The sequence below is a fragment of the Danio rerio genome, chromosome 23 (genome assembly GCF_052040795.2).
Source record: "Danio rerio strain M-AB ecotype USA chromosome 23, GRCz13ab, whole genome shotgun sequence".
In the NCBI taxonomy this organism is placed as follows: Eukaryota; Metazoa; Chordata; class Actinopteri; order Cypriniformes; family Danionidae; genus Danio; species Danio rerio.
The window spans coordinates 27,986,628-28,447,854 of NC_141043.1; the positions used below are offsets into that span (position 1 = coordinate 27,986,628).

The 461,227-nt window shown below is 35.4% G+C and overlaps 12 protein-coding genes and 3 long non-coding RNA genes across 33 annotated transcripts in view; 11 read left to right on the forward strand and 4 right to left on the reverse strand.

The window, feature by feature from the left end:
- nol9 (nucleolar protein 9) overlaps positions 1-7,186 on the forward strand; it is a 15,739-nt gene extending 8,553 nt beyond the window's left edge. For both annotated transcript variants that reach the window (NM_001442822.1, NM_001442821.1), the window contains 5 exon segments: positions 1,613-1,859; positions 2,000-2,114; positions 5,027-5,201; positions 5,333-5,466; positions 6,694-7,186. In NM_001442822.1, the coding sequence (NP_001429751.1) occupies positions 1,613-1,859; positions 2,000-2,114; positions 5,027-5,201; positions 5,333-5,466; positions 6,694-6,816 (794 nt within the window). In that variant the 3' untranslated portion in view covers positions 6,817-7,186.
- LOC147838216 (uncharacterized) lies at positions 1,776-4,680 on the reverse strand. The gene is made up of 2 exons (XR_015523622.1): positions 4,036-4,680; positions 1,776-3,883 (listed from the first exon to the last, which is right to left on the reverse strand). It is a non-coding gene; the product is annotated as an uncharacterized LOC147838216 (long non-coding RNA).
- A 2,964-nt stretch (positions 7,187-10,150) lies between the features above and the next one.
- casp9 (caspase 9, apoptosis-related cysteine peptidase) lies at positions 10,151-24,734 on the forward strand. Of its 3 annotated transcripts, none has more exon segments than NM_001007404.2 (10): positions 10,151-10,497; positions 13,385-13,583; positions 13,736-13,840; positions 13,956-14,005; positions 15,858-16,034; positions 16,149-16,238; positions 16,429-16,576; positions 19,496-19,687; positions 20,583-20,692; positions 21,029-21,340. In NM_001007404.2, coding segments are annotated over 10 exon segments (1,311 nt in total). In that variant the 5' UTR covers positions 10,151-10,365; the 3' UTR covers positions 21,137-21,340.
- Positions 24,735-24,936: 202 nt separating this feature from the next.
- Positions 24,937-51,689, forward strand: arhgap4a (Rho GTPase activating protein 4a). 3 transcript variants are annotated; one of them, XM_087305364.1, is made up of 24 exons: positions 24,937-25,315; positions 31,741-31,833; positions 32,390-32,561; positions 34,503-34,665; positions 36,173-36,235; positions 36,340-36,468; positions 37,380-37,508; positions 37,604-37,825; positions 40,192-40,293; positions 40,454-40,642; positions 41,486-41,570; positions 41,653-41,680; positions 42,785-42,881; positions 42,970-43,030; positions 43,118-43,195; positions 43,583-43,711; positions 45,509-45,614; positions 45,697-45,921; positions 48,255-48,319; positions 48,402-48,570; positions 50,490-50,588; positions 50,817-50,948; positions 51,029-51,095; positions 51,188-51,671. In XM_087305364.1, the coding sequence occupies exons 2-24, from the start codon at positions 31,767-31,769 to the stop codon at positions 51,362-51,364; spliced, it is 2,754 nt and encodes a 917-aa protein (XP_087161490.1). In that variant the 5' UTR covers positions 24,937-25,315; positions 31,741-31,766; the 3' UTR covers positions 51,365-51,671.
- Positions 51,690-67,532: 15,843 nt separating this feature from the next.
- Positions 67,533-150,816, forward strand: LOC147831304 (uncharacterized). Of its 2 annotated transcripts, XR_015523620.1 has the most exons (5): positions 67,533-67,607; positions 75,460-75,679; positions 85,124-85,196; positions 100,124-101,162; positions 101,308-101,409. It is a non-coding gene; the product is annotated as an uncharacterized LOC147831304 (long non-coding RNA). The 2 variants fall into 2 exon arrangements; XR_015523621.1 differs by lacking the exons at positions 100,124-101,162; positions 101,308-101,409 and adding an exon at positions 150,726-150,816.
- Positions 73,144-107,303, reverse strand: avpr2aa (arginine vasopressin receptor 2a, duplicate a). The gene is made up of 6 exons (XM_087307185.1): positions 106,809-107,303; positions 86,562-86,932; positions 85,521-85,766; positions 85,175-85,321; positions 80,019-80,646; positions 73,144-75,662 (listed from the first exon to the last, which is right to left on the reverse strand). Exons 2-6 carry the CDS (start codon positions 86,928-86,930, stop codon positions 75,463-75,465), a joined length of 1,590 nt encoding a protein of 529 aa, XP_087163311.1. The 5' UTR covers positions 86,931-86,932; positions 106,809-107,303; the 3' UTR covers positions 73,144-75,462.
- On the reverse strand, positions 144,053-156,725 carry idh3g (isocitrate dehydrogenase (NAD(+)) 3 non-catalytic subunit gamma). 2 transcript variants are annotated; one of them, NM_001243172.1, is given in 14 exon segments: positions 144,053-145,262; positions 145,470-145,595; positions 146,472-146,532; positions 146,731-146,825; positions 150,000-150,146; positions 150,262-150,364; positions 150,455-150,588; positions 153,826-153,958; positions 154,183-154,243; positions 155,272-155,387; positions 155,490-155,587; positions 155,681-155,692; positions 155,860-155,907; positions 156,599-156,725. In NM_001243172.1, coding segments are annotated over 13 exon segments (1,176 nt in total). In that variant the 5' UTR covers positions 156,665-156,725; the 3' UTR covers positions 144,053-145,262; positions 145,470-145,493.
- Positions 156,726-157,517: 792 nt separating this feature from the next.
- fam3a (FAM3 metabolism regulating signaling molecule A) lies at positions 157,518-171,867 on the forward strand. The gene is made up of 10 exons (NM_200800.1): positions 157,518-157,710; positions 160,959-161,032; positions 161,125-161,232; positions 167,542-167,565; positions 167,655-167,778; positions 168,135-168,193; positions 168,276-168,326; positions 168,407-168,491; positions 168,646-168,772; positions 171,254-171,867. Exons 2-10 carry the CDS (start codon positions 161,020-161,022, stop codon positions 171,350-171,352), a joined length of 690 nt encoding a protein of 229 aa, NP_957094.1. The 5' UTR covers positions 157,518-157,710; positions 160,959-161,019; the 3' UTR covers positions 171,353-171,867.
- An 864-nt stretch (positions 171,868-172,731) lies between these two features.
- On the forward strand, positions 172,732-249,884 carry wnk3 (WNK lysine deficient protein kinase 3). Of its 5 annotated transcripts, XR_015523599.1 has the most exons (26): positions 172,732-173,122; positions 197,168-198,253; positions 220,466-220,638; positions 221,602-221,822; positions 222,739-222,896; positions 223,184-223,272; positions 223,357-223,576; positions 223,711-224,023; positions 224,818-224,924; positions 225,112-225,297; positions 227,936-231,244; positions 231,988-232,028; positions 232,112-232,241; positions 232,332-232,448; positions 232,599-232,700; positions 233,094-233,142; positions 233,364-233,516; positions 233,713-235,277; positions 237,302-237,551; positions 241,903-241,976; positions 242,735-243,036; positions 244,274-244,509; positions 244,610-244,708; positions 245,272-245,453; positions 246,328-248,461; positions 248,761-249,884. XR_015523599.1 is itself a non-coding variant. In XM_087307143.1 (25 exons), the coding sequence occupies exons 2-25, from the start codon at positions 197,555-197,557 to the stop codon at positions 246,712-246,714; spliced, it is 9,162 nt and encodes a 3,053-aa protein (XP_087163269.1). In that variant the 5' UTR covers positions 172,732-173,122; positions 197,168-197,554; the 3' UTR covers positions 246,715-249,884. The 5 variants fall into 5 exon arrangements, 4 of the variants coding, with proteins under 4 accessions (XP_087163269.1, XP_087163270.1, XP_087163271.1 ...); XM_087307143.1 differs by having other exon boundaries at positions 246,328-249,884; XM_087307144.1 differs by having other exon boundaries at positions 237,302-237,410; positions 246,328-249,884.
- LOC147838217 (uncharacterized) lies at positions 194,454-206,565 on the reverse strand. The gene is made up of 3 exons (XR_015523624.1): positions 204,259-206,565; positions 195,490-195,577; positions 194,454-195,179 (listed from the first exon to the last, which is right to left on the reverse strand). It is a non-coding gene; the product is annotated as an uncharacterized LOC147838217 (long non-coding RNA).
- A 6,685-nt stretch (positions 249,885-256,569) lies between the features above and the next one.
- On the forward strand, positions 256,570-314,196 carry erbb3b (erb-b2 receptor tyrosine kinase 3b). Of its 5 annotated transcripts, NM_001014826.2 has the most exon segments (29): positions 256,591-256,968; positions 274,012-274,163; positions 274,246-274,426; positions 279,126-279,251; positions 279,891-279,953; positions 281,063-281,181; positions 281,301-281,442; positions 284,306-284,419; positions 284,543-284,660; positions 288,864-288,937; positions 289,041-289,131; positions 290,976-290,984; positions 293,777-293,985; positions 295,875-296,007; positions 296,091-296,184; positions 297,937-298,094; positions 299,524-299,577; positions 299,662-299,803; positions 301,231-301,350; positions 301,433-301,531; positions 302,193-302,378; positions 303,526-303,681; positions 305,123-305,198; positions 305,280-305,426; positions 305,519-305,616; positions 307,443-307,625; positions 308,190-308,261; positions 310,035-310,281; positions 312,111-313,013. In NM_001014826.2, coding segments are annotated over 29 exon segments (4,290 nt in total). In that variant the 5' UTR covers positions 256,591-256,889; the 3' UTR covers positions 312,959-313,013.
- Positions 314,197-316,644: 2,448 nt separating this feature from the next.
- Positions 316,645-326,300, forward strand: pa2g4b (proliferation-associated 2G4, b). 2 transcript variants are annotated; one of them, XM_087305196.1, is made up of 13 exons: positions 316,645-317,428; positions 317,488-318,205; positions 318,452-318,557; positions 318,641-318,710; positions 318,796-318,888; positions 320,409-320,472; positions 320,556-320,634; positions 320,721-320,799; positions 320,914-321,047; positions 323,234-323,328; positions 323,587-323,714; positions 325,385-325,438; positions 325,530-326,300. In XM_087305196.1, exons 3-13 carry the CDS (start codon positions 318,529-318,531, stop codon positions 325,593-325,595), a joined length of 891 nt encoding a protein of 296 aa, XP_087161322.1. In that variant the 5' UTR covers positions 316,645-317,428; positions 317,488-318,205; positions 318,452-318,528; the 3' UTR covers positions 325,596-326,300.
- Positions 326,301-329,641: 3,341 nt separating this feature from the next.
- Positions 329,642-330,721, forward strand: rpl41 (ribosomal protein L41). Its single transcript, NM_001423401.1, is given in 4 exon segments — positions 329,642-329,677; positions 329,786-329,812; positions 330,306-330,328; positions 330,414-330,721. Coding segments are annotated over 3 exon segments (78 nt in total). The 5' UTR covers positions 329,642-329,677; positions 329,786-329,800; the 3' UTR covers positions 330,457-330,721.
- On the forward strand, positions 330,459-367,878 carry esyt1a (extended synaptotagmin-like protein 1a). 3 transcript variants are annotated; one of them, XM_087307168.1, is made up of 32 exons: positions 330,459-331,098; positions 331,470-332,946; positions 336,415-336,456; positions 339,638-339,772; positions 339,912-339,985; positions 342,194-342,266; positions 342,340-342,429; positions 342,522-342,577; positions 342,916-343,036; positions 348,027-348,203; positions 348,529-348,611; positions 348,711-348,759; positions 350,850-350,939; positions 351,018-351,119; positions 351,205-351,276; positions 351,370-351,456; positions 353,202-353,351; positions 353,422-353,580; positions 356,143-356,319; positions 356,488-356,570; positions 359,563-359,611; positions 359,737-359,826; positions 359,922-360,017; positions 360,095-360,166; positions 360,249-360,335; positions 360,759-360,905; positions 362,462-362,583; positions 362,696-362,794; positions 364,118-364,249; positions 364,326-364,431; positions 366,967-367,016; positions 367,096-367,878. In XM_087307168.1, the coding sequence occupies exons 2-32, from the start codon at positions 332,605-332,607 to the stop codon at positions 367,121-367,123; spliced, it is 3,240 nt and encodes a 1,079-aa protein (XP_087163294.1). In that variant the 5' UTR covers positions 330,459-331,098; positions 331,470-332,604; the 3' UTR covers positions 367,124-367,878. The 3 variants fall into 3 exon arrangements, with proteins under 3 accessions (XP_087163294.1, XP_087163296.1, XP_087163295.1); XM_087307170.1 differs by lacking the exons at positions 330,459-331,098; positions 342,916-343,036 and having other exon boundaries at positions 332,449-332,946; XM_087307169.1 differs by lacking the exons at positions 330,459-331,098; positions 331,470-332,946; positions 336,415-336,456; ... (4 more) ...; positions 342,522-342,577; positions 342,916-343,036 and adding an exon at positions 343,893-344,140.
- Positions 367,879-371,594: 3,716 nt separating this feature from the next.
- On the forward strand, positions 371,595-459,805 carry fmnl3 (formin-like 3). Its single transcript, NM_001346154.1, is given in 27 exon segments — positions 371,595-372,273; positions 406,741-406,824; positions 409,242-409,322; positions 412,771-412,847; positions 421,984-422,067; positions 422,365-422,499; positions 424,309-424,417; positions 424,650-424,726; positions 427,917-428,010; positions 430,783-430,857; positions 430,938-431,048; positions 431,470-431,619; positions 434,242-434,343; positions 436,254-436,605; positions 438,938-439,021; positions 440,664-440,788; positions 440,876-441,078; positions 441,160-441,394; positions 441,897-441,965; positions 442,056-442,136; positions 442,227-442,356; positions 444,815-444,975; positions 445,066-445,167; positions 448,631-448,723; positions 451,149-451,272; positions 453,119-453,252; positions 457,602-459,805. Coding segments are annotated over 26 exon segments (3,144 nt in total). The 5' UTR covers positions 371,595-372,159; the 3' UTR covers positions 453,211-453,252; positions 457,602-459,805.
- Positions 459,806-461,227: the final 1,422 nt, after the last annotated feature.

Consider the following 461,227-nt stretch of genomic DNA (forward strand, 5'->3'; position numbering starts at 1 on the left):
ATATTACCGTAGTCGCATGACTCAGTAAAACTATAGGTCTTCTGAGAAAATTTGCTCAGGCGAATGAAGCGAACGGGAGGTAGCGAAAACTACAATTCCCATCAGCCCAGGCTTTGCCATCATCCCTTGCGGTCTGTTGTCACTACAGATACAGTAATTCGGAAATGGAATGTGCTGCTAGAAGCGGGCATCAAAAAGAGCTGGAAATGATCGAACCTGAAGCGGGTGTTGTTGCCGCACGCGTACTGAATAGCGGTGTTGTCGCGCGCGTTCTGATCAGCTGTGTTGTCGCGCGCGTTCTGATCAGCTGTGTTGTCACGCGCGTACTGAATAGCGGTGTTGTCGCGCGCGTACTGAATAGCGGTGTTGTCGCGCGCGTTCTGATCAGCTGTGTTGTCGCGCGCGTACTGTAAAGCGGGGACGGGGGGTTGAGCGCGCATACTGAAGGGCGGGACGGAGGGTGTGACACAGGACAATGTTCAGATTGATACAGACATGAGACCTCTATCTCATTCATGGCTTGTCCTCTCAAGTGGGGGAAAGACAATGCACAATGTTACCCACTGCTGTCAACCTGGGCCAAGTCATATCTCTCTTGTCCCAGAAACCTCAGTCCCAAATGAGAGGGGTTTTTTCTGTTGCAGGGGACATTGTAAATACCCAGAGATACCAGCTTTTACCAGATTATATTTATATGATAATTTTCCTTAAAACCCATCTCTATCTAAGTGAGTGAGTGAGTGATTAAATGTTGAATGTGATGAGTTTTCAACAATACTAAATTGAAACAATTTTTTTACATGGTTTAATAATTTTTTGTTATTAAAATTGAAGTTCCTGTTTCAAAGCTTACAGATAGATGACTAATTTGTATGTCATTGACACTTTTGGCACTTTTTTGGAGTATTTTCATAAGTTTTGTTTTTTTCCTGTAAATGATTCAATAAATACCGAACCGTGACATTCATACCGAGGTATTACCGTACCGTGAAATTCTGATACCGTTACATCCCTAGTTAAAATTATATATTTATTTTTTTAAGAACCATTGGACAAAATCCTGGAGTGACTTTAATATAAATGTTTGAAATGTATGATTTAAATAAATTATTTAATGAATAAATGATGAATATAAAAGATAGAAAATAAACGCAATACAGGCAAATGGTTGATTTCCTGAAGGAACACCCATGCAGGACTTTCAGATCTTTTGTTAGATTTTTCTTAACATGATATGCTAAATGATTAAATGCTAAATGATATGCTAAATGATTAAATGCTAAATGATTAAATGGAGTCTTTTTTATTGTTTATATATTTTTTTGCAATTGGTAGCCCTAGTAAATATATTTAATCTACTGTATTATATATACACAGATATTTATTATATAAATGTCATAAATAACTTCTTTCAAATTTCTTTCAATTTAAATAAAAATATTGTTTTTGTTTTGTTCAGAAAATTAAAATTGGTCCGAATAACATTTGGAATTTGAAACATTTATATAAACATGGCACCCTTTTCATTACTATCTTACAGAATAAAACAAAAATTGAAGACTATTTTTAATAAATACTTAATTTTTTGTAATTTTCTGTGTTTCTTTTACAGGTCATGGCTTTCAGATACTGGTGGACCTCGTCCGTCTGTTTTCAGTCACTCACGTGGTTCAGCTGAGTTATGGGACAGCGCCACAATGTCAGCTGCTCACCTCAGAGTTCATCAGAAGTGCCCACGGCTGGCAGACTCACCCTCCAACAACCCCTGCCTTGACTGAGGACAGTCACTCCCCCAGCCGATCACATGTGTTTCTCAGCGTTCAGTCAGAGTTTGAGGGTGCTGGGGTATCTGGTGAAATGTAAGCCATCCTGATGCAGATTTTAAATTTTGAACTGTGACTCTAATGAGTTTATAGTGAATTTGTAGTTCAGATTTTCACCGTACTTGTGGGTAGTGTTTTGCAGATGATAGTAATTTCCTGTTCTGCATTGCTCCTAGGCGTTTTCAGCGCAGTAATGAGCTGCGAGACCTGGCTCTCCTCAGCTATATCAGCAAGCTGCAGTCCTCAGATCCAGGCCCCATCCGGCCTCTACACTGCTTCATACCATATCAGGTTCATTTATTTATAAGTAATAAATGCATAACAAGTTTTGAAATTTTTTGTGTGTGTGTTTTACATAATTTATATACAGGGTTCTCGTGCTTCTTGAAAGTAATTTCAGACATATTCCATTAAGGCCTGGAAACTGCTTATAAACAAACATAGGCCCTTGAAAGTGCTTGAATTAAATTTCAAAGGATTTTCAAAGTATTTTTTGTTTTTGCAGTCACTTCAGTTCTGTGCGGCATTCAAAAACAGAACAGGGAAAAATTTAATTCTTAATCTAAAAGTTTTACATTTAGATCTTGTACAAGAGCTGTGACAAATAATGCACATTTTATAAGTATTTCAGAGGAATACTAGTATTAAATTCTGCTCATTTTAATAAAGTTATCTTAAACATTAAAACAGTCTAAAATGCTTTGGAAGATTAACAAAAAACATTATAATTACTCTGTTATTTTTAATGTAAATATGAAATGTAAGTGAAATGTTAAGTAGGGATTTCCATGACACTACATATGCTGGTGGTCTGAGTTACAAAGTTGCTTGATTTAAAATTATTGGCGCTTTAGAAAGTCGCTGATTCTGATTTTTTATGAAAGAGTGGGAACCCTGTACAATATCATACATCTACATTTATATGATGTGAATGCATGTAGTCTAGGGCTGCGTGATATTGGAAAAATTTAACATTGCAATATTTTGTTATTCTATCATTTACAGTTAAAGTCAGAATTATTAGCCCCCCTTTGGTTTTTTATTTCTATTTCCCAAATTATGTTAAACAGAGTAAGGACATTTTCACAGTATGATAATATTGTTTCTTCTGGACAAAGTCTTATTTGTTTTATTTTGGCAAGAATAAAAGCAGTTTTTATATATTTTTAAAAAATATATATAAAGTTCTAAATTATTAGCCTCATTAAGATATTTTTTTTTCGATTGGTCTACAAAACACACCATTATGATAAAACAACTTGCCTAATTGCCCTATCCTGCCTAGTTCACCTAATTAACATAGTTAAGCCTTTAAATATGACTTTAAGCTGTATAGAAGTGTCATGAATAATATCTAGTCAAATATTATTTACTGTCATCATGGCAAAGATAAAATAAATCAGTTATTAAAACTATCATGTTTAGAAATGTGTTGAAAAAAATCTTCTCTCCATTAAACAGAAATTGGGGAAAAATAAACGGCGGTGGAAAATTTCAGGGGGGTTAATAATTCTGACTTTAACTGTATATTATAATATTAATACAGTTTCACCAGATGACTTGAATATCTCTATTTTGGAAAGAATTGATAATTTTAGAACAAAATAAAAGCATAGATAAATATAGTAAAGAAAAGTTGCAATTGAAATAAGCAGGGTTTAATTATTTTCCAAGTCTAATATTATTCAGGTACAGTAATTCAATAAAATGAGTAATTATTAAAGTTATTAATAGTACAATTTCTTATGCCTGAATGCTTTCAAAGTCTTCATACAGCCACAGGCCTCAAAAATACATGCAAAGGGTCTATTTTAACAGAATCAACATTACTAATCCTGCGATGTGACTATTGTGAATGATTACATTGTGATATTGATTCTAAAATGATATACAGTGCAGTCTTTGTATATTCATGAAATAATTGATTTAATTTTATTTGCATTACATTTGTTTTTCTGCATGCCATTTTTATGTATGACACACAATACATCGCTTGCTGTTTATTGAGTGTATCCTACTGATTGGTCAAATTTGGATAGATTGAAAGGTCGACTCACTCACTATTTTTTGATATGTTTAAAAGTGATTGGGAACTAGTAACCTGAAAGTTTTTCTCAAACGGTACAAGCCACAGCCATATGATTATTAAAGATTTGTACACGACTTCTCATGTTGGGGGAAAAAAAATCTCATACAAAAAAAAAAAACGCACCATTTCTATTTTTTCAAATTTCATTTAGTGTTGGAGTTTTATTGTTCATGTCATTCTTTGTTTTGTTATTTGTATTTTACTTTTTTTTTTTTACTGACTTCAAAAGACTTTTTTGCTGCGTCCAAAATCATCTATTACTTGAGTAGCCACAACATTTGAATGTGAATTTACTTCATGGCCATTAGAAAAGCATTTTTCATATTGTATGAATGTTTTATGAATGGGACTATGATGTACCTCATATCCCCATTAGTCATTATTAAGCTACCATTCTGTCATTCATGAATACTCTTGCATGGCATCATGGGATAGTGTAGCATCCATCACATGCGTGCTTCAGAATCTCATCAGAAATAATAGGTAATCTGGGTAATCCTCGCTTACTGTTTTTTGAATACTATGAATTTGTACATACTGCTTTGTAGAGCTGCACAATATATAGTTTTAGCATTGTTATCACAATGTGTGAATCTGGAATAGTAACATTGCAGGAGTTCAAGCCATTTCAAGTGAATTTAAACCATTGGATACAAGAGATTAAAGTTAGGCACTTTAATAAACATTAGTTGTGTATACAATGAAGACTATACATTGTTATTCTTTTTATTTGATTAGTCAATTTCTGTACATCAATAATGTACCAAAACCAAAAAAAAAAGTTTTATTTGCTCGCTTGTTTTCATCTTTAATTATTTTTTCTATATTTATTTTATTATTTTGTACATTTTAGGCAGAAGCTCGCTCCCCTACAAAATCATCCCAATCAGTGTAAAATCATGAATTATTTCCAAATAGAGTAATGTTTCATATGAAATTAAGTTCATATCGCATGTTTCACAGAAAAACAACATATTGCAATGTTGTTGTTTTTTCAATATCGTGCAGCTCTACTACTCTGCTTGGATACTGTTTTTAACAAACTATATACTAGTAGGGAAGTATGCTACTTTGGATGCGGCCGTTGACTTTTTTTCTTGTTGTTTTGTTTCAGGTCCCACACTCATCAGTAGCTATAGGTGTCACACACTGTGAAGTCGCACCAAACAACATCCTCTATGCGGCCAATGCCAGTGTAGTAGGATTGTGCTGTCTGAGTGAAAAGGTTGTGGGCAGAGGAGGTCCTGTTATCCTCTCCCAAACGCCCATCTGTCAATGCGTGGGCCTAGGTGTGTATGCAGGGCCTTTAGTATGATTCAGTTGGTCTGTTGAAAAGCTTATGTTTATGTTTCATTACAGACAGACTTTATACAATGTAACTAATAATGAATATAAATGTAATTGTTGTGTTAATAATAAGGTGTTCTGCGAGGGGTGGACATGGGACGAGGGCTGTATTTTCTGGTTACTCCAGTGTCTCCATCTGTCCTGAAGCATGTGAATTGTCTTTTGCTTGGAGAGATCAGTCTGCCCAAAATATTGCTGACCCAGCAGGTATGTAAATCTGAAATTCAAAGCTTAGGGTTTGGGAAGATTTTATTTTAAATGGTTTTAAAAAGAAGTCTTTCATGCTTACAAACGTTTCATCAAAAAACTGTGAAATGATACAAAATAAAAGATTTTCTATTAAAATATGTTTTACATGTTATTTATTCTTCAGCAGTGTCATGTGATTCTTAAGAAATCATATTATGCTAAATTTGTGCTGGAGATATTATGGTTGCAGTTGTACTTAATATTTTGTGTAGATATTTCATTTTATATTGTTGTATTATTTTGTTATTTAATTGGATTTTATTTTTGTATACATAATTTATATTTATTTTTTATGTAATTTTATAAAGTTTGTTAAATTTGCATATATGTGTGTGTGTGTGTGTGTGTGTGTGTGTGTGTGTGTGTGTGTGTGTGTGTGTGTGTGTGTGTGTGTGTGTGTGTGTGTGTGTGTGTGTGTGTGTGTGTGTGTGTGTGTGTGTGTATGTGTGTATGTATATGTATATATATATATGTGTGTGTGTGTGTGTGTGTGTGTATATGTGTGTGTATATGTGTATATATATATATATATATATATATATATATATATATATATATATATATATATATATATATATGTGTGTGTGTGTGTACACAAAACATATATTTTTTTAAAATATTCATTGAATAATTTATTTACATTTTTTTTTCATGTAAGTGAATATCATGTGGTGTCATATTTTTACTGACTACATTTAGGGTTTATATCATTAGAGCTTGTTTTATTGTTTTTATCCATGTATATTATTATTACTTCTTTTTTATTTTATATTATTGTTATTATAATTTTTTTTACTGCTATAACTGTGCTTATAATATAGAAATTTTGTTGTGTTTTACAGTAGTACCGTTTTTGGTAATGACAAGTTCATTCATTTTGAGTGAATTTACTTTTGCAACTCTTAACTCAAGCTCAAGAAACTGCTAGTGTCTACTCAAACTGACCATTTTTAAAAGGGTGGTCCAGAGTGTATTTTTAAGGCTTGGTTGTGTTTTTAAGATGTAAAGCAATATGTGCTCATGCTTTATTTGTAGCAAATCAGGTTATTTTTTCCATTGGTCTTACTCAGCTGACATGATAACGACTTTCAAATTTCCTAGTTCCTCTAAAAGGCCTGCCCTCAAGAGGCTCTGATTGGTCAGCTAACATAATGAGTCTCTTGTTATTCTTTTCTTTTGTTCCAGCATGGAGTTGAAGGAGATTTACCTTACGTTACCACAGATTACAGCTTTGAGGTGCAAGGCGCAGGAAAGCTCCACATCTTCAAAGGACTAACAAGACCTGGTTTTATAAAGTCTGATAACTAAGCTCTTCTCTACGGACTCTACTTTTTGTGAATGACATTTCTATCCTTGTGTTTGTTTTATACCCAACATATTGAGGAACATTTTGCCATTAAATGTACAAATCTACACCAGTATCTTGGCTTTCAGAACAGTATACTATGGAGAGATGGAATGTATGAAATGATTCATGGTTTCTTTATCCCATGCTGAACGGCTCCGATTTTAAGATCCTTGAGTTTTGAAAGTCTTGTTTTGATTTGCTGTACTGTTACAGTTTGTCAAATGGTTATGAAAAGGTCATTGAGAGTTTCTGTTTCCTCTTGTCCCATTTCCAATCCGAGATCATTCAGACTGTAAAATATTAAAGGTTTGCTTCATTTTTGTCAAGAAATGGCTCTCCTTCATTGATAAAAAAACAAAAAACTATGCACTTAATTCTATAGTTGCCAATATTCTAAGTGGCAATACAACTACAGTGATATAAACTAATTACTATTAAATTTTCAATATAAATTGTACTAAATAAATCAGTTTACTATAGTTAATACTATAATATGCTATAGCACAATTATAGATTTAAAATAAAGTTAAACATTTTAATTTAATTATTTGCTAATTGAAGAGTTGTACATACTAGAATACATACAGTATAATACATTTTACTATAGTATGATTCAATATTTACTATGTTACAGGAGTATTTTAAATAAATAAGTGTTTTTTTTATTATTTTATTTGTAAATATATCTTAAGTTATATTCACATGATGTTGAATGTTAGCTGTAATTCCTTTAAGAACCCATGCTGTTGTTTACAGACTGGTTCATTTGGTTCTTGGTGCATTGTATTAGATCTGTGCATTGTAAATAGGTGTATCAACAAAAAAAATAGAGCTTGCACTGTACAACATCTGTGTTCTTTTACATGTTTAAATTTTGAATTTATTTTGAGTAGGGCTGGGCGATAATTCGATAACGATAACAATCACGGTATGTATTTTTTCAATAAAATGAAACTGACAGTTCGATAATTCCTCTAACATTTCTGCACTATGTGTAAGGCTGCGCAGGCATTTTGCAGCCTGCACATCTGGATGCCGCACATAGTACAAGTTTACAGCCGTACAGTGTTAGATGCAAAAGGTCACAGTCACAGACATTATTGACAAGAAATGTCACTAAACTTCAGTAGTCTGGAGCTACTTCGTTTTTTGGAATCCGACACAGAGCAACGCGCACTGCAAACTGCTGTTGTGGTTTTCGGCTTTTCTCTTAATGAATCAAACTCAGACTGGGGGTTATGAATATCAGAAGAATATACTTTATTGAAATATTTTCCAAATAAGCAGAGACGTCCATAAGTAGTCCCATCACTAGTCTCACTCCAGGACAATCTAAAGTGTCTGTTCTTCACTATTTATACTGATTTTCTCTCCCCACTTCTCTCGTTGTAACTGACCATTTTAGGATGTTTTCTCTTTACTGAGGGTTTAGTATATCTTTAGGTGCTCATGTTATTCTGGGCCCTGTCCCCTACAATGCAAATACCTGTTTTCACACCAGAGTTCTCTCTCCATAGATTCAATCTTGTCTGAGTGTTAACATACATTGGCATGATGGTACATAATTGTCATAATATGTCACTCACTCTTGAAAACCTCTCACAATTATAACTTTATATGTGTGTTTTACGTACACAATCATTGTTTTACAAATAACCTCATTCTCCAGCAGCTTCAAACAATAATGACCTTACACATTCCTCTACAGGACACCCATTCTACACAGACCACCAGTTGTAACCTTTCTTCTCAAAATACACCATTAGTTGTTGCCCTTTTTATTACATCATTCCCTGCATGTCATTCCCTTACCAGTACGTGGCGATGCAGTTTTCACTTTTAATGTACCTACATGATTTTGCCACATGCATATAAGCAGTACACATGCACAATCAAACTATGAATGAAAGTATGAAAGCCAAATTCCACCGTGAAATAAACAAAGAAAACATAAATATGATCATTTATTACTTTAAAAATCACGATTATGGCATGTTAACATGAAAGCATGACATTAAATTGAAAATACGAAAAGTTTTACATAGTTAATCATGAGTTTAAAAATATAAATTATGACTGACTGGAAATCTCTGGACAGTACACAGGATATTTTGGCAGCAAACTCAAACATTAATGTTGAGAAATTATAAATTAACATTAATGAGACATGCATGAGACTTGATGTTAGTGCAAAAATAGCGAAATATTTTAACATTTTTGTTTTTAAAGAATTTAATTTCATATTAAGGGATTTATAAGGGCTTATTGTCAATTAATATTAATAACATTTACATTTAGTGACGCAGTTGCACAGTAGGTAGTGCTGTCACATCACAGCAAGAAGGTCACTGGTTCGAGCCTTGACTGGGTCAGTTGGCGTTTCTGTGTGGAGTTTGCATGTTATTCCCTTGTTTGCATGGATTTCCTCCGGGTGCTCCGGTTTCCCCCACAGTCCAAAGATATGCGGTACAGGTGAATTGGGTTTGCTAAAATTGTAGTGAATGAGTGTGTATGGATGTTTCCCAGAGATAGGTTGAGGCAGGAAGGGCATCTGCTACGCAAAACATGTGCTGGATAAGTTGGCAGTTCATTCTGCTGTCCCTGGTTTAATAAAAGGGACTAAGCCGAAAAGAAAATTAAAGAATGAACATTTAAATTTTTTTAAATAATTATCCTTATTTAAATGTGCATATAAAATATGTATTATATGTTTAATGCAACATAATAAATGTAATATTAGAAACAAAAAAAATTACCCTAGAGGATAACAGAAAGTAAAACCTTGCTTTATTATTGTCATATATAATCAATGTCAATATAACATTATTAATAACAACATTATAACATTTAAATTTTATTAAATTATCCTTGTTTAAATGTATATATAAAATATGTAATGTATATTAAATATAACGTAATTAATGAAATAATAAGAAACAAAAATGGTCCAGTATAACAGAAACTAAAAATTTGCTTCTTCATTGTCATATATAATCATTGTCACTAAAACGTTATTAATAAAAACATATGGGTGATAACATTTACATTTTATTAAATTATCATTGTTTAAAGTATATATAAAAATGCAACGTTGTACAGACATTATAACGTTGATGTGTTTGTTGGGCCACTGTTTAGTTCGAACACTGAAAAAATCTACATTTAGCTGCCTAACATTACTTCTGGAATTTCCTGAAATGTAATTTCTACGGAAATCACCTGAATAATCCTCCACATAAAATGAAACGCGCTGTACGTCTTTTCTAGTAAACAACTACCCAGCCCGGAGACAGTGACGTCAGCGCAGGCATGATGTAAACAAGGAAGCGAATGGGAGCTGCTCGTATGAGGACAGTTCATTTTTTTATGTTCATTGCTGATCAGTTCAACACAATTCATCTTTACTGTGTTTGACGCGTTTACTGAGTATTATTGACACACATTAGCAACCAAAAATATATATTGTTTCGAAATCGTCGGAGTCATAAACACTGGAAACTCTTGTCAGAATGGAGCAGAAACACAGACAGATTCTTCAGCGGCACAGGTTAAACCTCGTCAAGGCATTGAATCCCGAAGACGTCTGTGATAAGCTTCTGTCAAAGGGGGTCTTCACTCAGGACATGATCGATGAAATACAGGTAATATTTATTGATGCCGTTATTCTCATAAAGAAATTGAGGGCATTGTGAAAGTTTAACACCCGTTCTTAAAGGAACAGTACACAAATAAATGAATGAATTAATGAATAAAAAACAGTTTAAATAATTTGTTTACTCACTTTCTTTCAATCTGTGGTGTAAATGAGGTGCTTAGCATCACACCACAAAGGAGAATGGAAACTGAAGACTTTCTAAAACATACTATAATGTTTTCTATTTTCTCTTAGCAGTATTTTTAGATAATGGCATATTTTAGAACGTACTCATTGACTAATAGTGCTTATTCTCTAAGTTTTCATGCCTGTTTAAGGGATAGTACTTATTCATCATTAGATACTATTTTTTGTGTGTAGCATCTATTAACTACCTACGTAAATAGGTACGAATAGTTCTTTATTGGGAACTAATATTAGACCTGTTTTGTTATTACAAGATGCAATTCTTATTAATAAAATGTACCATTTGAATAAATATTACTGTAGTGTGTATTTAAAAAGTACAAATACAATTATTAATTGTTTATTTGTTTACTTTATTTATAAAGCACAGATTTAAATTAATTAATTGCAATCAAAAGCAAGAGACAAAAGTTGATTTTTTTTAAATGCGACCTAAAAGCACCAAGGGAAGAGCATGACCTGATATGTAAAGGCAAACCATTCCAAAGATGAGGGCCTGTGACAGAAAAAGCTCTGCCACCCTTTGAGTTTTTTGAGCAACTAGCTGAAACTGGTTTTCCGAGCTAATTGGCCTCAATGAAGTATGCCTGTGAAGAAGCTCACCAATGTAATTATTTATAAGTTATATTTATGAGCAATATCACACGAGTAGCAGTGTGCTGTGGCTGTATATCAGCACTGGTGGGAGGCGTGCATTGGCAAGAGGCCGCAGGCCCCACCAGTGCTGATATACAGCCATAGCACACTGCTACGAGTGTGATATTGCGTTTATACAACAGTTCGATGGCACAATCTTGTAAATAAAAAAGAAAATCAAACACAGTCTAAAACTCTTCTGTATTAGGAACTACTTTCTTCCGCCATTCATTCACATCTGCAGCTGATGTCAAAACAGCGGAAGCCGTACTAATTCACCAACGTCACTTTAGAGCTAGTGTTTGAATGACTCATGTCTAAAGTGATGACAAAACTGCTGATTTTGCTTACACTAAGAATATAAGGCTGAACGTGACATGAAATGCCTTCCATCTACAGAGACATCTTCTTACAGTGTTACAGTCTACAGTATTTCTCTGTTGCAATCGGAATTTCACAATAATTAACCCCGAAAATAACAACGAATCCACTAATGTTACCAGACTGCTGTTGTGTTTGCGATAAGGAAAAACGCTACACATGTGCGAACTTTGCTTATTTCAATCTGCCAACACAACACACATTCCTGATATGCGAGCAAATCGGTATAAATACAGCACTACAACATACAAAAAAGAGAGATCATCTAACCTGCCAACATGTCTCTGAAACCCGGGAGACCTTGGGTGTTCTGGGATGAGGTTGAGAACAGGATGCAGTGGGTTTTGCGTGGTTGCTTAGATCTGGTACTGTACCAAAGTTGGCAACCCGGGGGTGTTTAGTTTACAGACTGTACCAAAGAGGGGGGTGGGTGAAATTACTTGAGTTTTTTTAGAAAGAAATAAAAACGGGATGTTTGCAGCAGACTGGTCTGAAATACGGGATACTCCCAGGAAAAACTGAAGTGTTGGCAAGTGTGCTTACCAGTTTATATTGATTTGATCTGCAATAGTTAGAAATCAGACTGTTACATCTTCTAAGCGTAAGGGCTTATTATGCGGTTCTTTCACCATCTTGTGGATAGAAAACGTCAACTGTCGCCGACGAGCTGTCTCTCAGAAATTGTAAATATTTTAAAATATGCACTATTCTTGCAAATAAACTGCATAGTTGCAATCTTAACAACTTCATTCTCGACTAAAAAAGCCTCAAAAGTATTTTTGGTTGTCTAACAGCAGTAATATTTGTCAAACTGTAGTGTCTGCTTGTTGCTGGGTGTATTTGGGCGGAGTAATACACAAAGGGTAAAGAGGCTGTACAGATGCTGATATTACTTAAATGTATCACGGCTATCAGCCAATCAGATTCGAGATCCAGACAGAACTGTTGTATAAATATGAATAAACAAAAGTGTGTAACAAAATTAAACATTACATATATTTTAGAAGGGTCAGTATACGATTAACAAAAAAAAAAAATAATAATAAGTAGTACTGGTATTTAATGCATTTAATAAGTACTAGTGTCTGATGAATAAGTAATAGCATCTTATATCAAATACCAGTATCTAATGAAGAATAATCTATATTTAAAAATAAATAATAGTATCTAAAGATTAGGAACCATTTCTAGCAATCAAATTATTCCAGTGCCCAATAAAAAACCACTAGTAACTAAGGAATACGCAAAAATGTGAAGCAAACATAATTAAAAATAGGTTAAATAAAAGACAAGACACAAGACTGTTCACATAATGGCTTTAATAAGTAAAAAAAAACTACAATTTAAATCTCAAGCACTGCAATTATACTGCATTTAAGTATTAAAAACAGTGGAGAAATATAAAACTATTTAAAGAACAGTTTCAATTATTGGTTAAACAACATATTGACCTGTCCACCCACTTACTATTACATGCACACACATGCACACCTGGCTGTACCTGACCGTTTTTATATGTGTTTTTTTGCTGTTGTTTATTTTACTGTTTTCCATTTGAGTTTGATTGCATGTCATTTGTATTCCTTTTTGCATAATAAAGAAAAAAAACTTTAAACATTCAAGTAATTACACTGTATTGCAAATTTCATGTAAAACTTTTTTTCTAACAGAGCAAGGCAACCAGACGTGACCAAGCCAGGCAACTGGTGAAAGACCTGGAGACGAGAGGAAGTCTTGCTTTCCCAGCCTTTCTTGATTCCCTGCGTGAGACTGGCCACAATGATCTTGCAGAGCTCCTTCAAAGCGGAGATGGTGTTCATCGCCCTCCTGTCATTTCTGTACAGCCTTCACCGATCCCTCTGCCAGTCCGTAAGTGTGTTTTTCCATCAGTAACACAGGATTTACTTGGATATAGATATGCTCCTGTAATATGAACTTAAAACACCCTTATCTGACCATGATCCTCTTGAGCCGTAGCCGTAACTGGCAATCATCTTGTCTGATCTTATGATTCAATGCAGAAAATCTAAATCATACTGAAAAGCCAGACAAACCTGATATCGCTTCTCCACGATTAGTACCACTGAGACCTGAAAGCCTGCCGGTGCACAAGACATATAGTCCACGTAAGTCACTAGCTTTATAAGTTTCTGTTTTAATTTAAACAGAGTACAAATAATGCTTGTATATACTGCTTATAAAGCATGAATTTGCACTTTTTATTTTTTTGCATTTCTACAGCCTCTGAAACTGTGGTGAGACCAACCAGGCCAAGACGTGACAGTATACAGGTAATCCCTTACAACCTCAACTAAAAAAATAAATATATATATATATATATATATACTGCTTCTTCAACAGACATTTAACTGACTATATGAAACTTTGCAAGTACATGACAACTTACACTAACCCCAACCCAAACCTAACAGTTTACTCATAATCTATTGAGAATTAGTTGGCACGTAGATGCAATGTAACTCATATTCAACAAAATGCATTAAAGAGACCATTAAAATAAAGTGATACCAAGCATATATATATACATATAATTTTCAACATTTATATATTTATATAAATAGCGTTTAAATAATATAATAATTAGATTTGTGAATTAATATATTTGTTCATTATGCTATTTCGAAGTATATTCATATAGTTTTTAATGTTTCATATTTGCTTTTATATAAAAAAAATGTGTAAAATGTATGCAAAACTTGAAATTTTTTAATGGTATCTATTAGGGCTAAACAATATATTATTTGAGCATCAGTACTGCAATGTGTGTACCTGCAAGAGTCACATCACAGGATTAGTTTTGTTGTTTTATATAAACATTTTTAAGATTTTATATATTATACAATGATCACCATGTGATTAATTTTAGGTTTGCTTGTTCAATTTCTGTACTTGAATACTATTAGACTCTCCAGAAAACCATAAAACACTGTTTTATAACTTTTATTTTTACTCTATCATATTTATTCATGCTTGTAATCTATTTTATTTTATGATTCACTGCATTGAATAAGACTTGATCACCCCAGTCGATCTAAATTAATAAAATCTTTTCAAAATAGAGCTATTCAAATCATATGGTGATTATATATTCATATCGCACCATTCATTTATTCATTCATATTCTTTTCGGCTTAATCCCTTTATTAATCAGGGGTCGCCAAAGCAGAATGAACCGCCAACTTATCCAGCACTTGTTTTACGCAGTGGTTGCCCTTCCAGCTTTAACCCATCACTGGGAAACACCCACACACTCATTCACACACATACACTACAGACAATTTAGCTTACCCAATTCACCTATAGCACGTCTTTGGACTTGTCGGGGAAACTGAAGCACCTGGAGGAAACCCACACGAACACGGGGAGAACATGCAAACTCCCAACAGAAAGGCCAACTGACCCAGCTGAGGCTCAAACCAGCTACCCACTGCGCCAACGTGCCACCCATATCACTATATATATATATATATATATATATATATATATATATATATATATATATATATATATATATATATATATATATATATATATATATATATATATATATAGCAGCAAAACAAAATATCTCAATGTCTGATTTTTCCAATATCGTGCAGCCCTAGTATCTAATGATTAGATACTAGTATCTTGTGAATAAGTACTACCGTCTATTTAATAGTTATCAGTATCTAATATATAAGAACTTAAGTACCTAAAGAATAAGCCCTAAATATTCCCAGGTCGTGATGTACAGTATGAGACAGTAGCATATATTATTGTATAATTTGTAAATTAAATGTGTGTAAAAACAGTTTTGCCATAGTCATTTTCTATCCTTTTTATTGTTTATACTTTATTTTTCCCCCATTCATATTTAATACACATGTATTATTTGAATATTGTAATATTATAAAGAGCTGCATCATGAATTGGAGCACTTACAGGGGTTGGTAATGTAAATATTTTTATGTTATTCCATTAGGATGTTCTCAGTATTCACAAGCTTAAGTAGAATATCAAGTTGAGAGTAATTGTCCAAACATTCATTCATTTTCTTTTCGGCTTAGTCCCTTATTAATCTGGGGTCGCCACAGCGTAATGAACTGCCATTGTCCAAACACCCTTTTAATATTTTTTCAGTGCTACAAGATGGATGCCAGTCCGTGTGGGGTCTGCTTGATCATAAACAATATCAACTTTGAAAAAGCCTCTGAACTAAATGACCGCAAGGGCTCCAACATCGACTGCGACAAGCTGGAGAAAAGATTTAAAGCGCTCAACTTTGAGGTTACAGTAAAAAGGAACTTGAAATCTAAAGTAAGCTCAGTATTTCCTCTTCTTCTCTCTGTAAACACAGCTGCAAAATAAATATCCCTCGGTCATTAACAAGTTTTTTAGAAATTAATTGAAATGTTTTGCTCCGATATGTAGCGCATAAGGCACGAGATGGCATCTTTAGCGAAGAAAGATCACTCTACGTACGACTGCTGTGTGGTCATCATCCTTTCACATGGCACTGAGGTAAAACAATTAGCTAAATGCTACATATAATATATTCTATATTTGAACACTATTAGTTGCTCAACAAAGAAGAACAACCTTCATTTGTTTGCATGAGCGGTTTTGATTGCTTCCTCATTTTGGAGAACATCAAAATAGGATCCTACTACCAAATTATATTGTGGTTCTTTTGTGCTTTTTTAATGTTCAGGCAAGCCATAATCGATTCCCTGGTGCAGTTCATGGTGTTGACGGACCGGCTGTCCCAATTCAGATAATCACAAACTACCTCAATGGCCAAAACTGTCCTTCTCTTCAGGGCAAGCCCAAGTTATTTTTCATCCAGGCCTGCGGAGGAGGTGGGCACCTTAAAAATGTTTTACGAGTCTTGTAGCTAAAAATTGCTGACACATTTAAGCCATTTAAGCAACTACATGACAGGAGAGGAACGAGTTTACACATGTGAGCCTAGTGGGTTCTTCTGCCTCAACATTTCATGTATGCTCTTGTATAATAGACTGTAAAAAAAAAAAGACAAACATATTATTAAAAAAGTGAAGTCAGAATGTCCCAAATTTAAAAAAAAAACACAATCAGCATGGTAAGAACTACTTTATACTGTCGAAAATTTCTTTAAAGTGCAATTAGATTTTTTTTTTTTTTGACTCTCGTAACATTCATTTACATGGAGAGGGTCAGGTTTATAACTTGTACTGCAGCCAGCCACCATCAAAATAGCTTCACTTTTCAGGCATGTTGTAAGTGCACCGTCCACATAGTAGAATTTGAGCTGCACAGTGAATGGTGTGCATCATTTATGGAAGGTATCATACTGTAGTCGGCAAAATGTAGCGCTGTTGCCTCACAGCAAGAAGGTCGCTGGTTCGAGCCCCAGCTGGGTCAGTTGGCAATTCTGAGTGGAGTTTGCATGTTCTTTCCGTGTTTGCGTGGGTTTCCTCCAGGCGATCTGGTTTCCCCCACAAGTCCTAAGACATGTGCTATAGGTGTATTAGGAAAACTAAATAGTTCATAGTGTATGTGTGTATGTTGAACCTTGGGCTAATGACCCACCTCATAAAAATTTGATGTTACGAAACACCAAACACCAACATGGTGTGGCTAAATATCAACTTCGAAATAAACATCCCTGGGAGTAAGTAATTAAGAAAGTATCATACTGTAGTCATATAACACACAGAGTTTGACTACGTTGAAGTGGCAGTTCTGAAGATGATTCTTTAATATTTGCAGACTTTTATGGAATGCAATATAATGGTTGATACTTGCATATTTACATGCATTATATAAAGTTTAACAGAACGGTATCCTTCACAAGTGAGAATGAGTTTTTTTTAGTGATGCAGTTAATGTTAGGCCTCCAGAAATTATCAACCAAAAATAGTATTTTGCTTTTCAGCTAAAAAAGAAATGAGGCCAACAAATATGCCCAAAAAAGGCTGTGCATTACTGGCTTGCAGTGTTTAGTGGGCAGGTTTTAGTCTTCGTCCAGCCATAGTCACTGCTTGAGGTGAAGCAGCTTTCACACTGGATGTGGAAAGTACTGATCTATGAAACCCATTCATTTCAATGGTTTGTGTCGCTCAAGAGCAGTTTCGACCAACATGTGCCACGATCAATATTCCGCTCTGTGGATATTTTGCTCATGTTCTCAAATACTTTTTCATGTACGCTTAAATAACAAGCCGACAAGAAATTTCTATGTAGTATACTTGTTCTTGCTGCTTGTAATAGTGCTATAGGGTGCATGCGATGAACTTTTAATATTTCAGTAACCTGGGTCAAATGCTTTCGGTGAACTGTATGCCATTACAAAATCAATGCGTTTAGGTCTGTTTTCTTTAAAAATCAACGATCTCCACTGGCTGATTGATTTACGATATGAAGTGGGTTTCAAAATGCACAAGAAGCACTGCATTAAATAACATTTTTCCAATGACATGTCTTTAAAATTTATTTACCTCAGAGTTTCTGCTGATCCTGACAGAGGTGTGCATGTAAAAGGCTTTTTATCTAATTTTACGCTTAAACAGTGAAATAAATGCTGATGTCTATTATATTTTAATTACATTAAAACATTGATGTTGAAAAAGGAACTGTATAAAATTTTTAAAAAGTCATAATAACCGTTCACCAGATATTTATTGGTATGGGAGGAAACACTAGCTGTGCACAACACTTTTAAAATGCCACTTCTCTTAAATATTTACTGTCAATAAAATGTGGTTATTTTATTTACTTTTGTGTTTTTTTATCAGTTTAATTTAAGTTATTGAGTAATATTTTTTTAAGTTCTACAAAATGATTGCTTATTGTTTATTAAAATAAAAAATATGATAACAAAGCATTTTCACTCTAGGTTTTGCATCCACAATATTTGGTTTTGGCCCAGAATTTTAATGTGTGTGCATCATTAGTTAGTATGCAAATGTCTCAATGCGCCAGTGTACAAATTGTTTCACTTTGATTAGCTTTTGTGGTTGTTGACACATCAAAGTGGTCAAACACCATATGCTGACATTGTCATATTTTCTTCATTTTGTTTAAAGTTATGTCTCTTATCACCATCTGTACCGAATGTTGGTGAAAACTGATTAAAAAACTGCATCAAAAAGACTGTCATGAAAACCGGGCATTCAAGAGTTTGGCTCTGTCCAAACACCCACACTTGGCCTTTTGAAAGTGTGTGCATGCAACAGGAAGTACACAAGATTATATGAGCTCTTAAAAACACCAACATGTAGCACCATTAACACACACTAAATGTACAGCAGAGTAAGTGTAAAACACTCAGCGGATAAACAAAGTGCTAACGTGCAATGATGAATGTGTCAAATTGGTACATTATTTAAAATGATTATATGTATTATTACATTGTACTGTCTGTTACAGGTAAGACCAAACATTCATTTAGATCTTTATTTTAAAATCCTAAGTATTAAAAATCAAAATGAAGCTTAGTAAACACTTGCATTACAAGTGTGTCTAGTGGGAAAATACAAAGTTAGTCTACAGGCAGGTTGAAAACTTGGCCCAAATACAAGAAATGTGCTATCTAAGTATATGTAAAGTGCAAAGATGCACATTTGAGTATTTTTAAAGGCACACAATGCAGTCTTCAGCCTAAACAGTCATTTGTGTATGGACTCCAAACATCAGTGGAACCATTTAAACAACCCAAGACTTTATTTTAATTGAATGTTTTCCATGTTGATTGCTATTTTTCAAACTATGGAACTGTCTATTGTTTGCTCCTGTAGGTGAGAAGGATATTGGTTTTGAGGTTTCTCCAGATGACGTTCAACCATGTATAGGTGGCATAGATGACGAGATGGACGCTATTCCCATGTCCTCTAGCAGTGACTCTCTCAGCACGGCGTCTGATGAACTTGATGCACGGGCAAGTTTGCCCACGCCCAGTGACATCCTGGTGTCCTACTCAACATTTCCAGGTTTGTGTTTGGATCAGGGGCTGTCATTTCAGCCCCCTTAAACGTATTAACTCTAAAAGATCTAAAAATAATGATAATAAATTGAGATATTATGTTATGATAGCAATCACAGTATAACAAACCAAGTTAATTTTTTTTATTTTTATTTATTTATTTTTTTAATTCTGCTAATGCCTATTCTGTAGCTTTAGCTGTAAGCAAGGAGGATGTGACTTGAAATTTGCCTAAATGCTTGACTTTCATTAATTATAGATGTTTTTATTATTGTTCAATTGTATTTTTATTTGTATTTTTTTCAATACTTTTTTGTTTGTTCCTTTGTTGCTACTGTAAAAAAAAACTACTTATTTCTCCACTTTTGTATATTTTTGTTCTGGTTATGCAATAAAAAGCATGCAGAAAAACTAATTAATCGTTTAATGATGACAATTTTGAGTATGTTATTAATCCTTTACTTATGTTTTTGGCAAAGACTGAAATCAACGTTTGAATGCAATGCCATTGGCTAGTGACATGCAACCCTCAAAAACATATTTGTCATCGAATGATTCATTTGAAATTGAAACATGATGTCTTTGAGTGTGTTACTGAATCATTCATTTAAAAAAATTGATAATAATTTAAGCTATATGATCATATAAACCACCATATGTAGCAGAGGCTCAGTCCCCTGTAGAATAAAAGCCTAGAACTATCTATGGTTCGAAACTTAAACATCGTTTTTGGCTTTAGAAAGAGAAACCATTTGCCAAACATGATTCAATAACATATTTGCATGCACATCTCAGAAAACCACCAAAAATCTTGTAGACCAGTGGATTTTGTCAAATTTTAACACACTAATTTTGTATTTTTGAGTTCATATTAAATGGTGTGCATGATGATTTATTTGCAGGTTATGTCTCCTGGAGGGACACAGAGGCCGGCTCTTGGTATGTGGAGAATCTTGATCGTGTGCTGGAGGAAAACGCAATCACAGATGATCTGGTGACCATGCTGATGTTGGTACGTCTTTGTCCTGTAAATCTTCTGAAGTTTGATTTATGTGATGGAAACTGCCACAGATAGATGCATTATACAGTATATGCATCAATAATGATTAGAGCAATGTGTATATATTCTATACAGCTTTATACAATTATAAATAACTATGCAGCTTATTATTAATTGTGTAATTTTTCAATCTTACCTTGAGGTTTAAAGTCTGTGTGTATGAAAACAAAAAAACATTTATATTTAAAAATAAGTTTATTGAAGTAAAACAGACATTTTAGGTGCTGTGATAACAAAATAGTGCATAAAATAAGCGTACAGTGTTCATTAAATATCTTTTTCCTTTAGGTAAATGATGCCGTCTCACAAATATCTGCCAAAGGCCTGTATAAACAAATGCCTGGGTCTTTCAACTTCCTCCGAAAACTTCTCTACTTTCAGTCTTCACAGTCATGATCAGTAAAGATTTGCATGATAATTGCTGTGCTGTGAGACCATTACCATGTACCTGAAAAAAAAAACATTTGTATTTTTTTTACCTCTAACTGAGCCTTATGATTATGACATTTGACTGAAGTATTTGTTTTTATTGTAATTCTGTTTATTTTTACACTTGCAAATAATTAATAAAAAGTAAACTTCACAATCATAAACAATTAATATTGTATTATTATTATTATTATTTAGTTTACATCCAGAAGGAGGCCAATGAGACTTCCATGGGAGATAATGTCACACTAAATAATAAGTCACACTTTTCTATTAAATATAAAAACCTTTACACACGTAAATATCTGAAATGGAAATTATTGTTCCAGTAATGAGACTAAAAGAGCCTAATTTAAATACATCATGGTAAATAGATGAGAAATTGGTGAGAGGAAGGAAATTATTATTGTAGATCCTCTCACACCAAGATAATACACAAGAGCAAAGAAGCTGTCACTACATTTGTTAGAATGTGAAAGTGTACAGATATATAGGCTTGTGTGATTTAAGTGCCCTGTTATGCTAATCTAAAGCTTGCTATTTTATTTTGAATGTCTATCGCAACAGTTTTATATCTATCCAATGTTCAGGTTTTCATCCAAAAGCGTGAACATTTTAATGCATTTTGCCTGTTTGTTTACATGAAAACAGTGTTTTGGGGGCTGAAAACAAAAATCAGTTTGAAAGTGCAATGTTTATAAAGCAATGCTATTATTGTTTCTGTGTATACACTCAGACTGAATTAAAAGCTCTAAATTGCTGCTTTCAGACTTAGAGGCGGTATTCTAAGATAGGAAGGCATCAAGGCACGCTCAAATCCAAATTCTGGTTCACTTGCTGTCTTCTTGGTACTTCTTTGAATGAATTTCAGTCTGTCCTTTGCATTCAATGTCCCACAATACTGTGCATTTTCTGAGAGTTGAGCTAAAATATTAAACCTGGCATCTCAAAATGTGCCACTTGAATATCATTTTTGGGTGTTTTTGACCACTTTTGATGGCATTTTTTGCAAGAAGATGTAAGCTAGTAGTAAAGAGAATAGTAAGCAAATATCCCCTTAGTTAACAACAAAGCTCTCTCTATTTAGTTGTGCCTGATTAAATCTTAATGCTGTCTGTCTGAAGTTTCGGACACAGTCACAATATGGCAATCTTTGAAAACAGTGACATCATGTGCATGTGTAATATGTGTCATGTATGTAGACATGAGCAGTACATATCGATTTTAAATTTAAACCAGTGGAAAGTTTGGCAAGCCAAACAAAAAAACAATACATGGTAGTGCTGTTGCAGCTCATAAATTTGCTAATACTGCTTTTCCAGAGTGTGGATTAACTTCATTTTGCTTGTTTGTTTACATCTTTCTGCAAGTTGTTATTTAGGAGTAGTGCAAAAGTAGGTAATGATTTTCATAACGGATATCTCGTCCCAGAATGGGCTAATGGTCACTTCTCTGTTTATTAACAAAATGGCAGCGCAAACTACTTGGCTGTGCTTGGGGTTGGGGTGGAGGTAGGCATTAAAAAATCTAATTTATTGGGTAATTTAAAAGATAGCATAAGTAATGATCGGTAGAACTGCTGTCTTTACAGTACTGTACTGGTTGGGTTTAGGATTGGGGTGGGGGTAGACGCTAATAAAATACAGTAAATTAGTAATTTAATAAATAATATAAATAATTCTTGTTAACTTTAGGACGCAAACATATCGATCTAGCAACAACCCACTAAAGGTTTTCATAAGGGCCGTACCTGCCAGCGGCACCCCTGATATGTTGTACTGCATTTTGTTTGCTGCCATGTGTTTACTGTGTTTTTGGAAATGTGTAATAATTTTTAAAAACATCGAAATTCCTTCATTTTCCTTTGGATTTATCAGGGGTCCCCACGGCAGAATGAACCACCAACTACTCTGGCATATGTTTTACACTGTGGATACCCTTCCAGCTGCAACCAAGCACCATGCTGGGAAACACCCCATACACCGTAGCTCTCAAACTCGATTCCTGGTGGGCCGCAGCTCTACAATGTTTTGCTCCAACCCTAATCAAACACAACTGATCCAACTAATCAAGTTGTTCAAGACTACTAGAGACTATTAAGCAGGTGTGAGTTGGAGGTGGTTGGAGCTAAACTAGTATATACAGAGCTGTGGCCCTGCAGGAATTGAGTTTAAGACCATTACCATACACTCTCTCATTGACACACACACTACGGCCACTTTTTTAGTCCATCTAAATTAAAAGCCATATGATCATGGGATAACATGCAAACTTCCCACAGTTATGCCAACTGGCCTAGTCGGGACTCGAACCAGCGACCTTCTTGCTGTGAGGCAACAGTGAAAACCACTAAGCCATTGTGCTGCCCACATGAATCTTTAAAAATGGTTTTGGACTACATTTAATTGGTAAAAATTCTGTTGTGATAGGTCTGCATTTTTAAAAACAAAATGCCCATTGCCTATCTACATTTCAGCTCTGGAAGATTTCAAAATAGTGACACTGGTGTCATTTTTGCCATATTAGTTCAACCCTGATTCCTCATCCCTGGGAAGTTCTTGATAATTTAATGTGCTTCCGCAGAGCAAAAAACAACATCTTCGTTACACGATAAACCAAACTGTTCCAGGCTACAGTTACAGTGTTTGAAGGTCAACACAGACCTTGTCCTTGGACTGTCTGTGAAGTCCAAAAATGGGGATTACGCAGATTTATTATGCCGTTTTGTGCAGGAGGAATGGATTTCCTGAAGACCCAGTAAAATAGCTTATTTCATTTGGTAGACAATAAATCTTGTTTGTTTTGAATCTTTTAAATTATGACTGTTAAATTCATTTAAAGAATGACCATTTTAAACATTGGTTTACAACAAAATCAAACATAATCCTGTTGCACTACAACACTTGATTTTGGCCTTATTGTAAATAAGTATTATTAACGGTTCAGGCACACTTTGGGCCCATTAGTAACAATTGAACATTGTGGCATAGCCACATCCTACCTGAGTATTGTTGCTGACCATGTCTTCTGATGGCTACTTCCAGCAGGATAACGCACCATGTCATTAAGCACGAATCATGTCAGACTGGTTTCTTGAACATGACAATGAGTTCACTGTACTCAAATGGCCTCCACAGTCACCAGAACTTAATCCAATAGAGCATCTTTGGGATGTGGTGGAACGGGAGATTTGCATCATGGATGTGCAGCCCACAAATCTGCAGCAGCTGCGTGATGCTATCATGTCAATATGGACCAAAATCTCTGAGGAATATTTTCATTACCTTGTTGAGTCCATGCCACTAACGATTAAAACAGTTCTGAAGGCAAAAGGGGTCCAACCTGGTACTTGAAAAGGTGTACCTAATAAAGTGGTCAGTGAGTTTATTTTATGCCGTAGGCAAAATTAAAATTTGGTATTAAAAAATGTTTAAATTTGATTATTTTTCTTAAATAAATAGGTTTTACACTTCTTATTTTCAGATTAATTCTGGTACTTTTACCATAAACCGACATATAAACCTCTACCAAATGGTTGATATTATAGATATTATGAGATGTGTTGAAAAAAAAAATGCATTTAAGATGTTAACTAGCGACATTAAGAGTTAAGAAATGCAATCTAAAACGTTTTTGTTGGTGAGACAGTTAAAGGCTTATGGGAACCTTGTCTAATTTCTTCACAGATTGAACATATCTGTTTTATTGGTTAATGTTTTGCTTTTAACAAAAATTGGATATATTTAATAAGTAGGAACAATGAATCTGCATAAGTGAACTAGAGTGAAATGTGATGCAATATGATCCAGACCACACGTGAGCTTCTTCTCTTTCTGTAGAAGCAAAACAGAAAGGTTATAATAATGCACTTAATTTAGAGCCAGATATAAAATTAGTTTAGAAATCAAAATTATCGTTTGTTTCCCCTCACATCTATTGTGGTCTAATCAACCACAGTGTACAATGGAAAGCGTGGGCAGATGTTCAGATGAAAGCTGACTTTCAGAATAGCAAGTGAAAAAATGACATCATGTATCATTGCTTGTGTGGTTTCAAATCTTTCTATCCTTCGTTTGATCACAAAAGAAAGTCATTTGAAGAATGCATGCTGTCGTCCAACGACTTCATTGGAAAAATTAACAAGAGGTGAGTAATTTATAGCAGATATATATATTTTTTAGGTGAACTATCTCTTTAAGACATCCAAACAGGCATAAGTAGTCATTATTGAAACGTGCCACCCACAACAAAGCCTGTCAGAAAAGTGGTAGTTTAAATTCAAAGAGACAGCATTTGTAAAAGTGAGAAGGCAAGTGAAGGAGGAGGGGCCAATAAGGTGAGGTTTTACTCAGCATTCAGTATCAGCAGCACACACACAGTGACAGAGGGAGGAAGGAGCAGAACTGTCTTGACTTTCTATCTCACGGGGTTTATTTCTCACGGGGTGTTTTGGTTTGGAAAAGTAGTGATATAACAGGGTGGAAGAGGATTTGTTGAGAATGCCAAAGTAAACACAAGCAGGAGTTATTAAGGTAAGTGATTTGGTTTTGCTTAAATTGCCAAAAAAAAGTAGCATATGCTTTTTCTCCGTCTGTATATGTGTAGTTATCAGTTTGCATTTATTGTTTGGTCGTCCATTACATTTGTTCAAATATAAAAGAGTTTAAAAGCTATATTTTAAACGTGGTTGCAAAAACTACATTCCTCAATAGGTTTGTTAATGCTTAAAGTTGTCAAAGCAACTATTTTAGTGAACGTTTGTCAACTTTCATAAGATGAAAATGGGGAAGTTTGTGTGAAGAATGATAGAAGGAGAGAGTCTGAGGGGGTGGCCTGTTGTCATGACTGACTCATGGTGAGGATGAACCGCTGTTGTCTGATTTGCTCTCTTAACACAGGAAGTTTGCTACCTTCCCCTTTTCTGACACCCTACAAATGCAAAATGTTCACTAAAACTGAGTGCTGCACTGTACAATCACTGTACTGTGGGTCATGGCCATGGCATGTCGATGACCGCTTTCACCTCAACAACGAGCAGACCTCATGAATGAGTGCAGTGGCTGTAATGTTGAAATTGTACAGTATAGACGTTATATGCTTTGTCAATTTAGATGTATCTGTGTGTTTTAAATTCGAATGTATTATACAAAATGTTATACAAGAATTTTAGACTTCTTGAGTGAATATAATCATTTCTTTTGCAGTTTTTGTTTTTTGGCCATTGTCAGCAAAAACAAAATATGTATTTTGATCTTATATAGGCCTACATATATATATTAAGACACTTATACAGCTTAAAGTGACATTTAAAGACTTAACTAGGCTAATTGGATTAACTAGGCAGGTTAGGGTAATTAGGCAAGTTATTGTATTCTGATGGTTTGTTTTTTAGACAATCTGAAAAAAATAGCTCAAAGGGGCTAATAATTTTGTCCTTAAAATGTTTTTTTTTTTAAATTAATAACTGCTTTTATTTTAGCCGGAAAAAAAACAAGAATTTCTTCAGAAAAAAATATATTATCAAACTAACTGTGAAAATTTTCTTGCTTTGCTACACATCAAATATTTTTAAAAGAAATCAAAAGGGGGCTAATAATTTTGACTTCAACTGTGTGTGTGTGTGTGTGTGTGTGTGTGTCTGTGTGTGTGTGTGTGTGTGTGTGTGTGTGTGTTTGTGTTTGTGTTTGTGTGTGTGTGTGTGTGTGTGTGTGTGTGTGTGTGTGTGTGTGTGTGTGTGTGTGTGTGTATAAGTGTATATATACGAGCAATTCCATGCAAATATCAACCTTGCCATGAAAAGAAAAATGTTTTCACCAAAATAGCAAAACCTTTTCTACATTTTTTGCGTTGCAAAATGTTTTACAGTACTTTTAAAATCATTTAAAATGTCTCTGTCAATGTTTTCAAACTATTATATTTGATTTACCAATCACACAAATGGCAATTTCACATCCGTCACATCCGAAACGAAAAAGTGTCACATCCATAACATAGCTTTTCCCTCAAAAATGCAAAAATTAAAAAAAATAATAATAATTCAATCAATATTTTTTGTTCTATAGAGAGCAAACTCTTATCCTTTTGATGAGCATTGTTTCTTTTGGATTGTGCAGTTTAATTCACAGAATTACTACAAAATATGTTGTGTACTGTAAACTCACAGATTTTTTTTTTTTGTCACGTCCATAACACATCTTTATTTTCCTCATTTAAAGTATAAAAAATGTTTTAAACAGATTAAAATTGTTTGATCCCATAACTCTGTGGTTAGTTGTTTTGGAAAATATAAACAGATGCTTCAATATAATGTTAACATATACTTTCTCTGTGAATTTATGTTTTAAATTTTTACTGCAAATGTCACGTCTATAACGCAATGTGTACACATTTATTATTTATTACATTATTTATTATTTACTTATTTTTGTAGGTCATATTGGTCGGTGTGAAATTAAAGGGATAGTTCACCACAAAACATTTTGGTGTTATTTTTACTTCCTTATAAGTACATTCAAGATGTGGGTGATGTTGTCTTCTGATAACATTAAAGTAGATTTTGTTAGCTGCACTGTAAAAACTATCCATAAATTAGCAGTGTTCTGTATTTTGTGATTTAATGTATTAATTTTTTCCAGTTTATTTATGCTTTTGAATCAGATTTTGAGACCTTGATAATTCTTCTGACAACTTTTAACCTTAAAAAGTTGGAAAAGTGACTTTTATTAACATTTTTAATAGTTTAAACTGATATGTTTTTTGGGGGTTGGTGTTGTATATTACGCTACGAAAACTTCTAATAACAAGCTGTTAATACATTTTCTCTTATTTTACAGATTTACTTCTTTATACATTATTTCTTATACATTTTTATATTTCAAACTACTAAAGTGTCAATAAAAGTAATATAAAACATCACATAACATCATGATAAGCTTCTAGAAACCCACAAAAGTAGAAACGATAAAACCTTAAAAATTTGGAAAAAAGTTATTTTTATCAACCTTTTTAATAGTTTAAAGTGATAATTTCTTTGGGCTGCTGTTATATATATCGCTGCAAGCCTTGTAATAAGCTGCCAGTACATTTTTTGTTATTTTACAGATTTATTACTATTATTGTCACATCAGCAGCAGCACGTGTACTGTGATGAGTGAAAAGCTCTATATATTATTTCTTAAACATTTTATTATTAATCTATAACTACTAAAATGTCAATAAAAGTCACTTTGTTAAACTGTAGAGTTGATTTTTCTACATAAAAAGTTGACAGAGCCGAGATCAACATCCCATAATGCAATTCACAACTGGAAAACATAAAAATAGGGAAACTTTTAATTAACAGATAGTTTTTACAGTGTGATCATTGGTGATTTCTAAAATACAAGTCAACAGATACTAGCACTTAAATTTACAACAATATTACATTTTATCCACACTTATGGTCAAATGGTCTTTTCTCACAGTCTGAAGTTATAATAATAATAATAATAATGATAATACATTTTATTTATAGTGTGCTTTTCTTAGACTCGAGGTGCTACAGTATAACAATAGAAATAATAAAGAGAGAATATAAAACATTGCATAATGTCACCTAATTATAAAAAGATCAATAACCTAGAGCGCCACAAAAGTAGAAACAATAAAAGAAAAAAAGAATATAAAACATCAAATTGGTACCACATTAATATCAATGACCTAGAAAGCAAGACCAAAAAAAGTTTTAAGAGAACCCCATTCGTACCCTGTGTTCATTACAATTTACATCACGTCAGCCCATGTTTTTTGTTGTTGTTCATGTTGTGGTTCCTGAGCATTTCATCTCATTTAAAGCCTGCAGTCCATGAGAGTGGACGATTGTCATCTAATCAAAAGGTGGTAAGGCTCGCCGTGTTGTACTTTGAAAAAAAATCTATTACACTGAAAAGCAGCATGGCATCACTTCACTCCAGACACAGACGTAAGCCACATTTACAATGTTTTTATTCAGATTTATTGGTATTTTTGCCAATATTTCATAGATTGTATGTAAGAAAAGAAGGATTGCACTCACTAATTAAAGTTTTAAATCTTTTGTAACATTGCAAGCTTTAGATCTGGATTTTTTCAAATGCATGTCCATTAGGATGTACAATGGGCTTAAAACCTGATATTAAATATCCAGTAATGCTGGTTGAATATATATATATATATATATATATATATATATATATATATATATATATATATATATATATATATATATATATATATATTAGAGGTGTGAACCTATACTGGTCTCACGGTTCGGTTACGATTATCATGCCATCGATTCGGTTCAATTCAATATCTCGGTGCATCACGGTGCATTGACGATGCTTTCCATATATAGTGTTATATTTTAGGGGGGAGGCTATAACATGCTGTCTGTATAAACACACAGACACACAGCAACACACTGTCTCTCATTCAAACACATTCACAAACATAGACAGCATCAAACAAACAAACACACACTCGCACACACACAAACAAACACACTTAAGCCCTTGCAACAGGGAGAGCTCGCGCTGAGCGGAGTAGAAAAACAGAAAAAACGAAAAAAAATAAGCACTTTTCCGACGGTCCCTTAAAGAGAGCTCCTCTCAGCGCGAGCTCTGCCGGCTAAAGTAAACGCAGACTGCGAGGGCTTAAACGGAGCAGTGCTCGTAATGTCGAGCGAAAAAAAGAAAGACAGCTGTGAAACATAACCAGCTTTGTCTTTCCGTAGGAAACACACTTTAGATCTTTTTAGGGTAAGCGTTTTTTGAGTTATTGCCGTCTATAACTGAAAGTGTGTCAGGAAAATCGAAAACAAAACCAACTGAAGCGCGCTCATTTCTGGCGCCCCACTGGATATACAGCGCCCTAAGCATTTGCCTATGGTGCCTATGCCACGGGCCGGCCCTGAGTTGGCTGAGTGTTGTAAATAACGGCGCTCACCTCCCTCGCGACAGAGCGCATAGGAGATAAATGACGTCACTACATAATAACCGGTTATGGTTATTACTGTACCAATACCGAATTGTCCGCGTCTGCATCGCGGTGCACAGAAGAAACAATTAATTTTGACACCCCTAATATAAATATATATATATATATATATATATATATATATATATATATATATATACACACACACACACACACACACACACACACACACACACAAATTATAAACATTTTCATATGCAGAATATACAGATCTTGAAGTTCTTGAGCATATAGCTGATAGAAATATCTCAGATGTGGACATATTGTGGAGTGATGAAGAAGATGAAGATAAAGTTTGTTATAAAGAAGGTGCAAGCTATACAACAAAAACCTCAAAATTAAAGTAAAAATGTTACAATCTTAAAGTTTGTGATTTTGAAAATGCATTTCAAGATTATACCAACAATCATGTATGTTTGTTTTTTTTTATTTTGTATTTTATGTTGGTGTAATGTTCAGGAAGTACAACTGTTCTGACCTGATGTCTAATTGAAACAGACAAAAAATATATACACTTAAACGCGTGTTGAATTTGTATTGTTATAATTTGGTCTCATTTATAGGTGCCTTAAAAACTCATTCATTCATTCATTTTCTTGTCGGCTTTGTCCCTTTATTTATCCGGGGTTGCCACAGCGGAACAAACCGCCAATTTATCCAGCAAGTTTTTACGCAGCAGATGCCTTTCCAGTCACAACCCATCTCTGGGAAACATCCACACACACATTGACACACTACGGACAATTTAGCCTACCCAATTCACCTGAACCGCATGTCTTTGGACTGTGGGGGAAACCGGAGCACCCGGAGGAAACCCACGCGAAGGCAGGGAGAACATGCAAACTCCACACAGAAAGGCCAACTGAGCCGAGGTTCGAACCAGCAACCCAGCAACCTTCTTGCTGTGAGGCGACAGCACTACCTACTGCGCCACTGCCTCGCCCGCCTTAAGAACTGTGAAAACAAACTTTTTTCAGAAACTTTGAACATAATTTGGGTCTGAAGGGGTTAAAACGGTCAAGAGATGAAGTATGCGTAATTGTAGCAGCCAAAGATTTCCATAATTTAGCATTTTTACAGCATGACTGATATGAGATGGTGTAGACTCGAAAACCAAATTTGGGATATACTCTGGAGTCAGTCTTGAATGTATATTGCTTTATTGGTTAAAATAAATACCTTTAAATCTATGTGCAACTGAACCGTAAGCCAGTGCAGTTGATCATGTATAGTATCAAGCCTTGGGAATCTTTTAAAAGTCTGTCCTCCCAACGGAGATTGTGTAAGTGTAACTGACTAAAATCTTTTTATATAGAGATCATTACAGCATCAAGGATAGGCAAAATCTTGATGAGCAACATTACATGCCCTTGAATTGACCAAGGACCAAGGTTTCAGCTAAAACAAAATATTCTTTAATGTTCTACTAAAGGAATAATTGACCCACATATTTTTGACTGAACCAATACTTTAAATGTACAAACTGCCAAAGATATTTAAATATAGCTTAAAATATATCTCAATTCTCATCATTGTTTCTACATTTTGTCTGCTCAAAGTCGAATTACAGCTTGTGTGAGCGACGATGTCATCTCATGTCAAACTGAGGCGGGACAGAGTGGGGACTGGAGACTATGACACACAGATTAAAGGTAAAAAACGTCATAAATATTAACACCTCAGTAACCCTGGAAAAGAAAATGACTGTTTGCTTGTTCTATCTATCTATCTATCTATCTATCTATCTATCTATCTATCTATCTATCTATCTATCTATCTATCTATCTATCTATCTATCTATCTATCTGTCTGTCTGTCTGTCTGTCTGTCTGTCTGTCTGTCTGTCTGTCTGTCTGTCTGTCTGTCTGTCTGTCTGTCTGTCTGTCTGTCTGTCTGTCTGTCTGTCTGTCTGTCTGTCTGTGTCATGCTGGCATCTTGTAGATGATAGACAGTTTTTATATCAGACTGAGAGGAACTTTATAGATAGAATTGCTGTCTGTCTATCTTTGTTTACCTTTTGAAACTTGTTACTGTAATTCCTAATTTCACACAAGACTGAGCGAACATTTAGAAACGGAAAGAGAATTGCTATATCTGTCTATCTTTATTTAGCTTTGTGAAACTGCAGTTAACAACAAAATGTCAATTTCACACCAGACAAACTGAGAGGACGCTTAGTTACAGTACTGCTGTCTGTGTCTTTTCTAGAGGTGCGTTTACAGCTGGCGGAGCAGTTGAGGATATTTGACGGTCAGGTGGAGCAGAAGACTCAGGTCTTTCAGGATATGGTCGACTATTTGCGCAGGCGAGGCGAGATCGAGGGGGAATATGCTCGCTCACTGGACAAACTGTGTGACAAGTTCTCCTCTAGAACCAAAAAGTAAGGCTATGCAAAGAAAACATCACCATTACAGTTTTTTACAGTCGCTTTGGTGCACTTCTCACAACACTATTTACATTTGCACAACAGTTAGTGATTTCTCAAAACAATTAGTCATTTGTGCACATCATAGTAGTAGTTTCTCATTTCTTCCAACAAATTGAAAATGCTTTGGACATGCATCAATTGCTTTCATACAACTCTCTGCTGTTTTATAACATTATCATGCTTATGTCATGTCATTCAAAATTAACTAAACTTGTGAATGCTGACTAGTCATTCCATATAAAACTAATAGTATTCATATTATTACTTGAGTCATACAAAAATGTTGAACTAGTTGTCAAAATCTTTCAAGCAAATTTTATAAAAAAAAATGTAATCTTTTTTTCTGAAAATGTCTTCAAAATTTAACAATTTCATGAATGATTTACAGACCTGTGTATGTTGTAGGTTTAGTTACAATATGTACTGCAATGTTGTGTACAGTTGTGCACAGCTCTACCAATGGGAGTTTATGTTTGTTGTAAATAAGGGTGTATTTATTCTTTGGCACAATGCTGTGAATAATTTAGAATTGCAAAGAGCAAATGCAGTAAAAATGTGAAACATGCACATTCTGTGTCTTGTACTCAGATACCAGCCAGATAACCACTGAGAAATACTGTAATACATAAAAACTGATCTTAGCCTATGAATTAATTCTCAAGGGACGGAGGTGCCAGTATGTTTTGTGCACTGTTAAAACTTTGAATGTCAATTTATTTTAAAGTAAAATAAAGAATTACATTTCCCAGAGATGGGTTGCGGCTGGAAGGGCATCTGCTGCGTAAAAACTTGCTGGATAAGTTGGCGGTTCATTCCGCTGTGGCAACCCCGGATTAATAAAGGGACTAAGCCGACAAGAAAATGAATGAATGAATGAATGAATAAAGAATTACAGCCACATTTTCAAGCAAAATTGTACAAAAACATATTGTCTAATTGGGTTAAAGAGAAAAGGGTTTGTCATTTTAAACAATGGAATTTTAATACAGCTTTGATTTGTTAAAGCTGATCAGTTAATTTAAAAATAATGATCCTTACATACATTCATCAAAGAAGAATCACTGTATATTGTTTAGTGTGACGATAGTTTCGATATGCATATATAGGAGAATCATTTGCTTTAGAAATTGTAATATTTATATTTTGCTACTTAATGCTTAATACTTCCACTTGCCTTCAAACTATTATTTATCATCATTTAAATTATAATATGCTGTAGTATTTTTACTCTTTAACCATTATTTTCTTTAAAACTGACCCTACATATATATATATATATATTAGGGCTGCACAATATATTGTTTCAGCATCAACATCGCAATGTGTACATCTGCAATAGTCACATTGCAGCATATGCAATGTTTGGATTGGAGTTTGGGTTATAGATGACCTGAAACCATAGGTCAAAACACATAAGATTTGTGAAGTCACAACAGAATTTAACCATAATAGAGTGATAGTGTCTTATCTGCATGTATTTTTAGCGCTAGTGACTATGTAAGCATTTTAAAAGAGTTTAAAGCATTTTAATAGTGCATAAAGAAGGTTATTAAATTATAAATTTTATTATAATTATTTATATGATAAGATGCATTTTAAATTTGATTATTAAATTGCTGTACTCGAATACTACTAGACTACCCCCAGAAAACCATTAAGCACTGTTTGTTTCACTTTAATGTATGATCCAATGTATATATTCATGACTGTTGTTTGTTTATTGTATGTATATAAAAATATATTTATAATTCACACACCTACAAAATTATGCCAATGAATCAAAATTAATAACTCTATATAATATACAGTGTGCATAAACTGATATGCATATATAGATGTCTTTATGGATACCAGGATCTTGATAATTCAACTCTTTGTTCTTATTGCCATCAGGAAGGAGTCCAGTCATCAGTCAGTTGTGAACTGCTGGCAGGTGTTGTTGGCACAAACACGTCAGGAGAGCCGAGATCACAGTATTTTGAGTGACAGCTACAGTAACATTCTGCCTCAACAGCTTTCACACTGCATTGAACATGCCCAACGCCTGGCCAAACGGGTACACACCCACCATCTCACACACACATACATACACACACGCGCGTTTTCACATCCTTCCACATTTGCAGACATAAACACCCACACTCTACAAGACTTGAAGGAGCAATGCATGCCCACACACTTACATGTGGCTTCCTTTGCACTGACATTTTGCAGGCAGAGCACAGAAATACAATAGCGTTTGTTTCATTTGTTTCATTAATCGTTGAACTTTAATCATGATTCATTTGTTTTGTTTTGTCAGTTTCTTTAATGTTCATGAACATACAAATTTAGCCTCAGATGCACAACAAAAACAATAAAAAGAGTGAAAAAGAAAAAGTGAAGGGAAAAATACATAAATACAGGGAATCTGATCATATCAAGCAGTAGACTGGGTATACAGAGTAAAAGGAGGAATCAAGAAAGTCGTTAATATTGTACTAAAGAGGTGTCCATATCAGTCAAAAGTCACTTGACTTCTGATGTGCATTGTACAGCAAGTAGCTTGTCAAGTGGAAGTAGTGCAGATATTGGAAACATCCACTTTTTAAAAGAAGATAACTAAGGAGATGACCCAGGGGAATAGCAGACATTTTAAAAGTGAGGAGGACAGCTGTATGAGATCCGAATGTTTGCGTTCATGTAATTATTAATCACTCAGGTTTTTCAAAAGTAATCCAGTGGGTTTTTATATCATGGATTGAATCAAATCTTGGAAATAGGTTTTTCAAAAGTAACCGAGTGATTTTGAATCAAGATCAGACCATGTAATCCAATCTTACATTTCATTTAGATCAAACATGCCTTTTGGGTTATTCAAAACTTTGAACTTAGATTGGGATCTATTTGATCAAAAAAAAAACAAAAAAAAAAAAACTATATGAAGCATGGCACATCTAATGCGATATGTTAAACAAAAACAACAAAACAATATCAAAGCTGTTTTGTATTAGAACAAACTAAAAAATATAAAATGTTTGTTGATTGCAGTGATTTTGTTTCTTACCATTAAAATAAACATTGGCAGTTTGTGGCCAGTGGTATTTTGCCTACCTGTTGTTCTTTGCTAAGCCAGAAGGCTACACTTTTGGTTCCATTTTAGGCTCTGTATTTTCTCGGTATTTAGATCACAGTGATCCAACCCAGTGTTCCTTTAAAAACGGTCATAAAAGTAAGATAGATCAGTTAATTCTGAATAGCAAAACATGGGATTTCCAAATCTGGACTAATTTGATCCAGATAAAAATTTTTAAAAACTGGGCCCTCTTTCTAAATGGCCTGTCTCTAAAAGTCCCCCTTCCCCCTGGTTGCTATGCTTCTGAGATGATGATAATAATAATAACAAAATGCAATGCTTTGGCAGAAAAAATTAAAATTAAAAACAGAAGTGTAGCATGAGAATTAAACAATCTCTTCCCTCCAACAAATAATAAATACAAATCCACAGAGAAACAAAACTGTAGCTTAAAAAGATCAGATTTTCGATCCAATAAGGAAACTTTCTCTTTTTTTTATGTTTTCAGAGCAGGGAAATCTGCACCCTGTTACAGGATGGGCTTTTGAAGGTCACCATAGAGCTTCATACAGTGAGTTTAAGTTTGTCATTAAGTCACACTTTTTTTGTGTATGATTTTTGATTCCTGTGTTTATAGTTAATGTCAAATGTATTCCTATGTTTGTTGAAAACCAGACCTTGAAGACATATTACCAGTATTATACTGAGTTCCTGTCTGCAGAAGGCAAACTGAAGGAGGCTGTCAAACTGGAGGAAAAGCAAAAACAGAGTGCTTCTAAAAAGATGGAAAGACAAATAGAGAAAGTATGTATGGTTTTGTTTTATTAGCAAAATAGGAAATGGTTGTAAATCAAATCAAAATGGTTGTTCAATACAACTCAGCTGAAGAGGAATGTTGATTACTAAAATGAATATCCAGATCTTCCTTTTAAAAAAGCACAGTTACAGTAAAGCATTTAAAAAAGTTATTATTCATGTGGTGCGTTTAAGTCAACCTAGGAAGTTTGTATTCATGAGCTGGAAAAGACAAAAGTACAAAGTCAGGAATGTTTAATCCACTTTGGCATAAATTTTAAGAAGATGATTTATGGAAAGAGATTGTACTTTTGTATTTGAGTTTTTCTGTTATTATTCAAGTTCTGTTTTTAACAAACTCTGTGCTGGTCAACCCATATGTATAATTATGTCTTCCTGGATCACTTTTTCATGATGTGAGCTTAATGAATTCTAGCATTGCCCTTCTAGAATATGCCTGTATCAAGAAAAGGGAAGAAAAAATCCATTGATATAATATCCTGGTCATTCAGTATGTTCAGGTAGTCACATAACTATAATGTTGCTTCAAATAGACTTAACCAACTGCACCATCCTAAGGCTTATATGGTTGACACTAGGCATAATTGGTGCATCACTTCATCCACCTCTTTTCTTACCCTGATGCGGCCATCACCCAGGGACATAGTAAATCTTCAATCTCAATCTTGACTTACTTGCACCAATTTGTATAGCATGTAGGACCAATTCAATGCAGGATGCACATGGGCTTCTTTGTGCAGTCTTGATGTGGGCCAACTGTTCTTTGCAATACTGGCAGATCATTGTTTGGTTATTGTGGTTATGTGTTGTGACTCACTCAATGTGTTTTGGATAAATGATTGTTCCGGTAAGTTCTGAGGTTTTTTCGCATTTCACCCTTATACTGTATATTTGCGCAGAGGCAATGTAAAGTTCAAGAGATTCAGCTTAAGTGCACAAAAGCCCGGAATGATTACCTGCTCAACCTGGCGGCAGCAAATGCGTGCATGAACAAATACTACCTTCAGGATCTTTCCACTCTCATAGATGTGAGTTTTATTTTATTTTTTTTAATTCTGTGTAGTAAAATTGTGTTTGTGTACTAAGAAGGTGTAACTCAACCTCTTATTGCATGCCCTCTCAGTGCTGTGATCTGGGTTACCATCAGTCCATATCCAAGGTGTTGCATTTTTACCTGAGCAGTCGCCAGTGGGCTCAACAGAATTTGAGCACTGGGATGCGGCAGCTGGAAACAATGGTGTCCGAATTGAGCCAAAGCCAGGACAGAGACACTCTCATGCAGTTCAACAACTCAGCCTTTTGCCTGCCGCTCCGTTTTCAATACCATCCCTATGAAGGCGACCAGGTACTGTGTAATAAAATGTGTACATTAAAGTGCAAAATGTATTATTTTAGTATGTGTGAGGTTTTTCACACTCAGTTTTCACACTGTGTTACAAACAATGTTATCATCATTCTAAATACTTCTTTTAACTTTTGAGTACATTTTACAGCTCAAAAAAAACAAAAAAACTTTGAATTACTACCACTTTTTTTTGCTTGAAGCATACACCAAATGCAGTGGTAAATGATGACAGCTTGATGCTTGGCATCAGCCTGCTAATTACATCCTTAGTATTTACATGCCTTGTACATAGAATAAGTAGTATATTTCAACATTTAAGGCTAAAAAATGGCTGTTTCTCAATATGCGGTCTTCAGCCTTGTGTTCTCGTGTAACGTCATCATTGACTGCCAAAGTTCAGTTTCAAAACTTAAGACCGCAAGAACAGAGGACCATTAAAATCTCCTGGATGTGTTCTTGATATTAAGGATGCATCGATGCAGACTTGAGCACAAAATTTGCTCGAGAAGTCCCAGAAGTACTTGCGGCTGAATAAAAGAGGTAGGAAGCACAGCATTTAATATAGATTTATTATGAAAGTTCATAGATATAACTTATTTGTCTCAGGAGTGTCCCTAAATGAGACGGTTAAGATAAACATTACCATGAAAATCTTAATAAAGGCATAAACAGATTAAGGCTGTTTTTTTTTTTTCTGAAATTTGACAAGTTCGTTCTTCTGAGGAAACTTGGCAAGACCGATCTCTATGAGAACACAAGTGCTTTCCTAGCATTCTTGAAATTTAGAAACAACCTATGTGTAAACTGTAAAAATTGTGATTTATTCTTTCTTTTATAGTTGGAAATGTCAACATTGATAGTACATTCAGTACAGTAAAAACTGGAAATGTTGTTTTGAAAATTAAATAAAAAAAGTAATTTTATATACATTTGAATAATTTGTTAAAAAAGGTAAAGTTTTTTGTGTGGTTATAATTGTAATTTTTGTTTAAGGGAAAACCCATCGTCCACTTGTTCCAAACCTGTTCGTTTCTTTTTCTTTCTATGTTGAACACAAGGAAAGATATAATGAATGATTTTGTAAAAAGCAGCCAATGATTTCCATTGAATTTTTTTGTTCATACTATGAATGTCGACAGCTGCTTTGATCCAACATTCTTCAGTATTTTTTGTTTTGTGTTCAACAAAAATAAGGAAAATGTGAAGCAAACTATTCCTTTAACTATAATAACTGTTAACACATACGCATTTAGTAGATGATTTTAACTAAAGTGCATTCCGTTCAATAGGCTATATGCACAGCTAGTGTTTTTCGGCCAATGATGAACTTCCGGTGAAAGATTTCTGACTATTTTCAATTTTATACGGTTCCTCTTACAGCATCCATGTTGTAATTTAATTCAAATATAATCAGTTAAATAGACTTAAGCATCCATTTAGTTGTTAAAGCATAAAAAGAGATGAAAAAAACGCAGGTGCCGTCATTAGCAACAAGTTAGCACAGAAACTCCATTGAAAATACTGGGGCAAAATTAATTTTCTATATTTTAAAGACATGGTTTGGAAAAAATATAATTATATGCAGTGCTTCTTGTTTGGTCCGAGAACCACTTTATTTCGTATCTCAGCCAGGCAGTGAAGATGGCTTTTTTTTTTTTTTTTTTTTTTACAGAAATCAGATCTTAAACGCAGTGATTTTATATGGGATGACAATTCACCGAAAGCCTTGGGGCTGGCTGACTGAAATTAAAAGTCTGTGTGCATATACCCCATTGATAGTAAAAACTAGAAATTTTGTTTAAAAATAATATTTTAAAGATAAGTCATTTTATATACATTTTATTTTGGTTAAAAAAGGTAAAGATTTTTTTTGTGTGATTTTTAGATGCAATTTTAGTTAAAGGGGTAGTTTACTCATCCTCCACTTCTACTAAAGCTGTATGAGCTTATTTTTATATTGAACACAAGGGAAGATATACTGAATAGTTTTGGAAAAAGCAGCCATTGAAATACTTTAGTATATGTTGTTCATTTTATGGATGTCAACATACTATGGATTGTTTTGTGTTCAACAAAAAGAAAGAAAATGTGAGTAACTGGTGAGAGCATTTTTAATTGTGGCAAACTATCCCTTTAACTATAATAACTGTTTACATATTTGCGTTTAGTAAATGATTTTAACCAAAGTGCATTACATTCAATTTAATGTACTTTTAATCAGTTTTTGCTTTCCCTGGGAATCAAACCAACAATCATGTAATCGCTAGCATCATGCTCATGTTTGAAATTCAGGAAGACTAATAATCCATTTGGCAAAAACCCTAGACTAATAACTGTGGTGCAAAAATATGCATGTCCTCCTCCAGGTGGTTGAGGTGTCTGCAAAATGTGAGATGATGAGTGAGCTGGTGACTCGCGTCCAGCAGCTGCAGTCCAGACTCTCTTCAGTCACTCTGGAGGTTGAGGAGGTACACAAACTACACAATCTCTACACTATACAGACAAAAATGTCACAGTTATCACAGTGTAGATGAGACAATAATCAGATGAATTTGATTAATTGTATTTTTGTTTACTCTTTACATTTTGACTTGTGTAAATATAAATATACATTTGAATATTTTGCAGTCTGGCAAATTACTTCAGTCAGCTCAATCTTCCATTCTGGAGAGTCTTGCTGAGATCGCTTTTGGATCCACTCCTGACTTTCCCAGCAGCCCTTCATCACCAGAGGGGAACAGCGATGTGTCTGCTAATAAGAACTTCACACTGAAGCGTAGAGCCAGCCTTCCGGATGCTGAGAGCTTGTACTTCACGGTAATCAATCAATCAATCAATCAATCAATCAATCAATCAATCAATCAATCAATCAATCAATCAATCAATCAATCAATCAATCAATCATTATTACATTTTAATTATATAAAATGTGGGTAGCATGGTGGCTCAGTGGTTAGCACTGTCGCCTAACACCAAGAAGGTCACTGGTTCGAGCTCCTGCTGGGTCAGTTTCTGTGTGTTTTCTCCATGTTCGCATGGGTTACCTCTGGGTGCTCTGGTTTTCCCTACAGTCCAAAGACATGCAGTACAGGTGAATTGAATAAACTAAATTGGCCGTAGTGTATGTGTGTGAATGCAAGAGTTTATGGATGTTTCCCAGTGCTGGGTTGTGGCTGGAAGGGCATCCTCTGCGTAAAGCATATACTGGATAAGTTGGCGGTTCATTCCACGGTGGCAACACCTGATAAATAAAGGGACTAAGCCAGGCATGTCCAAACTCGATCCTGGAGGGCCGGTTTCCTGCAAAGTTTAGTTCCAGCCCCAATCAGACACACCTGGGCTAGCTAATCAAGCTCTTACTAGGCTTTCTAGAAACATCCTTGCAAGTGTGTTAAAGCAAGTTGGAGCTAGAATTTGCAGGACACCGGCCCTCCAGGACCGAGTTTAGATACCCCTTGACTAAGCCAAAGGAAAATGAATGAATTAATTAATTAATTAAATAAAATGTCAAATATTTATTTCTGTATATATATATATATATATATATATATATATATATATATATATATATATATATATATATATATATATATATATATATATATTGAATATAACTGTATTTTGATATTAAATTTCATAATTTTAAATTTCATATTGCAGAAAGTCAGAGACCATCTATGCAACAGCTCTTTAAGATCAAAATTGGAGGCTAAACATGACCTGCTAAAGGTTGCAATTCAGAAAGGTATGTCTCTTATCTATACAGAATTTATTGAAAAGGAATGCCAGCAAGAACAAACTAAACCAATTATTTTTTTTCTTATTAGCTGAAAGTTTTGATGGTAACCATACCAGGTGAGAGAACTGGATTTCTTTAAGTAGTGATAGTGTCTTAAAATACATACAGTCAAAATTGAAATTTGTTTCTCTTTCAAATGTTTCCCAAATGATGTTTAACAGAGCAAGGATTTTTTCACAGTCATTTCTATAATAATTTTTCCTCTTATTTGCTTTATTTCAGCTAGAATAAAAGCAGTTTTTTAATTTTAAGGTCAATATTATTAGCATTTTTTGATAACTAACCACTGTTATACAATGACTTGCCTATAATTACCCTAAATTAACCTAGTTAAGCCTTTACATTGCACTTTAACCTTAAATAAAAAAATATCTAGTAAAATATTATACAGTGCTCATCAATATTGAATACACCCCATTTTGAAAATAAATTTTTATATCCATTTCTCAGTGAATACAGGTAATATATTGGTGCATTTAAACAAAACAAATTTGTTAAACAGATATATTTATTAAAATAATATTTTAGTCACAGAACATATTTTGGAATGGAAAAATAATACATTTAAATTCATGTAAAATGTTGCAAAAAAAATTACAAACTACAGATAAATATATATGACCAAATCATATATATATTTTGTTTCCCGTGATTTTTGCTACTTTGAAAATTTGTATTTAATATTTTTTCCCTAACATATACTTTTGGGATACTTGAACTATTACTGTAAGTGATTTTGGTAGGATTTGGCTTTAGTACTGACTAATCTAATGTATATGCATAAATATAATATTGTAAAGCATCCTATATAAAACTTTTTATTTAAATGAAAGATTTGTGGGGTGTGTACTCGTATATGCTGAGCACTGTATATTGTCACCATACCAAGGAAAAAATAAATCAGTTATTGGAAATGAGTAATTAAACATTTATGTTTTAAATTGTGTTGAAAAAAAATTCTCCGTTAAACAGAAGTTGTGGACAAAATATTAAAGAATCACAATTTAACTGGAGGGCTAATAATTCTGACTTTAACTGTAAATCAGTTATATAAAATAAATATGACAGCATTTTAATGAGGTGGTAAAAGCAAACAAGCCTATTTTAAACATTATACTTACTACAAAAAAAACTATAATTAAACCTTTCTATAAATTCAGGACGCGCTCCAAAAGATCTGTGCGTCATAAAAAGAGTAACCCTGGTTCACAGATCAACCAGAAGCTCTTTAATGGGGATCTGCTTTCATACATTCAAGTAAGTCTCTCTCTGTGTTCAAGAAATGTTCTGGATTTACTCAAAACGCTTCAAATGACTCAGTCACTCAGTGTTTCTTCCCATTTAGGCATCAGGACAACTCATTCCTGCCGTGGTGGAGAGCTGCATTCGCTTCATCAACCTCAATGGTAAACAGAAGTCACACAAGGAGTTTTCTGCCATTCTTTCCATCTTAATCACCAGTGAATCACATTTACTCTGTTTTCCCTTGTAAGGTTTACATCATGAAGGGTTGTTCAGAGTGCCTGGATCTCAGATGGTGGTGAATCAGCTGAAGGATGCATTTGAGAAAGGTGATAAGCATTTGAATGATGATATTCTCCTCCTTTTCTTTGAACATTAGTAATGCTATGGACCATTGGGCAGAATTAATGGTCTTTAATAGTTAGAAATTCCTTTTTATTTTAAGGAATTCAATGAGTAAAGGATTTTAAGGGGTAGTTCACACAAAATTGAAAGTTACGTCAACTGACAAAAGAAGATACTTTGAAGGTGTAACATACAAAGTATGGTAGCCATTGACTTCCATAGTATTTGTTTTCTTATTTCCTTATTCTATTTCATTTATATAAGAGTTATATTATAATTTAGCTACTTGCGCTACATCCTACCTCATACCTTCAATGTTAAAAACTGAAGCTTATACAGCATATACACACTCACTTTATTTTTTTCTGTAGGTGATGATCCTCTTACTGATGAACGGTGTGACATGGACTCTGTGGCTGGAGTGCTGAAGCTTTATTTTCGAGGCCTAGAGAAACCCCTCTTTCCCGAGGACAGTTATGACCAGCTGATGGAATGTGGACGTAAGAGGACTTCATCATGCTAATATGGGATTAAATGCTGGCTTAGAACTCCCAACAACATTATTTTGCTCAATAGTGCATGACTGAAAATATTACGTTTATTCATAAAATCGATGTATTCATGAATCAAAAAGGACAGTATAGGTATTTCATAATGTTCCAAAAGGTTTCTGCTTCAAATGCATTTGGACAAATACAGGACTGCCAACTTTTGGTTTCACCTTGGAGTGAGATTTTTTTTTTCCCGACTCCTAAAATATACTGATATATACTGTTATTATCGCCCAAAAAAGTAAGGGTGGTTATTGGGTCGAGTAGTAGTGAAGACAGAGTGGTGGGTGATTCGACCGTTTTCAACATTGATGATAATAATAGTACTACTTCAACTGCTGCTGCTACTAATAAATCAGAATAGTTCTTTTAGCTGCAAATCAGCTTTTGAAAATGATATTTATATCATGTAGCACAGAAAATTAAATTAAAATGTAAAATTTGATTTTGCCATAACTGCAATAAATCACATTTCTAAATCTCATAAAACAATGATTGAAATTGCAATTATATTTTAAAATTTAGTTTTAACAGAATTTTTGCATTATTGCAGTCTTAATGACATTAGAGACTTTAGAGCTGCTTAATAAACAATAATGAAATACTAAGTGGTAAATATTTTTACTTATAGAGAACATGACCCTTTGTTTTCAATATGGCTAAATAAATAAAAAACTTAAATAATATACAAAATCAATAAATAAAAATAAATTTTATTAACTAAAATACAGCTGAAGTCAGAATTATTAGCCTCCCTTTGATTTTATTTTATTTTTGTCTTTTTTTTTTTTTTTCCTAAATGATGTTAAACAGAGCAAGGAAATTTTCACAGTATATCTGAAAATATTATTTCTTCTGGAGAAAGTCTTATTTGTTTTATTTCGGCTAGAACAAAAGTAGTTTTTTATTTTGTTTTAAACATTTTAAGGTCAATATTATTAGCCCCTTTAAGCTATTTTTTTTCAATTATCTACAGAATAAACCATCATTTTACAATAACTTTCCTAATTACCCTAACCTGCCTAGTTAACCTTAATTAACCCAGTTAAGCCTTTAAATATCACTTTAAGCTGTATAGAAGTGTCTTGAAAAATATCTGGTAAAATGTTATTTACTGTCATCATGGCAAGGATAAAATATATCAGTTATTACAAAATGTGTCATTAAAACTATTTTGTTTAGAAATGTGTTGGAAAAAACTTCCTGTCAAGCAGAAATTGGGGAGAAAAATAAACAAGGGGCTAATAATTCAAAGGGGCTTATAATTCAGACTTCAACTGCATATTATATTGTCCTAAATATAATTTTTTAAAAAGCTACATTTACTTTTTTAATGAGTTATAGTTAGGCTGTATTGTGGTGCAGTGGGTAGCATGTTCGCCACACAGCTAGAAGGTCACTGGTTCAAGTCAGTTGGCGTTTGCATGTTCTCCCCATGTTTGCCTGGGTTTCTTCCGGGTGCTCCAGTTTCCCCCACAAGTCTAAAGACATGTGGTATAGGTGGATTAAGTAAGCTAAATGGCCATAGTGTATGTGTGTGATTGAGTGTGTATGGATGTTTCCCAGTAAAGGGTTGCAGCTGGAAGGGCATCAGCTGCATAAAATATATGCTGGATAAGTTGGCGGTTCATTCCACTGTGGCAACCCCTGATCAATAAAGGGACTAAGCCGAATAAGCTAAAGTGACTTTTTTATATTATTGCTTTAGAAAAAAAATCTTAATTTCTCAATTTCTCTTCATTTCAGAAATAGATGATGAAACTAAAAAAGTAACACAGCTGAAGCTCATCGTTACCTCATATCCTCCATCACTCATCATTGTCATGAGATATCTCTTTGCATTCCTTCACCAGTGAGTATCACAGTGTGATATTGGGTTTTTCCCTATTTTCCAGTCACAAAATCTGAATTTGTATGTGTGTATGTGTGTAAAGTGTCTCCCAGTACAGTGACGAGAACATGATGCAGCCCTATAACCTGGCTGTGTGCTTTGGGCCCAGTCTGGTGAGAGGACCAAACAATGGTGATGCGGCAGAGCTTCAGCGAATCAATGCCCTGGTCAAGAGCATTATCATCCAACACGAGAGCATCTTCCCAAGCCAGAGTGAATTACCTGGGCCAGTGTATGAAAAGTGCATGACACTTGAAGAAGATGACTGGTGAGAATTAAGCTCCAGTTCTCTAGTATGGATTGGCATATGCTCATTCACACTGACACACATACATAGTATACAGTCATGTGGAAAAAGTTTTAGATTTTTAGGTTTTCCTATGTCAGGACACTATAAAAGAACTATATGGTCTTAAAACTTGAAGATAAATCCTCAGATGAACATAATAATATGACTTCCACCATGTTATTATTTATTTAACAAAAATAAAACCAGTATAGTAAAGCTATAGGTAACAAACGTAGGGCACCGTATGATTCAGATGCTTGTTTGCATTTTTAGCAGTAATTACTCAAAGCTGTAATTTTCTTTACCAATCTCTCAGATCATTCTGGAGAAGTTTAGCAGTTTTTTTGCAGCTCTCATCACAGCATCTCAGTCAAGATGTGCTTTGGACTTTGACTGTAGTATTGTCTTGATCTATGTTTTCTTTTTTTGCTGATCTATTGTAGATTTTTTTCTGCTGTGTTTAAAATCGTTTTCTTTTTGCATGACCCAATTTTGACCAAGCTTTAATTAACACACACAGCATTAACACACACCTGAAGATGCCCTCAACAAACTACTAAAACTGTTGATGATCTTTTCAAGTATTTCATTAGCAGTGCCTTATTTAGGTCAATGCTATAGGTTGTTTTTTCATCTAAGGATTTTTGATATGGAAAAACTGAAATTTCATAGGATGTCATAACCTTTTCCAATAGCTGGATTCTATACTAACTATATGTAATGCAATATATAATGTATAGCAAATGCCAATTGGTTGATTCTTGCAAAAGTTAAACTAAATTATCATGCTTTATATTCCAAGGTAGATTAATATAATGTAATATAAATATAATATAATTGTATATAAACCAATGTATATTGCATTTTCCATAGGTTTTATTCAATTCAATTCAATTCAGCTTTACATTCACAATGTAGATTGTGTCAAAGCAGCTTCACATAAATGGTCATAGTAACTGGATCAGGGTAGTTCAGTTTTAAGTGTTTAAGTTCAGTTTAGTTCAGCTCAGTTCAGTGTGGTTTGAAATCATTAATGAGAGTCCAAACACTGAAGAGCAAATTCATTGATGCGTAGCTTTACAGATCCTGAACCATGCAAGCTAGTGGCGACAGCGGAGAGGGTAAAAAAACTTCACCGATAGGAGAGTGAAGAAAAAAAAAACCTCGAGAGAACCAGACTCATTTCGGCACAACCATTTTAATTTCTCCGCTGACCAAAAGTCTTGTGCAGAGCTGCAGTCTCAGCGGTGGAGGCTGGAAGCTGGCCTCAGTGAAGACTCGTCTGTCCCTGGAGCATCACTGGAATCATTTTATTAAATGTTCCACTTTCCACCTTCCCTCGAATCAGTCAATTATGGCAAAAGTGTAAAATAAACAGCATTTAGGCTTTTCCAAAATCTGTTTATTGCCATTCATCATTTAAATATTGTACACTATATACTGTATACTGGTATACTATATAATATCCACAAATACAAAAGGTATGCAGTTCTGGACGTTAATGCTAGGTGGTACTTTAGCAAACAAAATAAGTGGAAACTTTACATCATGCATAGTGTCATTTATAATTTATCATAATATATCATTTATATAAGGAACAACTGACTTGAAGCAAATACACAAACAAGCACTACACACGTGGAATGTTATGTGTTGGCTATTAAGTTTTAAGAAAGCTTCCACATAAAGGAAATCTAACATTGGAGACTCTATTACAAAACTGAGCCAGACAGGATGTCCTGAAATTAAAATACGATACTGTAAATAGATAGCCTCAGTTGTTAGAGTGTTAACATTATCAAACCATGTGCATTAATATATGAAAATTAAAGTTATATGTGACCACAAAATCTGTGTTTTGTTGCTCGAGTATATTTTTGTCAGTAGACAAGATTACATTGTATGGGTAAAAATGATTATTTTTCTTTTAATAGAATCTTAAGTGCAGAAAATGTTACATGAAGGCAAATTTCAGTCTGTAAATTTATTAAAACTAAAATAATATTAAACATTTAACTTGAATCCTCAGATTCCAGATTTTTAAATAGTTGTATCTTAAACAAATATTGTAGACTAACAAACTACACATCAATGAAAAGCTTATTTGTTCAGCTTTCATGTGTTAATTAATGAATAAAAATAACTCTTGTGTCTGGTTTTGTGGTCCAGGGCCACACATTATTGACAGCTAATCTGCTAAATTCAAAAACATTATAAACATTAACATTATGATTTCCCTGTAAAGCTGCTTTAAATCAGTCGTGCACTGAGAAAAATATTTACATTCAACTTATTATTTCTTATGTCTATAGTGAAGCTGTAGCAGAGGAAGGAGATGGAGAATCAGAGCAGGTTCAAATAAAAGAACCAAAAGACGGTAAGCTTGACATGGTTTACTTATCAGCATTCTGACTAGTAGAACTAAACTAATTACTTTTGGTCTGTTTCTGGATGTGCAGAGCTGCAGGCACTGGCCCTGTTTGACTACATAGGCCGTTCTTCAACTGAGCTGTCCTTCAAACACGGCGATCGCTTCATTGTATACAGCAAAGCCTCCTCTGATTGGTGGAAAGGCGAAGTGAATGGGTCAAAGGGTCTCATCCCAAATAAATACATCAGTGTGCAGAGGTAGGTTCTCATCTCTTGGACTGGAATGCTCTGTCAGATATGTAAATAAATCTCTCTTTTGTTGTAATTGTGACACAAAATAAATATAAAGCCACATTTAGCTGTATCATTATGGTATATTGGCAGATAAAAAATAACTATATTACATTTGAGCCATTATAATTATAATGTCCCAGCAGACACCCAACATCATAAGACATTAATATTAGCATCTAGGGACAATGATATTTTTCACGTCCAATAACAATGTGAGATTATGTTGGTATATGGTTTATTTTAGGTTGTATTGTACAGTGACCAAAATCCAACGTTAAGCCAACATCTTAAACTAACATCATATTGACGTCAAATACTGACCAAAATCCAATTTCTGATAGACGTCATAGAGGGAACATCCACAAAACGCCAAGCTTTAACATCATTAGACATTGATATTTAGTTGTTTTTAGGTTGCATTGGACATTGACATTGGCCTGGCGTTGGGTTCTGATGTCATTCTATTGTCATTTCTGAACAAAATGCAGCATCCCATGACATTTGGGTACAACGTCAATCTGATATCATATTGATGTTCTGTGCCTTCTGGTTGTATTTAATATCCAACAAAATCCACAGTTTTCAGTCCTTGCTTTATCAAGGGTTGCCCTGAGAGAACCACCATTTTTTGCCGATGGCAATTCTTTTTCTGTGGAGGCTCTTTCAGCCATAACCCAGCACTGAGAATACATGGAAACCCCAGTGTTGGGAAACACCCATACACTTTTTTATTCACACACATACACTATGGCCAATTTAGTTTATCCAATTCACCTCCACCTTTTTTCTAACCACTGAGGCACCATGCTGCCATTAAATTAAATCAATTAAATTAAATTAAATTTGGCTGATACACATTAGCATGTAACTTTATACAACCCAAAAATACTTTTTTTCACCAAAATATATATTTTTTAAATATTGTTTTAACATTCTCCCCGTGTTCACGTGGGTTTGCTCCGGGTACTCCGGTTTCCCCCACAAGCCCAAAGACATGCGGTATGGGTTAATTGTGTAGGCTAAATTGTCCGTAGTGTATGTATGTGAATAAGTGTATATGGATGTTTCCCAGTGATGGGTTGCAGCTGGAAGGGCATCTGCTGCCTAAAACATATGCTGGATAAGTAGGCGATTGTGGCGACCCCTGATTAATAAAAGGGACTAAGCCAAAATTAAAATAAATTAATGTTTTAAGATTTTAGAAGCCACAATTTAGTTGCATGCATAACATGTTCTTTTATTCCCATAATAAAGTTATTTCAGGTTATCTTTCGAGGTTAGTTTTTTTATGTTGTCTAGAACATTTAGAAAGTTATTTTTAACTCTAGAAGAACTTTATTTTAACATTATACTAAAGTTATAATAATGTTCCTTAAAACTCTTTACTCCAGTATCCTTTACTTGCTGTACGTCAATAAACATCTAACACTACCAATTGTTAGTATGGCAGTTAGTACAGGAAATGTCCATGTTAAAATGTAAAAAAATATGCTTAAACGAATGTCTTCTGTGGTTCTTGGAGCATTATTTTATATTTGCAAAAACATTACCTAAAAATAAAAAAATAACCACAAAGGAACATCTTGTATAGATTATATTCAGGTTATTTTAAAATAACCACCTTGCAAAGTTCTGAGACTGTTATTTTAAGGTTGCAAAATAACATTGCCCTAATGCAATTTTTTTGTTATTTAAAAAAACACCATAAACTAATGTTAGAGGTTTTGGGCATTACATAAATTGACCAAAACTTTACTTAATAATTTTACCTAAAATACCATTAGCAATAACATAAATATCATCGAGCCACAATCAGAATCAGTGCTACAAATTACAGTCCAGATAGTCATAACACCCCTCAATCTTCTCTTATTGTTGTTCAGTGTGGATGCAGGCCAAGATCAGAAAGGGAAGGAAACTCTGAAATCCAGCTGTGGCAGACACCAGACAGAGGAAGAAGTGAAAGCTGAGAAAAGCACAAGGTAAGACATCATGTGTACTGTCGTATGTACAAAAAAACTTTTCTTCGTACTCTGTTTTTCTTAAGTTTTAGTAATGCATCCTATTTAGCCTGTTAAGTGTACACAGCCTATATAAATAAAGGAAATTAATTCTACTCTAAAAAAGGAACCTTCTTTCGTAATGATGACCAATAGTAACAAGATAAACGCCAAAGTATTTCTGCCTTTTTTTGTTAATTCATTTTCCAGATTAAAGGTCACGACTGACAAAGCCGGGGTCGGACCTAGTCAAGTCACCTCAGGAAAAATTTCTTTGCAATTACCCACAGGACAATTTATACAGCCAGGAAATTCTCCAGGTGCTCTGCGGAAAACATTAGAGTAAGTAATTAGACTATTTTTAACAGTTTATTATTGTTTATTGAATAATGACTAGATTTGTTGAATCGTAACTTCAACAGTCCTCAAATGAGACGATCCACTACTGAAGGAGGAAGTAGGGAGGAATGCTCAACAGATGTGGATAAGGTATGGAAAATCGAATCCTATTTACAACACCAATTTATTCTCGTTCTAAAGTTTGTTTTTGTCATTCTTATTTTTTATTTAATATTTTGCAGGAAGTGCATCACATGATGCACTCTGTGTTTAAGGAGCTTCTTAATCGCCAGTCTTCCCCAGATCAAAATACATCCGCATCTTCTGAGATCACATCCACTGTCCAAACACCTTCAGTCAGAGGACTGGGATGGAAAGGAAAAGGTTTATTTAGATCAGCTGACAATGCAGCTGACTGAAGAAATTAAAAAGAAAAAAGGGGAAACCCCAATAACCACAGTCTGAAACACAAGAAAATTAAAGTGAAACATCAACGTGAATGTACAGTTTTCAATGTTAAAGAACTTTAAATGCAATGGTAATTCTGTTTTATGGCTGTGTATGAGTGGAAACAGTAGTAGCGAATCTGTGGAATGACAACATAATGCTATAGGATCACAAAGCTTGTTTGTTGATAATTCTTGCATTTTAAATTATAATGTTCAAATGTTTTGATGTTTTGAAGTTGAAACTGCACATCTACACAATATTAAATTAATATCAAAATGATAAAGTTTCAACAAACTGTTTTATAATATTTGTGCAGGTTTTGCACTCTTACAGTGTAGCATATAGGGATAGTTCATCCCCACCCCAAAATTGCTGTAAATTTATTTTTCATTTATTACACAGGATACTTTTTTCCCCAGTAGCACATCAAAGAAGATTTTATTTAGCTTAAACTTTGGTATTTTGATGATTCATAAAATTTGAAGGGTCAGTTCACCTGAAAATGATTAATTACCCACTCTTAACACAAATGAGGATATTTTAGATTAAATTAGAGAGCTGTCTAACCCTCCATATACTACAATGGTCCTAAGAGGTACCAAGTCCCAAAAATGATTTAAAATACATTTTCATTTCAAACATTTTAGTGGCTAAACTTGGATTTCATCTGAAATATCTCATTTGCGAAGATAAACAAAAGTCTTTGGGAATTAGTGACATGAAGGATCAATATCACAATTTCATTTTTGGGTGGCTAGCTATGTGCTCTTTTGATAGTCAAAGTCATAGGCAGTGGTGGAAAGAGTACTGAAAAATCAAATTTGCATCTAAACAGTGTCTTGGTCATTGCGTGTAAAGATTTTGGACATCTTCTTGGACACTGTTAATGCTTCCAAGCGGTTTGCTGCATTTATAAAGCATATTTTGAGGTTGTTTAGTATGCGATTTAGTTTCTATGAGCAATTTGATTGGACAAGAATCAGATTATTGTAGTTTAGCCAATTCATAACATTAGACCAGAAAGAAAATAGTGTCTGCAGGTTTAAAGAAAGTAGTGGAGTAAAATTACCAATATAGCACTAAAAATAAAAAAGGAAAAAAAGGGAAAGTACACATTTTTAAAACAATTTACTAAATTACCATTCCTGAGAAAAAATCCACTACATTACAGTAATCTGATTTGTAATTTTACTTTACACCATACGCTAGCCTACAGGCAAAAATACAATTAACATTATTTCATGTACGTGACTCCTGTCTATACATGAAGTAAAACAATAGTTCTGTAGGGTGCAGATGGCTATTTACAGCAATTTTGCTATCCTCACCCAACTGAGCAGTTTCTGCAGTCTGGAACTGTCTGCTAATATCCACTGCTGCAAAATCATGTGAGCTGACACCGTTGGCATTTCTATGTTGTCAACAATACCTATGTCAATCGAAATGTGTTACTGAATTTGCTAACAAACCTATACAAACAAACCTTTGTAAAGCTATGCATGGTAATCGTGTTTACTTAGCAACGTGGATTCGAAACCAGCTGTGTATAAAGGTGACGAAAAGCTGTGAATGACAAAGAAGAAGCAAAACTACATGTAAATACTGACGGACGTCCTAAACACGCGGTAGGCCAAACACAACATCCTCAAATGAGCCGAGCCATGCTTAATTTTCTGTGATGTGTTTTCAGTTTTGCAAGTGTAAAAGTTTTTTACAATCATATATTACTGCGATGTTTTCATTCATATCTTTGCAGTGGCTATGGCTATGTAAAGGGCATTTTCATTGGCACGTCTTGATAATATGAAAGGCTTTTGGGGCCAAAACGTTTGGGGCCGTAACGTTGTTACGTGTTAACACGTAATTTACGCGTTAACATGCAATTACCCGTGGCCTCAACGGCCTTCCATATGATATAGCAGAGTTCTAAATGTTCCAGGGTCAAGGGTGGAGCTTACGATACAAGCCGCTTGTTAAGTGTGACGTCAAACGAAGCGGCTTCCGGGTAAAAGCGCTCTATTCAACTCTATGGGGAGACTCATGAAATGGTAAATATAAATGTTTACAAAGCAATTTACTGGAATGATGGCTCTAGGGTGGTCCGCTTCTGTTAGTCGGATCTGGGCCACAAATAAGATAAGCCAACGCAATATCACATATCAGCCAGAATTTAACCAAATGAACCAGAACTGACCCTATTCTGGGCCACAGTTTGCTTTTATTCTGGCCCAGATCTGGCCTACACCTTACACTTGCTGGGAACTTTCGAAAATCACTATGCAATATATGTCCATGCCTAATATCCGATCCGATGATTTTATTAATTGTTAAAATTTTGGTATTTGTTATGCTGCAAGCCCAGAGATTGTTGTGTACACTATGACTTTTTATAAAATTAACTTAAATGTGTAAAAGGAATTAAAAGTGATCATAAACAAATAATTTCTTGGGGGGGCCAAGATGGCGTCGAATGCGAATGCACCTGGCTAGAAAAAAAATCAGATAAAGGGCCAAATTATGTCCATTTGGTGGACTGTGTGATGATATTAACTCAAGTGCAGAGGCTGATTTGAATCCACCTTTAAATATTTAATGGGTAAGAAACATACTAAAAGGAACCTAGATACCTCGTGGAATCTGGAAGGATGCCTGTCGAATGATTCGTTGGACAAAAACATGGATGAATCCGAACACCTAGACTCTTCACTTGTTGCACATGATTACGATAAGAACTTTAACGATCCTTTGTTTGTAACTCCCAGCAAAAGTCCACTGGGAAAGAAGAAAAAAGAGAGTGATGATGTGTCCCTTGCTGAGATCTTCAACGCCATCCAGTCCTTGAATTCAAAGCAAGATTCGGTTATTCAAAAAGTTACTCAGATTGAGAGTTCCATTGAAATCACTACGGCTGCGGTGAACTCTTTATCTGACACTGCTAACCGACTTTTGTCAGATGTTGCCTCTCACGGTGAAAAGATCGGTAAGGCTGAGTCATCAATACATCACATGCAACAGGAAAGTACTTCTCTCAAGCTAAGAGTTGATGACCTGGAAAGATATAGTCGAAGATGGTGTTTGAAATTACTCGGGGTGAAAGAAAGCGAAGAGGAAAATATTAGGATGACGGCTATTGGACTTTTGGCGAGGGTGGTCCCGCTGATCAAGGACAAATTGGAGGATGCTGTGGATGTGGTTCATCGTGTAGGCAAACAACAATCGGATGGTTCATCGCGTCACGTGATTATACGGTTTGCGACAAGGAGACACCGTGTCATAATTTGGATGGAAGCCAAAAGCTCCATATACCTTAGAGAGAATGGCCTACACATCAAAGAATTCCTCTCCAAATCTGACATTGAAAGTCGGAATAAACTCTGGCCTCTTGTCCAGGCGGCCCAAAAAGAAGGGAAGAAAGCCAGCTTTAGCGGTCCCTTTGCTGTCATTAACAACAAGAGAATCACGGCTAATCCAGCCGACTAAGCTACAGTCTGCTTGAAATGACACTCCGTTCTAATTGCACTACAGGTTCGAATGTTTAAGCATATACTTGCCAGGTTTAAAATGTTATTACAAGGGCTAATCGACCCTTTTGACGTTCAGTTAATTCTTGTACCAAGCAATTATAGCAGTTCCTAGCTAAGTTGTTAACGTATTTTGAGTTTTCATTCTCTTTGCTTCCTAGAGCTATCTAGTTTATTATTAACGTTATTTTATTTGTGTTGTTTATTTATTTATTGCATAACTTATGGACAAATTTAATTCTTTAAAAGTTATCTCTTTAAATGTGCAGGGCTTAAGAGACATTACCAAACGAAAAGGTATATTTCTGTTTTGTAGTTATAATGCCGATTTTATTTATTTATTTTTTTACAAGAGACACATTCTTCAGATGGTGATAAAATTTTTTGGAAAGCCCATTGGGGTAATTGGATATTCTTTAGTCATGGATCAAATAAATCTGCTGGGGTTCTTATATTGATTCAAAGTTTAAAGGAGAAATTATTCATTCCAAATCTTCTACTAATGGTAGATGGGTTATAATGACTGTTAAGTCAGAAAAAAATATATTCATCATCTGCAATATTTATGGATTTAATTGTCATAATGCAAATAGTTCTTTTTTATTAATATTTCTGGTATATTAGAGAATATGCTTAAAACAAATCCAAATGCCAAGTTAATAATTGCTGGTGATTTTAATGAAGTTCCTGATAATTTTGTGGATAGATTTCCACCGAAAACACAACATTGGTTTCAAAGTGGTAATATTATCGATGCATTATGTAAAAAACTATTTTTAGAAGACTCATGGCGTTACTTCAATAGCAATGTACATGAGTATACATAGAGTAATGCTTCCAAAACCTTGAAATCAAGAATTGATTTATTTCTCATTTCATCTGATTTATCACAATATATTCAGGACATCTCTCATCACTATGTCCCTTTTACAGATCACCTTATGATAAATATGTCTCTACAGACAGCTCGTAACTTTGATAGCCTTCGTGGCTACTGGAAACTTAACAACAATCTTTTAGAAGATAATATTTTTATAAGAAATATCGAGGCTCTTGCCACTGATATATTTAATTCAGAGATGGGAAGCTTTGTCTCTAAATGGGAACTATTTAAATTTAAATCCAGACATTTAGCTATCAAAAGACATAAGGAAATAAAAGAGGCCAAAGACCATGAAATCAGAATTGTTGGACAAAATTGATAATCTTTGGAAAGCACAGGCTCTTTCCCCGACTCAGGAAAGTGAACTACTTTCTTTACAAACAAAGCTTGATGATCTATATACTAAAAAGGGGAATGGGGCTTTTGTACGCTCAAGAGCTAAATGGATAGAAAAAGGAGAGAGAAATACAGCTTATTTTTTTGCCCTTGAAAAAATAAATTTTAAAAGAAAATCTTTATTTGCATTGGGCATTAATAATATATTATGTGAGGACCCTAAAATAATTTCAGACTATGTTAGCTCTTTTTATGAAAAACTGTACCAATCAGATCTAAATTTGGATGTAGGTAACTCGTTTACTAGCAATATAGAAAATTATATTCCTGTAATAAATAATGACTTTAAAAACATATGCAATTCTGATCTTAAGAGAACAGAATTGCAATTAGCTATCCGACATTTAAAAAAAGGCAAGAGTCCAGGGCCTGATGGACTTTCATGTGAATTTTACCAACAATTCTGGTATATTTTAGAAGAGGCAATTTTATTACTGTTTAATGAATGTATTTAAAAAAAGGAATTAACCACATCTATGAAACAAGGCTTAATCTCCCTAATCCCTAAACCAGATAAAGATTCAACACAGGATATTGGTTGTAATCAATACTGCTGCTCTCTATACGCAGAGTACACAGTTTGCTTAGGGCACCAACTCAGTGGCTCAAAAAAACTTATTTTTAATTATTTAGTAATATTAACATAAACTTGGTGTAAATAAAAATATACTGATAATATATTGTTAAATACATTTTTTTTAATAATTTTATGAAGAACGCAAAAAAACAAAACAAAAAAAAAACATGTAAAGTAATTTTTTTTCCAACACGTATGCGCAGCGTGACCCGGCTATGCCAGTGAAAAAACAACAGCAGTCTGGAGCTGGGAAGAAAAAAAAAGCACACGATGAATATTATTTCTTATAACTTGTGTAATACATTACACTTCTGTTTGCACACCAGCTACATGCACTGCACAATTATTTTACTGTATGTATTATTAGTTATTATGTAGTTATTATATTCTATAATTCTCTGCAGTTATCTTTGTTTATTGTTTTGTCTATTTCTATACATTTCTTATTACTGCTGTCATTTTTGAGAGCTGCCAAGTTTACTGAATTTCGCTGTATTGTTGCAATGACAATAAAGTCTCTTTAGTCCTTACATCGGTGGATTTGTGTGATTTTAATAGGCCTTTTTTAAAATTTTGTACATTACAACATGAAATAACAAAACTATGACTAATATTCAGTGATTTCTGAAAGATCAATAATATAAAATGAGTCAAATTACTGTAAGCCACAGGCCATAAACCATTTTTATTGCATGAATTCATTAATGATTTTTTTTTCTGAATGACAACAAAGTTTTTGTTTAAAAATACACTCATTAATTTTTTGTCAAAATTAATGTCATTTTTGTCAACATAGATTATAGTGGAGGTTAAATCCACATTTTGGTTGTAGTTTAGACACATTTTGAGGAGTGCTTGACTAACCCATTGTCTTAATAGTGTGTCATGAGTTTTTTTAAATGACTATTTTTTTCTGTATTGTACATAAAGGTTGAATGCATGATGGCATGATCCAGCACAGCTCCTGAGGCACCAGCAGCTTCACAGGTAGATACAGGATGCAGCACTGAGGACCGTCCACCTCTACAGGTACAGAGAGGGTTTTATTCTTTACCTTATGTAAATGTTTGAATTTAGGTATGCTTCTGCAGAAGACATGTCAGTGTTTATCTTGATGTAAAATATTATTTTGTTGTATCAGTCATAATGGATGAACTCAAGGTCCAGTCACTGAATGACCATACATATACACACATGATACTCTGGGATAGAACCCGGGTCTCTGGCATGAAAGGTTAGTGACTAGCCACTGAGCCATTGGAAGTTGATGAACCCATACAACGAAAAGATATGACACATAATTCTATATAGAAACACACATGATGCACTGTATCATGTCTTTTTGTTCTATGGGTTCAACAGCTTCCAGTAGCTCGGTGGTTAGTCACTCACCTTTCATGCCAGAGACCTGGGTTCTATACCAGAATGTATCATGAATGCATATGTATGGAGTGCATTATATGTATTTCTATATAGAATGTATCCCAATCTATCCCAGATTCTATCATGTGTTTGCATATGTATTAAATGCATCATGTGTTTGTATATGTGTGTATATGTATAGAATGTATCATGTCTGTGTATGTATAGAATGTATTATATGTTTGTATATGTGTGCATATATATATAGAATGTATCTTGTGTGTAATATCTTTTCATGCCAGAAACCTGGGTTCTATCCCAGATTGTATCGTATCTGTATGTCTATAGAATTTATTGTGTTTGTATTTGTATAGAATGTATCATGTGTGCATATGTATGGAGTCTATCATGTCTGTATTTTTAAAGATTTTATCATGTATGGAGTGCATTATATGTATTTCTATATAGAATGTGTCATATCTTTTCGTTGTATGTGTTCCTCAACTTCCAATAGCTCAGTGGTTAATCACTCACCTTTCACATCAGAGACCCGGATTCTATCCCAGAGTGTATATTGTGTGTATATGTATAGAATGTATCATGTGTTTATAGATATGTATTGGTGTAGAATGTAACATTCGTTTGTATTTTTATAGAATGTATCATGTGTGTATTTGTATAGAATGTATCATGTGTGCATATGTATAGAGTGTAGCATGTGTAGCATGTGTGTTTATATATATAGAGTGTCTTATATGGCTTTGTCAACTTGCAGTAGCTCAGTGGTTAGTCATTTAGCTTTCACACCAGAGACCCGGGTTCTATCCCTGTGTGTACATGTATAGAATGTATCATGTGTTTGTTTATGTATAGAACGTATCATTTGTTTGTCATATCTTTTCGTGGTAAGAATTCATCAAGTTCCAGTAGCTCAGTGATTAGTCACTCACCTTTCACGTCAGAGACCTGGGTTCTATCCCAGAGTGTATATGTTTGGAATGTATCATTTGTTTGTATATGTATAGAATGTATCATGTTTGAATTTGTATAGAATGTATCATGTGTGTATTTGTATAGAATGTATCATGTGTGTATTTGTATAGAATGTATCATGTGTGAATTTGTATAGAATGTATCATGTGTGTATTTGTATAGAATGTATCATGTGTGCATGTGTATGATGTGTGTTTATATATAGTGTGTTATATGACAAACACGTGTGTATTTATATAGTTTGTATATATGTGTATATGCATAGAATGGCTCGTGTGCATATGTAAAGAATCTATTATTTGTATCGTATGTATTTGGATAGAATGTATCATGTGTGCATATGTATGGAGTGTATAGTTTGTGTGTATTTGTATAGAATGTATCATGTGTGTATTTGAATAGAATGTATCATAAGTGCATATGGAGTGTAGCATGTGTGTTTATATGTAGAGTGTGTCATGTCTTTTCTTTGTACGGCTTTGTCAATCCCAGTAGCTCAGTGGTTAATCACTCACCTTTCATGCCAAGCACCCAGGTTCTATCCTAGAGTGTATCATGTATGTATGTTTATAGAATGTATCATGTGTGTATTTGTATAGAATTTATCATGTGTGTATATGTATAGAATGCATTATGTGTATATTTGTGTAGAATGCATATGTATAGAATGTATCATGTGTGCATATGTATACAACATATCATGTATGTTTATATATTGTTTGTGATGTCTTTTTATTGTATGGTTTTATCAGCTCCCAATAGCTCAGTGGTTAATCATTCACCTACCATGCCAGAGACCCGGGTTCTATCCCAGATTGCCTCATATGTGTATATCTATAGAATGAGTTGTGTGTGCATTTGTATAGAATGTATCATGTGTGAATATGTATCATGTGTGTATCTGTATAGAATGTGTCATATGTGCATATGTATGGACTGTATCATGTGTGTATATATGGAGTGTATCATGTGTTTGTGTGTATATATATAGAATATATCATATGTGTGTATTTGTTTAGAATGTATCATGTGTGTATATGTATAGAATGTGTTTGTTTATGTATTGAATGTATCATGTGTTTGTATATGTATAGATATGTATATATGTATGTGTGTATAGAATGTATCATGTGTGTATTTGTTTAGAATGTATGATGTGTGCATATGCATAGTGTTGCATGTGTGTATTTGTATAGAATGTATCGTGTGATTATGTATAGAATGTGTTTGTTTATGTATTGAATGTATCATACGTTTGTATATGTATGTGTGTATATGTATAGAATGTATCATGTGCCCATATGTATAGAATGTATCATATGTTTGTATATGTGTGCATATGTATAGAATGTATCATGTGTGTATTTATTTGGAATGTATCATGTGTGAATATGTATAGAATGTGTTTATGTATTGAATATATCATATGTTTGCATATGTATAGAATGTATTATGTGTGCATATGTATAGAATGTATCATATGTTTGTATATGTATATGTGTGTATCTGTAAAGAATGTATCATGCGTGCATATGTATAGAGTTTATCATGTGTATATGTATAGAATGTATCATGTGTGCATTTGTATATAATGTATCATGTGTGTTTATATATTGTGTGTTATGTATTTTCGTTGTTTGGGAATATTAACTCAGTAGCTCAGTGGTTAGTCACTCACCTATCATGCCAGAGACCCGGGTTCTATCCCAGATATGTATCATATGTGTATATCTATAAAATGTATTGTGTGTGTATATTGTATAAAATATATCATGTGTGAATTTGTGCAGAATGTATCATGTGTGGCTATGTATAAAGTGTATCATTTCTGTATATGTGTAGAATGTATCATGTGTGAATATCTATAGAATGTGTTTATGTATTGAATGTATCATATGTTTGTATGTGAGTAGAATGTATCATATGTGTGTATATGTATAGAATGTATCATGTGTGCATATGTATATAATGTATCGTGTGTATATGTATAAAATGTATCATGTGTGCATTTGTATATAATGTATTGTGTGTTTATATATTGTGTGTTATGTCTTTTCATTGTTTGGGATTATTAACTCCCAGTAGCTCAGTGGTTAGTCACTCACCTATTACACCAGAAACCCGGGTTCTATACCAGATATGTACCATATGTGTATATCTATATAATGTATTGTATGTGTATATTGTATAGAATATATCATGTGTGTAGAATGTATCATGTGTGAATTTGTATAGAATGTATCATTTCTGTATATGTGTAGAATGTATCATGTGTGAATATCTATAGAATGTGTTTATGTATTGAATGTATCATATGTGAGTAGAATGTATCATGTGTGCAAATGTATAGAATGTATCATGTGTGCATATGTATATAATGTATTGTGTGTATATGTATAGAAAGTATCATGTGTGCATTAGTATATAATGTGAGACAAAGAGACTGCTTTGGAGGACCGTTTTTTTCGTTTGACTTCCTTTGCCTTACCCACCGCTTATATTAATTTTGTTTATTTGAACTTTGCTCCTGTATAATTTGTCGTATTGAATATTGTTATGTTAGACAATTAATTTGTTTACTTTGATACCCCTTTTTGCCCTTTTTGTCTTTTTGTAACCTTTAAATAAATATCTTTTTGCATTATTACATTCAACTTGGTTTGGGTTCCCTTCATTTTGTTGCGTGCTTGAGCCGGCACGTAACAATATGTATAGAATGTGTTTATGTTTTGAATGTATAATATGTTTGTATATGTATAGAATGTATCATGTGTGTATATGTATAGAATGTATCATATGTTTGTATATGTATATGTGTGCATATGTATAGAATGTATCATGTGTGCACATGTATATAATATATCTTGTGTGTTTATATATTGTCTGTTATGTCTTTTTGTTGTATGGGTTTATCAATTCCCAGTAGCTCAGTGGTAAATTACTCGCCCATCACGCCTGAGACCTCGGTTCTATCCCAGATTGTATCAAATGTGTATTTCTAAAGCATATATTTTGTGTGAGTTTGTATAAAATGTATCATGTGTGCATATGTATAGAATGTATCATGTGTGCATATGCATAGAATGTATCATGTGTACATATGTATAAAGTGTATCATTTGTGTATATTTATAGAATGTATCATATGTGTATTTATATAGAATGTATCGTGTGAATATGTATAGAATGTGTTTATGTATTGAATGTATCATATGTTTGTATATGTGTATATGTATAGAATGTATTATGTGTGCATATGTATAGAATGTATCATATGTTTGTATATGTATATGTGTGCATATGTATAGAATGTATCATATGTTTGTATATGTATATGTGTGTATATGTATAGAATGTATCATGTGTGCATATGTATAGAATGTATCATTTGTGTTTATATATTGTGTGTTATGTGTTTTCGTTGTAAGGCTTTTTCAACTCCCAATAGTTCCGTGGTTAGTCCCTCACCTATGATGCCAGGGACCCGGATTCGATCCCAGATTTTATAATTTGTGTATTTCTAAAGAATGTATTAAGTGTGAATTTTTTATAGAATGTATCATGTGTGCATATGTATAGAATGTATCATTTGTGTATATGAGTAGAATGTATCATGTGTGAATATGTATAGAATGTGTTTATGTATTGAATGTATCATATGTTTGTATATGTATAGAATGTATCATGTGTGCATATGTATAGAATGTATCATATGTTTGTATATGTATATGTGGTCATATGTATAGAATGTAATATGTGTGTTTCTATATTGTGTGGAATGTCTTTTCGATGCATGGTTTTATCAACTCCCAGTAGCTCAGTGGTTAGTCACTCACCTACCATGCCAGAGACCCAGGTTCTATCACAGATTGTTCCATATGTGTCTATCTATAGAATGTATCGTGTATAATTGTATAGAATATATATTGTGAACATGTATGGAGTGTATCATGTTTGTTTACATATTGTGTCATGTATTTTTGTTGTATGGGTTTATCAAGTCCCAGTTGTATATATGCATTGAATGTATCATTTGTGTATATGTTTAAAATATATAATTTGTTTGTATATGTATAGAATGTATCATATGTTTGTATTTGTATAGAATGTATCATGTGTGCATATGTATGCAGTGTAGCATCTGTGTTTATATATAGTGTGTGATGTCTTTTCGTTGTATGGGTCCATCAATTTCCAGCAGCTCAGTGGTTAGCCACTCACCCTTCACGTCAGAGACCCGGGTTCAATCTCAGATTGTATAATGTGTGTATATGTATAGGATGTGTCAGGTTTTTGTTTATGTATTGATATGTAGATGTGTGTATATGTATAGAATGTATCATGTGTGCATATATATGGAGTGTATTGTTTGTGTATATGTATAGAATGTATTATGTATGTATAGAATGAATCATGTGTTTATATGTTTAAAATGTATTTTGTTTGTATATGTATAGAATGTATCATGTGTCCTTGTGTATATAGTGTTTGTCATATCCTTTCATTGTAAGAGTTACTCAACTTTCAGCTCAGTGGTTAGTCCCTCACCTTTCACGCCAGAGACATGGCAGCTGGCTCCTATCCCAGTTTGTATTTGTATAGAATGTATCATGAGTGCATATGTATGGAGTGTAGCATGTGTGTTTATATATAGAGTGTGTCATGTCTTTTCTTTGTAGGGCTTTGTCAACTGCAAAATGTATCATGTGTGCATATGTATAGAATGTATCATATGTTTGTGTGTGTATATGTATAGAATGTATCATATGTGAATTTGTATAGAATGTACCATGTGTGTATATATATTTTTTGGATTGTCGTTTTGTCGTATGGTGTTATCAACTCTCAGTAACTCAGTGGTTAGTCACTCACCTATCACGCTAGACACCCGGGTTCTATCCCAAATTGTATCATTTGTGTATTTCTATAGAATGTTTTGTGTGTGTATTTGTAAAGAATGTATCATGTGTACAATTTTATAAAGTGTATCATTTGTGCATATGTATAGAATGTATCATGTGTGCATTGTCTTTTCCTTGTATGGTTATGTGAACTCCCAGTAGCGTAGTGGTTAGTCACTCACCTGATCTGCCAGAGACCTGGGTTCTATCCCAGATTGTATCAAATGTGTCTTTCTATCTATGTATCATGTGTGTAAATATACTTTTTGGATTGTCTTTTCGTTGTATGGTTTTACCAACCCCCAGTAGCTCAGTGGTTAGTCACTAATTTTTTACGCCAGAGATCCAGGTTCTTTTCCAGTGTGTATATGTATTGAATGTTTCATGTGTGTATATGTTTAAAATATATCATTTGTTTGTATATGTATAGAATGTATCATATGTTTATAATTGTATAGAATGTATCATCTGTGCATATGTACAGAGTGTAGCATCTGTGTTTATGTATAGTTTGTGATGTTTTTCATTGTATGGGTCCATCAATTTCCAGTAGCTCAGCGGTTAGTCACTCACCTTTTACAGTAGAGACCCGGGTTCTATCCCAGATTGTATCATGTGTCTATATGTATAGGATGTGTCAGGTTTTTGTTTATGTATTGATATGTAGATGTGTGTATATGTATAGAATGTATCATGTGTGTATTTGGATAGAATGTATCATGTGTGCATATGGAGTGTATCGTTTGTGTATATGTATAGAGTGTATCATGTGTGTATGTATAGAATGTATCTTTATAAATGTTGTTGTGATTGTAATCCAATGATCAGTTATTGCTGGATTAATATTATTTAGTCTATAATGAATGATGGCCCTGGGCTAACAAGATAATTTATTATTTTTATTATTATTAGCATATTTATCATAATCATATTTATATACTATTATCATTGTATTTAATGAACAATGTCCCCGTGCTAAAACAAAATATGTTCATTGTTCCTGTTAATTATTATCATTATTCATTCACTCATTTTCTTTTCAGCTTAGTCCCTTTATTAATCCGGGGTTGCCATAGTGGAATGAACCACCAATTTATCCAGCAGGTTTTTACCCAGCGGATGCCCTTCCAGCCACAACCCATCTCTGGAAAACATCTCATACACTACGAACAATTTAGCTTACCCAATTCACCCTATATGGGGCGTCTGCAGACTTGCATCCAGGCAGTTTTACGACCAAGGCAGTTTTACGCCCCACAGCTTTACGCCCCTGTTGTTCCTAATGCGTTCAGTAGGGTGGGATGAAAGATACATGACCACATAATACATTTGAAGTCCAGGCTCTCAGATTATTAAATGTCCTGTTAATGAATATATATAATTTCAATTAGATTACACTAAATATGAACGCTAGATTAATGTATCATAAAGTGAGTTATAAACTCACTATAAAATATGCAGAATTGATACACTCACCAAATAATTCCAGATTTGCAAAAGCTCTATTGCAAATTAATTTAGATTCATTTAATTAAAAAACTTAAAAACACAAGTTGTTGGATACTGTAATGGTTAATTGTAGCCTAGCTATATGTTTTCATATAGAGATATGCATTTGTTGTATTGTTTATATATAACTGCATTTTGAAAATAACAAAATGATAACCAAACAATACAGTGTAATATGGAGTAATGATATGCTTTGATAAGAATGCAGAGGTATTGTTACAATAAATATTATGAAAAAATAAGGGATAAACAATATGATTGCATGTGCAATGCAAACTTCATTGGTAATATATAAAATGTACTGTATAGCTATATAGCTGTATAGCAGACCATTTATAATTGTGAGTTTCTATATGCATTTATGGATATATGATAGTTTAATTGTTTAAACTAGAACATGATTGTATTATATTGATTGTAATTGAAAGCAATGCAATTTTTCAATTTAAAATAAAATCAATTAAATTTTCAGATCTGTTTAGATTTATTTCAATATTTAAGAAAGTCAAATTTGGAGGAATAATGTAGTGTAGTTGAAGTGTAGATTTGGCTGACAACCCAGACCATGCAAGTGTATTGTCTAATCTATGAGAAAATATATATCTTTAAATAATTATAAAATATAAAATAATTACTCCCTTGCTGAGACACAAAGGTACAAGAAAATTAGCCTACATAACACACTTTCTTATGTAGGTTAATGTTCTTTTACTCTTTTGTTGATGTATAACATGTAGCTGGCCTGCACATAGTTAGCTAAAATTGAGTCAAACTAACACATTGCTGTTATACTACACCAATTTGTTTGTGTTGACATACACTCATGTCGACCTTAATCTAATAAAACAAGGTTTAAGTTTCATGTTTGCTAATGTTTTAAACACGTATTTAACATAGATACCTCTTCATGGTGTCGCGTTTTGTTGGGTGTGATAAAGTTCTGGAGGCTTAAAATAATACTGTACTGCCTCCCTCTACTGGACACAACAGGAACAACAGGGGCGTAAAACTGCCTAGGCCGTTAAACTGCTTGGGCCGTAGATCTGTCTGGATCCAAGTCTGCAGCCTCCCCCTACTCAATTCACCTGTAACGCATGTCTTTGGACTGTGGGGCAAACTGGAGCACCCAGAGGAAACCCACACAAACGCAGTGAGAACATGCAAACTCTACACAGAAACAGCAACTGACCCAGCCGAGGTTCGAACCAGTGACCTTCTTGTTGTGAGGCGACAGCACTTGGTGCTTATAACGGCATCGATAACGAGGGTTTCAGACGATTTATGCATAAATAACGAGGGTTTTAAACGATTTATGCCTCATTTAGCAGATTTTACCAAACTATTACAAAATTACAACCAATTTCCTATGATGAGTAATAGATAGCCTTACATGCAAATATTGAGGAAATTGACTTATCTTTACAGATCACAATGCCGTTAAACGCGTCACGCGACTGCACGCACGCACATCTGATTGGTTGAAACATTGTATCGATTGATTGAACGTTTGTCTCATAAGCTCCACAGTTGTTGACCCTGAAACACTTAGAACTCAGGAATATCAGGACGTGCCGTGCGGATAGCCCCGACTACACCACTGATGAACACTTGAGGGCAGTAAGACTTCTCAGATATTTAAGGAAGTGCCAATCAGTCATACCAAATATTTCACCCTAATTATAAAAAAAAAATCCCCCCAAAACGTCAGTGATTGTCCACAGAACTTGCAATGTAAAAATATTGAAGTAGTTCCATTGTTATTCCAAGTATATGAACTCTTTCTTCCATGTGACATTTTTATATGAATTATATAGACCTTTTAATACTTTAATATACTACTATAACACTTTAAAGATTCTAACGCTAAATGCAAACAAGGCTAGACATCTTTCAGACGTTTGTGTGTGTGTGTGTGTGTGTGTGTGTGTGTGTGTGTGTGTGTGTGTGTGTGTGTGTGTGTGTGTGTGTGTGTGTGTGTGTGTGTGTGTGTGCGTGCGTGTTCAGAATCCAGCAGCATGCCAGTAACATGGCCGTTTTCCAGGGTGGCCTAGGGTGAACTGAAACTCAAGGTGTAAGTAATTTCATCCTTATTAGAGAGTAATGCTCAAAGCTTATGCAATACTGTAAAATAAACACTTCGTCTTTGCTGAAATCCTTGAAAACATTCTTGCAAAGGGCTCCTAGATTAATATTTCATAGATGAGCTGGGTGCAGACTAATCTTAGTTTGAGCAGCGTTTTATTATGTAGGGCTGAAATTGTATTTTCATGCATGATCTGAACTGGTGTGGAATGGTTTTTAGCATCATTTGATTTAAACATCTGTATTCTCTCTTGTTTATTAACCGTTCAGTCGTCTCTGAACATTTAGATACTAGTTGTAATGTAGACCAGCTGTTTGTAATCATTTTGTATACATAACTGCAGGATCGGTGTATGCAACAATAATCTTTGTTTAGGTTTTATGCTACGTAAAGTTCACACTGTTATTTCCTATTTATCATACTTTGATTTTCTCAGCTAGATTTTTAAACAACCCTATGCGCTAAAACAAAAATATTAATATGTCCTAATATGTGCTATAATAAAACCTGTAAACTTTAGGCTCTTAAATACAAACTCGAGGTCTCTGTTATTGGAATGATGAATGTTTATAAATCAGATTCTACCAATGGTTTTGCTCAAATTAATGGGTCTGTCTCTCTCTCTCTCTCTCACACACACATACACATACACAAATATATACCAAGCACACTGAAAATGCTTGTTATTGTATCCATTGTAGTAAAATCCATCACTTCAAGAGGAAAATTACAGAGTGGAAAATTTAGACCAGACATGACATTCCTGAAAAAGGAAATGGGGCTATTATGAAACATTAAATTCTTTGTTGTGACTTAACTGTACATTTTAAAAGCCTCTTATCGCCATATGCCAAAAAAATTGTGAGATACAATGTCAGATTTCTTTTTAACACAACTCTAGTTTTTTCTTACAATTCTGAATTTAGGCCTTCTTTCTTGCAGTTCAAAATTGCAAGATTTAAACTAGAAAAAAAAGTATAATTTCACACTTCTCTTTTTTCTCTTTAGAGTTCAGACCTTTTTTGTCACAATTATTGATTTTTCAATTCTGACTTTTTAATTAATTCATTCATTCCTTACATTAATAAAGTGCATATTAAACACTTAAAGCGCTACACACATTTTTGGGGGGGAATCTCCTTATCCACTACCAGTGAGCAGCATTCACCTGGATGATGTGACAGCAGCCATATTGCATGAGACTGCACACAATACACCAGCTGATTGGTGGAGATGAGACAGAGTGATGAAGCCAATTATGCTATGGGGATGGTTTGGAGGCCAGGATGGACAGAGGCCAGTGGGTAAAATTGGCCAGGATGCTGGGATTAAACCCTCTTTTTCGCAGGACATCCTAGAATTTTTACCGTCCACATAGAGTCAGAACCTCGGTGTAACAACTTTTCCGAAAGGAGGCGCTCACTGAGCATTAAAGGTGCAGTAGGTGATCTGCCAAAATGCTAATCGGTTAGCTTTGGATGGCAGGGGAGGGACTGTGTTTAAAAGCCATGCCTCCTGAAATTGCGAACGCGCCCACTGCGACACGACAGCAGGCAACCCACTAGTTCATGTCATTCGCCAGTTAGAAGTGTATGCCCCGGTGGCATGCAGGAATTTTAATTAATACTAAGCCACACTTTTACATGCTATTTCAGAGCGACTATTCAGAGTAGCGGTAAACAATATTGGGAGCATGTCAAAGGCTGTCATTGTTCAGAAATGACCCAATGTGAATATAAAAGCAGCTTCAGCTCAGTTAAAACCAGGCTAGGTGGAATAGTGCTATTTACTGATGTTTTGTTGTTAAACTAAATATAAATCTACAATATCGATGCTGGAAAAGGCCCTTATGAAATTGAAAATAGTCAAATCAATCTTTCACCGGGAGATTTCAGTGGCTGGACAACAGGTCTGTGCATAAAACTCATTCACAACCCAATCTGCATCAGCTCTGCGTGAGGCTAAAATAGTTTTAAAACAGAACATTACCTGTGTCACAGAAATACTTCAGCCATGGTGTCGTCCTTCATCCAGCGACCAAAAGTATCTACAAATATTAATATAAGAGTTTAAAAAGTTTCAATTCAGCATTTGATTTTGCCGCGACAGTGACTGTCTTGTGTGCACGGGCAGGCTCACCTTGGCGTGCACACACTAATGGCGGATATGCATGAACAGAGATGTGCAGACGACCAAATCTGCATTTGCTGACAGACAGTTTGAGCTACTTATCGCAATAATGGGAGATGTCGGCCCGACTATATTTAATCGGATGCACATTTTTTAGTTTTATATCTCACCCACAATATAAAAATAAACACATTTAGACCATTTACTGTAATCATTACTATTGGACTGTGAAGAGACTTTTAACCAGCACAACATAAAATGTTTCTGAAGACAATCACCTACTGCACCTTTAACATACTGGGGTGTGAGGACCCACACAGACCGCAAGTTGAGCACCTCCTTCTGGTGTCACTAACACTACCTTCCAGCAGCAACCTAGCTTTCAGATGTGGTCTCCGATCCAGGTACTGACCAGGCGCAGCCCTGCTTAGCTTCAGTGTGAGAGTTGCAGAGAGCTTCAGAATTATGAGTTTTAGATGTCGTATTTTGACTTTTAATTTTAGACTTGCAACTTTCTCTCAGATTGTCATTGTAGCTTTTCTCAAAGTTCAGATTTTTTTCTTGTAATTACTTTTGAAATGAACTCTCAGTTTCAAGTTTAGAACTCAAAATTAAAAGACACAAACTTGCACTTGAAATCTATTTATGATGATATGTCCAATGTGATTTGTCTCAGAATGGGAATAATAATTTAAGAAGTCAAAATTGTGAGATATTGAGAATTGCTGTTGTGGGTATAGAACTTGAAATTGTTCATATCTTAAATTTTTGACAAATAAACTTGGAATTGCTATAAAAATCTATTTTCTATAAAAATATCTTAATGTGGCTTTATTTCTTTAGAATTAATAATGTGTTTCTCACAACAGAATTTTCAGACTTTTTTGCCATTTTTATTGTAATTCTTGGAAATAAAAAAAATAAAAATAATTTAAATCACGTTACACAAACACACATTTTCAAAAAAAAGTCCCAACATGTTAATTTATTGTTTTATTTAAGTTATTATCTTTGTAGTTAGATTTCTTTTACTCAAACTGAACATACAATCTGTGGATATAAAAAAGGCACCAAATTGTCACATATAAACTTGCAGTTAAAAGAAATAGAAAAGGAAAGCTAGAATTGCAAGATAAGTTTGCAATAACCTTACATTTTTTACTTCACATTTTTTCTTATTCCCTGATGGAAACACACTTCCATAATATTGTTATATATGCTTCCATAAAAAGAAATCTAGTTTATAGTCTTGTATAAGCTTCATGCTATCTGTGACCCTAATTACTACTTCATACAGGGGTCGCTATTGCATGTCAAGCTTTTAACTGTTACATATATCTCTTAAACTGCCAAAAATGGCAGTGAATTAGTGAATGACCTCGGACACACGCAGCACGATGCCTAACACTGGCAGGATCTTTGTGGTCGTTGCAAACTGTGGCCATTAATAAGCACAGTGAAGCTGTCTTACAAGGCCTACGGGATGGGAAGAAAATGATGGTTTCATTCATAGGAATGCTTTGGAGGTCCAAATCTATCCCTCATGACCCTGGCTTCCAGGTTTTCACTTCAAGACGGTTATATATTTCTTTTGCCACATAAACAGCATTTAATAAAACTCACTTGCCAGGCAGTTCACATTAGTTTAATACCGGTCTTTGTTGTATTTCCTGTTCTCAGAGGAAACAGACTTAAAGGGATTCATGGGATAATCTGGGATACAAACAGATGTCTATATGGTATTGTCGAAGAGACATATACCCATTTAAGGAGATTGTTTTAGTATGAATTGTCTATTATTCTTATAAACGTTGTATATTTTTGTGAGCAAATTTCACAGCAGTTTTTAATATCATTATGCAACAACAGCTGATTTGCTGACCAAAAAAAAAGAAAGAAACCGCTCCTATACCTGTTGAAATATTGCTATCTTCGATAATAGCCTCTTATGATAATAGCCTCTTATGATAATAGCGCAAGTTATCAAATAGATATGTGAGTGCAAAATACGGATTTGATGCTTTTAAAAACATACACTAATGGTCAAAAGTTTGGGGTCAGTTTTTTTCATGTTTTGTTTCAAAGAAAACTATTCTGTTCATCAAGACAGCATTTATTAAATGTAAAAAATTTGAAATAACTGCTTTCTTATTGTATGTAGTTTCAAATGAAATGATTACTCCAGTCGTTATTGCTTTTATTACTATTACCATTAATAATAATAATAATAATAGTAATAATAATAATAATAATAATAATCTTTCATATTAGAGTGATTTCTGGAGGATCAAGTGAAAATGTATCTTTAAAATCACTGAAATAAATTGTTAAATTAAATAATAAACTACTTTTGAACAGTTCTTTTATAGTGCAATAACATTTAGCAATTTTACAATTTGTACTGTATTTTTGATTAAATGCAGCCTTGGTGAGCAGTAGAAGCTTATTTTAAAACAATTAATAACCTTACTGATCCCAAAATTTTGACCACCTGTATTATTCCTGTAAAAACATCCTTATCACAATGCACAAAACAGTCAATGTAGCTACAAGGATGAGGTTAGTAATTACAAAGTAACTACTGTACCTCAATTTTAATGCTAAAAAAAGTAAAGTAAGGACAGTTATTTATAATGTGCTTTCCTTAAGCTCTGCAAATAAATGGAACAGTTCGATAAATCAATTTAGAATAAGAAAATAATCTTCAATAATCTTAAGAAAAAATTAAGAAGTAAAAAAAAGTCAGAAATTAGTCCATAAAAAAGTATATATAGTTCATATGTGGATAATAAGCTGATGTTTCAACTAAATTTGATTTTGAGTTTTGATACATTTGAAGCTTAAAGTTGTTTGTGTTATTCTTTAAATAAAACTAAAGGTCCTGTATGACATAAATTTAAAATATTAATAGAGTTTAGTTTCTATTTCTATGCACTGAGATTTAAATGGATTTAATTAGTATTCATTGATTCATTTTCTTGTTGGCTTAGTCCCTTTATTAATCTGGGGTCGCCACAGCGGAGTGAACCGCCAACTTATCCAGCACGTTTTTACACAACGGATGCCCTTCCAGCTGCAACCCATCTTTGGGAAATTAATTAGTATTAAGGAAAGTAATTCTATTACTTATAGAGTAATTAATTTACTTTTCAGGCCAAGTAAAAAGAAAAGTAATTTAAATACAAATTTTAATTATGTAACTAGTAATTTATTACTTTTTAAAATTAACTTACCCAGCACTGGTTGCAATATTATTACAGTAATAAAAACATTGCTATGGATGAAATTGAACAAGCTATTAGATAATATTGCACAGGTAAAGATCATGATTTCAATGTAATCATTATCCCACACCAGAGAGATTAAAAATATATTTAATATACTGAAATTATCCTTTAGGAATCTACCTTTAAAAGTACTTCTTTATTTCAGTCACAGACCAATAAAAAACACAACGATAAATTGAAAAAGGTCACATATTCCGGCTAAGCAAACAATGTCAATATATTTCTGAAAAACATTATGAGTTTGATTCATTCATGCATTAATTCGTTTTCTTTTCGGCCGCCACAGAGGAATGAACCACCCATTATGAGTTTCATAAAATATAAATAAAAGTGTGAAATTCTATAAACTGTTTAGAATTAAGAATTTTTCCCCCATTACTTATTAAACTTATCAGTTAATTTCATCACCTTAGAATTATAAGGTTCTATCTGACATTTATGTCAAAATTGAGTTATTGACATAGTCTTATTAAATGACAACCTATCTACATTATGGGATGCTTTTTATATAAGTTGTTTACATTTTAGGACTTTTTATTTAAAAAACAAATGTTACACACATACTTTTTGCTATGGAATACAAAAACTTTGAAGCTCAATAATATCTCAAAATCCTTCAGAACGCAGATAGAACCTTATAATTCCAAGGTGACGATTTGCTATTCAACATTACACAAGCAGACGTATGAAGTGATCTTGCTCATTAGCTTGAGAAGAATTTTAGCCCATTCCTTTTTACAGTCCAGATGCCGAATGATAGTCTCATCTCCACATGTTATGGCTGGAATGAGATACTTTCCTGGAGGGATGCGGTTCATCTTCATCAAACTTTCAATCCTAATTTATGCCATAAGTTGAACTTTCATCTTCTTTGTATGCAGAGCATTCTTTAAATAGCTGTCTGGTTCACCCAGGTGGTCTTTGACAAATCATTACAGTGTAAGCCTGGGGTTATTTGCTAAATGCCGTCTTCTTTTACGCGTTTATTCCTCTGTGAAAACTGACAACTGTGCTCGGTCTATCTATTTGCACAAATGAACAAACATTTATAGATATCAGTAAATTAAACTGTTTTTGTGGTCCATAAAATCAAAATGGTTACAAATTCCACAATTTTGCAAAACAATAAATAATCCTACATGCAATTATTTAAATGCTCTATTTAAACACTTCAGCAGTATTTCTTTAAAAATTTGTTCAAATATATGCAGTTTTGTGATTTATTTTAATCATTTTTTGTATCTGGACTACAGTATATATACAAGAACAAACATTTGAAAGACATTTTGTCTCTTTAAAATGTAGAATAAATATATTTACTGTAGATAAACATCTTCATCAATAGTTTTTTAAAATGTATTTACAGCATATTAACAGTATGTGTTTTAATATTATTTAAACAAATATATAAATAGCGTGACATCAGATAATGCTACAAAAATATTCTCTCAATCAGTACTTTGGTTTGCTTTCCTAGTATAGATTTCCAGCCGTCTTCAAAACTTGATACCTTTTTCCAGACTTGTGTGTTTAGGAGTAAAATGATTTGTGTATGACTTAAACCAAATTGCTGATTAAGAAAATGCTTTTGCAGACAGAATTATACATACATCAAGGCACTGTGTGATTCATGTCATATAAGTTTCTCTTACCGTCGTCTCATATTCATAATGACTTCCCGTAATCTTTGCACGACTTTAAATAATTGGCCCATAAATAATTCAGCCCTTATTGAGGAACTGAAAGTGTTTCCGCTTTGCATGCTGCTACTGTTTCACAGAACACACACATAGTCAGTAAGTCACATTAAATATACAAATCAGTCCAAAAATGTTCAGCATGCAAGCCTGTACCTTTTAGTATCGAACGTACATAAAAGTCATTTGTCAGATATTTGTCCAATAACAAATGCACATCACTTTTAGTCCTGCATGGATTTCAGCTGTCCTCTTGATATTTCTATTTATTGATCACGTTATTTATCGGCTTCCTTAGTCTTTTCCATAAAGCTTTGAATCTGAAGCAGACTTGTGGCAAGAAAGACTGATAAATGGGATGAAATGACTGGCTCAGAGGTTAAAGCCTTGATCCTGTCTTCCTCTGCAGATAAGACGTTCATCTCCATCAATAAAATATAGTGTTTAATAAATAATTTAAGTTGCTTTGGAGTTTAATTAAGTTTATTATGATGGTCAGTAAGCTGTTTATTATAATAGTTGATAAAACAGCAAATGTAAGCCTCAAAATCCTCATTTATTTCACACGCTGGCCATCAAAATGTCTCTTTTTGCTGTTCACTCAGATGAAGCGACATCTTCAGCATGTTTATAATAGATATATGAAGAGATATGGCAATATATAGGACAAATATACCCGCATAAATCTCCACGTCTGCTGACACTCAATTGTGTTTTCCTTTGTAGGTGTCAGTACTGGTTGTCCTTGGTAGTGGAGGTGTTTATATCACTGGAGTGGTCGTACAATGAGCTCCTACGGGGCACTTTTGGCCGACAGCGCAGCAGGGCGAGAAGTTCACGGGACACGCTGCTGGAGAAGGCCGTGTAGATCCACGGGTTGGTACAGGAGTTCAGGCTGGCCAACAGCATCAGGATGGTGAAAGCCACTCCTGAGGAAATAGAGGAGGTGAGAAGAGAAAGACGAATCAATTTCAAGTCAATTATTGTAGAGGTCAAGTTATTGTCCTTGTTTAAAGGGCACTGAGCTACTAATATAAACCACATTAGAGACGATGACACCTTGAGATGTGCTGTTCGGAAAGCTTGACTACCGTAAAATCTTGTTTATACTTTTACAAGCACATGTCAGGGATAAAAGGGAATGTCCTTTAATTTATGGATAAACAATTTTCCTGTTATGTAAATAAAATGTTCTTTCCCATTTATCAGTTTTTTATAAGATTAGGACTGAAGCGTTAACACTCCAGTGGGTGTATTACAGAAAGAACCTAACTTTAAAGACTCTGTGAAATAAAATAACGTTTTTGTTTTGGATGTTAGTATCAATGTGTTAGTTTTAAGGATATCTATAAGCTAGAGTACTCTAAAACTGTGACAAATGTTGCGTTTATAAGATATAAATCTGATATAAACCTCCAAAGCTTGCAGTTTGTCACTTCCGACCAAATGGATTAGCAGCTTATTTTCAAATCTTCTGACCAATCAAATGCTTTTTAGTATCAGACCACCCCACCCCCTTCAAGAGGCTTCTCATTTGCTTTTCGTTTATTGTGCTTGATCTCAACCAATCTCACTGACAGAGCTGTGATAAAAACCAAATGGTATTGGCTGTTTTTTTAAGCTGAGGAGCTTCTCTATGCCATACCCTCTTTGGGCTCTTTCGGCCTCTTTCAGCTCGACTTATCCAGCGGATGTTTTAAACAGTGTATGGCTTTCCAGCTGAAACCCAGTACTGGGAAAGCATTGATAATAATTTAAAAAAATGTTTCTTGAACATTAAAGCCACATTGAACTCTCTGGAGGATCATGTGATGCTACAGACTAGGGTATTCACAATACTGGAATTTCGTACCAATCGATAATGAATCTTTAAAAATGTTTTTTCCGCTAACATTTGAGGGCTGTTGAGCATGTTCTTAAACAGCGCTGATTTGGCATTGTGTTCAAGTGCTCAACAGAAATTACTGTGATTGGCCGTGAAGGTCATCAGTTCACCGAACTCACTGCTGTCTACTGAGTGTACCCACAGATACAGGGACATTGGAGTGTTTCAAACTCATGTTGATCAGCTGGTTTGTCTATAAGCTGACATATGAGCGATCTGCTGATGAATCGCTACTTTAAAATGCTGTTTAAAAAGTACTGTTTAAGAACGTGCTCAAAAGCACTCAAATGTTAGCGGGAAATTTCTGTATCGATTGGTTTCAGTATCGTGACAACTTTACTAGACTAGAGAAATGGCTGCTGAAAATACAGCTTTGCCATCACAGGATTAAATGACTTTTTAAAATATATTAAAATATAAAAAGTTATTTAATTTAGAATAACTATTCACAATATTACTGTACTTTCCAAAAAACATTCAAACACTGTGTCCTACCAACCACATTTTGTACTTAAACTTAGTAGAGGACAGAGCTTACTCTATAAACTGAAACATCCAAGCAAAGATTTACAATATAATAACAACAAAACATTAAAATATAATTTTCCAATGTGGGAAATTTAGTAAGAAAATCAGATATACTAAACAGTTTATAGTACATTCAGCTGTTTAATCAGTGCAATTTGTTGCCCATTTGGCTGCAAGTAAACAGCTGAAGCTAATCAAATGCAGCTGGAGCAGGAGCACAGATGTGTGTACATTAGCAGGTTCCAGTGACCTGTGCTGGAAGATATCAACATCTGGTTAGTGATAGATAAGATGAAAATGGGTTATTTATTAGTGTGAAGAAATTGGCTTCAAATATGCGTTTGTCTAAGAGGAGAAAGAGATATGGAGGGCATTTAAAGGGCATTTCTTTTAGTAAGCAAGGACTTGAGTCACTGCATTGACAGGCTCCACATTTCCCAGATAATTTGCAGCCAATCCAAAGCACTTCCACAATCCTGGGAGTCTGGGCTCTTGTAGAGGAATTATTGAACAGTCTCATGCCGTTACTGATTTGTACCTCACATTTTTTACATCCAGAAATGGCTATGGTACAGTTGTAGTCAGATTTTTTAATCCCCTGTTAACTTTTTTCCCCAATTTCTGTTCAACGAGAGAAGATGTTTTTCAGCACATTTCTAAACATGATAGTTTTAATAACTCATTTCTAATAACTGATTTATTTTATATTTGCTATGATAACTGTACATAATATTTGACTAGATATTTTTCAAGACACTTCTACACAGCTTAAAGTGACATTTAACTAGGTTAATTAGGTTAACTAGGCAGGATAGGCTAATTAAGCAAGTTATTGTATAATGAGGGTTTGTTTTGTAGACTTTTGAAATAATATATAGCTTAAAGGGCTAATAATTTTGACCCTAAAATGGTTTTAAAAAATTAAAAACTGCTTTTATTCTAGCTGAAATAAAACACATAAGACTTTCTCCAGGAAAAAAAAATATTATCGTAAATACTTTGAAAAGTTCTTTGCTCGGTTAAACATCATTTGGGAAATATTTACAAAAGAAAAAAAAAAATCAAATGGGGGATAATAATTCTCAACTCTATATCCATTGGCTAGTACCTGATTTGAACTAATTTGGATTATGTAAATGAATTTTAAAAATTGAGCTTGCTTGAAAATATTTTAACACCATTGTTTTAAAATGCTCATAATCAAATTAAATACTTTTTGTACTGTTTTGTACTGTATTTTGTTTATTACTTAATATTCACACAAATGTATTCATTCTCTTGAATTGTATAAATAAAGATATAAGTATAAAAACTATAATCTTTAAAAGCTCATTATTATAAATATTAAATATTAAAAATAAAGATCTTTGCACACACATGCCACTTGTCAGGTGGACCATCAGTATAAATGAATTGTTACTCTCTGTAGAAAACAAATGGCAGGTATAACAGTGTATTTGTGATAATAATAAATAATATAAAATTTTATAATAAACTACATTTTCTACATTGTAAAAAAGATTCATTATACTAGAAAATACTATTTCACTTATTTATCTAATTTGTTTTAGGGGTTTTTCACATTTAATTGTGATAGGACAGTGGAGGTCACAGACAGAAAAGTATTGGAAGGAGAGAGTGGAGTAGGGTTGGCAAAAGACCTTGAGCCAGGAATCAAATATGGGTCGCCGTGTCAGAGCGCTTAAGCACGAGGCTATTGGTGCTGACCTATTTCACTTTTATGCTTAAAATTTACAGTTTGACAGTATACCAAATTTCTTTCAGTGTATTTACATTTCTTAGTTATATATTTTTTAGTTACTTTCATATTTTTTAATTAGTTATTGGCTTGATTCTGATAGTTTGAACAGATGTGCAATATTTTTTAAGAAATAGAACAAATAGGTTAGTTTCAGGCCGATCTTAACTACAATAAAGTTTTAAATCACTACGCCAATGGATTTGGTTATGTTAAAGATCATTTCAACCTCCTATAATTCTACCAGAACCAAAGAACCACAAACCCAAAAAGACATTAACTAGTCAAATAAATATTTAATATGGTAAATATGATTTGATAAATATATCAGTAAGATAACAATGATTTTTAGTATTTTTCCAACATACAGTATTTATGCTTTATTACTCTATATTACTGGAAAGCACTCTCTCATAATAACAATATAAGTGAAATTTTATATATGCAACAGTTTTGCTATATCAGTTTGTTTGCTATTACTTTAAAACTTATGCAAATGTATATGTATTTATATTTTATATCAAAGTGTTAGAATATAATTACATTCAAATTAATTTGTTATTTACCAATATAGGTCAAAAGTACTCTGAATATATTACATGTAAAATGTATATATTATTATTATTACTTTACTAACTGTATCATTGTATTATTCTACTAGTTAAACTAATGTACTACCTTATTATTATAATACTCTAATGCAGTGGTTCTCAAACTTTTTTCATCAAGTACCACCTCAGAAAAAAAATGTCTCTCCAAGTACCACCAAAATAAGCAATATTGAAATACAATAGCGTAGTAGGCCCAGTAAAGCAGCTACACCTCTGCACTGTAAATAAAACGTGGCAGATTACCTCAGAAATATAGGCTATATGTCATATATGGCATATTATTCACATCATTTTTGATAAATTTTTAAGTGAGTGTAGCACGTACATGACATATTTAATTCCTCCGCGTACCACTAGAAGGAAGCCTGCGTACCACTAGTGGTACACGTACCACAGTTTGAGAACCGCTGCTCTAATATGTAATCAGTAAGTGACAACAGTTTGTAGGTCATCTACAGCACTGGCATTATATTTTGGAGTGAGAACTGCTTTAGTTTCTCACCTTGGTCGGGAGGGTTGGGATCCCAGGCAGCCCACAGCTGGACAATGAAGAATGGTGACCAGCACACGGTATAGACAAGCACAATGACCAAAGTCATCTTCACTGTTTTGGACATAGCCTTGGACACACCTGTAAGAGGTGGATGCAGGGGGCATGGTTGGAAAGAGGGCTCTGAGGAAGTGTTGGAGTCCTCATTATTAGTGGTGTTTTTAGAGTTCCTGTGTGGAACAGAGTATCCATATGATGTCTGGACGGCTGCAGAGTTGCTCCAGATGGTGTGAGGGTTAGTCTGAATGCGAGGCAGCACATCAGGAGATGAACTGTGAGTCTGTGAGGCCAAATTGCTGGGACTGTAGCCATCCTGACAAGATTGATCACAGTAATCCGGCTCTGGTGCATCCTCGGAGTTGCAGGTGTGAGAACGGGATGATTCACTGCTGGTGCTCTTTTTGTGGAGTTCTCTTGCTTCTCTCGGCATGCCTGAGCGCCGCGCTGTCTCTCGGACTGTCCTGGCTCGCTTTTTGAAGATGGGAAAGTGAAAAATGACCCGGTTCTTCTTCAAATCCACAGAAACCACGCGTTCAGACTTTAGATAAATGTTGTCATGAATCTCTTTGAATATTCGCACCTAGAAAAACAAGAATAAATACCAGTGTCACTTTAAAGTTATACTATGGTACATGAGATTAATTATTCATTCATTCATTTATTTTTTTCAGCTTAGTCCCTTTATTAATCTGGGGTCACCACAGCGTAATGAACCGCGGATGCCCTTCCAGCAGCAACCCATCTCTGGAAAACATCCATACACACTCATTCACATTCATACACTATGGACAATTAAGCCTACTCAATTCACCTGTACCGCATGTATATGGACTGTGGGGGAAACCGGAGCACCCAGAGGAAACCCACGCAAACACGAGGAGAACATGCAAACTCCACACAGAAACGCCAACTCACCCAGCCGAGGCTCGAACCAGCGACCTTCTTGCTGTGAGGCGACAGTACTTCCTACTTCACCACTGCTTCACCACATACACTATGGCCAATTTAGCTTATTCATTTTACCCATACCACGTCTTTGGACTGTGGGAGAAACCAGAGGACACGGAGCAAACCCATGCAAACAAGAGGAGAACATGCAAACTCCACACAGAAATGACAACTGAATTAGCTGGAGTTTGAACCAGCAACTTTCTTGCTGTGAGGTGATCGTGCTACCCACTGCGCCATCGTGATGCATTGATTAATTACATCAGTTTTATATTAGATGTATTTTTAACTTATTTCTTCAAATGGCAACAGTAGTTTCTGGGTTTTATACAGTGGGGGAATTAATTATTGAACACATCATGTTTTTCCGGGTAATATCATTTCTAAAAGAGCTGTTGACATGGAATTGAAACAGGTTTTGGTAAAAGCCCAAACAATACAAAACATTTTCTATTGAATTAAGCTGCAGCTTGATTTCCTTTTTTTGGCTTTGTTTTGGATCTGTTGCTGTATCCCAAATCACATTCTTATACTACAACCTAAAAGTATGTACTTTTTTGGAAACATATATAACTTTTAACAGATTGTTATGTCGATTAGTTTCTTCCCCTGTCAATCATCTCGACACATCACCCACATTTCTTTCATATTTAATTATCTACCATATTGGAGCAGCAGGATAATTTGCCATTCGCAAGTGTTTCATGCAGAGAAATCTCCTCGGGTCTTTGAGTAATTATGCAATCAGAAGTTAATGTCCAAGCATATCTTGATATAAGTTGACACATTGTTGTTGCAGATGAAATATAACACGGAAAATGTAGTTTAAATATGTTCCAGTTGGCTAGGTATTGATTAACAGTCATTCAAACAACTTTAACAAAGCCTCTGATGGTTGGTCTCGCGTGTCTGCCATGTTTGTAGTTTGTTTACACTTTTTACCCGAGTTTGTAGTTCTAATCAAATTTACGTCCAACGTGCAATGTTGTGTGGAATATTAGTGGTTAGAGTATGGACCCTTTTACACTTCGAATATTTACCGGAAATAGTAAACCATCTGAGAACCTTTGGCATACTCTTTTTAACATACTATAGTTTGGGACTAGCTAATTGTAATTTGGAATACAATTTAGGATGGATAGTATGTGAATTGGGATGCAGCCATTGTCTTGCTGAAATGTCCACTCTGGTTTTATCTTCATCATTCTGTTAATGATGATGTTGGACTGAAGCAGCTAATGTTAGTTTACAAAGACAAAGGGCAGAGGGTTGTCCTTGAATAATTAGTTGAATAACTACTGAAAGATTTCAGCTGCTGTCTGTGCTTTCACTGCCTTTCTACGCCTTCCTATCTTCATGTGTTCAATAAATTTTCCCATGTCATTTCATCACACATAACTTAATAACATTTTTTTTTTTTTGCATATATGTTTTTTTTGGTTGTTACCAACATCCAGGGACTATTTCTAGTCAACAGCACCTTTAGAATTATGTTTTCTGAGGAAAATGGTGACGTGTTCAATACTTATTTCCCCCACTGTATATGTGACCCTGAAGCACAAAACCAGTGTACATTATTGAAAATTGAGGATCGAGGTCACAGACTTTAACAAAATATGCAAATTTAGACAGCTGCTTGCCTCTCCCAGATTAAAGTGAACAAACATAACAAACATGGATCGATTCTTTCACTTAAATAGTTTTTCAAAACACTGATTCACTCTCAAACTCATCAGCAGAGGATTTCAAATCTGGATTCTTTCAAAATTTGGAGCTTTCACTAATGAGCTGAGATGAATCTGGTTTGTAAGAAAGATATACAAAAACATGCAGTGTTGAGAATCACTGCTTTCCTGTCTCTGACACTCATTTATGAAGTAAATGTTGGAGAAAAAAAAGTGTCTTAATGGAAATCTTGTTTATAAACCAATCCCAGATAGGACTTTTAACATCATTTAAAGACTTAATGTTAAGTCGAATCACCAATAAAATAATAAATGTAAAAAAAGTACAGCAAGTATAGCTTTCAAAAGTCTGTCAAAAAACATCTGCAGGTCAATGGCGGAACAAATTTGATATGTAAGTTTATAAAGTGTGGGAAGTTTCAGTGTTATTGCAGCTTTTGTGGGAATATACCTGTATATTTTCATGCCAGTTTGCTTGAAAAAAGTAGACTTTAATGGTCATACCAGCATATTAAAGATTCTGCAGAATGTTTTCAAAGATTATTTGCTGCCAAAGACATATTGTTTACATTCTATGGGGAACATTTTATGAACAATGTATTCCTTCTTAAATAAGAATAATTTCCTGGGAACTGTATCAGCTAGTGAAGGAAAGGATCTGCACATTAGAGAATTCCTCTCCTGAAATAGAACTTCACTGACCAAAAAACCCTTGACCAGGTCAGAGACCATAATCTTACTAAACAAGTTTTATGATGCACGTCAGGGAATCAGCCATCCCTCAAATAATTTTCATTGAAGCAGATCATGTTTTATTTGAAGATAACAAAGCCATCAATTAAAAGAGTTCTGCAGGAAAGCATTCCCAAAAGTTTGAAATGAATTAGCTGCATTGTCTTGAAGTCAGTGAATTTTTGCTTTTGGTTTTACTCTAAGCTGTAAAAACATGCAGGTTTCCACAAATTAATTAAGTTACACAAAAACTACACAAATAAATAGCTAAGTAACACAGCTTATTTAAGTAAAAAAATGTTTTGACAAATTTAAGGGTGTGTACATAAAACAAGTAAGTTGTCCCAAAAAAAATCTTCCCCGTATATAAGGAGTACCTTAATGAGAATAAAAAGGGACAATGGATGTCGCCATGGATATTTAACTGTACTCCCTACTGTCTGCTTTTACAATTTATTTTATTTACAGAGTTGTGCTATTTCAAAGAATTGTAACTTTAATTATTTACTGCCAGTTATTTTAAGATTTTGAAATCATGTAACCATGGTTTAGTTTTTTAAAAGTGATGTAAATTTGTAAAGATTATTTTAATGAGCGGATGTGTATGAATAAAACATTTTTGTTAATTGAATAAAATAAAATAAATAAATAAATAATTTTTTACAATAAAGCTTAAGACAAGGGAATTTTGGTGACGCAGTGATGCAGTGGGTAGCACGTTCGCCTCATTGCAAGAAGGTCGCTAGGTCGCTGGTTCAATCCTTGGCTCAGTTGACGTTTCTGTGTGGAGTTTGCATGTTCTTCCTGCGTTTGCGTGGGTTTCCTCCGGGTACTCCGGTTTCCCCCACAGTCCAAAGACATGCGGTACAGGTGAATTGGGTAGGCTAAATTGTCCGTAGTGTATGAGTGTGTGTGGGTATGTGTGGATGTTTCCCAGAGATGGGTTGTGGCTGGAAGGGCATCCGCTGCATAAAAACTTGCTGGATAAGTTGGCAGTTCATTCCGCTGTGGCGACCCCAGATTAATAAAGGGACTAAGCCAACAAGAAAATTAATGAATGAACAAGGGAATTTTTTATTTATTTATTTATTATTTTTTTTGAGAGAATCAGGGTAACCCTAACCTCCATTGTTTGCCTACAATACAGTGCTCAGCATATATAAGTACACCCCTCACAATTTTATCTTTTAAATTGATATTTTTAATTTGAAGCTGTACAATATTATATTCGTGCATATACATTAGATTAGTCATTACTGAAGCCAAATGTGGAGCTTATCTAACAAAATAACTTATGGCAACAGTCCAAAAACTAGGACACCCAAATTTATAAGTTATAGAAAAATATTAAATACAAATTTTATAAAGAAGAAAAATCAAATAGAAGCAAAAACATTTAAATTTTTTGTTAAAATTTTGTAGCTTAATTTTTTTTTGCGATATTTTGTTTAAATTCAGTTGTATTATCTTTAAATTTCCAAATATGAGTACTCAATTATGCTGAGCACTGTACATCATCCTTATACACAACACAGTGGAAGTTATAATACAGAACAGTGTAACCATCATTTATGGCGGTTATACAAGAATTAATGTTGGTAAAATTAATATTGATAAAAACTATAAATCTTTAGCATTAGTTTCTTTCAAACTAGAGCTAATACTTAACTAAAGTGTTTGTTTTCTTTAAAGTGAGAAAACTGTGAGTGGAGACACAAATGAAGACATGGAGACCAGCAGTACCTGACAAACGGTGATAATAAAGGTAGGAAGCACAAACACAGATACAGTCATCCAGGTGACATAAGCTTTCAGCCCCCATGGCTCAGCAAAATTTCCCCAGCACTCGTAGACCCCCGGAGAAACCTCTGACCTGGAGAAAATAAACACCTGCAGGCAAAACAGCATAGAGAATATATGAAAAATATTATTTCTTCTAGTGTTAGATAAAATATGTAGTAACTTGTGGGTTTGTGAAATATGTAGTAACTTGTGGGTTTGTGAAGATAAATATAACAAAGTTATCATATTAAGAGTGCATAATCACTGACAATTACAACCATTCCAAAGTTTTTGTGATGAACATTACCTGCGGCACACTGAGAATAAGGGACAGACCCCAGGCTACCATGATGGGTGTATTCCAGCGTGAAACTGCCCCTCCTTTGTAAGCCTGCAGGGGGCAGCAGATGGCATTATGACGGTCCACTGTCATAGCAACGATCATGTAAGAGGATGCAAACATTCCCACAATCTGAAGGTATTTCACTGAGCGGCACAGCACATCAGGACCCTGAAATCTCTCTGTAATATCCCATAACATCTGCGGGAGCACCTGCAAAACATAGTGTACTGCTGTTGGCAATTCACTTAAATGACAATTCCAGGGTCGCCAACTTGGGTTACCTGGCTTAGTGATGACATGGCTTGAACCAATAATGGGTCCCTTTAAAGGTTTTGAGCATGCGACAGCTCAGATAGAGAGAGAGAGAGAGAGAGAGTAAGAGAGAATATGTAATAGAGCTGGGCAGATACTGCAACCCAGTGTATGAAATATAAATTAGTTTCTAAGTCAGATTTACAGCAGCATTTTTACCACACACACACACACACACACACACATATATATATATATATATATATATATATATATATATATATATATATATATATATATATATTCTATAAATGCATAGTCCAAACGAATGACTCTGCTTTAAGAATAATCATATTACTTTAATCTAAATCATTGCACAAATCTTTCTCTTGAGCTGTATGAAACACATGTGCGTATGCGATTTCAAAGTTTAGCCTGGACTCTTTACTTTTTATGGTCATTCTAATACTCTTTCATCTGTTCAGACATCTTTTGTCGTTCTGTTTTTGCATACTATAAATAGAAAAGCATTTCGAATTGGACACAGTGTCTTGAGATGCACGCCTTGGACTGCACGTCTGCATAAAAAAAAACATATTTTAGGCAGAACCAATACTGGAGAAGTTAAATTGCTCTTGCATGTCTGAAACTGCCCTAAGGCAATACAAATATGTATGTTTCAATGCTTTATTTTTTTAAAGGACTATGGTATTATTGTTCGTCAACCTTGCTGTGCACTAAAGTTCAGCTCACCTGAAAAAATCCCACCACAAGGTCTGCAACACACAGATTGACCATAAACTGGTGCATGGGTGCGTTGTATTTACGTCGCCTTAGCAGAACCCACAGTATAAAGCTGTTCCCTAATGTTGTTAGAGCCAGAACCAGACCCAGAATTCCAATCTCAGCTTGAGCCAGAGCCACGTCGCGTATCTTGACCGGCCCGGGCTTCTGAGTGGGGTTTATTGAGCTGTTTTGAGACACCAGCCAGAAGTAGGATCCTCCTCTGAAAGTGCTGTTAAGTCCAGTGTGATCAGAGAATAAGGATGAGGTGAAGTTGGTCCATGCTGTGGTCGCATGGGGGGATCCTTCCCAACCTGGCTCTCTTGAGAAGGTCTCCATGCCTGAAAGAATAACACAATTATCTCAAATAGTTATATTATGGATCAGTTGCTTTAGGATTGATTTATTTGATTGTGCATGCTTGTTAAAAAGAAAGTAAAATACAATTGAATTTTTTACAGTAGTTGAATACAATAGTTAACACGAACTAACAAGTTTGAAATAACATTGGACACCATTTACAATTTTTTCTTAATTTCTATATTCACTAATTTATAATAAAAAAAACAAATGTTTTATTTGTTAAAATGAACAGGCAATAACAAGCGGTGAACGGTGGATTCTTAAAAAAATAACAGCAATAAAAGTAAAAAATCTAAAATAAATTCTATACTGGCTTTAGTTACTTTTATTCAACCAGCAAGTTTTTTGTTTGTTTGTTTTGTTTTGTTTTTGAGCAGAAAAGACTGGCTTCTCCCAAAAGATAATATGATGATGTACAAGAGGCATCATTGTGGGAAAAAAAACATATATTTAGCGTCAGAATTTTAGTCAAAATTTGCCAGGGGTATGAATGTTTTAGTGTTTGATTGTATACACTCAGCGGCCACTTTATTAGGTACAACACAAATTTCTAATCAGCCAATCACATGGCAGCAACTCAATGTATTTATGCATGTAGACAAGGTCAAGACGATCTGCTGCAGTTCAAACTGAGTATCAGTATGGGGGAAAAAGGTGATTTAAGTGACTTTGAACGTGGCATGGTTGTTGGTGCCAGACAGGGTGATCTCAGTATTTCAGAAACTGCTGATCTACTGGGATTTTCACGCACAACCATCTCTAGGGTTTACAGAGAATGATTCAATAAAGGGAAAATATCCAGTGAGCGGCAGTTCTGTGGATGCTAATGCCTGGTTGATTTGAGCTGATAGAAGGGCAACAGTAACTCAAATAACCACTTGTTACGACTGAGGTATGCAGAAGAGCATCCCTGAACAAACAACATGTCGAAACTTGAGGCAGATGGGCTACAGCAGTGTAAGACCACACCGGGTGCCACTCCTGTCAAAAGAAACTGAGGCTACAATTGGCACAGGCTCACCAAAATTGGACAATAGAAGATTGAAAAAACGTTGCCTGGTCTGATGAGTCTCGATTTCTGCTGCAATATTCGGATGGTAGGGTCAGAATTCGGCATTAACACCATTAAAGCTTGGATCCATCCTGCCTTGTATGAACAGTTTAGGCTGGTGGTGGTGGTGTTATATGGTGTGGGGGATATTTTCTTGGCACACTTTGGGCCCAGTAGTATTAATTGAGCATCATGTCAACGCCACAACGTACCTGACTATTGTTGCTGACCATAACCATCGCTTTAAAATCACAGTGTACCCATCTTCTGATAGGATACTTCCAGCAGGATAATGCACCATGTCATAAAATGAGAATCTTAGTCTGGTTTCTTGAACATGACATTGTGTTTACTGTACTTAAATGGCCTCCACAGTAACCAAACTCAATCCAATAGAGCACCTTTGGGATGTGGTGGAATGAGAGATTAGCCTCATGGATGTGCTGCCGACAAATATGCAGAAGCTGCATGATTCCATCATGTTAATATGGACCAACATCTCTGAGGAATATTTCCAGTATCTTGTTGAATCTGTGCCACAAAGGATTAAGGCAGTTCTGAAGGCAAAAAGGGTCCAACCTGGTACTAGTAAAGAGAACATAATAAAGTGGCCGGTGAGTGTATATTGCTGAGGTTAGCAGATAAATAAATAAGCTATTGATGATGCCATATAAGCAGTGGTCTGATTGAGTTATTGGCTGGAAACTATGGCTTGTGTGACTAATAAAAATCACAAACACATTACTTGATAAATCTTCCCTGCAAACAAACACACAGACAAACCAAAAACAGATATGTATCTCAAGAGCAACTTTCATTTTCAAAATGTGTTAAAAAGTACTGGCATATTGTCAAAAAAAAAAAAAATATTGTGCAGATTATTTGTATGGCGCTTTTTATGATTATTGTTTCAAAGCAGCTTTACAAAAGATGCACTTTACAATCAAATTAAGTTAAAAAAGGTATGAAAAGGTTATAAATATATACATAAGCATGCGATTTTGTTATATAAAACCTGCAGTCACCTGATTGACATGACATAAGTTCAACAGAAAACTTGGGAAGTGAACATAATACAGTGCTAAACTAAAAACACTATATTTAGTATATTAGTATTAGCCATATTTTTATATGAATAAAAATTTGCACCCACATTTAAATAAATTTGACTAGCCATAACAAAGTAAGCTATATACATAGTTATACAGCTTAATTGTTGTAACGAGGAGACTGACACGGAGGGATCCATTTTGCAGTATTTATTAAGTCACACTTAAACATCAACACCTCGCACGATTGTGCGAACATACAACATACAACTCAACGATGATTAGCAGATAACAGAGGCAGAGTGATTACCAGGCTTGAGTCAAGGGCAGGCAGCGTGGTTCAGAGTCCGTAATACAGGCTTTAGTCAGGGGCAGGCAGCGAGAATCAGAGTCCGTGTAATCAGGCTTTAGGTCAAGGGCAGGCAGAAGACAGAGCAGAGTCGAGGAACGGGCTGAAGTGGTAAACGGGAGATCAGGCAGGATAGAACGCTCAGAAATGCTGGCCGGGGCTAAACAAGACTTCGCAATGGAGTGTGTGTGTGAGCTGCTTATATGTGGTACGTGGGTCATTAGTGAGATGGAGAACAGGTGTGCTGGGATCTGAGTGAGAAGGATGACGTAATGGTTAGAAGTCCGGAGATGGTGACCTCTGCTGGTCAGCGAGGGGAATGACTGGGACCGAGTCGGTGACAGAGCCCCCCCCCCAACGAACGGCTCCTGAAGTGAGGCAATTCTCGACGCCGGGGTCTTCCACGGGGGCGAGGGGCCGGCATCTCCGGATGTTGTGAGTGGAACTCTTCCAGTAGTGTGGTGTCGAGGATATCCTTGCGGTTAATCCAAGATCTCTCCTCCGGACTGTACCCCTCCCAATCAACGAGATATTGGAGTTGACCGCCCCGGCGTCTGGATCTCAGGATCTCGTGGATCTGGTAAGCCTCTTCGCCATCGATCATGAGAGGCGGGGGACCCTGTTCACCGGCTGCCACCTCCCTATCCGTCTCGGCTGGACCAGCAGCAGGCTTGAGCAGAGAGACATGGAAAGTTGGGGAAATACGAAAATGATTAGGGAGTGTCAGTCTGAACGAAACAGGAGATATTTGTCTTTCTATCTGGAAAGGACCCACGTACCTGGGACTGAGTTTCTTGCAGGGCAGCTTGAGGCGTAAGTCGCGGGTGGAAAGCCATACCCATTGTCCTGGGGAATACATGGGACCAGGACGTCGGTGTCGATCGGCTTGTTCCTTGAAACGCCTTATGGCGTGAGAGAGGTGAGTATGAGCTGCGTTCCAGACCTCTTCGCAGTTTTTAAACCAGGTATCCACCGCAGGGAGTTCAGAGGTCTCGCCGGACCAGGGAAAGAGCGGAGGTTGGAAGCCCAGCACGCATTGAAATGGGGTTAATCCAGTAGATGCCTTTCTGAGGGAGTTCTGAGCATATTCTGCCCACATCAAAAATTTGGCCCATTCGTTCTGGTTCGAGTGACAATACGTGCGGAGGAATCGACCGATCTCTTGGTTCAAGCGCTCTGTCTGCCCGTTGGATTGGGGATGATAGCCGGATGTTAGGCTGACGTTGATTTGGAGATTTTTGAAGAATGCTGACCAGAGTCGGGATGTAAACTGAGGACCTCTATCCGATACGATGTCTTCGGGGAGACCATAGTACCGAAACACACACTCGCAGAGTAACTCAGCCGTTTCCATGGCTGTGGGCAGTTTGGAAATGGGAATAAGGCGGCAGGATTTCGAAAATCGGTCCACTACTGTGAGGATGGTGGTTTTGCCCTGAGATATGGGTAAATCGGTGATGAAATCTATAGAGATGTGTGACCAAGGACGATGTGGCACCTCCAGGGGTTGGAGTAATCCAGCTGGACGGTGACGGGAGTGTTTGGACATCTGACAGGGTGAGCATTTGTTAATGAAGTTGATTACATCCTTGTGTATGGATGACCACCAGTAGCGGGATTGAATCATTTGCACAGTGGCTGTGCTGCCTGGGTGACCGGAACTGGGGTGGTCATGTACCTCGGAGATGAGTCTTTCTCGAAGCGACGGGGGAACAAAGATTTTATTCTCCGGACAGGGCTGCTGAGAAGGATTATTTTCGACGGCTTGGAGGATTTCCTGATCTATATCCCACTGGATGGGAGCGACAATTAGAGGACTTTTGATTATGGGCTCGTCAGGGATTTCAGAGGTCTCATCGTCTGAGAGGCGGGACAGAGCATCTGCTTTGATATTTTTCGAACCAGGGATATAGGTGACTTGGAAGTCAAATCGGGTGAAAAACAGCGCCCATCTTGCCTGTCTAGGATTCAGACGTTTACAAGACCGGATGTATTCTAGGTTCTTGTGATCAGTGATGACGATGAAAGGGTGTTTTGCGCCCTCAAGCCAGTGTCTCCATTCCTCTAGCGCAGCTTTCATGGCGAGGAGTTCTCGGTTTCCCACATCGTAGTTCCGTTCAGCGGAGTTAAGCTTGCGAGAATAGAAGGCACAGGGATGGAGCTTCTTATTCACTAGGGCTCGCTGAGACAGGATGGCTCCAATTCCAGTGTTTGAAGCGTCAATTTCGACGACAAAGGGTTGTTCGGGATCAGGATGACGCAGAATAGGTGCACTGGAGAAGCGAGTCTTTAACTGGGTAAATGCTCGGACAGCGTCGGGGTTCCATTTAAGGCGAGCATTATTAGCTTTGACCATGGCGGTCAGGGGGGCAGCGACTGAACTGAAGTTCCTTATGAAGCGTCTGTAGAAGTTAGCAAAGCCCAGGAATCGTTGTAGTTGCCTGATGGTTTCGGGTTGTGGCCATTGTGTCACAGAGTCAACCTTTTGTTGGTCCATGGCCACGCCTTCTGGACTGATAATATAGCCAAGGAATGAGATGCAGGTCTGGTGGAATTCGCACTTGGAGCTCTTCGCATACAACTGGTTTTCAATGAGACGTTTGAGCACTGCCCGAACGTGCTGGATATGCTCAGATAGCGAATTGGAATAGATCAAGATGTCGTCAATATATACTATTACCCATTTGTTGAGCATGTCTCTAAATATCTCATTTACGAATGCCTGGAACACGGAAGGACTGTTTGCTAGGCCGAAGGGCATAACGAGATATTCGTAGTGGCCGTCAACTGTAGAGAACCCGGTTTTCCACTCGTCTCCCTGTCGTATGCGGATGAGATTATATGCACTACGGAGGTCCAACTTAGGTCCAATACTGGGCGGATCGGAGTTGTTCCAGGGCGGCAGGATCCAATGGCAATGGGTAGCGGTATTTGACCGTGATCTCATTCAAGCCTCGGTAATCGATGCAAGGGCGTAAGCTGCCATCCTTCTTCTTGACGAAGAAAAACCCTGCTGAAGCGGGAGAAGTAGATGGTCGAATAAATCCTTTTTCTAGCTCCTCAGAGATGTACTTCTTCATAGCCTCCGTTTCAGGTTGTGAGAGAGGGAATATGCGACCACGAGGGGGCGTGGTGCCGGGTAGCAGCTCAATGGCACAGTCATTATCACGATGAGGAGGGAGCTTAGTAGCCTTCTGCTTATTGAATGCTTCAATTAGATCGTGATAAGCATCAGGAACCTGATGGAGTTCAGAGTCTTCGGTCTTGTTGATTGTGTTGATCTGGGAATGACTGGGACCGAGTCGGTGACAATTGTATTATTTGGTTTAGAGTTTTCGTCTGTGACCATATTGATCATTTATTACACACTCAAATGTTTTCAACATCCCTAACCTGATTTTACCAAGTAGGACATCACCATCTATTTGATCCTGGAACAACATTCCAATCAGAATTAAGGGACATTTTTACTGTTTAAGTTAAGTTTATTATAATTTATTATAATTGTTATTCAACTATTATTCTCCTCTGATTTGGGAATGATTTACAGTTATGGTTGGGTTTTGGGCTAAGGAATATATATGGATTACATTTTCCTACAAAAATTACATTCCAGGATCAACATAGATATTAATCCAGGATCGCATCGTACTTTGTAAAATCATGCCATGCTTTACAACATACATAAATAAACATTTTACCTCACATCAGCACACTTGGCATAGTGTTTGATTTGAATTAAATGACGTGCTTGTTTAGTTTGTAAAACTGATGTAATCTTATTTAGAGATGCTAGACACATTAAAATTTTAATGACAAATGTTTTCAACGTGCAATACCCAGGGCTCCTTTTACATTTCCTCTCTCTAAAAGATTGAAGACTGCTACAGTGATAAATGAATCATTTTGCACAACGTTTTTTTTTGTTTGTTTTTTTGGAAAATTTGCAGAATTACAAGTATGGTGTTTGTGATTTTTCTGACCATTTAATCAAATCAGTCTCAAATTATATGCAGTAACATTACCATTTTAAAGTAAGCTCTTGTTTAGTTAGTACATTAATTAGCATCAACTATGAGCAACACCATTTAAAGAATTTATTAACTTTTTTTACAATTAATTAAAATAAACAGTAACACTCTTTGTATAAGTACCAATTCCCACTATAAACTACTGGCTTATTGCCTTACTTTTAATAGGATATTGGCTGTATATTAGTACTTAAAATGGTATTTTACACTGTAAAAAAATCTGTTAATTAAAAGTTTTAGTATTTTACAAGTGTTTTCCCTTCATTTGTTTATTTGGTTGTGAATTGAATTATACAAGCTTGGTCTCTGCTCTGTCGACTTTTGATGTTGATAAATCAACTCCACAGTTTACCAAAGTGACCATTACTGACATTTAAGTTGTTTGAAATAACATAATGTATATAAAATAATATATATATTTCTGTAACTTGAGGATGCTGGACAACGGAGTTGAGGATCCACATGCAGTAATTTATTACACAGGGAATTGTCAGGCAGGCAATGATCACAATCAGGAGCAAACGGTTACACAGGGAAGTCCAGAAGCATAGTCAAATAACAGGCAATGATCGCAGATACAGGCAACAGGCAGGATGAACAATAAAACAAGATGAGAGTAAAAACACAGAGACTAAACACGGAAAACGCTTCGTAATGTTACAGGGAATGTGCCAACAAGACTCTGCGATGTATGAGTGTATGTGCTGTTTATATGGTCCATGTAGCTGTTTGTGTGATGACTGGTGAAGCGGGACAGGTGTGTGTGTGTGGTGGCTAAAGGTAGTTGTAGTTCATACAGAAGCAGAATTGTAGTAGAATTGAGTGAAAATTAATGTTCTCCAGTGATCTATAAGGGTTTGATCACTGGTGATTGTGACAATAAGTCTGTAAAATAACAGAAAATGTACTGGCAGCTCATTACAAGGTTTTTGTACCGTAATACACAACACAGACCCATAAAATATATATTAATTCATTCAGTCATTCATTTATTTTCTTATCGGCTTAGTCCCTTTATTAATCTGGGGTCGCCACAGCGGAATGAACCGCCAACTTATCCAGCAAGTTTTTACGCAGCGGATGCCCTTCCAGCCACAACCCATCTCTGGGAATCATCTACACACACATTCACACACACACACTCGTACACTACGGACAATTTAGCCTACCCAATTCACCTGTACCACATTTCTTTGGACTGTGGGGGAAACCGGAGCACCTGGAGGAAACCCACGCGAAGGCAGGGAGAACATGCAAACTCCACACAGAAACGCCAACTGAGCCGAGGTTTGAACCAGCGACCCAGCGACCTTCTTGCTGTGAGGCGACAGCACTACCACAGGGTTAAACTATTAAAAATGTTAATAAAAGTCGCCTTTTCCAACTTTTAAGGTTAAAGTTGTTGAAAGAAAGATCAAGGTCATATTATGCAATAATGCAAAAGAAAAATAATGGGAGCAAACAAAAACAACAACTACTTTCTTAATCAATATAAATAAGCAGAAAATTAGTAGTATGACCTAAAAGCCTTAAGCCTCATTCACACTACGAGCGACTTGCTGCAACAAAGCGACAAGTCACCATTCATTTCAACGGAGAATGACTTTACCTTTGAATACCTTTGTCTACGCAAGCAACAGCAATCGTTGGCGACCAGATTGGCGTGTCGAATGATGCAACAAAGTTGAAAATGTTTCAGCTTTATGCAAATAAAGAGCGACTTTCTTGAGCTACAGGCAATAGGGACTCTGGTAGAGCTCATGTGATCCTCTCACAGCCCGCTCAGAGGCCGCTTGTGTTCTCCGTACGGTAGACTTACAACAGACCTGTGTTTGCAGTAAATTGCCACCCAGAGCGACAGGCAGATACAAAGTCATTGCTAGGGTGAATGAGGCTTTAGTTAATGGTTTGTTAATAGTGAGAATTGTATATTAAACATAAAGTGTGACCAAACACACAAACGCATAATTGGCCATTGTGCATTACACTGAAACTCTCGACATAAATCTTGTTTGACAATCTGATCTTTCGCCACCTCAGTTAGTTTAGCAATTTCACAGACACACAAAAAGCAAGCAAACAAATCTGCTTCCTCTTGCACTCTTTGATTTGTTTAATCCCCAAGGGCTACAATTTTCCCTTCCAGAATGGGTCTGTCAAGTCCTCTCTCTCTTTGTTTTCTTTTCCAAATTTCCCCTGGCTTAATTTGAGTCCTCCAATCCCACCCAGCTTCAGATCACCTTCGCTCCTATATCAGCATCTTTCTCATCCCTCATTGACTCCATAAAGTCGTCGTGCTCCTTCCTCCTCCCTCAGTTTTTCCATTGCCCATTCTTTTACCCCTTTTTCTGTGGCTTCCTCTCCCTGTCTAGAATCAACTGCTCCTTGATCCCAATAAAATATGGTTTGTTTTTTTAACTATGCAAATAAATAATACAAATAAAACTACTGACAGTTTGAGAGAGTGGTAGCATGGGACACTAGGTTAAATAAACAAAGAGGAGGAGGGGAGGAGATGCTGGGGTGAGATGTATGATACAGCGTGAGATTAGAACACACACAAATGAAAAATAACCAGATATTGGGCCATTCATAACAATGCCCATATATGACAATAAGTAATTTAAATGTGTGCTTTACATTGCTTTTAGTTACATGCATTGCTTTATAAAACTGATGTTTTTGTTTCTTATTCAACAATGCTAGAACAGTCACAGTAACATTTTACTGATACATTTGTCTGGTGGTTATTTTACTAAACATCTCTTCTCTTAAAAAGAGTGAAAAATGCTACAGAGATGTGACAATAAATACTGTTATATTGAATTACATACAGTATATGTTAAAGTTAACATGATCGTTTGAAGTAGAAAAACTGTATTAGTAAATAATACTTACAAAATGATTTCTGTTCTTGCCATTTCTCTGTGACTGTGAAATGTAATTGCAATATCTGAGTGAAATTAGTTTTTAGACCATTTCTTCTCAGTGCATTGGTCAAACAAGGTGAAATTTGGTCTCTGCATGAAAATTAAGTTTGTAAAAGAGAAGTAATTTTTACAGGATCCTGGCTCACCAAGCCTGCATTTATTTTATCAGTCGATTCAAATGTTATCACTTGATTGAATGGGCATTATCAGTGGTTATCAGCTGATAGATATGGGCCAGTAGGGGCCTTCTGCACCTACTAGTTGACTCAAAAGGCTGTAATCATCCATCTACGTGGTTAATCAGCAATAGATCACATACAGCTGGAAGTTAACGAGAATCATTTATATTATTTATTAAATTTCTCATAATTTTATTCCCATCTCTTATAGTTGTGTAAATTGCTTCCTTGTCCTCATTTGGATAAAAGCGTCTGCTAACTGACTAAATGTAAATGTAAATGTAAATGTACTCCTATCCTAACCCTAAACCCAATCGTCACAGTAATGTAAAAACAGATCTGGATCTGGAGTCTTCTCTATTAGTATAGCTGATTAACCATGTGGATAGATGATAACAGCTTTCTGAGTCTACTAGTAGGTGAAGAAGGCCCCTACTGGCGCATATCTATTAATCTATCAGCTGATAACCACTGATAACGGCCATTCATTCGAGTGATAACATTCGAATCAACTGATGAAACAAATGCAGGCTTGGTAAGCCAGGCTTCTTAAAAAAAAGACTAAAGAACTTACTTTCCATGCAAATTGAAAACCTTGTTTGACCAATGCACTGAAAAGAAATGGTCTAAGAACAAAAAAAAGTACAATAAAAACAGTTGTCATTGTATTTCAGAATGCTAATTTATTATTATTATTTTTAGTTTTACTCCAGTCACATCATCCTTTGGAAATCATTATAATTTGCTGATTGGCTTTTTAAGGAAACATTTATTTACATTTATTATACATGTATTTTTTAGGATTTCTTGGTGAATAGAAAGATCCAAAGATCAGCATTTATCTGTAGAATTTTTAACGAGCAATTTGTTTATATAAAAGCAAAGGATGCTTTAAATTGATCTTAAAATGGTCATAAAGACATTCATAATATCACAAAAGTTTTCTTTTTTAGATAAATTCTGTATTTCTGAACTAATTATCAAAGAAAGCTGAACAAATTCTACTCAGCTGTTTTTTAAAAACAACAACAACAATAATAATATTAATAATATTAATTAATTCATTCATTTTCCTATGGCTTAGTCCCTTTAGTCATCAGGGGTCGCCACAGTGGAATGAACTGCTAACTTATCCAGCATATGTTTTACCCAGTGGATGCCCTTCCAGCTGCAATCCTGTACTGGGAAACATCTAAACACACTCCTTCACACACATACAGCACGGCCAATTTAGTTTATTTAATTCACCTATGTTGCATGTCTTTAGACTGTGGGGGAAACCGGAGGACCCGGAGGAAACCCACGTGAACATGGGGAGAATATGCAAACTACACACAGAAATGCCAACTGACCCAGCCGAAACTCGAACCAACGACCTTCTTGCCATGAGGCAACAGTGCTAACCACAGAGCCACCTAGTCACCCAATAATAATAATAATGATAATAATAATAATAATAATAATAATCATAATAAAAATTTTGAGCAGTAAATCTAAATATTCAACTTTAAAACCACTTAAGTAAATTACATTTTAAGATATATTCAAATTGGAAAACAATTTCTTTAAATAATTAAAATATTTTAAAATTCTGCTGTTTTTGCTGTACATTGGAACAAATGAATACAGACTCAGTTTCTTTAAAAAAATGGTAAAACATCTCGCTGTTCTAAAACTGTCAAATGTAAATTGAAAGTGTTTTTATTTATTAGTACACAGAAAGCGAATTAAATGAAGGTAATGTGTCTGCTTATTTTTTTCAAATAATTTTGTTGGGGAAAATATGGGGAAAACAATGTTTCATTCAGCATGACAGATTGATAGTTAAAATGCCAATGAATTAGTACTTTTAAGCTGCACTGAGAATTTGCCTGAAAGTCAAGTTTTTAATGAAAAAGTATGCATGAAATTAAATTGTAGATGTTATAACGTTACAACTATGTTATAGCATTTTATTATAGTACATTATGATAGCAATCATTTTCTTTTAATGGATTTTAATGATTATGTAACTTTTTTTATTTTATTTTATTTTATTTTACCACTATCCATTTTATGAGTTGCATGTAGCAGTTTTTATAACATTCTATATTAAAAATGTTTGACAATTAGCATTATATAGACTGATGATGATCATATATAGGATAAGAACAATTAAAAACGCAAAATCATAACAGCAACGCATAATGTACTGTGTGATACTGCACAGTTCATTTCTGTCTGCCACATTACATCAAGAAACAAAGACACAATGATGATAATTCATGAGGAATATAGCTGGAGCTGGAAATTTGCTATCTAGAATCTTTGTTAATTAATTTTATTACATGAATGAAAATGAATTATACATTACACAGTCCAATGTCAAAAAGAAGGTAGCTATTATACAGTTTCTTCCTGTTCATTTTTAAGCGCGTCTTTGAATCAGCCTTTCCCTTTGTTGCTCCTCATTCTCTTATTCCCTTTATGTTTCTTATTCGATCTCTCTCTTTCTGAAAGACCATTGTTTTCAGCAGTCACCTCATCTTAAATCAATGAGAAGTTTCTTTACACTGCCTGTGAGCCATATATATCTTCTCCAGTCTTCCCCTATCCACACAAACCCTGAACTCTCAAACAGAAAATCTATTTCAGAATGAAAACTGAAAAGTGACCAGTATAAATGAGTTCATTTCCCTCTGAAAATTAAGTTTTTAATTTATTTATTCATGATTGTGTACAGTATATATTGCTATATTATTTATTTTATGTTTTTATTTATATTTATTTTATTTATTTTGAATAGACATTTGTATTCATTAACATAAAGTGTTGTAACCTAAATAAGTAAACATTCATCATTCATTCATTTTCCTTTAGCTTAGCCAGAGAGGAATAAGCCACCAACTTATCCAGCATAAGTTTTATACAATGGATGCCCTTCCACCTGCAACCCAGTATTGGGAAACACTCATGCACTCTCACATGCACACACATTCAAACACTACGGCCAACATAATTTATTCAGTTCACCTATAGTGCATGCACTCGGAGGAAAACTACATGAACAATGGGAGAACATGCAAACTCCACACAAAAAAACAATCGACCCTCCCGCGACTCGAACCAGCGACCTTCTTGCTGTGAGGTGACAGTTCTAACCACTGAGATACCATGTTGCCCAGAACTTATACAATACAAAATGAAGTTTAATAATAAATTCGAGAGGAGCACATGCTCATGATTAACCCAGCTGGCCCACATTAGCTAATCATGATCCTCCAATCAAAGGATCTCAAGTCCCTTTATATATCTTCATTTTCTTTCCACAACTATCTTTGTCTGGAAGAAACCCCCTCCTCCTCTTCTTTTACCTTTATCTAAAATGAGTGGCATGGTGGCCCAGTGATAACACTGTTGCCTCACAGCAAGAATACCAATGGCGTTGGGTTCTTACTGGTCCATCTGTTATTTCTGTGCGGAGTTTGCATGTTCTCCTCGTGTCCGCGTGGGTTTCCCCCGGTTTCCTTTCAACATCCAAATATGCTTCTATTATAGATAAAATAAGCCTAAATAATTTTTTCTAATGTCTTACTTTCAGGAAGTTTACCTTGGCCTCAGTGGCGGGGGAGTTTGAGATGGACCTGAGCTCAATTTCCCCTCGCCTTGCGAAAGGGGAGATCCCAGGGCCCGAGGATGCCTTGAGCTCAGGGCTCTCTCCCGGGACAGCATGCCAAACAAGCTATGTATAAATCATGAGCTAAGTGTGAATTCTTATATTCTTATATTTAAATGAAGTGCTGCAAAAATGATAAAACTAAATATACTATTTTGCATTACCATGTTTCTCATAACATATTTATTGGCATGTAAATGCTTTTGTTAGTTGCAATTCTTTTTTCTTTTGACATTTCCCAATTTTTAAAAGCAAGCAGATATACACAAATAAAAGCAAGTGGATTTGCACATGTTTATTGTATTCAGTAAACAGTTTTTCAAAAGTTTCTCAAGTGATATTTAATGGAGCCAGGTTTTTTTTCAGCATTTCAGTGTTTTTTCTTCTAAAATCCCAAAAGTTAAGGCAACTCAAACCATTTGAGTAAACCGATTGCAACAAACCATTTAAGTTCAAAAACTAATCCTAATGAGTACTGTGAACTTAATCCATTTGAGTGAACAATGCAATTTCAGCACAGTAAAATCCAATAAATAAAGAAAACTCAAACCAAGTACTATAAAACCCAATAAGTTAAGGCAACTTAAACTGTTTGAGGTAACCGATTGCTACAAACCATTTGAGTAAAAAAAAAATGCTTGTGAGTATTGTGAACTTCCTCCATTTAAGTTGAAGTAATGAGGTATTTAATTAACTCATTACCTTCAACACTAAGTTCAAAACTCTATTCAAATGAGTAGAATTAACTTTTGGTAAAGACCATTCACACATCCATTCCAAAATACCGGTAAATTCTGATATCATCAACCAGAAATGACCTCTAAGCAGCTGCGCTTGTTTTTGTAAACACAGAAGGGGTCGGGGCCTTTTGTTGATGGGTGATGCTACATAATATGTGTGTGTGCTGGGACTCACCACCTGCTTCCCGTGCACACGAGTCAAGCAACTGAAGCAGAGCTTGAAGGTAAACAAACAGCGGCTTATCATAAGCATTTTATCGGATCACTTTTTCCACAGTTGGCATTAAGAAAGAATATAGAAACATTATCTAACTAACATCTTACAGCTAAAAGTGTCTGGAAAAAATATTCAAAGGCTTTTATTTTCAGAAACAGTGTGGACGTAAATGCGTTTGAGTGTTCTGATTGGCTGGAGTTGACGTCTCACATCAGCGGGTTCTAATCATGAACGCGCTCTTTCTTCAAATTATGGTACGGTAATGGAACAGCTTTTCTTTCCGGACAATTGCTAGAATGGAATTACCGGTATTTTCAAAAAGAGCCTGTTCATACATGATCCGTATATATGTGTGAAAGGGACTATTGACTTGCCTAATTACCTTAACTTGCCTAGTTAACCTAATTAGTTAAACCTTTAAATTACTCTTTAAGCTGAATACTGTGAATATGTAGTAATATATTCTGTACTGTCATCATGGCAATTTAAAAGAAAATCAGTTATTTAAATTTTTTTATTAAAACTATTATGCTTAGAAAGTTTCTCTTCATTAAACAGAACTTGGGGAAAAATGTATAAAAGAAGACTTTAACTGCATTAATTTTTTTTTCTAAAAAAAAAAACCTTTTAGGCTGTTCTCGTTTATTCTGGTCACTGTGAAAAAAGCATTAGTGTTATTGAATTTGCTTTAAGCTATTTATTTAAATTCAGAACTATTTAGACCCCAAAACTAGTCTAGAAACAAAACCAAAAAAATATCTCGTCCAAAAAAGTCATTAAGATCACCTCATTTATAATGTTTGACAATATCTATCACCTGTCATTCTCCTCGCAGTCTGTAATTCATTCTCTTGCAGCAAATATAAACATTGCTAAACCCTTGGTTTTTATGGAATGAGTGTTTTTTTTCTCTCTCTCTTCTCTCTTTGGCTGTGTGGCTGTCGGGGTCCAGTCATAACAGTCATAAATAAAAGCGGTTGTCCCTGTCACAGCAGTGTTTGAGGTCATCTTTCGAAGCCGCTGATGCATGAGCTGCTCAGTTTACCCTTGCTTTGTCATTTTCTACCTTTGCTTGAATCCTTTCTCTCTGTGGAATCCACTAATATGGTGCAGCAGAAATGTTGACCTACACTAAATGTAGCTGATGATACAGAAAAGGCACTGTGCTTTTATAGCTGCTTATTAATGTAGAGTGTCTAGAAATGTTTTAAACATGCTTTGGGTTGAGATGGTGTGATTGGACAGATTAGCTTTAGTTGCTCCAAGATAATTGGCCATGAAATGTCTAAGTTGCAACTCAAATGAATCTTAAGTTCATATTGTAATTCCCCCCCCCCCCCCCCCCCTCGATAGTAGTTAGTGAGCAAACCATTTTTGTCAGTCTCAGATCTTAACTAAGTATTAAATGAGCTGTTTTATTTAGCTTGTTCTTGTAAAAAGAAAAAAAAAACAGCTAGGTTTCTCAGTCCTTAAAATTTTAGGTTATTAATTGAATATTTGTCTCAAAAATTATGTCAAATGAAAGATACAGTGATGATGATGATTTTATAATTAGATTGTAATTGATCAAACACATCCATATGCAATGGGATTATCATTCATTCATGCAATTAGAGAAAAAATGCAACAAATTTTAAAAAATTAGAATAAAAGGTTTTAAACGTGACTTTAAAAGACACTTAGAATTGTGTGATAATGCGTTTGAACTTAGACAATTTGAAAAGAAAAAATACAAACTCTGTGAAAACCCATGATATAATGATAATTAAGATTATTTTCATTGCATAATAATCACTGCAAACAATGGAATATGCATCTTTTATTGTAATTAACTTAAAACCTGCCTAGAAAAAATGGAAACCATTTTAATGTTGTCCCAATTATTTGTCATGTTTAGTAAAATAAATAACATATTAAAATGCTTTGATTTGGTATCTTTATACTTCAGACCGCTAGGTTTTGCATACTTTTTGTACTTTTTAGTAATTTAAAGTACAACAAAATGTTAATTGACAACTTTTATTTTCATAAGTATACAAGTCAGAATAAATTTGTTGTTTCGTTTAACATAAATGTATCTGTTAGACTGAATGATGATAAAAAATCTCTCTCTGATACTTACAGTGGCTGAGAGAGCTCAACGTGCTGTAATCTAAGAAAACACATGCAATTCCAAAAAAAACGCCTGCAAATTAAAAACGTTATTTATCTGTTTGACCGCATACTGCAAATCCTCACAACGCAAACACATTTTTAAAAATTTTTTTAAATAAATTAATAAAACACACTGCATTTTCTTACAATGCAAACAAATAATGAAAGAAAGGAACACAACGGAAATGCGGAAATGTTTCAAGTAGACCCAAAAACGTGACGGACACCGCTGGGCTGTCACTGTTGCTCATTGAAGTTGTCTGTGATCTTTAAAAGGTTAGGTTTTTTTTTTTTTTTTGGTTTATTTTAATACTTTAAAATACTTTAGTATTTGTTAAATCTAAATAACTATAACTAAATAATAGTCTAAATAACTACAACCTAAATAGCTGTGTCTGTCACGTTTTAGGGTCTCCTTGAAACATTTCCATTGTGTTCTGTGCTATTTGAAAATGTTCTGTACGTTTTTTTAAAAAATGTGTTTGCGTTGTGAGGATTTATAGCACGTGTTTTCTATTATATTATAGAAAGTACTATTTTTGGTTTGTCTGGAATGAAAGCAATTTGAAAAATGTTATAGTCAATATTATTGGTGAGGGTGACGCGGTGGCGCAGTGGGTAGGAAGTTCGCCTCACAGTCAGAAAGTCGCTGGTTTGAGCCTCGGCTGGGTCAGTTGCTGCATGTTCTCCCCATGTTTGCGTGGGTTTCCCTTACAAGTCCAAAGACATGTGGTATAGGTAAATTGGGTTGGCTAAATTGTCCGTAGTTAATGAGTGTGTATAGGTGTTTTTCAGTGATGGGTTACAGCTGGAAAGGCATCCGCTTTGTAAAACATGAGCTGGATAAGTTGGCGGTTCATTCCACAGTGGCAACCCCAGATTAATAATGGAACTAAACCGGAAAGAAAATGAATAAATATTTGAGCCCACTTAAGAAATGATTGGCTACAGAGCAAACCACTGTTGTCCAATGATTGCTTAATTACTTAAATAAAGCAATTAAAAACTTTCCTAAATAAAGAATATAGTGAATACTTTAAAGTGGACTTTAAATTGAATTCTAAAAAAACAAACAAAAAAACCTGAGAAATAATATGCACTGTCATGATGGCAAAGTTTGTACATTGGGTGTAAGTTTTGAGAGATTCGTGAATCTTTTTACATTATTTTAGTTCAATCTTATTTTAAAAGTTCTTTCTCCACTAAACTGATGAACATAAAACATAAATTTGTCAGCATTCAAGAAGTTGTTTGTTATTGATGATAATATCAGGTTTATGGCATTTGCAGTTTGCAATAATTGCATCTAGAATCAGGCCAGGTTGCATAACAGTTGAGTATGCCATTAAAAGTTTAATTTCTTTACAAATGTCTTTCTCTTTAGTTTTATCCTCCAATGGTTCATGCAATTGCGATTTTAATTTTACGGGTCATGGATGCCTGCCATGTATCACTGTACTCAGCACCTTATTAAACAAATCAAACGCGCATTACAATATTGCGTCAGCATGAGTCCAAAACATCCCTGTTGGATTTCAACAGCTTCTCACAGCTGATAAGAGCATTAACTTACACAATCACAGACTCAAAGCCATCTTCAGGAACAGCTTTCAGAAATTTAATAGGGAACGTAATAAGAAATAGTTTAGATTAATAAAATAAAATAATAAAACATAAGCTCTTTTCATTCTTTAATACCAAATCTCACCTGAACTACCAAAAAGGTGAAGAAAAGCTTTGAGATCATAATATGGCCATTTTCTGCACACCCTGAGTTAAAATGCTGCGTTTCTGCTGGTCAGTCCTGGGTTCCCCTCAGGCTTTTTCTAACAGCATTTATTTTATGGCCTGAAACACTCACTTGCAGAAGTTAAAACGCTCTACTAGAAATAGCTGTGCGTTGCTTAACATTCTCCATGTTCTGAGAGATTTAAACAGTTAGCAAGTGAAGGGACGCTTTCGTCTGATTTAGCAAAACTCTTCTGTCTGGCACTAAAATCTAAACAGATTAGATTGATTTGTTTTTAAACTCAGTCTTTTATAAAAAAAAATCTAATAACTGCCCCAGCACATAAAAAACTATAGAGTGTGTATGCCCTTAATGCAATAGCCCAAAATTGCTCACTCATTTTTAACAGCTTTAAAAATGGTCTTATAGTTAAATGACAGTTTAGTATATTATATTTATATTATCTTATAATCTTATACGCTGAAAATATCCTAGCAACAAGATTACCGTGTTTTGTATTTGTAACCCTGCACCACAAAACCTTATGTCTTATGATGTAAGGGATTATTTTCGGCAATATGGGCCAACATTGTTTTTAATATATACAGTGCTCAGCATATGTAAGTACACCCCTCACAAATTTCTCATTTACATTAATATTTTCTAAAGGAAGCTTTACAAGATTATATTTGTGCATACACATTCGATTAGTCAGTACCATAGTCAAATCTGGAGCAAAATAACTTATTGTAACAGTTTGGAATTAGTATTCCCAAATGTATATATTTGGGAAAAATATGAAATACATTTTTAAAAAGAACAACATTCAAGAAAAACAAAAATGTATAAAATTCTGTAGATATTTTGTAGTTTGGAATTTATTGATCCAATATTTCACATGAATTTAAAAGTATTATCTCTTTATCTATAAAGATGTTTGGCAACTAAAATATTATTTTAGAAAATATATCTGTTTAATAAATCTGTTTTGTTCAAATGCACCAGCATATATGACCCATATTCACTGAAATATGGATAAAAAATATTTTTCAAAATGTGATGTACTCAATTATGCTGAGTACTGTATTCATGGTAAATATAAATTAAAGATCATGTGACATTAAGATATTTTGTAATACCCTTATTGTAAATATATGAAAATGGCAATGTTTAGATCTTATTTAGACCATTTTAAATGTGATTTTCTTAGTATTTAAACATTTTTTTGGAACCCTCTGATTCCAGATTTTTAAGTTTTATCTCCCTCAATTGTTGTCCTCTACACCAAATATACGCCAATGATTATTTATTCAGCTTTTAGCAAATGTGTAAATCTGCTGATACTTAAAACTAGTTTTATGGTCCATGGTGGCATTTAACATTTCTTTTAAAACTCTAAACCTCAATGCATTTCATTTTTTGTTCAATTTATCTTTATTTTTTATAGCACTTTTACAATGTAGATTGTGACAAAGCAGCTTAACATAGAAGTTCTAGTAAATTTAAACTGTCAGTCCAGTTTTCATTTCCATTCCATTTCATTACATTCACGCTTATAATGGAACAAAACAGTTTCCAATGTAGTGATTAAAAAATGAACAGATGCAAGAAGAATATGATATATTCAAGAATTTTGTTATTGACATTTTGGCATAAAAAGCATATTTTATTAGTAAAACAAACTCAAGAAAATAATTTTTTGTAACCTAGATGCATTTTATTTAACTAACTAACTAATTAACTAAATAAATAAATAAATAAACAACTTACTCTGTATAGTTGTATCAGCAGCAGCAATAATCCATGTGTTTAGTGAAAATCCTCGTTCAGTTCTTCAAAGCTGCAGTTCTTCTTTGTGATGGTCAGTTGACATAAGAGCCGCCGTGCTGATGAACAGCGCTGAGGTATTTCAACACCCTATGTGAATGTTTAAAGCCGTGCTTTTGCAGCTTTCACCCAAGTTCACGTTCACTGAATTCTGAACTTCATTTCTTCACTCTGACCTCCAATAAAGCAATGCAATTCATTCCAAGAGAGACCCTTTGCTTCTGAGCTTTAATTTCCCACTTCATGTGAGCGAGCGCTGCACTGATGCCGTTGATTTTGAGCATGGGCTTAGGATAAACATATCTCTTACATTCAGCCACTCTCTCTCTCTCCCTCTCGTCTCTCCTTTACTCAGGTCTCCAGTGTTGTTGGACGAGGGGAGGAGACTGTAATGTGAAGTGCTCCTATACGTGCATTTCACACACACATACACAGATCTTAGCCGAACGCACATCGTCATAGTTTGTAACGCTGTTTAGGGTGATCTGTGCCAATATTTGCTTTCATATTTACATTGACCAGCCCCTGGGTGTGACTGGACTCTTTGGCAGTTGTTGTAGTTTGTTGGATTTGTAGGACGACTGATTGACATTCACACAATGCATTTCTGTATGTGTGCTGTATGTTGTGAAATGTGTTTGGATTCAGTTATATTGAAATGATTGTCTGATTTGTGTTCCAGTGATTCAGGGAGATGGATTTTGAAAAGAGATGGCGGGCAGAATGTTCTTTCATTTTACACTTTTACATATAAAGTAAAGGTTGTCTACTGGCATTGGTGATTGCATGAGAAACTTTCATCGTCCATGAAAGCTTATCATTTTTAGAAAATATTTATATTGCAAAGTTTTTTTGTTTTAGATTATTAAAATTTTCTTTACACAATGACAAAATAGATCTTTGAGACGATTCAGTCTTTTCATTCAGTCATTCTTGGGTAAACCAAAAACGTTCTTCTATGGCATCACTGATTCTTCTACTGGTTCTTCGTGGCAACTTTATTTTTAAGATGTTTTGTTCAGAAAAATAAAACAGGACAAACACAAAACAATACTAAATTCATAGGAAAAATAAAGCTGTAATACAATTGTTCTGGTGTTTGCTTATTTTTCTTTAGCCATATTTTGACATCCCAATCTTGACTTTCCTCTAATTTAACCTTGGACTAGATAACTTGCTCTGGTCTGCAGGTTTTTCCTGCTGTTTACATTTACAAAGTCAAGACAGATTGATTGTTCACATCAAGTGTTTATGTATAAAAAATAACTAAATGAATTGAGATTTTGAAATGGGTATGATTAAAAAGTTTTTGATGGCAAAAGATAAATTAATCCATTAACCAATATTTGCTTAATTATTAATGGTTTGTTTTATTTATTTGACATATAAGTATGATTATAAGTATAATAAATAGTCTTACAATAGTTCATCTATGTATTTCAGTTACTTGAAATTATAGGCAATACAATTCCTCTTTGATATGAGCTCCGGTGAGTTTCAAAATTGTTATAATTTTAAATTTATATTTTGCATTATAAGCATGATATGTGATTTGTGAAAGCATAGTTTGTAAATTCTCCAATAACAGGGTGTCCGCGGGGTCTTAAAATGTATTAAAAGTTGATAAATCAATGTTGAGAAATTTAAGGCCCTTAAAAATATTAAAAAGTCTTAAATGCTATTTTGTAAGGTATTACATTCTATATTATTTTTGATTATGCAATGTGTGGTTGTATACTAAAGTTTGCCAGAATTTATTCTGCGAATATCAGGATGCTGTGTAGTTCATGAAATCAATTAAATCCTACTAGATTTGACTTTGTGCTGCTTTGGTTACTGCATTAATCAAGGCAACACCATTATCTCTGCAGTTCTATAGGTGCCAACCTGATAGATTTTTATTTAGTATATGAAAACTGTTTTAGTTTTGGATTAATTTCTTACACTAATATTTAGTAAACATACTTTATGTTAAAATCTTGCCAGTGTTTCCAAGTGAAAGTGGTTATGAGGTCTTAAAATGTCTGAAAAGAGTCTTAAAAAAAGTCTTAAAAAGTGAATTGTATTTTCTTTTCTGAACCCTGTATATACTCTGAATAATTAATCTAATAAAGCGTTTAATTCATTGCACATAATTAGAAAAGTTTATTGTTTTCCCACTGGTATTAAAACTAATTTTCCAATATATTACAACTATGACACAATGGGGTTTCTGAACTGCCTTTAGGTAACAGGCTAATTAAGAAGAATAAGACACATGTGCCCAAATCGGTCAGGAACTGTAAGTACTGCACAGCACCTCTTCTTGACAGACTACTATCAGTGCTGTCTTTTTGTCCTCTCCTATTGTTGTGGGTTTGGACAAATATCGCCATGGCAGAATGCATTTGCAGCACAAATCAAGCAGAAATGAAGCAGGCTGCTGTCGTTTCCCATTGTCAGACGCTTTATTGAAGGGAACGTTTCCAGGGCCCCGCTGCACAGGGACGAGGGCCAGATCTGAGACCTCACTGATCTCATATGGCTTTCTATAGATTTAGACCTTCTTCTGTGGCCAGTAATAATTAGTGAGCAGCTGTTTTCCTCTAACAGAGCATTTGTCTGGCATTGGACACATATGCATGTCATCAACAGACTTCCTCCTAATAGAAGTGCTGAGAGACCCAAAAGTTAACAAGCAGTCCCCCTCACAGGATCAGACATGATGTCTTAACACATTTCTGCCAGAGGAGCATGTTTTGGAAAACAGCTTGATATTTAGGGTACGTTCTGCATGGTAAAGTGTGCTTTCATTTTGGATTCAATCAACAGTCAAAATCACCACAGTTAAATAAAACATGCTCAAAATGACTTAAAAACACTGTATTTTTCAAGCCAGAACAGTGATTGCTAATATCGCTTTGTAAAGAAGCATTATTCATCCACCACAGTTGTTTTGATTATAAAGTACTTGCACGCTTAAACTTAACACACATGATGCTACTGTTTTCACAAACCCATGCATTTCTTGTAACCTGCTTTTAATAGTTTGTCTTCAGCCCCATGAAATGATATTTTTGCCTAAACAAATGAGCAAAATAAATATGCTTTTAGCTGTGTCTTGTAAGCTCCTTCAAATGAATACAATGAAATTCAAAGAAAGTGGTCCAATGTTGATTTTGCTAACATACAGTAGGGTGGCAAAAGTGCTGTGACTGTCCATAGAAAAATATTTGTTTTTAACGACCATACAAAACCATCTAAATTTATGTAGCGTGTTAAATTGGACACTGTAACACTGAACCCTGGTCATGATTCCTGGTAATGTAATAAATTATTTACTGTATGTGGCAAAAAATAATATAAAAAATTATATACACTGCAAAAAAGGATACAAGAAAAATAATGAAAACATAACTTTGTGACTTTAATTTATTTTAATAAGTGAATCAGATTTAAACTAAACAATTTTTTTAACTATACACAGTTTAACTTAAGATTTTTAGGCAGTTTGATTGATGTAAGTTAAAATTACTAGAAAAGTTCAGTTAATTTATCTAAAAAGTTTAGGCATTAAAATAAAATTACAGTGTATATAATAAAATGATTAATGTATATCGCCTCACAGCAAGAAGGTCGCTGGTTTAAGTCCTGGATAGACCAGTTGGCATTTCTGTGTGGAGTTTGCATGTTCTCTTCATGTTCGTGTGAGTCCGAGTGCTCCAGTTTCCCAAACAAGCCAAAGACATGCTGTATAAGTCAATTAAACTAAACTAAATTGGCCATAGTGTTTGTGTATGGGGGTTTCCCAGTACTGGGTTGTGGCTGGAAGGGCATCCGCTGTGTAAAATATGCGTCGGTATAGTTGGTGGTTTATTCCGCTGTGGCGAGCTCTGAAATAGAGACAAACTGACGGAAAATTAATGAATGAATATTGGCTGTTTATTTGTTCTTATTAAGTACATATTCTGCATAATCCTACCTATTCCCAATCCTACCTAAACCTAACTAATAACTGTTAATAAGCAGCAAATTAGGAGTTTGAGGCAAAAGGGTTGTTAATAGTGAGAATTGTACCTAATTGGCCATATACAGTTATAACAAATTAATTACATATAAAGATATTACTGGTTTTCACTTATTTGATTAGCAGCCATTCTCCTGCAAATTCCTCAATATGCACGTTTTCAATGTATTATCAACAATAAAATAATTACAATGTAAGCATATACAAAGTACATTTACAGTAAAGTTGAGCCTTTGAGATTCTGAGATTTGAAGTCTTTTTTTTCCATATAAGAATTTTACAATACACATTACAATACGATTTCATTAGTCAAAGTTCATGTATTCACTAACATGAACTACAAATAAACAATACTTGTACAGCATTTATTAATCATAATTTAACTTTTACTATTACATTGTTTAAAAATGTGTTCATGAACTTTAGTTACACACTGTAGGAACTAAAAATAACTGATTAATTTTCATTAATTAACATTAGCAAAAATTGAATTAACACTATATTGTATTGCTTATTCTTTGATCATATCAGCAGATTCATTAACATTAACATAATGGCTAGACTTTAATATCAGTTTGACAGATAAGGATTGGAATGAGGCTATATATATAGATCCTTTATTTGTGCTAGACATAACCTTATTCAATTTAAAGAGGTACATAGACTTCATCTTTCCAAGGCCAAGCTGGCAAGGAGGTATTCCTGTGTTGACCCCATCTGTACAAGATGCCAGCAGTCTCCTGCTACATTAGCCCATATGTTTTGGTTATGTCCCAGATTATCTGTATTTTGGTCTTCTCCTCCCATATATATATATATATATATATATATATATATATATATATATATATATATATATATATATATATATATATATATATATATATATATGATTCAACTTGCTTAAGGATGAAAATAAGAATAAATATCTTAAAATTTGAAATGTTTTAATGGGAAAATGTTAGCTGCTTTTTGTTAAAATGTAACCCATAGTTGTCAAAAAATAACAATATGTGAATAACTCGATTTTGATTTTTTTTAAAAGGCAGCTAGAACTTTCCATAATTCCAAGGTGACAATTTGCATATAGGACTTTGCTGACTATGGTGACTCTGAGTTAACACCTGGTCTCAGATGACTTTGGAAGCTCCTGCTTCTTAATCCAATGATTTTCACAAAGGCACAGGAGAGGTGAAGTATCTGTGAGTCTTTTGTGTGGAGGATCTAGCGGCTTTACAAGGGTAATGCAAGGAGAAAACGCTGAACTGACAAGCAATAAAATCAATGTGAGGTCCTCTGTGTGAAAAGGCATGAAGTACCAGTTCATTTAAGACATTTCTCTTGGGATTCCTTTCTGGCCAGATGAAAACGACACTGAATCAACAAATTCAGATTAAAAAACAACACTCTTATTGACTGAGGCTGAAAGTCACTGTTTTAACCTCAGAAATAAATGCATGTCCATCCATGTTATAAACTGCATCATAGAAAGGTCAAATAAATGAGCTGTTCTTACAAATATCGGTTTATGGATTATCTTACCTTTTGCCATAAATAAATCTTACCTGTTCCACTTTCTCATTGCAGAACATTGTTTTATCATGAGAGCTTCTTTCATTTAGTTATTATACATAAACACTTAAAAAGAAATCTGTCTTGAACTTGTAAAGACAGCAGGAAAACTATTTAAAACCTGCAGACCAGAGCAAGTTAGCCAGTCTAAGGTTAAATTAGAGGAAAGTCAAATTTGGGATGTCAAACAAGTGTTTTACAGCTTTATTTTTCCTGTGAATTTCGTGTTATTTTTGTGTTTGGTCAGTTTTATTTTCTTCTGAGCAAAACATTACTCATATGAATGACTTGATGAATCATACATACATGTCATTCATTATAACTAATAATAACAAACAAATCTTTTTAAGGATCACAGTTTAGCCCCAATTTACGAATGATGTTTTTAATTATTACATTGATTGAAGTTTTATATGGCAGTGTCCTTCAAACAACTAGTGTTTTACCTATTTATCCGTGCTATACTGTATATACGGTTCAGAATAAGTAAGTTGTTTCATTTTAATGTAAAGATTACAGTAAAATGATGATTTTCACTAGTAATATACACTACCTGACAAAAGTCTTGCAGCCTACACAAGTTTTAGGAACAACAAATAATAACTTGACTTCTAGTTGATCATTTGGTATCAGAAGTGGTTTACATGAAAGGCAATGGCCTCAAGATTATGCTTTTTTTTACCAAAATAAAATATGATCATGTCTTGATTTTTAATTATTTAATTAGGACACACTCTAAATAATGCTGGGTTATTTAAACCCAAATTGGGTAAAATATGGACTAACCCAAACACTGGTTTAATTTTGGTCCTACTAATTTAATAAAAAAAAATTTTTAGACTGCAGCAAGATCTGACTTTGCTTAGACAAAAGTCTTGTCACTTTACAAAAATAATGTACAGTATAGAATATAAAGTCATGGTGCAGTGGGAAAAGAATTAATATTGTGTATGACTCCCCTTTGGCTTCATCTCCAATGCCTCCTCCATCTTACCACAGACATGCTCAACAATATTAATTTTTGGGGACTGGGATGGCCAATCCTGGAGCACATGCTGTTGCCATCCACTCTGCAGATCTCTCGCACGTCCCCATACTACATACTGTATGTATCCCCGAACCATGACTTTTCCTTCATCAAACTTGGGTCAAGAATCTTGCGTTCATGTGGGTTCTAGTAGGTCTTCTGCAGTATTTGTGATGATTGGAATGCAGTTCAACAGATGCTTCATCAGAAAAATCTACCTTCTGCCACTTTTGCAAATGATCCACTAGAAGTCAAGTTATTATTTGTTACTCTTACAACTAGGATCAACAACAAGACTTGTGTCATGTAGTGTATGTATAGGACAACTCTGTTAATTACTGAGTGATGGATAGGTATTTTTTCCATATTTTAACAGAGAAAAAACAACACTGGAGCTTTTTCTCTTGGATTTTATGGGTGGAAATATGCAGGACACCATAAATCATTAATTGTCTAAAATACTATCTAATTATCTTACTATAATATCAGTATTTTAATACAGTGATTTTCACTTTTTTAATGGGTCTAAAACAACACTGCACCCATTTGACTTCTTTTGCATGTGGCATAAAAAAAAAAATAGAACAAATAAGCTACACAGATTTGGACGAGCCGACTAAGTAAATGATGACAGAATTTCAATTTTGTGTGCACTATCCCTTTAAGCCACACAAAAGCTTGATGCTGGAGCCATAAATGCTTTCTGCAATCTTGGAAGAAACCATATTAAATCGCACAAAAGATCTTCATTTGCTTGCAAGTCACAGCCTAATAACCTGCATCATAGTTAAGAATACGTAACTGGGCATGGATATGGATTATAGGTGTTTTTTTGCCTGCACGTGTGCTGGAGCACATCTGTGTTGAAGCGCCGTCCCGCTCAGCGGAGGCCCATCCTGATTGCTCTCATTACCTCAGTGGGGGGCAGAAGGCAAAAAGTAGACAGATCAAGGACAGAAATGCGGCTTTAAAGCTCCCTTTGAACTAAAGCGTTCTCGTTTCTGCCCAGCGTCCATTGATAGACACGCAGAGGAAAGCAACAAAAGCCTGGGAGGAGCAGAAAGGGATGACAGATGAATATCTAGGAAAGCCTAAATTGACAGATAACTGCAGATTCTGTACCACAGACACAGACAAAAGTGCACAAACAAAGGCTCTTGAATCAAAGGATGCACCTTAAACAGAGTGTAATGTTATAGTACCAAGCAGGTGAAGCAAACACTGGCAGAACACTGAGGAAATGAAATCGCCATGTAACTGTTTGATTAATTTTATGTGGGATTACTAGCGCTTCTCATGGTAATGATTTTAACAAGCCTGTTTCATTGGCGTGTTTTTGTTTACACTTATTTGGAGGCCCGAGAGAGTGTTGACGTCATTTAGTAATTATGGCAGTGATGATTGTATTTATTTGTGAGAAAAGGTGGAAAACGGGCTGAAAGGGAGCTCTGTTGCAGACGCTGAAAAGAAGCACAGAAAAGGAAGGTGAATGGAGCACTTGTGGTCTGATTTACTGTTGATCATGAAGCTGAATGATAATGTCAGCGAAGCCTTGAGTAAATTTCACTTCTTGACCATATTCAGAAGCACTTTGGCCAAATTAATTATTCATTTCTGAAATTTTCCTTAAAGAAAAAAACACTCCCATTTGTATTATATAAATAAATATCTTATGAGGAAAAGTGTCACATGCTTTAGAAAAACAGCTCTATTCCTGATAAGGTTTGTTGAAATTAAAGTTGACTAAAACTTTTCTATTCAAAAAATTACTTTGGAAAAAAAAACTAATATCAATTCAACACTAATGTTGTGTTGTATTGTTATTTTATTTCAAGGGTACCTATTTTACCCCTTTTACAAGATGTAAGAGAACTCTTTGGTGTCTCCAGAATGTGATGTGTCTGTAAAGTTTCAGCTCAAAATACCCATCAGATTATTTATTATAGCCTGCAGAGTTTGCCCATTTTGCTGTCTGAATACAGTGAAGCTATTTTGTAGCCTGCGGCTTTAAATGCAAATGAGCTGCTTCTACCCACCCACCGTTCCCACATGCGTGTCTGCTTTTCATCATGCATTACATCAAATAGACAGCAGTCGGTGACAGAGACAGACATGGATGAAGCTGAGATACAGCTCATTAGTCAAATATACCAAGTAAGTTTATTAGAGATTTTACTCTACTATACAAACATGCTCTGTTTTAAAAAAAATTAAAAATTATAAAAATTAATTATTTGTTATTATATGTGTTATTATGGAGACATGGCGAATCAATTCGATGGGCGAGGAAAACGTTCGAGGTTACAGAATTAACCCTTCGTTCCCCGAGGAGGGGAACGGAAGTGCCATAGAGTGGATTGATTGAAATCCACGAAATGGGAGGATTCGGTTTAGAAGCCGCTTGTCTGAAAGAGTATTGAACGGGCCAATGAAAGCAATGAATTGGCAGCGTAAACTTGCACAGGTGTACTTCATTGCCAATTATCCCAGCATATAAGCACACCTGGAGCGAGCAAATGCCATCCTTTTAAGCTGAAGAGACTTTCAAACAGCTAAGGGACAGTCATTATGGCGACGGAGTATGGCACTTCCGTTCACCTCCTCGGGGAACGAAGGGTTACTTCTGTAACCTCGAACGTTCCCCTTCGGTTGGGGAACTTCAGTGCCATAGAGTGGATTGATTGAAATCCACGAAATGGGAGAAGTATGGAAAGCGCCATAATGACTGCACCTTACCAACGCCCCCGATGAGGGGATAGTCAAGCAAGCGTGACGCACCCACATCATGGGAGGCGCGGTCCTCCAACGTGTCCCTGGCCCTAATTTATCCTACTTCAACAGAAGTCTTACGGATTTAGATATATTTTTTGGGAAGTCGTGAGCATCTAGATAATTCTAGGAAAATACGACAGTACGTTGGGAAGCGTGCAATCCCGATAGGGAGGACGCTGCGGAGGCCATTCGTTACCGAAGGGGGGATAGATGGCAGAATTACATATGGACTAGCCCTAAAAAGGGGGAGTACACATAGCAAAAGAGTGGTGAGCGGGGAGGGAAGACACGGGTCCGCCCAGGGGGGGGGAACTTAACCGTGGCGGAACAAGCATATGGGATCGCCTAGTGGGGATCACGCATAGCAGGCACCTTTACCCAAAATGCGGGCTGACCAGCGGGCAGACCTACAACGTAGTGGGCCAGCAAGTGACTCCTCTGCTGAGTCAGTGCTGGGGGCCACGGAGGAATCTGCAGGGCTCACCTGACGGGGAACTTTACTGACAGATAAAAAGGCGCACGTACCTCCGTGTTAGGGAGAATGGCGCAGCAAGCGTGTTTCAACACCCTACCGAATTGTTTCCTCAATCACCAAGGGTTACTTAATACCCTTGAGGAAACCGGCTCCACTCGCAGATTGTAAAACCTTGCAAATGTGTTGGGTGTCACCCAGCCCGCAGCTCTACAGATGTCTGTTAGAGAGGCGCCGTGTGCGCGCGCTCGAGAGGATGCGAAGCCCCGAGTGGAGTGCGCACGCACTCTCGGGGGACGCGGCTCACCTCGGCTCTAATAGCGAAAGAAAGGCATCCACAATCTAGTGGGAACTTATTTCGGTACGGCACTTCCCTGCTGCCGACCACCATAACAGACGAAGAGCTGCTCAGATGATCTAAACTCTGAGTGCGGTCCGGATAATACGCAAAACGCGAACTGGACATTAAAGAAGGGCTGGGTCTGCCTCCTCCGAGGGCAGCGCTTGCAGGCTCACTACCTCGTATTAAAACGGAGTGGTAGGAACCTTGGGCACATATCGCGGGCGGGGTCTCAGGACGTGAGAGAAAGCCAGCCCAATTACAGGCACGAGTCACTGACCGAAAAATGCCTCCGGGTCCCCGACCCTCTAATCGATATCAACGTGACCAGCAGAGCTGTCTTCAGGGACAGAAATATACTGAGTCGAGGATCGAAGGGATCTGACGCGGCTTGTGTAGCGAGGGCGAGATCCTAAGAGGGCATGAGAGGGGGTGGATTAATTCGCTTAGCGCCCCTGAGGAACCGGATGATGAGGTTATGCGTTCCCACGGTGCCGCCAGCCACCGCGTCATGAGAGCGGAGATGGCAGCCACGTAACCTTGAGTGTGGAGGGCGACAGCCTGCTCTCCAGCTTCTCTCGGCGTAAAGAAAGCACAACGCTGATCTGGCAAATTACGGGGGTCTTCTCTGCGAGAGACACACCATTCAGTGAATAGACTCCACTTCAGGGCATAGGCGCGCTCGGTTAGGGGGCTCTAGCCCGAGTGACGGTATTAGCCACCGCAATCGGAGGTTACCTAAGTCTTCCTCGCGTCTAAGGACCTCCAAAGATCGGCGAGGGTGCCAGATGGTGCCCTGTCCCTGAGAGAGTAGGTACTCTCTCGAAGGGACTGCCAGGGGAGGGCTATCGCAAGGGAGAGCTCTGACATCCAGGTCCGGTTGAGCCAGAGGGGCGCAACCAGCAACCTGTTCCTCGTCCTCCCTGACCTTGCACAGTAACTGCGCGAGCAGGCTCACTGGGGGAAACGCGTATTTGTGCATGCCCCGAGGCCAGCTGTAAGCCAGTGCATCCGTGCCGAGAGCACTCGGTCAGGGAAAGAACAACTGGCAATGAGCGATCTCGGGGGAAGCAACAGATCGATCTGGGCTTCCCCGAATCGCGCCCATATCAGCTGAACAGACTCGGGGTGGAGTCTCCATTCTCCAGGACGTAAGGCTGCCGTGAGAGCGCATCGGCTGCACGGTTGAGCTTGCCTGAATATGAATGGTGTGCAGCGATTTCAGCCGCGGATGACTCCAGAGGAGCAGACGGCGGGCGAGCTGAGACATGCGGCGAGAGTGCATACCCCCCATACGGCTGATATACTCCACCGCCGCCGTACTGTCCGTCCTGACCAGCACGTGTTGCCGCTCCAGCACCGGAAAAAAAACGGTGGAGAGCGAGGAACACTGCCAACAGCTCCAGGCGATATGCCAATGCAACTGGGTACCTTTCCACAGGTCCGCAGCCGCATGCCCGCAACGCACAGCCCCCCAGCCCGTGTTGGAAGCGTCTGCTGAAACGACAACAAGACTGGACGCCTGTTCTAGAGACACCCAGGCCTGTAGGAACAAGGGGTCGCTCCAAGGGCTGAGGGTGCGGAGACACAGCGCAGTAACAGAGACTCGGTGTGCGCGCGCGTGCCATGCGCGTCTGGGGACTCGATCGTGAAGCCAGTGCTGAAGTGGTCTCATATAGAGTAATCCGAGTGGCATGAAGCGGCTGCGGATGCCATATGCCCCAGGAGCCTCGAAATAGTTTCAGTGGGAACGCTATTTTACTGTCGAGCTCTCTCAGACAGTACAGCATCAGCTGAGCGCGCTCTCCGGAGAGGCGCGCTGCCATGGTGACCGAGTCCAGCTCCAGCCCGAGAGAAGAGATCCTCTGCACGGGGGCGAGTTTGCTCTTTTCTCGGTTGACCTGAAACCACAACAGGTGGAAGTGCCGGAGCACTTTGTCTCTGTGCATAATCAATTGCTCCGAGAGAGGGCAAAAATCAGCCAGTCGTCAAGAATTTAAGTATGCAGATGCCCGCGAGCCGAAGGGGCGCTAAGGCACCCTCCGCGGGCTTGGTGAGGACCCGCGGAGACAGAGAGAGCCCGAAGGGGAGGGCTTTGTATTGCCAAGCTCGACCTTCAAACGCAACCGCAGAAACTGATGGTGGCGAGGAAGAGTGGAGACATGGAAATACGCGTCCATCAGGTCTAATGCTGCAGACCAACTTAGAGGACGAACGCACCGGAGGATGCGCTTCTGCGTGAGCATTCTGAACGGCAGCTTGTGCAGACAGCGGTTCAAAACGCGCAGATCTAGGATTGGCCGTGACCCACCGCTCTTTTTGGGCACGATGAAGTGTGGGCTGTAAAACCCGCTCTCCATCTCGGCTGGAGGGAGCGGCTCGATTGCATCCTTCGCCAGGAGGACAGCAATCTCCTCTCGCAAGACAGGGGCGGACAGGGGGCTGGTGAATACACACCCGTGACTTTAGGGGCCGTTTCGCGAACTGAATCGCATAGCCGAGTCTGATTGTGCGTATGAGCCACCGCGAAGAGCTGGCCCGCGCTAACCAGGCAGGCAGAGCTCTCGCTAATGGACTCATCGCTACAATCGCTGACGTACCAGCAGTGGGGCAGCGCGGAGTGGGTGTGCTGATCCGGGAAGCGCGCGGGTCCCACGGAAAAGCTGGAGGTGAGATATTTGCTCTTACTCCGCACCCGAGCTCCGGAGGGGAGGCTCGAGGGGTGAGAGAAAGGAGACCGTCCTCCCAGCGCTCGTGAGCCACTGGCGAAACGCACCGAATCTGCAAGCTAGAAAGCATAGCGTCTGAGACTGGCAGATTTCGGGCTGTCACATCCGGGGAAGTGGAAAAGTGCCCTTTCATAATGTTTTCATGGCAGTAAAAAAGTGCCGTTGGAAATGGGGCCCCGCCCTCCAGCGGGGAAAGAGCAAGTTCCCTCTTCTCCAGATGGCCTGTCCCAGGGACGCTTCGTGGTCCGTTGCCCGACTTAGCGGCGTTCTGGGCAGGGGGGCTGCCTGCTTCCGAGGTGCCTGACGCGCTCGCTTCGCCAGAGGCGTGTGCGGGGGCGGAGCAGCTCTCGTAGGCGGGCGCCTTCGGTGAGGAGAAAGTATGAATGGCATGGCGGGCGGAGCGGGCTATGGACCGCCGATAAGACATCACCCATCAACTGCTCTCTCACCGGCTTTCCTGGGTGAATTCCTGGGGGAATTCTGTGAATTCCTGGGTGAATTCACAGACAGTGTCGCCGAACATGGCTTGGGATATGGGGAAAGTCAAGAAAGCGGACTTTGTCGACTTCGCGCATATCAGCCAGGGGTGGCGCTCCTGGATCACTAATGTGGACATCGTCTTCCCCAACGCACACGCAGCGGACTCAGTAGTCCGAAGAGCTAAGTCGGCGGCGGTGCGAAGCTCGTAAGCCTGGGTTGGACCCACCCTCGTGCAGCTCGGCCAGCGCCTGCGCTTGGTAGCGCTGGTAGGTGGCTTTCGCATGCAAGGCGGAAGCAGCCTGGCCCGCAGCTATGTAAGCTCTAGCTCCGAGGGAGGCAGATAACTTACAGGCTTTGGATGGGAGACGAGGCGGACCCCGCCAAGAAGAGGCACCGCGCGGATTGACCGCCATCGCGCACTCAACATGAGGAATCGCCACATACCCCCTGGCTGTTCCACCGTCAAGAGTGGTGAGGGTGGAGGGACACGCAGCACGAGCAGAAAAAAGTGCTTTTCAAGACCGCGTGAGCCTACTGTGCACCTCTGGGAAGAAGGTCTCCGGTGTCATCGGGCGTAAGGGCTACCATCTGTTAGAGGGATCGCTTCCCCTGCCCGAAGCTTGGATGGAGCACTTAGAGGAGCGGGAGGTCCGCGGGCCCATGGGCGACGGATTATCTCTCGCTGAAACCCTCAGATCTGCCCGAGTGCCCGCTGCAGAGCAGGGGACAACTGGGGTGGTTCGCCCTTTTGCAAAGGCTAGCCGCGATCTTTACTGAGCAACAGTCATGGCATCGCAATGACGACATGAACTGCCTGCGAGCAGCACATTAACATGCTGGACCCCCCAGACATGTAACGCAGTGCCCGTGCCCATCATCTGAGGAAAGGAAACCACCGCATCCAGAAACGCACAGTCGGAGCGCCGTCCTGAAAAGGACATGCTGCACGACTGTGTTGCTCTTTCTGTGAAATTTGCAACTTTATACGCACCGCTCTGGAGGACCGGACCCAAAGAACGCCAGGCAAGGGAGAAACCCACCTCGACCGTCTGCCGCTGCGTGTACACACTCTGGACCGGGAGAATGCTCTCGTTCGCTCAGAATCGCTGGTCACAGCAGGAGGAACCCTCATCGACTCGATCAGAAAGTCTCTGAAGCAAAAAGGATGGCGTTTGCTCGCACCAGGTGTGCTTATATGCTGGGATAATTGGCAATAAAGTACACCTGTGCAAGCTTACGCTGCCAATTCATTGCTTTCATTGGCCCGTTCAATACTCTTTCAGACAAGCGGCTTCTGAACCGAATCCTCCCATTTCGTGGATTTCAATCAATCCACTCTATGGCACTGAAGTTCCCCAACTGAAGGGGAACCACACATCTACGTCACGTTGTGGTGGGCCTTAAAATCAATGGGATTTGAGTCCTATTTTAACATTAGGAAATTAAAAAAACAGACTTGTTAGGTTTATATCACTCCAATATGTGGACACGCTACAGTTCTGTCCAAAAAGCTTACAAAAGTTGATTTTCATCATAGGTGAAGATTTTTATTATTTATTTATTGATTTTTTTCATTTAATTTTCCTTCTTAACAGTATGCTAAAATAATTATTTTTAAGTATTTTAACAAAACTAATTATTGATTAATAATTATAAATATTTCAGTCAACAATAAACCAACTGCCGTTTTTATTACAGAAATAAACAAAGAAATATTTCTTATAAATATACATTTAAAATACATATAAATACATTTAAAATACATATAACATTGCATAAAAAATTTGGAAAGCTAACCAGTAATGATCAAATCAAAAGTAATATCATATTGTTGTATTATGTTATGTAAGGATTTTCTAAATATTTTAGAATCCCCTTTTTAATGTAAAAAAAATATTTAATTCTGTTGTCTCAATTAATATTAACTTCTAAATGCATACAAATGAAAAAAAAAATTGTTTTACTTAAAATATTTTTCTTAAATATTTTGTCTTGTTTTCCTGTACACACATCTTTAACCATTTATTATTATTATTATTTTTTTTTTTTTGGAAAACATGAACTCACTCAATTATGTCAGATTTTTTCCAGTATACAGATTTTCTGTGGTTTTACATCTTTTAAAAAAAAATGTATATAGTTTTTCAGTGGTTTTGTAAATTTAGTGGTTTAAATATTTTCAGTGGTTTTACTTCTTAAGAAAATCTTTAAGAGCATTTACATATTTTTGTGCTTGGAAAATACAGTCAGAAATGTCTTTTGGCGTGTTCAGATGAAGCTGACATACTGTCAAGATACCAGACACACTTCATGTCAGGCCTCCTATAATAAGCATTGATATTACAGATCAAAGTCTGGATGTACAATTGTTCCTGGTTGTATAATGAGGGATGTGGCCCAATGCACTCCTGATGGACAAATGCAGGAAATAAGACGTTTCCAATTCATCTCCATAATAGTATTTATTTTTGACTAAAGCAAACAAAAATTGATTGTCAAGTGTGACACAATGACAATGGATGGTGTGAGGGAAGATGAAAGAGCTGGATGAAAACATTAGTGCTTGCTTTTTACTACATTACGCTCAACATAAACTAAGTAGAGAACAAAGCTGTATCCTACAGACAAAGGAGATGTTAGAAAACATGTTAAATCATGTCACAGAAACTCTCACCGATTTAGAAAACCCTTTAAAGTTCTGAGAAATGCACAAGAAAGATTGTAGGGTTGATTTTTATTTCTTTTAAATTGTTTCGCTAATGCGCTACATGAAAGCTAATTTCAGAACATTAATCCACTGTTATTGTTTCTGCTCTATAACCATTTTGTGAATACAAACAGTTGAAGTCCCCTTTGAATTTTTTTTCTTTTATAAACATTCACCAAATTATGTTTAACAGAGCAAGGAATTTTTTACAGTATGTCTGAATATATTTTGTCTTCTGGAGAAAGTCTTATTTGTTTTATTTCGGCAAGAATAAAAGCAGTTTTTTTTTTTACTTTAGGGTCAATATTTTTAGCCCCTTAATGCTACAAATATTTTTTGATAATATAAAGAACAAACCACTGTTACACAATAACTTTCTTAATTACCCTAACCTACCTAGTTAACTTAATTAACCTAGTTAAGCCTTTAAATGTCACTTTAAGCTGTATAGAAGTGTCTTGAAAATATCTAGTAAAATACTATGTACTATCATCATGGCAAAGTTAAAATAAACAAGTTATTAGAAATGACTTATTAAAACTATTATGTTGAAAAAATGTGTTGAAAAAATCTTCTCTCCGTTAAACAGAAATTGGGGAAAAATGAAATGAGGGGGCTAATAATTCTGACTTCAACTGTATATGCTTGTTGTTTTAGCGCAACTGCTTTCCACCTGAACAACCTAATAAAGTAGGCTTAGCCAGTGATGTGTTTGGCTCAGGACTGTTTGTTAGGCTGTCACAACAATGATCTGGGGAAACTGTTTGAAAGCAGACATTGAGCTTGTAGTCCTTTCTCACTACAAAATTTCAAGTACCCAAGAGATTTTATCTGTTATGCCTACACTGTAAAACCCAATAAGTGAATTCAAACTGTTGGATGAAACCGATTACAGCATACCATTTAAGTTTCAAAAACCAAATATATTAAGTAATGCATGAGTATTAGTAATATAAACATTGAACTGAGTCCAAAAAACTATACTCTAGCTACTCAAACGGTTTGGTATTGCTTTTAGTATTAAAATTGACACAAAAAAAAAAACAACAAAAAAAATGAACTTATTAATTCATAAATCATTCGATTCGAAGTCAAATTAACTTTTTTTAAAATATATAAGTTAAAAACAACTTATTTCATTTAATGATTTTACTGTTAGGGGTTACAGTGTAATTTTCAGAGGTTATTATAAAATATAAAATTATCATGAACCCTTCTGATTAAGTGTTCTTTGATATTACTAAATTCTGTGTTGCTAAAAATTGTTTTACAAATTAATAATAATAATAATAAAAATAATAATACAGTTTTTGTGCCCTTTTCCAAATAGAAATCATTACTGTACCTTATATCCACACTGTCAAAAAAAGTTGACTTAACTTAAAAACATTTCGAGGCAACAAACTTTTTATTACATTTGAGTTGACTCAACTTGTCACAAGATACAGTCTCTCATGATTTACTTATCTCACGTCTCTCTGATCTGGGTGTTTCTGGTACTGCTCTCTCTTGGTTCTCTTCATATCTCTCAGATAGACAATTCTTCGTCTCTGTTATGGATTTTCAGTCATCTACTGTCCCCCTGAAGCGAGGTGTTCCCCAGGGTTCTGTTCCTGGCCCACTATTGTTCTCAGTATACCTAATCCCACTTGGTCTGATTCTACAACATCACGGTCTTAACTATCATCTTTATGCTGACGATATTCAACTTTACTCTGTATGTACACCTACCTCATCCGCCCAAATTGACAATATCTCTGCTTGTGTGAAGGATATTAACGATTGGCTAACCTCAAATTCCCTAAAACTTAACATGGACAAAACTGAGATAATTTTTATTGGCACCCCAGCAGTTACCAGCAATATTTCCACCAGTTATTCCTGTGAGATTGCTGGCTTGCACATTAAAACATCTACTTCTGTAAAAAAATTAGGTGTAATCTTTGACTCCACACTCTCTTTTTAGTCTCGCATTAAATCTGTCACTAAATCTGCATTCTTTCACTTACGTCACATTTCACAACTCCGTCCCTTCGTCAGTAGCAAGGATGCTGAGACTGTCAACCATGCATTTGTCTCCTCACGCATCGACTACTGTAATGCTCTTTTCATTGGCCTGCCTGCCAGCCTCATCTCCAGATTACAGTATATTCAAAACTCTGCAGCTAGAATACTCACTCATACCAAACGTTCGGCTCACATAACCCCAATCTTGTATGATCTTCATTGGCTCCCGGTTGCATACCGCGTTAAATTCAAAATTCTCCTCCTTGCATTTAGATCCTTAAATAATCTAGCACCCTCCTATCTCTGCAACATGCTTGTCCCCTACACCCCAACTTGCTCTTTACGGTCTGCTGACTCTGGCCTTCTTGCTGTCCCTCGGTATCGCCTCTCTTCAATGGGGGGCAGATCATTTAGTGTTACTGCACCCAAACTCTGGAACTCTCTACCACACTCACTCCGCTCTGCTAATAATATCTCTGAATTCAAATCCTTACTTAAAACTCACTTATTTTCTGAATGCTTCGCTTCTGATCTGCCAAACTGACCACTTAATCTGATCCACCACTACTCTGCTCATATGTCTCTTAGGTCTTGTTTGTGTAATTCCAGTTTGTTATATTTGACCTCATGTATGTTTGTTTATCTTTTTGTTGCATTCCTTGTAAAGTGTCCTTGAGCTCTGGAAAGGCGCTATATAAATAAAAATTATTATTATTATTATTATTATTATTATTATTATTATCAACTTAAATTGAGTCAAGTGCAGTAATTGGGTAGAAGGTTGAGTCAAGTTAAGTGAAATTTTGTTGCCTTGAAATTTTAAGTTGAGTCAACTTTGTTTTTTTTGTTTTTTTTTTCTTACAGTGCAGTGCAGCACTTTATTAACTATATAATATGTCTTTATTAAAAAGTAAATCAATTTGCTGGAGAAAAGCATTTCTGTTACCCCAGAAATATCATATTAGAAATAAAATTAAAGACATATCCTTTAATCTAATCCACAAATTTTATTTAGCAAAACATTATAGTTTGCAAAACTTTAAAATGGTATTGATATAATTTTTATTTTATTTTATTTTTGCAATGAATATGAGGAGACTGCTTTACATTTATTTTGGTATCACACTTATTCTGCTACATTATAGTATGAGGCTCAAAAAAGTATTAATGATCATATTCATTGTTCAAAACCTTAATCGTTGTTATGGAAAATGGTTTTACTGACTATCCTAACCAAGAGGACAGTTGTTTTAATTTAATTCATTTGATTATTCTGCTAACCAAATTTCACATTCATTAATATAAGTGAATTGGATAAGCTAAATTGCATATAGTGTATGAGTGTGAATGAGTGTGTATGGATGTGTCCCAGTGATATGTTGCACCTGGAAGGGCATCCACTGCGTAAAACATATGCTGGATAAGTTGGCGGTTCATTCATAATTCATTCATTCATTTTCCTTTGATTTAGTCTCAATTTCAATGGTCGCCACAGCGAAATGATCCGCCAACTATTCCAGCATATGTTTTACGCAGCGAATGCCCTTCCAGCTGCAACCCAGTACTGGGAAACTGTCATTTACACATACGGCCAATAAAGTTTATTCACTTTACCTATATAGCATGGACTGTGGGAGAAACCGAAGCACCCAGTGGAAACTTACACGGGTAGTACATTCAAACTTCACACACAAATGTCAACTGGCCAAGTTGGGAACCAGTGACCTTCTTGTTGTGAGTCGACTGTGCAAACCACTGAGTCACCATGTCGCCTAAATTTACTAATAGGAAACCTAATTTTATGGTTTTGTTGACTGAAATATGCTTAAATATGACTAGTATTGTAGACTTTTTAAACAAGAAAGCCCTACTCACTTTCAAAAATTTCATTTTGGCAATGTATTTAAAAAAATTGTACAGCTTGTATGTTTATATGTATGTAATTTGTATGTGTATCCTTATCTCCCTCTGGTATCTATACCTTTTATTGTAAAATTATAGTTATATGCTATTGACCTTTAAAATTAAATAAAAAAATAAAAAACAGACATTGAGCTACTGGCACAAAATTAAGCAGCCAAAAATGGGTCAACGGGCATAATTTGTCAAAAATATTCCAATAATTATTTACAATTTATTTATAACTCTGAAAGGATGTCAGTTCTTTAGTGGAATAGTTCACCCAAAGATAAAAATGTTCTCACTATTTACTGTTTACCCTCAAGTGGTTCCAAATCGTTTCTTTCTTCTGTTCAACACAAAAGTATCTTTCTTCTGTTGAACACAAAAGAAGACAGCTGAAAACCTGTAACCATTGACTTCGATATTAGAAAAAAACAAACACTACGGAGGTCAGTGGTTACCGGTTTTCAGTTTTCTTCAAAATGTCTTCTTTTGTGTTCAACAGAAGAAAGAAACTCAAACAGGTTTGTGACAAGTGAAGCACGAGCAAGTGATGACAGAGTTTTCAGTTTTCTCAGAACTATCGCTTTAAGTTTGCTCAATCCTGCAAAGGTCAAAATACGCAAGGGATTTTTTAAATTGTATAAATAGCATTGTAATAAGGAGGATAATGTACAGTCATTTGGCCATTATCACTAAATAAACTTTATACAAGACCATGTTTGAGTTTATTTAACAGTAATGACACTAGAATATACGTTAACATCTCTTTTTAAAAATCAAATAAATATATGGACGGAAAATGTTGGTTTGAGCTAAAAGTATTTGAATAAGGCATTAAGTGCCTTGTGACCTAAAATGTGCACAGTGTTGCCAGGGACAATACAGTTTAGTGGCCATTATTCAAAAATATTTGACGAAACATGTAGCGACTGACCAAACAATCTTGTGTATTTCACTCCAATAATGGAAAGAAACGCAGCGAACAGCTCCTGGAATCACTCTCACAGCCTACAGAGAGTAAAATGTAAACATTAGAAAGCATTAGCTGAATATAATGGAAACAGGTTTTCGAAGAAAAAACTAATGCTTTGCGTTATATAAAACATTACATTTGCTGTTCAACTCACAGGCGCACAGGAGGTTTTGGGTTTAAAGGTCAATGGCATTGTGCTTAGTGCATGTTTTAAGTGTGTGTGTGTGTGTGTGTGTGTGTGTGTGTGTGTGTGTGTGTGTGTGTGTGTGTGTGTGTGTGTGTGTGTGTGTGTGTGTGTGTGTGTGTTAAGCTTCAGAGATCTTCTTGTGTATCAGGGTGTGGTTTGAAAAAATGAAGCAGCTGTAGACACTGACTAATTAGTCCTATTGTTGTCATCTATTTACATTGCAAAGACACTTGGAGTCACGCTTGGGTAAATGTAAGTATTATCTGACAAAATATTTGTTCGCTTCTTAAAGGGATTTTTAAAGGGATAGTTCATCCAAAATTGGAAATTCTGTCATTGTTTATTCACTATTCACTTGTAACAAACCTGTTTGAGTTTTTTTTTTTTTAACAAAAAAGAAGTTATTTTGAAAAATCCTGAAAACAGATAACCATTGACATCCATATATTTTTTTCTACTGTGGGTTTCAATGGCTATTGGTTTTTAACATTCTTTACAATACCTTCTTTTGTGTTCGACTAAAAATAAAAAACTCAAACAGGTAAAAGGTGAGTAAATGATGACAGAATTTTAAGTTTTAAGTGAACTATACCAGTCTTTCTCAACCACATTCCTGGAGGACCACCAGCTCTGCATATTGTCTCCTTGTGTTGAGTTCAAATGATTTTAGTCCCAATTTTGACTTGCTGACAGGTTGAGAAATTGCTGACAAATGCCTGAAATCACAGGCAAATCGGTGCTCGTTGGTGTAAGTAACAATCACACAGTATGAACTATCAAAGACGTGATCTAAAAGAATCGCAGATGAGTCGTTTTTTCTTCACTCCCATCAGGTGAAGTTTTTTTTTTCCCTCCCCACTGTCGCCACTGGCTCGCATGGTTCAGGATTGGTAGAGCTACGCATCGATGAATTTGCTCTTCAGGGTTTGAACTCTCAGTAATGATTAAATCACACTGAACTGAGCTAAACTGAACTGAACTTAAACACTAAAAACTGAACTACACTGTTCCAGTTACTATGACCATTTATGTTAAGCTGCTTTGACACAATCTACATTGTAAAAGCGCTATACAAATAAAGCTGAATTGAATTGAATTGAATCGTAGATGCACATCACATATTTGGCATGTTAAATATCTGAAGCTGTCAGCGATTCAAATCCGTGTGAAATGTGTTCTGATTAAAAATAACATAGGCGATCACCGACAGTCAATGAGAGAGCAGCATCCACTATGGTTATCTGCAGACCAGTGGGAGGTTGGGAGAGAAGCTAAAAGGGTTTCCTTTCAGTCTGTTTGGACCCAAGAAATGGAGCAAAAACTAGTAGAAATTTGACAGGAGCACCTGTGTTTATTTGACGTGTCATCTAATGAATATCACAACCGGGTCAAAAATTTTTTTAAAAAGTCTAAAAGAATTTGCTAATTCCCTTCAAAGGCCAGGTAAGCAAAATAACAAAAAAATATACATGACCTCACATTGTTTCCATGTCACTGTTCACATGTGATTTTTGTTGTGAGACGTAGATTGTGGACTGAGATAATGTTGTTGGCGATTCTTTCTAAGTCATGCAGTGTGAAACCTCCCTGTCACTCATCTATCTTGCAGTATAAACAAATCAGTGATGAAACGCTACCCCAGTTAGTCATGCAGTGTGAAAACACCTGTGATACGACTACTTTAAAAATCATGCAGTCTGTACTCAGCATTAACTAAACACACCTGATTCAGATTATCAGCTCATTTGCAGAGACTGAAAGACCTGTACTGGGTGTGACAGACAAAGGAGACACCCAAAACATGCAGTGTTGGTGGTCCTCCAGCAACGTGTTTGAGAATAATATACCATTAAACTCCTCATTTTACGAGTCAAGTAAAGTACTTGAGGGGGAGTAAATAGTAAGTAAATTTTCATTTTGGGGCGATTTATTCCTTTATTGTTCTTATTATAAAGTAAGCGGATAGTCTATATGACTTTTATGAAATAACAAGGGGCACGGCTTCAAAATAAAGACTTCTTTCAACCGAAGAACAGTCACAGATGCCATAAATTAACAGCATTTTTAAACAGCATGTTTTTTGGGTAAACTATCCCTACAATTTTCTTCTATTTTATGCTCAGTTTTTTTGTACCTCTACATTTTTAGACCAAAATAATAACAGTAATAAACGTAAATCAAACAATGACGAAAAACATGGCATTGACTAGTGTGCTAACCACATATTTTCCTAAAGTGACAGCAATTTGGGAAAGTAAATGAACTTGAAATGACTTGAAACATGAAATGATCTGTGAGTGAGTTTTTTTTAGCGAGCACTCAGCTTGTTTAGATTAAAGCAGCACCTCCGTGCCTGTAGCCCTAATTACACCTGCAGTGTTTGCAGAGGATGTGATGACTAATGGTCCGAAAAGAAGGTGACTATTAATAATAATAGCTGAACAACAGCTGGTGGTGACAAATAAAAGATGCCTAAACATTGTTTCTACCAAAGCAAGGCATCAAAATACATAAATCAAATTAATAAATAAATAATATGCAGTATACAATAACCATAGAAAAATATATAGACTATTTAACAGTCCTATTTTGATACACAATGCTAGTTCCTAGTCCTTAATTTTTTGTTGCTTAGATTCAATAAGGAATCATTTTGCTATATATTGTCTTGATATAATCTCACAGTTGATGCAGATTGTTTTGGCTGCACTTCCATGATGCAAATCTGCCATTCCTCCACATCCCAAAGGTGCTCTAGATTAGGATTGTAAGACTGTGGAGCCCATTTGAGTTTAGTGAACACATTGTCATGTTCAAGAAACCAGTTTAGGATTCTTTGAGCTATGTACCATCTTGTGTTCTCCTGCTGGAAAAAGCCATCAAACATAGTGGTCATAAAGGGATGCATATGGTCAGCAACCATACTTTGAAAAGATCCACAACAACATGATACAACAATTACAATCCTGAACTGTTGATATAGGCTGAATGGATACATGCTTTCATATTGTTTACACCAAATTCTGACTCTACCCTCTGAATGCCACAGTTAACCCATCAGGGCAGGAAACCTTTTTCCAAGCTTTTATTGTACTTTTTTTTTCTATGCCATTAAATTGACAGATAACAACATTGATTTTATGAAATTCCAAATTATTATATAACCCAAAAACATCTCTCTCAATCAATAAACTTATTTTTATATTTTATTAAACAGAACACTTTCGAAGAAAAAAAGTGGCGGGGGTGGAAATGTCTTCAGGCTAAGCTCAAATTAAGTGTTTAGAGCCCTCAAATAATCCAAAAGTCACTAAAAGTTCTTAAAGATCCAATAGAAGTTTGTTTTTCTAATTTAATGCAAGCAAACACTTCTTTCATCCATGTATCAAAAGAAGGGTGTGGAGAATCCAATCAAGTAATTTTGTGCATAAAAGACATCTAATAGACATCTAAACATAGATCTCTTGGCAAAAACAATGCTAAATTGGGACTGTCAGCGAAAATCTAATAGACAGTGATAGTCTAACAACAGTCAAAAGATAGACTAGTCGTCAAATACGCAGCTAAGACAGACGTGTAGTCACTCATTCATGTCTAGTTGACGACCAGTCTATTTCTTTTTTGACTATTGTGTGACACAGGCATGGGACAATAATCATTTTCAAGGTATACCACAGTTTGGAAAAGTCAAGGTTTTAAAACTGTCAACATTTTCTGCTATACCGTTCCAAAGATATGAGTCAGATCTTTTATTTTATTTTATTTTTTTGTTTAGTTTTAGGACAACAGTATCTCTAGCATAAAAAGATATCCAAAGATGCCGTTTTAAATTGTAAAGAAATCTGTTTTAGAAACTAATGAAGACAGTAGAAATCAATGATCCATTTGAATTATTTAGCCTGACATGTTTACTGCTCCAAAATACTTTAAAGGTTTCTTAAAATAAAATATTTTGTCTTAAAAGGGGGAAAAGGTTGTTGTTTTTTACCCAGACATTAAAAAAAGAATACATTTTAGAGCAGTATTCACAATACCTGTTACAATGGTGACGCTGACAACAGGGGTGCAGATCCAAATGCAGGTTTATTAGAGAGGTCAGGTAAGCAATGGTCAACACAGGGGCAAACAGGTGTATACGGGCAATCTAGAGTCTTAGTCAAATACACAGGCAGATGGTAGGAACGCATGCAGCAGACAGGAATAAACAAATAAACAAGTCGGGGATCAAAATACGGCAAAGCAAGACAAAGCAAACAAGTTGTAATGATTAATTATTTGAGCTATACTGTAGCCTTTCTATCAGCTCAAACAAGTCATTCTTGGTCATTCTCTTCTGATCTCTGGCATATATTTTCTCTGTCTGTACATCTTAGAAATGGTTGTGTCCCAGTAGATTAGCAGTTATGTCAACAATGGTTCTAAGGGAAAAAAACTGATCTCAAACAGACTGTTTCCTCTAATTTCATACAGTATGCCCACCATGCTTCTGTTGGTTCCTTATTTGTCCAAGTCCTATTACAGAAGATAAGAGAACACAGTAACACGGAGGATCATTTTACATAATTAGTTTTAGCAAATTGCAGGACTACAAACAATGTGGCCCTATACTGTACAAAGTTCATTGTATCTTTTCAAGATGTAAAGGCAATATCAAATGTCATTGTTGCATATATTGGTATTGTGCAGCTTTATAAACCATTGAGGAGATGGACGACAGGTCATTAGTGTTTAATGATCTTGAGTGTATTAAATGCACGTCAATAATGGAGAGTAAGGGAGCAAAGACTTCACAAAGCCTTGGTGCTTTTGTGTCAGGGATTCATTATACTAGAAGGATTAGGAGCTTTCCCTATCATATTCTCTTTAAATTGAAACTGGATTGTGATCTGATTATCCTAAATTATTCTTCCCTGTCTTATATTATCGTAAGACTTTTACTCAGGCAAAACGACCCATAAATTCTTTCATAGTTAAACAAAGATCTATTTTTGCCATGTAAGGCAGGTTTTATATGGAACCTAATAATCATTTTGGCTCTCCTGAGATGACCCTAGACAAAGTAGGAAATGAGACTTTAATTGATTAGTTTAATCCTCTGCAGATCCTGTTGTTGTCACTGCTTTGGTGCTTTCTCATTAAAGTGCACCTATTATGCTTTTATAGATGTTCTTGATTTTGTTTAGAGGTTTTCCACACTAGTACAACTTCAAGGTTAGAAAACATTCAAATTTGAATAATACTATAGATTGGAGCATCAGAAGTGCCTTAAATGCTTCATTCAATGATCCAGTCTCTCTAAACTTTTCCTTTCTGACTGTCTACTCTAATTGGAGTTTTTAGGATTATCCCTTGAATCAGTAACAATGTTGTCAGTTTAACAGTATCAAGGCCAAGTCCTCATCATTTAGAAGCTTTCAAAGCACAGAAAACTGGCTGTTAAAAACACAAACAAACATTTCCAGGGCTCATTTACTGTTCAACTGCACTTTTTATGGGTTTAACTGTGCAGCAAATGAAGGCTGTTGACTATAGCATTATCTTAATTTGTTACAAAGCCTGATTTGTTTGTTTCGAAAATAAGACTGGAGTTATGTCGTATTTCAGGAAGTTTAAATTGTAAAAATCTTCTGACTTTTTACAATTGCAAAAACACTGCAAATAAAAAGTTGACTCTTTGCTCTGCTCTTTGCTTTGACTCTGACAACTTGTCAGAAAACAGCTTTTTTGAGTTTGACTAATTTAAAAAAAATCTGCTTACAGTTTTAATTTGAGTCAACTTGTTTTTACAGTGTATACATTACACCCTACATGACATATAAATTCTGAAGAACACAAAATAAACACAAAGCCTCCAATAATAAAAGTTTAATGTTAAACATCTTTAAAATCCCTTGTGCCTTGTTTCCACTGAGTGTTATGTTAAGGTTTAGTACAGTAATTAGGTTTGAGTCACCCTGATCACCCTCCATCAGTACCCTTACTTACTAGGTGTCATGATCACCAGCGATCTAAACTCCTTAGATCGCTGGAATGCACCCACAATCACTTATAGACTACAAATCCGCCATTGTTGGACTACAACTTCATAAATGCACTCCGCTCACTCACACATGTTCCTCATTTTGACTGATTACACATACTACTTAAGCAGCACACACTCCAGTCGCTGAGTTTTGATCACTGTGACATTTCAACGCGGTTTCCTTGTCTTGTTTTTGCGTATTTTGACCTTTGCCAAGTTTGTCTTTTGTCCCTGTCTGCTGCCTGCCTTCCGACTTCTCGCCTGTTATTTTGAATACGATTCTGGATTGCCTTTATAAATCTGTTTGCACCCGTGTTAACCATTGCTTGCCTGACTTACTTATTAAACCTGCATTTGCATCCGAACTCAGTTGTATGTGTCACATCCCTGGTATAGGTGTGGTGTAAATCTGTGATTTGTATCATTCTCTGTTGAAGAAGAAAGGTGTATGGGCTGTTCACACATTGTTTGCACACTTTTTGCAAGTTCTTTTTTTTTAAATGTTAATGTGCTGGAACAATAAGAGCACAATAGATGAAGCAGTGACTCTCAAGATTTCCACACATTTAGATGCGAGATGTGAATGCCCCTTTAAACAACATTGGTGATAAAACAGCAGATATTGTTCTTGCTTATTGGCATGTGGCTGTTTGAAGAAGAGACAAGCTTAGTTTGAGCATGGTTCATTGCTACATGCCATCATTGTATTATTATGGTTTGGCTAAAATGCTGCTTCCTGTGTTGTCGCTCCACACCTCCCCTCCTGGATTGCACAAGTGATGATTCTACTGTAAATCTATAGTGTTTAGGTATTGAATCCTTACAAAAGAGTCTAAAAAGTGGATTAGTTACCTATTGGGGTACTTCTGACAGTGAAAATAGAAATAAATGTGTACCATACTGTGCCAAGCTTATTATTGTTAACAAAAATGAACAAAAAAACTAACATTTAAAAACAAGTTAAATTATTAAAACTAACTGAATTTGAAAACGAATAGTCTAAACGAATAAAACTAATGAAAAATTCTAAACTATTATATCCTAGTATTGTACTGTACCAGACTGTTTTGCGCAATAAGAACAGGCCTTAAGTGTGGATTAAAGGCAATTAATGTTGAAATTTTGTGTGTGTATCCTTACTAATCAGCTACAGTTTATTCCTATTGGAATATGCCATTCTAACTTTGAGGACATAAAGACATTTCCAACAAATACAAAACTCTGTCCGGAGCTTTAATACAAATGATCACTCTATGTTGGAAAAGACCTGTTGAGGATGTGTGTGTACAAACAAAAGTTTTTGGCTGACAGGAGAAAATGAGCTGACTTAAAACAGAAACACTTTCAGGACCATCAGGAACATGGAAAAGCAATGCTTACGCACTGGTCCAGTGCCATTATTCATTTGAGAAAGCAAGACTTAATGGCTTTCGGTGTATAAAGAAGTCAGTCACACCAGAGTCAAAGTAAAGATAGCTTTATGGAAAGCAAAAGTGCCTGGTATAAACAACTGATTATATCCATAGCAACTGTAGTTGAGTGGCAGAGGATGTCGACGAGGTGCTAGAATCTGTGTTGGGTTGTTGGTTGTGTGCTCTACTAAAGTATAGTTCAGTGTTGCACCAACAGAATAGAGAGAAATATATTTGTGTAATGCTACTATGCTAGTGTAAATATTTTTGTGGAATTACTACAGTTTATAAATTTTTTACAGATGATTTTCAGATAAATATAATTATTTTAACTTTCGATTTATTCTTTAAAGGGCACCTCTGATAAAATTCATCTTTTGTAAGCTGTTCGGACAGAACTGTGTGTAGGTATAGTGTGTCCACAGTCATATTGGGGTGATTTCAAGACAATAAGTGCCTTTTTTTATTTCCTGACTTTATAGGATCCAAGTTCCTTACATTTTGAGGCCTACCGCAACGTGATGTAGGAGTGCGGTTTCCCTGCCCATCATATTGATTGGTAGCCACGTATACACATGTCTCCGTAGTAACCCATATAATTATATCAACTAGACAGGATGTGCGCAAAGCACCTGGCATTAAAAGATCTGTTGAGCTCTTTGTAGTTCTTAATCCTCATAAAATGTGATCAAGAATGAAATTTACAAGTTTAAAATGTTTTTTAAAAAGTGCATGTTTGTAATGAATTACAGTGATTTTAACATCTTTATCACCACAGCTGCATGTCATTAAAATTATGAAAAAAGACGCTTAAATCTAGGTTTGTGGACGTTAAATCAGGTTTATTTTGTGCAACCATAATGGATATCCATACAGCAGTGCATATTAATGTGTATCCTGTCACATTTGCATGTAAAAACAGTGCAAAGTTAAACGCATGTTCTGTGTGTGTGCATGAACTCTGTAACAGCATTGTGTGTGACTCATTGTTTTCATCCACTCATTAACTCCACAACAAATACATCAAATAATCATTGGGAAAGTTTTTAATATTTCTCAAAAACGTTACAGGAGATCTGCTTCTTCCATGCCTGTCACTGTGCAGCCAAGGCAGAGAAAGAGGCACACTCTGACAGACACGTGGGAACAGTGGGCAGGAAGAACTAACATTGTGTTCAGAGCAGAAAGTTAAAAACTTCTGAAAGGGATAATAAATAATCTGATGGGTGTTTTGAGTTGAAACTTTACAGACACATTCTGGAGACACAAAAATCGTAAATCTTGAAAAAGGGGTAAAATAGGTGCCCTTTAAGTATGATAATTGTCACATTTTATGTTGCAGAAGCTGTTTACAACAATGATGATAGTAAGAAAAATAATAAATAATTAAGAACCAAGATAATTGACACCCAGCATTCTAAAATATGTTAAATGTTAAATGGATGTTAAACATTTGCTTTATTGCAACGTAAATATATATTAGATTTTTAAAATGTGATAAAACAGTTATTTTAAATTGCAATATATTTGTCTCAGTTTTGCTGTTTTACTATATTTTTCATCAAATGCATAATAAAAGCTATAAATTTGGTATTTCTTAAAATCATATTTAATATAATATTATATGATACGATACTATACTACACCATACAATGCAATACAATATAATATAACACTTTTAACTTATGTAGAACCTTTTAGGTACAAATGTCTAAGATACTGCCCGTAATTTGAACTTTATTTCTGAGGGTATATACAGTATAACATTGTCAGTATGTATTGTCAAATTTGGATAATTGTAAAAATTTAAACACATTATTAAATGATTGTGACCCTGTAGTAATCAAATTTTAAGTTAACTAGTGAATATTTTAGTTGCTAAATGGCAAAAGGGAGATTGTGTTTTTTCATGTTGACTGTTTTCTTTGTTCTGAAATGAGGATTAAAACTTCAACAATGTTGACATTTTTTATAGCTTGTGTTTTTTCTTGATTTTAGCATTTTGAGTAAGAATCAAGGCTTTGTCTGTATTTTTATGGGTTTTGGACGGTTGTTCTTTTAAGCTCTTCCAACCAAGTTTCAGTCAGGCATTTCCCATCCTCTTTGCTCCTGGTTAACCCATAATTCATTTTGAGAAGAATTGGCAAAACAAACAATGCATCATACACTGTGATAAAGCCTAGTTTGATGGTTTGCTGGGTTGGATTGCTTTCCTACCATAAGCAAACTCCTCTAGAGTTTGTTTTCATGTGGAACAAGACCACGAGACAAGGACTATGGGAGTCATCTGTCATTCCTGAAAAGATCGGTTTTGGTTCACTTCCATACAACTGGTGCGGTTTGACTGAAATATGAATGCAACATGACTAACTAATCATTTTCTTTACTTAAAAAAAATAATACATTTATATAAATTTTGATTTTTATTTGAGTTTAAATTAACTATAATAATCAGTACAATGTACACATGGGAAAGTGGTGCTCAAACATTGCCAGAGAAGCTTTTTGAGTCTATGTGGAACAGATTTATCAACCAGATAAACTCCCACAAATGTCCTACAGATGACCTGGCCTGCATTTCTCAAAAGAATCATGAGCTAATTTGATCACACTGGCTTTATGGTCTGCTAAGGGTTACGATGCTTTTAAAGAAATTGAGCCCTTAACAATATATCTGTGAGACAAAAGGTTAATTAATTACCTAATTATTTCTACAATAATGCAATTTAAATAACATCATCAGTATTAAAAAAAACATATTTAAATAAGTCTCACGTCATTAAATTGAAATAAAATACATGGTTTTACATCTCAAAGTTTACCTTGTTTTAATACTTAAACTGAGCCCTTAACAATATATCTGGGAGACAAAAAGCTAATTAATTATTTATACAATAATGTAATTTAAATAATATAATTTTTTCCTAGTAATAAAAAACATATATAAATAAGCTTCATATCATAAAATTGACATAAAATGCATGGTTCTACATTTCAAAGTTAACATTGCTTTAATAATTAAATAAAGCCCTTAACAATATATCCGTGAGACAAATAAGCTAATTAGTTACTTATTTTTATACAATATTGTAATTCAAATAATATAACTTTTTTGTAGTATTAAAAATATATATTTAAATAGGTTTCACGTCATAAAATTGGCATAAAATATGTGGTTCCACATCCCAAAGTAGTTTTTTTTTATAATAAAATTGAGCCCTTAACTATATATCTATAATATAAAAAACAATGAATTATTCATGTAATAATGTAATTTAAATATTATAATTTTCTTCTAGCATTAAAAAACATATTTAAATAAGTTTCGTGCCATAAAATTGACATTTAAAACATGGTTCTACATTTCAAAGTTTACCTTGATTTAATAACTACATAAATCTTTGAATATCATTTGGAAGCCCCAGAAATTTTGGACTGATTGTAACGTGGTTGAAGTAACTTCAAACCCTGTAGTGGTCATATACTTTCAAATACTTTTGATAAGAAGAATGTTTGCAAAACTAATCAGACTTGTGTTTTCTGGTGGATTTTCCCAAAAATCTGTTTCATCAAAAGCTTTTTAGCAACGGTCCACTAAGGGGGAAAAGGGACGACAAACATCAGAGAGAAAGGAGAGAGGGCTTTGTGCATGTTCTACATTTACTTGTTCCCTGCCTTAAATCCATTCATAAAAATTTCTATAAATGCCCTTAGTCACAGTCTAGACAGGTCTTTGGCAGTCATGATGGGGGAGGCTGTATTGCAAGAAGTATAGCATAGAATACAACTGTTCTTTGAAAGAACGCCATAGATTCGTGTTTATACTTTTAAAACTGTTTCTTTGAAACCTGCTTCATATAAACTTTACATGGAACATGAAAATGCGCACAACTGATGCAATTCAAGCGCTCACAGCAAAGAGTTATAAAAGTTAACTGAGAATTGCAAGTAATGAGAATACTTTTTACACCAATTATTGAGGTTGGATTGATTCGCTACATACTGGCTCAGATCAAATTGGCTAAATACCACAAAGGCAGCAAAAATAGTTATTAGATCATACATCAATCATGATAATATGTGAGAAGCTCAAATGATGGTGAAAAAACACTCCTGAACTCCTGAAATGAATGAAGAAAAGCAGCTGGAAATGAGCTGGAAAGTAAGAATGTAGTGATGGTGCCATATAAATAAGTGATGGTTTTCATGTTGTGCTAGTAAACCAAACGGAAAAGCATGGATAATTGACAGAGTTAAGAAAAGGCTTAAAAGGTCAGGGAAAATAAAGGCATTGTAAATCAGCAGGTCATAATGGAAAAGTGTCCTATAAGCAGCTTATATTTCCTAATCACATTGGGGCTACGTTTGGAAATCAGAGAAGGCCTGAACAGGATTTATTTAAAGTACTAAAGCTCAGACCTCTAACATATTTTCATGCAGATCCCTTAACATTCATTGTCTGCCAGTTTCCTGAGTCATACTAACTTTTCCCAAATGTAACCTTAAAAAGATATACTGAGGATGTTCATGTCAGATTATATGGGATGTGTTTTCATCTTTATTCTAATATTAAATCATTAAATTGAATCGTGAGCATAATAGAAAGATAATGATCTGCAGAGATTTTTTTTCTATAAAAAATCAATTGAAATCCTGTGTTCTTGTGAATCAGCATATTGGTAAACAAGTAAACAGCTATATCCGATATGCTTTACTGCCACAATAACCGAACAGCTTACAATTATAATTGGGGTCAATCAGTTGCTATTGTATCAGGACATTATAATGCAAAATATCTGGCCTTGTATGATCCTGAATTCCTGAGCGATGAGGATATGTAATATGAACAAGAAAAAAAAAACGTAACATAAAAACAGCAAGTCAAAAGTCTGACCTCATGTTCATTGAAATACTGTGGCATGAATCCATAAAACACAGATCCTGCAAGCAATGCATCCTGCAAGACAATGCAGATATCTATGTGAATTAACTCATTGTGTAAAGGGATGGATCAAAAAAGGGAATTTTGCTCAAACTGATTAAACTTGAAGATTATTAAATACTGGGTTATTTTTTTTATTAAACTATATTTAAAATGTTAACCCATTGGTTGCCCATGTTTATCCCAAAATTTGGTTAAAATAATCGTAATAGATTAAAAGGGCTAATAATTTTGACCTTAAAATGTTTTTTTCAAAAAATTAAAACTGCTTTTATTCTTGCCGAAATAAAACAAATAGGACTTTCTCCAGAAGAAAAAATATTATCAGACAAACTGTACATTTCCTTGCTCTGTTAAACATCATTTAGGTAATATTATACAAAGACAAAAAAAAAATCAAAAGGGGCTATTAATTCTGACTTCAACTGTATATGTGTGCATATATATATATATATATATATATATATATATATATATATATATATATATATATATATATATATATATATATATATATATGTGTGTAAGTGTGTGTGTGTATGTATATATATATATATATATATATATATATATATATATATATATATATATATATATATATATATATATATATATATATATATATATATATATATATATAAGTAACCAGTTGTGTTAGTTATGGTATGTAATGCATCAGATTCCATGTATAATGTTTATTGTCATGTGCTACGACCAAAGTAACTTGACATCATAACTGCAACTTACCAACTTGTAAATAGGAACTTTCCAGGAGGACGTAAATGTAGCAAATTTGTACAGAATGTTTGGACACCTCTAAGCAAAGAGTATGCAGTTGTTTTTCAGGAAAAATGTACAGTCCTGGAGATCTGGGCTGCATTGCTGTTCCATCTCACATTGCTAAATTTACATTTAGTGGTGAAGTGATAACATTACTGATACTGAAGTAATTCAATTTACGCACAGCACAGCTATAACACTTTTAACAGATGCACAGTCAGCATTTGTGACAATTTTTTTACAAAAAAAAAAAGAAAATTTTTCAACTAGGCCAAGAAAAAAAAAAACGTTTAATCATTTACTTCCATGACAGCAGCATTTCTAAAATGCAAAAGTTCAAAGTGAGTTTTAAAAGGGCAAGCTAAAAAAAATATGTAAATAATTACGTTCAAGTGGATGCATTTTACGTTTTTTTTTTTTGTTGTTGTCAAAACTACTGTTTTTGCTACAACGCTGTTTTTATAAATAGTTTTATTGAATCTGAGTGAACATCATTTGTAAATAAGCATTTTCAAACTAGAATTTTGTTAAGTAAACATATTCACAAACTCATAAATAATAATCTGCTGAACACTTGATATCAGTATATAGCATTGACTCAAACCTCACCTTCTGTACAAGCTATTAATTTATGATTTGTAATTAGAAATAAAGGCGTGGGATGAGATATTAGAACAAATGGACAGACATCTGACAGGTAATTGAATAATTAGAAAAATTAAAATGCACATCCAGGAGGTGACTCAGCCGTGATACAAGTTGACTATCTACATCACTCTGCAAATGACAGACCACCCAACAAATTAACAAATACATGACATATTCAACATCAACTGTAATACTAGGTTCAGTGGATGATTTCCAAAACCGTCTCCCTATTTTGATAGTAACAGCTTTTAACAACTCACTCCTTTTCTCTCCAATTGGATACTTGATATGCAGCACTGCAGGATATTTATCCACAACATTACATAGTTCTTGACATGTCTATTAGTTCAGAGACTTGCATAATCTACTACAAATAACATTCTGCATATTTTCCCCAGCTGCCGTATTTTGTTAGTGATTGCAAAGGCTGTTGAACGGCAGTGGGAAATGGCTGCGTTTTCTGACTCATGTCATTGGAAATTATATTTCCATTTAGGATTCTCAATATTATTTTATAAGATTTGACTTCGTCCCTTGGGTTTTCCACTCAGAACAGCAGGCTATTTTTCCACACAGAAAGACCCAGCTGCAAACAATCTACAAATTTGATTTCAGTAACTCTGTCATCTTGTCAGATCATTTGGAAAAGAACACATGCGGTTTCGTGGCGGAGAATCAATTTGAACAGACTTTATTGGTTATGCGGTATGTTGTTTCCACAAAGATACGTTTATCTAAGATTTGTTGCCCTCTAGTGCCCAGATTCACGCTTGATACATCAATCCTTTAGTCAGCATGTTGGCTTGTAACAGTTGATGCAGGAAAACAGTATTTTTCAAGTATTATTTAAATATTATTCATTGGTTCAAACTCACACGGAGCGTCGGGCTACAGTCCCGAAAAAGGGGTAATCCTTCAATCGAAGAGTTGATGTTTTCTTGTCAGCGTGTTCACTTGGATTGTGTTTGCTTTAAACTAAAGGGACTGTATTAAGTGTACTGCCAAACTCTCCAGCTCCCGAAAGCCTCAACAATACACACTTAATTCAGTTTTATAACTTTGTGGTAAAGTTCTACAACCCTGTCTGACTCTGCAGAATAATAACAGAATGTGAGAAGAAGAATAGTATTCAATTGAGATAATGAAGACTGTGGGAAGCCTGTAGCCATTGATTGACTTTAGCCATTGACATTCATAGTAAAAAAAAAATGCTAAAATGAAATGAACTCAAACAGGTTTGGAAAAAGTGGAAGATTAGGAAAATAATACTTTTTCCATTTTGGGGTAAACTATTAGCCAGTTAATCTGAAGTGTACATCAGGTCAAGTCAGGTTCCAAAGTAGAAATCCATTCATTTCAGAGACATTGATGAACCTATAAATCAATCAATCAATCAATCAATCAATCTATCTATCTATCTATCTATCTATCTATCTATCTATCTATCTATCTATCTATCTATCTATCTATCTGTGTGTATATTTGTGTGTGTGTGTATATATATATATATATATATATATATATATATACACACACACACACACACACACACACATATACACATACACACACACAGTGCTAATCATAATAAAGAATATTTTCATCCATATCCAAGTGACTATAGGCAATGTATTTTGGTGCATTTAAAAAAACAGATTTATCAAACAGATATATTTATCAACATACTATTTTAGTCACCAAACATTTAGAAATTGAAAGTTAATACAAAGTTAAATTAAGTTTTAATCAAATTAAATTAAGTTTTTAGACCATTATCGTAAGTTTTTTTGCTAGATAAGCTCCATTTTTTTCTTCAGTGCTGACTAATCTAACGTATATGCACAAATATAATATTGTAGAGTTTGCTATTAAAATATGAATTTTTAAGAAGGTTTGTGAGGGGGTGTACTAATATATGCTGAGCATTGTATATCCATTTCTTATGGCAGAATCTTGAAATGTATAGTTTTTCTGTAGACACAACCACCAGCTTTAAAATTATACCTTTGTCATTCAACATGCTTCAGCAGATTGTAGTTTTTGCCACATTAAGGCTGTCAAATTGTCGGTATTGGTCTGATTATGTATATTATTTTCAAATCTAAACATGTAATGTTGTGATTCACCTCATGGACAGTTGGTTTGGTTAATAATTTTCTCTTAAAATCTAAAATGGGGAAAAATAGGTGATATGACAGTAACAACATTGTGGATATAATAGTCACCTACGTTTTATTCATACTATATAGAACAAACTTTTAAATCAAGTCAACAGTACTGCATTAATCTGAGTTTGGCATGTGAAAAACAAAAACAAAAAGTACAAAAATGCATGTTGAGGGATTACCAATGTTTGACATGACAACAAACAAGGCATTTTAAAGAGGGTAACCATTTTATTCATGTGTCTGGATTACAATTTAGACATTCAGGATTTGCCAATAAGTCTATTTGATGAACCTTTACAGCTTTTGTAAAGCAGCTTTGTAATAATTATGGATGCATGTTCACCATAAACAGTCTGATTAACGGTTATTTTTTAGAATAACTTGTGTGCAACAGAAGAAACTTAATTAAATATAATATTTTTTTTATAACTATAGTTTTTCTATCTAAATAATACACTTTCAAAACTCAATTTAAACATAATATACATTCAATATAGATTTAATTTTGCCAAACTCTTATATTTCAACAATTATCTTACCAGAGTAGAAATTATATTCTAAATATTTGACAGTTTAGGTCTTTAGAGTCAAAAGGTTGAGAAACACTGCTTTACAGTATACTTATATTAGTCAAAGCAACTGTATAACTACATTACCTTTCATGTTGGATGGGAAATGTGCTTACTTAACTCAAAAACATGACCATGCGTCAGGTGAGAACTTGCATATAAAAAGAAGAGATTCACACGCAGTAGACAAAAAAGTATGACATGAAGTTTCTTTTAACACCAATCTGTATGCTGCTGAGGACACAAATATAATTAGTAAAATAAACAGTTGCTTTGTTTGTGAAGTTCATTAAAGGAAACAAAAATGATGAACCCAAAATAGTAGAACTTTATAAGAATTGAGAAATGTGGAATGAAGTTGTGCAAGCAGAAACAGAATCCCGATGGAGGACCCTCATCATAAATACAGCATTAGCAAAGCTTTAAAATAACAGAACCATTAAGACACAAAATGATAACTCGAATAGCACAGCAGTTCCCATGAAAAGACCAAGAAACACCACAAACACACAATGCTGACGTTGCATTTCAAATGAATCTATAATCGTAAAATAAAGTACATGTGAGATCATCTCCATGTCAAGACTGCTAGATTCAGAAACAATTCTCTCATTTCACATGAAAGCAACGTTATTAAGTCATAAACTGAAGTGCGGGTGTCCTTAAGAAGTTGATGCATCTGAAAGTAAAAATATATATTTATAATATAGCATTGACAAAACAGTTATGTGGATATAATAATCTGCAAGCATTTTTCTAAGAAAGCGGAAAAAAATATTAACAGCTCCACCAAAGAGGAAACTACAGTTTCCTTTTCAGTAAAATGTGTTACTCTTGCAAGTGAATAGCAAAATCCATAATGTTCAAGAAGTAATGTGCACAGTACCAAACAGTAGTGGAGTGATTGGGTTTAGATCTCCTTGGTGAGCGGACCACCGCTCTGAATGATCCTCATAATGGACTGAACCACTTCTGATGTAGTGCCCTGCCCTCCAATGTCAACTGTGTGCAACTGCAATAGGACACATCACATTAGCCAAAGAAAGAAATACTCACACATTTAAAGAAAACACTACAGATATGTGGAACTAAGTTGACAAATGTTGATATTTGAGCGACGCATTTACAGAAAAAACACATTTAATAAACAGTAATTCATAAATTTATTTTAATCTTGTTGTGAAAAGTGCTGCATAAATGTGAGTTTTCAGAAAACAAAATTTTATGTTTGTGTTTCATTTGTTCAATAAAATAAAACAATAACAATAAAACTGCAGCAGATTGTCTTGACCATGTCTACATGCACTAAGTTGCTGCCATGTGATTGGCTAACTGGAAATTTGCGTTAACGAGCAGTTGACGGGTGTACCTAATAAAGTGGCCAGTGAGTGTATCTTAGTTTTAACTATATTAACAGCACACTGCCTCAACAAAATGAAAACACTCGAGGAGCAAATCATCATATAAGAACGATTTGAACTGAAGCATCGCGATACTAAAGACTAGAGTTAAAGAGCTGAAGATTTAGATTTTAATTCACAGTAATAAATTACATTTTAAAATATAATAAAACAGAAAACCAAGTATGTTGAACTGTAAAAATATTTCATTGTATTTTTGGATTTTTAAAAAATGTAGAATAATAATAACTAAACTTTTAAACAATAGTGTAAATGTACCATGATGTATTTTTACATTTAATTAACAAATGAAAAAAATATATTTATTAAAAAAAAAAAGAAGTAGCTAGACGGGCAGGTAATTAGACCTTAGAGTATCCTTGTCAATCAAGTTAACTGTGATCTAAAACCTGCCATACAAGAAGCACTAGACCAACCCTAGTGTGTAAAACAGCTTGTGTGAACATAAGAGAAAGTATGTGACTGACCCTGGTCTCATTCATGGTAGTGAGAATTGCACTTCGGATCATGTTGGCATAGTCATGAAGCCTGAAAAAGAAAAGATGACACAAAACTGCTAGAAAATGCTCTCAGTGCTCATTAAGCTTATTTAATAAAACAGAAATTCTGTCTGTAAAAAAGGGCTCTTCAGATAAAAGCTGACAAAAAACTAGTAAGGAAAAAATAAGTGAATGTCATCATAAGAGCTGACATTTATATAATGAAAAAAAAACATTCAGCGCTTACTTGAGATGATCTAACATGAGGCAGCTGGCAAGCAGCATGGCAGTGGGGTTGGCAATGTTCCTGTTGGCAATGCTCTTTCCTGTATTCCTGGTGGCCTGTTAGAGCCAATTTAATGCCAGTCAGTCATTTAAATATACAGCGTAAACACATAATGCCTTTAAAACAAGCCTATAGTTAATAATTCTGATGCAAATCTTGACACACTTTACAACAAGGCTTTAGTTAATGTATTTACTGACATGAACTAATAATGAACAAAACTTGTAAAGCATTTATTAATAATAGTTCAATATTTACTAATGCATTATTAACTTCCAAATTCATGCTTGTTAACATTAGTTAAAGCATTGTGAGAACTAACAATGAACAACTGCATTTAACACGAACAAAGATTAACAAGTACTGTAATCCATTTATTATTCATTGTCATCTGAGTAGTAGTGTCCAGCCAGCTAGTCCAATGACGGTGTCTACTGGTGGATGAAGGTTTACTGCATGTTCGGTCTTTCCAGTGCACAATGTTGATTTACTTTAAACTTAACTCATATCTCCAATTTTAGTATGAGGTGGTTTAGAATATTAATATATTTATCCTCGTTTTATCTGACTCCAATTATAAAACATTGATAAGATTATTTAGTTTCTTTCAATTTTACTTTAGATTATGATTGAATATTCTCTTAAATTCATTATTGTATGTTATTCTCGGTTATTCGGATTCCTATAACATCCAGAGTCTTTTACTGGCCGAGTATACAATCTCAAGCACAAGCAGGTCAGTCTTGGTCACTAAACAGTGGCGATTGGCCGCTATCCTAAAAAGGCAGAACCCTACTTACTCAGATTAGGATATTTTTATGCGGTCCCCGTAGAGCTGCTATCTACTAAATCAAACAGCTATTTAATCATATAATGATCATTACTATAGAATTAAACAGACCAGTCCCACTTAAACTAAGTTTATCCCCTTAGATAACCTTTTACACTCTAAGAGCATTGTATAGCGTGTTTTAGTCCGTTACTAACCTGTACAGGGGCTTGTGGTGCTATGGATGTAACGTAATCTACTAGAGATAATAACACAAACCCTGTTTGAATAATTTAAAATATAACAATTTATTAGTCAGGTAAATGAGTATTATGCCAATTCATTCCATCAATTCATAAACGATCAATACAAGACATCAAATTCTCAAAGATAAATCCAAGATTAAAAGATCCATACCTGACTTCAAAATATACATAGCATGGAACATTAGAGCTCCATGTTATGGGCTGATCTGGGTAGCAGAATCGCGCAGAACATTTTAGAAACTTTCACTTAAGTAGAAAATCTAAGAATCCCCTCAAGGAAAGGGGTGTGTGAATAACAAAAGGCATTTCCATTTAGTGAAAGATTTTCTGCCTATAGAAAAAGGTACACCCTTCACAGTGGTTCAAAAAATACCTTAAGTTATAAATTTATTGTTTTGATTATGTCTATTTCTGAGGGAATGAGACCATTGTACCAGTCGCACTGAGACATTTCAAATGATATCAAACATGATAGATAAAGTCACTTGGGTGCTTTAGAACATTCAGACTTTGAAATGACCATTCTGTGTGAGTTGAGAAATGTTTTAAATGTAAAGAGGAATGGAGGGGAAATGGTTTTTCCCGCATTCCCACCTGCTGGGTTGTGGAGTCAATTGTCTCTGTTTTCGACTCATGTTTGAATTATCAAAGACATCAAAATATTGTGTTATCTCACGTATTACAGAGTAAATACATTGATAATAATACTAATATTAAAAATAAAACAACCATATATGAGAAGTGCTACCAACTATCCAATAAACAATAGTTGCCCTAATCTTACAATTCTTATATGTTTTCACGGGTTAATTCTACTATTTTGTTTCAAGCAATACGTCACATATGAAATTACATATTGAAATAAATCTGTAAAATATCTGAAAAGTGCTAGCAGCTCAATAATCGTTTTTTGCATTGTTGTTGTTATTATTATTTACATGACCTTTCCAGACAATGGACCCTTTTCATAAGCCTGTTATGAAGCATTTAATGATCATCAGCCTCTTAAATCCTTTAAAGGTTTGTAATATTTAGACTTTTTTTTATTTTTTATGTTTGAACATTTATATGCATTTATGAATGTATTCTAAAGTCTTAGCATCAAATTACAAAAAATGAATTACTGCTTGTGCAAGGGATTTCTAATGCAGCTTCTATGGTACAGGGCACTAAATTTGATGTTATTCATTCCTCTGGCTGCCGTTATCAGTTTCACACCATTTCCCTATTTTTCTGAAACTCTTTTTAACATCATTGTGGAGTTTTTCTTTCATTATTTGAGCAAATAAGATTGATAAAAAAAATTCTTTGTTGTTCTTTCCTATCCACAGCGCTTTTTCAACTATGACGCCTTCCGCTACTAAGAAACCTAGAAATGTGAAAAGGGTCTATAGATCGTTTTAAACTACTAAAATGTCAATTAAAGTCATCAAGTATGAGCAGACACCAAGGACCACTAATGCATTCTGAAAATAGAAATAAATACTATTGGGGACAAAATTTTAGCCCTACTAATTTTCCAAGAATTTATCCAAATAATAAATTAAACAATAATACTAAAAAGTATTCAAAGAAAGCTGAATACTACTATCTTGCACAATGATATTTGGAAATCATTTCAATTCAGGTTTATTTATATAGTGCTTTTACAATTTAGATTGTGTCAAAGCAGCCTATCCATAATATAAATCCAAAATATACAGAAAATATCTGTAAATAACAAACTACAGTATAGTACTAACATTTTTTTTTACAACCTAGCATCTCTCTAACTACTTAAAGGTGATTCCATTTTTGTATATATCAAAGTATTTTCTCTTAACCCAGTTTATTGCCTGTTGACTTCTATCAGTATGCCATTTAGGGTTTTATATTCCAGAGAAGTCTACACATTGTAAATAAGAAACCTTATTAGGCAGGACAGAGACTTTGCTGGCTGCTAGTTTTATTTAAAAGGATAGTTCAGAAAATTTACTCTCCCTTAAATGATTCCAAACCTTTACGAGTTTATTTTTTCTGTTAAATGGCTGCCGGTTTCCAAAATATGTTCTTCTGTGTTCAACAGAAGAAAGTCAAACAGGTTTGAAACAGGTGATTAAAGGACAACAGAACTCTCATTTTCTAGTGAATTATCCTTTTAAACCTGCCAAACCAATGAATGCGTGTTAATTGCCTCTGGGGGTTTTTTTACAAACCGTTTCAAACACAGCGTAGTCTCGGCCATAATTTGCACCAGGAACTAGACCAGGTCCGCCAACCAGTCCCGCACAGACATTGCTTACCACATTGCCATACAGATTGGGCATAACCATTACATCAAACTGGTAAGGCTTGGAAACAAGCTGAAAAAATAAATATAAATCACAATAAAATACACTGCTGCACTTTATTTATTCATGCATGTACATTATTATTATTATTGTTATTATTATTATTATTATTATTAATGCACTTCACCTGCATTGTGGTGTTGTCAACAATCATATTTTCAAACTCAATGTCTGGATATCCAGAAGCCACTTCTTTACAGCACTGCAAGAACAGCCCATCCCCCAGTTTCCTAGTAAGAGGAGAACACATTATGAGACCAGTGACATTCTTGACTGTGACACAATTAATAGTAAAGATGACAAGTAGTAGCACAACTAACATGATGTTAGCCTTGTGGACAGCTGTGACCCTGCGGCGGCCTTTCTCCCGGGCCAGTTTGAAGGCATAGTCAGCGATGCGGAGAGAATTGTTCCGTGTGATGATTTTAAGACACTCTACAACTCCTGATGCACTCTGAAACACACAGGAAGGAGATTAGCATCATTTACAGATCATAATAGAGAATTAAACAAGAATTAAATTTATATGTAAGGACATAAGAAGCGTAAGCTGAGAAAATATTATACACTATTTCTTCTGTGCCTTTAAAGGACTACAGAGACATTCCAAGCACGGGATAGGTCCTCCTGGCATGGCAGAGTTCATTACAGGTCCAATACACATCTCTGACATTTGCTTACAGTAACCATGTGCTTTTTACTATACACAATTCATCTGCTCGTGATCTCCTTTCATATAACTTTGTCATGTTTGCTGTCATTTGACAGTTTATAGCTGCGGCCCAAATCGCAAACTTATGCACTATTCTACGCCATTTTGTAGTACAAATAGTGTAAGTAGTGCATTCACACTGAAACTCTAAAAATAATAAGTGCACTTTAATTACCCGGATGATGCATTCATTCAGCCGGTAAAATGAAGTGTAATGATGGACACTTCACGCACTCAACAACCAAAGGTTTGCTTACGTAGCGGAAGGGGCGGAGCTATCGGGCACACATGTCGGATAACTTTATTTATTTTGGATGGTGAAAGCAAAGTTCTCCTGCGAGAGTGATTATAGCGCCTCCCGATGGTGAATGCGGTTATACTCACGGCAGATATTATCTGATAGTTTGCACATTTAATTTACTAATTTGGGGACTAACATCAAGGAAACGGTTTGAATGTCCGCTTAGTAAAAAAAACATTAGTGTGCCATTTGGTACAACACTAAAACATATACTATCCTGTTGAGTGTGTAAGTGCATAAGTACATATTGCATGAGTGCATAGTGTATAGTGTGCCATTTGGGACGCAGCTTATGACTTCAGTATTGTAGTGATGAAATCAACACAGACATTGATGTATTTTAATATATAATCTACTTACTATTGTTGAGTCATGACCTAAGGAGAGTATGCTAATGTGCTTCTCCCCCACTTTATCTCCTCAACTTTGCTTTCATGTTCAGCTGGTTTTGGGGGTTGGTTTGCACTCATGTTTCACAATGCTTTGCTCAGGGAATAAGAAGCAAAGATCTGCTTCTCCCGCATACCGGTGTGTAGCCTCATATGCTAACAAAGGCAGTTTCACTGTCTTTGTTACACAGCAGTTCATATGTTACAGCTAAGTTTCTTAACAGTCTGTTAGTTTGTTTCATTCTACTGTCTGTATATTTAAATATGTAACTTAAACAACTTTGCCTGCTTTAAGATTCTTTTATTTATGAATGTTGACAACAACTTTAATGGAGTCAGATTAATTACAATGGAGTCAGATAAATAATAGATTTAAACACGCCATCTTTCAACTGCTTTCTGTTTCCGATTATTGGTTCAGAATAGCAGCGCAAGCTTCAAGCCTTACAAAAGTTTGGGAGTGAATCAATCAATCAAATCAATCGATCCATCTATCAATCTATCTATCAATCAATCTATTATAACTCATAAACACTGCACTATATAATATTTGTACATTTAAAAATTGCACATATTTATCGTACTACATGCAATGCAATCTGTGCACAGTCATCTTTTGTTAATACTATTCTAGCATGTGCATTCTAAGAACTAATTCTAAGTAACAATGATGTACTGTAAACCAAATACAAAGTTGTACAGGTATGTTAATATGCATAATTTACTGTTATTACTGTAGTACATACATGTATCCAGGACACTAAAATAATTAAGTTAATTTAGGAATTAGAAGAATTTCATTCATTAATTTTCCTTCGGCTTAGTCCCTTTTATTCATCAAGGGTTGACACACTAAAATGAACCTCCAACTTATCCAGCATGTACTTCTGAGTCAAGTGATCGGCGTGACCCACGGCGCAAGCAACGGGCGTAGCTGTGCTTTATACTTCTGTGCGCTGTTTCTATTGTTCTGCAATAACACACAGAGCTTGCGCTATGCGTCGTGTAGTTAAATTTTTTGAGAGGTGCGCATCACCAAAACGCCGACAGCCACGGCGTAGGGCTATGCGTCAACAGGTAGGCTGCGCTGTAGCATACGCGTGCGCTTGACGCAGAAGTATAAATCAGCCTTTATGCAGCAGATGCCCTCCCAACTGCATCCCAGTACTAGGAGACGCCCATACACTTTCACATTTACTACAGCCAATTTAGTTTATTCAATTTACCTTTAGTGCGTATCTTTGGAATGTGGGGGAAACCGGAGCATTCAGAGGGAACCCATGCGAACACGGGGAGAACATCCTCACAGAAATGCCAACTGACCTTCACCATCGACCTTCTTGCTGTGAGGTGACAGTACTAACCACTGAGCCACCGTGCCTCCTGCTGCAGAGCCATTTGGGTGGAGCTCATCTCCAGTGAGGGGGATCTAGAGCTCCAGCTCCTCCTCCTTTAAGCTGCTTTAATGAATACACATACCCCGCTCATAACCCCAGCGATATCACTTGTAAAAGAAGTGCAGCAAGGAGGAGCTGGAGCTCAGCTCTGCCCATGTGGCTCTGCAGTAAGTACCGCTTGGAGAATTTGACCAACCTTAAAACTTTCACAAAGAATAATTTTTAGTTTCCATGAATAATTGAATAATAAATTATTTTTTTTACGTCTACAATAATAAACACAAACAGTTGAAGTCAGAATTATTACCCCCCTGAATTATTAGTCTCCCCGTTTATTTTTCCCAATTTCTGTTTAACTGGGAGAAGATTTTTTAACATTTCTAAACATAATAATTTTAATAACTCATTTCTAATAACTGATTTATTTTATCTTCACCATGATGACAGTATTTTTCAAGACACTTCTATCCAGCTTAAAGTGACATTTAAAGACTTAACTAGGTTAATTAGGGTAACTAGGCAGGTTAGGGTAATTAGGCAAGTTATTGTATAACGATGGTTTGTTCTGTAGACTATCGAAACAAAAAATAGCTTAAGGGGGGGTAATATTTTTGAGCTTAAAATGGTGTTTAAAAAAATTTAAAACTGCTTTTACTCTAGCCGAAACATAACAAAAAGAACTTTCTCCAGAAGAAAAACAATTATCAAACATACTAAGAAAATTTCCTTGCTCTGGTAAACATCATTTGGGAAATATTTAAAAAAGAAGAAGAAAATTCAAAGGGGGCTAATAATTCTGACTTCAACTGAATATACTTCTTGACACATTGTGAGGAGAAGAAGATGTTAGGAAAATGTGGAGCTGTGTGAGAGGGTGTGCAAAAATCCCTACCTCATGCTCAAGACTGCTGTACTCCCCCTCCGTGTTCTCCCTGATGATGATGATGTCAATGTTTTTGTGGCGTGTCTGGACTCCAGGAAGTGACTGGCAGTGCATCACATTGGCATACAGATCCAGACTCGTGCTGAGAGAGAAAGAGGGAGAGAATGACAGCTGTGCTGAGAATGAACTAAAGTGAATCAGTCTAGACACACATTCACAGGCAGGAGGCCAATTCTAAGGCACTACGACATCAGTTATTAAACTCAAGCTGAGAAGCTCAACAACTTTTGCATACAGACGCATAAACATCTAATGGGGTGTATTATTAATAGATTTTTTGCCTAAATATTCGTCTTCCTGCCTTACCGTAGGAGATTGTTTCTTGATTTGTGATTAGGAGGCATTGTGTGGTTGGTCTCGATGTTACCTAGGGTGAAAAAAAGATTAAATTAATTATTTAGCCTCTCAAAAATCTCAATAAAACGTGCCACAGAGTGCAGTGACTCAATATGTTAAATTGTTTTTTGATATCTACAAAGTATGTGGCTTTGACAGATGGAACAATTCTCCAGAAACTCATTTATTTATTGCTCATTTATTTTTTTTATTATGCTCATTTTAAGGATAGAAATTGTTTGAAAAGCTCAGTTTTGACCCTATTTGGAACGGTCATGAATATTAATGGGGTTTGCCTGACACTTACAATGTTTTATGTAAAATGCACACATAAAAAATAAGCATACATCAATGTAAACAAATTGATTAGATTCCTTGTTAAATATAAATCTAATATATGAAGTTAGAGTCAGGAGTTAATATAAATTTTCACACAAACAGATAAATTTTTTTAAGTTAAAAAATAATTAAAATACACAGTAGGAGCTGAGTAATATAACAAGATGCATAAACACTCATATTTAGCAGTCAAGTTAAACTAACAAATGACAAAGTTTAAACAGACCTTATGTCACTTCATAGGGCCTTTTATCGATTTATAATCTATTATTTCAGAAGTTTGCTGTCTGACAGTCAGCTGTGATGAGATTATCCATGATTGGTTCCATTACCCAAGAGCTCAATAATGCCAGTTTCACTAACAAAATACGATTTTAACATACAGTACAGTACAAGCTTGGACAAACTTAAAAACAAGGGGAAAATTAATTACTGTTGTAATCTCATTTGGAAACATTGTGGCTAATCAAATGCTCCCTAATGCATACATACTAATGATCCCATGTGGATCATCAGAGCGAGTGTTCAGATCCTGTTTTTCATCAGAATTTTACACTGGTGGGATTTACATGAGAAAGAGGAAACGATGGTGTTTGAGGCTGATAGTAATGCATGTCATTTCCATGTACCAAACTGGTATATCCAGATTTTCATTTAATGGCAGCTTTAATAATAAAGGAATTAGCATAACCATGTCAGTTATCAGCTAGATATACAGACCCTTAAGAGCAACTCCATTACGCCGAATGGCCATAATCGCATTGCTGATGTCGTCTTCACTGGTTGATGAAGAATTTACATGAACAACTTCAAAGTCCACAGGAACACAGCTGAACCTATGATTGTAAAGGCAGTTCTTAGCATAGAGACATATTTGTTTATCAGATGCTGTTAAAAAAAGTTGGTAAATAATTTTGGAAAATATAGATTTGACCAACCTGAAAAGCTCCCGCACATGGTTGAGCAGCTCTGGTCCAATCCCATCTCCAGGAATCAGCGTTACTGTATGTCGGCCTCCATATTTAGCCGGAGGAGGCTGCAAACAAACATAATCAGTGCCTGCAATACATATACACTACTGATGGGAATTGAGGGTTTATTGTTTACTTATATGTTGCTTTATACTTACTATGATTCGCCCCTTCATACAAACCAGGATTGGAGGAAGCAAATAATAACAAACACATTAGTTTAGGAAATAAATTAGGGTCCGCAATTGTCTATATCATAAGACATTTTTGTTTTTAGTTCAGATAAGTACAATAAAATATACTGTTCAGACAGACAGACAGATAAAACATAACCTACAGAGTATGTAGGTTTCCCTCTTTGACTGACGACTCCTGCGCCAAAGACCTACAAAAACAAACCAATTTTGAGGTAAAGTTGGTTTTAAATTCACACATTCATACTTTCTCCTTAATAATATAGTTTCAGAAAAGTATTCTATGCAAATTCTAAATAGGAAAATCATAATAGCAACCAACTACTATCAAAGTGTAACTATATTCACAGTCAACAAAATAGTGGTGATGTTGTTTTCAAGTCATACTTTCATGTACTTTCAGACAGAAAATTCTAAGTACCAAAGGAAGCGTGTCACAAGATGAAACTGAACGAATATGTGAAAATAAAACCAACTTCACCTCAACCAAACTGATAAGGACCTGTTAGAGAACCATGACATAATGCCTTCGTTTCAAATGCCAGTAAGCTGCCTACCTAAACAACATCTGTTGACTACAATGGCAAAAATGTAGTCTGGGTTGACAGGAAACTGAATCACTGCCAATCATGTTAGTTCGAACATAGCAATTAAATACCGGACTAAAATTATACAGGTGAAAAGTTAACAAACACAAGTATTAAAGACTGAGAAGAAAGTTGTGCGTGATGCAGACTTGTAAGTTACAAAAACTGCTTGATGGTCAGCAAGCGAACACTGACCTTGTCTTATTAAAATGTCACGCTAATTTGTTGCACAATTTGCCAATTGTATGTTAAACAAGATTTCTGTAATTATGTTATGTAATTATAAACACCGTACCTTTGCTGTATTTCCCAACTGCCTTCCCAAGATTGGTTTTAAAGCTTTAGTAAGAGTGGCCATCATGACAGAAATGCATGTGTGCTTTTTCCGGATTGAACAACGACCGATGAAGAAGGGTTCCGGGCTTCTTTTGTAAAGTCAGCCTATTTAAATAAATAAATCAGTATAAGCACATTAATTACAGATTAGACCATACTTATTTATTTTATCGTAACGTTACATTTAAATACGTCTCTATATTATGAAAAATTTCTAATTCAACAATTTTAAAAAATATGGAAAATGATTAATTTCCACTACATTTTAAGTTTTAGACACAGCGTTTTTATCTGTTTAATGTTCATCGGCCATGAAGCGCGAGTTTGTATCATCAATAATTAAGAGTGCTGGTGAAACAGACAGGTAATTTGAAATAACAACATTATTGTGTTAGAGCTTAAATAAACGTTATAAAGCAAAAACAGCAATATGCACGCGTATTAATACTGGTTAATTTAATTAATAAATTACATTTAAATACGTCTCTGTATTATAAAAAATTTCTAATACAACACGTATACTTTACTTGCGAAATCCGTCTATATATATATATATATATATATATACATACATACACAAATTCACCATGAAAAAATTATGTTGTGTGTGTGTGTGTGTATATATATATATATATATATATATATATATATATATATATATATATATATATATATATATATATATATATATATACACACACACAACATCATTTTTGCATGGTGAATTTGTATTTTACATGTAATATAAATAAACAATGGAGCCTAAGATATGTTTGCATATCCACATCGGGTGCACGCAAGAACCACGTGTCCAACGTTCTAAACCGGAAGCTTGTCTTCGGGATTGGTGTACTGGAACATATGAACAGCTTCCCAGAGGACGGACAACTAACACGGATAAATTGTAGCTACTGCATTGTGTGTTCGAAATATTTATATCCCGTTTAAGGCGACAGTCGAGATTATGGTTAAAATGAAGGCGCTGCGTTTAACGCAGGTAAATTAGTCAGTTTCACTCGAAGAGAAAGAAGCAAACCTGCTGCAGAGTCGCTTCACATGTCAGTTTGGAAGGTATTTTTATTTTTTGAATATTTGTTTTATGTGTGTTTTGTTAAAACGATTGTTTTTTTAGTTTCATAAAGAGTTGTTTTGCTTTTGTTGTTTTAATATATTCAGTGGTGTCTAGGTGGCAAATCCTGTGAGGTTTGTTTCTCTACTGAAAAGAGATTAATGTCATGTGATGCAAATTGGAAAACAGAGTTTAAAATGATTGCTGGCCATTCAACGTCGAGGCAGATCCATTAGAATAAACTAATAATTAACAGAATAAGAATTTCCTTACGCATTTTATTTCCTGACTGACTCTCAGAAATAAGTACTTGGTGTTATCATAAATCGTAAATGCCACACCTTTGCCAGATTTGCATGTGTGGTTTTTAACATATTTTCTACATTAAAGAAATAAGTTACCTCCTTTATCTTTCATTGGTAGGTAGTAACTGATTATTACATGCAATTACATGACATAACAAAATTCCAGTAATGTAGTAACTTACTCAGTTAAAATAGTTTGGTTAAAAATACCCCAACATACAAATTAACTAGGTTATTATATCACCTTCCTAACTACGAGTTATTTTACTCCAATGCATTGGCTTATTTTACTTGAATGTTATTTTTTTCCATTCTGGTATTACTAGTGCTACTATTACTAACACTGCATAACTATTAATTTTATAATTATGGCCGTGTATATAACATGCAGTTTTAAAAAATATGGAAAATGATTAATTTCCACTACATTTTAAATTTTAGAGACAGCGTTTTTATCTGTTTAATGTACATCGGCCATGAAGCACGAGTTTGTATCATCAATAATTAAGAGTGCTGGTGAAACAGACAGGTAATTTGAAACAACAACATTATTGTGTTAGAGCTTAAAAAAACGTTATAAAGCGAAAACAACAATATGCACGCGTATTAATACAGCTGCACTATGTCAGTTAAATTAGTTGACTTGAAATTCAAATTTTTTAACCGAACTGGTTAATTTATTAAATAAATAACCCAATAAAGGTTAAAATAACCTATCAAAGCACTGAATATTTAACCCAACTGGTTGAGTTATTAATAAATAACCAAATAAAGGTTAAAATAAGACAACAAAGCACCAAATATTATTGACTCAAACATTTGGTTAAATAAATAACTTAATGTTTTTTAGAGTGTACTTGTATTCAGATTGTTTTTTTTTTTTTTTTTTGTAAATAGAATGCAATATTCAGTCAAATGTCTAGGAAAAAATCCATTCAATGGTTATTATTGAGGTTTAGTGGTTTATCAGGAATACATTTATTAATTATGTTCATGGTGTAAAGGCATTTTTCTGATTTGCAGGACAAAAGCACATTTGTTTTCATATTTGTTTAGCTTGTTTATATGATGCAGAGCAATTGAGATAAAGTTGGTTTTATATTCACACATTCAGACTTTCTCTGTATATAATATTTATAACATACTTTCAGTAAAATATTTTTTTGCAAATGCTAAATAGGGAACCCATATTAGCAACGAATGACTATCAAAATACGACATTTTTTACAGTACTAATGTTGTTTAAAGTCATACTAACATGATATTTCAGACCAAATATACAATGTACCATGGGTAAGAATATAGGGAGCCTGTCACAAGTTGTCACTGAACGAATGTTTCAATATAAAACCAACTTTACCTCAATTGTAGAGGATCACAAACCTTTTGTGTATGGAAACCCTCTGTCCTAACATATTTACTTGTCCCAAACTATTCACTTGAAGTCTTATTTTTTATTATCTATCTATTATTTACTTCAAGTTACTATATCTGTAATTTACCAATACATTTACATATTCACAGTTCTCCGGTGTAAGTTAATGGTAAACTACAATCATTGATGTGCAAGTAAACAAATATTATAAATTTGAATGTTCAAGTGTTAAATTGATGATTAAAATATTTATAATCTCTTTTAAAGCTTGTGTAGTTCTATCATTTATCCTGGTTTTGATAAACTTATTGTAGTGTGCTGATTAATGCATTTGGTAGTAAAAACTGCAATTTACTTTATTAAAAAAATAATAGTCACATTTATGATTTAAATGATTAACATATGTTATTATTTAGGTCAAAATAAATCTGAAAGTAGACCAAAAGCAGTCATAATAAATAGCTTTTAATGAGTAATCTAGATTATGTTAATGACTGCGATTGTTATCATGTAATTTGCGCTCATTACCACTATAATATCTGAGTAATCTATCCTGCTACACTGTCTGTAAACCTGAATGTCCACTAAGATACCTGCTTGTGTGAATTATAGACAAAGTTGGCTCAACTGAAACACTATACAAAACTTAGGTTAATAATGAAAGATTGGTAGTAATGTGTCCATAACCGAACATTCTAGTTGTCATTTTTGATTTCTCCATTTCTTTTGCAGCTCGCATCATCTCTTTCAACCAAAACAGCTTTTTTTGTGGGTTATATTGCCTAGCTCTGTCCTTTTATTAGCATCAGAAATGCGCTGAAACAGTCATTTATGCATTTTTCATCACGGCTTCTTGACTTCTTTAATGCACCAGTCAGATGGTTCCAGTAATTCTTTCTTAAATCAAATCAATAACTACCAACCTGGTTTATACCTTATTCTACAACATTCTTCAAAATATCTTATTTTTTGTTTTAGCAGAAGTCTTTTTATGTTGTCATTGTGAACTCGCTTAAAGGATTATTCAGTAAAGTTCTGCTAGAATTTGTATGATCATGAAGTAATACTCTTGTAACAAGTCTGATATAAACAACATATGTTTGTTTGAATGGCATTTTTAGCACTTATCAAATTTGTGTTATATTTAATTGTGTTCGTCTTGAAGACACAATTGCATACTTATTGCAATATTTTGTTTTTCCTGCAATAAATATTTCAATATCTGATTTTTCTAATACAATGCAGCCCTAGTGAGTAAATAATGAACATTTATTTTGTGAAGAAAAATAAATGTGAAGAAAAGTTGTGTGTCCTGTTTTTGTGATAATTTGTCGCCTTTATGTAATGCCTGTATTATTTGTGCTTCATTTGCTGTAATGTTCTACTTCACAGTTTGTGATTTTATTTTTGTTATTGTCTTTTTTGAAAGTGTATTTAAACTGTTGAAAGGCTCTGTGTAATACAACACTGGTAGTATGTTCTTTGGAAGGAAATGGTTGCCATCTCATGTTTATCTTTGTCAATAACTTTGTTGCTTTGCAAACATGACGTTATTGTTTTCTCCCAACAGAATATTTCAAATTGAATATTAGAGTGTCCATTTGCTTATTGGATTTTGACGTCTTTCTACCATGAGGTTTGCAGGTCTGTGTGTGTGTTTTTTTTCTTCTCATGTGACAGTTTATTTTCTTATGATGGTGGCTTTCAAGTGCTGTTTCCTTCCTGTTTTTTTTTAGTGACATTGCGGGCCATTGCTTTGATTCTTCTTTTGGGATTTACTTGGCTCCTGGCAAACTCCATGCTAGGAGGGGATGGAAACTCTTTGATACATTCACTCTTTATTGGTAAGGATGTTATGTATATTGGTTGACCACTGTATTCTGCAATTATTTATATATATATATATTAGTGCTGTCAATCGATTAAAAAAATTTACTAATTAATCGCACCTTCAACACCCCTCAACGGGTCTGACAAAGACACACACACACACAACGCCCTGGAGCACCTCCCTTTAGGTTCAACACGCATGATCGCGTTCATCAAATTTGCTTAAACTAAGCGTTCTAAAGTTTTACTGTATTTCACAAGGATTCTGACACAACAACGCGAAGCATACACTTTCGTTGCGTTTAATGAGGAAACATGCTAACCTTGGAGGGCCCATGTTGAATGAGGCAGAGTAATGCCCTGTCTTTGACTGCTCGCGACTTCACCAGAGACTTTCTGAGTACACCTACATAAGACACCAATACTCTGATTTTAATATGGTTAAGATTATACTCTTATTAAAAGTCTACCGTGTAGCCTAAGCAGCATTTTATTACCTTAAAGGAACACAGAGTCACAAAATGCGGGGGGTTTTCTCTTTTTGTTCGCCATGCGGTATCAACTTACAACAGAAGTCGAAAGTTAAAAATGAAACACCCGAAATTGCATGAAACTCTGGATAACCTGAGATGCAACTAATTGTTTTATACTGGAACTTGCCTTCAAAAAGTGCTTCCTTGGTCTTATACACATTTCTTGCATGTTAAACACACGTCCACCACAACAGAAAGTACAAAAAACCTGCAACTGCGTTAATTGCGTTAATTAATAAAAAATTTATTGCATGCGTTACCGTACTAATTTTGACAGCGCTTATATATATATATATATATATATATATATATATATATATATATATATATACACACACACACACACACACAGTAGCCAATGGCTGTATGTGTTTATATACACTTACCGGCCACTTTATTAGATACAGCTGTCCAACTGCTCGTTAATGCAAATTTTATAATCAGCCAATCACATGGTAGCAACTCAATGCATTTAGGCATGTAGACATAGTCAAGACAATCTGTTGCAGTGTGCAGCATCCGCTTTGATGATGCGACGGCAGCCACAGGACAACGGAACCAGTGCGCTCGCCACACACCATCTACTTTGGAAAAAGTCAGAAAAGTGGGCGTGTCCAGCTCTGTTTAGGGGGGAGTGTCGGAGGAAGAAAAGAGGCTTGGTGTGGGAGTGTCTATTTGGGCGCGCTGAATTTCAGAGTCAAAACACACAACCACAGCGGACAATGTGACTGTGTTTACATGGACATCTGTGGTCGAATTATTTGCCAAATTAATAAATGGTGGACTTTAACTGCAGTTTGGCTCTTTCATTCAGGGAATTCATTCATGTCCCTTGCGACAAATGTGATATTTGATTCGAGGAACTGCTCTAAGCGTGTATTTTTCATGCAATGTTTGATACCGCACGGCGAATGAGAGAAAAAAAAACTCAGCATTTCCCGGAAACTTAGATGCACACGGCAGGTAGCGTCAGAAAGCCGTGTGTGTTATTCCGGTCACAAAATCCAACACGAGGTTATAGTTTGGTTGTTGTGCTAACTTGTTTACACTCGGTGCAATAGTTTGTTTGATACGAATAAAATACGAACTGACTAAAAAAAGAGCACTGGTCGCTCACTTACCAAATCTGTAGCGACAGGACAATCCACAGCAACTAGAGCCGCGTCTTTATTTAGAGGAGACTACAAATTACAAAATACGAATCCGGATCTCAGCCTTTGCAGATGAGAACAGCTCTCAGGTAAACAATAATCCTCTTTAGACTTGAAGTTATTGTTGTTGAGCGTCGAGTACACTGTTAATCCACACGTGACGCCAGCTGCGCTCTCACAGAGAGAAAATGAAAACAAAACTTAACGGCAGCAAACTATAAAAGCAACACTTCACACTTGTTTTGCCAATACAACGTGGCGTCTCTGCCGTCTAAACACTATGACAGTAATGAATATTAATGAAGTTGCACAATAGAGCGCGCTGATTGGTTTGAACCAAGCCTTACTCATGCATTAATGCAACACACTGTAAGACGTAATAAGACACACTCTGGCACAGACGCCCAGTCTGCACGCTGGAATACAACGCTATTATGTCATGGCCGTGACACAGTTTCAAACCGGAAGTACGAATTTGCTTGAAATAATGCAAAAACAACCAATTTACACTTTTTTGTGAAATATAGGTGTCCTAATAGTGTTTTTAGCAGTGTGGGACACATATACGACTGTCAACAGCTCAAAAAATGTGTTTTGGTGTTTCGTGACCCTTTAATGATCACAGAGAGTCAGGAGCTCGGTTTAACGTCTCATCCGAAAGACGGAATGCACAACACGGGTGCCACTACTGTTAGCAAAGAACAGGAAACTGAGGCTACAATTCGCAAAGGCTCACCAAATTTGGACAGTAAAAGATTGGAAAAACGTTGCCTGGTATGAGTCTCAATTTCTGCTGCAACATTTGGATGGTAGGGTCAGAATTTGGCATCAGCAACATGAAAGCATGGATCCATTCATTAACCATTCAGGCTGGTGGTGGTGTAATGGTGTGGGGGATATTTTCTTGGCATACTTTGTGCCCATTAGTACCAATTGAGCATCATGTCAACGCCACAGCGTACCTGAGAATGTTGCTGACCATGTCCATCCCTATCCCTCTATGACCACAGTGTACCCACCATGTCATAAAGCACGAATCATGTCAGACTGGTTTCTTGAACATGACAAGGAGTTTACTGTGCTCAAATGGCCTCCACAGTCACCAGAACTAAATCCAATAGAGCACTTTTGGCATGTGGTGGAACGGGAGATTTGCATCATGGATGTGTAGCCGACAGATCTGCAGCAACTGCGTGACGCTATCATGTCAATATGGACCAAAATCTCTGAGGAATATTTCCATTACCTTGTTGAATCCATGCCATGAAGAATTAAGGCAGTTCTGAAGGCAAAAGGGGGTCCAACCCGGTACTAGTAAGATATACCTAGAAAGTGGCCAGTGTGTGTGTGTGTACACGCACACAAGATCACTTCAAAATCAATTCCCAGTTTCTCTGTATTTATTAGCTATCGGTTTGAGTAAATTGTTAATATTTGTTTTATTCCATAAAGGCCTAAAGACATTTCTTCTATATTCTAAATAAAATATTGTTATTTCAGGCTTTTTTATATTAATCAGAAATAAGTAAGTTTCATTTGTTATGATCTAAAGTAAATGGAAGTTTTGGCCAGATAAAATAAAGCATATTTTCTATTGAGACACAATAGAATGTTAAAAAAAATAACATCATGCAAGACTATTTAAGTAAGAATACTTAAAATGAATAAAATCATTGTACTGATAAATGGGTAATTAACCACCTGGTGGTTTAAAGGGTTATGACAAATTATAGACATTTAAAATTACAATTAATTATAATGAATAGGGGTGAGAATCATTCCCCAGGCCCACGATATGATATTATCACGATATATGCATCATGATACAATATTATTGCAGTATTACATATATATATTCTTTGACCTATTGTAATTTATTAACTTTTTTTCAGCTTCAAATTGTCAATAAAGGACAACATTGGGAGCATTTGTTTTAAACAAACTGAGAAATGTTTCTGTTTAGTTATTTCAATTTAGTTTTATTGCTACACTGTATAATGGGATTATCAAGCAGACCAACTGACCAACTCTTTAATGAAGAACTGTCATAAATCTTGTTTGCACTTTCTGCAAAGAATGTGACCTTGCTTACCACAAGAAAAACTCAAGACCAGCACCAGTCAAGCGGATAGAAATTGTTTTTATTTTTCAGCCAAATTTTTCGGGAGACTTGTATGAAATGTATGCACCACACACTCATTAAGTGGTCTTTTATAAATTTCTTTATTCTGTTGAACACTAAAGAAGATCATTTAGAGATATAGTAGGATTAGTAGGGTAAACAAATACTGTTGAAACCAGTGCTTGCAGGTTTACAGCTTTCTTCAAAATATCTTCTTTTGTGATCAACAGAAGAAAGAAACTCAAACAGGTTTGGAACAAGTGAAAGGTGAGTAAACAATGAAAGAATTGTCAGTATTGGGTGAACCATCCCTTTTAAAGGAATGTATTGGCTTCTATTGTTGGGTCAGTTGTTATGTAGCAGTCACTCCCAGGTGTTGGTCAGCACAGAAACCAGACCAGTAGCTAAAATTTGGGGGATTTGAGATTTAGGAGATTTATAAACAGTTGCAGTAGGCAATGGAATACAGTCTTTATATTCGAATGAAGTTTATACAACTTAAAACTGTGTGTGTGTTGTTTTGAAAGAAACAAATGTATCATCTTTTTAGAAATCAATATCTATACATGGTAATAAAAAAGATGCAAATAACTTAACATACGGTAATCAAATAACTACCATGTGCTGTCATGTGTATGGGAACATGACTAAATATTATGTGCATCACAGATCATATAGTGAACAAATCGAATTAAACTATCAACCATGCAATAGTTTTAAGCACAGATTCATTTTATCACAATGAGCAAACAGGGAGTGCAGCAAAAACTAGCAAGGTGCTGAAAATTGCAAAGTGCTGTTAATTATACATAATGGGTAATCATAAAACGTAAATCTTGATTATACTGCAACAAAGATGTGCAAACGTACTTTATAGCATTAAAACCCACAATATGACTGAATAAACTCTCAGAACAACATGAATGATCTCTGCTTTACATTCCACAATCTCTTCACTTTACATAATGACAGCTGCTCATTGCCACTCGTGCGCTCAGCTCAGGTTATGTTGGAGCAAATCAGTTTCCCCCAGAATTACACAGACTCTTTGGTTTCCTATAAAACAATATTAGTTTAAATATCAATAGTGACATCCTGTGTATCATTGCAGTATTGCCATGGAAATTAGTGCAATACTGTGCCATATCGATACGTTCACCCACCCTAATTATTTAATATTGTAGTGCTGAACTGTGGCCTTCAAATAGAGACATTTTGACTTGTCATCAAATGGTTTGTGCTCTAAATATGCCTAACAGTATTATTTTGGTACATATTGTATTAACCAGAATGACATCAAGATGAATGTGTATAATTATATGTTTTAAATATGATTATTAAATTAAATGGGTTGCATTCTATTGTTCTGCACTGGCTGTTTTGCATCCATCCGTCCGTCCATTTATCCGACCATTTGTCTTTCAATCCATCCATCCGCCCATTTGTCCATTCATTCATCCATCCATCCATCCATCCATATGACTTTTTGTCCATTCATCCATCCACTTATCTGTCTCTTTCCACTATTTATGTCTGTCCACTCATCAGTCTCTGTTGATTCATCTATCCATTTGACCGTTTGTCCATCCATCTATTCATCCATCCATATGACCATTTGTCCATCTATTCATCCATTCACTTATCTGTCTCTTGCCACTATTTATGTCTGTCCACTCATCAGTCTATGTTAATTCATCCATCCATCCACTTATTTGTCTCATTTCACTATTTATCTGTCTGTCCACTCATCAGTCTGTCTGTTCATCCATCCGACCGTTTGCCCATCCATCCATCCACACTTATCTGTCTCTTTTCACTATCAGTCTCTGTTGATCCATCCATATGACCATTTGTCCATCCATGTATCCATCCACTTATCTGTCTCTTTCCACTATTTACCTGTCTGCCCACTCATCAGTCTCTGTCCCTCCATCCATCCATCCAACCATTTGTCCATCCATCCATCAATTTGACCGTTTGTCCATCCATCCATCCATCCATCCAACCATTTGTCCATCCATCCATCAATTTGACCGTTTGTCCGTCCATCCATCCATCCATATGACTGTCTATCCATTAATCCATCAACTTATCTGTCTCTTTCCACTAATTACCTGTCTGTCCACTCATCAGTTTGTCTGTCCATCCATTCGATAGTTTGTCCATCCGTCTGTCCATTCGTCCATCCGTCCTTCCATCCATCCACTTAACTGCCTCTTTCCACTATTTATGTCTGTCCACACATCAGTCCCTGTCTGTCTATCCATGTATCCATCCGTTTGCCCATCCAGACTGATGTCTGTCCATCAGTCTGTCCGTTTATTCATCCATCAACTGTTTACAGCCTTTAACAAATAAACAAACTACTATATTGTTTTTTAATGAAAGACTTTTTAAAGATAAAGCCAAATGTCAGAGACCAGCCATGGTTATATAAAAAGGCTGACCATTAGAATATATTGTACAATATCAGTCTCAGTGGTTTATTGATCATTCACAATTTTTTATGGTTTCTAGGTGCAGAAGAAGAACCCACTCCAGGTAAAATGACTTTGCATTAAAAACATGCACTTTGACATTTCCATGAAAACCATGTAATCTGATCACTTTAATAACCTGCTCTCCTGCAGAACCACGACCACACAAGTACAAATGTGGCCTGTCAGCACCGTGTCCCCCCAAACATCTCGCCTTTCGTCTGACCTCTGGTGCTGCCAATGTCATCGGCCCCAAAATCTGTCTGGAGGACAAAATGCAAGTTGTCTGACCTTTTTGATTGCCGCGGTGTCTCTAATGAGCTTGCATGACCACCTCTGCACAATAACTTCTGCATGCAACCTTTCTCGCTATTTCTCGTTCTGTCTTCATTGCTATTCACCATGTCCTCTTTGTTTTCTCATTGCCATCACTTCCAGACTCATTATCTTATTGGGAAACGTGATGCAAGTAGGCGATGGTTTCTCTTTCCATGCCTGTGTTTAGCTCATATTTCATTTTCTGATTTCTTCCCTTAACTTCTACCTAAAAATTCATCCTATTTCTATTTAAATTAATACTGTAGAAATGTGGTTTTGAGATGCTTATTGTTTTCTACTTGTTTGGTTTTACAGTATCCTCAGCAGTGCTAAAAACAACGTCGGCAGAGGGCTCAATATTGCTTTAGTAAATGGTAAATGGTTCTTCTTTACTGATATATTTCTAATGTACTTTAAAATGGTTTCATAATGATCAGTCTTTTTCGCTTTTCTCAGGGGTCACCGGAGATGTTTTGGAAATAAGAGCTTTTGATATGTGGGCAGGAGGTAAGTTGACATTTGAAGGATTGCAGTTATCTCTATTAGAAATGATTAATGAACAGGATTCTTTTCTTCCTGTTTGCCAGATGTTTCAGAGTTGCTGAAGTTTATTCGGCCTCTTCATGAGGGAACATTAGTATTTGTTGCCTCTTTTGATGACCCGGCCACTAAGTAAGTTTATTTTCACACCTTCTTTTAAACTCTTGATTATTGTCTTTTCGTGATCTGGTCTTTCTGAATTAAGAGCACATTATGAGTTCTTTTCATGCAGTGTTTAGTCATCATTTTTACAAGGCCTAAATCAGAGTAATGAATTCATTCCCAGGTTAAATGATGAGGCTAGGCGGATATTTGAGGAACTGGGAAGTACTGCAGCGAAGGAGCTGAGCTTCAGGGACAGCTGGGTGTTTGTTGGAGCCAAAGGAATTGAGAATAAGAGCCCATTTGAACAGGTAGGAGTTATGGAAAAGGTGCCTATTAATTATGTTTATGTATTTATTTAGGGGAGTTTCTTTTTTTTTTTTTGTTGGACACAAAAAAATATTGGACACCTGTAACCATTGACTTCAATTTGTTTTTCATATGTAAGTTAATGGTTACAGGTTTCAAACATTATTTTAAAAGAAAAGTTCAACAGAAACTCATAAATGTTTGGAAGCATTTGTGGGTGTGTAAAATTGTGTAAATTGTTGTTTTTGGCTTAAACTATCCCTTTAAACTTGTTTTATCATTATGTATGGGTTGATCACTAAAAAATCTAATACAGATTGAAATTTTCCTACATTTGTACTTTTTTTAGTTTTGTTTTGTCAGCAAAAAACTAACCATTTTAAATTGCTTTCCCTATGATTTACAGAAAGCATCTGGTTAAATGTTATTGTTGTAACAGTAATTTATTTACAACAAAAATATTGTCATATTTAGAGCAAGAATCGTTTATTGACATATTAAAATAGCCTATTTAAGGATCACATTGAAGCCTCAAAATACTAGCACTAGTCATTTTCAGTCCTGCCAATATCCTTCAAACCATACAATAAGTTTTGTTTCATTTTTGCATCAGTATATGTCATTTTACATGTTGTTAACAAATCTGTTTATGTAAATCTATATAAATATTCTGAATGAACATCAAAAATAATATGTATATTTAACGCTGTTATCGACGTTAACGTGCTGCATTAACGCAAGACTCTTATTGCGCAATAAAAAAATTTGCCGTTAATCTATTCTTAAATTTGGTTTGGGAGCTGGGTCTATTCTATGCAAGCTATGATGACTTTCACCTTGATTTTTTTACCGCGGATGTATACCTGACCAGTGGGCCGTCTGACAAAAAAGTGCCCTCCTGAATCAAATCAGCAGGATGCCTGACTTTAACTGCAGTAAGGCAGTTTCACTTTAACTCATGATCTTTTCTTTCATGTCGTCGTGACAAACTGGGATATTAGACACAAATAAGGAGTAAGGACTGGTGAAAGTGTTCTGGAATTTAATAATGCACGCCAAATAAAAAGAAAAAAAATTCCTCATTTCGTGATGTGTGTTTGCGCACGGTCCTTTACTGACAGCCGCCTGTGTGGATCTTGTAGGAAAATATTGCAAAATACATACAAGTAATAGTTTGATTGTGGTGTTTACTACAGTAATGCCAATAATATATGTGTACTCCACATCTTTATTCCATTTTTGTTTAGTTTAGTTATGACTTAAGTGGCATTAAGGTATTTAAAATTGCTGTTTACATTTTAGACTTTTAATCAGAGTATTGTTTTTATCATATTAAAATCGCATTAAAGTATTGTTGTCCATGAAAACATACTCCAATGTTTGACACATCGTCAGGGCTCTGTGAAATTGGCTTTGCGAAGCAGCATTTTCTCTATTTACATCAAAAGCACGTATGAAATCGCTGTTTGGAGCTTATGTAGGCTTACTGTTCAAAATTCCAATAGTATCTGGATGCAGTCTTTATGATGCAAGCTGAGATTGCATTAAGTCAGTGATGCAATGTCAGACACAATGCACTCAACGTAGTGAGTGACGTCACTGTGACGGTTAGGGTTAGGTGAGCGAGTTAAGCTAAGCTTAAATGGAGTCAAGCAGCTAAGATTGCACTGCACCGAGTCTGCAGCCAGACCCTTCTCCAAAATTCATGTCTAACTGAATAAACATTTAGTAAACACAAGTACATCTTATTGAACATAATTTATTTTCATCACCAATTTCATAGTAGAACAGTTTCTCAAGCTGTTTGTGATGCATTTTGTAAACATGAGATGAGGGTCTAATACTGTTCTCAAAGACTTATTATTTGGGTAGCACACATATTCTGAATGTCTTCTGCAGAATTCAAATGAGCCATTTTAATCTAGATTAATCTAGGTTAATTTTGAGGTTAATCTAGATTAAAATAATTAATCTATACCCACCTATTTATTTATTTATTTATTTATTTTTTACGGACTATGATGGTATAATTTAAAGATTTGGTAATACTTCCTAAAATTGGTTGCAATTTTATATATATTTTTTGACCCATTTAGTATTTGACCCATCTCAACAACCTGAAAAAACAATGACCATTCCTACCCTTTGCCTGCCTTAGCATCAAACAGGCTTTGTTTTTTTTCTTTATACATTTAGGGATTAATAGTTTTGCTTGCTTTACAATTGTTCAAAACTCCAAAACCCATGTGCATTTTATCTGACATTTTTGCTTAGAAGTCACACTTCATTCTGACCAATATACAACAATAAAGTCCGGTCCATTTGACAACATTTTACTGATTTTACTGCAAATAAAATGTGTTGGACAGCAAGTTTGAGTGAGTACCAGTCAAAAGGATGCTCATTTTGATGGGTTTATCTTTTGCAATTATAAAATCATTAAGCAGGGATTTTACCGTCTGACTTTGTTCTCTCTTTTTCAGCGAATGAAGAACAGTAAAAGCAATAATAAATATGAAGGCTGGCCGGAGTCTCTGGAGATGGATGGCTGCATTCCTCTGCGCGCTCCTTTGGAAACTTAAGGCCTCAAGCAGGCTTTGAACTCTATGAATACTTCAAACACAAGGAGAACTACATACTAAATTGGCTTCCATTATAAAAGTGGCTCAGACGTCTGAAATGGAAAAACTTGAACAAATAACTGGAAGAAGTTGTGTGGGCCTGTGGAAATCGAATTGCGATTGACAAAAGAATAGTTTTATGAAGAAAAAATACTGGCACATTTAATATTTTTTAATGATATTTAAATGATTCTATATATACAATTTCATGTATAAAGTTGATACTGTATAAAAGCTGTGCCTGAAGGATCACATTTGCATTCAAAGACAGATAATTATATGCACATAAAAGAATGTACAGAGTTGATTGGGGGATTATCTATTTGTGAATCAAGTTGCACCAATCTTTTTCCCCTTGCAGTTTTTAAAAAATGATGCACCAATGCATTGCACTCTATAAATAATCTTTGAATCAACACAAACATCATGCCGTTTTATTTAGGCCAGCAAATATTAAAGGATTACATCTTATCTCATAATAAACTCACGCACATGTTTATTCCCTCGTGTTTGACCAGAGTACTGGTTGGCTTTTAGAATAGACTGCCCTAATTTTAGCAACCAACGCACTGTTGTTTTTGTGGGTTATTTTGGTGAAGTTTGTTCCAAGGGAAGTGACGTGTAGCTTAGTTTTCCTGCACGAATTTATTTTTACGCAGGAAACCATGTACATCAGTTCGCGATCACGTGTTGTCCACGAACGAACAAACAAACAAGCACCATGGACAGCGGCGTTACTGATCTTATACACTAGAGGGCAGCAGCAGGAAGAGTAATACATGGCAGTCTGCATTATTAATAAAAACTTCTAGATGTTTTACTTTACAATTAATTAGTTTTAATGAAAGTTATTTATATGTCATTTGTTATAATGTTTTAATCATTGGTATTTAATGAAAAATAAACCAGTAAATTTTTTTTAAGCAAGTGCTGGGGAAGCGTAATATAAAGTCAAACTAAATATGATTCTCAAAAATTTAAATGCCTACCTTAAAATAATTAAACAATGTTAAGAATAACATTAGATTAAAATAAATTGAGGAAAAGTATACAGTGTATTTTTATAATTAAGGCCACGTGAATTGTCAAATGATGTTATGGAAGGACCGGACTATGAATAGAACCAAAACAGAAATAACGTCAAGCATGCCCTTTATTGGAATAAGTATCAACTCTATTAAAATATAATTGAATTATAGCAGACTCTTATACTGCTTACTGGGACAATGCGCGACCCCGCGTGGTCAGACAGGGGCGGCGGCGCGCATAGTTGGAGCACGCGGTGCGAGCGAGCGGGCGCGCGCGCGTCTCCGTCTCTAACCGAAAAAGGAGAAACGATTGTGCTCGATTGAACTACCGCGAACGCCGCAGCGACGGATGCTGCTCTGTAAATTATGTAAATTAAAGACATGTATCACGCTATTTTCTTGTGAATACGCCGCGTTACGTTCACCGGCGGAAAGGTGTGCTGATAATCTGGCGGAAAGGGAGAGCAATATGTTTTTACCAGATGATGTGTCCAGGAGGATTTGCAGGATTTAACGACGCCGCTCAAACAAGAGAAACACACGCTCGTACGAGAAAAGGAGTAAACACCGGCAACGCCATACTACAATTTACGATTATATCCGACGAGATGCTGACGAACTGTTGAGTCTTGGCATTAAATTAGGAGACCCTTTCGACAGGCTCGCTTCAGTTCAAATAGCGAACAGAGGATGCAGCACACCGGTGAGTACCATTGACTGAGTGTTGTGCTAAATTATAATTAGCTTGTGATATCCCGAGGATTTGTCTTTGCTGATATAAATTAACGCTATACATTGAAATATACATCTTTAGGTAGCTGTATTGTCTTTGATAGACACTGAAATCCTTGGCAAACATAGCTTAAATGCTAACAACGCGGTGGTGCTGAAATACAAACGGACTGATCGAGACGAGCGATATTAGCGGTTAGACTGTAAACTGAAGGTGTTTCCACCTATTCTTAATACGCTTTACACTTTAAGATCCAAAGCGGTTTGTGGTCTTTATAATGTCTTTATTTTCTTCATCCGTCTTGCTTACCGAGTCAGAGTAAATGAAGACTGAGTGTGCAGTTCAGACAGACGGTTGTTCTCTTGATTTATCTCTTTGAATTATTATGTCATATGCTGCTCTTGACAGGTTTCCCTTGGCTTGCAGTCAATTTATCGAATTTGGTTCTTCTGTTTGCAAGTTGCGACCTAAAAATACACGCTTTTGTGTGTTTTTATGGCTTCCATGTCTTCTGTTCTGTGTGTTTAACTCAAGGCAGTGGCCACTGTTGGTCAGTGCTGTAGTAATAGTTGCCTTATGGTTTGGCTTTGTTTGAATAGTAGCACGATGTTGTAGTAGGGTTTGTAAGATCTCTCTGGCATTCGTTAATCACGCAAAGGATGAAATCTGTATTAATGTACCTAGTTCTTTTAAAGTTGATTCCAGAATGTTTAAAGGTTTTGATTTATTTGCAATAAAATGTCAAGATGTGGAATTGCGAAATAAAAGGCAATATATGTTCTTCAAAGACTGGAAGCCGCTTAGTTGTTAACATTTTGACAAGTGTTTTTTTTTTCTGAGTTTATTTTGCAAATGTAGATTTTATTTTCCTTCAAAATATAAAACCATTACTGTATGTGACCTGAACTGATTTGGCCTGCTTTTTCATAATTCGAAATATGTGACTGACCTCTCTTTTCATAATTAAAAATACGAGACAGTCATCAGAGTCTAGCAGTTTACTCTGTTTTCTTGTGCACATAATTATACCATGATTACAAATGTGATTCACAGGCATTTTTACATTAATTTTAGAATAAAACTTATTTTCAATGTTGCAAGAAATAAATATTTAATATAAAAAATGTTATAAACAACATTACAAATAAGAGTTGCTTTAATGACACACCAAGAATTTTAGCTGCTTAATCAGAAATGTCTTACAGTTTCAGTGTTGTAAACTTGTTTGTTTTTTAAGAATTTAACAAATTCTTCTTAGTAAGTACTTTTACACTTGCAATAAATTTAATGTGTACTTTTGATACACTTTTTGTGTATTTGTAGTTTATTTGGAGTGTAATTTATATTTTACGAGCAATTGTTTTTTTTATATTTTAATAATATTTTGGGGGGGATTTTTACCTTTTAATGGCTAGGACAGTAGAGAGTATTGACAGGAAAGCATGGGAGACAGGGGAAGGATCAGCATAGGACCTCAAGGCGGGAATCAAACTCGGGTCGCCATGAGCACTGGTGTGCATGCGTCACGCACTAAACACTTCACCATTGGCGCAGACGGTTGGTTTCACATATACCCTGATCAAATTAATCACAGAAACGTTATTCTTTAATAACCAAGTTAGAATTATTGTTATTTCTAGGGTTGCACGATTAATCGAAAAAAGGTCACAATCTCGATTTGTCCCGACCCACGGCTACGATCTTAATTCTGCTTTTCTACCATTTAGCGTATTATATTTTCAAGGTCAGGAGAGAAGCGTAAAGTTGGTCATTGTTTTATATGTTGCAACTTGGATCCCTTCAAATGGTGTTAAAAGTGTCACATACTGCATTTATAAGGTCAGCCAAAGCACACCAACTCGCACCAAAATTCTGTCGTAATTTAATGACGTATTTGCAGACGCGAAATTACACAAAAGCTGACGCACTGTTTGTTTATTACCGAGAGGACGTGCGTGTGCCCGCCAATGGTGTCTACTTTAATGAACACTTAACTTTACATTACTTTAATGTCTTACCGTTGGTTTGAGAAATAACAATAATAATAAGTAGCCTACTTATATTAAACTTTATTTTACATATTGTGTAAATTGTGAGAAAATTGTGATCTTGAATTCAAGCAAAAAAATCATGATTCTCATTTTAGCCAGAATCGTGCAGCCCTAATTATTACTATTAATCATTATTAATTATTTTAAAACTTTCATATTTCTCGAGCCAACAAAGTTTGTTTATTTAGTTATTACTTTTGGAGAAACTGCGTGAGGATGTTTCTGCTGCATTCTGTTATAATACCAAATTTTTTCGCAGTTTGTTTTATGAAAACACTTGAGATTTTGTGTAAGATGATAGTGTTTTTTTACATGGTAAATGCTGGTGAAGAAACTCCACAGCTCTGGGGATGAAGCTCACGTCTTCATATTTTAGCGAAACAGCTGAAAACAATATAAACATCACACATGCTTCAGTATGTGTGTGGTAACTGTAACATGACCACCCTTTCCATTCACAACAGAAAATGCAGACTTTGTATAGTACTTCATATCATTACTTCAATCAATAGCATTTTGCATTTATTTTAAATGACAAACACTAGTTCAGATTTCTTTTTCTTCACGTGTACAGCACTATTTCATCCAAAATTGTGAAAAAATGTACTTGTTGAACAGCTTATTCAGTTTTACTTCATTCCGCTATGTTATCTAATTAAATGCCACATTTCCACACCACATCGTCTTATCTTACCGTCGCTTTTTGAACTTGTAAATGGCTTTGTGTGTCTAAGAAATCTCTGCTGATTATTAATGTACAAGCGATGTTTAAAAATCTCTCCGCTTCAATGGTAATCTGACCCATATTATATGACAGGATAAAACAACAGAAGCTTATTGTAGACATGAACCTCAAAAGCACATTATAAGCCACTTATTATGTGTAATCCACATATCTCACCTGGATTATATCATGAACCAAATGAAGTATGAGGCAATATCTAGACCATCTTTTCTGGTTCATTGTGTACCCTAACCCCGGTGACCATAGTGACACACACTTTCACATGCTTGACCTAGATTGGACAAAAGTGTTTGTGTGTTGTTCTTGGTGTTACTTAATAGGATGAGGAGTAAAAAAAAAGATGTCTTCATCTCTCCAGCTGTTACTTCACTGTAAGTGTAGTCCACACTCCACACCTTGGAGTTTTACAAGCGCCAGATTGCAATTAGTAACATTTACTGTCTTCTTGACACTGTTTAGTCTGTTGTCTGGATCCACCTGCTCATAGCTTTTAAATGAACCTAAACTTTTAAATGGATCTTGTGTTAGCTCTAAAGCAAAAAGAAGAATTTTCAGCCATTATTATTGTTTTAGTGAATCAGAACAATCTGCCTAGAAATATCAGTTGTTGAATCTTGCTGAGGATTGAGTATGTGATTGGTTAAAAAGAAATCAATTGTGACAGCAAATTAACCAGCCTATTTGCGTCAGAGCCTGAAGCAAAGATCCACTATATCAAATGATACATTTGATGATTCTTGCCTTTAGTGTCAATCAGAAAGAAATGACAGACAATGAATGGTCATAGTGGGACCTTATTTTGCATTGCAGGCTGACCTTTTCATCTCAGGATGAACTGCCACTTAACTAAGCTGTAAATTATGTAGGTACCTCAGTAATTCAAGACAGACACCATGTCTGAGGGTCCAGTTTAAAATGGCTGTTTGTTGATGTTAGTCTTCCTGAGTATTTGGATCGTTCAGAGTATAGATGTTTGCATTCTGTTGTGTACAGACTTATACAGGTTTAAAACAGAATTTAAATGAGTACATAAATTGCACTTTTTAAAGAAAAGACTTTAGCTTCTGTTTTCCCAAGGTCCAATTTTGTGCAAGACAATATCTGATATACAGACTTTTTTTTTGCATTTCATTTTTTTTCTTTTTTCTTTTTTTTGCAATAAAATAAACAAATCTTTGGGTTAATGCAAAATAATGTTGTCAGTATAGGAGCTGAAAAGCAATAGTTTACCCAAAAATGAAAATGTGCTTGCACTCGAATTAGGGCTGGGTGAAATGGCAAAAATGCAATCTCAATATTTATTTTCCATAATGAATGATAACGACATGTATTTCTATATAAGTGTTGTTGCTTCCAGATTTAAAAGAGTAGCTCAACAATGACTGAAGCCACAAAAATTAAAGTCCAAAATCCATTAAATGGCATAACATTTTCGGCCGATAGATTTTGGTGGCTGAAAATTCGGTACGTCTCTAATATTAACACACTTTAAGATTCGCATTGTTGCACATTAATGCGGTGTGATTGGTTCTTAGATCAATATAGAGGGGAAAAAAGTCCAATGTTTATTGTTATTGACACAAATTTGTAGTGATTCGATATAATATCGTTTATCGACCCAGCCCTAACTCTAATGGTTCCAAACCTTTATGAGTGTCTTTATTATACTGTGTTCACTACTGATTATTATGCTGATCACTTTTGTGTTCAATAAAAGAAAGTAAGTTCAAACATGTTCAAGACAAATGTAAATGGTGACAATTTTATTTTTATTTATTTTTTTGGTAAACTTAAAGAAAACCTAATTTAAGGATTTCATTGAAAATCCAATTAGAGCCACTTGTTTGGTAAGTTGCAGTAGGTCTCGTATAATACATCCACTAAAAGCCATGGAAAATATTACTGTAGAAAATCGTATTGTACATAAATCATCTAAACAGTTGGATGTTATTAATTAATATTACAGAAATTTAATGTACAAAATTAATAAATGTATATTTATACAAATTTATATTATCAATAAACTAGAACCTAAAGTTCGTTGACGAACTTTGATGTTGGCTTGAGAAAGCCAACGTGACTGCGCCGGGGACTCAAAGGCAGTTGGCAGGAAGCACAGCGGTTGAGAAGTGGTTGCTAGGCGGTTGCTAAGATGTTGCTAAGGCATTCCTAGGTAGTTGCTAGGGTGTTCTGAGTGGTTTCTAGGCTGTTGCTAGGGTCCACTGGACTGTTAATCGGAAGGCCTCATTTACATTTTTGATCAAATCGAGAGAGAGAGAGAGAGAGAGAGAGAGAACTGATTTGTTCAGGTTGTTTAATGCAGATCACTATAGTATAGTTAGTATTTATAGTATATATTATAATCTGAACAAAATTACATTATAATAAATATCATATAAAGAAAAATATTAAATTAAAATACTAATGAAACAATAGCACATGCATTTAGTTAATTTGTCTTTTTTTAATCAATCTTATCAGTTTTGCAGTTAATAAAGAGTACAGTCAATTTACAGTAATTTGCAGCGTTATATATATAGTTATAGTTATGTAGTTATATACAGTTTACAGGAAGAAAATTGCATTAAATACAATATTAGGCCATCTTCATCACGTGGTTAATTCTGACCAATGACGTTGTTTCACCCCACTGGCCACTAACACAATGTTATAATCGTAATATTTAATTGTCATCACCTGGGTGATTTTATTTTTTTTTGGTACAGCATAGACCAAAAGCTTGGCTTTCATTGTCATTATCACAAGTGAGGAGAAGGCTTTTTTGCGGTACAGAATATTCTGTATTGAAAGAAATATCTGAAGTAAACTTATGTTTTTGCCAACATAAAAGGGGGATAAAAAATAATCCTTATAACCCTAACCATAAATGTGTGTTTGTGTATGTATATATATATATATATATATATATATATATATATATATATATATATATATATACACTGTTGAAGTCAGAATTATTAACCCCCAGTTGATTTTTTTTCCCTTTTTTAAATATTGCCCAAATGGTGTTTAACAGAGCAAGGAAATTTTCACTGTATGTCTGATAATATTTTTCTTCTTGAGAAAGTCTTATTTGTTTTATTTCGGCTAGAATAAAAGCAGTTATTAATTATTTAAAAACCATTTTTGGGACACAATTATTATCCCCTTTAAGATATTTTTTTTTTTGATAATCTACAGAACAAACCATCGTTATAAAATAACTTGCCTAATTACCCTAACCTGCCTAGTTACCCTTATTAACCTTGTTAAGGCTTTAAATGTGACTTTAAGCTGTATAGAAGTGTCTTGAAAAATATCAAGTCAAACATTATTTAATGTCATCATGGCAAAGATAAAATAAATCAGTAATTAGAAATAGGTTTTTAAAACTATTATGCTTAGAAATGTGCTGAAACAATCTTCCCTCCATTAAACAGAAATTGGGGAAAAAATAAACAGGGGAGCTAATAATTCTGACATCAACTGTATGAATATATATATATATATATATATATATATATATATATATATATATATATATATATATATATATATATATACAGGGCTCGAAATTAACTTTTTTACTTGGTAGCACCGGTGCTCCCAACTTCAAATATTCAGGGGCACCAAAATAAATTTAGGAGCACCAGAAAAAATTTAGGAGCACCCACCAAAAATGAATGAGCACCGCTGCAAATTGCTTTTTAAGGGATTTATTGTATTTTAAAACAACATCAATAGGAATGACAAAAACCAGAAACAACTATCTAACTAATGCTGCGAAGACATTGATATTTGTGTGCAATAATTCCAAAATGAATGTCTAATAATTAGGCCATAGAATATTAGTGATGATGAAAATGACAATAATAGTAACAATGAATTCCATTTCTCATTATGATACTGCCTTGAATGTGAATGAATGTAGGTTATCTGCTATAAAATGTCTGTTACTTTATATAAAATAATTGTATAGTTTGCATCAAACAAAAATGAAGCATTGCAGTAAGAAATATTGATTTTGTACTGCTGTTTTTATATGCATGTCAATTTAATAAATAATATTTCTGCTACAAAACAAACAAAAGATTATAATAAATAATTCAATTCAATGATGAAAGCTGCAAAGCAGTCATCAGTAAATAAATAAAAAAATAATATACACCTCAAAAAAGAATAGACAAAAGAAAGAAAGTAAAGTCTCACTTCTATCACTCTTTAAAAGTTTTGGTTTCAGTTTGTGTCAATTTAAAGGTTCAGTCTGAGATGATCTTCATTTTTCTGTGTTTGTGGAAAAGCTGGCGAGTCAGCCGACCCAATTTATGAGCAGGCAGAGCAGGATTATTGCACTAACCATCGGCGCAATACTGGTCTTTGTTATGAGCCGCAGTTTCAGTGATCTCAGCTGGTGGATCATTATTCACCACGTGACGTGTCACGATCTCTCTCATCTACACCTCAATTTTAGGTGGGGTTTGCAAACCTGTGTGCTTTAAGTTTTTACTCTTCAGCCGTTTGCATTTCCCGTGGTCATAAAAGCTCCTTCCCTGTCATCTGACAGCGGAATACCTTGAGTGATTGACAGCTAATATGAACCAATATAGCGGCAGGGAAGAGCGATTCAGCACGTTTTTACAAAAAATCAAAACAGGTCGCACTACAACCATTATCAGCAGTTGCACTAATGCGCCCAAATATGTTATGAGGTCGCATAGATTAATTTTCAGGCGCATATGCGACCAAAATGGTCGCAATTTCAGCTTCAAATGTTGTAACAAGCACGTCTGAAATGAGCCCGAATTTCTGTAGATTCAAAACAGTCAGTCCGGATATCCCCGCCTCTTAAAGGGCCAGTACTAAATTACAAAGGGCTCAAAAATAGTCTTCTGGCGCCATCTCGTGGACACTCTGACACGCTTTGAGTCTGAATTTTACAAATTTAATATAAAAAAATATTTATAGGAAAACTGTTATTTATAATTACACCAAATAAATATGATAATTATCTGTAATTTCAAACACATCTTTTGGCCAAATTTGAGGATTGTATACTTTTTTATATGCCCCAAATACTCGATACAATTTTTTAATTAAAAAATTTTTAATTCAAAAACTACAAATCTTATCAGGATGAGGACATACAGCAACCATCTCATGAGCAGTAGGCAGCTTTTGACCAAATTTGGGGCTTGTAGCATCTAAGCCCTGGGAGGAGAAGCGATTGCTTTTTTTTGGTCAGAAGCCGGAATAATAATAATAATAAGAATAAGTTTAAGTAGCATTACAGTATGTTGGCTTTCTCAAGCCAACATAATAATAACATGTTGGACTTGTGAAGCTGCGCATGGATGGATTTTTTTCTTCAGTGTTTGGATTTTAGCCGTGAAATTTAAACTGAACTGAACTGAACTGAACTGAACTTCAACTCTGAAAACTGGACTGACACAATTATTTTCTGCAGGTGAGGTGTGGCTTCTGATGGCTCTCCTTAGCTGATGTAAACAACTGGGACCTTCGTAATAAAAACAAATTCACTCCAAAATAATAGTTTAAAATAATTTTTTACTCATAAACGCAAAAATATAAAATTAAGTAAAATCAATCATGTTTGTTCTACAGAGAGCCAACTGTTATCCTTTTGATAAGCATAGTTTTTGGGGGGTTGTGCAGTTTATATCACAGAATTTCTACAAAGCATGTTGTATGCTCTAAACTCGCAGACTTTTTTGGCTACATTCATAACGTATCTTTATTTCCCCCATTTAAAGTACAAAACATGTTTATAAATTGATATTTTTCTGCTTCTATAACTCTGGTTAGTTATATAAAATAAAAACAGATGATTCAATATAATGGTAATATACTTTCTATGTGAATTTATATTTTAAGTTTTTACTGCAAATGTCACATCCATGGAATTGCTCATTTATAGCAATCACATATTTTCAAGCCCCCTTGAAAGTTTACCCCTTGTAGCCCTGTCTCAAACTGCATTTCCTCAGCAAAAAAGGATGTTCTGGGAAGGAACAGTTCAAATCTGGTCCTAAAGATTTGCCTTTCTGTAACCAAGCATGGGTGGAAATTGCTGATAACGTCTACGGAAGTCACGTTAGTTTTTAGACTTGTTATCATCAGGTAAACAACACATGGTGCTACATCATTATTCCCCAAGCCTGTGGAAATACGTGGCCAGTTTACAACGTGCTCATTCACCCAGCTGATAACAGGCTGAGAGCAAGCTCTGGATGGAAAAGAAGTATTGGTGGATCCTATTGCTTAATTTTATTCAGCCTCCGGCCATTCAACATGTTTTTGACTTTCTTTCTTCAGAGCATTCTAGAATTTTTCTTAATCTAATGCAAGTTAACAGAGTTCAACACAGACAATTTTTGACTGTCCACAATCCCTATTTAATCTACATAACCATTCACTGTAAAATATGGCCATAAGATTAACAGTAATATATGTGCAAATGCTACAGTATCAATCTGTAACCCGTTTAATTTTCTTAACACAATACATTGAATAACTCTACATTTTAAGTATAAATAAACCATGTTTTTTTCATCGATATGTACAATAGAGTTTTCTTGCGTCTAAGTTTGATAAATATTTATTGCATTGCGTTAGTGTCCTGAATGTTACCATGATAAATATTTAGTAGTTGTGTGAATGACAGAGCATATGTTTCTCTTTTTGGGGATTAATTGGTTATGGTGATGAGCCCTGGGTTATGATATGATCATCTCATCAACACCTGCTTTTGCTGTTGTTTTTGTCTGTGTAACAAGCATGTGTAAATTTAAGTATTTAAAAAAAATGTTGGTGTATTAACACTATAAATGAATAAAATATTGTAGTCTACTATAAAATGTATTTGTTTTATAGGTGTGAACTCATACTGGTCTCATGGTTCAGTTCCATTAAGATTATCATGGGATCGTTTTGGTTAAATTCGATATCTCGGTGCATTACAGTGCATTGACGATGCTTTCCATAAACCAAGGGTGTCCAAACTCGGTCCTGGAGGGCCAGTGTCCTGGAGAGTTTAACTCCAACCCTAATCAAACACACCTGAATCATCTAATCAAGCTCTTGCTAGATATACTAGAAACTTCCTTGCAGGTGTGGTGAAGCAAGTTGGAGCTGAACTCAACTGGACACCGGCCCTCCAGGACTGAGTTTGGACATCCCTGCCATAAACAATTTTCTATTTTACTTCACAGCACAAGAATTCTTGTAGTAAAAATGTATCATTTATAGACCATTTCAATGGGGTCATGTCATTGGCCTATGAACATTTCCTGCTTGTTTTTTAAACTATTTCATGACTGTAACAAGAAGCAATTCAATCATAACCTAGTGTTAAAACAGATATCATAACATTATTTATCAATATGGGGCTCATTTTGGATTCTCGGTAGCTACAGAAATTAAAAATGCAAAACACAAAATACGTTGGGAACATTGTTTTTCTTTACATCCCTCATAATGGTCTATAAATACATTTTCTGTGTATTTGTGATATAATATTGTCCTTTAATACAAGCTCTCAAATCTATGAACTGTACCTTTATAAGACCTGCTTAAAGAAAACATTCTTTTTGAATGCATTTATTAAAACGTAAGTACATGCACAGAACAACATGAGCATTTATAGCAAATAAACAAAGGTAAACATTATCCCGCTTGAGCGAGTTGTTAAACACCTATGATTGGTTGCACGCTTAACAGAAAGGGCTGGGACTGGCTCAAACGCGCCGGCGCGGTGGAGAAAACTCGTTTTGCAGACATGCTCGCGTCTTGATCCACAAGTATCGCTAAAACAGTAGAGAGGAGAGGAATTGTTACGCCAGCAAGTCAAAGAGGCCACAGTGAGAAAGAGAGAGAGTGAAATAGTTTACTTTCATTTACTCCATAGTGGTAAAATAGGGGCTTCTGCAGTGACAAAAGTGTCAGTAAAAGACTGCCCAGCAAACAAACACAGTGAATTGTGTAGGGTTTCTGGGTTTTAATTGCTCACGCTTGCCTCCCTCGTCATAGTAGTCTACCGCATCACAGCGCATTTGAGATAAATGACATCAGTACATAATAACCGGTTATGATTTATTACTGAACCAGTAACGAATTGTCTGCGTCAGCATCGCGGTGCACCAAAGAAACAATTAATATTCACACCCCTAGTGTGTTTTATGGTTTCTACTGTATTTTTAACTTTAGTACTTTGCAACCACAGTTGCTTGTTATTTTTATTGTATTCTATAGTGAAATTATATGAAAGGTCCCTTGAAGTGCTTTGAAATTTGCATTATTTATTCTATGTTTGACTATGTTTAATCTCAACTGCAAAATGAAGAGTGTGAGTAGATCAACCCCTTTAAAAAAACAGCCAATAGCGTTTCGTTTTTATCACTGCTCTGCCAGTGAGAGTGGTTGAGATCAAGTGTATCAAATGAAAAGCCAATATGAAGCACCATGAAAGGGGTGGGGCATGTCAGATACTAGAGAGCATTTTATTGGTCAAGATTTGATAAGAAACTGAAGTATGAGGTGACTTACATAATCATTGATCAATTTAGGCGGAAGTGACAAACTTTTTCAAAATGCAGATTTTGTCACTCTTAAAGCACACTAGCTTATAGCTATCCTTAAAGCTAACAGATTAAAAACTAACATCTTAAAAAAAACATGTTTTATTTCACGGGACTTTTAAAAATATTAATTTTGGGGGAAAAATTAAATAATTATGTACCTTTACACTACTAAGTGCCACCCCTCCTCCTCCACTTCATCAGCCAAATGTATGTTCACGAAACATTTGCGATGTTCAATTCATAATCATTTGTGTGGTGTTGCTTACAGGTCATTTATGATATATTCTACTACGCTACACTGTTCCTTTTAGAAGACAGAAAACTGAAACCTCTTTGTCAACAAAATGCACTCACTATTTGTTTTGCCAAAGCTATTTACAATTGAAACATTGTGTGACACTCACTCCATCCTTCCTTCCTTCCTTTTATTTATTGCTCCGGCAGATCTGATCATACTCATGCTATCCTCCACACCTCTTCCACTCCCACATGGCCAAACTTCAGTTGGTTTTGTTGTGGTGGAATTTTGTCCATTGTCACCGGCTGTCACTCACACCAGCACATATTTTATCTCGGGAAAATCTCTCCAACTCTTTTTGTGTGCGTGTGTGTGTGTGCGTGTGTATGTGCACGACCCCCTCCTCCATTATCTCCCTCTCTTGTTCTCATTCACACACATTTTTCCCACCCATTTCAACACAAACCCCCTCCTTCCTTATCTGTCTCCCTCCCTGACTGGCTGTCTAAAACCTTGATGTCCTCTCTCTCTCTTACCCACAATCCTTTCCTGTCCCCCCTCCTCCATTTTATCCACACTTTTTTTCATCAGCTTCATCATAGCTCAACCCCCCAAAATCTTTCTGTCTGCCCCCTCTCGAAACACACACACACACACACACACACACACACACATACACTACGTTCCCTGGCTCCCTCTTTGTCTGCCTCAGTAAATCAGCAGAGCCTGCTCAGTTCCAGGGGATTAATGTGTGTATGCTGGTGAAGAGAGCAATGAAAAAACTAGGAGAGGCAGAGAGGGCTCGATTTTTGTGTAGCGCCTGTTGTGTTTGGAGTTTTAGAGCTCTGTGGGAGCGGAGTTTGTCCGAGGAAGAGAAAGTCAGAGTGCTTTAACAAAACGGTGCGCTGATTAGCTCTACCGTTGTTGAAGAAGAGCTTGGATGTGAGGTGATATCCGACATATGTGAAGCTCCTTGTCCAGTGTGAGCTTCGATTTAAAGGCCCGTCAGACTTTTTATACTCCCAGGAAGCATTTGCACATTTCAAAGAGGATTAAGTGACAGGCATGGATATTTAAATTAGCAACACATCTGGGTGAGGTTGAACACCGTATGTCATGATTAGTCCCACATGCTCCACTGACAGTTGAGAATGTAGAATAACAGAGCTCGTATACCAAACTAAACATCCTCAGCGGTGACTGGGCTTGTCAGATTCAGGTTTTCCCAAAGCACTGTGCATGCTGAATTACACAGGCAAGTTAAGGCTATGTTGAGAAGATTCTGCCTCTAGATGTGGAGCATACTGTATGTGCTCAAATATAGGTTGTGGCTTTTTGTTCTGTGGAAGTCAAGTGCAGAATAAGTACAGCTTTAAAATTATGTTTGTGAAATTCTGGACACTGAAAACACACACACACACACACTAAAAAGTGATAATTGAGCGATTCCAGCATTATGGATGTGACATTTACAGTAAAATTTCCAAACATAAATTTACAGCGAAAGTACATGTTAACATTATATTAGAACATCTGTTTATATTTTCCAAAACTACTAACAACAAAGTAATGGGAAAATAAACATGCATTATGGATGTGACGAAAGTATGCAAGTTTACAGTATACAACATATTTTGTAGGAATTCTGTGAATTAAACTGCACAACCCAAAAGAAATAATGCTAATCAAAAGGATAAGATTCGGCTCACTATAGAACAAAAATTATTGATTTTATTTTATTTGACATTTTTGCATTCATGAGGAAAAAGCTTTGGTTGTGATTACTGATGCTCCAATCAGGATTTTTGCAGCCGATACAGATTACCGATTCCTTGTCATGGTAATCTGCTGATACAGAGTACCGATTCTGATGCTTCAAGCTTCATAATGCATAAAACACGTTTTCCCTCTAACTATGATACTTAAATGGAGATCTCTTCTTACCTAAGAGAATAAATGAAGGATGCTGCATATAATCCCTTAAATGTGTCTCCTATAGCCATTTAGGTGTGAACATATCATGGCCAAAAGCAGCTTCACAGAAAATAGATAAAACAAAGAAAAAAATGGGTAACAAAAATGACAAACAATGCAATTTGGAAACACTGCAAATGATGAAGGAACGATTTAACATGTCTCAATCTAGAAAAAGTTAGCAGCGCATATTTGATGCATAAAAAGTTAAAATGCCCACCTTTAAATCTATTACTAAAAGGAATAGGGCCTATAAACTACTATAAATTGCAATAAGTAAATTACAAGAAGTTATATTATTAAATATATATATTTTTTATGATCTATTTAAGTAATATTCTAGCCAGGTTTTAGTGAACTTGCAATATTGTCAAAAACACAGAAGTTCTTTCAGTTCACTGTAAAAAATTGCCGTGATTTCAACAGTAAAAAACTGTAAAAATGCTACAGTACAAATCCGTAATCTGGTTAACGGTATTTCCTTAATATATACGGCGAATAACCGTAAATTGACTTTCCCAGAATTCCCTGCATGGCACATAACTTTTAATGCATTTGGTTGACAATAGCCCCTTTCACACATACAGACCTTTCCGGAAAATTGCCGGCAATTTTCCGGAAAGCTTGAATGTGTGAACAGGTCCTTTTTGAAAATACCGGTAAATTCGTTCTGGCTGTTTTCCGGAAAGAGAAGTTGTAACATTACCGGCAATTTGCCGGAATGCTGCGCTGTGTGAGTGCAGAAGGAAGATTACCGTAATAAGCGCGTGCACGTCTAGAACGTGCTGACGTGAGACGTCTGCTTTAGCCAATCACAACAGTCAGACGCATTTACGTCCGCGCGGTTTGTGAGAATAAAAACCTTTGAATATTTTTCCAGACACATTTAGCTGCTAGAAGTTAGTCACATCACGTTTATATGTTCTTCTTAATGCCAACTGTGTAAATAATCATCGATGCTTATGATAAGCCGTTGTTTGTTTACCTTTAAGCTTTGCGTGTGCCTGTGAAACAGCCTGTGAGCGCCTGCACACGCACATATTATGAACATCTCGACATGCAAAAGTGATCCTGCGAAAGTTGTCCACAATATTGATCATCCACAGAGTTTGTAATTTAGTCAAATGTTTACAAATACAAGCGCAGCCGTTTAAAGCTCATTTGTGGTAATTGATGTCAGAATTTACCGGTATTTTGGAATGGATGTGTGAATGCTCTTTTCCGGAAAATTTCCATAACGTCCTCGCCTGTGTGAACAGCGCTTTTTTCAATATACCGGTAAAGTCGTTCCGGAAATTTTCCAGATATTTACCGGTATCACTGTGTGAAAGGGGCTATTATTATGGATCTTTTTAGTTGTTTCCCCATCAGTTATGTACATTAGAGATTTATGTTACATCTAATGTTGATAAACAATGTATATTTCTTCATGACTTTAATTTTATGCGTGTTACCATACTGGTGTTTAGTAGCTGTGTGAATGACACTGAGCACCTTCTATATGCTGATACTCTTTTCTGCTTGTGGGAAAAGTTGATTGTGATGAGCATTGGCTCATCATGTAACTTCCTCATCACCACCTGCATGTGGGTGCACTAATGTGTCTAACTGTTTAACAAAAGATGTGTAAATGTTGATCATTTAAAATACAGACATTTTACCTCTATAAATTAATAAAATACAGTATTTTACAGTAAAAATGAAAAATTACTTTTACGGTTTGTACCGTATTTTTAACGGTAAAGTACTGGCAACCACAGCTGCCGTTTTTTTACCGTAAATTTTTTACAGAATAATTTTTTACAGTGTTCTTATATATAAAAAAAAAAACTAAATACATGCAAGGTAATTCAAATGTATTGCTCATCTTAAACTAACACAAACGCTTGTGATCAGTTTATGAGATTGGCCAGATCAGCGAGTACTGATTGAGTCATTGAATGTGATTGTAGGGCGATACCGATCTCTGGCCGATTGATTGAAGCATCTCGAGTTGTGAAAGATGTGAAATTTTCACTTGTGTGTCTATGGTAAATCAAATATAATAGTTTGAAAACATTGACAGAGACATTTGAGTATTTTTTTAAAGTACTGTAAAATACTTGTTTATACAAAATTGATTTTCATTTTATTCATTACTTTTTGTGACACAGTTAACATTTGCATGGAATTGCTGTTATGCAGTCCCTACTACTTTATTAAGCAAGGCCACCATTTAATTGATAAAATGACAGTAAAGAAATTTATAGAGTTACAATTTTGTTGGTGTGTTTATTAGGCAAACTTATTTTGAACTTTCTAGCCATTAAAGAATTCTGCAAAAGTGGATCATTGTTATGCAACAGAAGCTTTTATAGAAATGTTTATTGAGCAGCAAATACACATACTACTGAATTTTCTGATTGATCGAGTGACACTACAGACAATAATAATAGAAGAAATAATAGAAGTGCCCTCTTTTTCAGCCATGCAGCTTTCAGAAGAGTTTTACCACATATTTTATTCTTATGGCTTTAAAAAAGCACAAGATCCAAACCAAATAGATCTCATTTTTGCAACCCTTTTGGTAAAGCAATGTACTATTTGAAAATGGTATACAAAGACAAGACTTTGTACGACTTAAATGAGGAGGAGGAAAAAATAACCTGAAACCATCAAATGGGTTCAACAAAGTCATACACAGTACTGTCAATGAACAACTTCAGAGCTAACAACATATTTGTCTTTCAAAATTATACATGAGCAATTCCATGCAAATGTCAACCTGGTCATGAAAAAAAAATGGTTTTCACCAAAATATTGAAACCATTTCTAGGTTACTTTACAGCACTTTAGAAATACTCAAAAATGTCTCTGGTAAATCAAATATAATTGTTTGAAAACATTGACAAAGTCACACAAGTGGCAATTTCACATCAGTCACATCCATCCAACGGAGAGGTGTCACATCAATAACAACACTTTCAAAAAAAGTAAAGTATTTTTGTTCTATAGAAAGACATATTTTTTCATTTTAATTAACATTATTTCTTTGAGTTGTGCAGTTTAATTCACAGAATTTCTACAAAGTATGTTGTGTACTGCAAACTCGCAGACTTTTTTGGTCACATCCATAACGCATGTTTATTTTCCTTATTTAAAGTACAAAACATGTTTACAGATTGCTATTTTTCTGATCCCTTAAATCTGTGGTCAGCTGTTCTGGAAAATATAAACAGATGTTTCAAAATAATGTTAAAATATACTATCTATGTGAACATATGTTTTGAGTTTTTACTGCAAATGTCACATCCGTAACGCTGGAATTGCTCATATACGATTTCTATACAATGAATGAATATGTAATTGTCTGTCATAATTGAGTTTGGGAGTGAGTGTGTGAGGGATATGCTTGGTGTATGTGTGTGACTTTCTGTAATCACTCTGTCCGGTATTTAGCTTTCACTGGAACTCCTTGCCCTGAGGACACAGGCAAATAAGCTGGTGTTTAAAGTAGCACTTCCTGGGTTGTTGATGTTGTTGCTTCGTGTCTTTATATATACACTCAGCTATATTTTATTGTGATACATTTCTTAGCTGTTGCGACTCCCTCTTTTTGTGAAATTATTTATAACATGACAAAAAATAAAAGGTAAACCAATTTCATTTGTCTCCTGACATGCCATGTCATTATCTAAGATAGAAGGGATTGAGCCGTTTAAGAGGAGTGGCTGATGTCAACTAGTACAACTAGTCTAGGGTGAACTAGCTTGCTTACTTGGACCTCAGTAACCAAGCATACTGTAGCAACTCGATTTGTAAATTTTGTGTTTGCAATAGTGTGAGAGAAAGAGGCGGATGGAATCTATTCTTTCAGTTTGCATTTTTCTTTTATCTGCAGGTGGTTTTCTGAGAACCAGGGCCACCAGCTAAACCTGCATTTCAAGATGAAATCTAGAAGTGCAAATGCCAAATGTCCTTTTGAACAGAATTTTGTCATTTACACAAAATTCTTTATAATTCTCTTTTAAGCATTTTTATTATTATATTAATTGATGTATTTAAATTGCATATAATTTTTCTGAGTCAGATTTCTACTCTTCTGAAAGGTTAATTATTAAGCAGGGCTCGAAATGAAACTTTTTGCTTGGTAGCACTGGTGCTCCTAACTTAAAAAATGTAGGTGCACCAGACAAAATTTAGTTGCACCCACATTAACTACAAAGTTTATATTATCGGATTTATTGCATTTGAAATCAACACTAGTCACCGACCTACACACTCTGCTGGACTTGAATGAGATAAACTTAGTTAACAATAGTAATTATGATGTGTTTTCACAGGTGGTGTCTGATATTGTACAGATGATATTGACATATAACTTACTATTTGCATACGTCATCCTAATAGCAATACCTCTCACGCTTAAAATGTGTGGCAAATATCGTTTTTGAAAACTCCATTCCTCAGAATATACAATAAAGGGCTTTAGTCATTTTCATAGCTGACTTTTTCCCACTGCAAGTTTTTTCCATGCTTTGCAAAGTATAAATGGCAGATAAACATTCACTACATGATCACTAATAAGATGTGCCATTATTTGTAACTTTAGGTGGTTTCTAAAACAAAATCTGTCAGTGTTACATTCTCTCTTAGCAGGACCTTTTACACATTTTTGCGGCTGTAGCTCCCTGTCATCTGGAGGAAGGCATTGACTGAGTGATTGACAGCTGACTAATTCATTCACGTTCAATTCAAGAGTAGTGGGCCAATCAGAGCTTAAAGGCAGGGCAAGCATTGTAGGCTTTGTTTACTGCAGCAAGTTGACATGTCAACTGGTGATCTAATAAAACATTCCTGAGCACTGCATTTGGCATTTTTAGGTGCAAAGATGGATTCTGCGGGATTGTTTCCTAAATCTTTTATTTCAAGAATTTTAAATTTTAGATAGTAACTCAAAGTTTGAGTTACTTTGTTGTGGGTTTTTGTAATTTTATTACTTTTCAATACATCTATGTATGTTTTTATTTATTAAATGTATATAAAAGAATAACTTCTATATTTTTAACATTATATTTCATTAAAAATGGCTTTAGTAACGTACAAAAAATAAATATGAATCACATGAAGTTTAGTGGTTTATCAGAAAGTTTCAAATGCATAAACTTGTTTAGATTTAGAATTAAATACTTTAACTGATAAAAAGGTTAACATTGGTTTTCTCACACTGTTTTCTGAGAGAAAGCAGCGACTTTTTCCACCTCTGAATAAGTCGTTATTAATAGCGTCCTGTTTGTAGAAAACTGGCCTGATGAATGCATCCTGCCAGAAGACAGATGGGCATGACAAGAGAAGTGCTGAAGATAATGATGTCATCAGAGAGAAAAAGAGGGAGATTGAGATTGTGATTGTAGGCAAAAGAAGGTTTTATGGGTCAAAAGAACCATTGAATTTTGTGAGAAGCCGTGTCAGGTGTTGCGGTATCTGAATACACTGAGAACACTACTAAAGGAACAATGCAAATCCACTCAGTGTACACATGAGACACAGTAATGCTCCCCATCAGGGGCTATACTGTTGGCTACAATTAATAATCTGTTTTTACTGCACGTGGTCCCTTAGCGATGATCTTTGATGGTCACTCAGTCTGTATCTGCTGTGCCTCTAAATAATTTAACCCTAAAGGGCCTTTATGCCATCATTCATTATTAATCAATCACAATCCGCTGAGTTCCTTTAGATTTTTAATGGCTAATATTTAATGGCACTTTTCGATTTGTTATGCACCAGGTACCCGTCATGCTTCTGCAATGCTTAATTAATTACTGGATTAGTCATTTACTTCCCTCTGTGTTTGAGGGCTCTTGTTTAGAATATAGATGGTCTACTAATCACTTTAATGGATTTTTGCGTTCACACAAGTTGTTTTAAGTGCCATTGACAATATGTACATTTAAAGAGTTTTTGATGACAGTTTATGAACAGGAACAGATTATGTTTTTCCAAAGGTGTTATAATCAAAAGTCATCTTAATGCAGTAGTTAATGTATTCATTCTGCAAGGAATTTATGAGTAGATCAAAAGTGAAAGTAAATTAGGGCTGCAAGATTAAACGGAATAAGATTGTGATCTCGATTCAACCTCCCACACGATCTTAATCCAGCATCTCTATGATTTAGCCAATTCTATTTCAAGTTTGGCAGAAGCATAAAGGCAGTGGCACAAGTCTTCACATTGTTTTTTATACGTTGCTCAGCAACATGAACACCTCCAAATGGTGTTAAGTGTCACATACTGTATTTGCAATTGTATTTGTAAGGTATTTTTGTCTTAATGTAATGATGTATTTGTGGCCGCCAAATCGCACATAAGCTGACGCACTGTTTACTACTGAGAGGACACATGTGCGCGAATGATGTCTACTTTAGTGAACACAATCTGCATAGGCTGGAATAATCGGTAATAAAGTTGTAAAAAAACGTTCAGTTTGTTGCACAGAACGATCGTTTGGGAGCCACGTGGGAAGTATGATATGCATCAGGACCATTTGCGCCCAAAATTTTATCTACGCGACCTCAAAATATATTTGGGAGCATGTGTGCGACCAGTTTTTAATGCAAAATGTTCACCACATATGCGGATTCGGGAGACATTCACGTAGAATGCATCTCTAAGCTCTTTGTCTGCACTTGAAACGCGAAACGCTGCGCTCAGGAATGGTTTAAAACAGTTGTCATGTCAACTTGCTGCAGTTAACAAAGCCAAGTCCGTAATGCTTGCCCCGCCTTCGCGCTCTTCTTATTGGCCCACAACTGCTCTAGCACTGAATATCAGCTGTCAATCACTCAGTCAGCGCCTTCTGGCTTGAAATGACAGGGAGAGCTACTACCGTGAAAATGTAAAGCGCTGAAGATGAGAATGAAGATAACACAGACAGAAACCATGTCATCTGAAGTTACAAATGATGACACATCTTACTACTGACCATGTGCTGAATGTTAATCCAGTCCGCTACAAAAAGTCTGTGGGATGGAATTTTCAGGTAACTGTTTAAGACATCTAGCATGAAAGGTTCAGTTTAATCCTTCATTTAATCGCCAGATGCTGTCCACTATGCAAGTGGCAGCTTTGTCAAATTTAACACCACGTACACCATCGCAGACGGGTTTGCACTGAGTAAACTAACATTGTTACTCATAAAAAGACCGGTATTGCTATTAACATGACGTATGCATATTATAAGGTTCAGTATATGTCAAAAGCATCAGTGCAATATCAGACAGCACCCGTGACAACACCACAGTTAAACCGTTAACAGACTCATTCATGTCAAGCAGTGCGTGCAGGGCCAGTAAGCGCTTCGTGTATTGTTTAGTCTCTGAGTTATGTTATAAAAATCTATTTTCTTGTGAAAACAGGATTTTGTTGAGACATATTTTCCTCACTTGCATATATATTTTTTTGCTTGTTAGTTTGATTACGGTTGATTTCAAATTAGGGTTGTAACAATATACCGGTATGACGGTTTACCACGATTTGAACGTGCACGATTATCATACCATGAACAATTGCATATCAACGGTTTTAACCCTTAAAGACCGAGACAGCCGCCCGCGGCTAAAAATAAGTATTGCTCTTAAATGTTTAATAACTTTTGATCCGCTGATCCTATTCATACAATTCAAAGATTGGCATAAAGAAGAGAATCTCAGCTTTCCAGTGCTGTATCACATAACAACGCGGACTTTCAGAGGCTCCGGAATCAGTGCGGTTACGTCATCAAAATTTGACAACGCTGATTTGACAAAGAAACGCTCGTCACTGTGTCTCCGGACAAACCAGACATGATACATTGATGCATTGTCCCTCCTCCATGCCCAGATTGGTTCAAACTCGCTATATCACAACCAATAAGCATAGGTTTCACTTTTGTTTGTGGACCAACACTGAGCTTTTTGAACAACACGGAATGAGAGATAGGCATACATTTCTGCGCGGCTAAATAAAACGCAAAATAAAAAAAATTTTTGCATGAAATAATTCTCATACTAAGTATTTTTGCATGCACAGCAGCACAGAAACATGACAAAACAGTGACACAGCAAAGACGAACTGCTGCTCTTGCTGTTTTCAAAAGACACAAATGAAGGTGCAGCTGTTTGTCTGCATTGCATACCATATCCACAGACAACCATATCCATGCTGGCACATAAAACCTAAGGATGTTCCATATTGAATCTAGTTTCGTTATGTAACTATTTATAGTATAGTAAATATTTATATCTATTTTTTTACTGAGGATTTGCACCATGTTTATTTGGACTATGACACATTATTTATTATTTTTTTATTTGTTCATTGTACAAGTGGACACATTCTCTCACCTCAGCGGTCAAGATTAAGTCCTGAAAATCTCAACATGCTTACATTTCTTCATCACAACCTAGACTGAAAAAAACAACGCTTTAAATACATGTTTACAGCCATAAACTTGGTATTGCACATTTGGTCTCCCATTTATCGTGCTAATAAGGAAGGACAGTTTAAGTTTATTTTTGTCTAATCTTAAAAGACCTTGCTTGTTTATTCCTTCTAATTTAATTTATTAAAATGGGAGATTTTTCAGTTTATTTTTATAAAAGACTTCTGTAGTTCTATTAAAATGGTTCTTTCAAAAGTTTGTTGAAATAAAACCTTTGTTCAGTCAGAAAACGTGTTCTTATTCTTTTCAGGGTCTTTGCTATGAGAATTACTATTTAATACCGTATACCGCGAAACCGTCAAACCGTGGTATTGTTTTAGACGATTATCATACCGTAAAAAATTCATACCGTTACAACCCTATTTCAAATGCAATAAATATGTTTGTATAAAACGGTGCTTAAAATTGGTGCGACTAAATTTTGGCTGATGCGCCTACATTTTTAAAGTTAGGAGAACCGGTGCTACCAAGCAGAGAGGTTAATTTCGAGCCCTGTGCATGTATGTTTTTTTTTTAGTGACGGCAGCCATGATACGAGCGCCCTCGGCAGTAAAAGTGAAACCAAAACCACACACATCATTGAAATGATCATATCGCTTTTTAGAGTTATGATTACAACAAGCTTTTGATCTGTTTTTTTTTTTCATAGCGAACACAAAGTGTTGTGCATAAAAATAAATGTTAACTGGGTCTATATAATTACTGTAGCCTATATGATGTTGAATATAATACAAAAGTTGAATCTGATAATGACAACGGTCTCATTTTAGCAGTGGAAAAATAGTCTAATAGTGTTGTCAATGGCAAATGACAAGCATATGTCTCAAACATAATAATTCAACTCCAGAATTATGAATAGTTGTGTTCTGATGTAATCACATTTATTGGCATTAACGACCAAGACATTTTAAAGTCTGTTCAAGTCCACCATTCCAACTCTATACAAAATTTAGCATTTTAACCAACAGTAGACCTACACATAGAGCTAATATTATCATTGTTTGTTTTTACCATTTTTGAGAAATAACAATAATAAGAGCTTTCTTATATTAACATTTTTATTACATCTACAGAATCATGAGAAAATCATAATTTTAATTTAAGCAACAAAAATCGGGATTCTCATTTTAGCCAGAATTAGACATACCTACAGTAAATCGATTTGTTACTATAGATTTTTTTTTACTTATTACATGTTATTTATATATATATATATATATATATATATATATATATATTTTTTTTTTATTTTTTATAGCCTTTAGCAGGCACCAATCACATTTAAGCAAATTTCTTCTTTAATATTCTGATACAAAATGTTATATAATATCCAAAATTGTAATATGTAATATAAAATGTATAAGAAACATTTAGCCAACAAAATAACCTTGACTCTTAAGAAAACTGATCCCCAAGCAATACCTGTAGGACGTTAACATCATTTTTTTTTACCAATTGAGTTTAAACAGCTTTCTTCACTTTGGTACTCCTATTCAAAATGTAAAAGTATAAAATGTATAGGAAACATATAGCCAACAACATAACATGCATAACATTCAAGCTCTTGGGAAAACCAATTCCCAAACTGTGCCGAAAACACGCGGTGATACTTCTTCTTGTTGTTTTCGTATGGTGACATCCAAACGCACTACCGCCACCTACTAATATGCGCGAAGTGACTCTCCAGAGTGAGAGTTGTCGATTTGAAGCGTCTCAGTCTCATTGAATCAACATGTTCTGATCAAATTCATTTGATTATTTCTTGATTCAGTTTCAAATAGCATGAATTAATCATTTAACATACGTAAACTTGATTTGTTCTTTTCAATCTGACAAATTTTTATTTTGTGAATCCAATACATGCCTAGTTGATTTTTTTGAGTGTGATTGTGAAATCAAGATGGCTAGAATGAACCTCAATAATGCTCCCCTGTGTTTTTCTTCTATAGGATACACCTGAAAATCTCCCCTCACTCACCAAAGGTCATTAACCTGTGAATCAGTCACCGCTGAGCTAGCCACAAGAAACTGTTGGTAGGAAATGGAGATAAGAAAAGTACACAGCAAAAGCTGAAGTGACCTACACGGATACTCTTAACAATACACACATTCTCTGATACTCCTGTGAACTCAAGGGCTCGTGGAGTATAAGTGCCACAGAAAAGAGCGAGTGATTCCTGTCGCTGACAGCTGGCAACACTGGAAGAACGCCTGAGGAACTTCATAAGAGGGTGAGAGGGTGATCACTGAGAGAGAGAGACGGGGACAGACAGAGAGCCAGAGTGCAGGAGGGGGCGGCGGCGGAGGAGGACGAGGAGTGGGAAAGGTCAATCGCCATGGCGACAGACCCAGGAGAGCCCACTGCCACGGAGGAGTCCTCTGGAGAGAAACCTGATGGAGAGAGGGAGGAGGAGAGTGACCAGGGGAACAGGGCCGCCCGTGAGAGAGAGAGGGTGCACAGCACTCCATCTGACTTACCCTCCTCCCAGAGCCAGGAAAGAAGAGCATGGGGAGCAGGAGGAGGAGGAGGCGGAGTGGAGGACTGTAAAGAAACGGAGGCAACGGTCAGACCTCTGACCTTCGTCATGCCCTCCTCCCCAGCGACCCACGAACCTTGCCGGAAACGGGAGAACAAACGCTTTTTTCGGAAGAGTGTAGAGATCTGCGAAGAAGATGATGAGGTGGATGATATCCCAGACGCCCCGCATAGCGCCCCTCACCTCGAGTTTTGTGCCTCCGACTCCGTGTTCACCAGCGGAGCCCAGCAGTTACCCACCAGTGCCTCGGCTGCCTTGGGTGAAGATGGCACTCAGGGCACACAGGATCCTGATAAGGCTGGCATTTCTGTGCCCACCCTGAAAGGGAAGGAGAGAGATAGAGAACAGGAAGAAGAGGCTGAGATGAAGGCCGTTGCCACTTCGCCTGGTGGACGCTTTCTAAAATTTGACATCGAGCTTGGCAGAGGAGCATTTAAAACTGTTTACAAAGGCCTGGACACGGAAACCTGGGTGGAAGTTGCCTGGTGTGAGCTGCAGGTGAGTCTTGTTTACCCACAAATAAGTTACAGTTACGCTCTTAAAACAACAAATGTACATGAGTGGCAAAGGTTTTGACATTTCATTTCTACAAGGTGGACAGATAACAACGATTAGTATTGCTTGCCTTTCTTGGACCAGAATTTAAGTTGTATCATGTTTTTCTGTCTAAGTGCTTTAGCCCTGCTGGTTTGAATTAGGATGCTGTTACTCAGGAGTTTCCTGAGCTTGTTGGTGAAATCTTAGCCTCTTGTGTTTCTCTCGAGGCTGTTACAGTTGAGTGCAGTGAGAACAGTAGGAAAAAAAGAGTTTCAAAGTCAGAGCTCAATAGCTTTATAGATTACACAGAGACTATCCGTGGGAGAGGAGGGTCAAGCCTACTCATGGTGCAATGAACTGGACAAACAACAAGGCTCAAAGAGGCTCTCTTGTTGTGAAGTGGAATCTTTTTGCGTTTGCCACTATGCTAAAGCCATTGTCGCCTACTGCAGATTTTCCAGGAAAAGCCGTCATTGAATAATTGGTTTCACGACTGTTTTGTGATGCAGTTGTCAACAGAGGGGCACACATAAGTAGATGCCGGCTGCAGGGCCGCATTGACCACATCTCACAACAGACTGTATAACATACAATAGCTTAGCCAGCATGCCAACAGAAATATTTTAGTGCCACGTGTCCATTTTAATCCTCTCATGAAGTGAGCTCTTTCAGCTCATGCAAAACAGCCAGCTGAGAGGAAAGCCGGTTGCAATTTAGCACTAAAATGGCCCTAGGTACAATAATTAGCCAATAAGGTCCATTTGAGGAGGTGAATGTCAGCTATGTAAGAGGCTTAGGGAATCAGATTATTGATTAAAAGGTTGAAGTGGCATGTAAAGTAGGGGTCTGAGCAAGGGAGATTATTCAGAGAGTAACCATTAAATGGTCCCACCTTATTCAAATTCCTCAGTGGATGAAAGCTATGATTAAAATTCATTCTCAAACCTCTCATTATGCCAGATAAAGCTCTTTTCCTCAAACTTCATGACAAAAGAAATATGAAAGACTTGATTTTATCATTATTCACTCAAATTATATGCATATATTATAGTATATATAATATTTATATTATAATATATATAAAATTAAATAAAAATTGGTAATATGTATTTGTTTAAACATGTATGTAAAAATCACTATGAAATTTCACAAATATTAGTACATTCAGTAACTTCTGTTGTTTGTTTGTTTTCTCGTCATCCTGAAATGTTTAACTCTTTGGTCATTAGTCACTGGACAGCTGTGAATAATTGTATGTGGCTTATTTTGTCCTATAGGTCAGATCAATGATGGAATTGTATTATCCCAAAATATGATTAATTCTGGTGATTCAGCGACACATGTTTTTATTTTTCCCAGACCAGGGATTTTATTGGTCCACATGGACAGACTATGTTCCTTCTTCATAATAGCAGTTTGTTGCCAGTAGCAGCCTGATGGCAGAATAGAAACACTCTGATGTGCTTTTATGGTGGTTCTACTAATATATGAACACGCAGTGAAGTAATGGGGATGGTTTAGGTTTAATTTAGCTGCAGATTTTGTCAAATTGTTTGCTGTGAGCTGTTAGTTTTACAGGATTTTATTAGCACTCAGTTCTAAACAAACAATATAATGCTAGCAAAGGATAACATTTTGGAATACAGATTTACAGTAAAAGAGGAACTATGAGAAATGGCAAAGCATGACTGAATGAGCATTCTCATTCTCAGATATTTGTTCTCAGTTCTCTGTCATGTGCATTTTGATTGGTGGCTTTGTGTTGAAAGGTTGGGAGTCATGTGTTTGGCTTGGAGCTAATCCCCCCCACCACACACACACACACACACACTCAGAGGCCAATGCTAAACACTTGCTCCACTTTAGTTTGCAGTATATCAGCATGTGCTTGCTTATCTGATATATACAGTAGCGGTAAAACAATGCAGGCAGCATGTGTAAATAAACACAGATTATTATTTGTGAAGAGCCAACATTCTCCACCTTCTCTTTTATGCTTATTTTAACTCTGCTTGACTTGAAGTACATATAAACATGCATCGACACGGTTATCAAATTACTTCCCATTATAATTCATGAGCTATGATGTATTTTGGTTTAGGTTTAAGGTTAGGGTTATGCTGGCAGATATTAAGCTGATGAATTCAAGGTTCATGAGGCCTTCTCTCAAGCCTCTGTGACCCCAGCAGTCCGACACACTGTTGCTTAGAGAGTAATGTGATATAGAACTACACTCTCCATTTCCTAAGGCAGATTCCTGATGTGAACTGTTTCACACAATGTGGTTATTGCCTTTCCTATCTATTTTGGACAAGGAGCAATACAGAACCTACAGTGAGACAGCGCAATCTTTTAATAAACTCATGATGCTGTATGTTCTCTGTTGTAATGCATACTGAGTCGTGTGCATTTTTTTTCCCCTGTCCATTTAAGTATAAGAATTAAGGCTGCACAATATATCGTTTCAGCATCGATATGGCAATGTGATCATTCGCAATAGTCACATCGTGAGTATACGCAATGTTAAGTCTGAATTATAGTTGACCATTTTGCAAGTGTTTTTTGAGGCCTGTGACTGTGTGAGGGGTTTTAAAAGCATTCAGACATATGACAATGTACCAGTTGTAACTTTTGATAAATAAATAAATAAAAATACATTTTATTGAATTGTTTATAAAACAAAGACTACGCAGGGTTATGTTACATTTGATTATTCAATCACTGTATACATGAATACATTTGGAACTCTTCAGAAAACAATAAAAGGCTTTTTAGTTAGTTTGCATATTTTTCTTTATTGAATTTATCTATGCTGTAGATTGTTTGTTATATTTTATGCACTGAATTATCAATCTACACTTATAAATTATTTCCAGTTTTTCAACTCATTAGGTGAAATCGTACTCATATCACAATATATATTGCATATAAAAAAATGATCGCAATGTACAATTTTTTCAGTATCATGTAGCCCTAAGATGAATATAAAATGTAATGGCAAGGGGTTTCTCAGTATAATAGTGTGATGCTCCCCTATATAATCAACTGCCAATATGACTATAGTCAACACTCCTCAACCATGTTCTATTTGGTCACATGGATGCTAAAAGAAAACCTCTACAGGATGTGGTAAATTCACACATAGATGGAAGGTTGTTGACTGCTCTGTAGTACTTTGAGTTTGGTTTGTTTTCTCATAAACATAATTCTGAACATTTTTCTTGGTTACAGAAAGAAATGTAGTCTCCCATATGGGTTTGTTGCTTTTTAAACTTGTCAGAGAGAGATGAGCAGAAGTCTTATTATTAATTCATAGCTATAATCATTGTAAAACATCTAAAAAATATATATATATTAGAACTGAGCGATAAATTGATTTTATAGTTAAATTGACATACTGCGTGTTCTCACATTGATTATTGAATTATCATACTCTTAAATGGCATGAGCCTTTTAACTCAATAATTGTTTGATTGACAGTTAATCATAAGTTGAAACTGCATAAAATTGACAGCTGTATATGGTCAAGAACATTCAAGTATACTGTGTGCATAATACAATTGAAAGTATTGGAGGGTGAGAAGGACTGGTTGTGTCATGAGCCAAATAGTGGATTAGCATGGCATCAGTTCCAGACAGAAGCTGAGTGGTTAATTCTAACCACACACAACCTTACACTAAATATGCAGAAGAGGGACTAACATGCTGATCTAATCCACTTTGTAAAAGCATGAGGCTATCCAATAACTTTGGCCTTTCATGTTTTTGTTTTCCTCATTTTTCAAAGCATCTTCTAATATAATTACAAATGACCCTGAAGATGCCAACAAAAAAATGTAGTAATATTATTTGTGACTGACTGCTGTTTGATATATAAGCAACCCTGTGGCACAGGTAGACTGGCAGGATTTCCTCTCACCACTCAAAGCTTTTTGTAATCATTCTGGTTCTTCCTTTTCTCACTCCCCGATGAGAGAAACCCCGCTCTGAGCAAAACATGCACTCTCTGTCTTTCATAAAACCAGTTCCTCGCCACAGGCAAAATCACACAATCCGTTTTAATTACAGTTAACATAAGCACGAAACTGATGATATGCAGTTATCTTCTCTTTAACAGGCAAAATTACTTCCTGGCTTTTCATATCTATTCACATATGAAATCTTATGAAACGATTCTTAATAGCTTCTCGATTAATTATCAGAATGTATTGATCTAAAGTACTTCTAATTGAATCACACAGAATGACTGTCAAAATTGGTTTTGATGTTTTTATTAGCTTTTTCAGTGCTGTCAAAACATCCTGTTCTTTCCTACTCATAATCACAGAGTATGAAGAACTATAAAAGAAGTGTGAAGAATGAAACGCTCGTAATGGATTTTAAGAACATGAGCCAAGCGGGGTGTAAACTGTGTCTCTCACGGAGAACTTTTATATCTAGTAACAACAACCTGCATGTTTCGTTTTTAAAATGCACTTCTGCTAGAGCTGCGCGGTTTTGGCTAAAATGAGAATCACAAATATATATATATATTTTTTTGCTTAAGTCAAAATCCCAATTTTCTCACAATTCTGTAGATGTAAAATAAAGGTTAATATGAGAAGCCTGTTATTATTGTTATTCTTAAACATATGGTAAAACAACAACAATCATAATATTAGGCCTATGTGTAGGTCTACTGTTTGTTAAAATGCTAAATTTTGCAAAGACATGGAATGGTGGGCTTCAACAGACTTTACATTTTTTTTCTGGTTAATGCATAATTGTAATGTGAAGTGACACTGACAACTGAGGTGCGGATCGAAACGCAGGTTTATTTAGCCGAATGGTCAGGCAAGCAACTGTCAACACGGGGGCAAACAGATGTATGCAGGCAAATCCAGATTCGTAGTCAAAATAACAAGCAGATGGTCAAAAGACAGGCAGCAGACAACTTCAAACAACATTATTAGACTATTTTTTTTCACTGGTAAAATCAATCATTTGTCATTATTAGATTCAACTCTTGCATTATATTTCACAATATGTAGGCTAAAGTAGTTAAACTGACAGTGTTAAACATTTATTTTCATGCACAACACTGTGTTTGCTATGAAAGAAAAAACATCAAATGCTTGTCGTAATCATAACTCTAAAATGCAATATGATCAATTAAATGGTGTTCCCTTTCACCGCCGAGTGCAGCTCATGTCATGGCTGCTGTCACTTTGAGGAAAAAAAAAAAAAACATGGAAATCATACTTGGGGATGCAACGATTAACCAATTTCACTATTAACCACACTTTAATTTGTCACGGTTAATTAATTGTACAGGCTTCTCAACATTGCGTTCCTGCGCAAAACAAAACTGTTTAACAAAGTTATGCCAACTGCGTTAGTTTAAAGTTTCGACCTTGTCCACCATGCACACTGGATTAACTATGGCTGAGGCTATTAACTAAGGGCTGGTCACATATTGCATCTTTTGTGCGTTTTTTGTATATGAAGTGTCAAACTCGCGCTTTTCAGACACACCTACTGTAGTTAATAGAATGCCGCGAGCCCACCTCGAGTCACGTGACAAGAGCTGGACCGGTCAGCTTTATACTTTGTATGCAATATAGCCTACACATCTCTACTCTAAGAAGAAATAAATTACAAAATGAAAAATACCAAACAATTTTGTTATATAGTTGATCAAAAGTAACCTTTCTTCTCTTTGAATTCTCTTTGAATTCTCTTCTTTTTTCCAAAGGAAATACATGGATAATACTTGGATAACATGTAGCTTAGATTTACATTAGACAAATAGATTTGTTTTATTTATTCTTATTTTATTTGTTTATTCATTGATTTGTTTTGTCATTTATTTTCAGTGTAAAAATATTACTTGTTTAAATACCAAAACCTTTTTCACTTTTAAGTCTAAAGAGAAATGGTCTGTTGTTTGTTTTTTATTATTATTTTGTGCTGTTTTAATTGGTTACTCAGCACAGCAGCAATAAATAACATTTCGAAATGTAAGGAGCTCTATTTTAAATAATGAATGGATAATAATAATGATAACCATGAAACCGTGATTATTTCTTAGATTATAATCGCACAACCAAAATCTAGAATTGTTGCATCGCTAATCATGCTTCCCACCCAGCTCCCAAATGGTCATTCTGTGCAACAAACTGAATGTTGTTTACAACTTTATCCACAATCTAGATTGTGACCTTTTTTTGTTTAATCATGTAACCCTAACCTCTGGTAAGTTGTACTTTCTCATGCAAATGTAAGGTTACGAAGTCAATTTTGAATGACTAACTAGCTTGAAAGTTCTTTGTTTAGGCCATAAAATTTAAGCCTGGGGTTTGGACTTGCTTTGAATAACCTGATCATGTCAACAAAGGTGAGGCCTGGAAAGCTTTTGCTTTCATTTCAGATTTTGAGATTCTTTTCTTGCATCACATAAGGACACCTTCTCATTGCAGGTTATTTCAGAGCAGTGATACTGGTCATGACTTTACTGCGTCTAGACAGATTTGCACTGCATGCTAGTAGAGCAGTAGTGTTGGTTAGGAGGCATGTTGTTCTGTCATTTTGGTGATGATTTTGTCCTGTAAATTTTTTAGATCTTCATAAAAGTGGACAAGTGCATAACCCTGTGATGTGAATTGTTCTATTTTTGCAGCTAAATAAGCTTGGCAGAGCTGGCTGGACAAATATTCTTCCACAGCCTCCAGGTTGTTTGTTGAAGATTGTTCCGTCTGGCCAGCATGTCCTTTTCATGACACCTTACCTTTAAAAGCTTTAAAAGCTAAAAGTGTGTTATATCATCACAGCAAATGTGGACTTGTGTTGTTTATGACCTTATAACTTATTTATGCAACTTTACTCATTAGGGCTTCGTATCTTGCATTGAAAAAAAAATCACAACTTTATCCTGCACACTCGCATGTAGATTTGTTTGAGAGAGGAAATATGGGCTTGTGTTTTATATTGGTACCGCATTTGATCATTATCAGTTGTTATTACACAGCTCTTTGGAATACTTGTTTCTGATTGGTCAACATTGGTGGTTTGTTATGCCCTGATGATATCCCATAAAAACTGATAACAGGCGCATCTGGGTAACTAATAGCACGCCATACATTTAAATATTTTACCTTCAGTCAGTATTCTGATTCAAGACACTAGTGAAGTATCTTTAAAACTAGGGCTACATGATATTAATTTATTATATTTAGTTTTTCTACGATATATATTGCAATCTGAATATAATTACACAAGATGACTATTTGAAAAGAAAATCACAATTTTTCATTGATTTTGATGACTTTGTTGGGCAGTGCATCTGTGCAAAATATTCAGAACAATACAAAAATATGTGATAAAAAATAATATATTTTAAAGCAAAGATTGAAAACAATAAAACAAAGATAAAATAAACACTGGTTTAGTCTAACGGTATTGAGGTATAGAAATTCAATAAACAAATGTAAAACAACAGTGTCTTTATGGTATAAATGTATAAACCCAATCAAATCTAATGGTTAAAATAGAAGACTTGATAATGTCTTATGTCTGAATGATTTAAATTAACGTGATTTTTTTATAATTAACCTATAAACTAAATCTCTTGAGTTCCTGCGATATGACTAATGCAGATTCGCACATTGCAATATCGATGCTGAAAGGTATATTGTTCAGCCCTACTTGAAACCGATTTCTAAAACGGGTTAAAACCAATTTCTTTTGTGTTGTGACATACATTTAAATAAACAAGTGAATAAAAATAAACTGATTATTGCATTTGTAAATATAAGGCTGGGTTGACTCAAATGATTGGTTAGTCAGATCTGAAGTTGCTGTGTTTGAGTAAATAATATAAGAATGAAACTGACATAATGTCAGCAAAGATAGACAGAGTTTTCTTAAAGGTTTTCTTAAATCAAGTTATCGTATTTTGGTTAAATTATAAATGCAAAAAAAAAAAAAAATTGGAAACATCACTCTTACAGTAAGATCAAAAACATGCATCTAGAAAATAGATGGTGTCAGTATGTCCGCGGGGTCAAAAAAGTTGTTAATCAATGTACAGAAATTGAAGGCCCTTAAAAAGTATTAAAGACTTATATGCTGTTTTTAAGGTATTCAATTTTTACATAATTTTTGATTATGCAAGTTTGCCTGAATTAAATCTGTGGATATGAGGAAGTTGTGTAGTTTGTAAAATCAATGAAATCCTACTAGGTTTGACATGCTGCTTTGTTTACTCCAGTAATCAAGGCAACACCATCATTTCTGCAGTTCTGTAGGCGCCAACCTGCTGAATTAGCTAGATTTAATAGATTGGTATTCAGTATATTAATACTGTTTTTATTTTAGAATAATTTCTTACACTGATATTTAGGTAATATACTTTGTTATAATCTCACCAGTGTTATAATGAAAAGTGGTTATGAGGGCTTAAAATGTCTGGAAAGAGTCTTAAGAAAAGATAAGTGAAAAGTTAACTTTAACTTAAAAAAAAAAAGTTACTGAATTTCAATTTTTGATTCCTGTATATAGAGGAATCAAAGTGAATTTCCATTTTGTTCCAACTTTTAAAAGGCGCTAAATGAAATCTACATTTGTCACTTCTAAATTCATTTAATAATTTAGTAGATAATATCTTTTTTTATTGTTTACATACTATGAAGATTATCATCTCCTTTTTATAGCCAACTTTCCGTTGACTGATATTTTCTCTTCCGTGTTGGTTACATTTGAATTAAGAGGGGTTTTATTATGTTTATTAAGACATTACTTTATATGGGTTTTTAACTGGTTCCAACAAAAGGATTTCTGTGTGTGCGCACTAGGATAGTAACACACTCTCTCTGGAAGAGATTGGGCTGTTGTGATACAGATTATCTCCACTAATAAACCACTTGAAAGAGTGGGAAATAGATGTTCACATTTCTGTCCCATTCCTCTCTTCTCTCCCTCATGAAGCTCTCAGTAAATATTTCCTGAACACATTCTTTTTGAAATTTTGTCTTTTTAATTTGTTCAATTGTGTTAGTGTCTATAGAAATAAAATATTTATTATTATGTTCTCTTTTCCTTGCAGCTCTGTATTGGCACGTGAACTGCAGTGTTGTGTGTGTGTGTGTGTGTGTGTGTGTGTGTGTGTGTGTGTGTGTGTGTGTGTGCCTTTGTGTGTGTGTGTGTGTGTGTGTGTGTGTGTGTGTGTGTGTGTGTGTGTGTGTGTGTGTGTGTGTGTGTGTGTGTGTGTGTGTGTGTGTGTGTGTGTGGCGTACAGTGTTGGAGGGGTGTTCTCTCTCTGACCGTGTGATTGAGTATACAGGGTGATCCAGGGAGTTAATTACAGTGGGTGCCTGTCAGGCCTGAACAAAAAGCCTGCACAGACAGCACAACTCACGCAGAAACACAACTGGCTGAATGTAAGCAGCCCAAACCAGACCAGTCTGCACCAGCTCTGCTCCTGCCTGCCACAAAAAGACACTCTTCAACCAGAGCAAAAATGATTGATTTAGATATTCCACAATCATTACAAATAAAGTTGCTCTTATTAGAATGTTAATCTTTTTATTAATAGTCAGTCGGTATCTTAGGGTGGAGCAAATAATACGCTCGATTATTTATTGACTGACCACCATTGTCAATATCGATAAAACAAAAAGTTTGGTATGAAGCGCTATAGTTTTATTTAAATTTGGCTGCTGAGCCAGTAATCTGGCCTCAATAAGGTAATAATAAAGTGTAAGTCTTTCATTTACAGTGGAGGCGCACAATTTGCTCGACACGTGTGTGGAAGTGACGCACGCATATTGTGCAAACGGCGAACACGCAAGTTGCACTCATTTTCCAGGGGCGCCTAGTTAAAAACATCTCAACTTTTCCAAATGTCACGAGCGCACCGCGATTCATGCAAGTAGAAATACCCAATTTGCTTCACACTTTGTATGGAGTATACACATTTCAGTAGTAAAGACAGACTAATTACCTCAGACAAATACAGCGCATCCAACCACAGCAACACTTTTTTTTACTTTTCTACATAAACGTGCTTTGGAGCTGCTGCAATGGTTTGTCCGTTTGTCATCCTCTGAGAATCGCTTGATGGTCGCCTAGTTACAGAAAGACGTCAGGTGAGCGTGAGCGCAAATCACATAAATGGTGAAGGAAACCACGCACTTGCGCTTGTCACTTCAGGTCAGAATAACTTTAACAAATACAAAAATGAGAGTGGTGGCTAGCAGCAGTAATTCATAAGAAAAGCATGGAAGGATGTTGCCAGAGTGGCTTTTTGGTTTCTTTTCTTGTGGTTTTTGTGGTTTCTTCATCTCCCCAAATAATGTTGAAGTATGTATTTGAATAATGATGGTTGGATCCTTTACTAAAGCTCAGATTTGATTATCATAATTTGTTTTATTTTTTGAGGTTTTGGCGTTTGAGTTTGAGGTTTACTATCATTATTATTTACACCTTACAGATGTTGATCTACCTTTACTGTTGCACACACTTTGTAACATTTTATTTATTAACTTAAAGAGTCTCTTTAACACTTATGTTTATTTTATTATAAGGAGATGAGATTAATGTTTTAATTGTTTAAATTAAAAAAAAAAAATTTGACTATTAAAACTATTTGCCTTTGTAATGTTGGTCAATTAAAATAAAGTGGTTTATAAAATCCTAATATTCCTAAATGTAATGTTAAAAATTGATATCGAATGATATAAAACAAATCATGAGTTTTTTTTTTAATTTTTTGTTTTTTTGCAATATCGCCCAGCCCTACAGTATTGTCTGAAGACCCCAACGTATACACTAAGTGAAGCGCTGTATTTAAAATATATGAGTATTGATGTTCTGATTATGATAGTGTTTAAATATCTTTATATTTTGAACTACAGTCTAGATGTGGGTGTTATATTCTGCTTGGGTCTTAGGAAGTGCAAAATCTACTGACAACTCTTTATGTGATTAACTTTTTCATTTATAGTATTGTTTATTCTGGGATAGAGAGAGACTTTTCAATTGAGCTCTGCAGAAAAGGCAATAAATAAAGATGCTGAAATGAGAGCTTTTCAAGCAGTGCTCATTTGCACTGTCTCTCTCTATCCCCGACTAAACTCATTTAATTCAACTTAATGTACCGTGAGTGCAGAATGTTTCACCCCATCAGTCGTGGTCAAATTTGGTGTCAGACGTATAGTGAGACAGCGTATCTGAGAGTAAATAAGAAATGGCAGTGGCTCTGTGTGAGCGTCTTTTTCCTGATGGCAGAGCTCTGAGCCCTCTGTTAAACACACTCAACAATCCGCTGAGGATTGCCCCGTCTGTGCAAAAGGTCAGTGTCCTCGGTGTTCAGTAGGATCACGTTCACACGTACAGTGTGTGTTCAGTAGGGGTGGGAATCTTTAGGCTCCTCACAATCTGTTTCTGCTTCTGGGAAGTGCAGTTGGGTTTTAAAACGATTCTTGATCTCTGCATTTTGTTTTGAAGTTAAAGTTAAAGTTCTACATTCCTTACAATAATGCGTTCTATTTAAAAATATTTAGATTTACATTTACTTTAGATGTTTTTATTTGTATGTGAGGTAGGGCTGGGCAGTATATCGTTTTAGTATTGATAATGCAATGTATGCATTTGCAATTGTCACCTCGCAGGAACTGCAATGTTAAATTGTGATTGTAGTTTTAAGGCCTGTGACTGTATGAACATATCAAGAGAGAGTTTAAAGCATTTAGGCACAAGGAATTTGAAACTTTAATAATAAAAAAATATTTTATTGAATTGTTTATATGAATTTGCAATGAGAGGCAATGAATTTTTACAAAATAGTGCCATTTGAGTCATCTGGTGAAATTGTATTCATATCACAATATATGTTGCAAAAAAACAAAGCATCACAATGTCAGATTTTTTTCAATATTGTGCAGTCTTAATGTAAAGAACAATAAGACAATTCAGATAAAAGAATTAACTAAATATTGACCTTATTCAATATCTATATTGACCCAATACATAAATAAGTTCTGTTCTGCAATTATTTTAGAACTTCACATTCAATGAGACACTAGCCATGCTTCCATCTGAAAATGCGAGTTAACTATTTATGTGCAAATATTGCATAAAAGACGTGCGAATGAAGCAATGTTTCCACCCAAAGACTCAACAAAATCACCCCTTCCTGATTACCTGGCGCCAAATATCAACAGTAAAAACGAGATTTGCTGTGGTACGAGAAACTGCTTGAATCTTTTCCTTATTAAATAAATGATTGCGTGGTGGCGTTTGAAGCCATGAGACGCAGAGCACAGATGCTCTTGACAGTTAAGGAGGTAATTAATAAAATAATAACACTAATACTAAAACGGTCAAGGTGTTTAAGAATTACCAAAACAACATTTCATATGTTTTAAAATGTGCTTAGCCTGCTGGTTTGTCCATTTACACACATTTTTATTATCACATGACTTATTTTAATGCGCATGCTGGAATTTGGTCGGTAAGTGTTTCTATCGTCTTTTATGTGCATCTTTTCTTATAGAATAAAAAGTTTATCCTACTGAGTTATGCATTTTTTTAATGCACATTTTCAACATTTATGAGCATCTTAGCGTTATCATCTTGGCATATCCAAAATGTGCATAAAAGTAGGTGGATGAAAGTGTAACTACTGACACAAACATTTTTCATTGATCTCTTTTTAATGACTATAATATATTAGAACTGTATAATTATTAACAACTACTTTTTTGAGATTTGCATACTTACCAGCCATTGCAGATGTCTGTTAGGCCTTAAAAGTGATAACTAATAGTTAAATTAGTTCAAATCATTTTAAAGTGATCTGTAGGGTTGGGCGATATCGACTAATTTGGCATTGTACGATGTCTAATGTGAAACATCGCAATAGACGATGGCATCGTCATCATGTGAAAAGCGGACGGGGTGTTTGATAGAATGCGCGCGACATGTCTGAAGAGCGAGAAGTGTTCCGGGGGTGAGAAGGGTACGTGACTTATTTGAGGACCGGGAGGGAGATGCGCGATTTCCAGGACATTATCACTTGTTTTGCAGGCATTATGAGTCCTGCAAATGCATAGAGACTCCCGGAACTTCCGGGAGACTTGGGATGTCTGAATATCAAGTTTAACAACTATAGTGAGATGCAATCCAGCGGTACATACTCGATAAAGTATTGACGTGCACTGCTCTCTGCCTGGAGCTCAGACCGTGTGTGTGCGCGTGCGTGTGCGTGTGCATGCGTGTGTGCGTGTGTGTGCATGAGTGCGCATGTGTGGTCATGTGATGTGCATTTACAGCGAACGGAGAACTGTTCAGAAGTGCTGGGTAAAACACGGTGTGCATGTGGATAATTCTCGTTCTAAAATGCCATTTTAACACTAAGACATATTTGTGTAAAGGGGGCCAAGTGTGTATTTTTCGTGAGCGGGTTTGCGACGGGGGCGGGGCGGAGGATCGGCGATGCCGTCTCGGCATCGTGTTATCTATTGGCCATCGGCGATGGATGGTGGCATCGTCCATTGGCCCAACCCTATTTATCTTGTGAACATCTGGACAACCTGCGGTCTGAGGGTTTTAGCCATCTTTGCAAAGTCAGATAAATATGTGCAAATGCCAGATAAATGGCAATGCCAGGGTTTGTCAATTTTACTAGCTTAAAATTTTGGAAATGCAAATGTTATTCTCTAGTTTTGCTCTCCAATGTATAGTAAGTCTGCTTTTGATACAATGACCATTATTTGTCATGTAATAGTTATTTACCATCAATATTTACAGTCTTTTGACTTTTTCAGACTTTTCTGAAATAAGCCATTTTTATGAATAATATATGTTTTGTTGTCTGTTCTACTGTAGCTGTTGAATGTCAGAAGAGTTTTTATCATGTAACCAGTGGCTTGTTGTTATGAATATGAATCTATTTTTAGAGCATCTCAATTTGTTTCATGTGTCTTATTTGTATACTGCACTGCACACACACACACACACACACATAAACCTAATGACAGGCATATGTCTACATCGCAGCGCACTGAACAAGTGGGTATTATGTTGCTTTTGCCATGCTGCTGGATTACAGTGAATGTGTTCGTAATATGAGCTGATCACCCACCCTCCCTTTCCTCTTCATTGCAGTTAAACCCAAAAGGCATATCGACTAGCACAGTAATAAAAAGTTGATAGTCATGATTGCTTTACACATCCATGGGGATCGGATAATTCAGTTAGGTTGGTGAACATGGATGGCTGAGCAAAATTCTATTTAAAAGCTTTGCGTGTGCCTTGTGATGTACTAATGCATGCTGCTTATGTTTCAACAGCACAAGCAAAGGCTAGCGTTTATGTGTATTGTTTTGTGGGACTAAACAGGTGACGGGTGTTGAAGTGTTACTTTTTGTAGAAAGGGTCAGTCTGGCTTGGGCTTTACACTGTTTACGGTAGCCTGAGTTACTGCCGTCTCACCTGACAACTGAACAAACACACTGCCAAACTGAGCAGACACATCTTTAACATGGAAACTCAACTTGCATAATGTGCGGTAACAGGTTGTTTGACCGGTTTGTGTGACTATACTGTGCCATAGATATTGAACAGCTGTTAGCAAATGTTGATGGGGATTTCAAACAGTTTATACGTTTTACACATTCATAATATAAAAAAAAAAACAATAGATTTTTCTCAGTGTCTTTTTTGTTATTACTGTTAAAAATGAAATAGAAGATTAGTTTTGAATCTTTTTGGCTCAAGACGTCTGGTCTCATTCACTTCCAGTGATTTTTAGACATTAAAAACAGCTCGCTATGCAACTGTTGCAAACTGATATTTCAGCATTTCAGCATTGTAGAATAAGATCAATACAGCTGTGACATTGTCAAAACTACCAAATAAAAAAACTTGATGCGTCTTCAGTAGAACAATAGAAATATTTTCAATCTACAAGAATATTTTTGTGCAACATAAATAACAAATCTTTTTAGTGTCAATATAGAGCATGCGCTGTTGTTTCAAACAGAGGGTTTACATGGGTATCCATGGGTGGTATACATCAGTCGTCCTCAACCACAGGGCTGCAGACCGATGCCAGTCCATGGATTTATTGGTACCAGGCCGCACAAGAAATCATAAATTATTTATAAGCAGCAAAATGAGTAAGAAACGGGTGTCTTTGGAAAGTTTTTTTGCAAGGGGGTTGAAGGACCTGCTAACTGCCAAAGAATAGATTTGCAATCAAGTAGTCAACAAATCAGGTAGATCCAGCATGTCTGTGCAAGAAGATCAACTGCTGGAGATAGTTTTAGTTTTATTTAAAACTTTATTAATCCCCTTGGGGCAATTCTTTCTGACATGGGGGTGCTTCACATATAACAAGAAGGACACATAGCAGAATAAATACCAACACTTAACATCAAGCACACAAACAAAAAACTGGAAAAAAAATCAGTAACAATAATAATTTATAAAAAATTTATAGAAAATAATTATTAATAATAATCCATCGGTTAACTACAATTCTTATATAACCGAATTGCTTCAGTCGCAAAAGTAAATTTGTAACGATTTGTGAAGCATTTTATTGTCCTTGTACTTCGCTCAAGGGGCATCCACTTAAAAAAAATTGTTTAAGGGTGCTTTCACACCTGTGAATAGATTCATTTGTTTTGAAACAGGGATTAAAATTGTTGCTCGATCTCGGACCGATTGTTTTGGCACGGATCTGAGCACGATTGCAATTGCAAACGAACAGCGCTAACAGGGCAAATGAGACCGGTTCAGAAACAAAAGTCTAGGTGTGAAAACACCCCAAGCAATGTGTGCTATCTTCCATGTGCTCAATTTACTAACATTGAGAAGAAACTATTGAGTAAAGTCAGCATTTTTGTTTTGTGTGCGCACAAAAGTATTCTAGTAGTGTGATAATATTCGAATTGAAGCACTTAAGGCATATGGTCTGTTTAGAGGACTTTTATTTTTTATTTTTCTGGAATTTAACTGTCAATGGAGGATGAGGGAGCTCTCAGATTTCATCCAAAATGTCTTAATTTGTATTGCGAAGACAAACAAAAGTCTCAGGGGTTTGGAAAGACATGAGGGTGAGTAAAATAATAACATTTCAATTTTTTAGGGAATTACCACCCTTATATTGAGCATTTTTAATAGGGCTGTGCAATTAATCGAAAGTCCGATTTCGATTTTGGCTTCTAATAATCATGAAAAACCATTAATCCAGATAAACAATTATTGCATCACATACCACCCCTTTCCAGTTGTACACATTTGTTGCTCTTAAAAGCGTGAAAGACCGAAATCACCGCATGCTTTTGTGTGTGTGTGTGTGTGCAGCGCGTTTCATATGCACAAAATAATTGTCCAGTTGATTTTTGACCACATGATTAATGACTTTCTTAATTCACTTGGCTAATGCTGAATACAACATTTTAAATGCCAGGAGAAGACAATTTCATAAAGAGGGAGAAAAACTCAGACAGACAGAGGCGCCGTTTCGAGACAGTCTTAGACACTAACTCAGCATTCAGAGTTCACCAGCAGGGCTGCATGCAGATGCTCAGACAAACATATACGCATGTTAGCTTTAAACTGCAGAACACAGAGCTCAGCACCAATTTTCAATGCCCTAAAAAACAGGAAGCATCTGTCAACACAGAGAAATGTTGATTTAGGCTGGAAATCTATGGTCAGAGTTCAAGGAATGCGGTGAGACTTTCAGTGATTTTATTTTTGTAGGTTAATGTCAAAGAAAATGGAATATTTCTATATATTGAGACACTATAAAACTTTATTAATAACATTTGTTCTCACCAATCTGATATGTCAACCTTGACTTCTGTGTACATGAAAGAGGTGGGAGGGAAAATCAATTCACTGATGCATCATGATGCTTTCCCAAATGATTCGGGATCGATCCTCAAATTCATCAGAATTTAAATTAATTATTAATCATGCTGGTTATTGAAAATGCTTGCACAGAGCAAAACACTACAGATAAGTGGCATGCGGTGTGCAACGCTGCAAAAATGGTACGGAAGTCGTATCTGTAGTGCCAGTTATGCCATAAAAAGTATGCTTGCACTGTACAAACAAGCTTACACAGGAGCATTCAGCACAGCACTGACTTCTGCTTATTCTGTATTTACTGACTGATGGAAGACATACTGTATATGGAACCATCACACATAAGCAGGAAAAGACTAAATCTTGACAAATGATGATGAAAAATGAGTTTTTGGAACTTTTATGGAATCAAATTTTGAATGGGATAGCAATCAAGTTGATTTAAATATTCTGAATGAGCCCTTTCAAAACTCATAACATTTCAAAATGAAATCATAAATATGGGTGCCATTCAAAAGTTTAAGATTTCTATTTAATTTCAAGATTAATTGGACATGTTTAATTGTAAGTCTGATGTGCTATTGGATAAATGCAGTGAATCAGTTTATTATTACATTTTTGTATTATTATATTATTTTATTATATATAATTCCTATAGTGGGTTTATTTTTTTTTTTTTTTTGGTCCGTCACTTATACCTGTGAACTTGCATGTAAACTAGATGTGTAAGTAGTATGTAACTACAGTGCATGTCTTCAGAAGTACATGGTATGCAAATGAGTGTGAAAGAGGGAAAACACCTGCAAGTACAAATAGAGTGGAGGAACTATGACGTCACCCTGTAGGCTAATCGGCTGCTAGCATAAAACTGATAAAATCCCTAAAGGATTTTCCTATAGGCTATATTAAAATTAAGCTCTGTGTTCAAGCATTGTTTATTACACTTACACATTTTGTCCAACCGAATAATTCTCACTCGAAAATCTAAATTTTAGCACGTTTGAATCTTAAATGCAAACGCAAGAACTGAAAAGCTAACATTAGGCTATAAACAGACTACAGTGCATTCCGGTCTGTGACGTCAGCACCACCCTGCTAACAACAACTTTAAAAGCTTATTTTTTAGAAATATGGTCTATGACAAAGATTTACTCTCTCGGTTTATTATATAATCCATGCTATATATTAAAAACAAATAAATACGCAAAATCACATAGACCTGCATGCGTTTTGGATAGTTTTTTACGTGGGAAATACATTTGTTTTGTTTTACAGTTGTATAAGTTTTAAAACTGTATGTATAAATGCGCCTAAATAGTATTATCATAAGACATATCTAAATTAGTGTATTGCTCACTAGGGCTGTGTATTGGCAAGGGCCTCATGATACGATACATATCGCGGTACATGGGTCACGATACAATATATATTACAATACAATAAATATTTTGATATATTGCAATAGTTTGTATTAGTATGCGTGTCATGTTATATTGACAACTTGATGAAGTCAGCAGACAAATTAAAGTTCCAATTCCAATTTATTTTCTATCCATTTCAATTCGATAGAACTGCACAGTGTTATCGAACAGAACTCACTGAACTGTATTAAATGCATATTGTTATTTAGCACTGAACTAAAATGAATACGACACTAAAGTTACATATAAATTAAATAAACAATTTATAAGCAACTTAAGCAAGTTAAAAAAAATTTAAATGCATCAAGTAAACGTAAAACTGGAACACAGTGCTCTAATATGCGGTAAACTAGGCTTTTAGAAACTGACAGTGCGACTGACAGCATCGTGAACATTTTACTGTGAAAAACAGGTAAATTGATGGCTTGCACGAAAAATTTTACATGCAACAAGCCGGCCAGCTGTGCTGCCATGGTCATGTTTGACGCGTTGTTTGTTACAACGACAGGTCCTTCCAATTGATGTCCCATTCTTCCTATGCAGTTTTTAGTAACTCTGCAATGTTAGTTAAGGCAAACAGAAGCTTGTTGATCATGTTATCCAGTGTAGTTTGCCTTGAATTGAGAGGTTTTAGTTGAGGTCGCAGTGCCGCTAATTCATCTGCGTGGTGTCTTGTTAAGTGATAGCGCAAGTTCGTAGTGTTTCCCGAATATTTTAAGATAGATTTGCAAAGCTTGCAAATTGCATTTTTTGTTTAATTCAGTACTTTGGTATAGTGTTTAAACCAAAGTGCAGCCACACGTCCACTCTAAAAGCTGGAGGCTCCATTATATTTTCCACTATGCTCCCTCTTGCTTACTGCTGATACCATACTACTTAGCGTTTTGTTGATAGCGAGTTAGCGACATCTACAGGAGCAAAGGAGGAGGTTGTTGGACTATCGATACACTATCGTGAAATAAATTATCGCGATAGTTAGATATATCAATATTTTTGCACAGCCCTATCGCTCATGTGCAAACAGCCCTTGGGACACAAACAGCAGGCACTGCGTCATAATCATTCCCCTACAAGAGCAAGCTCATTATTGGTTAGTGCAGTGTGAATGTCCGCTGAAGTTCAGATTTTCCAACTCAAGTGATTCAAACTCTCGCCACTTCATTTGTGCAAATCGCATCATTTGTGCCGCTGGATGTCAATTTGTGTTTTTGCATCGACTTAACATGTAAATCACTCAAGCTTGACGCTTCATCCCTGTCTGCTGTGAACGCAGCATTATATTATATTATATTATATTATATTATATTATATTATATTATATTATATTATATTATATTATATATTTTTATATTCTATTTTTTTATATTACATTGTGTTGTATTGTATTATATTATTCATTCATTTTCTTTTCACCTTAGTTCCTTTATTAATCTGGGGTTGCCACAGCGTAATGAACTGCCAACTTATCCAGCATATGTTTTACGCAGCTTCCAGCTGCAACCCATCACTGGGAAAATGTATTATTATTTTATGTTATATTATGTTATATTATATTATATTATATTATATTATATTATATTATATTATATTATATTATATTATGATTTGCTGCTTAAGAAACATTTCTTATTATAATTTAAATATTTAAAACTTTTGAAAAAGATTTTTTTGTTTTTACTGTAACTTAATGCATCTCTGCTAAATAAAAGTATTGTTGTTGTTTTCTTTTTTTTTAATCCCCAAAAAGTAATATGTGAAAAGAGTTGTGAATGACAGATGTATGACAGACTTTAGTCAGACTGAGTTTTGCGGTCGTGAGAAATGAGGAAAAGAAAACAAGGGGCCTCCGTTTCCACAGACCACTTCCTCAAGGTATGTTGAGTTAGTTGATGGCTTAATAGAGAAGGACAGAGCAGAAACAGAACGACATGATTTACAGATGGAAGTTTAACAAGAGCGAAACCTCATTACATGGCAAATCAGATTGTGTGCCACCAAACAGCCTCTAGAAATTAGCCCTGTTTGTTGATGCATAGACAGCCGGCCCCCTGTAAAGTAAAGTTCTTTACAGAAACTCAAGTAAGATTATGTCTATAAATCTCATACTGCAAGTTTGCTGAGCTGTGAAGGCTGATGATGATTTTTTATGTCAGTTTTTTTCATGGATGTTTCCATTACTATAATCGCAGCCTTTGACCCAGGCATCTTTGATTTATTTTTTCCATGTAGGTCACACTAACACTCAATGCCTAAGGGTCAAGGAATCTCTATACGTCGTTTGTGCTCAGTCACGTGTCAGATGACCCATGAGAACCTAATGTTGAGTATTACAGGCTGACTATTTTTGACTGACTTTTTTTGTCTATGAAATCAAAGAGGCGTTCATCTCACAGATTAAAGATTACAAGCCTTTTTTGGGGGGCGTGTTTAAACATCTGTTCAGATTCAGTGGAGGAAGGAGACAAAGAACGACTTGACATAATGGGACAGTTTGTTAGAAAATGATAATACTGTCAGGTTATTAATGATTGTTTAACAATATCTATTCTGAACTATGTTTTTTTCATATCAAAAGGGTCTGATGTTGTTTTAGGAGAGTTAAAACATTAATCTAAATATCATATTTAATTTTTAGCTGAACTTTTCCTTTTAAAAGTAATGCATTGAATTAAGTGAACCCCTTGATGCTTTAATATGCTTTTATTAGTATGGCAGGGTTAATCAGGGTGAGTATAATCATAAGTGGTGCGTGTGTATGTGTGTGATGTTTGGCCAGTGTGTGCTTGGTGTTGGCAGTGTGGCAGTTTCCCCAATGTGTGCCAGCAGAGGGATTTAATAAACATCCGCCACACTGGGGCAATCTGGTCATGGTGGCCGCTGTGGCTGAAATGGGATTTTTAGGCTAATGCTGGGTGTTGCCTCCCTGTCACGCATCTCCTTTTGGTCAGCGCCACCCGGTGGCCAATGTTCTGTAGTGCACAGTTTCCGAGTCTGCCCTGGGTGTATGTGCACATGCTGAAGCAAGCGTTTTGCTGTGTCGATACACACCTCCAAATATCTCTCCCTTCACCCCCACCTGCCACAGTGCTGTATTGTAACCACCAAAGATGTCAGATTCGCTGATGAATGACACAACGTGGCGTATTTGGGAGGGTTACATTCTTGCAGTAAAACTGAATGGATACAAAGCTTTGAGCATTCCTCTCTCGCAGCACATTTTTTAAAGGGGAACTCATTTTCTCTCGGCAGCAAGTGGCTGGAAGTGTGCTGTGCCATCATGGTATGCTGACATTCATAATTAACGAGGCGATACAGTGTAATTTATGAGTACTTTGCTGTGACAATTGAAATCACATTTATATGAAATCACAGAATAGTTAGGAATATTTATGAGTTGGTCATTAAGATGATTAATAGGACCGTCAAGAGCACTTTTGGGTGTAGAAATAATTATTTCTAGGAGAAGATGTTGGAGGCAAAAGCTGTTTAATTTCCTCTGACATTTTTTTGCCTAAAAGTGCAATCATAATTTCTGACTTGTCTTTAGTTTTACTAAAGTGTTGTTGTTGTTGTTGCTGTTGTTGTTGTTTTGTTTACTCCTTCCTATTCACTGGTATTTGTCAGATCTGCTTTTGTTGTTATAATTGTAAATGTTGATGAATAAACTTTAATCTGCAATAATGTTGTAGAAATAAACCCTGACATTGATATTAACTTGGACTAATAAATGCTTTAGAAGTAGCTTTTCTTGTTAATGTTAAGTAATGTATCTCAATAATGTTAATTGTTTGAACTTTTATTGTAAAGTGTTACAAGAAATTTAAAGGAACTAATTTCCATCTGTGCTTTATTAACATATAATAAATATGTATTGTGTTTGTTTATGTGTCAGGATCGAAAGCTGACCAAGGCGGAGCAGCAGCGATTTAAAGAGGAGGCTGAAATGCTGAAGGGTCTGCAGCATCCCAACATTGTGCGTTTCTATGACTCTTGGGAGTCTGTTCTTAGAGGGAAGAAGTGCATCGTCCTTGTGACCGAGCTCATGACCTCAGGAACACTCAAAACGTGTGTATCATGGCATTCTTACCGTTATATATTTGCTATTATATTAATAGGATATGAATATTATGTATGTAATACTGTAATGTGAATATATATATATATATATATATATATATATATATATATATATATATATATATATATATATATATATATATATATAGTTTAAGTCAGAATTATTAGCACCTCTGTTTAATTTTTTTCCCTATTTCTGTTTTACGGAGAGAAGATTTTTTCAACACATTTCTAAACATAATGGTTTTAATAATTCATCTCTAATAACTGATTTATTTTATCTTTGCGGTGATGACAGTAAATAATATTTGACTAGATATTTTTCAAGACACTTCTATACAGCTTAAAGTGACATTTAAAGGCTTAACTAGGTTAATTAGGTTAACTAGGCAGGTTAGGGTAATTAGGCAAAAAAATCGGGAAAAAATTGCTCAATGGGGCTAATTATTTTGACGTCAAAATGGTTCACCAAAAATTAAAAACTGCTTTTATTCTAGTTGAAATAAAACAATTAAAGTCTTTCTCCAGAAAAAAAAAATATTATCATACATACTGTGAACATTTCCTTTCTATGTTAAACATCATTTGGGAAATATTTTTTTAAAAAAAAGAAAAAAAATAATTCAAAGAGGGCTAATAATTCTGACTTCAACTGTATATATTATCAATAAAAGAAATATTGTAAAGTATGCTTGCATGTTAGCTTAAACACAGTTAAAGGCACAAACTTTGTTTATGCTTTTATTCTTTTCCTACAAAGTTGTTATAAATAAAAATATTGATGCATGTACTCCATCAAAATATACTTTTAACTATCATGGTCAACTTGTCAGCTCTTGCTTTTATACTCAAATTTGTTGTTATTTTTGGTTCATTCAGCCTGTTGCTGTCCGGAATCATACAGTTTTAACATTCAGAAATGTTGCTTAATATTTTTTTTCTCTGCTTCAGGTATCTTAAGCGCTTTAAGGTGATGAAGCCCAAGGTTTTGCGCAGCTGGTGCCGGCAGATTCTAAAGGGTCTCCAGTTCCTACACACTCGTACGCCACCCATTGTTCACCGTGACCTCAAGTGTGATAACATCTTCATCACAGGCCCAACAGGATCAGTAAAAATTGGGGACCTGGGTCTTGCCACCCTCATGCGGACATCGTTTGCCAAGAGTGTCATAGGTGTGCGCTCTTGATTACATTTCTTGTGTATGGTTTAAGCTGGATATGTGATTGGCCTCTTTATAGTCATTTGGTAAGGCGTTGTGTTTTGAACGGGGTGCAGGTCTTCCACACTAGTGGCTGTAATTATGGTGTCTGTCAAGGATCCAAGAACAGATCTCTTTTTGCTTGCTGTCTCTTTAACTCTCTTAACTCATAATGCCAGACTGCAGCTCAATAAAGGGCACCGCTCGCTGCCACACATTATTGACAGCAATATGTGCACGCATAAAAACATCAATGCCTATTGATTTATTTTTTTTTTAAACATATATATTTGCTGAGAGGAAAGTTAGCACGCCAGATATTCACATTAGAACAAAGCCAAATAAGGAAGCAGCATATCTATTTAAAGCATTGTTCTTTTTACCATGGTAAACCTGAAAGCTAACAGCAGTAGCTTGCGGATTCAGTTATTTCTTGTCTCACTAAGATGGAGGTTGCTGCAAAGGCTATTGTAATTAGCAAGTTCAAAGCGCCAGGGCGCTGCATAGATGATCATGTCTGCTTGCTGTGGCTGAAATTCTTCATGTGAATTTCAATAATTCTGAGATCAGAGAAAGAGACACACTTTGTTCAAGAGCATCTTGATTGCTTCAGAGATTATCTACTTGTGGTTTGCAGTTAAATGAGAGGATTTAGTTTTAAAATTTTAAAACAAGCCTTATATGAAGAAGGCACATTTATAGGCTTGAAACGCCAAGATTATTCTGAGTTTTCATGACTACTTGATCATTGGCTGTTGTCAAGGAAAAATTAAATTAATAGTTTACCAGATTTTTGTTTGTATCATAGCAACAGATGCTAAAGATGGAAAACCTGACACACGGATGCAAAAAAGAGACAATTTCCAATTAATGTTGTATTAATTTTTCAGGAACTCCAGAGTTCATGGCTCCAGAGATGTATGAGGAGCACTATGACGAGTCAGTGGATGTCTATGCCTTTGGCATGTGCATGCTAGAAATGGCTACCTCAGAGTACCCCTATTCAGAATGCCAAAATGCTGCACAGATCTACCGCAAAGTCACAAGTGTAAGTTGTTATGACTCTTGATATTTAGATAATCATAGGGTGAATTCACTTAAATGTGCTGATCAACATATATCATGATGCATGTTGTTATCATGTGCTTTTTAGACGACACCGCTATAATGTTTTAGCATGTGCAAATAAACAGCACTTCACAATTTATTCTTCGTTAATTCACTGTTCTGTTTTATTCTTAGCTCATGCACTAGTTTTATATGTACTTCAGTACTCGCATAGCATCCAGGTGTGAATCACATGGGGATGAACACATCTGTTTTGTTTTTGTGCAGGGCATCAAGCCTGCCAGTTTTGACAAAGTAAATGACCCTGAGGTAAAAGAAATCATTGAGGGCTGCATTCGCCAAAACCGATTAGAGCGGTAAGCACGTACCTCGTGAAAGTTCTTCTGTAAGTGAAGCGAGAATGTGAAATGATCATCTACCTTCTCTGTTTTCACCCTCAGGCTCTCAGTGAAGGACCTCCTAAATCATGCCTTCTTCGCAGAGGACACCGGTGTTCGTGTGGAGCTTGCAGAGGAAGATACAGGCTGCAAAGACTGCCTGGCCCTGCGCATCTGGGTTGAAGAGCCAAAGAAACTCAAAGGCAAGCACAAGGACAATGAGGCCATCGAGTTCAGCTATGACCTGGAGAACGATAGTGCTGAAGAAGTTGCTCTAGAGATGGTGAGAAATGCAGGAGAGGACAAAGAGTGTATTATACATGTCAGATATCAGAAATAATGGAAACTATAGCATGTGCTATTTATAGTGATCTCATTCACCCTTTTGTTTTTTCTATTCTATTTTTTTTTTTAAAGGTAAAATCTGGCTTTTTCCATGAAAGCGACGCTAAGGTAGTGGGGAAGTCCATCAGAGACAGGGTGACTCTAATTAAGAAGTCTCGTGAACGGCGGCTCCTCCAACAGCAGCAGCAGCAACAACAACAAAGTCTGGATGAACGCCGTGATTCTTCTGTCCTTACCACCTCCATTCCTTATGTTCATCCTTCTTGCACCACCTCCTCACAGGGCACAGGTGCCGCTGCAGCTGCCGGGGGTCAAGGAGAGGCAGAGGAGCTGCCAGAAGTTGACCAACATGTCCAACAACAAGGCACTGCATCAGGCCTCACAGGTGCACAATTCAAAGAGAATCACAATCTGAAAGTGATAGTTCACTTAAATATGAACTGGCCCAAGTTTTGTCATCATTTACTCAATCTTGACTCCTTCCAAACCAGGTTGAGTTTTTTGTTATGAAATATTTAGAAAAATCTGGGAAACCGGTAACTAACTAGTATTTGTTTGTCCTGCTATTTGTCTTAATGGTTACTGCTTTCCAACATTCTTAAAAATTTGGGGAAATGAGGGGGAAAACTCATTCATGAAGAAATTCTCATTTTCATTTATTGATACAATTAACCCAAAACACTCCTTGAAAGAAAATCTAATTCTTCTTTCACACACCGAAAAAATTTGATATTTAGGAGAAAAATAAGGCTGTGAGTAGAGGGACATCATTCTTCATTTTAATTGTGTGCTTTTTAGTGTAAACTAATCTTGCTATCACCTCTTTTTTACCATTATACATGGGAAGAGGCTGCTGTAAATATTTAGTTTGAGCATATTGCTGCATTTAAACTAAGTTGAGTGGTGCAACACAAAATTATTTAGAAGTGTGTAAGATGTACCTTTGACTCCCTTTAAGTCACAACTAGGCTATGTTTTAGCTTGCCCACTGTTGGTGGAACTAGCCCCAAAAGAATAAACACAAACCTGTTTTGAAAAAGTCAAATTTGAGTAAAATATGGCAGAATGTTTATTTTGGAGGAACTATTTCTTTAATATGAACTACTGATTACATTTAACTTATATTTGACCCAAATTGGGGTATAAATCTTATTTTTTGTTCCGCTTTTCCCTATTCAGAGAGTGAGAGTCTTGCTGCTGTCCCTGGACAGAGCCAAGCCTTTTCAGCTCCCGATTCAGGGAATCCTTGTGCTCATGCTCAAACCAGCTACCCCACTGGCACATCTGTAAGTCCTGCTACTTCCATATACGTTGCATGCCTGCAAACTTTGTTTCCTGTGCCACACTGGACATCTCAAGCTGCTGAGATACCACCATTCTTGCTCATTTGAAACCTTTGATGTGCAACACAAAAAAAGTCATTGTTGTGTAAATGTACACTTTGGACAGATAAGAATTGTTTCCTTTATTTAGGGAGCGTCTCACCCTCAACTGCTCCCAATTGGTCAGAGCGGAGGGGTTCCAAATGTGCCGGTTGGCCAGAATGGTGGGATATCTGGCATTTCCATTGGCCAAAGTGGTGGTGGGGCTCAGACTTTCATTCAACCAGTCACTATGGCTTCACAGGTCCCATTAATTGTGCCTCAACAATATTCTCAGGTGATTGTCTCCCTTGTGTCCAGCTTTTCCCTTTTCTCGATTTCACTCTTTTTGCACTGGACACAATAAATTATGACTAAACAAATCTTGGTAGACTTGGTTCACTCAGTCTCTAATGTTATTTTAATGGAATTTGTTGAGGGACTGATATTTCACTCCTCATGATCATGTCCATGTGTCAGAATATAAAGTTACAATAACTTTGTGCCATGTCTATTTATTTCCAGAGACAATATATAGACATGACACACTATTACTGAAATGCATTTCCTCTCAGAAACCTCTGCCTCTGTGTATTCTGTGTTCTGTGACTTTGATTTAGGTCGTCATGTGCCGAGTTGCGTGATGTTCACTGACCTACATTTTTAATGTTGTGTCCAGAGAACACATTTTTTGCTGAATTTCACTGTAATATTGAGTTGATTTATAAACTGAACTATAGCCTGTTATTTAAAGTGAACACATTTTCTTCACTTCAAACCAAGCTGAAATTAAGTTAAATTGCTACATTTATTATTCATGTTTTTTATATGATGCTACAGCAGATATATGCCAGAACACGATGAAGCAAAAGGAAAAAAAATACACAATAATGTATGCAGAGCAGCAACAGTATTTGAGCTGGAAAAGGTACAAACTTTACAAGTTGACAGATAGAAATTAATTTCCTAAAGCAATAGGTTAAGGCCTATTCACATTAAAAGCAAATTCAAAGCAAATTGAATCAAAAAATATGGTTCAGGTCAAGTACAAGAAGAATTTTTGTTTCAGTCTCTGAAATTAAATCTGGGCATGCTACATCTATCATATTGTTAATACATGACCTACTATTGTCCAATAGACTGATTTCACGCGGCCATCATTTTAAACAGCGAAATCGAGCCTGTGGTAGGAAGAAACCCGGAAGTATCGCCTGAGTCACAGAGGAATTTGTGTACCTGGCTGTATATCTTATGAGCGAAGAGAAAGTGACACAAATTTATAATTTCACTGCCATCCAAGTGACCCGAAAGTCCGTTCTGAATAAATAGTGAAAATATAAAGGGATATTGGACCTCATTTTCAACTAAGTTAAGGGAAATAGCACTAGTTAGCTGACATTTTCTTTTCTGAACACACGTTTTAGATACCATTTATCAAACAAGTTAATGAACTGATACTTTCACTATATTAGACTTGTCACGATACAAAATTTCGATTCTGAAATGTAAAAAAAAAACAAAAAAAACGTCCATTTCCCATTAACATTTAAGCACTGTTGATGACGTTCTTAAACAGCGCTGATTTTCTATGGTGTTCATGTGCTCAACAGAAATGACTGTTATTGACCATGAAGGTCATCAGTTCACCTCACTTCACCGATGTTCACCAAGTGCAAACACAGACTTGAGATCCTGATAAATTGACTGATCTTCATGGCTTTAAAACACTCCAATGTCCGTCTATCTGTGTTTGCAATCTGTGAAGAGCGGTATACTTATGACCTTCACAGCCAATCACAGTCATTTCTGTTGAGCACTGGTGAACACTATGGCAAATCAGCGCTGTTTATGAACACGCTCAATGGCGCTTAAATGTTAGCAGGAAATAGACGTTTTTAAAAGTTTAGTACCGGGACAACACTATTACAGACAACACGAGGATGTGCTACAGTGAACTGCATTGTTTATGGCTCACCGGGTTACATAGGCTGAAGCAGGAAAGCGTCACCGCGTTGTTTACCTGGTGCCATGAACTGAAACTTAGGAGGACACTTAAGCGTATTATCCTTAAAGAGATTGTAATGTTGTTTGATGCCTAATATGCATTAATTGTTTAAATTAAACTGAACTGAATGATATTAAAGTGATGTTTACACCATTTATGCATTTTGAAATCGCCGCAACAGGTGGTGGTTTGTCCACTGCATGCTGTTGAAATGTTTACAGTGCTGATCCTATACTTCCGTGTTTCTTTCCACCGCAGCCTCGCTTTTGGGTTTTAAAATGGCTGCTGTGTGACATAAGCGTATGTGATACTTCACTTCCAGTGATTAATTTTCTTCATGGGACAGTAAAGTGTCATTAGATGTTCACCTAACCCCCTTTATTTTATACTTATTGGCATGTACTACTCTGCTGTTTTCACATAGTATTTTGTTCAGATATGGCAACTTTTCACAAATGGTATTTCTGAATTGACATGACCAAAGTATTGCGGTCATTTAAAAAACTTTTGCTGCATTGCAGGGCTCGAATTTGCCAGTAGGAATGCATTGCTGTTATTTAAAGGTTTTGAGCTGCAAAATTGCATTAATGGTAAAATAGACCTATAGGGGAAAAGCTTTTGTGGTGTATTGGACTGACCTGAACACCATCAATATTGCCCTTCATTTTTGGAATACAGCCTCTGTTAAGATTTAACATATGATTACTAAAGAAACAAACATTTTGATCATAGTTTAAACACTGTCTAGTGTTACCCAATAATTGCACAAGCAGAATCTTTTGCTTTCCAAAATGTCTTTTTTCCTTTGGATGATTAATCAATGCACTAATGCTTATTCCTGCTCTCTGTTTTCTCCCTCCCACCACTACATGCTACCCCACTACTTGATCTGGCCTGTTAACTCCTCCCAAATTAATGTTGCTCCTACCAGCCCCTTCCACCTTACTCAGCAGATGTTGCATCCTCACAAATGTTACACTCCCGGCCTACTGATGCCTCCACTCCCCACAGTTCCCTAATACAGTCACAGACATACATGCCCCCAGTATCGCCCCAGGCACCCATGGCTGTCCTTACGTCCTCTATTCCGACTGGAGAACCAATAGCACCAGCAGGCAACATCATGCCACCCATACAGACCCAAACTAGTATTCCTCCTCTTCAACCCATGGATGTTTTGCCCCTGCAAACTGTTGTTCAAAATCAACAGCAAGTGATGCCTGAATTGCCCAGAACGCTGCAACCTAACATCCAGCAACCAACACCACAACAGCAGGCAAATGTAATGCAGCAGCATCAGACAGTCTTGTTGCCACAGCAAACTGACCAGGTTCAGCAAATTAAAGTTTTGTTACAACAGTCACAGCATGCAGAACAACCCCAGGTGGTTCTGCAGGAGCAGGCCCCACATTCCAGTGCATCTCAACAGCCATATATCCCATTACCACAGCAAGCACCGCCAACAATGACCAACCCACAGCAAAGTGAGCTGCAACAGCAGGTGTTTATACAGCAACCTCAAAGCAAACCCCAACAACAAGTTGGGATACAGCCTCAAGTTCAGCAGCATCAGACATCAATACAGCAACCCTCAGTTGATCAGTATCAACACCAGACTCAACAACAGCAAGTGTATGTGCCACAAATAGCAGATCCACAAGACCAAAACGTGATAAAGACTGTGATACAACAAGTACCGGTGCTGCAAGCAATTCAGCAGCCATTACAATTGATAGAGCAACAACAGCAGCAGCTTCTGATTAGGCAACAAATTGAGCAACATCAGAAGGCTGCTTTACAAAACCAAATGGAGCAACATCAACAGCAAGTTTATATTCAGCCACCACAACAGCAAAAAGTGGAACAACAACAAATTCTTATGCAGCAACAGCAAAACTTGGCAGTAAAGCAACAGATAGAGCAACAGCAGCATGCATTAAAGCAACAAAAGCAAATAGAGCAGCAGCAAAAAGCCATTTTACAGCAACAGGCAGAACAGCAAAGACAGCAGCAACAGACTTTGTTTCAGCAACAGCAGCTGGAGCAGCAACAAGTATTACTGCAGCAGCAACAGCGTGAACAACAACAGGCTCTTCTCCAGCAGCAACAGTTGGAGCAGCAAGCTTTACTGCAACAACAGCAGCAACTTCAGTTAAAGCAGCAACAAGCTCTTCTACATCAACAACAGCTGGAGCAGCAGCAGCAGGCTTTGTTTAAACAGCAGCAGCTGGAGCAACAGCAAGCTCTTTTGCAGCAGCAGCAGCAGCAAGCTCTCGTTCAGCAGCAGCAACAGTTAGAGCAAAAAGTACTGCTACAGCTGCAACAGCAACAGCAGCAACACATCGATCAGCAGCAAAATTTAATACGCCAACAGCAGCCTCAGCAGATCGAGGCTGTTTTACAGCAACAACCACAACTTCAGAACTCAACTGATCAACAATTGCAGCAGCAAATATTTCAACAACAGACCGAGCAGCAACAGATGCAGCAGCATCTACTGATGAAACAACAGCAGATGGAATTACAGCGACAACAAGCTCTACAAGCTGAGAAACAACGACAGCAAGTTCTATTGCAACAACAACATTTGGAGCAACATGCAGCTCTGGTGGATCATAGTGGGCAGCAACAAGCAACCCTGGTGAAAGCACAGTCTCCAGAAATGGTCCAGCAGATTAGTCAAGTGCAGCAATCTCAACAAATGATGTCTCTACAACCGCAGCCTCATCTTGCTCAACAACAAACTGACCAGACACAGGTCTTGACTCAGCAACAAGCCATTCTTCCCCAAGCAACACACAGACCTTCTCTGGTAGACTTGCAAATCCCAACCCTGCTTCAAGCAGCACCTAAAATAGTCAGCACTCAAATACCTACCCAAGTTCAAGCCCCAGTACTTTTGCAGCAACAGGTGCCACCTCAGATGTCAGCTCAACCTACAGCACAAGTACAACTCCAGAGTCAAGGTGAACCAACAATTTATAACCAGATTGCAATGCAGAGTCAAAGTCATCCCGCACAGCAGTCAATGGGAGGTCAAATTCAGACAGGCCAATTGCAAATTCCACAATCAACCCAACAAATCACATCCCCAACACAAGTTCCTACACCACAACCCATTCATTCTTTTGTTCCAACTTCAACACAGATGGTCTCACAAGGGCAAACCCTTCCACCTCAACCTCAACTGGTACCCCCTCAAGCTGCAGCTTCTCTCCAGTGTCAAGTTGCAGTAGGGTCATCTGCACCTGCATCTTTTGTACAAGCTACAGTCCCAACTGCTTCTACACTTGTGCCCACACAGTATGCTCAAGCACCTGTTGCTTCTCAAACGATCCAGTCTGTTCAGTTAGACCTCACTCAACCTGTGAAGCAGCAACAACAACAACAGCCGCCTCTGCAGCAATATCAGCAAGCGGTGCTATCTCCGGTGTCACTTGCACCTACGATCAATCCAGTGGCTTCTTCCTCAACACAGTGCTATTTACAGCAGACAAACCAATCACAAATGCAGGTCCAAACCCAACAAGTAATTCAAGCTCAGCAACAACCAGTCAGTTTGGCCTCGATGCAGGCAGTCTTGCAGCCCCTGCCTTTAGTGCAGCCTCAGGCTACCCAACAGTATGAGCAGCATTTGCCTCAAGCCCACCATGTGCAACAACAACCCCTCCACCATCAGCAGCAGCTTCTGCCCCCAAATGCTGTTATACCACAAGATATCCACCAACAAACTTGTCAGCCTCAACCAGTGCTCCAGCATGTGCTCCCATTACACACTGCACCCAGTCAGGTACCTCAGTCCCAAGCTAGTACAGTACCTCTCTACAGTCAGGTGGTGTCAGCTTCCCCCCAGCAGAAATTAACTCTTCACACTCAAACACAGTCTAGCATGCAGTCACAAGTGCTCTCAAACTCACAGGCACAGACTCACATAGAGCCCACTGGAGCATTTGAGCATCCTCATTACACCCAGGCTGCCTTTATGCCATCACAGATTCCCACAAGTCCATCTCATACTTCCATACAGCCCTCTTCCACTCTCCCAGCCCAACAACCAGTTGTCCCAGTTTCAGAAATTCCTGTCCCAGCAGACGCACAGCTAACACAGGCAAGGCCTGCTGATTTGATCCCTGCTTCCACTCCTACTGTCAATACTACCCAGTCCCATGACTCAAACGGCTCTGTGCTGACAACCGCCATGCTGGCAGAAAGTGACGCTGCATTGCTGGGCATTGCTCAGGTACAAAACCACTGTAAATTAGATTACCATACATTATACCTTATTGTCACACATTATAACCTTTCCATTCACTATAACAGTGAGAATTTTTGTGTAGTGAGTATGGCAGTGTTTATTGTGTGTGTGTGTGTGTGTGTGTGTGTGTGTGTGTGTGTGTGTGTGTGTGTGTGTGTGTGTGTGTGTGTGTGTGTGTGTGTGTGTGTGTGTGTGTGTGTGTATATATATATATATATATATATATATATATATATATATATATTGTATATATTGTATATATATTGTGTTTTTCTTTTAATATATATATATATTTAGTATACGAGTATATATTACATTTAGTATATATTAGTATAAATAAAATTTAGTATATATTTATATAAGTATTTTATAAGTAATCAATATTTAAGGTTTTGTAGGCATAACAATATCAGTCTATTTTAAACTGAGTTGTAATACCTAGAACATAACACTAAAATCACAACACCTACAAAAAGTTAAACTTACGAAAATCAAACTTACAGTTTTGTCTCCTAAAAAAACTTTAAACTTTACATTTTTTATCTATTTTCACACAAAGTATTGTGTAATACTTTGCTGGTCATTTTACTTATGAAACTTTTTTGTATTATTTGATTATTATTTGCAAACATCATTACGTTACTGATGCTTGGTTCTTTGTTTTTCTTTTTGTTTTTATGTTGTTATGTGGTGGTTCCTGTTTGTTTGTCTTTTCTTTCACTTATTAGGAAAGCCTAATTCACTCTGCCAACAGGGGATCTTTATTATGGTAAGTGCTTTTGTCTAGTTGTGACAGCATATTAAACATTGAACAATGTTTTCAAACTATTAATAAAATGTCATAAAATCCAGCTCTGCTCCTACCAATGGAGATGAGGGCCAGTTGGTGTGGCCTAGTGGAAAACTAGATAAGGCAAAATGTCAGAGGAGATCATCCTGTCAGAAGACTGAAAAAACTCACTTCCAACTCTGCATGTTGCAGGTAAGGAAATCATAATATTTGCAATATTTTCTGCTCTTCTCTTTTAATTAAAAAATATATACAACAAGCACTTATGTTTATATGTTATAGGTCTCATGCACAGGAGACAACATGGTAGAATGCCAGTTGGAGACTCACAGCAACAAGATGGTCACGTTCAAGTTTGACACTGAGGGAGATGCACCTGAAGACATTGCAGATTACATGGTAATATATTTTTTTAGCTGCTACAGTGATTCATTTGCTTCTTGTGAAATGGCATGCTAAGAAAATCTGTAATAGCTGATCCTGACCTGTGGCTTTTTCATTCGGAGTGTGTCTTCATCAGTAGATTTCTTCACAATATGTTTTGTGTAGGTGGAGGAGGACTTCGTCCTTGAGCCTGAAAAAGAAAAATTTGTTGAGGAGCTGAGATCTATAGTGAAGAAAGCTCAAGCAATATTAAGTACTCAGTCGCAGGTTTGTCATTCAATGTTGTGTGTTGCTATTGTTGAAAAAATTCTCCATTTGTTTTTTGTAATGTATTTTTATTTGAAATTTATTCCTACTATATTTCAGATATCCGTCTCAATATTCCAATATGCTAATTTCTGATTATTCTAATGTGCTAATCTCTTATTCAGAGTTAAAAACAAATATGCTATGTCGTTTTTGTGGAAACCATTATGCAGCTTACGGGATTGTTTAGAACTGCATTTGTTTGAAATAAAATGTCTTTAGTGAATAGTGTTTTGCAGTTTTTTTTTTAAATGACAAAATTGCTTAAAAATAAAAATAGGGACTTCAAACAATGATTAATTTTATATAGTAGCATATGTTGTTCTTTTTATTATTTAAATTTTTTTGTCACAGACTGGATCCCTGGAGCAGCTCCAAGTGAGCACCCCATCCAGTGCAACAAGTGAGTGTAACAATCTCGCATTAGCATTTCTCTCATATTAAATCATAAAACAAATTTAAGCTCAAAATAGCATTGTTTTTTCAGCATTGCATGGGTTTCTTTTAATATTGATTACAATAAATAAAAAATATTAACCAAGGCTTTTCAAAATTAAAAATGTACACCTTTGTTACAGTTGATACATTTACTGTTCACTGTTTTTTTTTTTTACATTTCCAAAGTGGATTCAGCCCCTCAGTCTTCTCCAGTAGGTCGCTGGCGGTTCTTCATTAACCAGACTATTCGTCACCGTGATTCGCACTCCAACCAGGGAGCTTCGACTCCCCCTCCAGTGGGGGAGAACAGAGTTCCCAAGTCCATAGAAACCGAGAAAGGTAGAAAACTCATTGACACCCTTAACTTTTGGCCTGCAGTGAAATTTCCAGTAGAAGTTACCTAACTTATATTTCAACTTCAGAATGTTTTTGACAATAATATTAAATTGCAATAAAGATATGATTATTAATGAGACTAATGTTAACTCGCATGACAACTAAAGAATAATTTAAATTCTGTTTAATGTATTATCAGATCATGAGAGCCCGCAGCGCTCCGAGTCTTTTGCTGGAATAGCATCTTCCCCAAGTTCTTCACTATCTGCATCCTCTCCTCCAGTCTCTACTGTATCCGCTCCTGCATCCATGTCAGCCTCAGCCATGGCTGCTCAAAAAGATTTAACACCTGCTGCCTTGCCAGCAGTAGAGAAAGTCTCCTCTACTATGCTGACCGCAGGTCCAGTCCCTGTCATGGCCTCCAGCACTTCTGCCACTCCTTTTCCTGCAGCCATGGCCCTCACAGGCTCTAATGTGGACCAAGGAGAATCTGCTGTTAAAGGTGAGGGTCAACAGCCTTATGTGACTCCTCCAACGTCACTGTTGACCCATGCTGACCCATCTCAGCACTTAATTGTTCAAACCCAGATGGCACCCTCACAGATGCCAGATATACCTCAACAAAGCCAGACACTTCAATCAACATTGATCACAACTGAACAAGTTCAGCAACCGCAGATTACCCCTCAGCCACTTCTGCAGGACGCTCCACAGCTACCTAAACCAGAATCAAAATCGCTACCACAGGCAGTGCCTAAAGAGATGGTTCCTTTGCATGAAGGTCTTTCAGCTGCCCAAGTTCAGCAGGTCCCTCTCCAGCAAGTACCAGTAGAATCGCAACAGCAACCAATGCAACAGACCACATTCTTACAGCAAACATCCAGTGCAGAGCAGATCCAGCAGCACATGGCAGAACAGTTTTTATCTCAAGAAACCAAATCAGCTCCAATGATACTGAACATGCATCCACAGCATGGCTTCCAGACCCAGGATCCTCAGCAGGTTCAAGCTCCATTGCAGTCTGTGATCCCCCAGCAGGCTCCAATTGAGCAAACCCAGACATTATATAAACAGCTCCCACATGATATGATGCCAGTGGCAAAAACCGCAGTGCAGAAGCAAGTGTCTTTCCAGCAGTCAGAGTCTGAGCTGTCTACGGGTGAGGACACCGGCAGCCACTCTGCACTTCCGCATCCCTCTTTAGACACCTCTCTTCCACCCCTCCCTCTCTCTGAAACAGCTCTTCCTGCCCTCTCCCACACATTCACTCCTTCTCCAGCACAGCCTTCTTCAGTAGCAGAGTCGGACAGTGAAGGCCCTCCCAAAATTGAGTTTGTGGATAACCGAATCAAGACTTTGGATGAGAAATTGAGGACTCTGCTCTATCAGGAGCACGGCGGCAGTGGAGCAGCTGTGGGCAGTGCCTCCACAGGAGGAACTGCTCCAGCCTGCTCCACTTCAGGATCTGCCACAGCCTCTACCGCAGTTGATGAGTCTTCAGAAGTCCCCTACGCATTCTCCCTACCTCCTGCCACCTCCTCGGACACCTCCCCTCACTCCACCTCTTCCACAACCTCCTCCACCACCCCTCGCTCTTCCTCCACCTCCCCGGATGGAGAGCGAGAGAAAGCAGGCGAGGAGACGACGACTATCCCACCTGCGGTACAACAACAGCCTGCCTCCTCTACATCCCCTCCATGCTCTCTTCTTTCCCATCCACAGGAGCCTGGATCCCCAAAAGTTACTATTCAATCATCAGTAAGCGTAAGTAAGGGTGTGTGTGTCTTACATAGTCCCTGTATACAACTGGTTCTAAGATGCTTTTTGGTTGTTTGGATTACAAGTAGACAAGGGAGACACATTCATGTTTTCTCTTAGCATTCGTCAACTTTCTACCTCTTTTATTTATTTGAGGTGAGGCTGTTTGTACAGTATATCTGAGCATGTTCCACAATTATGAAATGAGCTCCTTCTAATTACATATGAAGCTTGATTAGATCAGAAAGTCAAAGCAATAGGTAAAGCAGCCACTTTTGTCACTTGTCTGATAACCACAAAACTATTCAGAAAACTTTGGGTCTGTGTAATGTTGAAATTGTAATAGAATTGATTAAATGAGAATTTAACTCTTTTTTTTTTTTTTTACCTTCATACCAAACTTAAGATTTCAAATTCTGTCTGGCCAGTGGGCTTTATCAATAAGTCTCATAATAGTAAAGGATCAGGTCAGTTGGCAGTAAGGAGGTGGTCTTTAGTGGTTGTTCAAACCCTTTCAATCTCATAAGCATATACACTGACTAAGAAACTTAGTAAATTGCCTTTTTTATAAATGTCTGCAGTTGGTTGAAAAATTACAAACTTAAAGGGGCAGTATGTAAGTTTGAGACCCAGTGGTTGAACTAAGTATCACATTCCTGGATCAAAACAAACGCAAGCACAGGTTGCCAGATTGACTATAGAGGCTAAAGTCTGAAATATATCGTGTTTAACATTAAAGTAACAGCACACGATAGAAAGAATATTTTACATATTAAAATGAGTTTTTAATGAGTTTAATGAGTTTCAACACCTCAAATTAATATACATACATACATATATATATATATATATATATATATATATATATATATTTATATATATATATATATATATATATATATATATATACATATATGTGTATATATATATATATATATATATATATATACATATATGTGTATATATATATATATATATATATATATACATATATGTGTGTGTATATATATATATATATATATATATATATATATATATATATATATATATATATATATATATATATATATATATATATATATATATAAAAGGGCATCTTCTCAAAGGTGAACAACAAGATAAACTGATCACCTCAGGTACACCTCATGTGCTTAATTTAGTGTTAAATGCTAATTGAGTTTAAATGCCATTTTACGTGACATTTGTCACGGACGCACGCTTTGAGAGTCTTCCTGACTGAATAAATGAAATATGCTGTTTTCCAACAAGGCAACCTGGGTTGCTGAATTATAATCGAGTAAACTGGCATTGGGCAGCTTAAAAAAAATAAAAACAAGACAGCATGCCGGCACAGAAAACACATTTTCAAAGCAGAATAACTGACTTCAGCATTGTTTTTCAGATAAACAAGAATGTTCACTTGACATGTTTCTTAAAAATTTGCAAAATATAATGATATTTTTATGCTTTAGAAAAGTCAAAAACTTACATACAGCACCTTTAAGACATTTCAGAACCCATTTGCACTTTGCTGTTTGTACTCATGTGGTCAGATTGCCTATCTTAATTTTAGGTGTAAACAGGGCCAAAATCAGGTTAATCTTTTGTCGTCCTTTATTCTTTCGCAAAAATAATAAACTACCTTCATATGATAAAAGAAAAAAAGGTTTAATTTAACATAAAGCCTTTTTAATAATTGTCTCTTAACTGCTCTTTTTTGTATCATTAAGAAAATATAAAAGGCAAATAAATTATGCATAGACCACAACCATAAAAAAAGAAATTAAAAAATGTTAAAATAAAATTTTAAAATATGAGAAATCTAAATAAATTTAATCTTGACAATAAAGTTTGCAGTCAAAGCGAAATATAATAAAAAATTTTTTTTACTCATTCCATCACATCACTATTATGTACACAAATCTTGAAATTGGTAACAAAATTTCAAGTTAAAATTTAATGTTTTTATTATTTTTCATATTATTCTGCTTACATTTGTTTCTCTCCCCTTGTTCACGTGCTATGTCCAGGCTCCCCCTTCCCTCTCTGACAGCTGCACCCCTGGAGATGTTCTGTTGCCTTCCTCTTCTCAGCCGCCCGTCCCACTGTGGCCTGGACAGCAGCAGCACAATGAAGGAGGTGGATATTTTGGCCTAAACCTGACATGTCCTAGTATCAGAAATCCTGTTAGCAAGAAATCCTGGACTCGCAAATTCAAAAGCTGGGCATGCAAACTGCGCCACTCCGCCAGCTTGTTCAAGAAGCCCAGAGTCCAGCAAGGTAGTGTTCGCAGGAAGCGCGCAAGAGAGAGCGAGTGAGGGGTGTGGGTGGGCACAGAAAATAAATGTTTAGATTAAAAGTAATATAGCTGACCCCTTACCTTGCTAGATAGGGATTTCTTAATTGCTAAAACATACTGTTAGAATTAATAATTAGTTATTAATCCTAATAGTTTTTGATGGTGGTTGTTGCTGTGTGCTTAGTCTGTAATGAAGTCATTACATCACCTAGCGATTACATTTTTCTTGCTTTAGTTTTTTTGTTGTGGAATTGCTCCTGCTTTACATTAACATTTATGTTGTAGATTCCTTTTTGTTTTTGTCTGCATGGGTTACCCAGGGGTAAGAACAGACGAGGGTAGAAAAGGGAGAGAATCTAAGAGGGATGACCCTGGATCTGAGTCTCCAGTCTCACCGTATGCAGTGCTGTTATTGCGGTGCCTGCACCCCTCACCATCCTGCACCCGCCTCACTCACCCACAGCACCTGAAATGGCTAAAATGGCACACTTGTTTAAAAACTACATGGGCTGGACTCTGAAGTTTGCACCTGTTCATTTTGTTTAGTAAAACCTAAATGCCGCAATATGTTGTTCAATCATGTCCAATTAAATTCAGTTCAATTCCTATCCATTATAATGTCAAAATAACAGCTGCAAACTTTTCTTTTAAGAGATTAATCTGACCTAAATGACAGTTATGTTTATAAACTAATTTACTGAAGCTTTAGCAAGTTTAATATCCAGCAAATCAAAGCTATATTTTTATATTCATATGAGTATATGAATCAAAATTTTTGAGTCTGATATGTAACCCTGGACCACAAAATCACTAAATCTTACAGTATGTTGCACAGGTATATTTTTGGCAGTTGACACAAATACATTGCATGTTGTATTGCATAAAATTGCTGATTTTTCTTGTTAGAATAATAATGAATATTATTTTCCATGAATATTTTTCTGTACATATATCAAAACTTAATTTTTGATGAGTAATGTACGTTACTAAGAACTTAAGACAAATTTAAATGTGATTGTCTCATCATTATAATTTTGAATCCTCACATTTCAGATTTTCAAACAATCGTATCTCTGCCAAATCTTGCCCTATACTAACAATATCTAAAATCTTTAACATAATAAAAATGTAACATTCATGACTGTATTTGAGGTCCGTGGTCACATATATGAATCTGAGTTCATTTCTCCAACAGCTTTAGATTATATCCTGTTCTTTCCTACCTGGGTAGACTTTTGAAAGGTTTTGTTTTCCTTTTTTTGCATGTCGGTGTTTGGAATGGAATACTAGCATACTGCTGTGTATACAGTTTTGTTTAAAAGGGTGTGGAAATAGTTTAGTGTAAAAAATGGTACACAGTATGCACTGATAAGCATTTCAAACCACAGTCTTGGTACTTGTTGCACAGCCAAAGGTTTGTAGTCAGTAAGAGTTTAAGGAAATTAATACTCTAAGGATGCATTAAAGACTTCTAATGCATTTTTAGAAAAGCTGATTTATATTATAATAATATTTCAATCTATTACTCTATTTCTGGTCAAATAATTGCAGTCCTGGTGAGCATAAGAGCCTTTTGTGAGAAGGAAAAAAACTTACTGACCTTAGACTTAAATGAAAGTGTACATTAAGTGATATCTTAATAAAATAAAGGCCACATACAGTATATGCTGCAGCATATTTTGATTGCTAGTTTGCCTTTTAAAGGTCAATTCTTTTCTGTGCACACACAGTTCAGAAATTTACAAGAGTGACAACGCTGTAGCTGTAGTGTGTGCATGGCCAAAATTGTAATTTTGGCTTTTTTAAATGAGCAGATTTTATTTAGCTTTATTGCATAAAGCTGAAGCTTTGCACTCTGTGCACTGTATAGGTATCTTGACTAGTATACAGTACAACTTGGTATAGGGATGCTCATTTCAGTTAATTTTCTCAACCGACAAACGCCACTGGTTAAATGAATATTAACCGTTGACTGGTCAGATTAATATAAAATGATTATTTAATAAAAAATTTATTGACGCGTCTATTTTGTGTCTGACACATAAAATATTTTAACATGTCAACAACAGCATAGCCTACAAAACATGCAGTGTTTCCAACAGCATAAAAACCGAAAAAAATAAATAAATAGCCCTGCCTTAGATATTTTCACTTAAATGACAAATTTAGATTACAAAATGAGAACACTGACTCAATTCTTTTTTTAAGTACCGGCATAGACTGTTTTTTTATTTTCCACAGAAAACATGCATTTAATTAATGTTCCGCTGTAATTCTTATATTACAAACCTCTGTCAGCGTTTTTATAGAAGTCGTTATTTTAAAGATTATAACTTGAGTATCTTATTTTACCTTAGAGCTTCTGTGCTTTTATTTCTTCCGTCTCACTCGCGGTTCATGTGTGTGCTGCGCGTGGGAGACAAATAACAAGGTGCATACTGTATGTTGACTTTTTTTAAGTATAGGCAACTATAGCATATAATAGTTTTGTTTTTTACATACCGTGTTGCTTTAACTTGCATATATATATTATAGTTTATATAGCTACAATATTTCCCAGAGATGTGTTGCGGCTGGAAGGGCATCCGCTGCGTAAAAACTTGCTGGATAAGTTGGCAGTTCATTCCGCTGTGGCGACCCCGGATTAATAAAGGAACTAAGCCGACAAGAAAATAAATGAATGAATGAATGAATGAATGAATAGCTATAATAAGAGTCTCAGTTTAGTGCAGAGTTATCATGCAAAAATTGAATAAATCATTGGATTTGTTTGATTCGTAGATTAAGCTATGGAGGCTATTTTAAAAACAGATATTTTATAAGAACTAATAATAACTGTAATTTTCCAAATTGAAAACATGTTGGTTTGTTGGTTTTACACTTAATCATCAAAACTATATAATTTGTGTTTGAGTGGTGCAGAGCACGCTCTGATGGAGAGAAAATCCTGACACTCTGACTTGTTTGCAAATTAGTGGACATTTCAGACAGTTTGCGGCTTTTTTCTCCACTTGTACAAATAGATGGAGGTTTAGGAGACAGACTATCACCATCTGCGCTGGTTTGGCATCAACTCGTCTGTGTCAAACTGTGGCCACCAATATTCTTCTTTTTGCTCCTGTCATTTTGCTTCTTTTACAAATACGTCTGTGGTTGCACATGTTACCGCCCAACGAGATAACAAACATGTGTTGCCCATTTATGCAGCAAAATTTTAAAAATACAAAATAAAATAAAAATTATTTTTTTACCGGTTAACTGATACCATTACTTAAAAATGCATCCTTTTGGTAACGGTTATTTGGTTAATGTGAGCATCTCTAACTTGGTATTATAAATATTATACAATGCATTATTCCTATTAGTGTTCTCTGGTTGTATAATGCACATTGTGTGGTTGCAAGTTGTGTATATTTCCCATAAACACTGCATATGCATATGGTATGCAGTATACTGAACATGCATAGCATGAGTAATATGGTAGTATGCCATTCCCAACATAGCCTGAACACATTATATTATTAGTCCAAAACAATAGAGCAGTAGTTTTCAGCAGTTCAATTGGCAGATGTGCAACACTCATATGTGTGTATGTGTATAATTGCATCATGAAAAGCACCTTAGGACCAGCATCAACTAGAACCTAGAACTAGACTGGAATGATACAGTGTTTCTGTATGTATCCTCCGGACACAGTATATGTAGATGATTCAGACATGCTGGCTGGTATCACTGCAGCTCAGTGTTATTACAGATAAATGTAATTGTGTGAGTGTGGATGGATGGGGGCACGTTACATGTGTTTATTACTCTGCACTTTTTTAGAAGTTGTACTGCAGAATTTGTCCATGTTTATTCAAGCTGCTCCCTGCCACCCTTCCCCACACCCATTCCCCATTACACGCTGCATGACGTTTAAGATGATCATCATATTCATATTCATGCCCACCGACTGCCAGTGATGGTGTATTTTGCCTTGTTGACTCTATAATCTCACCACGTGAGCATGCATGAATGCTTGTTAGTCAAAGATATCTTGTGTGCTGTAGTTATTAATGCAATTTCCTTGTTTGTTTGTGATGTCTCTTGTGGTTTGTCTTGTTTGTGTGCTTATTTGTGTTTTTCTTTTAATATATATATATATATATATATATATATATATATATATATATATATATATATATATATATATATATATATATATATATATATATATATATATATATATATATATATATATATACCAAATATGTCTGTATGTTCCCATTTCATTTTACTATTGTTGTTCTGTTCCCTTGTCTTTGCGTCTGTTTCTTTATTCCTTCTGATAAGATGGCAACTTTAGCCAGGGGATGAAGGAGGCATCTACAGATGACCAACCCTGCTCACGCAGAGGCCGTTTCCAGGTACTTTTATGTCATTTTGCAGTAGCTCAGCCAATTGCTGGTCAAACAGTAGGAACTGTAAGAATTGACACAAAACTATTTACTCTGTAAAGCACAGTTAGAGATTAGTTCTAGTTCTCCTGGGAAAGTGTCTGCTTGTTACCGATTCATGATACAATTTTTTTCTTTTGATTTATTTCTACCCATCAAATAACACAAGAAGACTAAGATCTATTGTAACAATAAAATGCAAAAGAAAGGACACACTTTAAGTGTAAAATGTATTTATATTATTTCGCCAAATGGGAATTTTGGGAAATAATGTAGTATGGTCAAGTCTGTGTCTTCATAAATTTTCATCACTATACTTAATCATCAGGCCAAAATCTATACATAAACATAATTATATCACAGACATGAGTCTTTCTGAATGGCCCACTGCCCTGAAACTGACATTAATGAATGGTGCTGCGTGTAAAGTTGAAGTTTTTTTTTTAACTGTTGAACTTGACGTGGTGTTTATAAACAGGACTCATGACATGCAAGCTTAGTGATCACGCGCATCCATTTGAATGGAAAAACTTGTTCTGTGTGAATGGCTCTTTATGATGTTGTCTATATGCATATCTCATGAACACAACCATTCCCATATTACTAAAAGGTTACACCATGAGTTTTGGGTTATTGTCTTTATTTTTAAATATACATCACTGTCATCACAGTTAACACAAATAATTTAAACTGCTTGAAATATCAATAACTTCCTGCTCTTTTCTCAGGTGATTCCAGTATCCCAGTCTGCAGAGACCCTTCCAACGCAGGAAGCTCCACCAAGCCAAATGATGAGAGTTGGGCGTTTCTCAGTCACTCAACCTGAACATCGAGAGGAGCATTTGACCGACAGCTCCCCTGTGTCACCTGACCTGGAGCGAGAGAGGAGGAAAACGAAAGACGAGAGGAGAACGACAGCACCCAGCCACCCATCCAAGAGCCACGCGCACTCACCCCTGGGCAGCAGTGATGATGAGAGCGAGGTGGAGGATGAAGACTTAAGGAAAGAACTGCACAAACTCAGAGAGAAGTGAGACAAGTTCAATACACCTGTTACTTTACATTTACTTTTATCTGAATGACTTATTTAGATTTAGATGTTTTTAGATGCCATGACAAGCCTAAGCTAGTTCAGCAATGTTTTGTTTTTTTGAGAGTTAAGTATGCAAAACTGTTCCTAGGTTTAAGCCTCTACTTAAATGAATTGATAAAACTCTAAATACACAACACAAACACAAATTTAAAATCAAGAGAAGCAAAAAAAGGAACATTTTAGTTAAAATTTTGTAGGATATAATTTTTTTTGTCAATATTTAGCTTAAATTAAATTGTATTATCTATCAATTTCTAGATATATGTAGACTAAAATATTAATTTAATAAATGTATCTGTTTAATAAAACTTTTTGTTTAAAATGCACCAAAATACATTGTCCACATTCACTGAGAAATGGATCCAAAATATTCATTTTCAAAATGGGGTGGACTCAGTTGTGCTAAGCACTGTAATTTATCTTATTGTCCCAAAGACTCCCTTATGATTTGTTCAGCGGTTCATTTTTCCTAGCCAATCCTTTGTGTGATACTAGTCTGCAGTGATTGGTCTGAGTGCTGTGCATATGGGAAATGGGAATGCCCATCATGACTCATAAGTATTGAAGCCAGCAGTGAGTGTACAGTATACTGTATGTGTGAGCCCAGTGGCAGGAGCATATTGATAATCTATTTGATGAGCCCTGAAGTTTGTCCACCAGCTTATTGCTCTATTCTTTATCATAACTTCAAGTAACAAAAACATTTAGAATTAATCGAGTCCGCGGCAGTTGAGCTATTTTGAAATTTACCATGGTGGACCCGCAAAGCTCATCTGGATATTTTCATTCAGTAAGAGCTTTTACACTGCATAAAAGGTTATTTTCGAAAATCCATAATAGGGCTCGTTTAAAGCTGTTCTTTTACAAAAATGGCATTATAAGCTACACGTATAGACCAAGAGGCCAGTATTTCTACTATTTATAAAAGATAAATCCTTGTTTGGCCATCTTGGATTAGGAATAGATATAAACATAATGAACATAATGTTCAATAGTATTACAGCACTCTGAGTGTATATTAGTACAATTTATTTATTCCCTTTTGTCATCTGATAGAGCATTTAGACACTGAAACTGTGACATATGACGTGAGACTTAACATGCGGATTGCGCACTGCTGTTTTATTTTTCCATTCCATAATTGCTTCATACTGACTGTTCTTTCTCTCTGTAGACACATCAAGGAGGTGGTGTCCCTGCAGGCACAGCAGAACAGAGAACTACAGGATTTGTACAAGCAGCTCCGCTCTCTCAAAGACCACAGACAGCCAATGTCTATGAGCCTGTCCCGCACCTCTCCTCTGCCCTCCGCACCCCTCGCTATCTCCCCGCGCAGACCCCGACCCGCCAAAGCCAAGCTCCGGCCTCGGCCGCACTCTCACATGGATAACAACGGAGTCGCACACCAAGGTACTGCCATCTTTAAAAATTAGGTGCCAATCAGATTGAGTGACCTTTTTTGTGATTAATAACGTACTTTGCTCTTGCTTTTGAAAATACAAACACTCAGGGAGTCTTCAGCAGTCTAGCAGTTATTCCGGTGGGGAGCAAAGCCGGCTACATTCACACTGCAAGCCAGAGAAATCACAATCCCTGACATCTAACAGAGGTACTTAAGCTGGTGAACAGATCGCATTTTTAGATCTCCAAATTGTTATGCTAGTTATAAATGTGGAATCAGTTGGATTTTATTTAATAATCATTTTGCTGTTGTATAAAAAACATACATCTGTTCATTAAGGGTGGATTAAATTAATCAAAAGGGACTGTAAAAATCTTTGCAATACTGTAAACAATTATTGTTTTCAAATTAATGTTGTTCTTTTGAGCTTTCTATTTATTAATAAATATGGGGGTGGTGGGGGTCAAGATTTCCACAAATATTTAAGCAGCACTGTTTTTAACTTGTAAAATAGTAAATCTAAAAAAATTGAGCACCAAATAAGCCTATTGAAGACAGCCTATTGAAAATATAGCCATTACAGAAAAAAATATATATTTATATACTAACATGGAAATAACTATTAAATCATAATAGCATGTATTGTAATATTTTGCAATATTGGAAATTTTGATCAAACCATTTTAAAGATTCTCCATTTGTTTTTTCTCAATTTTTGTAGCTAATCACAATTCATTGTCTTTTGTAACTTTCCAATTTCTTGTTTTCAGACCACAGTCCTTCAGCCCAGGGTTCTGGCAACAGAAAGAGCACATTCACAGATGAGCTGCATAAACTTGTCGATGAGTGGTCAAAGGAAACTGTTTGTCCAGTTCAGCCCAAGCCTTCGCTGAATCAGATTAAACAGATCCAACAAGTGCAGGAGTTGGGTGGATGGAGCCAGCCTGCTGAGGTGAAGCACCAGATGCAAACTCTCAAACACGATTATGCAGATTAGGCTGTAGGAGTATTTTGCTGTCACATTATTAGTGTATATAGCTCCATCCTCTGTCATTTTTTGAAATTTTTAAGAGTGTAAATTGTCAAAGTTTTACCCTAACATCAAATTTCAGATTGTTTGGTTTAAATAACATCATTTTTACTGTGAAAAACACCAGTAATTGTGGCTGCATCGTAAGGCCACTGGTGGAAAAAGATTCCTAATAACTGAATACTTTTTACTCCATCTAATTTAATGATATTACTGTTTCTTAGACTCACAGACTCCACATATAAAAGTGTGCCACAGTATAGTAGATGTGCATACAGTATAAAAATAGCTTGAACCATTTTTCTGCTGTGGGCATTTTTCTGCAGAGAGCCACATGCTCAGTGTCATGTATTTATTAAATTAGTGCCAGATTTTTTTCCCCCTAAATGAAATATGCTGGGACTTGTATTTGCAATTAACTTTAAGCAAATTGATAAAGAACATTACTATATATTTCTTTATATGCAGTACATTTCTTTATACTTGATGTTTATAATAAATCCTTGTATAATCTATGCCATAACAGTTTGTTTTATTGTTCATATATATTTTTTTGTTCTATACCAAATAGTTTTCATTTTAAAGGGATTGTTTATACTAAAATATGTGTCTATAAAGTTTTTAAATGTTTAATTATTTTTCGGGCTACCTAGTTTACATTTGTTTCTAAATGAAATGGCTTGTATATTTATTTGTTTTCTAGAAGAGAGAGTTTTGAATTCCTCTTCAGTAAATATTTGTAATAATAAAACTAAAAAACAAATAATACACTAATAATATTGTTTGTTTTTTGCAGACAACAGCTTCGTCGGGTTGGTTTTCCGGGGCCCCTTTAAGTACGCCTGTATCAGTCAGCATGACCACCATGACATCCACCCCCTATAGCGCCATTAGTGGACAAACACAGCCGCCTCCGACGCAATTCCCTATCGTTCCTCTACCCCAGCAGAACGTGCATCCACAACCCGGCCCGCACCGTCAGCCCCTGCAGTACGGCCCTTCACCCCTGCAGCAGGCCCAGCTCCCGGTGCCTGCAGCAGGACAAACACCGCCCCCAACCAATCCAGACGCTGTATTCTGCTCATGCTCTTCCTCCTCCTGCTCCTCATCCTCCTGTTCCACCTCCAGTGCCAAACTTCACCCCAAACCCTCCACGTCCACCCTTCCTTTAGGACAGCAGTGAGCGGATACTGATGTACATCTTGTACAGTACGGACTCCAGTAGCAAGCGGTTGCCTGTTGGTGTGTGTGTGTGGGTATGGGGTTGTATAAATACTGTAGTGTGTGTATTTGTGTGCGCGTGCGTTTGTGTTGCTTTTTTCTTTTTCCGATACATATCCTCTGTGTGTTTCCACACCGTCAAGTTTTATATCCGACTTGAACTTGCCCTATATAGAGACATTTTTTGACATGAGAAATGATCCTGTTTGTTTTTATTTATCAGTGCTTCAAAAGGAAAGACTCTTTGATTTTTCTTTTTAAAAAGTGCAATTAGTAACTGATATTTAAATTCACCTTTTCTCTGTTGTTGTGACGTGGATCTGTATAGCTTAAAAGAGATATTTTTTATATATAAGCACAGAAGCGACAACAACAACCAGACGTCAACAGCAAAAGAGACATCTTGATATAGCACAACAATTTGAGCCTGAAGCGAAATCCAACGCATGTTCCAGCGCAGAGCATGCTAACCTTGCAACCATCATCGTAGCTACATTCGAAAAAACACCTGTTGTGCACGGATAAGGCATGCTCCTCATGTATTATATTTTACAAAAATAAATAGCGGTAACGTTTTAGATCTAGCCGAGATTTTTTCTAGAGTAAAGTAAATAGCCATCGACTAATTCCTTTTTCAAATTATACAATTTTAATTGTAAGAAAAAAAAAAACGATTTTAATACTTTTTCATTTGATTTCAAATGAAAGTAGCTAATATGATTGCAGTATTTTCCTCTCTGTCTTAGCGGGCGTTCATACTTTTAAGGTTTACACTATTAACATTAGTCCCATGGTGAGGAGTGCAAGACTAGATGGCTGTTTGGACTGCTCTAGTGAAGTGAACGCAGCTTGTTCTTGTCCTTGTGTATTTTCTTTTTGCACAGTCCCGTATGAACCTGCTGCCGTGCACATCCAGCTGTGGTCTGTCGACTGTGAGTTTGCTTTTCGTGAAAGCAGCGCATCAGCAAAACACTGGCAAAAAAACAGATTCCTCCATAAACTCTGGTGGAAATAATATATATGTACATATGCGTAACTGCCAAGATCATTTATGATTGGGAGGATTTTCAGAAATGGGTTGCCTTTCTACAATAGTTTTTTTTTTTTTTCTGATCATAAAGTTTGTATGAGATTTAAATTAAGGAATAGTTTATCCAAAAAAAAAAAAGAAAAATTGGTTTTAAATGTACTAACTCATTGACGATTCATTCATTTAATCAGATCTAGGTCCTTTTTTTCAGTGACATTTTGAAGACGGTGAAATCGTAATCATTGGTGATTCATTTATTTAAAAAAAAAAAAAAAAACCTACAGGCAAAACTACATACAATTATGTGATGTGATCAGTCTGTGCAAGAAACGTACAATTAATTATGACATTGGTTGCCTAATTTTATTTAGTGCTGGTTTAATTGCATTTTATGACTCACTAAGACCACGGATTCAGATATAACAAAAAATTCTTGAAAAAAAAAAATGTAATTTACATCTTTGAATAGTCTGATAACTAAATTGAACACACATCTTTTCAAAGTGTCCATTTGCCTAAAATTGATGTTATTAATTACTCACCCTCATTTCGTTCCAGACTCCTGAGACCTTCATTCACCTTCAGAATACAAATGAAGATATTTTAGGTGAAATCTGAGAGCTCGCTCATCCTCCATAGAGAGACAGCAAGACTCAAAGTACAGAAAAATGTCAAAAAGGTATTTGCCTAATAACACAAATGATATGCCTTTAGTGGTTCAATCAGAATATTATCAAGCTACAAGAATACTTTTTGTGCACAAAACAAATATAATCACTTTATTCAATAGTTTCTTTATCTCAGATTCGCAGTGTCAGTACAAGAGAGCTGTGCTCTTAAACGCGCCCTATGCTGACACCGAGATCTAATTTTTTTTTTTAATGCTTTCACAAAAGTATTCTCATAGCTAGATACTATTTCAGTTGAACCTCTGAAGGCATATGGTCGGCTTTGAGAATGTGTTTTGATATGTTTCAGGACAGGAACTTTGCTGTCTATGGAGGATAATGGAGCTTTCAGATTTCACCTAAAAAGAAATCTTAATTTGTGTTTCAAAGATGAACGGGTTTGGAAAGACTTGAGGGTGAGTAATTACATCATCTTTTTTTTTTGGTGAACTAAGCCTTTAATTCCTAGCCTTTAAATCAGCAGCTACATAACTCTGTCAGACTACTATAGATTTATAGGAGCAGTTTCTCATCGAGTGTCGTTCATAAACCTGCAAAGCCCATATACAGAAAACTGACTGTGTTTGTTAATGTTCTGTTGAAAAAAAGTAATGGGGGCTTTGTATAACTGTTTTTCAGTAAGTAGGTGAAAGACAGACAGGATGGAATGTATTGTAAGTGCACAAAAAATGAGGAACCGATTTGTTTTGTGAAGTTTTTTTAAATTGTTCAGATGCTTGTGGATGTTATAAAAGAGAGTCAACATAATTGCTGCCTAATCAGGGTTGTGATCATTCAGTTTCCAGTATTTTATGTCTTTTTTTTCAAGACCCACCTGCTCACAGTAAAAGCAAAAGTACAGTAGTGGTGAATAAAAAAAGGCTGTTGTGTCTGAGAAAACTCAAACATTATCCATTTGAGCTGTACAAATAAGAAATGTAAAGATGGCCCTCTGCTGAAGTGTTACCAAAATGTAATCTAAAAAGAAAGCATTATTTTTGTATTTAAAAAAGGGGGTTGTAAAAATGTAAAATTGTGTACTGATCAGTGTTCAGAAAGCTGTGGTTATCTGGTAAGACACAGGTCCTAAACGGTTTCTCGAGTTCCCCTGGCTTCCAACTTTACATGTTTCTTCTACTAAGATTGTGGCAGTTTAAGAAGGATTTTAATTAGATACAAGTGATAGGGAATATTTTAAGCCAAACCATTTCCACAGTGGAGCGTGTTTTGGGTGAAGTTGTACGGTAAAACCAGGGGGACCCCAGAATTACTCAACTGACCACCAATAATTAAAGGTTATTTAAGTGAAAATAATCTCTAGAGGACTAAACTTATTGCTGGTGATTTAGCGACTGTAAATTGTAACTAATTCAACTGTTGATTCTATTTATGTTTTGTAACTAATCAAAAATAAACATCAGATGTTACAGTAAATATAAAGGTGTAAAGAATTGTTTTGTCGTGACCACATGCAAAAAAAGGTGTCATTGCCATGTACAGTATGTATGTATATATATATATATATATATATATATATATATATATATATATATATACAGTTTTTTATTATAGTTTATGCAAAGACAAAAACAAGGAACAGACAGACAAACCCATCATGAAACAATAATCTGTGCAAAATGTAAAATAAAGAATGAAACAAGGGTGACATCAAAAACGTTTGAAAACGACATTGCAATGGATGTAAAGAGAGAGAAACAAACTTACAAATCTTCAGAAATTGAACAACACTGTAAGTCTTTATGGAGTTTTAGAAACAAAGACTGAATCCCACATTTTATGATGTATAAATTTTTATACTTATTGTAATTTTGTGAAATATTATTGCAATTAGCAATACCTTATCTTGTTAAATTTATTCTAAAATGCTATTTATTCCTGGGATACAAAGCTGAATTTTTAGGATCACTACTACAGTTTTCAATAACCAGTGATCCTTTAAAATGATATTCATATACTTGTTTGGTGATCAATAATTATAAATATAAAAAATAAATTAGTGGAGTTTTTAAAAACAAACTTCGACAAAAACTGTTTTTTTTTTACAGTTGTTTACTTTCATTTTTAGGACTGTTAAATTTATCTTTGCTAAACAAAATTATATAAAATAAAATTACATATTAGAATCTAAAATGATATAAGCCCATAACTGTTGTGTTGTGTATTTTTAAAGCACTTTAATTGAAAAAAAATTGACCAAAAAAACAAAACAAAAACTAACCAAAAATGAAGATTCCATCATAATTTACTCAGTCTTGACTTGTTCCAAACCATTTGTCTTTTTTTTTGTTGTTGTTATTTTTATGATATTCTGAATAATTTTAGAAACTGGTAACCAAATACTATGGAATCAATAGTTTCCAGTATTAACATTCTTCAAAATGTATTATGTGTTCAACCCAATAAAGAAAGTCAAACTAGTTTGGAAATGAGTCGTGGTGATGTTACGATGAGGGAATTTTTATTTCTGGGTGAATAATAATATCGCTGCTGTTTACACTGGTGCAAAGTAACACATTACAAATACTCAAATTACTGTAATTGAGTAGTTTTTCTCAGAAATTGTAATTTACTAAGTAGTTTCTAAAAAAGTATGCTTTTACGTTTTAGCGCTGTATTGGTACTTTTACTCCACTACTCAACCTGCAGTCACTTTATTTTTTCTTGTCTGTGGTGATTTACAGAGTACACAAATCAGTCCTGTGATTCCATAGACATGGGTGCTATATAAATGCTGCAAACTGTTTAAAAGCATGAAAAGTGTCCAAGAAGATGTACAAAGTCTTTACACACAATGACCCAAAAAGACTGTTTAGAGCAGGCATGTCCAAGCTCAGTCCTGGAGGGCCGGTGTCCTGCAAAGATTAGTTTCAACCCCAATCAGACACACCTGGGCTAGCTAATCAAGCTCTTACTAGGCTTTCTAGAAACATCCTTGCAGGTGTGTTGAAGCAAATTGGAGCTAAAATCTGCAGGTCACCAGCCATCCATGACCGAGTTTGGACATCCCTGGTTTAGACAGTCTGAAAATTGCAACAACTAAATGTACAAACGGGTTGGGTTAACATACACCAGCGCAAGCTGCATATAAAAGCATTAGCCTTTCACAGCATAATACTCACTACTCTTGAGTACTTTTAAAAAGTCTACCTTTTACTCATTTTGAGTAATGTTTGCAACATGCTTTTACTCTAACTACATTTTTGGGCAAGTAATAGTACATTACTTGAGTATGATTATTCAGTACTCTTTCCACCATTGGCTGTTTATTGTACAGTATGCACTTCCCTGTAATGTTCTGCATCACCAGTTGAGGTCTCGGTGTCCTATTCTGTCCAATAAAATAGCACATAGAAAGTAAATTGCATCATACTGAACTACATTAAGACATGGGCGCTATATACTGTAAATGCAGCAAACTGTTTCAAAGCATTAAAAGTGTCCAAGAAGATGTCCAAAATCTTTACACACAATGATCCAGAGACTGTTTAGACGGTCTGAAAATTGCCAAATATAGTCTTAAACAGTAACTAAACGTACAGAATGTTTCGTTTACACGCACCAGCACAAACTGCATATAAAAGCATTAGCCTTTCACAACATCACTACTCTTGAGTACTTATTTTAAAGGGCTACTTTTTACTCATACTTTGAGTAATGTTTACAACAGATACTTTTACACTACCTGAACTACATTTTTTGTGAAGCTACTTATACCTGAATATTTTTTTTAATATAGCTTTGAAACATTACATAAAGTAATAGTACAACAATTCAGATATATGCTATATCCAAAAACATTACTATAGTTATAATAGCAACAACCAGAAATGATAATGAAGCAAAAACATAACAGGAGAAAAAAAAAATACACAATTAAAAAATAATAACTTATACCTGAATATGATTTCAACCACTGGCAATTTATTACACAGTATGCGCTTACCTGTAATATTCTGCATCACCAGTAGAGGTCTCAAGAGTCCTGATATTCTAATATAAGTTTATAACAAGACAGAAACTGTAAAACCTCAATGTGACAATGATAACCATCTCTTTAGACAATACTTACTCATTTAGAACAATATAACCATCAATGCAAAGACAAAAAAGTGCACATTCCCCTACTCCTTCAATAAGGAACATTTCCAGGAATGTTTAAAAACCAAAAGAAAGCGGAATTTGCTGTCAGAAATGTACAAAAAGATGAACTGGCCAGCTGCTGCCTTCATTAAAGTAAATGCAACTAATGAAGCGTGTTACTAAGCGTTTGCTCGTCTTCTCTTCAGATGTGAGTGTCTAGCACTGTACAGTGAACAGTCTGTTGAGGTCAGGCATGTTCTGCTGCGGGTTCAGAAGTCACCAATCGCCTTGACAATGTGCCTGTTGTTATCGCTCGGTCTATATGCATCAATGAGGGGATTAAGCAGTTGAGATGGCACGAGTACAATAATGCTCTTCTCTGTGAACAAGAAACCCATGCAAGAACCCCTGCGGATGACGACCCGCTATAAAACTGTCTGACTAGACTCTCTGTGTGATACCTGCAGAATTATCACCAGCCGAATTAGCATAGCTCCAACCTACTTGGCTATATGTCCTGAAGGAAGTTTATTGGACATTTAAATGAAGAATTTTTCGATCTGGCGAATGTTTTTGACAGCAAAACGTGTATTTATAACTCATTTTACAGTCCTTGCAATATATTATATGCTATGATAGATTGTATTTATTTACCCAATGCTAGTATTGGATTGGACTCCCATTTGCCTTTAGATTTGCATAGAATCTACATTGTAGAGATTTTGCTCCAAATTGAAATGAGAGAATGAGCATCACACCTTTGCTGCAGGTTTGCGGGCTACACATCTATGAAGTAAATCACCACTTCACTCTCGTTATGCTAAAAGAAGTCATTACTGGTCAGATGGACATGGTCAGCAATAATACTTCTTGTAATTTGCTATGTGGCCTAAAGTGTGGCAAGAGATTTCAACCACAACATTACACCACCACCAGTAGCCTTAACCGTAAAATGGATCGATGTTTTCATGTTGCTTATGCCAATCTTAACCTGCAACTGTTGAAATGAAGATTTATCAGAGCAGGCAACCTTTTTCTAATCTACTGTTTGTTTTTGAGCCAGTGGAAACTATAGCCTTAATTAATTTGCTGTTGTTAGGAGTGTCACCAGTGTCTTCTGCTGCTGTAGCTCATCTGCTTCAAGGTTTAAAACCAGGTGAGTGCATCACAGCAAGTTTCACTTTCATTACAACCAATCAGTATAGTTAGGATGGTGCCAAGTACTGTACAATAGCAGCTAAATATTTTTAAATTAAACAAATAAGCATTAAACAAAATTACCCCCCTGTATTCATCAACAGATGTAGCCAAACAGTCAACTTTGCTTATTACTGTAGTGCAGGGGTCACTAATCCTGGTCCTGGAGGGCCGGTGTCCCTGCAGGGTTTAGCTCCATCTTGCCTCAACACACCTGCCTGGATGTTTCAAGTATACCCAGTAAGACCTTGATTAGCTTGTTTAGGTGTGTTTGATTAGGGTTGGAGCTAAAATCTGCAGGACACCGGCCCTCCAGGAATAAGTTTGGTGACCACTGCTGTAGTGTATCATCATATGTTGCAGAAGGTGGTGCAGAAATCCAAATAATGAAGGATCTCAAAGAAGTGTGACTGAACGGCATGGGGCATTTAAAGTTACATTTAACATTGGAAATACTGCAAAGATGTAGTTTTGTGCAAAAGTCAAAGTACATTTGTATGGGTCCTTTTTTATTTTTAATTATAGCAAAAATCATTAGAATATTTAGTCAAGGTATTTTTACATTTTAATAATTGTTTAATATAACGTACACTGCCTGACAAAAGTCTTGTCATTGATCCCAGTTATAAGAGCAACAAATAATAACTTGACTTCTAGTTGACTTCTAGATCATTTAGAAAAGTGGCAGAAGGTAGATTTTTTTGATGAAGCAGCTGTTGCATCCCAGTCATCACAAATACTGCAGAAGACCTAATAGAACCCAGATGAACCCAAGATTCTCATAGAATTCAGTCAAGTTTGGTGAAAGAAAAATCATGGTTTGGGGTTACATTCATTATAGGGGCATGCGAGAGATCTGCAGAGGGTAGATGGCAACATCAACCTAATGTATCAAGACATTTGTGCTGCCCATTGCTTCAAGCTGGTCCCGCATTATTTAATTTATGATTCACCAATCAGACGATTCCTAAGCCACTATACCTAAGTTCCATATAACAGCCATCTTCATTTTTAAGACGACCCCCCCTCCCTTCCACCCCTATTCCTCCTCCTTTCCTAGATGGTTGGCATGGTGGCCCAGTGGTTAGCACTGTTGCCTCACAGGAAGAATGTCACTGGTTATAGTCCTTACCAAGCCAGCTGGCGTTTCTGTGCAAAGTTTACACGTGCTCACATGGGTTTCCCCCGAGTTCCCCGGTTTCCTCCCACCGTCCAGAAACATGCAACCTAAGTTAATTGAGTAATCCAAATCGGCAGTATAGACATGCTCCTAGTAAGTAATTATTGTAATACAATCGTAATTGTAGAAGTATTGTAAGTAGCAATCACTATCTGTTCATTAACTACTAGGGGGTTCTCGAGATCTACCTGAGCTCAAACTCCACTCTCGCCTTGCAAACGAGAGGGAGCCGCGAGCTCGAAGTTCTTATGAGCTCAGGGCTCTCTCCTGGGACAGCATGCCCAACAAGCTTTTATAATCAATCCTCAGCTAAGTGTGAACTCTTGAAATTAACGTTAAGCATATCTGGGTTAAGATTGAGGAGGCATTGAAAATTAATTTAAAAATCATAATGAACTCTTGGGAGTCCTGCAAGACAGCTTTCTTTGCCATCTCCGATAACTTTATTAATAAGTTATTTGGGTCATAGCAGAAATGTTTGGATGCAGTCATCCAAACTCATGGGAGTCATAAACAATAGTCATTATTTTTCCACTGCACCATGACTTTATACTCTACACTTTGCCAAGATTTTGTCTTGGCAAAGTCAGAGCTTACTGTTCTAATTAAATAATTAAAAATCAAGACATGATCGTATTTTAATTCGGTAAAATAAGAGTAATCTAGAGGACTTAGTGTTTCATGTAAGCCTCTTCTGAGAATTCAAGTTATTATTTGTGGTTCCTAAAACTTTGATAAGTGAATTTTGTCAGGTAGTGTACTAACTTTTAATAACATTAAGGTTTCTTATTTGGGGGAATCCTTAGATTGCAGATTTTTAAATAGTTGTTTCTCAGACAAATATTGTCTTGTCCTATGAACATTTAACATTTTCATTTAATAAACAATTAAGTCAATGTTAACTTATTTACAGTAAATCAGAGTGGTTTATTACCATGACTCACAATATAAACACTATTATTTGTTTACAATATATAGAATTTGTGACAATCGGTAAACAACATACATTATTTGTTACAATTTGATCCTGTAACATTAATGCTCTCTCTGATATATAAAAAAATACACCAACCCAATATTATGTAAATATTGTCATTATTCAAGGGTGGGTTTAAAAGTAATCTAAAGTTGTTCCCCTCTTTCAAGATTAGGGTAGAGACGATTGCAACATGAGTTGCATCAAGATTTATTCGTCCATGCAGGATTGACCAGCCTTCAATCTGAAATGAATCAGCCATATGAGGTTTAAAAAAAAATAAAGGGAAAAAATATTTTTTTTACGTTTCTCTTAGTCTAATGTTTTTTTGAAACATTATTGATTGGTATAATTTAACTCACTGTTTTCTTAGCTTTAAATAGGTATCAAGTATCAACTATTAAATCTACCTAGCATATAAAGTTTAATCATAATGTTGCAATGTCCCCACTTCCCCCTACAGGTATTAAAGGTGTCCCTCATGGCCGGTAAAAAGTCGCCCATGATCAGCTGTGAGTCACCGGCTGTTGCGCTGCGTTCTGGAGGGTGGAGAGGCGAAGGGAAGCGCTGCGTTCATGCACTGATTGGTAAATAGCAGCGCTCAATCGGGCCAATCCACATGAGCACATCATAAGTGTATACACAGGGAGTGGCGATCCTGCGTCATTCTCCCAACTTTCCTTCTCACTCCTCTAATCTCGTTTTAGCCTAGTAAATAGTTTATTATCCGTTGACTAAGTGGGAAAATCCAACGGGAAAGGCGCTACTGTGAAGCGGAACTTTTTGATCAAAGGGATTACTCCGCGAGGGAAACACATAGATGTAGCTATTTCATGGATATATATTTTTTTTACTTCAGAATAAACCTTCTTTTTCCCAGAGGAATATAAACCACGAGCTGACCACTCGAGCGCGCTTTTTGTGTATTTTTGGGCATGTCTGAAGGCGCTCCTGACAGACAGAGATCCTTCACTCACGAGTCGAGATGGGACAGCAGGTGCTCGCGCTCTGCGCTCTCCTGTTCCTCTGTGTACCTCAGCCTGTCACTTCACAAACACAAGAAGGTATACAAGCGTTTTGTTTTTGTGTTATTGTTCTGTAAGATCTATGAATAATGCGAATGCATGTATATAAATGTCGTTGTCTCGTTTAACAAATCTTGTTTGAGATGAAATATTAACCAAAATCCGATTTCCTTGCCATGGTCACCGTCTGGGTTTACTCCTTCCCACCTGTTCCCACCTTACAGCCTTTTAACAGAATGTAATATTTACCTGTCTAGTTGACCAATGCCGTAAGACATTTTAAAACCTTTTTAATATTTATGTAGCATTTTGTGAATGGTCGCGCTTTTTAAATCACTTTCAGCTTTTAGTAGCTCTCTTAAAGTGATAGCTAGTTCACACAAAAATGCAAGGTAACTATTTTTTCTCCGACATGTGGTTTTAAACCAGCATGAGTCTCTTTCTTCTGTCACCCGTCGAGATTTACCAATGAAACAGAGGAAAGAAACTCAAAAACGTTTTAAGCAAATGAAGGGTGAGTAAATGACAGAATTTTCTTTTCATTGAACTGACCCTTTAAATAGTCATTTGACTGAGATTTAAAAGCACAAACCTTAACAAAAAAAAGTCATGCTTTTCTTACAAGCAAAAAACAAATCATATTGTAGGTTAATCCATGATAACTTGACTTTGCTTCAGTGGCCATAGATTGACCATGGTTTTTGTTGTATAACTTTGGCTATACAAGCGGTTATCAGTGCACGAAGAAAACAATGTTTACTGCACGTTTATTATAGTAATTAACATGGTTGATTTATTTATGGAAATAAGGAATCTATTGCATGTACTAATTTAAACTTAAGTAGAAATCATCATATATAATCACTTATATATAAAGTTTTGTGACATGGGGCGCAGTGATTAGCACTGTCGCCTCACAACATGAAGGTCGCTGGTTTGAGCTTGGGTCAATTGGCATTTTTGTATAGAGTTTGCATGTTTTCCCAGTGTTTGTGTGGGTTTCCTCTGGGTGTTCCGGTTTCCCCCACAGTCCAAAGACGTGCTGTAGCTGAATTGGGTAAGCTAAAATTGTCTGTAGTGTATGCATGTATGTCCTGGTCCTCCAGGTTGGGGGTTGAGTGTTGGGCTTACAACCCACCTCATAAAAAATAAAAGTAGATGTTACGAAACATCAATATGTTGTGGCTAAAGATCAACTTTGATATAAAAAATGGTTTTAAGAGTAAGTATATATGAAGTTAAGCGTCACAGTGCAGAATACTGCTGTAACTGCATGTCATGTTAGCCCTCTTGACCTTTCCAGACATCACCTCTGATAACAATTGACTTCAGATCAGAGAACATAATTGCACTTGAGAATGGAAAGGGTGTGTGAGTGTAATAAGCCTAAACATGCTTATAAAAATAAAGCTGGCTGGAGTTTTAAATAACTTTTAAGTGAAAAGTTCTTCAAAGAACCATTTTTTTATTTCTTATTTATTCTTATAATCTAAAGAATCATTTCCTACTATTAAAATACTTTCTGAAATGAAAATATTCCTTAAATGTTAACGATCCTATATAGAACCTCAAATAAAAAAAAATTAAGAGTGCATATATAAAAAGGATAAATATATCTAGCACAATGGCTTTAGTACAATTTCAGTAGGATTTTGCTTTAATAACAAAAACTGCCATATAGTGTACAATACAATAAAATAATCAAACATGATGTGCGTTGTTCATTACACTCCACTGACTGCTGCACAGTGGTGAGTCCTGTTTACTTGATATATTGACACTCTTCAAATGATTAAACCAGCCTCAACTTAAACAGCTTTAGGGCACAAAGCTCTTTTTTCCCCCTCACTAACTCTTTTTCCACAGAACGTTAGCTTTAAGCACTGATTCCTGGTATGGCCAATGCCAAATGCTTATTTTTGCCGCCAGCCTCACTGCGTCAGTGAAGTGAACAGAATAAGATGTGGACTATAGTGCCATATCATAAACCACTCTTTAATAACTCCTTTACAATCATGACTCCAAAGTTCAGCGGTAGATACGGAGGTCTGAGTAAGTTAATAATGTAATGAGCATTTCCTTCCGTTGTGAATATATACTGTAGTAGTGGAGGATTTTGAATGTTTGCATCTGCACTGACCTATATTAAAACTCTCCTGATGAGTGGAATTTGCAACGTTAAGAGGTCAATTCAACCAAAAATTCAAATTTGCTCTTAATTCACACACTCTCAAGTTGTAAGTGATGTCAGTAAAATGTTAAATATAATTTTTAGCTTGGTGATTCATAAAATGCAAGCACTTTGAGATACAAAAACTCCTCAGTCTATCATCAGAAGTCTCCAGGGAGGGTGATATGGGCTTAAAACTATACATTGCAATATTTTTCTGTCATTTAATGCGAGGATATCAATGCCAAATATTCATATATACATGCTCGGAGAAAATAAAGTGTTGTATTTTTTTCGAAAAGTATTTTATTGTTCTATTTTTGTATTTATTTATTATTTTATTTTACTAAAAAGTTGTGTTGTGAAGAAATGTAGTATTTGTTTTATTCATACTGGCAGCTGGAGGGCGACCTCACACATAAACTCCACATATACATTACAGAAGTAAACATATCAATATTTTTAACCCTTTCACGTGAACAATCACACTGGTGTGATTAAAACGTTAAAACGCACATTATCATTTATTCGTTTTCCTTCAGCTTAGTACCTTATTTATTAGAGGTCACCTCAGCGTAATAAACCGCCAACTATTTCAGCATATGTTTCACAAAGCGAATGCCCTTTCAGCTGCAACCCAGTACTGGGAAACACACACACTCACGTTCACACATATACAGTATGGCCAATTTAGTTTATTCAGTTCACCTCTAGCGCACCTCTAGCGCATGTCTCTAGCGCATGTCCATACTAATCCCATGCAAACTCCACACAGAAATGCCAACTGACCAAGCTGGGATTTGAACCAGTGACCTTCTTGCTGTAAGGCGACAGTGCTAACCACTGAGCCACCATGCCAACTCAGAACGCACATTGTCAAAAATAGCAATTAATCAGTGTTTTCAAACATATAAAATTATTTTAATGGTTTCAGACATTCAAAGCTACTATCTAAACATAAAATTGAAGTTTGTAAAATACAGGTGGATGTCTATGGAGACGGCAATAATAAATATTTTTAAATATAACAGGATAATTTGCATTTTCATGTAAAATACACATGGTTTATTTTACTATAACATTTTCTCAGTTAAATAACTACTTTCATGTATTTCACAAGAAAATTATGGAGTATGGAATTATGGACTAAACACGGTAATGGTTCGAGCCCCAGCTGGGCCAGTTGGCATTTTTGTGTAGAGTTTGCATGTTTTTCCCATGTTTGCGTAGGTTTCCTCTAGATGCTCCAGTTTCCCCACAGTCCTTAGACATGCGCTATAGGTGAATTGGATGAACTAAACTGACTGTAGTGAAGGATTGTATGTGAATGCGAGAGTGGGCATCCTGTGCATAAAAAATATATATGCTGGAATAGGTGGTGGTTCATTCCGCTGTGGTGACCTCTGATATATAAGGGACTAAGCTGAGGGAAAATGAATGAAATAAAGACACTAGAGGGGCTTTTTACAGAGCAAACACATCAGCTAAATTACTATAGAGTTTTCACAACATATCATCAATCGGCCTTATTGGTCAAGCAAGTAAAATATTTGGCTTATAGCTTTACTTTAACACTGCCCATGCGTATGTTTCCACCTATTAAATTCAGTTTGTCAAAATGATGCACACTTTCCTGCTTAGTAAGTCTTTCTCTATTTATCAGCTTCCCCACAATTTTCTTTCCACAGTTTAGACAGCACACACTGGCAGAACAACGTATTCAGTAGTACTTTTTAATGTTTTATTTATTCATGTTTAGAATAACTCACTAGTACATTAACCATGTAATCCAAGCTGCTGTTTAGATATAAATATTCCCAGTATGGCCTCACATAAGGCTTGACGCAAGTGCAAACTCTCTATATAATTGTAGCTCAGCAAAAAGATGATAGAAATGACAGACGGTTTGTGCTTTATCCTAAAGTTTTGTGAAACTGAAAAAACATTCTTCAACATACAGTTGACTGCAGTTTCTAGGTGAAATGAGCACAACGGTGCATTATGATGATGACAACAACTTTAGTTTTTTTTTACCAAATACGTTTGCCTCACACTATCTACGAATCTCGATATGGACAACCATTCTGGTGTGGCCAGTTCTGTTGCTCACATTCTAAGCTGTTGATGCAGAGCGCTTGGGTTTGAGTCTGCACAGTTCCACAAAAGAGAGAAAAACCAGAGTAAAATAACGTTTTTTAAGTAAACTATTTCTTGTTGTTTTTGAAAACACTATTGGTTGCGTTTAGATCAATGGTTTGGTGGTTGTATGACAAGCCCTGCGTCTCTTAGGCATGTAAAGGAAAGCCTCATTCACGCTACGAGCGACTCGCAGTGGCAAAGCGACCAGCGATTTTAACCGAGAGTAAACGACTTCCAGCAACCTCCGTCTACGCAAGCAACAGCGACCATTGGGGACCAGGTGGGCGTGTCGAGTGATGCGACAAAGTTGAGAAACCTTCAAATTTATTCAAATGAAGATTGGCTTTCTTGAGCGACAGCCAATAGGAACTATAGTAGACCTCACGTGATCAACAGAGAGTGAACGACCTCCGACAACCTCTGTCTACGCAAGGTGTGCTTGTCAAGCGACACAACCAAGTTGAGAATCCTTCAAATTTATTCAAATGAAGAGCGACTTTCTTGATTGACAGCCAATAGGAGCACCAGTAGAGCTCACGTGATCCTTCATCAGCTCGCTCAGAGGGCGCTTGTATTCTCAGTGCTGTAGACCTACACAGACCTGCATTTGCAGGTTTGTGTCGTTCCATCGGTGCTGTGTGAAACCCCCTGTCGCTGATCCATCTTGCAGTGTAAGAGGAACCATGTTGTAATTCTCAAACCATACAATAAGAGTCAGCTATTTGGGTTTTTGTGTTTGAGAGGTGTATAAATAGTCTGTGTAATTAGCCCTGAACAGCTTAAGCTGTGTCTGTTTGCAATCAAGGGGATTTAGGCCAGGAGTTTGAGTGGTGCATGACTAAACATGTAGTTCTTTTGCTGGCAGATTTGTAGTTCTCCAGCGATCTGCATGGGCTAGATCACAGGTGTCAAACTCAATTCCTGGAGGGCCGCAGCTCTGCATAGTTTAGTTCCAACTCTAATTAAACACACCTGATCAAACTAATTGTGTCTTTCAGGCTGGTTTGAAACCTACAGGTAAGTGTGTTGAGCAAGGTTGGAATTAAACTGCAGGACTGCGGCCCTCCAAGAACTGAGTTTGACACCCCTGGGCTAGATCATTGGTGACTGTGACAGTCATGCAGTGTGAAAACATCCATGAAGCGACTACAGTACTTTGAAAATCATGCAGTCTGGAAAATCACCAAGAACTAAAGTATCATCCCAAAAACTTTTTTAATGTTCTCCTGAAGAAAGCAAAAAATGTAATGGACTGAATGTGAATAAATGAACAGGGAATATGAATATCAATTTGTAAATACATTTAAGAGGCTGTAGGTTTGTTTTAAAAAAAATCATTGAACAGATTTCCCAAAAGCAAGACACAGAAACCATACCCACTTTCCACTAACAGTTAACAGTATTGGCATCAGATTCAGAGCAGTCTGTACTTGCACAAGTTCACGTGAATAGGCGTGGATGGGCTTTTTAGAAGTTGTCTTTTTTTTAAATCTCACACCAGCTCTGATTTCAGTTTGACACCACTACCAGTTTCATTTCTTTCTCTGTGTGTGTCTAATTCATCTTCATTCTCCCTTGTGGGTTCTTCCGCTCACCCTGTTTTTTTGTCTCCTGTTCTGTCTGTCACACATGCTCTGTCTCCACCCTGATGTCAAGCTGTTAATGCTCTTTGAACTATAATTATTGTGCGCTGCAGGATTCTATTGCATGCTTCATAGAGGCCTCTGCTCGATGACTGCAGTGCTGTTGACTTAAGATTACCTGTGTGACTGAATAGGACCCCATAAATCCATATGCTATTAGCATCCAGATATCATGTATGTGTGTGGTTATGAATATGCACATGCTGTCTTATACAATACCTGATGCAACAGCAAATATGTACAAGTCATGTGGGTGTGTGCATGTCTCTATAGCCTTTTGTATAAGGGTGTTTCTCAGATTTCATTCTGCGTTCATGATCATTGTCTGCTGGACGGATAATAGGGATGCACTGTGTTATGGCGGATCATTATTAAAAACTCTACTGTTTGGTTTACATTTAGGCATTGCAATATTGTGATGTACAATATTCAGGCCTGTAGCTAGCCTGGTGAAAGGGGTGGTATATATATATATATATATATACACATACAGTTGAAGCCAGAATTATTAGCCCCCCTAAATTATTAGACCGCTTGTTTATTTTTTCCCCAATTTCTGTTTAACGGAGCGAAGATTTTTTTCAACACATTTCTAAACATAATAATTTTAATAACTGATTTCTTATAACTTATTTATTTTATCTTTACCATGATGACTGTAAATAATATTTTACTATATATTTTTCAAGACACTTCTATACAGCTTAAAGTGACATTTAAAGGCTTAATTGGGCTAATTAAGTTAACTAGGCAGGTTAGGGAAATTGTATAACAGTGGTTTAAAGAAAAAATATAGCTTAAAGGGGCTAAAAATTTTGGCCCTAAAATGGTTCTTGAAAAAATTTAAAACTGCTTTTATAATGAAACAATAAAACAAATAAGACTTTCTCCAGAAGAAAAAAAAATAATTATCAGACATACTGTGTAAATGTCCTTGCTATGTTAAACATCATTTGGAAAATATTTAAAAAAGAAGAAAAAAAATCGAAGGGGGCTGATAATTCTGACTTCAACTATATAAATATATATCTGTTTAAGTTTTAAATTTTAAAAAATAGCCTAAAGTAGCATATTGCCATTTATTAGGCAAATATTCCTAAATCCCAAAATTTCCTCAGTTAGAATCTGGCCATTGAATAATAATAAAAAACATAATAATAATATTGTAGTGCTTGACTGTTTTCTAGCCTCTCCTGTAGAAAAGTAAACTTGACAATTCATAGAAAACAACAATATAGCCAAATTATTATTTAAATTTACTTTAATATGGACCATATTTGGTGCTTTACATCTTATTGTATACAGTGGTGTAAAGTAACAATATACAAGTACTCAAATTACTGTAGTTTTATTTTTTAATTGTAGTTTTTTATTAGAAATTGTAATTTACTAAGTAGTTTGAAAAAGGTTTACTTTTACTTTCCTTTGAGTACATTTTTAGTTTTGTATCTGTACTTTTACTCCAATACTTTCCTTCAACCTGCTGTCACTACTTTATTTTTTCTTTATTACTGTGATTTCTGTCCAATCAAATCGCACATAGATGGTAAATTGCATCATAATGAACTACCTCAAGACGTGGCCGCTTTATCATTGCAGCAAACTGTTTGTAAGCATTAAAAGTGTCCAAGATGTCCAAAATCTTTACACGCATTGACCCACAGACCGTTTAGATGCATGTCACTGATGAGAAGTTGACGGATGTTTACTGTATAATGACCAAAATGGCTTTAAACAACCACCAGGCACAATATGTCAACCCAGCATCATGGCCGACGTCAGTGTCCAGCATCCAACCTAAACTCAACCAAATATCTACATCAAATGATGTTACAGCTTAACGTTGTGTGGACGTTACCACTATGACCTCTATCAGATGTTGGATTTTGGTTGCCAAAATAATACATTCCAAATGAATGTAAGTATTTGACGTCAACATGACATAAGAAGATGTTGGCTTGATGTTGGATTTTGGTAACTTTTTAACCAAACCTAAAATCAACCAAACATCAACATACTTTGGTGTCATTCTTTGACAGTTTGTCTTTTGGCACTGGACATTAAATTTTGGTCACCTGACATCACAAGCCAAAATCCAACCTAATATTAATGTCTTATAATGTGTGTCTGCTGGGCAGTAATTAAATGCACTACAGAATGTTACGTTTACACACATACACAAATTACACGTAAATGCATCAGCTTTTACAGCGTAATACTCACTACTTTTTAAAGGGCTACTTTTTACTCATACTTTGAGCAATATTAGTCTACTTGCTATGTCTTTAAGCAAGTAAAGGTACTTTTACTTAAGTATGATTTTTCAGTACTCTTTCCACCACTGATTGTACATACATCTTTATTGGTCATTTTTTTTCTTTTAAATAAAGACTTAAAAATAATAAAAGTTACCGGTAAAATAGTTATATAGTAGTGAAAGATGAATTCACATTATAGAAGATTATAAGTTTTCTTGCACAGCTGGATGTTGTAGTCATGAAAAAAACTTTGCAAAGGGGTCAAAATGATCAAAATAAGTAATAATAATAAAAATAATTTGGGGGTATTTTTAAGTGCTCTATTTTTTAGTATTTATTTATTTTATTTATATAAATTTCACATATTACCTTTCATGTAGTTGTTTATGATTGTAAATAATATCTGCAAAGGAAATCTGATTGTATATCTGCCAAGTACCTGTGAAAAACATAACATAAAATATATGAATAAAATAGAGATGTTTTCGGACATTTAATTCTTGAAAACTGATTGTTTTAGACAAAATTAATTAGAAAAATAATTAGAATTAATTATAAATCATATATAGCCTTCACTCAAAAAACAGAAAATGTTTCGCTTGTTCAAACTACCTATTTAAAATAAGCTGAAACAACACAATCCTTGAGATTTTGTTGGGACAATTTAATTGTTTTATGTACAAACCACTTATGTTTTTAAAAACTAATTCCTTCATGTTACCCAACACAAATTGAATGTGTGGAACTCAATTTTTACAGTGTTTTTCCAATACTGTGCTTAATCTATTACAGCATCTTTTTAAGTTAAAGTTTTAGCAAGAAAAATAAATATATTTTAATTTATTTATATGTATTATACACAAAAAAGTGCACTTAGACAGCAATAAATATATAACAACACTGAAAAAAATTAGTTAAGCAGTTGTAAACAATTTATTTGGGTTAAAATTTAACAAACAAAATTAGTTGAACATTACAAAATTTTATTTGTTTTTTTAAATTCAACCCATATAAATTGTTTGCAATGATTTTGCAGAATCATTTTTTTCAGTGTGCAGAAAATTCCATTTGCAATTAAATATTCAGAGTTGGTCAGTAAATATCCAATATCAACTGATAATGGCTGATAACCGAACCAGAATTAATGTTTAATCTCAACTGATAAAGTTGTTTGAGCTAATGTATAACTTCGAAAACTAGAAATCAAAAACATATAACACCATTTAAAGTTGTTTGCACGGCACGCTTTATTTGAGATGCAGAATGTGCATGCGGATGTGCTTCCTGTAAGCAGCACTTTTTTTGCCACATATATGTATTAACATTTTGTGTATACAATATCATATACTCACAAAAATAAGTAATACACTGTTCTGCTTTTATACAAGTAAGAACCAATGACCATAAAAACAAAAAGTTATTAAATAACAAAGTAAATGTCAAATAAATAAATAACAAAAAAACTAATAATAAAAGTCAAAAAATAAACAAAAAGAAATAATGAAAAAGCTTTATTCCTCTTATGTTTCAAGATTAAAAGTGTCAAAATAATTCAAGAAAGGTTTCCATGTTTTGTAAAAAGGTTTTAAAGACCCTCTTAAATAAATCTCTTAATAAAAACCTTTAACACAAAAAATATATATTTATATAAATATATATTCCATTTGTCAAATGAAGGTGGAGATGTTTGTTTCCACTGAAGGAGAAAAAGCCTCCTAGCCAAAAATGTGGTGAAATCAACAACATTCTGTGTTGTTGAAGGCAAATTTGTCCCGAAAGGTTTTCTGAACAGTGCTGTTAGAGGGCTTGAAGTGGCTGATATGTTAAAGGTTTTTTTAAAAGTATTAAAAATTTTTGACCAAGGCAACGCATTGGCACAGTAGGTAGTGTTGTCACCTCACAGCAGAAAAGTCGCTGGTTTAAGCCTCGGCTGGGTCAGTTGTTTCTGTGTGGAGTTTGCATGTTCTCCCTGCGTTTGTGTGGGTTTCCTCTGGGTGCTCCGGCTTCCCCCACAGTCCAAAGACATGCGGTACAAGTGAATTGGGTAGGCTAAATTGTCCATAGTGTATGTGTGTGAATGAGTGTCTATGGATGTTTCCCAGTGATGGGTTGCAGCTGGAAGGGCATCCACTGCGTAAAAAATATGCTGGAATAGTTGAAGGTTCATTACGCTGTGGCGACCCCAGATTAATAAAGGGACTAAGCCGAAAAGAAAATGAATGAATAAATTTTATACCAAAACTCTGTCAATCTTGGACAAGACCATAACATGTGGCTAATCTTGTCAGAAGCAGCACATTTCTACACATTTTTAACACATGGTGCAGTAACTAGTTCCTCATTCCAAAGAAAAGGGCAGATTAGCAGGTTTTACTGCTGTACTTGTCATCAATATTGGGAAAAGTTAATTTTAAAAGTAATGGATTACAATCTTCCTGAACTTTAAAAAAAAAAAGAAACTGAATGTGTTGTTACTTTCGTTTTATATTTTTCATCTTGGTTTGGCTTGCTTGTTGGTAACAATAAGATTAAGCTTCTCTTTTGACAAATGAAAGGCTCTTTTACGTCAACACTGAAATGTGAAGTAAAAAAACTCAAGGCCAGTGAGAAGTTCATTTAAGTAATCCACCCAATTGGTGATAAAACCATGAACAAGTTTCTCTTAGTCCTCACTGGAAACACATAGCATCTAATTCTTGTAATGGTTTTGAGATGATAGTATATGCTGAAACTTATTGCTTTGACTTGACTATTGAAATTCAGATCTGACTCCAGAATCAACATCAAGATTCTTGACCTTATTTCTGTTGTTTGAACCTCAGAGCCAAGGTACGCGTTCACCTTGAGAACTAAAAAAGTAATCATATTACATGACTCAAGTTAATTGTAATGCATTACCCTAACACTGACACTTGTAAAGGCATTCAATGGTGTCCTTGCATACATGTCTGGATGCAGTGGTTATATATAGAAAGAAGCAGTGTACAGAACAGCGCTCATTCTTAGATTATGTCCCTACACCCCCCCAATCCCCTCCCTTTCCGACTCCCCCTCCTCTTGATAGAGTACTACGCTCACACTCATCCTATTGTCTGCTTGTATGATCTCAGCCCGCACGCACATACAAACACGCACACACAGAGTCACTGTCAATCAGAGCTACACATTAACAGAGCCACACATTTATAGCTAAGTGACAATACCGTGCTTTGTTCATTAATAATGCCTCTCTAGATCTCATAGCCAGATACAGCCTTAGGCCCCAGACATGCAGCTGAGCATTAAAACTCTGCCAGTCTCTAGAATACACCGTTTAACCCCTCGCAACTTCAATGCACTCTATGGCTCGCTCAGGCAGCTGCAAAACATTTAAAGATTTTGACTTGTTTCGTCCAGGGCGTTCTTTGCACGCTGTTAATATTTTATAGCAGCTAATGTGATTGATGGGTTTATTGAATGCGAACGCAAGCAGGTTCACCAGCCAGAACTTGCTGTGTTTGTTTTACAATGTCATTTTCAAAGTCCTCCTGTGTTCCCGAAGGAATATTTCCAAGTTAAACTCACGCCCCATTGACATATTTGCGGCAGGATCGTCCCACCTCTAGGGATGATTCACACGCATGCAAAGCGAAGTAACTATACTATACTATATTTTCTGAGCTTGGGTCTGTGATGGACAGGTTTGGCTCAAGCATGCAAAGACTTCCAGGAAGCGTAGAGATTGTTATCAGATCAACCTGAATTTGGTCATAAAATACATTTTTGACACCATTTTTTCAGTTCCAGTTTGCTTTGCCTTTTAGAGGAAAACTGACGCAGCAGTTTACAGTTTATAGAACAAAATGTCCCATCTTTAGTGCATCAAATAATCAACAGAAAGCATATTAAATTACAGTCTGTTCAAAGTATGTTCTGTGTTAATTCACCATAACAGATATATTTATGTGATAAAACAAAAATGCTTATTCTGACTTGTAATTACACAAATGTAGTACAGTAAAAGTGATCACTCTCAATTTATATTTTAGAATATTTAAAACATCTGGATAGGGTAGCACCAGCTGTTCGTAAGGTCTTTCTTAAACTGAAATGTAAAGTCCACAATAGGGGCTTAACACTCACTAGTTAGTTTGTAACTAAATTTGTTCTCACTTCGGTTCCACCACATGTTCTTCAAGCAAGCCGTAGTTAGTAGGTTTTAAGCTTTACATCAAGTCATGCGTAGTTGCATTGAATGACGTATTATCCAATAAAAATCATTAAACTGCTTTAAAACTCTGCAATAAATGCATCTATAAATAACTAATAAGTCACTAATAACAGATGACACGCACACCTGCATCGCAAGTCGTGAATACATAAAGTTATCAAAATATTAAACTTGAATTTTTATATGAAAGAGAAATGACCAAGAAGAAAAACTCAGTCATGAATTTTTTTTTTTTAATTGATGGATACAATGAACACAAAACAGAGATTTGAGAGTAAATTAAGTCTGTGAGTAGTGGGAGACCATTCTTCAATATAATCGTGAGGTCTTCAATGTAGCTGCGCCCAGTCAGTACCTGGATGGGAGACCACATGGGAAAGCTAGGTTGCTGCTGGAAGTGGTGTTAGTGAGGCCAGCAGGGGGCGGTCTGCGTGGGTCCTAATGCCCCAGTCTAGTGAAGGGGACTCTATACTGCTCAGTGAGCGCCGTCTTTTGGATGAGACGTTAAACCGAGGTCCCGACTCTCTGTGGTCATTAAAAATCCCAGGATGTCCTTCGAAAAAAAGAGTAGGGGTTTCACCCTGGCAATCCTGCCCAAATTTGCCCACTGGTCTCTGTCCATCATGGCATCCTAACCATTCCCATATCATAATTGGCTTCATCACTCTGTCTCCTCTCCACCTATTAGCTAGTGTGTGGTGTGCAGTCTGGCGCATTATGGCTGCCGTCGCGTCATCCAGGTGGATGCTGCACACATGCGGTGGATGAGGAGATCCCCCCCTATGTGTAAAAGTGATTTGAGTGTCCAGAAAAGCGCTTTATAAATGTAAGGAATTATTATTATTAATAGTAAATGCTAATAATTTCATTTTGACTGCATGCATGCTAAAATGTACAACTCAGTTATTATAAAGAGACAAAAAATAACTGCAGAAAACTTTATTGTTGACTCTTTGATCAATGACTGCAGAACTGCAATGAATGAAAAGTAGCTCTTGCAGTGTATCATTTTACAAAATGAAGTTGCTTACTAATACTCAATTTATCCTATATATACATACAAACATATATATATATATATATATATATATATATATATATATATATATATATATATATATATATATATATATATATATATATATAGCTAAAATTATTTTATCTTCAGGTCTCAACAGATGTTTGATATTACATCCTGTGTAATGTCAAGTATCAGCGTGTAAGAGACTGCAATTTAAGTAAGTGCATGCAAGAGTTATGGCTTCAGCATCAGGGAGACCCTTGTGCATTTTATGGTTGCAGTAAAGAAAAAGCGAGAGAGAGAGAGAGAGTTTTCTGTCTCTCCATCACCTCAGGCCAATAACCCTGGATTCCAGCTCCGTCTGAAGCTGTTTCCCACTATTATGCGTGTCCTTTTTTAAGTCTGTTTGGGCACTTTCAGTTGTCTTGTACTACATGCTGACCTGCAGCATCTTGGTGACATCTGACCTTGCCCTCATTATGTTAAAGACCTTGTGTTGTGGCCACTGCATGAAGTCTTTGTGTGCGCTGTGAGTGGAAGCCTTGTGTGGAAGTGGCCACTTCAAAAAGGCTATATTTGTGTACAGAAGCCACGATGACTGTTCTCCTGCATTTTGCAAGAAGTCTCTCGTGCCTGTGTGCTGTTTAGAAATATACATCTATGGCAAAATTAAGAGACCATTTGGAAATTCTCAGTTTATCTGGATTTGCATGGGTTTGAGTAAAATGTTGATATTTCTAAATTGCAATAAATGTCTGATTACATAAAGTGAAGTTAGATCTTTTTTTAGTATCAGTTGGTTCAATTAAGAAATGTTTTCGTTTGTTATTATTAATATTTTTTTATTTAATTAATTTAATTATTTAATCAGGGATGTCCCATTGAGACACATTATCTCTTCCACCAGGGAGAAAAAAATACATGTCACAACACATAAACACATACAAAATATTATCAACCATAATCAGTTGTTAAAACATGTGCACTGTTTTAACATCACGTGACAGTGTTTATAATATGGTTAAGTATAGCGATAGATGTGGATTTCATATGTAGTATCTCTTGAAGCTCATTCCATACATATGGAGCTTACTTGGAGAATGCAGATCGATCTAACTGTGTGTGAAAACATGGCATCTTAAGTAAGAGTATATGTGCTGATCTAGTATACAAGTATTTGAGCAGTACAACAACAAAGTAGATATATACTGTGGTAATTTACCATCTAAAGCTTTAAAAATGAAAACTAAGATATGTTGTTTTCTTTTTGACTGTAATGAGGTCCATTCTTTCATTTTATATGAATTACAGTGATGTGTGCGTGCACTTAAACAGGAACAAATTGAAAGGCACTATGATAAACAATATCCTATTTTTTAAAAACATTCATAGGTGCGTGCATATAAAGTATATCTTCGTAATCCAGTACTGATAGAAGTGTACTCTCAACTAAACGTTTTTGAGCTGTGAAAGAGAAACATTTCATTATGAATAAACAGTAAGGTTATTCCAACAAATACTGCTTTCTTTAACTTTTATACAATTAAAATATTGCTATTGTGTTGTCTGAAGGTGAACATGATCGTGTCTTAATACATATAACTTTTTTTTTGTTATTTTATGCCAAAATAAACACTTTAAATATTAATAACAATAATACAATGCTCTAAAACAAAACACAAATGACATTTGATTCAAACACATTACAAAATAAAATTGTGGTGTCTTTTTTCCCCAGCTGTATATTTGAATGGTAAATCATAAAGAAGCTTATTTCATATTTGAAATGTAAATGGGCATAATACATAATGTTCTGTTTATGACTATGAAAATGCATGTAATAGCACTTTCAAGTCTTGAGGTCAAGTGACCACAATAAATTTTAATAGTTTTAATAATCAATTCATAAGCTAAAACTAAAGGCTGAGCAACACTTTATTTTGATGGTCCATTTGTGTATTGGTAGACTGTCTGCTTAATATATTTTGATATGCACCGTCAACAGACATTTAATTGACAATAAGAGTCTTTGCAAGTACATGTCAACTTACACTAACCGTAACCCTAACCCCAACCTAACAATCTGTTTATAGTCTACTGAGAATAAGTTGGCGTGTAGATGCAATCTATCTTAAATTCAACAAATGGACCATCAAAATAAAGTGTGATCGAAGGCTGTGCTGAAATTATTTTCTCTAATAATACACCATCAAAAAAGAGTGGTAACATTTAAAAAAATCTCTTATCATTATGGTGGCTTGAGAAAGCCAACATATTGTTATACTACATAAACTATTTCTTCATCTGTCTCCTTCTGAGAGTGTTTTTTCTATATGCATCTCCTCCTAAACTGTTCAAGCTACTGATAACCAAACTAACTCCAAACCTCCAAACTGCTCTGACTCAGATTTCTATATCTTTTCCAACTGATCTGACTTATGGTTTTCTGAAAACTGACCCGGAAAATTCAGAAAAGTCCCATTGACTTAACATTATGCCAAACTTTGTGTCCTCATAAATTTGCACCAGACTCTCATACAAGCTTAAGGTTGGGCTCATTTAAGTCAGAATACCAATCTGCCAATCACTGATGACCTTTCAACTTACTAGCCACACCCTAGCAACCACTTATGGCACCCTAGCAACTGTCCTATAGATTTTCATTGTAAAAAATTGCCATTGACTTTACATCGGACATACTATCAATATACTGTACCAATCCATACTAGAAACATACTAACAAACTCACTAGTCATACTAGCAACATGCTAATTCATTTTTTAAACATACAACATGCTAATTCAAGCTAAAGTCATGCTAACAACATGCAAGTTTATACTAAAACCATGCTGATTCATACTAGAACCATGTTAATTCAAACTAGAACCATTCTAATTTATGATAGCAATTGCCTAACAACCACCTTGAGCACTCTAGCAACCGCCTAGCAAGAAACATGCTAACATACAGTTGAAGTCAGAATTATTAGCCCCTCTGAATTATTAGCGCCCCCTTGTTTATTTATTTTTTTCCCAATTTCTGTTTAACGGAGAGAAGATTTTTTCAACACATTTCTAAACATATGGTTTATTCTGTAGACTATCGGAAAAAAAATAGCTTAAAGGGGCTTATAATTTTTACCTTAAAATGTTTAAAAAAAAACTGTTTTTATTTTAGCCGAAATTAAACAAATAAGACTTTCTCCGGAAGAAAAAATTTTATCACACATACTGTGAAAAGTTTCTTGCTCTGTCAAACATAATTTGGGAAATATTTGAAAAGAAAAAATATTCAAAGTGGGGCTAATAATTCTGACTTCAACTGTATGTAGTTATCTATCCATGCCAACTGTTTCAAACTTGTTTAAAACTTCTTCAATTATTTAAACTTTGAATCTACTTAGAAACTTTTCGACTAGGGTTTCTCAAGCCACGTTTGTCTACGAGCTTTACTTTTCTAGTTTAATCTGAAATATTTGACGAAATATTGTAAGAATTCAGAATTTTTTGGGAAATGTAGTTTGTAAACTGTAAATTTTATTGATGCTGAAATAATATACTGTGCAGCTGTAGTTGTTTAACAGTTCTGAATGGCCCACATACAGTACATCATAAACAAATGTAATTGTTCTCTTTTCCTAGTTTGCACTGGCACCAAAAATGCTCTGAGCTCCACGGGCACCCCAGAACAGCACTACAACAACCTTAAAGAGCGCTACACCGGATGTGAGATCGTCATGGGCAATCTTGAGATTACACAGATGGAGAATGACCTCGATTTCTCCTTTCTTGGAGTAAGAAGCTGTTTTACTTACCTGTATGGAGTGCTAAATGGTTGGTTTGGCCTTGAGATAACATGCTTGACTTTTCTTCTAGAGTATCCGAGAGGTCACCGGCTACATCCTCATTGCGATGAACCAGTTTCGCAAGTTACCTTTGAATCAGCTCCGAGTGATTCGTGGCAGCAGCTTGTATGACAAAGAATGGGCTCTTTCTGTCTTTCATAACTTTGACACTCACACTGGCCTGGAAGATCTGGGCCTCACCAACCTCACAGGTGAGATTGAGATCAGAATATAAAAATACACCTTTTCCTATGCTCCATGTTGCTTTGAGCAAATATTAGAACACATGACTTCTGTTAAGCTGTAAGCAATCAGAGAAGCGTAACCCCAAAATGTCATTGTAAGATTGTAAGATTCATTGTAATGTTTCTTATCTAATAACTTGGGATCAGATCACTGAATATGCAACATCTGGTAGTAACCGTAAATCTTTGGAGGAAATTTGGTCAAAATAACCTAAAGGTTTTTTTTCACACATATTTATCCCAATTTTATTGTTTTAAATTCTGCTTTCAGCCAAAGGTAGTGAAAAGTTTCAGACTCATAACACATAATTCACCACAAAATGAAAAATTCTGACTATTTATCCCCCTCAAAGTGGTTTTGAAAGATTTTAAAAGGTTTTGAAAGATTGACTTACCTAGTAGGTAGAATCAGGGTATCTCCCATCCAATCCAAACAACTAAAAAAGGAAAATGAAGAAAACGGCCACTTTTCCATTTTCGTTTGCTCACAAAAAACAAACGAAAAATAAATTTCGGCTCGATTTTTGTTTTTTTAATTTAGGGTAGGAAAACAGATAAACGACTTCAACATTTAATATACACATGTAGGCGGTGATAAAACGCCCATTTTCTTCTGATTGGGCAACCAAATCTGAGTTCTTGATGGTGCCCTCAAAATAAGAGGCCTTTGTGGACCAGCAGCCAGGTTTTTAATTATTATATTCTAAAACAGTGAATTAATGAACAAATTTTCAAAAGAACTAATTAAACACATACGTATAATTCATAATAATTAATATCTTGTTGTTCTGACTAACAGATGAGTTAGCTGTCTGTGCGTTGCGCTAAAAGTGAACTTGACATTTGCTCTTCGTGAGAAATACATTTACATTTACATTTTACATTTAGTCATTTAGCAGACGCTTTTATCCAAAGCGACTTACAAATGAGGACAAGGAACAACTTACACAACTATAAGAGCAACAATGAATAAGTGCTATAGGCAAGTTTCAGGTCTGTAAAGTCTAAGAAGGAAAGTATTAGTACTTTTTTTTTTTTTTGGGTACAGTTAGTGTGATATCCAGAGAGGCAATTGCAGATTAGGAAGTGAAGTGGAGACTAAATAGTTGAGTTTTTAGTCGTTATAAAGTAGCGAGTGACTCTGCTGTTCTGATGCAGTTAGGGAGTTCATTCCACCAACTGGTCAGATTGAGCGTGAGTGTTCGCGAAAGTGATTTCTTCCCTCTTTGGGATGGAACCACGAGGCGACGTTCATTCACAGAACGCAAGTTTCTGGAGGGCACATAGATCTGCAGAAGTGAGAGCAGATAAGAAGGAGCAAGGCCAGAAGTCACTTTGAAGGCAAACATCAGAGCTTTGAATTTGATGCGAGCAGCAACTGGCAGCCAGTGCATAAATGTTGAAGCGCTACAGCGGGCCCAGTTCCATATTGCACATATAAATATTGCATATAGGCTATTGTACGGTGCTGCCAACTGTTTGCATTATATTTGATACATTTATTATTGCATGAAATAGTAGAAAAGGGAAGTGCGTTCGTAAAGTGAGTGATGCACACAGAAATCAGTGGACTATTCTGAATTAAGTTCTCTTAAACCTAATTCTGCTTAAATTGTAGAAAATCTTTAAAAATGACAGGACTTTAATCAAGTCTTTTTCATTTGGAGAATTACAGATAATAATAGCTTAGTCCGTATTAATGATCAGTTTATAAAATACATCATTTTTTGGAGTACTAAAGAATAAGACGAATGTGCAGTAACTATAATATTTTTATGCTTTATAGCTTTACAGCGTGTGCGTCAAAGATGTAGTCATTGATGTAAGCCTGCTAACTGATCAAATGACAGAATAAATAGGGCAATGTTACCAGCTGAGATTTGGTTGACTAATCAGAGGAAAATGGGCGTTTCAGCCCCGCCTGTGTATAATGAATTTTGAAGTCGTTGATTCATTATCCTACCCTAAATTAAAAAAAGATAAATAAAAATCGAGCCAAAATCTCTCTCTTTTTTTTTTTTGTGAGCAAAAAAAAAAGTTAAACGGCCGATTTCTTCATGTTCCTTTTATTTGTTTAAAAATGGATATGGATTGGACGAAAGACACCCAGATTAGGTAGGAAAAACAAATTCTATGGAAGTCAGTGGTTGCAGGTTTCAAGCTTTCTTCATAATATCTTCTATTGTATTCAACCAAAGAATGAAAGTCAAATCAAGTGAAGGGAGAGTAAATGATGACAGAATAGTCATTTATGGATGAACTATCCCTTTAACAGCGGTTTAAGAGAATGAAGTGGACAAAAGAAGTCACATATTCTGGAACTTCATTAAAAATGATGTTCATCCACTCTTTCTTATTGCCTGGATCAGAAGGAAAGCAATGCAAAGACTGTATTTTTTTCCCTCATACCTAATCACTTCACAGCATCTTGTTGTCTTTAGAGCATCTTTATCATATGGTTCCTACACAGGCCTGTTTTGCCTTTCTCATTGCTCATTATTCATTTTGAGTTCTCAGTTCATGATGTGTAAAGTCTTTGTGTAAACAGGTCACATGCATTCATCCAGTCAGTGACACAGACATTGCAGTTAAACAATGCAAATAAAGACATCATCCAGGTTTTATGTGCTGTGTGTCTGAAAACGTCAGCATACGAATACAGGATTAACTGATAACTTTAGTTAACCTATTTGCACCTTTAGGAGTTTTAGGAAACTTAGAAATCTCTTAAACCGGTGTTTAGAGGATTAACTAGTTCAAAGAATACTCTGAAGATTTGAAGTTATTAGTGATTCTGAACTCTGGGGAAGAAACTCAAATAATTAAAAAATAATTTGATATATTTATCCAACCTGAAAAAATCAGCAAAATGACTTAATTGTAAATATATATTTGTAATGGGTTTACATGCAAAAATAACTTTTGTCATTTAAATCATGAGCGCTTCCTTTAAGTGGAGCATTTATAATTCTTTGCCTTCTCAAAACAAATGGACATCATGATGGTTTGTTTGACAGTAAGTAAATTTGACATCAGTGATTTTGCGGAAATCTGTAGGAGTGTTTAGGAATCTGGCACATTTGCATTACTGTAGGTACAGGCACACCCATTGTCACTCAACAGAGCAGAAAGCTTTACAGACAGACTCTCAAAAAGAGTTTGAGCCTGGCAGGAAAATGTCTGTATGTTTTGTGGGTCACTTCATTTCAAACTGCATATTTGATATAATTTGGCTTGTTCAGACTCATCAGAGATGTCAAAGTGCACTGAAGAGCCACATATGTCTTTAGTATCTTACAATTTTTAAGCAATGCATAATAATCTTCCAAGACACTTCCAAGAACAACAACACATTTTTTATTCCCTCATGACTGAAAACTGAAAGGTAAAACTCAATTAAATTGACTGGTTATTGATCCGTTTTAAAATTCAGTATAAAGTGTTGTTATATGTTTTTAAATCTCTCCACGGACTGCAAAATTTATTTTGCTGTGTGTTTAAACTACTTATTTAAAATGAGCTAAAACAACACAATTCTTGAGAATCTTTGGAGACAATTGTTTTATGCTCAATTAACTTCAATTTGTTAGGTTAACTTAATTGATTTGTATTGGGACAGCATAAGTGAATTGTGTGGAACCCAGCATTTTTCACAGTGTAGACTGGCCCCTCAGTATATATCTGACCTAATTAGTCTACATCAACCCTTGAGATCTCTTCACTCTAAAAGAATCAGCTATGTCTGATAGTTCCTCAATCATGCTTGAAATGTAAAGGGCTCTCTATGGAAGCTCTTAGACTTTGGAATGATCTTCTACTGTCTTCGAGAATATGCCACAGCCATGCAGCCCAAGACCAGTTACTCACTGAAGCTAAGCAGGGCTGAGACTGGTCAGTACCTGGATGGGTGACCACATGGGAAAACAAGGTTGCTGTTGGAATTCGTGTTAGTGAAGCCAGAAGGGGGCGCTCAACCTGCGGTCTGTGTGAGTTCTAATGCCCCAGTATAGTGAAGAGGACGCTATACTGTCAGCGTGGGAGCGCCGACTTTCGGATGAGACGTTAAACCGAGGACTCTCTGTGATCATCTCATGGCACTTCTGAGGGATGTAACCCCGGTGTCCTGATCAAATTCTCTCCATCGGCCCTTACTAATCATGGGCTTCCAATCATCCCCATCCACTGAATGGGCTCTATCGCTGTCTCTCCACTCTCCCTATTGCTGGTGTGTAGTGCACTGGCGCCGTTGTCCTGTGGCTGTCTTCACATTATCCAAGTGGATGCTGCACACTGGTGCTGGTGTGGAGAGACCCCTCCCTCATGATTGTGAAGTGCTTTGGGTGTATGGCCATACACAATAAATGCACTATATAAATAGATATTACTTACTTACTTAGTAATATCTCCTACTTTGGAGACATTTCAGAATTAAAACACTTGTATGTTGTGTTTTTATGTACAGCACTTTGGTTACCATTGTGGTTGTTTAAAAATGCTTCAAAGATCAAATTAAGTAAGTTAGGTAAAATAAATTGTACATTTTTGAACATATATAAATGTTAGACAATACTTTAGACAAGCATAAGTACAAACCGGTGTAGTTCCCCCTGTGTGCAATTTGTTATCTGCATAAAATAAATCAGCTTTTTTTTCTCTGTGTCTGCAGAGATCTTGGAAGGTGGAGTACAGATTGTCCACAACAGGAACCTCAGCTATGCTCCATTGATCAACTGGCAGGACATTGTCAGAGACGGTGACGCTCGCATCCAGATCCAGGACAATGGAGGAAGAGGTTTGTGTTCACATCTTGATTGTATGAGTGTGAGAGATAAATGTGTCATGAAATTATGTTTTGATATTCTGAAAAAAACCCACACAAAATAAAGATGTTCTGAGCTACCATAAAGATATCATCAAAAAAATGCACTTCAGTTTAAGTTTTTTTTTTCCTCTATAAAAAATCGCAAATTTTATATAGAAAACTAATTTTGAGAGGATCACTTGCTTATGATTGACTATGGCAGGCCCCCATTAGCTATCACATGATACACCAATCAGATGATTACTAAAAAGAGCCAGATTTCCTTGCCTTAGCCAACTTCATCTTGAAGAATCCCCCCATCCTCCCCTACTCCTTCCTCTCTTTTTTAACTAAATAGGGGGGAGCTCTCAAGACCTACCTCAGCTCAGACTCCCCTCTCACCTGAAGAAACGGGAGATTTGAGGTTTTTCCGAGCACAGGGCTCTCTCCAGGGACAGCATGCCAAACTCGCTCCTACTTATCAACTATTAGCTAAGTGTTAACTCTTGAAAATCACTAAAAACAGTAGGGAACCAATAGAAACGGCCAAACATTGTAAATCAAAAGAAGATATTCATCTGTTGTTGAGGTTCATCATTTAGATATTTGGCTTCTTTCTGTGTTTTATAGGGTCCTGCAATCCTGCATGTGGAGAGTTTTGCTGGGGTCCAAGTAATGATCAGTGTCAGAAATGTGAGTAACTGGTATTAATTCATTTAGTTATTCATTTTGGTCACTTTATTTTATTAACAAACCATCAACTTTAAACTTTTAGCTCAATAAACTATTAACTTGGTGCTATTAATTGTTAATAGTTTGATTTGGGTTTTCGGATTAGGATGTAGAATTAGATCATACTTTGTAAATACTAATGAACAGCAAATGTTTTAATAAAAAGTAGGTAATAAGCAGGTAATTGGGGATTGGTACTTAAAACAAAGTATTACAATATTTTTATTCATTTTTAATATCAAATTTTTTGATGTAGTGTTTTTGAAAGAACACTTACAACACAATAATTTTCCATCCGTTATTGCTTGTTAATGTATTTACTATAAAAATAAGAATAAACAATACTTGTGCAGCATTTATTAATCACAGTTCAACATTTACTAAAGCATTTAAAAAATCTAAAGTTGTGCTTGTTAACATTAATTAATGCAGTGTGAGTTCACTTTATTTTCATTACTGTACTGTGCTGACTCATACTGTAATAAATGTACTGCTCATTGTTCATTATCATCATTATCATTTTTTGATTCATGTTTGTATTTTATTTTTTCCCCTTTTATTTATGCTTTTGAGTTGCATTATAGGACCTTGATCCTTCTTTAACAACCTTTACCCTTAAAAAGTTGGAAAAAGCGATTTTTGTTAACATTTTTAATAGTTCAAAGTGATTTATTGACTGGTTTGGTGTTGTATGTTATTCTACAAAAAACCTTGTAATAAACTTTCACTACATTTTCTGTTATGTTACAGACTAGTTTTTGTATATATTATTTCTTATACATAATATTTTTACAGTATTAAAATGTCAATAAAAGTCACTTTGTTAAAGTGTAGAGTTAGATTTTCAACATCAAATGTCGACAGAAGGATCGACATCCCATAATGCAATTCACAACCGTAAATAAACAGAAAACACTTTTACAGTGTAAAATCTATAAATAAATAAATAAATATTCCATTTTATAATAAATTACAATATAATAGTTTAATTTTAATAGATTGTCTCGGTTTCCCTTTACCTGTAGTCATACACAATGATTCTGAGTTATTTTTGTCTTTGTGTGTTTCAGTGACTAAAACAGTATGTGCACTTCAGTGTCTGGGCCACTGTTTCGGCACCAACCCTAATGAATGCTGCCACCCCGAGTGTGCTGGAGGCTGCACTGGACCCAGGGACACAGACTGCTTTGTGAGAACCAGCATTACTGCCATTACACTCTGATTGCATTGCTCAAGATCTATTGTAAGAGACAAGACAATGAAAGCCAAACAAACCTTTTAATTCTTTTTATTATTTTCCCCCAACAGGCCTGTCGACATGTCAATTACTCTGGCTCCTGCGTCCCTCACTGCCCTTGGCCTGTGGTCTACAACCAACAGACCTTTCAGGTGGAGCCCAATGCTGATGCCATGTATCAGTTCGGTTCCATCTGTGTTCCTAAATGTCCCGGTGAGTTACGAGCCGTTACACACAGTTTACCACAGAACAGACCTTCGCTAAAGCATGGGGTGGAAAATATTTCTAACGTAATGGGAGCTTGGTGGATAAAGATCTAGGATTGTATTATAGAAATCACTTGTTGTAAGCCTGGTGGAACTGATGTGTAGGCTAGTAAGTGAACTGTGGATGAACGCTGGATGATATGCCTCATTGACAGTACATCAGAACTGCAGTGCCGTATCCATGGAGGATCATGAACTGCATGGTAAACATGACACAAGTTTAAACAAACAGCAGATTGTAATGATGCTACGCAACTCGTCTGACCATGTTTAAATTTTAGATTCAATTTGTGGCTGCTGAGTCCAAAATTAACACTCGCTAAACACCACTTGCGTTGGCGTTATAGAATAAATAATGTTGTCTGGAGATTTTTTTAGGAATGATTACGTATAACATGGCTTTTAAAACTGCAATGTGTGATTGCTAGTTTGACTTTGGTGTTTATAAAACAAAATAAATGAACAGATCAATTTAGATAAACAAAAAATATACAAAACATGCAAACCATAAATAACAGCTAAAAATATCTTAAACGAACTCTTGGGGGAAAAAAAGTATTTATGTTTTTAGAAATATAAGATACACACTTTTATTTCTGAGATACCGAAAGACTTATTATAGTTAAATGTTTTCAGAATTTGCCAATAAGTTACATTATTTAATCAATTACAAAGGAAGTTACATTAAGTTCTACATAGCAAAACAAAGACTAAAATTGTAAATGATCAAACATTGAGTACGTTTACATGGATACCAATAATGCAATTTTATTACGATTAAGACAATACTCTGATTAAGAGTCTACCATGTAAACTGAGATTTATGATTAATTTAATCCAATTAAGGTCATAATCGAACTGAACAGAAATCGGAATAAGACATGTGGAGTAAGCTGATTTTGGTCGCATTATTGAAGTGCAGTACAGACATGTAAACACCATTATCAAACTATTACCTTCGTCTAGGATTTTCGCCGAAATTTGCGACTGGATATTCCATACATACACGCCTGTTTGACACTATTCTCTGCATTTACCGAGTCAGTGAAGGACCACAGACACCTGAATCATGAAATGCAGAGTTTTTTTTCCATACGGTGTGCGGCATCAAAATTTCTTAAAACAACACTCTTCCAGCAGTTCATACTTGCATCCAATATCTCCTTTGCCACAGGAGGCATACATGAAACGCTTCTGAATTAAAGTGAAAGTGCCAAACTGTAGTTAAAGTCAACAAACTGAAAATTAAACACTCGAAATAACATGAAAGTCTGGAGGAAATAAGGATTGCGTGCTAATGCAATGACGTAAATCGAATTATGTAAAACGAGATCATGAAAGGAACATTTAAAAAGCAACTCATGTAAACTCCTTAATCATATTATTGTCTCATTCAGATTAAGGCAAATATATTGACTACTGGTAGACTTGATAGTAGTCACTGATTTATTTAAAACTTAGTAAATTTATTTATACAGGTCAATAGCTAGCAAAAGTAAATCCAGAAAACTACTTAAACAAAATAAAAAGATTGAAAAAAATATTAAATTATATTTTAATTGTTTTTTTTTCTTTAGAGATGCCAAAAGTCTTCTACAGAAAACTAACACTGAAAGAAAAGAAATTGCTGTAGAAACAACATTTACAGAATGTTCTACTAAATAATAAAATTGAAGAGTTCAGATGCACAAACCTCTAAGTGCCATCCATTTTTTTTTCTAAAATGAGCATTTTTCTCAGCCAGCTAATTTTATGTTGTTATTTTCAATTCATCTTTATTTATATAGTGCTTTTACAACATAGATTGTGTCAAAGCAGCTTAACATAGAAATTCTATTCAATTGAAATTGAAACATTGTCAGTCTAGTTTTTAGAGTTTAGGTTCAGTTTAGTTCAATTCAGTTTAATTTTCACTGCTGAAAGTCCAAATACTGATGAGCAAATCCATCTATGCGCAGCTCTACAAGTCCATTTATTGCCTTCATTTCACCTTAAAGGCAATAAATATAACCTATTCAAGATCATAAAAGTCAAATTACTGAACCTACACATAGGAACCTGAGAAAAATGCACATTTTAGAGGAAAATGTTAGATGGAACTTAGAAGTTTTTGCATCTGAACTCTTCAATTATTAACAAAGAAAAAGCATCCTATTAAATGAAATGTAAAATTTGTATTTATCAACACCGAAATAGTGTTTTTATATGTATAAAATATGCACCAACAATTTCACTTTACATCGCTCTTATCATGGGGAAACATCCAATGCACACACATAGCAGCTCTGCACCTCTTGCACCAAGTTGCACTTTAGACACTTTCTTAATCACTCCATGTCTCTGGAAACACTGTGCATTTCAAATTGTACTTCATACTGGTGAGTGGGCTTGACAAACCCCCTATAGAAACACTCTTCTCTCTTATGCACCTAACACTTTATCTGAACTCCCTCTTAAATAATGAATAATAATGAAAACAATGTTTACTATAAATGTACCACAATCATGTTGCACTCCTTGCTTTAACCTTAAATAACTCTTTTGCACAATATTCACCTTTAATACATCTCTTGCACAATATCCTGCACTTATGGTTAATTTATGTACCACTGTTGTCCTGTGAGACACGACATTTCGTTCCTCCGTATGTCCACACCTGTAGCGGAATGACAAAAAAAGCTCAACTTGACTTGACTTGCATGTATGTGTTATCTCTTTAATACCACTAGTATATAAATCAACGGTTAGTCATGCAAAAAGATACAGTGCAGAACATAAAATGAATGACCTTTTCTCTTATTTTCCTTCAGGGCACTTTGTTGTGGATGGCAGTGCATGCGTGAGCAGTTGTCCTCCCGGTAAAACAGAAATAGAGAAGAATCAAATTAAACAGTGTGAGACCTGCATTGGCCTGTGTCCCAAAGGTAAAGTGTCCATCCAGCCTATTTTAGATTGCTGGACTACAGCAGCTGAATGCAGCAAACTTAAAATACTTGGAAGGAAAACAAAATCTGTTATTTTGTGATATTTTCTCATTCTATGTATAGTATGTGAGGGAACTGGAGCCAATCACAGACAGACAGTGGACTCCAGTAACATTGACAGCTTTATCAATTGTACCAAGATCCAAGGAAGTCTACATTTTCTGATCTTAGGTATCAAAGGGTAAGACACACACATAAACATACCTGATAAGTGCTCACAGACTCGAACAACACTATGCCATAAACAGACTGCCCTATATTCCAGACCTTTACCCTGTAATGTCATCAACAACTTTAAAGAGGACATGGACTGAGAAATCAAAATTCACTTGAACTTTTGACCTATAAGAGGTTATTGTACTAAAGCTTAAGAGCAATGAACAGCTTATATTAAAGGCAACCGGTTAAAATGACAGGTTGCGAATGTGCCACTTAATTTTGTCTGTGGCTAAACTTTGCCTCCACAGAATGAAATCAACATCTACTTTTTTATGAATATTTTTTATGGGTTTTCAGATTTAATTAATAAGACAGTAGAGAGTAGGTGGGAATCATACTCTGACCGTCGTGAATGAGTGCCATGTGTCGACACAATAATCACTATACCATTCGCACTGACAACATATACTTTCAATATCAGAATATCACTGCCGGTTTAGCTCCACACATCGATATGTGCTCTAGTATGTATGTAAATAACAAGAGTCATTTTTGATCATGGATTTTTTACCATGGATCATTTTAGTTGTTTTATAGTGGATTTTTATGTGAACAATTCGACTGGATTTTCAGAAAGATTGCAACTGAAACACAATAATATTCTATAAAATGCAGTTTTGTCACTAGTAGTTTGAGTAACTATCTTTATTTTATCTCATAAAGTGTCACCGCTGCTTTGTAGTTTGATTTGTACTCAGTATTTATGCATTTAACGTGAATCGCTCAGCGTCTGTCTAAGAAAGTATGTGTTGAATATTATATTGGTGGTCTTTCCAATTTTTGAAAAGTTAAAAAGGTTGAGTCAATCTACCATACTCTATACATTATTATTATAAAAACTTGAGTTTTTTATGTAAACATTGTGATAACATTATAAGTAGACATAAATTTCATTTTTAATGTATCTATTATTTTGAATTATTCATTTACCCATGATTGACAGGCATGCACTAAATTCCAGGGGTTTCATTACCACGACGTAAAATGGGCGTGGCCTGGTCGGTGTTAGGGAAACGCCCCCTTTAAAAAAAAACCCAATACTGAGAGGTCACCGATCATGCGCAGTACAGGTTCTTTTTTAGCACGGTCATTTCAAACAGGATGATAATGGATAAAGAACCTACCGCGGTGGATAACGAGGGAAAAAAACAATCATACAGGTTATTTTTTGTTTTTATAATGTTATATTTTAAAGATTTCATTAGCAAAAACAGCTGACCTCGTTTTACTCCGTTTTACTGTCTCTGGGCTTTTGTATATAAAAATATAAAAGTGATCATACATGAAACCCCTGAGATCAGGACAGGTATTTGATGTTACTGTATATAATATAAAAGTGATCATACATGAAACCCCTGAGATCAGGACAGGTATTTGATGTTTCTGTATATAATATAAAAGTGATCATACATGAAACACCTGAGATCAGGACAGGTATTTGATGTTACTGTATATAATATAAAAGTGATCATACATGAAACACCTGAGATCAGGACAGGTATTTGATGTTACTGTATATAATATAAAAGTGATCATACATGAAACCCCTGGGATCAGGACAGGTATTTGATGTTACTGTATATAATATAAAAGTGATCATACATGAAACCCCTGGGATCAGGACAGGTATTTGATGTTACTGTATATAATATAAAAGTGATCATACATGAAACACCTGAGATCAGGACAGGTATTTGATGTTACTGTATATAATATAAAAGTGATCATACATGAAACCCCTGGGATCAGGACAGGTATCTGATGTTACTGTATATAAAAGTGATCATACATGAAACCCCTGAGATCAGGACAGGTATTTGATGTTTCTGTATATAATATAAAAGTGATCATACATGAAACACCTGAGATCAGGACAGGTATCTGATGTTACTGTATATAATATAAAAGTGATCATACATGAAACACCTGAGATCAGGACAGGTATCTGATGTTACTGTATATAATATAAAAGTGATCATACATGAAACACCTGGGATCAGGACAGGTATCTGATGTTACTGTATATAATATAAAAGTGATCATACATGAAACACCTGGGATCAGGACAGGTATCTGATGTTACTGTATATAATATAAAAGTGATCATACATGAAACACCTGGGATCAGGACAGGTATCTGATGTTAACTAATATAAAAGTAATTATACACGAAACCCCTGAGATCAGGACAGGTATCTGATGTTACTGTATAGAAAAGTGATTATACATGAAAACCCTGAGATCAGGACAGGTATCCGATGTTACTGTATATATAAGTGATCATACATGAAACCCCTGGCATCAGGACAGGTATCTGATGCTACTGTATATGATATATAAAGTATTTGAAACAAAAGCCGTGGGATCGGGACAGGTATCTTAAGTTATAACAGTATTAATGTAATCTGAGAGGTATCTTAAGTTAATTTGTTTAATATAACATACACTGACTTCACATGAAACACCTTCGATCAGGACAGCTATTTTGTACTGCATATAAAAGGCATTGGACACGAAACCCCTGCGAATACGTTCAGGTATCTGAATCAAACGGCTGTTTTCACAATCGCATGATCCGTGACCTATGCAAATTCACAGATAGGCCACGCCCACCCGATGACGTAGTAGTGGTTACGCTGTACTGAAACCCCTGGAAAAAAGTGCCTGCCATGATTGACAGGCTACTTTCATCCTATATATAAATCTGACATATGAAAATTACATATATGCCATACAAGTTTATATTTGGATTTCACGTTTATAGGTAGGGTGGCTCAGTAGGTAGCGATGTCGCCTCATAGCAAGAAGGTCGCTTTCTGAAGAATTTCTGTGTGGAGTTTGCATGTTCTCCCCGTGTTTGCATGGGTTTCCTCCAGGTCCTCCGGTTTCCCCCACAGTCCAAAGACTTGGATGATCTATTGGTAGTGTGTGTGTAATTGTGAGAGAATATGGGTGTTTCCCAGTACTGGGTTGCAGCTGGAACGACATCCACTGTGTAAAACATTTGCTGGAATAGTTGGCAGTTCCTTCCGCTGTGGTGACCCCTGAAAAATAAAGGACTAAGCCGAAGAAAAGTGTATGAATGTTTACATGTTTACATTTTTTTATATATGGTTTTTCAATCACTGGAATTACAAAAATGTACTTATTTGTTACAATATATTAGAAGTTATTGCTAATTTATTTGAATATATAAATACATTTTTGCTATTCCAACACTAAAAAAAAAACGACTTTTGTTGCTTGTTCAAATTATTTATTTTTAAATGAGCTGAAACACAATTCTTAATTGTTTTGTGTAAAATCCAATTAAATTTGTAAAAATCAATTTAGCTAACTTATTAGATTTGTGTTGTGATAACATAAAGGCAAGTTTTTTTTCACACATTTTTATGCAGTGGCAGTTTAAAGGGCTTTACATAAACAGGAATACAAGTGTATAAGAAAATAAAAAAATAATAACAGTGATTAAAACAGGTTAAAATGTGTTAAAACAGCTCATAAAAGAATGAAAAAGAAAAAAAGACATAATAGTGCAATCTGTTGGACATAGGACAGTGCTTATTTAGTAAAAGCAAGTCTTTATTTGAATGTGCCTAATGTTGGAGCACACCTGATCATTTCTGGAGGCTGATTTTAGCAGCAGGAGGTTCGAATGAAGTCTTGAAATTTCCAGTGAAGCAAGTAATTGTGTGTGTTTTTGTTGTTTTTTTTAGCAACTGCCATTTTTACAATGTTTTACAATATGTGTTGCATATATCTCATATTTTGTATATATGGGAAATCCATATGAACTTGTTTGTTACATGCGTAATTTGCATATATTGCCATACATCAGGTTTGTGTATTTGATAGCATTTCAGAAATTGTTCATATATATTTGCATTACATAAGCAAAGACTTTAGATTTACAAAGACAGTGTATTTTTATTACTTATCAATAGGAGAAAATTTCACAATTGACTGTGTGCAATGATAGTTTAAAGGGGACTGTGATCTATAAGATGGTCTGGAATATAAGTCACTCCATGTTGCATAAAAAAAAACTCAGCATATTCTAGAAATTACGGTAATTGGAAAATAAACAGAGTAGATTGATGAGCGCCCACAGGGTCTCCATTACGGTGGTTGTTTATGCTAATATCTGCTCTCTTCTGTTCTGCAGAGACGTCTATAATAACATACCACCTCTGGAGCCTGAAAAACTCAAAGTGTTTAACACAGTCAGAGAAATTACTGGTATGCTTCCTTTACACCGACTGCTCTCTGTTTGTGTTCTTGTTGCTGTAGTTTTTGTTACGTCGGGTTGTGACTCAGCTGTGTGTGTGTGTTTGATTTGTAGGTATTTTGAACATTCAGTCTTGGCCCGATGAACTCCATGATCTATCTGTTTTCTCTAGTCTCACTACCATTCAGGGAAGATCTCTGTACAAGTAAGACTGTGTGTTTAATATGTGAATTAAGTGAGTTTGTGGTAATGTTTTTATGGGAATGTATTAAAAACAATTCCTCATTCACTCAATTTATTTGGGGTTGGTAAGATTTTTTTTTCTTTTACAAAATTCTCCCCAATTCTTTGTTTATTGGATCAGGCTAATATTGGAACAATATTGTCATACTAATTTCTTTTTTTTTTAACGTTTATTCATAAATGTACTGTAAGTCACTAATGCTGTAATTTTAAAAGCACTAATAATATGATACTAATAATATACTAATTATATAATAAAACATTGGTAAATGTAATTTTAGAACATTTTCAATATTTAAAGAGCCCATATTTTGCAATATAAAAGGTCATATTTTGGTTTTGGGGGTCTTCAACAACAGACTGATATGAATACAAGGTCAAAAAACACTTTCAATGGCTTATAATATGCATTTATTTTTGCCTAATTATCCCGACTCCCATATGATTAGTTCAGCGATTCATTTGTTCGCAAACCCCTCCTTAGCGAGAAGCTAATCTGCACTGATTGGACCGATGACCCAGTCTGTTGTGATTGCAAGTGCAAAAACAACTACACTCAATCAGTATTGTTCCACACAGTGGCAAAAGTTGAGCTATCACTGCGCGTGTGTGTAGGAACGGCTGATGGTGGCCACAATAAAGAGAAACGGCAGAGGATCGCGAGTTTAAAAACACTATTAAATCGGTGAAGGTAGAAGCACACGGCACATTTTCAGTGTGGTTTTGGACGCAATATGTAAACAGCCCCATAAAGATTTAACCTGAGAGATACAGTACAAGCACTTATCTATAATAGATTACGATACTATTATTGATTTATATTAGTGATTATAAGCCGCGCGGGTAGATTACAACTTACAACACATAATTAACCATATTTTGCAAACTACACAAATCGAGGCAACAATGTTATGATCCGGAGGAAGAAGAAACTGGTCTATATAAACTGTAACAGTTACTGACAAAGTCCTTGTCAATGTCTGACAGTCCCTTACATAATAGTCTCTGCTGCTCCTTCCTTTAAAAGCAAACAGCCAGCAAATCACGTGCTGCAGGGAGGATTATTGTATCAAAAATCAGAAAAATGACAGGAACAAACACAGCACACGGTTGGTTATTTAACCTGTTATTCACCGCAGCCGAATCTCCATCTGTCAGTGATCATCATCTTTGTGTCATGATCAGTTCCGTGATCCCCTGCGCTCCGCTAGTGTCTGAGGAGAAAGCGTGTTCACATTTATCAGATCAGGAACTACATATTTGGTGATGTACCATGTTGACGTTGATGCGTTCAAGCAAAAGTTTCAAACAAAACTCAATTAGAAGAATCAATAGTTTTAAACACGGTGCACTTTTAGATTTAAACCTCAGCTGGATGTCTTCATTCACTTAGTGCTGTTACACACTGCAAATAAGGTCATTTTTAAAAACCCATAATACGGGCTCTTTAGAATAGAAAATGCAACATCATTTGTGATGCTAATGTGCAATTGTTGCTATAAAATGTTTTATATTTTATTTATAACTTCAAATTGCTTCAGAATTGATTATAAATAATCAATTTATCTGTTTTTTCATTCATTTTGGACCCTATGTTTTATTTTGTGTGTCATATCCCAATCAATATTCCCCAATAGTCCCCATGTTTGATTAATCCTTAAAAAGTATGTCTCTACTAAATGTTTGCTTGTGTTTTATTACATTATTGTTTAACATCATGCATGCATCTCAATGTTGTTTTTTGTGTTCCCTGTGTTTTGTATGTTACTCCCCTCATTCTCCACGTGCTTGTATCTGTCCCTGCAGTCCTAAGAGGTATGTACTGTGATCCCTCCAACCTGCAAAAAACTAACTGTACTGTCTGTATGGCCAACTTTCTCAATCACATTCACAAACAATGTCTTTTTCCTGCTTTTGGTGCCAAATAATGACGACAGTATCCTTGATGAGTTGTGAAATGTTTCTTTAAGAATAACAGGGGCATGTATGAGCACATATTCAAACTGATGAAGGTCACAGATGGTTCATCTGCTTTTATTTGTGATCTTGCACTGAGTGCCTATGCGGGTGTTGAAATACAGTGCTGCAGCCTTGATGTTAGAAGAGTAACCTACACAAAATAAACAATGTCAAGTCTCGAGGTGAAAATGCCTTTCTTTACTTTCAATTGAACATAATGAAAGTAATATTAATACAGACGCAGAAATTATGTGATGATGGGGAACAATATAGGTGGGAGTAAAAAAATGAGTGATGTATGTATGTATTAAAAATTTTATTATTTTACAATTTTTGCGTTCCCTCGCAAAGATGTTTTGCGTTCCCTCGCAAAACTGTTGTTCCACAAAGACTTCCTGTTCACTTCATATATGTCCAAGCCTCCTGTTTTTGCCAGGATTCTTCTGTATTTTACCATTCTGTCCGCTATCATCCTATCATTAAGTATTTTTCCATATTTCTCCCATATTTTAATCTTGAAAGCACGATGGAATTAATATAAAAATGTCTGCATTCACTTTCTATCCATTAAAGCTGTGCGTCAATTGTCGCCCTTCTTACGCAACCTCTGAATCAGCGAATGCATGTATAAGCACTGACTGATGGACATGCTCCGTTTGATAAACTGATCCCAGGGGCCTGTTCCATAAACCAAGCTTAGAGAAAAAGCCAGACTTCTTTTGGTAAGTCAGGTTTATTAATGGCAGACTCGATTTCATGAAACAAATTTACGATAGTTCAAAGTCAGTTACTCAGGCAACTTATGCTGGGAAACTATCCTGGTCATGGGCAGGTTAACTCTCAGGCTAAGTCTTAAGTTCAAGCTTAATCAAAGTAATGTTAACGTTCACTTGCCGTATTTTGATGCCAATTTGATTCACTTAACCTTTTAATTATGATTAAAACTGTATAGTCACTTAATAGTATATATGTATACACCAAACATCTTTAGGAATAAAATATATTTAAAAATATATTTAAATTCAAATAAGTTATTGCAAACAAAACAAATACAAACTACAAAATTTCAACCACATTTCATATTTTTTAATGTTCATGTTGAATTTTTTTTTCTGTTAATTAAAATTTTATTTAATAATGTCTTAATAATCTCTAAATAAACTCTTTAATTGCTCTTTCATCATAGTTGCCATGGTAGCACACAACATAATTGATGTATCTATGCTCGACCTTTAAGGTTTCACGACAATAACATGCACGAGCTGTTATCTAGATTATTTAAACTGAACACAGATTAAATAGATCAAATCTTTAACTTGCTGTTATGGAACCAATTCAAGCGTGGATGTTTAGTTCAGCTCATTGAAGTCAGGTTTTTTACTTTAATCCCTGCTTTTCTAAACCCCTTTTATGAAACAGACCCTAGATCAGCTTCTCTAGACACCTCTGTTATCAAACAAAAAAAAATGAGAGATTCATATGCTGCACTTCACTTGTTTGATAGCAGAGTTGTCACTTTAAGAATGCACAGATCTATAATGAAAGCATTTAATTACTTTAGTAACTGTTTGCGCTCACTCAAAAGAATGAGTTGCCTTCACAAGAAAACACGCAGGACTGACCTGTTTACATATCATTAAGTGTATGTTAGCTCCTCTTTAAATACCCTGTGCAGAAGCTGATCAGGGATCAGTTTATCATACGGAGCGCATCCATCAGTCCGTAGTTATACATACATTCACTGATTCAGAGGTTGCATTGGAAGGGCAACAATTGACGCACAGCTTTAATGGAAAGAAAGCAAATGCAGACATTTTCATATTAATTTCAAAGTGCTTTCAAGATTAAAATATGGGAGAAATATGGGAAAATACCTTATAATAGGAAGATAGCAAGATAGAATGGCAAAATGTGGGAGAATCCCTGCAAAAACTGGAGGGTTGACATGTATGAAGTAAACAGGAAAACATCTTTGTTTTCCTCCGCAAAACATTTTCCTATAACCCAGTTTTTTTTTCTTTCACCCATGTTTTCCCACCATCATATCCTTTCTGAGTCTCCATATATTAATAATATTCTCTGAGCACAAACAAGTTACTTTAAATAACTAGCCTCTTTTGTTAAATCGCTAAATACCTTCTCAATTGTAAGTCGCTTTGGACAAAATCATCTGCTAAATGAAATATAAATGTAATATTAAATATAATCCTGGCTCTTAACACCTTGGTAATGACAGAGATGCAGATGTAATGGCAATACATCCACCTATCCATCATAAAAGTGAATCCTAAAGCAAATTGATGGGATAAGAAAATTGTACATGTTTGATAACTTCCATATATCTAATTATGCGAGAGTAAAGTTGTGATGCATAATGATGTAGGCATTAAAACAGAAGCTAATGTAAAAACTAATGAACAGAAATGCAGAGGATGAACAAAACAAAATGCACTTAAAAATCTTCCAGTGAAATTTAATCTTCTGGATATTGACGTCACCGCTGCAGCACAGTATACTATGTGTTTATGTTTGTGTCTAGCATCGGCTACACATTAAAACCAAAAGATGCTTTTGGCTTAAGTTCTTAATGGAAACCACTCTTCCTTTATTCTTCCTCGATTTCTCATTGATTTCATTCTTCACACCAGGCCATTCTCTTTGTTGGTGATGAAGATTCCCTCCCTCACATCTCTAGGACTGCGCTCCTTGCGGGAGATCAGCGACGGCAGTGTATACATCACTCAAAATATGAACCTGTGTTATCACCACACCATCAACTGGACACAGATCTTCCCACGTAACCAATTGCAACGCAGACGTAACGACATCAAGGAAAACAAACAAAAGATCCAGTGTGGTGAGTTAAGTTCAGCTCAAATAACTTACAGTATCAGTTAGCTCTTCCCCTCTATTGCGAATGAGCCAATGGCAGTTGAGTACCAGTTGCACAGAGAGTAGAACTCCCGCATCTTCGGATTTGGTGATGTTTGTGCTGTAGTAATAGTTCTACATTGTGCCTGAGGCATTTCTAACACAGATTCCAGGTATCCTGAGAGTATGGTCAGGGTTTGTCCCTTCAAAAATTCATTTCAATTTATTACCAAAACAAGTCAGTTAGCGTCACCTAAATCTGTTTAATCACATTGGTATGTAGAAACACATCATCTGCCTCAGGTAAGTTAGATAGTAAGCACTAAATTTAGCTAGCTCATGCTTCATTTATTCATTCATTCATTCATTTTCTTTCAACTTAGTTCCTTATTTATCAGGGGTCGCCATAGCAGAATGAACCGCAAACTATTTGAGCATATGTTTTTCACAGCGGATACCCTTCCAGTCGCAGCCCAATACAAACACTCATACTCTATGGCCAATTTTGTTTACCCAATTTAACTTTGGACTGTTGGGGAACCGGAGCACTCAGAGTAAACCCACAAGAACAAAGGCACAACAAGCAATATCTACAGAGAAATGCCAACTGGCCCAACCAGGACTTGAACCAGCAACCTTCTTGTTGTGGGGTGACACTGCTAACCACTGAGCCACTTTTTTGAAGATGAGCCACCACTGATCCACTCATGCTAGCTGAACCTAATCACCACTAGGAATTTGAGTTAAATGTAAATGAATTAAATCTTACATTGCAATATATGAACAGTGCTGATCCTAAATGTGACGATAGTAACACAAGACTTCTCACGTCTGATCTCTTACTTTTTAGATCACTTCCTAATCAAAATCATGTTAGCGATCATTTTTAGCATATGTTGTATGCAACACAGGCTCATTGTGAAAACATACTCCTGTACACATTTCTGGAGAGCGCGGATTATGTAGACAGATATACGTACGGCTGCATTTCGTCTTTAAAACAAACTCTATGGGGTGGTATGATGCCACCGATGGCGCTGCCAGCTGACCACCTAACTCCGTGTGAATGGCTTTACCGCTGATACCAGTTTGCTCAGTAGCTCGCCACGTACGTCAGCAGACTTGAGACGCAGAGAGGAGTTGACTGCGATGATGGGGTTCGAGTCCAGTGAATAACGAAAGAAAACAAAAGGCAAAAAATAAAATAAACAAGTAAATAATAGGAAGAGAGTGTGGTAAGATCTGAAAACATGGTAAAAATTAGGCGGTCATAAGAGCTTTTCTTTTTCTGGGTTGCTTTTGAAAACACTGTCAGGTGAGTTTAGGGAAGGTGGTGGGTGGAGAGATCGGTTTGTCGGTCAATAGTGAGTCAATAGCAGCCACTGGTAGCTTTACACAAGAACAGCAGGCATGAATGGCACTCGCGAGAGAAATTTGAGATCTCAAAAAGCGTACACAGCAACTTCTGGTGCATTTTCGAAAACAAAAACTGCAAAAAAAAAAAAAAAAACGCACCTCCTGGGATGTATTTTGCGAGCTCCAGAAATGTATATATGGTTATGTATCAATAACGAGCCTCGGTTGCTTGTATGTGCATCTATCTGTACATTTTTAAGTCCTGAATGTACCTCAACAAGTAGTGGTCTGTCTATGTCCAAAATGTATCAAAAATATAATTGAACATGGTTTTCACCCTTTCACAGACGTCTTTGTAAAACAGTTAGTAAACAGTATGTAACTAAAGGGATTGCGGAGCTTACTGATAGATCAGATTTGTACTATTTGTTTCACATATGTATCTTGTTATTTTGTGATCCACCATTACCTTGTACACAAACAGTCTGTTGGTTTGCATCTGTGTGTTTGTGTAAACAGAGGAAGAGGGCCATGTGTGCGACCCGTTGTGTTCAGACGCAGGATGTTGGGGCCCGGGGCCTGAGCAGTGTTTGTCATGCAGGAACTACAGTCGGCTCGGCACCTGTGTGTCTCACTGTAACCTCTACTACGGGTCAGTGTTAGTTAGTTATTTTTTTATAGTTATTAAATGTTGGGTCGGCTTCTCAAGGATTGTGTGTGTGTTTGTGTCCACAGAGAGCCGCGGGAGTTTGCAGCATCTAATAAGGAGTGTCTTGCTTGTCACTCAGAGTGTCTGTTGCAGAATGGGAAACAAACATGCCTAGGAAAAGTATGCAGCAGTTTTACTTTGATTTTCGCTTCTTTTAGTTTTGCTTTTGCTATCTATGGTGGTCCAGTCAGGGTTTTCTGTTAACTTATACTATAAAGGTTTTAAGTTGTTTTGTTAATTAAAACAAAGCTGGAGAATAAAAAAACAGAAATATTCATTAAAAAACTAAAAGTTAAGTTAAGTTAAGTTAAGTTAAGTTAAGTTAAGTTAAGTTAAGTTAAGTTAAGTTTTAAATATCATGTAAATTTTATATATTTTTAGAAATGGAAAATAAAAATCAGAAAAAAAAAAAAACTAAGTTAAGTTAAAGGTTACGTTGAAAGTTAAGTTAAAAGTTAAGTTAAACATTAAGTTAAAAGTTAAATTAAAAGTTAAGTTTAGTTAAGTTTTTAATATCATATAAATTTTATATATTTTTAGAAATGAAAAATAAAAAAGAAAATGGAGAATAAAAAGCAGAAAAACCCAAACAAAGTTAAGTTAAAAGTTATGTTAAAAGTTAAGTTGAACATTAATTTTAGTTAAAAGTTAAATTAAAAGTTAAGTTTTTAATATCATGTAAATTTTTTATATTTTTAATAATAGAGAAAAATAAAAAGCAGAAAAACCCAAACTAAGTTAAAAGTTAAGTTGAAAGTGAAGTTAATTTAAAAGTTAAGTTAAACGTTAATTTAAATGTTAAGTTAACTTAGTTACGTTTTTATTATCATGTAAATTTTATATATTAATGGAAAGGGGGGAAAAAAGCAGAAAAACCCAAACTAAGTTAAGTTCAAAGTTAAGATAAAATGTAAGTTAAAAGTTAAGTTGAAAGTTAAGTTAGGTTAAAAGTTAAGTTAAAAGTAAAAATAAATGTTAAGTTAGTTATGTTAAGTTAAAGGTTAAGTTAGGCAAAGATAAAAGTTAAGTAAAAGTTAATTTTTAAGTTTACACACACACACACACACACACACACACACACACACGCACACACACACACACACACTGACACACACAACAGCACATACAATTAATCTAAGTCAAAACTGAAAGCTGAAAATAATAAAACCGAATTCAAAACATTAAGTGCACTAAATAGTTGTAAATAAATCATGCTAAACTTCACTGACCTAAAAGTGACACTATTCATTTAATGATTAAAATAGCATAAAAGCTAAATTAAACAACTAATTACTTTAAAATTGTTCCTTATTTGTTTGTTTCTTAATCTTAATTTCTGATTATGATTGACATTTTTAACGCCACCACTTTTGAGATTTCATCCATCAGTCTGTAAAACCCTTTTAGGCATGAAGTAATTCTTCTAAACACTTTAAAGGTTACATCCAACATTCTGTTCTTGTTCATTTCATTGTTTTTCTTAAACTCTACTGTCTCCAAGTCTTTGTTTTATTTTTTCCATTGCCTATATGACACATTTTTAATCAACCTCTCAAATTGTTCTCACTGCATATCATAGCGCTAGAGGCTGTTACGAAAACCATGTGAACAATACTATTTTACCGTAAAAAATCCAACCCACACAAACTCTCTGTGTAATGTCTGCATGATCGCAGTAACCTGCCTGACAGGCTTTGCAGGCTCTTTGCTTCAGATCTGTTCATTGCGCAATTCATCTCTATTAACAGTGACTTGAAAAAAGAAATTCATTCAACTGTTTGTCTTGGTGCAGGTGCTTAGTGACAGGAATATTTGTTCTATTAATATGTAACTTACATAAGTCTGGCTTCTCTCTCCGTCTTTGTGCATCAGGGTGCAGATCAGTGTGTAGCGTGTTCAAACCTGATGGACGGCCCTCACTGTGTTTCTTCTTGTCCTAATGGAGTGAATGGAGAAAAGGGGCAGACCATATTTAAATACTCCACTGCAGTGGGTCATTGTGAGCTCTGTCACTTCAACTGCACACGAGGGTTAGTCTATGTTCTGTAGAGATGTTTACTCTGTTTACACTGCTGGTCAAATGTTGGGGATCAGTTAGATTTTTAAATGTTTTTAGAAGAAGAAAAAGTTGTATTTATCTGATAAATACATACAAAATTGTGAAATATTGTTAGAAATGTAAATAAATGTTAATAATATATTAAATGTAGTTCAACATGTCATTTATTCCTGTGGTTTAAGCAGAATTTTCAGCATCATTACTCCAGTCATCAGTGTCACATGATCCTTTAGAAATAATTATATGATGTTCTGCTGCTCAAGAAACGCCTATTATTATTAGCAGTGTTAAAAATGTTATGCTAACATTCAAAAGGGCAATTAACTTTTTCCATCAAGGGCACATTTTTACAGTTGTGAATTGCATTTTTAAACATTTTAGTAGTTTGAAACAATATATCTGTCATGTGAGGATGCTGGACAACAGAGTTGAGGATCCAATTGCAGTTTTATTAAGACGATCATCTAGCAAGCTAGGGTCAAAACAGGAACAAATAGGTGAATGCAGAGTAATCCAAATCGTGCTCTGTAAACCTGCGAATGGTTGGTACATGTGGCAAAATACATAAACAAAACAGATGTCAAACACGGCAAAGCTAGGGAAACACATGAAAGTGTTCACAAAACAGTATAACAAGACTCAGCAATGATGTGTGTGATGTGTTTATGGGCCACCTTATTAATCCTAAACTGCTTCAGCTGTGTGTGTTAGCGATCAAGGGGGATATGGACCAGGTGTGTGAGTTAAGTCCATGATGGTTATTGTAGTCTATTAAAGTTACAGATTTTTTAGTTCTTTGGTGATCTGCACAGGCTGGATCGCTGATGATGGTGACAAAATGAGAAATAATATATACAGAATAAACATCTGGCAGTTTTTGGCTGGCATTTATATCATAATTTACAAGACCAATCCAGACAATAAATCACTTCAAACTATTAGGAATGCCAACAGAAGTCACTTTTTATAATTTTTTGACGTCAAATGTTGATGGAGGAAAGATCAAGGTCCCATGATGCAGTTCAAAAGCATTAGTTAAAAAAATGTTGAATCACGAAAAAAAAAAACTGATAGATTATGCATGTGTTTTAAAGCGAAGAATGAAAGTAAAGCAAATTAAAGACATTATTTCATATTTTAATCATATATATTTAATATAATATTTTAAACTATCTTTTATCCTAAAAAGCAAAGCATATCACACTTTTTACTAACCTAAAAAGCAAGAAAATCATATACTAGAACCTTTTTTTTTTTTTTGAGTACCAATAATTCGTAATAGAAATCTTAAAACAACAAAAAACTAACTCCTGATCCCAATCCCAATGATTTTGACTGGTACAGTAGTGTATGTTCCCACTATGTACTGAAAAGTGTCTATTTATGTGTCTCCTCATCAGATGTACAGGCCCTGCGTTGAGAGACTGTGTTGATCCTGACAGAAATGTGAACAGGTTAGTAGCGCCCTCTTCTGGTTACTTTGAGAAATTACAAACGCTTTCATGTGTTTTTTTTTTCAACAAGCATGTTTCTCTCAGCTCTCAGATTGCAGGGATAGCAGTTGCCGTGTTTGCTGGTATTACTGTACTTCTGGCGCTGTTTGTGCTTGGTATGCTGTATCACAGAGGCCTGGCCATTCGACGCAAAAGAGCACTGAGAAGATATCTAGAGAGTGGTGAGGTACGTCAGATGGTCTACATAACTTATTCACAACTCAGATCCACCTTCCTGCAGAATTTTGCTGCAACCCTAATCAAACACACTTGAACAAACAAATTAGTGTCTTCATGATTGCTAGAAAGTTACAGATAGATCTCAAAAGTCTAAATAAAACTATATCTGTATCAATATAAGGCTCTTTGTTCAACCTCTATGAGAGCAAAAATAAGGTTTATTGCAATTTTGATTTAGTTAAATGGCTTTACAATAATTTACAAAACTAAAAACTTGTCATTAAGGGTGTGTTTACACTTGAAAGGTTTGGTTTGATTAGTGTAATTCAGTTACAGGGGGAAGTTCACCCAAAAATTTAAATGTATACTCTCAGGTGGTTTCAAACCTCAAACCTTTATCATAATTTTTTTCTTTCTTCTGTTAGACACAAACAATATTTTGAAGAAAACCTGTAAAACTGTAACCATTAAAGTCCAAAGAAGGATAAACATTACTATGGAAGTCAGAGGGTGCTGGTTTCCAGCTTTCTTTAGAATATCTTTTTTTGTGTGTTCAACAGAAGAAAGAAACTCAAACAGGTTTGGAACAAGTTACAACATTATGACTTATTTTAGTCTTTAGTTAACTATCGCAGGGTTAATATGCAAAAAACAAAAACAATCATCTTTCATGTCTGAGTTTTCTTTCTATTTACAGTGTTATTCATTATTTTAAGAGCCATCAAAAACACGTCTCATTCATTTTGTGTGTAACGGAAGAATTGCTGGTCACTTTTATTAATGTAGATCAATGAAGTTATGCATTTTATAAGCACTTCACAAGAGCTAGACTGAAAAATAGTTCATCTTAACTGTTAAAAATTTAAATGATCTAGTTTATTATAACTGAAAAAAATGGCATCGCAACAGTTCTTTACAGTATTTGTAAATTTTAAGTTCTATCGCAAAATAAATGCCAAAAAGTCATGTCATCTTTTTTCGCTTTTTTGTTACAAAACAAGTATCTTTAGGTTCAGGCTTAATAATTCTGGTGTGAATGCTAATCAATTAAGGACTAAATCTATGCATTTTCTTTTTTAGTTTGGACAAAAAATATATTTTTCCCTTTTTTCTTTCTTTTTTTTTTGAAGAGGAATTGAACAAGAATGAGTAGTATAAATTATAGTACAGACATTAATTTTTAATTTATCAGAGACACAAAATTGCTCTAAAAGACTGATAATAAGAAGACTTTGCTACTTTTTTATATTTAGAATAATTTTCTATAAATATGTTAGATTCATCCTTAGAGTGAATGGGCCTCAACTAAATAAAAGTGTTTGACATTTTAACTATTTTTTCCTGCTAATAGCCACATTACACATTGCTGCATGACATTATACATTACTACACATTATTTTATGGTTTGCATGTCTTTCTGCTGTGTCCACGCAGAGCATGGAGCCGCTGGATCCAGGAGAGAAGGGGACAAAAGTGCATGCCCGCATCCTAAAACCACAGGAGCTGCGAAAGGGCAAACTTCTGGGTTACGGAGTCTTTGGCACCGTTAATAAGGTTAGAGGGCCAAGTGTGCCAATTTAATAATAATTTTCCTGTTATTTGGACTGTAAATAAAGTAAAGTGGCTTTATTCTCAGGGTTTGTGGATTCCTGAAGGTGACTCCCTAAAAATCCCTGTGGCCATAAAGACCATCCAGAACCGCAGCGGTCGGCAGACCTTCACAGAGATCACTGATGTGAGTTATTAGTTTGCACCAATTTTGTTTTTTGGAAAATGAAAACTGAAAGTAATTGTAAAACCTTTGGTCGTTTTACCGAAGTAAAATAAAAATTCATATTTAATGACAACTAAAATTGTGTAAGCTAAAATTGTCCATAGTGTATGTGTGTGAGTGTGTATGGATGTTTCCCTGTGATGGGATGTAGCTGGAAGGGCATCCGCTGCGTAAAACACATGCTGTATAAGTTAGTGGTTCATTCCCCTGTGGTGACCAAAGATTAATAAAGGGAGTAAGCTGAAAAGAAAATGAATGGATGAATGACTGAATGAAAGAAAACTAAAACTAAATGAAGATCAAAACAGTTCTGACCGTTGATATTCGGAGTAATGTCCACAGCGGCCATGGATTTACGTGAAATGACGCGTAAGAGAAAACGTGCCACAGTAACGTATTTGAGATCGTCAAAAATGCACAACATTAAACTTTTTCTGGAATAGTTATTTACTAAATAAAAATCTAACAAAACCAGAACTAAAATTTATAGAAAATTGAAAAAAATGTATTGAAATAAAATCTCATTTCAAAATGCAAATCTGTACTAATCTTGGGTAATAAATCCACACTCATGGATTAATTGCTTCATGCCTTCATACCTTTTTTTTTAACCTGTCGGCAGCATATGCTTTCAATGGGAAGCCTGGATCACCCGTATATAGTGCGTCTCATTGGGATCTGCCCTGGGGCCAGTTTGCAGTTGATCACGCAGCTCAGTCCTCATGGATCGTTACTTCAACACCTTCGCCAGCACAAAGACAGCCTGGACCCTCAGCGGCTGCTCAACTGGTGTGTGCAGATCGCTAAGGTGAGAACACAGGGAATTAACACAGAAACTGTTTGAATCAGCAAGCTTATTTAATGTTTTTTTTTTAAAGAAGCCTATTTTTCTCACAAAAGCTGCATTTATTTTGATTTTAAAAGTTTAAAATGGACATTTCTTATCAAATGCACTTTAAAAAAACAGTTTCTGTGATCTAAAGCTGAATTTTAACATCGTTACTCCAGTCTTCAGTGTCACATGGTCCTATAATATAATGACCTGCTGTTCTATTATGATTAGTTATCGTTGTTACTCAGTCATTAATAATGATTCTCATAACTGCCAATGTTATTTTTATGCTTTCTTTTTTGAAACTCTGATGTGGTTTTACTTTTTAGGATTCTTTGATGAAAAAAAATTCTAAATGAGAGCATTTATTTGAAACAGAATGTTTTTACTTCCACTCTCGAACATTTGAATGTGTCCTTGATTAATAAAACTATAAACAGTGCTTATAAAAAACCCATCAAACCCTATGAAAATCTGTACTTTTACCCACATTACACATGCCTTCAAAATACCTTCTGAATAAAGTTATTGAAAGGCAAAGGTTAGGAGAAGGCTACCAAAACATATAAAAGGCTGGAAGAGTTGTTTGAAATGGGATTTGATTTCAGGCTGTATGACAAATAAAGTAATTATTTCAAAGGGATTATGATGGTGATTTTCTCTAGGCACTGGGTGGAGATTTTTAATGGTCTTTGCATGAATCTGTATCACAGTTTTGACAACAATATGAACCCGCACAACAGTTTTCAACACTGATAATAATAATATCAAATCTTTCTTGAGCAGCATGGATCATGTAACAGTGAAATTTGAAATAATCGTGCCAGAATTTTCTTTTGAATAAGAATTTAAACTACATACAAAAAGAAAACAATTATTTAAAAATGAAATAATAATTGTAACGTTCAGCTGCACTTTAGAATATTTCAGAATATTTACAAACTTCAAATAATTTAATTTATTCATTTCACAACATGAAATAATCTTACTGATCTCAAACTTTTGACTTATGTATGTATGTACTGATGTATGCTGTTAAAATTCATTTTTGAAGATATCCTTTGTGTTTGTCCAGTAGATATTTGTGCACTTTAATTATTTTCAATGCATATGTGTATTTTAGGGCATGTATTATCTGGAGGAGCACTGCATGGCCCATAGGAACCTGGCTGCACGAAACATACTGCTCAAGAGTGACTACATAGTACAGATCTCGGACTTTGGGGTTGCAGATCTGCTCTATCCAGATGATAAGAAATATGTGTACAGTGAACACAAGGTAAACTCTCTTGAATAAAAAGATAATGTGTTAATGCATTAAAAACTACATTATTAAACATTACAGCATTACAATTCTAAATTGATGCTTTGTTTTAATGTGATTTTTTTATTCTTACATGAATTTTCTTTTATAATGCCGATTTAATGCTCTAGGATTTTTTTTTATATATATATTATCAGTGTTTAAATCTGTAATTATATATTGCTAAGTATTTTTGATTAATTACATTTTTAAAAGAACAGTATTTATTTGAAATAGACAACTTTTTGTGTTATTATAAATGTATGTACTGTCACTTGATCAATTTAATGCACCCTTACTGAATAAAAGTGTTAATTTTCTACAAAATAAAAATATAATTAACCATTGAAAGGTAATGCGTATACTTTTAAAAATGTATTTCATAATATATCAAATTAATATTAGACATATACACTTAAGGCCACTTTATTAGGTGCATCTTACTAATACTGGGTTGGACCCCTTTTTGCCTTCAGAACTTCCTTAATTCTTTATGGTGTAGATTCAACAAGGTAATGAAAATATTCCTCAGAGAGTTTGGTCCATATTGACATAATAGCATCACGTAGTTGCTGCAGGTTTGTCAGCTGCACATCCATGATGCCAATCTCCCGTTCCACCATATACCAAAGGTGCTCTGTTGGATTGAGTTCTGGTGACTGTGGAGGCCATTTGGGTACAGTAAACTCAATGTCATGTTCAAGAAACCAGTCTGACATGATTCACACTTTATGACATAACGCATAATCCTGCTGGAAGAGCCATCAGAAGATGGGTACACTGTGGTCATGAAGGGATGGACATAGTGAGCAACAATACTCAGGTAGGCTGTGGTGTTGACACAATGCTCAATTGATACTAATGGGCCCAAAGTTTGCAAAGAAAATAGTAAGCCAAGCAGTTTCTGAAATACTTAGATCAGCCCTTCTGGCTTCAACAACCAAGCCACATTCAAAGTAACTTTAATCACCTTTCTTCCCCATTCTGATGCTCGGTTTGAACTGCAGAAGATTGTCTCGAACATGTCTACATTCTTAATTTCATTGAGTTGCTGCCATTTGATTGGCTGAATAGACATTTACGTTAATGAGCAGTTGGACAGGTGTACCTAATAAAGTGGCCGGTGAGTGTATGTGTCTAAAACAAAATGTTCTATGTTGGTGTCAGCATTAAATTAGATTTACAACAGTGAATTTGCAAACATAGAAAGTTAAATAGAATATTAAAATCTCTATACTTGTCCACTTTAAATCAATTTGATGCTTGGAAAATTCTTTTCATATTTGAACCTTATGCTTTTATATTAGGAGTAGGGGTGATATTTATTATTTTGATGAGAAATAATTATAATAAAAGTGATGTATAATCTATTGTGGTCACTGGTCACTAAGGATTTCAGATGCTCTCTTTTTTTCAGACATCAATAAAATGGATGGCATTAGAGAGCATCCTCTTCGGCAGATACACTCATCAGAGTGACGTGTGGAGCTACGGTGAGTCTCAGCACCATTAAATATACCCCTTTCAGTTGTTTGAAGAAGTACATCAGAATGAATATTCCTCATGTATTTCAGGTGTGACGGTATGGGAGATGATGTCATACGGAGCGGAGCCATACGCTTCTATGCATCCTCATGATGTGCCGGGTCTGCTGGAGAAAGGAGAGCGTCTGGCTCAACCTCAGATCTGCACCATAGACGTCTACATGGTCATGGTCAAGTGTAAGTCAAATGCGTGACACATTTGAGCTAGATTTATTTATTTTTTGTCACTGAATCTCTTAATAAACTCATTTTAAACGCTTTGTCCGCAGGCTGGATGATTGATGAGAATGTGAGACCCACATTTAAAGAACTAGCCAGTGAATTTACAAGAATGGCAAGGGACCCGCCACGCTACCTTGTGGTGAGGGTAAGAAATTTACAGTGGCCTTCACTAATCATGGCACACTGTCAATATATAAGCAAAGTTAAAATGAAAGTTTAACCGTTTGATCTTCTGCTTAAAACATTAACAAAAAGGCTTATAATGCTTGTTTATTTTTGGATATGAGACATCCTTGAAATCCTCTCAATTTATTTGTGGTGCTTTTCAGTTGAAGGCAAAATTATTGGACCTGCTATAAATTTTCAAATATTTGCCAAGTACTGTTTTTTAATAAATATCTTTAAACATAATACTTTTAATAATTAATTTCTAATAACTAATTTATTTTATCTCTGCCATGATGACAGTATGATGACGTGTGTAATATTTTGCTAGTTATTTTGATAATAGTTTTCAGCTTCAGTTGCAGTTTAAAGACTTAACCAAATTTAATTAGGCAATTAATTGGACAACATTAGTTTGTTATGTAGCCAATTGGTGAAAATGTATAGGTAACACTTTATTTTGATGGTCCATTTGAGTATTAGTAAACTGTCTGATTAATATCTGCTGAGACTGTTCCTTCAACAGACATTTAACTCACTATAAGAAACTTTGCAAGTACATGTCAACTTACACTAACCATAACCCCAACCCTAACCCCCTAACACCTAACAATTTACTTATAATCTAATAAGAATAAGTTGGCATGTAGATGCAATGTAACTTAAATTCAACAAACGAACCATCAAAATAAAGTGTGATCAATGTGTTTCTTAAAGACTAATAACAAAACCCTTAAAAACTTAAAACTTAAATAATTAAAACTGCTTTTAATCTAGCAAAAAAAAAAACTTTACCTAGAGGAAAAAATTATAGGAAATACTGTGAAATACTGGAAATACTGTTCCTGTTAAACATCACTTGAGAAATTTTTGAAAATGAATTTAAAAATTCTCATGAGGGCTAATCATTTTGATGTTAAACTGTAATTTTTAAACTTTCTGATCAGAAAAGATTCTCTAGCTCCATGCTTTGGGATATTCAGGCTCCTTAATCCTTCATTTTAACAGTGGAGAAGACTTGACACGCATCCTCTTTTAGGTTGGGTTTAGGTTTTAGCTTTCATAACACATACAGTTGACTGCAATTTCTTTATTGTGGCCTTGATAGTAGAAATGGTCAATTTCAGGATTTTACATTCTTTTACAGCCACTTCCCATTTTATTAACCTCAACAAACCTTTCACTGCAAATTACAGCTCTCTTCTTTGGTTTTACCCATTGTGTGTAGAAATAATTTGCTCATATAAATTGCGGCACATTAATAAATATATAATGAATTTTACTTTTTTTAATATTTCCCAAATGATGTTTAACAGGGCAAGGAAATTTTCAAAGTATGTCTGATAATATTTTCTCTTCTGGAGAAAGTCTTATTTGTTTTATTTCGGCTAGAATAAAAGCAGTTTAAATTTTTTTTTTTAAATCCATTTTGAGGACAAAATTATAAGCCCCAATAATAATTCAATTTAATAATATAAGCCCCTTTAATTAGGGTTAATAATTCTGACTTCAACTGTATATATAAATATATATATATATATATATATATATATATATATATATATATATATATATATATATATATATATTTATAATATATATATATGAAACTGTGCTGTGTTTACAATGTTTTGTTCTTAATGAAATCAGAGTGTTTTGTGTGTGCTGTAAGATCAAATGTTTAAGGTCTTCCTTAGTCGTATTTACCTAAAGTGCCAATATTAGTTTAAAGCAGAGTATATTTAGTTTACTGTATATACATTTTTGGTTTTCATGGTTTTATCATTGATTTCTGTTATGATGTAGCCTGCTCAGAATGGCGGCGGTGCAGAGGAAAGCCAGCGGTATGTTAAAAGCTCTCATCTAGAGGTAGGATTGGAAGAGGAGGACGATGATGAAGATGAAGGATTGCAGGTTGGGTTTGCGACTCCTCCTCTCCAGCTCTCACCTACTAGAAGTCATTCCCGTGTCCGGATTGCCTCCTACAAGGTAAAATATGTGTTGCTCACAGTACCATTTACAAGTTTGGGCTCAACAATACTGCATAAAAAGCTTTTCTTACTTAGACTTTTTATCTTGTCTCTAGTCCAAATAGCTCATAATTCTTAAATCAAGAAGCATTTTCTAGACAAGCAGATAACATTGTCTTGTCTTCAGAAATAATAAGTCATAATTAAGTCTGTTTTTTCTTAAAACAAGCAAAATAATCCCCCAATGGGGAAAGCACAATTTGAAATGAGTTTAATTTGCTTACCCCATTGGCAGATTATTTTAAAACTATAAAACTAGATTTTGACTAGAAATAAGACAAAAACTCTTAAGGAAAGCTTTTGTTTATTAGAGTAAAAAAGCAACACTCTGAAATTTGCCTAATGATGTTTTGTATTGTAATAAACTTTAAAATGTAAATTGTTTCTGAATTTTCAGCATCATTACTCACTTCGGTATCACATGATGCTTCAGAGATGATGTTGTTCAAACATATGAATCTGATTTTTGATCAAATTATAAATTATCATTCTATTCTTTCTCTCTCTCTCTCTTTCTGTTCAGAGCACCTCAGAACACACAGCACCGATAGGTTATCTCCCCATGACCCCAGGCCCAGGAGATGAGCCTAGACAGGTCAGATTTGACAGCATGGTGACTTGACCATTTAAAATGTTTTCACAGTACCTAAATCTACTCTCAAAGCTATTTAGGTTCTCTTAGACAGTCCTAAAATATGTTGATAATAATAAAAAAAAGAATAAAATCCTGGGTCCAAACCAGTTTACGGATTGGCAGAAATAATTAATAGGAGCTGAAATACAGAAGATGCCCCTTCCCTTCGAGAATGTTCAGTAGAATTTCCTAGAGTGGCCGCATTTTGAAGAAAAAAAAAAAAACGACTTATAAGCCAGGGGTTCCCAAACTTTTCAGCCCGCGACCCCCAAAATAACAATGCCAGTGACTCGCGACCCCCCAATATCCTCTGAGGTGGTTATAAATACAGAAACCTTGCGTGCAATGACACAGATACACCAATTAAATTTGTGTCAGTGCTTTAAATGTGCCAGAAAGTATAACCTGATGTTATAAAATCAAAATGCATCTGACGCTATTGCTGCCTTTAATATAATGTAATTACCCCAGGGGTCGCAATCCAATAGAACTAGTAAGCTAGCCTACTATAGTAACTATATAGTATATAGTAACTATAAACGACTATTTTTATTTTCAGTATAGTTATGGATAAAATATGTTAATTCTTATGGTTTAATAAAAATAAATAGATTTTTGGAAATCATCAGGCGACCCCCCTTCATTGCCCTGCGACCCCTCGGGGGGTCCCGACCCCCACTTTGAGAACCACTGTTATAAGCAACTGGACAAGCTAAACCTATACAATAAAAGTTATCCAAGTACAGTACTTCACCTGTTTTAAATGGAACAGTAATAAATGTGTGAGAAATATTCTGATTGTAACAGTGTAAATGTGATATGTTATTGGCAGAACTTACCTTTTTATTGTATTTTATTTAAATTGTCTCTCCATTATATAAAGATGGGGGCTTTAACTGTATTTATTGATAGCCAAGCCGGGACCTTAAAGTCGTATAGGGATTAGTTTGGGTTAGGATTGTTAATGGGGTAAAATGTTGATTCGTTACAGAGTTGTATTCTGTATTCCATTTTTTTTTTTTCCGAGAACCAATAAAATTGTTTATAGTCAATGAAAGTAAAAGAAATGAGTCAAAAGGAGCTGAAACTACATAATTCTTATGTTTTTGGGACAACTTAATTTTTTTAAAATAAGTAAAATTTATTAAGTTAACTTAATCGATTTGTTTTGGAACAACATGAAGGAAGTTTGTGGAACCCAGTATTTTTTACAGTGAAATTAACATGCACTGTAAAAAAATGCAGGGTTCTACACAATTCATTCATATTGTCCCAACACAAATCAACTAAGTTAACTTAAACGTTTTAACAAAATTAAGTGGATTTTACAAAACAAATTAAGTTATCACAACGAAATGTCATGACTTGCATTGTTTCAGCCCCTTTGAAAAAAGTAGTTTGAACAAGCAACAACATGTTGCTTTTGAGTGTGTGAGAGCAATCCTACACAAGCTCTTTTACATTACGCAGCTTATGCACTGTGCATAAACCAGTGTAAAATAGGTTGATGATGAAAAGGCATACTAACAGCACGGGCACAAAAATATTTTTGGTGTTAAATGATGGCACAAACACCAGTAAATATATCACAAACCACAGGAAATCACCATCCATTAATATTCTACTCCCATCAGTTTTGTGTTTGAAAGAGAATCTCTTACAAGTGCACATTCAAAAGAGGTTTTGTGTTGCCAAGTCCCATTAAAACAATATATATGTGTTGTTTCCACCCAGTTGCGAGCCCAGAGGAGGAAGACTGGCTCAGTGAGGACAGAGTCTGAGTGTTCGGAGGGCCGGGGGACCATTGTGGACATTGAAGCAGTTGAAATCACTTCTCAAACAGGCAGTCTTCGCAGAGGACGCAGTCGAATGGACAGTGCCTACATATCTGGCGGAGTGTCTGTCGCATCAGATCCATTCTCTCCCGGTCTGGAAGGAGTAGATGAAGACCATTATGGATACGTGCTGCCTACCGAAAGAGGTAAAACATTATTGCTCTCTTGGTGATTACTGAGACTCGACAGAGACTGGGTGATATTGTCCCAGAAATGATCAAAGTAAATATTGATATGATCATGCTCCGCCAATTCAGTTTTATACTAAAGTGTAAACTATATATTTTTGTTGTGTTTAGCATAATCTAATATTATTCATTTAAAGGAAGGGACTTTTTTCATATTAGAAGTAACAAAGTTGTATCAAAGACATTACAACTATAAAATGGCAGGAAGGTAATAATTCTGTCATTATTTACTCATCCTCCACTTGTTCCAAACCTGTTTCAGTTTTTTTCTTCTGTTGAGCACAAAGGGAGATATCGTGACGAATGTTGGACAAAAACAACCATTGACTTCTATTGTATTTCCTTACTATGTACAGTATGTTATAGATGGATGTTTCCTTCATACTATGGATGTCAATGGCAGCTTTTTTCCAACATTCTTCTGAATTTCTTGTTTCTTGTTCAGAAGAAAGAGATTGATAAAAGTTTAGAACCACTTGAGTGTGATTAAATGCCGAAGAAATGTTTCATTATTTGGTATCCCTGTTCACTTTCACAACCCAAATGAAGATTTTTTTAGGAGTTAATTTTAAGATTAAAAGATTTGAAAAGTTTGAAATACCATGCGGGTGAGTAAATATGACAGAATTATTAATACATTTTAAGAATTCATTACAGTGTCGCCTTAAATATGAATTAAATCCTTTAATCCAACAGTCCCATCAACAAATTGTAGTTTTGCACTTTATTGTACAGACATCAATTTTCCCTTTAAACCAATTTTGGTGTTCAAAGTGTCATTGCATTATTGATTGCACGGTGCAAGGGTGTTCAACCCTATTTCTGAAGATCTACATTTCTGCAGAGTTCCGCTCCAACCCTGATCAAACACAGCTAAATGAGCTATGATCTGAAAGAGCACTTGGTAATTAAAAGTAGGGATGTCCAGATTTGATCACATGATCGGAAATCAGACCAGCAATTTCAGACTCAATCAGAATCAGACGTTACCTCTCAATCAGGACTCGAATATATATGGATCTATATATATTTTCATTATTTTTTAACTCATCTATAGTTATGCGGTGGCACAGAGTTAGACCTCTTTCTTGACTTCACAAAGAAAAAGCAACGCTTGTGGCATGACATCACTTTGCTGTAGAGACCCTATTGGTTAAATGCCGGCAAAGTAGAACACAGAAGCAGCTTGAAGTGGAAAGTGCAAGCATGTCTGCGCTCTAGAAGTATTATAAAGTTGATAACAACATAGCTATAGCAAACTTTAAAATTTGTAAACTCGGGATTGCCTGCTGGGTATTTTAAGTTGAGGAGTTTTTTTTTATATTAGATTTTTTTTATATTTACTGTTGCAATAAAGTCCAAAAGTGAAGAATTTGTGTTATTTATTACTTGATTGTTCAAGCGACCTCACAGAAGTGCTCCGTTTGTTAACAGAGTTGTTGTATGTTAAAATAAGGTGAATTAAATAAATAATAAGGAACATCCAGGATCTGTTTCTCTGCTCTTCTTTATTATTTTTTATGCATTACAGAAGTATCGGATTGGGTTTTGATATCGGTAGATACTTAAAATCAAATGACTCAGACTCGAGGGCAAAAAAATCTGATCAGGACATCCCTAATTACAAGTACAAGTGAAAAGTGTGTTGACCAAAGTTGCAGCTAAAGTCTACAGGAAGGTAGATCTTAGAGAACAGGTTTGGGCACCCCTGGCACAGTGCATAAACACTGACCCAGCCCTAGACCCCCAACTTTGTTTACCTTTCTAACACATATCTTCTTGTTTAGATTTCAGAAGTGCTGTTCCTCATGGTAGGACATCCAGACACTCCAAAAGCACTCCAAAAACAGATGCCACGCAAGAGTACGAGCTAATGAACAAACAGACAAACAAACTTTCCTCCTCGCCCACAGACAGCACTGACCATTTAAAACCAGCATCCCTTGTTTCTGCACACATATGTAGCAGTTTACCTCAGAAAAAAGAAATGGACTCAGCACAAACCCAAGATGAAATTTTACCACAGAAAAGAGAAACAGACTCAACACAAAGCCAAGAGAACAATTTACCACAGAAAAGTGAAACGGACTCAACTCAAACCCAAGAGTCAGAGAAGGATGCTAGTTTTCAACCTGACAACTTTGAGTCTGCTGAAAACTGTCTGATTGGATCGGAAACATTAAACGATGGTGGTCAATCTGAAGAGGAAGAACAGCAGCCACGATTGGTGATGGTCGAATATGAATACATGGACATACGTACAGATGAACACCAACAAAATGTAGCTGGCAAACGTACAACAAACGGTCCAAATGAGGTGGAGAGGGAAGCGATTTATCAAAATATAAGTCAACCTCTAAGATTTCATGAAAATCCAGATTCTGCTGGCAATACGATGCAGAGGCGCGGTGAATATGTGGACATGGAGGCATCTGGGAGAAGTGGCTGTGAGGTTGGAGATTATCAGAATGTCCCGGTAAAGGGAAGGCCTGTTGTGGGAGAGGAGTCGCAAAATACTGGCCTCAGATCTTACATAAAAGTGTGTGCTGGAGTGGAGCCGCAAAACACTTCTTTTGACAACCCAGATTACTGGCACAGCAGACTTTTCCACAAGCAGGACACCGTGTGCACATGAATATCTTTAAAGTTGCCATGAAACAGAAGCTAAAATTGTTCTTTTCCCCCTATTGTGATATACATTCAATTGAAAAAAATGTTGGTCGTGCATGATTTTGTCTTTGGAAACCGATTGAATGGTTGTAAGATGGGCATTTCCAACTCAATGGAGGGAGATTTGAATGCCAGTTTGTGTTGGATTGCTGTCCATAGAAGAGAACATGAGGAGGAGAGCAACCTAGTAACCACCATATTGCTATTTCTCATGACAGATTCTTGGAGCAGAAACTAGACCTGCGCTGTTAGCCCTGCCCTAAAGGCATTCCATGTGACCAGAGGTGAAGAAATGTCATTTCGAAGGAGGGAAGGAGGTTATCAGGGTGTGAATTACAGGGGGTTTGAGAGGGATTGATCCCCCTAATTAAGGCTTGATCCCCCCTGAAGGATTTCAAAACAAGATGTATGGGGGGTCCCTTTGAATCTAAGAAAGAGTTTACTCTGATCAGTATTTTAAATAATATTGTTAATAATTAAAATAATAGATATCCATTTGACCACCCCTATAATGGTTCAAACCATTGTAAATGCATAATCAAGTCAATAAAGCAGCAGATTTAGATAGACCGATAGACACCGTAAGAGTTCACAAGACTTATTTCTCAAAATGGGTTTTTGTTTCTACATAAAGCCTAAAAGTAAAGTCAAATTAGATGCAGAGTTTGTATATTTTGACCTAAAATACATTTGATTAATAAATTGTATGTAATTTAAATAAATACATATGTTTGATTCACTGATTCCCCCATTCACCCCCTTCCCCCCACCCATTAATTTGAGGGCAAATGATTGATTGATTCAGTGAATGAATATACAAGATAATGAAGTGCACAGATAGATTTTAAAGCAAACACTACATATACATCTGAAAATAAGAAGAGGCAATTTTGATTTCATGCCGACTTTAACTAAAATAATGTGACGGAAATTGAATGGACTGGCATGCCCAGCGCATTTCTATATGTGTGTTTAGCATTTGTACACATGAAATAATACTATGTGCCAACAAAATATACTTTATTATAGTGTAAATTACTTTTTAAAGATTGGACTACCTCCACATTTTTTTTGTCTCACGTGCTTTTTTATGGACTGTTTTTAAAGATGATGATCTTTGTTTAGGATCTTGATGAGGGAGGAAAAAAAACAGTAATTGTATATTGATTTTCTTAAAGATTAAAGTAATCTTCATAACATGAAGTTGTCTCCCGTATTGAAGTTGTTATTATCATGTACAATTACTTTACTGTCACCAGTGATTTGTGCATGTGTTTAAAACATACTGTGTATCATTATATGAAATATGTTTTTTATTAAAAATGTAAAAATTGCTTTAAAAAATTAAAACAACACAAGCACCGAAATTACTTCCTTTGTTAAAGATGGCGTGTCTAAAAGGATTTTGTGGGGGGATGATATTTTGTGGAAATTAAGCTTTGAACATTTTGGAAATAAAATGCATAAACTTCTTCTAACCAGGATTCTGAGCAGGAGCCTGTCTTCAGGTCTTTACACTGGCTCCTAGTAACATTCAGAATAAAAGTTAAGTATTATTACTTGTCTATAAATCACTAAATGGCCTCAGTACATTACAGATATTCTTACTGAATACAAACCTACCAGATGACTCAGATCATTAGGATCGAGTAAATTAGAAATTCCATGAATTCAGTATAAGTAGGGTGAATCCGCCCTCATGCCCTCCACTGCTGGAACCAGCTGTCAGAAATGATCAGATGTGCTCCAACATTAGGCACTTTCAAATCAAGACTTATCTGTTTAGCTCTGCCTTTATGATTGAGTACTCTGCTATGTCTGACAGATCGCACTGTTTGTGTCTTTCTTTTCCTTTTCATTCGCGTGGGTTTCCTCCGGGTGTTCTGGTTTCCCATGCCCGTAGCCAGGAGCGTTCGTTGGAACCACCCCAACAGCCAAAAGGTCCAGAATTTTTCCTTTTAATTATTTTATGTAATTTAATATTATATAATATATTTATTGTATAATTCATATAATTATATTTATATTTAAAATATATTGTAATAAAGTGTCATTTTAAATAACTATGGCCAGTAATTCTAATCCCATGGAGCCTCAAAGCCACGAGGCACATGTCATAACCCCCTGAGTGGTCACATTTGAATCTTTAATACTGGACAGGTCTAATCATTTTCAGACAAAATTAATATAAAAAAAATTTGACTGCTATGCCATCATAAGTAATAAAAATAATCCATCAAAAAAGGCTGTAAAACCAAACGGAATCCTCTGTCGGCTGTTGCTTTGGTGGGACTATAATCTGATGTAAGACACGTCTTCTTTCACTACTGTATTTATTTTAAACAGAGAAAACATTTTACAGGTAACTAAATCTAAATCTGGACCTTATTCCTGAAATAAAAATGAGCAATAAAAAGGTGTGAAGCATCAGAAGCAGATCATGTTAAATTAATTTGAATATATTTTGGCTGTTGTTGATATCCAGGAATTTTACCAAGAGACCAGAAAAATTCTGAAGAATTAATAATAATTAATACTAAGCATATGAATAATAATAATAATAATAATAATAATAATAATAATAATAATATTAATAATAATAATACTATTGTTATTGTTACTGTTTTTGTTATTATTATTATTATTATGTTTTAATTTTTTTTTTTATTGAAATGGCCAAATTGTGACTGAGGGCAATTGAATGTGCTGGCCAGTTTGTTTTCTGTCTAATAAATGATAGTGGGCTACAGTTTGTTTACTTTAAAACTTTAACAGATAGCTGTTTTTCCCTAATGATATATGATGTAGTAAATTAGTATTTTAAAAATGTGTCTTGTTTCAGTTTTTTTTTATTGCAATTTTTTAGGAAATATGTTTAGTACATGAAAAAGTGTGGTTATAATGACACTAGCTAGCTAATCCAGCAAAAAAAAAATCACTAAAATGCAGTATTGAAATCTCATAGTTAACTACAAACTGAGGCGTATAAGTGCAAAAAGGTCCACCTTTTGAGAAAAAAAGAATCACTCCTTTCACCAGGATGGCTACGGGCCTAAAGACATTCTCTATAGGTGAACTAGATAAGCTAAATTGCCTGTAGTGTATGTGTGTAAATGAGAGAGTATGGTTGTTTCCCATGATGGGTTGCAACTGAAAGGGCATCCGCTATGTAAAACATATACTGGATGAGTTGGCAGTTCATTCCGCTGTGGCGACCCCTGATGAATAAAGGGATTAAGCCAAAGGAAATGGATGAATGATCATATTTGCAAACAGACTTCTAAACTGAGTTGAAAAAAAAATGGTTTCATAAGACATAAAAATATTCATGCTTTACTAGATTTCATTTATTGATTGTATATCGCCTACCACTCAAACTTATTTACACTTAACACACGTGTCTTTACACTTAAAACACGTTTTAGGACTTACCATCTCAGATTTTAAAAATAAAACTCGTTTTAATATACTCTTAAGACAAGTTAGAATACTCTCGTCTCGTGTCAAACTGTACCCGCAGTAGTACGGGTTATAAATTAAATGTTAAAACGGCTTGCAGATGTCACTGTTGAGTGTTTCGTATTCCGGTGACTTTTAATTTGAAGCGCGCTCCCGTGGTCGGCCATCTTGCGCGTTTCCACGGCGGCTGGTGGCGCAGACTGGATGTGAAGCGTGCTGAGCTCCACCATCATCATCATCATCATCCCACGAGCGAAGCGAGGGAAAAAGTTACGAGCTCCGTTTGAACCTCAGAACTGACAATCATGTCAGGAGACGACGACCAGCAAGAGCAGACCATTGCTGATGACCTGGTGGTCACAAAGTACAAGATGGGCGCCGACATTGCCAACCGTAAGAACTGATTGTGTATCTTTATGCGCGATTAAAGGTTGAATTTGACCGAGTGGAGCTTCAGCTCAGCGCTTCGCCATGTGTCTGCGAGCCGTACCGAGAAAAGCGCACATACCGTTTATTTTTTGTGTTTTTTACTGGACTTGACTTAACTTTCCTTCTTGTGGACAAGCATAAGCATGCGATGTTTTACTCTCAAGTGCGTTAGTTGTGTTTATAAATAGCCGGCTAGCGGGTTAGCTAGTTAGCTGCATTGAACCGTGAAGTTTTGCTAAGTCATTATTAACTTACTCAACCTCGTGTTGTTCTAAAACTGTCTGTAAAGCACGCTGGGAAATGTTTGACAGATGTTTAGTGACTGACAACCTGAGTCACCAGTCACTTTTAGTTCATGTTGGTCTCCAGAATAAAAGCAAGTGGGGACCGATCCTGTCATCTTGACTAATATGTAATTTACAGATATAAGTTACGTTAAGTGGATGTATGTCGTAAATATACAGCTATGAAGCTCTAAAATTATTATATTTCTATAGATATTTTGATGAATTTTTTGTGACTCGAGTGACCCTAGACCACAAAACCAGTAATAATTGTCAGGTTTTTTATTTATTTATTTATTTGAGATTTATGCATAATCTGTAGTGTTTTTTGGTACGAAAAACATAATTTTGACCCATACAATGTATTTTTGGCTATTGCCATAAGTATGCCCATGCAACAAAAGACCCAAACAGTAAATGCATCTCTTCTTTTATCATGTAGTTGTGTCATTTTTTTGGGAAAATAAATGTAATGAATTGAGGTAAAGTTGGTTCAGTGACCACTCCTGTCATTTACCATTGGTCTTTGAATGTTTAAACTGAAATCACATGCAAGTCTGACTTGAAAACAACATTAGCACTATTTAATTGACTCTAAACATTGTTGTACTTTGATGGTTGTTGGCTGTTAATATGATTTTACTCGTTATATTTTGCAATAAATACTTTTCTGAAATTATATTGTTAGGAAAAAGTCTGAATGTGCAAAATATAAAACCAAGTTTACCTCATTATGTAATGACAGGTGCTGAGAAAGCTTTAGCTTCTGTCAGTCGTTGCGGTTGCTTTTGCTAGAAGTGCTTTACTGATTTAATGTGTATTGATCTCCTTCGGACCAGATCATGTCACACTGTGCTTAAGGAAGAAAGCTTTTGTTTTTTCATGTGAAACCTCCGTCCCTTTCTCCTCAGTGGCTTTGAAGACGGTCATCGAAGCAGCCAAGCCTGGTGTTTCTGTGCTCACCCTGTGCGAGAAAGGCGACACTTTCATTGCTGCTGAAACGAGCAAGGTCTTCAAGAAGGAGAAGGAGATCAAGAAAGGTACAAATGCTTCTAAAAGCTCAACACTTTTAAATGTAATTTTTTAATATATTTTTTTCACATTAACACCGGTTGAGTTCTAAAAACAGTATTCCTAAAAATCCTAAATCATTTATACTTATTTACATTCAGATGTTGATTTCACTTGTATTATTTATTAAATATTATTATCTTTATAACTTTTTCATTGTTTATATGTATAATCTGTATACAAGTACAAGATGATATGTTATCTTTGTGCGACAGGAATTGCCTTTCCCACCTGTGTGTCTGTGAACAACTGTGTGTGTCACTTCTCACCAATAAAGAGCGATCCAGACTACATGCTTAAAGACGGTGACTTGGTTAAAATGTATGTTTTATTTCTATTTGATGTAAAATAAATGTATATCTGGATAAAAGCACAATTCCTCACTGTTGCACTTTTTTCCTCAGTGACCTTGGCGTACACGTGGACGGCTTCATCTCTAACGTTGCTCACAGCTTTGTGGTTGGTGCCACCAAGGTACGTCCCTCTTCATTATGAACGCTAAAAAACTAGTTTCCCTTCTTTTAGTAGTTCACTTAAATCTCAATAACCATTCTTCTAGGATGCTCCAGTGACAGGACGGAAAGCAGATGTAATCAAAGCTGCCCATTTGTGTGCAGAAGCTGCTCTTCGGCTGGTAAAGCCTGGAAATCAGGTTAGTTAGAATCAATCACAAACTTGTTTAAAAGATATTGTAGTTGAGCATCTTTAGTTGCACACACCAATATGCTGACAACTCACAAACTCAACTCTGCTTGAAATAATCTGCTGTCCATTCCACATTTACAAGACTGTGTTAATAAATGACTCTATCTCCTGGTAGTGATGTCAGAAATTAATAATTAGCTGATTTAATTCTAATTATCAAATTGTTTTTAATCAATGTTATATATAAAAAAGATAAACCAAAGAAGAGGTATCCTACTTGTCAGCCAGAAACCTACAGCTCTTATATTATTTAATCAAGATGCAAAATTTTGACTGGCTCACTTTAGCTTCTGCTGCTCAAGATAAAACTTCTATCATTCTTTGGGTCTAGTAAGCATCAGAAGTTTTGGTTTATTTCTAGCTCCCTCACTGGAAAGGGTTTGCTCCATGTGGACATGTTTAAATCTGCAGTAAAGACTTGTGCGAACCAGTTTTTTTTTCCACTCTTTCCTTTTTTCCTAAATAGTTTTTTGCCATTCATACCCTAACTCTAACTGGCGATGATTGGCGTTAACTTGCAAAAAATGCTGCTTACGTGAAATGAAGCGCACCATCAAGTCCTAAATAATCTGCTATTCCTCCCCAGAACAACCGCCTTTTGTCAACATTTTTGTAGTCACCATTATCCATTTATCCATTTATCCATTTATCCACACCATTTATCATACATTTCTTTATCTTCAGACACCATTTAAATGAGCTGCTCTACAAACATCTTGGTTAAATGCATCTTTGTTGTGAGAAATTTGTGCTCGTCCAGACTATTTGTGCTTGAGCACAAATGAAGTCATGTTTCCTGTAACTTTAGCAGCTCCAGGCATGTGAACAGCACTAATCTCATTGGTCAACCAGTTTTAAATGTGCTGTATCAAACTATAAAAATGAGCCCAAAGTTTGTTAGCTTTTTTTTGTAAAAATGACACTTTTTGTTTTTTAAATATCTGTGATAAATGCGAGTGAAAATCATCCTGGTGCCTAAAAGTCTGAATGAATCAGAAGTTGCTGAGACTTTTGTTGCAGTATGTTGATGTACTTCCAACTGAAGCAGAATATTGAATCAGGGGCGGAGCTTTCTATTTGCGCATCATTCACTTACATCAAACTAACATAAAAGGAGTGTGGCTAAAAATATTGTGGCAGAAGTCATCAAACTGACATCACCAGAGAAGTACAGCCACTCCAAACGCAAGTGGACAGACTTTGAATGAGGATTACCAAAACAACCTTTCACGCAAACTTTAAGGCTATTGGTATGTCACATATCAAAAATACACACTTTTATACATTGACAGGGAGCAGGTTAATGTGTTCATATACTGGTTGTAATCCACATAAGCGGTGAAGATTGTTTTATTCTTAAACTGTTTATGACCTTACTCTGAAAAAAGAATATGAGAATGACCGTCTGCAGTGTCAGCTTATGGGGCATGTAAACACACTCAGTGTCTGTCTTTCTGTTACGCTCAGAACTCTCAGGTCACAGAAGCCTGGAACAAGATTGCCCAGTCCTTCAAGTGCATGCCCATAGAAGGTGAGCTGATCAAAGTCTTTCTTATATTCTATTCAAAAACATCATGATGTGATTTTTCAATGTCCTTCTGTCTTTATACGCAGGCATGTTGTCTCATCAGTTAAAGCAGCATGTCATTGATGGAGAGAAGACTATCATTCAGAACCCCACCGACCAGCAAAGGTCAGGACGGTGAAGCGCTAGATTGTTTTTGCAAGTGATTGAGTGTTCCTCTGTGCTAAATGCTGTCTGTCCTTGTCTACTGTAAGGAAGGACCATGAGAAGGCAGAATTTGAAGTGCATGAGGTGTACGCTGTGGACGTGCTTGTTAGCACTGGAGAAGGAAAGGTGAAAGTCTCATATCAGAGCCGATGGTTCTTCAATGTCTGCCGTTAGCATTCATTAAAGATGGCTAACATTCAGTAAAGATGGCTGATCACATTTTTTTTTTTCTCTGGTCAGGCTAGAGACTCTGGACAAAGGACCACCGTTTACAAGAGAGACCCCAGTAAACAGTACGGCCTGAAGATGAAGACCTCCAGGATGTTCTTCAGTGAGGTGGAGCGGCGATTTGATGCCATGCCATTTACTTTGAGGTGTTTGTTTATAATTTTATAGTTTTTTTTATGGTGGAAGAAAATACAATGTAAAAAAAGTAATGTTAAAGGGGTAAACGGCACTGGTAAAATGGGCTTTTCATAACTTTTTTTTTTACTGCCTCTACGCCTATGAAGTTGAAGCAAAATTGTTTTTAAAGTCATTGATAGTAATATAGAATTTTAATCAGCACAGCAGTATTTGGCATCACTGCATCATATGCCTGCTTTACCCAATTGTTTAATTTCTTATATTAACAATTTCAATAAAAATATGCAACATAATCGGTTTAATTAAACTAATTTACTATTATATCCCAGTTTGGACAATCACAGCAAAAAAACTCCCATCTTGTTTTTGTTTGTTTACTTATTTATTTTGTTATTATATATATTTTTTTATTAATCGTCAGTTAGTTTAATACATCAGCACATACAAATACAGTCTGCTCTACAGTAGGAAATATTGGGAAACATACAAACAAGTAAACGGGTTAATACAGTCAGGTTAGGTGCTAAATATGCACCATAGAATAAAAAATCAGGAGAAATTATTAACGTTATGCCAAAAAGGTGTCCATAGCTGCCAAAAATCATCAGACTTTTGATTTATATCTTAGATGAGATTCTCAAGTGGAAATAGCGTACATACTTGAGACAACCACATTTTAAAGGAGGGTATCTGAGGAGATGACCACAATAAAAGTATACATTTCTTTGCCAGATAAACCAAGATTAAAAACAAATGCTTGGTGTGTGGGAACAAAAAAATTTATTAAAAAGTTCTTGTAGAAAATGTATTTTCTACAAGCACCTTGTAGAAGATGATTGTGTTACAATATCAGAAACAGTGAAAGAATGATCCTTTGCATTTTTCAGTTAAAATAAAGATCAGAGGACTTTTAAGGGTGTAAGATAAACTGTTATTGAATTTATAATTGAATATTTGTGAATATTTTTTAAATAGTTTAGAAAAAAAGTAGGTGGAAAGAGTTATTAATCATTTTTCCATGTCATGCATCGACCGCATTTTCATTGTGGTGTTAGTTTTTTGATTGATCAGTACAGCTATTTGTCACACCATACTGCTTAAAATTCAATATATTAACAGGTTGTCTGTGCGGTCTTTAAAAAGTCTTAAATTTCAAAACACAATATTAAGCCTTAAAAAGTCTTAAATTCACTTAAATATTGTGTTGTAGGTCTTAATTTTCCTTTGTCTAAGTACAGCTACCCAATCTGACCGAAACCCAATCAACAATAATTCATCTAAAAAAATTATTTATTTGTATTTGTTTTTTTTTGTTTTTGTTTTTTTGTTGCAAAGAGAGAACATTCACAACAGCCATTAAACATTTACAGAAAATTCTCCCTATTAAATTCCCCTTTCATAGAATGAAAACTAAAGCAACACATCCCTTTACATGATCATCCATTAATACAAAAACTACCTACAGGAGTAACTTTGCTATTATAAAATGTATTTAGCCCTGTATAAATTTTAAATCATTAAAAATGCTCTTAAAAGGGTCTTAAAAAGTCTTAAATTTGAAGAAAGCTGCAGAAACCCTGATTAAACAATGTAAATAAACAATATTGTTTTAAGTGTTGCATTTAATAAGATCAAGTTCTTCTGTACACATTTAGGCTGAATGTTTATCAAAAGTATTACTATTGGCTAAATTGTTCTCTGCTTTTACTGTTCTCTACTTAGTAATTTTTCCTGAAATGGTGACAGCTGAATTTGAAAATCATTACTTTAGAAAAACATTTGGTACTCAACAATCATTTATCAATTTTGGTAACAGCTTGTGGAAGCCAGGATGCGTTTCTGTAAAAACTAAGATTCTTTAAATACTGAGATCAAATAAACAACAAAGTGCATCAATTAAATGCACCTTTACTAACTTAAGGTGTAGTTCCTCAAATATTTGTATACAGCCTTTTAAACAGTGCAGTATAACTCATATAAAAACATTGAATAAATAAATAAGCATTAAGTATTAGATCAGTCAAATGTGTAGATTTTGACTTGCTATATAAATTTTCTGTATGTATAAGTGCAATTTGCTTCCAATCAGACCTACAGTATGTATTTGACATTGTTACTAGTTGAACTGAAAGCAGATAATGGCACAAGACAAAATCTCACCACAATTGTTCACTTTGCATGTGTGTTTTTTCAGGGCATTTGAAGATGAGAGTAAAGCTCGTCTTGGTGTGGTTGAGTGTGCCAAACACGAGCTGCTGCAGCCCTTCAGCGTCCTGCATGAGAAGGAAGGTGAGGCGCAAGCACATCACTCAGAAAATGTCACTTTTATATGTAAAACGCTCAACCAGGCATGACGATGATAAGGTTAAAGCTTTGCTAAATGAAAATGAAATATAATTTCCTGTCACGTCGGGGCTCAGAGAAGCGCGGCCAGCACATTTGCCGCATGAGCAGGTCAAAGACTGTGCTGATGGCACCCAACTCCTAAAATAGGAACAGTCTCAAGAGTCACATTGTCAAACCTTCTGTCTCTTTTTCTCTTTCAAGGTGAACATGTCGCGCAGTTTAAATTCACAGTGCTGCTCATGGCGAATGGCCCTCTGCGCATCACCAGTGGACTCTTTGAACCAGAGCTTTACAAGTCTGAGTATGAAGTACAAGACCCAGAGCTCAAGGTGAGAGACTTTAATGCATGGAAATAGTTTTTGTGTGGTTGGGGAAATAATGAACACAAGATGGCTTCCAAAGTGTCACATTGGGGAAAAAAATTAATAAGTAATTAATTCATTATAAAAACGTATAAAACTTTTGTATTTATAGAATTTTCATAATTTTCTTTGGAAAGAAAAAGCCAATTTGGAATAATTTCAATATTCAAACTTTTTTATAAATAAAATGCATACACTACAATTATCATTTTTAAAAAATATTTTACATTAAACTTATTTTTTATTTTTTCATAGTTAAAATATTGGATGGTTGTTGCATCTGATAAAAAAATTAAATTTTTTGTGTATAAATGCAATTGTGTTTGTGTAAACTTTTGTTCCGTTAATTTTTGTATGATTCATATAATATAAATATGACAATTTTAAATATATTATCAACGTTAAATCAGTGCATTAACTAATAATAACAAGCATAGATTTTGGATTTAAATAATACATTAGTAAGTGTTAAACTATGAGTAATAAATGCTGTACAAGTATTTCATCGTAGTCATAATAGTATAGTATAGTAATATCATTGTTAGTTCATGTTAGTAAACGCATTACAGTGCTTCCAACAGGTTTGAAATATACTTGTGGTGGTAGCCGTATTGAAACACCTATACCCATGGCACATACATGCGATACAAAAAAAGTGATTTTTAACTATATTTTTATTTGTTATACACTGTTTCTTTTCAATGGGTTGAAGTTTAGTTTTTTTAAGACTGTTGAATTTAAAGAAATCCACTATTTGTTTTACTTTTTATTTAAACATGTGCACTCACTGACAGGTGAAATCTGCTGCTGACAATTAATTATATAATGTTTCTTTCAGCCTTTCGGCTTTGCAGACACTGTGAGTGCGAAGCCAAGCGAAAATAAATCAGACTTAAAATTAAAATGACGACGACTTAGAAAGCAAAACCAAAAGCCCAATCCCAGACATTTTAGGAGATTTAGAAACCCCGGACGGACGCATCTTTAAGTCCCAAAAAGGTGCGTCTCTGTGGGTCTCTGCAGAGCACATGAGATTGTTTATGTGAGTGTTAACAGTTCTTGCACATATACAATAAGAAGAAGGAAATGTGTAGGGCAAGTTGAGATTTTTCACTAGTTAATCGATCGTGGATGTTTGGCTATTGGGCGGATACAAAAAAGGGTAAAAGGATGATAATAATAAAAAATAAATGTCCCCAAATTTCCTTGGGTGGCCGTTAATATACCTGGATGGCTCACCCAAGTAAAATGTCTGTGTGGGAAGCACTGCATTATCTAATGAAACTAATTGTAAAGTGTGACCGTGTGTGTGTGTGTGTGTGTGTGTGTGTGTGTGTGTGTGTGTGTGTGTGTGTGTGTGTGTGTGTGTGTGTGTATTGGAGCTGCACAATTAATCGTAAAAAGATCGCGATCTCGATTTGACCCCCTAGACCAGGGGTCACCAATCTTGTCCCTGAAGGGCCGGTGTCCCTGCAGGGTTTAGCTCAAACTTGCCTTAACACACCTGCCTGGATGTTTCAAGTATATTTAGTAAGACCTTCATTAGCTTTTATTTTCATTTTATTTTATTTAGAAACATTTCTTTACGTTAAATTAAATTTTGAAATTATTTCTAACTTTTACTTTTAATTCTGCAGGCGTTGTTGCAAAGCTCAGCCAGCCGCAAGGCCCAGAAGAAGAAGAAAAAGAAGGTTTGTTGTGTCAGCACTCTTTCCACACTTTCTAGCGGCGCTTTATTGAAGCCATATAAAATCATATTTGCATAATCTTACTCATCCCCAGGCATCCAAAAATGCGGAGAGTGCTACCGGACAACCCGTGGAGGCCGAGAGTGAAGCTGCTGCATAGACTCTCACTGCCAAGCGAAGCTGACTGACAGAGCCTCTGCACAGCCCAAAGAACAGAACCGTTAAAGCTAATTATGACCTGCCCCACTGAGAAGCCTTCTGTATTTTTCAATACCTCCTCTTTTAGTTGTCAAAGACACCACCACGTTTGCTTGTCTGTGAGCGAGGCTGACACTCTTAGAAAGAGGAGTGTACGACTGAACAGGTACAAACTGTCCAACCGCGTTTACAGAAGGCCACTCTCTGACTCTGTCATTGTACAAGCCATCATGAACAATAAAAAGCGTAATGGTGGCACTGTTTAAAGCAGCATTGCTACAAAGTGCCATTCATGTCCATGCAGATGAGATCCCTGTTTGAAGTTTTTGTCAGTTGGGGAAATGATTATAGTTTGTGTTGTGATGAGATGTAATGAGTGTTCGGAGCAGTAACTGCCTCACTACACCTTAAATCAAGCAAAACAACGACAACGGAAGCACTGTTAATCAATTTGGAAAGCTTAGATTTCTGTTAGATGACCTTCAGCATTCGTTTTCTAGTATTTCCCAAAATGGAAAAATGCTCATTTTCCAAAGTCTCTCTTTTTAATGTAAGGTCTTCCCCTTGGCGTGTTTTGGTCTGAAAACATTGTTTATCCACTAAACTGACTGACCAAATTATCCTGCCATTTTATAAGCGTTCATCTAATAAATTTAATTAGCCAGTTTATGGATCAAAGCCTGGTTTGTTTCTAAGCATTTAGATTTTTTTTTTTTTTAATCTGTGATTTTTATTTATTTATTTATTTAACTTATTTATTTTATTTATTTATTTATTTTTATTATAAAGATGAATTCACTTTTTTAGTCTACACATTTTATGTACATTTTAAAAATGCAGGATTCCACACAATTGATTCATGTTGTCTCGACACAAATCGATTAAGTTAACAAATTTAAGTGATTTGATAGTTATTAAGTTGTCCCAAAAATATCTCAGGAATTGTGTTTCAGATCATTTTAAAGTAATTAGAATAATAAGCAAAACATTTTTGAGTGTGGTAATATGTACAGGGAACTAAAAAAGAGAAATTGTGTCGATCTCATTATGACATGCATAATGCCAAACTAATTGTTATTTTTTACTTGGATAATATAATTCGAGGCATTCCTGCATTAGCTGTTAAAGGGATATTTCACCCAAAAGTTAGTTTCTTCACCATTTACTCACAAGTTTTAAACCTTTATGAATTTCTTTCTGCTGTTGGACACAAAACAAAATATTCTGAAGAATGTCAGAAAAAAAATAGTATTCATTGTATTTTTTGTTTCTACCATGTAAACCAATGGCTTTCCCCCAGCTTTCTTTTGTATATCTTCCCTTGTGTTCAACAGATGAGAGAAACTCAAACAGGATTGGAGGATGAGTAAATGATGACAATTTAAAAAAATTAGGGGGTTAACCAGGGTTCCTACTCTAAGCCAAATGCCCTGACTAAAAAAAGCTAAATTTCCATGATCTAGGAGCCCTGAGCAGGCAAAAAGAAGAATATATCTTTAATCATGTATTGTCACGTCACATCTGTTGAGATGCTGCTAAAGCTGAAACAAAGAAAAAATGAATCTTCTCAAGGAGATTATAATGTTAATACAACATTGACTGATACATTAAGTAATGTTTTACACCAATCTAAGTCTATAAATATGTGACTAAACACTGGATGAAGAGGTACAAATTTGCTCGCAACCTACATAGAGCTATATTTTATTGTGCCACCTAACATGGGCCTCTCTTTAAAAAAAAAGGTGATAGACAAATTACATTTTGATAAATGGAGTGTCGAATTTTAAATGAATAACAAAAATCCCTGACGCTTAATGACCTGGACTAAATACACACGCAAACACACAATTCCCTGACTTTCAATGTCTAGAATAGGTATTTTGGTAAGGAAAGGTCTGAAGCACTCAACCATCATATAAGGTGTCTGGACAAAATGCAAATATAGTAAAAATGGTAATAAAAAGAGAACATTTTAATGAAATAAAATAAATGCCAAACAACATATTAATAAGATAAAATAAAAGCCAATGCTTAAAAGCCTTCCGCAGGGCACAAAAACACATCACATACAAACATTTACAAAGGCTTACAAGTGTTGCTGGAATAGACTTTTTAAAATTCCGTGATATTTCAGAAATCCCATGACCGGTGGGAACCCTGGTGAACTAATTCTTCAACCAGATGGTCACAAGGCAATTTAACTGGATATGAGAGCTTACTTCCTCTCTAGTTTAAACAGAAGGCCTATAGTAGAGTTTCTGCAAGTGTAGTTCATACTGACTATGAGCATGGTTTAATTTTCATTTTTTCATTAATTTCTTTTCGACTTAGCCCCTATAATCTGGGGTCTCCGCAGCGGAATGAACCACCAACTTATGCAGCATATGTTTTATGTAGTGGATGCCCTTCCAGCTGCAATATAATTTACAAGTACTTTATTGTACTTTGTACTGTGGTTGTGCTGATTTAACATATCGCAACACATGGTGTTTGTTATAATGCTGTAAACCCTTTATGCATTTTTAAAGATGAAAGTGCCCAAATACTTCTAAGACCAATTGTACATCAAAACTGGAAATCCTTTATGAAATGTATTTAAGCAAAAAAAAAGTTGTTGGATAACGTTCTTATGTCACTTTCTTTTATATTAGTCAAATATGCATCAATATGTTTGCAGCAAGCAGGTTTTAATCTGCCGTTTTGCTTTCTTACACCTCATGAAATTAATGTAAAATGATTTTAAACTGGTTGATTAAATACTGTAGCAATAATGTAAAGTTGAGGTTACACTAAATTAAAAACACTTATTGATTACTCGTATTTAAATTGATGTTATAGGCAAATTAAGTCAAAAGTAGTCAGACGTGATCCATAATCTAGGATTTTTTTAATTGAATTTGGAATCGGTTGCAGTCTACAAAGGTAAGGTAGTAAACGTTTTCTTAAAGTTACAGCAAAGTGTAAAGATTCATGTCATAGCATTTATACCATGAAATTTCATTAATACAGTTGAAGGCAAAATCACTGAAAGTGATGTTTAACTGAGCAAGGACATTTTTACACTATTACAATATTTTTTTCTTATACAGAAAGTCCTTTTAGTTTGGCTTGAATAAATGCAGTTTTTGGTTTTAAAAATATCTAATTATTTTAAGGTCATTAATATAGACATATTTTGATTGACTTTAAAGATCTGTTAAACAGCATTTGGGGAATATTTTAAAAAGTTAAACGTTTTAAATAAATGTTTCACAATAGGGCTAGTTTTTCATTAAATTGTATGCGTGTGTGTATGTCAGTAGTACAAGTAGGTCACAAACTACTAGCATACTATTAAACAACACCCATCGTCTTCGTTAGCGTTCACATGTTGACTACTGTGTGTGTATATTTTTTACTGTCATTTGTGTATACATACATACACGCGCGATCACGCGTGACGTGTAGATACTGAATTTTGGAGGTAAATTCAAAAATATTTAAAGCAATTTTTAAAAACTAAAAAGAAAAAAATAAAGGTGTGTGTTATTGGAGAGTTAGGTCATGCAATCTCAAACTAATTCAGAAGTATTCCGACTACAATACCTAAATTACCAATCTTATCCATCTAAAATGTAAATGCCTCCTATTTTTTCTTTTTTTTTTGTGAAAGGAAGGTGTACCTTTTTGTAAACATTAAGTTCATTTCATTTGATGTGATAGAAACTGCACACTACTTGTTTTATATAATGACTATTAGTATAATACCTTACATATAGTAGCCTACATAATTATGATACTATTTAGCTCATGCATGGCGTTATGAACACTGTTAATGCCTCACCTAAATTAATAACCGCAAAAAATACTGTCAAAGAAAGCACACTGTAAACGCACGGAAATGCAAGACGAATATATAGGCTAAAATCGATTATTGGGGGTTGCTGACAGGTGTTGCACGCGTTTCTTTTACGGTCGCAGAGAAATGACGCAATCGAGCGGTATAAAATAGCGCGTCTCCCTCATGACGTTCTCTTGGAGTCGTTGCTATCGCTTGACGAGGTGAGGAAGCGCTTCCACTGCTACTATCCCATACAATACAATCCATCCTAATCTAAGAGTTTGGTTTGCCATCCACATGTATCTTTAACTCTATTTGTTTATTTACAGAAACATCTTCTCATCATGAGAGCGAAGGTAAGATAATTTTTCGTCCATTTCATTAATTTGAGTTTCTTGTCTGGCTAGTCACGATAGCAACCTGGAAGCTAATACAATGTTTGTTGCGCAGTATCTTGCTGTTTGTGTTCAGTTGCATGTTTTAGCTTTATTGTTTGTGCTTCACTATTATTGCAATTTTTATCCTTTTCTCATCAGTATAATACTCAGGCCTACTTGCTGACTTGTTTTTGAACACGTTGATTTTGCAGCTGACACCCATGTTTTTATTCTATTTAACTGTCGGCTTGATCTAGTCAACGTTTTAACTTGCTAACCTATTAGGTTGTCTATCTTATCCATTTCGTTCTGGTTTAACGTACTTTCTAAACGCCATGCTGCATTGTAAAAACACGCGCTAATGCGCATGTGCAGTATTTCCCTTCAGTCATTCGTCTGTGTGAACCGCTCAGTTGGTCGTATAAAGTGCTTAAGTAATTAACTTTTATTAATGATTTGTGCTTCCTTTCAGTGGCGAAAGAAGCGTATGCGCAGGTAAGCTAATATCCAATGGATGTACTTTTTTAATATAGGCTCTATTGCTTTGAATTTGGCATTAAACGATGTTGATGTCTCTCAGGCTGAAGCGTAAAAGGAGAAAGATGAGGCAGAGGTCAAAGTAAACGGGACCCTGTTCGCTGCAGCTGAGCGTGCTCCTCCGTATGATCTTCTCTGCAAGAGTCTGCTGGAAGCCCATCTGAAGCTCCACTCATCCAACATCTACGAGGCCTGCTTTCTTCTGAATGAGGATTTGGTTTTCCATCGCCTGGTTCTGCTGAAGCATCCTGGTCTTGATGACCATGTGAACTGTTTTGGACATTCCTCAGACTTGCCAGCTCAGCGTGGTTTTGTTAATGTCTACAATAAATCTTTTTGGTTTAAAAATCTTTTGTCTAATGTCCTTGTATGAAGTGAATTTGGCTGAGCACCATGTGGCAATTTCTGCTGATAATATTTGAAGTGTTTAGGTGTAATACACTGGCTAAAATTACAGGATTTTACAGCATTTTAAAGTATCCAGCGCTAGGGAATATAAATACTTCATGCAAGTTAGGTTTTAAATTATTAATTTCATTTGCAGCCCAAATTTTCTCCTGAAGTCCCAATCTATACATCGCTTGAGTTTAAACATTGAGACTGAATCTTGAGTAAGGTAACAAAGTAGTGTTTGGTCCATCAAAATCCATAATGTTATAGTAAGCCTTATGCAAAGTTGCTTGAGGCGATGGATCATATATTGAGTTTAAAGTCTGTAGCTGGTGGCAGTATCATCTTATCCAATGTCACATGTACATGCAACATTTCAAAATTGATCAAAAATGGTTCATATCTGAATATGATGACATATAACCTATATTTATGAGGTCCAAGCAACATTTCCAGGTTTTTTTTTTTTTTTTTTTTACATAAGCACAGTACAGTGTTAATGTTCAAACTATAATGTTTAAAGTGGCTGATAGTAATAAAAATTCTTAGTAGTTAATCTGTCACGATTTTAAACTGCAGAGTTGTAGCTGCCTTACTGGGCCTACTACACTACTGTATTTCAATACTGGTCATTATGATGGTACTTGGAGGAACAATTTTTTTTCTGAGGTGGTACTTGGTGAAAAAAGTTTAGGAGCCACTGATCTAGCTATTAAATGCTGAAATGTTGAGGTATTAAGGCTAACTGGCAGGTCAATAAAAGGAAATACTATTGATTTGAGAAATAAGCACATTAAAGATATCAAGTGCTCTCTTCTGGAGGGCCTATGTCTTGTAGAATTTACCTTCAGCCCTAAACAAGCATTCAAGCAAGCTTAAGATTTTTTTAAGGGACTTAACTCTTGGTTCTCCCTGAAAGGTGTGTTGAGGTAAGTGGGAGCTAAACACAGGACTCTGCCATGTATTGTGCCCCGTTTTTAAATGCAAGTGTTTTTTTTTTTTTTTTTTTTTGCTTTTTAACTAACATGGAGGAAATCCGGAGGAAATATATTTTTAACCGATGAAACTGTTTTGATCTGTTATAGAAAAGGTTAAGAATTACAGAATTATGTGTGTGAACCGCCCCTTCAGTGCATATTTCATTTGTCGTAGCCGCTATTGCACACAACCATGGTTGAACCGGTAGCTAGGAGATGACCAATGTTTGCAGCTTTCATTCTGTAATTTAGTTTGCAGACAAATGTTCGTTTGTTTTAACACGATTTAGCAAAATCCATTTTCTGACCCAGTGTTTTGGCTTAAGCACACTTTTGGTTGTCACGCGAGATGCAATAGTTATGTAAACTCACTCGAGCTCTTAATGTTTGCTTGAGGCTAAAGAAAGTGTTTTATACAATTCTCCACTTCAAAGCTTTAACGTGTGTTTTCGCTTTTAACCTGATCTGACGCGCGCTTGACATAACGGGGACTTTCGGTGACTGATAAATGACAGCGAGATCACAGCCGCAGACTTCAGGAGGAACACCGTGCCGAACACATTAACCCACAACGACCACTTATTTTTAAGGTTCTCGCAGTGGTTTTAACAAGACTGCTTGTGGGTTTTTAGGAGGGCTGAAGCCTTTAAACACGCCCCTTCACGCCCTTCACATAAGCAAACTACAAATCTTCAACTTTCCGCTGCAAATGAGTTGACGTCTGTGCTGATTTTGAAAACAGACTGAACGAATTATGCGGCATTTCCCGTTCACACTTAATCGTTCAGGTAGCACTCATTCGTTTTAAACGGTATTGATTCGGTTAATGGTGTCTAGCGCGGAACCGCTGGCAGAAGAAAGGATTTGATGCAGAAATCTCCGATGTCAGTTGATGATGCAGGGCCGAATGCGGGTGCCGCTCCGGAGGCTGCGGACGCGGCCCCGACTACCGATTCCGCTGGAAAACACGCCGTGTCCGTTCTCTGGTCCTTTGGAAAGTGCGTCGGCGCCTTCCTGCCGGTCTACCTGGCTGGTTATTTCGGCTTCAGTATCAGCGTAGTTCTGCTCGGGCTCCTGGTTTATATAGGATGGAAACACAGTCGCGATGGGAAAAAAGCACGACTGCAGAGCGCGATGTATTTTTTGGAGAACGAACAGGATGTCACAACTACACGAGTGTTCAGAAGTAAACGGGATTTGCCTGCATGGGTAAGGAGTTTTACACCATAATTGGTATCGTTCTGGTTTTGAGCAGCTACAGAAGTGCAGTCCGCAGCGCATCGCATCCTCTCGCACATAGAAAATGATGCAGAGTCTTGCGCCTCTTGCTTTTGTTTTTGTCAGCAGCAGCGTGAAAGGTTCTCTGGTGACATTGTCAGCTTGATATTAAGTTGTAGTTACTGCATAAAATGTACTTATTCACCCTCTGCAGTAAAAATTGTTAGTATAACTATATAGGCTAAAATAGTCTACAACCTGTGGACATTTCTTTATTTGCAGTACTCAGTTGTGCGTTTCTTTTAGTCCTTCTTTTAGTGGCGCTTACCATCTGTTACATTATAAACCTGAGTTAACATTATACACTTTCCACTAGTCACTATGCCATTAATAAATAGAGTAAAAATAGAATTTTGTTGAAGTCTATCTTCTGATGATCAAATAATTGACTAGTATGAATTTCTGTAAGATAAAAGGCTAAACCTGTACATTATGATGGGCAACTACTCTACTATATTAACAAGTTAAATTTCATTTCGTGACCAATTGCATTAATATTGACGTTTATCTGTAGTTTAGATATCAACTTTTCCCTTCTGACTACTGAGGAGTAGGCCTGGATTGCAGTAATGTATAAAATCACATAAACATTCAAATTAAATAGTAGGTCTGTTCATACGTGCTAATGGCTATTCACATCTAACCACTGACCATAGGCTTTCCATTACATTTTAAATAGAATACCTGTGACTCATCCAAGCGATTGTTTCAATTGTAACTTGTCGTATTTACTTATTTTATTGGGATCAGCTGTTTATTTCTCGCTATACTCTCTAAAATGCAGAAAGATTAAAATAAGTTGGTATTCAATACATACTATAGTATAAGTCTGCTACTTTCCCAGTAGGATTTTCATTCATTACTGGCTCCAATTGGTTTTACATTCTGAGTTTGTAATAAATGCATTCAAGTTGTTGCCGGTGTTTATTAGACACTCGTTACTAGTGCTTAATCTTCAGTTGGTTTAATTCAAACAGTAGATGTTTTTTAACGTCGCATTTTAAATGAAACTATAATGCAAGCATACTGTTAATAAGTCCTTACAAGTGGAAGGTTTTTGTAAGTATAACAAGTATGTGTTCAGTCTTGTTATCCGTAATACTTACAGAAAAGGATTGCTCATAGTTTTGGTGCTGTATTTATAACTGTATTGTGACATCATCTTCAGTCATAAGTTAAATGCATGATCCTGTTCATCTATTACAACACCATCATGCTCAGAGTAGCAGTCAACCTCTGCCATTCAAGATTAACAGATTTCTTTCTTTCAGAAGCATCTTAGTTTATATTCCTCTCCCAGTCCTCCTTTCTTCCCCTGTCTCTTGGTAAATTCATTACATTCCAAAGTCAGTTCAGCCCTTGCTAAATTTGGACATTAAAGTAGCCAACCTCATGGGACTGAGTCACAGGAAGCGAAATGGCAAAATGAACCATTTTGCAGCAATAATTTAGTGAGGGAGTGATGGAAAACATTGAGAAGTTTAAAATTGGAAAAGTGCCACCTACCTTCAACACATATCTCGATATATCTCACTGCTGCATTGTGGTTTTATTTTACACTTGTGTTTTATCAATATACTCACATCCTGTTACAATTTGGTTTTAACGGCTGCTTCATCATCCTGTTTAAAGACCCATGATGACCCATGAAAGATTAAAAATCTTCAAGCCCTTGTTCGATCACTTTTGCAGACGTAGAAAAATTTATTTCAAGTTTATTTGTATAGCGCTATTCACAATAATCGTTTCAAAGCAGCTTTGGGTGCACATTATTGCATTATAACTAAATTAAGAGAAGTTAAGGTTATTAGTTACCATATCTTTATTATTTACTAATTACTTTAACCAGTTAACTAGAAAGTTAAATATAAGTTATTAGGATGGCTATTCTACAGTTTAGGAGCCATGTATGAGAAGGCTCAACCTCCTTTACTGGACTTTGCTATTTTGGGTAGGCCTGTCACAATATCTATTTTTTTGTTGTATGATATATATTGCACCAAAATATATTGCAATTTACAATATTATTGTCATTTTAAGACATTATTTCATTATATTATGCAAGAATCACAATATAATAGCATCGCAATGCAAGTACACTTTTCCAAAGAACACAAGTTTTTATTCTTTAGAATATTTCATGTAGTTATAGTAATTTTACAATTTAAAAATGTGAAAACATAATATCCTAAATAAATAAGACAAAAAAGTGCAAGGTAAAAAGTAACAGAGGCTATGAAATCTGCTACCAGATCTATTTTCAGTTGTCAGGCACCGACATGAAAATATACTATAGTAATTCATAGTAAATATTATAGTGTTTTTTAGCTATATCGACATCTCCAATAGAGATATAGATGTAGTGCAATCAGCTAAAATGTTGCTAGAATAGGTTTTTTGTGTGTGAGCGATATATACTGCATCACCAAAAATGATTATGGTCATGTCCATGTATTGTGCGGTAAGTCAATATATTGATTATTGTGACAGGCCTAATTTTTTTTGTGTACTACAAGAAGACCTGAGTTTTGAGTAGGTTGGATTGTAGCGAGGCAGAAAGATGGTTAGATAAACAGGAGCTGGATTATTTAAAGCTTTATAGGTAAGAAGCATTATTTTATAATCAATATGAAACCACGATGGGCGTCCAGCGTTCTCCAGCACCTAGACTGCAGCTTTGCACAGGAAGTTTGGCCAGAGGAAAAATGGTTGTGCCCAACTGAGCCTGGTTTCTCTTGAGTTATTTTTTTCCCTTTACTTTTGTCAGTTGGTATAGTTTGTTTCTCACCACTGGCTTGCTAGGTTTAGGACTTATGGAGCTGCACATTGATGGATTTGCTCTTTAGCGTTTGGACTTTCAGCAATGAAATTTAAACCACACTGAACTTAGCTAAATTCAATCAATTTAATTTCAATTGAATCAAACTTCTATATTAAGCTGCTTTGACGCAATCTACATTGTATAAGTGCTATATACAGTAAATAAACATGAATTGAATTGAAAGTTATTTAACATCTGGACTGAAATCAGAACTGACCTTTAATCAAGGTTTCCTTCCCACTAAATATTTGCTTTCAAACTGCTCTACCCACAATTAGGTCATGTTATCTTTTGATTATTTCTAATAATCAACCATTACTATTTACATTTAATAAAAACTTGACAAGTATGTGCAAGATTAACAACATTTTTAAAAGCTGGAAACATTTGCATTGTTGTGTGCACAGCTGATCTTTTCCCCAGAAGAAAATGCTTCTGTTTAGTTAACAACAGCTCTCGACCTTCACAGTATTTACTTAGTGTGCAAAATAAGAGGTCTTGTTGCAGACGGCATGTAGATCTGATCTGTTATAAGTGTTGACATCGACAGTCAAAACGTGCTCTTTGTTTTTCCACAGGTGAACTTCCCTGACGTGGAAAAGGTTGAGTGGATCAACAAGGTATTAAAGTCTACATTCAAACACACAAATGCACACGTGACCAGCATTATTCCCGAGAGCACTGCGTGTATGTTTTTAAATGCTGTCCCTGAAGATAAATAGTTGAACAGTCTGGCAGCTCTCCAGCGCTCTTTGCATAAGAAGTTAGGGTTGTTTCTGTTGTCATTGCAGTAATGCAGACTATATTACATGAGCCCACAGACTAGAGAATTTTGTTGAAATATGCAACACTTACAAACGTTTTAAGTGGTCACACGGACCACACAGACTTTATCAGGAAGAGAATTGTCTTGTGAAAGTCTCAAGGCTTCAGACTCACCAGCGCATAATCTTTCTGCTTTTTTGTTGTTTTTGCAGAGATATGAAATCCAGGCTTTGAGATTTTACTAGTTCACATATAAGTGAACACCAGGACAGATATTTCACAGTTTGTTCTTTGAGTTTTCTTGCACCCCAGGATTGTTGTTTGCTTTTAGGCTTTCAAAGGTTTACCTCTAATAACCTTTTAAAGGTTGAATAGGGATTTGGGGAGGGTGGATTATGGGAGGTTTTATTTGTATTTTTTTTTTTTTAAAAGCTCACTGTTAGCACACACTGCCCTTAAATCGTACTTCAATTTTGCCTTTGCAAATTCACTATAGTTGAGTCTGCATGTTTCTGTTTTGGGTGTGGCACAAATGTATAGAAAAATTAGTCAGTTATTTAATTGATGCTCAGTCTAAAAAGGGGAATTACAGTATAAGGCAAAAATCCTTTTTATGAGTGGTTTAAACACAGCTGTGTGGTAAAATTCTGTAAATATGACCAATTTCTAATGCTAAAAACTATTCATTAAATTTTTTTCTGCAGAAACATTGACATTTTCCTTTTGTACACAGAGGTGAAAGTCACTCCCATTGGTGATGACCTCTCTCTCTCTCTCTCATCATTACCATAAGACATTAGTCTTATTTTTAAATCTGCATCTATGTTGACTTATGAGGATTTGTAGTTTCACCCTCTTTTGAAAAAGAACATAATCTCATTTATTCATTTTCTTTTCTGGCTTAGTCCCTTTATTAATCTGGGGTTGCCACAGCGGAATGAACCACCAACTTATCCAGCATATGTTTTACACAGCGGATGCAGATGTTTCAAAGAGTTATAAAACATTATTTTGGGAGTATTTAGAGCTGAAACTGCTCACTCGGGGTCTTTAGAGGCCTATTTTCCAACTTGTAAAAAGGGGCATAATAGGTCCCTTGTAATATGAGTTTATAAGAGATGGAAACTCAATTCACGTAGCATGCTTCTTTCGTTATGAGATGTTATAATTATGACTCTCATGTTCCACAGAAAAACAGAATAGAATGAAACTAAAGCCAACACAAAATTAAACAAAAGTACACACATAGTACACACAAAGTACACACATTCATTTGTAAGTCGCTTTGGATAAAAGCGTCTGCTAAATGACTAAATGTAAATGTAAACATAGGATGTCCCAACTTAATCAAATTACACTTTATATAATAATAATAATTCCTTGCATTTACCCTTTTTTAGACACCCAAATCACTTTACACATTTTTTGGGAAATCTACTAGTTCACCACCAGTGTGCAGGATCCACCTGGATGACGCGACGGCAGCCATATTGCGTCAGATCGCACACCACACACCAGCTGATTGGAGACAGAGTGATGAAGCCAGTTTTGATATGAAGATGTTTAGGAGGCCAGTGGGGAAATTTGGCCAGGATGCCGGGGTTATACCCCTACTCTTTTTTTTTTTTTTTTCTTCTTTTTTTTCAAATGACATCCTGGGATTTTTAAAGATCTCGGTTAATTAATTAATTCCTTAAATTTATACAGCACTTTTCTAGACACTCAAAGCGCTTTTAACGTCGCATCCGAAAGACGGTGCTCACTGAGCAGTATAGAGTCCCTATCAATATATTGGGGTGTTAGGACCCACACAGGCCGCAGGTTGAGCGCCCTAGCTGGTCTCACTAACACCACTTCTGACAGCAACCTAGCTTTCCCATGTGTTCTCTCATCCAGGTGACCAGGCGCAGCACTGCTTAGCTTTAGTGAGCAACCAAGTGAGTTGTAGAGCGAGCTGCAGGATAAACTTTACTATCTTTACTGTTTCCAGTTTCATAATGGAATTTTACAAAAATGATCGGGATTGGTTGTGCTGGTTCTTCTTAAACATTCTAGCTAGACATCAGTGAAGAAATAATAAAAAAAGCATGCCTTCAGATATTTTTGTTATTAATAATACATAATATTATGTTATTAGTTGTTATACAATTAAAATGCATTAAAAATATAAATAAATGACAAAATAATTTAAATATTCAGAATTATATGTTAAATATAAAAATGTTTACTTATTTGTTTAGAGGGAGATCAATTGTAACCGTTTATTGTAACCATATTTTTTTTGGATAATGAAATGGATAATTTCAGTAAAGGCTTGTGTGCTTTATTAGGCACAATGAATTAACAAACATGTCATTCTGTAGGCTAGAAATATTTTAAAAAATGATTTAGCCTCATAAACTAATTAGAATTAGCCGAAAGTAATATTGCTAGAACAACAAGACTTGACTTAAATTTGCATCTTATAAACTTGTGAACATGTCTGGAGCTTATGAAAAGATTGACTGTGATATTTTTATTTATGATAAAGCACAGAAATATTGCGCAACACGGCGGTGCTTGTATCTTAAAGAGTTAAGCAAACTGATAAAGAAAGAAGTGTTTGGTTTCCTCCTAAGTGCTTGTGGTTTGACTGACAAATACGATTTTGACAAATAATTTTGTATGGCATTATTTCAACACATATGATGCCCTAATGTTTGCTCGTGTCAAGGAGCAAATTGTGTCCCATTATATTTTGGTTAACTTTAAATTAAGATTCTGTTAGTACAAATCCTGTACAGCATTTATTAATCTTAGTTAATAACTTTAATCCAACCTTGAGCTTGTTAAAGTAATTTAATGCATTCTGAGCACTCACAATCAGTGACTTTCTTTTAATAAACTAATGTAAACAAAGAGTGCTGTAATAAATTTTTTGTTTATTGTTTGTTTATGCCGGTAAATGCACCATGTTACCTATGATCTATTATATGCTTAAAAATATCTTCATTGTTTATTATAATTTCTGCCTATTCTAATTGTCTGGGTTGACAGATATTGCAGCAGGCCTGGCCGTTTGTTGGACAGTATCTGGAAAAGCTGCTGGTGGAAACTATCGCTCCTTCAATCCGAGCTACCAGCGCTCATCTGCAGACTCTAAGCTTCACTAAAGTTGACTTGGGTGACAGGGTAAACAAATTTGTTTGTGATCATCATAGAAAGACCTTATTTGCATATGTTGCTCATTTACACTGACATCTCAATTTCTGCTTTGTCTGCTCACAAAGGTGTCTGAACCTACTTTTGTTTTGTTTGACCTCTTTAACAGGCTATGAAGGTAGTTGGTGTGAAGGCCTACACTGAGTTCGATAGGCGTCAGGTGATACTGGATCTGTATATCAGGTAGTGTCACTGCTCTCAATTTTTAGCCAGCAGGTTTTTTTTAATGCTTGAGTGTGTTGTTTGTTAATGCTTTATATTTAGTATATTTTAATGTAGTATTTTTATTATATAGTTAAACATATTTCTTTAGAAAATGTTATTTATAGTGTGAAAAAAATGCTTTATGCTTTTAACCCTTTGATGCACTACATGGGGCTAAAGTGACCCGTCTAAGTTTATTATATCTATATCTATTTTAAAGCTTGTGCATCAAAGAATTGAAATAAACTATAATATCTTATAGTTTTTTTTACATTGTATTTTATAGTTTTTTTTTAAGTTTTATAAAATATATAGTTTAAATAATAATAAAACATAAATAATTTTATATTGAAAAATAATTAAATAAAAAGGTTATATTTTTTGAGTTGTCCTTGTTACACTCAAATTATTCAATGCAATTCTGATTACTATTAATTCATATGGTTGGTGTTTGGATTGGTTTAGGGGTGCTTTGCATAATTAAGACGTGATAAATAAATTTAAGAACAAAATAAAGTGTCACATTTAATATTTTAAAATATGTGAAATTAGGGCGCACTTGCACTATGCTATCTAAATTGTGCCCAGGCCTGTTTCCTGGATTGTTTGAGAAGTGTAGGTGCTCTGAATTGGGCTCAGGCACAGTTCACTTGGCCGACCTTGGCCTGGTTGGAAGAGGTGTGCCAGAGCGCGGTTCACTTGGTTGTAGGTTTACCTTTGTAGTGTGAGTGCAAAGTGCGCCTGAGTCTGAAACTGAAGATGAGACGTGACTTTTAATGGACTGTTTTATATAGATTTATTAATCATTCTTACTCTTCAATGAACGCAAACCCCTCACTGCATGACAGCTTCACCTTCAGCAAACCTCCTAATTGCTGCAGCACGAGTCCCAAACGACTAAAACAATATAATGAAATCCCCACTGTGCTGAGCGAGAGCGCTTCTTAAACTAAACAGTGCATCATCGATGACACAACCGTGCTTTGGCCTGGTTCAAGGCAACTGTGCATAGTGTGAGTACAGTATTAGGAAGTTCTAAGAACATTGTGGATAAAAATCGGTATTGGACCAAAATGAATTGGGGGGGGGGGGAGGGGGAGGGGGGGCTGCTTGTTTTGGTAATCTTTAATCAAAATCTAGCCATTTGCTTGCTGCGAGTGAAAGATGAGACGAGGAGCGTGAAAAATAAAACCCATCCCCGACTCAATATTCAGTTTTACTTGGAAATAATTCATCATACTGAAACACAAGTCTTGGGCAACTTCCGGTTCATGCACAGCCTTTAAAGGGGACCTGTCATGCCTTTTTTCACAATTTAAAATTTTTGTCTCTGGAGTGTGTATGTGAAATTTCAGCTCATAAAATAACCCATACATAATGTTTTATAGCTGTTTCAACCCCCCCCACCTCCCTATAGGCTTTGATCCCAGCCATTTGAGCCATTTTGGTGACTGTCGCTTTTAATTGAAATGTCATTTTCAGAAAAAGGCGGAGCTACAAATGCCTGTGGCTGCGTCCAAACTCGCCTACTTCTCAGTAGGTAATGCATTTGAATTTAAATTTACTAGTCAGCCGTTAGAAAAGTACATCCTATACAGTATGAAAATGAGTAGTATGAATGGAACTCAAACATACTACATCCACCATTTCACGTGACCTACCCACGTCAGTTGCCCACGTCAATTCTCTCATGGGGCATAATGGGATATTATAGCGTGCAATAGATGCACATTTCAGAATATCGCCGGAAGTAGTAAGTCAGCCGTGTACTTTTTTTCGCATTCTGTTTTTCTATTCTGTGAATTCGGACTAACTGCTTGGCTCGCAAACTATTTTTAGCATAGTATATACTATGGAAGTATGCAATTTCGGACGCAGCCTACAGTGTGTGTCAGCATAGTGGCAGATTCAAAAACAAGACTAATGTATTATGCTAATGAGGGAGAGATAGTCACTAATGGGTGGAGGTTTCCTCCTCAAGATGACATGTTCAAAGGTAGAATGTCAATCAGAGCGTTTCTGCAGACTGTTTTTATGAAGTGTGATTTATTAAAAAATAAAATTAAACTTTTACCATTAGAAGCTGGTTATATTCACAGACTGTTGCCACACAACTGTGTTTAAACCCATTATAAAAGTGTTTTTTGCATAATAGGTCCCCTTTAAACATGTTGCGCTCTGTTGCAGTTATGCTGGAGATGTGGAGATTAATGTGGAGGTGAAGAAGTACTTCTGTAAAGCTGGAGTTAAAGGCATTCAGGTACGAAAGAATGATATAAAACAGAAATAAAGTAACAAAGAAACTCACCGACTGTGAATTTCTCACTCTTCAGCTGCATGGAAAGTTGAGAGTGATCTTAGAGCCTCTAATTGGGGATGTTCCTCTCGTGGGAGCCATCACCATGTTCTTCATTCGCAGGCCTGTTAGTCCATCGTTTTCTATTTGATATCAATTATCACTTTATAATAGCCTCTTCTTTAACTACAGTGTTGTTTTTACTTCTGTCCTTCACAGAAACTCGACATCAACTGGACTGGCATGACCAATTTATTAGACATACCGGGTTTGAAGTGAGTGCAGTTGTTTTTAGCTTTTTTTTTTTTTTTTTTTTTGCATCATTCATTTTATTTTTACAGTAGAAATAGACTGCAGTTCAACTACACATATTAATACAGTAACTCTCTCTTCTCATATGCTTCATTTATTGATAATCAGTAAAGCGCTGGTCTGATTATTTAAAGTCTGCAGAGCTTCCCTCTACTCAAATGAAGCAGGGAAACGCAGTCATTCATATTGATCATAACTTTAACCCATTATAATCACCCATGCTGTCAAATAGTTTAAATGTATTTTGTCTGTGCCTCTGTGTCCCATTTTTTCTGTACGAACCCCTTGCATTCATTTCCAGTGCCATGTCGGACACTATGATAATGGATGCAATCGCCTCTTTCCTGGTTCTCCCCAATCGTCTCACTGTGCCTTTGGTGGCCAATCTGCACGTAGCACAGCTGCGTTCCCCTCTTCCACGGGTAACACTTCACTGTGCTTTAATGGAGTATTTATCTGTGTTATCCTCTTCATTTTGACTAGATTCATCAGACGTACCAGGGTCAGAAATTAATTTTTTCTATAAGGGGGAATATTAGCCCACTGGAATTAAATGTTATTTTTACCTCTTTGATACTTTGACTTTTAAGTTTGCCGTAGATCAATGACATAGATGTATTTATGCAGCAATAGCATAATGTAAATAGTCTACACACAGGTATATAAATGATACAATTAAAAGTAAGAAATCATTACAGCTGTGCAATTGCAAATACGAGTAAAAGCAGACTCAAATCATTGCAGTCACATTTAACAAAAAAATACACACAAGGATTCATCAAATTTACATAAACAAGAATTGGAAACGCTTTATTTCAAGCCTCAATCCACGCTTTTGACGACTGGCTTATTTTCTGCCTATTATTAACTGTTTATTAGTATGTGGTTATTCTACATCCTTAATCCTACCCAAAACCAAACTACTACCTTAAAAACTAATATGCAGCAAATTTTGTTTGTTAATAGTGTGAATTGTGACTTAAATTAAAGTGTTATCCAAGAATTAAGAAAAACTTTTACAACAGTCACATTTTGTTTTGTAGTTTTAAAAGTTGAAAAAAATACAATATTGAATATAATAAAATATTGTCAAAATAAATCCCATTCAATCAGAATCAGGGTATCTTCCGTCCAATCCATATCCGTTTTATTCATAATAATAATTCATAATTAATCATAATAATACTTAAAAGCCTGGGTGCTTGTCCACAGAGGGCTCTTATTTTGAGGGCTACGTCACGAGCTCAAATTTGGTTAACCAATCAAAGGAAAGTTGGCGTTTCAGCACCGCCTACATGTGTATGATGAATTTTTGAAGTCGTTTATCCATTTTCCTACCCTAAATTACATTAAAAAAAATGAAAATCGAGCCAATATTTCATTTTTTCAATTCTTGTGACCAAATGAAAAACGGAAAAACGGCCGTTTTCTTCATTTTCCTTTTTTTGTTTGAAAACGGATATGGATTGGACGGAAGATACTCTGATTCCATTCACACAAATCATCAAAAACAGCTAAGGGTAACGGTAAAGTCTAGATCGAATACGTGGCCGACCGGACGTGCGATAAGCGCATCAATATAGCAGCATTTTTTGTGATACTGTTGAACTATAATTCATATTTTTACATTATGGTGACGGTAACTTCCGTTAACTTCCCGCCACAGCCGAATCTGATCTAGCAACAAGCACAGCTAAAACTGTATAATGCTAAGCCAGTAGTTAGCGGAGTTCCTATGTTAAGAAACAACATGAACATACTGTATGCAGACCGAACAATTGCATGTGCATGATGTCACAGTTTTTACGTGGAGATGATATGGTTATCATTTTCAAAAATCTTCACTTTGAAATCCGTTAACAGTGTTTGCATTTTAGGCCACTGAATGCATAGGTCACAAAAAATGAGGGGCCAAAATGCCAAGGTTTTTGTTTTTTCAAAAGACACAAACTGAAGTGATGGAAAAAGGTGGGATTAATTGACAAATAAAAAAACTATGGAAATGTATGTGACAACTGAACAGAGAACAACGGGCATTTGCAAAACTAGAACAAGAGCAACCTTGTGTAATGTAATAATAAGACATTTGATTATAATGTTCGTTAAAGGTTTCGTTCACCCAAAAATAAAAAAAAAGTCTATTATGTACTCATCCTCCACTTGTTCCACTGGTTCCACTTGTACTTGTTTTAATTTCTTTCTTCTGTTAAACACAAAGGAAGATATTCTGAAGAATGTTGGGAAAATACAATCACTGACTTCCATAGTATTTTGTATTCCATATGTCAACGGCTGCCTCTTCAGACTATCTTGTTTTATGTTCTACAGAAGAAAGAAATTTATACAAATTTAGAATCACTTGCGTATAAGTAAATGGTGATGAAATGTAAATTTTTGGAAAAATAACTATTTAATGTACTGCACCATCACATCGTTTTCTGGCTGCAAAGACAAAACAAGCTAAAAGATTAGTTAGATTTTTTTTACACATTAGAACAATGGTTATTTTAGTAGCAGGGGAAAAGTGCCTACCCAACCTGTGATTGGTCGTTAACTGCACTGCTTTAAATGCAACGCTGCAATTTTTAAATTTCACATTAATCATGAAACCTGTAAATTACACAGGCACTTTTTAGCACTGTTCAAAAATCTATAATATTTCCAGTATAAAAACGGTGTCTGGCGGCATGGTGGCCCAGTGGTTAGCACTGTTGCCTAACAGCAAGAAGTTCACTGGTTCGAGTCCCGGCTGGGTCAGTTGGCATTTCTGTGTGGAGTTTGCATGTTCTCTTCATGTTGGTGTGGGTTTCCTCTGGGTGCTCTAGTTTCCCCCACAGTCCAAAAGACATGTGCTATAGGTTAATAGGGTATATGCAGAGCTAGTTTTTCTTCCCATACTGATAAACTTCTTTTACAGCATAGATGTTATAATGTAATTAAAATATAATAAATTAAATAGACTTTAGCATTCATTTAGTTGCTCAGGCATAAAACGAGATGAAAAGCCCTTTACACGCACATTGCCCATTAGGATTAGCAGGCTAGCGCAGAAGCTCTATTGTGGGGTAAAATAAATGCTCATATTTTAAAGACATGGCGTGGAAAAATGTAATTGAACGCAGTGCTTCTTGTACAATCTGAGACCCATTTTATATCTGATATCACGCAGCCATGGGAGATTGCTGATGTTTAAATAAAACAGACCTTAAACACACCAATTTTGTAATGGCATACAATTCACTGGAAGCGTTTGACCCAGGTTACTGACAAATTAAAAGTCCTTCCGCATACTTCCGGATATACCATATTAAATCAACTAAATTGGCCATAGTGTATAAGTATGTGTGTGAATGAGTATGTGTGTGGGAGTTTCCCAGTACTGGGTTGCTGCTGGAAGGGCATCCACTGCATAAAAAACATATGCCGGAATAGTTGGCAGTTCATTCTCCTGTGGAAACCTCTGAAAAAAAGCCGGGAAAAAATGAATGAATAAACTGGCAGCTGTGCTTGCCAGAACTTTACAGTTAAAAATATAGTAGAAACTGTCAAATAAATTTCAAAATGTTATGGTAAACTACCATATTTAATTTTTTTATAGTACACCAGTGTTTTGAAGTATGAACATCTACACATCGTAGCTTTTGTTACACAGACAAAAAAAAACAAGAAGAAAGTCAAAGGATAAAACAAAGGTCCTCTCAAACAACTTTTCCCTGAAGCAGAGAAACATACTAACATATATATTAAATACACATCGAATAATTGCAATAAACGTTATTTATCAACAAAAGATGTCACACATTAGATGATAAGAAAACAAACTAAAAAGAACCATAATAGTAGCCCCTTTCACACAGTGATACCGGTAAATATCCGGAAAATTTCCGGAACGACTTTACCGGTATATTCAAAAAAGTGCTGTTCACACAGGCGAGGACGTTACGGAAATTTTCCGGAAAAGAGCATTCACACATCCATTCCAAAATACCGGTAAATTCTGACATCATTCACCACAAATGAGCTTTAAACGGCTGCGCTTGTATTTGTAAACATTTGACTAAATTACAAACTCTGTGGATGATCAATATTGTAAACAACTTTCACTGGATCATATTCGCATGTCGAGATGTTCATAATATGTGCGTGTGCTGACGCTCACAGGCTGTTTCATGGGCACACGCAAAGCTTGAAGGTAAACAAACAACGGCTTATCATTTGCACAGTTGGCATTAAAAAGAACATATAAACGTGATCTGACTAACTTCTAGCAGCTAAATGTGTCTGGAAAAATATTCAAAGGCTTTTATTCTCACAAACCGCGCGGACGTAAATGCGTCTGACTGTTGTGATTGGCTAAAGCAGACGTCTCACGTCAGCACGTTCTAGACGTGCACGAGCTTATTCCGGAAATCTTCCTTCTGCGTTCACACAGCGCAGCATTCCGGCAAATTGCCGGTAATGTTACAACTTCTCTTTCCGGAAAATAGCCAGAACGAATTTACCGGTATTTTCAAAAAGGACCTGTTCACACATACAACCTTTCCGGAAAATTGCCGGTAATTTTCCGGAAAGGTCTGTATGTGTGAAAGGGGCTAATGTCAACAAAAAGGCATAAAAAGTGAAGTGTCATGTAGGCAATTCTGAAAAAGTCAGTTTAAGATTATTAACCATATACAGTTGAAGTCAAAATTATTAGAATTTTTATTATTTTTTTTTCTTTTTTTAAATATTTCCCAAATGATGTTTAACAGAGCAAGGACATTTTCACAGTGTCTGATCATTTTTTTTTTTACTTCTGGAGAAAGCCTCATTTGTTTTATTTTGGCTAGAATAAAAGCAGTTTTAAATAATAATAAAAAAAATTAAGGTGAAAATTAAGCTATATATTTTTTCAATAGTCTACAGAAAAAAAACATTGTTATACAATAACTTTCCTAATTACCTTATCCTGCCTAGTTAACCTAATTAACCTAGTTAAGCCTTTAAATGTGACTTTAAGCTGTATAGAAGAATCTTGAAAAATATCTAGTCAAATATTATTTACTGTCATCACCGCAAAGATAAAATAAATAAATAAATAAAAAATAAATACTTAAAATAAATAATTCTGACTTCAACTGTATATTAAAGAAATTAACTGTTTGCCAGGTCAAAGTATTTAACTGTTAAAATTATGTTGAATTTTATTTTATTTTTACAGTGTACCCTTAGGAATGTACAGGCATTTATGTCCATTTTAATAGTGATTTTGATTTCTGACCCTGAAATGTAATGTAATGCTCCATAGTTTCATCGTGCATGTTTGTCCAGTGTACCTGCTTGAACTGTGCTCATGTACATACTTGCATATGCTAATTTAAATAAGCCACCTGTACTTTTCTTACCCCTGTACACTTGTATGTTTTGGCATAGGGTATAGTTCGTATCCACTTGCTGGAGGCAGAAAACCTTCCCGCCAAGGATAACTACATGAAAGGTGTGATATCAGGGAAATCTGACCCATATGCGGTGTTGCGTGTGGGGACGCAAATCTTCACCTCCCATCACGTGGACAACAACCTTAATCCTCAGTGGAGAGAGATGTACGAGGTCAGAATAACATGTGATTGGTGTCGCTTGTGCTTCTAGATGAAAATGTGTCACATTTCCGACACTTTAAAAAAGGGAAGCTGTGGTTCTTTCGGGCTTATAACACTATACTATGTGTTTACGTATGTGTATGTGAGATCCTTGTAACTGCTGGCAACAACGAGAAGAAAAAAAAAAAAGTGTGGTAGTGCAGGATGTGACTATCATGTGCTAAGATCAGATGAGCATTGAGCAAACGCACAAGCTCAATGAAACATCTGTTCACTGCAAATTAATCTTTGTGAATTTCTGTGTGTGTGTGTGTTTATTTGCTTTTATTTTTTAGGTGATTGTCCATGAAGTGCCTGGTCAGGAGCTAGAGCTTGAGGTATTTGATAAAGACCCTGACCAAGATGACTTTCTTGGAAGGTATAATATAATTATAACTGAAGTCAGTACTTAAATCTATTTATATAATGTTATGATGCTGTTATGAACTCAAGTATTTTGTTTTTGCATTTTGCCTAGAATGAAGTTGGATTTAGGCATTGTAAAGAAAGCAGTTCTTTTGGATGAGGTAAAGCTTTACTTCTGACTCTTTACTTCTCTTTCTCTCTATCTATTTTACTCAATTCAATTTGATTTAAAAATTGCTTTATTGTCATGACAAATGTTAAAAATGTATTGCCAAAGCATTTATAAAGTTTACCATTTAAAATAAAATGTATTACAAAACATAGCAAACACAGTAAATAGTAATAGTAGTGAAAATAATTATAAAAAAAGAAGAAATAATAATAAATCAGAATAAACTGTACATTTAAAAATCTACATTTTGGGATAAAACAGTAATAATAAATACTACTACTACTACTACTACTACTATTAATAATAATAATCATCAGTATATTTACAATGATATTTACTCTCTTTCTCTCTCTTCAGAAGAGCTTTATTTCAATTGTCAAGAATGTCAAGAATTCCTAAAGCATTGCAGATTACATAAGCAATGAATTATATTGAATATTAATTGTTTAATACATATAGATACATACAGACAAAACACACTCACAATTAGAATTTTGAAAAATATATACAGAAATAAGAACGAGAAAACAATCTCTCTTTCTCTCTATCACTCTCTATAGTATTACATTATTACACGGTTACATTAGTTATTATTTTTGGCCCAGAAAGCACCCTCTCACTGACGAAGTCCAGAAATAAGCTCATTTGTCCCATTTTTGACAGTATATGCCATCATAAATTGCAAAAATAACCGATAAAAGAGGGGCAAAGCAGTGGCGCAGTAGGTAGTGCTGTCGCCTCACAGCAAGAAGGTCGCTGGTTCGCGTGTTGGCCGGTGCGCCGGTGCTCCGGTTTCCCCCACAGTCCAAAGACATGCGGTACAGATGAATTGGGTAGGCTAAATTGTCCCTAGTGTATGAGTATGCGTGATTGTGTGTGTGGATTTTTACCAGATATGGGTTGCGGCTGGAAGGGCATCTGCTGCGTAAAAACTTGCTGTATAAGTTGCCGGTTCATTTCGTTGTGGCGACCCTGAATTAATAAAGGGACTAGGGATTAATAAGCCGACAAGAAAATGAATGAACCGATAAAAGTAGGCTTTAAGACGCATTTAATTTTTAATTATTCAAATGGACAAATTCTGAGGAAACGAACTGGCCAGTTTGTTATATGCCTAAAGGCTACTGTTTTTGATTTAAAAACGATTTTAACAAAGGTAAAATTTTAACAGGTTACCAATTAGTTTTTTTAATGATAGCTGATAATATATTTCCATTTTAAAAGTATTTTTCATATTTAAAAAAAAAAAAATCTAATCTCGTAACATTATTTATTAAACTGTAATTTTAACAATAAAATGCACATTTGTAAATAAACACTTTGTGGTAAAATAGTATAGTAAGGAAATATTTTTGTTGTATCAAACCGTATGCTCACCATCCAACAAGCTTATCCACAACCTCATTTTATAGTATTTGAACCTCTTAAAATTCTGCTTTAAAGCTTTTTTAAATCGAAATTAGGGCAAATATTTGCAAAAAGGTCCACTTTTTGAGAAAAAAGAACCACCCCTTTCAATAGACAATACGGGCCTGAGTGTGAGTGTCTATGGATGTTTCCCAGTGATGGGTTGCAGCTGAAAGGGCATCCGCTGCATAAAACATATGCTGGATAAGTTGGTGGTTCATTCCGCTGTGGCGATCCCTGATTTATAAAGGGACCAAGCCGAAATGAAAATGAATCCTTCAAACCACTGTTTTAACATATTTTCAGCAGTTTTTTTTTATTTTTTTTTTATAAAATACAATTTATCAGGATCTCTTAACATTTGCCCTCAATTTAGTTTGCTTGAATTGAATATGATTTGCTTGTTGGCCATTGAAAATGTTATGCCATTTTATGACAAATATTTTATGAACATTTTATTTACAACAAAGAACAAAATTTCTCTACACAAAAAAGTGACTGTGCACAAAAAGTGGTTATTGAATAATTGAATGTACATACCCAGAAACAGTTGTGATATACAAACTGGCACAGCAGACTCTCTAGATGTTGTGTAATATGCCAGCTTGTTTTTGTTCTTCTGCCGTCTGCCTTGTTTGTTATCAATCTAATGCTTGTTCACTGTGGTTTTAGTGGTACACTTTAAAGGATGCTGCATCGGGTCAGGTTCATCTGAGGTTAGAATGGCTCTCGCTGCTGCCCTCTGCAGAACGTCTCAGCGAAGTAAGATCTTCATCAGCAGATCATAAAAACCTATATTATCCAATGCACATGTTTAATCTCCTTTTTAATGAAATATAGGTGCTGGAGAGAAATCAGAACATTACAGTGCCTAGCAAGACAGCAGATCCTCCTTCTGCTGCCGTATTGACTGTGTATCTTGACCGTGCACAAGATCTACCTGTAAGTTTATATCCCACATCACTATTTCTTCAGCATCTCTTGGCTTGAAATGTTAGCATTATTGAGTCAGATGATTTTCGTTCAGTTCAAGAAAGGTAACAAGGACCCCAGCCCTATGGTGCAGATCTCTGTCCAGGACACCACCAAAGAAAGCAGGGTATGATGTCAATACTGTTATTGCACATCATATGTAACGTTTGTGGCATATTTATACCTTCTGGAGTGACTATTGCATGTATGTTCCATCCAGACAGTGTATGGGACTAATAATCCAGCATGGGAGGATGCCTTCACGTTTTTTATTCAGGATCCCCGCAAACAAGATATCGACATTCAGGTATGTTCAAAGCTATTTGTAAAATACTGAATCTGAAATATTACTTCAACGCCATATTTTTTAGTGTTTTAGGACCTTTGAGTGTATGTTTAAAAAGTGTATTATTTCTTAAGAATACGATAACTGAAATCAAAAAAAGGAAAAAAAGGCATTTTAGGCCATTTTCTTTAGAAATGCAGAATTTTTCATGTGTATAACAGGTCAATCCCGCAAAAATAATTGCTTATTTACAAATCATGTTCTATGTGCTCACTTAATTTCACAATTTTTTTTTAGGAATTTTTGAGTGATTTTAGCCATGGCTATTTTGTTAATAGCCCTAACATAGCTATCCACATGCAAAAAAGATTTTAATAACACTTTATTATTAATAATTAATAATAGTTTTATTGCTATTAAAAGATTTTTATAGCAATAAAACTATTGCTAATTGTTAATCTATGTAGTCCAGATATATTTTGGTAATTTTTAGCCATAGCATTTAGAGCTTATAAGCAAAAAGGTCAATTTTCATATCTCCAGGCTATTGGGTGGCACTGTGCCAGTAATGGTAATGGTTGAATGTTTTGGCTGAAACGTAATTTTCTAAAAATGTCATATGATTCAGTTAATTAACATATGTCTTTATTAATTAACAATGTTCTATATATTTGCTCACTTATTTACTAGCATTATCCCAAATCTTTTGACGAATGTTCAAATCCAGGAAAACAAGAAATTTTAACTAGTGACATGAACGTGTCATGTGCCTCCATTCTAATGATGTCACACCCTCAATTTCTGGTGTTGTTTTATAAAAAACAGGGAAACACCAAAGGCACTTTGATATGTTATGCAGAGCAGCATTATAAAATAACCTTTAAATATATATATTTAGTCTGCAGTGGTGTAAAGTAACAAGTTACAAATACTCAAATTACTGTGAGTAGTTTTTCTCAGGAATTGTTATTTCCAAAGTAGTTTTAAAAATGTGTTCTTTTACTTTCCCTTGAATACATTTATAGTGCAGTATTGTTCCACTCCACTACTTTCCTTTAACATGCAGTCAATACTTTTTTTCCTGTCCATGGGGATTAGAAAAATCAGTCAGTGATTCTTGTCTAATTAAATCGCACATACAAAGTAAATTGTGCCTGCTGGACAATAACTAAATGCACTACAGAATGTTACGTTTACACACATCCCCAAATAACACGTAAATGCATTCGCTTTTTACAGCGTAATACTACTCTTGAGTACTTTTGAAAGGTCTACTTTTAAAGGTATACTTTTACTCTATTTTGCACTGCATTTGTATGCAAGTAATGGTACTTTTACTTAAGTATGTTTTTTCAGTACTCTTTCCACCACTGTATAAAACAGCATTATGTAATCACAACAGGAAGAGGCAGAAGTGGTTTACTGTGGCATAATAAAAGATCCACTGCTATTGTGCTCTAATCAGCAATTACTGTACTTCAATGATCTTGTTTTACTTTAATAGCTTTCAGCATTACTCTGCTTAATATTATTTTATAATAAGTTTTTTAATAGTTTAGCTCATCCGTGAACATGGTTTCAGTCCCATAGGATGTAAAGAATACAACAACTTCTGTTTCCACGACTTTCTTAGTTTTAAGTGTTAGAACTCTAGCAGAGAAAAATTACATACTGTGCTTTAAATACCAAGGTCTTGCTTGTGTTTATATCCATGTAATCACAATTCCATAGCTGTAATTGTGTCATTCTTGCTTTCATCATTTCAGGTGAAGGATGATGACAGGGCTTTGACTCTGGGAAGCCTATATATCCCAATGTCTCGTCTGCTGTCCAGCCCTGAGCTTACCATGGATCAGTGGTTTCAGCTTGAAAAATCCGGACCAGCCAGTCGTATCTACATCACAGCTATGCTGAGGGTAAGACAACAGACGAATTTTGGCTGTTAAAAGCATTGAAGACCCATAACGTTGGTGATGTTTGTTTCAGGTGTTGTGGCTGAATGAAGACGCCATCCTTACCTCTCCTGTATCTCCAATACCTGGAGAAGGATACGGCGAAACTGAAGTGTCTTCAGGAGCCACAAAAGTGACCGCCACTCCAAAACGCCCTGAGCACACTAGTCCAGACAGCAATTTTGCATCTGAGGTGAGCCTGTGGAGACGTTCAAAGCTTTTTGAAAACTAAAGTAGTATTGACGTTATTAACAGGGGCATTTACTTCACATATTTTAATTCAGTGAGAATTTTAATTCAAAATGCTCCATTAAAACACCAATATCTGAATAAAAATGATGAAACTGAATTAAATTGTAATCGGTTAGAGGGGTGGGATAAACCTTTCAATAAACTGAATAAAAAAAATATTCTGCCACTTTAAACCAGTTATCATATCATTCTATGTCATCATTTGCCACAACAAGGTAACCTATTTATGCATACACAGCTAGCATAGCCATGATTATTATGTTTTTGGCAAAAACCCCACTCAGTGTTTGTGCTGCAAAACTCCTATTACTGTAAAACATATTTTACTGGACTGTCCTGCTTTTACTGATTTCAGAAGGACTTTTTATGAAATTAACTCTTTTAAGGACATTTTTGACAAAGTGGAACCAGAAAAGATTTTAGAATTTTTATCATGTATTAACACAAAAAATCTTATTTAATTTATGTTTTATTTTGTTTGTTGATTTTTAAATTGTATATTTATTGTTGAAAGATTCCTGCCATGAAGATAGCCTTGGTTGCTGACATGGCACTAAATAAAAAATACATTACATTACTGTTTTTGGCAACGCAGTGGCACAGTAGGTAGTGCTGTTGCCTCACAGCAAGAAGGTCACTGGGTCGCTGGTTCGATTATCGGCTCAGTTGGCATTTCCGTGTGGAGTTTGCATGTTCTCCTTGCGTTCTTGTGAATTTCCTCCGGGTGCTCCGGTTTCCCCCACAGTCCAAAGACATGCGGTACAGTTGTGTGTGTGTCCGTGTGTGTGTGTCCGTGTGTGTGTGTGTGTCCGTGTGTGTGTGTGTGTGTCCGTGTGTGTGTGTGTGTCCGTGTGTGTGTGTGTGTCCGTGTGTGTGTGTGTCTGTGTGTGTCCGTCCCAGAGATGGGTTACGGCTGGAAGGGCATCCCCTGCATAAAAATGTGCTGGATAAGTTGGCGGTTCATTTCGCTGTATAAATATAAATATATATATAAATATAAAAAATGGATGATTTTTGTTTTCTTGCTCCTATAACAGCCTTCAACAGCAGTAACCAGATAACTGTTCGTTTCAATTTAGAATGACTTATGACTTGATGTGAGTGCAGTAATTTTAAATAAATATAATAATATTAATAATAATAATTGCAAGAATAATTCAAACTTGTATTTCTCCATCCTGCCGCCTTAGACAGTTACAGCATACAGTATAGTCCATTCAACCACAAGAATGTCTGGCGAATAATGACTCGTGCAAAGGTTTAGTTTCTATTCGAGGTCACAAAATTTCCCACTCCCATTCACCCTTACTATATTATAGTGGGGCTGATTAATCGAAAAGTAATTGAAATAGACATTCAGAACCTATAATTAATCTATTTTTTCCAGGTCAATTTTTTTCGTTTACTTTTCCTACCAAGTCAAGTGCTAAACTAATAAATGTTCAGCACTTTGCAGCCAGATCTGATCGCAGTATTACAAGTTGAGAGCACATACATGTAATTGAAGTTTACAGATCTGTAGCCAGCCTGGTGAAAGAGAGGATTCTTTTTTATCTCAAAAAGTGGAGCTTTTTGCTATTATACTTCTCATTTTTTATTGAATTATGAAATTTAAGTCCTGCATTTTAAGCACTATTTTAAGTTAGCGTGTCGGATGATCATCATAACCACACTTTTTGACTATTTTAGCCAAAATAGAATTTAAATCAATTTTAATATGGGCTGCTTTTGGTGCTTCACACCTTTTTATTTGTCATTTTCTGTTTCAAGATTAAGGTCCAAGATTTAGATTAAAAGAAAAAATTTTCTCTATTTAAAACAATACAGTAGAGAAAGATGACTTCTCTTATGTCAAATTGCATGTTTTCCTGCACAGCTGGATGTTGGACTCATGAAAAATTATTGTTTGCATTGGTGAAAACTGATTAGCAGAATTCACACTGAAGCAACAGCCAACAGATGATTCGGCTTGGTCTTAATGATTTTATTGATGGGTTATTTTCACTATAATGGCATAGCAGTCAAAATAGGAAAAATAAGCTCATGTATGGAACAAATTCTGGACCTTTTGTCAGTGAGAGGGGTCTTTCGAGCCACCTAAACCCTGCCTGGCTATAGGCCTACACTACTGCTTTTCTGAGGAGAGAGAGGCTCGTGCAGTCACCATAAAGCTCAGCTTCCCAATGCCTGTCCTTTCCTTATAGCCTATAAACAAAACCTTCCAGAAGTTTTATGCCTACAAATTCATACTATTGCTCGATTTATTTTTATTTCACATTTTACTGTAAAATCCGTTTGCATAAGAAATAACTGAACTAACCTTATGTTGACAGAAAGGCAGGACTGACTGGTGTGTGCATTTTAAATGAAAGTGGCACATGTAAACACCACATTGAATTAGATAGCGTCTCATGTAAACTCACCACCATACCCAATCAAAATGACAAAAAGGGTGCACTTGTAAACAAGGCTAATGTTTGTAATTCTAACATGTTCAAATTAGGGTGTTCTGCGGATCCATCTGGTGGAGGCACAGAGTCTCGTCGCTAAGGACAATTTAATGGGAGGAATGATGAAGGGAAAGAGTGACCCGTATGTGAAGATTAGAGTGGGAGGATTGGCCTTTAAGAGTCAGGTCATTAAAGAGAACCTCAACCCTGTCTGGAATGAGCTTTATGAGGTATGTCGACTCATTTATGTATTTTGAACAGGAAGGGTAGAATGACTGTATCAAAACAAAAGATGATTTCTGCTTTGAGTCACTTCATACCTACTCTGCATATTCAAACATTTGTTTTTGCTTCTGGATATTTGTAAGAAATGCAAATCGTGTCTGTTTGTACTGTAGGTGATCTTGACCCAGCTCCCTGGTCAGGAGGTAGAGTTTGACCTGTTTGACAAAGACATTGACCAGGATGACTTTCTTGGCAGGTGAGACTGCAACTTTTTTATTTCCAACACTACAAGCCTGTTTCATCATTTAAGACCACCCTTATGAAAATGCTAAGAAATTACAGACCTAAACAAGTGCTGGAAAACCAGAGCAACTACCCAGCAGAGTCTCATGTCATTATTTTCGAAAGCTGTGCTTTAGGAGAAAAAAAACCCGAAAAGACAGACGAAAGATATGACAGACAACACAATCTCAAACACATCTCAATGAACACTTGAAGCTTGCTCTACAGGCTGAATTAAGGATGTTTACACTACAACATCTACACTAATAAAAATAATATAATAAAGTAGCAAATTGAAAGGATCAAGTAAGCGGACGATAGTGAAGCCAAACAAAAGAAAGAAATATAACAAAACATTTCTAATTCATGAATAACCCCTTACCTTACTAAAACTGATAAAAAGAAAAAAGTCCTTCAGCGCAGTGCGCCACATTCTTCCCTATTTAGAATAAAATAAATATAAAGATGACGTTCAACCTCTTACCTGAGGCAAAATGGAAGTCATACGACATCTTCCCTATCCACCTTACTCTGAGAAAAGATTGAACTTGAGGAGTCAAGCCTGATTTATACTTCTGCGTCAGGTGACCGGCGTAACCGGCGTAACCCACGGCGCAGGTCTGCGCGCTGTCTCTGTCGGTCTGCATTAACACTTCCGAAACGCTAGTTGGCAGTGAGGTGTAAATGTTCCTCTGTGTTGAGTTTCTTCGCTACTTTTTTGCATTTCCTGAACACTTCTGGGATGTACAAGTGGCTCAAACTCGCTCATTTTGAGGCAGGAACCGGCGGACGTGCAACAACTTTAACTATGAGGTAAATACAAAACAAAACTTTCCATCCGGAGCTCCTTTACGGGACTCCACACTTGTAAACAATCGCTCGCGCGGCGTCGCGCCATTCGCGCGGCTCTCGGTCCCGCCCAGACTCGTCAGCGCTACCAAGCCGACCAATCACAGAGCTTACGCTACGCGTCGTTGCGACGTGTAGTTACATTTTTTGAGAGGTGCACGTCAGTGACGGCGATGGCCACGGCGAAGGGCTATGCGTCAGCGCCGTAGCATACGCCGGTGTTTGACGCAGAAGTATAAATCAGCCTATAGGGTAGCTCAATATTGCCGGGAAAGAGCAGAGCAAAGAGCAAAAAATTACATAAAAATCAATCTAAATAAAAATGAACAAAACTCACAAAATTTCTCAAAGTGGGCAAAAGTAATGCAAAATAATTTTACCCAAACGAAAGTTAAGCAAAAACAACGAAAATCATAATCATGTGAACAAAATACACCAAAAACGAGATCAACGAGATCAAAGGCAAAAGCGCGATCTCCGCTTTTAATATCCCCACGCGGCCGCGCCATCTCCGCCTCACCTCCGAAACGCAGCCAGCTGCAGACTGCAGTGAATAATGCTAAGCTGACTCTCTGCTTTTTCGCTGATCCACTGCCATGTCCCGCTATACACCCGCAACCAACCTGCAATTATATAATGTATTTTTTTTTATTACCCGACCCGGGGTTTAACTGCAGCGCCCGCAGATATAACCGCCATTTACGCATCACTAACGGGAAGCAAAAATACAACCTTTACGGCTCCCCGCATGTTTTCATTGTGATGCGCGACTTGTAAAATAAGAGTCTGCATAGACCTATTTGTAGTCTGTCAGACAAATTTGGTTAAAACATCCGCGGATATAACAGAGATCTGTGCATAACTGGGTTTATGGTTCCCGCTTTATACAATGTCAAGAGGGTGACTGCATAAGGTAAACTGCACACACTTGATTATGTAATGCGTGGACGTGTCTCACATCGCAAAGCATAACTAAACCTTTACATGTCCATGTTTAATCAGTCATCGATAAGATCTATTGATTAAAGTGATATTGACAATCAATAGTTCATCAAGTAATCCTTAGCATCCCTAAATAAAATATATTAAAGTATATTTCACCCTGATACATCCAAATTCATCCAAAACTGAAAATTCTGTGACCATTAACTCACCTTTACTTGTTCCAAACCAGGTTTTTTTTCTGATGTTGAAAAATAATATCCAATAACTTTTAATGTCTTTGGTTGTTAAAAACTTGAACAGTAAAAGCTGAATTTAGATTGTTCTTTTGTTTATTATTTTATTATTTTTATTGTCAGACAGATAAAACATTTTAACTAAATGTGTTAAATCAGCTGCACAAAGCCATTGGCTTACTGAAAATCATATAAAATTGATAGATAAAAAGATGTAACGTTTATCGTGATAAATATCGATATTGACTGATATGAGAAAAATTATCGTGATAATTTTTTTCCCATATCGCCCAGCTCTACTCACCTGCCAGATAAAGGTATTAAATAAATATTTAAAAACAATGTGCCAAATAGACAACGACAACAACAACAACAACAAAAAACCTGAACACTGTTTGAATGCAATCTTCTGCTTCCGTTTTTGAATAAAATAAGTAATAAATGTTTATTTTGAATAAAATAAGTTTGTTATTAGTTTCTCTCACAAGACATTTAAGCTAAATTAATAATTTTATTATTTTTAAAAAGTGTCAGATTTTAAAAATCTATTATTAGACTCACACAATAAGTATAGCCCTTTGTGATAAATGCTGAAAATATATATTTTTAAGTATATTTAATTATATTTCTGTCTCCTTAGACCTAATATATATTTTCTTATATAGACCATTTCAATGTGGTCATGTCATATGCCCATGAACATTTCTTGCTTGTTATCAAACTACTTTATAACTGTAACAAGAGGCAATTCCATCATCACTTAATGTTAAAACAGCTATCATAATGTTAGTTATCACTGTGTTGCTCGTTTTGGATTCTTGAAAGCTATAGAAATTAAAAATATAAAACAGGAAATATATTGGGGCCATTGCTTTTGTTTACATTCCTTAAAAATGGTGTATATAAAGTAGTAATTTACAGTGATTTAACTGTTTGCAGGGTTAAAGTGAGTCTGAGAGACCTCATCAGTGCTCAGTTTACTGATCAGGTAAGTTCAGCGTTAAAAAAAAATGCATACTAGTTTGTTTTTAAACATAATATTAATCATATTTTTTGCATTATATATGGTCGTGAGCTTGTTTACACTTGTTTCTATGTCTTCTTCTGGTGCAGTGGTATACTCTGAATGATGTGAAGACCGGAAGAATCCATCTGGTGTTAGAATGGGTGCCTAAAATTTCAGATCCCATCAGACTTGAACAGGTCATATCCTGTTTCTGTAAATGTTTTTTTGTTAACCTGAGTTCATTAAATATTAACATTTTGCTGAAGGGTTTTGTGTTTTTTTTTCTATTTAGATCCTACAGTACAACTACAGGCAGTCTTACCTGAATAAAATAGTTCCCTCTGCTGCACTGCTGTTTGTTTATATTGAGAGAGCACATGGGCTGCCTGTGGGTTTCTTTTTATTTCCATTCAAATGTATTATGTTTCAGTGACCTTCAATGAATATGATGTATGTTGTCTGCAGTTAAAGAAGAGTGGAAAAGAGCCTAAAGCTGGAGCAGAAGTGTCACTCAAAAATGTATCTTACAGGACCAAAGTAAGACCCTCAAATCATGACACATTTATATTGAGGTTATTAAAATATCAAAAGTTGCAAGGAACAATTTCTACTCCACAAGGTTGTGAATCGCTCCACTTCTCCACAATGGGACGAAGCCCTTCATTTCCTGATTCATAATCCAACAGAAGACACACTTATTGTCAAAGTGAGTTGTATTGTTTTTCTTTTGTGTGTGCGTGCGTGCGTGCGTGCGTATTGACTTTTGTTTTTGCACTACTTAGTTTGTCCACAAGAGGTCAACACTTAACCGGATCACCGTTTTACAGTCTTAACAAAAATAATAGACCTATTAGCACTTGCACTATGAATTAAAAGATATCCACTATTATATTAATGTTCATTATGCATAGAAAAATATTTATTACTTAACATTTGCAGAGACTTGACGCAGACACTGTATGAAGATGAATCTTTGGAATGCGCATATGCTTCAGAGAGCTTATATTTCTCATGAATTTAAAAGGCTGTGCTTTGAACTGGCATCATTGATTATTTTAAAATGTAAAAGGACAATATTTATCTTTTTTTCTCTGAACTGGAGTGTATTTGATCTGTTTGGCATGTGCAGGTCAGTCACAGCTGGGGTCAGGCTCTTGGTTCACTTGTTCTTCCTGTGCGAGAGCTGCTGGATGAGAAGGATCTTACGATAGACCGCTGGTTTAGTCTGGATGGAGCCATGCCTGAAAGTCAGATTCTGCTGAGAGCCGAACTAAAGGTTAAAAAGCACACTCATATTTAACATGTACACACTGACATACAGCTGAAATGTAGTCTGATAATGCAGACAGACATTTTCAATTATTCATATATTTACTCTATCATTCATATATATACTCCGAATTAGATTGTGTTTCTTTCTTCTGTTGAAGACAAAGAAGATATTCTGGTAACTGGTAACTTTCATGATACTTTTTACCCTATTATGAATGTGAATGGCTACTGGTTTCCATTATCCATTGAATATCTTCTGTTGAACAAAAAGACATAAAAGTTTGTAACATTTGATATTTTAAACATTTGATGTTTTGGACTCCATCTGTCTGGCGTAAACAGAATGCTGTTGTAAAATGTTAGGGTTACTGTGTTGTTTATGAGAAAATACGGAAACAACTCCCTTAATTGTATAATTGTTTTTGTCTTGTATTATTGGTATTTGTGGGTTTTTTTATTGGACCTTGAGTCTGGAAAATAAAGTTGATTAATTGATTGTAATCAGTTGAGGCATATGAGGAGAGAATATTTTTGGTTGAACCATCCATTTAGCGGGGAATTAAAAGGTTAGTTTACGCAAAAAAACGAAAATGATCCAATGATTGTCTCACCTAGAAGGCATTCTAGGTATATTTGTCTTTCTTCTTTCTGTTGAATTTAATCAGAGTAGTTTTAACAATTATCTTGGCCTCTACAATGGCAACAGTTGGCTGATTATCTGATATATATATATATATATATATATATATATATATATATATATATATATATATATATATATAAATGTATGTATGTATGTATGTATGTATGTATGTATGTGTGTGTATGTATATATATATATATATATATATAAATAAATATATATATATATATATATATATATATATATATATATATATATATATATATATATATATATATATATATATATATATATATAATCTACAGTGTCTGCCCTCTGTCATTATCATCTTCTTTTAATGTGCATTTTTGGTGCATTAGCGCCATCTGCTGGATTTTTATATTACTGGAGAGTGAAGAGCATGCCATGCACAGTTGAAATGATGGTAGATGCGCAGTGACAGTGAAGCAATAGTATCTGGATGCAACCTTTATGATGCAAGCTGAGATTGCATCACTTAGCGATGCAATGTCAGACACAATGCACTCAATGGAGTGAGTGACGTCACTGTGACGGGTCACGGGTGGGGTTAGGTGAGCACATTAAAAAGCATTGGATGCAGCTCAGATTGCACTGCACCAGGTCTGCATTCAGATCCTTTTCCAGTGAAGAGAGAGTGAGGTACATTTTACAATGGATGATTGTGCTTTATAGAACTTGTTTTGGACTGCTGACAAAAACACAAACTAACAAGTTGAACACAATTCCCAAAATATTTAAAAATGTTTTTTTAATCAAGTATGTATTCAATTAATCCAAAGACACAGTCATTTATAACATCAAAGTAGATTTCTAGTTCAAAAAAATCTTTTGAACTTTAAATCAACCACATTATAGTGTAAGTAATAATAATCATGGACCATTTATCTGTTAAACAGCTCCTAGACAGCAAGTTGGCACAATGTAGTGATGAAGAGGATGCTAGTCATGTGATTCCCAGTGCAGAACCAACTGTTGCAGCCAATAGTGAGCTCCGACACAGAAATGTACCTGTCCAAGGGTAAGAAACAAAGACAAGCTGCATTTTATTTCATAGTGTCCATAAACAGATTCGAACAATAATTGATATTTGACACGTGTTATGTTTTGTGTGTGGGTGGATGCAAATACAGAGGGGAAGATGCCAGTTCAACTGGGAAAGCCCAAATTAAACTATCTATTAGCTATTCATCTGAAGAGCACCGATTGATTATCAAAGTCCATGCTTGCAGGTAAATATCATTCAAATACTCTCACTTTTAATGAAGACTCCAGGCATGATACATAGACGTTATGCTATAAATGATTGATAGAAATCACAAATGCATCTCTTTATTTTGGTAAATATTATATTATATTATAATATATTATGTTATGTTATGTTATGTTATGTTATGTTATGTTATGTTATGTTATGTTGTATTGTATTGTATTGTATTGTATTGAATTATATTATATTATATTATATTATATTATATTATATTATATTATATTATATTATACACAAGTGTTGCTATATAATAATAATAATAATAATAATAATAATATAGTTAATGCAGTTGATATTAATGCATAAGTATGTTTATTTTTTATTTTATTTTATTTTATTTACAAGTGCTGCAATGAATATAACCAATGCTGCTGATATGCCATTAAAACATATTGTATTTTTACAGTGCATCTGGAAAGTATTCATAGAGCTTCACTTTTCACTTTTGTTTATTAAATTAAATTATGTCCTCAAAATTCTACACACAATACCCCATAATGACAATGTGAAAAAAAGATTTTTTGAAATAGTTGCAAATTTAATAAAATATAAAACCTGAAAAACCACATGTACAAAAGTATTTAATGTAATTTATATTATTTTTAAAAATTGTATTTAATATATATATATATATATATATATATATATATATATATATATATATATATATATATATATATATATATATATATATTTTATTTTATTTTATTGTCAAGTGATGTGATGAATATAGTCAATGCTGGTGATATACCATTAAAACAAATAATTTATATTATATACATATGTTGCCAATGCTGCTGATTATAATGAATAAATGCATTTATTTTATATATTATATTATATTATATTATATTATATTATATTATATTATATTATATTATATTATATTATATTATATTCCTAGAGATTGTTTGCAGCTGCAAGGGCATGCGCAGCATATGCTGGATAAGTTGGCGGTTCATTCTGCTGTGGCAACCTCGACTTAATAAAGGGACTAAGCCGAAAAAAAAAGAATGAAATTATATTATATTATATTATATTATATTATATTATATTATATTATATTATATTATATTATATTATATTGTTGTTATATTGCAGTATATTATTAAACAATGTCTTTTAGAAACTGAAACAAAAATGTTATAAAATGTGACTGTTTTTTTAACTAAACAAATAAGTTTACTTTAGCTGTTCTAAACAAATGAATAATTTCAAAATTTTAAGTTTAAGAAATCTGACTATAGGCCTCATTTTGATTTCATAAATCTATGTTCCTTCATAGGAACTTGCCGTCCTCCTCTAAGGAACCTCCAGACTCTTACATCTCATTCATTCTTCTTCCGGACAAGAACCGGAACACCAAAAAGAAGACCAGTGTTAAAAAGAAAAGCCTCAAACCAGAGTTCAATGAGATGTTAGTAGGAACATTCATAAATCACTGTCTTTGCACACAAGAGTGGAAGTTACCCATCTTTTGCTCTCTCCTACAGATTTGAGTTTGACATGTCACTTGAAGAAGCAAAGCAGAAACATCTTGAAGTTTCAGTCAAGAACAGCGTTTCCTTCATGAGTCGAGAAAAAGAGCTTCTTGGCAAGGTATTCATACATCAGCAGCATCACAGACACTATTGACCATATTGTTTTGACCATAATTAATCAAATGGGTATTTGAAGAAGTCAATTCTTGTTGATGACATTCCACTATCACCTTTACTCTTTTTGTTTAATTTATAGTGATTTAAATGTGACCCTGGACTACAATACCAGTCTTATGTTGTATATTTTTGGCAGTAACCAAAAATGCATTGTATGGGTCTAAATGATTTTTCTTCTATGCCAAAAATCATGATAATATTAGGTAAAGATAATTATCCAGTAATATATTTTGTAAATATCCTGGTGATGGGTTGTGGCTGGAAGTTGGCGGTTCATTCCGCTGTTGCAACCTCAGATTAATAAAAGGACTAAGATGAAAAGAAAATGAATGAATTTCCTGTTAAATATATTAAAACTTATTTTTTTGTAATTTGCTTTCGTAACACCGCCTAAATTACTTGTCTCGTTTCTTATCCAAATATCTAAAAGGATGTAAAGCAAGAAGCCTTTTCTAGACAAGAGTTTTTTCTTAAAACAAGCTGAATAATCTGCCAATGAGGTAAGAAAAACAAACTTGTTTTTGGTTTGATACATGAATATTTTGCTTGCCCCATTGGCAGGTTATTTTGTTTGTTTTATGAAAAAACTAACTTTATAAAATTTTCAATGATTATTTTTGCAAACAAACCAATGTTTTCTTTACTCATCTAGAAAATGCTTCTTGATTTAAGAATATTTAGTTAATTGGATGAAAATTTTTACAAAAACTCTAAGAAAAATATTGCTTTCCAGTGAACAGCTTATATTGGACAGTGATATTTTGATTTATATATAAAATATTGATAAAAATTGTGTTCCCGGGTCAGATATATTCATAAATATGTATTCTTCAAGCAAAACAAATCATTTGTTTTTAAATGGGTAGTATATGCACACAGTGGGAAAAAAACGTACAGGTGAAGGGAAAGTGATTAACCCTCCCTTGAAATTTTAATACATTTTCAAAACATTCCCAAGGTGATGTTTAAGAGAGCAAGGGAATTTTTCACCGTATTTTCCTTTATTTATTCTTTTGCTTGTTTGTTTGATTTCTGATGAAAGACGTTTAGTTTTGCTGGAATAAAAGCTTTTTTATTAAAAAAAAAACTTTTAGGTTAAATCTTATTACTGTTACTACAATAAATTACTGCTGCCCAATGACTTGCCTAATTTACCTAATGTAACTAACCTAATTAACCAAGTTAAGCCTTTAAATAACTAGTAAAATGTTATGTACTGTCATCATTTCAAAGCGAAAATAAATCGGTTCCTAGAAATTTGTTACTAAAACTATTATCTTTTAATATAATAACCACTGTTTTTTATATATATGAAATATATATAAAATGATATATCATAAATCATACATATATATGATGAATGAAAAGCACTTGGGAAATATTAAAAAATAATAATTAAAAATGGTCACACTTTATTTTGATGGTCTGTTTGTTGAATTTAAATTATATTGCATCTACATGGCAACTAAATCTCATTAGATTATAAGTAAAGTGTTAGGTTGGGGTTAGTGTAAGTTGACGTGCAAACTTTCTTATGGTCATATGTCTGTTAAAGGAGAAGTATCAACAGATATTTAGCAGACAGTCTACTAATACTCATATAGACCATTAAAATGAAGTGTTACCTTAATTTTCACAGGTGCTTTAATAATTTTGCCTTCAGCTGCATATTAATATTTTCTTTATGAAGTTTGGGGACCTTTCAGATTATTCTTTATATTGATTGAAGACTATGAATAGTTGTGATGCTGTATATAATGTAATACTTAAGAGTTTTGTTCTTTTTTTCTCCGTTACATGGAAATGTATGCAGTATGTACAGTGCTTAGCATAAATGAGTAAATCCCCCACAAATCTCTCATTTAAATTAATATTTCCTATAGGAAGCTTTACAGGGTTATATTTGTGCATATACATTAGATTAGTCAGTACTGAAGCGAAATCTGGAGCTTATCTAACAAAATAACTTACAATAATGGTTCAAACAATAGTAGCTCAAATTTATAAGTTAGGGAAAAATATTAATTACCATTTTTAAAAGAAGAAAAAATCAAGAGAAACAATATAAATATATATATATATATATATATATATATATATATATATATATATATATATATATATATATATATATATATATAAATAAATTTAAATGTAGTTTAGTTGAAATTGTATGGGTTTTCATATATATTTGCAATATTTTGCATGAATTTATTTGCATTCTTTTTCACTTTTGAAGATGTTTAGTGACTAAAATAATATTTTTATGAATAAATAAATCTGTTTTGTTGAAATGCACCAAAATACATTACCTATAATCACTGAGAATAAATTTATTTATATTTATATTCACATACAACTGAGAAAGTATTCATTTTCAAAATGGGGTGTACTCATATATGCTGAGTGCTGTATAGTAATTTCAGTGAAAAAATAAAAAAACAAGTCACGCGATTTCACTCTTAATGTGTTTCAGCTTCAGATAGATTTTAGTCCGCTGGATCTCAAGACTGGAGTGTCACAATGGTATGTGCTGCACTCATGTCTACATGCATTAAGATTACATAGTGTTTGTGTACATCTAATCTTATTTGTATAATTTCAGGTATGACTTGTCACACGAGACCAACTGAATGGCCTTCCCATGTTGACATTGTTCACATTGGTTTCATGGATGTTTACTTGTCCCGACACTAGCAGGGGGTTGGAACATTCCTAGAGCAGGGTGTCCAGAGTTTGATGGAGTCAGGACTGAGACTGCTCAAACTAGCCTTGACCCAAAATATAGCCTGCTTGGTTAACATCGTTAATAATGTTGGCACTAGAAGGCTATGAAGGCAACGTAATGGAGCAATGTTACGCTTTTAAGTATTTCATTTTGTAACTCCTAGAGGTGTGTGATGTTTATTTTTTATGAATATACCACAGTTGTTGTTTTAAAGTGATGATTCACCCTTAATCCTGTTTGACTTCATATCTTCTTTTGAACAAAAAAGAAGAATTTGGAAGAAAATTGAAATCCGGTAACTATTTACTTTCATAAAATCTTAGGGCTCTATTTTGACGGTCCATGCGCAAAGTTTTGAGAATAAACCAATCAGTCACATCTCCCATTCTCTTTAAGAGACAGTTGCGTCGCTGCCATAAGCGCATTTGCTAATTACATGAGGCAAAGTAAGTGGAAGTGGAAAAACTGAGTGTTTCACTAGCAAGGAAACAGTTAAACAGAGCATCTACAGTGCGAGAATGAGAGATAAGGCATCTCATAATCTACTTTCACTTTCGCTCTCGTGGATAGGGAAACCTTGTACACACAGATATCCATTAGCCTATACATAATTAATTTCGTTTGTTAAGCGCAAAGATTTGTTTTAAAACTATTTCTAAATTCAGTTCTAGTTTCCAGCAAACAAATAAATGAACAATAATAACGAAGTGTGGTCAAAAACCTGAGTTATATCCAAATACACATGCTGTGTCCAAATGATCTGAAACCTGACAGGTGGAAAAATCTAAGCTTGTTTTTAATAAAACAAATATGAATATAGATATAATAAATAATACTGCTAATAATGATAACATTTTACTAAAGCAAATTGTTATGAATGAACTGAAAAAGCCTCTCGAGGTGAAGAAGACATGAAGGCATTTTTTAAATTTATGTAGGCTGGAAAATAAAATGTTTTGTAATATTTTAATCCTTTATATTTATATCCTATATATATATATATATATATATATATATATATATATATATATATATATATATATATATATATATATATATATCCTTATTAGATCCTATATATATCCTTAATATTTTTATTCTTTTTCATATATAAAGATATTTGCGTATTGGCTCTACATCTTGTGTTTATTAAGCAGTGTGTAAGCGAGGCGCACAACTAACGCACTCTGTGCTCGACTTTAGACGGCTTTGTTTTGGTCTATTGAAAAATCTATTATTGTTTTCAAAATAGCAACGCGCTAGCAATGCGCCTTAGAACGCCTTTCTTTTTAGACCAGAACACCTATGGGCGCACATATCAGCGCAAATGCCTTTGCTATTTAAACACCGTGACAGAAAACGACTCTCAAAACGACTCTTGCGCCACGCTGAAACTAGCAAATAACAATTGCGTCGCGCCTTGCGCCACATTGCGCCTGGTGAATGATAGAGCCCTTTATGTGTGTGTCAATAATACGGTGCTACCGTATCATTGCCGTAACATCCTTTAGTATGTCTAATGGCTTCTTTTGCGTTTTTACAGGGGGAAAAAATTGTTTGGAATCACTTGAGAGTGAGTAATTTTTATATTTGGGTGAACTATTACTTAAATGATGTTTGAGGTGACATTACAGATGTCATGATTGCTTTTCCCCCTCAAATAAGTAAATGGTTCAAATTAAAGCCAGAGGAGAGCATTTGGTATTTCAGATTAACAGTGTTTAGTTCATGAATCAGTCTGTTTTTGATTTAGTCATTTGAGTCAATGATTCAGTGATTTACAAGGTTTTTAAATCAGTTCGCTGTTTTGTACAAGTTATTTGAATGAGTGAATGCCTAACTCATTAAGTGACTTGCAGCTTTCATTTTAAATTTATTTGTCATTGACAGACCTAAACCAACTATGGCTAAATATTATGTTTAATCATCAATAGCATTTTTGTTATATATATATAACATTGTCATGTTATATAATTTTTTTTAATCAAAATCACACACCCCTAGTGGCTTTTACTTTTTTTCATGACTTTTTTGATTAATTTTTTTTTGAAGAAGTTGGAGCTTCTGTTACTCTGTGTTTTTTTTCAGTGTTTGTTGCATTTCATGTTGACATTTTAAGTCAGGTTTTGCAATTGATTTATTTCTTAAACATACAATCTGTTACAAAATATTAACATTGTTTTTCTTTTTTTTCTTTTTTACATTGAATTTCATTAAATTGTTTTTGTTTCCTTTGAGATCGAAGAAAAGAAAAGCATTTTTAGCGCTTCTATATTATATAGTTCACATATTTTTGATACATGTTTGAGAGTATACAATTCATTTTACACATATCAAAAATGTTTCAATCACTGTGCAAAGTCTGTATTTTCCAAAGATTAACTGAAAAATTATGTTTGTGATTCAACCAAAATGCAGCATGAATATTCAAATTTCAAGTGCCATTGAGTCTCTGGGAGACTCAGAAATGTTACAAAATGATAGAGTTGTGTCCTGCAGTGCAGAACTAGTTACTGCTGAGAAAGAGTTAAATAAACAGCCGAAAGGACGAATTTTTCTTCTTCTTCTTCTTCTTTTTTTTTTTAAACTTTACTTTGAAATGTAGTATTTCTGCACCCTATTCGAGCTTGTATTGCAGTTTTAATAAATATGCTGTTTGCACTTTCAATGCAAAAGTTTCATTGTTTTGCCTCTACATTGTATGTCTATATTAAAAAAAAATGAGTTGGCTAAGCTGGTTGGCTATTTATCTTATGTTCAGAATCATGATGGTATTCCATATTGTATAAACGTCTGGAAAGAAAGTACCGCTACTATCAAATAGCTGTGAGTGAAATAATAAAACTACCAGAGCGGTATGGCAAGCCATTTACCGTTTAATTATGTGTCAATAAGGTGCCATTGGTGACACAGTGGCTCAGTAGTTAGCACTGTCGCCTCACAGAAAGCAGGTTGCTGGTTTGAGTCCCGGCTGGGCCTGTTGGCATTTCTATGTGGAGTTTGCATGTTTTCCCTGTGTTTGCTTGGGTTTCCACGGGTGCTCCGGTTTTCCCCTCAGTCCAAAAACATGCACTATAGGTGAATTGGATGAACTAAATTGGCCGTAGTGTATTGATGGGATTGTGAGAGTGTATGGATGTTTCCCAGTACTGTGTTACAGCTGGAAAGCATTCGCTGTTTAAAACAGATGCTGGATAAGTTGTTGGTTCATTCCGCTGTGGCGACCCCTGATGATTAAAGAGACTAAAGGAAAATGAATGAATAATGTGCTATCTAATTCCATGCTTTCTATACTTTTTAGATAGCAGTAGCTAGTACATTTTCCATTAGATACTACTTTTTAGGTATACTTGGGTAGTATTAAATATTTAAAAGATAATGGTAGCCTATTCATTACCCAGCTAAAAAAATGTGTTGGTTCTATTTGATACAGGTATTCATCCATATTCATTCGATACTGTATAATATTATTCTAGTGCTTATTAATTTTAAAGTAGAACATTTTAGATATGTGTATGATACTATGTACTGTGCCAATGTATCACTATAATAGGCGCACTGTTACTTTTCTTTCGTTAGACTATTAGTAACAAATGTCATATTTTTGCCATTGACTTCTATTGGGATCTGTCATTGAGAAATCAACCATTCAGTTTTCACTAGTGTGTATTTTAGTTGTGACTAGTACATATTTTTATATAGTAGTTAGTTAGTAGGTTCTGATTCTTATTGTAGATATATAGTAAACATTACGATAAACTACCATTGCTTAGTCATTAGATACAGTGCCAATTAAATACTAGTTTTATATATTAGGCTACTTGCTATTTATACGGTGGACTGTTTTTTTTGTTTTGTTTTTTTGTTTTTTTGGATAGTAATACTTATTCATTAGGTGTTTGTAAAAGGACATATGTGCTACAGTGACTATAGAATAGTCATTTTAAAGTGAGCAGTGGGCTATGTATCGATTTGATAGTTTCTAGTTTTCAATTAATAAATACATCCACACTGAAAACAATGATTCAAAGGTGATTGCTTGGATTTACTGAATTTTTTTTTAAAGTTAAGTGGTTAACATTTTTTGGGCTGAATTAAAACAAATTAAGTTGAACATTACTACATTTTAATTTGTTTAATATTTCTATTCAATTGGTACTTGTATAAACTAGTAATTAATACAGACTTGTTTCAACAGGCAACAGTACTTAAAGAATATGCATATCCATTGTAAAATAAACAAAGTATCTAAAATATAAATACTAGCATTAAAAAAGTAACCATTGTTTATTAATTGAATGTAATAAAAGCTTGCCATGCAACCGGACTACTGGATGATGCTAATTCTAGGGATGCGAATTTCAGTTATCGGCCGGCAGGAGGCGATAGAGTTAATGAAGCTCCAGCCATTCATTTTACGCAGTTTGTAGATTTGCGTGAGGGGTGGGATCAGTTGCATGTAGTTGGTTTTCATTGTGGACGCTGTGAGTTAACAGATGAGCACTAATCTGGATCACGCAAAATCCAACATAAACAAAAACTACAGGATCAACAGGAGAAGAGAGACAACATAACGAGGAGTTAAAGGGGACTGACTGCTTGACATGGAGTGTCCACACATCTGCAATACAATACTTTTCATGAGGAGGATAAAACTGAGACTAACTTAGGATAGAAGTGATACTTTGTGGCTGTTTTATTCATGTTTTTTTACATCTAAAATATAATATATTTAATCATATTGTAATCTAGGGATCGGTTTAGAAAAGGATCGTTTTTTTTTTTTACTTTTTGAACTTTTGTGACAAAAGAAAACGCATGTGGAATGTGATCGCACGAACTGGATGTATTTTGGATTTATAAAGGGCGCCGGGAGGCAGAGAGTGAATTAAACGCAGAGCATCTGAATCCTGCATCTGGTCGACATTATAAAAGTTAAATATGGGGAATATTGAGAGTGTGGACGGGCAATCTGAGATGAAGCATCATATCATGCCCTTGAAAGTTCCTATGCCTGACCCAACAGAGCTGGAAGAAAGATTTGCTATAGTTTTGGTGAGTATGCATTATGTCTTACTATACAGTAGGCTATGTATTGTTTCTTTTAAAACATATTTGGAACTTTAAAAGGCTATGCACATTTAAAATATTAACATAATTTACATATGCACATTAAATTAAAAAAAATTCTTTAACAATGTTTCCTTCAACATAACACTTTCTCACCAATGTATTCTTAAAGATACTGTTTGACACTCAAACTTCACAGTGATCAACAGATAAGCACAAATGAGCGAAAGAGACAGTGTTGACATTTCACTGATGTGTTCCGTATGTCAGAAGCGCGTTTGCTTTATGACTTTCTCAAATGTTTCCCCGCCACCCCCATTTTGTTAACTCGCACGCTGATCCTCAGCCCTTTTGTCTGTGAAGCATCACGATAAATGATGCGATATCAAGACACACAATTCACTTTACTGGACAGAAGTTTTGTTAGGCAAAATGAAACATACAGGCAAAGAATATGATTTTATGAGGGCTGGAATGTAACTCATCTCCTCATTGAGCGCAGCATTTTCTGAATTCCCCCAAAACTCCTACGAGCGAGAGATGTTGAAAGATCCGCCTCCTCTCTCGCTCTCTCCGCGTCTCTGTACCAGGCCTGATGTGAGTGGACTTTTATGTAAAATACAAACACACTTGCAAGATCGTCTGTCATGTAAATCTGAAATTATGAGGTCATCAGACGTGTTTATATACGGTAACTAGCATCATAACTTTTGGGAACATCGCCCACCCTGATCTGTCAAACAGTCAGATTTTTTTTTTTTACCAGCTGTTGATTTATTTGCATATTAATAACGCATTCATTCATTTTCCTTCAGCTTAGTCCCTTTTTCATCAGGGGACGCCACAGCAGAATGAAACGCCAACTATTCTGACACAAGTTTTTTTCTTCAGCGTATCCCTTACAAAAAATAGCTAACTGCAGTAAACTGAAGTTACCTTGCAGTAACAGCAGAACAACAGCAGTGTATAGAAATATAACTGCAGTAAAATTAAGTACAATTCCTAACTTGCAATACAATGACATAAACAGTTCAAATACAGTACAATTTCAACAGCAGTGTAAGTTGCAGTAAATTGGAGTAAACATTACTAAAATATTTTGTACTTTTTTCAGGGATGTTTTTTGGATTCAAGTCATTTTCTTATTGGAATTTTAGGAGTTTATTTGCAAAAACAAATAAAAAATGACTGCAGTGAACTAAACAGTACAACAGCAGTAGCCTATATTCAAGGATAACTGTGGCAAAATTGCAGTATAATAAGGTATAAACGTATAAACCCAGTTGAACTATGACGCAATAAAGTTCAACAGCAGTACAATCTGCAGTACAACTGAAGTAACATTAAATAAACCGAGAGGGGCAATATAGTTATATGTTAAAATTTATTGCACTTAAGTACATCAGTATTAAAAGTGCACTTTAGTTTTAATATATATTGCAAATATAGATGATTGTAGATGCCTTTCTGTAGTTAGTTATACTTCAGAAAAGTGCAATACAATATTGTGGTAGTACGTCAGCAATACAACTAAAGTACTGTAACCTCATTTGGAAACAATTGTCCACCAAGCAGGAAAAGTAGCAGTTGTACAGCAGTTGTATTGCAATAGTAATATGGCAGTTGTGCCGTAGTAGTATTTTTTAGTTGTATTACAGTAGATGTACTGCAGTTGGTTGTATTGTAGTACTTCAGTTGTATTGCAGTAATATTGTAAGATACTTAAACAATGCAGATTTTCGTGTCCAAAACACCTGCACAACAAAAACTCCAGTATTCCTTTAAAAAATGGCAGTATTTAAAAAAAAAAAAAAAAACTGCAGTCATTTTTTGTAAAGGATGCCCCTTCAGCAACCCTGGGATCATTCATTCATTCATTCATTCATTCATTCATTCATTCATTCATTCATTTATTCGTGTTTAAAAAACATTATATGGCTGGACAGACAGACAGACAGGAATTGAGGTTACTTGCATGCTGCTGCACAGTTGTTGTTTTGGGTGTTACTACATTACTAGATGTTTGCGCTGGTGTTACTTGGTGATTGTTCTGAATGATTGCTTTGGGGTTGCTAAACATTTGTTTGGATATTAAAGGGGGTTGGTAGGCAGTTGCTATGGTATGGTTGCTTGGGTGTTGTTAGATGTTCTGTTTCCTAGGTTTTTAGAACATTCTGGATGTTGTTATGGTATTTTTTGACAATTAGGGTAGAATTCCAGGTGTTCTAAGGTGTTACTCAAGTCATTGGTGACTGCAGCTGTACACACTGTGTGTACCTACAATGAGAGGGCATGAATTAATTCAGTTATTTATTTAATATTTTTATTACATAATTTAAATAGGTTTTGTCATTAACAGTGAAATTATTTTATTTAACAAACCAGTTCATGTTTTGGCACTGAAGCATATAGCGTATTTGTTTTGAAGCACTGTTAATCGTTCTTCTATTTTATCTAGTAGATAACTGACTCTATATATATATATATATATATATATATATATATATATATATATATATATATATATATATATATATATATATATATAAGATATATTAAGATATATTAAGATATAAATTATACCAAACAAATTTTATTTCAAAAAGATTTTTTTTTTCAAGAAAAATATACAAATGATATTTTCCACTACTCAACTGTGCAGGTGGATGATTTGTTTTGCTCTGTGGAAAATAAAGATTTAATCAATGCTCCACTGTGATTGTTGTATCACAAACCTCTGTCAAATATTTCCAATTTTTTTAATATGTCATAATTTTAAAGATTACTCTTGAGGATCTGATTTGGTGCTGATGTGCTTTCATTTTCTCCGTCTCACACGCAGAAAGAATGTTCTTAAATAATGTAGCCTATGACAGCAAGCATCAGTGTTTCTTAAGATTGAAATAAGAATAAGGGATGATGGGGCAGAGTGGTGCTGGATATGTGCCTACATTGGAATAAAATCCTGCGTCCCTGACTGTAATGTTGATAGGTGATTGCATGACAATTGTTTTGATGTTATACTTATTTGATAGGCAGTAGTGATATGGTTGCTCAGGTGTTGTGAGGCAGTTGCTAGGCAGATAGAAGGCTATTCTTTAAGGTTATTTCTTAGATAGATAGATGGATTGAATTCCTCTGATGGAATAGGCATTTGCTTCTATACAGTTAATCTGGCTACTATGTTTTTTTAGGATGGATGGACGGATGGATTGATTGATTGATTTCATTCCCTGCATCCACTTACATAATGTTTTGATTTTATAGTTGATCAAAGAGTTGTAGTTTAACATCAAAGTGACCTCATTCTCTCCATACTGGACTGAGGATGGAAAGACTGACCATCCCAGGGTGGGTCCGAGGTCAGTTTCAGAGCCTCGTGGAGAGTCTTCTTTAGGTTCAGCCAGATTTCCTCTCACTTCTTTCAGTTTGTGGGAAAGCATAACATTCTGAGTAACATTTGAGTTTCAGTGCTGTTATCGGCTGACAGCATGGGCTGGGTTCTGTCTGTCCCACGCGGCAGATAAAGAAACATCAAAGTGTGTGTCCATCGCTCTGGAAAAGAGGTCTTTGGCATTACTGATTAGAGTCAAGTAGGTTAGATGTGTTTCTTCTATCTAAATGCTATTAAATCTGAATAGAACTACACTCACACAACGACACATGATTACTTGGGTGTGCATTATTTTTTATTAATTTAACAGACTAGAGTTAGCTATTATGCTTATACTATGATTACCAGACCTGAACCCATTTTTCAGATGTTGCTTTTAAAAACATTTGTCATGTTTTTGTTCTCATGACCAATTTATTACACATCACATCCAGAGCTATTTATTTATTTTAATTTGATTTTGGTTGTTGTAGGACTGCACAATACATAATTTCAGCACTGATATCTGCAAAAGTCGCATCGCAGGTTCTGCAATGTCAAGATGGGATTATAATAAACAAGGAACCACTGCTCTGAATAATAACTTACATTGATAGTCAAAATCATATTCAAATTTAATGCTGTCAAGACCTGCCTGCAAGCATTTTAGCACTGCGCTTGATTGAAAAATATTGGACACATTGGTTCATCAGCCAATCAGAATCAAGGATTTCAAAGGCCCCACTGTTTAATAAACATTTGAAAGAAACAATATCCCCTCACAGCCTCCTATTTATGCATGTTTCTATTGAAATACATCATGCAGTCAGTGATGTAACCCTTCCTTCCTTCACTTCCGCTCTTGATTTCCTCTGTGCATCTGTTTGTAGTGCACATTTAGCTCAGTTTGAGGTTGTGTCTGCTCGTACCATCTCTCCTCCCTCAGACAGACAGTGTATAATGATGTCATAGGTGAAGGCCATGCCAGCACAGTAAGATCCGTGCAATGATGGCTTTTACAGGAGCTCAGCACACATAGGGGGAGATGGATCAGGGGACGAGACCCTAGGGTTACATCACAAGGCTGCATGAGCTTCACTAATAAAAAGCTTAGGTTCAGGCCTAACCGAGCGCATGTGCCGTATGCATCATTTTGCTCTTTTTCCTTTTGTCTGGCTGATTCAGACTCTGCTCTTTGCGGCTGGAAACAGCTGCCTGACATTTTTCCCTCGTTTGCGAAAGGAAATTGCTTTGTAGAGCTGAAACTGTGGCCAGTTTCTCCAGCGGTGCCTGGAGAGATCAGGACGTTGGCTACTGGCTTTCTTGATGTTCTCAATCTGGACCACTGCATTGGTTTGCTTTGGTCGCGCAGCTTTCCAGCTTCAGACGGTTATGATTTTCTTTATTCAAATTGGCAACATCTTGATTGAGTTATGAATATATCAGGTTTCAGGAAGGCTTAAAGTGATAGTACACCCAAAATGTTTAATTCTGTCATCATTCATTTAGTCAGCCTCCTTGTGTTCCAAAACTGAGTTTGTTAAGTTTTGTGAAACACAAAAGGAGATGTTTTGAAGAATGTTGGGAAAAAAGTAGTGATTGTTTTCCATGTTTTCTTTGGTTTTTGCCACTAGCTATGGCTGTCACTAGTTGTTTAACCGATTACAAATCTCACGGTTCGGATCACATTAAGGTTTTTTAGTCTCGGATTGGACTATTTTTCATATCAGCCTAAAAGGGAGGAGACAAATGTAACTTGCTTTCCATTTATTACAATACCTATTAAAATATAAAAAATAAAATGAGGAAATAATCAGCTAAATAAAAATAAATAATATTCATTACTGTGAAAAATCCATTGTTACTACTATTGTTGCTGATAACGCTAAATTTATGAATCTAATACTATATTTTGTACAACCCATATTTATTTTTAGTCTCATTTTCAATAAATGATTCAGTTATTCACTCATAAAAAATCATATTTTAATGCTAGATGGGTCATTTTTGAAGTATTATTCTGTGGCATATGTTTAATGTCTGGTTGTTGCCACCTATTGGTTAAATAATGTAATTGTTGTCTACAACTATTTTTTTTGAGCGTCGTCGAATGTATATAATGTAGGGCTTTGCAATTAATCGAAATCGAATCATAATTTGAAAAAATGTGATTAGTTAATCACAAGAGGCTGCAATATAATATGTAACATATATATGTAACAAATAACATCTGAAGTGCTTCAAAACCAGTTTGCTATGCTTCAGAAAATTAAGCATGCTAGACTTTCTGCAATGGTGTCATGAGGCATCGCAGACATGGTACCGGTTGTTGTGAACAATGCCATTATACGAGAAGAAACGATTGAATCTTGTGTCATGGTGCCCATTTGGTGCTTATGACTCCCCACCACAACACCCTATGTCAAGGACATTTTTAAGAGCTGTCACAGAATTGTTGCTACAGATTATTGAGCTGAAGCTTGAATTAAATTAAAATCAGCTTGAAATAAATCGCAAATCAATTCCCAATATCTGTCAAAAACATTCCAATTAGCAATTTTCCTCAAATCGCACAGCCCTAATATGATGGTGATTTTAATCTTTACCATAAACATCAGTGGTTATATCTACATTTTTGCACTAAGGGGCTGTTTTGTCGTACTGCGCCTTTAAGGTTAGTCCTTCCCGCCTACTGTTTCTACATGCATTTCTGCGTGCCTAAATCTCCTCCCTCGGCCGTGTCAGACAACAGACAGACTTAAAAGAAGAAGATCTCACTTAACTTTTTTGAGAAATATTACAGTAAGAACTTTACCAATGAGTATTTGTTGTGCAGTAGCATCGATGAGTTAGGGTGCTTTCACACCTGTGAATCGATTCAGTTGTTCCGAAACAGAGATTACAATTGTTACATTGTTGCTCTTTGGTCTTGGAGCAGTTCGCTTTCACACTGCAAAGTTTCTAATCGGACCAAAAGAGCTAAAACAAGTCACGTGCGAGTAAACTCTCCTCACATTGGTCAGAGTGTCATGGTTTATTTTGCAGCGTCCCGCTCAGCTGTCAGGAGAGGTGGTGATTTGGTGGTGATTGACAGGGTGCGCGCGTGACGTGTCTGAGGAGAGACACGGTGGGGAGGGGTGAGAAGGGTGCGCGACGATGCCTATTTGAGGACTGGGAGAGAGACGCGAGATTACCGGGAGATCATCACTCGTTTGCGGGCATCCGGAGACTCGCGAAACTTCCCGCCCTACTCATAATTCTCTCTTCATATAGCCGTAAGCCTATTACATATCCATAAAACACAGTGATATAACCACGCTCGGATCGTTTGCTTTCTCACTGCAATTGAACCGCTCCAGGGTTCGTTTCAACCGAGCCGAGACCACCTCATTCAAGCGATCTCGGAGCGATTACTTTGGCGCGGAACAGAGCGCGATTGCCCTGTTCACATATGCCAATCGAACCGCGCTAACTGGGCAAACGAGACACGTTCCGAAACAAAAGTGTAGGTGTGAAAGCACCCTAACACACAATGTCGTTACAAAGTTCGTGCACACACAGATACACATGCACACACACACAGACAGAGAGAGCGCGCATTTAGCTTTACACTCTTTTTGCATGCATATGTGACAGGATACAGGTTAATCTCCACTGCCGTATGGATATCTGTTATGTTAATGTAGAAAATAAATCTGATTTAACGTCCACAAACCGGGATTGAAGCGTCTTCCTTTATAATTGTTCTGAAACACGGCTGTGCTGATGAAGTAAATCGCTGTAATTCTTTACACACATGCACTGTTTTAAAACATTTTAAACATGTGAAACTCACTCTTAATCATATTTGATGATGATTGATGATCCTAGCAAACTGAACAGACCTTTTATTCCCAGCTGCTTTGCGCACATCTGGTCTTGTTGATATGATTATACACGTGACTACTGGGACATATTAATACGTGCAGCTGTCAATCAATTCAGTGGGCGGGGGGACTGCACTCCTACATCAAGTTGCGGTTAGTCTGAAAACCGCTCCAATTGGTCCACCGTTTTTATGTTGTTAAATTGAAAAAAAAACGACTGGGTGTGTTTATATCACCTCAATATGACAATCTGTACACTATATCTACACATATGTCTGTCCAAACAGCTTGAAAAGTAGATTTTTTCACTTCACTTCACTTTTACTTCAATTTAAAACTTTCCATCAACTTCAACTTGACCACTTACACCATGAATTATTATTGTATTAATTCTTACTGTACAACAATAGAGTTTTGTTCATTTTTTCCCCCGCAGTTCAGCTTGATGTCGACAGAACTCTAAATCCATATGGAACGTTCTATGGTAATGGAACACTCCTTCACCTCTGAAACTGAAGTTGGGGTCTGGCTTCCCGACTAAACTTCTCCATATGGGCCTCTGTTTTGTTAAAAAGACAGGAGGTGTAATTTTTTTTCAGAGGTGCAGTGATGGAGCGAGAGTAGATGTATGTGAGATATCCTCTTTCAAAGTGCTCCCGCTTGACTGTGCTGCTGCAGATTCCTGTGGTCGAAGCCACGGGAGAACTTTAGAGAAGGAAAATTCCCTTTGAACTGGCTGTCTGCCACCATGCGCCATTGTAATGGTTTTACCAACACTTAAAACAGAATGTCGTACTGTGGAGCTGCTTCAGTGGTTTATTTTCTTGTTTGTCTACTTTGAAGTTTACACAGAGAGATTTGCTGTCTCAGTTATTGAAGTAAACTTCTCTTTTTTTAGCGATTCCGAGTTTTATGATGTGCGCCACACAGGAAGAGGCGACACAGTGACCCTTCCAGCCCCATTGCTTGTCGGTGTGACCCCTGACACTGTGCTGTCTGTCATGTCACAGTATTTGATAGATGTCACTCGAGTGGAACTAATGGAGTCAAGCTGTGGCCCCTGTTTATGGGACATTAAATCTAAATCATTTTCATTAGTTTGGCCCGTGCTTCGTTTATCTGCTCTGTGTGTCTGGTCAGGCTGTTTTCAGGCCTGAGTGTTTCTAAAAAGCCCGCAGGTGGGGAGGAATTGGCCATTGTTTGTTTGTTATGCCGCAGACTCATGCTGTGGGAGTGTACATCTGTTTCTCCAATGGCCCCGTCACAGTCAGGACCAGGACATCTGAGGCTCCTCTCTGTGGGCATCCTTGTCCTACACACAAAAACACAGACTCAAATGTATGTGTTCTGTTTAAAGCTGAAAGTGTACTTTGTTTTCTTTTGGACAGATTCAGTGGTATGCCTTTTGAAGTTTGCACATGTACTAGAAGGTTTCATCCTTGTTCATTGTCTGTGTTTTTCTTTTCAAAAGTTATGAGCGATAAAACTGTCTTTGCACTTGTTTAGAATGGAGTTCTAGATATTCTTTAACTGATTTAATCACACCGGTAACAACTGTGACTACAATTGTTTTGTCAAGATTGGTGTCTTGATTTTTGAGTAGGGTCTTTCTGTCGACTGCAACACAGGGGCATAACATGAAGGGGCCTAACTTGCATTACGTTAGAGGTGTAACTTTAAGTTATGGAGACATATGCTAAACCTAACCCCAATGGCTGATTCACACAGATCTTAGTGTTTGAAGTTGGGGCTGATCTGACCATCATAGCATTGTCAGCCAATGAAATTAGTCAGCAATTGGCTACTGTCTGAGCTGGTGTATTTGCATACAGCGATCTAATTGGCTGACGCTTCCATCGGCGTTTGAAAAGTTGAGAAAGTCCCAACTTCTGCAGCGAGCAACGCCACTGAAACAGTGTAGATGGATCCACAATGCAGTTCGGAAAAGCCTGACTTATTAACATCTACACCTACCCCAACCCTTAACCCAACCATCAGTTATTAACGTCTACATCTACCCTAACCCTTAACCCAACCATCAGTTAATAACATCTACACCTACCCTAATTCTTAACCCAACCATCAGTTATTAACGTCTACACCTTCCCCAACCCTTAACCCAACCATCAGTTATTAACATCTACACCTTCACCAACCCTAAACCCAACCATCAGTTATTAACGTCTACACCTTTCCCAACCATAACCCCAACCATCAGTTATTAACGTCTACACCTTTCCCAACCATAACCCCAATCATCAGTTATTAACGTCTACACCTTTCCCAACCCTTAACCCAACCGTCAGTTATTAAAATCTATACCTTCCCAACCCTAAACCCAGTCATCAGTTATTAACATCTACACCTTCCCCAACCATGAACCCAACCATCAGTTATTAAGGACTACACCTTCCCCAACCCTTAACCCTACCGTCAGTTATTTACGTCTACACCTACCCCAACCCTTAACCCAACTATCTGTTATTAACGTCTACACATTCCCCAACCCTAAACCCAACCATCTGTTATTAACGTCTACACATTCCCCAACCCTTAACCCAACCGTCAGTTATTAATGTCTACACCTTCCCCAACCCTTAACCCAACCATCACAATTATTAACATACAGCCACGAGTTGCAAAGGTTTTCCTACTTTTGTTATTTGCAACCACAGGGGGTGACGGTGAGTAGGCTAACTGTCATGACAAAAAAGTCAGCGAGAGGAGTTGTATGGTGGAGTTGCTAAATGAATGGATATAATAATAGATCAAATGAATTGGTTGTGGATAAATTTGGAGAAAACTGATGAAATTTTGGTAAAAATTTTCACTGGTAAGTAATTCCGCTATCTTGCTAACAAGATCTGGTTGCAAGTTGCGCCTCTAACTTACTTCAAGTTATGCCCACTTCATGTTATGACCTTGTCTTGCAGTTCACAGACAGATATGCTTGTTTTTCCAAAACTTGTTATTGTTTTTGCTCCACATTTTCCTGTTTTACACCTTGTGGACGTAGGTTATATTTGCTGAAGTAAGTCAATTCATGCACTGTGTAATATCATTGCACCTGCTACAGCCATGGTACAGCAGCAGCATTTCTTGATCATTACGCGAGAATGAGATTATAGTACCTAGCCAGATATCGACCAAGAAGATAGCAAATTTTCATTTTCTGTTGGTCTTAGTACAAGATGTAACTACACAAGAGTCCAGTTTTGAATAGGAAAATTATCAAAACTCCTGATGCTAATGGTCTTCAGTGATCTATGCCAAGCTAAGCTAAGTATTTCCACCACACCTGGAGATCACCTGAATAGATTCAAAAATGGTACATCACAACTGTTTGACTCTTGTGAACTTGAGTCTATTTTCAAACAAAGTGGAGTGTTCCTTTAAGATGTCATTTTTTGCAGTCCAGGTGTGCAGTGTGTTGTTTTCAATATATTACCCATTATATGGGATTTATTTAATGTGTACGGTTTACGTTTGGCCATAGGTGTGTGTGTGTGTGTGTGTGTGTGTGTGTGTGTGTGTGTGTGTGTGCTAGTGGGTCAGACAGCTCTCTCTGTCGCAGCTGTGTTGAGGGTCCATTCTGAACAGTGGTTTCCTCTCCAGCACAATGGAGGCTCTGTGAGTGTGTGTTGTTTTAGAGAGAGGGCCTCTCCCCCCGAGCCCTTTGTGCTCCTTTCTTTTACTATGTAGAGCTCGCAGGAACTGCTGTAAGAGTGTGTGCTTGCAGATGAATGTGATTTCTGAAAATAATTATTGTTTTATTTCTGTCAATATCAGGCCAATCATTATTTAGACACAAATGTGAAGCAGAACATCCTCTTTTTTTCTGCACTTTTTCTCATGCTCACGTTCAGAGAAAGTGTATTTCTGTTGTTCCCGTTATTTTGAGGCTGGCAGGACTGAGTGGGTGGTGACTGTACTAGAGCTCATCGTTATTATTATCTCAGGGTGAGTTTACTCACCGCACCATTATGACACAGGCCTGGAGGCCTCCTCGCCTAAACATTTTCTGCTGTCTTTGGCTTTCTTCAGGATTCTGCACTGCAATTTACACTTTTCCATGCTGGCAGTGTTTGGAGCCACTGTGGCGTTTTCTTAGATAGATATTCCTACTGCTGCGTGTTAAATACTGACAGAACATGGCTTGACAATGAGATTATGAATTCACTGCATAAAAACAATACTTTTTGCAGCAGTATTTGTCAAAATATTAAAACAATAAAATTTATATAAGAAATATATTCTATATAGGGTGGCATGGTGGCCTCACAGCAAGAAGGTTACTGGTTCGAGTCCCTGCTGGGCCAGTTGGCATTTCTGTGTGAAGATTGCATGTTCTCCCTGTGTTAGTGTGATTTTCCTCCTGGCGCTCCAGTTTCCCCTACAGTCCAAAGGTGAATTGAATAAACTAAATTGGTCTTCGTGTATCTGTGTGAATGAGAGACTGTATGGGTGTTTCCCAATACTGAGTTGCGGCTGCATAAAGGTAATGCTGGAATGGTTGGTGGTGCATTACATTGTGGAGACCTCTGAAATAGAAACTAAGCCGAAGGAAAATGAATGAATGAATATATGCTATATACAGTTGAAGTCAGAATTATTATTCCTCTGAATTATTAGCCCCCCTGTTTATTTTGTTTCCCAAATTTCTGTTTAATGGAGAGCAGATTTTTTCAACATATTTCTGAACATAATAGTTTTAATGACTCATCTCTAATAACTGATTTATTTTATCTGCCATAATGACAGTAAATAATATTTGACCATATATTTTGTAAGACACTTCTATACAGCTTAAAGGGACATTTAAAGGCTTCACTAGGATAATTAGGTTATCTAGGCAGGTTAGGGTAATTAGCCAAGTTATTGTATAAAGATGGTTTGTTCTGTAGACTATTGGATAAAATAGCTTACGGGGGCTAATATTTTTAACCTTAAAATGGTTTTTAAAAAGTTAAAAACTTCTTGATTCTAGCCTAAATAAAACAAACAAGACTTTCTCCAGAGAAAAAATATTATTGGACATACTGTGACAATTCCCTTGCTCTGTAAAACATAATTTGAAAAATATTTAAAAAAGAAAAGAAAAATCAAAGGGGGGCTAACAATTCTGACTTCAACTGTATATAACTTATCTAATAAAATATATTTATTTTGGGAGCAACATTGGATATTAAGATTTGACTGATCTTATTGACTGATTTTATTGATCTAAATATTGAATATCTGAGAATGTTTAATATTTATGGACGTATATAACTATAACTCAGGAAAAGCTTTAAGCAAGATTCTCTTCTGTTCTATTCTATTGTAAAGAGTAAATATGAAGCTAATATGCTATTAAGATTTCTGTTTATAGCTATAGTGTATAAGAGTAATAAATATTTTAATTACAATACAATATTATTTGTTTTATTTTGTACATGTGATGACATTTGTTTAAAAAAAATGTAAAGAAATTTCATTTGGAGCATTTATTTTTTGCCTAAAATGGCAAAAGTGCCATTTTTTTCAGGCATGTTTCAGGATTTTGACAACAAATGAAAACATTTGTTATTCTGACCAAGTGTCATTTTCTTTTTTGCAAAAAAAGGCTCTAAACACTTGTCATGTAATTGTCGCTTTATAGAATAAAACATATAAAAATTTAACTCCAACTCTATACCTAACAAACCCTTTAAATCTAGAGAATCTGAGAACTCTCAAGTGTTTTTTTCAGAGCTGTTTAATTAAAACATTTTTGTTATAGTGTAATACCAGTCTGATCTCACGAGAAAACATAACTACTTTATGATTTGTCAGTTTAGTGGCTAATTCGTATGAATTAATACGAGATTATAAAATAAAGAGGTGGCGAACAAACCCACCACTAAATCCAACTGTCATTGGGGTATAAGCAAATTGTACTCAATTGTGTGAATGAGATCATATGAATTCATACAAAGTAGCCACTAAATCAAAACAATACAAAAATACAGTGAGATTGTGTTGGTAATACACAAGCTTGAATTAAAGAAAAAGGCATTATGCTGTGTTTAACAATTATTAAATAGTAATTAAAATATTTTTTAGAGTATGTTTAAAAGAATCATTTTCATTTAGATAGAGTTATCATAATACATGCTTACAGGAGTGTGTGTTCTGCAGACTGATGAATATTTGTCTGTCTCCTGTCTCTTGTTGCTTTTGTATATCCGTTATTATGACTCTGTTCCTCTCCATCTCCTGTGTGGCCGAGGGAAGACGCAAACAGGACATCCTCTTTTTAAGTGTCAGCCAAAGCCTCTGATTCATTATACAATTAAATCGCAGAACGTTTATATTTGTATCACCATACACTCAAATCTGACTTTATGACTCCAAATGGATATAATTAATCCTGCACATATTTAATAACTGAGCTGGGTTTGATCAGGACAGCATTTGAGAGTGTTTATAAGTGCTTAACGTGCCACAGATCTAGAAAAGGAATCTGGAGTGCCACATCTGGAAGCCTAATCAGGATCTTCAGGAGTTCCTGAAATGAGGATTGCTCACAGGAAAAAGTCTTCTCAGAGACTGCATTACCAATAGAACAGAGTGATTTTGGATAAACCGAGAATTGTTTGTTTGTTTGTATGTATGTAGAAATATAATCATGTTGCTGAATTGGGGGGTGGCACTGTGACTCAGTGGTTATGGTGGCATTTCTGTGTGGAGTTTGCATGTTCTCCCCATTTTAAAGACATTCTCTATACAGTAGGTAAATTGGATGAACTTAATTGGCCATAGTGTATGAGTGCATGTGTGAATATGATGTTTCCTGGTACATATGCAGGAATATTTGCTGGTGCATTTCACTGTGGTGACCCCTGATAAATAAGGGACTAAGCTGAAGGAAAATGAACTAATGAATGTTTGAATTGGGACATTTAAAAAAATAATAATGAAGACTCATGTCCACAGCAACCTTTTTTTATTTTTTAATAAGCCCAACACAGTGTGTACAATATGAGCATATACTGTATATACAAAAACAAATCAAAAACATAGAAATAAAAACAAAGAAAAAAGGGAGAAACAACTAAACACAGGGGGTATAAAAACATATATTAAAAGTTGCTCATTAAATATAGAAAAAGATTTGCAAACAGATACAGTTTTAGAGACTTTTTGTTGTTAGACAATTGAATCAAGGAAAGGTATTGTTTAAAATGCACTACATACATTTTCTATATCATCTCTGCACAAGAAAGCTTTGTCAAGTGAACGAGAATGTTTTCATTATTTATTTTTTTAAATGTCCCTTTGTGAGGACATTTAAAGTGGCTCCGTAGATTTAAGATTGCATTCTTTCAATGCTAAATTGTGCAGTTCTGATCATTGAATCTAGTAATGTTTTGAAAGAGGTTCCCACAACATGCTTCAAAACTGGAAGTCTACTTTTTTGTTGCTTATATATATAAATAAGAATAGTCAGGTTGTCTCTGCAAGCTTCTGGACTTTCTCTTTTAAAAATGAAATGTGTTTGTGTGTTTTTGAGCTGATTGATGATTTATGGAGGACGTCCTGATCCTCAGGGAGCCGCTAGCTGGAGAAGAAGAGTGCAGTGCACTATAAACATCACGGCTGTATAGCAAAGAGGTGTTAATGCTCAAATCATCATGATGTTGTCGGACTTTACAGCGTCTCTGTTTACCAGTTTACCCCTCTGTGCTTTTATAAAGTATTTGTGTGGGAAGTTTCATGTGCCGATAATTTTGGGTGTTTCATTTCAGTTCTGAAAAGTTCAAGTTGCACTGCTGTTTTTACTTTCGATGATTGAGTTTGTTTTCTTTTCACAGCTGATTGTGGTGGTTTGTCCAGGAGCATGTAAACTAAAGTAACATAATCTACAGCTAAATGATATTATCATTACCGCTTTTGTGTATTAATTTGAACTAACTAAAAATGTTCTTTGTTTCTTTTTGTTTCTTTGTTTCTTTCTTCTTTTCTTTCTTTCTTTCTTTCTTTCTTTCTTTCTTTCTTTCTTTCTTTCTTTCTTTCTTTATATATATATATTATTGTTATTGTTCTTTATTGTTGTTCTTTATTTATTATTATTGTTATCAGTAGTAGTAATATTATAAATGAATTACATTTTGCTTATTTTATATTTTGTATTTTATATTTTTATTTGATGTTATTTTCACATTTTCTTTATTTACTTGTGTGTTTTTTATTTTATTGGTTTATTGGTTTTAATCAACATGCAAACAAAAACAAAAAGAACAAAGATAACAGTAAACACAAGTATAGTAACAAAAGTCATAACTGTTTTTTTTTAATAATTAATACAAAAAAACACACAAAAAAACATTATAAACAAACAAAGTTATGCTGTGATTGAGTAAAGTCACACTTATTATGAAAATACATCTCAGGCAGTCAGAGGTTTTACTTGTGTATTTAATATTGCTTATTTAATATTATTATTTATTATATTATTATTAATAATTTAAATATTACAAGTATTTTGCAAATATTAAATAGTTTTTTATGTACATTTTGTTATATTTATTGGAGCGTATCCGGGCTGGGGTGAAGTGGGTTGTGTTTGTGTTTCTAATGTAAACAGTTGATGGGGGATGGTGTGTCTTGACCTCCCTCTTCTTCAGTGTTGTGGTGGTGTTTCTGTTTTGTAGATCTGTTTTGTTGTGATTGCCTGCTTCAGGTTACAGGTTAAGACTGAAGATCAGGTGTCAGGGGCAGTGAATGGAGGACAACATTTTCTCACACTCATTTAATCTTGCTCGGTGTCAGGAGATCCTGTAGATCCCAGCGCTCTTTCTATTCAAGTAAACTTTTATACTTTTTGACTAAGTTTAAAAGCTGGAAGTCCCCCTGGCCTTGTGATACCTCTGACAATTGAGGTTTCTGTGCTTTTTTTTTTGCATTGTAGCAAAGAATAGGAGGAACAGTAGCTTCAATATTTTTGTGTTGATGTGGTTTGGTCAAATTTGGAAAATCAGTCATAACTATGTAAATGAAATGTGATTGGAGGCTCATGGTCTTTTTCTTTGGTCAAAACTCGGTTAGCGCTACTCTAAAAGGTTCTTTATTTTTCAGAGTTTTCAGTGTCTTGTCCAAACAATAAAAGTTAACCAAAAACGTACAAGACGCAAAAAGGTGAAGAAAGCAAAATGTTAAATCAAGAAATGAAAATGTTTAATAGAAGTATTGTAGAAGTATTTGTCCCAGCACAAATCGAAGTCAACTTAACAAACGTGTGGATTTTGTGATTTGAACATAAATCATTGAATTTGTCCCACAAAACTCAAGGATTGTGTAGTTTCAGCTCATTTTAAATAAGTGGTTTATTAAATAAGTGGTTTAACAAGTGGTTTAAATAAGTGGTTTAACAAGCAGCAAAACATTTTTTTTGAGTGAAGCTTTATCATTCAGATATATAAACCTATTTAATATTCCATGAATCTATGTTATAATTGTTCATTTGAAACTTAATAGCAATCTGTTCCAGTATATTAAAAGTGCAATATGAGACCTTGGTAAATGCTAATGTTAGCCTGATAGCACTGAAAGCCTATGTCTTACCCTGCAATTGGCATCTAAAGCCTTGCCTCCTGAACGCACTAGACAACATCACTACAATATATCACTTAACATTCACCAGAGAGAAAACGTTTTAGTACAGATAGCAATTACAGTGCCAAACTTAAAAAAGAAGGTAGGTTGTTGATGTTTGTCTGTCATTGTCTGTCTGAACTGCATGAACGTGCCAGTGATGTAATCCTTTCTGCGTGCAGAGGTATCCAATGGGCTATATGCACAGCTAGTGTTTTTTAGCCAATGATAACCTTTCAGTAAAATATTAATGTAACTGTTTTCAATTTCCTTTTACAGCATTGATGTTGTAATGTAATTACATTACATTCAGTTAAATAGACTTAAGCATTCATTTAGTTCTTCAAGTGTGAAAGACTGTGCAACAGCTAGTGCCATCAGGATCAGCAGGCGAGCGCAGAACCTCCATTGAAAGGGGCAACGTAAACTGTCATTTCAAGGATATGGCGGGGGAGATTAAATAGAAATACAATGTAAATAAATACATTTGTTCCACTTTATTTAAGGATTACAAAGAATGTTAAAAGATGTTCAACCAGCAGAACAAAAAATGTGGTAGCACTTTTTATTTTCACATATTCCATGCACTAATTATAGCAATTACAGTGAATTGTGCATAGTTACAAGGAACTATTCCTAAACCTAACTCACATTATAATTATTATTGCTAATAAAATACATTGTTAACAGTTACACAATGTATTAAAAAGCATTTCTGTCAATCTGATTACATGTGGATGATGCTTAATACAGGTGTACGAGATGTTCTTAGCTTTACCACTCCATAGCATATCCAGGGTCAAAGTTCTTTTGTTTTCTTTTGAGGAGGGAGAAAGAGAGAACTTTTGTCTTCACCATGCTTGAAGAAATATTCAAATTCCTTGAGTTTAATGCAGTGAAGCAGAGCTTTGTCGAAAGGAAAGAATGGTTGAACAGTTTTACAGCTTTAAAGGGATGGTTAACTCAAAAATGAAAATTTGCTCGCCATGAACTCTCAAGTGGTTCAAAATCGTTGGGTTTTTCCTCTGTTGAACAAAAAAATAAGATGTTTTAAAGAATGCTTGAAAACAGTACCCATTGACATCCACAGAACAATGGAAATCACACTGTAAAAATAATGGGTCCCTCACAATTCCTTCATATTGTCGCAACATAAGTTAACTTGATTGTTTTTACAAATTTAGGTGGGTTGAGCATAAAGTTTTCCACCCAAAGAACTGAAATTGTGTTGATTCAGTTGTTTAGTTTAAGCAAGCCGCAATTTTAATTGAAATGGTTACAATATCAGAAGAAGAAATAAACTTTGATACAATTGGAAGCTCAGTAAATGATGACAGCATTTTTAATTTTTGGGATGAACTCTTGGGTGAATCTCTTTAACAGTGACTGTACAGAAGGGTTTTAACACACACCTTCTCCCAAAAAAGAATGAGAGGAAAACTGCTTCAGCAGGCCGGCATGACGTTCTGAAGGATCTATTGTTTCCCACTCAAGCTTTTAGTCCACAGTGTCTGGCGGGTCTGCTGTTCATTCCTCAGGTCCAGCGCTGACGTTCGGCTCTGGGGACTCATTAGCTGGAGCTCCGTCAGTAGCTGAAGGCTGGAGACGCGCTCAGATGGTGAGACGGTGTGTGTGTGTCTGGTCGTCTGCTCCAGTCTAGTTGACTCTGCTGACACATGCTAGACCCATTTAAAAGAATATGAGATCCCAAACTCCTTCTTCATTCTTCCTGTAGTACAGTAGAAGCTACTGCTAAAACTGGAGTCTCTACCTGTTGACTTAATAGCCCAAGTGCCGTTTAGATCAGTTTGTAAACCACTCTTATTGGCTTTGGGGTTTAAGTTATGTTAAGCCTGCAGGTTTAAGTGGGCTTTGGAAGAGTTTATGTTGGATGTCTCCCAGAGTCGGGTCTCAGGCATGGGAGCCGACGCTTGTAGCTGTGGATGGGCGAAAAGTGTATTTGTGTTGTTTGTGTTTATAAATGCAGCTAAGAATTTTTCGCTCACATGAACTTCCACTGCCCTCTCGGAGCGGATGGAGAACCAGCCAAATAAGGCTGTAAAAGTGTGTGGCCTGATTTTAAACATGCCATAGTTGTGTCTCTTGGTGGGGACTAATATTTGACCACTTCATGAAAGTCGGTTGTATGCTGCTTCGTGGTGGTTGTTTGATGACGATCGTCTTCGGTCTGACTCTTAAAGTCAACATGAAATCAAAATTAACTGTAAATTCTTCATTAGTTTATAGTATAGTGTATAGTAACACAACAAACAAACAAACAAACAAACAAACAAAAAATAATGATACATATATACACACAGTTGAAGTCAGAAATTTTAGTCCCCCTTTAATTTATTTCTTTTTAAATATTTCCCAAATGATGTTTAACAGATTAAGGAAATTTTCACAGTATGTCTGATAATATTCTTTTCCCTGTGGAGAAAGTTTTATTTGATTTATTTCGGCTAGAATAAAATCTGTTTTTAATTTTTATAAACAATTTTTAAGCTGTATATTTTTTTGATAGTCTACAGAATAAACCATCGTTATACAATAACTTGCCTAATTACCCTAGCCTGCCTAGTTAACCTAATTAACCTAGTTAAGCCTTTAAATGTCACTTTAGGCTGTACAAAAGTGTCTTGAAAAACATCTAGTAAAATATTATTTACTGTTATCGTGGTAAAGATAAAATAAGGTTTCCTTCAGGTTCTTCGGTATCCCACACAGTCCCAAAGACATGGCTGTAGGTGAATAGGGTAAGCTAAATTGTCCATAGTGTGTATGTCCTGGTCCTCAAGATTGGGGGTAGACCTTGTAAAATATAGATTTTACGAAACACCAACATGGTGTGGCTAAATATCAACTTCAATATAAACAGCCCTGAAATAAAGTAAATTATAGTAAGCCTCTCCTCTCCGTGTGCACCAGGCACTATCTTATGAACACTCCATGATTTTGAAAAACATTGTGCATTTTTTAATGCGCTTTCATACATGTGAGTGAGCTTGACAAACCACCTGTAGATGACACACTTTTTTCTCAGTTTGCACCAGAAACCTTCTTATGAGCAAAAAAAAAAAAGCAAAAAGAAAATATATTAAATAAATAAAAATCTTATCATAGCACTGATATATTACAACTCTCTATTGATTTAAAGTGCTTCTTTTATCCTCACTTGTAAGTTGCTGTAGGTAAAGGCATCTGCTAACTTAGTAAATGTAAATATTAAAATGATTAAAACACTGAGTTTGATTTATTTATAATAAACTAAATTAAAATAAATAGCAATTCAATATGACTAGAATTATGAATGAATGCTTTATAATAAAGTACATGTTATTGTTAAAATAAATGATAATACAATTTTATAATTTATTTTAACAACAGCATGTACTTTATTATAAAGCAAAAATTCCTCCGGGTGCTTTGGTTTCCCCCACAAGTCCAAAGACATGCGCTATAGATGAATTGCGTAAGCTAAATTGTCCATAGTGTATTTGTGTATGTCCTGGTCCTCCAGATTGAGGGTTGAGCTATATTATTTAAATTAACAAACAAACAAACCAATCAGTCAATAAAACTAATTTAAAATCTCCAATACAGGACAGATTTCTATGATATCACTGATTCAAAATTCATGTTTTATGTTCACTAAATAGTTTGGGTTGGAGTTTCTGGCTGTGCAGTAAGTCCTAAACAAGAGACCTTTTCTCCTGCTGAGAAAGCACAGATTGGCTTCATTTTGACTGTACGTTGTCTTCCCATCTGACCTGTGCTCTCAATCAAGTGCTGTGTTTTGTGAGGAGGGCTGTGCGTGACTGGGGTTTGTTCACCCCTTCTCTTCTCTGTCTCAGGCTCTTCACGTCTTTTCATTCACTGCAATCTGATCCTCAACAACAAATCAAGCTACTGTTCTCCAAGACTTACCATTATCTCCCCTTTCGCCTGCCCCACTGATGCATCAGCCAAATTTCCCAATTACTACTGGTAAATCTGCAGACTAAACTTGCTGTTTGTAGCATTTTTTTGCTTACTTTCATTTTTTGTTTTTCACATGTCATGATATCTGTTCTTTCCCACACTTCTCTTTCTCTTTCGTCTTGTAATATTAGAAAGAGGAATCTCCAGATGTGTCATAGTTAAATGTAAGTTCCTATAATTTAAAATACTTGCAGTACATTTAGTTTTAAGAGTGAGTGTGAATTCCTCATTTTTTGGGTAGCACCAGTACCCACAGTCTATTGTTCAAGATGTTCATTCACCAAAAGACTCAACGTGCCAGAAAAAGGGAATGGTTCTTTTGTTGTGTCCACACAGTCACCCTTTCACAAACTATACTGGGATCAAACAGAAGCTCCTTTTGTCTGTGTGGTGGGTTGCATCTTATTATTTTGTAAGTATAGAGCTTTTAGGCAGTTGATTTTATGTGTTATTTTTAGAGATAGATGCTGCTTTAAAATATATTGTTATATTCATCTTAGATTTAGGATCTGGGTCTCTATTTAACGTCACCTTGGCAGGAAAACAAGACTGGACTTTTGTAGGGGAAGTGAAATGAGATTAGCAAAATTAGGTAAGGGATTGCCAGTTGGGTAAAGCATTTGCTAGCATTTTCAGTTTTGGTTTTTGTGTTTTTGGTTAGATAATCAGTTTTGTTTTGGGACGTAGTATAATATAAACAGTGATTCGTCACTTGAGTAAACTTGTTTAAAAGCAACAAGTTGACTTAACTGAAGTAAAAAAAAGTGAGTAAATTGTTGATCATTCGTTGTAATTTGGAATTAAGTTGACTTAACTTAAGTCAACTTTTCATAATTAAAGTCAACTAATCGCTTTAAAATGAAAGTGAGCTTACTAACTTTTTAGTTTTATATTGTTTTTTCATGACTTGTTTTCTGGAGACCCCGAAATATGTCCCGGGAGGTACATATTTTTGCATTTTTTGCGAATTTATGAGAGGCCGCTGTGTGCGCTTTTTCTCATCTCAAATTTCTCCCGCGAGTGACGTTTGCACCCACGCTGTTCTTGTGAAAACACACCAGAGGCCGCTGTCAAATGACTGTCTGTCTGTCTGACTGACTGAATGGCCAACTGGGCGACCGGCCAATCGACTGACCCACCTTCCTTCTTCCCTACACCCAACCAATTTTATTGATTGATCTGCCCACCCACTTACTTCCCTAAACCCAAACAACGATTTACGAAAGCCATCCAGAAAAAGAAAAGCCCTTGTCTGATTTTTACAACGTTTTCGTATTTTACCACATTCTCACCCTGTTATTTACTTGTGGATTCTGTTTTTGTCTTACCTAATTTCTGGAACCACTCTTCCCTGAACTCGAACTCGGTCGTCGTAATTGTAGTCAACTCCTTTCTGTGTTGCAAGTCTACCAACGTACATGACCAGCTAACTGGACAAACTGGTTTCAGCGGGAAAGCTTTAAACACAGAGGTAAGCGGTTAGCTGGTCAGCGAGAAAAGGAATGGCGTCATACCACCCCGTAGCGTTTGCTTAGAAAATGAAATGCAGCCATACATATCTCTCGCTACATAATTTGCGGTTTCCAGAAACGTCCTTGGGACTAGGTTTTCAGAATGAGCCTGTGTTAGTTTTTTTTGTTTTAAATTAAATCAGTTTTTGGCGGCACGGTGACTCAGTGACCCACAGCTGGAAGGTCGCTGGTTTGAGTGGGCATTCCTGTGTGGAGTTTGAATGTTCTTACTGTGTTCGCATGGGTTTTATCTGCATGCTCCGGTTTTCCCCCACAATTCAAAGACATGCACCATTGGTGAATTGAATAAAGTAATTTGTCCAACTAAGGCTCATCCGTAAAACAGCCATATATACATTTCTGGAGATCACGAATGATGAAACCAAAAGTACAAATAGCTGCATTTTGTTTTTAAAATTAGCGATATGGGGCGGTATGATGTCGTTCCGATTCGCGCTTACCAGCTGACTGCTTACCTATGAATGGATGGCTTTCCTGCTGTTACCAGTTTGTCCAGTGGCTCATCATGTACGTCAGCAGACTTGAGACACAGAGAGGAGGTGACCACGGTGATTGGGTTTGAGTGTGGTGAAGAATGGTTCCAGAAGGCGAGTAAAACAAAAATAGAAGGCAAAAAATAAAATTAAATAAATGAGAAAATAAGAGAGTGAGAATGTGGTAACATCTAAAAATGTGGGAAATACATCAGGTGAGTGGTTTTCTTTTTAGGATTTGCTTTTTAAAACTGTCGGTTGAGTTTAGGGAAGTGGGTTGGTGGGTCAATCGGTGCTTTTGAAAACACTATTGGTTGGGTTTAGGGAAGGAGGAGGGTGGGTCAGTCAATCGGTCAGGCAGTCATTCAGTCAGTCAGTCAACAGTGGCCTCTGGTGGATTTATGTGAGAACAGCAGGCGTGAATGGCACTCACAAGAGAAATTTAAGATCTAAAAAAAAAGTGTACACAGTGGCCTCTGGTGGATTTGCAAATCAAAAACTGCAAAAAAATTGCTCTATGGAAATATTTGGTGCTCTCCAGAAATGTATATAGTGGTATGTTTTCAGAAGAGCCTGGGTTGAAATTGTCTGTTGTGTATGAATATGTGTGTATGGGTGTTTCCCAATACTGGGTTGTGTCTGGAAGGGCATAAGCCTAAAACACATAGTTTGCGGTTCATTCCTCTGTGGCAACATCTGAAATAGAGAATAAGCCGAAGGAAAATGAATTAACAGAATTAACAGATCCGTTTTGTTTTGTAGTGTTTGTTTGCGTTATTATTTTTGGACATGACCTTTTATATTGTAATTGTATACTATTTGCAGTCGTTTCTATCTGAATGCGTGGGAATTTGTTTTATACCAAAACAAGTTGTTCTTCTTTTCCAGGAACAGACAAAGCGCTTTCATCCCATTGAACTATGTGCCATCTCAGTGGTTAGGACAGTATTTAGTGTTTTGCTATTTCAGACTGCTGTTTTGATAGTAGCCTGGAGTGGACAAGCTAGTTTTTCCTCACTCAGCTCCATAAATATCCAAATCTTCATAGTGTTTTCTTTGATCTTACTTCAGTGAGGTTTTAGCATTGGCGGCTCTCCCTTTGATTCAAATGCTCTTTTTGTGCTCTTTGGCCTTTTTTTGTACTATGCAGGCCTCATTTCATTGTGGCAGTTTTGGTCTTCAGAGGTTTGGCTAATAATATCTGCCCAGGAAGCTCTTGGGGCCCTGAGAAAAAAAAACCTAAGAGCAGACACAGCAGAATCAGAAAAGTGAATCTTAAACTTATTTGCTGAGACATTCATTTCCAGACCAGAAACAAAGAGGTCTAAATCTCGGAGAGCTTCTGTAGATCAGATAAAGGCTCCTCTGAGCCCTCTGCAGCCGCTGTTATCAGTGATGTGGCACCAGATCGCGGGTCATCATGTGAATGGAGGACTGTGTTCTAAGTGCCCTAATTACATAACAGACCAACAAATGGTCACTAGGCAGTTCTTGCAACCTGGCAGCAGACATATGGCCAGATCCAACCTCTGATTCTCTATTTTGAAGACAATTTTGTTGCTCACATGCAGTGGTGTAAAGTAACAATTTACAAATACTCAATTTATTGTAATTGATTAGTCTTTCTCAATTGAAATTGTAATTTATTACAATTAATTTGTGCTTTTTACTGTCATTTAAGTACATTTTAGTGCAGTATTGGTACTTTTACTCCACTACTTTTCTTCAGCCTGCAGTCACTACTTTATTATTTCCTGTCTATAGGGATTAGAATCAGTCCTGTGATTCCTGTCCAATCAAATTGCACAAAGAAAGTAAATCACATCATACTCAACTCCCTTAGAACATGCAGCAAAAGATACTTTACGAGCAGTGACCCAGAGACTGCTTAGACTGCATGTCACTGATGAGAAGATGACAGATGTTTACTGTATGATGACCGAATGGCCTTAAACTATGACTAAATGCACTACAAAATGTTACTTTTATAAATACACACACACACATGTACACAAATTGCATGTAAACGCATCAACCTTTCCCAGTTTAATACTCACTACTCTTGAGTACTTTAAAAAGGGCTACTTTTAAACTATACTTTCAGTAATGTTTACAACAGATACTTTTACTCTACTTGCACTACATTTTTGGGCAAGTAATGGTACTTTTACCTGAGTATGATTTTTTAGTACTATTTCCACCACTGCTTACAGGTTCAGGCACTTGAGACTGAAGCTCCTTAACTATCAACTGTGTGTCAGATGCTTCTCCTAAGTTGCTTATAGGAAACAAAAACAAACAAATAAGGTAATTGTTGACATCCTTTTCCATTAGGGTCAATGTTTACCCCCTGAAATTCCAAGGGTGTTTTTTTAACATTTCAAAGGGCATTTATTTTTTAAATAACTAACTTATTAATATGTGGTGTCATTTATGATACTTAAATATCACATTTACAATCTTTATGATACTTCAATTTAACCAGTTACTGTTAAAAAAACCTTTTCACTGCAATATTAGATTTTTCAGGTACAGTATTTGGCTGCAATATTATGATTAAAATCTAAATCAAATATTGCAAATCAACTCTTTTTACTCATTTCTAACTTATATTTATTACAAATAAACACATATTTAATTTACATTTGTACATTTGTAACTTTAATTGTGACAACTACAATATATCTTCACCTTAGAATTTTTGTCAAAACTGAGTTATTGACATATTCTTCTTAAATGACAACTATTTACTTTATGGGATTTTTTTTTTTTTTTAAGTTGTTTACATTTTAAGACTTTTTATTTAAAAAAGAAATGTTACACACATTTTGTTTGCCATGGAATGCAAAAACTTTGAAGCCCAATATCTCAAAATCATTCAGAACACAGATAGAACCTTATAATTCCAAGGTGACGATATTTAATTCTATTAAAAAATGCAGGGAATTATATTAAATTTGTAATTTTGTTAATTTTGGTGATATTTTCACCTCAAGCCTTCTAAAACTGAAAATTGATAGTACATTTTTGAATACACAATAAAATCTCTTTTGCTGTGGACATTAAAATGCAGCATAGTCCATATTTCCTCTGACACTGGATTCTTTCATATTGACTCAGCAAGGAGGTTGATATTTTTGTAGACTTTCTGTCCATGTTCCTCAAAAACAAAGGATGATGTTTGTGTGTGAAATGTTGGGAAGCAATGAGCTCATCAGAGAGAGCTGCCGTTTACGTCATGTATTATATGCCATGCATGCTAACAAGTGTAGGAGTCGCCCATTCCATCTTTGACATTTGAGTTGGAGAGAAAAAGAGAAAACTTTTATCCTATAAGCTGGATAAAACTCCAACCCAAAATCCATACACTCTGTTCGAAGAGCAGGGAATGGAGGAAAAACTGGGTGATAGAAAAGATGAAGTGGGATAATTTATAGCTAAATTCATTACTGTTATAAACAGGACACATTCCTTCTGGAACTGTGGACATCTGGAATGCACAACGTAGGTCACAACTGGGGGAAAAAAGAAAACATTGGAAAGGGGAATTGTGGGCGGGAACTGTGATGCTTGAAATCTTCCCAGACAGAGCCAAATTACATTCTCCAGGGCCTCTTTTACACATTGTCATTTCTGCTTAAATGGTGTAAGCTTTTCAGACATTACAAACCCTAGTCGTTATAATTTGGTTGTCTTCCAGTCGAATGTGGTTTCAAACAAAACAAATTTACTACATGGTCAGTTGAGTCTGTCTGCTGTTGTATTAAATGCTGGAAGCTGAACTGTCTGAGAAACACATGATTAATGACTCACTTTTATAAAATGTTCATTTATTTTAAATACAAGTTTTAACTCACTGACAGATTTTCACTGATGGCTTCCCACATTTTTAACCATATGACTCAAAACTGCATAAAAAGCATTCTACATAAAGAGAGATGTTTTAAAACTGCTTTTTGAAGCTTTAAAATCTTGCATTTAGATTTAGTTCATTGGAATGTGTTTAAGCAAGTTGTGTGACTTAAAGTATGTGTATACTGGAAGTTGCTAAGACTTTTATTTTAGTATGTTAATGTACTTCCAACTGAAACAGAATATTGAGTAAGGGGCTTTTTTTGCGCATCATTCGCTTTTATCAAACTAATGGTAATGGGCTGTGGCTTTGAATATTGTGGTTGAAGTCAACAGACTTGGACAACCACTCCAAACGCAGACGCAATGGTCTATCTTTGACTGCAGATTACCTAAACAATTTTTTTTTGTAATTATTAGATTTATTGTTTACCTAAAGCAGACCTGTGCATTTTATGACCCGTGTAAAGTATTTATTTAACTTAAATTCAGCTGCAAAAAGGGCCTTGCAATGCACAGGTCTGATATTGCAAGTCATCAAAAGGGGACTTTCACATATAGCGCCTTTTGTGTGCACAGCTTCGTTATTTCGAATGGAGACGTGCGGAATTCAGCGTGCAAATAGGAAGGGATGCACATGCGTTATGTCACGCTCACGTTTTCCAGGCGCCCCGAGTTGAAAAACATTTCACAAGCGAGCCACGAGTCATGTGACAGGAACCTATCAGGTAGCTTCACACTTTATGTGGAATTACACGATAATAAAGGTAGACTAATTACCTCAGATTTACGATTGAACAAATCCAGATACAGATCCTCGCTCAGCGATGATCATTACATCACATAGCCTATCCACCACACATTCAACCAGACTTCAGTGCATTTGTTCAGTAAAGCAATCAAACAAACAACCCCATGGCATTTATATAAAGTTGATATTGTGAGGCTGGTCAAAAAGTACAAAAAGTATGTGTTGTGTAAAAAAAAAAAAAAAACTTTTTTAAACTTTAGTGTTTTTTTATTTTTATTTTCCCAGAATGTTTTTTTTTTCATTAACCAACTTAACTGTATTGGTCTGGCCCTCTAAATCCAACCAGAGTCTAATGTGGCCTCTTGGAAAAAAATTGGCCACCCCTGTTCTAAAGGATAACAATGTGCACTGGCAAAATCAACATTGCAAATTTTGAATAGATTTTACACAGATTGTGGATTTTTTAGTCTTGTTCAGAATTCTAAGATTTTAAAGCAAAAAAAAAATTGTTTAGCTGATTTTGAACAAAGAATTTGCTTGATATGATGAATAAAAAAATAAAATAAACTATCTTGAATTATTGTGACAAATCCAGGGTCTGAAATGTTTTGATCTTGTCCACTTTTCAAACCAAGAAGTTCTCTCAAAAGATTCTCCACCAAATGCAGATTTTCAGATATATTAAGATAAAGTACACAAAAACAAGGTATTCAGACTTTGCTTTGTTTTACCAAAACACATGGATTATGAACAAAATTGTTGGCATCTGCACCCACATTTGTCCTCACATGCTTTTCAGCTTGTTCTTAGATCAAAACATAAACAAAAGTGATGTAGAATGTAACAAAATAACAGTTTTAACAAAATCTGAGCACAATTAGCCAAAAGAGATGCATTTTAATATCTGATAGAAAACAGCAAAATGGCTGAAAGTGCATGTGAATACACGGTGGAAACATGGTCTGAATGAACTATGATGGAAAACATTCTGAAACACTGCTATAAGACTACGTTCACCACCAGTCTTTCCCAGACATATCACAGAATATGATTCATACGGGCTTGTGGAAAAGGTGTAATCACTTCACAGTGGAAACAAAATAAAACTCATTCTTTCAACACACACAATATTCACTTTCCACAAATCATGGAGTCAATACCACTGGAAAAACTTTTTGGTTATAATAGAGTGGTCATGTAATTTCAGATGATATGCTACCCTGGCAATAGTTTGTGAAGCTGTTGGCTGAATCCCTTGCGGGGGTGATGGTCATGGGTGGGTGTTGATATGGGTGTGAATGGCATCTTCAGAACAAACACCTCTGCCATCTTCAAAGGGAAAACCCACTGAGAGCTCTATAATATGCTGTGACAGTCTGGCTCGGAGCCTACTATCTGTAATCATAGCTCAGAGTCTCAGGTTAATAAAGGGAGAATGAGTGTTTGATCGGAGACAGTTGTCGACTCAGTGTGGGTTCCACCATTAAAGAGATTCACATTCAGATCTGTTTGTAGTGCAAACATGAGCTGATATTGGAGAGTAGACTTGTTACAATGCAGCACTCTGTGAGAAGTGGGTGAAGGAATGATTTATTTGTCATTCAAACAGTAGCATTATTATTATTATTACTATTATCATTATTATTTTTGTTGTTGTATTATTAAGGGGCAAGCACTGAAGGTCCATAGGCACCTATTGCATCCATTCCGGTTCTTATTATTACAGTTTTTCTTGATTGCTTTGATGCAGCTGTCAACTGAAATTCCACATTTTCAAAAGAGTTAACACACAGGCCTAAACAGTGGCACTCATGCTCAAAATTACACATTTTGCTTGTAAAACGCACATAACGTGCCAAAACATTTAAAATATGCAACAAAAGCTAGCTTTACCTTGTGTTAAACAACACAACTTGAAAATAATTAATAATAATTCGTTACATTTATATAGCGCTTTTCTGGGCACTCAAAGCGCTTTACACAATGGGGGGGGAATCTCCTCATCCACCACCAGTGTGCAGCATCCACCTGGATGACGCGACGGCAGCCATTTTGCGCCAGACCGCACACCACACACCAGCTGATTGGTGGAGAGGAGACAGAGTGATGATATGCCAATCATGATATGGGGAGGGTTAGGAGGCCATGATGGACAGAGGCCAGTGGGCAGATTTGGCCAGGATGCCGGGGTTAAACCCCTACTCTTTTTCGAAGGACATCCTGGGATTTTTAACGACCACAGAGAGTCGGGACCTCGGTTTAACGTCTCATCCGAAAGACGGCGCTCACTGAGCAGTATAGAGTCCCCGTCACTATACTGGGGCACTAGGACCCACACAGACCGCAGGTTGGGCGCCCCCTGCAGGCCTCACTAACACCACTTCCGGCAGCAACCTAGCTTTCCCAAGTGGTCTCCCATCCAGGTACTGACCGGGCGCAGCCCTGCTTAGCTTCAGTGGGCGACCATGTGAGAGTTGCAGAGAGCTAGCTGCCGGCGCGAAAACAAGTATAAGAGCTCTTTCAATTACAGTTTTTCTAGTTTGCTTTGACCTGGTTAAAGAAACTAGGTTCCTCTTCATTTTCATTATCACTATCCCAGCAGAGCAGAGGACCGGTCTTGCAAATGTGTAAACCCTTTCTCATTGGGTTGACACATTTTCCCTACCATTTTTCCAAACAGTTAACACAGATGTCATTCAAGCAGTCCAAACTCCATTGCTTTAGTTTTGGTAACCAAACAGAAACCATCTATTCCTAACTATTAAAAACTACCAACATCAGTATGAAATCACTGAAGCACCGGTTTGACACTCCTTCACACAAATCTTCAATTAGCCATCATTCTGCAAACCTTATATAAACGATGGAAGGTCTGTGTTGTTCTGTGCCAGCATTGATGGAGGAGGTCAGTATGGCTATGTCCTATACTCCCAATAGATTTGACTGTATATTAGTTTACATGTGTTTTCTCTAATATTTACAGTATTTTATTACTTTTGTCTGTTTTTTTATATACAGTATTTCAGTTTTCAGCCACAGTTTGAAAAATGTCATGAATTCAATATATATTCAATCAAAGCACATCTTATTCTTGATCCAATTCTTTGCAAAAAGGCGAATTTGACAGATAGAGACAACAAATGCCATTGGCTATAAGCTACAATGGCAAGCAATGGTGGTGCATTTTGAGTTCTGTATTTTGTATTTTGTTGTCTATTGTGTAATGATTAATTGAAAGAGCTCATATACTTGTTTGCAAGTTGTGTAGTTTGAAGGTAAAACTAGCTTTTGTTGCATATGTTAAATGTTTTGACACGATATGTGCCTTTTGCAAGCAAAATGAGTCATTTTGACCATGAGTGCCGCTGTTTAGGCCTGTGTGTTAACTGTTTTGAAAATGTGGAGTTTCAGTTGACAACTGCATCCAAGCAATCATGAAAAATTGTAATGATTACACAATGGACAACAAAATACTGAACTCAGTATGAATCAGTGCACCATTGCTTGCCATAGCCTATTGCCAATGCCATTTGTTGTTTTTCTATTTGGGCTGTCAAATCTGCTTTTTTTTTGCAAATAATTGAATCCAGCATAAGAAATGCTGGGATTAAATTTATTTTGAATTCATGAAGTTTTTCAAACTGTGACTGAAAACTGAAATACTGTTAAAAAAACAGACAAAAGTAATAAAATACTGTAAATATTAGAGAAAACACATGTAAACCAATATATAGTCAATTCTATTGGGAGTATAGGACAAAGCCACTATTGACCTACTCCATCCATCCTACCACAAAACAACACAGACCTTCTACCGTTTGCAGACTGATTGCTAATTGAAGATTTGTGTGGAGTGTCAAACCGGTGCTTCAGTGAATTCACACCGATCTTGGTAGTTTCTAATGGTTAGGAATAGATGGTTTCTGTTTGGTCACCATAGCTAAAGCAATGGAGTTTGGACTGCTTGAATGACATCCGTGTTAACTGTTTTGAAAAATGGTGGGGAAAATGTGTCAACCCAATGAGAAAGGGTTTACACATTTGCAAGATCTGTCTTTTGCTCTGCTGGGATAGTGATAATTAAAATGAAGTGGAACCTAGTTCTTTAACCAGGTCAAAGCAAACAATAAAAACTGTATTATTCCGTCATCTTATTCTTATGAGCCCTATGAAACATTTACGGCATTTGCGCAAACTTTGGCACACTGATAGAGAACAGTCTGATCCACAATAATTTTAGACTCCCTAACTAAGGGAATAATTTTACTTATGTTTATCTTTATAGCTTTTATACCAAATGGGCTACAATCAAAATGATTTTTTCCTCTGATTCCTTGGCTCAAGCTGATTCAACACAGTGCCTTATTATTATTATTATTATTATTATTATTATTATTATTATTATTATTTAAATGGGAATCATGAGTGGGTAACTCTCAAATGTGCAAGAATGTTTGAAAGTTTGGACTATGTTTTAAAAAAATAATTCAACAAGGGTCCATTGAATAGACTAAAAAGGAATGTAATTATTATTTAATGTCACAATATTGCTGTTTATACTATATTTTTTGTCAAATAAATGCTGCCTTGGTGAGTATAAGAAACATAATTTAGAAATATTAGAATGTTTTACCGACCCCAAACTTTGTACGACAGTCAACGTATTGCATTCCACAAACAAATACTCCAACAATGTATTTTAAATACAATTTTTTTAACCATATCTACAATATATCTCTTTGTCTATGAATGCTACAGCATATTTTAGAATTAAATATAGTTAATTAATAAACGGTAATGTATACTGTAGTTTTACTACTTTTACTACAGTAAGCTTTGGTGTATTGCACATAATAGGATTACCAAAACAGATTAATTTAAGTTATTTGCAATAGTATGGTTAAAAAAAAAGCTATAAATGGCCGTGATATTTTTTAAATATGGGATTATGTGGAAGTAAACCACCATTAAACGTGAAGTGCATTTGAAGTAATTTAAGACACGACAAACCGTTAATTACGATGCATATACTGTGGTCATCTGACAAGGTTTAGACAAGATACAACTAATACTTGAGCCTAGTGGTCTTGGTAGCACAATATTTGACCAAATTACATCAGTTATGGCATGTTAGATCTCCCTGTTTTGGCAGAGTCAGAGAGAGCACAAAAAGGAAATCGAGGGCGTACTCACACTATGTACAGTTGCCTTGAACCGGGCCAAAACACAGCCGTCTCCCTCAACAGCCCGCACTCGCATTACATTCGGGCCTGGACATGCTTACGTCATTGATGATGCGCTGTTCAGTAAGAACTTTAGCTCAGCACAGTGGAGATTTCTCTAGTTATATCGTTTTCATCTTTTAAGATGCAGTGAAACACAGTCAAATATTTCTCAGAACAGATCAGCCACTTTTGACGCTCATAAACAATCATAAAGTCCTCGTGCTGCAGGAATTAGGAGGTTTGCTAAAGGTGCAGCTGTGGTGCAGTGAGGGGTTTGTTTCTTTAATAATCTACGACAGTTTGTATTCATTGAACAATAAGAATGATTAATTAATCCATAATGAAACAGTCCCTTAAAAGTCACGCCTCACTCTCGGTTTCGGGCTCAGGCGCGTTTTGCACTCACACACAAGTGTACTGCACCAAAAGCCCAAGTGAACCGCGCTCTGGCACACCTCTTTCAACCAGGCCAGGGCCGGCCAAGTTAACCATGCCTGAGCCTGATTCAGAGCACTCTCAAATGGGAAACGGGACTGGGCATGGTTTGGATAGCATATTGTGAGTAGGCCCTGAGTTTGTTCATGTATATGACATGGGCATATCTAATAGCTCATAGCAATATGTATTAGCTACCTCTTCACAAACATTTTTAGACATGTTTCAAAGTTTGTTGATTTCCATCAACTCCTTGGTAAAGCAGACATCTATAGGTTCCTGAGCTTACCAAGATGAATGAAGGCTCTGGCAACTGTCTGTCACTGAGTTAATATGTGTACAAATATTGTACAATGTTTGAGGGAAGTGCATTTATTTTGAATTGTGATCAAATTTGTCTGGAACTACCTGTGCATTAAATGACTTTTGGACACCTTTCAGCCAATCAGAATCAAGAATTTCAACAGAATATGTCATAATTGTGGATTTAAGTATCCTGTTAAAGTATCATTTTTATATTTGCTTGTCAAGAAAAGGTCTAGCATTGGTCTGCTTAGTTGCACATAGCCAGACCTTCAGACTGACAGCAGAAGGTTTGGACTCTTTTTCATCCTTTATTAACCAAGGACTGCCATCAAAGAGGCTGTCTGACTGACATCTAAAGCAACCAATCACAATATGTTTTGTTTAACACCATGTTCACGAGTGGGAAAATGTAACATTAGCTACAATAAAAGACAGATTTTAACCATTTTTAAGTACATTTCATAAAGCCAGATAAGGGTTAATTGTCACATTTGTCAATGTAACAACTTTAGACAATGTCCCACTTTAGACATTCAACTAACTGTAAGTAACTTTGTAACTACATGTCAGCTAGTAGTCATTAGAATATTAGTAGATCATTAGCACATTATTTTGAAGGACCCTTTATTTTTATTATATATCAATTTATATATAATTTTTTTTCATGCAGCTACAAAAGTTACATGAAAGTGTCAAATAATAATCCTACACTCTGTGCTTAGGACAAGAGTGATGCATTATGTAATTTGGCTTGCTTTGTAACTTTTGCAAGCAATGTTTTTGTAAAAAGGAGTGTTAAAGATAGTAAAAGACTGTCATAATGTTTGACTCAGGCTCTGAAGAGAAATATGGCATTGAACAGGATGTAAGGTGTCAGCCCAGGACGTGAGTTTGCAGGGTTTCTCGTGTCAGACAAGAAACCGCTGTGACCCAGAGGAAGAGAAGCGTAGAGACAACTCTACAAGGTCGTTGCTATGGATGCTTGGAGGAGTTCATGGCTTCCTGTGTTTTTTCTAAAGCACAAATGCTGTGTTTTGCAGAACTCTATGAACCTGCCCCCGGATAAAGCACGACTCCTCCGCCAGTATGATAATGAGAAGAAGTGGGACCTCATCTGTGACCAGGTACTACACCACTATCATGACTCACTTTCATGCCACATCCTTTCGTTCTAGTGCAGTCCTGAAGAACATTGGTGTTGTTGACATGACTTAAAAAATATTTAAAGCTGTGTAACTTTGTTTAAAGTTTATCCAAATTCTAATTTTTGCAAGTACATAGCCAACCAGTGTTCATAAAATGATCTCCATACCTTATCCCAATTTACAACATTAATATATATATATATATATATATATATATATATATATATATATATATATATATATATATATATATATATATATATATATATATATATGTCAGAATTACTAGCCCCCCTTTGATTTTTTTTTTCTTTTTGAAATAATTACCAAATGATGTTTAACAGGGCAAGGAAGTTTTCACCGTATGTCTGATAATATTTTTTGTTCAGGGGAAAGTCTTATTTGTTTTATTTTGGCTAGAAGGTTATTTTATTTTTTAAACACCATTTTAAGGATAAAATTATCACCCCCTTTAAGCTATATATTTTTTTCGATAGTCTACAGAACAAACCATCATTGTACAAAACCTTGCCTAATTACCCTAACCTGCTTAGTTAACCTAATTAACTTAGTTAAGCCTTTTAATGTTGCTTTAACGTCACACTTAACAAGCGGATAGGATTCTTTACAATGACATTTTTAAATGTACATTAGATTAGTGAGTACCAAAGCCAAAACTGGAACTAATCTGATAAAAAAAGATTACTGTCCAAAACTTTGTAAACTCAAATGAATATGTTGGGGGAAAAATATTAAATAAAATTTTAATTAACTGGAAAAATAGAAATATAAAACATTATTGAAATTTTGAAGTTTGTATTTGTTTTTTGTTTTTTTGCAATAGCTTATTTAAATTTAACTTAAGTGTATTATCTTTTTATTCCTAAACATGATACTTGTCTAAACTCTAATTTTAATGGATATAACTGTTTAATAAAACAGTTTTTTGAAATGCACCAAAATATGTAGGCTATATTCACTTCGAAATAGATAAAAGTAATCATTTTCAAAAGAAGGTCTACTCATTTATGCTGACCCCTGTACTGTACTTCTTGAAACATTAGATTTGCCCTAAGAACCTCACCGATGCACAAGCCTTGCAAATAACAAAATCTCTTAAATTGTTTTATGTTTAATCCACTTAAATTTGCAAAAACAATAAGGCTAACTTACAGGTTTTCTCAGTCGCTCTGGTTCATTTCTCAGATCAGAACTGAATTTCAAAGCTACCTGTTTAATCTTCAGATCATTGTGTCACTTGTGCACATCAAAAAAGCAGTTTCTCAGTCCTTTGAAGAAGTTGCAAATGCTTTTGTACATCCATGCAAATGATTATGCGCAATTCCCTGATGTTTCCTTCATTATCAGTTGCTTTTGTCATGTTGATCAAAATGTATTATTTTGGTCTCTGTTGAATTGTCTCACCCTCACAACATTTTATGTCTTGTTTATGGCAAAAGTCTTTACATGCAACAACCCTCCAGAGTGCACTGTTATATTGACAACATGACTGCATAATTTGACTGTCTTATCTGTATACAATGACAGCAGGACTTGCCTTTCTGATGTCACTGACACATTCATTGACACAGAAATTTACTTTTGAGAGAAGGGAAACTAAAGATTTTAAGCAAGACTGGCTTTTGCAAAGTTTCATTTCTGATCTGAGAAATATTCCAGAGTGACTGAGTAAAACTGTAATATATTAGTGTTGGGACAACATGAAGTAATTGTGTGGGACTCAGTATTTTTTAGTGTCTCATTGGAAAGTTTTAACCAAAACTGAAAAGTCATAGGCTATTCAACCTCATGTTGTTTCAAAACTCTATAGTAATCCTAAAATTATACATTTTGAGCACTGTCCTGGCCATTCTTTTACACTATGCAGTTATAATAAATGGGATCTGAAGCTTTCCAGTGCTCATACTGTATGAACTGCTTTTGTGATAATTTGATGGTGCTTTTAGCTCCAGTCCTCATTGTAATTGCATGGAAAGTCTGGTTTGGAATGAGGGTGAGGAAGAGAAGACATTTTCATTTTTAGAAAGAGCTGTCTTTTTCAGTAAACTGACACATCCTGCTAAATACAGGGTCAAGCAGAGAAAATGCACAAGGATGACTTCAAGCACTACATTTCATGCATGTTTTGAGAAACTACTATTTATGATTGTCTAGTGCATCTTTGGCACATCTTTGCTGCTGAAAAAGGGAGTTCATAGTTTACAACAGTAAAACACTTTAAGAATAATGTAAGAGCTTTTTTAAACAAACAACACGAGATGATTAAGAATATGTGTATTCGCTGAATAAAACAGAACATTCATCTTTTTGTTGAAGGTGTTTGATGTTTTCTGTTTGTATATAACACCCCTGTCTCCCTGTCTTCTGTGTGTTAGGAGCGTTTCCAAGTAAAGAACCCTCCACATACATACATCCAGAAACTAAGGGGATATTTAGACCCCAAAGTCACACGCAAGGTCAGTATCATACTCCTGAACGTATAAGCAATGTTTATTATCCAAATGTGTTTCATCATGACATACTATAGTTGTCACATACGTTCTACATGTAGCTGTTTCAAAATGTTGTGTGGAGATTTGTGGAAACGTGATCATCTTTTTAAAGCTTTACTTACTTCCAAAGACCAGAGAAAGGGATGAAAAGGTAATAATAACTCATGCTTGTTTATGAATCATTTGTGTGTGTGTCTTGTATTCCTTATATTGTGGGAACTGTAAATATACAGTAATACTAGTAAATCTTGAGGAAAATGTCTCAAAAATCAAAGAATAAAGTATTTTGAAAAAGAAAAAAAGAAATGCAGATTGTTTGTATGAATATACAGTCTGTGCAGTAGAAATATCACTGTAGGTACATCCCAAATCACATACTTATGCACTATTCTACACCATTTTGTAGTATAAATAGTGTAAGTAGTGCGTTCACACTGAAAACTCTAAAAATAATAAGTGCACTTTAATTACCCGGATGATGCACCTATTCAATTGTTAAAAATAGGTGTTGAATGATGTACATTTCTCACACTCAATGGCTGCTGCTTTGCTCACCTAGTCGTGAGAAGGGGTGAAGCTATTGGGCAGTCATGTTGGATGACTTAATTTATTTTGGATTGTGAAAACAGTATTTTCCTACGAGAGTGATCATGCCATCTCCAGATGGGGAATGCGGTTAAACCAATGACTGTAAAAAATATGGACGACGCGACAGCCCTTTTTCCCATTGAACGCCTTGAGGGCAAAACGCCTGCTTGACGGGCACAAACTGTCGCAAAAGACTGCTGAAATTGGAGCCAGACATGCGCAGAAGGATTGTCTGATGGAGCCAGAGGAGGAGCCGCGAAAATGAGCAGAGTCGAGCTTCCAATCAAACGCTTTATGTAAAATCAACTACGCCCCCCGAACTTCTCAGCATGCGTTTGCTGTCATATCAACACAAATGGATGTAATAACGTTAACAAATATGAGGGTTTTATATATTCAATCGCGCCAGCTCCAGGCCGCAGCGCATAACTTACTCGCGGCGTCGCGGGCTGATTCCGGCTCGCATGCTGCAGCACCGGCTCGCTCGGCCGCCGCATCTGGCTCGATTGACTCGGACTGGAATCGGGCAGTGAGTCCAGGCATCCGGAGTAGGTCCAGCAGAGGTAACATTAGTCAGTCTGAGCTCTAAGAGATAAGTCTCCAGCAGGCGAGAATCTAGCCGGAACTGTGTTTTGCTATCTGGGTGGCTAGGCGTGTATCAGCAAACTAATAAAGCCCGAAAAAAGCCCTGAACTTAGCGAATAAACAGTGTTCCACCAGGATCATGTATGTCAGAAACTATAGTTTACTGCTGAACTCATTTTGTCATGGTAAAATAACACAGAAATCGAATAATAACATTTCAGTTTACTTCAGTCTCCTGCCGAAGCTCAAACGCCGCGCTTTGAGAAACTGTCAATCACAGCTGTCAATCACGATGACACGCCCAGCATTAAATTACTGCTAAAAACAAACTGTTTACAAAAATGAAGATCTGCACCTATTTCAGCACAATAACCAGTGCCTTAATCGACCAGAACTATCTTTCGGGACATTTTATTGCAAGTGTAATATTTTTTTTTATTTGGGCTCAAGTCTCCTTCATTAACACGGAGGAGGCGGGCTTTATGACTTGTACTGCAGCCAGCCCCCAGGGGGCGATCTAACGGCCGAAACCTTCACTCAAACGTAGGCTTGCGGCACACTTGGGTTAAACTGATGGCAGGTATTATTTGGCACTTTGGTCATTTATTTTATTTTATTTTTCAACCGCCAATTTTCATTAGGGAAATGGTTTGAATTTCCAACTTAGTAAAAAAACTTAAGTGCTTAATGTGCCATTTGGGATGCAGCTTGTGTTTTCGGGAAGTCCCCATAAAGGAAACTGTACAAGTGTGTATGTGTGTTGCATTTCTTAAATTGTGGGGACAAAATTGAATTCATCTTTATTTCTATAGCGCTTTTACAATGTAGATTGTGTCAAAGCCGCTTCACATAGAAGATTATAGTGAATTGAAACAGTGTCCGTCCAAACAATGAGGAACAATCCAACAATGCACAGCTCTACAAGTCCCGAACCATGCAAGCCAGTGGCGACAATGACAAGGAAACAACTTCACCAAATTGTTGACAGTGAAGGATATAAAACCTAGAGACAAACCAGTCTCAGTTGGGCACGTCCATTTTTCCTATGGCCAAATGTCTTGTGCAGAGCTGCAATCTAGTTGCCAGAAGCAGGAGAACGCTGGACATCAGCGAAGACTCGTTTGTCCCTGGAGTCTCACTGGAATCAGACGCATGCTCTCTACTCCTCCATGACCACCAGCAGCTGCTCAGGATACGGCCCGGTCCGGGATTGTGGAAACCTTGGGATCATCTCTTCACAGGTCTTGGATAGCATCAGTGGCACTGCATAATCTCTGAGGTCCTCGGGATGAGTACCCCAGGTGGAAATAGAGAATAAAGAGAATAGTTAGCGTACCTGCTGTCCATAGTGCATATAAAAGAGATGCGTGGAGCACATTATGTATCATATACTGCTATGTGATGCATTGAGTGTATGCTTTACTAATAAGATAGGTCGTTAATCTAGTTTTGTACTGTGAGAGTGTGTCTGAGCCTCGGACATTATCAGAAAGGCTATTCCAGAGTTTAGGAGCCATAAATGAGAAGGCTCGACCTCCTTTACTTGAATTTGCTATGGGTACTACCAGAAGCCCTGAGTTTTGAGATCTTTAAGAGTCGGTTGGACTGTAGCGAGGTTGGTTAGATAAACAGGAGCTAGATTATTTAAAGCTTTAAATGTAAGAAGTAATATTTTAAAATCAATATGAAACTTAACATGCAGCCAGTGTAAGGAGGATAAAATTGGGGTGATATGATCATATTTTTTAGACCTGGTAAGAACTCTCGCAGCTGCATTTTTACAAGCTGAAGTTTGTTAATAGAGGATGCTGGGCAACCAGCGAACAGAGCATTACAGTAATCCAGCCTAGAAGTCATAAAAGTATGGACTAGCTTTTCTGCATCTGAGATGGATAGCATACTTCATAACTTGGGGATATTTCTCAGATGAAAAAAAAGGCAGTTTTTGTGACATGGGATATATATATTTTCAAAAGTTAAATGGCTGCCTAATGTGACACCCAGATTTAATGTTTTAATAATTTTAAGAAATTTTAATATTAACATAATGTGGAAAAATAAACTCATTATCACAATATCATTTTCCTATATCAATATTTTTTTGAGACCTAAAATAAGAAAAATAAACTACTTCTACCCTACTTCATTATAATGTGTAAATGAACTGTATTCTGCTGAGCTTGCCATTTTCTTCTGAACATGGCCATAATCATCATCATCATCTTGTCTCTGTGTGCAGAAATTCCGCAGGAGGGTTCAAGAATCCACCAAAGTCTTGCGGGAGCTGGAGATTTCACTGAGGACCAATCACATAGGGTGACTAATTCCTGTCTCCTCTTGTTTAATCCCTCTTCTGCATCTTTGTTTCTTGAGTTGATCTCTATAAACACCCCTCCCAGCAAACACCATCCCATAATCCTGCAGTAGGGAGTTTATAAGGCTCTGGTATACACACTTTTTCTACATCCCATGATGCTTTGCGTAGATTATGGGAGTATTGTCTGGTTAAAGTGTCAACAATGAAGTGCTTTACAAAAAAGGCAACTTATTACAATTAACAAATGACTTTCAGCATACTGTAAACAACATATAATTATATAATTATACTATAATTCCTTCCATAGCAATATCATTGACTGTTTAATATTACTGTACTCTAACGCAGTTTTCATGACATCTTATTTGTATACAACCGTCGTCAAAATCTTCATAATTTTAAATTGTAATTATTTTTTCCTACAAAATATACTGTATTATTGTACTGTAAAAAAAAACATAAATCAATCATTTCCGTATTTTATGATTCACAAGAGTTTTCCGTTTATTTATTCTGTTATATACAGTTATGAATTGCATAATGGCACCTTGTTAACGGGTCACATAATTCATACATGTATTTAACTGAAAAGTGTGAATGTACTGATATTTTTATGATGTGGGACATTTAAAGAAAATGTTTATTTGATGTATAAAACATCTAAAGCATGAAACTTACTCTACATTTTTATATAAATAAAATAAAAATAATAAATAAATAACCCTTTAATCTTGACTAAGTAATAATGAATAAACAAATATATAAAAGCTGTGACAAAAATCACAGTTATGTTTAGCTGTACATAATTTGCAGAGTTGTACCAAAGGTTTGTTTTATATTTTGTTATATAGTTAAGATATAACTATTTTAAAGTGCAGTTCCTCTAAACATATAAAATAAATATTTTACTTTTTGTGTGTATATACAGTATTTATACAAACACACACACACACACACACACACACACACACACACACACACACACACACACACACACACACATATATGTACATTCACCGGCCACTTTATTAGGTACACGTTACTAGTACCGCATTGGACCATACAATCTTCTCCAATCTTTTCCAATCTTCTAGTGTCTTCTATTGTCCAATTTTGGTGAGCCTGTGTAAAGTGTAGCCTTAGTTTTCTGTTTTTAGTGGACAGGAGTGGCACCCGGTGTGGTCCTCTGCTGCTGTAGCCCATCTGTCTCAAGGTTCATTGTACAACAAGATGCTCTTCTGCACACCTCGATTGTAACAAGTGATTATTTAAGTTACTGTTGTCTATCTCTCAGCTTAAACTATTCTGGCCATTCTCCTCTGACCTCTGGCGTCAACAAGGCATTTGTACTCACAGAACTGCCGATCACTGGATATTTTCTCTTTTTCAGACCATTCACTGTAAACTCTAGAGATGGTTGTGCATGATATCCTAGTAATCAGCAGTTTCTAAAATACACAGACCAGCCTGTCTGGCACCAACAACCATGCCATCGTCTTGACCATGTCTGCATGCCTAAATGCATTGCGTTGCTGCCATGTGATTGGCTAATTAGAAACTTGCGGTAATGAGCAGTTGTAGCTATTGTAGCAGGTGTACCTAATAACCTAATAAAGTGCCAGTGAGTGTGTGTTTATATATATATATATATATATATATATATATATATATATATATATATATATATATATATTTATTATATACACTATATATATACTATATTATAAATAAACTATATTATATATAGTTTGGCAATTTATTGATTTTTTTTACCCTGAAATACATGTTAAAATATAGCTTGTAATATGAAGGATGACATTCAATTTGAAAAATATATTTAATTGGAGCCTCATATATATTTTGTATATATTTAAAATATTATTAAATTTTTTTTACATTTAAAATGCATGCAAATTCAAATACATTTTAAAGCATGTAATTAAAATATTATTAACCCTTTTTTCCCCCTTTTTTTTTAACATTAATACCGCATGGGTACTCACATGCTAAAAAAGTTATATACAGTGCAGGGAACAATAGCACTGCTAGTGGTCTGGCCAGGGAAGCTGTGTTATTGTTTGCCTTTCCCCTGCAAAGAATCACTCTTTCTTTGTTCTTCCTGTTGTAGAAAGCTAGATGCAGTCTTTGCCTGCTGTTGGCCTGTTCTGCCAGCTTCCCTATGCTTACATAGTGCTGTCTATAGACCTCCAGATGGTTTTTATTCATCTCGGCCCTCACACACCACCCTTTAGCAAGCAGGAAGCTGGAGTTGTGTGTGTGTTGGAGAGCCAGGAAGCCTGAAGCATCCAACAATGTAGTGTGTGAAAGGACACGTACACTCATATGCAAACACAGCTTTATAACTCACGTTGATGAGCGCAGACAAAACACTGTCACATGAGGCTGCAGCACAATGAAACACTAGAAATCTGTTCACTGTTTGTATTTTGTAAGGGCACACAGACACAAACTAATGTTTATGAATACAGAAAACAATGTGCTGTGGAACTGTGAAAGCATTTACACACAACTGCGTTAGACAAATGCATGCTTTGTGATGTGCATACAGTATGTGTGGTGCAGTACATCCGTACCAGTAGGATGAAAACATACACACAAAGAAATTACTAACTTTACCGCATTTTTAACCGATTTCTTTTCCTGGTAAAATAAAGGCTATAATAATAGAATAAAATAAAATGAACAGTTCAAAGTAGTGATTGAAGTCACCACATAAAAGAAATTGATTTAGTGTTGTTGTTTTTTTTTTTTGTGGTTAAATGTTCAGATTATTCTCTTGTTAGTTGTTATAAATCAGGTTGCATCCTTAGGCATATCATTAGTTTGATTTTATCTTTTTAGTTTAACAGATATTGGTTTAAAATACTGGTTTATTAGGGTTAAACTATTTGGGATCATTGTTTTGTGTCAGCAAACTGTGGCTTTAATTACTTATTTACACTTTTATATATTAATTAATAAAAATATTTATTTCATTAATATTATTTAATGGAACAGAATAGTTTCTTTTTAAATTTCAAAATGTGTTTTTATATTTCAAATTATACATTTGAAACAACAAACCGTCTTATAATTTAAAGTATTTTTAAATTTTATAACAATTGTATATTTACAAATTTGTTATATAAGTTATAATATGGGGTGACGCAGTGGCACAGTAGGCAGTGCTGTCGCCTCACAGCAAGAAGGTCGCTGGTTTAAGCCTCGTCTGGGTCAGTTGGCGTTTCTGTGTGAAGTTTGCTTGTTCTCCCTGTGTTCGCAAGGGTTTCCTCCAGGTGCTGCGGTTTCCCCCACAGCCCAAAAACATGTGTTACAGGTGAATTGGATAGGCTAAACTGTACGTACTGGATAAGTGTGTATGAGTGTGTATGGATGTTTCCCAGAGATGGGTTGCAGCTGCGTAATGATGGCATTAGCTGCGTAAAACATGTGCTGGATAAGTTGGTGGTTCATTCCCATCACAGGGAAACATCTATACACACTCATTCACACACATACACTACAAACACACACATACACTACAAACAATTTAGCCTACGCAATTCACCTGTACCACACATGTTTTGGAATTTGTGGGGGAAACTCACGACAACACTGGGAGAACATGCAAACTCCACACAAAAACAGCAAAAAAAAGCTTGAACTAGCGACCTTCTTGCTGTGAGGTGAACGTGGTAGTCACTGCGCCACCGTGCAGCCACTAAAAAATAAAATGGACATCGCAGTTGGCATTTCTGTGTGGAGCATGTTTTCCCCATGATCGCGTGGGTTTCCTCCGCGGGCTCCAGTTTCCCCAACAGTCTATAGACATGTGGTATAGGTCAATTGGGTAAGCTAAATTGTCCGTAGTGTATGTGTGTGAATGAGTGTGTATTGATGTTTCCCAGTGATGGGTTGCAGCTGATAGGGCATCCGTAAAACATAGGCTGGATAAGTTGGCAGTTCATTCAGCTGTGGCGACCCCAGATTATTAAAGGTAAGCGGAAAAGAAAATGAATGATTAAACAATATTTTATTACAACAATTTTACAGTTTAAATTATACAGATAAAATAAAGAATTAAATAAGTTTTTATTTTGTAATAATTTAATATAGTACAAATAGTACAAGTTTCAAGTTAATTACAGTTATATGCATTATTAGTTAACATTGTTATAAATAATTACATTTATTTAATAAAAATATACATTAGCATTTTTAGCTTTTTAATATTTATGTCTTTACATTTTACGCAATTTTTAGTCAATTACCTGAATTAGCTTAGCAAGCCATAGATTCCTAAAAATACTGATAAATACACAGCAAGTAACCAAAATCTCAGAAAACGCTGTGTTAAAAGTTAATTTTGAATGACTTCCTTTGTCTTCATTGAGAGCCATAAATCACCAATAGACTGATCTCCAGCATTAATATGAGCTGGAGGTAATGTGTTTCTCATTAAAACAAAAAGAAAAGAATAGGCAAGACTTTTTTCGGGGCTGGATGAAACTGAACAGAGTGCTGTTTATTGCATGTGTCTGATGCCTGGCCTCTTTCCGATGTGCTGCTCCTTGCTTTGCCAAGACAATCTGAAATAGCATCTGGCCGGACAGGAAAAGAGTCTGAAGGGGGGCAGGAGGGGGAGGTGCAGACAGGAAGCTGATGATGGAGTGAGTGCACCACCTTTTTAGCTCTTGCTCACTTTTTTTTTGGTCTGTATTTCTCATGCAACTTTAGGAGTCTGGTAGCTTTCTCCACTGATTTACCCACGACCATTTAAAGGAGACATATTATGAAAGTCTACATGAACCAGAAGTTGCTGAGACTTTTATTTCAGTATGTTGATGTACTTATAAATGAAGTGGACTATTGAGTTGGGCCGGAGCTGTTTTTTTGTGTATCATTCTCTTGTAGCAAACGAACTGTAAAAGGGGCATAGATAAGAATATTGTGGCCGAAGTCATTAAACTGACATCAATGGCCGCTTTGATATCACGACTGACGTCCAAACGTGGAAGCGAATAGTCATTTTTTCATTAAAGATTACCAAAAAATATATATATATATATTGAAGAAGGGTATAAAAGGAGCATCAAGCCAGCTCCAAGTAGGTGGGACTTGAGCTCCAAGCTGGTTTTACAAAACGTCCTGGAGTTTTCATTTATTGAATGTCTTATACGTGACATGGAGTCTGTATTAGCCTCTAGTTTTATCCTCTAGTTTGAATTCCTTTGTTCACCATATTTGATGTTAATTGAGAAATCATTTGATACTTTGTTGTGGAAAAGCCATGAGATAAAATATGTTAAAAAAGGACAATTTTATTTCTTCAATAGAGACGTATAAAATAGATCATTATTTAGATAAATAAACCACATGTAAATTGGACTAGAAAACAAATAAAACAGCTGAAATTCAAAGTCAAAAAGTTGTACACTCCCAGTTAGCCACACCTCCAACCTTACACCTTCCTATTTATTGGCCTTTTGACAACAAAGGCTTATTCTAAAAACGCAGCCCTATATACAGTACATTTCTGGAGATCACAAATTATGTAGCCAGAGCTATGTATGCTGCATTTCATCTTTAAAATGAAAGCTATGGGACTGTATGACGTACCTGCATGTGGACGGCTTTTCCGCTGTCACCAGTTTGTCCGGTAGCTCGACAAGTACGTCTGTGAACTTGAGATGCAGAACAGAGTTGACTGCGACGGCAGGGCAAAGGCAAAGAACGGTTACAGAAAGAGGAAAGACAAAAAAAGAAGCGAAAAAATAAAATAAACAAGTAAATAGCAGGGTGAGAGTGTAGTAAAATCAGTAAATATCAGACTAGGGCTTCTCTTTTTCTGAATTGCTTTTCAAAACACTGCAGTTCGGTTTAAGTAAGGGGGTGGGCGGGTCAATCTGTGCTTTTTAAAATACAATTAGTTGGGTTTAGTAAAGGGGAGGGGGAAGGGATCGCGAAAGGCGACCTCTGGTGGATTTGCAAAAACTGCAAAAAAATTTAGCTCCTGGGGTATATTGGGCGCTCTCTAAAAACGTATATAGGGGCATGTAATCAGATTGAGCCTGGGTTGTTTTTTCATTAATGTCCACCTACACCAACCCTAAAGCCAGCCTACTTGCGGTTTAAATAACTCCCACTGGAGGTCTCTTGGCTGCAGTGATACCTACTTGTTATATTTTCAGTGAATGACCAAATTTTGATTTCACACAGACTTTAGGATTGATCCAGTAACTTGTTTTGGGACAGCCAATTCAAGTTGTACCAAACCAAATCAATAAAGTTAGCACATTTAAACATCAAACAATTAAACAATTAAGTTAAACTGATTTTGCATAAGTAACAAGCAGCAAAATATTTTTTAGTGTTTATTACATTAAAGTTGCCATGGGTAATTTCTTAATTTCATTTGATTAATAAATAGATTTAATCATATCAAATAATGCAATAGATTTTTTAATTTCAATTTAGATTTTTTTTTTTACATTTTATAATTAACGTATTATAATAAAAACATAATTCTTGTTTTAACCCAAGGGAGATCCATGCTGAAAACTCTAGTAAAGCTGCACCTGCCTCTGCTGATGTCTTCAATTGTCTTCTATCCATCAGTAACAGTGTTTTTTTTTTATCTGATCCATTTACAACATTTAGTTGAAAGATTTAATTTCAGTTTGCTGTTTTGTAGCTCAACAATAAAACAAACTACCAAAAAAAAGCTACCTCTCTTCTAAGACTGCATGGCGGGCCAAAATACCAAGGGCCAACTTTGGCCCGCCTTCCCTAGCTGGGCATCTCTGCTTTAATAAATGACATGTGAAGCATTTTTTTTAGCTAAAACATTTTAGGGAAAGCAGAGATTTATTTGACATTTTATGAAAAGGGCATAATATGTGCCTTTTACCAACAGAGAAAGGTTCATTAGAGTTTGTGTTTGAGAAGTAAAATGAGAAAGAAGGGGCAGAGAAGAAGAATGCTTGAGTGAATGTTTGCACAGGGGAGGCCATCTAAACACTCGCTCTGTCAGACATTTAACCTCTTCTTTCCAGCTCTGATCTCCACGTTCCTGTACTTTGTGTGCTGGGAATTCCTTTCGTTTTGAGTCCCCCCCCCTCCACCCCCCAGAAATCTGGAGCTAAATGAAGGAAATCTAAAACTAGCCTCTATTCTGGATTTTCCATCTCAGGCCTGCCAAGTCAAAGAAGCCTCAAGGTTTTAAAAAAAAGGCTTTTAAAGGATTTTAAAGTCAACATGAAGCAACCTTGGTGTATTTAATGCAACAAGGTATCGAGCATAAAAGGGGCAGGATTGGATTTTATTCATCAGCATTTGGTTGGATCATGACCATGTGTTGTTACAAACTAAACTTTACTATTAGTTGTGATGGATTGTTTTGTTCCATCTTATAACAAAAGAAGCACATTTGGTATGGTTTTTATGAAGTTAATCTGCTTGTTAAGTCATAATGAAATATGGTTTCCAGGTCCAAGCCACTACTCATTTGAATTGAGAAAATATCTGTTTATGACCACTTTTTAGTCATATCACACATTAAAGTCAATTTATATAAAATCATGGTGCACACAACAGTCTCTGGATTGTTGCATCACCGACACCAATATTTTAACAATTTACAGTATAAAAACTTTATCACTTTCTGGTCATCGGATATTAGGCATGGACATATATATTGCGATCGTGATTTTCAAAGGCATTACATCGCTTTGTAAACCTTTATTATTACCATTTGATGAACCTCCCCATACAGTTTGATTTGGATACCTGGAAACCACTTCGTATGACGTCACACCTAAGAAGTAGATATGTCGCAAATAGTATGGAAAATGTTATCAAACCCCTATAAAAATATTAACATTTAATTGAAACTAATATATATACAAATAATCTAAATATTTATGTCTATATACTAATATAATATATGTATTTAAAAAAAACTAACAAAAAAAACTTTTTTGTCAAATACCATTTTAATTGTATAGTTTTATGATTTTTTTGTACATTTATTTATTTTAAACAAATTATTTGTAGTCTACCGTTTCAACCTGACCCGCATGGTCTTTGTTTTAACCATAAACAAATCATAAAAAGTAAAGCTAAGTCACACACAAATTACCACCTGTCAATCACTTTTTCCGCAGGACTCTAGCATGAATAGGCAGATTGATCTGTGTCATCATAATGGCGTTGACAAACTTGGTTGGTAAAAAGGTGCACAACCAACAGGAACCAACCAAGAGTGTCTGAGGTTTTCGCTAAAATGACTAAGTACAAGCGGGAAAGCAAAAGATTGAAGCAGTGTAGTGGCACTGTGACACACTACCTGATAGATTAAAGACCGAAGATAGAGACAAGACAAATTAAATATCAAGTTTAACAACTATAGTAAGACACAATTTAGCGGTACATCATTGATAAACTGTCTGACGTGCACTGCTCTCTGAGGTTTTGTGCTCAAAGCACCCGTGACTGCTAGAGCTCAGATATGCACGTACAACGCTGCAGTGCATGACAGAGTGTGTGTTTGTTTGTGTGTGGTCACGTGATGTGCGTTTTCAGCGGTATAATGTGGAAGGAGGGCTTTTCAGAAATGCTAGATGAAACGCCAGTGTGGACGTGGATTGTTTTTTATTCTAACATGCCATTTTAAAACTAAGATGTATTAGTGGAAACAGGGCGGTGTATTTTTCGCGAGCTTGTTGCTGCTGTGATGGGAATGGGGCGGATGATCTTGATGCCTACTCATGCCAACCCTACTCATATCATATGATGTCAAATCATAAATCTCAGCATCTATTGCCCCATCCTTCAAGCTCATGATTATTCAGCAGTCATTCTAATAATTTTCTGATTTTGGAGTTTTTTGTATCGTTATCAATGTTGGAAATAACATTCATATTTTCTAGTTTGAGATTCTTCCGTGAATAGACATCATTTATTTAAAATATAATTATTTGTAATATTATAAACGTTATTATTCTAACTTTTGATCAGTTAAGAGTCCTTTAACTGTATTAAACTTCTTACTAATCCCTTGCTTCTGAACAGTAGTGAATATAGGGTGTGTTTGTTTTCAGTGGGATGTTGACCTTTGTCTTTTTAATGTGGCAGGTGGGTTCGCGAGTTCCTCAATGATGAGAACAGAGGTCTGGACATCCTGGTGGAGTATCTGTCATTCGCCCAGTGTGCCGTCATGTGAGTAAAACTCTAAAAACATTTAGCCACAGTCATCCACAACACACTGCACCATCTGTAGGACACCTTATAATAAGACAATACAGGCTGTGATGAATCCAATATTGTTTAATTTTTAATAATACGCTGAATGCCTCAATGTAGGCCTGCTGCATTTTGGTTTGTGCTTTGTTATGCCTTGCTGAAATGTGCTTGGACGGTCATGTGCTGCTGTCTGCGCAACCCTGGACCTGTTGCTAACCCTCCCACCCTTACCCCTGCTCTCCTCATGTGCGGACCCTTGTGTTCGCGACTCAGGTTGGATTTTGAAGGGCTGGAGAATGGCGAGGACTTTTCGCTGGACAAGGCTAAGTCCTGGAGCAGGTCCATTGAGGATCTGCACCAGAACGGCTGCAATACGCTGGTTCGCTCTGCGCGGCAGTCCGTCCTCCGGTATGTACTGTGTGTGTTTGGCCTGCTTGTGCTTGCTGCGCTCAGCATCGCTTTCAAATTATGTTTGCTTGTGTGAAAACTTGCTTTGGTTTTGTTCAGGCTAATCGCATATGACTGAATAGAAATATGAAATGCACTGTTTAGACATCGTTGAAATTTCAAAAACAAACACTTTCCAAGAAAGGGGTATAAAAAAGAGCATTAAATAATAATAGTAATGTTTTCTTTCATTTACATTTTTCATATTGTTGCAATCAAAGAGATCTGTATTTTTTTTCCAGCTGTTACTAACTCTTTAACCCTTTGACTGCCCCTCTACCAAATGGTTGACCATGTTTTAAATAATGACTGTTATAGAATGACTTTTAAATAATGGATTGCATACACAGCATTGTTAGTTAACAAAAAAAAAATAAATCAAACAAACATCCTGTTGCACTACTACACTTGATTTTGGTTTATTTGTAAAAAAAAAAAAAACAACAACAACAATAAAACATGTTCAATTAGAATCTGAAATATTTTATGACATACTTTAAAAAAATGCGATTTAGTAATTAAAAATGTTTTTTTTCGAATTTTATTTTATTTAAATTGGTCTTACACTTAATATTTTCAGATTTTTCATTGTTTATGTATTAAGACCGGTACTTTAACTATAAACCGACATATCAAACATTTGGTAAAGGCTAATATTTTAGAAAATTTGGTATATGTTGAAAGAAAAATGCATTGAGTGTGTTAACTAGCAACATTAGGAGTTAAGAAATGCAATCCAAACATTTTTTTTTCTTGGTGGGTTAGTTAAAGGGTTAAAGGGATGGTTCATGCGTTATTTTTGTAGCAATAAACGATCAATTAACATACAAATTAGCAAAACATACAAACTAAAATAACAATATTAAAATAAAACCCTACAGCGCTCAAGAAAACAGGATATGACCTACATTCACTTGCAGGAGGAAGCTGTATTGGGTCAAATATTGGCTTGTACTCAATAATGAGTTTATATTACACATGCTCTAAAAATGCTGGATTGTTTAATCCTACTGTTGTGTTAAATATGGATAAACCCAACTTTATTTGACCCAACATTTGTTTAAAACAACCCAATATTTTATTGAAGGTATATAATATAGGCTCTTTTTAAAGGAATTACTCTGAGTACAAGCCAATATTTATCCCAATACAAATCCATATTTGTTTAATCCTGATTTTGACTAATTAAATAGCTGCATACAAAATAAAATAAAAAGTTTTTGTAAAACAATTTTGTACCTGATATCTAACTGTAACTCAAAAAAAAAGGAAAAGTAACAAATATTTAGGCATGTTTTTGCTCAGGGAAAACATGAAAATATCCAGACCTCTAAAAAGGTACATGTCAAAATCAGCATTTTAATAGGAACATGTTTTAAACTAACCTCTCACCCTATATATTTATATTTATGTTAGATAATAGTTTATCCAATAAATGTAACTAGTCTCCACATAAGAATTTTAGTCTATCTCTACAAGCAGTTTGAGCCTATTTGTTAAAAGTATCAACTATTGTTCCAGTTGTTATTGTTATTCAGTAAATGTCTGTTCATGCAATGACAGGAATGTTAGTGCTTTACACTGAAACAAGGAGTCGCATGCGTGCATTATTTTGCCCACTGAGACAAAGCCACATTTCCTGAGGGTTGATAACACACGCGAATGAAAGTACATCTTTATATAGCGTGTCTGAGTGATGGCTGGTGCGTGAGTGTTCTGTCAAATCAAACACAACTCTGGTGAACTGCTGACTTTGTCTTTCTGTTTCAGCTATGGCTCAACTTCTAACAGCAAAACCATCAAGAACTCCAGATTGGTTAGTCAGAAGGACGATGTACATGTGTGCATCATGTGCCTCAGAGCCATCATGAACTATCAGGTACCAGATGCACAGACCTGATGGTCACAAAAAAAAAACCTCAGAGTCATCTGACTTGATTGTTAACAGAAAACAAGCAAATTAACTCTTCTTCCAGATATGAAAACTAAAACATCACTCATTAAAATGTTTTCTGTTTAAGCATAAAACCTTTTATTGACTCACCTTTACATTTTGGTAAAAAAATTTATACTTAAAGCTACATTGTTTTTTTTTTCTTTTTTCATCCTAGTATGGCTTCAACCTTGTCATGTCTCATGCACATGCAGTCAATGAGATTGCTCTGAGTTTGAACAATAAGAACCCAAGGTAAGAAGAATTTAGAAATATGCTTTTAAAACATGAGATTTTTGGCAATAGGAGGCAAATATGTGGTCTAGTAACATATTTACTACTATTTACTAGTAAAATGTGTTCCCAGATGATAATATTTAGCACAATGTGCTACAGAATAGGTCTGTGCGATTAATTGAAATTGAATTAAATCACGATTTAAAACTGTGATTCGCTAATCGTTGAGTCTTCAAAATGACATCTATACATGCATACAAGTATTATATAATTTCCTCCACCCAGAGCAAATACAAATTGGTCTTACTAGCCAATTGAGTGAGCACACTTTTGTTCTGCCCTATCAGAATTGCGCAACCCAACTATGTGGAAAGCCCACAATAAAACAAAAAAGAGCGGAAAGCATGGACAAGTAGGATGATAGTGTCTGTCGCTTCAGAAGCATTAATAGACTATTCATTCATTTATTTTCGGCTTAGTCTCTTTATTAATACGGGGAAACCGGAGCACCCAAAGGAAACCCACACAAACACAGGGAGAACATGCAAACTCCACACAGAAACGCCAACTGACCTAGCCGAGGCTCGAACCCACAACCTTCTTGCTGTGAGGCGACAGCACTACCTACTGCACCACTGCGTTGCCATTAATAGACTAATCAATATCTAAGAAAAACAGCATGTCAGTAATATGGAAATATTTGGTTTCAAAATCACAGACACTAAACAGAAATAGGTCATTTGTAAGAGCTGTCACACAATTTTTGCCACAGCATGAGGAAATGCAACAACCAGCACCCCAAAAAAGCACCACAAGCACTATATGAAGAGTGTCTTGCTAAAAAGTCAACTAAAAGTATTGCCTGTGACGGTCAATCTAGTAGCTAGCAACAGCAAAGTACAATTTCAGAGTTGTTCGCAGCTGTTACACCATTTGAAAAAACATCACGAAGGCACTAGGAGATAATTAACGCCATAAGTCACTACTGTTTGAGAAAAACGAGTGTTTAATTTCTGAATATTTATAAACAAATTTGAATAAAAGCTATTAATATAATAAAATATTGAGCTGAAGCTTGACTACAAAATTAAATTACAAATCAAATTGAAATCACATTATGTGTCAAAAAAATCACAATTAGATATTTTTTTCCAAATCGCACAGCCCTTCTACACAATCTAAATGTATTTATGTTTAATTGTTTGTATGAAGAAAACAATGGAAAAGCAATGTAGTAGAATGCAAAAAAAGTATTCTGTTTCAATGCCATAAGAAATGCATTCATCTTTAAGGCAAATTACAGAGCAAAAATAATACATTCATCACAACCTTTATTTGTTGTGACATTTCCCCAACTTGTCATTGTCATTGTCATTTTGTCTTAAACATTATTGTGTATAATTGTGTCAAGGATATTTTTCTGATAACTTTTGTTTTTCCAGTGGAACAAACTGAATTTGTCATAAAAAAATTAATAATTCTATAACAGCGTTATTAATGTTTTATGACATTTCATTACATTTCAATGACAATTTAAATGTGTTCTACTGCAGTTAAGGTTCATGAATATTACAGATTAGGAACATTAATGAAACTTATAGAATTCATGACACAATTATAATGGCCTCATGACAATGATGTTTATGACAGGTTATGTTGCATTGGTAATGTCAAGTTGTCATGTCATCTTGAACAATGTCACATTTACATTTAAAATGACATAATTGAGCTAATGACACAGTTACTCACTGAAGCTAAGCAAGGCTGAGCCTGGTCAGTACTTGGATGGAAAATAAGGTTTCTGTTGGAAGTGGTATTAGTAAGGCCAGTCAACCTGTGGTCTGCGCGAGCCCTAATGCCCCAGTAAAGTGAAGGAGACACTATACTGTCAGTGAGCGGCGTCTTTTCAAATTGGCCCATACCCATTATGGCCTCCCAATCATCCCCATCCACCGAATTGGCTCTATCACTGTTTCTCCACTCCACCAATAGCTTGTGCGTTGTGAGTGCACTGGCACCATTGTCCTGTGGCTGCAGTCACATCATTTAAGTGGATTCTGCACAGTGGTGGTGATGTGGAGAAACCCCCTGTGAAGCGCTTTGGGTGTATGGCCATACACATTAAATGTACTATATAAATACACATTACATTAATGACAGTTGTCATATGCATGCATAAAATCTTCATATTAATGACGTGTCATGATTATAAAGGATTCATGGCAGTCTTATAAACACCACTTCAAGTAAAGTGTCTGAAAAAACGTAATTTGTTTATAACGAAACTATGAACTTAAGACGTGTGTTTCAAACATCGTGAGGTAATACTTTTTTTTTCTTAATTTTGGAGTGAACTTACATTTAAATATAAAAAATTGTTTTTAATTTGATATATTTTAAAATATTTGAAAAACCTCTTCATAAACACCTTATAAAGAGAAAGCTCCATATAGTATATCAAAGTCAAATAGAGTAAAATGTACTTTGAATGAAGAAAGAAAAGTAAAATTCACTCAACAAAACAATCTAAACTTGACACATTTTAGTAATTCCATGTATGCTATTTACCTAAAAACCTCAGTGCAAAGACTTGCACAATAAATATATACATTTTAGCATTTTTCTTTAGTGTAGCAGATCCCTAATAAGCCGATGTAATCCAATACCTTCAGTAGCCTTTAGTTTTGGTTGTGCTGTCGAGTTAAGGATTAGAGTTGTACTTTTGTTTGGTAAGAATGATTCCCTTAAAGCAGATTAGTGTCAGTCTGACTAGATGCATTTGTAGTCAAAGCTTATTTCAATTCACACCAAAGCATGGAAACCCCCACGTCATTCCTCAGTGAATCAGTGCTCCAACGTATCACTTAATCACAGCTTTAAACTGCACCGGGAAGACCTTTCTTAGATTACGTCCTTTTAAAACACCACCAACAACAACAAAATATTACCCCACCTACATGTGCTCATATAGTCAGCATCAGATATGACCCCTATGCGAAGCTCAAGATAAAAGTGTGCTATCGTGTTCCTGATTTTTTTTTTTTAAATTGTGCAACAATGGACACAAAGCTGCAGTTCTCCCTGAAGGATAGATCTAAGCAGGTGTGGGTGGGTAATGACCTGTCAAGTTGGTAATGTTAGCTGTCTTATTGTGCGAGTCCTGCTCTGCCCGTTTGGATGCTCACTGAAGCTTTTGTTCCCGTTACAGAACAAAGGCGCTGGTCCTGGAGCTGCTGGCTGCGGTGTGTTTGGTGCGAGGAGGCCATGAAATCATCCTCTCAGCATTTGATAACTTCAAAGAGGTACATTCTGGGATATTTACACCTGCAAGTGTGGCACAAAAAAATGGATGTTACATTCAGTGCTTTTTTGTTTAAAAAACGTTGTATTTTGTGAACATTTTCAACAACCTGTTCTCCAGGTTTACTCCAAAAGTAAAATATCAATAAGACTGTACTTCAAAAATATTCTGCCCATGTTAATTCATAGGGGTGTGAATTATTGTGACACACATATATTTAATATAGATATTTGTTTTTGATAAAACTGCACTATAAAAAATTTTAGGATTGTCCTGAGGTTGGGTCAAATATGGAAATGGGCAACTGCTTGTTTAAATTGAATTGACATTGTGTTTTGGCCATATTTGACTCGACATTACAACAACCCAGCATTTTTAGTGCGTGTGTTGTGTTTACAATTGTTTATTCTCAATGAGAGAGTTTTTGTGTTTGTTTGTTCATCTTCAGAACACAAATTAAGATATTTTAGATGAAATCTTAGACCCTCCAAAATTCCAGAAAAGGAGCCTCGAGTCTTCAGTTCTACTGTAATCATGTCAAGCTCCAAGAATACTTTTGTATAGCACAAAACTGTATATTGGAATTTGTTTGCCTATACAGTATCTTCTCTCCCATATCAGGTCAGTGTGCACCTTTACTCTGGGCAATACAGTATATTGGCATTAGAGTCAGCAGTGTAACATGCAAGTGTTGTATTTGCCATAGTAAACACACACCCTGATCTAATGCATAAGACATAGGCGAACAAAATAGTTTTTAAACTTTTTGGCATACAAATGCATTTGTTGGAGCTTTTTTGGATTACAGTTGATCCTCTGAAGCACAGGTGTCAAACTCAGTTCCAAAAGAGCCGCAGCTCTGCACATTTTAGTTCCAACCCTAATTAAACACACCTGATCAAACTAATTGAGTCATTCAGGCTTGTTTGAAACCTACAGGTAAGTGTGTTGGAGCAGGGTTGGAACTAAACTGTGCAGGGCTTCGGCCCTGCAGGAATTGAGTTTGACACCCCTGCTCTAAAGTCACATGGAATATATTGACAATGTTTGTGGTTCCTTTTTTGGAACCTTGGATGGTTAGAGCTCTCTGATTTTATGTAAACTATCTTATCTATAATTTGTGTTTTGAAGATGAACAAATATCTCTGGGGATTAATTTATTAAAGACATTACATTTCTTGGGTGAAGTGCCCCTTTAATATTTTGAACAAAAGATACAAATTTTATTAATAAATCAATTGCTTATTTTTACAGAGGGTGCGAACATTAGTGAATGGCACTCTATAAAGCCAATTAGCCAGCCATTTTTTCTCTTCCCAGTTGCATTTGTGGGAAAACACCACATCTTAAGCCAGTCGTTGCATTAAACCCATGTCTCTGATAAGGATCAAGGCTTTGGGAGAGTAAATTGCCCACAGGCTCAACCGTTCACTCTGTTTTGTTTGCCTAGTCATTTATGTAAATACCGGAAACGGCCCAATTACTCCGTAACTGTCTAACTCTGTCCTGGGAAACTCTGAGAGCTAATGAACAGAGCAGTCACAACAATGCTGTGAGAGAGACTGAAATAAAATCCTGGCTGTAGACTTGGAGCACTAGTCTTCAAAGGCTCTGTGGCTGCAGCCTAACTTTGAATTTAAACGGATGAATTAAATGTTCCCCATTTCATTGTGCAGAGCATTGGGAACTCTCATTAAAGAATTTTCAAAAATATCTTTTGCTAAAAGCATTTTATACGTTTCCTATTATGTAGCGCCTTTGTTATTTCATTCCCTTTCTTTTTCCGTAAGTCTGTCTTTCTTCTGGAATGGACTGCGATGTGAATTCTCCATCAGGCTCAACTTCACTGAACCCAATAACCTCATACCCTATTGTTTCTGTATCTAGGATTATATATATATATATATATATATATATATATATATATATATATATATATATATATATATATATATACTTTTTTAACTTATGAATAAAATGAACTTTTCTTACTTTAACAAAACTTACAATAATAATAATAATAATAATAATAATAATAATAATAATAATAATAATAATAATAATAATAGTAAGTTAAATTGTCCATAGTGTATGTGTGTGAAAGAGAGTTTATGGGTGTTTCCCAGTGATGGGTTGCAGCTGGAAAGGTATCCGCTGCGTAAAACACATGCTGGGTAAGTTGGTGGTTCATTCCACTGTGGCAACCCCTGATTAAGTGACTAAGTTGAAAAAAAGTGAATGAATGAATGAATGAATGAATAAATGAATAATAATAATAACAATAATAATAATAATAATAATATTAATACATAAATTAACTAAAAAATAAGTCAATACATTACAATTACATTAAATACAATACAAAAGCAATAGCATACTCGTCTATATATTTTTCTTGTCCATCAATTGAGTTTTTTTTTTAATAATGATTGGATTTCTCTGTTTAATCATTGTATTTTTCAAAGTATGTTTGTTTTTAAAAAAAATAAGCAGTATAACTACTCCACCATATTTTAACTTGGCTGGTACAAACAATAATAAAAATAATTGGCAACAATAGATTTTTAATTAACCACATTTGTGGGCTGCTGTGCATCCACCAGTCATGCTTACAGTAATGAAAAATGTCTTCATGTGGTTGCAGAAAGTGCATTCCCCAAGTTGTGTTTTTTAAATAAAATGTTGGCAATTGTTGGTAATTTTAACATAATACATATACTATACTCAGGGTTTTTCTGTTTTCCTGTGATGAACAAAGTAAATATGCTTGTAGGTGTGTAAGGAGAAGCACCGCTTTGAAAAGCTGATGGAGTATTTCCGTAGTGAAGATGGGAACATTGACTTCATGGTAGGTGTATGAAAGTTCTGTAGTCATTTTTGTACCTGTTTTTTTTTTTTTAAGTAATTAATTGTGTGTTTAAATGTCAGGTGGCTTGCATGCAGTTTATCAACATTGTGGTCCATTCGGTAGAGGACATGAACTTCCGTGTGCATCTACAGTACGAGTTCACAAAGCTGGGACTTGATGACTTCCTGGAGGTATTCAGTCAAAATACTCAAGAAAACCAGACTTTTTATTGCTCTCCCTTAATAATAAGGTTTCAATTGTTCATTTAACATTTAAAACTAAAATGAACATCCCCTATTACATTATATTAGTATTATATTGTATTAGTTTATGCAGTGTTTGTTAACAACTTCATTTTCATGAACTAACGTTAAAGATGAGTATATGCTCTAATAAATAGTTCATTGTTTGTTCATGTTAATTAACACTAATGGAATATTATTGTAATGTTCACTGTGTAGATGTTGTGTTTAAAACTATATAAACAAAATGTTGTTCTGAATTACTGAAAAATATTAAATAATTCAATCTATCAGGATTTTCGAAACATATCTAAACTCTAAGAGTAATTAAATAATAAAACATTAAGAAATCCCCTGTGTTCTCTTTCAGAAATCCAAGCACACAGAGAGTGATAAGCTGTCGGTGCAGATCCAGGCTTACCTGGATAATGTGTTTGATGTTGGAGGTCTTTTGGAGGATGCAGAAACCAAGAATGTGGCCCTGGAGAAAGTGGAGGAACTGGAAGAGCATTTGTCACATGTAAGAAACATGAAATATTCCCATTCATTAAAATAAGTAAAATACTAATAGAATAGAATATCCCATTTATGTGCACTGTATACACAAATTAAGCTAAATGTAATAAATGAACAACAATGAGTAATGAAGTATTAGTAACAGAAGAGATTTAATGTAACGGAGAGGAGAATGCTCTTAGAACCAGAAAAAACCCTTCTAAAATTACTGCATACATTTTCATGTAAACGATACAGAGAAAATTAAAAATGATAATAAATATTAACATAATAAAAAAACATTTATGGACAATACTGCAATACACATGACTTTTCATTTTAAGTTCACACTTAATTTTGTAAAACTTTAATAATTAACAAATTCTTTGCACTACTATTTTTATTTAACATTTTTGAAAGAAGTCTCATATTCTCAACAAGTCAGCATTTATTTAACAAATTTAATAAAAATTGTAATACTATAATATAGTATTAATATTTAAAATGTAAAATTTAAAACTTTAAATTAAATTTTAATTCATGAATTCCTTTTCCTTTCAAATATCAGCCTCATTATTCGAGGCGTAAATGTCAACACAGTCCTTCAGAAAACATTCTAACATCCTCATTTTATATGTTGAAACAGATATTTCTTACTATCAGTGTTTACAACAATGTGCTGCTTAATACAGTGGTCAACATATATAAGTACACCCCTCTCAAATCTCTCTTTTAAATTCAGATTTTAATAGGAAGCTATACAATAATATGCTTGTGCATATACATCAGAGTAATCAGTACTAAAGCCAAATCTGGAGCTTATCTAACAAAATAACTTACGATAACGGTCCAAAGACTAGTACAGCCAAATGTATATGTTTTCGAACAATAATAAATACTTATTTTAAAAAAAAGAGTAAAAATCAAGAGAAGCAGAAAAAAAATATTAAGTTGAAAATTTGGAAGGTTGTAATTTGTTTTGCAACATTTTGCTTGAATTTAATTTTAATATCTTTCTATTTATAAATATGTTTGGTGACTAAAATATTCTTTTGATAAATGTATCTGTTTAATAAATCTGTATTGTTTAAATGCACCAAAATACACTACCTATATTCACAGAGAAATGGATGAAAATATTCACTTTTAAAATGGGGCATACTTTATTACGCTGAACACTGTATTTTAGTTGTTAATTTATTTCTATTTAATTCAAAGAATATTCAAAACAGCATTTTATTTTTTTCCAAATGTTAAAAATATTTAATAAGGCCTTAAAAAGTTTAAACCAAACCTGAAATCTAAATCCATTGCATGTACATTTACAAATTACATAATTTAATTATTTTCTAAGAAACTGAAAGTCCACTGGCAGGGATTTATTCATGTTTTAATCATAAACTTCATGTTTTATACTAATACAATATTTATAATAATTGAATCTTGATAAAACAACACGCTTCTGTGTGATAAGAGGATACATTATTTCCATATTGTAGTGTTTAAGAGCAGAGTTTTTCACACCTTAATCTAATGCTTTGCAAAAACAATTCAAAGTAATGTAGATCTGTGCAAAATTTCTTTTCTCCCTCCCTTAAATAAATACTGCTCCCTGTCAGTGTACATATTATAATTTTTGACACATTGTGATCCTGAAGATAATTTTAATAAAATCCATTGATCTCATAAAGGGCAGTTCATTCTGTTGTGGCGACTCCAGATTAATAAAGGGACTAAGCCAAAAAGAAAATGAATGAATGAATGAATGAATGAATGAATGAATGATCTTCTAAAGGTCTTATAAATGTCTTGAAATGTACATTCCTTAGATGTAAAAATGCAGGGTTCCACACAATTCCTACATGTGGTCCCAATTCAAATCCATTAAGTGAGCATAACTGTTTTTTACAAAATTAAGTTAATTGACACAAAATAATTAAGTTTTCCTAAATAAAGTCTCAGGAATTGTGTTGTTTTCAGCTTATTTTAAATAAGTAGTTTGAACAAGCAGCAAAAAACATATCTACCTTTTAACAATCCAATAAGTCTTGTCAGTCACTTTCAGTATTTCAATGACTTCATCCATATCAGAGTTCACTATAAGTTCAGGAAAATCATGCTTATTTCCTAGTATTTACCCACAACATAGATTAATAATTCACTTTTGGCACAGGGGAATCTTAAAAAATATGATCTGACCGGCAGACTACTTAATATAAGTTATTTTGTTTAGCAGATACTAGCCTGTAAATCAGAGTATGCAGGCAGTGTGAAAACAAGCCTCAGATTGTTCCTCTGATCTGGACACAGTAGTGGGTCTTTCTGAGTTATGCTCATGCCAAAGGTCTTGAAATGGCCAGAGCATCACACAACAATCAATCCTTCTGCTCTCGCTGGGGGTGGAGGAAAGAATTCCCCAAATATTCCTGTATGCAATGGTGCTTCAAAAGTGAAAGTGCTGCTGTCTTATCTGCTTTGTCATACTGCTGGAAATGTTCACTTTATTGATCTGTAAGAGAGTGAGAGACACTGAAGGAGGCTTAAAAGGGAATGAGAGGATCAGTGCTCGGAACTGCCTGTCTGCTTTGTCCACCTCTCACGCCGTTATGTTTTCTCTCTTGCTTTGTTTTTTATTCTGTTGGTTTAGGTGACAGAGAAGCTTCTGGATGTTGAGAATGAGACCATGACGAAGGTGGCAGACCTGGAGAAGCAACTGCTGCACAAAGACAAGGAGCTGGCAGTCATAAAGGTATAGACCACAATCACTTCCACTTTTTCACTGTCACTGATGAGCGTGACTTGCAAATAGCTCATAAATAATTTGGTGTAATATAAAAAAAAAAAATGTTATATGAGCCATACAGTGACCGTTACAGTGAAGAATATGTTGCTAGGAAAGACAGATTGTTGTTTATTGTTAATATCTACAGTAAATGTCAGATAAAATAAATAAAATACCATGTTTTTGGTTATTTATAATGGCACTGCAGTGCTATTGTGTAAGTGATTTAGTATTTATATTATTTATTTATTTATTTGTTGTTCACTTGTTTGTATTTTAGGTACTTCCCAGCAGGAACACAATCGTAAGACGTTATTATTAGGTTAGATTTAGGTTGTGATGTTAACACTGTGTAACAACTTTATCCAATGATCATGGCGTGGATATTTAGTTGATTTTAGTTGATTTTAGTTTGTGTTGGAAAGTGACCAAAATTCAATGTCAAGCCAACATTGCAAACCAACATCATATTGACATCAAATACTGACATTTATTCGTCAGGTATGGCAACTAAAATCCAAAGTCTGATAGACATAGTCATAGTGGTAATATTATTGTATTATTGTATTATTAAAAATATTAAAGTATAATATTGTTTTTGACTGGGCAAATAAAAATATTTTCCATCTGGGCCCTTTGAAAAATTCTTTAGCCCTTCATGAGTCTAAAATTTTATTCATAATGGTCTTAAAAATTTCTTAAAATGTCTTAAATTTAAGTTGGTGAAACCTGCAGAAACCCTGTATAAGGTAATTAACAGACAAATTTTAGCTGGAACTACTCTCAGAAGACAGAAATTAATCAAGCATAACCTTTAATCAAACTTCATAAATTTTTTATAAGGGATTTGCAAGTAAACAATTGTAATTAGGTATCCAAATAAAAAAAATTAAACATTAAACGTTTTTTTACGTGTTTTTTTTACTTTTTTAAAAAGTAAATTAGAAGACTCCAATGTCTATAATCCAACATCTAGCCAACATTCAAACCAACGTTATATTGGCGTCAAATACTGACAATTATTTGTCATGTATGGCAACCAAAATCTAACATCTGATAGACACAGTTGTAGTGGTCACTTTCACACAATGTCAAGCTGTAACATCATTAGGCGTTGAAATTTGGTTGATTTTAGGCTGGATATTGTACACAGATGTCGGCCTGTGGTTGGGTTCTGACGTCAATCCTATTTTTAATTTTCAAACAAAAATGCAACATTCCCACAAAGTCGGGGTACAATGTTAGTCTAATGTCATGTTTACATCCTGGGCCTGCCGGGCTTAACTACAATGCTAACATTATGGTATTATTGCTATAGTTGCTATGATTTCTTAAAATGTTCAAATTCAAATATTGTTATTATGAGCATTTATTTTTTTGGCTTAGGCAAAATAACACAATACATCACAATAACAAATGTTTAAATATGTTGAGTTGTATTTTTTCTCTCGAAATTTAGATTTTTTTTTTAAACAGTTTATAGTTTCCAATGTTTAAATGTTGGTATTGTGTTAAAAAAATAAAAATAAAATAAGCATGTCTGAAAACATGACACATTTTGGTTTTGCTCAAATTTTTTAAAAAAATTTATTTAAGAAGTTTAGAACAAAACAATTATAAATTCCTAAACACACAACTGAATTGTTAATACAGGCAATTTGTAAATATTGTTTACAGTATTGTAAATGGATATTAGGAAATATTAATTTAAGATCCGAATAGTTTAAATATAAATCTGCACACCATATAACTGTTTATTTTGGGGGGTGAGGGGTGTTTACAAATGTTGTGTAGTGTTATTAGATGCCATGCTAAGAGTAAGCACCAATGTAGGTTTGGCAACATCATTGACTGGACTCACACTCACACTTTTGCAGGAGACGTATGAGTCAGCCAGCACACAGGTGCACACACTGCGGCGGATGATCCAGGAGAAAGACGCCGCCTTCCAGAGGCACAACAACATTGAGAAGCAGCTGCTGGAGCTGGAGCAGCAGGGCACCATCCGCTTACGCAAGCAGCCTGATGGAGACATTGCCATCGAGACTCTGGGTGCTGGAGCAGTGGCTGGAACTCCTCTGACAGACCTAAGATCACTGACTGTAGGCATGAGCACCATTGGAGGTTTGGGTGGCACTTCAGCTGTACCTGTTGAAGCTGTTGCTCCACCGCCACCACCACCCCCACCTCCACCACCTCCTCCACCTGCCCCACCACTCCCTTCAGAAGGTACAGCTACATTTTATGAAATGTATAGTGTTTTTTGACCCTCCATTGAAGGTCTGTTTACACAAAACTCTGCAATTAATGAGTAAAGGAATTAGTAGTAACACTTTATTTTGATGGTCCATTTGAGTATAAGTAGACTGTCTGCTTAATATTTTGTTGAGACTGCTCCTTAAACAGACATTTAACTGACTATAAGAAACTTTGCAAGTGCATGTCAACTTACACTAGCCCTAACCCAAACCTAACAGTCTACTTATAATCTAATGAGAATCAGTTGACATGTAGATGCAATGTAACGGACCATCGAACTAAAGTGTGACCAAATCAATCAATCAATCAATCAATCAATCAATCAATCAATCAATCAATCAATCAATCAATCAATCAATCAATCAATCAATCAATCAATCAATCAATCAATCAATCAATCAATCAATCAATCAATCAATCAATCAATCAATCAATCAATCGATCGATCGATCGATCGATCGATCAATCAATCAATCAATCAATCAATCAATCAATCAATCAATCAATCAAGCTGTTTAATAAAATGTTTCTGATGGCTCTTGATCATGATCACTTTATTTGATTTATATAAAATACATTCACCTGCATTACAGTTTATTGGCAAGCAATGTACAATGTAAAAATACTGATTTAAGCACGTATATATTGTTTGTTTTAGAATGACCAACTTTCAGAAAATATATTTTTATTTATTAAGTAATTAACTGTCTTAAATAATTTCAAACATAATAGACATTTTATACTTAAATTTTAGCTGGAACTACTCTCAGAAGTCAGAAATTAATCAAGCATAACATTTAATCAAGCTTCAATATTTATCTTATTAAGCACTGCTGGTTGTAAAACAATTGTGAAAATCTGACACTTATCAAGCATGCAGATTACATGGCATTGGTTGGATGTGTAAAGGATACTTAGTTATTGGATAATTTTCTAAATTTTTGCCAATTTTATCACAAGTTGGACAACAGAGAATTCCTTGCAGCTTAACAGTAAGATGAAAGCAATGTGTTGTGGGACAAACAAAATACGAACATTTTGGGACCCTTTGCTAATTAATGGGGAGGAAGTTGAACAGGTGAGTTCTTTTAAATATTTAGGTGGGGAAATTGACTTTCAGTTCCCTTTTAATAAATACTCAGAGAATATTTTTAAAAAGCCTCAGCAGCGGTTGAGTTTGTTGAGAAAACTGAGAAGTTTTGATAAAGGACATTTTGATTGTCTGATATAAATCACTTATTGATTCTGTCCTTAATTTCAATATTGTAGCCTGGTTTAACTCCCTCTCTGTTAAAAGCAAAAGTAAACGTTTAGGGTTGTTAAACGTAGCGAGTAAAATAATTGGTGAGAGACAAACACCTCTCACTGATTTATTTATAGCAGCGACAAAAAGAAAAACCTCCACTATTGTGGAAGACTCTTCCATCTGGTAGATGGTATAAAGTCCCTTTAGCAAAAAAGGCTAAGTACAAGAAATTTGTTCCCACTTCCAATGTTTTTTTTAAATAGAATTTTTTGTATATTTATGTTTTGTTGTTGTGTGTGAGCCTATGTCTAAAGACAAATTTCTAACCCCTGTGGGAAAAATTATCCCTGTGGGATAGACAATAAAGTTTATTGAATTGAGTTGAATTATAAGTAGGCATCCAAATTAAAAATGAATATTTTTTCCTTTACATTAAATGAAACATTAAATATGTTTTCCCCTAAATTAGAAGTAAATTGGAAGATTCTTTGAGAACAACAACATCTGAAATACAGAAACATTAAATAAAAGAAAAATGAAGAAAAGTTGTGAAATAAACCTTACATATTTGCTGATCAAATAAATCCTGGTGCTCTGTTTATGTATATTTGTTATTACTGTGATGAAGGAAAAAATATCATTCATCTGTAGTTTATATAAAGCAACATAATGTTAATAAATAAATCATTTGATTTCCTACAGACAGTGGGAAGTATGTCACAAGCCCACTGTCAATGAAAAGCGGATATATAAGGATTCCCTTGACGCTCCAGATTATAGAGATTTTATTAGAGATTTTGTAGAGCGATTATAAACAAAAACAAAAGTCATTTCCCTCTGAGTTACAGAGCTTTAAATGTCTCAGCCCAGCAGGAAAAGGAAAAGCTAAGGGTGTTTCCTTTAGCTAAGGAGAGGTTTCTACTGAGGAAGCAGCTGGTCTGGGACTCACTAAATACCCATTTAGCTCTTCTAGTTATTTGGGAACATTCTACTTTTTAAGAGTAAAATGTCAATTCAACACGTATTAATTGATCAAATCTCTCTTATTTTCCACAGTTGAGTCTATTCCTATTCCTCCTCCACCTCCTCCACCTCTACCTGGACCATCACCATCGGTCATTCTTAGTGTTGGATTATCAGGTAATATTTTTTTTTACAAATAATAATACTAGAAACTGTACCATCTTAGCTCTGAGTTATTGACAACAAAGGATCAAATTGAATGTCATCACTTTTGAGAATCTTGTCATACATCTTGTGTTAGGTAAAGTTACTGTAAAAATGTATATATTAACAATTTTTAAGCCTATCTCAATCTAAAAATGGGAAAAACACATCTATAGGTTGTTTGCAATCATGTGGTTCTGATGACGCGCGAAATTCAGGAAGGGCGGGAAGTAAAAACTGAATGGGAGATAGAGAAAAGTCTGTATTTTTGTGATTTATACCACATTTCAAAGGAGATATAAATAGAAAATAGCCACATATGCTGGGCATGATCTTTATATCATGAAGAGAGCCAGGTTTTCTACTGAACTAAAATATATCTGACTGTCATCAAGGCGGTAGATACTCTATGATCTATTACGTAACATGAAAAAATACTATAGTAAATAAATGCTATAGTCTTTGGAAGCATACTATAGATAATTACTTGAATTACTTGAATACTTTGGTAGTAATTATATTGTTGCTGTGGTACAACGCAACTGTAATAATAAAAAAAAATTATTAGGCTTCAGTTTTCTACACTAAAATTATACACAATACACCACAGTTTACACTATTTATTGCAATTTATCAGTTTACTATGCTGCAGTATTTTTTAGCATTCATTAACAAATAGTTGTACACATTATACATTTTACTATGTGGTTCAAAAACATGTTTATTATTAATTACTACTGTACATTTTTTCCCCCCTATGCGGATATCTTCCAGACATCACAAAATAACAGATAAAAGCATACAAAAGTGTGGACACATAGTCTACATTATTATTTATTTATTTTTGTTAGGGGGAAAAGTGCTTCTCAATAATAACCGTCTAGTTTTGTCACAAGGGTTGCATTTCTTTTTGTTTTGTCAACAAACTTACCATCAACAAACATTCATGTTATGGCTGTTTATTTTAACAAAATACCAGTAAAGACATGGATTATTGCAAAACGAGACAGAGATTTCATTGCAGCGATTACATTGCAGGGTGTGTTCTTTACTGTATATTCTGGATTTTTGGAAGTGTGGTGGTGTTTTTATCTGATTTTCATATAACACATTAACCTATTTATACACATAGCTAGGCCTTTATATAATCTTTATTGGTGCTGTCAAATGAATTATCGCATTCAAAAAAGTTTGTACACATGGATGTACTGAAAAAAATTTTTTATTACATGCTGCCTTTTCTTCAATTTTTCAGCCAGTGTCTTGAATTTTTCCTCCCTTTATGAGCAAAAGCTTCTGCAAGTCTATAAAAGCTTTGCGGCAATCTTATTTTGGCTGATTTAAACAATTATAAACAACATAGAAACATTTTGATGTTTGGATAGCGATTCCAATGCACAAGAATCACTTTCTGCCCTTCATCTGAATTGAGCATCAATGACGTCATGTAAAAACAACCTGTAGCACACTTACTTTTTTTCACATTACTTTGCTTAAAAGGTAACCTAGTAACATATTTAAAAGTGACTTAAATTACTTTTAAAGGTAACTTTACCTAATGCATATATTAGTTAAGATAATAATCTGACTGTAAAGTTTTTATTTCCTCTCTTAGCAATACGCATTAAGAAACCTATAAAAACAAAGTTCCGCCTGCCTGTCTTTAACTGGACTGCACTGAAACCCAACCAGATCAATGGCACCGTTTTCAACGAGATTGATGATGACCGTGTTCTCGAGGTGATGTTGAGCATGATTTATGTTATTTTGAGTGTGTCCTTCATTAAGCTCTCCACTCAGATTATGTGCTTTTGTTTTGACTTACAGGAATTGGATTTAGAAAAGTTTGAGGAGCTGTTCAAGACGAAAGCTCAGGGTCCCGTGGTGGATCTGTCATGTTCAAAGAGCAAGGTCTCCCAGAAGGTCATCAACAAAGTTCAGCTGCTAGATGCCAATCGATCAAAGAACTTGGCCATCACTTTACGCAAGGCCAACAAGACCACAGAGGAGATTTGCAAAGCCATTCAAACGTATGCACACATACAAAAGTATTTCTACATATGTTGTGTTCATCTCTTCTGAGATTAATATGTGCTATTTCTGTGTTGAAGGTTTGATCTAAAGGCACTGCCAGTGGATTTTGTGGAATGCCTGATGCGGTTTCTGCCCACAGAGGCCGAGAGTAAACTGCTGCGTCAGTACGAGCGGGAGAGGAGACCGCTGGACCAGTTGGCGGAGGAAGACCGCTTCATGTTGCTCTTCAGCAAGATCGAGCGGCTCACTCAGAGGATGAGCATCATCACGTTTGTGGGCAACTTCAATGATAATGTCAACATGCTGACTCCGGTGAGCAAATAGAAGTGTTGGGAAACTTTGTGGGGTTTCAGAAAAATTGATTTTCAGTGATGTTCATCAAGTGATTTTGTTTGTTTGTTTGATATGGACGAACATTCCTGGAATTTTATTTCTGCACCCACAAAACCTGGTATTTTGACTGGTATTTTTGACTATTTCATATGGCAAAAATTAAATCCAACCTAGCTAGTCTGCGTCAACAACATGTCCTGTAATGTGTAAGAATCAGGTCAGTAGGCAGAGAGTAGGATTTACCTTTCTGAAAAAGTATTTGACCACAAAATGTTTACTCTTCAAAAAGCACTTTAAATAAGTTTTCAAAAAAGTGGTTGACAGTGGGCATGCTCAAAATGTTTCACACCAAATTTACAGTTGTGATTGAATCAATGAAAATGTATCATAAAATCAGTTAAGGCCTTAGAAAGAAACATATTCTTGATACAATACCACATAATTCATATTTTGAAATTACATTTCTTATTTAAATCCACAGCAACTCAACGCCATCATCGCAGCATCAGCTTCAGTGAAGTCCTCTCCAAAGTTAAAGAAGATTCTTGAAGTAAATATCTACCTTATTATAAAGGCTCAGATTCATCCTAAAATCATCTACTGTTTTGCATAAATATCCTTTTGTTTTGCCTCCACACAGATCATTCTGGCCTTGGGCAACTACATGAACAGCAGTAAAAGAGGTTCAGTGTATGGTTTCAAACTTCAGAGTCTGGATCTGGTGAGCTGAGAGGGAGAAAAGGTTTCAGTGAAGGTGTTGTTCAATTATAGTGCTGCTTTTACTCATGATGTTGTTTCTGTCCTCTCTCAGCTGCTAGATACTAAGTCTACTGACCGGAAGATGACACTGCTTCACTACATTGCTCTGGTTGTCAAAGAGAAATATCCTGAACTGGCTAACTTCTACAATGAACTGCACTTTGTGGATAAGGCCGCGGCAGGTTGGTGTTATTTTGTGTTATAGGATGTTGAACTGAACGTTTGGACTACATTAATTAGCCTTTCAAAAAATTTAATAGTTAAATATTAGAGGAAATACATCAGTCAACACAGTGTGACAGGTTTGTGTTGTTTGGCTTTATTTAGAAGATGAGTCAGTTCTTAATTTGTGAAATTTGTGAAGCATAAATTGTTTAATTATGTTCATCATTACTTCGGTCCTCAATATCACATGATCATTCAGAAATCATTTGAATCTGGTTTGGTGCTTATGAAACATGTATTTTATATTGTTGTTGCTAAATTAATTCCTTATTGTAAAGCTTTGGTCAAATTTCTGTATAGTAGCTTCTATATGAGTTATTGCTCATTTGAACCCACTATTACTGTCTAATATTCATGCAAATATTATTTGTGTTGTGTGTATGGTTACATAGTTTACCATTTACATAGGGTGTATGGTTTCATAGTTAACCTGCATGGACCACGCCACACTTTGAGCTAGACTTTACTCTAGGGATGAAAGAGATGGTAAGGGAACAGTGGGATGAAGGAGAAGGGAAGTAAGAGGATAAACAGTAAACAGGTAGGTAAGTTGACCGGACGTCGTTTGATGATTCCCAGAGACTTAGAGTGGGAGTTACGTTTCTGTAATATTTTGTTAGAGTGATTGGACCCCCCGATTCAACCTAGGAGTCAGGAGAGGGTTATAGGATTGTTAATGGGAAGTGAGGAAATAGAGGGACTGAGGGTGGGTTCGAGAGAACAAGAAAAACAGTGCTAGAGGGCTGGTCTGCCTTAAATTAGTTTTAAGGGAATAGATGATTGGTTAAGGAGACAAAGTGAGGCGTGGTTCCACTGCCGAACCTTTGTTTACAAGTTAACTCCATTTAAAACAGTGCCTATTTTAAGATGTCCTTTTTACACGCTCCATGTACTGTGGTTATTACAATTAAATGTGCATAATCAGATGCAATTAACTCACATTCTAACCCTAACATGTAGTAAGTAATGTAATTCATTTATTTTACCCAATAGTCAAATGAATAGTTACATTTAACCCTGACACGTAAAATTAAGTGTCACCATGTTTTCTGTGTGTGTACATGATATGTACTTATTCTAGTCATGACATAAATAAGATAATAACTATAGGTTCTATCCCTAAACCTAATCCTGAGCCTAACCTTTTTCCATGTATAGTTACCACATATAACCCCAATAATTTCTAAGCTAAGTACACATAGTGTGAATTAAAGTGGAGCCATTGTAACTGTCTACACTGACTTCAATTCTTGAGATAGTATAAAGTTTGTGAAGTGAGTATTGTTCAAAATGTTGATGTTTTTTATTTTTATTTGGTATTGTAAAAACCGCAATAATGTTACTGTAAGAAATTTTAGTTTAATATAACTATTTAAAATCGGTTTTATCTTTGCGTTACCAAAAAGCTGAGTTGTTAGCATCATTACTTCGGTCCTCAATGTCACATGATCATTCAGAAATCATTTTAATCTGGTTTGGTGCTTATGACACATGTATTTTATATTGTTGTTAACAAATTAATTCCTTATTGTAAAGCTTTGGAAAAATTTCTGTATAGTAGCTTCTATATGAGTTATTGCTCATTTTAAACCCACTATTACTGTCTAATATTTATGCAAATAATACAGCATTTGTGTTGTGTGTATGGTTACCTTAATTCATGGTTAAAACAGTGTCTATTTTAAGGTGTCCGTGTTGCACGCTCCAAGTACTGTAGTAATTACAATTAAATATGCATAATTGGATTAAAATAACCCTTACTCACCTTCTAATCCTAACCATATGGTAATGTAATTAATTTATTTTACCTAATAGGTAAATGAATAGTTACAGTTAGCTCTGACACCATAAAATAAAGCAACCTCACCATGTTTTCCATGTGTGTACATGATATGTACTTATTCTAGTCATGATATAAACTAGATAATAACTATAGGTACTATCCCTAAACGTACACCTTAATCCATGTATAGTTACTACATATAACCCCAATAATTTACAAGCTAAGTACACTTAGTGTGATTTAAAGTGTAGCCATTGTAACTATCTGACTTCAATTCTTATAATATAAAGTTTGTGAATAAAGAGCCTTAAAGCTGCATTTGTTTGGTCATAAAATGTAAAAACATAAATATTGCTGAGTAATTTAGCAATTTAAAATAACCGTTTTCTATTTTTATATATTTTCCAATCGATTTTATTTTTGTGTTGCCAAAGCTGAATTTTCGACATCATTTCTTTATTTCTCAATGTCACATGATCCTTCGCAAATCATTTTAATATGCTGGTTGGTCCCTTAAACTACACCTGAGCCTAACCTTAATCCATGTATTTACCATATTCTCATCTTATCACACAGCTAATTGATCTGCAGCCGTTGTAACTGTAGCTACATTGGCTTCTCTTGTGTTACAGTGTCTCTGGAGAACGTGTTGTTGGACGTGAAGGAGCTTGGTAAGGGCATGGATCTGGTCAGAAGAGAGTGCAGTCTGCATGATCACGCTGTACTCAAAGGCTTCGCCCAGACCAGCGATACTCAACTGGACAAACTGGCCAAAGATGCAAAGACAGCGGAGGTGTGCTTGTTTTTCTTTTATTTCACAAAATACCCTATAGCGATTAAACTGAACTGCATTCTCTGAATCTCATGTTGAATCACTTTGCAGGAGGCCTTTAACAATGTGGTGCTGTACTTCGGGGAGAGTCCTAAAACCACACCCCCCTCTGTGTTCTTCCCAGTGTTTGTGCGCTTCATCAGAGCCTACAAGGTACTGTAATCTATTAAATTATTCACTTACTGTTTTTAGACACACTGAAGTATTATGACTCTTTAAATTATGATGGAAAAATGTTATTTGTTGCTTTTTATAAACATCAAGGCAGGGAGAAATATTTATTCTTTTAGTTTCTAACTATTGTGAGGTAATTTTGAACAAAATCTGGCCAACTTTGCAGACTTTGTGGATGTGTTTACTTGATAACTGGCTGGCGAGTATCTGAAATTTTATTGGTTCTTTTTGTCCGAGTGTGTAGTGGGCTGGTTGTAGCTCTGATGCAGTTTTTAATGAGGTAATCTTTATTTCTACAGTTCATTTGCTCTCCTCAGGCTCATGAAGCACTTTTTTTACTTGTGTATTTGTTCTGCTGTATTTTTCTGTGCTTGGGGTTTGTTCATTATATTTTATATTACATTATATATATTTTATTTTATTTTTCACAATATTTCCTATTATATTTTTCTTTTTGGGAAAGTCTTATTTCTTTTAGTTTAGCTAAATTATATATATATATATATATTAGCCAAACTAAAGGCTTATAATTTTATCTTCAACTGTATTACAAAATATAATAATAATAATAATAATAATAATACCAATAATACCAATAATAATAATAATTATAGATTTTGAACATTGTGCAGCCCTATTATATATAATTATCTTATATATAATAAATATTATTAAATCATTAAATCAAATTATCATCATAAAATAATACAACAACATAATTAAATAGGCAGTTTATTCTGCTGTGTAGACCTGCAAAAGTGAGTGAAAATTATTAAATAATATTCAGATGATCTACCATTTAATTCAAATAAATAAATACAAGTTAAATTTAAAAAATACAAATAATATAACAAATGTAAAGTAAATAAATTTGTGAATACATAAACAAAATAATGTGTGGAGAAAAAGGTTACTAAAAAGAAACAATTTTTAAAAAATTTTTCAAATAAAGCATAATTTTTTTCTTGCAGGTAAGCTATATACATGTCTTCTAAATTTTAAGACAGGGTTCTGTGCACAAGGACTCTCCACATTTATATTGAATTTATATTTATTTTGATATTTATCGGACAATGCCTAGCACCTATTTACATATTCATCAAAGCCAGTGCTTACAACTCTGCACATTTTTGTATGTTTTCCCTAATAAACACCCAATTCAATTATTCAGCTCATTAACAGGGACTTGAAATTGTTGAATTAGATGAGGCCAAAAATGTGTGGATGGGGGATGTAGGGTGAACCCGACCTGCTTTTAAGTCACTAAGGAGGACAGGAAGGAGCCATCCACGTGATCTGTTATCTGACATGTTTACTAAACACCAAGTGCTGAAAGATTTGCTCTGCAAACTGAAAAGCTGCATAAACACTGCGGGCAAAAACACTGCTTTTTTTATGCACTGTCAATTTTGACATTTAAACTTTTTATGCCAAAGTGTGAAGGTTTTTCGGGAGGTCTTTTTGATCACCAGCTACTCTGCATTTTCACTAGCCACAATTTGTTATTGTAAAAATATATTTTATATGCATAAATTTGACGTTGACATGCTAAAATTACTTGATTTAAGTGATGTTATGTCCCCATGCCACCTTAACGTTTTTTTTTTTTTTTTACATGACTTTTTAGGCTCAACACTAAGGATTTACGATTATTTTTCTCTGGCCACACCAAACTAATTATTTCCTTGCCAAAAATTATTAAAAATGTGTCAAAACAAGCTAAATATAGCTGTGTACATACACTTTTTATTCAACAAAAATGTTCTTAAGAAACAATCGAGATTTTAAAAAATAATTCTCATGTATCTAAAACTTTAAACAGTAGTTTTTCCAAGCTAAAGGTCCAAGATCATTAGGTAACTATAGATAAATGGAGAGTTAATCTCCTATTAAAGCAATGTTATTGTAAAGGATGATAACAACCATATTAACAAAAATAACTGCAAGCAAAAAAAAGTAGGTGGAAAACATTCAGTGTGGATGATCACGTTCACGAGGTAAACATTAAGTATTAATAATCCCATTAATAATCTGTTCAAACGATGGTTAAAGCAGAAGCGGCAACAGCTGCTGCATACTGAACAAAAGATCTGAAAATGTCTTGAAAGGAGCAGAACTGTGGGTGCACGACCACCGCTTTTTTCCAATCTATTTCAAAGAGAAACGATCGCACCAGTTGCGTTTTCAAACATGGTTGTTTTGTGTAAGGAATTGGGAGTTTTTAAACACTCGCGCGCTTCATATCAACTGTGCCTTGCTCAAAACGTCAGTAAGTAAAAATCGCCTGTGTCTCACCGTGTTCCTGATCACTCGGTATCCACTGTATGCTTTCTTTTGTTCGCGCGAACAGTGATCAATTGTGCTGCTTTTCAGTTCTAACATCACATTTGCGCGCATATTGACAAACGGTCAAACTAAAATTGTAATCTTCAAGGATGAGGCAGCTCTGGCAACTTAAAAAATATTTTCAGCCAGCCAAAGGGGCTAGTGGGGGTGTGTTAAAGCCCTGATCATACTCCATTAAGTGTTTCTTTTGACACTTTTTCAATTTATGTCTGTAGATTTGATTTCTTAATAGCTTTTTCCCCTACACTAAGAAAAAAAGCCCTAAATTTCCACTTTATGTAAAATACATAGAATTTCACAGTTTTCATATTTCAGTTTTTATACCTGGATCATTGTCCAGAGGTATTTGTTCATACATAATTTGCCTGATTATATGCAACATCTTTATACTACAAAAAAGGTGAAAATGTATTTTCTGAATTTTTGCATGATAAAACAATTTCTAAAATCCTTTCTGTAGAAACCTGTGATTCTAATATGTAAAAAAAACAAAAAAAAAAACGTTCTTTTTCTTCACTTCTTTTTTGTGCAAAAGCATGTGCAAATTAGTGCATATTTAATTAAATAATGCCTAATTTGGATATTTACATTTTACATTTTTAGAAAACTTGCAAAAAATGCAATGCAAAAAAAAATGTTTGCCATTCTTAATAGGTGGTAACTATTAGTCCATTAATGACGCTTTTCACCTGCAGTGTCTTGCCTTAAACCCTGAACTTTCTGTGTGTGTTTATATTCTTTGGCCATCTTTGTTTTAATGTCTTCCTTGTTGGAGCGTCAGGGTGGAGCAGAGGGTGAATAACAGGAAAGGGCAGCTGGGCTGAGATTTAAGGGCAGCTGCTGTGTTTAGACAGGGTTTGCCTTCAACGCCTTTGACCCGGACACACACACACACTTACACACAAACCTCTTCCTCACATTGTTCAGACAGTGGATTTATGAGTTTAGATGAGGAGCCGCGAAACTGCTACAAGATCTCTGTGTGTGTCCGGATTCTCCGAGGTTGCTGGGATTGTTTGGGATTGTGAGGTCGCAGCCTGTGTTTTGTGTAGTGTTGCACTCACCTCTTTACTCGGATGGTTGTGGTTCTCTATAGGAGGCTGTGGAGGAAAATGAACAGAGGAAGAAACAGGAGGAAGCCATGAGAGAAAAACTACTCGCACAGGAGGCCAAACAACACGACCCCAAGGTGAAGCCAGAGAACCTGAGATTAAAAAAAAAAATCATTAATTATTAAATTGTGCTTTACAACATTGTTGTTTTTTAGATAGAAACAATGAAATAATAATAATAGTAATACATATCTTATAATAATAATAATAATAATAATAATAACACATCCAGTGCTCAGCATATATAAGTACACTCCTCACAAATCTATCTTTAAAATTCATATTTTTAATAGGAAGCTCTACAATAGTATATGTGTGCATATACATTTGATAAGTCTGGACTGAAGCCAAATCTGGAGCTATCTAACAAAATAACTTATGATAATGGTCCAAAAATGAGTACATCCAAATTTATGTTATAGAACAGACATGCCCAAACTAGAGGCCGCGTGCCAAAGTTGGCCCATGATAACCTTTGATTTTGCCCACCATCCCATCTGAGAAGAGAGGAAGAATAATGGGGAAGGTTGGGGTGAATGCCTTCAACAGAGATCGTCATTTCTAATTAAACATAACCTTATGTTTGTTTGTTTAACTAATGAACTACAAAAAAGCTAAATGAAATCAAATGTTTCAATAATATGTTGTGAATTAATCAGATTTTTAAAGGGTCATGAAATCCTTAAACTTTTTTAGATGTTGACAAAGTTTTAGCAAGTTGCTAAGTTGCTAAAACCACACTTATAGGACACAAATATTTCACTATCAAGAGAATTATGTTTTTAAATAAAAAAGCATTGAACAGTTGTGTTGTAAATGAGATCATTTATGGTTCATTGTATTATAAGTAGAGTATAAAATAACAAAATGTTGTCTTTCACTTAATATAATTACAGTATTTTTTTCTTTTTCTTTTTAAATATTATTAAATTGGGAAGTTACTGTGCATTTTCAATGTTCACCAGTTAACCAAGCTTGGTTTTCGACTCTTCACGAAAAAAGTTTGGGCACCCCTGTTATAGAAACATAATAAATACAAATAAAAAAGTAAAAATCAAGAGAAGCAAAGAATTGAAAGATTTAGTTGAAATTTTGTAGGTTGTACTAATTTTACAAAATATTGTGAAAATATTATGTACAAAATATTAAAATATTTAGCTTAAATTTAATTGTTTTATCTTTCAATTTCTAAAGATGACTAAAATAATCTTTTAATAAACATATCTGTTTAATAAATTCGTTTCGTTTAAATGCACCAAAATACATTGCCTGAATTCACTGGGAAATGAAGAAAAATATTCATTTTCAAAATGGGGCGTACTCAATTATGCTGAGCACTGTACACACACATTGTTAATCAAATTGGATTTGGGTCATTCCTGGTATACAGTGTTTCTTGTTTTTGGCAAAAAAATAAAAATAAAATGTTTTTGATCAACCATGTAAGTGTATAAGTAATTCAATGAGAAGTATATATCAATAATGTATTTTTGTTTTACATGTAAAAATAGCATGAAAAACATTTTTCAACAAATTATTAGCATTAGAATATTGTTTATTGATGATGAATTATTAATATTTTTATGCTGTCATTATGAAATGATCACAAGAAAATTGTATTGTTAATTGTCCCCATTTTCAGTTGTTTATCAAACCAGATTTGAATATATCCAGGTGTTTTGTTCCTTTTAGACAAATAAATAAATAAATTCACTCAAAATTTATATTTTCTGCAAACTACTTAACTAAAATGAGCTGAAACAACATAATTCTTGAGATTTCATTGGGACTACTTAATTTTTCATGTACAATCATAAATTTGTTAAAAGTGTTAAGTTAATCTAATGGATTTGTGTTGGGTCAACATGAATCAATTATGTGGAACCTTGCATTTTTTACAGTGTAAGTAAGTAAGCTAGTTATGTAAGCTAGTTAGTTATGTTTTCCAGTTCTGGATTGAAGCTAGAAGGGCTTCCACTGCATAAAACATCTGCTGTGGCAACCCCTGATTAATAAAGGGACTATTTAGAAAATTAAATGAATGAATGAATGAGTTAATGATGTAGGGGAATCTACAACATAATATCACACCAAAAGAAATTGTAAAGAAATAAATTAGTTAAATCTTGATTAACCATAGGTATATAAATGTAAGCAATTATGTGCTAAATTCAATGGATGAATTAAAAAATTCAACCCTGTTAGGAACAAATAAATAAATATATATATTTATATATATATATATATATATATATATATATATATATATATATATATATATATATATATATATATATATATATATATATATATATACATAAAATACCTAGTGGAATTCTAAACGAAGGGAATCATTACATTATTAAATGCAACTAACTTATCTTTCATGTTACTGTGCTTAATTAGCATTGTATTGTAGCAAATTTGCCCCAAACCTCCTTCAATAGGTTTTTCTTTTGAATAAAACAAGTGTTAACTATATGTTTGGTGACCTCATGGCAGGTCCAGGCTCAGAAGAAGCGTCACCAGCAGCAGGAACTGATCGCGGAGCTGCGTCGCAGACAAGCCAAAGACCACCGGCCAGTGTATGAGGGCAAAGATGGCACCATTGAAGACATCATCACAGGTGGGCCGAGCAGGACTACATTACCCATCAGCCAGGGCTACAGAATCACTGTGGTGGTCCATAGCTCTCCCCGTCAGCAGTGTACTCTGTGTTATGTCAAACAGCAGCCCTTACAGCTCCGTGACCACACATTACAAGTGCACATCAGCTAAAAATCATGCTTTAGACTGTGATTCAACTCTCAGGGATCTTCACTTAATTATATTAAGCACTAACTAAAAGTGTCAATAAATCATACAGATTTTTCATGTTGTGATATTGAAATACAGCCAAAAATGTAGTGTAAAGATTGTGCACATGCTTACAGAAATGTATAGCTTAATTATAAACAATATCCCAGCCTTACTGAAGCCATAGTAGATATTACTGACAAAATAACGAATAATAATTTCTCCTGTTCTCCTCAGCCACAGAGAATTCAGGATTTGATCTGCATTAATGCTTCCTATTTAAGTAGTTTCGTCATAACCTGTGTTTTGTTTTGATGTGTATATATGTTTAACATAATGGTTTATTCTTAAAGGTCATCCATGTCTTCTGTGTCCAGGGGCATCATTGATTAATATATTTAATATTTCTTCCTTAAAAAAACATATTTCACAATCTGAGGTTTACAATACTGTTCAGAAGTTTGGGGTTGGTAAAAGGCGTTTTAATGCTTTTAAACGTATTTCATTCTGACCAATGTTTCATTTATTTGTTAAAAACATGCAAATTATTAATATAATATTATTTATGGATATTCATATTTTGGAAAGTGGAAATTTTTTGTACTTTGAAATGTGTTTTATTAATTTGTCATTTATTCCTGTGATGGCAAAGCTGATTTTCCGCATAATTACGTCACTATTAATTATTAATATAATCTTTTAGCTGTCTATATGATGATTTGAAGCTCTAGAAATCACTGTAAACTATTTTTTGTAACACTAACAATCAGTGGTCAATTTCGTACGTGTGAAATTAATTTCATTTCTTCCTAAATTCAGTTGTAATGTTCCTTGATTTTTTTTTCAGTTTTCATAGACTAAATTTGAATTGTTAAAAACTATTCTAAAATTGAATAACAATAAATAATTTAACCCACTAAATTAGTTTGACCTTTTCTCAAATTCTGTATTTTTCCTTTTTTTGCAATGATTCCTAAACAAAGAATCATCATCATCATCATTATTATTTGGTTAAACTGAAATAAGTCATATTTATATAGTACTTATCCAGATTAATTTTCACAGAACCTAGTCCACAATTCAGATTTGTTTAGGTACATATCACTATTTTTATTTTACTCATCCAAAATGTAGCAAATTCCATAACATTCCAAGTTAAATAGCAAATTCTGTTTTCATGAAGGGATTCAGGGTAAAGTCTAGATGGCATACAGCTGTGGATACATCAATATTGCATAATTTTTTTGTGACACTGTACAACAATATTAATATGTAACATTAATAATAAATCTTTTGAAGGTTGGGGTAGGAGTAGATGTTTATAAAATACAATTTATTGGGTAATTTAATAAATTATCTGAATAATTGCCAATAACTTCTGGCTGTATATCTATCATTTTCCCTGCTGCATAACTAAATAGACAATAATTAGAAAAAAAATCATACTGACCCTAAATGTCTGAACAGTATTGTACCTAGAATATTTTGTGATGTTTTGATACTTGATTATACAAAATTGTCCAGCCATACAGGCGGCAAGCAAGGTGACTCCTGCGACTATTCTATGGCTGTTAAAAAGGATTGAGTATATTGTGCACTCTTATATGAGCAGCCAGTTTGCTCGTGCTTAACCTCAGATGTGATATTTTCTGTCTGCCCTCCTTCCTCCTCCTCAGTGCTGAAGAGTGTGCCCTTCACAGCCCGCACGGCCAAACGGGGCTCGCGCTTCTTCTGCGATGCCAACCTCTTCGATGAGTCCATCTGCTAGCCCTCCCCCCCAAACCCCCCAAAACTGACCCTAATGCCGCAGGTTGTCCCGTTCTTATACCAATCGCAAACTGCATGCATACAACCACTCGCATGAGCCTCTCCGGTTACCCACAACTCTCTACTAACCTGAGCACAACACTAGGGTAGAAGGAAACCCAAACCTCTGGCTGTTCAGGGATCTGAAACATGGACCGGCCAAATCTTTCATGGGGGAATTATGACAAATAGACTTAAACTAAACTAAACTAATCTAAAATAAAATATTGAAATGAAATTACTAAAATAAAATAAAATTAAATACAATTAATTAAAAGTAAAAAAAATGTATTAATTGCCCCAGTGTTGGGTTGCAGCTGGAAGGGCATCCACTGCGTAAAACAAATGCTGGATAAGTTGGTAGTTCATTCCGCTGTGGCGACCCCAGATTAATAAAGGGACTAAACCAAAAAGAAAATGAATGAATGAATGAATGAATGAATAAAATTAAATCAAATTAAAATGGTATTTTATTGTGTTTATATATTTCCTTGGCAGCTATATTAAGCTCTATTTAAGTTTTGGATAAATAGTAATAGAATAGAATAGAATAGAATAGAATAGAATAGAATAGAATAGAATAGAATAGAATAGAATAGAATAGAATAGAATAGAAATGGGGGTATTTTTGTATAAAGTATTAAAAACATTTTTTACCATTAAAAGGTTCCTAAACCACACGTTTGTGAAAGTCATGTGTTTTTTTTAAGTGATACTTACCTAATTTAATATTAATGAACATTGCGGTTGTTAAAAAAATGAGTTATGACTCATGGGTCTTTCTATGTGTCATTTTGTCCAGAAAGATTTGGCCTGTAAAACAGTCCTTGTAATGTTTCACTTGGTTTGTCATCTGCTAACTCTCATCTTTTCTCCCATAACTTTCTGTTTTACCTTTCTAGCACAAAAGGGGATCAGTCTGAGTAAATTTGAGCACAAAATTATTGGAGGGTAAGAAAGGCATCATGGAGCTTCATTTCGCTTCGCTCCTGTCTGCCTTTTTACCGTCGGCTCGATGGCTTTAGCAGTGTTATGTTTTGCAAAATGCTACATTGCTAAAGCTTATGCAGCCAAATAGTCTTGAACTGAATATTGCTGTTTTTTTTTTTGTTTTTTTTTTGCACAGTTTATGATATAACCCTAATTCTGAATAAGTTAGACTTGTAAAAAAAAAATAAAAAAAAGTAAAATATAGAATCTGTGATTTGTTAATTATCTTTAAACTGAAATGAACTACACTGTAAAAAAAATAACAGTTATTTACAGGTTCCACATTTTGTGACACACAGGTGTTTTCCGTTTATTTCCGTTAATGAATTATGGGACCTTGATCTCGGCTCTGTCGTCTTTTCATGTTTACTCCTTACTTTTGTGCATAAGGAAACGGTGGAAACTCACTCTACTGAAGACATTCATTAGCCTACATATTTATTTATTTTGTTTGTTAAGAGCAAAGATTTGTTTCAAAACTGTTTTAAATTCCGTTCTAATTTCCGGCAAACAAATAAATAAACAATAATAATGACGTGTGGTCAAAAAACTATAATTGTTATATAGTTATATCCAAGCATACGTCCAATTCTTATGCCCCATATGGTGATGCATGTTGTTGCATGATGCTTTCAGTTGGTCAATAGGGTGGACTATTTCAGTTTCTCAAAATAACAACGCGTCAACCTTAACACACCTCCTTTATAGACCAGCACACCCATGAGTCCACAAAGTGGCGCAAATTGATTTGTTATTCAAACAACGTGGTGCAAAACATGAAAATTAGGGTTGCGCTGGTCTCAAAATAGCAACAAATCGCGCATAACACGCCTTATTGCGCCGTGTATGATTGGGCCCTAAAAGTAGTTGGAAGAAAGGTTAAGGCCTCACAATGATATTATAAGCATGAATCATAATAATTATTATAATAACAATAAAACATTTTTAATATGCGGAGATTTTTTGTGTAACAAAAGTTAAAAGAAAAGAGTTCTAAGGTAATTGTATTCTGTAAAAATAAACATCAATTTCTTTACATTTTGATGGCTGCAGCACACTCAAAAAAAAAGTCAGTGGAATGTTTAACAGTTCCTTTCGATTGCAATTTTTAATAGTTTGCGAACTGGGGATGCAGAAATGAAAAATAATTAACAAACCACTATATTTTTGATTTCACTGTATTACACAAAATGTCAACTTTTTTGAAATTAGGGTTGTATTTTATGACATGTAGTTTACAGTGTTGAATAAATATAATATAATTTATCCTTAAACCTTTTTGATTGCACCTAATTGTAGAGATAGTATTGCAAAATACAAAATATTTTTGCGATGAAAACATTGGTTGTTACACAACTTTAGTCACTATTTGAAGTCGATCAAAACCATTTATCAGAGTCGTCCTAAAACTATTAAACAACACCCATTCTTGTTTTGGGACATTTTAGAAAAAAACTTGTTGATCCACTTCAAATGTTAATTACAGCATTATTTAGCTAGCATCTATTCCTAGGTCTTAGGAAAGTATCCTTGAATGAAGACTGTTTTATTTCTTGTCATGTTTGTTGCATGTAAAGCTGTGTTTGTCTGCTGTTTGTCTGGCTAACATGTTCATGTCGGTTGTCACATGCATGCAAATCTGTGTTTTCTTCAGCAAGATCTACATGGAAAGCTCATATAGTGTTTCATCATGCACTCAAAGCCTTACTGAACACTCAGTCTAGCAGTTCATGTGTGTTTGTGGTGTCAAATGGTCTTTCTGCAGTCAGTGCATTTTGTCGTGTGTCTGTTCATGTTTTACTGTGTATTCTTTATAGGATCAGGCCATCAGATGTCTATACTTGAACAGTGGTTGCTAACCATGACGTATTTTGGAAAAAAGCAAATGATAAAATTGGCTAAACAACTAGAAAATATATTCAGTATTATTGGCATTATCTTGAAACAAAGTTAGAAAGTCAAATTCATTATTTGTAAAGTTGCCAAGGTCAATTTAAGATTCATTCTGAAATGAATTACATTTTTAATAATATTTATTTATTTATAATTAGTATAATTATTTTAAATTGTTGACACTCCTAGTTTCTAAAAAAAAAGGTTGATAACCAGTGTACTAGGAACTGCATATTTTTAAACATGAATGGTTCACCCAAACATATCTTTTGAAATGCGAATGATTTTATTTCTGTCATGTAACATGAATGGACATGTTTTGTAGAATGACCAAGCTGCTGTTTAACATGTTCGCATTTGGTTCGTCCCAATTTCTGTTTAACGGAGAGCAGATTGTTTCAACACATTTCTAAACATAATAGTTTAAATAACTCATTTCTAATAACTGATTTATTTTATCTTTGCCATGATGACAGTAAATAATATTTAACTAGATATTTTTCAAGACACTTCTATACTGCCTAAAGTAATATTTAAGGCTTAAGTAGGTTGTATAGGGAACTAGGCAGGTTAGGGAACTAGGCAGGTTAGGGAAATTAGGCAAGTTATTAAGGGGCTAATAATTTTGACCTTAAAATGATTTTTAAAAAATTAAAACCTGCTTTTATTCTAGCCAAAATAAAACAAATAAGACTTTCTGTAGAAGAAAAAAATATTATCAGACATACTGTGAAAATGTCCTTGCTCTGTTAAACATCATTTGGCAAATATTTAAAAAAGAAAGAAAATTTAAAGGGGGGCTAATAGTTCTGACCAACTGTGTGTAGTGAATATGAATTTAAGAAATTTGTTATAATTATTTTGTAACGCATTTTTTTACAACTATAATGTTTAAAATATATTATATGTTATTATGTAATTTTATTTTTATATCATTAATTTAAACTATTATATATTTACATTTAATTACAATTAAATTCAATTTAATTAAAGGGACAGTGCACCTAATAAAAAAGAAAATTTGCTAGTAAATTACTCACCCAAGACATACACTAGGTGACAGTAGATCATTAAAGAATTTCCTTAAAAATTTATTATATATTAAAAAACAAAAAAACACTGACTGTTTGGCCAGAGGGTGAGTAAATCAACAGCATTTTTTTTTTTCATTTTTGTAACCATACCTTCATGTGCACTATGTCTGTATCTTATTCGCTTGTTTTCTTTGTTAAAAATTGGATTTAACTTTTTTTCAGCTGTTTGCTGAAAACCATGACATAAGGCCAGTTAAATGACTCATTTTGGGTGAACTGTTCTTTTTTTAAGATCTGAGAACTTACAAAGTAAAGCAACTTTTGTTTTCTTTAAGAAATGATTGTTATTTGCAGTCAAGTGAAGTGGTGAGTGACCCCTGCGGCCCTGAGTGTCCCCTGATCTAACTCTTAACTCTCTGCGTTCCCCTGCTCATAGATCTCCGAAACCAGCCCTTCCTGCGAGCTGACGCGGTCATCCGGAACGGTTGGAAGCGACCCTAAAGACCCCTCACTCACTCACCCTCTGCTCCTCTCCCCCTGCTTTCTCCTCAAATGGCGTCTTCCTGCGATTCACAGTGGCTGAGGGAAGCACAGGACCAAACCACTGCCGCTGGTTTAAAGGGGAGGGCGGGAGTGGTAGTTGTTATTTATTTGTGGAAACTCTGCACTGGAGGCTCTTTTTACTAAAGCCATAAAAAGCACAGACAATAATGGCTGTCCTCATGAGCAAAAATCCAGAGGAGCGTCACTAAAAGCTTGCGTTGGCACTTGGAAAAAAAATGGCTGTGGTTGATACGCAGGCAGCGCTAACACTAACGTTAGCCTGCTGACCCTGAAGAGCCTTCCATTGACGTCCATTCATGTGGATTTCCTCTTATTGTGCAATGCAAGCATGACTTTCTGTCAAGTGGGAGCGTTGAGGTCACCGACTTCCTGACCAGAGCCTGTTTGGACAGTTTTGTTTTATTAACTATGAACTCAATCTAGTTCAGTTAGTATTTTAACCCAGAACCAGGGCTACGATTACAAAGAAGTGCCTTTCTGTCGAGTCAGTATTATTTCTAATAGTCAACATTTATGTATCGAAGTGTTAATCGTTATGCTCTGTGTAAATATAATATGCAATTACCCCCAAAAATGCATTGCAGCTTTAACAGAAGAGAATAAGAGCTCTGTTTGACTGACCGTGTGCCTTGTTATTGTTATTAATGGTGCCTGTATGTTTAGCTAATGTGCATGTATCACAACAAAGTGTACATAATGTTATATTATGCCATGAAAATGTTCAGAATATCCGTTCTTTTTAACCTACAGATTTATAATGTATATAAATGCGGTTTACTCTTCTTTTTTTTTAAATGAGAAATAGCCAGGACTGTAAACAGAATCTTTTGGGTGTGCAATTTAAAGTCATACACTCTAAATCAGTAGCCCACATCGAAGAATAGGTGGTTTTAGCCTACGTTTTACAGTTGTTTCTCATGCCCTCATGTAATTATTATACTCTTTGCACTATCAATCATTGAATAAGAGCTGATTGTACAGCTAGTTACTCGCTCTAAAAAAATGAGCTGCAAGTAATGAACTTAAGGCTGTGCTTTATTGTAAATATTAGCTTTGCTTTGCATCTGATTTTCTTTACAATATAGCACAGCTTCATTTGTGTTGCTTTTGCAGTTCATGTTGAAAAATATCAAGGAAAAAATATTTTTCAAATATAAAGCAAATAAGTTTTGTGGTAGAAAAGTGTTATGAAAGCTAGTTTCTGCCTTGAACGAAGATGAAGGTATACAACATTTTACATGGAAATTCTCAGAATTTTGAGATTGCCTCAGATTTCAGGCTTCTGTAGTCACAATTGTTAGAAATGACTGCTAAAAAAAAAGTTTCATCCCAATTACTTCACTTGACTCGATTTGAGTTGAGTAAACACAAAAATGTCCTGAAGTTTGTTGCCTTAAAATTTAAACTTGAGTCAACTTTTTTTTTACCATTACAGTTTTGAAGTTGCAATTCTGAGTAAGAAAAGTTTCTAAAGAAAAAAAAAATTATATTGAGAGAAACACAAAGTTCTGAGGAAAAAGTCAAAAGCAAACTCAGAATTCTTCGGGGGAAAAAATTGTAGCTGTAAAAATTCTGAATTGTCAAATGTGAAAATGAGCAAATTGTGAGAAATGATAATAATAACATATCACGTTTGTGTAATTAAATTTGTTTTCCATCCCAAAGGCAGAAACTGGTTTCCATACATGACAGGATGTTGCTGTGCAACAAAAAGCAACCTTTGGCTCTGCAGTGTTATGAAAAGGTATTTTACATTACAGCTACTGGAATGATGTTCTGACCAATCAGAAACCATGATCAATCCATTTATTAAAAAAGGGACGTTACTGTATGACACTGCAAACTTGTGAGAAATGAACAAATATGAATTCAACACTAATTTTTATACATTTCTTATACTGAACTTTTTTATACTTGGGACCATAGCATAAACTAAATAAAGCCATTAGGGAGGAAAAGCAAAGCACAAGTTGAATGTACCAAAGTTTTCAATTTATTTGGTTGATATGGACCAATGAATGCAAACGTTAACTGGATATTCTGTTAAAGTGGCAAATAAAATCATTTCAGAATCAACTTTGTCTTAATTCCATCAACTATGTTTTAACAGCATATACTGTACTGCTGCTGAGTTTTAATAATTCAACTGAGACATATTTATGTATTTAATATTTATTTATCTATTAATAATAGCGCCCCTCAAATTTTCTTTCAGCATTTACTCACCTTCAAGTTGTTCCAAATACATTTTAAAAAAGTACTTCTGCTAAACACGTATTGTTAAGACAGTCTCTGATCACTACTGACTTCCATAATATAAATAGCTATGACAAACATTAAAAGACTTCTAGAAAATCATCATGTAATTTCAATTTGCTATCTAGATGATTGAGTAAACATCTTGTTAATGTAAATGTCTGATAACACATCATAAACAAACCTAAAAGATGTAAACTTTACTGTTGGGGATGTTTTCATACACTCTGGGGTGATTTGGAGTCTTAATTTGGCCATTACTTTCTCTGTTTCAGCTAGCGGAATGATTTTTGTGATTAATCTTATTTTGACATGTATTTTGAGAAAATGCTTAGAATTTTTTTAAAGTACTCAACAATACACTCTGGGCAAATTTACTAGCCTTTTATTATGTTTGGGATAAAAACATTCACTGAAATTACCAGCTGTTAAAATGCACCAGATAAATATATTTTTTAAATTCTTTACTGAAATGTAACTTTTTAATTGCAAATTCATAAATGATGTCACTGATTTGGTGAAAAAACACAAAATGACGTACTTTCAGAATAAACCTTAATTTTAAACTGGTTTTCTTTCAACTCTTATCACAGTCTTGAACATGTGAAACAGTATTGCCTTTGATGCATTGTTTTTTTTTTTATCTTTTCTCCCCATTTTACTGTTGGTGGCTGTTTTTGCCCCATTGACTTCCATTATAACCACTTTTTTATTACAAAGCCATGACCCCATATAATCATGCATCTTTATATGTTGGTGCTTTCCCTGTTGGGAAGATGTAACATTTTCATAGGCCTGAGCAAAAAAAAAAAAGTTTAGTTTCTGGATTATATAGAGTATAACAGCAAATTAGAGGGTTTGTATTTGTGTCTGAGTGTGTGAGAGTGACCTTTGTGCACTTACCTTGATGTGTTTGAGAAAATCATAATATACTGTACATCTCAGCTCTCAGAACTACATGGAACAAACAAAAACAAAGACTGTGTATTTATGCACCATCAAATGTGCTTATAATGGAAGTCAGTGGGCCAAAAACAGCCACCAACAGTAAATCAGGGGAAAAAAAATTAAAATCAAACAATGAATCAAAACCAATGTTGTTACTAATCGTTCACATGTCCAAGACTGTGATAAAAGATAAAAAAGAGATTGAAAATTTTTAAATTGAAAATATGTCATTTTGTGTGTCTTTCTCTCCAAATCAGTGACATCATATGTGAATTTGGCAATTAGAGTTAAAAC

Bases quoted from the DNA above. Each gene is read 5' to 3' on its own strand.
- casp9 (XM_087305619.1), top strand. From the start codon at position 15,867: ATGGATGCCAGTCCGTGTGGGGTCTGCTTGATCATAAACAATATCAAC. The intron at 16,239-16,428 runs GTAAAACAATTA...TTTAATGTTCAG, and splicing joins TCCTTTCACATGGCACTGAG to GCAAGCCATAATCGATTCCC. The intron at 16,577-19,495 runs GTGGGCACCTTA...TTGCTCCTGTAG, and splicing joins CATCCAGGCCTGCGGAGGAG to GTGAGAAGGATATTGGTTTT.
- arhgap4a (XM_087305364.1), top strand. From the start codon at position 31,767: ATGTCATCTCATGTCAAACTGAGGCGGGACAGAGTGGGGACTGGAGAC. The intron at 37,509-37,603 runs GTGAGTTTTATT...ATGCCCTCTCAG, and splicing joins ATCTTTCCACTCTCATAGAT to TGCTGTGATCTGGGTTACCA. The intron at 45,922-48,254 runs GTGAGAATTAAG...TTATGTCTATAG, and splicing joins ACACTTGAAGAAGATGACTG to TGAAGCTGTAGCAGAGGAAG.
- avpr2aa (XM_087307185.1), bottom strand. From the start codon at position 86,930: ATGGAGACCTTCTCAAGAGAGCCAGGTTGGGAAGGATCCCCCCATGCG. The intron at 85,322-85,520 runs GTAATGTTCATC...TTTTGCCTGCAG, and splicing joins TTATTCTCAGTGTGCCGCAG to GTGTTTATTTTCTCCAGGTC. The intron at 80,647-85,174 runs GTACTGCTGGTC...TTGTTTTTCTAG, and splicing joins TTATTATCACCGTTTGTCAG to GTGCGAATATTCAAAGAGAT.
- idh3g (XM_087305706.1), bottom strand. From the start codon at position 156,664: ATGATGGCCACTCTTACTAAAGCTTTAAAACCAATCTTGGGAAGGCAG. The intron at 155,908-156,598 runs GTACGGTGTTTA...TTGTTTTTGTAG, and splicing joins AGTTGGGAAATACAGCAAAG to GTCTTTGGCGCAGGAGTCGT. The intron at 155,588-155,850 runs GTTTTATCTGTC...GTTTGTTTGCAG, and splicing joins CTACATACTCTGTAGGTTAT to CCTCCTCCGGCTAAATATGG.
- fam3a (NM_200800.1), top strand. The intron at 167,566-167,654 runs GTAAAATGACTT...GCTCTCCTGCAG, and splicing joins AGAAGAAGAACCCACTCCAG to AACCACGACCACACAAGTAC. The intron at 168,194-168,275 runs GTAAATGGTTCT...CGCTTTTCTCAG, and splicing joins CAATATTGCTTTAGTAAATG to GGGTCACCGGAGATGTTTTG.
- wnk3 (XM_087307143.1), top strand. From the start codon at position 197,555: ATGGCGACAGACCCAGGAGAGCCCACTGCCACGGAGGAGTCCTCTGGA. The intron at 222,897-223,183 runs GTAAGTTGTTAT...GTTTTTGTGCAG, and splicing joins TCTACCGCAAAGTCACAAGT to GGCATCAAGCCTGCCAGTTT. The intron at 237,552-241,902 runs GTAGTGTTCGCA...CCTTCTGATAAG, and splicing joins GAAGCCCAGAGTCCAGCAAG to ATGGCAACTTTAGCCAGGGG.
- erbb3b (XM_087305702.1), top strand. From the start codon at position 256,890: ATGGGACAGCAGGTGCTCGCGCTCTGCGCTCTCCTGTTCCTCTGTGTA. The intron at 274,164-274,245 runs GTAAGAAGCTGT...CTTTTCTTCTAG, and splicing joins TCGATTTCTCCTTTCTTGGA to AGTATCCGAGAGGTCACCGG. The intron at 305,427-305,518 runs GTAAGTCAAATG...CTTTGTCCGCAG, and splicing joins CTACATGGTCATGGTCAAGT to GCTGGATGATTGATGAGAAT.
- pa2g4b (XM_087305196.1), top strand. From the start codon at position 318,529: ATGCTTAAAGACGGTGACTTGGTTAAAAT. The intron at 320,635-320,720 runs GTCAGGACGGTG...GTCTACTGTAAG, and splicing joins AACCCCACCGACCAGCAAAG to GAAGGACCATGAGAAGGCAG. The intron at 321,048-323,233 runs GTGTTTGTTTAT...GTGTTTTTTCAG, and splicing joins GCCATGCCATTTACTTTGAG to GGCATTTGAAGATGAGAGTA.
- esyt1a (XM_087307168.1), top strand. From the start codon at position 332,605: ATGCAGAAATCTCCGATGTCAGTTGATGATGCAGGGCCGAATGCGGGT. The intron at 364,250-364,325 runs GTTAGTAGGAAC...TCTCTCCTACAG, and splicing joins AAACCAGAGTTCAATGAGAT to ATTTGAGTTTGACATGTCAC. The intron at 364,432-366,966 runs GTATTCATACAT...AATGTGTTTCAG, and splicing joins AAAAAGAGCTTCTTGGCAAG to CTTCAGATAGATTTTAGTCC.